The following is a 412,613-nucleotide window of genomic DNA, read 5'->3' as shown; positions in this document are numbered from 1 at the left end:
TCTGGGAGATGGAAGGTCTGGAATGCTTTCTAGTGACAACATGTCAGCCAGTTGCTGCTCCGGCTCATGGCTTCCCACAAACCCCTGTTGTAAATCTATACTGTCTTCCTCTTCCTCCTTCCTGGAAGGGTCAGGATGGGGAGGCGGTCTCCACCACTCCTACTCCTCTGCCCAGCCCCTGATATTCATATAGCCTACCAATGTATTGAAACACATGTTCTATTTTTTTGTAATTAGAGCCCATTTACTTTTACAATTAGTTACTTATTCGATTAAAGCCAATTCAATTGTTTGTATTATTATTATTATTATTATTTTGTTGTTGAAAGTTACTAACACTGCTAGTAGCAATATATCACAGCTCCTATAGCCTACATATAGTATTTAGAATGAGAGTCGTCATAGTGATCTGTAGTTAGAAGTAGAAGTCGGCAAATGTGTCCTCTTTTTTGCTCTTCAGAATATAGCAGCCCTGCCATACTACCTCTTGGCAGCCCCACTTCCAATTCTTTCCTTTGAAGCTGGCTCAACTGCTGTCATGATGATGCCAGGTGTTTGACAGGTGAGGCGCACCATCTGCCTAGCCTGTCATACTGGCTCACAAGGTGTGGGGAAGTTCAGGATCTGTCCCATCAGCAAGATCCTGTTCCCCACCCCTAGAATGGCCTGTTTCTAGAAGAGGCTTATTGGTATGAGAAATGGCCTGACCAATGAATCAGACACAGCATAAACCAATCCTTTGGAGCCCTCGTGACACACAGATTTGCAATTAGTGTTTAAAAAATCAATTTACGTAGTCCTTCCTGAAGGTGTGTTTACATAATATGGCAAACAATGCATCTCCCAAGGAGTTGGTCATTGCTTACTTGTTATGCAAACACCACATCAATAAGGGCTACATTTGGATGCATTCGGGTAAAGAATGAGCCAACTGGCCTGAAAATGAACCAAGAAGTGTCCTCCACTATCTAAACCCCCTGAGCAGAAAGTTTGAAGTTTGATGGGTCTGTTTGAGGAGGCTCAAGCAACCTGATCAACCCCTTCCTGCGCCCTTCTCTCAAGCCCTTCTTCCCCGCCCCTGGTGCAAAGACTTGCCTTGGGGTCCAGTGATGGGTGAGAGCACCAGTAGTGTGGCTGCTCCTTGGATGGAAGAGGCACATCCAGCCGTCCTTCACACTTAGCCTGAAATGAGAAGTAGACACCTCTAGCATCTCAACACTCCCCTCGTTCTTGGTCTCTGGTACTTCCTTTCAGGGACAGGCCTTGCAGTGCAGGCCTCATGACTCTTGCAAGAGATTACCGCCCCCCAATCCCCAGTAGCACAGCTTCTGTTTTCACTTTTGAAAGCAGCATCAGGGGAGGCATCAGCATTGGGGAAGAGAAGGACCGTCTATATGTATATACATCTTTGTCTTCCAGCTGAGAAAGATGCCTCAGAGCTTAGGAAGAAAAACCAGAAGGCTTCCATCACTGCCCTGTGGCATCTGTTGCTGGAGGTGATGGATTCATTTTGCCTAATTTATTTTTTCTATTTTATGCCTGCCGGCTGCACTGGCTTCCAGTCCATTTATAGGCCCTATTTCAAATGCTAAAAGACCACCTACCTGAAAGGCCACCTTCTCCCATATGTACCCACCAGAACATGAAGTTCTTTTCTGAAAGTGCTGCTCTAAGTGGGGCAACCACACAAGTCGTTGCTTCTGCTGGCAGTGACACCCTGGCTGTGGGGCAGCCTTTTCAGGTAGAAGGGCCTGGAAGCATCTCTGTGAAGGTTTTTGATGTCAAGTGAAAAGCTTTCTGTTCACCTAGACATTTTAAATAACTTGTGTAGCTTGGGCATCTCAGTTTTTACTTTTGGGGTTGAGAACGGTTTGGTTTTATTGTAATACTTGTGCTATATATGCTTTCTATGGGGCTTTTTGTACTTGGAGTGTTTTTATATGTACTTATTTTAAGCTGCCCAAGAGACTTTCTGTCATCAGCCAGTGTACAAATGTCATAAATAAATAAAATAACCAAGATGGCCCAACACCTGATATATTTGCAGTAAAGCCGTTAAAATGCGATTTCAGTGGATAGGCAGCAAATCCTGACAGATTTGCGCCACTCATATCACATATGACACCCCTGCAGCTATATTGGAACACACCATTCTTTGTATCATTGCAGCTATGCACATCTATAGGACTGAGTGCTAATCCGATACACTGCATTTTAAAGCATAATACAGTTCATCGACCAGGCTTACTGAACATCTGCTGTGGAGCTGGGAATATATACTGAAAATTCATTTCTTGCAAGGCAGTAGAGTTAAAGCATCATCCATATTTAGGTTTCAGTCATTAGCCTAAGCACCAGCAAGCAGTGTGGTGTCTTGCTAGGCATGTAAAAAATAGTTCAAACAGAATACAGAAATGTTCTCTTAAAATCCAAAGACAGGACACAATCCTGCCAAGGTTTGTTAATGCACTTCTATATTCGGTGGATGTCAGTGGGAGGCATTTAACCGCATGTTTACAGTCCCCGTTTAAGTCAGTGTCCTGGTTCACATGTCACACTTAGGGTCATAGATCACAGAACAGAACTGTAGAGTTGGAAGGGGCACCAAGGCTCATTTAGTCCAACCCCTGTGTAGGAATGATCACTGGGTTGTGGAGCACACTCCTGCCCGGGGGCAGCCTTAGCTGTCTGCACACATGACCTTGGGGTGTGGAGCACACTCCCCCTCACAGATAAAGCCACAGCTGTCTGAACATCTTCCCCTCTGTCTAACCTCTTGCGGTCTTAGTAGTCTGCCATGCTCTGTCTGTGACCTTTGTCTCCTTTGTCATACATTGTGCAAGGGGAAAATGACGTGGTGAAAACAGGTGCCAAAATAACTTTGTACCACCCCACGATCTTGGGAATGGAAGTTGTGTAAAGATCACAGCCCAAAATGTATCTGCCTGGATTTGTATATTGTGGCAATAAAAGGAGCCTCTACAGAGCTAGCTGGCAGCTTGCTTGTGCCCAGCTCACCCACATTACCAACTCCTGCCTCATGTCCTTCACTTCACCCCTGCAATGCAGAAATCTCAGCTAAGCATCTATGAAAGATGGTCACCCAACCTCTGCTTGAAAACCTCCCAGGATGGAGAGCCCACAACGTCCTGAAGAAAACAGTTCCAATGCTGAACTGCTCTTACTGTCAGAAAGTTCTTCTTGATGTTTAGTCAGAATCTCCTTTCTTGTAACTTGAAGCCATGGGTTTGAGTCCTACCCTCCAGAGCAGGAGAAAACAAGCTTGCTCCATCTCCAAAGGATGTCACATAGAGGAGGGAGAAAGGTTGTTTTCTGCTGCTCCAGAGAAGCGGACACGGAGCAATGGATCCAAACTACAAGAAAGAAGATTCCACCTAAACATTAGGAAGAACTTCCTGACAGTAAGATCTGTTTGACAGTGGAATTTGCTGCCAAGGAGTGTGGTGGAGTCTCCTTCTTTGGAGGTCTTTAAGCAGAGGCTTAACAACCATATGTCAGGAGTGCTCTGATGGTGTTTCCTGCTTGGCAGGGGGTTGGACTCGATGGCCCTTGTGGTCTCTTCCAACTCTATGATTCTATGATTCTATAACATTGTGCTTCAAGTAGCTTTTTAGGTACGTTGGCTACAGTTTGGTTTGGGTGTTAAGTTGTTTGGGTTTGGGGTTTTTAAAAAAATAATATGTGTTCACAATCTCATTTTTTATTTAATTTAGCCTCTTTTATGCCAGAAAAAACACGTTTTCTTAAACTGCGAACCCCCTGGAGACAGTTTTATTAACATTTAGAAAAACAGCTTGTAAGCCTCTCTTGAGCCTATGGGATGGAGTGGGATATAATCACATTAATTCCCAGGTATTCCTGTAGATTTATGTTACTGTAATAGAAATGTAAAAGTAAGCATGCAGTAACAGAAACAAGCTTTTTAACATGCCTGCTTCCCACTCACATAAATAGCCCATGAAATGGTCAAAACTGCTCAGAGTGCAGATGGGCTAAATAATTTATCGTGTACAATAACTCCTTGCTTATATACAAGACTAGGATGTCAGTGTGCATTCGGGTGGCTTAATATTTTGACTATGTTTTCAGGCCTTGAGAAAATAATGTGAATGATTCTTATTCCTTTGGTATGGTCCCCTAAATGGGTAATTCACCTACAGTGGTGGAGCCTCTGACCATTGAGGGTCTGAAGAATCGCAGCTCAGCGGGGTCTTGCCTCTAGGGTACATGGTCTGTAGAGGAATCTGTGAACCATCCACAAGGTGGTACATGAATGCCAGAAATAAAATAGAAAAACCAAGATAGTGGTTTGATTTGCCTAATAAGCAACCATGGGGCAAAACCAGTCAAGGATTTGGCCTCATTTTGTTCTTCTGGCTGTTCTTCTGGCACACACAGCCTTATAGCTTTTTTGCTTCCTGCCCTTCTTCATCCACAGCTGTGCAGGTGCTGAAGAAATCTATCAGAGGCTCCTACACCCAGGCTGAGGCTGTTGCTTGTTTTGCTTTCTCAATCATGAACTGTATCATCACCAGCTTCACATCCTGAAAACTGAAAAACAAGCTATTTTAATCTTTGTGGATGCGGAAAAGGCCTTCGATAATATATCATGGAACTTTATGTTAAAAAACCTAGAGTATATGGAAGTGGGTAAGGAATTTTATAATGGGATAAAGGCAATATATACAGAACAGAAAGCGAAGCTAATAGTAAACAACTATACCACAGAAGATATTAAAATAACCAAAGGTACAAGGCAAGGATGCCCACTGTCGCCAATATTATCCTTTATGGTGCTGGAAGTTTTGCTAAAATCAGTAAGAAAAAATGAAGATATAAAAGGGGTGTCCATAGGGGAAAATGAATACAAAGTTAAAGCATTCACGGATGACTTGGTATTGACAGTAGAAGAACCAGTGGAAAGTATTTAAAGAATCTTAGAATAGAACAATTTGGTCGAGTTGCAGGATTTTATCTCAACAAAAAAAAGACAAAAATCATGGCTAAAAACATGAATCAAGAACTAATTGAGGAAATACAACAAAGGACAGAGATAGAAGTGGTGAACAAAGTGAAGTATTTAGGAATATGGTTAACCCCCCAAGAACATTGATTTGTTTCAAAACAATTACTTACCTATGTGGAATCAGATAAAAAGGGATTTGGAGGTGTGGGGAAGACTGAAATTGTCCTTTTGGGGGAGAATATCCACGATAAAAATGAGTGTGCTACCAAAGATGTTATTCCTTTTCCAATCATTGCCGATAATTAAGGGGGCATCAATTTTTAAAGAATGGCAAAAAATAATTTCAAGATATATCTGGCAGGGTAAGAAGCCAAGGATTCAGTTTAAGTTATTAACAGATGCAAAAGAGAGAGGTGGCTTTGCCCTGCCAGATTTGAAATTACCGTATTTTTTGCACCATAACACTCACTTTTTTCCTCCTAGAAAGTAAGGGGAAATGTCTGTGCGTGTTATGGAGGAAATGCCTACGGGTGGCATGCCTACGGATTTCCCTCCTCTAAAAACTACGTGCGTGTTATGGTCGGGTCCGTGTTATAGAGCGAAAAATACGGTATATTATGAAGCATCATGCCTCTGTTGGAGAGCTGTTAGATTTAGAAGGATTTGACAACAGATTTGGTTGGCATGCTTACCTATGGTATGAGAAGAAGAAAAATCACAAAGGTTTTGAAAACCACATCTTCTGAAGATCACTGATAGAGGTGTGGGAGAGGTATAAAAACTTGTTGGAACCTAGACTCCCCCATTGGATTTCACCATTAGAAGTGATGAGTGTGAAAAAAAAGTAACATGAGGGGGAGGTGGATAACATATGGAGAATTGGTAACAAGAGAGGGGGGGAAATGGAAAATGAAAACTTATGAAGAGGTGAAAGAATTTGTTTACGACTGGTTACACTACTTTCAGATTAATGAAATGTTTAAAAAAGATTGTAAAATGTGTGGGTATGAAGGTAAAGAATCAAAATTCCAAGTGGAGGTATTGAATAATGAATATAAAAACCTGTCTAAAATGTATAAAGTGTTGCTGGAGTGGCATACAAAAGATGAAGAGGTAAAAGTAGTAATGATACACTGGGCAAGAGACTTTGGTTACAATATACAGTATGATGATTGGATGAAATTATGGAATGAAAGGCTAAAATTTACGGCATGTACTGCGTTGAAAGAAAATGTAATGAAAATGTTTTACAGATGGTATATAACGCCAGTTAAACTGGCCAAAATGTACAAAACATGCAATAAGTGTTGGAAATGTAAGGAAAAAGAAGGCACTTTCTATCATATGTGGTGGGAGTGTAAAAAGGTGAAAGACTTCTGGGAAATGATATACAATGAATTGAAAAAGATGTTGAAATATACGTTCATTAAAAAACCAGAAGCCTTTCTATTAGGAATGGTAGGAAACGAAATCAATAAGAGAGACTGTAAACTGTTTCAATATGCAGTGACTGCCGCCAAGGATACTTCTGGCCCAAAGATGGAAACAGGAAGAAATTCCAACAGTGGAAGAATGGAGAAGGAAATTGACCGAATACAGTGGTGCCCCGCAAGACGAATGCCTCGCAATACAAAAAACTCGCTAGACGAAAGGTTTTTCCGTTCACGATTTGCCTCGCAAGACGAATTTCCCCTATGGGCTTGCTTCGCAAGACAAAAACGTCTCGCGACTTTTTTTCTTTGACTAAAAACAAAGACATGTTTTGTTTATAAAGTTAATTTATTTTCCCTTAAATTTTTGAACTGCTCTTTATAGTATGTGTGACTTTAAAGAGCAGTTAATAAACTGTTGTTGTACCAAATTTGGCTTTGTTTGGACTTTTTTTGACCATAGGAACGCATTAATTGATTTTCAATGCATTCCTATGGGATTTCGTGCTTCGCAAGACGAAAAATTCGCTAGACGACAAAAATTGCGGAACGAATTAATTTCGTCTTGCGGGGCACCACTGTATGCAGAATTGGACAAATTGACTGGAAAGATTCGATACCAGAAAGACCAAAGGTTTATTGAGGAATGGGGAAAATTTACAGAATATCTGAAAAATATATGTGATGCACAGACAACGCTTGTTGGTTTTGAAGAGACTCTGTGAAATAGTAAGAAATACTGCAAAAAAGAGAGTAAGAGGAAAAGGAGTGGGGAAAGGCAATATCATGTTTAGAAATGCGTTAATAAATAGAAATTTCTCGAAAGATTGACAGAGAAACTGAGGGAAGTCAAAAATTGAAGCATGAGTGTAAAATAATTTGTTAGCTGTATAAAACTTGTTTGGAAAATGAATAAAAATTATTTAAAAAAGAAAAGTTCTTCATCCATTATTGAGGATTTTTTTCCAGTTCTTGGCTCTTGCTGTTGCTGTAAGCCTCCTGGACAGGCAAAACATATTCCTTCTCTGCTACTGTAGGTTTTTTAAAAGGATGCTGGAAATGGTAGCTCTGTGAGGCGGAAGCTGCAGTTTCCAGGATTCTTTAGGGGAAGTCATCCGCTTTAAATGCACATGGATGATGCTTTGAATGTATCCAGTGGATCTATCTGCCTTTCTGAATTGTTTATTTTTAGAGCAGGGCACCAAAACCTACACAGCCTGATCTGCTTTGGGTTGCCACCCAACTCTGCAGATAATGGGCCTTTTCTGCAACGGCTCCCCGTTTGTGGAATGCACTCTCCAGGGAGGTTCAGCTTGCACAGTTTATGCACGTTCCTCTTTAACCAGGCCTTTGGCTGGTTGACATTCAGTGCCCTTTTAATATGTGCTGGGGGGGAATATCAGGTCATTATTGTTTTTATTATGTATTTTGTGCTTGTATATTGTGATTTTATGTTATAACTACCCTGAGACCTGTGGCTGTAGGACACCATACAAATAAATACAATACAAAACTCTGTTCTACTAAAGTCAAACACTCTTTCATCAAAGGAAATGGCAACATACTACCTCATATCTGCTCTTCTTTGTAAGAAATCAGAGCAAGATTAGGCAGGTATACAATTACTGTTGCCCTTCTCTCAGTCATAAAGGCCACTGAGCTTTGGAACTAGGACATCTTGAGAAGACCCTTTCCCTGTAAGAGTCTGCCTGCCTATTAATAACTCCGACAGAAGCGCTCTTGTGTGTCCCAGCAACCCCTGAATCACAACGGAGGAGAAGGCCTTTCCAATAGCTGTGTCCAGTTGAATGGCCTTGTAAAGACCTTCCTCGGTTGGGAGCTGGGCTGTATGGATCCCAACTACATTCTGCTTGGAGCACTCAGAGGTCTTCTAATGTTGGATGCAGCTATTTTTCTACTTTTAAGTTTTTTGGGGGGTGCCTTTTGATGACTGCTTTAACATCTGCAACTTTTTAATTCTTACAGGTTTTCTTTTTTGTTCTTATTTGATTGTTTTACTTGATTCTTGTCAGCTGCCTTGAAATCATTTCAAAGTAAAGCGGGGTGAAAATGGTTTTTTGTTAATCAATATATCACTATTAAAAGATTTACAAAAAGCAGAGAAAAAGCTGCAGTTTGGGGAATTAAGACTCTGGCTCCTGTGTTGCATGGTGCCAACCGTGACAATGGCTCAGGACCGCAATACCTCAAGGGCTGCCTCTCCCCATATGCACCAGCCCCACCCTGTGGTGGTCAGCGGAGGCCCTTCTGGGTGTGCCTGGAGGGTGGCCACATGAGAATGGGCCTTTTCTGTGGTGGCTCCCTGCTGGTGGAATGCTCTCCCCAGGGAGACTCACTTGCTGCCTTCACTATATATCTTTAGGGTTGCCATACGTCCAGTTTTTCCTGGACATGTCCTCTTTTTTAAAGGTCAAAATCAGTGCTTTTTCTGGGGGGGGCGCAGGGGTACACATACCCCTAAACATTTTGTGAATCTAGGTTTGGCCTCATTGAGGGGCAGTATTTCAATACCAGTAGAGAAATGTGAGGACCCCTAAACATTTTAAAGGAAAAAAGCACTGGGCAAAATGTCTATCCAGGTGGATTTTAAAAATTTCGCAACATGTCCGGGGTTTTGTGCTCCTCTCCTTCGTGCTCCTGCCTTCCCCGGAAGGCCAGCTCCGGCACCGCGGGCTCCTTCTGCAGCCCTTCCCGCAGCGAGCCCCACGCCGGGCAGGAGGGCCGGGGCCGGATCGCGGAGGCGGCGGCGCGCCGGGAAGCTCATCCCGCGCCAGCGGAGAAGCCCGAGCACGACCTGCCGGTCCCGGGGGGCCACGGCGCCCAGGCCGGCAGTGGGTCATGCCCGCACGCCCAGGCTGCGGCGCCCCTTCGCCCACCACCTCCCCGAGGCGAGGCCGGGAAGAAGGGGCCTGCGGGGCGGGGTCTCCCTTGCTGCCCCCTCGCCAGGCGGCTGGAAGAGGGAGACGCCTTTGGAAAAGTCTGTCTGGGGCTTTTGGCGAGCGGGGTGTATTGGATCCGAATAATCAGAGATCTAAGCCTATTTTCCACCCCCTCTTGCCCAGCTCCTTCCTTCTTCCCCGCCTTGGTTCGGTGGGACAGCGGGGCCTTCAGAGACCTGTCCTGTCTCTCTCTCGGGCAGCCTCTTTTTTTGCTCTTCCGATTATGGCCCAGCAAAACCATCCCTCTCGAGCCAGGCCTTGGGGCCTGAATTCTCTTTGGCCTTCAGAAGGGGGTGGGATGTTTTTCATGCATTTCTCTCCTGGCCACTCTGCTCCCCCCCCCCCTTGGTTTTAAAGTACTGTATCTATGTGGGGTTTTGCTTGGTTGGTTGGAAGTCACTTTGGGGTGCCTTGGGGCAGATAAAGTGACTAACATTTTTAAAAAATATAACGAAGAATGATCCTTCTAACCTAGATAGGGCTACGTTTCAGAGTGCTCTGAAGAGCAGTTCCCCTGTTGCGTAGCCCAGCCATAAGTGGCTCACCTGCTCAGAAAGCGGCATGCAAAGCCGCCCTTTCAGCCTTGCTCCTTGATGATGGGGTGGATAAACCGAATGCATTGCAGCAAGGCAATTGTCTTTATTATTTGCACGTTGATAAAGCCGAGAGAAGCTGGGCTTTGCCATTCTCAGCTGTGCTGCCACCTGAGTGTTGCCCGGCCTGTGTGGCCTCCTGAGACTTCCCATCTGCTATGTAGGCAGCTTCCCTGGTAACCGGGCTCCAGCTGCCTCCCTGAAATTGACTGAGATTTGAAATGGCTCCGCTGGGGGCAACTTGCTAGAACTTAGAAAATAAGCCTCTTTTTAGAAAGCAGAGCGTCTAGCTTCTGTAGTTGTATAAATGGGCTCAAAAACTGACACATTTTCTAAAAGGGCTTGTGGCTCATACATTTTCTCCAAGAGGACAAATAGCGAGTCCAGGAGATGATTCAACCTTTCCATGGCCCTGATCCAAATTACCCCACCCCCACAGCCGCTTTTAGAAGAAACTTGCTCCATGCCCTATTAAACAACCCAACAGTAAAATCAGCAGCAACTACACCCCTGATAACTTTCGAAAACCTCCTCCCAACAACAAAGGGAAACAGTAAAGGGACGGTATCCGCAATATACAAAATACTACTCCAAAATCCCACAAACCCCCTAGACGCAATCAAAAAACAATGGGAGAAAGACATAGGCTATGAGATTAACCCCACTCAATGGACCAGAATGTGGTCTAAACCCCCCTTTAAATCCATATCAACGAAAAGAAAAGAACTCACACTGAAACTCACCTACAGGTGGTACCTAACACCAAGGAAACTAGCGCTAATACACCCAGAAACCTCACCAAAATGCTGGAGAGGGTGCACCTCCACAGGCACATACCTCCACATGTGGTGGGAGTGTCCCAAAAGCCAACTATTCTGGACAACAGCCATACAAGAAATATGTAAAATAGCCAAGCAAGTAATAGACATCACCCCAGAATTGGCCCTACTAAACATGACAACAATGCCCATTTACACCACAAAGAACTCATAACCCACCTACTTTCAGCAGCCAGAAACACCATAGCCAGACACTGGAGAGACCTGTCAGGAGTAAGCATGGACCAATGGTACCAAATAGTATGAGAAACAGCCCTACTAGAAAAATTAACCAATAAACTGAAACTGACATGGGGACAAACAGAAAAAGATGCTCCCCTTTATCACGTACACAGCCCAACAAGACAATGACAATAATCCACCAACAGCATACAAATCAATATGGCTAACCTGATCCAAAACAGCCACCCACCTCACTCACACACAAAAACAAAGATCACCACAGCCAACCACGAACAAACAACCACACCCTAGGCCAACCCCAACCTCTCTCACCACCAAAGGAACACAAGTGAACAACACAAGCAACGCTGACACCAAACCCCACATACATTAAGCATAATAGAAACATCGCCACCTGACCCCACCCCCACCCATCTTCCCCCCCTCCACCCCTTTTTTTCTCCCCCTAATGTCTCAACAAATGAAATGTATTTGTGAAAATGTTACATGGAAAAAGTATGAGAGACATTACACATACTTCTGTAAAACAAGAAAATCTTTAACAAAACAAACAAAACCTGCATCAGAAAAATAGAAACTTGCTCCATGTACCATGTTGTTTGGCCCATATACTCTTGTTGTCACTTGTTCTCACCCATTTAGTACCAGTGTGAACATAAAAGTTGGCTGTTCTTCCCAAGCTGCATCTGCCCTGAGGATGTCTTGAGCATATACCTTCCTTCAATATTATTATTGCATGAGATCTGCTGGATCTGACCCATCCCAGCATGCACAATGCAGGCGTCCCATAGAGACGAGGATACATTGTATGAAAATCCAGAAAGGGGGAGAGGGAAGGTGTTATGTACTGAGTTGACTAGGATTCAGAATGCAGCAGTCTGATTGGTCCTAGAACAATGCAGCAGTATGATTGGTCTGCAGGAGCCACCCAATCCAGCTCCAGATGGAAGTGAATCCACAATCTGATTGGCCTACAGGAGAATTCCGTAATTAGCCAATCACGTGCAGCCCATTGTGTAAATAATGTATATAAAGCAGATACTGTGAGGGGGCTTTCATTCATTCCTCCTCACCACTATGAGCTGAATAAAGAGCATGAAATCACTTTGCGACTCTGAGTATATTTCAGAAGTCAAGGGGGATTTTACATTTATTTATTTTTAAATTCTGTTTGTATATTGTAAAATTGAAAATGCAAAAATAATTTCTTTAAAGAAGACTGATCCTCGTATGCACACTGCCTGGTTCTGCTTACAAAGCAAGTCTTTGTTATACAGAGAGCAGGCAGGTCCATAGAGATAGGAAAAAGTAAAGAGTGGTACTTGCACACACTCTTAAGATTCTGTTTGCAAAAACCCAGACATTTGGGAGGTTTTTTAAAAACAATTCCACCCGGATAGTGATTTCGCCCTTGGAATCCCGGACATGTCTGGGGAAAACTGGACAGATGGTAACCCTAATAGAGGTACAGATAAGGTCGGTTTATATTAGAATTCACATAGATGAAATTTGTCAAGCATCCTTTCCCCTCCATCCCCAGCTCTGCATTAGTGTTCTCATGGATACCTAGTTGCCCTGTAACACTAAGTTGTACCTTTAGAGTGCTCTATATGTTCATTAATCCTTACTTCCTGCTTTCAGCATCATGCACTACAATTTTATGTTAATTTCAGCATGCAGTCCACTTTGCCATTCCATTCTGCCATTCCATTCTTTCCCCATCTCCATTAGTCAATGAAAATGTTAGTGTGAAAGTGCCTTGTGCCTAAAAATCCCACACTAAAAAGACACAAATTCCCCACCAGGTGATGTACCCGGCTTGTTCTGTTCTAAAATGTTAGCCTATTCCAAATGCCCCACATTTAGATCATTAGATGCAAAAGTTCCACATCCAAACTTCAACATGAACAATAAAACTGAAGTTGTACTCTTGTACCAGTTATAAAAAGCCAAAATCATCACCTATCAGCTGCCTGGGAGAGAAGGAAATATGGTGGGCCTCATTCTGCTTCTTTTCCCATCAGAAACCCTGTTTGGAAACCCCAATTTCTTCTTCTCCTGGGTGAGTTTGCAGAGTACGTACCTAGCCTCTGAGTGCTCTTTCTATGCTGCACCAGTTTTCTCCTCTGGAAAAGGAAGAACAAGTGGTTCCTTGGTTTACAAGGAAAGCTTTGAAAACAAGCAATTAAATCCACAATCCGTTACTGTTTCCTACACTACTTTGATAAAGAAAGGTGTTGTACAGCTCCAGTTTCATTACCAAATTTTTAACATATTTTGAGTCAATGGGAATTGGGATGGAAAACGTTTTTAAACGTTACTAATGCCCTTCTTTTTTACATTTTGGATTAACAGAAGCTCTGTGCACTTTTTTCATTACTCAATCTCATTTCCTGCGAGATCTGACTGACATATTACAGCAGGATTTAAACATAATCCACAGACAAAGCTCTTTGTCTTTACTGACACAAGAATGTATTTAGGAAACAATTCAGCAAGAATATAACTCCCATGAATTCAGCACAGTTTCTTAAGGTCAAGATTAAGCTTTCAACAATAATGGCACAGGTAGTAAGGAATTCTTTACCATGAGCTGTAGTGTTAGAAAACATATTAGATTTCTCTAATGCTTTGGGACCTATGTAAAATTATAACTGTGATAGAAACAATGAAATTTTGTGCTCCTGCAGCAGCCTCATTGAAATCAAGGTGTCACTGGCAGCTGAGGTTCAGGGCAAGTTCCAGAACTAGTGGGAGAGTGGACTCCTCTATCTGATGGCAGATGGCAGTAGAAGCAGCAGCAGCAGTAACACAGTCTATGCTAGATGGTTGTGAGCCACCCACACTCAAAATTACCCACAATGCCCATGACAGAGCATCACTCTAGTGCACTGGCATTGTGGGTAATTAGAATTGTTTAGTTGTTGAGTTGTGTCTGACTCTTCGTGACCCCGTGGACCAGAGCACGCCAGGCACTCCTGTCTTCCACTGCCTCCCGCAGCTTGGTGAAACTTGCTAGTGCACTGGCATTCTGGGTAATTATAATAGTGGGCCGCTATTTGATCCGGATGTCTAGCACAAAGATCCCAAGAAGAGCAGCAGTGACACGTCCACTTTTCTCCCTGGCAGCTGCCCAGAGATGCCAGGTTCTGATGCTGACTCTGCTTTCTGTGCCATATCAGGGTCTGCTGGCACAGAGTGATGTCTTCACTGGTATCTCCCCATCTGATGCTATTTCTGATTCTCTGTTCACTCTACTAGAAGCAAAATGGCACCAAGGCAAGATGAGGTTGTGCATGCAACAAAGGACTAAAGTGTCACTTTTTAGTTTTTACCCTTGTAACTTTCACAGCAGCTTGACACAGGTGGAGCTCTTACTATCACTTATGCAGGTGGAATTATTATTGTCACACTCCCCGCTCCATCTCTGAGTCCCAGGCAAACCGAACCCATGGGCAGTGGAGACTTTGGTGTTTTGTGATATATGGTTTATTTACACATACAGTGGTACCTCGGGTTACAGACGCTTCAGGTTACAGACTCCGCTAACCCAGAAATAGTACCTCGGGTTAAGAACTTTGCTTCAGGATGAGAATACAAATTGTACAGTGGCGGCGCGGCGGCAGCGGGAGGCCCCATTAGCTAAAGTGGTGCTTCAGGTTAAGAACAGTTTCAGGTTAAGAACGGAACTCCAGAACGAATTAAGTTCTTAATCCGAGGTACTACTGTACAGGGGCATCTTGCCCATAGAGGCAAGTGGCACAGGGCACCAGGGTGCCATTCTGGAGGGCGCCATGGAAGAGGCAGAGGCTGGGCATGGTACCTCCCGGCATCAGCTCACCGCCCTCACCCACCACGCTGAAGCAGCGTCGTGCCCGGAGCCTCCGCCTCTTCCCTGCTGGAGGAGCTGCCCTCTAGCCGCTGCCCGCCTCCTTCAGCCCCACAAAGCTGCCGGCAGCGCTGTAAAAAGGAAATGGGGGGTCCCCCGCCAGAGGGATCTTTGCATCACAGCACTGGATATACTTAGGACGGCCCTGCCACTGTATATGCATCCTAAACCTCCGCTGCCTTGTGGCTACACACATTCATAAGAAAAGCTAAACAAGTAAACCCTAAGGAGAAGTCTATACCTGCTGCCTTGTGGGACATCTTTGGGAGAAGAAAAGGCTCAGGAGTAAAGTGACACAAATCTGGAGAGGCGTCGTTAAGACGGCTGGGTAGCATCCAGCAACTCCTCCAGCCCAGCCGGTGCCAAATGTATTGCTCTGTTTCCCTTTGGACCACATCAGCAAGGCCAAGAGGGGGTCTTGTGGTTTGGGCAGCCCAGGCTTGTACCCTGGGGAGGTCAATTCAGTGCTGCTAACACAGCATAAACAACGAAGGAGAAAGTAGTTTCAGTACAACCTGAGCCTAAGATGGAGGAGCTCACAGCCTTAAGACCACAAAAGGTCTCACTTTTTCCATAGTCCCAGCCTTGGATTCTAGCAGGTAATCAAGCAAATCTCTCAGCTTCTGCCTGCTGCCAGCCCAGCTCTCACACAACAGCCCTAGCTTTTGTCTTCGAACTGCCAGCCAGGTGAGGGGCAAAGGCCTCTGGCACAGAGCCATTCTCTGACAAAGAAACTGGCCTGACTAGTTCAACAATGGAATCCTCCGTTGGATTTCAACCCTTGCTGGATCCAGGACCCTGGAAGTAAAAGGGACTCCGGTATCATGCCAGCTAACACTCCCTCACCCCACTCACAACATGGTTATCTCTTGGAGAATGTTCCCCTGGTAAAATTTTTGTGTGCCATTCACCAGGGCAGAGAAATAGACCCAGTGAAGAGGTGGCAACCCTGAACACTTTCCAAACAGGTTATTCCCTGGAAAGGGCCATTGCTAAGTGGAAGAGCATCGGATTTACACACAGATGGTCCCGGGTTCAATCCCCAATGCATCTCCAGGTCAGACTGGGGATTTCCCTGCCTGAAACCCTGCCAGTCAGTGGGGACAATGCTGAGCTAGATGGTGCAAGGGTCGAGCCCCAGTATAAGGAAGCTTACTATGTTCCCTCCATCTCACTTCCCTCCACAGGAAATTAGATGCTGGGTGGGGAAATTTCCACTACTACTACTGCTGCTGCTGCTTCTGCTAATTTTATTCAGGTCTTACTCCTGTAACTCTAAGATCAGCCTGACTTGCAAAAATTAGCAGCATAGCGATGTGGTGAAAAAGAGAATCCTCAGCCAATTTTCTGATTGTTATTAAAGGCAAAGGAGCAGGTCCAGCAGAAAAGACGACAACCCCACCAATTCTTTTGCAGATCAGGATTTGCTGGTCTTTCATCTATTTCTCTGTGCCACCACCTCCCAGTACGGTAATTGCTGCTGCTCAGCTTCTTCACATGCATCAGACTGAACCACAGCTTTTCTCTTTTCTCCATATCAGCTTGCTCAGGCTATAATAAGGCAGTCTGAGGCTGGGACCTTCCCTCTTATGAGACATGGTCTCTGTTGAGACAAAACCTAGTTTCACAGCAGTGGATTTCTTCAGCTGCTGTGCAGTATTGTATGCTTGCATTCAGTAAGATGTCTGGTGTCACTCTAGGTTTCCCCCAGTGCCATCCCCATTCTAGCCTCTTCCTTTCCATTAACAGTTGGGTACTTCTTCTTTTCCTGATGCAGTAGCTTCTTGTTCCCATAGTTGCATTTACAGTGGTACCTCAGTTTGAGAACAGTCCAGTTTAAGAACAATTCAGTTTACAAACTCCACAAAACCGGAAATAGTGTCCTGGTTTGAGAAATTTACCTCAGTCTAAGAACGGAATCCAAATGGTGGAAGGGCACCAACAGTGGGAGGCTTCGTTAGGGAAAGTGCACCTTGGTTTAAGAACGGTTTTGGTTTAAGAACGGACCTTTGAAACGGATTAAGTTCGTAACCCGAGGTTCCACTGTACTGCTATTTTCTCCACATCCATCTCTCAGCAGAAAGAGCCATTCCCTGACTGCAGTTATGCTTGTAGGTGGCTACTGCAGAATGGAAGGTAATGAGATGAACAATGAATTTGGGGTAATGAGAAGGTAATGAGATGAACAATGAATTCTGTTTAAAAGTTAATGCTCACAACAAAATCATGAGGGCCTAAATAATAAATCCAAAGCAAGCCTTATACATCTCCCTTATTTGAGAAATGGCTGCTTAGCTTTAGCTTTTGTTTACAGGCCTTAACTATAGGAAGGTCATTTTCAGCCACTGTATCTAAGAAACACTAGGCTGAAAGCCAAGGTCATCTTGTTACTGTACTAGTTATTTAAACACAAAAGGATTAAATTACACAAGAAATGTCTAGCACCCAATGTTTCTTGTTTGCCTGACAGCATATGCCTGTGGACATGCCGTAAGGTCGCCAGGTTCAGTCAACGTTTACAAAATGGGTAGCCAGCACAGTGCACTCCAAATATTCTTGAAGTACAACCCCACAATCCCTGACCATTGGCTAAACTGGCTGAGGCTGATGGGAGCTTGGAGTCCAACTCTTGGCAGCCACTGCCCCCAAATAATGCTCTCAAGGTGATCACAGCCCCATGTACATATTGTGCTCCCGGCTTGATTCTGAGATGAATGAGAAAGAAATCCAGAGTGGAAAGGAAGCTGACACTCTTCCATTTAGAAAACTCTTAAGTACTTGTGCAAGACCAGGAGACCTCAGGACTTACTCTCTCTCCTGCTTGTGGAACCTTTCTTCAGAGTTTCTTCCTGTCATCCTGTTTGTACTGGACCTCTTGCTCATTTTTTGTTTGTTTTTGCTCCTTTTAACAAATTGCTTCTGACTGGCATACTCTTTTGGATTTGACCCCTGGACAGCCCTGGCATCTTCCTTAGTCTTGACCATATGATTGCATCCAAACCAGTCTCATATAGATTCAGACCACGAGTCCCCTGAGCCCAACTCCAGTTCTGCACCTTGCCAAAAATTCTTTAGCGGCCTTAAAGGAAGAGGCTTCCAACTAGAGTTTGAAGCTGGGCCCTTAGCCTACACTCAGCCACTGGGCATTGCTCTTCATCAGTTGCATCATGGAGAGCAGTGTCAAGAGAGCTGGACAACTACCCAATGAGGGCAGGCTGCAGCATTTGCGGATTTTGGGTTAGGAAAAAATGTGATAAAGAGATAACATGATAGAAGTTTATGAGATGATGCAAGGCATGGAGACAGTGGACAGAGACAAGTTTTTCTCCCTCTGTCACAACACTAGAACTTGTGGATACTCAATGAAGCTGAATGTTGGAAGATTCAGGATTAATAAAAGAAAGCACTTCATCACGCAGCACATAGTTTAAATTATGGCCTTCGCTCTCACAGGAGGCAGTGATGGCCACCAGCTGGAATGGCAGCGTGGTTGGAATGTTGGACTAAGATCTGGGAGACCAAGGTTCAAATCCTCACTTGGTCCTGACTCTGGGCCAGTCACTGCCTCTCAGCCTAAACTACCTCACACGGTTGTTGTGGCGATTGCGTTGTTACAGGAATTTATGTAAAGGTGTGTGGGGGGGTAGCCCCTCCAGCAGAAATCATACACACACACCCCGACTACCAAACTCAACACAATCACTCCTGCAAATGTCCCCACAAAACACTTCATCACAGTTTTTTCCTATCTCTATTCAAAGGGCCTCTGATGCACATTACCACCTGCAACAGTTCACTGATATGTACAGTGGTGCCACAGGTTAAATACTTAATTGGTTCCGGAAGTCCGTTCTTAACCTGAAGCGTTCTGAACCTGAAGCGCACTTTCCCATTGAAAGTAATGGAAAAGTGGATTGATCCGTTCCAGATGAGAAACACCCCCTAAAACAGCAATTTAACATGAATTTTACTGTCTAACGAGACCATTGATCCATACAATGAAGGCAATAATCAATGTACTGTACAATAAAATAAATAAGACAGTATTGTAGATGAAAAAAATAACTTTACTTTTTTTCTTAGATGTACTGATGATTGGGGGGGGGCTTTTATCCATTTCTGCAGTCACACAGTCAACCAATAGCTGAACCCCAAACCCCACACTACCCCCAAAACAATGGCAGAAGGCAGAGTCCCCCAGAAGTCCCCCAAACGAAGGAGCAAAGCAGAGACAAAGGCACAGGGCAGACTCACATAAACAAATCCCCAAATCCCTCGCAGAATCCCAAAATTTTACACTCTCCCCCTCCCACAGGTTAGGTGGGCTTACCTGGCTAGGTGCCCCCCATCTTGCTACGGCGGGGGGTGGGGCAAGGGCTGGTTAAGGGCTTTTCAGTCCAGGCTCACCTTTGTTTTCTTAACAGCTTCACTGCTCTTGGTCTTCGTTAGGGAAGTGTTCCTTACCTAACTTTGGGGCTGGGGTGCGACCTGCTGGGCATCCTGCGGATGTCGGGGCCTGGCTCCAGGCAGTGGCGAAGGTCTCGGACCGGAGGCCGATCACGGAGCCTCCATAAGCCCCTTGGGTGTCCAGGCTTGGCCCCAGGCAGCGGAGAGGCCTCCGAGAGCTCGGACAACTTACTTCCAGGTTAAAATCATTCATCACCCAAAAAAAGTAACTTGAAGCGTTTGTAACCCGAGGTACCACTGTACTGGCTCACTGGGAAAGCTTTAGAAAGTCATATAAAATCGCTCCAGTATGGATTTCCACCAACTTTGTTCTGTTCAGGAAAGGAATGGCTACGAAGGGGGGAGTCTGGGATGTGGGAAGCCATAATCCATGAAACCTGGGATCACGTACACAGCAGCCTCCTGCACAAGAGATAATCACTGGCATCCTGGCAGATGGGTGCCAGACAGGCAGTCATCCCATGGACAATGGCAAACCATCCAGGAATGGATTGGGTCCTCAGTCAGGACAAAGGGGCGTGATTACCTGACTGGGAAAACCAGGGAAATGTAAATATTCCTGTTGTATCACTTGATGGGTGTGGGCTGGTGGGCAAGGGAGGTTGGGGGGAAACCTGACAAACTGGTTTCTACCAGAAAACTCCTCCCTGTTTGTGACATATGTATGATGCTTCACCTGAGGTGTTCATGGGAAAAAGGGAAAGCTTATAAAAGAGGGAGCCGCCCTTTGTGCTGGGCTTCTTCCTGCTTCTCCCATGCGATGGGTGGAAGTTCTGTTGCAACCGTCTTTTGAATAAAGATCAGGCCTACTGGCTGCTGCTTTGCTCCTATTTTCTTGACTGGTGTCTTTGTTTGGCAATCCAAGGGAGCCCAGGAACTTTCATTTTACAGCACAGATGAGGAAGAGGAGAACTTTGAGTTCCTTAGAGAAAAAGGTGGGATATAAATGTAATAAAATAAATAAACAAACTTAGATGGATTTGAAAGAGGATTAGACAGATTCATGAAGGACAAGGCTATCAATGGCTACTAGCCATGTTAGCTATATTCTTCCTCTGTGATCAGAGGCATATTCTGAATACCAGTTGCTAGAAACCACAGAAGGGGAGCGTGTTCTTCTGCTCATGCGCCACTTGCTGGTTTCCCACAGGCAACTGGTTGGCCACTATAAGAATATTATGCCAGGCTGGATGAGCCATTGACCTGACACATCAGGCCCTTCTTCTGTTCTGCAACTATAACACTTTATTTTATTTTTTAATAAATTTTATTTTTCCGTTTTCAGTTTAATAATAATCACATGTAGATCAGTACACACTCAATTTGACTTCCCCCCTTCTCTTCTGTAGTTTCGTATAAGATCATTTCCAAAACGGCATCTCTTTACATTTTACACCTTTTACTTAGTTACTCTCTAGTTTACTTTTAAATCAACCTTTTAACTGCTTGTTTTTAGATTAATCCTGCTAATGTGTTTAGTTGTTTGCAATAGTTTTTAAGACAGTCCACAATTTCCCCCCATTCTTTGTTACAAGTTATTTCTTCTTGATTCCTTATTCTTCCCATTAATTTTGCCATTTCTGCAGAGTCCATTCACTTTATCTGCCGTTCTTCCTTGGCTGGGAGTTGGACAGTTCCTTCTCTGCACAAAAGCATTCTGGACTTTAGACAGAAAGCAGCAGGAAGCCTGAAAGCTTTATCCTAAACATGCTAGTTTTCTGTGTGGACAGGAGGTTTGTTAAACAGCAGAGAATTTAAACATGGTGCCTTTGCCTTATCTGCAATGCAGAAGTGGTAAGGTAAAGGTAAAGGGGTAAAGGGACCCCTGACCATTAGGTCCAGTCGTGGCCGACTCTGGGGTTGCGGCACTCATCTCGCTTTATTGGCCGAGGGAGCCAGTGTACAGCTTCCAGGTCATGTGGCCAGCAGGACTAAGCTGCTTCTGGCGAACCAGAGCAGCGCACGGAAACGCCGTTTACCTTCCCGCCAGAGTGGTACCTATTTATCTACTTGCACTTTGATGTGCTTTCAAATTGCTATGTTGGCAGCAGCAGGGACTGAGCAATAGGAGCTCACCCCGTCACAGGGATTTGAACCGCCGACCTTCTGATCGGCAAGTCCTAGACTCTGTGGTTTAACCCACAGTGCCACCCGCATTCCTCCAGAAGTGGTAGAGTTCAATAAAAAGTACACTTTGTGAATTGGCTATTAATGTAGGTTAGTCCTTCTCCCCTTGGAAGAACCCTAGTCCTTCAAGCTGTGCATTTTTTGGCGACGCAGGGATACGCGTACCCCTAAACATTTTGTGAATCTAGCAGGAGAAGAAACTAAAAAAATTAATTTTTTTAGTTTCTTCTCTATCACAGTGAATCGTTAGTTCCGTTGCTACCCGTGATGGCAGCCTCATTTCTTGTCACGGTGTTTCCTGAGTCTCAGACGGAAACGAGGGTTTAATGTGTGAAGCAGTGTGGAATGTGGATGTGTGGTGTTTTACTGATGAAGGTTTGGCCTTATTGAGGGACAGTATTTCAATATGGGTAATGCATGTTCTTTGTACTTTTGTCCATTTACTGTATTTATTTTTCTCGATTTGAACTATAAAATGGTGATTTTCTTGAGTCAAGAAAATCACCATTTTTTAAAGGAAAAAAAGCACTGCCTTCAAGTAAACACTGTACCTGCTAGATTGGTAAAGAAAAGGTGTTTTATATGCATTGTATATGCATTATAACACTGTGGCACCAGAAGGCGCTGTGGAGTTCCGTTTTTGCCAACTTGATTTCTCATGCAAAGTTTACAACGCTTGTTTGATGTGTCTGGATCCAGCCACTGTTTCCAGCCTGGGACCTGAGAAACCTTTGGTTTGTCTGAGCATAATTTTAAATCCAGCTCTGAGCATAATTTTAAATGATTCGTTTACAACATTCAAATCCCAGATGCCCAGTCCCTCAGACGGAGATTTCTTATGAATTCTAATCTGACCGAACTCACTGGATAGGAAATAAATGGCAAGAGTGAGGCAGCAGCACATCCAAACACAGGGTAATTTATCTTATCCTTAGCATAATCCTGCAAGCATATGCTGCCTTTCCTTGTCAGTCGGCTGTGGCTCAATATGTAAGGATGCACTTAAATATGGATGATGTTCAGAATCCAGGGGTTTTGGTGTGTTCAGATGTGGCTGGTCCTTAATTAAGCAGCAGAAGGTACATTATCCTGGTGTTTTAATCAGCTTGGCATCTCTCAGCTTTATCTGCCACAAAAAAGTCTCTATGGCAACCAGAGCATTAGCTAACTCTTGACACAGACTGGTGTCTTAGCTGACATGGGATTTGGGGGGTCGGGGTCGCAGTGGATGCCTCTGGACTTCCACCAGCGATTCACTTATTGAACATAATGTAGGACAAGTCTAAGCATGTTTACTCAGAAGCTAGTCCCACTGACCTCTCTTGGAAATGTAGCAGGATGACAGCCTTAAATGATCAGATTAGGGATGAGCCAAATTACCCAATAAAAGGAACGCGGGTGGCGCCTGTGGGTAAAACCTCAGTGCCTAGGACTTGCCAATCGCATGGTCGGCGGTTCGAATCCCCGCGGCGGGGTGAGCTCCCGTCTTTCGGTCCCAGCTCCTGCCCACCTAGCAGTTTGAAAGCACCCTTAAGTGCAAGTAGATAAATAGGTACCGCTTTATAGCGGGAAGGTAAAAGGCGTTTCCGTGTGCTGCGCTGGTGCCGGCTCACCAGAGCAGCTTCATCACGCTGGCCACGTGACCCAGAAATGTCTCTTAAGTGAGATGGGTGCACAACCCTAGAGTCGGACACGACTGGCCCGTACGGGCAGGGGTACCTTTACCTTTACCTTAAATTACCCAATTAATCTTTCAGGGCAAAAGGGAGGCTTTTAAAAGTGCAAAATGCTCCTTGGAAACTTAGTGTTTCCCATGTCTGCTCCAGCCCTAGTGTTCCATCACTCATGGCTCCTATTCTGGGCCTATCCTATATTTTGCCTTGTTGTGTGATCCTAATCAGTATAACGACATGATGTTGTGTCATTACGGTACATCAGACTGGCTACAAGTTGCCTAAACAAGTAGTGTATTCCAACACACCAGTACAATGTAACCCCACCACAACTACAACCCTCCAAGCGTAAGTTGGATAGAGTGTGTGTATGTATTTAATTTGCTCTAAGTTAGAAAGCTCTAATGAGATTTGGTGGTGGGACTTAGAGACTCAGTTGTGGCTGCACATACATGCATGCAGTTGGGGTTAAAACAAGAAGGAATTTTAGGATGCAGTTGCTTTTCTCACCTTGTGTCAGGATGCTCTCAGCGGCTCCTGGCTGGTTGCCCAGGAAATTATAAAGACAAGGAAAAGTTTCTTACAGTCCTTTTTCATTTCAATCTTTGCACAGAGAGGCTATAGAACCCAGCCTCTTGGATAGTGGCCTTGTCCCGAGTGACTCTCCACCCCCGTCTCTCCCACTTCCTCATTCATCATTCTCATCATCTCCTCTACGGGTGCTGCTATGTGCCCTCTGTCTTTGAGCTCTTTGCTCTCCTACTTTCAAGGCTCTCCGGGTTCTGGGAGATGGAGGGTCTGGAATGCTTTCTAATGACAACGCGTCAGCTGGGTGTTGCTCTGGCTCTCCCATGATTTCCCAACTTTCCCCCACATCTGCCTCTGAGCTACGACCTCCCTCAAACCCCTGCTATAAATCTATACTGTCTTCCTCTTCCTTCACCCTGGAAGGGTCAGGGTGGGGAGGCGGTCTCCACCACTCCTCCTCTGCCCAGACCCTGACAACTTGGTATGACAAGCTTCATCTGTCATAAACTGATGCTGCTGCTGGATACAAAGAGTAATCAATATGATGTGAAATATTTGGAAGGATAGATGTGTGCTTGTTGCAAACACATATGTTGAATGCAGATGGAGGCGCACAACATGAACATTCCAACAGACAAACAAATTCCACTAACTGTGTCTTCGGGGGAAAAGGTAGGGATGAGTGCCTATAGATGTGGGGTGCAGGCTTTCCCACCCAACCTCTCCTTCCTGCCCAGCCTCGCCTTCTTCCCACTCAACACCTTGCCCCCTGAAGCAGCACCCCACAGGATCAGAACCTCCATGCAACAGCTGGTCAGCCGAGGATTCAGTCCTGGGGAGTGCTGGGCAATGCTCTGCGGTGAAGGCATCTGGTTTTTGAATGTATATTGCCTTGGTCATAAAGGTAATTTCTAGCTGTCATGGTCATTGCTATGTGGTCACAGCTAGTAATTATTGCCTCATCTGAGATGTGCATTGTGTGAAGCAGTCTCAAAACACTTGTGCTTTCAGTACTTGAAGTTTGTGTTAGCAGGGCAGGCTAGTTTGGGATCTATGCACACTGGCCTAACTGGTTTGGAGTCTGGACTGTCTACATGGTGAGTTGGGGCTAGGCTTGGGACAGAGCTGGGAATGTTGAGATGCATACAGCTTAGAAGAGAAGCTGAAGTGTATCTCCTGTATGCTACGAGAGCCGCAGGGAAACTGGAGTTTGGAACTCAAGGTGAAAAGGAGTTGAGAAAATAAATAGTCCACATATGCTGCTGATGACGAGGGTTCAGGAATTGGGTTGCTCTGCTAGGGCTTTGGAAGGCTAGCCCTTCTAATCTCACCCTATATTTAGAACAAAATTATCCCGTGATTATAATAGATGAGGCCCGGCTTCTCTTGTGTTCTTCAGAGACACATTTCTTAATTAGATGAAAAATGAGTCTGCAAAGTAATTTGCTGACTGACTGAACTCAGGTTTTTTGCCTTAGGATGCAATCAGTATTTGCACCATGAGTTTAGGACTGAACTGAGCTTGCTGCCTGAAGCAAAGTCCAAATCCGTTGTCCTGCCTGCCCACTCCACCCCTGCCCACAGCCAACTGTGTAGCACATAATGCTGCGCACAAAGAGTCCATACGGCCCAAATGTCCCATTTTTACTTAGACATCTCAAATTTAAATAAGTCACCCAAGCTTCTGATTACCGTATTTTTTGCTCTATAAGACTCACTTTTTCCCTCCTAAAAAGTAAGGGGAAATGTGTGTGTGTCTTATGGAGCGAATGCAGGCTGAGCAGCTATCCCAGAAGCCAGAACAGCAAGAGGGATTTCTGCTTTCACTGCGCAGCGATCCCTCTTGCTGTTCTGGCTTCTGAGATTCAGAATATTTTTTTCCTTGTTTTCCTCCTCCAAAAACTAGGTGCGTCTTGTGGTCTGGTGCGTCTTATAGAGCGAAAAATACGGTATATCCTGGGACATGTGGCCTTCCTCTCTTGGGCAGCCACCACACAGAAGTGTGACTTTCCCCTCTTCTCAGTGTCTTAATAACTTAGGAGGGAAAGAAGGTGGCTGCAGTGGCTGTTGGGAGAAGCAGAAAAAGACAGGTGTGATGGGCTGGCAGTGGAGCAACGGTGGCCAAGTGAGGAAGCAAGGAGGCCTGCCTGTGTGGAGCCAGCTGAGGGAGGAAGCCAAGAAGGGCTGGTTGCGTCAGGCTGGCCAAGGAGGAGGAGCTGGCAGAGGGAGAGTAAGATAGGGGGAGGCAGGGGGATATGGGAGGCATGTTGGTGGGGTGTGTGTCCAAAATTGGGATTATAATGAGTTGGAGGGTATGAGAGACCAATTCCTGCCTGGCCCCCATCATCCCTGTCCTTCACACTGAGCCTAATGGCCCATGGGTAAGATACAACTCCTAATAAGAGGCTATAAAGAGGTCACTTATTCCCAACTTAGTTAGCACAAGAACCAGTTTTATCACCTGCCTTTCTCTTCGTTTAGACCAAGATGCAGAGGTGAGAGGTGCAAAGCTCTCAAACATGGGGTTTAAATGTGCAGCAGGTACATTTTCCAAGTCACACTTATTTCAATTCTCACCACTTGTCATTATGAAGTCTAGCTTGTTAATGGCATTGCACTGTGGTTGGGTGATTGATCAGAAGGATGAGGGAAGTTTTTGCCCCCACTCTCCAACAGCCCCCCCCCCAAGGAAGACCCTGCACTTTCCAGCTCTCAAGGGTGAGAAACTCTCAGAGTTTCCACAAAAAAGAAGTGGAGAGGATTACTTCACAGACAATTTCTTTGGTCGTCTCACTTGGTCACAATGAATGGTCATGGGTCTTAGTTACATCTCATTTGGATTACTGTAGCGTGCTCGGTGGGTGACTGTTTAGAAACTCTGACCGTCTCAAAGGGCTGCAGCCAGAATGTTGACCAAGGCTGGTTAAAGGGAGCAGACAACTCCCTTGCTAGAACTGCCCCACTTGCTACTGGTCTGTTTCTGGGCACAATTCAAAGTGCCGGTCCTATACAGCTTAGGTCCAAGCTATCTGAAAAGCCACATTCCCTCATACAAACCTGCCCAGGTTATGAGATCTTCTGGCGAGACCCTTCTCTCAGTCCTGCCATCCTCACAGGCATGAACGGTGGGGACGTGGGAGAGGGCCTTCTGGGTGGCTGTCTCCAGACTCTGGCACTCCGTGGAGAAGTTAGACGGCCTCCTTCCTTGTCCTTCTGCCAGCAGATGAATACTTTCTTTTTCCAACAGCCTTTTGGGAACGACTGCTTTTAATGAAAGGATTGGTTCTGTGCAGTTTTACTGTAATTGGTTTTAATAGAGTATATATAATCATTAATATATATGTATGTTTAATTGTTTTTAATTATTGTTTTTTCTACGTTTTTAACAGTTTTTGTTTTTAAGGTGCCTTGAGTCCTGTCAGCACAAATGGTGGGGTTTAAAGAAATATATAATAACAACAGCAACAACAATAATAATAATCAGAGTGGAAGGGGAAGGGACCTTTCTGACTCCTGGAGCTGCTCTGCGGAGCAAAATGAAAGCTGTGTCCCCAACAAAGGAAAATCTTAACTCTAGTCAGTTTAGTACCCTACACATTCTGATTTATAACTTTCGTTCCAAGGTGGCTAAATACTTGCTTCCCTTTTAAGTATGCTCCAACTCTTTGGCCCCGTGAGTCATGGGCCCTGATGCAGCTGCTCCAGTTGCACCCTGGGTAATCTTAGCCTTGGTTAAAAACACACCACAAAATAGAATAGTGTGCTACATCCAGATTGCCAAAATAGCATTGTGGTGAAGGTGGGACTCGAGCAGAAATTTGATTCCCTTTGTTTTTGACAGCAAACCTACCGAATCTGCACTTTCCAAGATAATGTGCAAACCAAAAAAACTGCCATCCTTTCAAGTTTGCATTTCTCTTATTTTTGCGTTGTGGTTCTCTAACCAAGCAACACTTACACAAATATTGGAAGACTGTATAAAAATTAATATATTGATGAAAATAACATGAAAAAAATACAAAAATGTGTTTATTCAGAGAAATTTTCACTAAAATGCTGATGAATTTTCACGAGTTTTCTTTAATGCAAATTACTGCAGAAATGTGTAGAACTGAATTTAAAATTTGAAAAATGATTAACTGAGGCAGATGAAATGCAAAGATCTGTCTATCCCTTGTATGGGTTTCAACAGCTGCAGTTTCCCAGTATTCTAGAGTATCAGGGAATATGGGCACATGTTAAACCAAAAGTGCAATGTTAATTTAGTTTTATATAAAGAAACTGTTCCCCCCCCACACACATTTTTTTTGTTTTGGTATGTGGGCACACCTTATTTGTTGATGAGGGAACCTGTTGTAAGGCTTTAACACAAAATATGTAACAAACTAGTTTTAAACAGCACCCATCTCTCCCCCCCCCCACTTTCTAATCAGGCAAGTGAGAGCATCATTTGGTCTCCTATCAAGCCAAGAGAGGAAATGTATACTCCTGTCATTCAGAGGCTATTGAATTCCAAATCATGTTTTAACTCCTGGTTTATGAGGCTGAGTCAGGCTTTAGGAAGCAAAGAAATCACGCAGTGTTATTTGTATTGTTAATAAAGCCTGAAATTAATTCCTTTATTCAAAGAACAACACACACTGCTTTCTGCTCTAGAGAGATTTCTTTTGTAAGAATGGAAGCGTTTAAAATAGCAACTCTTTCCATTCTGCATTTATTACAGCAGTCACATTTATCAAAAATCTGATAAGGTTTTAAACATAGCTCTTAATTGTCATGGATCTTTAATTAAACCTCTTTTACTTTGCTCTGATCCTGGTCCCTTTTAAAAACATGAGGATTTGGGAAACACATTGTGAAACAAATATTATGGGTTGGATCCAGAGAAAGGCAGTCACACGTGGGTCCCATTCATTTTCACTTTTCACATTTCTTTCACTGCAATCTAATTGAGATTGAGTCTGGGTCTAAGCCTCTACGTATCTTCAAGAGGGTCACAAGCCTCACGCTTGGCACCAGCAGTTGGCATCACTGGGCGCATGTTGGGGGCCATGTAAGACTTTGGATAACAGAGGGCAAAGCCCTTGGTTATTTGGGATTTCCACTCTTCCTCACTATCCGTCACTTTCCTTTTGAGTGGCAGCGGCTATAACCACACATACACCCAGAGGTGGAGCAATGTGGGGGTGGTGTGCCCTGTATGTCATCCCTGAGGGGGGTGACAAATTCCCATCCAGGTCCGACCGCGGCTGCACTGGATCGCACCCCCCAGCCTGGCCTCTGCACCGCATCACGCCTGGGTCGGGAGTTGCAGGGGGCAGCGCGCTGTTACCCCATGCTCCTGGCTGGAGGAGGCAGGCAGGGGAGAGGACAGGAAGGAGGCAGGTGAGCAAACAACGGAGGAGGATGGTAATGGACGCCGGGCACCCCGTCCTGTCCCTATGGGTGCTGTGCACCCTGCCTTGTCCTTCCCTATGGGCGGTTCACCCTGCCCCTGGGCGTACCACCCCAGGTGCCCGAGAGGCTTCCTCCGCCACTGCATATGGTGGAGGCTTCTGTTTCTTCTTGCTTCCCTTCACCCTTACCAGGGCGGAGGTGAAGCTTGTAGGGTCTCAGCCTCATATAATGTTAGCATATTTGAATCTATTTAGTCCAGGGGTTGGCAAACTTACCGAACAATGGGCCAGTCAATGCTCTGTCCGTCGGAGGATGGGCTGGAGAGTGTGCGCATGTGCGCTCTTCCGGGTCAGAGGAGCGGCTGTGCACGTGTGCACACACTATTTCCAGCGCTCCTCCGACTCAGATGTGCACTGGAAATAGCGTGTGCGCATGCGCACAGGCGCTTCTCCATTCTGCATGCATGTATACACACTATTTTCGGTGCACGTCCAGGTTGGAGGAGTGCCCGTGTGCACAGGCATCATCAACCTGGAAGTCAGTCCCTGCACTGCACCACGCTGCACCGCACCAGTAAGAGCGGAGGGCGGGGGGGCGGCAGGGGTCACCATGGGCCAGATAGACGAGCCAAAGACAAAGGAGATGGTGTTGGACTTTCGGAGGAAGAGAGGAGAACTAGCCCCGCTGTACATCGGGGAGGGCTGTGTGGAGAGAGAGTCTCTTCCTTTTAATTCCTAGGAGTTTATCTCAGTGAACACCTTACTTGGAAAATCAATACAACCCAGGTGGTTAAGAAAGCCCAGCAGAGACTTCATCTCCTCAGAGTATTGCGAAAGAACGATGTCAATCAACATTTGATAATCTCCTTCTACCGACTTCCGGGTCAGCGCCATCGGTGAATGGCAGAGTTCCTCCGATTGGAGGAACGGGCTCCGTAGAAACTGGGTCTTCCCACCGCGGCGAAGGTGGGGACCCGCTAGAAATCACAGGCGGAGGAAGCCTGTGAACGTGGGGTTCGGCAGGGCACCAGGAGCGCGCCCCCTACGCACCGGGAACCCCATTTTGGGGCTCCGGAGCGAAGTGGGGTGAGTGGCGCGGTGCTGCGAACTGATTGCTATTTTTACGGAGTGAAGCTGCACAGCCATTGCTGGAGAGCGCTGACTTTTTCCTGTGGACAATTGGATTCAAAACAAGTACCCGTGAGTAGAAACAGAAAATTGGATCAAGAAAGATCTTAATTTGGCCCTGAAGCGGGAAGGTTCAAAACAGGAAGTCCGCCTTCCGCTTTCTGTATATAGACTAAAGCAAAAACTTTGTAAGCTAAAGCCTGGAAAGCCGTTAAAAAAGTCTAAATTTCCTTCATCTATAATTACTGAAACCCCCTTGGAAGTAGGAGAAAAGGGGGGAGAACTTTGTTTAACCCCTGCAGGAGAGGGAGTGAAGAAGGATAAGTTTCCACCGTCTCTAACCTGGAAACGGGGTGTCAGAGACAGAAATAGTTGGAGAGGTTCATTGACTGTGAATGGAATACTTTGACAGATAGCTAAAGAAGAGAAATAAACTGATTCCAATGTTGCCTTTTGCATTCTAAAGAAACAAAATAACTGAAAAATATCTGAAAAATGAAAGTAATTTTCCTTTGTTGGACTTGCCTTAAAAAAAATGGATACAAATAGAAATTGTCTCCCCTAGAGGGAGCTTGTTAAATTGTTGCTGCAGTTTACTTGAGGACTCAACAGCTGTGAGATTAAGATCGTGGGACCAGTCTTTTCTGACCTTGACTAAAGATGAGCTGGGAGGAAGACTGGGTGCTTGCTTTATGCAAGACAAGTGCCTTGCTGGAACAGATGCATGAGAAGATGGATTTGATGAATGAGAAAATGGACTTGATGATTGTTGTGGTTAACAACTCTGGACAAACAGGGAACATTGATACAGAAACCATTCAGGGACCAACTCATGAACCTCTACAGATTGGGCAAGTGCAGAAAATAATGGAGGAGGATGCGGTTGCACCTCAAATAATACAAATGGAGAAACCCGAGGCCCTACAGGAGCATAAGCCGCTGCCATTGAAGATACAAGTTGGATTGGGCCAGGGGGAGTCTGGAGCTGAGGAGGTTCCTAATTTTGGAGAGACCTTGAAATATGTTTTTTAATACTTTTTGGATTACACTGATGACTGTGGGGAGTGGGACTGTGGGGAATGGATGGGTTTGATGAAGGGAGATGGAGACAATTTTGGGTTGGAACCCCCCAGAGACCTACTCCTCAATGAGAAAGGAAAGAAATTAAGAGAGAGACCAACAAATGACAAGGAAAAGGGCAAGTATAAACAACAAGAAGAAGATCTGCAGAAGGGACATGGAAGAGACTTAAGGGCCTCGGACATAAGACTTCCAGGTTGATGGACTAGATGGAATGGACAGTAAGGACTGACACGACCCGAGACCAGGAAGAAGAGACGTTGGATGAAGATTGGAAGAAAATCTATAAAGAAAATTTTTATTTGGGGAATCAGCCTAAAATAAATGAATATTAGGAAAAATTAGGACTCTAGCAGAAATGATATCAGGAGCTATGTATATTTGAGCATTAAGATTCAAGCTTTAAGGTATTTTAGGGTAAGATAAGGTTAAATAAATCAAGGTAATTTAAATAACAGAATATGGGGAAAGATGGGAAGGATTTGTTGAGTTAACTATTAGGTTAAAATGTTAAGATAAATTATTTAACAAAAATTGAGAAAGATGGAAAGAATTTGCTGAAATAACTAACTAAACTAGAATACAAAAGGGTAGGTGTGAGGAGGTCAATGAAACAAGCAAATGGAAAAGATATGTGATTTGGGATTTGTGGTTTTTTTTCTTTTTTTCTTTTTTTGTTGCATTGCTGTATTGGTTTTTATGTTTTGTGTTTTTTTCTTCTTTATGTATTGTATTGTAGTGTTGTTGTTGTTTTGTTTTTTTCTCTTTTTTCTATTATTCTGAAACTATTAATAAATATTATTATTTTTTTTAAAAGATAATCTCCTTCTACCGGTCCACAATAGAAAGTGTCCTGGAATAGAAAGCGTATCATGGTCTGGTACGCTGGTTTGACATCAACTGATAGAAAGTGCCAACAGAGGGTGGTGAATACAGCACTAGATATTATGGGCTGTCCCGTGAATCCGCTGGATGACATCGTTGAAGAACATTGCCTCAGGAGAGTGAAGAAAATTCTCAGGGATGATTCACACCCTGGCCGGCACTTTCTGGATCTCCTGCCCTCGGGCAAAAGATATAGAAGCACCAACAGGGTAAAGAACAGCTTCTATCCTGGGCTGTTAGGCTGCTGAATGAAAAGATAACAGCAGGGCAACTGACTTTCGGGTTTGGTGGATGTGCGTCAGTAAACGAGGGGAATTAAGACCAAGAGAGCTCAGTGGGGGGTGCTCATGTAATCTCACTGTATACAAGTTGTACAAGTGACAATAAAGTATTTCAATTTCAATAAGCCTTAGGTTGCCGACCCCTGATTTAGTCAATGAAGAGGTTAAAACCATAGAGTAAGCTGTTCTACGCCATTATTCCCCACCTTGTGAGGAAATGGGTCACCAGCTTTTGTTATATATCTCTCTCCATGTGGATTTCAGTACGTAAGGCGGTATGAGCTGGTCTCTCCAGATACATGGCTTTAACTAACCTCTTTTGTTTCAGAACAGAACTGAGTCTGAAACTAGTTTTCCCCCCCTATACCAGTAGTTTAGAAACTTTTACCATTTGTCACTGAGCAACATTTGGACTGCTTGTTCGTTTTTTCTGAATACTGTATGGAAAAGCACATGAATCTGACCTTTTAAGAGTTTTGTAGGTAAACCATATTATGACTTACCAAGCATGTGGTCTATCTCTGTGCTAGGGAAGTGGGATAGTTTGGAAAGAATTTTTAGAAGAGGACATTTGGGGACTCCCTGGAAGGTCACATGTTAAAGGTTTTACAGCCTATATTTCAATACTTTCCTTTGCTGCGTGTTTTGCAACGTTACCAAAGTGTGCTTGGCTCAAACTTGGGGCTTTGCTTCCAGGATTCCAACAGAGCAAACATATGGTGGGAAGAGCACTAATAAGTCCTAGCAAATGCATATTAATGCCAACTTCCAGGGGTGAAACTAGGCTTTATTTCACCCAGGTCAAAGACCCAGTTTGGCACCCCCTCCATGTGCTTTTGCATACATACGCACAAGCCGGGAGCCTCAATGGCGCCCCTCTAGAGGCTTCACCCAGGGAAAAAGTCCAACTACCCCTCCCCCACATAGCTACAGTTCTGCCAACTTCTCTTACATCACAAGAGGCATGCTTCCCTCAGCATCCCTCCTCCACCCTGCACCCCAGAACTCGCTCTCTAAGTTGGTCTTTAACAACTCCCCATTTTTCCTTTTCTTGTCCATGATGTTTCAAGTATCTACGCAATTCAACTTAATTTGCTTTAAGACTTTCATTGTGTGAGCCTTCCTTCTTACTGTGCTTCAAGGCTTCTTGAACCTAGGCTACCATTTCTTAGGGCATCACTACTCTACAACTTTAGACTGGTTTGAGACCAGATTAGTTCCTAGTGTTTACCCCCAAATAAGGTGGCATTGTGGTCTAAACTACTGAGCCTTGAGCTTCCCAATCAAAAGGTTGGCAGTTCGAATCCCCGCGATGGGGTGAGCTCCCGTTGCTCGGTCCCTGCTCCTGCCAACCTAACAGTTCAAAAGCACGTCAAAGTGCAAGTAGATTGATAGGTACCACTCCAGCGGGAAGGTAAACAGTGCTTCTGTGCGCTGCTCTGGTGTCAATGTTCCGTTGCCCCAGAAACAGCTTAGTCATGCTGGCCACGTGACCTGGAAAAACTCTGCGGAGCAGACAAACGCTGGCTCACTCGGCCTGTAAAGCAAGATGAGCACCACAACCCCAGAGTTGTTTGCAACTGGACTTAACTGCCAGTGGTCCCTTTACTTTTACCTACCCCCAAATAAATGTCCAAAGTGTAACTTAGTGAAGGTACTGAGGATTCATTGTCATGGGGGCACAGTTTTTATATTACAAACAAATTTAAAGACTGATATATATTTGTCAACCATGGTTTAACAGGATAAACATGTTTACACCTGTATAAGAGGCATGCTTTCATCATGTCACCCCAAATCAAGTCATGGAAAATATAGATTGTGAAGATATTGAATTTACACTGTTATAGATTTCCAACCCCACCACAGAACTATAGTTTGGTGGCAGAAATGATCAATGATGTAAAGCAGGGCACAAGCTGCAGCTGAGTTAAATTTCAACCACAAACCTTTACAAATGAACGGCTTTCTCCAGGATCTGAAATTTGGTGCTTGTGACCTTTTGCATCATTTCAAATTTACAATGCATTTATCAGTGGGTTGCTTGTGTATTCATGATTCAGTACTGTATTCAGGTTATGTAACCTATTTATATAACATGGTAGGATTTGCTAGGTGAATGGAATTTTAACTGAAGCTGTGGTGTGAATTGAGTATATGTAAGGTACTAAAATTAAATCTAAGATCCCAATTCAGATACTTGCTTGGGCCAATAGGAAAAGATAAAGACAAGAATTTGGCCATGCTTGGAACATGGCATCTCTTTTTTTAAAAACCCCCACACAATAACATCGACAACAAAGGAACACACTCATATAAATCAGGTACATGAACGTGTACAGAAAACTTAGGGAAACTCAGACTCTTAAAAGACTTCTATGATACTGTTTGTTTGTGTGATGCACCTGGATCTATAGACGATGTTCAGGATAAACCAAGACAAGTGAAGCAGAATCACATTTCATAAAATTCACTGAAAAACCAAAGGCCATCTGGGTATGTTTTTTAGAACTCTCCCAAAAGGTCTGTAGAGGGAGAGAACTCCACATTATGAGCACTGCGAGCCCCACCTTTCCACCCTCGCTGCTGGAATCTGGCATACAGACGTCAGCAGGAAAACATTGCAGTCCCTGGCAACGCTATGCTGCTGAACTCAAAGTCAACGGATGACAAAGGGACATCACAAGAAGACTCCATCATGGAAATGGTGGACTAGACAGTTTAAGCAAAACTGATTCTATTAACTTCTATCTAAAAGGAGGCTGTAGGCTTCTCTCCTATTGTAGGTGAGAAATTAGTGTAGTTAGAAAAATAGTACTCACCTATAGCTGCAGTTGAGGTTTGGACATACTATTCTTATTAGGGATATGCTTGGTTAATCAAATTGCAAGTGTTTAACTGACGGCAAAGCTGCCCCTGTTTAATTGGACAGCTCTGCTTTTCAAAACCATCAGTAAAATACAAATGTCCAATTCAGAGTGCCTCTAGACAGTCACTATTTTGCAGGTGTTCATGTGCACACTGTAAATTTAGGTTGTGGAATTTTAAAAAGCTGACTGTTGCCCTACTACAATAAATCTCACTTTAAAAAAGAATCAGTCTTTTTGCAGTTTAAAAGTGATAGGGAAATGCATTGAAAAATAGGTATGAATGAATGAATGATTAATGGGAAGACACAAACACCCCGTAAACAAATTAGGATTGAAGCACAAACTGTTGAAGGTGGCTGCCAAAGGGCCCTACATATAAGATTGTGCTCCATAGTCAGTTTAGAAGTATGCCGTCTTATTTTCTGGTTGCTGTTGTTTGATATTGTTTAGTTTTCTTTGTTGAACAGGGCTGAAGCTAAATCCTAACTTTCAAACAAACAAAAAAGATGCATTGCAGAGCAGGAAACTTATTCAGACATGCTTATACTTAGGTCCTTAGAACAGTGTGTTTTTCTTCCTTGGTGTTGACTTCAATGCTCATGTCTGCCAATCCATACTCCATAAGAACTCCATAAGAACAAAATAATGTTTCTCTCCATGAAATTGAAAGCAAATGTCTATGATGCTTGATTGAAGGTGATAAATGCTGACAATATATGGCGTGCTTAAGTTTGATATTAGAAATTAGTTATTCCCCTAGGTTGGTGGTGGTAGTGGCAATACACTTATACTGCAACTGAAAACGTAAAATGGTTTATTTTATTTTAAATAATGGATTTTTAATTATACCACTGCTACTTAGCGTTTTCAAGCCTCATTTCCCAATGCAGTTGAGAGTGCATTGTGTGATGGATCCCTTTTCATTAGAGATGCTAATTATCAAGTTTCTATGTTGACACTTCTGACATATCGGAGATAAGCACTCAGCATATTTGTTATGCAAGGAGATTTTGTACTATATCTATGCCTCTCATCACCACATGGCAATGGAAGCATTTAATTATGTCTCTGAAACGCAGGGAAAGGGAGGGGGAGAGGATTTGGTCATTGGGGATGTTTCCTGCAGGTTGATGGTAGCAAAAGTATTTCCAAAGTGGACTGCAGGTTGAATATTGGAACCCGAGGTCCTTCTTTGAGGACGGGAAGCCAGCCGTCTTTAACATGACGGGAGCCAGCCGTCACAAATGGTGCGCAGGATAGAAAACACACAGAGACACAGCAGTATTTTCTGGATGGAGGGCAGCTCATTCGAACTTCTCTCCTCTCCGGTATGTTTTATTATCCTTTGTCTCTCAGCCTGCATGGCTGTCTGCCAATGTCTCACGTTACATCTCCCAATCATGGCTTTACAACACCAATACAATATATGGTATTACTGCCCAGAGGGAACACAACTCCATATAAGGTCAATACACTCAATACACTGCAAAGCACGGACATGCCGGTCACCGAGGTCAGCAAGGCACCACGAGGCACTATAAGCCTCTGCCATGGCTTTATGGCTCCCACATGCCCTCTTTCTTTATTTTATTAGTCAGAGTCATATATTTCATTACCAATACGATTATACCGAGCACGATAGGCAACCCTTGTAAGGCCTGAAGCAGGCCGCTGACGGGAGAACCATGCAGTACATACAGAGATTAAAGAAGGAATACATTGTATACAGCAACACAAAATAATGCAAATAACTACTATAAGGATCACTAAAATCAATAAATGTCAAAGCCAACTCCCATCCGGAAGCCATCCGCATGGTAGGCTTCCTTTCTACTTTTTAGCCATGCACTGGTGTCACTCCTATAGCACTGAGATCGGTCACTGTATGTTCCTGTAAGAGATGAAGAGCTATTAAAAGTGAATTTCAATGTATATTGACAGTTTGGATATATGCCCCATGATTCTTTTCCCTGTTCAATTTGAAAACAAATGGGGGCAGGCTCATGGAGGGTCAATTGTACTGGAGGCCAATAAGTTTGGTTAGGAGATATAACATTTGTAAATTGAAAAGATCCATTAACAGGCACACCTTGAAGCATTAAGCCTGAATGACGGGGAAAAGGGGGCATGTGCATACACAACCAAGATTTAGAAGCATGCAATAAACTGGCAAACATAATCATATCTTGTACAAAAATATTATCCCTCCAAATCTTATGATAATTTTCTCCCCTAAAAGTCTTATTCAACAACGCTGTTCTTCTAGTTTGAGAGTGGCTGAACCGTGGATACTGCCAGCCAGAGAAGAATTCTGACAACAGCGGCTTCCAGCTGATAAGGTGAAATATGGTGGTTTCAACTGGACTGGGTCGTCTGCTTCTCTTCCTTGTATAACAGTGCAGTAAAGGATGGCGAGGCAGATGGTGAGGAAGGCACTTCCGCAGTTGAAGGGACTCGCCATGGCCGTACGCATCAAGCTGGAACCCACAAAGGCTTGTCCTCGATGTCCACTGCTGCGTACCCTCGTCCCCACGTGATCAACGGGACAGGTCCATGCCACGCGGGATCAGGCAAGCGTCGGTACACCACCAAGGGGCGGGGGAGTGCCTCCTCCTTCCTAAAATGCAATTCAGCGGGGGTATGGGTCCTATTACGTGGATATAAAAGATGGTTAAGTATAAAAAGAACTTGGTGGACTGCCGAAGGGATATCTGCTGTTGGTATGCTTCGGCTGCCAAGCTGCTTAATCAACAGTGTTTTGAATGTCAGGTGTGCTCTTTCCACTATAGCTTGCCCTGTGGAGTTAAAGGGTATACCATGAGTTAATTTCACATTCCACAACATACAAAATTCCAAAAATGTTTTAGAAATATAGCCATTCTATAATGCAGATAGTCTTCCTCTTGTCCGTCTGAGCATATAAAATTCCTGTTGGCAACAATGGTGTGGCAAACACTGCCAGATGCAGCTCGTGTGCAGAGGCTTCTGTGATCCTGTCCACAAGAGTAGATCGCAGGTGCTGATTAATGGTTTGTAATGCAGTGATCATTGCTGGGGTGACCTGGATTACATCTGCTGGATCCTTGTGTCCCGCGAGCGCCGAAAACAATGGTGATAATGTGCTGGTAGGTAATGCAAGGAAAGAGCGAGCCCAATTCAAATGCCCAAGAAGTTGTTGTAATTGCACAAGCTTCATGCTTGAAGGGATAGTCAATTGGGGAACAATAATGATAACATATCACTTCTGGGTGGCGCATGCGGAAAGGTTTCAATGCTTCACCCACAAAATGTTGACAAAGTGTAGGGGAGTTCCGCATGCCCTGAGGCAGGACAACCCACTGATATCGCTGGGTGGGCTGCGAATTGTTATATACTGGCAATGTAAAAGCAAACCGTTCCCTGTCTGCTGGGGCCAGTGGGATAGAAAAGAAACTTAAAAGTGTCCTGGTTTGCCACACTGGAAACACGTTTTATCGGTGGCTACAGGCTGGTTTTTATTTAGTGCCGCCGCCAGCAGATGAACCTTGTGGGTGGCTGTACCCACAGATTGACAAATGCGAAGCATGGCTGCTGTGTCTGTGGTAGGATTGTGTATTATTGGTCATAATGCACCTTTACAATCCGCATTCGCATTTTCAAAGGCCAATTGTTTGATAATTATTTGTTTGGCTTCAGGATTATCAACCTGGAGACTCACTGCTGTAATCAGCCTGTCCATAAAGGAAGAATATGATTCACATGCCTCTTGCCTGATTGAACCCCATCTAGACTGAATACTGGTGGGTTCTGGAATTTTTCTCATTGCTTCTTTAGCAGCAAGAGCAGTATCCCTCAATAAGATTTGCAGCAGTGTGGCTTGCACTGAAGCCTGAACAAAGGGACCACGCCCCATCATGGCATCTATGGCATCTGCAAGGGTAATGTTAGGGTTATTACCTCTGACCTGTTGTAATAAAGCCGGAGCATAAGCACGGCAGGCGGTTTCCCATTCGTGGGCAAGCAACACGCCCGCTGATGGAGGTAACACCATACGGGCCAGAAGCTTTATGTCATCAGGAACGAAAAGCTGGGCGAATGTGGCCTCCAAAAGCGCCTGTGTATATGGGGCTTGGAGTCCATTGGTCTTTACTGACTGCTGCAACTCTTTCAAGATCTTAAAGTCAAAAGGTTGATGTTGGGCTTGGGTTCAAATACAAGATGGGTGACACCTGGCTTGAGAGCAGTACATGTGAAAAGGATCTAGGAGTCTTGGTTGACCACAAACTTGACATGAGCCAACAGTGTGACGTGGCAGCTAAAAAAGCCAATGCAATTCTGGGCTGCATCAATAGGAGTATAGCATCTAGATCAAGGGAAGTAATAGTGCCACTGTATTCTGCTCTGGTCAGACCTCATCTAGAGTACTGTGTCCAGTTCTGGGCACCACAGTTCAAGAAGGACACTGACAAACTGGAACATGTCCAGAGGAGGGCAACCAAAATGGTCAAAGGCCTGGAAACGATGCCTTATGAGGAACGGCTAAGGGAGCTGGGCATGTTTAGCCTGGAGAAGAGGAGGTTAAGGGGTGATATGATAGCCATGTTCAAATATATAAAAGGATGTCATATAGAGGAGGGAGAAAGGTTGTTTTCTGCTGCTCCAGAGAAGCGGACATGGAGCAATGGATCCAAACTACAAGAAAGAAGATTCCACCTAAACATTAGGAAGAACTTCCTGACAGTAAGAGCTGTTCGACAGTGGAATTTGCTGCCAAGGAGTGTGGTGGAGTCTCCTCCTTTGGAGGTCTTTAAGCAGAGGCTTGACAACCATATGTCAGGAGTGCTCTGATGGTGTTTCCTGCTTGGCAGGGGGTTGGACTCCATGGCCCTTGTGGTCTCTTCCAACTCTATGATTCTATGAACATGAACGCCGATGCTAGGGTGTCCATGAAAATGTGCTCCAATTTTGTCCCAGTGTTTTATTTCCCAAGTTCCATCCTGGGGATACCAGGGACAATGTTCATCGATGGCCAGAATAAGCTGTATCAAATCACCCTCAGGAACTTCCAATTTATTGGAGGAGAGGAGAAATTTTAAGTCTTTTAAAAATTTCTGTTGTGGAATAGACAAAGAGCTGCCCATTTTTCTAAAATCAAGATAAAAGGGATCGACTCACCGGGATCCTAAGATGATTAGCGCTTGTAACCCTTGCCGGGCGTGGGGAGTCGATGATGCCTGTCAGGGGATGATTAGCTGCTTGTGCTTAAAATAGTGCCCCTTCAGAGTTTGTGCGGCCCCACAAACCTCTGTGTGTGACAGAGCTCCTCAGACATGTCTGCTCTAGTCACTAGTAGAGTCTGACAGTGGCTGCCTGCGGAAGCGCTTCCAGCAAAGAAGTTCCTTAACGGAAACGCGTCTCCTGGACTCACGACGTGGCAGCTTCCGGCGAAGTAAGGGTCTCCCTGCAGTTGCTTCTGACACCTCCCCGCTATTTTCGCTGGAAGTGTCTCTCACCCCTTTCTCTCCCCTGCTGTTTCCTGCCTGTGCTGCTGCGTCTCTCTCAGCATTACTGAGATCCTCCTCCAGAGACCCCTCGCTCCCCCTCCTTGTCCCTGCTTTAGCTGCTGACTCTCTCCCAGTCTTTGGGAGCCCTACCACCTCCCTTTCCTCTGATGTCAGTTCCCTGACATCCACCTCCCCTCCAGGGCCCCCTTCTCCCCCGCCCCTACTCTCTCCTCTGGGCGGTGAGGAGCTGAAACCCCGAAAAGAATCCTCTTCATCTTCAGACGTCTCGAACATTTCCCTCCATCGGTCTTCGTTCCGACTCGCTGAATCCTCCTCCACCTCGGAATCAGAGAACCCCTCCAACTCTTCTTCTTCGTCGGTGGTGGCGAAGTATTCCCTCCGGAACCTCGCCACTGGCTGGGGTTTACGAGGGAATCTCTGATGAAAAGCTTCAATCAAAACCTCGTCATCTACATCCTCTGCCCTGACCCAGGTGTTTTCCGACTCCGGCTCCCCTTCCCACATTACCAAATACTCTACTTGCTCTCCCTTCCACCTGGAATCTAGAATCTCCGCTACATGGTAGCTGTGTTCTTTTTCCTCCATAGCTGGTCCCCTATTGACCCTCCCCTCTCTGTCCCCTATATACGGTGACAGCAACGACCTGTGGAACACTGGGTGCAACTTCATGTGGTTCGGTAACCGGAGTCTGAAAGCCACTGGGTTGACCTGTTGCGTGACTTCAAATGGGCCCAGTCTTTTGGGTCTTAACTTCTTACAACCTCCTTTAAATGGTAACCCTTGGGTGGACAGCCACACCTGGTCCCCCACCCTAATGCTTTCCCCTTCCCTTCTGGTTTTGTCTGCCTGCCTCTTATACTCCTCCTTCGCCCTGTTTAAATTAAGTTGGAGCTGGCGATGGATCGCTTCCATTTCTTCAACGAACTGTTCTGCGGCTGGAACGCTCCAGTTCTCCCCTTCCCCCCCTGGGAAGGCTCGGGGATGACACCCGTGATTAGCCAAAAAAGGGCTCATCCCCGTGGACACGTTCTCTGCATTGTTGTAGGCAAATTCTGCCAACGCCAGCTTCTCCACCCAATCATTCTCTCTGTCATTCACATAACACCTCAAATATTGCTGGAGGACACCATTAGCTCTTTCCGCCTGCCCGTTGGTTTCTGGATGACGGGCAGTAGAGAAATTCACCTCTACATGCAATAAGCTCATGAGCTTCCTCCAGAACCTGGAAGTAAATTGTTTCCCTCGGTCAGAAACCACCCTCAAGGGGGCGCCATGCAGCCTAAACACATTTTCCACAAACAATTTAGCGGTTTCTTCCGCTGTGACCGCATGTGAGCAGGCTATAAAGTGGGCCATCTTGGTTAACAGGTCTACCACAACCATGATGGCTGTTTTCCCTTTGGACCTGGGCAGATCAGTCATGAAATCTATTGCCACTGCCTCCCATGGCCTTTCCGGCGTGGGTAGTGGTTCTAATAAACCTGCCGGTGCCCGCCTCTCCCCCTTGGCTCGTTGGCATCGGTCACACCCTCTCACATATTCCCGCACATCTTCCCTGACCTTGGGCCACCAGAATTCCCTGGTAACCAGCCACATGGTTTTGTGTTGCCCAAAATGCCCTGCTGTGGGGCTATCGTGCAGTTGCTTGAGTACCTTTTCCCTCAATTCCCCTTCAGGTATGTATAACGCTCCCTTGTAGTACAACGCCCCATCTCTCTCCTCAAAACCCCCGGGTTTGTCTCCCTCCCTCCTGAGACCCCTGAGTTTGTCCTGGGCGTATTCATCCTGCACCGTTCCCTCTACCAGTTCCCTTTGCCCCACCAATGCCGCCCCACACACCCAGCGGTCCTCGGGAATGACATGGGTCTCTTCGGGTGCACCCTCTCCCTCCAAATATTCAGGTTTGCGTGAGAGAGCGTCCGCCCTAACGTTCTCCGGGCCTGGTACGTAACAAATCTCAAAGTTAAATTTGGAGAACTCCTGGGCCCATCTCAACTGCCGTTGGTTGAGCACTCGCGCAGTTCTCCAATACTCTAGATTCTTATGGTCCGTGCACACTTGCACCTTCTGTTGTGCACCAATTAGCAGGTGCCTCCATCTCCGGAAGGCCTCATGAATCGCAAGAAGTTCCCGGTCGTACACCGTGTAGTTCCTCTCAGATTTGTTCAGCTTTCGCGAAAAGAAGGCACACGGTCGCCACTCTGACCCCTCCTTCCCTGGCTGCAGAAGAAGCACCGCCCCTATGGCTCTGTCAGAAGCGTCTGTTTCGACCCTCAGCTTTTTTTGTAAATCCACATGTAGAAGTTGTTCATCCGAGGCGAAGGCCCTTTTCAGTTCCTCAAACGCTCGCTCCGCCTCCCCCGTCCAAACAAACTTCTTTTTACTGCTGAGACAGTCCGTGATGGGCGCCGTCAGGTGGGCGAAGTTTCGGATGAACTTACGATAAAAGTTTCCAAACCCTAGGAACCTCTGCACATCCTTCTTGGTCTTGGGTGTTTTCCATTCCAGCACCGCTTGAACCTTGCCGGGGTCCATGGCCAACCCCTTGTCTGACAAGCGGTACCCCAGGAATTCCACCTCCTTGGTATGAAACTGACACTTCTCCAGTTTCACCCACAGTCTGTTGGCTTGCAGCCTGCTCAACACTTCTCTGACGTCTCTCACATGTTGCTCCTCATTCTCCGAATACACCAACACGTCATCTAAGAAGGCCACGCAATTCTTGTAGAGCAAAGGCCCCAGTACGTGGTTCATGAAGGCTTGAAAACACGCGGAGCCTGTTTGTAATCCAAAAGGCATAACGAGGTATTCAAATGCCCCCAAAGGGGTGAACATGGTGGTCTTCCATTCATCCCCTTTCCTTATACGTATCAGGTTGTACGCCCCCCTTAGGTCCAGCTTTGTAAAAATCTTTCCTTTTCGCACCCTGGTCAAAATATCATCAATCCTGGGCATAGGAAAAGCCGCCGGCTCTGTCACTGCATTTAGGCGCCGAAAGTCACATACCAGCCTCGGCTTGTCCGTGTTTTTTTAATCCACAAAAAACACTGGGCTACCCCCCGCTGCCTTGGACTCTCTGATGAAGCCTCTCTTCAGGTTCTTGTCAATGAACGCTCGCAACTCCTGCATTTCCCTGTCTGACATGGCATACAACTTGCCTACAGGAAGCTGTGCTCCAGGGAGTAAATTGATCTGGCAATCAAAGGGCCTATGCGGGGGTAGTTGGTCAGCTTCCTTCTCGCTGAACACGTCGCTGAGATCCGCATACTGTGGTGGCACCTTCCCCTTCTCCATTACTTCAGTCCCTGCTAGGGTGGCTTGGGCCCCTGCTGACCCCTTTTCCCCCCTGCAGTGTTCTAAGCAATGTGCTGAACCGAAGGAAACCACTCTTTGATGCCAGCCCACCAGCGGATCATGTAAGGCTAGCCAGCTCATTCCCAAAATAATGGGAGCGCCTCCCAAGGTGGCCACATTAAACGCTATCAGTTCTGTGTGCCTTGCCACCCTCATTATCATTGGGACGGTCTGCAAGCTGACTCCTCCTCCCAACAGTTCCCTGCCATCGATCGTGGTCACCTGCAGGGGGTTGCTTAAAGGGATAGTCTGTATCTGATGTTCAGCTGCAAACTCCTTGCTCATAAAATTGCAGGAGCTGCCTGAGTCCAACAGCGCCTTTATTTTTAGGGGGTGTCCATTTTGCAGCTCTAGCGACACTTCAATCACTAGAGCAGGTCGAGGAGCTTCTGGCACGGGCACTTTCACTGCTCTTTGGCCTGGCTGCAGTGCCCTGACTCTGGCAACCAGGCGTTGGCTTTTACCTGCTCCGTTTCTCCCTGCTCTTCCCCCTCAACTGCTCCCACCATCCCTTGCCATTCCTTCCTCTGGGGGCAGACTCTGGCAAAGTGGCCTGGCTGTTGGCAGAGATAGCATTTCCGGGCTCCCTTTCCCTCCTTCTTCGCCCCCTCACTGGGCTTTGAAACTGCGCGCGCGCGGGCTGTTCCGATTTCCATCGGCTCTGCCGGCGGGAAAGCTGGCTCAGGAATGTCTGGAATGCGTAACTCCTTCCAACGTTCCCCTCTCCCTTCCCGCCTCTCCAAGGCTCTTGCCTCCTGGCGCGCTCCAATGGTCAGCGCAGATTTGGTCAGCTGATCCATAGACACCGCCCTGGGGCTCCTGGCCAGCTCGTCCTTCACAGCTGAAGAAAGACCTTCTTCAAATAGCATCTGAATTGGTGCTGCCGCTAAATCCCACCCCAATCTGTGAATCAGCATGGTAAATTCAGTCCAGTACTCACGGACAGATCTGCTTCCCTGCTTGCAAGCCATTAGCTGTCTGCGCACCACCCCTTCCTCAATATCGCTGGAAAACATGATATCCATTGCACGAAATAATTTCATAGTGTCCTTTAGGATATCGTTGTGCGTTGCCATCAGGGGTCGAACCCAGTCCCGCGCCCCCTTCTCAAGATGCCCAATTACGAAAGCAACTCGCGATTCCTCATCAGGGAACTCATCAAACTGCACATTCAGGGCATATTGCATCTCAGTCCTAAAGGCATGGTAATCCTTGGGGTCCCCCCCAAACTTCTGCACCAATCCTGGTACCTTTCTGGGGAACTGAGTGGTTCTCCCCTTTTTGTCAGCATCCTGAGCCCTTCTCTCCTCGAGCCTCGCCGTCTGCAGCGCAAGTTGGACCTCCAACGCTCGGTATCTTTCTTCCAAGCTTGGACCAGCTCCACCCCCTGCTCCTCCGGCTCCGTCTCCGGCTGGGTCGCTCATGATGCTTTCTCCTGCACAGGCAGCGTACAGAGACTGTCAGACTGCTGTCAGGGGATGATTAGCTGCTTGTGCTTAAAATAGTGCCCCTTCAGAGTTTGTGCGGCTCCACAAACCTCTGTGTGTGACAGAGCTCCTCAGACATGTCTGCTCTAGTCACTAGTAGAGTCTGACAGTGGCTGCCTGCGGAAGCGCTTCCAGCAAAGAAGTTCCTTAACGGAAACGCGTCTCCTGGACTCACGACGTGGCAGCTTCCGGCGAAGTAAGGGTCTCCCTGCAGTTGCTTCTGACACCTCCCCGCTATTTTCGCTGGAAGTGTCTCTCACCCCTTTCTCTCCCCTGCTGTTTCCTGCCTGTGCTGCTGCGTCTCTCTCAGCATTACTGAGATCCTTCTCCAGAGACCCCTCGCTCCCCCTCCTTGTCCCTGCTTTAGCTGCTGACTCTCTCCCAGTCTTTGGGAGCCCTACCACCTCCCTTTCCTCTGATGTCAGTTCCCTGACAATGCCCGTTGCGTGGATCGAAAAGCCTCACACGGTTTCCTTTTAGTCAGCCTCACACGGTTTTCTTTTAGGAAGCCTCACACGGGGCACCAGTTGACGGAAGCCAGCCGTCACAAATGGTGCGCAGCATAGAAAACACACAGAGACACAGCAGTATTTTCTGGATGGAGGGCAGCTCATTCGAACTTCTCTCCTCTCCGGTATATTTTATTATCCTTTGTCTCTCAGCCTGCATGGCTGTCTGCCAAGGTCTCACGTTACATCACCCAATCATGGCTTTACAACACCAATACCATATATGGTATTATTGCCCAGAGGGAACACAACTCCATATAAGGTCAATACACTCAATACGCTGCAAAGCACGGACATGCCGGTCACCGAGGTCAGCAAGGCACCACGAGGCACTATAAGCCTCTGCCATGGCTCCCACAATAACATGTTCCGAAGCACATTTAGCAATAATGTGGGACTCCAGGCATTGAAATTAGTCCTGTCATACTGTTTCAAAAACGTTTAGTTGAACAATCACCCATGCTTTAATCAATTGATGAAAATGAAAAGCTTGAGAAAGATGTCATTTGAGCTACTGAGGGAAGCATACAAACTTATAATTTAAAAACGAATGCTATTGCTCCTTTTAGAAGGAAACTCGGTCAGCAATATTTTCATTCTCTGTTCCCCATGGAATAGGCACACTGGCTCAGAAAGTAAACAAGCGCCCCTCTTACTAGCAGCCCCATCAATTAAAACTTTTCCTTTGTCATCATGATCCCTAAAACTTGAACCCAACACTGCCCAAAGGAAGACCCAGATGAGGAACAGATACAGGTTTCTCCTCTCAGGAGATGCCTTCAGCACCTCCTCCCAGGCTGTAGACCAAAGCAGGGAAGTGGACTGGCTGTGTGAATCAAGCATGACAATCCAGCAATCTTGAGTAAATTTCCACTGATTTCTAATCTGAGTAACCAGCAAACGTCACACTGATCAGGCTGTTGAACCTTTGCTAGAACAAAAGTTGCAATAGTTGTTCCTATCTGTACTCAAATTAGAGACCAAAAGCAGTACTGTATTTTTTGCTATATAAGACTCACTTTTTCCCTCCCAAAAAGTAAGGGGAAATGCGTGTGCGTCTTATGGAGTGAATACAGGCTGCACAGCTATCCCAGAAACCAGAACAGCAAGAGGGATCGCTGTGCAGCGATCCCTCTCGCTGTGCAGCGATCCCTCTCGCTGTTCTGGCTTCTGAGATTCAGAATATTATTTTTTCTTATTTTCCTCCTCCAAAAACTAGGTGCCTCTTATGGTCTGGTGCATCTTATAGAGCGGTACGGTATTTTGATGGTGCTACCTGAAAACCATCAAATTCATTGAAAACTTGTAAGCTACTGTGCTTGAAATATTTCTGTGAAAAAGCTTATCCAATGGGAACACCCATCTTTTATCCTAGGATTCATTAAATGCATGATTTAGGATTTATAAAAGAAAATACTTTTATCCTAGGATAAAGATGGGTATGGGTTAGGGTTATAGGGTTAGTGTTGGAGTTGGTTAGGGATTGGGTTAGGGTGAGGTTTAGGGTTAGGGTTAGAAGTAGGGGTTAATGTTAGGTTTAGGGCTGGGGTTAAGATTAGGTTTACAGTAAATGTTTGGGTTATAGGATTAGGGTTATGGTGATGGTGAGGTTTAGGATTAGGGTAAAGGTTAGGGTTATGTTAGGGTTAGGGCTGGGGTTCAGATTATGTTTAGGTTTAGAGTTGGATTAGGGTTAGGGCTAGTGTTGGAGTTGGGGTTAGGGATGCAGTTAAAGTTAGGGCTAAGGTTGGGGTCAATGTTAGTGTTAGGGCTGGGGTTAAGTTTAGGGTTAGGGTTGGATTAGGGTTATAAGATTAGGGTTTAGGGTTTGGGTTAATGTTAGGGTTAGGGTAAAGGTTAGGGTTAGGGTTAGGATACAGTTAAGGTTAGGGTTAAGGGTTAGGTTAATGTTAGGGTTAGGTTTAGGTTTATGTCAGGGTTAGGGCTGGAGTTAAGATTAGGGTTAGGGCTAGGGTTCCAATAAAGAAGTGCAAACACATGTAATAATAAGTAATACACTGCTGTAATCCAGTTTTCCATAGGTTCACCATAGAGATAAATAGCCAAACGTGTAATGCTGTATGAGCTTTTGCAAATATGTAGAAGGAGGAAGGTTGCTTGCATTCATTCTGACCTGGATCTCACATTAAATACAGGGTCGCTTCTGGTTGATGCCACAGCTCATCTTGGCAAGTTTTTGACGTATAGTTTTCAGTTTGAACAGCCTGAGGACAGAGTATCCTTGGGGATATAAACAAGTGTGCTTGACCCATACTTATACTAGCTGATTGAAGCTGATTTTTAACTTGGCCTTGTAAGTCCTCATAGTTTCTTAGATTGGATTTTCTTTAAATAAAAACTAACAAAAGAACCTGCCATGTGGCTTGCCTGGGTAGAAGAGGTAATTAGTTCCTTGTTGCTGGAAGGTTTAATTCTGTCTGTATTGCAGGTGATTGTGACAAGGTCCCTGTTAAAGAAACCCCCCTTAGATGCTGCCAATTTCACCAATTAGTAAGCAGTTTTAAACATACAAATCTTGGATAAACTATTGCAACATATGGTGACCTTGCAAGTCCACAGTTGTTAGTTGGCTCCCAGTTTATTTCCAGGCTCTATGCAAGTTGCTGGTTCTTCAATTTAAAGCCCTAAATGGATTGGGACCTGTGTATCTAAATAACTGTCTTCTTTCCACAGGCAAAGGATTGGATATTCATTAAAGGTAAAGGATATTCATTAAAGGTAAAGGTAAAGGTAAAGGGACCCCTGACCATTAGGTCAAGTTGTAACCGACTCTGGGGTTGCGACGCTCATCTTGCTTTATTGGCCAAGGGAGCTGGCGTTTGTCCGCAGACAGCTTCTGGGTCATGTGGGTCATAACTAAGCTGCTTCTGGCGAACCAGAGCAGCACACAGAAATGCCGTTTACCTTCCTGCCGGAGCGGTACCTATTTATCTACTTGCACTTTGACGTGCTTTCGAACTGCTAGGTTGGCAGGAGCAGGGACCGAGCAACGGGAGCTCACCCCATTGCAGGGATTCGAACCGCCGACCTTCTGATCGGCAAGTCCTAGGCTCTGTGGTTTAACCAACGCCACCCTTGGGCCTACTCATTAGGAGTGTCCAAATTATGGCATTTGCTGACCTGGGAGATTTGTCTAGCTACCTCTTTGAGCATGCTCAGAGGGCAGATGGTCATTTTGCTCTGGATTCCAATTGTTGTGATTTGCTGTTTAATTTTCATGCTGTTGTCTCTCAATTGCTTTTCAATACGGCTTTACTGCTCTTAGGACCTAATCCAAGTGCAAGACACACAACAGAAATACAGTGGTGCCTCGCAAGACGAAATTAATTCGTTCCGCAAGTTCTTTCTTCTTGCGAGTTTTTCGTCTTGCGAAGCACGGTTTCCCATAGGAATGCATTGAAAATCAATTAATGCGTTCCTAGGGAAACCGCTTGCCAGGCTGGCGGTGCGGAGAAGGGCTTTTCTCCGCACCGCAAGCCTTCAGGACAGGTACGGGAACAGAGGGGAAGGCGCGCAGCGCTTTCCCTCTGTTCCCGGGGCTTGCGTGGGAGGAGGGTTTTTCCTCCCCACCGCCAACATTCAGAACAGCATTCTGAATGTTGGCGGTGGGAAGGAAAACCCTCCTCCCACCCCAAGTCTTCAGGACAGCCATCCGATGCCGGGCTGCGGGAGGAGGCGTTCCCCCCCGGCATTGGAGCTTCGTTCCGATGTCCGTTGGAGGGAGGAGACGTTCCCCCCCCCCGCCGGACATCGGAGCTTCGTTCCGATGTCCGTTGGAGGGAGGAGACGTTTCCCCCCCCCGCCGGACATCGGAGCTTCCTTCCGATGTCCGTTGGAGGGAGGAGACGTTCCCCCCCCCGCCGGACATCGGAGCTTCGTTCCGATGTCCGTTGGAGGGAGGAGACGTTTCCCCCCCCCCGCCGGACATCGGAGCTTCGTTCCGATGTCCGTTGGAGGGAGGAGACGTTCCCCCCCCGCCGGACATCGGAGCTTCGTTCCGATGTCCGGCGGCGGGAGGAGACGTTTTCCCCCCCCCCCGCCGGACATCGGAGCTTCGTTCCGATGTCCGTTGGAGGGAGGAGACGTTCCCCCCCCGCCGGACATCGGAGCTTCGTTCCGATGTCCGGCGGCGGGAGGAGACGTTTCCCCCCCTCCACCGGACATCGGAGCTTCGTTCCGATGTCCGTTGGAGGGAGGAGACGTTTTCCCCCCCGTCGGACATCGGAGCTTCCTTCCGATGTCCGTTGGAGGGAGGAGACGTTCCCCCCCCCGCCGGACATCGGAGCTTCGTTCCGATGTCCGTTGGAGGGAGGAGACGTTCCCCCCCCCGCCGGACATCGGAGCTTCGTTCCGATGTCCGGCGGCGGGAGGAGACGTTCCCCCCCCCGCCGGACATCGGAGCTTCGTTCCGATGTCCCGCGGCGGAAGGAGACGTTCCCCCCCGCCGGACATCGGAGCTTCGTTCCGATGTCCGGCGGCGGGAGGAGGTCCGAGGACAGTGGGGAAGACGCGCTGCGCTTCCCCGCTGTCCCGGAGATTTCCCTATGGGCTTCGTCTTGCGAAGCAAGCCCATAGGGAAATTCGTTTTGCGAAGCGCCTCCAAAACGGAAAACCCTTTCGTCTAGCGGGTTTTCCGTCTTGCGAGGCGTTCGTCTTGCGGGGTACCACTGTATTTTTATGAATGAGCAAGCAGGGGGTTTGCAGCACCCTAAGGTATAATTCGCCAATAAAAAAATGTACCTTGAAAACAAGGAATACTCCAGATGGAGAAGTCAAAGCTTTCTGGCTTCTAGAATATTTGTATGATTTTCTATGCTATTAACTGATCATTCATATTCAATTTGAAATGACCATGTGAGATAATCAGAATGAATTTAAACTTGTTAGTCAACTCATTTTGGGTATGAATCTGCATGTATGATGAAGATGATCACCTCAGAAGCTGAGAACCCAATGAGGGTCACCGTATCACATTCACTGTGAAACCTTTTGATTCCAGACTGAAAAAAGGAGAGAAGAAAAAGAACCTCTTGGGAAAACTACAACAATACATTTGTAATTCAATTCTGGACTGCTACATTTGTAATTAAAGAGAAAAAATAGGTTTTAATATAAACATATACACAATGTTTCTCAAATTTCTAGATGATTTTTCTCATAACCAGCCTTTATATACATAATTTTAGTCCATGATGATATATTCCATATGTTCTTTTAATTTAATTTATACACTTATTGACAAAGACAAATTCTTAAATACCATACAGTGATGGTTTATTCCAATTCTCTCCCTTGAAATGAAACTGAGACCAGTGTACCTTAAAGCAAATTACCAAAATACAACTCATTCATACTTTACATACATTGTGATACATCCAGGTTTTTTCAACATTTCACTCACATTACATAACAAAATTAATTCATATAATACCTTTGTAGAGCAATTGCTGCTCCTAAGCCACTCACGCCATTGCTGATTCTCATGCTGTCATCATACAAATGTTCATATCCACACACAGAAACCTCAAATGCTATATGTGTAATAAATTAATTAAGGCTGCAGCCCTAAACACACTCACTAGGGAGTAAGTGCCTTTGAAGACAGTGGAACTTCTGAGCTAGCATGCACAGGGTTGCATTATAAGCTTCTTACACTTTTCAAGCCATGGCTCTTCTTTGTGGACAAGTCTATAGATTTTTCAGCATTCTAGATAAAAAGATTTTGTTTGTTTGTTTTTTGTAGTATTCTTGCTGCTGCATGGCAGCCTGTTTTTCCTTGTATATCCACACATAGGCCAAATTTCATAGATACTTCAAAATGCAAGCAGAAGTGATCCCGCAACTGAGGAGGGGTACTTATAGATCCATCCACAAGATCTGACCAAGCCATACGATATATGCATCCATGTGTTACTTGAGAGCTGAACACAATGGGATGGCTTAGCAATAGCAATGATGTTGCTAAAGCAATGGAAGACGTGGCCCATGATTAGGGTAGAACAAAGTTTTATCTGATGGACAATGAACTAAGTGTTTTAGCATCTGAACATCTATGCCCTTTACATTTTAGCAGCAACAGTATATTTGTGTCAGCAGTAGATAGTCTTCCAGCACCTGATTAAAATGTTTACACGAACAGTAAAAGATACTTTGCTATCTGTATCTGAAGAACAACAGATTTTGAAACAGAGGAGCAGATCAAACAAACTGAATTTAAAAAGCACCACCCATTTCAGAACAAACATGTAGAAGAAATAACAAGATAAAGAGCAATACAGACACAAGGAGCACATAAAAACAGCCAGTGGAAGACAAATTGTATCCTCTTTCACATACAGTTGCCTCACTGCCTTTTCTGCATAGCACATGATCTCTGCCTGCTTTAAATATGCTTATCAGTGATGCAGATAGATTTACAGAGGTTACAGTGCCATTGCTCCAGCCCTTGGTATTTCATTTCATAAATATGCCTGAGCAAAGTAATATTACCAACGTTAACTGGTATTGGGATGATTCAGTCCAATTTTGTGGGAGTTGTGGAATACTCAACTCTTAGGCGATGAAGGCACTTGGCTCTTCAAATAATTGGGTTGCTTTTCCATTGATATTGCTGGTTGGCCTTTTTCAGTTCACAATGGAGAGCACTGGAATCTTCTAATGAAAAATGTTTTAAGGCAATAAAAGGTGCATACAGCGAGTACATCAAGATTTTCTTTTCTTGTTTTCTGTGTGCGTACATTCCACATCACATGCCTTTACAAACTTACCTGATTCATATGTAGATTACATGGTTCAGTAATTTCCTACAGAATTTTAAAGTGCCATGGTACAAACTTGCTTTCTCTTTCCCAAAGCCTTGGCGAGCTCTGCCATAATCTATCACCACAAACTACTTGGGCTTGACATGTGTCTTTAGAAAGATGAACTCCATTTCTTCACATTTATGCTAACTGGAATCCAGCGGGTGTACTAGTCCTTCTTTATAAACATGAAGAATAGCTTCACAGACAAATTTGTACTGACTCTGCATAACACACACACAATAAAAAAAGGAAAAGGTTAAAAATGACCTAAGTTAGATTTCATTTATATAATATCAGTACAATGGTCAGCTACAATGCCATCATTTTCATACACTGAAGTTAACACCAGCATTGCCTTTAAGACCAAGATGGATAGCATGTGCAGGGGACAGGGAGAGATCAGAATTAGGCTCTTCAGGTGATTTAAATCCATCTCTGAAGAGCTGAGATAGGCAGCAGAGACAGGAAACAGAGATAAACCAGCAGAATAGAGAAGGAGGCACAAGTCAAAATGTGTTTATCTAGGCCAAATGAAATCTATAGTGCACAGGAAACCACTGTTTCAATTCAGGCCTCAGTGAATACAACAGGATTTCTTGAATAGTTCTAATTCATGCTGGAATCTCCCTCTAAAAGTATTTTGTTGAAGCATGGCAACTTTAAAGGTAATTAAGTGTTCTTCAGTAGAGGCAGAATCACTATGTGCAAGGGATGCTTAAGCAATGAAATTCCTGCATCAGCTTGAGGGCAGGACTAGATGACCACTGAGGACCCTTCAAACATTACAATTATATGATTTCAATATATTGAAACTGGGTCAGACACATTGAAAATAGGCTCCTGTACTTTTTACTTACTGATGTTTGCACCATCATAGCACGATGGTCTCGCATCTTTCGTACAATATCCAGTGGATAAACAGGTTGGCTTTTTTCAATTAAGCACAGAGCTGTTTCCATAGCAACCAATACTCCAGTCCGGCCTATTCCAGCACTGCAAGAGGTAAGCAACAAGACTGCATTTTTTTAAAGCAACAACAACCAAAGCATACGTTTTGTCCTGAATTCATATTAAAATTATGGCTTTTTAAAAAATACTGAAAATCTCTTGAAAATATTAGGAATGCTGAATACAACAGAACACTTAAAAATCACTTCAGCAACATGTTCTTTGCAAATTTGTAAGAAAAACATTTCACAGAAAAATGGAGAAAACAAGTAAGTTTTAGTAATCAATGGTTAAATATGTAATTTAATCTAATTTAAGCTAGGAGTTTTGCTCCCCCCTCCCCGAAGTAACAGGACATCACAAAGAAAAATTCAATGGTCATAGCTGCCCTATTGGGAGAGGGGGGCAAAAGGAGTTATCTCCTCACAGTTAAGAGACTGAGAGCAGGCCAGAAGATGATACGCTCCTCCCTTACCCAAGGCAAACTTCCTCCACCCACCATAACAGTGGCTAAAGGATACACTGGCATCAAAATCAATGATAGCTAAAAATAATCAGGTACACTGCTTAACCAGAAATTCCAGCCAGCTTCAAATCCTGGTTTCAAATAATTATAAACAGCAAACTTAGACAACCATGATTAAAATCATATTGGCACATATATTTAAGCATGGTTTAGAAAAGCAAGAATGTGCTCTATGCAACCATAGAAGAGATTGTGCATCTTGCAAATGAGATGTCTATGAGTGCACAATAAGGAATTGTGTGCTGCCACACAGAAGAGCAACCCTGCTGGATCAGAGCAAGGGTCAATACAGTCCAGCATACTGTTTCTCACAGAGGCCCACCAGATACCTCTGAGAAGCCCACACGAGGGACATCAAGGCAACAACGCACTTGGCATTCAGTGGCCTCTGAAACTGGAGGTTCCATAGAACCATGGAGGTGATCGAGTCCAGCCTCCTGCAGTGGAGGATGACAGATGGCAGTCCAACCTCTGCTAAAACACCTCAAAGAGGTGGCAAAGCAAAGGCCACCTCTCAGGCAAGCAGACTGTTCTACTGTTAGATAGCTCTTAGTAAGTTTCTCCTAACATTCAGCCAAAGATGCTTCCCAGCACTTTCCATTCATAGGTTCTAGGCCTGTCTTGTGGAACAGTTTGTGCCATCTTCTGCATAACAACCCCTCAGATATCATGTCCCTCCTCCATCTTCTCTTATCCAGGCTAAACATATCCAGCTCTTTCAACTATTAATTATAGGACTTAGTTTTCAGACTTCTTGCCATCTCCGTCACCTTCCTCCAGACACACTATTGTTTGTTGATGCCCATCTTAAAATGTGGTGCCCCAAATTGGTCACAGTACTCCAGATGTGGTCTAAACAGCACAGAATAGAGTGAACTGTCACTTTTCCTTCTGGGTTGCCACCACTTTTAACTTCATAATATAGCTACATTACTGGTACGTATCTTCTTTGAATTTTTCTACTCTACTCTTAAAGCTAGTTAAGCTAGTGGCCATCACCACATCTTATGGCACAGAATTCTATGAATCAACTAATTGCCAGGTGAAGAAGTACCTCCTTTTGTCTGTCCTGAATATTCTGCCAATCTGTTTCATTGCATGACCCCAAGTTGTAATATGAGAGAGGAATAAATTAATAAGTCTTCGAATGATTACTAGACATGGTGATTACATGGAATCTTCAGGTTTAGAGATAATATGCGATTGAGTGCCAGCTACTGAGTTATGTCTTCATGCCTTGTTTGTGGGCCACCACTAGGAAACAGATGCTGAACTATAAGGACCCTTTATCTGATCCAGTGGGATTCCTATAAGTTCTATTTTTAAAAAAGAAAACAATAACAATAAACCCCACCCCACATAAAATCACGCAACCAAGTTGCATTTACAACCAGTCACATTTAAGCTATGTTTTCTGTCTTTTGGGAAAGTCCACTGAAAGGACTTCAAATACATTTGAGCAGTCCCTAAGCAGCCTGAAGCAGCAAGAGCAGTTTTGATTCAATATCAGCTATAACACATTCAATATTCATAAAGCAGACTCAAGAACTATCACAAACTATTATGCCAAATGGTTATATGCATAATTATTTACTGCACCTGCAGTGAACAAGAACTGGCGCATTTCCCACTCTCTTTGATCTCATGTAGGTCACAAATTCCAAAAAGTCTGTGGAATCGTCAGGGACACCATGATCAGGCCAAGCCACATACTGGAGATGAGTGACTGTGTGTTCTTCTTCTGTCTGAAATAAATTAACATTTTCACTATAAAGGACTACAGACATTACTGTAAAAACAGCCTTAACTGAAAATTATGTAATGGGAAAATATCAAACAAACCATTTGCATTTAGATAGCTCAACAATAAATATTGATTTGTGGTCAAAACCAGTACATCATTTATTTATTTATTAGCTGAATCTCTTTCCCCACCCCCCTATCTCCGGAATGGTATTTTCTGTTGTCTCTCTCAGTAGACCCTGACAATGTACAGTAAACCTACTAGAAATTAGTTACATTCTCATCTGAATGTTTTCTGTACTCCATAGACCAATCAAATATGTGAAACTGTGCTGTAGCTATTTCTCATAAAAGCTCAATTATACATTCAACATAGCAAACTGTTTGTATTTCCATTTTTATGAAGGCAAAATACTGTCACATACAGAGAATCCTAACTCACAGCCACCTGTAACACACGGGGTTCCCTGGGGACTCCCTCTCAAGGCACTTTGTCGCTTTGTGGCTGGGATGCCACCTGGTGGGAAGAAAGCTGCTTCAGCTAAATAACAGCTTAGGTGTTGGAAAGAGCTTGGAGGTCAGCAGTTTGAAGCAGACTGCAGCAGAAGGGAAACATTAAACCCACCTCTCTATGCACCTAACCTCTCTGCAGCCATTTTTAAAAAACAAGTGAGTTCAACACAGTAACACATATAATGTAATCTATAGTTTGGTCCAAAGCGGGTGCTTCCATTTTGCAAAAAACTCTGCCAGCTCTGTCACAGTATACCAGACACAAAATGTAGGCAGGGTCTGTTTAATGAACAAGAGATGCAAAAACAAGCAATCAGCTCCAAACCAAATTTGCCATATACCAGTTATGCTGCCATAGCCAAGTCTGCATGTGGCTATATTTTGCCAAAGTCTGCATGAATACTCAAAGCTCATTAGAAGTCCGTGGCCCTAGCCAAACTGAAACAAACAACAGCTGGATAGGTAAAGCTGCATCAAACAATATGGACAGGGACAAGAAAGGGTCCCAGTGGTTTCCATGCAGCTTCCTATGCTTGGTTCTTCTGCATTTACTGTTCATTCATCATAGGATGCTGTATTTGACGTGTAATAAGAGGAGCCCGGCTGGATCAGGCCAAGAACCCATCTACTCCAACATGCTGTTCTCACAACTGTCATCCACATACAGTATTCCAAATATGGTTGCACCATAGATTTGCATAGTAATATTATTATATTGGCAGTTTTTCGTTATTTTCCAAATTACCCCTAAAACAGAATTGATGTTTTTCACAGCCTCTTCACACTTGGGTCATTTGAGCTATCCACCACAACTGCAAGGCTTCATTCCTTCTCAGTCATCACTAGGATCTGTTTGTGATAGTTGTGAAACTAGGATTTTTGGTCCAATGCTTATCACTTTGCAATTGTTTACATTACACTGCATTACCATTCAGGTGTGTAGGATTCTCTCTCCTCATTCTGTGCAGCAAAATAAGGAATTGAGTGCTGTACCACTGTACTGCACATAGATTTAGTATTCATTTAGCAATCACTTATTCATATAGAAATGGGAGTTCTAAGTTTTGGCATGTACATGCAAACTTGTATATGTATTCTCACGCATGTAAGCATGCACATGCATTGGTGACGAAGAAAGCATCCAAGCTCTATATTGAATCTCATACCACATACAGCTAAGAGCTGTTTGAATGGGCCCTTACTAATGAATAAAGACAAAATAAGTAATAGCACAAGCACTTATACCTGAGTTGCTTCATAATAATAATAATTAAAAAAAACACAACCAGAAGGTTAGCTTTGTAGATACATATTCCAGTAAGGCTGACCAATGGACCAAGCGCAGCAGCATTTAGATCAGACGAAAAGCACAACATGTACATAACCATGTGTGAAGTTTTAATATGTATTTTTTCTTGTAGCAAACTGAAAAAGTAAAAATCACTTACTTCAATATTTGTAATAACCATTTCTCTAAACACGTAAGCAATGGTACAATCTTCAGATCGACACTTGACACGAAAGTTGCCATAATCAAGAACATCTGGAGGATCAGGCCAATAAGGATGACATTTGGTCTAACGCAAAAGAAAAACTCATCCTGTCACATTTATATCTTCTATGGAAACACATCTTAGAGGGTTACTCAAGCAATGCTAATAATCAATATAGAACATACCATGTACTAATTGACATGACAAAAGACCCAGGGGTCCAGGCCAAAGAGTTAGCAGAAGCAATCCCCAAAATGTCTCCAGCCGCCGCCACAGCAGCTGGAGTTAGCTTATGTTCTAGCAGGCCAGAGTATATAAAGCTTTCATCTTTAGCCTTTCAGTTGCTGGAAACAAAATAGCTCCTTGGTTCCTGAACCTTGATATGCTAAAAAATTTCACAAGCCACAACTTATTGTCCACCTGCTAAGTTACACTGAAGAAAAAGGAAAGAGGGCCTAGTTCCAATGTGCCAAGCAGACCACCAAACCACGTCTCAATTCACATACAAACCTCCACCCCCAGGAATGGCTTGATAATCAGGAAAACTGTACCTACCCGCCCTCGTTCTGTAAGGGTTGTTAGCATGATAATCAGTGATAATCTGTGATCCCAAACTGCTTGCCAGAAATGAACACAGGTGTGTGGAAGAGGCCCTTGAGTGGCTATGTATTTGTTCACAATGCCTGCAGGAGGAATTTCCAGCTACGAGAAGAAAGAAAGCTGTAAATAAGGTTGATTCTTACTAGTAAGAATCTGAAGTAATAGCAAAGGCAAGTGGATAATAAATAACAACAACAACTATTAATATTTCTAGTCATCCTCAAATACAACATCAACCCACACGATTAGGTCACTAAATCAAAATTGAACAAGAAATTGTACAAGAAATTGATAATCCTGATAATTTTGATACTTTTAGTTCTGTAGACCCATTGAAATTAATGGACCTAAGTTAGTCCTGTCCATTAATTTTAATAGGTCCACTAGTATGGAAACAACTCGTTGTAATTATTTCAAGACCTATCTGTGTTACTTACTGTCAGGGAACTGACATCAGAGGAAAGGGAGGTGGTAGGGCTCCCAGAGGCTGGGAGGGAGTCAGCAGCGAAAGCAGGGACCAGCAGGGGGAGAGAGTGTACTCTGGAGGAGGATCTCATGAATGCTGAGAGAGACGCAGCAGCCAAGGCAGGAACTAGCAGGGAAGAGGGAGGGGTGAGAGACACGTCCAGTGAGAACAGCGGGGAGGTGTCAGAAGCAACCATAGGGAGACCCATGCTTCGCCGGAAGCTGCCACGTCGTGAGTCCAGGAGACGCGTTTCCGTTAAGGAGCTTCTTTGCTGGAAGCGCTTCCGCAGACAGCCACTGTCAGACTCTACGAGTGACTAGAGCAGACATGTTTGAGGAGCTCTGTCACACACAGAGGTTTGTGGAGCCGCACAAACTCTGAGGGAGCACGATTTTACGCACAAGCAGCTAATCATCCCATCATAGCAGTCTGACAGTCTCTGTACGCTGCCTGTGCAGGAGAAAGCATCATGAGCGACCCAGCCGGAACCGGAGGAGCAGGGGTTGGAGCTGGTCCAAGCTTGGAAGAAAGGTACCGAGCGTTGGAAGTCCAACTTGCGCTGCAGACGGTGAGGCTTGAGGAGAGAAGGGCTCAGGATGCAGACAAGAAGGGGAGAACCACTCAGTTCCCCAGAAAGGTACCAGGATTGGTGCAGAAGTTTGGGGGGGACCCCAAGGATTACCATGCCTTTAGGACAGAGATGCAATATGCCCTTAATGTGCAGTTTGATGAGTTCCCTGATGAGGAATCGCGAGTTGCTTTCGTAATTGGGCATCTTGAGAAGGGGGCGCGGGACTGGGTTCGACCCCTGATGGCAACGCACAATGACATCCTAAAGGACACTATGAAGTTCTTTCGTGCAATGGATATCATGTTTTCCAGCGATATTGAGGAAGGGGTGGTGCGCAGACAGCTAATGGCTTGCAAGCAGGGAAGCCGATCTGTCCGTGAGTACTGGACTGAATTTACCATGCTGGTTCACAGATTGGGGTGGGATTTATCGGCGGCCCCCATTCAGATGCTATTTGAAGAAGGTCTTTCTTCGGCTGTGAAAGACGAACTGTCCCGGAGCCCCAGGGCGGTGTCTATGGATCAGCTGACCAAATCTGCGCTGACCATAGGAGCGCGCCAGGAGGCAAGAGCCTTGGAGAGGCGGGAAGGGAGAGGGGAACGTTGGAAGGAGTTCCGCATTCCAGACATTCCTGAGCCAGCTTTCCCACCGGCAGAGCCGATGGAAACCGGAACAGCGCGCGCAGTTTCAAAGCCCAGTGAGGGGGCTAAGAAGGAGGGAAAGGGCGCCGGGAAATGCTATCTCTGCCAACAGCCAGGCCACTTTGCCAGAGTCTGCCCCCAGAGGAAGGAATGGCAAGGGATGGTGGGAGCTGTTGAGGGAGGAGAGCAGGGAGAAACGGAGCAGGTAAAAGCCAACGCCTGGTTGCCACAGTCGGGGCACTGCAGCCAGGCCAAAGAGCAGTGAAAGTGCCCGTGCCAGAAGCTCCTCAACCTGCTCTAGTGATTGAAGTGTCGCTAGAGCTGCAAAATGGACACCCCCTAAAAATAAAGGCGCTGTTGGACTCAGGCAGCTCCTGCAATTTTATGAGCAAGGAGTTTGCTGCTGAACACCAGATACAGACGATCCCTTTAAGCAACCCCCTGCAGGTGACCACGATCGATGGCAGGGAGCTGTTGGGAGGAGGAGTCAGCTTGCAGACCGTCCCAATGATAATGAGGGTGGCAAGGCACACAGAACTGATAGGGTTTAATGTGGCCACCTTGGGAGGCGCTCCCATTATTTTGGGAATGAGCTGGCTAGCCCTACATGATCCGCTGGTGGGCTGGCATCAAAGAGTGGTTTCCTTCGGTTCAGCACATTGCTTAGAACACTGCAAGGGGGAAAAGGGTTCAGCAGGGGCCCAAGCCACCCTAGCAGGGACTGAAGTAATGGAGAAGGTGAAGGTACCACCACAGTATGCAGATCTCAGCGACGTGTTCAGCGAGAAGGAAGCTGACCAACTACCCCCGCATAGGCCCTTTGATTGCCAGATCAATTTACTCCCTGGAGCACAGCTTCCTGTAGGCAAGTTGTATGCCATGTCAGACAGGGAAATGCAGGAGTTGCGAGAGTTCATTGACAAGAACCTGAAGAGAGGCTTCATCAGAGAGTCCAAAGCAGCGGGGGGTAGCCCAGTGTTTTTTGTGGATAAAAAGCACACGGACAAGCCGAGACTTGTATGTGATTTCAGGCGGTTAAATGCAGTGACAGAACCGGTGGCTTTCCCTATGCCCAGGATTGATGATATTTTGACCAGGGTGCGGAAGGGAAAGATTTTTACAAAGCTGGACCTAAGGGGGGCGTACAACCTAATACGTATAAGGAAAGGGGATGAATGGAAAACCACCATGTTCACCCCTTTGGGGGCATTTGAATATCTCGTGATGCCTTTTGGATTACAAGCAGGCTCCGCGTGCTTTCAATCGTTTATGAACCACGTACTGGGGCCTTTGCTCTACAAGAATTGCGTGGCCTTCCTAGATGATGTGTTGGTGTATTCGGAGAATGAGGAGCAACATGTGAGAGACGTCAGAGAAGTGTTGAGCAGGCTGCAAGCCAACAGGCTGTGGGTGAAACTGGAGAAGTGTCAGTTTCATACCAAGGAGGTGGAATTCCTGGGGTACCGCTTGTCAGACAAGGGATTGGCCATGGATCCCGGCAAGGTTCAAGCAGTGCTGGAATGGAAAACACCCAAAACCAAGAAGGATGTGCAGAGGTTCCTAGGGTTTGGAAACTTTTATCGTAAGTTCATCCGAAACTTCGCCCACCTGACGGCGCCCATTACGGACTGTCTCAGCAGTAAAAAGAAGTTTGTTTGGACGGCGGAGGCGGAGCGAGCGTTTGAGGAACTGAAAAGGGCCTTCGCCTCTGAAGAACAACTTCTGCATGTGGATTTACAAAAAAAGCTGAGGGTCGAAACAGACGCATCTGACAGAGCCATAGGGGCGGTGCTTCTTCTTCTGCAGCCGGGGAAGGAGGAGTCAGAGTGGCGACCGTGTGCATTCTTTTCGCGCAAGCTGAACAAATCCGAGAGGAACTACACGGTGTACGACCGGGAACTTCTTGCTATTCATGAGGCTTTCCGGAGATGGAGGCACCTGCTAATTGGCGCACAACATAAGGTGCAAGTGTGCACGGACCATAAGAATCTAGAGTATTGGAGAACTGCGCGAGTGCTCAACCAACGGCAGTTGAGATGGGCCCAGGAGTTCTCCAAATTTAACTTTGAGATTTGTTACGTGCCAGGCCCAGAGAACGTTAGGGCGGACGCTCTCTCACGCAAACCTGAATATTTGGAGGGGGAGGGAGCACCCGAAGAGACCCATGTCATTCCAGAGGACCGCTGGGTGTGTGGGGCGGCATTGGTGGGGCAAAGGGAACTGGTAGAGGGAACGGTGCATGATGAATACGCCCAGGACAAACTCCGGGGTCTCAGGAGGGAGGGAGACAAACCCGGGGGTTTTGAGGAGAGAAACGGGGCGTTGTACTACAAGGGAGCGTTATATATACCTGAAGGGGAATTGAGGGAAAAGGTACTCAAGCAACTGCACGATAGCCCCACAGCAGGGCATTTTGGGCAACACAAAACCATGTGGCTGGTTACCAGGGAATTCTGGTGGCCCAAGGTCAGGGAAGATGTGCGGGAGTATGTGAGAGGGTGTGACCAATGCCAACGAGCCAAGGGGGAGAGGCGGGCACCGGCAGGTTTATTAGAACCACTACCCACACCTGAAAGACCATGGGAAACAGTGGCAATAGATTTCATGACTGATCTGCCAAGGTCTAGAGGGAAAACAGCCATCATGGTTGTGGTAGACCTGTTAACCAAGATGGCCCACTTTATAGCCTGCTCACATGCGGTCACAGCAGAAGAAACCGCTAAATTGTTTGTAGAAAATGTGTTTAGGTTGCATGGCGCCCCCTTGAGGGTGGTTTCAGACCGAGGGAAACAATTTACTTCCAGGTTCTGGAGGAAGCTCATGAGCTTACTGCATGTAGAGGTTAATTTCTCAACTGCCCGTCATCCAGAAACCAACGGGCAGGCGGAAAGAGCTAATGGTGTCCTCCAGCAATATTTGAGGTGTTATGTGAATGACAGAGAGAATGATTGGGTGGAGAAGCTGGCGTTGGCAGAATTTGCCTACAACAATGCAGAGAACGTGTCCACGGGGATGAGCCCCTTTTTGGCTAATCACGGGTGCCATCCCCGAGCCTTCCCAGGGGGGGAAGGGGAGAACTGGAGCGTTCCAGCTGCAGAACAGTTCTTTGAAGAAATGGAAGCGATCCATCGCCAGCTCCAACTTAACTTAAACAGGGCTAAGGAGGAATATAAGAGGCAGGCAGACAAAAACAGAAGGGAAGGTGAAAGCATTAGGGTGGGGGACCAGGTGTGGCTGTCTACCCAAGGGTTACCATTCAAAGGGGGTTGTAAGAAGTTAAGACCCAAAAGGCTGGGCCCATTTGAAGTCACGCAGCAGGTCAACCCAGTGGCTTTCAGACTCCGGTTACCGAACCACATGAAGCTGCACCCAGTTTTCCACAGGTCGTTGCTGTCACCGTATAAAGGGGACAGAGAAGGGAGGGTCAATAGGGGACCAGCAATGGAGGAAAAGGAACACAGCTACCATGTAGCGGAGATTCTCGATTCCAGGTGGAAGGGAGATCAAGTAGAGTATTTGGTAATGTGGGAAGGGGAGCCGGAGTCAGAAAACACCTGGGTCATGGCAGAGGATGTAGATGACGAGGTTTTAATAGAAACTTTTCATCAGAGATTCCCTCGTAAACCTCAGCCAGTGGCGAGGTTCCGGAGGGAATACTTTGCCACCACCGACGAAGAAGAAGAGTTGGAGGGGTTCTCTGATTCCGAGGAGGAGGAGGATTCAGCGAGCCGGAACGAAGACCGATGGAGGGAAATGTTCGAGACGTCTGAAGATGAAGAGGATTCTTTTCGGGGTTTTATCTCCTCACCGCCCAGAGGAGAGAGTATGGGCGGGGGGGAAGGGGGCCCTGGAGGGGAGGTGGATGTCAGGGAACTGACATCAGAGGAAAGGGAGGTGGTAGGGCTCCCAGAGGCTGGGAGAGAGTCAGCAGCGAAAGCAGGGACCAGCAGGGGGAGAGAGTGTACTCTGGAGGAGGATCTCATGAATGCTGAGAGAGACGCAGCAGCCAAGGCAGGAACTAGCAGGGAAGAGGGAGGGGTGAGAGACACGTCCAGCGAGAACAGCGGGGAGGTGTCAGAAGCAACCATAGGGAGACCCATGCTTCGCCGGAAGCTGCCACGTCGTGAGTCCAGGAGACGCGTTTCCGTTAAGGAGCTTCTTTGCTGGAAGCGCTTCCGCAGACAGCCACTGTCAGACTCTACGAGTGACTAGAGCAGACATGTTTGAGGAGCTCTGTCACACACAGAGGTTTGTGGAGCCGCACAAACTCTGAGGGAGCACGATTTTACGCACAAGCAGCTAATCATCCCATCATACTTACGTTAACATAATTTGCATTTATGTAATCATCATTTCCTTGTAATATTACTCGAGTGATATCATCTAGCAAGAGGGAAAAAAAGTAATTAGGATATATAAATTAGTATCACTTTTCACAGAGATGGGGAATCAATTAGCTGCACAATATGGTCTGCAAACAGAGTATTTTGAAAACTTAAGTAAATGAACTATGACCAAATAGGACACGAAAGAATAAAGTGGTGCCACGCAAGACGAAAAGAATCCGTTCTGTGATTCTCTTCGTCTAGCAGTTTTTTCGTCTTGCGAAGCAAGCCCATTGACGGATTAGCGCTATTAGCGGCTTATCTGCTGATCGGATCAGCTGACAAGCGGCTTAGCGGCTTAGAAAAAGGGGGGAGGGAAAAAAACCAGCAGGAACTCGCAAGACATTGTCGTCTTGCGAAGCAAGCCCATAGGAAATTCGTTTTGCGAAGCACCTCCAAAACGGAAAACTCTTTCGTCTACCGAGTTTTCCGTCTTGCGAGGCATTCGTCTTGCAGGGCACCACTGTAGAATGTGCCAGATTCAAGTGAATCCTGAATCTTGAGCAGAAGTGGTTGCTTCAGAAAGATCTTGGGCTTTCAAACCAAAGTGGGGTCACTCCAAAGGTTCCCAGATAAAAACAGGAATATTTGAAGTGAGAAAACAGTGCAGGCAGTGGGTCTGCCAAAAGCGAAAAATTATCCTCAAGTGAATGCCATATAAGCAAATGTCAAAATGGGGGGGGGGGCTCCTTTTTTTGCTGAGTGTTTTATAGATTCTAATCAGAGGGAATGATTTTATCAGGAATCTCAAATCACAGTGTTCCGAAGCAGTGATGCTAAAGTAATAGATCACCTTCTGCTCTGTTCTGTGCTAGTTCTGCTGCTGCTGCTGCTTACTTGAAACAGTCCTGTCAAGTCAGTTTACACTTCATTTCTGTGACTTTTAGTGCTAACTCAGCAGAGCCAAGTCTGAAGGTGAGTCCCCCACCCCTTCATCTTAACGCCTTAGCTCCTGCATTTAGACTTCTGACAGGTTTCTTAGGAGCACTTCTATGATTTTCACAATGTTCATAACATGGATGGCAACAGAATATGGGAGATTAACTCCACCAAAACTACAAACGTTTGGCAGTGTTCATCCCCTCAAACATACAAATTTCATTCAATTCAGTCAAAAATTTAAAAAACTTATATGCTGTTAAAAATAATAATCAAAGTTTAAAGTGCCCAGCACAACCCCTCCTGAACCTATCCTACTGGAATTTAGCAAAATAAAGGAGGGTCTGCCCGAGGGCCTATTATGCCTCCAAATTCCATCTAATTCTGTCAAAAATGGGGAGAAAGAAGTGAATGGGAAGACATGAAGTTTCGTTCCCCCAAAATTAGGCAGCCTCTAAATTTGTCTGAGCCAAATCAGGTTGTTTTCTGAAGCAATACTACAAAACACAGCACTGTCTAGGGGAGGCTTTCTCAACATCTAGTTCCTAGATGTTGTTGAGACAACCACTCCCTGATCCTTGACTGCTGTCCCTCCTGGCAAATGATGAGAGTTGTAGCCTAACAACATCTGGTCCAGGTCAAAGGGGAACAGGGAGGAAACAACACTTTCCTCCTTTTGAAACCCTTCTGATTTCCACCCCCTGCTGTGCTATATGGTTCTAAAAAGCCCTGGTTCAAGATAGGCTTACCACACAAACATTATTATGGTCCAAAGACCCGCAAAAACAATTTCAAGAGCAATTTCAAAAGCAAAGTACAGCAAACATATGGAAAAGACATTACTAGACAGTCACTGTGTTTTATCCAAGACATGTTGATTTCTAATTCTATCCAAGACATGTTGATTTCTAATTCTAAGTACCTGTGAGAGAAATTTTGCCATGACTAAAATTCCTTATCATCAAAGAGATACTTGAGATAAAAGATATCAGAGTTCCCTGGTAAATTTACCAATAAGGGCTTAATTAATTGGTTCTTGGCTTGCTTATACAGCCCACATATAGTAAGATACGTTTCATGCAACCAACAGCCTGAGAACATAAACAGAGTATTCTGGTAAGTTATAGCGGTTAGCTTAGGACTTCAGATTACTCAAACTACAGTACTCTCTTGTTAAACTTTGAGTGGAGCACAGGAGCAGTTTGAAGCAGATGGGATATGGTCAACAAGCACTCAGGTGACATCAATCTCTCTTTCTCCACATACCTTTAGCACAGATTCAGGGACTATTATGGTACTGTGCATGACCTGATGATTAACTGTTTGCTGGAGCTTTGTAGTGTTATGCACTGTGCCTCAGTGGCTTTCCCTTACTCCTGATTCTCCTGCCTTCCCCTATGCTCTCAAAAAACTCATTGCGTGCAAATGAAAAGAGGCCAACTAAAAGATCAGGCCAACATGCTGCCGGCTGTTCTTTTACGAGCAGAGGGATTGGTCATCCATTTGCACTAGTGGTCTCCTCTTGCACCTTGTTGTTTCTTTGTTGGTAGGGAGTGGTTGGCAGGTGGGGACAATGAATCCTGCTAGGATGCTACTGGGCAGGGCTAGCCTGTCAACTAAATTAATTAAGGGATGGATTGGTCACATGGGTTGTCAAAAGGAGTGGTGGGTCAAAGAGGGATGATTATCTTAGGTGTGCCTATTAGAATACTAGGGGTGGGCTCACCCCTTTCAAGACCAGGTTTGTACTCTGGGTTTGAACCACGGTCCTCTAGCATGCAAGACTTAAGTTGTTTTATGAGACCAGGGTTTCACCTTCAGCCCCTGTGCTCCTAACATTGATTGCTATGAGGGAAAGGCCAATGCCCCACAATATGTCAAGACACCTGTCTGCTGCTGTGGTTGAGCAGTTTGGGAACTGCTCTGTATAGGCTGCAAATTGGTTTGAGTTTTCTAGATGTCCAGAGATCAGTGGGGGTTTCCAGCCTTCTGTCTGGTGGGGCTCAGCCTCCAATTTCTGCTTTCAAATCCCATATCCTATGGGCAACTGGAGGGTACTGGTGTTAGTGTATGCATGTGACTGCTTTTGTTGCAGTTTCTGTATGGTAAAAGGGCATTTCTCTCTGTGAATGGGTCTTGAACCACTGTTCCACGACCCTTGTGTATGCTCTGTGCAAGCTCCCTGTGTAGGGAGATATTTGATCTACTAGTGGAGCTGTCATGGATCTTTAGATATGGCATGAGGTAAGTTCAGGATTAGTTGCCCCATTTATGTACAACAAATGTACTTTTACTTACCCTGAATATGTAGAAATCACCTTATTTCGGGGCAGTCCTGACTCACTTTTAGGCTGATAGGCATGGAATTACTGTTAAATATTACAAGTTAAATATTAAAGGAAATAAAAGGCAAAATATAATTTAATACTCACATGGCAGAACATCTTTGTACCGATTTTTGTCCATGTTTTGAGGTAGCTTTGCACAAGTAATAGCTAATCCTGGCTTTTTTCTATAAAGTTGCTGAAAGAAAATAAAAGCTCTTCACTGAATAATTAAAGAAGGATCAAGTTGAATCTAGGCAGTGCAGGACCTCCATACACACTGCCCAGACTTGCTTGAATTATAACAAATATAAAATAATTCCCCACAAATGAACAACTGGCAGTTCCCAATCCCTGTGGGTGGCAGCTTGACTGGCACTGGAATCTGCGGTGGTCTTGTATTTGCTCCATATCTCTGGCCAGATCACATGACAAGTGAGTTGGGGGCTTATTTTATTTTGAGGCCTTGTTGCAAAGTGCTAACAAGTCAATGACAATGCAGGATTAGGCATTTACAGAAGAGAGTTACAGGGCAGGAAGGCATTCTTAATTCTTGGCTTGCCTATCAAGTCAGAGGAAAGCTGACTAAATACCCCTCAAATTTTGATGCTAGTTCTTAACAGGATTACAGATTAACAAAAATTGTAAGAAGATAAACTTACTGTTTTGACAGCTGCGTGTCATTTAAATACACTGTTAAATAAAATCTAATTAGGGCATTATGATATCAACATTGCACTTCTAAAACTGCCAATTAAAAGACTGCATTTAGGTTTTAATTTTGTGGTGAAACACAAGGGTTGTGTAGGCCTATCCAAGCAGCAATTATTAACAAAACATTACATTTTCCTGCTTTTATATTTTTAGAAACTTGCACTTCAGTATAGTTAAAACATGGTCATTGTGAGAATAGAATGCTGGACTAAGTGGGCCTTTGGCCTGATCCAGCCGGGCTCTTTTATGTTTTTAAAGTCATGACTTACAATGCTGCTTTGGCCAGCACCTGAATGAACCCTTAGCTTCTGGAACACCAAGTGCTCCATTTCTGGGCCAATGCTGTCAACAAGTCAACGATCACAGAGAAGAGAAAGTTAGAAGGAGGAGAGTAGCCAAGGGAATAGTGGCTTTATTTGCATCTGTTTAGGAAGGGACACATTCAAACCAAGGGTCTGACACTGTGATGGTTGCTTACTTCAAACTGAATTAGGACAGTTCCACTTTCCAGTCCTTTCTTTAGTTGCTCCATTGATTCTTCTAAAGTCTCACCATACTCAGAACAGTTGGGAATAATTGTTTCCAGAAAACCAGATCCATCAGCTTCATCTTCCAACTTGTTCTCAACAAATGGTCTAAGAACTAAAAAGACACAGGCAAATCCAGATCTTTAACATTCTTCAAACAGTAATGTCTAGGTATTTTTAAAAAAAAATGTATATGAAAAAGGACAGATTTGTAAAAGCTGCTTTGCTAATTGTTGCTCTTTAACAGTTCCAAAGCAAATATCCTAAGGCAGGTGAATATTAGCAGGGAGGGGAATGCAATTCAATCTCTTTCTGTGTCTCAGCAACTATTTTTTTCTTTGGCAAATTGCCGAAATATTGCTCTCATGAGGGGGAAAATAATTTTAACTCCAGTGGCTTATCTCAAAACCTTGATTTGAAACCATGCTGAGATGAGTTTGCAAAGATTGGGTCTACAGGCAAGGCCAATTTGGATATCACAACAAACCATGATTACAGAAAAATCTTGATATAATGGCATGATGGGGGGTATCTTGGAATCTCAAGTCTCTGGTGCCTGGATCCAGACCAGTAGAGTTCTGAAATTCAAAGATGGAAGGGAGGGATCAAAACACTTCCTTCCCTTCCATGCCAGAAGGAGTGTCAAGCTCAAACTACTAATTGCCCTAGGAGTGGAGAGCTGAAGGGAGGCTATACCCCCCCCCCCAGAAGACCAGCTTTAGTTAACTGTGAGATTCCAATGTTTCAAGTGACTCCTTGTAGAAATTTAAAGAAAGACTCAAAATAAAATAGCTTCTAGCGTACAGACAATAATCCTGATCAGTTATGCTCCAAGCAGCAGGATCCCACCACAATCCCACTCTTCAATAGCAATACATCACATAAATACTTACCTTTCCGCCTGATCAGAAGTACAAGCTCACGTGTATGTGACTCTCTGCTGGCTTTTATAAACATCACTACTTGGTCATGTGTGTGCTCAGATATGTCCCGGCCATTGATTAATACTATCTGATCACCTTCAAGCAATTTTGGAATGCATTTATCAGACTGCCATAAGACAAAAGAAAATGAAGTCACCATTTTCAAACCTTTCAGTCTAAGAAACAAATTGGATATTAACTTCAGTGTGAAGGATTTGACTGAATCTCTATTTAGCAATGCTATTCTTTATCTTGATGAAGTATTATCTGCATTAGGAAACCATGGAAAATTTATTTGTTTAATATATTTGGAAAAATTTTCCATCAGCAATGCCTGACACTATTCAGTTCAGATTGAGAATGATACTGTTCAAATAATCCAGGGGCCCACATCCTGATTTTATGCATTTCTATTGAGCTAATGTCCAAGTTTTCTTCCCACTCTCTTATTCTACTAAAAATGAGCAGCAGCAGCAGTTATAGTCAAAGTAGTAGTAGATTTCTATACTCTGCCTTTTTCCCTGATAGGGACTCAAGGAGGCTTATAGATAAAATACAATACAAAAATGAAGGAAGTTCAAAAGTTTATACTTACAGGGGAACCTGGAATGATTCTGGACACAACTAGAGGTATCTTCTGATCAATGCCCCCCTAAAACATGGTGCCAAAGTATTTTTATTTATTATATTTTTATTTATTATATTTATATCCAGCTACTCCTCTCAGAGCACCCCAGGATGGCAAGCAACAGTGACAAAACAATACAATCTTTAAAACATTTAAAATACATCTGAATAGTTAAAGTATTAATATACTTAGGCTGAAATCCTATGCTCTGGGGAAAACTTCTATTAAACGCAATGGGGTTTTCTATTGATTGGACATGTAATAAGCCGGCATTGTAACTGTGCAATACATGATTTATCTAGAACAGTTTTCAAACTGTGATGGGGCATTCCAGAAGTTTATGTGTCAGATAAGCTTAACTTAAAACAAAGCTTGTCCAATATAGCAATATATTACGATATCTGAAACACAGAACTTTATAGGGTGGGCATGAAGGTCTGGCATGTGGATGGCCAAAGGAGCAGCCATGGAGATCTGCGGGGGGGGGGGGGTTGGAGATGGGGCTTGGGAGAGAAGGAGCAGGCAGTCTTGGATGTTGTGCAGGTGGGTGGTGGAGGAGATGGGGCATACGGAAGAAGCAGCAGGCATTCTTGGATGTTGCATCAGCCTACAGAGAAAGGGAACTCCGCAGCTATCACAAGATGCTGAGATCAAAACTGTTCTGTCTTCAGCTGAGACAAACCACTGTGAAGCAGCCAGAGCAGGGAGAGGGAACACCGCTGTTATCGCAAGGCTGGACACAGTTATTGCAAGGTGCTGGGGCTGAATCTGTTCTGTCCTCAGCTGAGACTTATTGCAAGGTGCCGAGGCTGAAACTGTTCTGCCTTTGGCTGAGACAAACCACGCACAGGGACAGGACTGCTCAAATTGCTCACAATTATACTGCCCTCTGGTGTTTTGAATGATATATTGTCAGGTCACATTTAATGAACCAGTTATCGTGATGCATTGAACGATATAGCGATAAATTGCACATAGCTGTAAGATTTAATCTTTAAAACAGCATTCTGGGTGGGTTGGGGGTTTCAGCATGGTTACCTGTTAAAAACACATAATGAAAATCCTCTAATAGGTTTACTAGAAAATGCTTAGTAATGAACTAGGTCTCATGACCAAATGTTTACATTTGATCTAATTTCTTTACAATCTGTGCAAAGATAGTTTTACTCCAGGAAATTTACTAGAATAACTTGGGCAGATGACAAATGATACGAACATAACATTATTCCAAATCACTGTGTAGGGGCAAATGTACTGTTAAAACAATGCAAAATCTTTGACTAAAAGAGAATCAATATCTTAATCAGGGTCAATAATGACTTACACTCAAAGCAAAACTTGAGGCAAATTTCAGAGTTTCTGTTCTAAACAAAACATGCATAGAATTTTACCCAAAAGGTGAGAATAGCAAGATTTGTCGGGATTTGCTCAACCCCAATATCCACTTGTAATTTGAAGACCCTTGCATTCCCTTTTATATCTAGTGCACAAAGCTTTTTCATAATTAGCATCCACATGACAACACTAATAACTAGCTGAGGGCAATAAAATTTGGTTTATTCAGGGAGAAGATAGGAAGGAAGAACTATCAATACTCCATTAAACCAATCAGTGCTATGACAGCACAGCAGCATAATACTTTATCACATACTAGGGAAAGCATATTTAAAAAGATACAAGCAACATTTCCCAATGGTTCCCCTGCAATGCTCACTCCCAAGTTATATTTAATTATCAATATTGCTTTACTAGTGCCTTTTTACCTTCAGGTTAAATCCAAATTTTCCATCTTCATCTGGCAAAATGCATATCAAAAGCAAGTCTCCATCAATAACTTCATTCTGGAAGACAAGGAAAAGAGGCTTTTTATTTGTGAAACATGTTAAGTACTACCTCAGTTGGATGACTTGGATAATCTTCAATTTACCTATCATGAGAAATTTTTCCAAACTGGGCATCCCCTCCACATAGATTTGTCCATTTCAAAGGAGCTATCTAGCCAAAGGCTAAAACTCTATGATAAGGCTAATTTCGCCCCTCTCTCTTAAAAAAATAATAATCCACAAGCAAACAAGGCAATTGACAAGTCAACACAAATGTACAAACGGAGTATAAATAAAACCATCAGTGTAATGGAACATACAATTCACATCCAGAAACCCTCCAACTTCTCAATACATATTTACAAAATTATTTTTAAAAGCTTAGTGTACAGATACACACCTCTTCTACAAAATGACCAGGATGGGGGACTGGAATTGATGTATGAAATAAATGGCTGCTTCTCAACTGAAAAGGTATCCTGTTCTGTCTCACCTACACTGCTGTTTAAGCTTATCAGGAAGTGCCAGTTTCATCTTGTTTATCATACCTTATCAAAGTAGTACTGATTGGAGTCATCCATTAAAAGTCCTTTTGAAACATTTTCATTTGTTTCTAAAGACTGTTTATCTTTTCCATTCAAAGGATAAGACCCTGAAAAGTTGCCAACTCCATTGAGAGTCTGGGACAAAACATTCTGTGTTGAATTATTTTCCAATATGTTCCTTCATTAAAAAAACAAAACAAGTTAAACATTAGTAGCCAGACCTCACTATTTAGTGTAAGCCAACAATTTTTATGCAAAATGATTTCTTCTTCTGAATATAAGGATGTCTTTTGGCAAGTCAGTTGTGGGATTTTTTTCAGGATTTCAAATTTTTCATTTACTTTAGCTCACTATATTCCAGTCCCACACTTTAAGATACAAGAAGAACATAATAAATATTCACATTTTCACTAGCTATATCAGCTCAAGGCTCAGAAATTTTTTCTGGTGCAGCAAAAATTAATATGTTAATAAAATATTTTATACACACACGTAACACTAAGTCAGACTTAAACTACGGTTTACCAGGGAGCAGCTGAAATTGCACCCACCCCCTCCTGCCTTTCCTGTCTTGGAGGTGTGAGCATCAAACAGCAATAGCAAGCCAAAAATAAACCATGGCTTATTTTGAGAGAAACAAATCAGCAACACTAGTTTATGAATGAATAAGTAATACATGTTATTATGTTTTCTGGGATTTAACTTGATTAGAATATCTTAAAATTTCAGCTACAAGAGGAATTTGTGACACTGTTGGAAAACTCACTTAGGTGATTCCTGTTCTGATGATCTGCGGAAGAAAACACACACAAGCAAAGGATAATTAAACAAAATGTTTTATAACAAAGATTTTAAGCAGTAGAGAAATGGTGTATTCAAAAACTAAGTATCAAAAGCTCATCAGTTTGATTTTATGCAGAAAGCAAAACTTGACAAGACTCTTTCTTCTATGAGACTAAAAATTATTCAGGCATTCACATGCAAATTCAAAACACGTATACAGTGGTACCTCGGGTTAAGTACTTAATTCGTTCTGGAGGTCTGTACTTAACCTGAAACTGTTCTTAACCTGAAGCACCACTTTAGCTAATGGGGCCTCCTGCTGCTGCCGCACCGCTGGAGCACGATTTCTGTTCTTATCCTCAAGCAAAGTTCTTAACCTGAAGCACTATTTCTGGGTTAGCGGAGTCTGTAATCTGAAGCGTATGTAACCCGAGGTACCACTGTAGAACAAACTGCACTGGTACTCTACAAAATCATTTAAGCGACACTCATTTGTCTCTCTAGAGTCACTGTTTCAAAATCTAGGCGAATTACATGTTCCATTTTAAAAATTGTAATTGTTGCAGAAAACATATACAGTACATACTTAAATGAGGGGACGCGGGTGGCGCTGTGGGTAAAAGCCTCAGCGCCTAGGGCTTGCCGATCGAAAGGTCGGCGGTTCGAATCCCCGCGGCGGGGTGCGCTCCCGCTGCTCGGTCCCAGCGCCTGCCAACCTAGCAGTTCGAAAGCACCCCCGGGTGCAAGTAGATAAATAGGTACCGCTTACCAGCGGGAAGGTAAACGGCGTTCCGTGTGCTGCGCTGGCTCGCCAGATGCAGCTTTGTCACGCTGGCCACGTGACCCGGAAGTGTCTCCGGACAGTGCTGGCCCCCGGCCTATAGATGTGAGATGGGCGCACAAACCCCAGAGTCTGTCAAGACTGGCCCGCTCGGGCAGGGGTACCTTTACCTTTACCTTTTTACATACTTAAAAGGATGCAAGGAAAATAACTAATTTATCAAAATTCACTCATACAGTGTTCTTATGCCCTTGAACAAACGAAGAAAATATTCTGTTCACTCACACTGCCATCTGGGTCTATTAGTTTCATGAACCCCAAAGGCTGATTTGGATGTGAACAACAGATAGAAAAAGCAAAATTGGGAATGACATATGCCTTCTGTTTCCCGTGCTTGTTTATATAATAGGGGTATGAACTGGGCCCAAGATTTCCATCATTCCCTGAGTTCCAACCCCAACCACCATTTGATAGGTGTTCCATGCAATATTTGGATCCTATGAATCCTCAAATATCTTTATACAAAAATTTATTTTAAGTATAAGATTTAACTTTCTATGGTACAGATTTTGCATTTTTAAACTAAGAACATGCAGCTTATATGCTGCTTAAGTCATTGAGCATTTCACTGCATGCATAGCATATATGTGAATACAAAAAAGCAAAGAAACCAACAGTACAGTAGGGTGGAACTGCTTTGTGGTGTTTCCGGTGCTATTTAGATGGTAATTTCCAGAGCGTGACGCTTGGGGAGTGCTCTTTGGTCCCATGGAATCTTCAGTGTGTGTTTCCTCAGAGTTCGATTTTAACCCCTGTGCTGTTTAACATCTACAGTGGTACCTCTGGATATGCACACCTGTGGTTGTGTATCCTTCAGGATGCAAACGCGGCAAACCCAGAAGTATTTTTGCAGCGTGCATGTGCAAAAGTGCTCTACTGCACCACGCGTATGCACAGAAGAGGCACCTCCGGTTGTGAATTCCTCAGGATCCGACTGGAGCTCTGGAACGGATCACATGCGCAACCGGAAGTACCACTGTACATGAAATCGCTGAGTGGGGTTATCCGGAGGTTTGGAGTACATTGTCACACTGATGACACATAGCTCTAAGTCTCCTTTACATCTGCAGGTGAGGCAGTGGATGTGCTGGACTTGCTTGGATGAGTAAGGGACTGGATGGGAGCCAACAAACTGTAGCTCCCTCCACGTAAGACTGTTAGTGGATGGTTCCCGAGAGCAGATGAATGGGAGGCTGCTTGCTCTTGAAGGAGCTACACTCCCTCTGAAGGAGCAGGTACTTCTTGGAGCTACTTCTGAATCTTTTGCTGTCTCTTGAGGCTCAGGTGGCCTCAGTGCCTTCCATCAACTTCGGCTGGTGGCCCAGCTGCACCCTTAACTGGACAAGAATAGCCTAACTTCTGTTTATGCTGTGGTATCCTCCAGGTTTGATTACTGCAAAGTGTTACACATAAGGAAGCCAATGGAGATGGTTCAGAAACTTCAGCTGGTGCAGAAATCAGAAACCAGGTTGCTCACTGTGGCAATGTGGTTTGAGAATATTACACCAATTCTGGACTGACTGCACTGATTGCCAATCAGTTTCCATGCCCAATTCAAAGCACTAGGTTTGACCTATAAAGCCTTAAATGGCTCAGGACAACAATATCTCAAGGACCGCCTCTCCCCATATGAATCAACCCAGACCCTGTTATCATCTGAGGCCCTTTCTTTGAGTGTCTCCTCAATGAGATGCCTGGCAACATGAAACCTTTTCTGCGGTGGCTCCACTTGTGGAATGCTCTCTGTAGGGAGGCTTGCCTGGCGTCAATGTTCCCCTTCAACCAGGCCTTCGGCTGATTGACATCCTATCCTTTTAAATGTGTTTGTGAGGATATTGGTTTACTTTGTGCTTGTTCTTGTTTTTTTGTGTATTTTTTTAATCTTTTATTTTTATGCTGTGAACCATCCTGAGTCCTTCAGATGAAGGGCAGTATACAGATTTAATAAATAAAAACAAATGCATTAGTGATGTCTCCAATTAGGAATTTGGTACTTCAGACTAAATACTCAGGGTTATGGTATCAGTCTTCGTTACTAGCATTATTCTTTTCTACTGAAATATTTAATATGAAATATCTTCTTAATTTTGTTGTTTACCAATTATCAGGGCAGAGTAGCACTGAAATCACTGTTTGTAGAGGTTATTTACCTTCTCCATGGGCTGCGACTCTGGGACAACTCTGAATCACTATCCTTGGAAGCTGGGGAAACTTTATAGGTGTAAAACACATCTTCTGTTTCAGTTATATAGGAAATCTCGTTTGCAAGGTTATCTACAGATGAGTGTCGTGGTTTACGAATCTCATGACGTAATCTAGGACTTCGCCTTAAAAGAGGTAGGATTCAGAAGTTAGTTGTGATAGTATCTTTCTTAAACTTTTTAAAAATATGATAAGCTTAATATATTATAACACACACTCAGAGGCTACAATTATTTTATCACTTGTTTAATATTTTTAAATTCAAAGCCCATTTATTCCAAGCAGACATGAGCTATAACATGCAGAACGGACCACAGACAAAACCTATATAGAAGAAATGTGTTTACTCATTAATAAATGCTATTGTGTTCAATGAGGCTTACACTCAGATTAGCATAAACAAAATTGCAATCTAAGCACAATTTTCTACTTTTAAGTAGAAAAACAGAATGTGAAATTCTGTTTAACTTCAAGCAAGTATCACAACTACTTAGGATAGGCTCCTCCTTCTAGAGTCAGGAAGTCAGTCTTTATCGTTTAGAATTGTGGGAGAAAGAACCCTTCCACTACTTCCTCACATATTGACGCTGTTGAATCAAAAGCCATATCCGACAACCAAGCACTGAGTATTGGAAATAATTGCAGTAACATTTTGAAATACACCAGTAGCTATTTTGAATCTTTATTATTCATCTTTAAGAGAGATCTTAATCACATCAAAAATAAATTTTGACATAAATAAAACTTTGCCTTGTGCTCATGTCCCTTCCCATTTTATGGAAGATAAAAAAAGATAATTCTTACCAGTTTGGGGTAACTGGAGGAGACCGAGAAGGCAGACTTTTGGTCTCTAGGTGTTCAGCTGAAAAAGATCTCCTCATAGCTGCATTCCAAATCATACCACCTATTACTTTTTTGCAGTAATGATTGTTAGAAGATCTGAAATAAAACAACATACTTTAGACAAAGTACTTTGTGCATAATAAATCTTTATTTTAGGTGCAGAAAGAGGAGATTCTTGCTGGAAATTCATGTTCTCTAAACTCCCAGAGGACATTTGAATTCTTCAGGAAGCTCTCTGCCCTTAGCTCATTGAGCAGAGCCAATGACTTGTACTGCCTCCTCCACAGAGAAGGATGCCTCTGTCCTCCCAGATCAGACTGGAAAAACAGAAAGATCCCTTCCACTTAAAACTATATCTCTATAAAAAATTAATGAAATCATTAGAAATCAGCACTGCCACAGAAACATCCAGCAGCAGAACTTTGATGATGCTTTGTGGAAGCAAGCAGAGCTGTATTTAACCAAACAATTAAGCAGATTGCCTCTAGCTCAGGGTCGGCAACCTAAAGCCCATGGGCCAGAAGCGGCCCACGGAGGCCGTTTAACCGGCCCACAAGCCGCCCCCGAACCAAGCCGCCTGCTCGACGAGTCCCCATGCACTGCACTAAACTGTCACAGCGTGGTGCAGCAACTCTCTTCCACAGCTCAGAAAATCGCTTCTGCGCATGTCTGCAGATGCCGGAAATCGCGTCTGCACATGTCTGCGGTGCCGGAAATCGCTTCTGTGCAGGTGCGATTTCTGGCACCATGGACATGCGCAGACGCGATTTCCGGTGTTACACTGCGCCGGTCTGGCCCACGGAGAATCTCCGCGGGAGTGATCCGGCCCATGCCTGGTAAGCCTTGCCGATGTCCCAACTGGCCTTTCAAATCCTGATGAAGGACTCAGGAAAATGTACTTTGGTAAGAGGTGCCCTGCAGAAACACCCCTTTAGTTCTTTTGGATATTGACAGACTTTGTACTTTTCCTTCCAGCTTGTTCTCCATGAGCAGCAGCATGCAACATGTCTTGGATAGATTGACTGGAAACAGCCTGGATGTAAAGTAACCTGTCAATGTCTGCCAACTCTCCCTTCAAAAGCTAATCCTCCTCTGTGATCAGACTCCAGAGAAGTTTGTGACCTGGCTTGTGGTAGCTGGGAAACAATATTATTTATACTAAAGAGAATTCTCACCAGCACCAGAACTAGGAATCGCTACTGTATTGGCCAAACTGAGGTTTATAACAAGGAAAACTACCAACTGAGTAAAGAGAGAAAAGAAGAAAACACACTCTGAAGAGCACGCATTAAACAGAAGTTCTTTAGAATGCTGCTGCTGTGGAAGTCAAAAAGTTGCCAGAGAGAAAGTGGGAGCTACACCCCTTTACTGCATGCACTCAGAAGGGGGACAGGCTTCCCTTCAAAATGCTAATCTTTCTGTCAAAAGTTCTGATTGCAGCTCTACAAGAGAACAGAACCTGTAATGTGGAACTGCACAAAGAACATGAAGAATATCAAGTTTCATTAAACTAGTTGTCGGACACATGCCAAATATAGTCCAGGCTAGCCCTTGCTGTGTTCCACACTGGCAGTTATTTTAAAGTTCATTTCTTTGTTTCCTTAGAATTGACCCATTCCTGTTTTAACAGACTCCCCTGGCTTCCCTGTGGGACAATTTCCAGGCTTCTAGTGATGTGCTGGGAAGTCAACCAGAAATTTACAAAATCAGCCTTAAATTATTCACAAAACTGTTTAAGTATTATATATGTAAATGGGTTTCAGAATTATATTCAGAAGTTTTTTGTTTAGGAGCTCATACTCACTTGGTTGGTGTTCTAGAACTCGTGGTCCAATAATGGGAAAGTAACTTCTCATGAGGTAGCATCTTCTTTGCCTGGAAAAATGTGTGAAGCTCCACACAAGATTTCCACAGGTTTTTGCATGCTCGGTAGTTTAGCATATTGAAGGCAACTATGTGTTCCCTGGATTCATTCTGCAACAATAAAATATGTATCAGAATTATTCTAATCAATAATTAGAATATGTATAAAGTATTGCGGTAAGAGGTTACCACAGTAAGAGATTACCACAGGACAGACAACAGAAGTTAGGCTGTCCCTGTCCAGATAGGGGCACAGCTGGGCCACCAGCTGAAGCTGACAGAAGTCACCTGTGCCACTGAGGCCACCTGAGCTTCAGAAATACCCCCAAGCTACATACCTACTCCTTCAAAGGGAGTATACCTCCATCAAGAGCAGACACCCTCCCATCCACTCAGTCTAGAGAAGCAAACACTCTCTTATCTGGACTGAGCTTCAGTTTGCTGGCTCTCATCCCTTGGCCTTGTGAGCTTTCTGGAGCAGCTGGTTAGCCTCTGATGAAGTTACACAAAGTTTGGGCGTTCCTGGGGACTGCTGTCTTACAAGAATTTTATATACAAGGCAAGACCAATTTGTAAGTGTTAACACTGAAACGGAAATATATGATGTATTTTCAGCTTTGACTTAAAGTAGAATTTACAGATGCAAATACAGATGTATGGTTACATGTTCCCAGTGCTTAGCTGTACTGGGTAACAGCTGCTTTCCACATGTACAGACTGTAGTTCCAAATAAGCTGTACTACAAATGTTGCAATTCTACCTTTTGCTGCAAGATGGCCTCATAATACTGTTTGCTTGCAACAGAAAAACAATTCTGCCAACATATATCTGTGGTAACAGTGTCAATATTGTCAGATTTGTACAAGCTTTTGTATATACATATACAAAATGTATATATTTCAATAGGTTCCAAATATTCTCCCAGCTCTCCCCTTCCCCTTTCCATGGATTGCCCTAAGCGCTTTATAATGATTTGAGGTAGAGGGCCAGAAAAATTGGACAGAGGAAAATGGTAGCAAACTCTTCTGAACAATTATAGCTTGGTCTGCCAAAGGAAGTACTGAAATAAAATGAACATGGACAGACTGAATAAAACGGCAGAAATTATAAGTTTATTTTTTTGTAAATAAAGGAAGAGTTATTGAACCCATCAGTCAATGAGACAGCAAACAATGCTTAAGGTTAACATTCTTCACTATGAAGAAATCTGATCAATCTGCCACTTTGTAGGACATGCCATATTGGCTTTAATTTAAAGCTGCTTTTGTAACGCTTTTCTACAAAGCAGAAATCTGCAGCATGATCTCCAGTAGACACCAGACACTTACTTGTAAAAGAAAATATGTATTTGGCTACAAATCTCTAGGGACATCAGCAGAGAATTTGTATGGATCAGATTTAGAAATAAACCACATGAAAACCACATGTTTACTGCTATATTCCACATGCTTTCACTCTAAGGGCTTCTCCAGATATTCTTTTCATTGCACATCCTTAATGATGTGTGCTCCTGATGCTATGGGGGCAGCTATACGTAATTCCACTTTATATAAATATGTGTTGGGGGCAGTGTTTCATACTGCTTCATTTCCAATCAATGCATATCCTGCAACAGCCTGCTGAAATAGCATAACTTTTCATGCCACAAATATATGGGGGAGTGAGGGGTACTGGCCGGCTTTTGTTATGCTATAGGCCCCTATGGCTCTTCAGGACAGCAATACTGCAGTAGCGTTAGGGAAGCATTGGACAACCACCATTAAAGCAGAACAAATCAGCTATCAATGAACTATTATTATGTCAATAACGTTAACACTGTCTGGCCACCAAGCTTAGGGAGTCAGGAAACTTATTTGGCTTAAGTCGGTACAAAAATCAAACCAGAGCCTTCCAACCAAATTCTGCAAGTCCACTCTGCCCTCTAGGCTTCAGGCAATTACACTATACAGAAGCAGTTAACCATGAAGTCCAAAACACTGCAATTAGGGACCCAGGATTTCCAGAAAAGAGCACACCAAATTTAAGTGAGGTATTTTATTTACAGTGCATAAAAATACAAGTCAGAATAAAACAACAAACCTAGCTGATCTAGCCTGCAAGGTACATGGCCCCACACAACAGGAACAAGCAGCACAGTGTGAAGCATAGAATAAAGGAATAACCCAAGAAACTGGCCCAGCAACTGACCCAGAGATTCCCAGCTAATTAGAAGCTCTGATAGCTAGAACCTTGAATTCATGTGTTCCCACAGAGGCACAGTTGCTGTTAATTAAGCAGACCACCATGCTGACTTGATCAAATTAATGATCAGATCTTATTACATCTTTTCTTTGAATGAAAAAACAGGTGCAGGGCACAGGGTAGGAAGAAAATCTCTGATGAAGTATTCCGTCCAAACATCAATCGCCTCTACAGCAATTAGCTTCACATATCATCAATGTATTATGAAATATACACTATAAGAAGGATCTCTGTACACCTTGTTTTCCAATTCATAGGCATGACCTTTAATTCATTGCTTCATCTTGTGGCAAGATTGGAGGTTAATTGTAAAAAAGTCTAGGGGTGGGGTGGCTGGGAGAAACAAACTATACTCACATGTTTCTGTCGCTGCTGGATAAAGAACTTCTTTCGTTTAAACGAAATTTTTATTATGTTCACCCTGAAAAGGAACAAGTTATACTATATCATACTCTAAAAACACAACACAATCAAAACAAACATTGATAGAAAATACAGGTACAATAATGCACATCAGACTCAATGCTTGGATTGTAAATTAAGTTAACTTAGAAGGTTCACATAAGAGAAGTTTCCTTTCTCCCCTTCCCTCTCAAGCCTTTCTGGAGAATCGAGAGGCCCTCCTGAAACATGTGCGATGTTGCTGGGGAAGGGGAAATTACCTCCACCCCAGTCAGCAGCCCCACACCTTGTCACACTATTCAGAAGGGCTCCATTATATCTGAAACAGGAACTAAAATCTAAGTAACTACCGTATTTTTTGCCCTATAGGACGCACTTTTTCCCCTCCAAAGATGAAGGGGAAATGTGTGTGCGTCCTATGGGGCGAATGCAGGCTTTCGCTGAAGCCTGGAGGGCGAGAGGGCTTGCGGAGAGCTGCCTCTATCCCGAAGCCTGGGGCGCGCTGAGCAGTCACACCCCGGGCTTCGGGTAGCTCTGTGCAAGCCATGGGAGGGCTCCCACGTCTTGCAGAGAGCAGCCTGTTCTGGGGGCTGGGGTCGGGGGAAGCTCGGGCTTCCCCTGCCCCAGCCCCGCGCCTTGGGGGGGGGGAATAATTTTTTTCTTTATTCCCCCCCCCAAAAAACTAGGTGTGCCCTATGGGGCGGTGCACCCTATGGGGCGAAAAATACGGTAGCTATAATTAACTAAAACATTCTCATTTCTCAGAAAATCATTATCACTACCATAAGCTTGAAGCAAAATTTGAAATGAAAGGGAGAGGCTACATTCAAAAGTGCTTTCCTGTGCAATCCACTCAACCAATATCCTTACAATTTGTAGGTAAGCAATAAAAATGTTAGTTACTTTCAAATTTTGCATGGAAATAAAATAGAGGTAATTACACACTAAAGGTATTGGGTACAGTCCGCAATTTCACAACACAAACAATTGTTTCTAGGAAACAGGATTGGATCGGATTGCACAATTCCTGACAAGACTCCTACGCTCTGCTCTAACAAGCCTCATCCATCAAAACCAGCTGACAATACTGTCAAGCAAGCTTGGACTACATGCCCATCAAAAGACAGACCTGAGTCTAGGAACAACCATTCTTTGCATTCCTCAATCTAAAAGGTTGCCGTGCACATCCATGGGTTACAGGTGTGGCACATTCCATTATAATGGGCTGTCCACAGAAGTACTAACAAGCTTCCTATTGCAATCAGTATGAATGCCTGAGGAATTTGGTATTTGTGAATTCCAATGCAAACTGACCTGATCTGCACGCTGTAGATGAAATACAGATTAAAACGTAATTATACTTTGGATTTTGCACTTCTCTGAATTTTGTGGCACAGTTTTATTTTGTGATAATAATTTTTTTTAAATCACAGATTAATGGGAAAGAATTGGTTTATGAATGAACACAGAGAAAATTGACATGGAAAATAAACATGATTATGTACCCCACCGGGACGCGGATGGCGCTGTGGTCTAAACCACAGAGGCTAGGGCTTGCTGATCAGAAGGTCGGTGGTTTGATTCCCCATGATGGGGTGAGTTCCCGTTGCTTGGTCCCTGCTTCTGCCAACCTAGCAGTTTGAAAGCATGTCAAAGTGCAAGTAGATAAATAGGTACTATTCCGGCGGGAAGGTAAACAGCGTTTCCATGCACTGCTCTGGTTTGCCAAAAGCAGCTTAGTTATGCTGGCCACATGACCCGGAAGCTGTACGCCAGCTCCCTCGGCCAATAAAGTGAGATGAGTGCCGCAACCCCCGAGTCGTCCGCGATTGGACCTAACGGTCAGGGGTCCCTTTACCCTTTATGTACCCCAGCAATCATGATTTTTTTCTGTTCTTGCAACTGGTAAGGCTTTTTATTTATTTTATTTTATTTCAAAATTAATAATTTCAGTCCAACGTAGGGCCTGTATGTTAGCCCGATTGAATATTTCCCCCTCAACTTTTATCAAGGGCAGATATTTAAACATTTTATTTACAGCTGATTTGATGTTTCGTTTTTTAATGTCCCTTAATCTGGTTTGAATATTGTGATATATATATTGCTCACTTTAATTATACAAGAGTTTCAAGTCAATAACATTAGATCTAACACAGGAACTATTTGCTCCAGAGGTATCAAAGTGGATGTATCTTCTCCAAATTGATTTGGGGTTTTGCAGAACACCTTCAAGTCAGCAATTACTTGGGGTCTGGTTCAGAAATTATCTCCCTGCTGTCAAAATAAATGTATCTGGGGGAAAACGAAAGCAAGCCTTAAGTTCTAACACTGATATTGTTTCTCAGTCACCAAGTTTCAATGTTCAAACAACACTGGATTCCCAGTTCAGTTGGTCACTGCCGTCTGTGGGGACAAGAACGATGGAGAAGCACCTGAGATCAAAAACCCAACTCCTGATTTCTCTCTAGGCATAATAGGGGGAAATATATAACCTGAACAAAAGTATTAAGTAATAATGATATTAAAGAGAATGCCTGAGCATTTGCCGAGCAGCTCAGCTCAGAAACAAACAATAGGAAGGGGCATAGCTCAGTGGTAAACAACAACCTTTGCATGCACAAGATCCTAAACACACAACAGTAGAATATCCAACTAAAAATGATTTCAGATAGTGAGGCTGATAAAGATGTCACAGTAGAAAATAAATGAGACTAGATAGACCAGTGATGTGACTCAGTAAGAAGCAACTTCACATGTAACCATGGCTCAGTTCCACACACCAAGCATTAGAGGGCTGGATTTCTAAATAGACTTCAATCTCAACACCTTCCATCTTCAGTAGTGTTCTTTATGGGTATTATTTAAAAATGAGAGATTTGTTATTTTCATGTTCAGTCTTAAAACTTTATACACCCACCCACACCCCAAGAATCTTACCAAGGATAGAAGCTTGTGCAAATGAGTTTCCTATATACAGCAATACCTCCTGAAGCAATTCCAATCATAAGATCAAGATTATGAAGGTCCTAAAAGTAAGAACCACAGGAAAAACTGGTAAATTAAAGCACTAAGAATCCTATTCTACAAATGGATACATTGAAGTGTGACTCTGAATTTCTCTCTGTGTGATGGGGGATAAAGAACTGGATGTCTTACATAAAAAGGAGCTGACCAATTTCTGTATTTGGGAGAAACAACCCAGACTTGCTTAATTAAAACACACAAATACCAGATATGCCAGAGTTTTTGCATGCCGTTATTACTGTGAGTATGCATTGTAGCTTAGATGTCAGTGGGTGCTGGTTGTGATGCCATTTACTGGAGTTGAAATCCAAAGAAATGGATGACTATGTCTGCATATGGAAGGAAAGTTAAAGTTGGTGTTTCCTCAAACAGGAATCCTTCACCACATAGCAACCCCAAATTTAAAACTGAAAGGACTTTCAAAAACAGTTGGCAATATGGTGAGGACTGGGAGGGTGTGTTTCCCCAGAAACATACATACATACACACACGTCACAAAAATCCTGCTGAGCACCCAATTCCAAGGCAGCCCATACTATGCAAGTAAACATTTCAGTCTAAAACTGTAGCTTAACTGAAGCTTTCTATAGAAGCAACTGGCTTATGCCACCGAGAATGCTTCTTGCAATGTCAATTATAAATAAAAAAGGCAGAATAATATATTAAAATCTCAGCCGAGAATTGGCAATATTGGAAGTTTTTCTCAAATCCATATTTTAACATGGTTAAAAGTAAAGGACAACAAGTCCTGCTTAAGAAACTAAGTTATAAAGGTGTATAAGAAATAGAAGTTTTTTATGCTTAGCTGCTTTAGGTGCAAAAAAGAGTGTTTTCCTCTAACTTAGCTATTTTAATATTAAGGTATGTATGATTTTTTTAAAAAATAAGTTTAAGTACAAGTTGCTCTAAATATAAAAAAGAACTGTAAACATACTCTACCACTGTGTAATTCTACTCCATAGAATTCAAGTGTTCTTGCTATATTAATGTAGCAGGACTCTGCTTCTGACTGACTGAGGCCCCTAGGGGAAAAAACCAATAAGGTATTAAAGGCAATAAAATCCTAATTGGAAAGTAATTTATGTATAACAGAAACTTTAAGTACCATTATGAAAATAAATTCAAGGTACACATTCAAAGAAAAATATGAACTCTTTTTCCACCTTTCAATCATTGGGTAATCTCATGATGGATTCACCTACAGCCATTATGTAGAAATACATCTACAGTTTAAGTTTCTTTTACTGGGGGCAGATCTATGTACCTCCAAAAATCAAAGGATTTGTTTCCCATATAATGAAACTGAGTGTTAGTATTGTCATACAATGAGATGTATTCCTATTTTGAAGCAGAAATAGAGTAGTAAATTAGCAGCCAAAACTTTTAGGAAAACAACAAATTTCCAGAATTTTTGGTACCTATTCTCTCCGGTGTGTAAGTAGAACCAATGTCACTTAATAGTCATCAGTTCACCCAGCACATCTGGGTATCTCATGCATACATCTTTGGGGCTGCCAAATTTCTAAAAAATATAAAAATCCCCACATTTGGAACCATTTTTATTAATGTGTCTTATAGTCCAAGAACTAACATATCTTTGCCAATTACTGGGAGCCCACAGTATGAAGTCTGAATATACAATATGCTGTGAATTAATAATTTGAATCACATTTAAATTCTATACTTCATGCAAATTATCCATTTATGTATATATCACAATACAGTGGTACCTCGGGTTAAGAACTTAATTCGTTCTGGAGGTCTGTTCTTAACCTGAAACTGTTCTTAATCTGAAGCACCACTTTAGCTAATGGGGCCTCCTGCTGCTGCTGCTGCTGCTGCCGCTGCGCTGCGCTGCACAATTTCTGTTCTCATCCTGAAGCAAAGTTCTTAACCCGAGGTAATATTTCTGGGTTAGTGGAGTCTGTAACCTGAAGCGTATGTAACCCAACGTACCACTGTATATATTACTATTTCAGAAAACAATACCTGTGCTGTTCATGCAGCGATTCAACTTTGGTTGTGAAATCTTGATTTTGCTCTGGAATAAAGCAATACTCTGAAAGGTATCCTGGAAGATGGGTGGAACCATTGTAGTCTCCAAGCTGAGCTTTTTTGGGGTAGGTGGGTGTGTGGCGGGATGAGAAATAAAAGAACACACATGATAATTGTTTTCTTAATGCAAATGCAAAGGTGCTTAACAAAATCTTACTCTACACAAATGGCACAATGAATAATGTCACGTAACTCCTACAGAAGTTCCTAATATTGCTCCACTTTCTTCCATTGAGATATGTAAGAAAATACAGATAGGAATAGCATGCCAACGCAATACTTGGTTCAAGATGAATAAGGGTCAGAGACAGGAAGTATACCTAAAATCAAAGGTAATGAACAGTCCAAAATATAAACAAAGAGCAGTGATTTTATGGATTGGCAGACACCCATTTCTAAGTAAGAGTCATAGATTTAACAGTTTAGGCCATCTATTATGTTACCTAGTTTAATAAAATGTTAATTTTCACTATTTCATAAAATCAGCCTTTTCAATGTAAATTTTATATAAAAATGCTTGATACCTTTGATGATAAAGCAGCATACAAATTATGTTAAACTGAATTTAAATTAACTGAATTTAAAAGTTGCATTTAAAATTGAACTCAAAAGAGCCCTATCATTAGGAATTAAAAACCTAGTTCAATCTGCTGCTGGTCCTAGATTTCCACACAATATCCAGTTGTTTATAGTAATCCTCTCTGTCACAGATCTGTAAAGTTACCACCATGAAACGATCAAACCAGTTGAGATCCCACTCATATTTAGGATTGGAGGTTCCTTCTGGCTTTAAAACCAGTAGAGAATTATTCTTCTTTGATTGTCAAATGCAGGAAGTATCATGTTTTAAGACAACTGGAACAAGCAGGGAGAAAATTATGGAGCCAAAACATGTGAAACTGAGAAGAGGACATTCTGTATTCCCCCTGCCCTTTGAAAAAAGAAGGTACAGTAAGCCCACAACATATTTGGGGGTTATGTTCCAGGGATGATGCCTGAAACCATAATCACATACAGTGGTATCTCGGGTTACATACACTTCAGGTTACATACGCTTCAGGTTACAGACTCTGCTAACCCAGAAATAGTGCTTCAAGTTAAGAACTTTGCTTCAGGATGAGAACAGAAATCGGGCGGTGGCGGCAGCAGGAGGCCCCATTAGCTAAAGTGGTACCTCAGGTTAAGAACAGTTTCAGGTTAAGAACGGACTTCCGGAACGAATTAAGTACTTAACCCCGAGGTACCACTGTATTAGTTAAAACACATTCATAAATGAATGTATGTATGTTTCCTGAAAATCAATAAAAATTTAATTTGCCAAAAAAAAACAACACAAAAAAACCACACATTGGCTCCAAAGTCTTTTTTCCTGGACTTAGCTGCCCCCTTTTTAATTTTTTTAAAACTTCTCAAGCGCATAAAGTTGAATACACACACGTTAAATCTGTGTAAGTTGAGGGCTTACTGTACTGTATTTCAAGTGTGGCCTTATATTTAAATATTTAATATTATTTAAATATTTAAATGATAATGGTAATGATAAATGTACTCTTATATTTAAATATTCTCATATGAACTGAACTATGCTCTGAACTGGTTAGTGAACCTTTAGAGGCCTCAACTGGAATCAAACTGGAATAACCTCAGTTGCAACTGAAACTAAACTGAACTATTTTCTGTTTTCCATCCTGTCAGTCATATTCCATCTTTCTGCACTCCCATCTCCACCCTGCAGAAGTTCTTAGAGGCAGCACAACACTGATAGAGGTGGCAACTACTATGATTTGTCAATCCAGACAACACAGAAATTGTCCTGAGCAGCAACTCCAACTGTTCCAAACAACTAAAGGTCCACAACATTATGTGAATAGGCATTCATAACCTCTCTGAAATAGGAACTGTTAACTCTTGATAAAGTCTCTACATAGCTAGCTTTCTGAATCAATGGCAACTACTGTAACTTTAAAAACAGAACCAAGGCTGTACAGTATAAACATTTACTTGGCTAATAATGTTCCTTGTATATGCTGTTAGTGCAGAGACTGCTGAAATTTGATAGCAGGTCAAATGGATCATGCTAACAAGTTTAGACACAACGTTGAATAGTTAAACATTCTTGAATAAAGTTTGCTTAACATTAACACTTTCCAAGCAAGGTAAATGGAAAATCTCCCACATACCATTTTTTAATTTTGGAGTCAACATTGGCACCAGCTGGTTAGCTCAGCTGGTTAGAGTGTGGTGCTGCAACACAAAGGTTGCAGGTTCGATCCCCATATGGGGCAGTTTCATATTCCTGCAATGCAGGGTCCCTTCCAGCCCTACAATTCTATGAATCTTGTGCAGAGGACAGCACTCTAGGTGACCTTAAGAAAAACCACTCTCTCTCTCTCAGCCTCTATGCTAAAACCATCAAACTTTTATTACTGATAAGCAAATTTGAATGACATTGACTATGCAGGTGGTGGGGCCTAATTAAACCCACCAGGCCTCTGAGATGGGACAGACAAGCCTTTTTGGACTAAGCATGCTCACCTTTCCCAATACTGACATTGTATATGACAAAAGTTGCAGGAAAGTGTGCTCCCTATTCTTCCTTCACAGCCCAAAAATTGTGGTGGCGGCATTTTTTTTTTGGATATCTTATTAATAACACTCTGCACAATAAGTGAAGCAAGTGTTAGAAACAATGAACCAAGGAACTTCCTTGGGTGAGCTACAAGGGACCTCATGCAGGCTGTATATTTTATCTATCTTATAGCAAGATGTTGGTGAAGAAATGATACAAGGGAGGTTGCATTGCAAATCAGGCATAACTTTGTTTCCATAATTTTAAAGTTATATTACCAACATATAACCAGAGATGATAGGCACCAGGCATTTCATGAATACAACAGGACCCGAAATCAACTATAGCCCATGTCCATTAAAGTTTCATGATATCTTTCTTCACAAGACACATGTTTAAAATCCTTCAAATGTGTTATATTAAGCTAAATACTGCTCAAAGAGCAGTCTTATGGCACCTCAGAGATGGAAAGAATTATTGTTGTGAAAACTCATGGACCAGAGACCCACTTCATGTGAATGTGAAAATCTAAAAACTGCAAACAATGAACCAAATAGGAATGAAATGTAAGATGTGCAGTTTCTGACAATTCTATGTAAGTTTAAAGATATACAAGATAAGCAGAATGACCATTCACAACAGTAGTAATAGGTGGTAACACAATTTCCCTATTTATGTAGAGGAAACCACTGGATTATATCCAACTACAACTTTGACTTACAGAAAGAAAGCCTATGTCCACAAAACAGGGCACCTGAGTATTACTGATCCCCCACTCCCAGCGCAAATTTCAATATCCTTCAAAAATCTGCTCCTGAGAGTTAAAGGACCCTACAAAGCTGCATGGACATGGCAGAAGGCTGTAGTAGAAGGAAAGACAAAAATTGGGTGTCCCACATTGCATAAACTGATCATTTTCCACTAATGCAAAGCTGCCATCACTGGATGAATCCCACTGTCTTGAATAAATAATTTTAATTTTAATTATTGAAGAACTATAACTTTCAGATCAGCAGTAACATCTCCAAGGAAACTGTATTTTTCCTTCACTCCCCCCTCTTCTTTTTTTGTTAGATATTTTCTCACTATCATTTGTATAAACACAATCTTACTTAGATAGCAGAAACGCTTTACCACCAAAACTGATCTGTTCAGGGAGAACTCCATTCTCAGACAAGCTTTGTAATATTTTCCAAGAATAAGAGCTAAAGATTCCAAAACAGTGATGAGCCTGTTACTCAAGAACAAGTTAGGAAACTAGCATATATATCTGACTGGAGTACAGACCAATAGGGACCAAAGAAATAGTGAAATAGGACCAAATATTTTACTAATATACAGCACAACTTACACTGAACTGCATATGATGCAAGTACCACAACTGAATTAACAGGGCATAACAACCTGAAAGGAAAAATTGAAATATGTTGATAACATTCTGTCTGAACTATAGGTAAATGTCACAGCTCAAACATTATATGCCAATATATTTAGAATGCACTTACACATCCACTAAACATCACAAAATATCTATGGCAATTATTGTAATTTGTTATTAAAACTATGGTTTCTAACTTTAAAACTATTACCCCTTCATCAGATCAAGGTGTTTTCATATACAAAAGCAATTTTATTCATTTTGTTTTTCTCCCATACTTCATTCCTAAAGCACCTTTCAGGCAGCTGAGAGAGACAATACTGTGTGAATGCATCCACAATCTTTACAGCATACCTACCTGGAACACCAGCACGTTGTAGTGACACATTTCACAACAACAACCTTAAAAATAGGTAATTATGTTTCACATTTGTTTTGGAAATCAAGAACAAATTTACACTTCTTAAAAACTGGGTAAAGCTATCCAACATATTGAAAATGAAAATTATGAACAGTCAGATGTACCAGTGAAACAGATCTGCTATTGAGCCTCCTACAATGAGGCTACATTTTAATATTTTAATGTTGTATTTTATTTTTGTTTTTAAGTTGTAATCATTCATCTTGTTTTTATTATTGCTTGTAAGCCGCTCTGAGCCCGGCCTTGGCTGGGGAGGGCGGGGTATAAATAAAAAATTATTATTATTGTTGTTGTTGTTGTTTTACTGTCAACATACTAGAAATATTGAATAAAAGTTAACTTATGTTGTAGCTTCATAGGTCCACAAAAGACAACTCTCCCACACGCTGTGCCTATCACGCAAAGTTATTTTACATGAGTAACAGTGCCCTTTGAAGAATGCTTACTTAGGAGAAAATTTGCAATGGGTTAATGAACTTTATATAGTGCCCCCTTTAGCAACTCAGTTATAAGTCTTGTATTGTGAGGAGAACTTACAGGGTTAAACAGTTCTGTGTGTCGTCCCTACCTACTGAGGTGTGGGCTTATTCACACAGGGGAATGTTTTTTGTTCTTTGTGTGTGAGTTACTTTCCTTTTCCGCTGACAAAAAGGGAGGATGTCTGCTCGATCTCCCCAATGATTTATTTTTGCTATGCTGTACATAAATTACAGCTTCTTTAGATTAGGAAGAAGCTGGCGTGTGGACTGTTACTTATTGCACCTACACAAGGCACACACCGCTGCTGCAAAACTCTGCTTGGAGCCAGGGAGAAGTCCAAAGGCTCAGAGGCACAGGGAAGTGTGCTGGACGCAAATCTAACTCAATATGTATACCTTATGAAACTCAATTCCTACAGAAGCTTAAAGACACTAAATTTTTTGACATTCTTCCTCTTAACACAATGGAGAAGTTTTTTCCCCCCTTTTAACCTGGAGTGTTTCAACAGCTAACCAGTCAAACTACTTTAATAAAGATTTCTTACCTTCCTTCCAAAATGTCAGCCTTCAATTGCAGAAAGAATAAATGTCTAAAAAAACAAATTGAAAATAGTTCTTACATCTGACTAATCAAGCCTCTTGTGAATCTGTGTAATTTAAACATATATTTCCTAATTTACTTTGACACCCTATAAATATAGAGACAATTAAGATGATTATACACATAAATTAGTTCAACATCTGAGCGTGTCCATGAACTGTGACAATGCCTCCTGGTGGCATGGATTGTGGGTGGAAAGATAAGTGTATGCAGATACCTTGCTTTTTGTGTCTAGAATGTAGTCTACAGTACAAAAAACAGGAGTCAAATCTGTTGTTTACCCACTTTTGCCTCTGGCACTTCCCATCCTGGGCATATGGCCCTGGGAAGGTTGCCCATGACGAAATGTGGCCCTGAAACTAAAAAAAAGTTCCCTGGTCTTAAAACACTAAAAATAACTAAGCTTATACTTCACAAATCCACAATTCTGTGTGGATCTATTTACCTCCAACAAATATTAATGCTCCACTAGAGCACATTCTCCTGAAGAGAGGAGTGCCTGGCGTGCTCTGGTCCATGGGGTCACGAAGAGCCGGACATGACTAAACGACTAAACAACAGCAACAAAGAGCACATTCTATCATGCTAGAATGCTCACAATTTATATCCCCTATTGATAATAATAAACAATATATTCTTATACATTTTTGGAGCACTCTGCACTTCATGGTGCCATTGCAGTTAGATGGATACAGTGGTGCCCCGCAAGACGAATGCCTCGCAAGATGGAAAACCCGCTAGACGAAAGGGTTTTCTGTTTTGGAGGTGCTTCGCAAAACGAATTTCCTATGGGCTTGCTTCGCAAGACGAAAATGTCTTGCGAGTTCCTGCGGGGTTTTTTTCCTCCCCCCCCTTTTCCCCAAGCCGCTAAGCCGCTTATCAGCTGATCCTAAGCCGCTTAACAGCTGATCCGCTAAGCCGCTAATCAGCTGATCCGCTAAGCCGCTAATCAGCTGATCCGCTAAACCGCTTATCAGCTGATCCGCTAAGCCCGCTAATAGCGCTAATCCGCTAATGGGCTTGCTTCGCAAGACGAAAAAACCGCAAGACGAAGAGACTCGCGGAACGGATTCTTTTCGTCTTGCGAGGCACCACTGTATTGCTAATGGGGCGTATTATTCCAGCATCCCTTAACTATTTAATCTTACATGTTCTGCTAAAACCATTTTGTGGTTGGAGCGGAAGCAGCATTTTCCTACATTTGTGAGAAGGATGAATTATTACCTAAACTGAAAACCTAACTCCTGCAACATTTAAAACTAAGAAAAGGCATGCTGAATATAAACAGCTCTTATCTAAATTGACACCGGATGACCAATACACACAGCATTTTGCTATTGTCGTATTTATCTACCGGTGCATATTCTGAGGTTCTTTAACAACCAACTTTAAATTTACAATTATATCATACAGGTGTTTATGTGCCAACCATAGATAAAAGACTGTAAACCTGGTGTTTTACTGAAAATACTAGGATATGTGAGATGTCAGCAGTTCTTAAAACATAACCACAGAACTTTTACCTGGTTTGCTCCTGCTGCAGTGTGTTCGGATCAGGTATAAAAAACCTTACTCGAAAATGCAGGCTACAAGGGAAACCGCCTAGAATATTTTACAAAATTAAAATCAGTGTACATGATTTCTTCATCTGTATTTAGATTAATAAAAATATCATATACAATGACATGAAATTACCTTCTAAAACAAACTTAAACAAAAGTCAATACGTCATTTATGTAAAACCTCAGTTCACAGGAACGCTTCAATAAAAATGTTAATGTAATTTGATTTTTAAAACCCCCCGAAGGATTAGCTCCAGATTTAGTCATACTTAAGAGCAGACTCACTGAAATCAATGGGATCTAAGATAGTCATAAGTGCCAATACTCTAACTACACAAATAGTACATTTTCTGGATTAACTCAAATAATTGTTCTTTCTAGAATAGAGTATAAATTGATTTTGAAGCTTAAAGGTCAAGAAATAATAATATGGAATGTAATTAAGTGCAAGATGTAATTACAAAAGAAAATTTGGTATAAAAACGATGAGAATTTAAGTATATTGTATAAGATCATAAAAATAAAACAAAAATTAAGCAGAAGTAATAAATATTTAAAGAACCGGAAAGGGAAGCTGAGGGAAGTCATGGGGAAGTTTTTTATTTTTTGTTTATATGACAAATGTCACATTGTGTTATTTGATTGAATAGTAAATTGTAAAATCCAATTAATTTTATAGCAAGGGCTCTGAGACGTATTTTGTTTTTATTAAATAACCAATAAAACTTATTTTTTTAAAAATATATCAGATGACATTGTAACATAAGAGGGTACAATTTTAACTATTCTCACGAATGTGTGAGTTATTTCAGGCTCAAAGAGATCTTAAATCTGTACAATTATTATTTTTTTGTAAAAAAAATTACTTCAAAATCAATTAATTTTATAACCACAAAAACACGCTCCTTATTTTTAAAACATAACAACTACGTGGTTAGTCCATTCTACAACAAAATTATGATACACCTGTTAGTTGTGGTTTGCACACTATGGCTTATCAAACCTACAGGGAATAAAATGACAAAAATTCACTTTGAATGGTCGGTGACCCTTTTCTGTGGCACTTAATACAATTTTTATAACTTATTTTGAAAGAGACCACATTAGCTTTATTTTGATACAAAAATAAGCCCAATCAGTTGAAAAATAGGCGAAACAGGAGGTTTTTTCTAAACTCACACAGAAATTGCATTAGCCTAAATCGTGGGAAAACTGAAATTTTAAAAAAATTCTGCACCCAATTTTGGACCAACAAATCTAAAAAAATTAATTTGAGGTTATCTCATAAAAATTTTTTGAAGAAAATCTGAGACGAGAGAGCACAATCAAACATTTAAATCAGGTGCTTTGGCATGGAATGACCCATGAGTCAACAGTCTGAAGCAACAACAAAAAAAAGCTGCAGCAACAGAAGTATAGTATCCAGATCAAGGGAACCAATGTTGTTGTCGTTTAGTCGTGTCCGACTCTTCATGACCCCATGGACCAGAGCACGCCAGGCACTCCTGTCTTCCACTGCCTCTCACAGCAATAGTGCCACTCTACTCTGCCTTAGACAGACCACATGTGGTATACAGTTCTGGGCACCACATTTTAAGAATGATATTGACAAGCTGGAGCGTGTGCAAAAGAGGTCAACCAAAATGATCAAGGGTCTGGAGGCCAAGCCTTAAGACAAATGTTTGAGGGAGTTGGGTGTGTTTAGCCTGGAAAAGAGGAGACTGAGAGAAGAAATGATAGTCATCTTCTAATATCTTAAGAGCTGTCACATGGAACAAGCAGGCTTGTTTTCTCCTACTCCAGAAGTTGGGACACAAACCAGTGGATTCATGTTACAAGGAAAGAGATTCTGACTAAACATCAGGAATATCTTTCTGACACTAAGAGCTGTTAGACAGTGGAACGGACTCCCTTGTGAGGTTATGGGACTGCCTTCATTGGAAGTTTATAAGCAAAGGCTGGGTGGCCACCTGTCATGGATGCTTTAGCAGGGGTTGAACTAGGTTGCTTCCAACTCTACAATTCTATATTTCTATTAACACTTTGAATAATGTGTACAGTTCTGGTCACCACACCTCAGCAAGGATAATACAGAACTGAAGTTCAGAAATACTAGACCAGAATTATTATGGGTCTGAAGCAACTACCCTATGGGGGCTTTATTTTAGAGAAAAGGCAAAGTGGGGCATGAATTATGCAGCAAGTGGAAAAAGTGGACAGAGAGAATTTTTTCTTCTTCTCTCATTATACTAGAATCCCGATTCATATGAGATTTTAAAGCATTACCTTTTAGCTGTTTCCGAACAAGTTTACCAGATTCAAGCCATCTCTGCAAATATTTTAAAAAAAACAAAGTTAGGAAGCTTTCTGACTGCATATTTTTTAAAAAATCTTGAATATGAATATGTTTCCTTACTGTTGAATCTGCTGAGTCCTCACAGTGCTGCAAACCAAAATATTCCTTCTCTGTCACACCCAAGTGATTAAAGGCCAAATCCAACAACACCTGACCAGTATCTTGTTTCTGCAGAATAAAAGTAAAAGTATTTAGAAAGCTAATCTTTGCCACACAGAGTGCTTTAAAAATGTAGTTTCACTAACATTTACATATAAAAGTGAAATTACTACTAGGAATAAATGGAAGAACTGCTATCATTATTAAATTGAATGTCAAGCTCTCTTCATAAACAGTTTATAACTCAGCCGCAAGCCAGAGCCTGCCCACTTTCTTACACCACATTAACTAATTCTCAAACAATTTTTTTTTTAACTCTCCAGCAGTGTGCTTATGAACACTCCATTCACAAGATAATATTTTTTGCAGGACTGCCTGTATAGCTGAGCCTTCAAAATCCTGTTACATGAAAGGTTCTGGGCACCTGGGATGCCATATTTACTATGACAAGCTATGTAAATTTCCTTAGGACACCCCTAATTTCATTGGAGAAATCCTTTTAATATCCAGAATTTGAGAACTTCTTAAAACTTTAAAAGATTAATGTAAGCACCATCCACCCTCTCTCCCTTGATGGGTGCCATGTCCTCTCAAGAGTGTTTTCTTGTGTAAATACAGATAATGGGACTCCAATATTGGAGATTCATCAGAATAAAACAACAAGATGTCAGACTTACCGTATGTTTATGTTTGTGGAATAAACAAAACAACTATTTGTAGGCTACAGCTGCCTTCATGAGGTGCAGACTGACAAACTGGGCTTAAATGTGCAGTCTTAAAAATGCCATAATATTCCTCCTAATATTCCATAACATTTCTCCTAAATAACGGGGTTTGGGGGAAGAGGGGAGGTCACAAACCTCTCCAAAGCAGCCTTCCAGTGCCTGATTATGTGAACAAGAAACCTGCATAGAGCTAGACACAGTTCAAAAATGAATATGTACCTGTATTACATATAAACAGAATTGTTTTGGAAAAAAATGCTGTATACAAACACACCTCCTGTAAGCAGACCTATACAATCATTAGTTAGCAACCATCTCCTACATGAATACTATGTCTAAAGAATGTGCTTTTTTAAAAAAATTAAAAATCAACAGGTCAGCATTCAAATAGCCTGAGAGCATATCCAGATATCTTTTTAAATTTTAAGAAGGGAAAGGAAATAATGCTCCAACCAAGTACCAACCAAATATTTTATATCAAAAGAAATAACTTTCCACACTGCTCTGCCTCCGTTTCTGAAGCATTCTGGCGCTCAACAACTCATCTGATGTCCTAACAGTTCCACAGTAAGTGCTATCATGGGTCCCCTTGTGACTCAGGTCCTGTTGCTAAGGATATGCCGCCAACTGCATCAGCACAACAGTACTGGTCCTCCAGCAGGAGTGCACTTGCAAGCACAGTCTTCTCACTTGAGTCAAGTTTCTGTCCCACTCCTCAACAGTTGAGCAGGAAGGGCATGTCAAGTGTTGGGACATCTCAGCTACTGATTTGGCTATTAATTTTAGAGCTCTGCTTATAGACTTAAGAACTTAAGAAGACTCCCTGAGTGAGTGCTTGAGGGCCCTGCTCTTGCCACTTACCATCTGGCTTGGGGCGGGGCCTGGGGCCTCACAAGGACTGTGTGCTGCTTGCGGCCTGCTGCCCAGGAGGACTCCCCTGAGTGAGTGCCTGAGGGCCCTGCTCCTTCCTGCCACTTACCATCTGGCTTGGGGCAGGGCCTGGGGCCTCACAAGGACTGTGTGCTGCTTGCTGCCTGCTGCCCAGGAGGACTCCCTGAGTGAGTGCTTGAGGGCCCTGCTCTTGCCACTTACCATCTGGCTTGGGGCGGGGCCCAGGGCCTCACAAGGACTGTGTGCTGCTTGCTGCCTGCTGCCCAGGAAGACTCCCTGAGTGAGTGCTTGAGGGCCCTGCTCTTGCCACTTACCATCTGGCTTGGGGCGGGGCCTGGGGCCTCACAAGGACTGTGTGCTGCTTGCGGCCTGCTGCCCAGGAGGACTCCCCTGAGTGAGTGCTTGAGGGCCCTGCTCCTTCCTGCCACTTACCACCTGGCCCAGGGCGGGGCCTGACAGGCCTCACTAGGACAGTTGTTACTGCCGGAGAGGCACAGAGTGTTTTTTAATTTTTTTTTATTTTTTTAAATCTGGATTTTTTTGTATGTGGGGGGTGGGGGTGGGATTGATGTTTGGTTGGGCTTGGGGAATTATTATTTTTTATTTTGATGTTTTTGTAATTTTTACTGTTTCTTGTTTGTATTGTTTTATTGCCAGTGAGTCTTGGGGAGGACCGCTCCCCCTGCAAGCCCATTCTCCACCTTGGGCCTGGGGGCGGCCCCCATACTCACCACCGCCACAGCTCTAAGGACACTGCTGCTGTGGCAGCAAATGTTTAAGCGTGTTATATATTTTAAAATGTTTTAAAGGTGTTTTACTTTTTATTTTGTTGTACCACCAGAAACGGTGGTTTTTTATCCATGTATTTTTATTTTGTTTGTTTTATTTTGGGTTGGGGTGGGATGGTTTGTTGAGTGGGGTGGGGATTGGTTTTGTTTCGGTGTATTTTTTGTTTGCTTTTATATTCTGTAAATGGAGGCGAGTATGAGGCTTGGGATTCCTACTGTGAAGGGGCGAGGGAGGTATGGCGGTGGGGGCAGATGGCATAGGCGAAGGGGATCGAGATACGGATATGCTCGTACCCCTTCCAATCTGCGCCCCATCCCGAGAGACGAGGGTAAGGTGAGAAAGGATTACTCACCTCCGTCACTGGTGTTGTGCAATGCCAGGTCTATAGGCAACAAAACCGCCACCCTGCGAGATTTCATCATCTCGCAGGGGGTCGACCTGGCTTGTGTGACGGAGACCTGGGTGCGCGAAGGGGTAACTGTTACCTTACGAGAGATGGCGCCCCCGGGTTTCTCCGTCCTCCACCAGTCACGGACTGTGGGCCGGGGGGGAGGGGTGGCATTATTAATCCGGGAAGATTGTTCTTTCAGGGCTCTACCACCGCCATCGATCCCCGGCATTGAATGTGTTGGCCTAGTGTGGGGCTCCGAGGTGAGCTTGGCTGTCTGGCTGGTGTACCGGCCACCTAGCGCACCAGCAGCCACCCTGTCAGGCCTGCTGGAGGCGGTGGCCGGCTGGGCCTTGGAGTTCCCTAACCTATTGGTACTGGGGGACTTCAACATCCATGCTGATGCCACTCCCTCCTCACAGGCTCTGGACCTGGTGTCTTCCATGGCGACACTAGGGCTCTCCCAGTTTGTTTCGGGCCCCACACATCAAGCAGGCCACACGCTGGATCTGATCTTTGGCGCTGGTATAGATGTGATCATGTTTCCTTCGATGAAGGTGCCATGGTCTGATCACTATGCTATGAAAGCCAGGATTGATGTTCCACCCCCACCCTGCTTAGGTGGTGAGCCGATTTGGGCTCGCCCGCGGAGGCTGATGGACCCTGATAGATTCCGCCAAGCCTTGCAGGACCTTTCTCCCCCTGGCGACTCATTGACTGAGCTTGTTGAGGGCTGGAATACCCAGCTCCTGGCAGCCATCAATGAGATCGCACCTAAGCGCCCTCTGCGACCCCGCAGAAACCGGGCTCCCTGGTTTACTGAGGAGCTCCGGAAAATGAAGCGGGACCTCAGACGGCTAGAGCGAGTATGGCGGGGTGCCCGTGACGGAGCCTCAAGAACATCTTATAGGGTTTTTATGAAAACCTACGAGATGGCAGTGAAGGCCGCTAAGAAGTCCTACTTCTCGGCCTCCATTGCATCCGCTAGCTCTCGCCCGGCACAATTATTTAGTATAATTCGGTCTTTAACGTCCCTCGAAGGACAGCCAAATTTAAATAACAATTCGACACACAGCTGTGAGGCATTTGCGAGCTTTTTTGCGGAGAAGGTCCTGTCGCTCCGCCATGACCTCCCTGCCAATTTGGATACAATAAAGGAACTGGAGGCCCCTCGACTGTCCTCGGGTCCAGTACTGGACCACTTTGACCGGATATCCCCAGCCGATGTGGACAGACTCCTCCGAGCTGGAAAGCCCACCACTTGTCCTCTCGACCCGTGCCCGTCTTGGCTGATCAGAGCATGTCCAGACGAGGTACGGGCCCCCCTGGGGGATATCATCAATTTGTCCCTTGGCACCGGGACATTCCCAGGGGAACTGAAGGAGGCAGTGGTGCGTCCGCTCTTAAAGAAAACATCATTAGATCCCTTAGATCTATCCAATTACCGCCCAGTTTCGAATCTTCCATTCCTGGGTAAGGTGATTGAGAGAGCGGTTGCTGAACAGCTTGGTAGGTTTCTGGATGAAACATCGGCTCTGGATCCATTCCAGTCCGGCTTCCGCGCTGGTCATGGGACCGAGACGGCTCTGGTCGCCCTAACAGATGATCTTCGTAGACAGCTGGATCGAGGCGGGTCGGGGCTGCTGATTCTTCTAGATCTGTCAGCAGCTTTCGACATGGTCGATCATGAACTTCTGGACCACCGCCTCGCCGACGTGGGGATCCAGGGCACAGTCCTTCAATGGCTGCGCTCGTTTCTCTCTGGTCGGGGACAGAGGCTGGCGCTTGGGGGGGAACTGTCATCCCGCCACTCCTTGGTGTGTGGAGTGCCTCAGGGTGCGATTCTCTCCCCGATGCTTTTTAACATCTTTATGCGCCCCCTCGCCCAGCTTGTCCGGAGTTTTGGGCTGGGCTGCCATCAGTATGCTGATGACACCCAACTCTATCTGTTGATGGATGGCCATCCTGACTCGGCCCCAGACACACTGATCAGATGCTTGGAAGCTGTGGCTGGATGGTTACGTGGGAGCCGGTTGAAGTTAAATCCTTCGAAGACAGAGGTCCTCTGGCTGGGACGGGACGATATGGGATTGAGGGGGCAACTCCCATCTCTTGCGGGGGTGCAATTAGTGCCAGCACCGTCCGTCAAGAGTTTGGGTGTAATCTTCGATACCTCCCTCTCTATGGAGGCGCAGATTACAGCTATAACAAAGGCGGCATTTTTTCATCTCCGCCAAGCTAAGCAGTTGGCCCCTTACCTCTCTCGCCCTGACCTAGCCACTGTGATCCATGCGACGGTCACCTCCAGACTGGATTATTGTAACTCGCTCTACGTGGGGCTGCCCTTGAGACTGACCCAGAAACTCCAGCGGGTGCAGAATGCCGCAGCGAGACTCCTTACGGGGTCCTCGCTGCGAGATCACATTCATTCGGTGCTATACCAGCTGCACTGGCTCCCGGTGGAGTACAGGATCAGGTTTAAGGTGCTGGTTTTAACCTTCAAAGCCCTATACGGCCTAGGACCCTCGTATCTACGGGACCGCCTCTCCTGGTATGCCCCACAGAGGAACTTACGGTCCTCAAATAAAAACATCTTGAAGGTCCCAGGCCTCAGAGAGGTTAGGCTGGCCTCAACTAGAGCCAGGGCTTTTTCGGCTGCGGCTCCAACCTGGTGGAACGCTCTGTCACAAGAGACAAGGGCCCTGCAGGACTTGACATCTTTCCGCAGGGCCTGCAAGACAGAGCTGTTCCACCAGGTCTTTGGTTGGGGCACAGCCTGACTCCCTCCTTTGGCAATCCTTACAATACTTTAGTTTATGGTTGCCATCAATTCTGATTTTAATTAATTCTTATGATGTTTTTATAATGTTGCACTATTTTAGTGTTGTTAGCCGCCCTGAGCCCGGCTTCGGCTGGGGAGGGCGGGATATAAATAAAATTTATTATTATTATTATTATTATTACTAATGCTGAGACCATGCACTGACTTTTTGAACAAAGCTTGCCGGTTTCCTTGAGCTGAGAGTCCGAGTTTGGTGACTGAGGCTTGGAGCTACGACAAGCGCTTTAACTATGCATTGACTTCAAAGTGATGGTAAGGGCAGGGTTAACTCCATATCTAAGTACGAAAGCAATACCTGGAAGTTGGGTTTGAGCACCCATCCTTATCAAGGAGTCCGGATAGCTTAGTTGGCTGGGGCGTGGTGCTGATAAAAACCAAGGTTGCAGGTTTGATCCCCATATGGGACAACTGCATTTTCCTGCATCGCAGGGGGCTGGGCTCAGTGATCCTCAGGGTCCCTTCCAACTCTACAATTCTATGATTCTAAGGATATATTGGTTTCACATTCTGAGCTTTCTCTCTGATTAGCATATGAACCAGAAGAGACTTCTAAGGAACAGAATATGCCATGACAGGATGCTGAGCTCCTTACTATCCAACAATTTTCTCAATTTTAAACAAATCTGCACATTGCATTATAAAGTTGTCACTTGGCAGGTATCTTGGTCCACATTCAATACTGAGTGTGTTCAAAGTACTGTCTCAGCAGCAATAACCCCAGAAAAGTACCATAACAGCAGCAATAACCCCAAGATTCTTAGCACATGGAAATATACCGGTAATTGCCCCAATGAATTTCAGACATGATTTGCTTTCAGGCTACATGAGACATGTTAATGAGAACAGAGGCTGGGAAGTGGACCTTCTAATTTTGAGGAAATAACAGGTGGGAAGGGGACCTTCCATGCATCTCAAACAGTTCCTTTCTACAGAAGTGTCCATGGGGAAGAAATATCGGAACTGAACTATCAGACTAGCTGACATGTTGATATTCCTGGCCTACATACCATTTTCCAACCCAATTTTGGCACAAATAAGACAGAAGCTTCATTTCAAGTACCTGTCCAGGTTGTCCAGTATAATGCAATACTCTCAATGGTAAAAGCTATAGACATTGCATGATTCAATCACCAGACATTCCCCAAGAGCCAATTACACATGATGTGCTGAATGCACATAAATAAAAAACTGCAGACATTTGTCGCTGATAAACTGTCAACCTACATGCACCAAAGAAAAAGTTAACAAAATATTTCTTCCATATATGCAGTGGTTAGCATTAAAAAAAATATACCTCAGCTATCTGAACTGATTGTGACCTTTCATCCATAGACGCTGGCAGGTCTATTGAGGTCATTAACCTCTTGAAGCAAGAGATGTGGACTATGCCACTATCACTGTCAACAAGAAGAGAATATTTCACAGCTAAGTTTGAAAGAAACCTGGATTCTAACATGTTCTGTAATGGATGGGATGGCAGTAATTCAGACCATGGGAAACCCAAGGATGTAGTGACCTTTGAAGACTAAGCAGACTTGTTTAAAGTGGGTATCTTGTCCAGTTTCAATGAATGTTGCACCACAACAGATGTTGTATTTGACTCCTTCAAGAAACCATCTATTAAGGATGTTACCATGCCAACATTGGAAAAGGAAGGAGTTTTAGCAGCAGTTTTTCAGAACCAATTTGCTTTTGTGAAGTTGATGTTGTGCAGTGAAGGATCAAATATCTGATATGCAACAGTTTCTCAAGTTTCCAAATTGGACCAGAAACCCCAAAACACAGGGGCCCTATGCTTTACAGATATCACACATTTCAAAATCCCAAGACTTACACTAACTTTGAAGCTTTGCATTGAGCCATCCAAAAAGCGGACACTGCAAATGATCTCAGATCGGGTGCGTTCCTTTGGTAGTTCAGATGCTCGAATGTTATTTATTCTCCCACCTAGTGCTCGTAACCGAGAGTTCATAACTGTTGCTGAACAACCTGCAAAGAAAGATGCCAAAGTACATTTTTACATATAACAGACATATGTTTTTGGTTATATACAAGCTTTCCTTTAAACTGCTTTGAAGTTTTACAGTATATAAATATACAGTATATAAATTCTGTGCATGTAAGTAAGTAAATAAAACTCTTCCTCTAAATTCACCACACATGCCACATCAAGATGTACAATAGTGGGACAATAGTGTTGCAGTTAAAGAAACTCAAAAAGAACGTCATAATATTGTTGGAGTTTCCAAACTGCTTAGGAAAACAAGAATACACACAGTGTAAGATGATTTTTTATGTACAGTGGTACCTCGAGTTAAGAACCTAATTCGTTCTGGAGGTCCGTTCTTAACCTCAAACTGTTCTTAACCTGAGGTACCACTTTAGCTAATGGGGACTCCCGCTGCCGCCGCGCAATTTCTGTTCTCATCCTGATGCAAAGTTCTTAACCCGAGGTACTATTTCTGGGTTAGCAGAGTTTGTAACCTGAAGCATCTGTAACCTGAAGCGTCTGTAACCCAAGGTACCACTGTACTGATTTGATCATTTAGATGGCTATTACATTTTTATAACTTAATTTAAGTTACCAGAATACCATTTTGCTTTTGTAAATTTTTTGTAAAGCATTTGTAAAGTCATGGGGGGGCATTTTCAAAATACAAGAGCCCTTAATAAATACAACAATTATTGTTCACTAACTTAGCACGCTAACAGTCATTATAACTATAGGGACGGTGTTCCCGGGGCCATAGATTTTTTTTTCTTAACAGCAAATAACAATCATCCACTTATAAGTAGAAACAAAAGGGTTCACTTTCGCTGCATGGCCAGGAAAGGAACCAAACATGCTCCTTTCCCACTAACACTCCCCATATGACTAGCCCTTGCAATTCTGACCTGGAAATAATAATATTTTTTCAGATATCAATAGAGAATATTGTAGGTCCTGATCATTTGCAGATGGTGATTTGCATAAAAAGTCAGGTTTATCAACACAACTGAGGTGTATCCTTTTAGATTCTATATTGTCATTAAGCAATGCAAACTTTGTTTGAGGGCTGCCATTTTTCTGAGTGCATTAGAGCCAGCAGAACAACTGCTGATAACACTATGGCTAAGATGGGGACTTGTGTAGTGGAAGACTCTGTAGAGTGGTCCCCTAGCATCATCCAGGTCTCCAGTTGTTGTGAACCATTTCCTCTTCCACTTCACGTGCATGTGGCAGCATTTCACTCCTGTCAAAGTGGAGGGGCTTCCGTTTGGGGTTTCAGCCACTCCATTATATTAGGGGGGGATTTCCCCCCCCCCAGCAGTCAGTTAGCATTCTATACCCAGTGAGAGTACATAGTTCTAACATACCTGGAATTAGGCAAATGTATGTCCATTTCCCCCACCCATTTTTAAAAAAATAAAATAAAAATGGAAGGGAGAGCCCAAAACAGAAAATGGAAAAAAACAGGGTGCATATTCAGAGGGCACAAAATAGGACAAAAACGGGAAATGGGGAGGGAGAACAAATGGAATGGCTGGCAACCTGAACAGAACTGCCACATTTTGCTATAAAGCCATGCTTGTAACCCTTAATCACATTTTTAAATCACATTGCACTTTCATACAATGACTGCCAATTCACTCATTTCCTTAACTGAAGCCTTGAGGAATTCTATTGCTTCCTTGAGAGAGTGTTGTCACTTGAATAGCAAAGCCATAGTATAAATAAATAAAATGATAAGACAGGTTCATATAATAGGACTGCAACATCTCTATTGCCAAGGTGTTTCACCACAGATCAGCTGTTTCAGTGAAAGTTCTTGCCCATGAATAGGGCAAGTAGAAGGCATCCAGCATGAATGGAGCTTGTGTATAACTTCCACTATTTTTCATTAAAGCAATGATGCACCTCAGTACAGTCATTGTTACCTGCAGCTTGCCTAATAGAACAAGAAGATGGTCCAGGTTCCTGCAACACATTTTATGCTGCTTCCCTGAGATGTACAGACTTAACTAAGTATATATATTTTCTCCCAGGCACCACTACAGCCTGATTAATGCTCTCTACCTATAGTTAAACTTTAAACAGTGTTGACCATGCTGTGTTGACTATGCTGTTTATAGTTCATGTGTGAGTGGTGCTTTACACTCTGGTGCAAAGAAGGGCTTTATTTATTCATGAATTATATGCATGCAATGTAGGGATTTTTCAGACTTGCGAAACATTCTCTGCAGTACTATTTTCTTGATTGTCTGTAACTTCTACACTTTCCACAGTTCTTGCAAAAGTCTCTGCAATGAGCCACATCTTAATATTAGCGCCCATTTTAGAAGAGGTAAAGGTAAAGAACCCATGGATGGTTAAGTCCAGTCAAAGGCGACTTCATCTTGCTTCAGGCCAAGGAAGCAGACGTTGGTCCAGAGACAGCTTTCTGGTCATGTGGGCAGCATGACTAAACCGCTTTGGCACAGGGGAACATCATGACAGACACCACAGTGCACAGAAACGCCATTTACTTTCCCACTGCAGTGGTACCTATTTATCAACTTGAACTGGTATGCTTTTGAAATGCTAGGTTGGCAGAAGCTGGGAAAGAGCCACAGGAGCTCACCCTGTCACAGAGATTCGAACTGCCAAACTTCTGATCAGCAAGCCCAAGAGGCTCAGTCATTTAGATCACAGTGCCACCCACGTCTCTTTACGATTTATCTTTACCATTTAAGTACTTTCTGCTTTCAAGGAGATTCTGACTCTTAACAATAGAGCTCCATCTTGGAATTCTGAGTTCTTTAGACTTTGAGATGGCATCTTGCCACATGAAATCTCATATTTATAGCATGGTTTTTGTGCTGATCACACTTCTGCCTGCCTGTCCAAATCATTGTTCCATTACCACCAAATAAAAGGGTTCACAGTACAGAACTTAAAACATGGGGAAGTGAGGGACAGATTGTTTCCTTCTGAACTGTTATCTAAAGAACTGGGAACAAAAATCTGTTATCCCCAATAATATTGTTCTAGTATCTTTAGATAATACTAAAGGAAATAATTTTAAGAACAAATGGAGAAGGAAGAAAAGACATTCAATTCCAAAGTCTTTTGGACACCCCCCTTTCCCCAGAACTAGTTAAAGAGTGTAACTATCAGATTCTACTCCCTTGATTCACGTGTCACAGTAAGGCAAACTATGACTTACCAGGATTGCACAAATGTAAAGGCTCCCAAAGAGGAGAGTGCAGCTGCTGTGTCCCTCCCCAGTCTTTATTCTTGTACTGTACTGTACTAAGGCAAGGTTTGGCTTAGAATGTCAGCCAAAGCTAGGCTTGTGGTTAAAGCTCTCTCCTCAAAGATCACAAGCTGTAGCCAACCTTCATTGCAACCAATTTTGAATCCACTTTCCTCCATAGCCAATTTAAACACTCAAAAGTTCTTAAAGCTGCATTTCTGTCTCTCTCACACCCAATGGAAAGAAACTAAGAAATGCTTTAAATGGGACATTTTGAATCAGTCTTAAGGATCAGCCTATTAAAAGCAGGTGCTAAAGATACATACTACATGAAAAGTTACATTAATAAATCTGTGTCCAAAACCTCATGACCACAACAAATGCCCTACTATTATCCACCAATGAGTTCACTTTGTTGTTACAGGGGCTCCAGGCCAAGCTCACTTATGCACCTCTCTTTACATAGATGGTGGTGGCTTGGATATATAAGCATCCATAGTCAGAAAACTGAACATGATATGCTTAAATGTTCCGTTGTGAATTAATTACCTTATAGAATGTTTTCACTATCATTCATTTTTATTTGCTTCAAAATAAAGTCTATGGGAAGCTTTTAACCTGGACACTAATGGGAATGATTAGAGACAGTCAAAAGCAATAAACTCTCAGTATTTTATTGTTTTCCTTATTGCAATGTGTGTGTGTTTTTACTGGCAACTAAAATATTTACTTCTCCATAATTAATTTTTGCATACTGAAGCGAGTGATTCCTGAAGAATGTGGGCACCGTGCCAAGTTGACAAGCTGTGTAAATTAATCTCACACAATGGCAAGGCACATGGATTATTCCTCGTGGTCCAAGTGTTATGTTTCAAGAGGTAACTCTGCTGCACTGAACACTTAGTAGAACAGCTTGCTCATGGGAGGAGGGGGAAGGGAAGGTAAATTAGGAACAATATAATTTTCTGCACCTTCCATTATAGAGACCAAAACTACCGATACTCATTTTACAGCTACTGAGGTCTTTGCTGAGGTCTGCAGGGATTGCCTTGACCTGAATTATCATCAAGAAGTATCTGGAGGAGAGTCCTTTATTAAGCACTCTGTGTGGTTTGCTCTTGAACAGTTTGAATTCACTTTAGTTTTCTGCAGTATAGTGTCTGCACTGGGCTACTTCTTGGGAGCTTTGCCTCTCATTCTTTCTGAATTGGGGTTGCTGCTATGCTGCAAAGTTGGACATGCAGCAAGAGGATGCAATGACAGCTGGCATTCTGGGGCATATCAGATGTGCATGCACCCTGGTGACTCGACTAGCACTAAGGGCTACTCTAAGGGCCAAATGGAACTGTCCTTTTTCCTGTAACTGGTAGACCATTGGTGAAGGAGCAGCCAGGTTATAATCCAATGGGTGATGTTATTTCGCACTAGGTAAGGGGGAGTTTGAATAGTTGCCTCACCTGACCTGACTGCATGGTCCAGGAGGCAGCAAGAGGCTGGCACTCCCTCCTCAACAGCTCAGTACAAAGTCCAAGGTAGTTTGGGGACTCTCCTTCATCACCCTTTCTGGATTGTGCAACTGATAGTACCATTGTGCTGGATTTGAACACTGGATTTGAGTGAAATTCAGAAATTGCTGAATTCCAAAAAAATAGTGCCTGGTGAATTACCTGAGAAATGAAAAATATCTCTGTGGCACACTTTCTTAGAAATCTCAAGAACGATAGGCCTCAATAAACACAGCACAACACACCATTGCGCACCCGCATGGCCCCACAGTATGCCAACATCTTCATGGCAGATTTAGAACATTTCCTAAACTCCTACCCACTCAAACCTCTCTTGTACCTGTGACACATTGATGATATTTTTATTATCTGGACACATGGTCAACAGACCCTGGACACCTTCCACCAGACATTCAATGACTTTCACCCCACCATCAACCTAACAATGAACCAATCTATGCAAGAAATACATTTTTAGACACTACTATAAAAATACAGGATGGGTGTATAGACCTTATACCGTGAACCAACTGACTGACAAACATATCTACACGCTTCTAGCTACCATCCCAAACATACGAAACAATCCATTGTATATAGCCAGGCCCTACATTACAGCCGCATCTGTTCCAACTCTACAGACAGAGACTCTCACCTAAGAGATCTACAGCAAACCTTTTTAGAACTAAAATATCTGCCTGGTGAAGTTAAACAACAGATCAACAGAGCCAGACTGATACCAAGAGAGAACTTGCTGCAAGACAGACCCAAAAAAGAAAGTAACAGAATACCACTATTAATCACATACAGCTCCCAAGTTAAAACAGTTCAATGCATCATCAGAGATCTACAACCTCTCTTAGACAATGAGAGTTCTGTTTCTCAAGCTCTGAGAGGAAAACCTTCCATTGCTTACAGACAGCCACTCAATCTTAAACAACTCCTCACCCACAATAATACAACAACCAGACTTAACATGGACACTGGTACCAGAGCCTGCAATAAACCCAGATGCCAACTTTGCTGCCACATACACCCGGACAACACCATTACTGGCCCCAACAACATCAAACATACCATCTCAGGACTATTTAACTGCTCATCTTCTATGATTGTGTATGCCATCAAATCCCAACAGTGCCCTTCAGCCCTCTATATTGGACATACAGGCCAAACACCACGCCAAAGGATAAACGGACATAAATCTGATATCAGGAATCACAAGACAGAGAAACCAGTAGGAGAACACTTCAATCTCCCAGGACATTCTATACAAGATTTCAAAGTAGCTGTCTTATTACAGAAGAATTTTAGAAATAGACTGGAAAGAGAAGTTGCTGAATTGCAACTTATTACCAAACTTAAAACCATGGCGAGACCTGGTCTGAATAGAGACATTGGATTCTTATCTCATTATACATGATAAAGCTATTTTTAGCCATCTCACCCCTTGCTTTTTCCTGTAAGACCAACTGCAGTCGTTAACAGTTGTCAACAGGCTTACCACACCTATCAGCCAATCATCCTTTTCCACCACCCTTCTGAGTAATACCCCTCCCCACCCTCTCACTATATATAAGGGTCTGGTGACTTCTGTTTCAGTGTATCTGAAGAAGTGTGCATGCACCCGAAAGCTCATACCAATAACAAACTTAGTTGGACTCTAAGGTGCTGGAAGGATTTTGTTTGTTTGTTTGTTAAGACATTTTCTGATAGCTAACTTCTGGTTTCGAAATGGCAGCCCCAGCAGGTGGTGAATGTTTACATATTTTACAAATAGATACTACAGTCTTCGCTTTTAACTTTCCAGATGAGAAGAAATGAAAAGTTGAGCAAATAGGAACAGATAATTTTGAAGGTATTAACAATACATGATAATTCAATACATGTAATTCTGAAAGTACATATCTGCACAGTGGTACCTCCAGTTACAAACCGTCCTCCTTATGCATGCTTCAGGTAACGAGCTCCACTAACCCAGAAGTAGATGCCCCTAGTTGCAACCATTGCCCCGGGATGTGAGCGGAAGCCGCACACCGGTGGCACAGCGACAGAGAGAGACCCAATAGCGAAAGTGCACATCATGTTAAGAACAGTTTGGGGTTAAGAACAGACCTCCAGAACGAATTAAGTTCATAACCGGAGGTACCACTGTACTCAAAAATAGATAAATAAAAGAATGTGGTACAAAACTTGATTTCAAGTAGTGAACAAAACCTAAATAAAATATTCAGACAATATCATTATGCCAGCAGTGTTAGAATGACTATAGATTCAGTAGCAAGGCAGGCTCTCTTATGAGCAGTTCCATGAGAGGGCTTACCCTTTTGTTAAAAACACTTGTAAACATAGCACTCTGGAACAAGCATTACTTCAACTAGGATATATGAGAATCAAAAAGCTAAGTGGCTAGACCTTCTTCATGCAGGCTGTTATTATCTGCTGTCAAGGTATACACTGGCTTTGATCATCCTAGAGCTGTTTTACGGTTGAACCAGTAATTCACATTTCACTCCTTCAAAATTCAATCCACCCACCCTTGTCTGGTAAACAGAAAGTCAATATAAAAACCACTGCATTCTAATGAACAAAGTGAATTGACTGTGCTTATTTTTAATTATATCATACAAAGGTAAGTTTACCTCAGTCTTGCCAACACACCCACAGAAATTACATGGATGCTATGAGATGGCTCTACCCTTCTTGCCCATTGCATTTCAGTGCTGGGCACTGAGGATGGTGCTTCCTTCCTCTCATGGCCCATTTGGTTACTATTTTGTGCACAGAAGAGGGATGGAGCATCACCTATTGCAACCAGGCAAGTGCTTAAATATGGCGTCTATTTATCTGTTCACTCAAAAACTGCTGATAATGTACACAAGATAATATCACCAAGGCAACCATCTGTAAACAAACACTGAACGTCCATAAAAATGGCAAAAGTAGTTTCTTTCCCAAATAGGTTTTATCTTAAACAATAGCAAACACAGTAAATAAAAAGTTCACTTGTAATATATCAGTGGTTCAGTAACCAAATGGGTTATTACAAGGTGGCTTAAATCAGACTATGACTACCTGGAGTACACCAACACACCATCTAAGATTAGAAGAGAATGATAAAAAAATAACTGTTGCAGCCCTGAAATCCATTTGGATCCAAGGCTGCCTGAGAAACAGATGTTCAGATCTTCAGCAAGAGGCTTTGCTTCATATCCTGCCACCATCAGAAGTGCAACATGAGACAAGGTCTTTGCAGTCGCAGTGCCCAAACCAATGGTGGACAGACTGCAGCCTATGGGCCTAATGTGGCCCACCAGTTCTCCTCATTTGACCTGATCACCAATCTAATCCTTAAATGTATGTGAAAAATATCACAGGAATGGAAGCAAAACATTATAGGAATATATCACCTGCTTACAGCCCCTAGCACCACAGCAGACTTGCCTATGTGTTATACATATACCTCATTATGCCTTTGCGCCATATTCAGTAAATGACACTACCCACAGCTTACATACACCCTTCTTGCCTCTGTCTCTCTCACCTCCTATTTTATTATTCTCTCACCCCACCCATGATCTAAATTTAGACTGTATGGGCACAAACCTGTATTTTTGCTTACATGGGTGTTATGCCCCTAAAGGTATTGTATGAAAATTACAACCTGTAACACCCAGTTTCTAACTTTCTGTCACATATAGGTGTGATCAAACAGAAGCAGAATTCATTGTCAACTGGTGCAATCACCAGGGGCAGATTTAGCACCACTCCAAACAGCTTGTGCCCACACACTTTTTGCATATAAAAGTTAATGCTTATAGAAAATAGAATAAAGGACTGAATTTGGAGACAATGAGTGTTCCAGCCCTCAGTAAAATAAAACCTGGAATGGTTATATGTTCAAACCAAGCACTCAATTGCATGCAGAAGTCTTGTGCTCTGTTGACTTGCTGCACTTTTAAATGTTCAAAAACTTTTTAAAATGATAATGAAGTAAAACATATACACACACCGAACCACAGGCTTGAGGAATATATGAACATCAGGGCTACACTGCAACATTTTGTTATCGGGCTTGTTTATACAAACTCCTCTACAGGAAGAGGCGTGTCATTATTCATGTAGCCTAAACAGCACCACCCTTGCACATGAAGGAGTTATCAGCTACTTTGAAGGAATCCCAAGGTTTACAGAAGTACAGAAAATATTTAAGAAAAAACCCTCAAGAGGCTGAACCCAGGGTGGATAAAAATTAGTGTTTTTTAAAATATATATATATATATGTTTGTTATTTAAATAGGATTTTTTTTAATTGGAATTTTAAAACAAAATGCTTTTGGAGGAAAAACCTTTCTAAAGATAGTTTTCTATTTAAGTTACATTATAGTCCAAAGGCTATTCATCAGGAAATAAGGATTTGTTTTACGTTTTTCATGTGTGCTAAAACTCAAAGTTGTTGTTTTTTTTAAAAGTCTAACCACACCAGTTAACAAACATGGATACATATGCTATAATGTTATTGCTTTAGTTCAATAAATTGTTTAAATTGTTATTAAGGAAATGATTATTTTTCTCCTTCCAATAAAGTACAGCAGAAAAGTTGTCCAAATATAAACAGTTAACTTATTAAACCTCACAATGATTTCATAATGATCTATGTATTTCTAATAGTATTACCAAATCAGTAATTTTTTATATACAGTAACTGTAAAAACTACTCTGAAAATTTATTATTCCAAAAAGGAAACCTCCATCTGGTTGTAAATACATATTAAGATTATACCAGCAAGAATGAGTCTTTCTGTAAAAAAAATGATTTAAATCAAGTCTTACTGACTAGTGATTTAAATCGTGCTTTAAACTGATTTGATTTAAATCAAATCCACCCTGGCTGAACCCCACAAACAGACCAAGAATGGCTATGCCCAGTGGTCATAGATCAGAGGGAGAAAAGCCAGAAGCCAGATAGGAAGGTGAATAGAATGGAGTATCACGGAGAATGACATTTTTAACTAAGTGGAACAGTAAACAGAAGAACTCCACATAGCAACATTCTTTTGCAGGTTCTACTTATTGTTGTTGTAGTCAAATGTACGCTAGTCTAGTCAATACAGCTGTGTCTACACATGTAGCAGAATGAAGTGACTGAATGGATAACACTATCCAGTCTGTAGGGAGCAGGTGGGGCTGTGGTCTAACTCTAAACCACTGAGCGTCTTTGGCTTGCTGATCAGAAGGTCCGCGGTTCCAGGTATGAGCTCTCGTTGTTCTGTCCCAGCTTCTGCCAACCTAGCAGTTCAAAAGCACACCAATGCAAGTAGATAAATAGGTATTGCAGCGGCGAGAATGTAAACAGTGTTTCTGTGTGTTCTGGCTTCCGTCATGGTGTCCTGTTGCACCAGAAGCGATTTAGTCATGACTCAGAAAGCTGTCTGTGGACAAACACCTTCTCCCTTGGCCTGAAGCGAGATGAGCACCACACCCTATAGTTGCCTTTGACTGGACGTAACCGTACATGGAGGGACGCGGGTGGCGCTGTGGGTTAAACCATAGAGCCTAGGACTTGCCGATCAGAAGGTCGGCAGTTTGAATCCCCGTGACGGGGTGAGCTCCCATTGCTCGGTCCCTGCTCCTGCCAACCTAGCAGTTCGAAAGCATGTCAAAGTGCAAGTAGATAAATAGGTACCGCTCCGGCGGGAAGGTGAACGGCATTTCTGTGCGCTGCTCTGGTTCTCCAGAAGCAGCTAAGTCATGCTGGCCACATGATCTGGAAGCTGTACGCCATCTCACTTGGCCAATAAAGCGAGATGAGCGCGGCAACCCCAGAGTCAGTCACGACAGAACCTAATGGTCAGTGGTCCCTTTACCTTTACATGGGTCCTTTACCTTTTTTACCTTACCATCCAGTCTGCAGGGTAAGAGGGGACCGCCCTTACTCAAAATACTCCATAGAAGAAACCTAACCAAACCTAGTGAGTTGGTTGGCCTTGGATCTTTATCCCTGATGTTCTAGGTTTGCTTACTTGTTGTGGTTTTCTAACATGAGATTATTCAAAATGGCTTTCCCCACCTGCAGGATACACCTCAAAACTACTACCAACACAGAGCATGGCAGAGACACAAGCATTCCTCCCCTTCCAAGACTGGGTGAGTCTGCCATTAACTCACTCAGGCAGTACAGTGGTACCTCGGGTTACATACGCTTCAGGTTACAGACTCGCTAACCCAGAAATAGTGCTTCAGGTTAAGAACTTTGCTTCAGGATGAGAACAGAAATCGTGCTCCGGCGGCGCAACAGCAGCAGGAGGCCCCATTAGCTAAAGTGGTGCTTCAGGTTAAGAACAGTTTCAGGTTAAGAATGGACCTCCGGAACGAGTTAAGTACTTAACCCAAGATACCACTGTACTACTGCCAGAGGTCTGAACTGGCAGGTAACTGTTGAGGGTCAGCAACTTAAGGGGTACCCAAGCACAAACCACAAGCAGTGGCCACTGAGGGCACAGTAGCCACCACTACCAACAGAAGAGTTGCTGGGAGTTGTTGTTGTTGCCACCCCACTCCTTCTGTGACGTAATGTGATACCACCTGTGCCGGCAGCAGCACTCCTCACCACCACCACATAAAGGCAGAGGAGTGGTGGTTAGAAGGAGCCCTGCCTGGGTGGCAGGCTGAACTGACGGCTTTTCTGGTGGGTGAGAAGTGGGCTGTGCTCCTTGCAAGTGTCTATTGGTGCTGCTGCTCAGGAGACAAGACTCATAGCCGTTTTCTCTCTCTCCTAGTGCAGCAGGGAGGGTTAGGGCTAGCAGAGAGAGAGCAGACGTAACACCACCATACCATCTTCATCTATTCCAAACCAGGACGAAAGCATATGAATCCCCACACTCCGTAAGACTGCGGGAGTGTGTGTCAAGGGGTGAGTGAATGTTGTGGCCCCCCAAGTCCACTCTTCAAACAGAAATTCACACGCAAGTACCCATTTCCAGGGGGTTTATTTGCCAGTGTGGACTGGAGGACATACAGTTGATAGAATGCAGCAAAGCAGTAGAGTACAGGGTGGGATCCTTCTGTATCAAAATCCAAATACAAATGACCCTCTCTTAGTACCTTCCTACCAAAAAAACCCAAACAGTGTCAGATCAGGAGAACAACAACAACCCTGCTTTATAGTGCTTCACACAAAAGTATGCGGAAACAAGGCCCGGCAGATATGTCAACAAGTGGAGGAACTAAGTCCCTGGTCGGGGAGCAGGGTTATAAATATATTATTGCCTACCCAGATGTTTGGAAAGTTTGTAGATTTAATTCTGTTATGTTTTAAATTATGGAGGTAAGAAAACATTTTAGTGATGATTTTATCATTTTTAAACTGATTAGTGCTTTTTCCCTACAATAAAGAGGTATATTAATTTTATTAATTAATTTAGTTTTAATTTGTTTTAGTCAGTCTGTTCTATAGTGTTTTTAACCTGTGTCTATTAAATCATGGAGATAATGTTTTCTTTAGCGATCCTTGTACAGTCATACCTTGAGTTACAGATGCTTCAGGTTGCGCGTTTTTGGGTTGTGCACTGTGCCAAACCTGGAAGTACCGGAATGGGTTACTTCTGGGTTTTGGCGCTCACGCAGAAGCGCCAAATCACGCTTTGTGCATGCGCAGAAGCTCCAAATTGCAACCTGCGCGTGTGCAGACATGGCGCTGCAGGTTGCGAATGTGCCTCCCGCACGGATGACGTTCACAACCTGAGTGTCCACTGTATTGCTTTATCTTTTAGTTGTGAACTGCTTTGAGGGTGTTGTTTTTTCTACAATCAAGTGGTACATGAATTTCATAAAATAAAACTGTCATTAAAAAATAGCAGCAGCAGCAGCAGCTCCCTTCCAGCCACCTCCACACACACACACACACATCCTGCTTGGACGCAGCAGAGAAGTGGTCAACTGAATCCCTGACAGCGAATAAGACAGAGTACAAATAAGTATGTACTGTAATGTAACAATAATTAATTGCTCTTTAAAAAGGTGCTCTTTTCCAGGCATCTCCCACCCACCCCCACCCCCCCACCCCCACTTAGACAGGTTGGGAGGACATGTGGTCAGGTGGAAATGGCAGTGTATAAATTAATGATATAATAGCCACTACAATAAAATTTAAAAGCAGCTGCTTGGACGTGGTGGGTAAGTGGTCAGGGGGGAAAGGCGGGGAATAGAGAAACGGACATTCCTTTTAAAGAAGCGCTGCTGCCGCCGCCTCCTCCTCCGCTGACATGGCGGGGCGGGGCAGTCCCGGTTCGCGGCCGTCGCTCTCCCGGAGGAGGCGCGAGGAGGGCGGCGGCGGCGGCGTCTCCGCCCCTGAAGGTGGCCCGCGGCGGGGCGGCCCAACAAGGAAGCGACCTTCCCCCGACACGTCCCGCTGGGCTGCCGCCGCCGCCGCCTCTTTCTCTCCCGCTTCTCCTGAGGGAACCTCGCCCCTCACACGCGCGGGGGCCGCGGCTTCTTCCCCTCAGGGCAGCGCTCCCTCACGCCCGCCTTCCCCTCGCGGCGGCGCCTACCTGCCGGCTCCGCCCTCGGCCCCGACCCAACCTTGTCGGCAGGTGCCGCCGCCGCCGCCGGCGGGTGTGGGGGCCTCGCTCCGGCCGCCCGCCCGCCAAGACCAGGAAGCGCTCCTACCTGCCCGAGGAGGCGGAGGAGGCCGCTAGACCGCCCCTCTCCCGGCACCGCCCATCGCCGCCGGGCGCCGGCCCCCGAGCTGAGCCGAGGGAGCTGCGCTTCGTCGGGGAAACCTCCGGAGCTGCTCGGCTCTCATCGGAAGCTCTCGGCTCCTTCCGGGGGCTGAGAGGGCAGCGAGCGACGTCCACGGGCGGAGAGCTGTTTCGCGCCTGCGCAGTGGAGCTGCCGGATTTCCCCCATCCGTCCCCCCCCGCAGGACTAGGCCCCGCCCAGGCCAGCATCCTGCTCTCCCAGGGGCCAACTAGATGCCTGTCAGAAACCTGCAAGCACAACCTGAGCCCGCTCCTCCTCCATGAATTTGTCTAGTCCTCTTTTAAAGGCCTCCATCACTGCCTCCTGCGGGAGGGAGTTCCATAGTTTATTTATGCACTGTGAGAAGCCCTTTTTTAATACAGTGGTACCTCTGGATGCAAACGGGATCCGTTCTGGAGCCCCGTTCGCATCCTGAGCAGAACGCAACCCATGTGTGCGGGTCGCGATTCACCGCTCCTGCGCATGCGCATGCCATCATTTTGAGCACATGCGTGAGCAGCGAAACCCAGAAGTAACCCGTTCCGTTACTTCCAGATCACCACAGGACACAACCTCAAAAGATTTAACCCGAAGCTACTTTAACCCAAGGTATGACTGTAATAATAATAATAAATTTTATTTATACCCCACCCTCCCCAGCCAAGACCAGGCTCAGGGCGGGTAACACCAGATATAATAATAATAATAATAATAATAATAATAATAATAATAATAATAATAATAATAATTTATTATTTATACCCTGCCCATCTGGCTGGGCCTCCCCAGCCACTCTGGGCGGCTTCCATATAAAACAATTGATTAAGATACAACTTAAAAACAAGATTAAAATACAACATTAAAATGCAGCCTCATTTCAATAGAAACTCAAATCAGAATCTTTTGGGGGATGAAAATGTCAAATCTTCACCAAGGCCACCTGTCCAGACTGGTCCTATGTGGGCCAGAAAAAACCAGGGAAGTCCCCAAATAGGAGTTCCATCACAGAAGGAAAAAGGGGGAGGGAATCAAATAATTCCAAGCCAAAGGCCAGACGGAACAACTCCCAAATCTTATCACATTCTCCTTCATCGGATGCCCACGAGGTCTAATGTTATTGAAAGATTATTGAAGGGGGGGGGAACCTATGTCTATCTACTTTCTCCGGGCCATGCATAATTATATAAACTTCAATCATGTTTCCTCTTCCTTGCCTGTTCTCCAAACCAAAAAACCCCCCAAACACTGCAACTTTTTTTCATCAGTGAGTCACTCTATCTCCTTTTCTGAACTTTTCCCAAATATCCTTTTTGAGGTGAGGTAAAGTGTACCTCCATGCATTAACCTAAGCTTTGGAAGCTCCTATAAGGGCATGTGTGGCTTGACATCTGGTTCACTTCTGGCAATTCACCCACCTTCCATGTTACAGTATAACCCCAATCCTAATGCCTGGTTACTCTGAGAGCCAGTGTGGTAGAATGATCAGAGTACTGGATTAGCACCTGGGAGAGTAGGGTTCGAATCCCTGCTCAGCCATGAAGCCTTGGGCCAGTCACAATCTCTCAGCCCCAACCTACTTACCGTAATTAATCATAGAATTGTAGAGTTCGAAGGGACCTTGAGAGTTTTCTAGTCCAGCCCCCTGCAATGCAGGAATCTCAACTGAAGTATCAAGGGCAGGTGGCTATCCAACCTTTGCTTTAAAACCCCCAGTGAAGGAGCGTCCTCCACATTCTGAGGGAGACCGTTCCACTGTCTAATGGCTCTTGCCATCAGAAAGATGTTTAGCCAGTTGTTGGTGGTGTAAAGATAAAAGGGGAGGGGGAACAATTTATACCACCTTGAGCTCTTTGGAGGGAAAAGGTGGAATTAATGTAATAAATAATAAAACTAAAGCCCACTTAGTTCAAAGAAGTTTACTCCATTATGTGGTCATACTACCTAGCCTATGGAATGGGCTCCATCAGGAGGTTGTGGACTCTGCTTCCTTGGAGGTGTTTAAGCAGAGGTGGGTGTCATGGATGCTTTAGCTGAGATTTCTGCATTGCAGGGGGTTGGACTAGATGGCCCTCAAAGTTCCTTCCAACTCTACAGTTCGATGATTCTGTTATTCCAATGCACTATTTGCTCAGGAACAAGCTCCATTGATTATAATAGGGCTTTCTTGAGAAAATAGGAACAGCCCTGCTAGATCAGCCCACAGGCCCTGCTGTCACAGCAGCAGACTAAATGCCTTTGGGAAGACCACAAACAAGACTCGAGTTTACTTATTGGTAAACTAGCATGGGATAAGGCTGTAGATATCACCGAAGGCAACTCAGCTAAAAGTCGGTTGCATCACGGTTGACAGAACAGCTGTCAAGCTTCACGTGGCACAGGAAAGAGAGGTGCCACCTTAGATCAAAAAAAGCTTTAAGTCCTGATATGCCTCATCTAGACAGGCATAACCTGGCCACTACAACCCATGCATTGGCAGCCTTGCAGCTGGACTACTGCGATGTTCTTTCCATGTGGGGCTGCCCCTGGGTCCAGACCCTCCAAGTGTCCCTATTTTCCAGGGACGTCCCTGGTTTAGAGAAGCTGTTCTGGTTTCTGATTTGATCCTGGAACGTTCCACTGTTCCTTAGGATGCCCCTATTTCCACTGGAGAAATGTTGGAGGGTGTGGAGTTATCCGACCCTCCGAGCTGTCTGAAGGCAAACCTGTATAGGGAAGTTTTTTTAATGTTAAATGTTTTACTATGTTTTTATATATGTTGGAAGCCACCCAGAGTTGCTGGGGCGACCCAGTAAGTTGTGTGGAGTATAAATAGTAAAATTATCGTTTCTCCCTATTTTCATCGGAGAAATATTGGAGGATATGTGTGGTGCAGAATGCCAACAGCATGTTAACACCTTTGCTACAATATCTTCACAGGGTTAGATTCAAGGCCCTTGTGTTCATATATAAAGAGCTGAGCAACCTGAGTCCAGACACCTTAGGGATGGCCTGAGCTTTAATCTCTCAGTTTGATCACACTGAGATCACCTACAAGAATATTGCTAGCTGTCCTTCATGTTACAGGCCTGACTGGCTTCCACCAAAAGTCAGACATTTAGTGCTGCCCATGGAACACCCTTCCAACAGAATGTCAGCAAGCACCCTCACTTTTTATTTTCAGGCATCTCTTAAAAGACCCTTTTTATGTACATAGGCACATGTAACTGTTAAAAATGGAGCAGCCACTCATTTCAAGGATCATTTTTTGCTGTTTTTATGGTCTTTTATTTTTTTGTATACAGTGTTGTATGTCACTGGATTATATTGTATGAACTGGCAATATATAAAAATACTTTTATATATGAAGAAGAAGAAGAAGAAGAAGAAGTGTGCAAGGCAACTTCCAAGAGATTAAATCAATGCAAGAAAAATATGCAAAGCAATTAAGAACAACTGAAATCAGTGGAGCAGCATCTAGATTATAAGCAGTATTATGATATTCCATTAAGACCTTGAGCAGCAAAGCAACTTGTACCTAAGGTGTATTAAAAGAAGTGGTTTCCAGGTAAACATGTTTGGGGAGGGTGTTCCAAAGTCAGGGCATGATGACAGAAAAGACTTTTCCCTGGTAGCCACCCAACCAACCTGGGTTACTCAAAGTAAGGCCTCAGCTGACCATCTTAGTACCTTCGGCAGGCTTGTGTGACCTACATAAGGTAATAATGTTTTCCCCTAATATTGTTCAGCTCACAGAACAAAGTCCTCTTGGCTTCTGTATGCCAGACCCTCTACTGCAAAGTACAGTATATGAACGTAGCACACAGGAGATGAAGTGCCTTTGGCAAGTGTTCAAGGGGGGGGAGCAGCACTCAAGCAGCGATATTTTGTGTGAGAAAAGGGATGTTACAAGAATGCTTTTATCTGCAAAATGTTGGAAAGCTATATATGCATGGGGGGAAACAGTGGACCCCACCAGTTGTGCAATCTGTGCACTGCACTCAAAGCAAGCAATTTGTCATGATGCTTTTTAAAAGGGGAAGGGGGGGTGAACAGAGCCATTTTAATTTGAAGGTCACAATTAATGTAAAGAATAAAATCTGTGCTCCGTTCATTTAAGTGGCTCTTCCTGGAATATCCTAGCCTTATGGTGTGTTCTCATTTAGTGTACAGCAGTTATGCCCTAGTGGCATCTCTCTAGTTATAAAATATCTACAGAGGAAGATAAATAAATAATTAGATCAGGAGTCGGGATCAGAAAAGCAGCAACTGAATTAGACTAATTGATTTTCAAATTGACGTGTTTCCAAAATGTGTACCAAGGCACAAGAATGCATTTCTATATTTGAGTCTTAGAATAAGATTTGCCATGTATATTGCTATCCTGTTTCATCTCACGCTGCTAAGATTGATAGGTGCCACAACAGCTTAATGGGTAAAATTAGAAGAGTCTTTTGGAAGCTGCCACACCTTTCTGACCTAGAAGCCCTGCTCCCCAATTTCATATGTGCAAGAACTGCAGGTGGTTATGCAATGGTGCAGGAAAGCTACTTTATGCATGCTCAGACTATTTCCTACCTATCTTGCATTTCAGAAAGCCAATAGTGAATCCTTGGTACAGGAAATGTCCCTGAAGCTGAAGAACGCCAACTGCTGTGAGGAAGCATGGAACAGGACAGCTCTCACACAGAAGGTAACAGGGGAGGAAGGGAGAGTGAGCCTGTGGAACAAGATTCCTCACTATAACCCAGCAGTGGTGATCTTCTAGTTGTTGCCACCATCCTGGACCACTGACCATGTTGGCTGGAGATGATGGGAGTTGGGGTTCAGTTCAAAAATATATGGAGGGTCACAGGTTCTCCACTCCTGCTATAACCAGAGGGCCCTAAACATTTTGAGGCCTGTGGTCCCCTCTTTTCTTCCCAACCCTATACTGCATAGAACACCAATGTCTCACAACAAATGTAACCGAAGAACCTGAAGAAAGAGACAATGCATGTGCTTTTGAAAATGAGGGGAAATTATTTTAAAGAAGAAAAGTCGTGTGTGGCAGCCCCCAGTATTTAAAGAGCCCCCACCCCAATACATCATTAGAAATTAGAACCAGAACATAAACCTATGAAACTAGAAAAGAGCAAAAAATATCAATGTTTGGTCCTGATACTAGGTACTGCACCCTCACTAAAGGAGACTGTATGGATGATTCACTAAATGATTGTAAGGTGACGTGTGTACCTGAGCTTATGGCCTCAAATTCTCTTTATCTTATATGCTGCTTTATTGCACAAATGATGACTAGACTACTGATCCTAAACTGAATAGTTAATTGCCCAACCACCCCCTCCAGAAGCCACTGCTCTCAACTGATTCTCAACTGCCTCGAATTCAAACTCCCTTTCAAATCCTCATCCAATCATCACTCACCACCAGAATTCCACAATCTCTCTTTCCCCCTCCCTCCCTCCTCAACATTCCCATAATAATTCTGATACAAATACCTTAATACAGTGGTACCTCTGGATGCGAACGGGATCCGTTCCAGAGCCCCGTTCGCATCCTGAAGCGAACGCAACCCGTGTCTGTGCGTGCGCGGGTCGCGATTCGCCACTTCTGCACATGCGTGTGATGTCATTTTGAGTGTGTGCGCAAGTGGCGAAACCCGGAAGTAACGAAGTGCCGTGGAGCGCAACCTGAAAACGCTCACCCTGAAGCAACTTCAACCTGAGGTATGACTGTAACCCTATTACATTCAATATTTTATACATTCTGCTCCCTATAACCATACAGTGGTGCCTCGCAAGATGAAAAGAATCCGTTCTGTGATTCTCTTCGTCTAGGGGTTTTTTCGTCTTGCGAAGCAAGCCCATTGACGGATTAGCGGATTAGCGGCTTTTAGCGGCTTATCTGCTGATCGGATCAGCTGATAAACGGCTTAGCGGCTTAGAAAAGGGGGGGCGGAGAAAAAAACCAACAGGAACTCGCAAGACATTGTCGTCTTGCGAAGCAAGCCCATAGGAAATTTGTTTTGCGAAGCACCTCCAAAACGGAAAACTCTTTCGTCTAGCGAGTTTTCCGTCTTGCGAGGCATTCGTCTTGCGGGGCACCACTGTACTGTTAGAAGCACTTGAGCTTCCCATTCTTGGCTCCTAGCAAATGGGGGTGAGCAAACTGCAGGTTCTCCATCCCTTTTCTAAAAACCAGAATTCTTCCCCCAAATGATCCTTGGAATTGAAGTGTTAGGGGATCTGGGGATTGTAGGTCTGTGAGAGGGAAGCCACAATGGCACGAATCATTTTGGGGAAGTCATGTTTTGGAAGGGACCCTGAGGGTCATCTAGTCCAACCCCCTGCAATGAAAGAATCTCAACTAGATGAGTCAGGGCTGATGGGCCTCCAAGCGCTGCTCAAAAGCCTCCAAGGAAGGAGAGTCACTGCTTCAGGCCCTAAGGGCCTCTGGAGCAGGAGAAAACAAGCTTGCTCCATCCTCTATGTGACACGCCTTTGGACTTTAGTTATTGAAAGGGCTGCATGGTGCGGATCTCACATCAGTGTTATGAGAGTGTCAGCAACACATTTCTCTCTCCCCTTTCTCCACACCATGCAGAATTGAAATGGTACCCAGAAGGCTGGAGTTTGGCGTCCAGCCAGGGCTGGCTGTGGGCAGGATCCTTGCATTGCTGGGAGTTTGATTAGATGACCCTTGGGATCCCTTCCATGGTATGATTATATCAAGCAGCTATAGGAACAAAAAGATGCTTCTGAAATATTTGGGAATCATAGAAAGACTCTTCCCCACCAGTGGCTTCCAGCAAGAGCTTGCATCTTCCTTAGGAGATAGGCAGGCCAGAACAAGGGGGAAAGGCTCAGAGTTCAGGTAGGTGGAAATGCCAATTGAGTGCCCTATACTACAGGAATGCTTCCTTCCCGTGCCCCCACCCTCATGCGCCAGACTGGTGCTAGCATGGCTGGGAGCCAGCTGCTCGCTGATTGCTCTGTTTTCTTTGCAAGGAGGGATCCTTTCCCCAGCATATACTTTGTTCTGGCCAAATCCCTGGAGAGACGTGACAACCCTCAGGTACTGGGGCAGAGAAGGGGTCCTTGTGAAACACGTTTGGGGAGTCTGTGGCTTCCAGCAAGTGCTTTTCAGAAGCCAGTAGCGTAGCGTGGGGGGTGCAGGGGGGGCCGGCCGCACCGGGCGCAACATCTGGGGGTTAGGGTTAGGGGGCGCAAATCCACGGGTTAGGGGGCGCAAATTACTTGCCTTGCCCCGGGTGCTGACAACCCACGCTACGCCACTGTCAGAAGCATTGCTCCCTCCAAGAGGAGAGGCTGAGCATCATGGCTAGTTGCCTTTGATAGGCCTCTCCTCCATGCAATTGTTTCGCCCTCTTTGAAAGCCATCCCATCCGAGATGCTCTTGTGGTGCATCTGATTCTCCTGTGCTTCCTTGCTCCTTCAAGGAGATGACTATTGTGAGATCCTTTGGTTAACATCTCTCTGGGCTGGGAAGGATTAAAGAATCAGAGGACTGGTGAGCTTTCCTTGAAGCACAACTGATCAAAGGCAGGCAAATCTGTTAGCATCTTGATAAAGATGCTCAAATGACAAAGGATGCTATTATACCCCGCAAGCCTCAGGAAAAGCTCCCAAGCTGATGGAGAAGAGTGCAGTTAAGTGGTCAGTGGGGCTCCAGGTTGTCATTTCTGGATCCCACCACAGCCCTTCCAAGTTGACAAAGAAATCAATGTCACAACAGTTTTTTCCTCGCACCTCCTCCCCATGATCCCTCGTGGAGCCTTCTCAGACATATGCTGTGTCTGAAACAGCATATCCCACCAAACCAAGTAATCGTGGACCCAGTCAGGAAAGGAGTGTGTGCAGTCATACCAGAAATAAGCACAATAACTAAACAGGTACTAGAAGTCACCCCAGAACTGGCCCTACTGAACACCTTCCAAGATAACAATGCCCACTCACACTAGAAAGAGCTCATAACCCACCGACAGCATACGATTCAATATGGCTAACTTAACCCGACAACCCCCCTCACCCGCGAACAAACAAATCCCACTGCAGCCGGCCAAAGACGATCAACCACACCCTAGGCCACCCCAGCCTCTCTTGCCACCAAGGAAACATAACAAGCGAATAGAAAGAGAACTTCCCCAAGTGACTCTGAAAGAAACTCCCCAAGCATACACTAAATAAAAGAACTTAAGCTTTGCCACCCCAAGCCTTCTCTCCTGTCCTACCCCCACCCCCACGGACACACATGGTATGTCTAAAAGCTGTCATGGACACGGGTTTCCGGTTCCAGTCTGCCCGATGGCGGAGGAGAGAGGCACAGACAGAGAAAAGGGGAGTGGAAGGGGTTAAAGCATTCCCTGGAAACCTCCTGGGGTACAGCAGCTGAATAGGCTGACACCCCCCCCCCTCCTGTCCAGTTCAACACAGGGGCAGAGAGAACCCTCCCAGATCGCCATCGGAAGCAGAGGTTCTCCTAATAATTGGGTTTTAATTGGCATTAAGTGAAGGCGCACGGCTTGTCATTGGAGTAGATGTGAACACTAAAACTCTGGACTGTCCAAATGCATGGAACTGAGGTTTGAAATTGGGAGAAGATTTTATTCTGCGTTGGAGGTGGGTGTAGGAGAGGGAAGCCTTCTGCTATTTTTTTACGAAAGTTCCTACTTTTATGATTTGGCAACCCTCTCCAAACACAAATTTAAATATATACAAGTGAAGGTGGTTTGACGTACTGTGTAACTTTGAGATTTAAAAGAAGATTTAAAGCTGTGTGTGGTTTGAAGGATGTGAAAGGGGGAGCCTTGTTTTGATGGACGTTGCTGGGAAACTTGAGCTTAACCCCCCCCCCCCAAAAAAAAGAAAGAGATTATGGAGGGTGGCTTGGTTGAATCTTAAAGAGAAGGTGGTGCCTGAAATTGTTTTTGAAGAGAAATACCCCTCCCTCCCCCCTCCCTTTCCAGATGGAGGAAAAAGGTGAATCTCTGGAAATTGTTGATTCAGATGACCAGCAGAAAAGAGAGGATTGTTGTTTATCTGGAATTGCCTGAGTATTATGGGATGGAGCTGAGCCCAGGAAGGAGGAGTTAGCCTTGGGATTATAGCTCCACCCTGACCCAGGCCTACAACCCAACCAGAACAGTGAGAGAAGAAGGCAGCCCAAGGACGGGGGGGGGGGGGCACAGGCATATAAGGCCAATTAGATCAACAGCTAGATTTATTAGACGGGACACAAACAGACGGAAAAGAAAAAGAGTTATTGCTCCTCAGTTGAAGTTTTATGTAAGGTTAAATAATAACACAAATAGAAATCGTTAAGAGTGCAGCTGTTGATTAAGTGATTCTTTTGTAAAATAAGAATATGAAATGCAGTAATATTAGAACATAATGGATGCATCAAGAATGGCATATGGGAAACTGCTTGAACAAAACTGAATTAATTTGGAATTAATTGGTATTTTTATAATTGGGTCAAAATTGGAAAATCAGTAAAAATAATTGGTAAAAAATTAAAATAAAAGCTGACATAGACACAAACACCAAATGATCTCCTTGACCCCTGATGCTTGACCCTCTAGGCTTATTAAGCTTGCCAAGGGGTGTGATCCAGGGTTTGGTCAAAGCATCACTGTGTGTCAAGGTGCTCTTGGCTGATTGCCCAGAAAAGCAGAGAGACAGAGAAAACACAGGCTTTTTAGTCCTTTTTACTATTATTCCAGATGCCCAAGGCAAGGCAACCAAGTACTTTTCAGTATCTCCCCCCCCCCCCCGAACTTCCCTATTCATCAGTTTCCTCCCCTCTCCAACAGTTGCTGTTAAGGGCCACCTGCCTTCAAGCCCTCTGCTCTGCTATTCTCCGTAAACACCTGGTTTGGAGGGAGGGAATGGGTTCTGGGAGTCTCTCCAGTGACAGCGTGTCAGTCAGCTGCTGCTCGGGCTCTGCCTGCTCAATGCTACCTGGATCCTCATCTCCCATTATTTCCCCCCCCCTTTTTTTAAAAAAAAATGATATTTATTAAGTTTTCAAAGGAAAAAAGTTACATAAGTAAAAAAATTAGACGAAAAGACAACAATAAAAATAAAAGAAAAAAGGAAATAAAAAGAAAAATACAGAAAAAAGATAAAAAACATTTTAAAAAGAAGAAAAAACACATCAATCTTTCCATATCATATATTCATATCCTTGCTTCCCTGACCTCCTCGCACCTCCCTTTTTTGTATTCCAGTTCAGTTAGTTAATCAGCAGTTTCTTTCCCTCTTTATTTTTATCTTAATCCTTAAACTTAATATAATATAACTTTGAGTTCTCACCTGTTATTAATCCATTTTTCATACACCTTTAAAACATTGCTGCTTAAACCACTTAACTTCATTCTGACATCATTCTAACATTCATTAATTTTGCAATATTTCTGTAAATAGTCTTTAAATTTCTTCCAATCTTCTTCCACCGACTCTTCTCCCTGGTCTCGGATTCTGCCAATCATTTCCGCCAGTTCCATGTAGTCCATCAGCTTCATCTGCCATTCTTCCCTGGTGGGTAGATCTTGCGTCTTCCAATACTTTGCAATAAGTATTCTTGCTGCTGTTGTGGCGTACATAAAGAAAGTTCTGTCCTTCTTTGGCACCATTTGGCCGACTATGCCCAGGAGAAAGGCCTCTGGTTTGTTCAGAAAGGTATATTTAAATACCCTTTTCAGTTCATTATAATGGAGGGGTGAAGGTCAGGATGACCAATGGAGAGCCAGGCTAAGGACCTCTAAAGCCAGGCTAAGAACCTCTGAAGCCATATTATAGAGCCATCTAAAAAGCTAAAAGCACATTTCTCTTTCTCCTGTTTACCACTTTGCCACCTTTTGTAGAGGCAGCTAGCTTGCAAGGATGCGGTTAGGGTAGCTTGCACCTGAGGTTAAGCCATTTCTGAGAAACGACCCCTGACAAACAGGACGTAGCTAACCGCCTAGAGAAACTGTCAAAACCACAGGACGCAGTTCTAGGAAACACCAGCTAGGGGTATTTCCTGGAACTAATAAATAGGTTATAAGCCAGTAGCGCCACCTAGTGGAATAGGCAACTTGGAACCGAAAGGACACACCAATTTATTAATTGGTTGAGCTTTAATGAATATGCATCAATGACCATAGGAAATTGTCAATCATTGGCTAAAGGGATGCCAAGGGGCTGAACTGTGCTTTGCAAAAAGGGTATATGAGTTAGCTACCCCCAAGGAGGGGTGGGCATTCTTCATTTTCCTGAATGCACCCTATTTGCTTTTTGTCTGACAAAAATCCAAATAAAAAAAAAACTTTTTCTTTAAGAAACTTTGCTGCCTGATTTTTACATTCCTGGTCTGTATTTCTGAAGTCCCTTTCAATAAATCATCTCCCAGAAAGCCTTAATCCTTGGGCACGTCCACCAAAGGTGAAAGAATGTACCTTCAGTTTCCTTACATTTCCAACATTTATTATCGGGCAAATGATAGATTTTTGCAAGCTTGACTGGTGTCATGTACCACCTGTATATCATTTTCATAATATTCTCTCTTAAGGCATTACATGCCGTAAACTTCATACCTGTGGTTCACAACTGTTCCCAGTCAGCCATCATTATGTTATGTCCAACATCTTGTGCCCATTTAATCATAGCAGATTTCACCGTTTCATCCTGAGTATTCCATTTCAACAGCAAGTTATACATCTTTGACAAACTCTTAGTTTTGGGTTCTAACAGTTCTGTTTCTAATTTTGATTTTTCCACCTGGAAGCCAATTTTCTTGTCCTCATCTCCCATTATTTCCCAACTTCTTTCCTCTTGTTCTTCCTCTAGGGCAGGCATCCCCAACCTGCGGCCCTCTAGATGTTTTGGCCTACAACTCCCATGATCCCTAGCTAACAGGACGAGTGGTCAGGGATGATGGGAATTGTAGTCCAGAACATCTGGAGGGCCGAAGGTTGGCGATGCCTTCTCTAGGGTGTGCCCTGTGTCAAGCCAGTCCTGTTGATCTATACTATCTGCCCCTTCCTCTTCTCTGGAAGGCTCCAGGGGAGGTGGTCTCTACCACTCCTCTTCATCTGCCCAGTCTCTGACACCGTGGGAGGGAGTGGTCCGAGTTGTCGTGAAAGAAGTGGTGATCCATCCACTCCTAGAAAAGCCCAGCCTGGATCCACTGGTTTATGACAACTGCCACTTGGTTGAAAATACCCTCCTTTTAGGGAAGTTGACCAAGAGGGTTGTGGCAGAACAATTTGAAGGACTCATGGATGACACAGATTATCTTGACCCATTTCAATCTGGGTTCAGGCCTGATTATGGGACTAAATTGGCCTTGGCATCCTCACTCCAATTAATGAGGGGTGCAATTGGGAGGTTTTCCTTTGAGAGCCCTACTGAAATGAAAAGGAGCCATGAAAGAGCGCAAACATATTTCAGATCATAGTTCTGCATTAAAATGTATGACACTGGAATCCAAAAAATACCTGTCTTCAGTGGTTATTTCTACCGAGATTTTGTTTTTGTAATTGTACAGACACGACTGGTTGTCAATAGGTTTCTTTTTGCTATTAATATGCATTGCAAAGCATGTTGCTACAGCTTTTCTGAAATTCAAGGATACAGGATGCTTTCATGAATATTTATGGTCACACTTCTGCTTCCTATGGTATAATTTAAGAGCCCCATTAATGATTCAGTCTAACAATTTCATGAAGAAAGCTGCTTCCCTTCCCATAGAGGTTGAATTAATTGTATTAGATGTGCACAAGAGCATTCCCTGTGGTCACCAGAGTTTTAAGCCTCAGCTTCTGGCTTTTCTTGGCAACATCACATACACAAAATGAGAAAGGTCAGCTGAAATTTCCATCATGACAATATGCTATTCAGCCACTGTTTGCCTAGAAGGGCCATGCCTTTAACCCCACCTCATGGCTGTATGGATCCTTCCAGCTTCCCACTTGTACAGAGCAAAAATCTATAGCAGGGAGCCTCCTGCAGGCTCTCTGTGTGATTTTGACTGAGCATAAATCTGCTGCAAGTTTGCTAAGGAGCACAAGAGTAACACCACCTGACAAAGTGCCATGACCCCACAGAGCCCCAAAGTACAGAACAAGTTACGCAGCTGTACAAAGAGAAGTTAAACAATACATATTCATTAATTAATGCATCTGCTGAAACTAAAACAAAGGCATTGTAAAAGCATTGTGTGCCAGGAGCTAAATCCTGGGAGCATAAATCTGTGCATCCTTCTTGTTGTTGTCTAGTCGTTTAGTCGTGTCCGACTCTTCGTGATCCCCTGGACCAGAGCACGCCAGGCACTCCTGTCTTCCACTGCTTCCCGCAGTTTGGTCAGACTCATGTTGGTAGCTTCGAGAACACTGTCCAACCATCTTGTCCTCTGTCGTCCCCTTCTCCTTGCGCCCTCCATCTTTCCCAGCATCAGGGTCTTTTCCAGGAAGTCTTCTCTTCTCAAGAGGTGGCCAAAGTAATGGAGCCTCTGCTTCACGATCTGTCCTTCCAGTGAGCACTCAGGGCTGGTTTCCTTAAGAATGGATAGGTTTGATCTTCTTGCAGTCCATGGGACTCTCAAGAGTCTCCTCCAGCATCATAATTCAAAAGCATCAATTCTTCGGCGATCAGCCTTCTTTATGGTCCACATACTGCTTAAGCCTGCCTTGTAGAATTTTAAGCATAAAATTGTCCAGAGTGGCAGCAGCAAAGGAGCATCCCTTTGTCTTTCCATAGTCTCTACATGGCCACTGCTGCCAGCCTCCTCCCTTGTGCAGCTGGTAGGGGCTGCTGGAGAGTGGGCGAGGAAGAGAGGCTGCAGCCGCTGGCTCTGAGGGGCTGGCAAAGGACAGGGCTCTGTATCACCTGAGCAATACCAGTAAGTGCTGTCTCCTGATCTTGAAGTAATTGTGGCTTTAAATCCTTGTATATCTAGCTGTATAATGAGAACGTGGCACCAGCTTCGGTATATATATCTAACTTGGCACCAGCCAATGGTCTAGCCAGCTGGCCTGATAAGAAAGGAAGTTGACTGGAAAAGAACAGGGTGGCCAGCAAGGGAACTGTACTTGGCTCAGCCTGAAGGACAGATGACACCATGAACTCTCTCTCAACCTTCCTCTGTGCCAACCACAGAGAAAAAGCCCACACGTGCACCCACTCCCAGACCGCATCAAAGGATGGAATGGAATTATATCATGAGAACACCTGCTGATCTAGGCATTGGCTACAGCCTTAAAAGAGTATAAAATGACTGTGTTTGGTGCGGACCAATGGGATCTCATATTGGAACCATAACAAAGAAGGTGCCAGTACTCTGGACCTTATTAGGAAACCATCTCATAGGATTGCTGGCTTGCCGCTTCAGAGATCCCCAGCAGCAGTGGGATGTGTCAATCCTTATCAGGCAGCTGAGTCAGCCAGCTGTTCATTAGAAGCCGAAGGGGCAAACTACTGAGTTTCGTTCCGCAAATTCTAACTACTTTGCTTATCTTAACAGTTATTCTGCTGATTACATGTTACTTAGTGTTAAGTCTTCACTTATTGTAGGTCTTTGCTTATTGTAGAGCTTTATATTTCATACTAGTGATTAGATCCTATTTTGTAGTATTATTCCAGGGGCGCCGACTTATAAAAAATATTGGGGGGGCCCATACCGGGGTCCTGCTGCTGCTTCGCTCGGGTAGCCAGGAGAACGCAGTTCGAGGTGGCGGTGTTGGGGAGAGACCCTCGCTCAGGGCGACACGAGACTTGGCGGCTGGCGGCCTATCTGGGGGGGTTTTGGAGCGTATTTCGGCGGAGCCGGAGCGATTGGGGAGGAGGGGGCTTGTTGCCGGATTCTTCAGCTGGGCCGGAGATCCGCTGCTGGGGGGTCCCTGGGCCGAGTTGTGAGCCCGGCCTGCTGAAGGGAGATCCAGCCGATTGTGCAACGGGGACGGCCGGGGCTCTCCGGCTAGGGCACGCGGCTGGCTGGCTGGCTGGCTGGCGAGGGAGCAGGTGGGGAGGAGGCGGGGGTCCTCACTCTCTTAGGAAACGCACCCGCGCGCCCGATTGCCATGAAGTCCGAAGGGTGCGTGTGTGGAATTAAAAAGCAAAAACGAGATACGGGCAGGGCAGGCAAAGAGTTTTCCGCAAGAGGATGGAGGGCAGGTTGAAGAGAAAATCACTCAGGATGAGACAGTCAAATCAGCCATGATAAAATGGGCTCAGGATATTGGGTATAACATCATGTTTGAGGACTGGGAAAGGTTATGGACCACCAGAATGAAATTCACGGCATGTAATGCCTTGAAGGAAAATATTATGAAAATGATTTATAGGTGGTACATGACCCCAGTCAAGCTTGCAAAAATATATCACCTGTCTGATAATAAATGTTGGAAATGTAAGGAGGCTGAAGGGACATTCTTTCACCTCCAGTGGACTTGTCCAAAAGTGAAGGCCTTCTGGGAAATGATCTATAATGAGTTAAAAAATGTATTTAAGTATACCTTTCCCAAGAAACCAGAGGCCTTCCTCTTGGGCATTGTTGGCCAGAAAGGGTTAAAGAAGGATAGAACTTTCTTTATGTATGCAACTACAGCAGCAAGAATACTTATCGCAAAATATTGGAAGACACAAGATTTGCCCACACTGGAAGAGTGGCAGACGCAATTGATGGACTACATGGAACTGGCTGAAATGACTGGCAGAATCCGAGATTTGGGAGAAGAAACAACGGAAGAGGACTGGAAAAAAATTAAGGACTATTTACAAAAACAATATAAGTTGTATGAATGTTAAAAATTTACACGATTCGGAAACTATAGCTTCAGCAATTAGATTTGGGAAACAGGAAATTATATTTTAAGTAAGAAAAGGTCAAAATCTAAGGTAATACTATGTTTAATTTAAGATATAAGTAACTGATGAAAAGTATGTTAAATTTAGAGGTATAGTATTTGAAAAGTACAAAATAAGGTACGAAACAAGGTAATAATTTGCTGATATCTTTATTATAAAGAATGCAGGGTAAGGGAGATGCGAGGAAGTCCAGTTAGTTATATAAAAAATGTGTTGAATGGTTGGTTTTCTTTTCTTCTTTTTCTTCTTTTCTTTTTCTTGTTCTTTTACTTTTTTCTTCAGTGTATGTTTCTAACTTTGTATTTGAAAACTTAATAAAATATTTATTAAAAAAGAGAGAGAAAATCCTTTCGCTTTTCTGGGGTGCAGGGAAGTCTCAGAGCCGGAGGTTGGGGAAGGGACCCCCTTTGCTCTGCCCTCTTCTCCCGTCTTAGATTCGCATGGGGGTCCCCGCCCGAGCTTGCGTGGCCACCGGGCCACACAAGGGCCGCGCTCTACGCGGCGCACCTTGCTAGCCGCGCAGCTGTCCTCCGCGGCTGCGGAGCGGCCCTGCGCCGGTGCCCAGCCCCTCTGGGCGCCCGCTGCGCTGCCAATGACAAGTGGGCGACGTCGCCATAGGCATCCTCCGAGTCTTCCAGCCCTTTTTTGGGTTGGAAGCTGTCTCGTTCGCCCTTCTCCTTTCTTCACCCTCCGCGCAATTTTCCTCCCTCGTCTCCCTCCCCATTTCTCTCTCCTTCCTTCCTTCCTTCCTTCCTTCCTGACTGACGGGCTCGGGCTCCGGCTCGGGCTCCGGCTTTGGCTCGGGCTCCGTCTCGGGCTCGGGCAGCCACAGCGTCGGCGGTGTTGGCGATCGGCGGCGCGGGGGGATGGCCCTCCCGGGGGAGCCGGCGCTGCTCAATGGGGTTGCCAAGGAGACAGGCCGGCCGCCCCCCGCCCCCGGCCCGGCGCCCCCCGCCGCGCCGGTGCCCGTTATCGAGCTGGTGCGCGCCGGGCGCCCTATAAAAGCCGCGGACGCGCCAAGCGTCGACAGGCAGAGCCAGCGCGGCGCTCTGCTGGAGGGGCGCCCGAGATTATTGGGGGGGCTCTGCCCCCCCAAATAAAATTTTTGAGGGGGCTCGGGCCCCCTCAAGCCCCATGGAGTCGGCGCCTATGTATTATTCTGCCTTATTGCTAACAATTGTCCATTGATAAACTACTTTCTTCTCCACCTAACAGTCGCCCATCCGCTGGGATCCAAAAGAACCTCTTTCCTGCTCCGTACTCTAACCATTAGACAGGATATCATTGCAGCAGAGCCGCCCTGGGCAGGAAGGAAGGGGGAGCAGGGCAGAGTGGAGTGCAAGGAATATTGACTTTTTTAAAAAAATGCTTTGTGTGTTCATGTCTAATCTAGCCCCTTTCTAAAATTTACTTATTACTTTGTGATTTTATTTCTGTAAATGTACCAAAGGGAGAAAAAGTGATTAAAGAGTTTTCTCAGGAGTGTGGAGGATGTGTGTGTTTGCTGTGTCCCATTGGTGAAGTGGTGATGGCATTCACCCTTCTACTGATAGGAAATGCTTGGGGTGTGTGTCAAAAATGGGGGGGGGGTCAAGGAGGGTCAGTTGGGGAGAGTGAGAAATGTCTCTATTTTCACCTGAGGAATGTTGGAGGGTATGGAAACACGGCACAAAAGGAAGTGTGGGTGATCAAGGTGTCTCCCCTGCCAAGTAAGTAAGGAAAAGAAATACATGACTTTAGAACTTATTTGATACCTACCAAAGGAGTGGAGGGAAGTCCGAGGCTCGGTTGAGCCTAAAATAATTGTATAATACATATATGATTTGTGGAATGGGTATGATATATGTAACTTATATAATCTATACGGAATATGTTTATATGTATGTATAATGAAAAACCAATAAAAATGTATCTGCAAAAAAAAGGAAGTGTGGGTGAGCCCTTGGTTTTGACTAAGCGCACCATTTAAAGAAAAGTGCAAGTGTAGGCCTTATTCCTGGTTGATAATTCACTGTTTAGTTCAATTTAAAGCTACTGTAGTTAAAAGCTACCACAAATTTCAAAACTAGAGTGCACATTCAGGCAGATATTATAGGGAACCAGACCCTTGCTTTCCCAGAGGGCTGCAACTGCCCACATCCGTACCTTAACCCTTCATCTCACTCTCCTCTCTGACAAAATTTACCATTCCCAGGGGACTCAATTTACCTAAATTGCCCTGTAAAATTTCTACTGACTGGAATCTGGTAGATCCCAGCAAGCTGGGTCATATTGAAGCAGGACAAATCTGCTATTCTCACTTGTACCATTAACTACTCGTGAGTAAGGGTACAAAAGTTTATTTACTGCAATAAAGTGTTTCAGCAGAATTGCTCCACAAAGGCTGAACCCCTTCCAAACGCGTTCTTTATAGGTTTCTCACACAAAGCATTACAATTTCCTCCACTCATGTTCACAGAAACCCTTCCGATACCTCATTCAAAGAAGCAAAACAAGCTGTTGCTGGCTGGAGTTCGCTTAGATACATTTCATTTTAGTGTGCCTGCGCTTCTAGCATAAGCAAACTTTCCTACAGATCGGTTGTATCGCTGACATAGCTTTAATTCTGATACAGCCAACATCCACTGTGCCTGCGTGGCCTTTGCACAGACACATTTTGTTGCAGGAGCTATTGAGCTTTGTACTGAGTGCTGTGAACCTGAGTGTATAGCTGCTTGTGTTCTTGCGATAAGAGTTTTAGCTTCTCTCTGCCCCATGAGGGGCGGCTGCTTACAAAGGAAAAGGCACTCTCAGCAGTTTCTTAAAGTGATAGGCTACTATAAGTTCCTTTTTAACAGTCACACTCAGGACCACATTATCATATTTTGGGGGGCCTTGGGGTCCCCCCACAATATCCCATTGAGGTTTTTTAAATAAGCCCCCCCCCCACTGGTAGCAGCTGGGGGAAGCTAGACAAGGAAAATTGAACCAATTTGAAAGAGAAACCACAATGCTATCAAATTCAACATCCGAACCAAGGAAGTTCAACACATTGAACTACAAAAGATAAAGCATCTCCAAAATGTTGAGATTAGTAAAAAGGAAGCTGAAATTTAAAGTAACGAGGGTCAAATTTCTCCAAAGATACAAATAAGAAGCAGCTCACTAGATCTGGAACAGGGTCATAAAGTCCAAGAGGATTCCAGTGTGGTTTAACACGCAGAATTGAGATAGCTCTTAAAGGCAAGAAGACTTCCTTTAGAAAATGGAAGCATTGTCCAAATGAAGAGAATGACAAACTGTGGCAAAAAAAGGAAGCAGACAATAAAGGATGCAAACCCTGCCCCCAATCTATGAGGAGCGTGTGTACTAAAACTTTTATGTGCAACAATAAAAAATAATTTAAAGATATTAGTAGCAGCAGGAGACCATCTTGGGAAGCAGTTGAACCTTAGCATGACAAAACGGTAAAGGGTGTTATGAAGGGTGGAAAAGGGGACTGCAGAGATGCTGTATGAATTCTTAGCCTCTGACTCTATGCCTGAACTTAGTTTCTCAGGAAGAGAGTCTAAAGAACAGAGGCATTTAACAGACCCTCCAAGTGCCCCTATTTTCCAGGGACAGTCCTGGTTTTACAGAAGCCATCCTGGTTTCTGATTTGATTCCAGAATGTCCTGAGAAAAGTTGGAGGGTCTAGAGCTATGTGACCCCCAAGCCAAGGAGAGAAGTGGAGACCTCTGCCCCCTTCCGAGGTTCCCCCCCTTTTTTCTGTCTGTTGTTGTGGCTGGTTGGGAGTGCTATGTAGTTCTCTTTGCCAAGATTTCTAGAGGGTTGGACATGGGTTAGAACTGTTTTTGAAAGTTGGAATCACTTTGTGATATAGAATACTCAATATAATAAGACTATCCCTGTCGAAATACTGGCTTTTTGACCAAAGGTATGGGATTTATATGGCCAGCAATTAATGGGCAATTGGTGCTGTTCTAATATCATACTACAGTAATGCTAGCTAATGATAATTTGAAATGTAGTAAAGCAATGCATTGTGATAAAGGTAAAGGGACCCCTAACCATTAGGTCCAGTCATGACCAACTCTGGGGTTACGGTGCTCATTTCGCTTTATTGGCCAAGGGAGCCGGCGTACAGCTTCCAGGTCATGTGGCCAGCATGACTAAGCTGCTTCTGGCAAACCAGAGCAGCGCACGGAAACGCCATTTACCTTCCCGCCAGAGCGGTACCTATTTATCTACTTGACTTTGACATGCTTTCGAACTGCTAGGTTGGCAGGAGCAGGGACTGAGCAACGGGAGCTCACCCCGTCACAGGGATTTGAACCGCCAACCTTCTGATCGGCAAGTCCTAGGCTCTGTGGTTTAACCCACAGCACCAGCCGCGTCCCTTTTATGCATTATGATAGGGATTCACAAATAAAATGGATAATATTTGGGGGGGTGTCTTCAAAAGCCAGATGAATGTGTTTCCTGGGTCAAATTCAGTTGCCAAAGGGCCATTGCAGATTTAGATTCGTTGTCTGCAGGATTCAGGGTTGCCTACTGACAAGTCATTGCTATTTGTAAAGTCTGAGTAAAAGCCACTACCAGCAGTTCTGTTTCGCCCACAGTACACCGCAGAGCCTGCCTAAGCATTCGCTGTGACCTCAGCTCTCCATTTCACATCTTGCTGTAGTTCAGAACACATAAGGTCTCCATGCCAATCAAGCCACAGAAGGTGCAGAATTGGCATTTATTCCTTTCTCAACTTTCTCTCTCCTAACATGTCCTTCTGGCTCGCACTCTTCATAAAGACTTGAGGAATGAGGTTATCACCCCTCTTTTATTGTCCATTCTGCGTCGCCCAGCCACTGCCACACTGCCCTTTCTCTTGGCAGATCAAGATGAGCAGGAGACAGCAAAGGTTGTAAGGTTTTTAGCTGGGGCAATTAGAATAAGATCCACTATTTGACTATTGATTCAAAACCCTAAAATGTATTTTATATAACTGACTTTTTATTTCTATTCTTTGCATATTGTATTGTAGTTTTATTGCTATAGCTGATGGCTGACGCAAATAAAGATTCATTCTCTCCTTACAGGAAGCTGCCTTGTACAGAGGGACTCCATTGGTCCTTGTAGCTCCGTACTGCCTACTCAGACTGGTAGTGGCTCTCTAGCGTTTCAGGCAGGGGCATAGCTGTCAATGTTTCCCTTTTTTAAGGGAAATTCCCTTATTCCGAATAGGATTCCTCTCAAGAAAAGGGAAAGGTTGACCGCTATGGACAGGGGTCTTCCCAGTCCTGTAAAAACAGGCGGCACAGCTCTGTGTGTAGACTCTGCACTAGGCAGCAAGGCAGTTGAAGAGAAACAGTCACTGCAGAAGTTCAAGCAAGTTATATGCTGCAGCTGCCCCTATTTCCTGGTACCTATCTCTAGTAAATAACTGTCCTTCTTTTTACCTTTGGGTGTGCCTTATTAAAATTTAGCTAACAAAGTTTGCAAGAGTTATCTTCATCGTTCAGCTTCCTGCCTGGGTTCTCTAAAAGATGATTGTGCAAGCATATACATGTCTACTCAGAGCAGAGGTAAGTCCCATTAAGTTCTGTAGATTGCCTCCCATTTAAGTGTGTACGTATAGTGTTGTGGTCGCAGTCTGAATGGCAGCTGAGTGTGTTGTGGCATATAAATGCATGTGTGTGGACTCTTGAAGCAGCATGGCACAGCCTGCCATTTCACACGTTGTGGCTGGTGAAGTATTTGCATACTGTCTATTGTTTACTGCATACTGCATACCTATTGTGTTTTTCTACTACTGTATATCTTTAGCAACAGCTGCCATTGTATTTTGCTTTTAAAACAGTAAATAACAGGCTATTGCAGTATAAATAAATTAAGCATGCAATAGGCAAAGGAGAGCCTTCTGCAACATGTCAATGTGGGAAGAGGGCAGCAACCCTGCGTATAAGTTTACCCCTATTTTCATGGGTCAGATGTGGAGAGTCCTTTGTGCTGCTTTATTTCCCATGTAGTCTAGGGCTCAGTCTGTGATAGCAAATGATAATCATGCTTGCCTTCCTGCTTGCCTTCTCTAACTAGGAAATTGCCCAAAGTCAATTCTGTAGTTAACAATTTGCCAAAATGCCACACCCCCTATTCTGCAAGCACAGGTTTCATTTTCTGCTGGACTCTTTACCAAAGATTTACTTCCTTGCAAACACAGGGCTCTGTAGCTCAGCATGGAAATTGATAAAACCACTCACCAAGGGCCTGACTCGCCAGAGGTTGTATTAGCTGAAAATGCCTCCATTTAAAAGGAAAACACTGCCAACTCCAGTAATCTGTCAAGTCAACAACTTCACAGCTTCAGAAGAGAGGCCTAAATCATCTTAATTGCAGCTATGGCCCATGTATAGATCCAGCATTAACTACCCTCCGCGTCCAATAATCAAGTGTGCCATTTCAGAACTGAGTGTGCATAAAATTTAGCAAGGTGCACTGGTTCACTCTTACAACCCATTCTGTTTAAATTGCAAGAATGTGGTGTATTTGAAGAGCATTTGTTGGGATTCTTTAATACCAAAAGGGCTATAGCAAGCAGGCACCCCGTGCTCTGCCCCCTAAACTAGGGTTCTCACAGTACTCCTGCCAAGGTATCAGAATTCTTTATTAAAATAAATAGAAACCTTCCAAGTAGCGTACTTGGATGGTCAATGAGTTTCAGGTTCCAGCCCCCAAGTCCCTTTAAGGAGTGGGGAAACGTCATTCATGCAATGCCAGCATGAGAAACTCTTTCCCACTTAATTTCCTTAAGAGCTTCCTGTATTTCCCCTTTAAGATGGGCTGGGCCTGCAAAGAACAAGGCTGCTGGGGCCACTGGAGATACAATGCATCATCAGCATTTCATCATTTCCAGTAAGGGTAAAGAGTCTGAAAACATAGCTAGCCAATTTAAGTGCTACCATCAACCATCATATGTTAGGTGCAGAGAAATATTTTCTATTCAACCAGCACTTGATGCCCAGCATCTAGCTGATTCATTTCTAATAGCAAAGTGGCCACATCTACCACGGCTACAAACAGCAAGGAGTGAATCCATTTCTGCCTGCACTGATTTACAAGCCTGACTGAAGCAAGAAAGAGGCATTTCCTTCCCATCAAGTGCCTCTGGGACTCTGGCGATTTGCAACAGACAGTTTTAGGCAGTCGCCTGAGTTCTACAATCCATAGTCTATATAAATGGATTTTATATGCCTGTCTAAAGATCAGCAGTGTTCATACTCCCCACCCCACAGACTGGTTAGACTGGAGCAAAAACATATGTTCCAGTCTAGGTATACAAGTGTGTCAAAAGGAATAGCCACACCACCAGCTTTTCAAGGAATATGTACCCTAACAAATGACAAATGCAGAGGCAGTATTGCTTCTGAGTATCAGTTGCTGGAAACCACAGAAAAGAGTCTGCTCTTGTGCTTTCAGGCTTCCCTTAGAAATCTGGTTGGCTACTGACCCCGAAGGACCAGACAAAACTATTTATGTATGTGACCACAGCTGCGCTTAGCCCAGAAATGGAAAGATGGTACAACTCCGACCAAAGAAGAGTGGCAGACAAAATTGATGAACTATGCCAAAATGGCAAAACTTACAGGAAGAATTACAAACCAGGAAGAGGAGGTCTTTAATAAAGAATGGGGAAAGTTTATAATTTATTTGAAAAGCTATTGTAAACAACTACCGGTACATACATTAGTAGGATTGACAGAAAACTTGGAGTAAAAATTTGAACTATGGATTTATAAAAATAGTTATGATAGAGAGGCCGAGGGGAAAATCATTACATTAAGATCTATGGTGGTGGGGAGGGAAGTCAGAAGGGATTATACGTTTATGTATTTAATTCATTTGTTTATGTAAAATAGAAAATGCAAAAATATATATTTATTTTTAAAAGAAATTGGTTGGCTACTGTGAGAATAGGATGCTGACCTAGATAGCTGGTGTGAAGTTCAACGGTTGGAAGATTGTCTGCTGTGGAGATCTTTGGAGATCTCTCCAAAGTGGCCCATTTCACTTTGAGTAAACACCAGTCCGTCTCCAGTCTAATCAAACCCCACTGCACTTCTATTTATGGGCTTTGGAGAAACCCCCAGAGAAGTAAAGAGCGCTGCACAAGAAAGCAGAGTAAAACCCACTGTTAGAACAACACCACAAATGAATCAGCATCCATTCAGATTAGGAAATCACACCCTTAAGGTACACATGGATCCCTTTTGCAACCTTCCACACCCATTTATAACCACCACCACTCATGTCAGGATATGAAAATTCCTACTGGAACTGTAGATGCCCTTCCCTTCCTTTGTTAGTGAAGCCGTTCCTTGAAAGACCAAGCCTTTAAGAATAACCCCAACTAGATTTGGTTGGGAAGAATCAAAGAGGTTAACTGTGCCTGCATTTCTCCATCACTGCCTTTCTCCTGGATGTTCCTAGGTAATAAACTGCTATGGCTATGATGTCCTAGCCATCACAAATCATAGTGAACAGGCAGCACCCTGTGAGCCCAGTGCACTGGTGCAAAAATTGGTCTCCTGGTTCATAGTAGAGTAGACCCCCTGAAGAAGACTCCCTACCTGTTGTGTATTGAGTCAAATGATTTTATATCTGTATTATTATTGTCTGTATTTGCATTAGGGTAAAGTAACTGCCTTTTGGTTTCAAAGGGTACAGCTACTATTGGTTCATTTAAGCTGCTGTATTTGGATCCTCTGTCTTATTGGTTCCCTCCAAAAGGCAGGACTGTGATTGCCTGATATTGTTCCCTCCAAAATGTATCCTTTCTAGCTAGTTCCCTGTCCTATAAATGTAGCTTTCCCCTCCTCAGTCTTCAGTCTTGTTTGCCTTAATAAAGAAGTGTTATTAGAGAACTGTCTCCAGCATATTATGTCAAGAGAGCTGAAATCACAAACCCCACGTCACAACACTACCTACCCACTTGGAAGAAGTAACATTCACCCTTCACGCTCTAATTCTGTTTCCTTCCTGGCCACTCTAATTCTCCAAGACTTTTGATGTGTTGCCTACAAACAAGATGCTATTTATATTTTCTCACCTTTTCACTAATCTTATATGTCTTCCTATCTTCTAATATGCTCCTATCTCTTTATTAGTCACCCCCTCGCTTCTGCCTTCTCATATCACACCTATCTCCATCTTGCTTGCTCTTCCCCATCTCCTCTCCCCTCTAAAGATATAACCAAATAATAGTTAATTCAATCTGAGTGCTGCCTGCTCTATTTTTGTTTTTAAAAAACACAAAACCCTGCATATACAAGTGCTTTGAACTTTGTCTTGTCTTGTTGCTCATTCCCTTTTCTGGAAATACCAGTTTTGTGCATGCTGACTCTAGTTTAAAAATTCCCTCATGCGTTCCATCAGTGTATGCATGTAATTATAGATATATATATACAAGGCTATATGGTAACAGATGTAAGCAGTAAATAGTAGCCACCAGCCAACATGGCTGTAGTTTAGTCTGTGAAAGTAAAAAGCTATGGTTCAGTTAAAGGCGAAAGATTTATATGATCTGAAGAGAAACCAGAGTTAGATCAAAAAGTAACTGATTGGTTACAATATCATCAACTTAACAAAACTTTAAAAATGGATAAAAGGAATGATTTATGATTTCTCAAATCAAATCTCACAGTTTGAAAGAGACCTACTAGAAAATACCGTTAAAGTATTTCCCCACATGTACAAATTGTTATAAGAATGGGAGAAAGAAGAAGAACAGGTAAAATCTGTGATGATACACTGGGCAAGAGATTTAGGATATAACTTACTATGCAAAGAACTGTGAGAATGCAAAAAAAAAATGTAAATTATTTACTTGCTGCCTCCTCCCAAATGTGGGGTGTGGACCTTATGGGCCTAATTTGGCCCAACCACACACCTGCTTCACATCTGATGTCATATGTGTGAGCTCCCAACTGTTCCTTTGCAAGCGGGACTCCCTGATGCCATCTGCAGAGCTTTTTCCCATTCAGAGACCAAAATGTCACACTTCAAGATATGAATGTGCATTTCATCAAAGTGATATGAATAAATATGAATAAAATGTGTTGCTAATAAAAAGAAGCAATGAAATTATTAGTCTGAAAGAGCCATTTGACTATCTGTGGCTGTAATACAGCACATTGATTTTAAGAATATTTCTCTATAGCAAAAATATTCTACAGTAAAATATGTAGAAAATGTTGCTATCACAACGAAGCTTATGCCCAGTGTTTCTAAATCCTGTCCAGACCCTACAGTATTGAAGGAACAAACCTATGTGTGCCTTGGCTTAATGTTAATTGCAAAATGCATTTAACAGATCGGCAGCCAGAACAGCCCATTGGAGGACTCAACTGGTGGCCTGGCTGAAATTCCAGTTTGCTCTTGGGATGAGCTGGGAGGTTAAAATAATAGCAGGATCCTAACCATGTGTACTCAGAAGGAAGTCCTATTGAATTCAATGGGGCTTACTTCAAGGTAAGTGTGGACTGGATTACAGCCTAAATCATTCTCTGATAGATTGTAGATGGTTGTAGAATTATATCTGATTGCAAGAAGTCTGGGGTCAGATCAAAAGAGGGTTAAGGGACCATCTTAAAAGTCAGGCATGCCAATCAACAGTTGTTGTTAGGAGAATTACAGGTAAGTGAGCCAAAATGGCTAAAAAAAAAAACCCAAACAGCTGGAGACACCTGTGGAAGCATTTTGGTGGAAATGACTCATCTCTCCACCAGCTGGAGGTGGGTGCATATGAGTAAATAACAGAATTGGGGGTTTTTTGGAAGAGGCAGACCAAGAATGAGGGTGAGTGCTGGGTTTGAGACCTGGAAAACAATGTGAAGGCTCTGGCCTGCCTCTCTGATGCAGGACAGTGGATTTGCTCAAGCTGCTTCCCTCTGCCCTTGCTCAACTTGCACATTTGCAAATTTTTAAAAATGTCATTCCATCAGGCTGCAGCCAAAGGAGAGAAAGAAAGTTGGTTCTGCAGAGATACCAGGTGCTTCAGCTCTCTCTCTTCCTCAGCCGCAGTCATTTCATCAGAAGCTCACTTGATGGTCACTCATCTTTTAGGTGCCAGGCTGGTGATGGATCTGGAAACCAAATCCTCTGAGGATTGAAAGAGCTGGGTGTGCTTAGTCTGAAGAGGCAGGTGTGCATTCTTCTTCCAATATCTGACGGGCTGTCAGGATGCAGATAGAACCAACTTGCTCTCTGTTGTTCCAGAGGGCAGGACTTTAACTAGAGGGTGGAAACTTCAAAGAAGCAAAGTCTAGCTAAACATTAGAATAAACCTTCAAAGTTAGCAAATAAATGGTTTGGGGATGTGGTGGGCTCTCTGTTTAAGCAGAAGCTAATTCCACTACAGTGCATGCACTTATTTCTAAATTCCTACAGATGCTGAAAAAACATTTTAAGACCACATGAATGAGAAAACAAGACTTAGCAGCATTGGATCTGACCCAAGTCCACCCAGTCCGGCATTTTGCCCAGGAGTGTGCTGCCATCCCTGTCCCACTCACGTTCCCAGCCCTTTTTGTCTGCTCCTCTGGCATATCTTCACAGCAGGGCTGGCCCACCCTGAGGCAAACTAAGACAGCTGCCTTAGGTGGCAGAATCCTGCAGGGTTGCTGTGCAGCACATGCCCTGCTCCCCCTGCTGCTGCCACTGGAGAAGTGGCGGTGGCTTCCATTGAGATCTCGCAAGAGTGCCATGAGATCTCGCTGGACGCCGCAGCAGCATGACCCCAGTGAGCGAGGCTTTGGTGGGCGGGCGGCGGCACCGTCCTGTTTTACTTCAGGCAGTGAAACAGAATGTTATAAGAATTTTAAGGTCTTATATATATAAAATAGTTGTTCATAGATGTACCAAGCAAACACATACAAATATGTAAACCACGTCTGAAACCCACAGAAAAGTCCTGAAGCCATTTTCTCTCCCAAAATGACCTCAAATATTTCTCTGCAAGGTCGAAGGAAAATAGGAAATCTCCCCATTGTCTCTTTCACAAATTCTGTCTTAAGGGCACATTTAAGATATGAATAGGATCTGAGCCTGTGACCTGTGACCTGGATTCATGAATTGAGTAGTTATCATAACAAGAGTGGCCAGGATGCCCAGGTAATCTAACCAAGTAACCTAGCAGACAGGAGAAAAAACAACTCACTCAGATTTCTGTTGTAGTCCGCCCCTTCTCTGATGTATTAAAGGGGTCGTCTTGGGCTACACCCCTTCTGTGATGTAGGTATGATGTATCTAGGGGGTGGTCTTGGACTCCAGGGCGGGCAATTTAAAATAAGGGCTTGTGCACACGGCTCGGGGTCCCTCCCCCCCTCCTGTGTGGGGGGGAGCACCCTGTTGCAACAGCTTTAATAAAGATCAGGCTTACTAGCTGCTTTGCTTCTCAATATTCTCTGGTTGGTCTCTGTTATTTTGTCCTACCGACAGAGAACCTACAAAAGGACTCTATATGGGCTCTTGGATACCCCATAAGGGAAAAGGAGCAGTTTCTTTCTTATAACAAGAACATGCTTCACAGCCATGAGGGCTCTGCCACCTGAAGGTTCTGCTGGCATGTGAGGGGAATTGCTCTGGCATCTATATCATGCAGGGGCAATAACTCAAGCTCAAGCTCCAGCAGCCTCTAGATCCTAGAGCCCCTCAGCCAGAAGACCTGAAGTATGGGAGTGTGTCCTAATTTTCCCCTAATTGAGATTACTGGGGCTGAAGTTACAGGCTTAATTTTGCAACCTTCACTGCTACAGACAAGCTCAGGGTGATCCATCCTCTGCCTCTCTTGCTCATGGCAATGATTAGCCCACAGAAAGTTGCTTTGCTTTCAATATTAGTGCAGGCAAAGGGATGAGTCACTGCCTAGGAAAGAACAGTACTAGGCGTCACATCATCCTATAAAGCCTCTAGTCCTCCTTATGTGGCTGTAAAAAAGACAGCGAGTCAGGCTTACTAGAAATAGAACCTATTAATATTGGAAGCACATTCATTTCCCCCATAATATTTCTTGCTGGCTTCCTTGTGCTCAAACAAGGCTTCAGAAATGGTCCAGTTAATGGATTTTATCAACTACTAAACATTTAGGCAACAAATGAAAGGATTTCAACGTTGCTTAATCAAAGTGCTACTGCAACCTATATGCAGAATAAGGCAAGCAGTGAAAATGCAATAGACAATATTTAATAAAGGCCTTTTGTTTATGCATAATAGTTCCTGTGCCTCTAGCATCACAGTCAATTTAAAATGACAATAAATAGACCATGCTAAAGTGCCCAAAGGTGGAGCTGTGCATGCTGAGACTGCTTCTGCCCTCAGTGATCCAAATGAGTGACTCACTCCCTCTGAATGCTGCTTACCCAGAGGTGCCAAGATCAATATCTGAAGTGACTGAATATGGCTCTACTGAACTTGGCAGGAGCTGATACACTCCTGTTTTTCCTGCAAACTCCACAAGCACGTAAATGTCATTATCCAAAAATTATCTGTTGCTGGCCTCCAGTCTGATCTTAGTGTCAAGCATTCACCTGCTACAGCGCCTATGGCAGGTGCATGAGTCTTTGTGTTGGTGAAATGCCACACACAGAGAGAAGGGGAGGGAGGGAGGGAACTGGAGACTGCAGGTTTCTGTGCATACTATCACTCTTCCAGAATAATGAGGTTGTGACAGGAAGAATTGAAACAACAAAGTTATTAATGAATTCAAGTCCCAGATATGTGCTTGTGAGCAAGGCAGGGGCTGGGTGGAATATAAGATCTGCACAAGCTGTAACCACAGGCATCCTTGACAAGATTTAGTCTCCTGCATGCTATCTCAAGACATGCTTATCTCCTAAGGAAGGCTGTTGTGCAAACAGTGAGCAGGAGGGAGGTGCAAAAAGGAAGACCAGAAGACCCTGTTTTGCAGCCTTGCTGTTGTGAAGTGGGAAATTCTTTCTCTTGCCATGTGTATAGAAGCAGAAGTGTGTCTCAGCGGTTGGAGCGTATTGCAGTGTTGTAATAAATGTAGACTGCTGTGATGGGACAGTAGACTGTGCCCAAGGTGTGGAGGGGTAGGGAGTCAAGTGCTGTTGCAGAACACACAGAGGTGTATGCGCCAGCCCAGCATCTCTTCTCTTAGCCAGCTGCCCTCAAGTGCCCTGCTCCAGTGACAACATTGGAGGGAGTGGCAGGCTTCTCCCAGGCATCTGGCTGGCCATGAGGAGAACAGGTTGTCAGGCTCGATGGGCTACTGGCCTGATGCAGCAAGCTCTTCTTAGGCACAGCTCTCAGTTCAGTGAGCTTTTGTACATAGAAGGAGAGAGGAGGACACTGTCTTCTTGTTCTTTGCTGCCTCAGGCAGCAAAATGTATTAAACTAGGCTGACTGTACCAGTTCAGGAGGTGGGCTGAGGAATCCATTCCTAACTTCTTCCCCACATTTAGATAAAGCCAAACAAACAAACAACCAACAAAACACTTCCCACTCCTACCTGGAAATAAGAGCAGCTTAGGACAATATGGAGAGGGACGCAGGTGGCGCTGTGGGTAAAACCTCAGTGCCTAGGACTTGCCGATCGTATGGTCGGTGGTTCGAATCCCCGTGGCGGGGTGAGCTCCCGTCTTTCGGTCCCAGCTCCTGCCCACCTAGCAGTTCGAAAGCACCCCTAAGTGCAAGTAGATAAATGGGTACCGCTTTCTAGCGGGAAGGTAATGGCGTTTCTGTGTGCTGCGCTGGTGCTGGCTCGTCAGAGCAGCTTCGTCACGCTGGCCACGTGACCCGGAAGTGTCTCCGGACAGCGCTGGCTCCCGGCCTCTTAAGTGAGATGGGCACACAACCCTAGAGTCGGACACGACTGGCCCGTACGGGCAGGGGTACCTTTACCTTTAGGACAATATGAAGAAACAGGTGGGGATCTTTTTTTCAGCCTAGGACTACGTTCCCTTTTGGGCAACCTTTAGGGCTGGAGCAATGACTATAATTTTTACCTTTATACAACCGGCTGGTCTCTGTGCACACTCACAGTCCTCTCTATCCTCCATCCAGGCAAGCAAAGGAATAAGGACGAGAAATAAGGACACAGAACATCCAGGCAAAAACTGTGGGGATGTGCTGGAGGGCCAGGGAGGTGTGTGGCCTGGGGAGAGTTGAGGGGCCAGGTGTCTGGGCCCCTGGACCTGGCAATTCTCCAGCCTGGCTTAGGGCATCATCTGGTTCAAGTTCAACCCGGTACCTGGTCTGTTGGTTTTCTAGTTGCAGGGAGGTTTTGTTTATGTTTTGTGTTTGAACAGAAGAAACTCACAGCTCACAGTGCAACATGCATATAGACCCAGCCTAACTCTTGGGGAAATGGGTGGTTCTTCAAAGTGCCTTGAGGGCTGGTTCATGCCCATCAAAAGGCCAAAATCTGATATGACCAGAACATTTCCTCCCAGAAGCCTTTTTATAGTTCTCTCATCTGAGGGAAACATTTGATCCCAGTAAAGCTGAACTACAGAAAAATGACTAATCTGGGAAATTTATGTACAGAGGTGAAAGTGGAGCAATGTTTCCCAGGCTCTTTTGACCTTTGTGTTGGTTGAGATTGTCACCTGGAGAGGCTATGTGTGGGTGTGCTCTTCACTGCAAGGTGTGCAAACATGCAATGCTAAGGCACAACTTGCAACCTTGATACACATGTTGTGGTTGTGTAAATACACTAGAAAATTCTGAGAAATTATCTATACATAACCTACATTTCCTAAGAGACCTGAGGCCTTCCTACTAGGGATAATAAGAAATGATTTACCAAAGAAGGCTCTCAACCTATATTTATATGTGACTGCTGCTGCTAGAGTTGTCTATGCAAAAAAATTGAAAGAAAAAGAATAACCTATGAAAGATATCTGGCAGAATAAATTGATAGAATGTACAGAATTAGCATCTATGATCACGAAAATAAGAAATAAAAATGAGACACAGTTTTAAAAAGAGTGGAAGTGCTTGGGAGAATATTTTAGAGGGTATAATATTCTGTCAAATCTCCAGATAATCTCAAATAAGGAAAGACTTGAGACCAAAATGTGTGGAAGATCGGGATATGCAGCTGTTCAGGGTTTGCATAGAATGCCCTGGAGCGGTGGACTGGGAAGTACTTAGGAAATGGATAACTGATGGACAATGTATGATGTATGTACAGCAGTTGTAAAAATGCACAAATAAATAGGTGCAACTTGCTAAGCATTTCAGGAAACGCACCTCTTAAGGCGGGGCAGGGGAACTGTGATCTTCCAGATGTTGTTGGACTCCAGTGCTCACCATCGCTGACCTCTGGCCATGCTGGCTGAGGCTGATTGGAGTTGAACAACATCTGGAGGAGCATAGCTCCATCCCTGCCTTAAGGAGCCTCCACCCTCTGAATTGGTGAGGCATCTGTGCAAGGCTTCATCATGATGACCAGGACTTCAGGTAGCTTAAAAAGAAGAAGTTTGGACAAATTCATGGAGGGCAGAAAAGAACCAGCAGCTCGTAGCCATGAGACCCCTTAGGAGACCTCCGTGTCCAGAGGCAGCAGGTGCTTCTAAACAGCAGCTGCTGGGGACAAGATGGCGCTTGTGAGCACCCGCTGCCTCTGCCTGGCTGCTGTTGGGGACACTTCTCTGCTCTGATCCTGCCAGGCAAACGTCATGCTCAGTGTTTTCAGTCACTGCTGTGTATGCCTGTGATACAACAGCACAGAAGTTCATTTCAGCTCCTATTTCATTTACATGCTAATAATTTTCTGCTTTTATTGTCTCTGTCATTGTCAATGCTGAGTAAAGAAGTGGAACAGAAATTGAAACAAAATGAAAGAATATGGCAGTTTCTACTGCATTAACTGGTATGTTATTTTAAATTCTAGATTATTACACAGCTAAGCATATTTACTGTTCTCATCATATGATCGAAAGTGGAATGTTGCCTCTTCCAGGAATGGGGTTCTCATGCAATCCCACAAGTGGAAGGGCCTTTCCTCTTCTGGGATGAAGAAGAGGCCAGTCAGGGTTTTCTTACACACTTGGGTATGCAATGTGTAGCTGAGCTTTTAAACAAGCCAGCCTTGCTGGCTGTGGCTGATGAGAATTGTATGTGGCCACCGAGACCATATTACACGGTCCTGAAAGACCTACATTGGCTCCCAATACGTTTCCAAGCACAATTCAAAGTGTTGGTGCTGACCTTGAAAGCCCTAAATGTACTGGTGGAGGAAGAGGAGTGCGCAGAGAGTGCACCACCCCTGGCAGTGCAATCCCAGTGGGGTGCCATCGTAGCTGGGGGCCCCCGCACACGCTGGGTGCCACACCCCCACCTGCTCTCCGCTCCCCGGTGCTGGAGAATGAAGCTCCGCCACTGCCTAAATGGCCTTGGCCCAGTATACCTGAAGGAGCATCTCCACCCCCATCGTTCTGACACTGAGATCCAGCACCAAGGGGCTTCTGGCAGTTCCTTCCCTGCGAGAAGTGAGGTTACAGGGAACCAGGCAGAGGGCCTTCTCAGTAGTGGTGCCTGCCCTGTCAAATGCCCTCCCATCAGATGTCAAGGAAATAAACAACTATCTGACTTTTAGAAGGCATCTGAAGGCAACCCTGTTTAGGGAAGCTTTTAGTATTTGATAGATTATTGTATTTTAATATTTTGCTGTAAGCCGCTCAGAGTGGCTGGGGAAATAATAATGTGGGGTAATGATGATGATGATGATGATGATGATGATGTACAAGGAATCTGGAGAGCAGCAGGTTGGGGAAGGGTGCCTTAGACTCATGCGTAAAAAGGCCTCCTATTGATGCTCTCTCTGGAAGCTCAGGGCCAATGCATAGATTGCAAGGTGTTTTAAGTACACATCTTAAAATGTGCCAAAAAGTGTGTTTACAAACATATGTAAAGGACAGATCAAAGAGTTCAGGATGCAGGTCACAATCAAGTATTTAACTTAGCAGAAAGGTAGGCTGTAAATATTTAAAGCATATAATAAAATAACGTGTGGAAAGGTTTTCTGTAACTTCTCTCTCTCTCTCTCTCTCTCTCTCTCACACACACACACACACACACACACACAGTGCTCTGAATCTCAGCTATTACTGAAGAAAGAACCTACTTCTGTAGCAAACAACCTAGTGTATCAAAAGGCACTTCCAAACATCTTTCCCCTCCATTTCAATGTGCCAGAAACTAATTTTCCTCATCTGCCCCTGCTCCAGCAACTGGGTTTTTTTATAACAACTTTTCCCCATGATTCGCATCAGTGCCTTTCACCTTTTCATTTCAAATGCAATAATCCCATTAGATGCCCAGAAGCTTGCCATTAATGCTGACTTCCCGGCTTCCCACTTCCTGGACTTCCCCATCTTCTGAATGAGGCTGTTGCCCTCCTGACTTTTCTAAAGACAACTTACATTTCTCTTGAGTCGAGGCACATTCTAGCCACAGATCTTGTTCCACCATCGTTTCCCCTGCTGCTTCTTCCTGTTCTCCCTTCCAAGACAGTTCTGTACGTGGAAGAACCCAGCGTCTCACAAAGCACGAATCTGCCTTGTCCTAGTTACAATAGCGACAAGTTCATATTGTTTCCGCTCCAAACAAACCTGTAAAACAGGTCTAGGAGCTCCTGCGCAGCTTCATGTGTCAGAAGAGACTTTAATTGATTCATGGCCATGACATCCACCCTTCGCGCAGCCTTGGGAAGACGGGTGCAGATCATGCCTCCCTCAGCATTGGCTTCTTTTAGAGGCTTTCCCTGGTGGGATTTCTGGACCTTTATCAACTTCACCGCAGGCAGAAATGGAGGAGGCAAAGCTTTCCTCACCACAGCAGATCCAGATGTCTATGTGGTGCAATGGTCAGAATCGTGGTTCTCAAACTTTTTTCTCTGGGCCACACTTTTTTTTGGGGGGGGGATTACTTGCACCACACAGAACTTTTTATTGATAACAAATACATTGGAAAACAAAAGGAAAGAACTCCTAGCAGTGCTTGATTTATAACATAACAGAACTACTTTAATATATGATCACAGGACAAACCAGAAAGTATAAAACAATGCAGCTCAGCAACATCAATAAATTCTTCAGTTATTTTGCCCAATTTTTTCTGTTGAGTAGTCAATTCAGCCACTTGGTAAGATATAATCTGCATCTTATCTGAGATTTCTACACATTTTTTGAAATATGATTGTTGGCATTTCCGCTGTACCAAAAGCCTTTTAAAATACTGAACATTCTTGTTTGCCAGATGTCCATGTTTTGACAACAGGTGTCTTTTCATATTGTTTTGGGGCCATATTGGAATTAGAAAGGTTCTCACCGCAGATCAAGCCCATAGGCTGAGGAACATTTTCATTTCCAGTCCATGTGAAACTGAGACTCGTATAGCTATCCACATATAAAAAAACTTTCTCTTTTGGAAGTCTCCTTGGGCCTGCTATTGGTGTTGAATTAAATGAGTCTTCTCCAGCACTCTGAACAGTGATTTTAGATCACAGCTACGATTGTCCTCAATATCCCTTGCTGCCCTAGGTCTCATTTTGAAAATGTATCTATCCATATTCTGCAAATTAAAAAAAAAAAATTGATACTATACTGTACTGCACTAGGTAAAAGTAAAGGACCCCTGGACGGTTAAATCCAGTCAGGCAACTATGAGGTTGTGGCACTCATCTCGCTTCAGCCAAGGAAGCAGGCGTTTGTCCACAGACAGCTTTCTAGATCATGTGGCCAGCAGGATTAAACCACTTCTGTTTCAACGCCACAGCTCACAAAAACACTGTTTCCCTTCCCACCAGAGTGGTACCTATTTATCTACTTGCACTTTTGGGTGTGCTTTCGAATTGCTAGGTTGGCAGGAGCAGGGACTGAGCAACGGGAGCTCACCCCGTCGCGGGGATTCAAACCGCCGACCTTCTGATTGGCAAGCCCAAGGTTCAGTGGTTTAGACCACAGCGCCACCTGCTCCCCTTTTACAATATGATACTACACTGAAATGTTTAATTGTTTCTTTGATTGTCCTTGAATCTTCCTGCCTCACTTGCCATCCTCTCCTGCCCTACGGTGTGGACCACCACCCCCTTTGAGAAACAGTGGGTTGGATGGTAGGGCTAGGAGTGGGCAGAGACAGGCTCAAATCCTCATTCAGTCATGAAGCCCACTCAGGTCTTGGAGCCAGTTAGTCTCTCTCTCTCTCTCTCTCTCTCTCTGTGACGCGGCAGCTAAAAAAGCCAATGCAATTCTGGGCTGCATCAATAGGAGTATAGCATCTAGATCAAGGGAAGTAATAGTGCCACTGTATTCTGCTCTGGTCAGACCACACCTGGAGTACTGTGTCCAGTTCTGGGCACCACAGTTCAAGAAGGACACAGACAAACTGGAACGTGTCCAGAGGAGGGCAACCAAAATGGTCAAAGGCCTGGAAGCGATGCCTTATGAGGAACGGCTAAGGGAGCTGGGCATGTTTAGCCTGGAGAAGAGGAGGTTAAGGGGTGATATGATAGCCATGTTCCAATATATAAAAGGATGTCTCATAGAGGAGGGAGAAAGGTTGTTTTCTGCTGCTCCAGAGAAGCAGACACGGAGCAATGGATCCAAACTACAAGAAAGAAGATTCCACCTAAACATTAGGAAGAACTTCCTGACAGTAAGAGCTGTTTAACAGTGGAATTTGCTGCCAAGGAGTGTGGTGGAGTCTCCTCCTTTGGAGGTCTTTAAGCAGAGGCTTGACAACCATATGTCAGGAGTGCTCTGATGGTGTTTCCTGCTTGGCAGGGGGTTGAACTCGATGGCCCTTGTGGTCTCTTCCAACTCTATGATTCTATGAGTCTACGATTCTCTCTCTCTCTCTCTCTCAGCCTTGTTTACTTCACAGGGATGTTAGGTGAGGAAAAGAGACCCCTGTATGCCACCATGAGTTTCTTGAAATAAGAGTGGTGTAAATAATAGTAACAGCAGTACGGAGAATTGAGGTACGGACTGCAGTGAAGGGGAGTGGCCTTGCGCTGCGCACACTAAGCCTCCCACAAAGCCAAGTCTAGCTTTTCAGCATGCCACCCTGGATGGGTGCACACGTGTGTGCAGAGCATGGCAACAATGGGCTATCAAAATTGCCAGGGTGCTCTTCTCTAGGAAATCTTGAAATTTGGTGCCCACATGGAGTCCAAGGCAGCCATATTACTAGAAGAGTCTAAAAGCAGGACGTCTTTTTATATGCATTTATAGTCTGCTCTTCACCACATAGGCAGGTTACACACAGTTTAAAACAACAAGCAAATCACATAGTGTGTAGCAACACCAAACTATCCATTAAACTGTGTCAAACAGCAGGCAAAACCAACAGGCAACCCTGCGGAGGGAGTGGTGCGCTGGACTCACCTTCCACCCCAAGCCATGTGCAAAAAGGTGTGCCTTGGCTCACCAACAAAATGCGTACAATGGTGGGGGTCAGACATGCCTCAAGGGGAGGGGGCTGTCCCACAGCCTGGCAATTTTGTAGCCTCTCTCCTCAAATGGGGACCCCCAGGTGGTTAAAGCAAGTAAAGAAGAAGGTGTGGTACCTTTGTGTCCCAAGACACCTCAATTCCTGGAAACATCTGAAAAGGGAGGTTCTAAATCTCTCCCTCAAGCCAAGAGACGTGAGGTGTGCCCTTAAATACTTACGGTAAGCCCAGTGCTATTTTTCTAGAAGGCAATGGTACCTGCCTGAGAGGTGCCAGAACTGAGGTCTGGTGAGTTCTGCCTGGAAATAAACCCTGCTTAAGCCACTCCACTTTCAAAATCAGGTGCCCCCACAGCAAATGCAGAAAGGTATTTTTTTCAAGGAACATTTTCCTTCTTAACAAAAATGCCAGTTAAAATCTTTCTCCCAACAGTGTCACTGGGCACCTCAAAGCCACTGTATTTCCCAGGACCTTCTTAAGAGATTTCTAAAGTGAGTAGAGTAGCTTGCCTTGGTTTAAAGTTTAAAAGGGGCACGGGGGGAGGGGGGAGAAAGACACCACCCAGTTACCTCATCAAAGTGTAAGCTTTCCCACCACCCAAAGGTGCTTGCCCAGGCTCAGTGGTGGGTGGTCAGTGGACTAGGGGACTATTCCCTAGAGACTATTCCCCTTAATGTTCTCCTGGTGTCTCCTTCCCAAAGCCCAGGAAGCTTTTGCAAGCCTTAGGGAGGGAGGAGCAATCAGTGGCGTAACTAGCCGCTCAGGTGCCTGGCGAGTGTGTCCTACAGCCGGGGGCGGGGTGGCTATGGGAGAGGCGGAGTGACTCAAGCTTGCAGACCTGAGCAGACTTTCCTCAGCAGTGCAAACTGTGCAACAGAAGAGGCCTGAGGCTGTAGACAGATACTAAACTACGCATTTATTATACATAAATCAAGACAAAGAAAACATGGTATCTCTCCTTGCTGTCTTCTCGGAGAGAGACTGAAAACAAAAGCAATACAGAGCGGAAGTTCTGCTCGTGCCAGCAATCTGTGCTGGAATGTAAACAGACATGTGACATGTAACAATCCCATGTCTGCAGCAAAGGGTGGAATAGAATTCCCAACACCCGCACCCCCCCTTCCTCTGCCAGTGGGTGCCATGCTGGTGCCTCTGACCCTAACTGTTTCCCTTCAGGAAATTTCACTGGACGCCACTGCCATGGCTGCTGCAGGCTCTACACCCTCCTCTTGATCTTTGAGAAGACATTTCTCATCACTCCCACTCCTCTCCACCACTGTAGGGGGCTCAGCTCCTGCTACCACCTAGGAGAGGGAGAGGAGTAGTGACAGTGGAGAAAAAGGAGGTTTTCTAAGGAACTGCCCAGCAGGACTGGTCCAGCAGTGTCGCGTGACCAAACAATGCCTGGGGCTCATGCACGGGGGGGGGAGCACGGAGGGTGAAGGAGTCTGCCATGGCAACCCAGCCCTCACTGCTGACACCACCGGAGCATCCCTGCCAGTGGTGTAGCATGGGTTGTCAGCACCCGGGGCAAGGCAAGTAATTTGCGCCCCCTAATCCGTGGATTTGCGCCCCCTAACCCGTGGATTTGTGCCCCCTAAGCCTAACCCCCAGATGTTGCGGCCGGGCCCCCCTGCACCCCCCACGCTACGCCACTGATCCCTGCCCAGCAGGAGCATGCTGCGCCACCTATGCAGGGGGGAGCCCAGCCAGCCGACGCGGCACTTGAAGGGTGCCAAGCAGCCCACCCTGGGAGATCGTCACAGAGACTGCAAGCAGAATGTGGCATAAGTGGGCCGGAATCCCTGGGTCCTGGTCTGCCTCTTGGATTGCTGGTCTGCTCCAGCCTGTGTCCCCGTGGCTCGCACTTTGGCAGTCCTGTGGCATCGTTATATCTGAGTACTGAGGGGAAACAAGTATAAAAGGAGAATTGCTGGGGCAAGTACTCTGGTGAGAGAACCCTAGCAGAGATTTAAAACCACACAATATGCAGCAAAACATGGAAATATAAGCTGTTCTCTTTATAATATGCCCTTCTACATCCTTCCAAAATTCCCCTGTTCCCTCAGCATAGAAACTTACATGTTTGGTAAGTTAAAAATGGTTTACTTAGAAACTCCCTAAAGGTTGGATTCATGTGTTGCACAGGCAAAAAAAAGTTTAGTTTTGTGCTGAAAGTTCCTAAATTATTGGTATATAGGTAAATAACATACCAAATTATTGGTATATAAGTTGGATCTAGATGTAGACTGAGGGAGAACAAATCTTGATTACTTAGTTCATAGAATCATAGAATCATAGAATCATAGAGTTGGAAGAGACCACAAGGGCCATCGAGTCCAACCCCCTGCCAAGCAGGAAACACCATCAGAGCACTCCTGACATATGGTTGTCAAGCCTCTGCTTAAAGACCTCCAAAGGAGGAGACTCCACCACACTCCTTGGCAGCAAATTCCACTGTTAAACAGCTCTTACTGTCAGGAAGTTCTTCCTAATGTTTAGGTGGAATCTTCTTTCTTGTAGTTTGGATCCATTGCTCCGTGTCCGCTTCTCTGGAGCAGCAGAAAACAACCTTTCTCCCTCCTCTATGAGACATCCTTTTATATATTGGAACATGGCTATCATATCACCCCTTAACCTCCTCTTCTCCAGGCTAAACATGCCCAGCTCCCTTAGCCGTTCCTCATAAGGCATCGTTTCCAAGCCTTTGACCATTTTGGTTGCCCTCTTCTGGACACGTTCCAGTTTGTCAGTGTCCTTCTTGAATTGTGGTGCCCAGAACTGGACACAGTACTCCAGGTGTGGTCTGACCAGAGCAGAATACAGTGGCACTATTACTTCCCTTGATCTAGATGCTATACTCCTATTGATGCAGCCCAGAATTGCATTGGCTTTTTTAGCTGCCGCGTCACACTGTTGGCTCATGTCAAGTTTGTGGTCAACCAAGACTCCTAGATCCTTTTCACATGTACTGCTCTCAAGCCAGGTGTCACCCATCTTGTATTTGTGCCTCTCATTTGTTTTGCCCAAGTGCAATACTTTACATTTCTCCCTGTTAAAATTCATCTTGGTTTTTTTTGCCCAGTTCTCTAATCTGTCAAGGTCGTTTTGAAGTGTGATCCTGTCCTCTGGGGTGTTAGCCACCCCTCCCAGTTTGGTGTCATCTGCAAATTTGATCAGGATGCCCTTGAGTCCATCATCCAAGTCGTTGATAAAGATGTTGAATAAGACCGGGCCCAAGACAGAACCCTGTGGCACCCCACTAGTCACTCTTCTCCAGGATGAAGAGGAACCATTGATGAGCACCCTTTGGGTTCGGTCAGTCAGCCAGTTACAAATCCACTGAGTGGTAGCATAGTCAAGACCGCATTTTACCAGCTTCTTTACAAGAATATCATGGGGCACCTTGTCAAATGCTTTGCTGAAATCAAGGTAGGCTACATCCACTGCGTTCCCTTCATCTACCAGGCTTGTAATTCTGTCAAAAAACGAGATCAGGTTAGTCTGACATGACTTATTTTTCAGAAATCCATGCTGACTATTGGTGATCACAGCATTCCTTTCTAGGTGCTCACAGACTGTTTGCTTAATGATCTGCTCCAGAATCTTCCCTGCTATTGATGTCAGACTGACTGGACGGTAATTATTTGGGTCCTCTCTTTTCCCCTTTTTGAAAATAGGAACAACATTTGCCCTCCTCCAGTCTGCCGGGACTTCGCCTGTTCTCCAGGAATTCTCAAAGATGACTGCCAGTGGTTCTGAGATCACATCTGCCAGTTCTTTTAATACTCTTGGATGCAGTTCATCTGGCCCTGGAGACTTGAATACATCTAATCTAGCCAAATATTCTTGTACTATCTCCTTAGTTATTCTGGGCTGTGTTTCCTTTGCTGAATCATTTGCTTCAAATTCTTCAGGTCGGGCATTGTCTTCTTTATCGGAGAAGACTGAGGCAAAGAAGGCATTGAGGAGTTCAGCCCTTTCTGTGTCCCCTGTTTGCATTTCACCATCTTCTCCTCTGAGTGACCCCACAGTTTCTTTGTTCTTCCTTTTGCTACGAACATACCCATAAAAGCCTTTTTTGTTGCTTTTAACCTCTCTAGCAAGCCTGAGTTCATTCTGTGCTTTAGCTTTTCTGACTTTGTGTCTACACGTGCTGGCTATTTGTTTGAATTCCTCTTTGGTGGTTTCCCCCCTTTTCCATTTTTTGTACACATCCTTTTTTAATCTTAATTCAGTTAAAAGTTCTTTAGATAGCCACCCTGGTTTCTTTAGGCACCTTCCATGTTTTCGTCTCATTGGTATTGCCTGACGTTGTGCTTTTACTATCTCCGTCTTAACAAACTCCCAGCCATCATGAACTCCCTTTCCTTTTAGTATTGCTGTCCATGGGATCTCACCCAGCACTTCCCTAAGTTTTATGAAGTCGGCTTTCTTAAAGTCAAGAAATTGAGTCCTAGTATGCTTGGCTGCTACTGTCCGCTGTATAGTAAACTTCAGAAGAGCATGATCACTCGCGCCTAATGATCCTTCCACATCTACCCCACTAACCAGGTCATCAACATTGGTTAGGACCAGGTCTAAAATGGCTGTTCCTCTTGTTGCTTCTCCCACTTTCTGGACAATGAAGTTGTCTGCAAGGCCAGTGAGGAATCTGTTTGACCTTATGCTCTTGGCTGAGTTTGACGTCCAACAAATATCCGGGTAATTGAAGTCCCCCATTACTACTATCTCCCTTCCTTTTGCATGCTTGGCCATCTGTTCCAGGAAGGCATCATCTATGTCCTCCGTTTGGCTTGGGGATCTATAGTAAACTCCCACAATGAGGTCTCTGTTATTCTTCTCTCCCTTAATTTTGACCCAAATGCTCTCACTTTGGCTTTGAGGTTCTAAATCTTGGATCTCTTCACAGGTATACACACCCCTGACATATAACACCACTCCTCCTCCTTTCTTGTCTGGTCTGTTTCTCTGAAATAGATTGTATCCCTCCATTATTACATTCCAATCGTGGGACTTATCCCACCAGGTTTCAGTGATGCCTATTATGTCATATTTAGTTTGCTGTACCAAGAGCTCAAGCTCATCTTGTTTATTTCCCATGCTTTGCACATTAGTGTACAGACATTGAAGTCCATTAATCATTCCCCCGTGTCTCTTATTTAAGGATTTTTTCCTCCCTCCACTAGGTCCGCGTGCTGTTTGCTCCATTTGGTCTATGACATTTGGATGATCATCTTCATTAATTGATAGACTCCTACCTTCAGGAGCACTGTCTCCCTCCCCCACATTAGTCAGTTTAAAGCCCTCCTGATGAGGTTTCTGAGATTTTTGGCAAAAACATTTCTCCCAACCGTTGTGAGGTGCAGCCCATCACTTGCCAGAAGTCCATCTTCAAGAAACTGCAGTCCGTGATCTAAGAACCCAAACCGTTCCTGTTTACACCATTTGCGAAGCCAGCTGTTCACTTCCACTATTTTCCCCTCTCTCCCTGGGCCACGTCGTTCAACTGGGAGGACAGACGAGATGACAATTTGTGCATTTAGTTGCTTCAATTTCCTGCCGAGAGCCTCGTAGTCTCTTTTGATCTTCTGGAGGCTATTGCTTGCAGTGTCATTGGTTCCCACATGAACCAAGAGGAAGGGGTATTTGTCATTGGGTTTTATGATTCCTTGCAGTCGTTCAGTTACATCTTGGATCTTAGCCCCGGGGAGACAGCACACTTCCCGAGACATCTTGTCAGGCCCACAGATCACTGCTTCTGTCCCCCTCAGTAGGGAATCCCCTATCACCACTACACGCCTCCTCTTGGGTTTGGTCGGGGTTCCTCCGTGAGCTGTCCGTTCCAAGGTCGCCTGCACATTCCCTGAGGACTGACTTTGCTGCTCGTCTTCATATACCTGATCGACTGTAATGAGGGAGAGATCCTCAAATGGAGTTCCTTCCTTCCCTTCATGCATTAAATAGATTTAGGCCTGTTGGTTATATGAGGCTGGCAATCCCTCAGCTTCATGTTAGCAGGAGTGAATTGGCTCCTCCTTTGTCCAGATGTCATGTGCAGCTACACAACTTCACCATGGTGTTGTTTTTGTGACATCTCCACACAGTGGCAGCACACTCGCTCTCCAGGATTCCTCAAAGGTGATAGACCAGAGTCTCCAAGAGAATACTGTCAAGTTACTTCAGTATCCTATGATGCAACTCTTCCGGTCCTGAAATTCTGAATTCCTTTAGTGTAGATAGGGAGTGCCTGACCAACCCCTTATTAATCCTTAAAGACAACCCTGACTCTTCACAACTTAAACTACATATGTGTGGTTGCATACAGTTCCCACTCTGAGAGAGGGTAGAGGCAACATCACAATTCATCATCATCATCATCGTTTTATAATTTATACCCCACCCATCTGGCAGGCTTTGGCGGGAGGCTGCGCAACTCAGAGCAGGCGCAAAGTCCGAGGCTGCATCCAGGGACATCAGGGAAACCTCATAATGGGAAATCATGTTGCCCAAAAAGCGCCGCCTGGTGCCACAATGTTATAACGCATTTAAAAGGCTGCTTTTTTAAAGAAACGAATGTTGCGAGTCCCAGGCCTGCCTGCTTCGTCGACACAAAGGGTTCCCCCTCAGGTCCGCTTGTTCCGCAATTTCTGGTCGCGGGTCCAAGAGGTTCTTTTTATGTTCCCATCGCTTTCCCCCGTGGAAACCCGCCGCTTACCAGGGAATTGAGCCTTGTTCAGATTCAGCGGGAAACAGCGGAGGAGCCCCGAGGGAGAGTCCTCCCGTCTTTCCTGCTCTTAGGAAACCCAACTCCTTTGGGCAGAGGTGGGTGAAGTTGGCATCCTAGTGCCCCCCCCCCCGAGATTTGTTTCGTGGGGATTTTGTCTGAAAATGGCAGGCATGATAAGAGAAGAGCCCCTGACTTGTCAAATTACAAAAGGACTAGGGGGGGCTTTTGTGCTGGGCACCTTTAAAGTGGTCCAACCTCTCCAAAGGGGTGTTTGCTTGCTTGTTTTCCAGCGCCAGATGAGATTACAGTGGTACCTCGGGTTACAGACGCTTCAGGTTACAGACTCCGCTAACCCAGAAATAGTACCTTGGGTTAAGAACTTTGCTTCAAGATAAGAACAGAAATCGTGCTCTGGCGGCGCAGCGGCAGCAGGAGGCCCCTTTGGCTAAAGTGGTACCTCAGGTTAAGAACAATTTCAGGTTAAGGACGGACCTCCGGAACGAATTAAGTTCTTAACCCGAGGTACCACTGTACGTTTCTTTTTGAACACAGAAAGATAGATCAGAAAGAGGAAGTTTGCCATCTAGTGGCAAAATGAGGAAAATTTGTTTTTATTAAAGATTTTCTTGGGTTACAAAGTAAATACATTGTCTCCATTTTCCGATTATAAAGTCCCTTTATAAGCCAAGCAAATACTTAATAAAAATTAATATAAAGTCCTTTATGCAGATAAATTATATTCAGTATCAGACTTTAATGTTTTGTCTTCATTTAACTCTTGGAATAAAAATTCATAATCTAAAAAGAATCAGGATAATATCTTATTAAAACCACACTTATTTTAAAATGAACCAAATTGTCCCTAGGGGTGGAAGTGTCTCTAGGGGTGGACTAAAAAAATGTCCCTAAACCAATCCAAGAATGCGGTGTCAGAAGTCTGCTTCTCTGGCTCAATCTTTGCTTGGAAAAAAATGGAGCATTTTATTTTATTCCAATATATCAATAGTAGCTGGTACCAAAAAATCTCAAAATCAAGAGCTTTACCAGATATATATCTAAATATATATCAGATATACCGGTATATCTACTGTATTGGCCTGAATATAAGCCGCACCCGAATATAAGCTGCAGCTTTAAAAAAAATTGGGGGGGATAAAAAAATTTTAAAATACCCAAATATAAGCCGCACCATTCCTCGCGGCTCCTGGCTGCATACTGGGGGCAGTGGGGGGGGCATGCTGAGTTACCGGCATCCTGTTCCCTTCCTCGCTCTTTCCCTTCCCAGCCTTGGGGCAGAGGACGGGGGACGGTTTGCCCCACGCTCCTGGCTGCATACCGTAAGGTCGGGAATATAAGCCGCATTTTAACTTCTCACAGTCAGAATTTGGGGGGAAAGCGAGGCTTATATTCGGGCCAATATGGTACATCTTTTTTTACTGCAAAAGGACTGTGGGAATTTGTGTACCCCTGGGTCAGATTTTGTTGACCCCCGCCCCACACTTTTGCATTACATTGATTGGGACACAACCACCTTCTCCCTGTTCTCTGTTCTCAAAGCTCTGCAGATTCCTCCCCAGGCAGCGCATCTGACAATTTCATTCAACTTCATATGAGGAAAGCATATAGACCCACTCAGGTTGTGACTGTAATTTTTAATGCTGCATTTCACATTGTTGTAACCTGGAAAGCATCTGGTGAGGTGAATTGTAGAGTTGGGTTTTCTTGTTATTTTATTTCAGCCCAAACTGTGCAGGTGTCAGTGCCCTAGAAGCAATAAGCTGTAGGTCTACTTCTGTGTAAATTTTGCAACAGAAAGTGTATCGCAGTGTATTTTGCCCACAAAGGTCTGGGGGTTGGAGTCAAAACACAAAAAATGAAAACATTTCCTTCACAGAGGATCATATTTAAATATTTCAAAAGGTCAACCCCACACTCTTATCTCTCAGGCCATCCTCTGTGAAATATTTGTCTCTCTCACACCCAAGGCCTCACACCCAACCCAGATCATACCAATAGAAATGGTTGTTTCGTGCTTTGGATCTTTCCAGTGAGAAGCCACTTCTCAGAATATTGTAGGTTCCTGGAGCAGTGATTCTTTAAGCTTCAAATTGGGAAAGAGTTGAGAGAAAAGATGGTACGAGACAGTAGCCTGGCAGAATCACAAAGATTCATGGAAATATCAGAGGAGAGAGTCCAAAGGAGGGCAATATGATGCATCTGGCCAAACCACTAAAGAAAGACTACAGCAGGTCATTTGATAGCCACATTATGATGTCACAGAAGGTGTCTAACCATTAGTACCAAAACAACACAATAATCAGATACTGGTGAGCTTGACATCAATACAGTGGTACCTCGGGTTACATATGCTTCAGGTTACAGACTTCGCTAACCCAGAAATAGGACCTCAGGTTAAGAACTTTGCTTCGGAATGAGAACAGAAATCGTGCTCCAGCAGCGCAGCGACAGCAGGAGGCCCCATTATCTAAAGTGGTGCTTCAGGTTGAGAACAGTTTCAGGTTAAGAACGGACCTCCAGAACGAATTAAGTATTTAACCCGAGGTACCACTGTACCAGGGACACGGGTGGCGCTGTGGGTAAAACCTCAGCGCCTAGGACTTGCCGATCGTCAGGTCGGTGGTTTGAATCCTCGCGGCGGGGTGCGCTCCTGTTGCTCGGTCCCAGCGCTTGCCAACCTAGCAGTTCGAAAGCACCCCCGGGTGCAAGTAGATAAATAGGGACTGCTTACTAGCGGAAAGGTAAACGGCGTTCCGTGTGCTGCGCTGGCTTGCCAGATGCAGCTTGTCACGCTAGCCATGTGACCCGGAAGTGTCTCCGGACAGCGCTGGCCCCCGGCCTCTTAAGAGAGATGGGCGCACAACCCTAGAGTCGGACACAACTGGCCCGTACGGGCAGGGGTACCTTTACCTTTACCTTTTTACCACTGAACCAGGAAAGGCCATAGAACAGATTATTCAATAGCTGGTCTGTGAGCACTTAGAAAAATAAGTCTTGCCCAACAAACCTCATTTCATTTTTTGATGAAGTTACAAGCTTGGTGGATCAGGGGAATGTTGTGGACATAGCGTATACTGATTTCAGTAAGGCTTTTGAGAAAATCTCCCATGATATTCTTGCAAGGAAGCTGGTAAAATGAACAGTTAAGTGGATTTGACCGAACCCAAAGAGTACTCATTCATGGTTCCTTGTCATCTTGGGATGCCACAGGGTTATGTCTTGGGCCCATTGTTGCTCAACATCTTTATAAATGACTTGGGTGAAGGAATTAAGGGGATGCTCATCCAATTTGCAGATGACACCAAACTGGGAGGAGGAGCTAATGCTGCAGAAGACAGAATCAGAATTCAAAAGGACCTTAAAAGATTGGAGAACTGGCACAAGTGAATTTCAATATGGACAAATGTCAGGTTCTGCAATTAGGCAGGAAGAACCAGATGCACAAATATAGGATGGGGGATACTTGGCTTACTAGCAGCACATGTGAAAGGGATCTGGGGGTCTTGGTGGACCACAAGCTTAATATGAGCCAAGTGTGATGCAGCAGCAAAAAATGCTAATGCTAATCTAGGCTGCATCAACAGAAGTATAATGTCCAGATCAAGGAAAGTCATAGTCCCACTCTATTCTGCCTTGGTCAGACCACACCTGGAATACTGTGTCCGATTCTGGGCACAACAATTTAAGAAGGATGTTGAGAAGCTGGAGCGTGTGCAGAGAGCAACCAAAATGATCAAGGGTGTGGAAACCAAGCCTTAGGAGGAGTAATTGTGGGAGCGACTGAGAGGAGATATGATAGCCGTCTTCAAATATCTAAACAGCTGTCACATGGAAGATGGAACATGCTTGTGTTTGTCTGCTCTAGAGGGGAGGACTTAAACCAATGGAACAGATGAAAACCTGTTCCTTGATCTCAGGAACCTTCCTGCAAATATCTCATTTCCTGCCCTCCTGACAACACTTCAGAAAGCAGGAGGGGCCAGTCCTGCAGGGTACTGCTTCATCAGTGTGTTCCCTGTGAGGAAGAGTCCTGTGGCCAGCAAGCCTGCGCCTTTGGCTCCCGAGCTCCTCCTCTGTCCACGCAGCTGCCATGCCAGGTCTGCTTGCCCTCCTGTCTCAGGAACCACCATGCCAAATGGGCAGTGGTATATGCAAAGATGTCCAAATTGGCACAGTCTGGAGCAATTCAGTCCACCTTCTCAATCCAAAACGTCGTCACAGAGGAAAACCAACTGCTTTGTGTTCACAGATTGGGTGACAATATCTCAAAGGCCCCCAATAGAGAACAGACAGACAAACCACTCGGCAAAAAGTGTAAGAGATGTCAGTTTAATTAAATGAGCTCATAGAAAAACAAATTATATATTTTAGCTGAAACAAATATTTTCTAATATTTGAAATTTGGCAAATATTTTCAACCTGCTTTTCAGAAAGATGAATGCAAATTCTAACACAGAATAGTTTGCCCTGAGAGACATTTCCCCTCCAAATTGAGTTCTTTGGATTTGTTTACATTCTCTTGATTCTTTTGGCTGGTATTACAAAAAATAACAGTCCTATTTCATGTCTATTTCATGTCTTCCATAAAATGCTTTCAGATACTAATACATCATATGTCATATCAAATATTATTAAATATTATTAAATATAAAATATTGGAATCAAGTATCCCATGATATCAAATATAGATCTCAAATATCAGACAAATAATTTAGCTTCAAAAATATTTGGATAATATCTGCAAAGCATTTATTGTCAGGATTGATGTACTGCAAAATTATTTTGATTAAGTAGACAGTGCACAAATACAGTTATTCATTTGAATAAAAAGTGTGGCTCAATTTACCACTTGGCATTTTTTCAGCATTCCATCTAGGCTGTAGCTATGTAAATCTCTGCATTCCATTTCACTATTCCATTGGGTCAGATTCTGGGCTGGCCCAAGACATTTTGGCACCTGAGGTGAACCACAAAACAGGATTTCCATCCCCACCAGTGAAGAAGGGCTCAGTGAAGATCTACATCAGAAATCATGGTGTGTGTGTGATCTTGATGCCTGTGGTGGTTGGCTCGCCTTGCCTTGCCAGTGGGCTGGCCCTGGTCAAATGTGCCACTCAAGTGAAGTGTCACAACCAATCTTTATGCACCACAAGGGGAAATCTGGTGCTAGTCCACAAATTGGGTAATGAACTTGCTACACTGCTATGTAGGCTGTATTCCTATGCAAACTAAGCAGGGAGCAAGCCTCACTGAATGTAGTGGAACTAGCAAGCACTGGATTGCAGAGACTGTAGGCTTGGGCTGCAAAGACACAATCTTGTACTGTTTTCTGTTTGTGGTGGTGAAGCCTTGCCATGAGCAAGAAGAGCAAAACAGGCCAGTGTGTGCATGAAGGTGAAGCAAGACAGAGATAGGAAAGAAATGGCACAGGACCAAAGTAGTAACGGCATCAAAAAAGGAGATAAGGTTGGTTTGGAATGATCTATTCTGGATAAACTCATGGCACCTCCTCATAATTAACAGATGCTTTTTAGATGCTCACAAACCAGGCCAATTTCCCCTCCATTCAGGCTTATATTTGGTGCTAAAGGCCAGCTGCTGGGTGAGCGACCAAAGCTGGGGAAAACCAGAAAGTGGGATTACATCAGCCCCAAAGCTTGAAGTTGGAAATAAGAAGAGATTCGGATTATGTTTATTAACTAATTAATTATGAGCTGATTGTATGTAAAATTGAGGATTAAAACTGGCGAAATGCAAGGGATGAGGGATGCTGGGAGATTGGCAGTGTGAGAGGGGGGATGTATATTATATAGTTATACAAAAAAAATTCTAGGGGGTTCCTTTTCACTCTGTTTATTACTGGGGCCAGATGTGAGACAGCGATGTTCAAGGCCGTGTTAGGGAGGACTGTGTGTGTGTTGTCTGGGAAGAAGCAGGACCTCTTTTTCTCAGGAAAGTGCCACTCAAGAGGCATCAGAGGGAAATGTTTCAGAACTGATCAATGACTATTATAGATAGATAAAAGAGGATTTACTCTATTCGACTATTTTGAGGACAGGTTATAACAATGTATAAAAGCCATAGCAGATGATGTGTAGGGAGAAGGGATGAGTGGACTTTGAAAAGATAGTTGTAAAAGTTATTTTACTGGGAGCAGCAAAGAAGGGAGGAAAATAGAGGGGACCTTTGGGGGAGGGTGGGAAATCAGCTTTTAAACTTGTATTAATTTGGTGGCAATTTGTTAAAGATCAATAAAAATAATTTGCAAAGAAGCAGAAGTCTGGATGAGTCCTTTGTTGCAGGTGCTACCTGCATCAGTGGAAGCTCACAGTAGGCACTGCAGCAAGGCAGCAATTTTGCTATCCACGTTAAAGCCTTTGAATCTCCCAAGGTGCTTCACTTCCAGCCAGCTATCTCTGTTTCTTACCTAAAGCACTATTTCTTCTCTCCCCCCCCCCACACACTGCACACACACACACACCATACTTAATTTAAATCAGCTGACTATTTGAGGTTATTAACTATTGATCTAACTTGTGAAGTGGCATTTTGAGGACATTAAATTTCCTAGCCAGCATCACTGCCCTGCAACAAGTCCCTCGTGAACCTGAATGGAAAAAAGAAATCAAATGATATAGAGTTGCAAAAATTGATCCACCTGATTAGCTGTGACATGTCATTTCTGAATGTTTAAAGGTGATTGACCTTCTACTCATAATATTGGAGAAGATCATATTGCTGTTGAGAACACATATGAATAATCTGCAAGGCCGTCCCATGTGCAGGTTTAGCTGAGGAATCCTCCACCTGTTTGCTCTTCAGACGATGCTCAACATGCAATAATCTTCTTTACCGCTGCAAACACTGGCGATCCCACTGACAATGTATCTGGATGGGAGACCTCCATCTCAGGGTGATTCATCAGGTATATTCCAAACTTACTCTGAGGGGGGAAACATTTGTAAGTAAGATCAAATACCCAACAGATGGAACAGTAACAACTGCAATGCCTCTGGATGGTTAAACTAAATTCCTATAAGTATATGGACTGTAAGCAGTGCAATGAACAGAAAGAATGGTCAAGTTATTTAAGATGATGTTCAGAACCATTTCCATTTTTCTTGCTTAAATTCAGCCTTGATTTATGCGAAGGTTCCGAGGAAGCACTGTAGTATTTGCTGTGGAAGTTACCCAGACTTTGGCTCGTTAGCTTGCATCCTACTGTACTGTGGGACGATTTCTGGCCTGTTTTGTTTTTTAGTGGGGTGGCATTTGGCCTTTCCATAGTTATCACTGGGTAAACACTTTTAAGAACCCCCCCCCCCCATGTAGACAGGAAAAGAGGCATGATGCTCTGTTAAAAATTAAGCTTAACGTTTATTATACTTACAGATCTTTCAGGGTTTGACGGGGCAAAAAAAAAAAAAAAGGAAGGCAAATGAAAGCTCGCCTTGCTTTCTGCTTTCTCCCCTTTTTAAAAAACCAAAAAGTTTTGTGGAAGTGGGTGCAAAGCTCCATTGAGCAGCTCATTCACATTTGTATATTCCCACATACGAATCTGCCTGGGTCTTGAGATCTTCAAGGAAGGCCCTCCTCTTGATCCGCCCCCCCCCCCACAGGCACACTTGGTGGGCATGTGGGAGAGGGCCTTCTTGGTGGTGGCTGCACCCAGACAACTTTGGAAGTCTCTCCCTGGAGAAGTTAGACTGGCTCCCTCCTTGTTGTTCTTCCACTGGCAGGTGAAAACCTTCTTCTTCCAAGAGGCTTTTGGGAACTGACCGCTTTTAAGGAAAGGGCTGACGCTGTGCTATTTTTGTTGCAATTGTCTGTATGTTTTTAATAGATCTTCTATCTGTCTGTTTGTCTGTTTCTCTATACACACACACACATATACATACATACATAGTTATTAATTCTATTAATGTTTAATTGTATTTAAATTATTCTTTATTCTCTCTGTTTTCAGCTGTTCTTATTTTAACTGTAAGCCTTCCCTGTAAGGGAAAAGGGCACATTTTTTTTGAAAAAAAGTATTTGTATACTGACTTTTTTGTCTTTAGTGGCAGCCAGAGTCTGAAGAAATTCCTTGTTCCGTTCTCCAGTTTTTTGATCAATGCAGATAACCAGACACCTGTGGCATGGCCCGATAACCTGAAATTTGCCCAGAGAAGATCTTGAAGCCCCCACTTAGCCAGGAATCACAACACACCTGCTTCTAGAGGAGTCAAATGTCAGCAGCAACCATTCTGACCATATCACCAGCACCAAACATTTTTGGCCTGCAAAGCTGAGCAGGGGTGGGGGTGGGGATGTAAACCATGGCAAGTGTTTGCCACACTTATTGGCAGAGTTACTGGTGTTTACTCACCCTTCTGCAAAATCAAGGCTGCGTATGCTCAAGCCCAGGTGTGACATACAGCCCTCCAGGTTTCTCTGCCCAGCCCTGAAGAGTCTCCCAGGCCATGCTCCCGCCACAGCGTGCTTTTGCTTTTGCTTGGCTAGAAGAGTTCTCCAACTGTGATGATGCCGTGTGTGTGTGTGTGAGAGAGAGAGAGAACTCCAGAATGTAGGCGTTTCATAGGAAGCAGGCATTGGGCTTTGCTTCTTCCCTCATTCTTGAAGGTACTGAGATAGCTCAGTCAGCAGAGCCCGAGACTCTTAATCTCTGGGTTGTGGGTTTGAGCCCCACACTGGATAAAAGATTCCTGCATTGCAGGGGGGTGGACTAGATGACCCTTGGGTCCCTTCCAACTCTACAATTTTATTATTCAAATCAGAGACTTAAGAAGCACTGCTACCTTCCCTTGCACTCTGCCATCTTCTGCATAAGAATGTAGCTCTCTACCCAGAAGATGCCACAGTGAAGAGCAGGCACAACAGAGTGGCTCAGCCCTGTCAGAGCAGGGGCCACAACAAGAAACAAATGCTTCCTCTCTGCCTGGGATAAGGGATTCAGAAAAGAACTGGTAGTAACTACTGCTGCTGCCATGCTGGAATCACATGAGCAGGCAGCCCCCTGGAGAATGCTTTCAGCTTCAGCCACCAAATTGAATCTGGGGGGGAACTCTTAACATAAGGACTGCAGACATCAAATAACACAGCCTCCCGCCTTGTTTTTAGTGTGTCTGCAGCACTGAAGTGACCTCCCTGGGGCACAAGCCTGAGCTGCGTGTATGGAGGTCCCGGGTTACCCAGCTGGCAAGACGCTCAGCTTCTCAGCCTCGCTGATGCGGTCCAAAAGAAAGCAGAGAAATACATCTGGCACCAGCGCTGCCCGAGGGAGGCGTACAAAGCACCAACATCTGCCTTACACACTCCACTCTGGATTTGTGTAGGGTTTACCCCTTGGCCTTTTCATCTCCTGAAGATAATCCACAAGGCAGCAGGAAAGATAAAACTCTGATCTTAAACCTCCGCTGCCTTGCGGGATATAGCATTTCCTACAACAGGGGAGGGGAATGTTTATCAGGCTGAGGGCCGCAATGCACAATGGGAAATGTTCCAGGGGATCCACACCATAGTGGGCGGGGCCAGAGCTAAAAGTGGGCAGGACTGGAAGCGTAAGTTGGTGGGGCGATACAATACAGTGGTCAGTGGCGTAGCGTGGGTTGTCCGCACCCGGGGCAAGGCAAGTAATTTGCGCCCCCTAACCCGTGGATTTGCGCCCCCTAACCCATGGATTTGCGCCCCCTAACCCTAACCCCCAGATGTTGCGCCCAGTGCGGCCAGCCCCCCCTGCACCCCCCACGCTACGCCACTGACAGTGGTACCTCGGGTTACAGACGCTTCAGGTTACAGACTCCACTAACCCAGAAATAGTACCTCAGGTTAAGAACTTTGCTTCAGGATGAGAACAGAAATCGTGCTCTGGCGGCGCGGCAGCAGCAGGAGGCCCCATTAGCTAAAGTGGTGCTTCAGGTTAAGAACAGTTTCAGGTTAAGAACAGACCTCTGGAATGAATTCAGTTCTTAACCCGAGGTACCACTGTATGATTTATCCCCACCAGGCCAAACGCCCCCTCCCTAGTTCTCCATCCATCCATCCAAGAAGCAGCCCAGCCCAGCCAGGCAAAACAGGTCCCCCCCCCCCAATCTATTGGGAACGCAAAAGCTCTTGCAAGATATGTTCTTCCAACTGAAAGGGCAGATAAAATGATAAAATGATAATTTAAATAAAAACAAACCAGCATACAGAAGGGAACATTTTCATACTGGTTATACAAGTAATCTAAACATAACAAGAGAATTTTTAATTCAGCTTTCCTTATTCTATTTTATTCACGTTATTATCTAGTATATCAATTAACTAGCTTGCCTTAGTTCTAAAGCTTTGTTCTCTATTATACAGCACAAACTTGTGCCTAAGAACTTAGTTTCAAGTAGAACATCTTTCAAAATGCCTACAACTCTTAATTGAATTAACATTACTCTTTTGAAGGACTGTGGCTTTTGGGGGGAAAGGTTTGGTTTTGTTCTTTTTCTTGTTTTTATAATGTATTTTGTGTTCTCATTTTGTATTTTTATGTTCTGAACCGTCCTGCGATCTTTGAATGAAGGGCATTATACAAATTTAATAAGTAATAATAATAGTATTCCTATTACTAACATAGACAGTGTTTAATTATAACTGCAGTGCCTAGGATCCTCACATACCTATCAATTATACCCACTGGTCTAATTTTTCTCCAGTGAGAAGTTAGGGTTGCCATATTTCAAAAAGTAAAATTCCTGACACCCCCAAAGTTGAGCTTTTGGCGGGAAACGTCCTCCTCCCACACACCCCATAGTGATTTTGGATCTGTTTCCGCTGCTTTTTCCAGCGCATTGCCATACAGCCTGGTTTTCCCTGACATTTTGCCAATTTGGCAAAATTCCCCCCAATGCCATTTTTACCCCCCAAAACCAGGACATGTCAGGAATTTTCTTGACGTCTGGCCAGCCTATGAGAAGTAGTATTTATTTTAGACAAGCAGGCAAGTACATGCTGGGAGCCTCTCGGAACCACCAATAGAGAAGCAGAATCCACTGTGAAGAAGTTCTTCCCAAAGGGGCTTCGGTTGGAAGTGGCTATGAGGGAATAGTTGAGCAGGTGAGGGAAGTTGACAGAGTGAAAGGAAACATTGGCAGACTCAGTAGAAAGAGAACAGGAAGCTAGTAAGTGTGGGGGGGGGAGCCTGAAGCAAACCCAGGGAGTTACTTGAGCAAGCTTCCATCCTTACTTCCTGAGGAGAGTGGGGAGTGGTGCCACAAGTCTCTCAGGCCCAACAACTGTATTCCTCCTTCCACCACAGCATAGCCACAAGGAACACCAGTGTGCAGATCATGGGGCTGGGCTCTTGGTCAGTCTTGTAGGGTTCCAGCCTCATATAATTTTAGCATGTAAATCTAATCAGTGCATGAAGGGGTTAAAATAACAGAATAAACTGTCCTGCCAGGCTGAGCCTATGCCATCATCCTCCACCTTAGCAGCAATAGGTCACCATGCCTTTGCTATACAGTATTTCTCTCTCCATAAGGACTTCAGCATGTAAGGAGGTTTGAGATGGTCATTCCAGCTGGCCACATGACTTTGACCAGCCTCTTCTGTTTCAGATCATTTTTTCAATAGTTTAACTTTTATACCTTTTGTAACTAAGCAACGTCTTGACTGCCCATGTATCTTTTCTGGCTGCTGTGTGCAAAAGCACATGGATCTGACATTTGAAGGGGTTTTTTTTTAAGTAAACTATCTTATGACTCACCCAAATGTGTGGTCTAAGCTGGGGAAGTGGGACAATTTGCAAAGAGCTTTTAAAAGGGGACATTTAAGGGACTCAGTGGAAGAACACTTTTTAAAGGCTTTACACCAGGTTTTCGTTGCTGAATGTTTTGTGATGTTAAATCTCTGCTGGGGTTCTCCTACCAAAGGGTACCTGCCCCAAACTTGGGTCTTGGCTCCCAGGATTCAACAAATCTGACCATAGCGGCTGCCTTCTTGCCCTTGCGTCACAGGGCCAAGCCAGGTCACTTCTGTGGTAGCAGAGAGCCATTGCATACACAAAGTAAGACACTGCTGCTCAGACTATTCTAGCTCAAAGCTGTTTTGTATCCCAAACAGCTGTTCCAGATCCTTGCCTGAATCATTGTCTTGCAAGAAGCCACTGCCTGCTATTTCCCAGCATGCCGTATGACACTAGCAAACAGCTGCAGCCATTTGTACCTTGAAACGCAGGGGACCCACTGCAATCTCCTCCCACAGGTCTTCTTCGAACGGCTCATCTGTACTGACTACAATGTTGGCACGGAAGCGGTGGACGAGTTCCTGAGGGGGAAGTGATTCACCTAGTCTGTTCCACAGAGGCAGAGGGGGAAACAATATGGTCTAATATTAACCCAAATGAGTTCAGTAACACTTGTGCTTTCATGTTTCTCAGTTCAATGAAGACAGATTTCTATTGCATTCAAAAGGCGAAAGCTTTCACATAGCCTTTAATTACTAACATGAACAAAGTTTGAACAAGCGCAATCAGTGACGTAGCTAGGCTTATGATGCCTGGGGCGGTCACTGAGGTTGCCGCCCCTCTCGCTGTTCCTCATCTGGGAGCCCCGCCAGCTTGCCGCAGTCCTCCCCTCCGCTCTGAATTTCCTTTCCTTCTTTCCCCCCCACTTCCCAAGAGGCAAGAAGGAATTCGGTTCCTGTCACCTCAGACTCCACCTCTTCTTTGCTTTTCTTAATGCCTCATCATGTTCTTTGTTTCTCTTGTTTCAACCACAGGCAGAGCTGAAGCACCTATTCCTGCCTGGCAACAGCACCCAAGAATGGTGCAAAGCAGGAGCGAGAAGGGAGAACATAATCTCTCATACCTGCATGCTGCTTCTTTGGACAGCCGTAATACTGCTCAACTCAGTGGGTTTAGGTGGTGTCATAGGCACTGCCCCCCCCCCGGTGCCTGCAACAAGTTCACACGCTGCTGGCGTGTGAAAGCCCAAAGGGGCTCATCCAGTGGCGTAGCGTGGGGGGTGCCAGGGGTGCCGGCCGCACCGGGCGCAACATTTTGGGGGGCGCGTTTGGCCGGCCCTCCTCGAGGAAGCAGGAACCCCACTGTCCTCGGACCTCCTCCGAAGCCTGGCGGTGGGGCGGAGAGACCTTCTCCCCGCGCCAGCCTTCGGATGGCTGTCCTGAAGACTTGTGGTGGGAGCAGTGGCGTAGCGTGGGGGGTGCAGGGGGGCCTGCTGCACCTGGCGCAACATCTGGGGGGGGGAAGAGACTCGAGTGCTAAAATCCACAGGTTAGGGGGCGCAAATTACTTGCCTTGCCCCGGGTGCCGAGAACCCACGCTACGCCACTGGGCTCATCGCAGGCAGGCGCAGCAAAGCCTGGCCCCTCAAGGTTGAGGGGGCAGCTCCATCCCTTCAGCCATAGAGAGTTGGCACCCATGGGTGGTATGGTCAGATGAGGGCTGCCATCTTAAACCTTCCCAAGTCTAGGTAAATGCGTCACAAAATTCCCCATTTTAAAAAATCCCCGAATTGCAGCAACACTGGAGCCCATGAGAAGGGATTGTTCTTTCTGTTCTTCTAAGTCCCACTTGTCCCTTTCAGCCTGAAATAACCAGCTGCACCTATGTAAGAGCTAGAAGTCTTAGTAGACTGCAACATGAGTCAACAATGTGATTCTGTAGCAAAAAAAGCTAATGCATCAATAGAAGTCTAGTCTCTAAATCTAGTACTCCTCTATTCTGCCTTGGCCAGACCACACCTGGAATACTGTGTGGACAATGGACTAGACATTGGACTAGAAAAGCTAGAAAAGATGGTCTGATCCAGCAGATGCTCATCTCACATTCTTATTTTTTTCTTAAGAATAAAAGTTGCCATAATTGTGCATGTACAGTAGTCAGTGTACAAGTGAAACATTAAGCAGGTTGGGCCAGAAGAAGTCTTGCTCATGGAAAGGACAAAAAGAGGCAACACAAGGAAATGTGCCTTTTCAGGTGAGGAAGCACTTACCTTTCCACAACTTTATCTCTCAGCTGCAAAATACTTGTTCTGTTGATCAGGAGGTATTGTGCTTCATTGACTAGAGAGAGTGAGGCCCTTGCAGCAGAGGTCACTCCTGAAATACATTCAGGATAAGGTGATAGTTGTTAGAAATTCTGAGCACAGTGGAAGGAATCCAATCTATATCAAAGGCCTCTTATAGCTAAAACAGACACCGTGAAGATGAGGGGTGAAGGTGCTGTTGCTACTTGCGCAAGTGTTTCATGCAGTGCAATTTTTCTAGAAAAAGAGGTGCTGCAGCTCACCAGAAACTTTTCCCTTGTTCTCTTAGAATGGCAATGGCACCCACCTGAGAGGTGCCAGAACTGGGCTCCCGTGACCGCCAGCTGGAAAAAAAACCCCTGGTTCCATGCATGTCATTTCATGCATCAGCATGTCAGTGAACTGGAAGCCAGGCGAGCACACTGCTTATGCGCTAATGCTGTACATGAATGGGCCAACATGCAAGCTGACTGCCTCTATTTGCATGGCTTGGAGCCAGACTACATGTGACACCCACAAGAACAAACAGCTTAGCTATGTCCCTTGATAATTTTTATGGCTCCCATGCCTATAGGCAGAGAAAGTTGAAGAGGACTGAATTTGCAGTAAATCTCCTATCTCTCCCTTTCTTTCTCTGTCACACACATACACACACACACACACACAGAGAGAGAGGGGGGGGGAGGAGACCACTTTCCTGCTCCCTCAAACTTCTATTGTGAATCAGCTGCTAAACAGAGAAAAGCAAGGATTAAAGGCTCCTCCATCCCCGTGTGTCCCCATCTGATCTCTCCAACTTCCTCTGACAGTAGATGGTGGGAGTTGAAAACTCTTATCAGGCAGAGCCAAAATGGTCTCACATGGTGAGTGGGATGTGTAGTCCCACTCGATTCATACCAGGTAAATATATTAAATCCTTAGAAGTTTCAAGAAGATTCTATCTCTTGAAAGGCATGGAAGCATTGCTTGGGGCAATCACCATGAATGAGCACCACTCCTAATATGATCTATCCCTGCCATCCATCAACCCAAACCCCTCCTTACTCTGCTTGCATCTCCAAATTCATTTGCTTCTCATTACCCATCCAACATCCCATTTACTATTCAACTTATGCACCCTTAACAATCCTGCCCTCCCACTGGCCTGGTCATAACCACTACTTGGTCCATTTGAATTGACTTGGCTCACTTCCATCAGCATGTGACGTCTCATCTGACTCATCACATGTCCCAACTCTAAATCCAGAAACCAAGGGGAAGGTTTCTTGTACCCTGTGTCCGTTATAGCTCAAAAGAGTGCATAGCTCTTTGCTTACGCATTAAGAGAAGAGGGAAAGAGTAATGCAAAGGAGAAGAGCTACTTCTCTCTTGGGCTGCAACGTACAATGAATGTGTTTGGAAAATATTGGTAATAATATTGTTGTTTCCTACTTATTCTTGGAAAGCTTGGAGCACCCTATGTAAGGATCCCAGTAGCCGCCTATCAAAGCATTAACCCAACACAGGCATACGCAGCTTCACCTATGCTGCAGCACATAATAAAGTGACATAATGTTCAAGTCCTTGGTTTTCTCACAGAAATGCACAATATCATGGTACCTTATTTTCAGATATTGTTTTAATTACAATTTTATTTAATAGGATATTCAATACGACTATAGTTTCAGTGATGGTTTGGAGTGCTCACTATATGTTGTTGGATACAAAGGTGTTCCTTTTATTATAAAACCCAGAAGTTTCCCCTGTAAGTTGTGTGGTATTAAAAGTCAGTCCATCGTGTGTTCATTTTGTAATTTCAGTGCATCCCGTATCACTGGGGCAATTTTGATTTTCATCTATGAAAGAGCATATAAGCCATGCTGACACTTCACATTTGCAGCACTGGGATATTCATTTCCTAACAACCATGCAAAATGTATACCTTTTTCATCTTTCTTATTAGCATTTCTTTTGAAGTCTGAACTCTGCCTGATCAGGCGGCACTGCCGGCCAAGAAAGGCAGAAAACCAATCAGCCGCTCGTCCTCCACAATCGTGCGTCTGCACTCTGTAAGGGAAAAGTGGAAGGAAGAATTCAGAGCTCCCTTTCAGATGCAAAACTAATGTCAGGCTGGTAAAGGTAAAGGTAAATGTACCCCTGCCCGAACGGGCCAGTCTTGACAGACTCTGGGGTTTGTGCGCCCATCTCACATCTATTGGCCGGGGGCCAGCGCTGTCCGCAGACACTTCCGGGTCACGTGGCCAGCGTGACAACGCTGCTCTGGTGAGCCAGAGCCGCACACGGAACGCCGTTTACCTTCCCGCTGGTAAGCGGTACCTATTTATCTGCTTGCCCCCGGGGGTGCTTTCGAACTGCTAGGTGGGCAGGCGCTGGGACCGAGCAGCGGGAGCGCACCCCGCCGCGGGGATTCGAACCGCCGACCTTTCGATCGGCAAGCCCTAGGCGCTGAGGCTTTAGCCCACAGCGCCACCCGCGTCCCTGTCAGGCTGGTAGCAATGCATAATTAGATATTTTTAATGCCAGCCACCTACAATCCCGCTGTACCCATTATAACACAGTTTTAGCCAAAAACAGCATTTGGAAGAACTATTTTGTTAATCAAGAATATTATGTACTGTTATTTACATAGCACAACTGTAAACCGTTTTATAGGTTTTCTTGTGTTTCTTCCTATTGTTTCCATTTCAGATGGGTGATTGAGGCTAAATGAAGTCTTGCATTAGCAAGACTTAACATGATGGTGAGGTTTGGGCTCTGACCTCTGGTTCAGGAAACCAAGGTTTATGGAGCTGGGGGCTGGTGCCACAGCATGTGCCCTTCCCTCACTTTCTTGGCAGGGGGTTGGACTCGATGGCCCTTGTGGTCTCTTCCAACTCTATGATTCTATGATTCTATGATTCTTTGCCCCTGTCCCATGCTTGGCTTCTGCATAGAGATCCTGTCTTGCATTAACAAAAAGTTCCAAATTACTTCTCTTCTTTAATATCAGTTCACATTCCAGGATAATAAGTCAGGTTCAGATCACATTGCACACAGGTCCTGCTATCAAAACATTAATTATCAATATATTCAATTATCTGAACATAAAGAATTATGCCCAAACGTGTGGCTGATTCAGATATCCAAAGACCCAGGGTTTTCCCATTTCCTTACTTGTTGTCAGGGACTGGGCAGAGGAGGAATGGTGGAGACCGCCTTCACAGCCTGACCCTTCCAGAGAAGAGGAAGACAGTATAGATTTATATCAGGGGTTTGAGGGAAGTCACAGCTCAGAGACAGATGAAAGGAAAAGTTGGGAAATAAAGGGAGAGGAGGAGGAAGAGGAATAACCAGGGGGGCAACAGAGTCTTTAGAAAGCATTCCAGACCCCGCCCCCCAGAACCTGGCGAGCCTTGAAAGTAGGAGAGCAAAGAGCTCTAAGACAGAGAGCACTTCTCAATACCCATAAAAGCGGACGGTAAGACCATTCCTTGTCTTTGTATGTTCCTGGGCAACCGGCTGTGGGAGTCACTGGCAGCAGCCTGACACTTATTTGTTCTTTGCTGGTTGATGGCAGCCAATTTTGGGCATTTGATGGGGGGGGAGGAAAGAGATTGGACAAATATCATTCATTTTAATTACGCTCCTATTTTTGCAAGTCTTTTCAGTCTATACTCTGTTATAGTTATCTCAGAATAAGTTCAGATTTTTAGATGCAATCCATACTCCTAAATATTTAATTTTCTTTTCCACTTTAATTCCTAAGTCATTTTCCAGTTCTCTCTTTGATGGTTATTTATATTCTGAGTTAGTATTTTCATTTAATCTTTAGTAATATAAAAATTCTGAGTTAGTATTTTCATTTAATCTTTAGTAATATAAAATTGCTGGCCCGAAGTCCATATCATCTAGGATCTTTGTCATAAAAGTCCATGAAACATTGTCCAAGGCCTTTTCCACATCTAGAAACAGAAGTGCTGCTTGCTTCTCTGTCCTTTTTTTTCAGGTATTCAATTATATTCAAAATATTTCTGATGGTATTTTTCAGTTGTCTAGATGGCAAAAACCCGCTTGATCTTCACAGATTACTGTATTCAATTCTGTCATCGTTCTATTTGCCATGATATTTGTAAATAAATTATAATCATTGCTTAATAAAGATATTGGCCCAAAATTCTTTGGGTGTATAGTTCTTTGGTCTTGTTTTGGAATTAATACTATGAATGCATTTTTCCACAAAGGTGGGATTTCTTCCCCTTGAAGAATTTGGTTCATTACCTCCACCAGTGGTTGAGCCACTATTCCTTGGAAGGATTTGTAGTACATTGAGGGTAGGCCATCAGGTCTAGGTAATTTCCCTAACTTAGCTTGTTTTACCACTGTAATAACCTCCAGCAGCGTTATCGGGGTGTTAAGATTTTCAATTTGTTCTTTGGTGAGGTGTGGTATAGTCATGCTGGCCACATGGCCTGGAAAGCTGTCTGTGGACAAATGCCTGAAAGTGGAGATGAGCACCTACACTCCACAGTCAAATTTGACTGGACTTGACCGTCCAGGTGTCCTTTACCTTTACCTGCGAAGGCTAGTTCAGATACAAGGATCTGCCTTTTATTTTCTGCCGTGAAGACAGATGCAAAGATTTACTGAGTTTCTCTCCATACTTATCCTCCTTTAAGCACAACTTTGACTCCCTTGCCATCTAAATATGTTTCAAAGAAGTTTTTCAGAGAAAGAGTGGGATAATAATAATAATAATAATAATAATAATAATAATAATAATACTCCACCCATCCCCGATACAGGGCTGCTTTCATACGCCATCTAAAAGTTGTGTAGTTCTTTATCTCCTTGACATCCGAGAGAGGGTGTTCCACAGGGAGGAACACCTCCCTGGCTTATCTCCAACTACTAACATTTTAAAATAATGTTTCATTTTTTGTCTTTATGGTTTTAGCAGTGATGAGCATTAAACATGACACATAAACATTAAACATGAACAGTTCTAAGGCACTGTTATTTAATGTCACGTCTTTGTCGTACATGTACCCAATCTACGAGTGAATAAATGAAGTCACCAATCACTGCAGCACTTCCAGTTTTGGATGCCTCCTTGATTTCATTCTTCATCTCAAGCTCACCCTAAGCATTTTGGTCAGGGCAACAATAGCACACCCCAAGTACTAAACTACTCTTTTCTCCCAATATTGCCACCCATAACAATTTTGTGCATATGTCTGCCCTTTCTACAATTTTTAGTTTGTTGGACTCTGTATCTTCCTTGATGTACAGAGTGGCATCATTCTTTTCTGTCCTTCCTTAGAATTTGTATCCAAAGATAACCATACTCCTCTGGTTCTCTCCAAAGCCCCACTAAGACTCTTAAACACAAATAATAGTTTAGTGTTGCATCCAAACACAGCTACTGTGCTCATATGGATTAATCACGGCTCCCTTCACCCACGCCCTCTGCCCTGGGAAGAAGGCCATTGGTTTCCAGCAACACAGTGTCCTTTTTGTAGGCAGATCAAGATGAGCAGGAGACAGCAAAGGTTGCAAGATTTTTTACTGGGGCAATCGGAATAAGATCCACTACAGTGGTGCCCCGCAAGACGAATGCCTCGCAAGACGGAAAACTCGCTAGACGAAAGAGTTTTCCGTTTTGGAGGTGCTTCGCAAAACGAATCTCCTATGGGCTTGCTTCGCAAGACGACAATGTCTTGTGAGTTCCTGCTGGGTTTTTTCCTCCCCCCCTTTTTTCTAAGCCGCTAAGCCACTTATCAGCTGATCCGATCAGCAGATAAGCCGCTAAAAGCCGCTAATAGCGCTAATCCGCTAATCCGTCAATGGGCTTGCTTCGCAAGACGAAAAAACCGCTAGACGAAGAGAATCACAGAACGGATTCTTTTCGTCTTGCGAGGCACCACTGTATTTGACTATTGATTCAAAACCCTAAAACATATTTTATATAATTGACTTTTTATTTCTATTCTTTGTACATTGTATTATTCTTTTATTGCTATGGCCAATATTTGCTGATGCAAATAAAGATCCATTCATTCCACCAACACAAGCTCTGTGGGTTCACTCCCCCCCCCTCACCTGTGTGAGCAGACTTTACTCTGGCAGGTCTGAGTCAGACTTTCACTGTCTTCTTCCAAGGACACAGAAATGGGATCCATCGCTACATAAAAAGTTATAGAAAACATTATTCATATCTCCATTTTTATAGCATTGAATAGAATGATCCAAGTCATGGGCTAACGTAAACCAAATGCTTGCCTTGGAAATTCTTCACCTAGAACCTGAGAACGCATTTTGTGGTGGATTGAGGCTGTAAGCATATAGGTGAACCTGTGCAACTAGGAAGTCTAGATCATCTGTTTGAGGCTTATAGGGGACTGATTCTAGCCAGCCCACAATCCTCAATAAGGGAGGAATGGTCTCTGAGTCAGTGGCGTAGCGTGGGTTGTCAGCACCCGGGGCAAGGCAAGTAATTTGCGCCCCCTAACCTGTGGATTTGCGCCCCCTAACCCTAACCCCAGATGTTGCGCCCGGTGCGGCCGGCCCCCCTGCACCCCCCACACTACGCCACTGCTCTGAGTTAACAGCACTGCCCATCTTGGAGATCCCTACATGCATCTATGAACAAGAATGTCTGGACTGAAGCTTCAATGTTTTTAGTGGCAGTTTGAAAGGGTTCTGGGCAGAAGTTGGTTGCAGATAGATTGTTAGCTCCCTGCAAACCACAGTCTGCAAATCAGAAGCCTTGGCAGCAAGTACATTCTGCCACTCTTTCTTTGCTGGAGTTTAGTGTTGCACAAATCCAGTGTTCTGGCTCCTGCGGATGTCAGTACTTGTAAGTTAAGGAAGTTATCTTTATTGAAGCGGAGTAATGGTACGGACTCAGAAGCAAAAAATAAACTGACCCGGACCCCTCATAAGGGAAAGGACAGTCTCAAAAAGGATGCTGTATAGTTGAAAAGAAATTCGTAAAAGGACAAGCAAAATGATCAAGGGGATGAAGCAACTCCTCTATGAAGCCTATGGGACCTTTTATTTTAGAGGAAAGGTAAGTAAAAATTGTGCAGTGTGTAGAAAAGTCCCTCCGCCCTCATAATGCTAAAATCCATGGACGTCCAATGAATGTTGGAAGATTTAGATCAATTTTTTAAGAAAATGCCTTCTTCATGTAGTGCATAGTCCAACTATGGAACTTGCTCCCCCAAGAGGCAGTGATGGCCATATCATCATCATCATCATCATCATCCTTTATCAACATTAGAAACACATCACAAAACATCATCAATTAAAAACAAAATAAAAACATAGTAAAAAGCATACTGGCAGACATTCTAAAAGTTAAATAATCTTCCGGATACATAAATTGTTGAGCTTATGGGGGGGCGGGGGACCTGCAAAGGGGACACATGGTTCTTTGCAACAAAACTGTATCTGCCCCTCTGCCTCCAGCTCCTTCTGTTTGGTCCCTCTGGCTGGTCAAAGGCCTCCCTCCTCCCTGGTGTGGGTTTGAGCTCCTCTAGAGGAACGGACGAGACCCCTGGAGTCAGAAGAGAAGGACCTCTCCTCTTTATCCCTGGATCTACTGCGTCTTCCTTCTCCTCATGGGCCATCTGGGGCTGTCAACCCATCCCAGGTTGGACATACACATTCCTGAGGCCAGCTTCTGTTCTGCAAACTATCATTTGCTACAGGAGCTAGCAGGACATCTGTGCTGGATCAAAATGTTATAGCTTCAATACAGAAATATATTTTTGTGCCTGCAGGTGGCTCCAAATGATCATTAAACAAGGATATAGAAGAGTTTTGTGCAACCTTGATCCCCACAGCACGCTTGCCAATGCACAATTTTAGCTTTTAGTAACTTTATTCCCTCTGTATTTCATACATTGGAATAGGCAGAAATTTACTGCAGCCGTGATAAGATTTCTATGAAAAGAAGTCTTATCCCAGTTATGTCACCTCTAATAAATGAGAATATAGGCTTCTTTTAAGAGGGGGAAAGAGAAGTTCGAAAGGAAGAAAATACAAATACTTGACATTTTAAAATATGTTTTCGAAAAATATTCACTAGGCAAAATGAGAGCACACCAAAACATTTTTGCATGCGCAAGGACATCTTCTCAGCTTAAAAAGAAAGAAAGAAAATTCAACTCTAACTGTCTCAACTGTAATTTTCCCTTCTGTAAAAAATGAACTGAGGGGATGTAGATGCTGAAATGGTTTATGAGATAAGAGAAAAATGTGAATGGTATTGGATGTGGTTAATTGAAAATAATCTTACATGGCAAAACAAATTATTTTACTATCTCGGGGCCACATATCTTAGTACTTCATTAACCCAAAGAGATTTTAGTTTCAAGTGAATAGCAGAGGCATCGTCTCAGAAAATATCAGGATAAAAGCAACAGGGCCATCTCCCAAAATTTTCTCATTCCAATGCTGTGTTTTATATTTTTAAAAAGTAAAGGGAAAGGACCCCTGACAGTTCAGTCGCAGACGACGACTGGAACCGGCATTTGTCCGCAGACAGTTTTCCCGGGTCATGTGGCCAGCATGACTAAGCCGCTTCTGGCGCAACAGAAGACCGAAACCAGAGCAGCGCGCGGAAACGCCATTTACCTTCCTGCCAGAGCGGTACCTATTTATCTACTTGCACTTTTTTGCGTGCTTTCAAACTGCTAGGTTGGCAGGAGATGGGACTGAGCAATGGGAGCTCACCCTGTCGCGGGGATTCAAACCCGTGTCCCTGTTTCCTGCTTGGCAGGGGGTTGGACTCGATGGCCCTTGTGGTCTCTTCCAACTCTATGATTCTATGATTCTATGATTCTACTTAGGTTTTTAATATACACTTTGCCAATACAACTATGTCAGGTGCAGCCTTGCCTTTATGGCACATCCTGCAAACCAATGGGGAAAACCTGAAAGATGCAATGGAGATGGGAGAAAATTGGCTTCCTTTTCTGTGTTACACACGCTGCCACACAGTAGCTTGACTTCAGGTATCTTTTAAACATACTCCAAGTTTTTAAATACCGTAATGTACACACATATGATATGCTATTGAATCTGAAGGTTTTAAGATATTCAGTTCTGAAGAAAGCAGGAAGAAAATTGCTCTGAAGGTCTTTCCTGATGGAGGCTTTATATTGCAAATCGGTCCTTGGCAAAAGATATTTTAAACACTGGATTTTTGATGCGAAAGTAAATCCAAATTGAACAATGTGGCCAATGAACCTGAAGCACAGCATGGGAAACATATGGGGCACAACTAAAGTTAAAGCACTTTAAAGCTTGTTTGATTTCATTTAATACATTTAGGTCTCCCACTGAGATTTAAAATCAACTTGGTTTAAAAGTGTCTCAGTTTTTAGCTGAATTGTTCTCATAGTATTTAATCCATCAATGAAGAGTAATTACTAAAGAAACATTTGTTTGTACAGTTAACACTGATGTATTCCAGTCTCCTTCTGTGCAACTGAGTGATCATAAAAGGCTTCTTTTTATGGCATCAGGATAATAAATGAAACTCAAGGCAGGACTCAAGGTCTCTATGAAGGGCTTGTTGTCCTAAGTTTAACATTTTACTAACCCGGTTCAATGCCTATTTATTTCAGTAACACAATTCATAAAAATAGGAGTATCCTTGACAGGAAACCAAAAGAAGCAATGTTTTGTCCAACAACTAGGAATAAAGCAGGTAAAGGATTTAACATACAGTATTTGGAACCAGTTGCTCAAACAAATGGACATGCTTTATTAATAATGTTGCATGCAGGCCAAGTAAAAATGGAAGATCACCAGGAGAAGGCAAACATAGTTCAGATGTAGATATATAAGACATAAATAATGAGTTTAGAAAAGGAAAAATCCTTTTTTTTGAAAATGAAAAGTATAGGTCTGCTGCTGCAGCTAAGTGAAATATATGTTCAATATATTAAAGGCTTTCCATCCTTTCTGCTACTGTATTTTTACACTCAGGTTTGAAGAACCTGATCAAGCTAACAGGGATGTCACTACTGACTTTTAAACACTGCATTACTAACCTACGATGAAATGGTCAGAACCACAACCCACCTCTCCCACGTTGTAGAAACGTCAAGGTTCTTTGCATACTTGCTGAAAGGCTGTGGAAGAGTGTGCTACAGTAATTAGAGTATTAGATCTGGACCTCTTAAATCTGAGTTCAAATCCTGACTCAGCCATCCAAGGGACCTTGATGGCCACTTGGGTTGCCTTTGACAAGTCACTACCTCAGGAATGTTGCATGAACAAAACATGGCCTCTTAATCTCAGGCTGAGTTACTTGCAGAAAGGGAGGGACAGAAAAATGATGGAAAGGAGTTATTTGATGAGTAATGACAGACAAGCTTCACTTAAATATGACTTGCACATATACAGTGGTACCTCGGGTTACATACTGTCAGGGAACTGACCTCAGAGGGAAAGGAGGTGATAGGGCTCCCAGAGACTGGGAGAGACTCAACAGCCAAAGCAGGGACCAGCAGGGGGAGCGCGGGGTCTCTGGAGGAGGATCTCAGGGATACTGAGAGAGATGCAGCAGCGCAGGCAGGAAGCAGGGGGGAGAAAGGGGTGAGAGACACGTCCAGTGAAAATAGTGGGGAGGTGTCAGAAGCAATTGCAGGGAGACCCATGCTTCGTCGGAAGCTGTCACGTCGTGAGTCCAGGAGACGTGTTTCCGTTAAGGAACTTCTTTGTTGGAGGCGTTTCCGCAAACAGCCACTGTCGGACTCTAACAGTGACTAGAGCAGACATGTCTGAGGAGCTCTGTCACACACAGAGGTTTGTGGGGCCGCACAAACTCTGAAGGGGCACCATTTTAAGCACAAGCAGCTAATCATCCCCTAATAGCAGTCCGACAGTCTCTGTACGCTGCCTGTGCAGGAGAAAGCATCATGAGCGACCCAGCCGGAGCAGGGGGAGGAGCTGATCCAAGCTTGGAAGAAAGATGCCGAGCATTGGAGGTCCAACTGGCGCTGCAGACGGCGAGGCTCGAGGAGAGGAGGGCTCAAGATGCAGACAAGAAGGGGAGAACCACTCAGTTCCCCAGAAAGGTACCAGGATTGGTGCAGAAGTTTGGGGGGGACCCCAAGGATTACCATGCCTTTAGGACTGAAATGCAATATGCCCTGAATGTCCAGTTTGATGAGTTCCCTGATGAGGAATCTCGAGTTGCTTTTGTAATTGGGCATCTTGAGAAGGGCGCGCGAGACTGGGTTCGACCCCTGATGGCAACGCACAACGATATCCTAAAGGACACTATGAAATTTTTTCGTGCAATGGATATCATGTTTTCCAGCGACGTTGAGGAAGGGGCGGTGCGCAGACAGTTAATGGCTTGCAAGCAGGGAAGCAGATCTGTCCGTGAGTACTGGACTGAATTTACCATGCTGATTCACAGATTGGGGTGGGATTTATCGGCAGCACCCATTCAGATGCTATTTGAAGAAGGTCTTTCTTCAGCTGTGAAAGACGAGCTGGCCAGGAGCCCCAGGGCGGTGTCTATGGATCAGCTGACCAAATCTGCGCTGACCATTGGAGCGCGCCAGGAGGCAAGAGCCTTGGAGAGGCGGGAAGGGAGAGGGGAACGTTGGAAGGAGTTACGCATTCCAGACATTCCTGAGCCAGCTTTCCCGCCGGCAGAGCCGATGGAAATCGGAACAGCCCGCGCGCGCGCAGTTTCAAAGCCCAGTGAGGGGGCGAAGAAGGAGGGAAAGGGAGCCCGGAAATGCTATCTCTGCCAACAGCCAGGCCACTTTGCCAGAGTCTGCCCCCAGAGGAAGGAATGGCAAGGGATGGTGGGAACTGTTGAGGGGGAAGAGCAGGGAGAAACGGAGCAGGTAAAAGCCAACGCCTGGTTGCCATCAGGGCACTGCAGCCAGGCCAAAGAGCAGTGAAAGTGCCCCTTCCCCAAGTGCCAGTGCCAGAAGCTCCTCGACCGGCTCTAGTGATTGAAGTGTCGCTAGAGCTGCAAAATGGACACCCCCTAAAAATAAAGGCACTGTTGGACTCAGGCAGCTCCTGCAATTTTATGAGCAAGGAGTTTGCTGCTGAACACCAGATACAGACTATCCCTTTAAGCAACCCCCTGCAGGTGACCACGATCGATGGCAGGGAACTGTTGGGAGGAGGAGTCAGCTTGCAGACCATCCCAATGATAATGAGGGTGGCAAGGCACACAGAACTGATAGCGTTTAATGTGGCCACCTTGGGAGGTGCTCCCATTATTTTGGGAATGAGCTGGCTAGCCCTACATGATCCGCTGGTGGGCTGGCATCAAAGAGTGGTTTCCTTCGGTTCCGCACATTGCTTAGAACACTGCAGGGGGGAAAAGGGGTCAGCAGGGGCCCAAGCCACCCTGGCAGGGACTGAAGTAGTGGAGAAGGGGAAGGTGCCACCACAGTATGCTGATCTCAGCGACGTGTTCAGCGAGAAGGAAGCTGACCAACTACCTCCGCATAGACCCTTTGATTGCCAGATCAATTTACTCCCTGGAGCACAGCTTCCTGTAGGCAAGTTGTATGCCATGTCAGACAGGGAAATGCAGGAGTTGCGAGCGTTCATTGACAAGAACCTGAAGAGGGGCTTCATCAGAGAGTCCAAGGCAGCGGGGGGTAGCCCAGTGTTTTTTGTGGACAAAAAAAACACGGACAAGCCGAGGCTGGTATGTGACTTTCGGGCCCTAAATGCAGTGACAGAGCCGGCGGCTTTTCCTATGCCCAGGATTGATGATATTTTGACCAGGGTGCGGAAGGGAAAGATTTTTACAAAGCTGGACCTAAGGGGGGCGTACAACCTGATACGTATAAGGAAAGGGGATGAATGGAAGACCACCATGTTCACCCCTTTGGGGGCATTTGAATACTTAGTTATGCCTTTTGGATTACAAACAGGCTCCGCGTGTTTTCAAGCTTTCATGAACCACGTACTGGGGCCTTTGCTCTACAAGAATTGCGTGGCCTTCTTAGATGACGTGTTGGTGTATTCGGAGAATGAGGAGCAACATGTGAGAGACGTCAGAGAAGTGTTGAGCAGGCTGCAAGCCAACCGACTGTGGGTGAAACTGGAGAAGTGTCAGTTTCATACCAAGGAGGTGGAATTCCTGGGGTACCGCTTGTCAGACAAAGGGTTGGCCATGGACCCCGGCAAGGTTCAAGCGGTGCTGGAATGGAAAACACCCAAGACCAAGAAGGATGTGCAGAGGTTCCTAGGGTTTGGAAACTTTTATCGTAAGTTCATCCGCAACTTCGCCCACCTGACGGCGCCCATCACGGACTGTCTCAGCAGCAAAAAGAAGTTTGTTTGGACGGGGGAGGCGGAGCGAGCGTTTGAGGAACTGAAAAGGGCCTTCGCCTCTGGCGAACAACTTCTACATGTGGATTTACAAAAAAAGCTGAGGGTCGAAACAGACGCGTCGGACCGAGCCATAGGGGCGGTGCTTCTTCTGCAGCCGGGGAAGGAGGGGTCGGAGTGGCGACCGTGTGCCTTCTTTTCGCGGAAGCTGAACAAGTCTGAGAGGAACTACACGGTGTACGACCGGGAACTTCTTGCAATTTATGAGGCCTTCCGGAGATGGAGGCACCTACTAATTGGTGCACAACAGAAGGTGCAAGTGTGCACGGACCATAAGAATCTAGAGTATTGGAGAACTGCGCGAGTGCTCAACCAACGGCAGTTGAGATGGGCCCAGGAGTTCTCCAAATTTAACTTTGAGATTTGTTACGTACCAGGCCCGGAGAACGTTAGGGCGGACGCTCTCTCACGCAAACCTGAATATTTGGAGGGAGAGGGTGTACCCGAAGAGACCCATGTCATTCCCGAGGACCGCTGGGTGTGTGGGGCGGCATTGGTGGGGCAAAGGGAACTGGTAGAGGGAACGGGGCAGGATGTATACGCCCAGGACAAACTCAGGAGTCTTAGGAGGGAGGGAGACAAACCCGGGGGTTTTGAGGAGAGAAATGGGGCGTTGTACTACAAGGGAGCGTTATACATACCTGAAGGGGAATTGAGGGAAAAGGTACTCAAGCAACTGCACGATAACCCCACAGCAGGGCATTTTGGGCAACACAAAACCATGTGGCTGGTTACCAGGGAATTCTGGTGGCCCAAGGTCAGGGAAGATGTGCGTGAATATGTGAGAGGGTGTGACCGTTGCCAACGAGCCAAGGGGGAGAGGCGGGCACCGGCAGGTTTATTAGAACCACTACCCACGCCGGAAAGACCGTGGGAGGCAGTGGCAATAGATTTTATGACTGATCTGCCCAGGTCCAAAGGGAAAACAGCCATTATGGTGGTGGTAGATCTGTTAACCAAGATGGCACACTTTATAGCCTGCTCACATGCGGTCACAGCAGAAGAAACCGCCAAATTGTTTGTGGAAAATGTGTTTAGGTTGCATGGCGCCCCCTTGAGGGTGGTTTCGGACCGAGGGAAACAATTTACTTCCAGGTTCTGGAGGAAGCTCATGAGCTTACTGCATGTAGAGGTTAATTTCTCTACTGCCCGTCATCCAGAAACCAACGGGCAGGCGGAAAGAGCTAATGGTGTCCTCCAGCAATATTTGAGGTGTTATGTTAATGACAGAGAGAATGATTGGGTGGAGAAGCTGGCGTTGGCAGAATTTGCTTACAACAATGCAGAGAACGTGTCCACGGGAATGAGCCCTTTTTTGGCCAATCACGGGTGTCATCCCCGAGCCTTCCCAGGGGGGGAGGGGGAGAACTGGAGCGTTCCAGCAGCAGAACAGTTCGTTGAAGAAATGGAAGCGATCCATCGCCAACTCCAACTTAATTTAAACCGGGCGAAGGAGGAATATAAGAGGCAGGCAGACAAAACCAGAAGGGAAGGGGAAAGCCTTAGGGTGGGAGACCAGGTGTGGCTGTCCACCCAAGGGTTACCATTTAAAGGAGGTTGTAAGAAGTTAAGACCCAAAAGACTGGGCCCATTTGAAGTCACGCAACAGGTCAACCCAGTGGCTTTCAGACTCCGGTTACCGAACCACATGAAGTTGCACCCAGTGTTCCACAGATCGTTGCTGTCACCGTATATAGGGGACAGAGAGGGGAGGGTCAATAGGGGACCAGCGATGGAGGAAAAAGAACACAGCTACCATGCAGCGGAGATCCTAGATTCCAGGTGGAAAGGAGAGCAAGTAGAGTATTTGGTAATGTGGGAAGGGGAACCGGAGTCGGAAAACACCTGGGTCAGAGCAGAGGATGTAGATGACGAGGTTCTAATTGAAACTTTTCATCAGAGATTCCCTCGAAAACCCCAGCCAGTGGCGAGGTTCCGGAGGGAATACTTCGCCACCACAGACGAAGAAGAGGAGTTGGAGGGGTTCTCTGATTCCGAGGTGGAGGAGGATTCAGCGAGTCGGAACAAAGACCGATGGAGGGAGATGTTCGAGACGTCGGAAGATGAAGAGGATTCGTTTCGGGGTTTCAGCTCCTCACCGCCCAGAGGAGAGGGAGGGGGCGGGGGGGAAGGGGGCCCTGGAGGGGAGGTGGATGTCAGGGAACTGACCTCAGAGGGAAAGGAGGTGATAGGGCTCCCAGAGACTGGGAGAGACTCAACAGCCAAAGCAGGGACCAGCAGGGGGAGCGCGGGGTCTCTGGAGGAGGATCTCAGGGATACTGAGAGAGATGCAGCAGCGCAGGCAGGAAGCAGGGGGGAGAAAGGGGTGAGAGACACGTCCAGTGAAAATAGTGGGGAGGTGTCAGAAGCAATTGCAGGGAGACCCATGCTTCGTCGGAAGCTGTCACGTCGTGAGTCCAGGAGACGTGTTTCCGTTAAGGAACTTCTTTGTTGGAGGCGTTTCCGCAAACAGCCACTGTCGGACTCTAACAGTGACTAGAGCAGACATGTCTGAGGAGCTCTGTCACACACAGAGGTTTGTGGGGCCGCACAAACTCTGAAGGGGCACCATTTTAAGCACAAGCAGCTAATCATCCCCTAATACATACGTTTCAGGTTACAGACGCTTCAGGTTACAGACTCTGCTAACCCAGAAATAGTACCTTGGGTTAAGAACTTTGCTTCAGGATGAGAACAGAAATCATGCTCCAGCGGCAGCAGGAGACCCCATTAGCTAAAGTGGTACCTCAGGTTAAGAACAGTTTCAGGTTAAGAATGGACCTCCGGAACGAATTAAGTTCTTAACCTGAGGTACCACTGTATACCAATTTTCTTTACACTGCACAGCTACAGAGCAACGATAATAAGGCCCAATAAACCTAACTGGGCCCAATGGGAATGGGGTGTACCCTAGAATGTGCCCCAGAATCCTCTGCATTGGCAAACTGACATGTGAGCAAATAGACAAAGTTGCGGGGGGGACGGACCTAGCTGCGGTTGATTAGTTGCATTCATAATTCCTGCCACATGCCTGTTAAGAACATAAGAAGAAGCCTTCTCCATCAACCCCCCCCCACTCTTTCATGTACACACAGTGCCCTCGCTCCTCAGATAATGCAGGTAAATCAGCTGAGTGGGAGAATATCTGATCTGATTATGGGGGGCACATTCCCATCTGCCCAAACCAACACTGGGCCAACTTCTTTCTCTTCTTTTTGTCCCTGTGAAAAAAACAGTTAAGGGGCCAGAAAAAAAATGCTTTGGGTCTTGATCAGACCCCAAAGGTAGAGGATAGCCACCCCTTAACAGTTTGTCCAAGCACGCCAAACAGCTGGAACCATAACATACTTGGTATCTATTATTTGATTTGCAGCACCAGAAATTCTCAGCAAGGCATGTCAGAAACACTAGTAATTTGTGATATTACAAATTGTACTGAAACCATCTTACGATGAGATGATAATGAAGATTTGCCTACCAACCTTCTGCTCTGATGATCATCACATTTTGCTCCAGGTCAATAAAGGGCTGCACAAGGCACAGTCTCGGTTCCTGCTTTTGAGTGATGCAAACGCCATTGTGATTGGCAACCATGAAGCTACGATCGTACAGCAAACCTTTATTTCCGATGGGCCACCGCATCACCTGATGGGAAACAGACCTCTGCTCACTTAGTAAGTATTTAAGCTGCAGATGTGCTGAGCAAAGAAATGGAAAAACTATTCATGACTGAAACTACCTGAGAATCAAATGAGTTAAAAATGGTAGGTATTTACTTCTGGTTTTAAAATAGATACTTTTAATAGTCAATACCTCACTGCAAGAGCTGAAAGGATATGAGAGCATACTGTGTGTCAACAGCAAACAGGATTAATAGACTAAGGTACATCCCAAACTTCTCTGGGTTCAGGGAAGAAGTCCTTCTGAATCATGAATGTCTAGGGGGAATTTGGCTCCAATGTTCTAGAGCAGGCATGTCCAACTTTCAAGAGACTGCGATCTACTCACACTATAAAACCCCCCGGCAGTGATCTACCAAAGTTATTGAGCTTTTTTGGGGAAGCCAAAGTTGTTGAGCTTCGCGATTGACCTGTTGGACACCCCTGTTCTAGAGGATCAGTTTCCCACTGCAACCCCAGCTTTTTTCTGCTGTGCAGGAATTTGGAATGCCACAAATTCCAAAACATATTCTGGGAGAATATTTTTATTTAGAAAGCATTTTTAATAGATTATGTTTTAATATATATGATGTTTTATTGATTTTATAACTGAAATTGATCTGAGTTTATTTCTTACAAAGAAAAGCAATATATAAATTATCAACATAAATAATCAAAGCCATATACAAATTATCAACATAAAAATCCAGTGGCTGAATGCACTTTCTTGTGTTAGGCAGCAGGGCCAAGAGAAGCTGCAGAAAGTCCACTCTACCTGGATGGTTGCCCTTGTTAGGAATAATTAGACTGCGGCTGCCAAACTGGTGACTGGGAGTGACCATTGGGACCATATAACACAGGTCCTGAAAGACCTACATTGGCTCCCAGTACATTTCCAAGCACAATTCAAATTGTTGGCACCGACCTTTAAAGCCTTAAACAGCCTCAGCCTAGTATACCTGCCTGAAGGAGCGTCTCCACCCCCATTGTCCAGCCAGTTCTGAGGGCCTTCTAGCAGTTCCCTCACTGCTAGAAGTGAGGAAACAGGGAACCAGGCAGAGGGCCTTCTCGGTAGTGGCACCTGTCCTGTGGAATGCCCTCCCATCGGACGGCAAACAGATAAACAACTGACTGACATTTCAAAGACATTGGAAGGAAGCCCTGTTCAGGGAAATTTTTAATGGTTGATGTTTCACTGTGTTTTTAATATTTTGTTGGGAACAGCCTCGAGCAACCTAGTCAGAGGGGCGGAATAAATAGATAGATGATAGATAGATAGATAGATAGATAGATAGATAGATAGATAGATGATAGATAGATGATAGATAGATAGATGATAGATAGAAAGAAAAAAATGAGATTTGGCTTTTCAGCCACAATATTGAAAACAGGATTGAAGTACACTATACAAAATTATAAATATTACATAATTTAATGGTATCTGGATAATTGTCACCATGTTATAGAAGTGGGCCCTTCAACAAAATCTTGAAGCACTGAGTGCTTTTGTTCAGGGTTCCAGCGACTCCACTGTCATTCCTGCTGGAGTAGCTGGACCCCTGAACATTGTCGTCCCTGCAGCCAGTCAGCATTCTGTGCCCATTGATCAGGCTATATCCTCAATGGCCACCATGCTGTTTTTCTCTTTTTGTCTTGATTTTTTTGCAGAAGGGAGGTGGACAAACGTGTGCCCAGGCTCAGGTACATTAAAGTCTTTGATTTCTCCACTGACATCTATGGGCAGCATTCGCTTCCATACCTGAGGATATTTTAATACAGCTTTTTTGTGTGAGTGAATGAAGAAGCAACATATCCCAATCTCTCTCCTCCCTCTTGTGATAGCTATGTGCTTCTCCCCCTCCTCTCCCTTTTCCAGACACTCCATTCTGTTCTCCCACCCCCACTCGCCGGTTTCCACCCTCTCAGTCAACACCCTGTTCCAGTGAGTTCAGAACGTATCACTCCTGCTGAATCAGATCAATGGCCCATCTAGTCCAGCGGCCGATGGTCGGCTACCGGTCAAAAGCAAAACCTGAATGCACTCTCTCCACCTGTGATTCACTTATTCAGAGACATTCTCCCTCCAGCAACAGAGGCAGAATACAACCACCATGGCTAGTAGCCACTGAGAGCCTTATCCTCTCCTGAATTTGTCGCTTTTAAAAGCCATCCAAGTTAGTGGCCATCTATTCTTGTGGGAGTGAATCCCACAGTTTAGCTACGCACTGTGAAGAGTTCTTAGGGGGCTGTTTTGGAGGTTCTCTCAGGGTTCCCCCTAAGTTATTCTGACTACCTGCAAACCTCAGGGTTACACTGGATCTGCTGATGCCTCCCTCATGGAGGAGGCGGGCAGTTGGAGTGACATTTTCGCTACATGTCCCCCCTATAGGGAAGGATGACCTCTGTTCACTTTCTGCCTCTGTCCAGGATGCTACTAGGGCACGTGTTCCAGAACAACTACAGTCATACCTTGGGTTACAGACACTTCAGGTTGTGCATTTTCGGGTTGAGCACCGTGCCGAACGCGGAAGTACCAGAACGGATTACTTCCGTGTTTCAGCGCTCGTGCATGTGCAGAAATGCCGAATCACACCATACGTGCGCAGACGCGGCACTGCAGGTTGCAAACATGCCTCCCGCACAGATCACGTTCGCAACCCGAGCGTCCACTTTACTTCCCACAGCTCTAGATAATTGTTAAGTTATGGGTGAACATATCAGATGACACAGTGATTCTTCAAACAGCTCTTGTTTATTCACAGGCCAGAACAGAACTGAGCTGAAGGGTTCAGCCAGCCTGCTTATATAGAGCTCCACTACAATGCAACAGTAACCATTTTATGTAACTATCCAATCACTGAACGTCACTTTCGATCCCTTATTTGCATACGTGGACCTGAACTATCTACAGTATCCCCCTGCTGCCCCAGGCTGAGAACTTCAGTACATAACACTAATGGTTGGCTTTCTGGCCATAGGCTCATACACACTTCTGTTCAGTCTGTGACTTCAGACACAAATCTGGTTATTATTATTTTTTAATTGTCCTGCTGTTTTCCCTGGGAAAACCGGCTGCTTACTGTTGAATTGGAGCAAACGTCAATCACCGGGTTTCCCTGGGGAAAGTGGCAAGACAAAATAAGCTCTTGGACCCATGCCTAGAAGACAGAGATCAAATGGAAGAAATCACAGGACAAAGGGAAGTGTGGATGAACCCTATGTTCTGCTGATATTAGTCAGGCACCACTTTCGGATGCCCACCTTGGTTAATAATAATAATAATAATTTATTATTTATACCCCACCCATCTGGCTGGGTCTCCCCAGCCACTTTGGGTGGCTTTCAACAAAGTATTAAAATACAGTAGTCTGTTAAGCATTAAAAGCTTCCCTAATGGTTACGTCTATTCTTAAAATAGTTTTAGGTGTTTTGTTTTCAGATGTTTGCAACAGTTTTGAAGCAGGTTTTTAAAATTATTGTTACTGTCTTTACAGTGGTACCTCGGTTTACGAACTTAGTCTGTTCTTAAACCAAGGCGTGCTTTCCTTGATAAGGCCTCCTGCCACCGGTGCCCTTCCACCGTTCGGATTCTGTTCTTAGACCGAGGTAACGTTCACAAACTGGGATACTACTTCCAGTTTAGTGGAGTTCGTAAACCAAATAGTTTGTAAACAGGGCTGTTCTTAAACTGAGGTACCACTGTATTTTATTAAAAGTGTTTGCTGCCCTGAACTCTTTTGGGAGGAACAGCAGAATATAAATTCAATAAACAGGAAAACAAATTGGAGTGGGGGAGGGGCAGGAGAGAGACTTGATAGTGGAGCATCTTCTTCCTGGATCTGAAGACAGGCCTAAAAAGCATTCAGTGCTATGTCATATATATTAACTAAAAACAAAACACAAAAACTGCCAGGAAAAGTTCTTGCCTTCCTTCTTTTTAACAGCCACCCCTTTCCCCTGTATGGTATCTGACAAACATACAAGGAGATTGCATTTTCCAGAAAAAATGATGCCAAGCCAATCAAGCAAATTTTAACAAGAAAGATAAAGCTCACCACAGTGGCAGGGTGTTGAAACAGCCTGAGGGAGTTCCATTAGAATATCCTGTTTTATTATTTGGCAACGAGGTAGTGAAAAAGGTGGACTGATTTATTCAGGAAAACGTAAAGAGAACAATATTATAATTCATCTTAGACCTGGGAGCACTTAAAAATTAGAATAAAATCTAGTGCACAGTGATCTCAGTGAGTCTAAAGTATTTATTGCATCTGAGATTAAATACTCTTTTATTTATGTAGTCTTAAGCAAATATGAATAGCCTGAAACCTGCTGTTACGATGAAGTTATTAATGTTTAAAATTTACCTTTTTCATTCTGCAGCATTTTTTACTTTTTTCATTCTGCAGCATTTACAATGCAAAATCCATGCACTTTAAACATTTATAAGTTTGTGTGTGTGTTTTCATGGAATCGTTTTCTCCATTGCTGATGTCCAGTCCCATTGCTACTGTAGTCAAAACAGATTTACCCATGCACAAAAGGGAGGTATGGGGCAGGTACAGGCATGGCTATAGATGAGGAATTTGGAGCTGAAAGGGAGCTGGCACTGAGCCCTGCTGGGGTGGGCTGCACAAGGGGGCTTCCCCACTGGGATTCCCTTCCTCACCATTCTTCCCACCCACCATAGGTCAACTTGACTGGTGTTTGGGACCACCTGCAGTGGCGTAGCGTGGGGGGTGCAGGGGGGGCGGCTGCACCGGGCGCAACCTCTGGGGGTTAGGGGGCGCAAATCCACGGGTTGTTGTTGTTGTTTAGTCGTTTAGTCGTGTCCGACTCTTCGTGACCCCCTGGACCAGAGCACGCCAGGCACTCCTGTCTCCCACTGCCTCCCGCAGTTTGATCAAACTCATGCTAGTAGCTTCAAGAACACCATCCAACCATCTCATTCTCTGTCGTCCCCTTCTCCTTGTACCCTCCATCTTTCCCAACATCAGGGTCTTTTCCAGGGAGTCTTCTCTTCTCATGAGGTGGCCAAAGTATTGGAGCCTCAGCTTCACGATCTGTCCTTCCAGTGAGCGCTCAGGGCTGATTTCCTTCAGAATGGAGAGGTTTGATCTTCTTGCAGTCCATGGGACTCTCAAGAGTCTCCTCCAGCACCATAATTCAAAAGCATCAATTCTTCGGCGATCAGCCTTCTTTATGGTCCAGCTCTCACTTCCATACATCACTACTGGGATCCACGGGTTAGGGGGCGCAAATTACTTGCCTTGCCCTGGGTGCTGACAACCCACGCTACGCCACTGACCACCTGTCAGAGAGTGGGACTCTCTGACAGGCAGAGACGAAACAGATACAGCGGAAGGAGGGAGAGAATTCCTAAGAGAATTCGACCTTTGACACCCCCCCATGTAAGCTTTATTGGAAACACAACTTTTACCACAGCAAATAAAGCTGGCCTTATTGAGTGATTGGTGCTTGTATATTAGATTAACCTGAATAATTCATGCAGATTGCAGAATTCAGCTTCATTTAAAAAGAAAACTTTGCAAATTCTGCCAGAAGAACCAGTACCTGTATGTAAATATGCTTCATTTGCATAACTCTGCCCTCAGCAGTTGCTTTGCTCTGCCAATGGGATTCTGAACTGGAGTTCGAGTCTTCATTTTCCAAGATTGCACCTCTGAATTAAGGGCTGTGCTCATCGCATGCAAAAGTAATGTGCCATTTATACTTGAGAAAAATATGTGACTGCCTTGGTAATGTTTCTTATTATGTTTTGCTTTAAACTCCCAGGCAACTAAAAAACTTATTACTGAAGAGAATATATTTCTAATGCAGGTGAGCTTTCAATGGCTTTGACCTCAATTTTCATGCAGATGCAGGGCTGTGATCCACAGCAGGAAGTTTTCATAAAAGAAGCTATAATAATATTGACATCTATTAAAGCACTGCAAAATACATTGCAAAGGAAAGTCAGATTGTAGGTCAGCGTGTAGACCATCTACCTACTTCATCATGCCTTATTCAAAAAACGGTGGGGGGGGGAGGGAGTGTCACAGGCAAGGTGGTAATGTTATTAACTTTGAAAAAGAAAAGCAATTAAAATCTTCAAAGAGAGAATTTTCAAATAGCACCGCAACACTTAAATGCCGTATTTTTGTTGCAAATGTATTTTTAATGTTAACATTTCTTTGTAATGCAAATCAGCATCCTCTCAATTATAACATGTTAATCAAGTGTTTCCTCAATTGCTGTACGCCCATCACCGCCTGCAGCCCATGTCATGTCAGTGCACACAAGCATGATGTCAGGGGTTCAGGAGCAGAGGCGAGGGCAAGGGAGGAAACAGAGAGCGAGGGGGAGGAGGCAGAAGAAAGGATGAGTGATGACGACGACCCGAGATCTCCGAGTCTTTCCAGTGAATCAGAAGATTCACAAAAAGGAGCACCAGTGGCCAGGGCAAGGGGGGAGACTAGGGGGACACCCCAGGAAGAAAGAGCCAGAGGGGACTCAGAGGGGAGCAGTTGGAGATCGGGACCAACGTCACCGCCAGAGAGTAGGAAAGAGGAAGAGCGCCAGGGAGCAAGCGCTGGCAGCTCGCAACAGGAGGGAGGGCACGAGTCAGGAGTGGCCACACCTTCATCGGGGAGCGAAGTGACGGTTAGACGGAAAGTGGAAGGTTGGGCGCGCGCGCCAAGTTCAAATGCACAGGAAGGTGGCGCAGTAGGCAGCCCGGAAAGGGAGCCAGGTCCTAAAGCCCGGCGCAAGGAGACAGGAGAGTCAGGGGGGTCAGCGTCAGAAGAATCCCGGAAGGAAGAGACCCAGGGGGGCAGAGGGACCCAGAGGAGAACTGTCAGGCGGAAAAGGTGGAGCAGGGCTAGGATATTAAGTTGGTGCGCAAGGGGCGGAGACTCAGACGGAGCTTCACCGATCTAAGCATAAGACGTAGGGTTGCACGCAGCAGCTCGAGAATGGAGACTGTAACTCAATAAAGACTTTTATTTAACGATCGCTGGCTAGCGTGATCCTCTGTGAGCTAGGATCTGGAAGTAACCCTGACAGTAAGCTCCGTCCCTACAAATTGTGGGCATCCACGGCCTCGCGGAGAGGAGGGAAAGCGGGTGCCTACAAGAGAGCTCACGAACGGCAGACAATATGACGGCCGAACAGCAAATAACGGAACTCAGAGAAGCAGTTTCACGACTGAATGCCGAGGCGCTGGCGTCCAGGAAGAGAGAGGAGGACGCAGCTGCCGCCTACAGGGATCTCCAGGTCAGGTTGGACGTGCTTACGAAGCAAGTGCAACAGACACCCAAATCAGAGGGGATTGGGTTGGGGAGACGCACAGGCGGTCTGGTCTCGCACTTCGATGGGAATTTGCAACAGTACCCCAACTTTAGAGCAGACGTAATGTGTGCACTGCAACTACTGCACAAAGACTTTAGAGATGAACAAGAGAAAGTGGGGTTCATCATGTCCCATTTGCATGGAGACGCAAAAGCATGGCTGCGCAATTTGTGGAGAGATAAGGATCCTGCGCTCCAAAATGCGGACGCCTTTATTAAAGCGATGGATGGCTGTTTTTTATCAAGCATTGACGTGGATCTTGCCCGAAAGGAGGTGCATGGACTAAGGCAAGGGAGGGCCAGCGTAAGGCAGTATCATGCCCGCTTTTTCGCCTTGGTCAGTGCCCTGGAATGGGACAGAGATTCGGCTCCTGTCAGAGACCTTTTTTGGGAGGGCTTGCACAACTCGGTTAAAGATGAGATTGCGAGAGGGGAGAGACCCCGGACGACGCAGGAGATCGTTCAGAGGGCGCTGGCGGTGGGGGTGCGGCTGGAAGAACGTCCGTGGAGCAGGGACGAAGGGCACAGCGGGCGCGAACCAGCCAGGGGCTCCTCCTTCCTTCCCAGAGAAGCAGCGCGTGCGCAATCCACGCCTCCAACAGGGGGAGGGGTGGAACCGATGGAGGTTGGGAGTGCAAGGGCTCAGTCAGCAGCCAGAGCCCTAGCACCGGCAGCAGTGAAAGCGAAGCCTCCTAGAGGGAACAGGAAGTGTTATATCTGCGAGGATCCAGGGCATATGGCGAAAGAGTGTCCCCGGAGGCTCCACAAGAACACTGCAGCCTCAGCAATGGTGACTGCAGCAACGCAGCACGGAGAACCACAGCAGGGAAACGACGATGTCTGGCTGGAGGAAGAGGCACTGGGGCCCAGCCAGACGTGTCAGTGAAGCAGTCCCCAGAGATTTTACCGCCCATGGACCCCCTCCCGCCCAAGCCAGTAGTGAGGCTCACCGCATCGCTCCAGCTACCCAATGGAATCACCATGGACGTGCCAATCACCGTCGACTCGGGAAGCAATGCAGACTTCATAGGGCAGGACTTTGTCGACCGGCACGCTATACAGTTGCTGCCTGCCACGCTGCCCCTGCAGGTTGTCACGGTGGATGGCAGGGAGCTGTTAGGGGGGCAAGTGGTGAAGCAGACGCCACCTATGGTGCTGCGGCTTGGAAATCACAGGGAAATCATCAGCTTCAACGTCACTCAACTCTCGGACACGCCTATTGTATTGGGCATGAGTTGGCTGGACAAGCACAGCCCGACGCTGGCTTGGTACCAGAGGCAGCTGACCTTCGGCTCTTCCTTTTGTGCTGAACACTGCATCATGCCCCAACAGGAAGGGGAGCAAGAGGAGTCACAGCTGCTGCTAGGCACGCTGCAAGCGATTCCCCACAAGTACGCAGAATTTTTGGAGGTTTTCTGCGAGAAGGAGGCAGACAAGCTACCCCCCCACAGACCATATGACTGCAAAATTGACCTGCTGCCGGGGGCGGCGCTGCCCAAAGGGAAGCTGTTCATAGATCATAATTTGAAGCGCGGTTTCATCCGAGAGTCCCAGGCAGCGGGGGGCAGTCCTGTATTCTTTGTGAAGAAGCGAGACACGCCCCCAAAAAGACTCGTAGTGGACTACCGCATTTTGAACAGTGTCACCAAGCCATCGGACTTCCCCATGCCCCGAATCGACGACCTCCTCGCAAAAGTACGCAAGGGCAGCGTGTTCACCAAGTTGGACCTGCGAGGGGCGTACAACCTCATTCGCATGCGGGAAGGAGATGAGTGGAAGACAGCCATGTTCACGCCCCTGGGCACCTACGAATATAGAGTTATGCCTTTTGGATTGCAAAATGGCTCCCACGTTTTTCAAGCTTTCATGCATCACGTGTTGGCGGGGCTCCTCTACAAGACGTGCGTCTGTTTCTTGGATGACATCCTGATCTTTTCGGAATCGCAGCAGGAGCATGACAGACACGTCAGGGAAGTGCTGAGCAGGCTCCAGCAACATAGGCTTTACGCCAAGCTGGAGAAGTGCCAATTCGACGTGACGGACGTGGATTTCCTGGGCTACAAGTTGTCTGACAAGGGGCTCGCCATGGACAGCGCCAAGGTTCGAGCGGTGTTGGATTGGAAAAGCCCACGCAACCGGAAGGAGGTCCAACGGTTTGTCGGCTTCGCGAACTTCTATCGCAAGTTCATCAAAGGCTTCGCTATGCAGACAGCGGCCATCACGGACACGCTCAGTTCCAAGAAAAAGAAGTTCATCTGGACAGCGCAGGCGGAGCAGTCCTTTCAGGCACTCAAGCGTCTTTTCGCGTCGGAGGAACAGCTGCTTCATGTCGACCCCAGCAGGCCGATGAGAGTTGAAACAGACGCCTCGGACAGGGCCGTCGGAGCAGTCCTGTTGCAGAAGGACCCGCAGGGGGTTTGGAGGCCCGGAGCGTTTTACTCCAGGAAGCTCAGCAAGTCCGAACAGAACTACACCATCTGGGACAGGGAGTTGCTGGCTATTCATGCAGCGTTCAAAGCATGGAGGCACTTCCTGATTGGAGCCAAGCACACGGTGCAGGTCTGCACGGACCACAAGAATCTGGAGCACTGGCGCACGGCACAGTTCCTGAACCAGAGGCAGATACGTTGGGCTGAGTTCTTTGCGAACTTCGACTTCCGAATAGAGTATGTCCCGGGGGACACCAACATCATGGCGGACGCGCTCTCCCGTAAGCCACAGTATCTGGAGGACGCCACGCCAGCGGCCGCCATGCACATCTTCGCGCCAACAGTGTGGGCGTGCGCTGCGGCGACAGTGGACCTGGAGGCGGTGCGAAGAGCGTTGCAGAATGACTCCTTCGCGCAAGCAAAGATGGCAGAGATGCAAAGGGGCACGGCAGCGACCGACGGGTTCCAGCTGAGAGATGGATTGCTCATCCGCAAAGGGGCCATCTACGTGCCGGGAGACGAACTTCGCGCCAAGGTACTGCATCAGCTGCACGACGCGCCCACTGCCGGGCACTTTGGCAAGGAGAAGACGGTGGAATTAGTCGCCAGGGATTTCTGGTGGCCCGGAATGAGAGGGGAGGTCGCGGACTACGTGGCGAGGTGCGACACCTGCCAGAGGGCCAAACCAGTGCACAGACCGCCGGCCGGACTATTGGAACCGCTGCAAACTCCGGTCGAGCCATGGGAGAGAGTCGCCCTGGACTTCGTCACGGATCTGCCCAGCTCGAGGGGCAAGACGGCCGTGCTGGTGGTGGTGGACTTGTTCTCCAAGATGGCACATTTCATCCCGTGTGCGAAGGTGGCCACGGCGGAACAAACCGCCAAACTGTTCATAGACCACGTGTTCAAGGTTCACGGGCTGCCACGGTCTATTCTGTCCGACCGCGGGCGGCAGTTCATCTCGAATTTCTGGCAGAAGCTGATGGGCTTCCTAAACGTCAAGATCAACCTGGCGTCGGCGAGACACCCGCAGACCAACGGGCAAGCGGAGCGGGTCAATGCCATCATGCAGCAGTACCTGAGATGCTATGCGAATCAACAGCCTGCGACGTGGGTGGATTACCTGCCGCTCGCCGAGTTTGCCTACAACAACACGAAGCACGTGTCCACGGGGGTCACGCCGTTCTTCGCCAACAACGGGAGGCACCCCAGAACCTTCCCGGGACTGGAAAGACAGGTGGAGGGGGAGCCGCAGACAGCAGATGCATTCGCGTCGGAGTTGCAGGAGGTCCACGATCAGCTGCGGCGGCACCTGGAGCTGGCCAAACACGCATACAAGGTGCAGGCAGACAAACACAGAAGGGTTGGCGAAGAGATCCATGTGGGAGACTGGGTCTGGTTAGCAGCCCACGCAGTGCCGGCCAGGTCGTTGGCCAAGAAGAAACTAGGGCATAAGCAACTGGGGCCCTACCAAGTCGAAGAGCAGGTCAACCCGGTGGCCTTCAGGCTGGCGCTTCCGGAGGGTTCCAGAATGCATCCGGTGTTCCACAGATCGGTGCTCACTCCCTACAAGGCACCGCACAGGTTTCAGGAACCCGGAACGGCGCCGAGTCCGCTCCGAGAGGGAACCAGGCAACGGGGAGTGGCACAGGAGGTGCGCCTCAACGAAGTCACGGAGATTTTGGACTCCAGATGGGGGGAAGAGGGGGTAGAATACCTTCTCGCTAAGGAGGGCACCCCGGCCAGTGCCAACAGCTGGGTGCCGGGCTACGCTTTAGATGAACCTCTGCTCAAGGAAGAGTTTCATGCCCTCTTCCCCCATAGGCCAATGCCAGCGGACTTTTTCGACGACTGGCTTTTCACGCCCACGCTTTCAGCCAGCACGTTCCGGGGGTTCGACTCGGATGAGGAACCGACACGAGACGCCCGTTCCCCGGAGGGGTCGCCCTCGGGATCTGCTTCAGAACCCTCGTATTGGTGGGATGATCGACCAGAGGAGCAGTGGCGCAGGAAGTGGCTGGAGGGTCCGGGACGAGCAACGCCTCCAGAAGGAAGCGAGGGAGAGACGGACATGGACGTTTTCGGGGACGACCAGGGTCTCGAGCATGGCGGCACAGAGATGGAAGCAGAGGTGACCATCGTCGACGAGAGCAGGGAGGAAGAACCGGAAGACTTCGGATGGAGGCCCGCCACGGGAAGCGAACTGTACCCGACATTCGTTCCCTTGACACTGCAGCACCCAGTTCCCGCACCTAAAGGAGGGGAGGGGGGAAGAGGGGGCTTCGAGGGGGGGATGGATGTCAGGGGTTCAGGAGCAGAGGCGAGGGCAAGGGAGGAAACAGAGAGCGAGGGGGAGGAGGCAGAAGAAAGGATGAGTGATGACGACGACCCGAGATCTCCGAGTCTTTCCAGTGAATCAGAAGATTCACAAAAAGGAGCACCAGTGGCCAGGGCAAGGGGGGAGACTAGGGGGACACCCCAGGAAGAAAGAGCCAGAGGGGACTCAGAGGGGAGCAGTTGGAGATCGGGACCAACGTCACCGCCAGAGAGTAGGAAAGAGGAAGAGCGCCAGGGAGCAAGCGCTGGCAGCTCGCAACAGGAGGGAGGGCACGAGTCAGGAGTGGCCACACCTTCATCGGGGAGCGAAGTGACGGTTAGACGGAAAGTGGAAGGTTGGGCGCGCGCGCCAAGTTCAAATGCACAGGAAGGTGGCGCAGTAGGCAGCCCGGAAAGGGAGCCAGGTCCTAAAGCCCGGCGCAAGGAGACAGGAGAGTCAGGGGGGTCAGCGTCAGAAGAATCCCGGAAGGAAGAGACCCAGGGGGGCAGAGGGACCCAGAGGAGAACTGTCAGGCGGAAAAGGTGGAGCAGGGCTAGGATATTAAGTTGGTGCGCAAGGGGCGGAGACTCAGACGGAGCTTCACCGATCTAAGCATAAGACGTAGGGTTGCACGCAGCAGCTCGAGAATGGAGACTGTAACTCAATAAAGACTTTTATTTAACGATCGCTGGCTAGCGTGATCCTCTGTGAGCTAGGATCTGGAAGTAACCCTGACACATGCTAATTACTGAATTAATATTTATTGTAAGTTTTAGGATTAAGTTATTCATTTCCATGCACTCTACTAAGCAGTTTTGGGGGATTTTTGTAAAATCACCCAAACTAAAATGTAGTGATGGGTATGTGTTACGTGAAGCCAGTTCAGAGAGGCTGTTCTTGAAATTCCCAACATTAGACCTATTGCCACAGTCAGTGGCCCTGGGGTAACAATGCCTACAGTCCAATCTCTGAACTATTGCTGCTGTTGCTGTTGAATTAGAAGTTGGAGGCAGCTTCAACCAACCCTGGCAAAACCAAGAGCTCTTGACAGCCCTCTTTCAGCCCTGGATGAGTATGCTCACAAAGGAAGGGCTGTTATCTTTGGGATGCAGGGGGGTGGGGGATGGCATTCAGTTTTCAAGGGGATACACTGTCAGCTATGAATGATCCTCCTAGATTGGTCCTCTGCTTGCCTGATTTATTTCTTTGTTTATTATGTACTTTAATCACTTTCTCTCATGCCAAGGCACAAGCAAAAGACTCTTTAAGCCACTCCCTCCAGTATGAACATAAATATAGCCTGTGTTTTCTTTCAGACTTCAATAAAACTGGGAAGATAAGCAGAAAATTGATAATCTCTACTACTATTTACGCAGGGACTGTCAGGAATGAAAGAGATCTTTCTTTGATATCCTGCCATCCGTGACTAGTGCTGTTGATACTGGAGACAAAGGGCCTACTTAACTGACCAACTGCATTGCAAGTAACTCGGTTCTGCCTAACACAATGCTCCCCCCCCTAAAATAAATCCTGCCTACGCCCATGGGGGGGGGGGGTCTTGTGTTTTGACATATTTGGGAGTGAGTCATGGAGCAGAGGCAATGTTGCTAGCTTGTCCAGCCCTGCTCAATTCAAAATATGGACCTGTTCAGCAACTGCTCCACCAGAAACAGTCATCTAGGATGTGGGACTGTTAACACCACTGAACTCCTTGAGTAGACAAGAGCTGTTTCAAGAGAACAGAATATTAGCATAATATTTATTTTGATACTAAGTATTCCATATATTTAAGACAATGAGTAAAAAAAAAGTTTAACTTTAGTTGCTGTGAAGTTGCCTCATGCTCTGAATGCCAGTCAGCAGAATTTGTGACCCACAATTCTATGTGCAGCCTCCAGCTGCACAGTAGTCTGTGAAGTGGTTGACAGCTTCCAAGTTTTTGTAGTTTTATGCAGGCAGCTAGAACTGGAAAATTACTGAGTCCTTCCTCCGCCCAGTTCCACGGCCATTTTTATTGTCCCATTATAGTGCCTTGACTAAAAACACCATTTTTTCCTGACTGTCACTACAAGTATATGCACTGGTTAAATCTGGATACGAGTCTCCAGCCAAAATTCTCATTTGGCGTGGGCAAAGGTGTGGGTCCTGTTGCACATTTCAGCTAACATGGAACCTCCTTTCTCACTGACTACCAGAGCTCTGAGAAGTAAAGCATGCTGTATCAGAAGTACAGCAAACCCTACTTTAAAATTAACCTAAAGCCCACTACCACTTTTGTCAACAAGCCTTGGAGGTTGTCATCCCAAAAGCACCCTATTCTTTTTCAGGTCTTCCATTTCCAGACTTACAACTGCCCTTGCATTGCAGAGTTCTAAGAGTTCTTTACCTCCCTGATTTTGCGTTTGCCCTCCATACGATCCCGATCTTTCTTCCCCCTCCTGCATTTCTGTCTCCCCATTATCAGTCAACCCTCAGTTTCTCCAAATTCCTCCTTCCCATTGTCAAGGTTGGTCAAACAGTTGGTATTCACCTTGCCTGACCTTCTCCACTGTCTCCAACAGGCTTAAGGAAGAAATATTCCAATTCTCTCTCTTTAAATCTCTTGTCCTGATTTCTCTGAGGGTTCTTTCCTCTTTTCCCCTTTTCTCCTCAAAAGTGAAAAGGCCTATTCTAGAGCCAAATTATGCAGCACACAACCCCTCCTTGATGGAGCAAAAAGTGAGTGAAGAGATTGCAGGGGACCCTCTGAGTAGTTACTATAAATGGAGTAGGCAAAAGCATCACAGATGGGACTTCTGCTAGAGTACAGCCACTCTATCCTCAGTGATGCAATTCTCCTACAAAAACACCAATAATAATATAATAATTATTTCCCTATGTGGAAAGACTTTTTCATGTGTACCCCAACCTGACGTTGTACAGGCCAGATGCAGGTTCACTACTTGAGTGAAACATAGGCCTTAGGCGATCACCCTTACCTGCTGTTTACACACTGTTGTAGCAGAACACAAGAGTTTTGGGGATGCATGTGAGGATAAAACTGGTGTCCAATTATTCATGGAAAAGACAGCTTAAGATGAACCGAAGCCTCCCTGGTGATTATACCAACCAATGGAGCAATCCTTTCAGGGACACCAAAATGACCCTTTTCTTCTTTTTATTTCCTGGGCCAGGCCAGAAGAGAGGGATATAGCCAATGCTCATTTAGTTTTACTTCAACTGACCTCTATTCTGATTTTTAAATTTATATATATATATATCTGATCTGAACAGAGAAGGCCAAAAACATTTTGATGCATTAGAAGAAAATCCTAATGATGTGCTTCTTCTGCCCCTTGATGGATGGATATACACATACACTAAATAACCAACAATTTAATACCAGTTAATGGTATTCCTAAAATTGGCACAGGAGGCTCATTGTCTCTGTCTACATGAAGGTGAAGCGGCTCTGGCCCTGGATGCCTTTGTGAGCTAAAAATTGCATGTGTGTATGCACATGCACATGCGCGCACACACATATACATATAAAACATCTATGCAGATCTAGATCTAGATATATACACACCCATCCCAATGTATGCATACGCGCGCGCACACACACACACACACAATATACATATAGATATGGAGATATACATATATATAGAGAGAGAGATAAAACATCAACACGCCTGAAAAAATGTGAATCTTTTAAATATCACTAAAAGCATTTACCTCAAATGCAGCACATGATTTGATTGGGTAGAGATAAATGTTGGTGACAGTGACTGGCCTTCTACCACTTGGCATGTCTTCTGCTGGGTTCCCAAAAACCTCAGTCACGTCTCTTTCTGAATGTCTCTTGGCTGGCTGTAGATTGACCGGCATGTTCACTGAAGTGGAAGAGGTACTAAGTCCAGAGTCCCCAGTGCTCTTGTTTGGAGGCAGCTTATTTGCACTGTTGTTATCACAGGTGTGACCATTCTCCCTGGGAGACGCTACCAGTTCTGAAATAGTCTGTCTTGGAGATGGAATATTAACCATGTTGCAGCCAATGAGTCTGGTGGTTATAATGAACTTTAGAAAGGCTTGTGCATCTTCAAATGTAGACATATAGCCAAATGAGATTCTCACAGACCCAGTGGGACGTCCATCAACCACATCTATGTCATCACCACAGACATGCCCAGCCTAGATGGGGGGGGGGGGAGAGAGAGAGATAGAAGGAATGATAAACATTTTGTATATGCTATCAAAATGTAACGTACTGTATTTTACAGCAATAAGATTTTGTAAAAATGCAGAATGTCCCCCCCTCCCGCAAGGCTTCGTTTTGGAGAGAGAAGTAATCTTGATTTTTATTCCTTGTGCCAAGTTTGGTTATTCACAACCCCAAACCTTTGGAATGACCTTACTTGAGAGACCCACCTTGATCTGCCTTTACTGAGTTTTAGGTTTCTGTAAAATTGAACCCATTCCACCGGGCACTTGGAAAGGTTTACTTTTAAGTATGCTGCTGCAGTTCCCAATTTTAAAAGGAGTATTTATTTTAATTTTAGGATGTTGTTTTTCCCCTTCTTATGCTTTATATGGAGGAACGTGTAGCTACGCTCCAAAGAATTAGAGAGCTGGAGCTCTTCTTGGAAGCAACAGAGCACACCGTCTCCACCAAGGAGGAGACAGGGGACTCCCCTGAGAAGGAGTCTAGTTCACCAACACAGGAGCCAGATATATGGAGAAACGTGACTCAAAGAAGTAGGAGGCCCAGGGTTCACTCTGATTGCTTAGAAATACACAATCGCTTTGAGGTCCTCTCCCCTAGCATGGAAGACGAAGAGCAGACTCCATTTGAGGATCTCTCCCTCATTACAGTCGATCAGGTATATGAAGACGAGCAGCAAAGTCAGTCCTCAGGGAATGTGCAGGCGACCTTGGAACGGACAGCTCACGGAAGAACCCCGACCAAACCCAAGAGGAGGCGTGTAGTGGTGATAGGGGATTCCCTACTGAGGGGGACAGAAGCAGTGATCTGTGGGCCTGACAAGATGTCTCGGGAAGTGTGCTGTCTCCCCGGGGCTAAGATCCAAGATGTAACTGAACGACTGCAAGGAATCATAAAACCCACTGACAAATACCCCTTCCTCTTGGTTCATGTGGGAACCAATGACACTGCAAGCAATAGCCTCCAGAAGATCAAAAGAGACTACGAGGCTCTCGGCAGGAAATTGAAGCAACTAAATGCACAAATTGTCATCTCATCTGTCCTCCCAGTTGAACGACGTGGCCCAGGGAGAGAGGGGAAAATAGTGGAAGTGAACAGCTGGCTTCGCAAATGGTGTAAACAGGAACGGTTTGGATTCTTAGATCACGGACTGCAGTTTCTTGAAGATGGACTTCTGGCAAGTGATGGGCTGCACCTCACAACGGTTGGGAGAAATGTTTTTGCCAAAAATCTCAGAAACCTCATCAGGAGGGCTTTAAACTGACTAATGTGGGGGAGGGAGACAGTGCTCCTGAAGGTAGGAGTCTATCAATTAATGAAGATGATCATCCAAATGTCATAGACCAAATGGAGCAAACAGCACGCGGACCTAGTGGTGGGAGGAAAAAATCCTTAAATAAGAGACACGGGGGAATGATTAATGGACTTCAGTGTCTGTACACTAATGCGCAAAGCATGGGAAATAAACAAGATGAGCTTGAGCTCTTGGTACAGCAAACTAAATATGACATAATAGGCATCACTGAAACCTGGTGGGATAAGTCCCATGATTGGAATGTAATAATGGGGGGATACAATCTATTTCAGAGAAACAGACCAGACAAGAAAGGAGGAGGAGTGGCGTTATATGTCAGGGATGTGTATACCTGTGAAGAGATCCAAGATTTAGATCCTCAAAGCCAAAGTGAGAGCATTTGGGTCAAAATTAAGGGAGAGAAGAATAACAGAGACCTCATTGTGGGAGTTTACTATAGATCCCCAAGCCAAACGGAGGACATAGATGATGCCTTCCTGGAACAGATGGCCAAGCATGCAAAAGGAAGGGAGATAGTAGTAATGGGGGACTTCAATTACCCGGATATGTGTTGGATGTCAAACTCAGCCAAGAGCATAAGGTCAAACAGATTCCTCACTGGCCTTGCAGACAACTTCATTGTCCAGAAAGTGGGAGAAGCAACAAGAGGAACAGCCATTTTAGATCTGGTCCTAACCAATGTTGATGACCTGGTTAGTGGGGTAGAAGTGGAAGGATCATTAGGCGCGAGTGATCATGCTCTTCTGAAGTTTACTATACAGCGGAAAGGAGCAGCCAAGCATACTAGGACTCAATTTCTTGACTTTAAGAAAGCCGACTTCATAAAACTTAGGGAAGTGCTGGGTGAGATCCCATGGACAACAATACTAAAAGGAAAGGGAGTTCATGATGGCTGGGAGTTTGTTAAGAGGGAGATACTAAAAGCACAACGTCAGGCAATACCAATGAGACGGAAACATGGAAGGTGCCTAAAGAAGCCAGGGTGGCTATCTAAAGAACTTTTAACTGAATTAAGATTAAAAAAGGATGTGTACAAAAAATGGAAAAGGGGGGAAACCACCAAAGAGGAATTCAAACAAATAGCCAGCACGTGTAGACACAAAGTCAGAAAAGCTAAAGCACAGAATGAACTCAGGCTTGCTAGAGAGGTTAAAAGCAACAAAAAAGGCTTTTATGGGTATGTTCGTAGCAAAAGGAAGAACAAAGAAACAATGGGGTCACTCAGAGGAGAAGATGGTGAAATGCAAACAGGGGACACAGAAAGGGCTGAACTACTCAATGCCTTCTTTGCCTCAGTCTTCTCCGATAAAGAAAACAATGCCCGACCTGAAGAATTTGGAGCAAATGATTCAGCAAAGGAAACACAGCCCAGAATAACTAAGGAGATAGTACAAGAATATTTGGCTAGTTTAGATGTATTCAAGTCTCCAGGGCCAGATGAACTGCATCCAAGAGTATTAAAAGAACTGGCAGATGTGATCTCAGAACCACTGGCAGTCATCTTTGAGAATTCCTGGAGAACAGGCGAAGTCCCGGCAGACTGGAGGAGGGCAAATGTTGTCCCTATTTTCAAAAAGGGGAAAAGAGAGGACCCAAATAATTACCGCCCAGTCAGTCTGACATCAATAGCAGGGAAGATTCTGGAGCAGATCATTAAGCAAACAGTCTGTGAGCACCTACAAAGGAATGCTGTGATCACCAATAGTCACCATGGATTTCTGAAGAATAAGTCATGTCAGACTAACCTGATCTCGTTTTTTGACAGAATTACAAGCCTGGTAGATGAAGGGAACGCAGTGGATGTAGCCTACCTTGATTTCAGCAAGGCATTTGACAAGGTGCCCCATGATATTCTTGTAAAGAAGCTGGTAAAATGCGGTCTTGACTATGCTACCACTCAGTGGATTTGTAACTGGCTGACTGACCGAACCCAAAGGGTGCTCATCAATGGTTCCTCTTCATCCTGGAGAAGAGTGACTAGTGGGGTGCCACAGGGTTCTGTCTTGGGCCCGGTCTTATTCAACATCTTTATCAACGACTTGGATGATGGACTCAAGGGCATCCTGATCAAATTTGCAGATGACACCAAACTGGGAGGGGTGGCTAACACCCCAGAGGACAGGATCACACTTCAAAACGACCTTGACAGATTAGAGAACTGGGCAAAAATAAACAAGATGAATTTTAACAGGGAGAAATGTAAAGTATTGCACTTGGGCAAAAAAAATGAGAGGCACAAATACAAGATGGGTGACACCTGGCTTGAGAGCAGTACATGTGAAAAGGATCTAGGAGTCTTGGTTGACCACAAACTTGACATGAGCCAACAGTGTGACGCGGCAGCTAAAAAAGCCAATGCAATTCTGGGCTGCATCAATAGGAGTATAGCATCTAGATCAAGGGAAGTAATAGTGCCACTGTATTCTGCTCTGGTCAGACCACACCTGGAGTACTGTGTCCAGTTCTGGGCACCACAATTCAAGAAGGACACTGACAAACTGGAACGTGTCCAGAGGAGGGCAACCAAAATGGTCAAAGGCCTGGAAACGATGCCTTATGAGGAACGGCTAAGGGAGCTGGGCATGTTTAGCTTGGAGAAGAGGAGGTTAAGGGGTGATATGATAGCCATGTTCAAATATATAAAAGGATGTCACATAGAGGAGGGAGAAAGGTTGTTTTCTGCTGCTCCGGAGAAGCGGACACGGAGCAATGGATCCAAACTACAAGAAAGAAGATTCCACCTAAACATTAGGAAGAACTTCCTGACAGTAAGAGCTGTTCGACAGTGGAATTTGCTGCCAAGGAGTGTGGTGGAGTCTCCTACTTTGGAGGTCTTTAAGCAGAGGCTTGACAACCGTATGTCAGGAGTGCTCTGATGGTGTTTCCTGCTTGGCAGGGGGTTGGACTCGATGGCCCTTGTGGTCTCTTCCAACTCTATGATTCTATGATTCTATATATTGCCTTTAGGCACATAGTAAAATATGCATTCTATTTATACATTTTGCAAACAAGTCTCTATCGCTGCTCTCCCTTGGTTTTATAAACATCTGAAACTGCCACATATGAAGTCTGGATTCTGGGTATCATTCTGTGTACTCTGACTGACAGCACATCTCCAAGATTTCCCATTGAAGATACAATGACTGAACATGGGACTTTATTCATGCAAAGCAAAAACACTTTGTGCTTCACCGCTGAGCTCTGGTCCTGTTTTCATTATTCATTCCATTAAAATGCAGCTTTATAGTTACTATGTCTTTTCACTAAGCTAATATGTACAACACGCTAGGGCTGTTTGTTTGCATTTGACAAATAAACTAGGAGAGTAAAATGGCACACATGGCAAAGGACATGCGGCTTTACTAAATTTTGAAGTCCCTTAAAATGGCAGCTGATGTGTGAAGGTTGTCCTTGCTCCACAACAGGATACAGAGGAAAGCCGCCACCCACTCAGCAAGTTAAGGGTGATAAAGGCTTTGATTGCCCTGATAAACACATGAGCTTGCCGTACAAACAGGCTGGGGGAGCCCTGGCTTGTGCATCCTCCCACCTGCAGGACTTCTACCTTCAGCGTGTGGCTGTGTGTGTGGCATCCACCAGTGGCATGTGACAGCCAGAAAGTTAGCCAGGAAGGAAAGTGGCTGAAAAGTGTTCCCCAGCCCTGTTGTACAATTTCATGGCCAGAGGACTTTCAAAAAAGAAAAGTATATGAGAGGAAGAAGGTAGGCTGAGAAGAGATTACACTGAATACTGTAAGGACCCCGAAAAAGGTAAACTACTCTCATATCTCTACGTACAGGTGCTCTGCAACAATCACAATAACCAAAAAGGATTTTTGTTACAGAAATAATTTTTGCAGAATCTTGCCCACAGTTTATTTCGAGAGTGTGATCGGGATTTGCTCTTACGTATTTGAGATCAAACCTCTCCATTCTGAAGGAAATCAGCCCTGAGTGCTCACTGGAAGGACAGATTGTGAAGCTGAGGCTCCAGTACTTTGGCCACCTCATGAGAAGAGAAGACTCCCTGGAAAAGACCCTGATGTTGGGAAAGATGGAGGGCACAAGGAGAAGGGGACGACAGAGGACAAGATGGTGAGACAGTGTTCTCAAAGCTACCAGCATGAGTTTGACCAAACTGCGGGAGGCAGTGGAAGACAGGAGGGCCTGGCGTGCTCTGGTCCAGGGGGTCACAAAGAGGCAGACACGACTAAACGACTCAACAACAACAACAAAATTTGAGATCTAATAATACATCAGAGCAAGTATTGTACCTGTGTCCAGTTTAGTGCTGACTCATAATTCTTTAAAACGGCAACACTGTGCGCACCTCCACTGAAGTGACTGAGGCTCACTTCCAAAAAGGACTGCAATGCACAGAAACTAGCTGATGGAATTTCCTTTTCGTTTGAGAATATTGGACAGTGTTGGAGCCTGTGAAAGACTGAAGACTTCACTTGGGAGCACCTAAATAAAACCATAATGCTGGACTTGGCAGGACTTGCTAGGATACATTGGGAAACGGTAACATTAAATTGCACCCCTAAGTAGCGTAGCTGGTAGCATGAATGGACACATACTGACCTGCAAGTTCTTTTTGATGTCATTATTGCTGATCCCCAAATGCTGCTGACAAGCTCCAGTATTACAGAAACAGCCTGTGCGAATGTGTATGTTGTACAACCCAGCCAACTTGTCTACCTTGTAGGTTCAGCAAAGAAAGAAAGATTCTCAACATAAAGATATCAGTTTGCTATCAATTAAAGCTAATAATTTAGCTGCTTTAGATTTTATGCATGTTCATTCTAATGCAACGTGAGATTCCCCCCCCCCCAATATCACCTTTGCATACTAAAAGAGACTTTTCATTAAAATATACCATGATGTAATCCTCATTTTATAACTTAACAATGTACATATGCCATGGCAGCTACCAGACTGGAATGAAGACACATATTTGTCCCCTGTGCTTTTTTTCTAAAAAAATGTTTAGGGGTACTTTTCCGTACTCATATTGAAATACAGCCACTCAATGAGGCCAGACTTAGATTCACAAAATGTTTAGGGGTATGCGAACCCCTGCGTCCCCCCAGAAAAAAAGCCCTGCTTGTCCCTACATTGCAGTTTCTCTCACAAACTCTTTTTGACTTGATATCTCAGTCTCGATTTCTGATTTGAACCCAGAATACTCCGGTTTTCCTTTTTCCTCCTCTCCATGTCTCAGAGAACAATTAAAAGTGGTTTGTGTGTGTAGGTGCAAAAACAAAGTCCTGTTTATAGTGAAAATAAAATTCCTGCACCAAATGAAGGAAATGGTGAAACTGGCATATAAAGTCCTTCCTATAATTTTGAAGGAAAGGGTCAGTTTAACGCAACACTTCAGCAGCCAGCCATTTTAAAAGAAACATATGGAGTGCTTACTCTTTTATTGTAAATGGAGCCTAATAGGATTTACTCTCAGGTATGTACCTGATCATTCTTATGGTTTCCATTATTATTACCCACTTCCTCCCCTGGCAGGGACTCAAGACAGCTTACAGCTAAAATGTTATTTCACTCCATTTGTCTGTTGAAGGTGCTGTACACAATCTCTTCCCTCACACAGTTTTTCTTTACAACAATCCTGTGAAGTAGGTTAGGCTGAGAGGTTGTAATTGACTTGACCAATGTTGATGTGTATATTGCGTATATGTGTGTGGCAAGAACAAATGCAGGAGAAGCTTCCTAATGTAGAATAGGTAAAGGTAAAGGTACCCCTGCCCGAACGGGCCAGTCTTGACAGACTCTGGGGTTTGCGCGCCCATCTCACATCTATAGGCCGGGGGCCAGCGCTGTCCGCAGACACTTCCGGGTCACGTGGCCAGCGTGACAAAGCTGCATCTGGCGAGCCAGCACAGCACACGGAACGCCGTTTACCTTCCCGCTGGTAAGCGGTACCTATTTATCTACTTGCCCCCGGGGGTGCTTTCGAACTGCTAGGTGGGCAGGCGCTGGGACCGAGCAGCGGGAGCGCACCCCGCCGCGGGGATTCGAACCGCCGACCTTTCGATCGGCAAGCCCTAGGCATTGAGGCTTTAGCCCACAGCGCCACCCGCGTCCCACTGTAGAATAGGATATCCCTAATTTCTTCAGAGAAATGTCGGAGGATATGCTAGTATTTTCAGGTTTTCTAGAATATAAGAGTTGCTAAATGCATCCATTAGTTGTCCTTTGATCATATGTCTGAGCCAAGAGAGCAGTTTTCCACCTAGTTAACTGTCTGCAGGAGACAAATCATTTCAACACCTAGTCGGATTTGATTAAATACACTGCAAATGCACTTTGCCAGGCTGTAATGACAAAACGCCATTCTGATATCAGATCCATTTTAGTAGTGCAGAACAACACAATCCAACCCTTGTGCCTTGGGAACTTGTGCTAAGATACTCGCTGCATAACAGTGAAGATGACACAGGCCAAAGGAATAACTGAACTGGAGGCATCAGCAGAATCTTTTCCCTCATCATCTGGTTTGTATTCTGTTCCCCCAGTCCATCAAGTTCTTCTGCCTGCTTGGAATCTTAACTGCTAAATCAATGGGGGGAAATCAATAGTGAATGATCACCCCCCCCCAAGGTTTAGAGATGGCTGTTGGGAACATGGCCAAAAAAGCCATTAGGCTGGCTATGAATATTATCTTAACTGGACTCATGACATTTAATGTAATGAGCGGGTAGGCTCTTAAAAGTATTAGAATTGCTAATTCATATTCTTTGATCATTGTTGAACAATATATTCTTTATTTTAAAAAATGAGGAGGTTGGCTTTGACTCTTTCCAATATCACTCAAAAGACTCTGGTGACGTACCTCATAAAAAGGACAAAGGGGAAGGTTTTCACCATACTTTTGAAGATAACATGCCAGCCACACTGAACACTGTTCTTGGTAGCCATGTCCAAATTTGTTCAGACAACTTGTCCTCCACTTTGTCAAAATATTCCTTCCCTTGTTTGTTATTTTTAATATAAAACAACATGTGGGAGGTTCAGAAGGAATAAAAGAATTCAGCAAGAGTAGGTATTTTGAGTGAAGGTGGTCAAATGATCACAAAAATGCATTAGAAGATAACAAGAGAATTATTAAAGCATACCTGTGAATAACCAACTATATCTCCATTTTCATCCAATACATTAAAATTAATGATTGGACCCTGGACCTCAGGGCTGCTGAAGTCTGTATCACTGTAAAGATGCACAGCAGGTGCCCCGTTAGGATATGTTAACGTAGAGAGGATTCTATAGGTGTACTGAGCTAAGGCAAATGTATGTTGTTCTATGTTCTTCATTCCACCTGCAGGGAGGAGGGGGAGAGAGGAGAGAAAAATTCAACAACTTCCAGTTTCATTTTGAGCCATTTCTACAGGGACATTAAAAGGATCTCGTAAAATCAAGTCAATTGTAATTATTATTTAATGTAAGTTTTTAAAAGATGTGTTTATTAGGTTTACATAAACAACATAAATATTAAAAAATTAAAAAGATGGTTCAATCCATTTTTGCAGACATCATAGTAAAATAGATTCTTTGAAGGGACATTTTGGAAGTAAGACTCACATATCAATAAGAGAACCTGGCCACACAGAAATACATTTCGTTCCGGGATTTTTCTCATGAAAGCTACAGCAACAGGCACTCACTCTTAGTGTTTCCTGGGCAAATCTAGCAGCTCCAGTGTCATCAGTTGATGACTTCACGTGAGGAGGAGTCATCACAGATCTAACACCTGTGACAGAATTTTCACACCATTTTTCATAACTACAGAAGCAATTATTTTCAGTAGTCAGTTTTATATATTTAGATTCATGTCATGAATTGTGGGAAATAAATAAAATAAAGAGAATATAATAGACAAGGCGTAATTCTTATAAACAACAAACGAAGCATGGAAGTCCTTAACAAAGGGTGGTGAACACAGCACATGACATCATGGGCTGTCCTCGGAGTTTGCAAGATGACATCGCGGGAGACCCCTGCCTCAGGAGAGTGAGGGAAATTCTTAGGGACGACTCACACCCTGTCCAGCACCTCTTTAATCTCCTACAGGTAGGAGATACAGATGTATAGTCAGCCGTACCAACAGGTTAAAGAACAGTTTTTATCCGTGGGCTGTTGGGCTGCTGAATGGAAAAAAATAGTGGTGTAATTGACTTCTGACAAGCACACAGAGCGCAAACAAGACTGAGTGTATGGGGTGTGTGGCTCGTTTAATTTCACTGCACACAGGTGGTGTAGTGACAATAAAGGTTTATTTATTTATTTAATTTATGGTACATCACTCTACTGAAAGTTTTCTGGGACCTAATGTTTTGGTTTTTTTCAAAAAAAACAAACATCTAATTTATTCTTGACATGGGTAAACTAATATTAAAATGGGTCAGATATGCATTGAAATCAGACATCTACTCTAATTAATGGTAGGAACATTTCATTTCCACCCGGTTCTAATTGGGTGTGCAATTCCTTTTTGTTCTCTCTCTCTTTCTCTGCCTCCTCAGCCGAAACGTAATCCTCTCATTCAGGACGGCATGCTTAGACCACATGTGATATGTTTTCAGTATTTATCTTAATGAACAGATGGCTTTTGGAAATTCCCCATCTTATTTTGTTGAATAGCTAATTTCTACTCCTTCTTTCAGCTCAATGATGTTAGCAACTTGTATTTTGAGAGTCAATTGTAAAGAACCTTATATGGAAAAGCCATTACTGGTAGTCCTGGCTCAACTAATAGTATTTACATATAGAATTTGTGGGGGAGATTACACAAAGTGGTAATGGGATCTAGCTGAAGTGAAGCTGATCTACTAGATTTTAGATGTAGTAATCTGATCCAAAAAGACGAGCAAACCAATGGCGAATCAAAGTACCTAGGGGTAATCACATCTCCACCCATTTAACAAAAAGACTGGCAATAGCAGTTCCAGAACCGAAGGAGAAAGAGGGCTTTCAAACCATGGAGCTCAGCAACGTCAAAGATGCACAAAGCAGACATCTTCTTTCAGCATTTATGCTGCTGAAGGAAGTCCACACTCAACGCTTATGCAGCTTTCTATTGGTCACTACTGCATTCTGTTCTCCAAATCAAAAGGAGACTCCATATTCCCTGCACTCTCCCCATGAGTAAAATATAATTCAGTGTTGTAAAATAATTGCTCCCACAACTGTAAAGCCAGAAAGACGCTCTTGAAAGCTGTATGCCAAAAGCAGCTTCATTTTATTCCTGGTTTTTGTCAACATTTCCTGTTTGTATAAAACTGATTTATCATCCCAGGGCATCACAAGAGGAAAACATTTTTCTGTAAATCTGATTTCAAAACATCTTATTTTTTTGTAAATAAGCTTATGTATTGCTTTGAGATGTTTCCCAGGGATTCACAAACAGAATGAAATAAATAGAATATCAGTGACTTTAATTAGGGTTTTTTTTTTGGGGGGGGGGGACCTTGTATCTTCCAGTTACTGTTGATAGCAAAAGCAATGAAAACTTCTAAATCTAACCTTTTTTATAAATGCTTAGTAATGCATATAAAATATCACATAACCAATATTTGCTACTATTCCAAAAACTGTATTATTAATGTATCACTTCTAAAAGATATGAAAAAGTCAGCTCCTTGATGTTTACTCATACACACACATCCTGCACTTACATTTGGTTTAAAACTGCTGAGAACCACATTGTGTCAGTACAGTCACCTGGCAAAAGAACTGATAACCTGAGATTCACAGTAAGATTCCCCTCCTTCAAAATCCAACTTGTTATTCAAAGAGCAGTGCTAGATGAAAAGCAAAAGGTTCAGGATTTAAGCTCAGTTATATTAAGCCTCTTATGCAATTCACTTCAAAGAGTCATTGGGATTTTGGCACAAAATGGTTGATTAGGTCAACTTGAAAAATGAAAGATGCTTTCTAAAAACTCCAAACTACCAATCCTAGCAGTAGAGGTGTGGGAGGATATAAAATTCATTCTTAGAATTTGTGACAGAAAGCAGCCTCACTTCTAGAGTTATCAAAGTAGATTACTTGCTTCAGGCTTCCTTTTACTTTCTCAGGTTTTAAAAAACATTTTTTTGCCAGTTATTTTTATTGATTTTCCAAATTATTACAAATCAAACCAAATTAATACAATTTCCAAAACCAGTTTCCCGCTCTCATTACAGAATATGTCCAAGATATACCCCCACTGCTGCGTCAATTCTCATTTAGTCGCTAGTTGACATCACTTTGCAATTACCATAATATTTTTAACAGCTGCCCCTCTACAACCCTGCATACTGCAAATTCCTCATATAAACCTTGATTCAGGTAGGTAGCCATGTTGGTCTGATGCATTAGAAATATATAAAAAAATAAAAAAAATTGTCCAGTAGCACCTTAGAGACCAACTAAGTTTGTTCTTGGTATAAGCTTTCATGTTTAAGCTTTCATGCACACAAGAACAAACTTAGCTGGTCTCTAAGGTGCTACTGGACTATATATATATATATATATATATATATATATATATATATATATATATGCAGGTTTTGGTGTCTTCGGGTGTCTTCCCGTGTAAGAGTCGGGGTGTCTGTGCGACGTTTCGACGAGGTCTCACTCGTCATCTTCAGGCTGGTGCTTTCGGCTTCTTGTTACTGGAACAGAGCAGAGTCTGGTGTTTGAGTTCCTATAAATACTGTTGAGGGGTGTGGTGTATAGCCTCCAACGTTCTGGGCAGAGAGGAAGTTCCTAGATTAGTGTGCCTTTTCTTCTTTTGTTCCTTAATTACTTGAGGGATATCTTGGGTGAGTTCATGAGTGATATTCTGAATACCACTGGGTGGGTCATTAAGTGTAGATTAGTTGCTAAAGCTTTCGTGTCTTGACCTCTTGAGCTTGTGAAGAGTTTTTCTGAGAAGATGGCTGTGCTGCATTTAGTTGTGCTCTGGCTTGGCTTCGTGTATAGGGGCGAGCTGTGGTTTTGTGCCAAGCCAGAGCACAACTAAATGCAGCACAGCCATCTTCTCAGAAAAACTCTTCACAAGCTCAAGAGGTCAAGACACGAAAGCTTTAGCAAGCTTTCCCCTTTCTTGACGTCCTAATCTACAAAAAACCTGATGGCTCCCTAGGACACACTATCTACCGGAAAAAAACACACACCAACCGCTACTTACATGCACAATCACACCACCACCCTGCACAAATAAACTCCGTAGCCAAGACTCTCATCTCCAGAACCAAACGCCTGGCTGACAAAGACCACTTGACAACTGAGTTACAGAATCTCTCAAATGTGTTAATCGCCAATGGATACCAGAAAAACAGGGTTACGAAGCTAATCCAAAAAGAAACACCCCCCAAAAACCAAGACACAGAAGAAAACAATGGCATGGCCCTCCTTCCTTATATCAAGGGCACTACAGACAAAATTAGCAAAATCCTCCATAAACACAATATCAAAACAGCCTTCTGCACCAACCAAAAAATAGCCAATATCCTCAGAAACCCAAAAGACAAAATCCAGCTGGAAAACCAAGGGGTCTATGAAATACCCTGCAAAGTCTGCCCAGCCACGTACATTGGACAAACAAACAGACGAATAAATGCACGTATCGCAGAACACAAGAATGCCGTCAAAAAAGAAGAAAAAACTTCCTCTCTTTTCCAACACATGAAAGAAACAGGACACGAAATTAATTTTGCAGATTCCAAATTGCTCTTTAACATGGAACATCACCACAAGAGAATAATCATGGAAGCCATCGAGATAGAGAAACACCCTCACAACATGAACAAGCGTGACGACACGTCCCGCCTGCCAGACATCTGGAAATTAGCCCTCCCCACAAAAACCGACACCAGAACCAGAGGCACACAGAACGCCGTCACCAATCAACCACACCAGACCCAAACCCAGACCCTCTCCACAGACATATTACAGACTCCATCCAGTAGCCAAACTATAGTGGCACCTCCGGATGCTGCACCCCCCTGCAATCCCTACACAGATCTGGCTGGCACAAGGCACAAAACCACAGCTCGCCCCTATACACGAAGCCAAGCCAGAGCACAACAAAATGCAGCACAGCCATCTTCTCAGAAAAACTCTTCACAAGCTCAAGAGGTCAAGACACGAAAGCTTTAGCAACTAATCTACACTTAATGACCCACCCAGTGGTATTCAGAATATCACTCATGAAATCACTCAAGATATCCCTCAAGTAATTAAGGAACAAAAGAAGAAAAGGCACACTAATCTAGGAACTTCCTCTCTGCCCAGAACGTTGGAGGCTATACACCACACCCCTCAACAGTATTTATAGGAACTCAAACACCAGATTCTGCTCTGTTCCAGTAACAAGAAGCCGAAAGCACCAGCCTGAAGATGACGAGTGAGACCTCGTCGAAACGTCGCACAGACACCCCGACTCTTACACGGGAAGACACCCGAAGACACCAAAACCTGCATTCCTGTACCCGTGAAAATCTACGAAAGCAAATATATATATATATATATATATATATATATATATATATATATATATTAAACCTTAGTATTTATAATCAATAACAGCATGTGTAGTTTTTTATTAAGTTCTTATTTCCCAATTCCAGTGTTGCATTCCTCTCACTTCGTTGTTAAGATCATAAATCTTTCCCGGGTTGGGTGTTTTGTTGCAGTTTCTGCTTCCTCTGTCATGCTTATATTTCTAAGGTCGCATCCCATCCTGATGATAACACAGTCACACAGAGCAGATTCAAACTGCAGCCTAAACAATTTACAGAGCGAACTTTCCAAACCCATCTCAGCCACAGGATTCCGCCTTGCGATGCCTTCTTTTCCAGTGCAAACACACCCATCGTAACATAAGTCTTTCTTTAATTCAGCCTCTACGTGGCTTACACAACAAGCCCAGCTGTGGGTTATTCTTTACTATGCTCTTTCCCCCACAACATCCCATCAAAAGATGGTAATAAATATCACCTAGTTACTCCTTAGTCAAAGGGGGGCAGATGTAGTTAAACCGTATTAAATTCATTGTAAAGCATAAATCAAAGGTCTGCCTCTCTTCCTTCAAGAAACAAACAACTTCACATGCCTCTTGTCTCTTTATGAAGGACAGGGCAGAAAGAGAAAGCCGTATCCAAAAAGAAAACGAAAACATAAAGCGATCTGCCCTCTCCTTTTCCATTTGTGGCTGTTGAAATGATTTTTCAAAGCATCAAAATACCATTCAAATACCTTCAGAGCACACCAGGTTCCACAGGGCACAGGTGAGGTCTGTTGGACCTCAAATGTTTACCATTCTGAATGGAGCTCTTGCCCCAGAATATGCCTGTGCGCTACTGAATAATGTAGTGTTCCCTGAGCTGTCTTTCAGGGTCATTTGTCCACCATGACTGATCTTCCCATGAGGCAGAGCAGACCACTGACTACAATCAACAGATAGACCTTGTGGCAAAAGTGTGAACTGCATCACTTGAGAATTCAAGAGTTAGGTTTAGGTAGAAAACCTGTGAGCACCTAGAAATAGCTCTCGCACCACTTTCACTGTTCCTGTAGCAGGACACACACACACACACCCGCCTGCTCTTCATTCCATCTGTCATTCTTCTTTAACATTTCTAATCTTTGAAATGAAGATGCTTCTAATACCCTGAAAGAAGCTTTGCATACAAAATGAACTGAACCACTTAAGCTCCTGAGAATTGCTTCCATTTAAAGAAACTACCAATAGCATGAAATAAAATTCCTGCCTTCCTTTTTCACAACTTCAGTATTTATTTCAATGTTGTAAAATAAGCATGTATAGTTTTCCAAGACCGCTGGAACATTTAGCATTTATATGCCCACAACCCCTTACAGTCCAAAGTTGCACATGCAGCCACATGCGTTGATTGCTTTCATATTAATTCACAAGGTTTTTCCAGGCAGCCTCCTCTCTGAAAAATATTTGATATCTATTTGTGTGAGGGAAAGGAACTGCTATACCACCATCATATATTATGCTCCAAAGGAGCACATCCACGGTAGAAACATACTGATTTTATACCAGTTTAGTGAAGTGATTCCCTGCTGGGAAGATCAGGACATGACCTTCACCTGTGTTTCGGAAAGAGTAGCAGCTTTGCTTTTTTATATATAGAATGAAAAGCATTCCTCTATTTTTTTACAGCCTGAAATGTGGTTTGACCCCTAATCTCCATTTCTAGTCAACCGAACGCGATAATGTATTTTATTTATGAATTAATCATTATTTCATCTTCCTACTCTCATGGAAGAGCCAATGCATCACAATAAAAGCAAAAAAATAAAATTAACAATCAACTTGCAACATTAGGCGAATCAGAGGTTTTCCGAAACAACAAGGTCTTCAGTTGCCAGCAAAAATGGAAAGCAAACAAATATCCACCCCCAAGGTGCTTTCTAATATATCCATGCCTCTCCCGTGCTGCAGAAGATCAGAAGACATGCAGAAGGGCTCTGTTGTGGACACACAATTTTAAAATGATCCTTTGGGTATCCTGGTTCTAAGCTATTTGGGGCTTTAGAGGCAACACTAACACTGAACGGAGACTGGAAATGAATTGGTAGGCAGGGAAGATAATACAGAGTAATTCACGGTGTAAGACACTGGCTCGGTTTTTTGGTTTTTTAAAAAGAAATTTAGATGTGAATATCTGCTGATACTTCACTGTATAAATCTTTTAATACATTTAATACATTTGTTGCCCATACTGGTTGCTTTTTGACTTAACATTTTGTCTCCAGTGCAATGTTCCTCCCCGCCCCATGTTTTCTTCAAGCTTAAATAATATTTTCAACTTTTTGCCAGTTTTATTTTAATTGTTCTTCCATTGCAGTCATTTCCTGAAACAGGATTTTATTCCTGCTATTTATCATTCCAGTGTTTGATGTTTGAATCATATAAATACATTTTGCTCAAATGTAGAAAAGAACTTGGCATGAATGGAGAATCCTGCTGGAAAAGCATGTTACTATTTTATTTTATTTCAAAGAAAAAAATCTACCTATTGGGAATAAACTGCTACACTATTTTGACTGTTATTCACATTTTGATAATCACATTACAAACCTCCACTTAGAAATGAAACTGTAATGTGTTCTTTCCTGCTTCCCAGGAGTCCACTTACTTTCCCCTTGCCTGCCTCCCCAAAACAGAATATCATATTTAAACTCTATTTAAAAAAATAGAGTTCTGCTCACTGCTTCTCAGTGCAATATCACTGTTGGAAAGCACATCTGAACTGGAATTAATGTGAGCCCTTAAAATAAAAAATATATCATATTTGTTGGACTAGAATGGCCAAAGATGAATGACAGCACAGCCCTTGATTATCACTCCCGCTTCTTCCCCTGTTTTGTTGAAGACACAAGCTAGATCTACACAGCTATAAAAATCGCTCTGAAAACACTCTGCAAAGAAAGTTGTAAATCTCACAATTGAAAATATCACTGAGTTGTATATTCAGCTCTACAGCGCCATCTGGAGTTACAGTGTTATAACACATTTACAACACTGTCTTCTGACTAATGTAGCTGAGTCCACAGATGGCAATAGATAGGTTTCCATGCAAGGGATATTCCTTGAGGAGTGCAGAACACCTGAAGTGTCAGTGAAAAAGAATGAACTTGCTTGTCTGCATCAGCTGTCACAACCCGGATCTTGAAGAGCAGCCAGCACTCTGACACAGAGGAGGAACCAGCTAGATCTGAACCCAGCCCCAGGTCTTGAGACTGAAGCCCAATGAGACAGCTTCCCCAGAGAGTGGCCCCATTGATGCCAAGGGGCTCTCAAGTTCCCAGGTGCCTAATTGCCAGTGCAGGTCGCACACATGGCAAGAGCTCACACATGGAAAGTGCACGTTCCAGGTAACAGCTGCTTTACTTAAATGCTCCCTCTTGTGAATTCAAATTTTTATTTTTTTATTTATCAAGGTGCTGTGCTCCAACATTACTCAGAGACCTTTTATGTCAATTGTTTTATTCAGTCCTCACCCAGTCTTTTTATCTCATTTATGTACATCCAGTGTTATATATTATCCAAGAGAGAGCTAGAGAGCATGCGCAACATCCAAGTAGCCCCTTGGAGTTCAGTTCAGCCTGTAATTTCAGCTATTTTCTGCAAAGTAGCATTATCATAATCCCTTGAAATTTATGTGCTGAAGAAGAGAGACCTTTGGTCTTTAAACAACACATGCAATGTACAAAATTAAACTTAACTATAATGATTACTGAGGTCTCTTCCAGCCCCCAGCAGGATACAGGATTCATTTTCCTGTCAGTGTGTATCCCGCACCCATTACATATCCCATCAGTTATTTCACATGCAGGTAAGAATAAGCGAACGCTCAACTCTGACACAGGGCAATCCAGGCTGCCTCTATGTGTATGGCTGTTTGTTTGTTTGTTTGTTTTAAAAAATAAGACTGTGAATGAGACTTCAGACTGAAATGGCTGTACAGGTGGTGGCCATTTTAGTCGTGTCCAACTGACATGCCATCACTGATGTGCAGGTCCTTTCGAACCCAGAAGAGGGAAGAACAGGGGCGGAGGCAGGGCCAGGTACAGAACTGTTATTCTGAAAAATAGATTAAAAATTAAAAACTGTTAATCTGAAAATAAAATTTGCTCTAGTTAAGAAGAAGAGATGATGGTATGAAACCTTGACTGCTAATACAAGCAATACTGACTTTTTAAACAAGAGGTTTGAATGCTCATGCGCTCACGTGGCGACAGGCAGACAGGTGGGTCTGTTTCCATTCCAAATCACTTTCAAATACTCTCAATCATAGTTCTGTTTCATCTCACTGTTTGCCTCAAAGTGCATTTGAAAGGTACAATTTTTCTCATTTTATATATATTCTTTCCCTAAAGTATGAATCTTTGAATGTATTTCCCATAAAACATGCATTTTGGTGCACACTTTTTGAACCTAAAGTAATAATAATAATAATAATAATAATAATAATAATAATTATTATTATTATTATTATTATTATTTATTTGTACCCTGGCCAACTGGCTGGGTTTCCCCAGCCACTCTGGGTGGCTTCCAACAAAGATTAAAAATACATTAAATTAATGTGCATTGAAGCGCATCACAAAAGTCATACACATGTGTACTATACTCCAATTGACAGCTGTGTTCTGATCCACATATAAATCCAGGATGAGCAAATTAGGTTGCCTAATTAGGTTGTGGACCAAACAAATTTCTCCTCTACCCGTAATTTCAGTAAATCACACCCTGAGACTCCAGCAAATCCTACTACAATTTAATCTCTTGTCTAATGCTTATGAAGAAAAGGACATATGCCAGCAACAGACAGCTTAGGTAGTTTCCCAATTTAATTTGTGTATTTAATTAATGGGAAGTCTGGCTCCCAAGTAAATTATAACTAAATTTGTCAACTAAACCAAGCATTTTTAGATGCAATTGACTGCATGCCCTTTGGTGTACAGAGCTATGTACATTGATGTGCTATAGAAATAACAACAACAATAATAATATTCACAACTCACACATAAATGTGAACTCCTTGCGGCAGAAAAATACTTTGGGTGTTCAGGTTTAGCTGTTAAGCACATGAAGCTCAGTTGTCCAGTTCCACAGTGTCATCATCGTCATCTTCATCTGAAGAGCTCCAGGTGGTTCAGAAGATAAACAGTACACAGGCTCAGGATCACCAGTCTGCCCACTGGGGCATTTGCTGTGGTCCACAGACATGCAGGGCCCATCAAGGCTGACACTTTGCCTGGCCCCACCCCAGTGGTGCCATCCCTTGGGCCTCCCACCAGCACCACTATTGCAGCTACCCATCTCTTTGGGAGCTGCTCACGCATGAGTGGGCTTGCCAAAGAGTGGTAGCAGTTGTTGCCATGTCCAGGGGCAGCCCATGCATGAGGCAAGGGGACGCCATTTGTCTCTGACAGTGGATCTGACCGCCGTCCCTGCCCCCACCCACTGGGGCTTCACCTCCCCCCTCCCAAAGACAGCACCCTTGCCCTCACCACTGCACCTGCTGTGTCTTTGCCCCCCATGGCAGCAGCACGGGCACAGCTGTAGGTGAGAGTGCAGTTGCGGTGCTGGGTCTGGTGCCGTTGCTGTTATGTACTGAAGTTCTCACCCTGGGCCAGCAGGGGGATACTGTAGATAATTATGCAAATAAGGGATCGAAAGTGACGTTCAGTGATTGGATAGTTTTAGAAAACTGTTACAGTTACATGGTACTGGAGCTCTATATAAGCAGGCTGACTGAACCCTTCAGTTCAGTTCTGTCCTGGCCTGTGAATAAACAAGAGCTGTTTGAAGAATCACTGTGTCGCCTGATATGTTCACCCACAACTTAACAGTTGCCATTGCCAGCACAGATGCAATGGCAGGAGCAGGGATGGGGAGGGAACCTGGATCTGCAGGGCAGCCAGCATCTTGGGGGGTTGGGCATCTTGCCCACAGCAGCAAAACAATCCTGGCAGTGTCCCTACAGGATAAGGCTGCTGGCAACTGCCTACCACCCTCCCCACAGCGCTTGGAGAAAATGGGCTCATCAGATATGAGGGCAGGCAAGCGGCTGCAGGAGTGCTGCTCCTAGGGGAGCAGGTGTTTGGGGTGCTATCAGCACTGTGTGACCCCAGGAACCTCAAAAGCTGGAGCCAGCTTGACAGTGCATGTTCTTGAGTCAACCTATAAAAGAAGCTTTCAGTTCCCAAATCCATTTAGATGTTCTTGCTCTTATTGAATCAAGTAGCAGAGGAATAATTGGATAGTCTTTACTGCATTTTGTTCCCCTTCTCCCTGCACAAGCTGCAGCCCAATTCCCCCTGTGGTATGTATCTTAGAAATCTGCTTCTTCTTCTTTTTAAAAAAGCAAAGAGGTATTTCGGCTTGCAGCAATAAGAGTCAAATGTCAGCCTTGTATGCACAGTAACGGCCACAAAGTACATTCTGTGCTTTTTCAAAAGATCATTTTTCAATCCAAAGATTTTCTCTGGTTATTGATCAACAGAGAACTCTCATAAATCCCACTGGGGCAATACATAAGATGGCTGACATCCAGCAAGCTACAATTATCTATAGACAACATGAAAGAAGCACAGAATGTAGTGTTCCTTCTTCTTGTCTAATTGCTGCAGATGAAGGGGGGAAAGCTAGAATGATAATTTTATGTAAGGGTCAACTGATTTTTTTGGAGACACGTGAGGCATCTTCCCAAGAGTTATGGGTAATATTGACTACATCTAGCCCATCATTACAACCTATCATGTATTGTGAGTGAAATTTAAAAACACAGAGTTTGTTTTAACTGTCTTGTTTTGGGTCCAGGGACATGGGTGCAAAATGTTCTGTCTCACTCTTAGGTGGCACTTCCTGATAAATGGTTTGCATTCAACTCTGGTCACTTGAAATACTGTTTGTGGTGATTTGCACACCTTGAGGGTGGGGGAAGTTAAGTAGCAAGTCCTTGCGTATCTTTACTGATTACTTAGGTTTGATTCCAGGGGGAAACCAGCCTGCTGCATCCGTTGACCAGAGTCAGAAGAGGTGCTTTTCTTCTCCCTGCCAGAAAGAATCCTACTCCAGAGCTTATATCCACTCCTGTTTTCTTTTCTACTATTTCTATTAGATTGAGATCTTCAGGGGGCAAGTGATTTACTATTTTAATTTTCAAACGGTGCTTAGTAAATGTTCACACTTTTACAAATTGTTGTTCTCACAGAAAATTTATTTATATATTTATTTATAACATTTATATCCCACCTTTCCTCCAAGAAGTTCAAGGTGGCAGACATTGTTTTTTCCTCCTCCCCATTTTTATCCTCACAACCACCCTGCGAAGTACCGTAGATTATGCTGAGAGGCAGTGACTGGCCCAAGGTCACTCAGTCATCTTAATGGTTGAGAATGGATTTGAACCCTGGTCTCCCAGGTCTTACATCACTCTGGCTCTTGTAACATTCACAAAATATTGTGAGCTCCATTTAAAGTCAAAATGGCAAAATAAATGGATCCGGGGAGGGCAGGGGAGAGGAGGCAATAATATTCCTTTCAATATTTTGGAAATAAACCTCTGAACTCCCATTGTCTGGTGATTTGTTCTTATATTCCCTTTCAACAACTTTGCAGGTTGAGGTCTGGTGGTTCATTCTGTTATCCTAGTGTTCCCTTTAGGAAATGAAAGATTCCCAGACTGTGTTTCTCAGGCCTGATCAACTTGTCACACACAGCAAAGCTGTTCAAAGTGAACTTTAAATTCACTTCCCAGTTCTGTCCCCAAACCACAACATGACACTGTCCTTTATACCTCTAGTCATTAGGAGAAGTTGTCAAACAGGCTTTATGACATATTTCATGAGTTTGTGGCTGAGTAAAGCAGCTGACTTAACCCCACGGTGACTTCAGAAGGATTTTCTATATCTGATATTTATGATTAGTGCCATTTAATCTGGAGCTGCTGAATAAGTAGCATTTCACAAAATATGCAAACTTTCATTCGCTTTAATATGGTCCTTCTGAAATTATCTTAATGTTTCTGCAGTGAAGAAAGGATTGGATCAAGTCAGCTGAGGAACTGTACGTACTACAAACAAAATAACCCCTGCTAGGATACTACACATATCTTTTTTAAAAAAGTAGTATTTAAATAGGCATCCAAAGGAAAATGAATTTTACCTACATAGCATTGCTGAGCTGCTGTGTTTTAACTTCATGCATCACAATTCTCAGCAGTTACAATTCTTAATCAAACAAACCCCACAGCAGCTGTAAGTACCGTAAATCCATTCATATTTGAGAATGCATTTCATTTGCAAACAGATTGACTATATTGTTGAGATTATAGAGTTCTACAAGTGTTGCAGAATTTGAAGGGAATATATTCTGATCCACTGCAAGGCACAAAGTATATTATTTATTTACCGGATGCCTTCATCTTCCCCAAATGCAACAAAACATGACTCTCCCCTATCAGTCTCTACAGCCACAGCAGGTGCTGTAACTTTCCAACAGTTTGACTTCACCCCCCAAAACAAAAATCACTGTGAAATAGTCTCTCTCAGACCCATTCTCACAAGTCAGCTCAGGAGAATACCATGGTCTACGGCAGTGTGGTCCAATGCATGACCTGAGGGCCTTTTTTGGCAGCCCCCGGAAACATTTGGGCTGCACTTGGGCTGCCTTCCCAAAGCCCACCTCCTTGCTTACACAGCTTTGGGAAGGCAGCACAAAGGTTGGAGGGGGCGTCAAATTTTGTCCTGGCTCCCCCCTCCCTGCCAGACAACAAGGCAGGGGGCGGCCAACAGGTTCTGTACTGAACTACTCTTGTGGCCCACGTGGTTTGGGAGGTTGGACCATCCTGGTCTATGGTATCCAAAGCCACCAACAGGGTTGCACTCCCCAAGTCCTTCTCCCGGTAAAGGTATCCAAGGCCTATTTAGACCCATAGCCATCTTTGTAGGCAAACTCAAATTTGTTAACTAGACATAAATCTTTAAATATGACCTGATCAATATACAAACTCATTCCAGGCTTCTCATAAACTCTGTGCATCATACTGAAAAATCAGTTGCTGAAAGATCTGATTCATTAACACTGTTGTTTAAAATTCAAATGAGATATGTTGTTTTATTTACCCAATTTAAAGAACCAAAATTCATCCATCAGCTAGGTTCAAAACCTTAATTAAATTGCCAAAACTCAACTTTGTTTAGTCATATGTTCATCAATCAAATAAATAAATGGTCAGTGATTACATTTAGTTAATTGAGTCCATTTAGCTTAAGAGCTTCTCGAGCAAAACACAACTCCTTTAAACACTTGATGCCGATAAGACAACTCTGTGCTTTAAATGGTTGTGTGTGCATTTTCATTAAGCAAAAAGCCAAACAATAATTTTAAAAAAGAAAGAAGCTGACGGGGAGCTGTGGTTCCTTAGTCTAAGACCAGGGTCTCCAGCCCTTATCTTTTAATCATTTTTATTGGTTTTTTATTTTATTTTAACAATATCTGTAATCATTACATTACATTCAAATTTCAGTTTCCCCCTTCCCTGCTGACTTCCCTCAACTTCCATCCCTGGTTTATTCCATCTCATATTACATTCTGCTGTTTATATATACTTCTATATTGTCATACTATTAGGCTTCTTGTTTTTAATGAATAAAATTGCAAATGTTTATTTAAATCCTGCCAATGACTCTAATTTTTGTTGTTGGTGTTGTTTCTGCAAATATGATGTAAAAGGTTCCCATTCTTTTTCGAAGTCACTATTGTCTTTTTTAGGCAGTTTATCTGTTAACTTTGCCAACTCTGCATTCATCAGCTTCTCTTGCCATTGTTCCTTTGATGGTATTTCTCCAGTCTTCCAGTTCTGTGCTATCAGAATTCTTGCTGCTGTCGTTGCATACATAAATAATGTCCGTTTTTCTTTCGGCAGTTGCCCATATCTTTACTCTTTATCCTGGGCTGCAAGCACCACCACCCCAAGTCTTTTTTTCCTACTTTTCCCAGGACAAACACAATTCCCTTTGCAGGAGTAGATGAAGACAGGGCTTTCTTATGTTCAGCCACAGATCTCATCCAGTCATTACAGTTCAACAGAATTTGTGGCAGTTACACAATTTAGAGCACAAAAGTTAAAGCACTTTGACTGCCATGCCCATGTATAGCTTAAGTAAAAATATTTTGGCCCACCTTGAGTGGCAGTGTTGCAAAATGGTGGTGATGGCAGGTTCTGGCAAGATCTTCACCGGTGAGAGAGGAAATGGGGCAGGCTAGTTGCCATCTTGGAGGTTTCTGCCACTCAAGGCAGCTGCTTCACCCCACCTCATGGGTGGGTCAGCTCTGTTTTGGCCTCTTGAGAGCAGCAGTACTTCAACAAAATATACTAAATTCTGAAAGAATCTTGTAATAAGATTACTTTAGCTGTTCTGGTTTACCATTTACGATGTGCTCTGAAGTAATGAAAAAGACTGGCATTGTGGTGGAACTTATGATCACCATACCACATATTATGAATACATTTAATACATTCTTCCTGTGCATTATGCAGAACACTGGAGTTTGTTCACAAATCCTAGAGATGAAATTTTGAATAATTACAGTGTAATTCTACACCTGCCTCCTCAAAAGTCCTGTTGAGCTGAATAATGCTTGCTCCCAGATGAATAGCTTAACCCAGCTTAACCTGTTCTATAAGGTGTAATTGTTCATGAGACTGACTATATAGTTCTTCAATAACTTTAACTATCTGACCCTGCAATGTAGTTAGAAAGAATGTTGGGTAGTGCAAGACTACCGTACTTCTAGATAGAAAATAAGGAAGGGGAGCTCTGGATCAATCTGACACACTCTGGACCAATCTGGAGCTGGATGGACGCAATTTGGTCTGAAAACAGCTAATTTGGTTTGGAATTCAAGATTTGTCTGAAGCAGTTGCACAGCGCTAGTAAATATGGATAGGACTGAGCTGCGTATTTCTGCGTTCATGCTCCAAGCTAGAACATCACTCAGCTGGTGGTACTGGGTCTGGTGAAATTTTAATTTTTTTTAGAAGCCTGGGTGATGTGAACACTGCTAAGATTTTTACCATAGCTCATCTAGCTGGTTGTACGATAACTGATTCAACTGTTTCAGGCTTCAAAGTAATTATCTATTTCCCCCGTTAAAGCTTCACAAGGCCTTTGGTCATGGATAACCCGGGTTGTAACTCACGTGTTTTACCTAGAAAACCAACAAACCTTGGTTTTATGGACACAGAACTTAATGCCAGGACAGCAGACTAACCTGTAAGTCTTTCCAAGGCATCGAATCCATGCTTTAGTGCAATAATATCAAGGAAAGAAACAGTCCCATCCTCAAACCTACATGGATTGAAAAAATAAATAAATCACATTTCAGTCAACTTTTGTTGCTTATTCATTTACACACTATAAAAACCAAAAGTTATTTAGCAAAAATTCATAAACCTTAGGAAGATATTGACCTAGCTATAACAATGCAGAGAATGGCTCTTTCTCACAAGAGCTGCAGTGGCACCATTTCAACTGGGGGGGGGGAGAGAGAGAGAGCTTTCTGTAGCGTGCTCTACATGGGGCTGCAAGAGCTGCAGCCAGACTGCTGACTGGGACTGGCTATAGGGAGCAGATGATGACTCCCTTGCTACAATAGATCACTGGATACCTGTCTGTTTCTGGGGAAACCTGAAAGTGTTGGCTATTACTTAGAAAGCCCCACATGGCTTAGGCCCAAGCTATCTGAAAGACCATGTTCCTTCAAATGAACCTACCTGGGTTTTGAGATCTTCAGGGGAGGCCCTTCTCTCAGTCCTGCCACCCTCACAGGGACAAGGGAAAGGGCCTTCTCAGTGGCTGCTCCTAGAATCTGGAACTCTCTCCCAAGAGAAGTCAGACTGGCTCCCTCCTTTTTATCCTTCCGCTGGCAGGTCCTTCTTTGGGGAATTGATTGCTTTTAATAAAAGGGCTGGTGCTATGCTGTTTTATGGGAATTATTTGTCTGTTTTAAAGTTTAAACAGGCTTTATAGTTTTAATTTATAGTTTCATAGTTTTAATTTGATTAATGTTTAGCATTTAGCATCTTAAAAAGTAGAGACATCACCTTGCCAACAAAGGTCCGTATAGTTAAAGCTATGGTTTTCCCAGTAGTGATGTATGGAAGTGAGAGCTGGACCATAAAGAAGGCTGATCGCCGAAGAATTAATGCTTTTGAATTATGGTGCTGGGGGAGACTCTTGAGAGTCCCATGGACTGCAAGAAGATCAAACCTCTCCATTCTGAAGGAAATCAACCCTGAGTGCTCACTGGAAGGACAGATCGTGAAGCTGAGGCTCCAAGACTTTGGCCACCTCATGATAAGACTCCCTGGAAAAGACCCTGATGTTGGGAAAGATGGAGGGCACAAGGAGAAGGGGACGACAGAGGACGAGATGGTTGGATGGTGTTCTTGAAGCTACCAGCATGAGTTTGATCAAACTGCGGGAGGCAGTGGAGGACAGAAGTGCCTGGCGTGCTCTGGTCCATGGGGTCACGAAGAGTCGGACACGACTAAACAACTAAACAACAACAACAAATGTTTAATTGTTTTTAATGATATTTTTCTCTGTTTTTAGCCATTCTTGTTTTTATATGTAAACTGCCTTGAGTCTCGCTCAGGGAAAATATGGGAATATATATATTCAGTATTAAATTACAAGAAAGGGATTTGCTAGACTTTTCAGGTATTTCATGGAGCATATCCAAATATGTATAGCAACCAAACAAGACATCACCATAGCCAAAGTGAATTTGGTAGAACTGCCATTTTTTCTCATCTAATAAATCTTAAATCAGTCTTGACTCTTGACTATGGGAAGGAAATCCAAAGTGGCTCCATGTATCTGCAACCCCAAGATGGGAATTTGACACCATGAGTTCCAGCGTTTCCCAGGCAGGGTTGAAACGTTCAAGCAGCACACACCTGGCTTTCTTGTACTGTACGATTATTCTTCCTCAAGGGACTAACTGATGAATCTCTCCTGTAACACGTCACCCAAGGGAGAGCTCAACCAGGGTACAAATATCCTTTCTCTGTAGGGACTTATTTTGAAATGGTTACCTTAATCCCCCCTGTAGTATTTGAACAAGGTCTTACTGGGACTAAGAAACTGTATTAATTAAAACTCAGATATTTAACATATTAATCTCTCTAGAGAGACCAATCCCAGGTTTAAAGAACCCATAATAAACCTTACTTGCATTGGTTTGAAGGAAGATAATTAGAACAGACTGTCAAAATACTTCAATTAAGTCTCCAACAGTAATTATTGGGCAGACCAATCCCCAAAGTGCTTGACTTAGCATGAGCCCACTAAGAAACAAGATTTGCAGGGCATTTGGGGGGGGGGGAGAGAGAAAATGATCACTGATGCCAGAGAAGCGGGGGGGGGGGTTTCTTGATACAAACTACAAGTTGGTATACATTGCATCAACTTATAATTCAGCACATGCACAAAAAAAACCCTCATTTGCAATTTATCATCTTGCAGTACAGACATCTTACACAAGGGAGAAAACACAAACCTGTGCTCCAAATCTGCTGGCTAGGAGGCTATAGAAAAGTAGTTCAGTCTTACTTACGACTGTGGGTGGTATAATTTGCTCCTCTCCCTCTCTCTCTTTTTAAAAGAAAAGTGAGATGTGTTAGTGTCTGTCTTTTCCAAGTGTGAGACACTGGCAAGTAGTTGCAAAGATGTTAACAGCAAAAGAGACTCGGCTAAATCATGTTTGATGTGTTTTTCATTTGCATGTATTTTGTGGAGACATTTATTTCACCCACCCCACAATACAGGTGACTCCCCACTTACACAGGGGTTATGTTCTGGGCCCTCCCCACATGTTAAATCACACAAAGTGGGGAGCATTCTCTAAACATCCTTTAAACGCCCTCTCTGCCACTCTTACGCCAATCCATACCAAAAATACTGTATCAAAAAATAACCACCACTAGAATTGAAGCTCTGGGGCCAACAGGAAGCTGGAAGATGCGCAGGAAAGAGGCTGCTGCTGCTGTGCTATCCCGCACGCCAGCTGTTAGGCGGGGAGGCTGGAGCAGCCTAAACAACAACAAAAACCAATCCTTTTGGGGTAGACTTGGGGTAGGAAAAATGGAGAGAAGGAGGAGAGTCTCAAACACTGATGGATTGGAGGAGGAAATGAACCAGGCATCTCCAAGGCAGAGAGGGAGAGAGAGAATGTGGGGTACATGGTAATAATGTGCATGGGGGGGGGGAATATGTCATCCCTGCACCAAACAACCCTCAAGGGAATCCTCTGCTGTAAATCTCCACATAGGCTCTAAAAGCACCCCCTCTATCACCCAGGAGATGACACTCTTCTTTGCCAAATCTGAGACCACTTGCCAAAACCAAAGGATTCCCTGATGCTTACATACACAGAACTGCAAATTGCTGGCAGAACTTCAGCCAGAGGAAGCCTAAAAATATGTCCTGTATAACAAGTGTGCAAAGCAGAATTTTATGAAACAATCCTGCTATTTTAAAATTTTATATTCTATTTTAAGTGATATGGGGGGAGGGGAGGCAGGCAGGGGAATAAGAAAAGTAGCACCAAACACTCTAGCAAGAGATAAAAAATGAACTCAGAGGGTCTTTGGATGAGACACAATTATGTCATACCCACACCCTGCTCATGACAGACACCGTTTTCACCTGCTCTGCTGTTATAACTGCCAGAGATGCATTTATGTCCCTCTAGCATTGCACTAATACCTCTTGTGAACCCATTTGCAAGTTTGTATTTCAGCAACACAGAGATTTAACCCTGGGTTGGGGAATTTTAATATCACTTTTCCTTTGGGAGCAGAGTCACCAGAATCCTCCATACTGGGCTAAAAGTAGATTAGCTACCAAGGCTTCAATAAGCCCTGTTCCTTGCTGGAGAATTATATAATATATATATTTTTAATCCTGCCTTTCCACTCAACAGATACACAACATGGCTTACTACCATAAGGTTTATAGTAAGTTCCCTTTGTAACTAACCATATTAAAACCCCATTATTTCTACAATTAACAAAACAAAAGGAAAGCTCCAAGGCAGAAATATTTACTCTCCCAAGGTATGAGCTAGGTTCAGGGGCTTTGTGAAGCAGAGTGTTTAATGCACAAGGTTTCACTGCCACAAAGTACCGGTACTTGCCCTGATTAGATGGCCACCACAGCACTTGAGATGGGAAAGAAAAGAGCAGGGGTCAATCAGAAGATTGCAATGTTGACATATAGCAATAACATACTGAACCTCTGGCCCAGAATCCAAATGTGGCCCTCCAGTCCTCTGCACCTGGCCCCTGGGATTCTTCCCAAGCAATGCCTCTGCCCTGGTCACACCCCTCACTGGCTCAAGACCCTCCCCAAATGCTTTGGCCTTGCTGGAAATGTCATGGAAATGGGACAAGCCCCCTTGTTTCCTTGAATACATGGCACACAGGCAAGAGGTGTGTATGTTGCTCGACTCAATTTTGCCTCTGGCCCTGCCAGGGGCACCGACTTGCCCCCCACGTTGAGGGGGCCCGGTATCACATGTCGTCATATGCATGACCTCATGCGCCCCTCTGTGCGTCCCGCCCCCACCCAGTGCATGAGTGCTCACCTGGTGGTGGCAGTGGGTGGGCTGCACAGCTCTTCACCCCCCACATACCCCGCCCCCCGCACAAGCTCTCACCCGGCAACAGCAGGGCGTGGGGGGTGTGGAGAGCGATCTTCACCCTCCATGCACCCCACATCCGCCTGGCAGCAGCAGGCTACACAAGATAGTGGCCCCCTCCCCACAAATAATGAGGGGGCTGAAGCCCTTTCCACGCCCTGTGGTTGGCGCCACTGGCCCTGCCCAACACTGGCAAGCAGCCTATGAGCCAATGAGCCCTTGGGCTGGAAACGCTTCTCTACCTCAGTAATGAAAAACAGGCACTCCCTCTAATGTGCCCCAGGTCACACAGGGCTTCAAAGGTCAAGATCAGAACCTTAAAGCTAACTTGGAAACAAACTAGCTCTGCTATATGGGATTAAATATTTTATCTCTACTTCTTGCCTGTCCTTTCCTGACTACTTCCAAGGCTGAGCACTGGCAGCTGGATGACACAAAACACACACAGACAATCTTGCATTCAATGCAGTAAAATTTGTAAAGGAAACATTTGAAACTGTTCCAAATATTTTCCTATCTTAACCTCAGCCTGTTAGGATTTTTCAGGTCATGCAGATATATTGCCTTGATTTACCTAAGTTTATGAAAGTATGTTTTCCCCTGTACATATTAATGTTTGCCTTTATAGCTTGCAATTACTAGGCGAAATCCCAGCTGTGATTACATTTCAGTTATAATTAATGACAACTGAGTCAAAGTTATTATGATGCTATTTGTCACACTGCCTGAAATGTAATTTGGAACATAATACTAAGACCCACTTCTGTGTGACAGTTACTCAGCAACTAAGTCTTCTTAAGATGTCCCGCTGAACATCTTGAAAGCTAACTATATGCAGATTATTTCACAGAAAAACAGCTTCAGGCTAAAAACACAGGGAGAAGTTTCCAAAACCCAGTAGAAAGTGCTTGAATCGATGTCATTGTTTAGTGAAATATGATAATTAACTAATTTAGGCATGAAGATAGCAAAAGGATGAAATGGGAAAAAGTTACTAAATTGTTCCAACTAGATGTGAAGGGAGGCAGCACTTTCCAGAGTACAGCAAATTAAAATGAACTTCATTTTCTCCTTCCCTCTTTCCACGTTAACACAGAGTCTGCTTTAGCACGCATGTTTTCCGCTGGGGTAATCCCTGGGAGTGTCTGGTCAAGTTTACTGTCCTGACACTGAATCAAGCTTAAGCATCACTCGGTTACTGAATCCAACTTCTTAACTAGCAATTGAATTTATATTCAACTTCATATATTGAAGTTCATATATTGAACTTCAGCACAGTTCTATGAGGCCATCAATTAGCCTTGGGAGAATTGCGAGGGTTACTCCTCTTATATCGGCTCAAGGGCTGCCCTGAGGGAAGTCGGAAGAAAAAAAGTCTATGCCAGTAAATTCCATCAATCTGCCTGGGAAAATCTGCATTTGTTTGTTTTAGTATATAAAAAATGGGTAGTTTGGCAGAAGATTGTATGTAAATAAATGCATAACATCTTGTGACATTTGTCCATAAAAATACAGTGAACTTTAAGGGCTGAAAGCAACGGTGTGCAGTCCATCAACTAGTGGGACTAGCCTAGCCCCCTTAATGCTCCCAGCTTAATGCTCCCCCTAATGCTGTGTGTGTGTGTGTGTGTGTGTGTGTGTGTGTGTGCATGGGCATAGCCAGGGAAGCAGGAAGCCCCAAAATCAATAAAAATCTATTAAAATACATAGCTGAGGTTCTGCCCCCCCCAACAAAAGGCCTGTCCCCCTAACCAAAATCCTGGTTACGCCCAAGTGTGCATGCGCATCTCTGTGTTTGTCTGTCTCTCTGATTACCTCCGCAAAGGCTGCAAAACTGCATGACCCTGCACAGCAATACACATGCAAGAGCAGGAAGGGGCTTCTTGAAGCAGATCTGCAGCCCCTTCCCCTTCATTTTAAAGGAAGAGCAGTCAGAAAGCCTATGGGGTGGGAGTGGAAGACAAGAACCCTGGAACCTTCATCTCTCACTTCCACCCTCCTCACCTTCAGCCTCCGTGTTTGTGTGTGTCTTTGGAAAGCATGATGTTTTAATAAAACAACCACCTAGCCCAGGGGCAGGAAACCTAAGGCCCCCCGGGGGCTGGATGCGGCCCAATTGCCTTCTCAGTCCAGCCCACAGACGGTCTGGGAATCAGCGTGTTTTTACATGAGTAGAATGTGTGCTTTTATTTAAAATGCACCTCTAGGTTATTTGTGGGGCATAGGAATTTGTTCATTAATTTTTTTCAAAATACAGTCCGGCCCCCCATAAGGTCTGAGGGATACTGCAAAAGTTTGCTGACCCCTGACCTAGCCCCAATCTGCCAGAACCTGAAAGAACAGCAGCAACATTCAACAGCTAACAACACAATCATAGAAAGGGAGATGATGAAGAAAGCAGGGTTGTTTAAAATGCTTTTTTTTAGTGGGAGGGTGGAATCCACCCTTCCACCTGGGGTTGTGTTTTTGAAAAAAGCAAAGCAAAGTCATTTTTCTTTTTCTTTTTGCAAGGTGCTAGGAATGGGCAGACTGACCGGCTGGGGAATGGACTTCCTTGGGAGACGGAAGGTTTTCAGGCATCTGCCAGGGATGCTTGAGTGGAGATTCCTTGGGGTCCTCAACTCTACAACCCTAACTGTTCCCCTATGAAAAATTTCACCGGACGCCACTGGCTGAAAGGGGATTCCAACAACAGCTCTTTCCCCTCTACCTCATAAAGCCAAAGATTTCACATTCTAAGGAGTCACAGGTAATGCAGGACGGCAGCTATATTAGCATCACAAAATACACCTCCAGCCATTTCAATAACACCTTGTATACAAAGTAAAGGAAGCAATATTTTAAGTGGGCAGAGGGAGGGAAAGAAGAATAGTCCAGAAATGTTCTGAGTAGCAATATATTCTTCAAACAGGCTTTTCATACCTACTAGAAGGGGGAAATTGCATCGCTTCAGTTTCCTAATCAAAAATGCCTGTGTTGGAATTAGTCTTGTTCCTGAGAACTCTGCAGCATAATAAAAAAAGTTTCTCCAGTGATTTTTGCCCCAATTTACATTGTAAATGGATTTAAGGCAAGCTGCTAAAGTGATTTATTTTACCAACATATTCTGCTCCACAAAGTCATAATAAGATAAACATATAAACTCTTTCCTTATTACAAGATTTTAGAACACAGCCTTCCTTGTCACTTCTTACCTCCACATCTTTTTTAGAATGTAATTTATTAAATATGCTGTAATAGCTCCCAAATACATTTCAATTCCTGCCATGTGAATGGAGGTCTTAATTCAAAACTATTAAAAACTATCATTTTTTTCCCCCATCTGGGGAAGATTCATTTGAAAAAAGGAGCATAACATACCTCACACCCCATGAATTAAAAAATTTAGTTGCTTTGGGTGAAACATTGCCACTGTTGGTAAGAAAAACAATCCAAATGTTGCCCGGTAAACAATTAATTAATAAACAATGTATCTGCAAATAAAAGTAACAATCCATCACTCTGATTCAGAGTCTCGAAAGTTCTCAAAGGAGGTCTCCGTATCCTCTGCCACATTCATTTCAATGCAGAGAATGGGTGATGGAATGCACACATCCATTCATTTCCTAAGCGTCCTGTATCATTTTGGGGGCCATAATCCACAGTCAAATGTAAATGCTTACATTAGGAAGCATTCCAGGTTAGATTATCCAACAATAAAAAAATTAACATATATTTTAAGAGCTCTTCCAGTTTCCACACATTTATCCAGTAAACACATAGAACCATCCCAGACATAGTCTCAGGTTCTAAACAATGTACCAATTCCTAAACATAGGAGTATACATATTTACAAAAGTGTATATGTGCCAAAGAGGCAAAGTACTGGAGGTTTATGGTGTGGAAACTAGGGTCTACAGCACTCACGTGTCATGAACCATGTCATGAACCAAAGGATCATCACATCCTTGTCTGACATGTAATTTCTTATCTTACACTAAGCATATATTGCACATTCACTCAGAACGTCCTGTGTTACAGCTCTAGGTCACTCTGACACCATCATCTAAAAGCCCTTGCTTGCAACATTCACAGGGGACAATGCCAAGCTGGACTGTTGGGCAAACCGTTCTGGGAGGAAAAAAATATATCTATTAACATTCTCTGCATAATATCTCTAACTGCCACACACTGGTGACAAATGTGGCACAAGTAGCAATGCTGAGAATGCATTAGGTCACATGTGTAAGGCACCAGCATTGTGAGGCAATCTCTCAGTCTACTCCATTTTACTGTCAGAGAGAACAATGTACCATGCTCCGTAGTCATGTGTATTTCAAGAAATTGTGCTCAGGAACTTAATTTCTTCTCTTAAGAACATCACAGTTCTTTAGATAGTTAACAAGGACCACAAATAATCATTCTGTTTGATGGTGTCTTCAGTAATGATTGAATGAAGCCTGATATTTTCCCCAGAAAATGATGGGAAATAAAGTCTGTATGTTAAATTCTCCATGTGTGAGAATAAAATTTGAAAAGGCAAAAAACCGCAGTGCTTACAGGCCCAAAACTCACTGTTCATGGATTCATGGATTCTACAAGTCATTCCTTATTTGTATGCCTATGTGTTTTGCATTTTATGCCCTGGCACCCTATTCAAATGCTATGGCTTTATATGCATGTCTCAAAGAATATGCACATCCGGTGGGTGGGAAGAGTCTGTCTCGCTCTCCCACCAGGAGGGCATTATAAAAAACAATTCCCCTTTTAAGCAGCCTATTTGGCTTAAAGAGGTGTAACCACTATTTCAATAAACACAATGGAGAATTATTCTAACACAGAAGATTCTAAAACCCAAACTAAATATGGAGCGCAGTAACCATGCTCCCTCTTCCTACCCTGCCAGAAATCATAGAATCACAGAATTATAAAATTGGAAGGGACTTTGACAGTCATCTGGTCCAACCCCTGCAACTAAACCATACATGACAGATGACCATTCAATCTCTGCTTAAAAACCTCCAAGGAAAAAGTGTCCACCACTTTCCAAGGGATCCGTTCCACTGTTGAACAGCTCTTCCTGTCAGAAAGCTCTTTCTGATGTTTAGTCGGAATGTCCTTTCTTGTAACTTGAATCCATTGGTACAGGTCCTTCCCTCCACAGCAGGCGAAAACATGGCTCTACCTGCCATGTGACAGCTCTTCAGATACGTTAAGACATTCCTGTTTAGAAGGTTCTTTTTAACAGCTAGAAGGCCTCCCTAGGGAAAGTTTCCAAAGTCAGGGACCCCCAAAAGAAAAGGTCCTGAATCTCATTGTCCCTTTCCATACATTGACCCTTTCCTAAGAGCAGGTAACGAGGTTATATTTTGGATGGGCTTTGGAATTCATAAGCAATCCTGGCTGTAAATTCTGTGCTGCCTTCTGTGTACAAAGAAGTATTGAACTCAATGGAACTGAGCATGAATATCTAAGCCAGGCTTCCTCAACCTCAGCCCTCCAGATGTTTTGAGACTACAATTCCCATCATCCCTGATCACTGGTCCTGCTAGCTAGGGATCATGAGAGTTGTAGGCCAAAAACATCTGGAGGGCCAAGGTTGAGGAAGCCTGATGTAAGCACAGGATTGCAGCTTTTGTCTGAACATCACCAATATTGGTTTTCGTAGTAGAGCAAGGGTTTATAATTAACTAAGATTATCCAGTTGACCTAATTATTCAAACACAGGACTGAGGGGCACACTGACACATCAATATATTGTACAAACAATCAGAAAAAGGTCGTGATGGTACTAAGGGTGGGCGGGAGGCCAGGGAGGGTGGGAGGGAGGGCGGGGTGAACAGTTGGCTGCCCTTTGTACTGAATGCAAAACAGGGAAGCCCCAAATACTGAACTTCACAGAGATCAACAGGAATCATCTTGCGAAGGCAAGCAATACTGCTGTGTCTCTGCAACAACTTTCAAATGCAAAGGCACAGAAGAATTAACAAACTCTAGAGGAGATAGAATGGAAAGAGGTACTTCCAGATCTGTGAGACTCACAGAGGCACATCAGATGCCTCCTCATTTTCAACCAGGGCTTGTCCACACGTCCGTTTGGCCCAGTACTTTCCCCTGGGAAAACCTGCAGTTTAGCACTGAATTGGAACAAATGGCAATCAGGTTTTCCACAGATTGCTGCTTGTTCCGATTTAGTGCTAAAGAGCAGGTTTTCTAAGGGCAAGTGGCCTTGGCAACACCACTTGGACCTGTGCCTAGAAAGCATGGGACAAGCAGAAATAAATTGAATAAATAAGTGGACAAGCCCCTAGTTAATTTATTGCAGCACAAATGCCTGTGACCCAAGCAGGCCTAACATCCTTTCACCTCTTTATTTCTGGATCCCAAAAAACACATTTCTAGATAATTCAAGCTCCCATTTCTGGAGGTAGTTTTATGGCACTTACAACTCTTGCATAGGATGCATACCCATATTTTCATATACTTGTATCAAGCAATGAAAAGCAGATCTGATAAGATGATTGGCACCAAAACATGGTCATTTTGCCTCTGGTTAGGAAGAATAATGCTGCAACAAACTGAGAAGCACATTTACTCTTACTTACCTAAAGAAACAAAATGATCAGCCTCCTAGTCTGATGGCACAGAAAACAACCAGAAATGAACACCTCAATCAATAAGTGTATTTACTTTATATCCTTCCTTTCATCCAAGGAATCCAGAGCAATATTGAAAGACTGCTTATTTTATCCTTACAGTATGAGGTAGGAAGGTTCTACAGAACAGATTATGCAACTGGTAGTATCAGATGTCAGTGCCCCCTCTGACCTTTACGTCTGTAACTATACCATCCACTGCAGTCCAGACAGACCCATCTCCTAAGAAGGCATCAACCACCAAACAGTAGCTGATGCCATCAGACTCCCCTGTACAATATTATGCTAGTATGCTATACACCTGAAATATCACAAGAGCAAAACCTTATTCACTGAAAAAAGCTACTGTGTATATTCCCTGACCTTTTCCTCTTATGGAAAAATGCAGTACCCTTTTAAAAAAAACAATGAGACAAAGAGCTAGCGGTTAGTTGGGTTTAAAGACAGACTTCAGCTTACACAGCTACCTTAATACACTGTTTCCCACAGTTTGGCAAAACCACCTCCCATCTGCCTTCCTAGAACCCTTTTCCAATTATTTGGGGCAGAGGCAGGAGGAAAGTATTTCAGGTGAGAGGGTACTCAGTGAATTTACAGTTTCAAATATTCCAGGAAATGATGTTACGTGATGACACAGCGCTGTTGACAGGGATTGGGGAGGGGTAGAGCCTGTCCCATATTCTGTGACCCCATGCTACCTCCCACTCAAACAAGTGCCACCACTGTCCCTAAAACCTCTGATAATTTGGCCAAGCTAGACTTCAGATCAGCCCTAGTTGAAATTTTGTGACTGTAAGCACATTTATTTAAAGTATGGGAAATTTCAGAATGGCTATCAGAATCCTGCAGCACAATATTTCTAATTGAAGTATTTTTTATTTCTGATTTAAGTTAAGAAGTCTAATACAGACTCATATTATGTAGAAGTGAACCAGATCACTTACTAAAACAGATAATTATCACTGGGAGTGCTCTTTTATATCTCATTAGTTAAATGCAACATCACAGAAGGACCCAGCAAATTAAGAAAACACACTAAAAATGCTTAATAATTTAAGTGCCAGGGGTGGGTGGGGTGGGACCGGAAGCATCTCAAGTGAAACATGATTGATACTGAACATCTTAAAGTGCCTTTTTGCTACTAGTAACTTTGCATAAGCTGGAATTTGGATGTCTAAATGGAACACGTAGTCACACACTTTTGAGATTTAGTTGGTGTGGATTTGGAAGGCTTAATATATTTTTCAGTGCATTTTTAATTCCTTGGCATTTAGTGTGACTCAACATAAACCCCATGTGAAGCTGCACCAGCACTTATTAAAAGTATATTTTCAAAGTAAATTTCAGACAGAACAATCCCCAGCATCAAGACACAGGACCTGTATGGTTCCGTCAGTGCCTCAGGTCTGATGGAACATTATTCCAGAACCTAGGTAACAGGAGTTTTATTAAGGTGTTTTACCTCTCAGCCACTGATTTTTTAGGTAAGTAGAAATCCTCTCCTGCCAGGTAGGCAGCTGCAGTTCCCCCTCCAAAATAGACTTTCCTCAGGCAAGCAGCAGCTCCATTCTTCACCAGCAGTGCGCCTAGACCAGTGGGGAATCCAAACATCTTATAGAATGACAGAGGCACAAAGTCTGCCTGATGAAGGCTTAAGTCTAACGGAGAAGTGCTGACGTAAGATGCTGCATCCAAGAGCACACTCCACTTCCCTTGGACCTCGAGGGGGCGGAGCTGCCCAGATTTTATCTGTTCTATCCATGCAAGAGGATATCTAGTCCCTGAAAAATTGCTCTGAGCAGGATAGCAGAACAAGTGAGGTGTTTTGCAGCTATTCCCTCCAGCCACCAAGTCATCTGTCCCCGACAGTAGATCCTTTGGTTTCACTGGAACTGACAATACATTCATTGCATCAGCGATTGCTCTCATGCCCACCACAGATGTGTGGTTATCAGTGAGGTAGCAAAAGCGGCTGCCAGGATCCTCTGCTGTTTCAGGAACCCAAGGGAAGGCCTCTGCAACAAGTTTGAGTGCCGCTGTACTGCCTGAAGTGAAGATGACTGTGTAGTCTTCTACAGATGTATTGAAGTGCTGCAGTATCCTGAAAAAAGAGAAGGGAAACACAGCGTCATGGAAAATGTCTTTTCCCTCCACTATTTTATACTACTATAATATTTTTCTTGCCTCTTGTGTCCTGGAAACCTTGCTAATTCTGTCCGCTGCACCAAGTAGTGGTTTTTACAAAGTTGCCCAATGGCATCATCATTGCCTGTGGGGAATACATACATTTAATTTCCCCTATCAAATAGAAGGTTGACTTTCAATGCACTGCAAAATCTCTTTGACCTGGGGTGACACTGCTGCAGGAAAGAAAACAGTTCAGCAACCCAAATGGGTAGTTTGATCTAATACAGGAGAAGGTGCCAGAAGACATAGACTAAGACCACATCCCTACATAGCAGTTAAATACAAAGGCATTCTGATCCCAAGTCCACTAGACAAATCTCCAAACTGGATGAGAAAGGGGGGGGGGAGTCTTACAAATGCCAGCATAGGAGTTTGAGGAGACAGGGTAAACTTGTAAAATCTAACACCCTTTGATCAGGAACACAGAGCACTGTCATAAAAACACAAGAAGAATAAAATTGTTTTGTTCCTAAACTATAAATTAAGCATCCAATTTCAAGTTCATATACTGTATTGACAACTGCAATGTTGTCAAGCACCTGCATGCAGAGAACAGAGCATGTTGCTGTGTGAAAGTTACATGGGAAAGAACTTATATGGTATTTCCCAAGCAGATGGGGGGGGGGGCGGAAATGATGCCATCTGCTGTGATAAAGGCCACTTACTGTTTTTGGTGGCGGCAGCAGCTCAGCGTGGCCATGAGCAAGCAAGGGAGAGTCCCCCCAAAAGCTTCCTGTGTGGCTAGCTGGCAACATCATCAGGCTCTATTAAGCATAATTATTTAATGTACATTGGAATAGAAAATAAATATATAATGCCCCCATATTGTACTGGTAAAGCATGACTGGAAATTTCCACTGAAGCTGAAGAAAACCTAACAGGTTAATTATTAAGTAGGGCTGTATCTTTTTGGATCAGGCATAAGGTGTTTAAATCACATGAAAAGGATTTCATGACAGGTCTATGCATATGCTAATCTGTAGGCATCTTGTGTGAGAACTCTTTGTTTTCAAGCTACTGAAGAGAATGGAGATATTAATTCTCTGTCTCCTGTAAACTGCCTCAGGCAAATGGAAGCTGCTTGGATAGAGTCACAGCTTTGATTGTTAGCTCAGGATCAAGATCTTTGTAATCTAAGATATTATGCCTTATGTTTAGACAAGTATAAGAAATTATGTGTCTAACTGAATGTAACTTTTATTGTTTCAAGTTGTTTGGAGTTGTCTGAAATGCCAAAAAAGAAAATTCAAAGCTAGCATAGAAATGAAGGACACGAACTCAGGCTTGCTAGAGAGGTTAAAAGCAACAAAAAAGGCTTTTATGGGTATGTTCGTAGCAAAAGGAAGAACAAGGAAACAGTAGGGTCACTCAGAGGAGAAGATGGTGAAATGCAAACAGGGGACACAGAAAGGGCTGAACTCCTCAATGCCTTCTTTGCCTCAGTCTTCTCCAATAAAGAAAACAATGCCCGACCTGAAGAATTTGGAGCAAATGATTCAGCAAAGGAAACACAGCCCAGAATAACTAAGGAGATAGTACAAGAATACTTGGCTAGTTTAGATGTATTCAAGTCTCCAGGGCCAGATGAACTGCATCCAAGAGTATTAAAAGAACTGGCAGATGTGATCTCAGAACCACTGGCAGTCATCTTTGAGAATTCCTGGAGAACAGGCGAAGTCCCGGCAGACTGGAGGAGGGCAAATGTTGTCCCTATTTTCAAAAAGGGGAAAAGAGAGGACCCAAATAATTACCGCCTAGTCAGTCTGACATCAATACCAGGGAAGATTCTGGAGCAGATCATTAAGCAAACAGTCTGTGAGCACCTAGAAAGGAATGCTGTGATCACCAATAGTCAGCATGGATTTCTGAAAAATAAGTCATGTCAGACTAACCTGATCTCGTTTTTTGACAGAATTACAAGCCTGGTAGATGAAGGGAACGCAGTGGATGTAGCCTACCTTGATTTTAGCAAGGCATTTGACAAGGTGCCCCATGATATTCTTGTAAAGAAGCTGGTAAAATGCGGTCTTGACTATGCTACCACTCAGTGGATTTGTAACTGGCTGACTGACCAAACCCAAAGGGTGCTCATCAATGGTTCCTCTTCATCCTGGAGAAGAGTGACTAGTGGGGTGCCACAGGGTTCTGTCTTGGGCCCGGTCTTATTCAACATCTTTATCAACGACTTGGATGATGGACTCAAGGGCATCCTGATCAAATTTGCAGATGACACCAAACTGGGAGGGGTGGCTAACACCCCAGAGGACAGGATCACACTTCAAAACGACCTTGACAGATTAGAGAACTGGGCCAAAACAAACAAGATGAATTTTAACAGGGAGAAATGTAAAGCATTGCACTTGGGCAAAAAAAAATGAGAGGCACAAATACAAGATGGGTGACACCTGGCTTGAGAGCAGTACATGTGAAAAGGATCTAGGAGTCTTGGTTGACCACAAACTTGACATGAGCCAACAGTGTGACGCGGCAGCTAAAAAAGCCAATGCAATTCTGGGCTGCATCAATAGGAGTATAGCATCTAGATCAAGGGAAGTAATAGTGCCACTGTATTCTGCTCTGGTCAGACCTCACCTGGAGTACTGTGTCCAGTTCTGGGCACCACAATTCAAGAAGGACACTGACAAACTGGAACGTGTCCAGAGGAGGGCAACCAAAATGGTCAAAGGCCTGGAAACGATGCCTTATGAGGAACGGTTAAGGGAGCTGGGCATGTTTAGCCTGGAGAAGAGGAGGTTAAGGGGTGATATGATAGCCATGTTCCAATATATAAAAGGATGTCACATAGAGGAGGGAGAAAGGTTGTTTTCTGCTGCTCCAGAGAAGCGGACACGGAGCAATGGATCCAAACTACAAGAAAGAAGATTCCACCTGAACATTAGGAAGAACTTCCTGACAGTAAGAGCTGTTTGACAGTGGAATTTGCTGCCAAGGAGTGTGGTGGAGTCTCCTACTTTGGAGGTCTTTAAGCAGAGGCTTGACAACCATATGTCAGGAGTGCTCTGATGGTGTTTCCTGCTTGGCAGGGGGTTGGACTCGATGGCCCTTGTGGTCTCTTCCAACTCTATGATTCTATGATTCTATGATTCTACATCACAGCCATCCATCAGGGACGGAGCCAGACTTACGTTTCACTCATCTGGTCACTTCCCTGCCATATAACTTGTATCCCAATATGCACACAACACACACAGAGACCACACTATCAACACTTGCACAATCACAGTGGCACACTCATAGGGCACAGGGCTGGGAAACTGCAAACAAGAGTTCAAGCCTCAGCACACACCTGTTTTTCCTGCTTGGGGGAGGGAAAAGAAAAGCGAGAGAGGGAGCACCTGGGACTCAAACCCAAACAGCACACAGCCCAGAGCAGCTCCCGATCCATCCTGCCACTTACAACTGCAGGGCGGACATTTAACATAAGGTGTGATAAGACCCAAGCACAGGAATTAGACCTAAGCATCAGTTCAACCCTTCCATTTTTGCTTGGATCAAAGATATCTCTGTTACAACATTTCTAGATGGAGGAATCAAGAAATATGGTTAGTTCAGTGGAAGCTTATTTATGCCTCATTCCTCTACAACAGATTAATGGAGCAAATAATGAGAAGGTTTTTGTTCTCATAATTACAATGGGGATTGTTCTGACACGAAGCACATTAGCCACCTGAAAGGATCCTGCTGTGCAAACACTGTGCAGCTTAACCGGCCCAAATCAGAAAATACTCTTCCAGTTTTACACTATCACACTTTGTGGAGATTTAGAAAAGCATTGCCCACATTGGCTTATGTATATGAGGCTTATCCCACATGGAGAGCCAGAAGGGGCAGAGGGAGTTACTCTGCAAAGGGTCCCCTCTGACTGCAGATTCAAAATATCAGTAAGACTCCCTACTGCTGAGGCCATTGCTCAAAACAGAACAGATCCCCTTTCATTTCACGACAACACCCTGTTGATAGTATCATACCTCTTTCATGTGCATCAGTTTATTTAGCTCAGCTGGTCATATGGGCCAGCTGCATATTCCTGCATTGCACTAGAATGACTAGACGATCGTCAGGGTCTCTTCCAGCTCTACAGTTTTATGATTCTAAACTAAGGCATGTGATTCAGAGTGGCAATTGTGTTCTTCAGGTCCTGTCCTGCTTGTTCTGCTGGACTGTATGAGTGGTGAGAGCAATGGAGGTGGGAGTTTGAGGGTACTTTCCAGGCTCCACAAAGAGGCCACAGAGGTCCCAGAATGAGCCAACCTTGGCTGCTGCCAGGCTCTTTCCACCCTCCTATATGAGCATTTTTTTGTGGGGGAGCGACACCAAAAGGAGGAAGGACAGTAAAGGCAGCTCCCACTCACCCCTTTCCACAGACAGATCTGGTTGCAACCCAAATACTTTTTTAAAGCAAACCACAACCAGTTTTCTAATCCAACTGAAGTTGGTTTCAGGGGTGAAAACGCATCAAGTATTTACAGGACTGACAGGAAAAGGATGTGTGAATGTGGCTTCAAAAATTAGCAGTGGAAGCGGACTGGATGGAGAGTAACTGGTGATGTGAACCCGTGCATCCTGCCACTCCATTTCCTTAACGGGCAGAGCCATAGATAGAACAGTCAGGAGGTTGGAGGCTGGCAGTCAGCAGTGTTCCAGCTTACTCTGCAGAAATTCAGACATGCTATTTTTATATTGCAATTATCTCTCTGAAGCCCAAAGAGCTTTGTTTTTACATAGAGCTGTTAATTGTTCTCACTCTTTCTTCTTCTTTTAAATTACTCTAGTTCAGATCAATTCCTTGCAAACCTCGTTTTGATTTATTTAGTACAAAAGCAGTGCTTTATTCTAAGAAAAAAAATGGTGCAGGTACTCACCATTAAGTTGTTACTGTAAGTGCCACACTTTCAACATGGAGGGGGGAGGCACTGGTACTGCATATGCTTGAGTATCCCCAGAAAAAGTACTGTACAAAACTATTTTGCAACCGGGACCTGTACAGTTGCCATTAAACACTCCCCCCCCCATACTGTTTTATTGTACACAAAAAATGATGCATAGATTTGCCTAAACTAAGTCTAAGCTCTGCAGCAGGGGTCAGCCAGCTTTTTCGGCCGTGGGCCGGTCCACCATCCCTCTGACCATGTGGGGGGCCAGACTATATTTTGAAGGGGGAAAATGAACAAATTCCTATGCCCCACCAATAACCCAGAGATGCATTTTAAATAAGAGGACACATTCTACTCATGTATAAACATGCTGATTCCCAGACTGTCCGCAGCCTGGATTGAGAAGGTGATTGGGCCGGATCCGGCCCCCATGGGGGCCTTAGGTTTCCTACCCCTGCTCTGCAGCTTAGAATGGTGCCCCACTGCAGGGTCCGGCAGCCTACGCTATTTCAAGAGGGTTGTTCACCTTGCAGGGACATGAAATTTTGCTCAGAGCTGGGAAAAGTTAATTTGAGGAACTACTCTCAATTTGGGGGGTTTTGTTTTTTTAATTTTTTTATAGTAGAGTTTTATTGCTATGCTTGTATATGTTTGTATGTTTTATTTTTCTTATGTTTTATTTCCATACACTCTTTGGAGAGTTTTGAATATTAAGAAGTTTAGAAATCCTTTTAAATGGAATACAATTTTTCATAAATGAAAATTTATACATCTGGAGAATTTCTTCAACATCCCAAGTTTCCACTCATATCCACTCTGTCTTGGCAGCATGTGCAGCATTGGAGATGAAGGGGCAGTTATGCTTCACTTTTTTCTTCCCACTGAAATTAATCGGAGGGAAGTTTCTTGTGCCAGGTTTGGTAACAGGTTTGCTGCAGTTTACCTGAGTGAAGATGAATTGGGTGGTGGCACGATCAGGGCTGTGATGGCAGAAGGCAGCTCTGCCCCATAATATGGGCCACCACTTTGGCACCAAATGAGTAAGTCCAATAAAACCTTGTCCCTTTGTAGTTCTCCTGATCTCTCATATCAACATGGTAACAACCACCAAAGTATTTAAAGGTATATTCTCCCTCTATTTTTTATTTTATTTTTTTACATTCTTATGTTTTCTGTAAAGCAGCTAGCTTTTTAAAAGGGGGGAGGAGAGCAAACAATATTTGCATTTTAGTACATTAGCAAGCATTATGGAAGTGAGAGCTGGACCATAAAAAAGGCTGATCACCGAAGAATCGATGCTTTTGAATTATGGTGCTGGAGGAGACTCTTGAGAGTTCCATGGACTGGAAGAAGATCAAACCTATCCATTCTGAAGGAAATCAGCCCTGAGTGCTCACTGGAAGGACAGATCCCGAAGCTGAAGCTCCAAGACTTTGGCCACCTCATGAGAAGAGAAGACTCCCTGGAAAAGACCCTGATAGTGGGAAAGATGGAGGGCACAAGGAGAAGGGGACGACAGAGGACGAGATGGTGGGACAGTGTTCTCAAAGCTACCAGCATGAGTTTGACCAAACTGTGGGAGGCAGCGGAAGACAGGAGTGCCTGGCGTGCTCTGGTCCATGGGGTCACAAAGAGTCAGACATGACTAAATGACTAAACAACAACAACAAAGCATTACCTGACTCACTAGAGCACGTTGATTCACAACATCATTCAAAATAGTGGATAACAAAAAACATGAAAATGAATATTTGCTCTAGCACTGATCAGAAATTGCTTCCATTACTGCAGCTACATGTCACACCTTTCTGGCATAGGAGCTTTTTATTATATTTCTATATAAAAGTGTTGTTTTCACTACTGGGCCGGGCAATAGAGTATCACATCAGAAAAAGGCACACAGATAAACAACAGTCTGGCAAGCATGACATGTGCTGGGCAGATTTCCCATCCTTCACTGCTACCAGAGTGTTACACCCAATGGATGTAATTGGGGGGCAGTTAGGCAATAATGACTTCTGCAAAAGGAAAGGGGGAAATGGCATCTGCCAAGCAAGGAACATCATCAGTGGGTATACCCAGCAGTTTCCAGGCATGCAGGTAATCTGCTCACTTTTCCTGGTAAAACATGTCTTGCGGGGGGCCAAGTGTCCATGGAAGTTCATTTATGCAAGATGACAATTCAGAAAGCTCTGCAGTGTAGAATGGTGCCTCATTTCAGGGTCCGGCAGCCTTTCAAGAGGGTTGTTCACCTTGCAGTGACATGAAATTACATTCAGCTCCATGCCCCCATGATTACAGAGCAGTCAGGCATTGCTTTGGTTTGGCAGTGGGGCTGGACAAGCCATATGCTGCCTGGCCCCAGCAGCTGGTAGCAGGGGGATTTGGGCTTTGTGAAGAAATGGGATGATCTTCAAAATACAAGGGCTCTCCTTAAAAGCCCTAAGGGAAACAGCACTCAATCTAGAGAGAGAAAGTCAAAGTTCTGCTGCTGAAGAGCGGCAAAGGACAGCTGTATCCAACTTCCACCAGCCTCTTCCTCACACTCCCTCCCTCTCAGCTTTGGTTGACAAGCATCCAAGTTGGATTCCATCTCAATGCGTTTCATGTGCAACCAGTTTATAAACCTATTTGGTGTTAAGTTAATGAAGTTGTGGCTTTGGTTCACCCCAGACGGCTGTATTGCTCTACACAAAAGGAGAACGTTCAGGACTTCCAAGGAAAGGGAACTTTTTTTAAGTTCGCTTGTTTTAACTTGAATATGCCAGACAGTATTTTGCTGCATCTCTACTAATGGAAACTCTAAAAAAAAAAAATTACACATTTTGCAATATACACAGGATATCCCCGCCACTAAACATGTCCATGTCCTGCTCAAGATAAGCCCAATGAGTGGCCTTAGGAAGCTGTCGGTGGGATGCAATGATGCTGACCTCCCACTGAAATTAAAGGCCTTTCTCCCTTTCTCCTGGGATGCTCCTGACAAAGCACACAGCTGAGAGCCACTCATCAACACTGGGGAACCCAGCTGCAAGCCAGAGCACTGCTTCTTTAAGTACCGGCTTAAAGTGAAAGGGCAGGGCTTGGGCACTCACATTAGGAGTTGCTGGTTGTAATAAGATTAGAACACTATGAAGAACAAGGCGTGGACCAACTTGGCCACATCCACTGGTTAGAGAAAGAGTCCCTCCCTCCCTGCCAAAAAGAACACTTGTCTCCAACTGCCAGTTGCCCCCTGGAAATGCAGAATGGAAGTGAAGTGTGTTGTAGCCACATCCATCAGCCAGAGGACTAAGGACTGCTGAGAGAAAGAGTAAGTGGGGTTTACGGGGTGTGGATGGGTGCATAATTACCTATAGCTTGTAAGCCACATTGAGAAACATTGAGTTGTAAATCTCTAAACAAACAAACAAACCAGAACCTCCCAACACACAGCTCCTTCTCTTAGTTGCTACACTAGCTTTTAGTATGCACCTCACAGATCCACATTCTGTCATTAATGTAGTGAAAGTCCAGATGAGAGAGACTGCATTGTAAACAGCGGTTCAGTCTTATGCTCTGCAGCATCTGATTTGTTTACACAAATATGTTGCATTGAAATATGGGATCAGGGAATTAATTAGGCAAACTACAAGAGATCTCTAAACAAGCACAAGCAATTCAGTCCAGCAAAACTTTGACTCTGGGCTTTTAAACAGATGCACTGAGCACAGTAGAGTGCTCTAGTTTCATTCATCTGAACAGTCTCCAGTTAGTGACCTTTCAAAAGGACAAATCAATACTAAGCAGGTACTGCATCGGATGTTTCTTACTGCGTACTAAAGGTCAAATGAGATTTTCATGTATTTTACCAGTTACAACACTGTTTTGAGACAGACTTTGCTAACATTTCAGAGGAAAACCAGGGAAATTTCAATACAGAAGAGTCATCTCAAAACCAGCAATGACTTCTAGGAAAATAGGGCACCAACGTTAATCAATCTTTTTTGCTACTTAATATGTTTTGGCTCTGCTTCCAAGAATGCTTCCTAAAAAAAGTTCTGCTGAGTTTAGGGAGACTTAACTTTGAAGCAAAAGTATGTGGGAATGGGTAAAAGGGTTGTTCCAGTTGGCAACCAGAGGCAAGTTGGGATGAGAACTTTAAAGTAAAAACAAAAATTGTTTGGAAACGGTGCACTGACAGGAGTCAATGGATCAGCCTATTTCTGTTCCATCCATTTTGCACCTGTCCCATTTTCTACAGGTTTCATTTTTTAACGAAGCCATCCCAAAAAAACAAACCCACGTATGAACTGTATGTATACCCCCCCAAATGCATATTTCATAGACTCATAGAACTGTAGAATTGGAAGGTACCTAAGGGTCATCTAGTCCAATGTGGGGTTGAAACCCACAATCCTGAGATTAAGAGTCTCACCCTCTACCGCCTGAGCTGTTTGTTTGCTTTTCTCTTCATTTCCTTCTAATATATATATATATTTGTACGATTTTATATGGTTTTGAACCAAAACTGCATTGTAAAACTTAGAGAATGTGATTGTTACCTGCTTTCTAATCCATGTACAGGAACTGCAAATTAGGTCACTTTGCTTTAATCTGCAGACCAAGCAAAATTCTCTTCCATTCCTATTTACAGTACATGTCATTTCATGCCCCGTTTGGCCCTCAGTTTATACCAGAAAGGGAGGAGGAGATATAGGTGATCTAAGCAGAGGCTAAAAATCACACACATACATGAAACTGAGCTGTTTAAAATGAACATCATATCCACTCATTTCTATCGTAACAGTGATCCACTTTGGGTAAGCTTAATTTACCACTTTTACAATTTAATATATGTACATGCTGCCCCTCAGCAAAGTTTCCAGGGCAGGTTACAAAAAAAAATTAAAATTAAAATAAAGGTGTGGCCCACACCTGGAATACTGTGTCCAGTTCTGGATGTCACAATTTAAGAAGGATATTGTCAAGCTGGAATATGTGCAAAGGTGGCTGAAAAATGATCAGGGGTCTGGAAACCAAGCCTTATGAGGAACAGTTGAAGGAGCTGGGTATGTTTAGCCTGGAAAAGGGGAGACTGAGAGGAGATATGATGGCCGTCTTCAAATATCTGAAGGGCTGTCTCATGGAACAAGTTTGTTTTCTCCCACTCAGGAGGTTATGACACGAACCAATGGATTCAAGTTACAAGGAAGGAGATTCCAACTAAACATCAGAAAGAACTTTCTGACAGCAAGAGCTGTTAGATAGAGGAATGTACTCCCTCGTGAGGTTGTGGTCTGTACTTAATTGGAGGTTTTTAAGCAGAGATTAGATGGCCATCTGTCATGGATGCTCTAGCTGAGATTAGATGGCCATCTGTCATGGATGCTTTAGCTGAGGGCTGGAATAGATGACCCTTGGGGTATCTTCCAACTCTACAAATCTATGATACTATGAAATACAATAAATTACAACTTCTTAAAATACAGTAATAGACACACACTCACACACACACACACACACACACACACTTAATGATACTTTGAAACTTGGCATTTCTAGCAGTGAGGCAATACAATAAATGGCAACAAGAAGTGGTTATAGTGAAACTAAAGACCCAAGGCAAATGTGAAACATGTACAACATTGGGTTTATAAAATGAAGACCACTCTACCTGTATCGGACATGTTCAATTGTATCACTTGTCAATTTGCTGCTGATATTCTGGCTGTGAGGGTTCCCTAAGATGCAAGAAAGACGTTCATGACTCATAAACAAGACATTTCATCTTTTTGTCAAGCACCACCTTAAAAAACTCCTATAAATGTGATTAAATATAACATTCATTTTATATTTCACTGCTGTGCCTTGAAGCTCTTTACAACAGTTTTCCAAAGCAACTAGTTAACAAGCAAGCAGCTTCCTATAAAGAGATTTAGTGAAAATAATTACAATTCTAAAAGAAGTTTCTTTGCAACTGAAACCCACATCAGTTGAATACATGTGAAGGCCATTACTATAAAGCCACAGTTAGTGGATTATGGCAGTGCACAGAATTGATATCAATCAATCCCATAGATTTTTTGCCAGCTTTGCAAAGGCTACAAAAAATACTCCCCACTTTTGCTGGCAATGAATGGAACCATGCCAAGAGGTCGCAAATTTCAGCCCAGCTTTAAATTCTGGAAACTTTAACAATGCCAAAGAGAGGGAGCAAAGATTTACCCCCCCTGCTTGATTTCTCCTTACCGTAAACATTTTCATTGAGGTCATCAGTGAAGGCTTTTAGTAAACTCTGTGGGAAGAGGGCTGTGCCTGCGTGGTCAAGGTACGTAATTCCTACAATGAAACAGGCAAAAATGCATCACTCACTGAACTACCATGCTATAAAAGCTGGAAATCTGAAAATCAAGGAATTTTCAAAATATATTTTCAGTCAGTGCAGAATAAAATCACTTGAAACAAAGTTTTATTTATTTTTTAAGAAGCTCACTACTCTAGTCATCCAGGCAATACCACTCAGGTAATACCAGGAAGTGTAATGTGAGAGTTGTAATAAAGAGCTGCTTTCTATACCCAGAGGTAGCTTGGGTATTCTTAGGATCCACTCTATTCTCAAGACAGGTCAGAAGATTTCATAATAAAGTTGGCTTCTGCCCAAGCAGCGAAACCCAGAAAAATACTTCCAGGTTTGCCGCTTTCACAACCCGAAGATTATGTATCCAGAGAGGTACGCAACCCGAGGGACCACTGTACAATATGGCTTCCAATATCCATGTCATTGAGCAGCTTTGCTGATTACAGCCAGATTCAACACACCAGCCATTCTCTCAACTGACAAGTCATAGTTATTCCAAAAATATGGAAAACACAAAGACACATAGCTCTAAAACATGGTGTTCTTGTACTCTAAGGCAGTGTTTCCCAACCGGTGTTCCGCGGCACACAAGTGTGCCGTGAGATGTTGCCTGGTGTGCCGCGAGATGTTGCCTGGAGGGAGGCGGGCGAGGGCGTTTGCTTCCCGGAGGACTTGTGGGAAGCCACCCCTTCCCTGGGCGCCGCGCCGCCTCGCGACTCCGGAGTCAGTCCCGAGGGCTCTCGGAGGGACTCGCGAGCGACGGCGCGGCGGCTCCGGGGCACGCTCAGCCGGGCCGCCGCGCGCCCCCGCTGCAGCTGCCCAGCGTGGAGCGCGACGCGGAGCCGGCCGGGCTTGGAGGCGCCCAGGTAGGGCCGAGCCGGGCGGGGGCGGGGAGGTCTCGGTCTGCTGCGGGCGCAGGAGGGCGAGCGGGAGAGGGGGAGCCGTCGGGTCTCCTGGAAGGAAGCGAGGCGGCGGCTGAGGGGGATGCAGCCCCGTCCCCAGCAACAGGCGCTCCTCGAAGTGAGGCCACAAGTCGGGGCTCGGACAGGGCCTGGAAGCAGTGGCTCCGGCTCTTGGGAGCGGAGAAGGGGACTTCGAAAGCGGCCTGGAGGAGAAAAGCCCCGATGCAGCGAGAGCGGGGAGCGTGCTGCCTTGTCCAGGCCTCCTCGCTTTGTGCCGTCCGCTGCCGGGAGCAGGACACGGGGGCTCCTCGTTTGCATGCTTTCCCGGGTGATCGGTTAGGGTTAGGGTCCCTCAGTCCCTCGCTTTGCTGCCTCCTCCCCCCCCCCCACCCCCAAAGCTTGGAGGTTCCCCGGCAAGGGGGAGGGAAAAAAATTGAAAACTTTCACTTTCGTGCGTCCCTCCCGGCGTGACGCTGCGCACTGACGTCACGGGGCTGTAATGGTGGTGTGCCTCGAGATTTTTTTCATCAAACAAGTGTGCCTTTGCCCAAAAAAGGTTGGGAAACACTGCTCTAAGGAAACTAAGACCATGATTTGGGTTCTAAACTATAGATTGGCATTATAACTAAATTCAGCCTGTGTTAAAAGCACTTATTTCCAAAGATTTTGACATGGAGTTCTGCACATACTCAGATAGGGACCTGTCCCAACATCCAAAGCTGCAATGCATTCAATGACGAAAGCAAAACAGCTGGATGCAATGCTGTCATCCACATCACCCCGAGGGCCATGCAAACTACTGATCCTGAACGTAAGAGCAACAGTTGCATGGCACAATGTGGACTTTGACTGGCATGTAGGGTCATCCAGTTCACACCATAGTGATGTGGGAGGAATTTACCCACTTCAGGCTTAATTCAAAGTACAGAGCATTCATCCAGCAGCCTAGAGACCTGTGCTTTTTCTCTATACTGACGTGATTTCTACCACAGTAAATCATAAACTATTAAATTTGTGCTGATAACCAAGATCATGTTTCTGTCTCCTTTTAAACATCAGCTCAGGAATTCAATATATAGTCTAAGAGTCTCCAGTTCCTTGGCCTGAGGACAATAAGATTAACATACCACCACCCCAGGGCTGATATTGTACAAATGTTTAACTCTTCCCATTGCTGTCCCTTCAGTAGTACCAAGAAATTGCTAATGGGTTTTTAAATTTAATATTTAAGTCTACACTACCACCCTATCAAGGACGCGGGAGGCGCTGTGGGTTAAACCACAGAGTCTAGGACTTGCTGATCAGAAGGTCGACAGTTCGAATCCCCGTGATGGGGTGAGCTCTGATTGCTCGGTCCCTGCTCCTGCCAACCTAGCAGTTCGAAAGCACGCCAAAGTGCAAGTAGATAAATAGGTAGCGCTCCAGTGGGAAGTTTCCGTGCACTGTTATGGTTCGCCAGAAGCGGTTTAGTCATGCTGGCCACATGACGCCAGTTCCCTTGGCCAGTAAAGCGAGATGAGCACCGCAACCCCAGAGTCGGCCACGACTGGACCTAATGGTCAGAGGTCCCTTTACCTTTACCACCCTATCTACATATCTGAGTTTGTTTTAGTCATTCGGTTAGCATTCCCAAGCTCTGTGCCAGAAGACAACTGCTGAGCAGGGCTGGGCCATCCACGGGACAGGGTGAGGCAGCTGCCTCGGGTGGCAAAAGACCAATAAGCAGCGCCCCCCAGGGGCATCCCACCGCCAGCAGCAAGATCTCGCCAGAAGCTGCCATTGTTGCTGCCACTTTGTGGGCGCTGCCATGCAACCCAGGTAAAGGACCCTGCGATGGCATGGCAAAACAGGTCGTGATGCCCCTGCTGCTCAGTGTAATATGGGAAATAAATGATTAATGGCTTATGTACTCTCAAGACACCCTCTCAGAAAGGAGACTGCCTGGCCTTGGTGGGCACTTTAGGGCAGAGGAGGCCAGTGTGGCACCGTCAAATATTGTGGACTACAACTCCCATTACCCTTGACCATTTATCTATATCGGCTGGAGCAGATGGGAATTGTGGTGCAAAACATCTGGAGGGGACCGTTGGCTCCCCCCATTTTAGGATCACAGTAGTCACTAATGATGTTATTTATTTCTCAATGCACATGAAGCAGTCAGTAGAGAGATTGGCTGAGAATTCAGTCACTCGCACTGTAAACAGAACCACTTGCTCACAGGAGGCATGCCCAGACAGGTATTCATACAGGAACAAGTGGGGCAGAGGCTGTTCTTACTTTTGCACTTGAAAACATCTAGTTTTAGAGCGTGTAAAAGTGAACCACGCACACCAATTTGATCTGAACATATGTGTAGAAGTTAATTAGCAACACTTAAATTGAAAAGGTGAGTACAACTTGCTTAGATGGAAGTGGTTTGTTTTCGATTCTAACTGCATGTGAAGACTTGCATATTGAAACACAGTTCTGGCAATCTTCCTAAACTATAAAAGCAGGCTTGTTTAGGAAGTAATTTATAATATTTTCTTGCTAAGAAGACATAATAAGGTTTTATTTCAAACAGAAGAGTGTTGTTAACTACTCTGTCACCCAAAATGCCAAAATAAATGTCTCTGCTAGAATAGAATGGAGTCTATGATGACAAAAAAGCATGCTGGAAGTAATTTAGAACACTCAATTTAAGTGGAAGTTGGTTCATACAAGAAATTAAACTGTTCCCAAAGCACAAAAATCTGAGAGAATTTATAGCAACTGCATTCAAAATGTACAGATACACTCATGCTATGTTTGTGATGTTATAACATTTTGCATTTCAACACTCCACTTCACATTATTAGCTACCAATGATGGGGAAGGGGCAACCATTATGATGGTGTAAGGCCTAGGTTTTCATCCAGTGTGCCATAGAACCCTGAGGTGACTTGAATCAGAAAATGGATTGGACTGCCATTTCCCCAAGAGGCTACTCAAAACAAACTGTAACACATTTACTGAAAGATGTAGTAGTCATTAAAATTGTAAATGATAAAAATAAATGAGTAATCAGACACTTTTCTATAACCAAGCAAAGGAGAAAACTAGATGTTGTACAGTAAGTCTACTTTCATGATGTCACTGGTACAATTGCCATAGCCACCGTTAACAATGAGGTCACAGTTGCAGCCATCTTGCTCTAGACGCACACTTTAGAACTCCAATGGGCAGCAGCAATTCCTTGAGGATCAGTGGAAGCAGGTCTCTGCAAACAAGATGCCCTTGCGCCTGCTCCTGTCTCGCTGGCCACCACAGGCCCTTGGTCTGATCCAGAAGGGATTATTACTAGTAGCATTATAGAGATATTTATATCCCTCATTTTTTTCCTGACAGGGACTAAAGGCAGCTTACAGATAAAAACAAGAGTAGCTAAAAACATAGGGAACATAGCTGGAACTTAATAATAATAATAATAATAATAATAATAATAATAATAATAATAATTTATTTATTTATAGCCCACCCATCTGGGTGGGTTTCCCCAGCCACTCTGAGTGGCTCCCAACAGAATTGATGATAATGATAATAATAATGTGATAAACATCAGACATTAAAAGCTTCCCTAAACAGGGCTGCCTGTCCTTGTGATCAGATAGATGTTTATTTCCTTGACATCTGATGGGAGGGCGTTCCACAGGGCGGGCGCCATTGCTGATTCTGGTACCTCTCAGGTGGGCACCATTGCAATTGTAAGAGAACAAGGGAGGTGTTCATAGTGAGTTCTGGCACCTCTTTTTCTAGAAAAATAGCTTCTGTTCTAGCTACAGGCGTGAATAAGTTCTTCACAGTTTCACCTATTTGCATTCTCCTGCTGCAAGCTGCTGGGTCAATGTAGATTCAGCAGCTAATATTGTACTGCATCAACTAATTTATCAAGGGAGTCACTTTACTTGCTGACTCTTGATTAACAAAAGCATAAAAATGTGTTCCATCATATATATTTTAGTCTTCAGGATATCACAAGACTCTTATGTTCAATTCAATCAAACCTCAAAAAATGAAGGCAGGTGGTTTGGGAAGTATGAATGAAACACAAACTTGCACACTCCCTCTTCCCCCAGCCTACTCTTTGCTTCTCCTGCATTTCTGTCCAGAATTAATTACCGGTATACTGAGATGTCCCACTCAGAAAACTATGGCTGGTGATTCAGGGTTTGGAATGGTTTCTGATTCTGGTTTAGAAGGCAAGCATTAGCCATAGGGTGCCATTAACCATAGGGCGCCAACAAGGACATCACAATAAAGGATGGTTATAGGAAATAAAGGGTGAAGCTTTGCAGAAGAGGACAGAGCACTGCAAGTCCACACCTTTGGTTTAGGGCAGCGTTGGCCAACCTGTTGCCCTCCATATCCTGTGTAACATGACTGCTATTAGGCCCAACCAGTATAGCAAGGCTGGCCAGTCCTAAAGATTAGGGGGTGGGGGGCATGAGGTTGGCAAAGGCTAGTTTAGTGCATGTGGGTATCCATATATTGGATCACAACTCCCAACGTCCCAAGAACACGTAAGGACATAAGATGAGCCCTGCTGGATAAGGCCACTCTAGTCCAGGGGTAGGCAACCTAGGGCCCGGGGGCTGGATGCGGCCCAATCGCCTTCTCAATCCGGCCCACGGACGGTCCAGGAATCAGCGTGTTTTTACATGAGTAGAGTGTGTCCTTTTATTTAAAATGCATCTCTGGGTTATTTGTGGGGCACAGTAATGCATTCTTTTTTTCCTTTCAAAATATAGTCCGGCCCACCACATGGTCTGAGGGACAGTGGACCGGCCCACAGCTGAAAAAGGTTGCTGACCCCTGGTCTAGTTAGTCTAACACTCTTCCTACAGTGGCCGACCCACAAGCAGCCCTTGAGAACAACAGCATTCCTTCAACTCCTGCATTTCCAAGCAACTCATATTCAGTAGCATACTGCTTCCAGTACGAACGTTTAGGACCTTTTCATTTAGTGAAAAAGCAAGTAAGGGGAGGGCAACATGAAAGATGTATAAATGTATGCATGGTGTGTAAAAAGCGGATAAAGAAAATGTTTCCTCCTTTTAGGGCCATCCAACAAATCTGAATGTTGGAAGATTCCAGATAAATGAAAGGAAGTACATTCTTCACACAGCACATAGCTAAACTATGGAATATACAACCAAGAGTTAGGGATGGCCACTGACTGGGTGGCTTCAAAAGATTAGACAAATTCATGGAGTATGCGGTGATCAATGGCTATGTGCTACCTTGTTAAATCACCCACAACCATATTTCCTAGACACTCACACCCACAACCACCCGAGGAGTATCCTTGGCACAGGGAAATAATTACTCATCCCCAAGAAATGGGTTCCTTCTAAAAGATGGTCTTGCCTCTTCTTTTACTCATTTGATAAATGCAATTAAGGACATTGCCTAGCCAGAGTGCAAAACACAACAGAATGTCCTCCCTTTAAGGGAGAAGCTTTATGGGTAGATGACACCTTGAGGCATTAAATTTGTTTCTGAGCAGATCTAATAAATTAATGGCATAAAGCAGAGTTCTTACAATTGTAACATGGTGCAGACTTGTCAACTCAGAACATGCCTGAAGCACATCAGCCACATTTTATTTTAATGATAACCCAGCCTTCTTTGAATGATAATGCAGCTCATAAGATTTTATTCCTCAGCTTTAAGGGTGTGGGGAGTCATTATGAAATACTATTGAAACGCCCGCCATTATGAAGGCTGCTCTTGCGCCCAAGTCTTCCTTGCATGCCTCCCATCTGGTTGGCCATTGTGAGAAATAAGTTGCTAGACTTGACAGGGCATTAATTATGATTATGATTATTTTATTTATTAAATTTGTATACTGCCCTATACAGTGGTACCTCGGGTTACAGACGCTTCAGGTTACAGACTCTGCTAACCCAGAAATAGTACCTCGGGTTAAGAACTTTGCTTCAGGATGAGAACAGAAATGGCGCAGAGGCAGCAGTGGGAGGCCCCATTAGCTAAAGTGGTACCTCAGGTTTAGAACAGTTTCAGGTTAAGAACGGACTTACAGAACAAATTAAGTTCTTAACCACTGTACCCACAAGTATAGGCCTAAGTGTTCTTTGTGTGTTCTTAAAGGTGGCTTATATGTGGAGAGTGGTCCTGTATTCTGCAGAAGTTCTAGAGTCAGGTGCACTTTATGCACAGAGATGTAATGCAGACTATGCCTAGTACACAGGTGATTTTCATCCTCCTCATGCACTGCCACTCCAGACTCCTTTGGGAGGTGGCTTGGGAAATAAATAAATGGAATTATTTCCCGAACAAGCATGCATGCTACCTGATCATTATACTCTCTAGGATTTCAAACAGAACCATTCCAAGCCCTCTCAGAAGTCACAGGATGGAATCTGGGATCTTCTCACATGAGCTTCTGAATGCCCATAGCAGGCTATGCCCAATGAGTCAGGGAAGGGGTCTTCGCAGGTAGTTTGATACTACTAGCATAAAAACCCAAAATGAGTATTTATGGAAGCTATTGTTGCATTTATATCCCACTTTCCCCCTCTAAATAATAATAATATAATAATTTATTATTTATACCCCGCCCATCTGTGGGGTGGGTTTGGCTAAGAGACAGCAACTTTGCAAGGTCACCCGGTGAGCTTCCTGGCTGGGATTTCAAATCCTTCACAAAAATGAAGACTAAATGCTGCCGTTATTATGATATATTATGGCTGAAGACTGCAATACCTCAAGGACCGACCCATCTGAGGCCCTTCTTCATGCGCCCGCTCCGTAAGGTCTAGAGGAAAGCAACACAAAAGAGGGCCTTTTCTGTGGTGGCTCCGTTTGTGGAATGCTCTCCCAAGGGAGTCTTGCCTTATGATTTCATTACATATATTTGGCACCAGGTGAAAACATTTTTCTTTTCCCAGGCCGTTGGCTAATGAAACCATCTATGGCCTTTTAAACTTGGTGGGGGGTATTGTTTTATTTGTCATTATGGTATGTATTTTTGTGTTTTTATATTGCAAACTGCCCTGTGATCATCGGATGAAGAGCAGTATAGAAATTTAAGAAACAAATAAAATGTTAATGAGTGCCCATAACAAATGAATATGTTGCTCATCTTTTAACACTGAATTTTGATTTATGCAAAGCATGTGCATCTGAACAGAACATCTATAAAGCTTAAATCACTTCTGACCCCCATTCATCAGAAGTGCAATGCCTGGTCTTGCACTGAATGTAGCACTAGCAGACAAAGATCTGCTGAAGAAAGACCTACAGACTGCTTTGAACTCTTTTTCACGCTTTAAAGTTGACATTGAAGTACAGCAGGACTCTCATCACCTTTAAAAGTTATGTAGGACGCAGAAATTATACAGAGTAAATCTTTTCTAGTATGGAACTGCAGTTATGGAGAAAGCTTCACCTGTTGATATTCTGCCTGGTAGACATTATATTACATGTGTAATACAATATAATAGATTTGCATTATGCAGATTCTGGTTGTTTTTTGCTTAGGAGTGCAGCAGAGGGCCCAATCCATGTGCAACAAACTGGGCTCAGAAAGTCTTGCTGGTGCTCCTGGTTAGAAATAAATACTGATGGGGGGTACTTTATAATATACACTTTAGCATCTGGATTGCTTCTGTAAATGAACATTTTTGTGGGGTGTGGGAAGAGAGATTCTGCCAATTAGAGCTACCACTTAAAAGGTTTTTTAAAATATTGAGTGGTTTATCTATGCATTTAAATAAGCAAACAAACAAACAAACTCAAGTATGAGCTGGCTGTTTTTTCAAAAAGGCTATATAACATGTGAAAACCTGTAAAGGCAATTTTGGTTACAACATTACTAAAACAGTGACCAAAAAGAATCTTTCTAGGGCAGACACCAGACACCACGGAACCACGGACACAAATCTTCCAGTACAAATCTATAAAGGCAGCTTCCACCTCCACTGTTTCTTTACGCTGATTTTGCTTGTGTGCTTTAAACACCACTTTTGCTTAATGCTTAAGAGAGAAAACTCCCCGGCCGCTTGGATATTTGAGAGCAGGACAAATTACTTCCCCGCTGTCGCATCTGCTATGCCCTTGTTGTTGACTCCAAAGTAAGCCTGGGAGTGAGTCGCCCGGGTCTTGTTCCTTAGCTGGATCGCAGCGGGACAAACTTCCCCGGGTCCCCGCGAGGCGCCCCTTCCTCTCCGGCAACTGGGGCGCCCAAAGTACCCGAGGGAAAAGGAGACGGAGCGAAGCAGCACCTGAGCACCCAAGCAGCCCCCGGGGGTCCGGCGCGGAGCGACCAGATTGCAACCCCCCCCCCCCCGCCTGCCAGTCGGGAGCCGGCGGAGAAAGTTGTCCGCCTGCAGCTGCGCCCGGGACAGTCTCCCCGCAACCCTCGACGGAAAGGGCGGCTTGCGGAGAGCGCGGCGCGGCCCGGGGCGCAGCGGGACTCGGCTTACCTGCCAGGCGGGCGAGCTCCCTCCGGCGCAGCCCCTCGGGGCTCTCCCCGCCGTAGCCGTAGGCAGCTCCCCGCGGGAGCCCCCTTTGGAAGGCGCCGAAGGACAGCGCCTCGGCCCAGCGCTCCAGGGCCATGGCGGGCGGGCGCGCCGAGAGAGGCGGCGGGGGGAAGTTCCGCCAACGCCAGACGCGGCCCGGCCCGCCCCGCCCAGGAAGGGCGCTCGGCCCCCGGGGCGGCCCTGGCTCCTCCCGCGCCAGAGACGGGTCCCGGGAGAGCGGGGCGGGGGAAGGGGGACCGAAAACGGGGGGGGCAGCGTGGAACTCGGGAGGAGCTGCAAGTGCATATGGCAGTCCCTCTGAAGTTTCTTTGTTCACGGGTGTGCACTTTAAGGTCAGCTCATTGTGGCTTTTTGAACGCTGCCATCTTTTAAAAAAATAAAACTGTAGTTCTCCATATTTGATTGATTGATTGATTGATTGATTGATTGATTGAATTTATATACCGTCCTATATCCACAGGTGAATTCTGGTGTTGGAGGAGACTCTTGAGATTCCCATGGACTGCAAGAAGATCAAACGTATCCATTCTGAAGGAAATCAGCTCTGAGTGCTCACTGGAAGGACAGATCGTGAAGCTGAGGCTCCAAGACTTTGGCCACCTCATGAGAAGAGAGGACTCCCTGGAAAAGACCCTGATGTTGGGAAAGATGGAGGGCACAAGGAGAAGGGGACGACGGAGGACGAGATGGTGGGACAGTTTTCTGGAAGAGACCAGCATGAGTTTGACCAAACTGCGGGAGGCAGTGAAAGACAGAAGTGCCTGGCGTGCTCTGGTCCAGGGGGTCACGAAGAGTCGGACACGACTAAACGACTAAACAACAACAATATCCACAGGTCTCGGGGCGGTTCACAGAATAAAATATAAAACCACAAAATGCATAAAATAAAAGCAGCTACAACCCAATAACCCCCCCTCCCAAAAAACCCCCACCACATTTTAAAAGGGCATAGGATGTCAATCCAATCAACCAAAGGTCTGGCTAAAAAGGAACATTTTTGCCTGGTGCCTAAAGGTGTATAATGAAGGCGCCAGGCAGACTAATAGTTGTGTCCCAGACGGGTTGGGTGCAGAGGAATGGTGGGAGGGGAACCCCCAAGGGAAGAAGTCTCAGAGCTCCAGGATTGGTGGTGATGATGAGTGATCAGAGAGAGGACTGGGAAGAGGAGGTGTTGGAGGCTGAAGAGGTCACAGGATCCGTCTTAGCACTTGGCTCAGGAGAGTGATCAGCTACACCAGCAAGATCCCTGTAAGAAAGGGCAGTGTGGTAGAGGAATAGAAATCCTACTCTTTTCTGAACCATACCCAGGTTGAAGATTCTTATAATTAACCTTTGGACTGGGAAATGCAGCGCTGGAGGTGCCTAGTGCAGGGACTTCCAGATGAGCAGCACAGCGGGGGTTAAATTCCTGCATTTCCACCTGTGCAACACACCCCAGGCAGCAACTAGACAGGAACAGCTTCTCTCCCGCTCTTTCATCATGCATTGGGGGCGGGGAAGGAGGAAGCCACACCTGTTGAATACTTTCACTCAGCAGTTTAGTTAATATCTCTCTCTCTTTCTCAAACAGATACAGAATATTATGTTAGCTCAACCAACTGTTGCAGGTGTGTGTGGGGGGGTGTTCTCTTGGAGTTTTATTGGTTTATTGAGGTTTCAGTCTTGTCATTTCTGAAGATCTGTGTCCATCTATTATTTTGTGCAGAGACTAATGCAATATACTAAAATCTGTCCCACGCCCACTTTAGAATTTATTTATTAGTTTGGCAGGTGCTGGGTTGAGTTTACCTATCATTGTTAGGCGGAGAAGGGCAGCATGTATTTATACATTACTCTGGGATTCTGCAGCCTGCGCTCACCTAGTGATGTCTTCCTCTGAATTTTAATTGAAAATGTGGAAAGCCAGGGAATGCTAGCTGTCAAGCAACTGAGGCTGGTGCACTTGCTGTTATTTCTTTAAAACAGAAAACTATTCATTTGAAAAGTAATGATGAGCAATTGTCAGGCAGATAGGAGGGGTGGGTGATTTGTTAATATGGCACCCTGTGCAAGGCCAACAATTGGTGCCCCCAAATGGATCTTCTCAATTTTGTGTCCCCTCAGCTTGGTGCCCTGGGGGGGCGGGAACTGCCTGCACTGTCCTAAATCTGGCACCGCAGAATGTGGAAATCCCCTCTGCCTTCCCATTCTTCCAGGAAAGCCCAGCCAATAAAATCTTTGTGTTTTTAGAAAGTGCAGACACCCAGGAAGACTGTAAACACAGACTACTGGCTAAAAGTCTGTATGCTCACAAAATCCCTTGGACATCTCAAGAACAAGATAAGCTCAATAAAGAACACTCACCCCATCTATGAGAAATATATTGACGTTTCCCTTTTGTTTGAATTTCTGAATACAATTCCTTTTCTCACTGATTGATGAAGAATGGTAAAACACACTGTGCTGTAACCCAAGGGAAGGGGGCCTCAAAAGAGGAGCGCTCCATCTCTTCCATGGGCCCATGCAGGACTAAGAGGCTTAGAGAAACAAAGCATTGGTCCGCATTTGGTGTGTTACAAGTATTGCTTTATTTCAGGTATGTTGCTTCCCAGGTCTGTTTCCACCCGTGGCACAGGTTCCTCTCGCCAATAAGGAAGGTCCTTCAGTCGGCCTCCTCTCCCAGGGTGCCTGGCTGTGGTGCTTACGTCCAGGACTCTTATGCCTGCCTGTGGAGAAAAGGGGCTGGGTGAAGCTAGAATTGTTCCTCTCTAGCTCTGCTCAGTGGGGCTTAGGGGGAGGGCCATAAGATGGCCTTTGGCAGGTAATTCACTTAGAGTCCTAGCTGTTTCAGTCTCTCCTGTGCCTCCACCACCTGCAATCTCTCTCCCTGCTCCTCTCCCTCTGGGGCATTTTCTGTCAGTCAGACTTCTCTGCCCTTCATTCTGCCAGAGGCCCTGCAGCCAAGCTCCTCCCCACCCATTTGGCAGATGAATAAGTGTGCCTTGCCCTGCCCTGCCCCTTCCAGCACAGGTGGTGTCTCCAGGCAGTATCCAGTTATGGTCTCCCCAAGAGTCATTGGCTGGTTGGTGCTGGTGGTGTGGACTGGGAGCTACTGGAAGGATAAGGTGCCAGCAAAAGACCAGGAAGTCCCTGGTGGCCCATCACTCCCCAAGAAAATTTTCAGCACATCACTGATAGAGCCTCATTTATCTGTCCTATATGCAGAAGAGCGGGGGACGCGGGTGGCGCTGTGGGCTAAAGCCTCAGCGCCTAGGGCTTGCCGATCGAAAGGTCGGCGGTTCGAATCCCCGCGGCGGGGTGCGCTCCCGCTGCTCGGTCCCAGCGCCTGCCCACCTAGCAGTTCGAAAGCACCCCCGGGGGCAAGTAGATAAATAGGTACCGCTTACCAGCGGGAAGGTAAACGGCACTCCGTGTGCGGCTCTGGCTCGCCAGAGCAGCGTTGTCACGCTGGCCACGTGACCCGGAAGTGTCTGCGGACAGCGCTGGCCCCCGGCCAATAGATGTGAGATGGGCGCACAAACCCCAGAGTCTGTCAAGACTGGCCCATTCGGGCAGGGGTACCTTTACCTTTACCTTTATGCAGAAGAGCATTGCTAACAGACGAGGGCATATGCCATATTTGCAACCAGTGGTTTTTTTCTGGGAGGACGCAGGGCTATGCATACCCCTAAATACTTTGTGAATCTTTATACTTTTGTCCATTTACTGTATTTATTTCTGCCAATTTGAACTATAAAATGGTGATTTCCTTGAGTCAGTTAAAGTTAAAGAAAAAAAGTAAGCGAGTGAGCTCCTGATATTGTTTCTGATGTTATTTGTTCCAGCAACAGTGTTTTCAGAGTAGGAAAGGGGAAGAAGCTGGCATCTGGGTCTGGTTCTTGCGTCCCCCGTGGTCTGATATTGCTGGTGAGGAGCTGAATTCGGTTCGGGGGTTATAGCTCAAAGCAAGTGCAGACTTAGCTGTGTTTTAAGCAGGCAATGTGTACACAGCTCAAGAACCGGTGGCCCCCTTCTGGTAGGAGTGAAAAAGGCAGAAAGGGAGACAGCACACCACTGCAATGTGCTGATGTTTCTTTTTTTAAAAGCAGAAGAATAAAGCAGGCAAATATTTATGGGAAGAAGAAAAAAGCAAGGAGTGAGCAGTTAAGTGTTATGAAGTTTCTCAAGGTAGAAAAGAAAAGTGTGTTGCTCCCTCCAGCTGCATGGCTTTAAACAGCCTCTGTTGTTTCAGACAAGAGCAAATGTTTTCCTATACCAGTAGTTTAGGAGCTTTTACCATTTTGTAACCCAAAAAAGTTTTACACCCTGTGCAGTTTTTTTTTTCTGAGTGCTATACAGAAAAGCACATGAATCTGATCTTGGAAGAGTTTTGTAAGTAAATTCCAGGAATAATCAAGTACGAACTGGGAGTTGATGCCCTTAAGACTGCTGCCCCTATAGCTGCAAAGCAGTGTATTAAAAAATCAAGGGAGTGGGCCTTGAATTGAGGTTATGCCCAAACTATGCAATTCTCACCATTTTATTATTCTGTGATTCTGGTCTTCCAGGTTTTTATTTATTTAAGAGTTAATGCATTGGAGAGGGTATTTACACCTTTGTATTCCACCTTTCAAACACTGGCCATGACATATTTGGATGCAAGATATGCCAGAATACCTGCAAATCATTGTTTGTGTATCTGCAGTGAGGGAGAGGTGGAAAATATTGTAATACTCTGCATTGTTCCTTGTATAATTTTAATAGGGATGGGTTCTCAAAGGAATCCTCTAGAGAATTTACTTTTTGAATAATAGGAAGAAAATCTGTTATTTGTGGGTGGATGGGGATGAATATACTACATATAAGGTTTCTGTATTTGCCTTAGCAGCTCAATGGATTAGACAGAATTTCACTGTACAACATGAGCCCCCGTGTGCCAGGAACAACCTATGCTAGAATGTACTTCAATCCAGGGGAGATGGTTGGCTAGGAATCCAGGAGAGTTGAATCCAGGGAAGATGGTGGGCTAGGAAAGCAATAAAGTTCCCTCCCTGACTAATCTCACCTAATATCCCTGCTGTTTTTGAAGATTTTACTACATTCTGCCGCCTTATTTCCAAACGGTTCCCTATGAAGACTAGAATATTGCTTTTAAAAATATAGGTGTGGGTTTCATCATTGTGCGTTGAAGTTTGCAGGTGCAGGAATAGCTGCATATCTTGGGCACTGTGCCCAATTCAGAGGCAATGAGTTGCACCCAACACTAGGGGGGGGCATCGCCCATGTGTGACATCATGCGTGCCACAACCCCCCACCCTCCAACCCAACCAGGCCAACTTGGCCCACCACCCACCGCCTACCACCCAACATCTTACCTTTCTCTGCTGCTGCTGCCACCACAAAGCTGAGGCTGCCATGGCAAGGCCACCTTCTACCTCTCTGCGAGAATCTTTGGTGCATTCATTTGAGATTTCCAGCACACCTTCCTGAAAGGCGCCCTGGCAATCATCAGAGTGATGCACCAGCGCAGACATTGAGGGGGCTAAAGACCCCTTGGCCCCCCCCCTGGAATTGGTTTGCCTGATCTGCTCCCAGAAGGATCCCTAGCTGGAGTCAAAGCAAGTGCTGTCCTGTGCGTATATCTGGAGGCCTCTCAAGCTAGGAATATGTACCCAAAGAAATATAGAAACAAATATAAACACCATCTCCAACTCCTCAAAAGATTCCATCAACGGTGTCTCCAAAATTTTTTACACATCACTTAGGAAGACAGGTGAACTAATATCAGTGTACTGGAAGAAGCACAGATCACCAGTGTTGAAGCAATTATTCTTCAACATCCACTTCGTTGGACAGGTCATGCTGTGCGGATGCCTGATCATTGTCTTTCAAAGCAACTATGTACTCTAATGTATGTACTCTATTCCAAACTTTAAAATGTTGGTGGTCAACAAAAGAGCTTTAAAGACTCTCTCAAGGCAAATCTCTAAAAATGTAGTATAAACACTGACAATTGGGAAACACTGGCTTGCGAGCGCTCCAGTTGGAGAACAGCCTTGACCAAAGGTGTCATGGGCTTTGAAGACACTCGAACTCAAGACGCAAGGGAGAAATGTGCTAGGAGGAAGAAATACTTGGCAGATCCACACCGTGATCAACTCCCGCCCGAAAGCCAATGTCCCCACTGTGGAAGGACGTGTGGATCCAGAATTGGCCTCCAGAGTCACTTATAGACTCATTGGTAAAACTGTGTTTATGGAAGACAATCTTACTCAGCTATGAGTGATCGCCAAAGAAGAAGATATCTGGAGGCCTCTCAAGCTAGGAATGTGCACCCAAAGAAATTTTATGGGGAAATAAGGTATTTATTTATTTATATTTTTAAAAAAATAATTTTGAATACAGAAACAAATATACCATCAGTTACAGCCCTCCCCCCTGTTCCTCCTGAAACAACCTGAACAATATCCAGTAATAATAAAAGAAAACATTAATTCAGCAATTCAGTAGCTGCCCATTTAAAAAGTGTTGATCCACATGTTCCTATGTGTCTTTGGTGGTTTATACACATTTTCCTTCTTTGCTGCAAATGCAATAAAATTGGGCCCTTTTAATTTATGAAGGTATTTATCAAAATTACCTTTAATACTTTATAATTAGTAGAACTTTAAAACACAGTGGTCATGGGTGCCAACGTGAATAAAATGGGCACCTCAGCCTGCCTTGCATAATCAATTACATGACGCAAGGCACTGATGCCGTTTGAATAGCAGTGTCCATCAACTTGGGGGGGGCAGCCCCCTCAAATCTTTTATGGGGGGGTGAAGACCCCTCAGCCCCTAGGAGTTGGCTCCTATGGCCCAATTATATCATGTAGTAGTTACTGTAAATAGAGTGTATAAAATAATATCAGCCTCACAATTTGATGAATTTAGTTAAGGAGGTTGAGGTGTTGTTGCACACTACTTACCGGTGAGTGTGATGCAAGAGAAGATAAATTATTCTGTGACATATCATGACAACCATCAGACAGAAACAAGATTTGGCCTAATTTATATCATTCTGATGCTTTACTGATAGGGTGAGCAAAAGTGTGATGATAAAAGTCTAATCAAATGCTTAAAGGAAGAACATCCATTTTCCTAATAAGCATTGCTATAAAATATAGAAATAGCGCTTATTTGTTTCAAAGGAAATCAGCTTTAAATGGGCCCTCCTGGAGATGCTGTAAAAGCTATGATATTAAAATGCTAAGGCTTCATTTCTGAGCAAGCTTGCTAGAAAATGGGTCCCACTAGATTTGGCACTTCTGAGTAAATAACTTCAATATCTGGCTGTACGAAAATACTGGCCTGCTTTAGACACTCAATTCCCTGCTTGTTAAACCATCATTTAGCAGCTGGGAACCAGCAACAGGACAACATGATTGCTCCTCCCCGCTCCCTTTGCTGCCTCACTTCCTTGCAGCTTATTTCCTGGTTTAATTAAGCCACAGTTGAGTTGAGCCTTCATGTCCAAACTGAGGAACATTAAAGTGGTTTAATGTCATTTTTCTAACAAGGGGCTTAAACCACAATTTGAAGTTCCTTTAAAATCATGGTTGGCAAACCAGCATTAAACCACCATCTCTCAACTTTACAACACGAGGGAGGTCAAGATAAGGGGTACAATATCACCTCTTGGAGGAAGGGGGGAATAAAATGTAATATACAGTGCATCATTTGGATGATACTGTGTAAACGGTTAGAAGTCTGGAGTACAGAGGTTCCTGCTTCATGTCAGATAACAGTACTAAAACTGCTTTCATAAACTCTGAAAAACATTGAGATCTACATTGAAACCGAGATACAATGCAGACTTTTATATTGAAACTGTTAAGATAGGCATGCACAGTGTTTGGTTTAGGTCTTCACTCTTTAAGTATAGAGGGAGTTAGTTTCATGTTTTTGTAACTCTGTATTTATACTGCTGCAAGTTCCAAACAGAATAAATGAATAACTTTACTAAGAATTTCCATATCAAAGCCTCTAGGGCTCACCATTAAAGGGTATCCAGACATTTTAAAGCCCTGTGTCCTAGTTCACCTGTCAGTGAGGTCAGGTGAGAAAAGACAAGAACGTCATTCCTACTTGCATGATCCAGATGCAAATGTAAACAATAATACAATCTGTTTTGATTTGATTCCCAGAGGTAGAAAGTCTGGTGGAAGGTATCTTCTTTTTCCTATGCAGTATATCTTTCACTTTATAGAGATGGCAGAGCAGATAAATGTGCTCATAACTGGGCCATTCACACACATAATCAGTTATGCTGAAGCAGTAGAATACCTGCTGTAAACGTGGGAGCCTTGCATAACATAGATTGCTCATGACCCAGAGTAAGCAAGCAGGAGCAGCAAATGGGGAGTTTTGCATGGGATTGGTGCGAGAGGCAAGGAGGGGCTTTGGCTTTTAGATTAAAGTAGGGGGGACCTGCTGCAGTTCCCCCCTAGAAGCTACCTCCCCTCCTCTAAAAGGAGCACATGAACTAAGGTTCCACAAAATGAGCTTTGTGGTATCCTAGGTAAAGGTAAAGGGACCCCTGACCAGTAGGTCCAGTCACGGACGTCTCTGGGGTTGTGGTGCTCATCTCGCTTTATTGGCTGAGGGAGTCGGCGTACAGCTTCCGGGTCATGTGGCCAGCAGGACTAAGCTGCTTCTGGCGAACCAGAGCAGCACACGGAAACGCCGTTTACCTTCCTGCCGGAGCGGTACCTATTTATCTACTTGCACATTGTGCTTTTGAACTGCTAGGATGGCAGGAGCAGGGACCAAGAAACGGGAGCTCACCCCATCATGGGGATTTGAACCGCCGACCTTCTGATTGGCAAGCCCTAGGCTCTGTGGTTTAACCCTGCATCCCATTTGTGGTATCTTAGAGAATAACAAATTTATTACAGCATGAGATTTCATGGATTACAAAAATATTTGGATCTCAGCAAAATACAAACAAAACATTTTGCCAACCTTGATTAAAAAAGAAAAAAATATTCTAAGCGTGTTCAATTTCACATTTTAAATTCACTTACTTCATCATTCAATCAATCTTCATTGTGGCCAAAGACCAGACAACAGAAATAACATCAGCAACACATACTACATCAGCACCAAGGGGCCAGATCCTTACTTCCCCACCTCCCGTGGACCAACTTTGACAGGTGGGCAGGACCACTCATCTGTCAGTAGTCTGATAACAATCAGGTGATGACTTCAAAGAGGCATCAAACAGCTGGGTGGGCACTGAAAGGAAGCCCTTTTGCAACAGGCATGATATGAATTCAAACTGTGTCTGCAACTGGACCCGCCCCCCACGGGCAAAGCACTTGTGCAATTCCAGGCACAATCTGAGTCTAAACTGTGCCTGCAATTGAACTGGGCAGCTAATGCTAAAAGGTGCCTTAAACCAAAGGCTGCACTTTACTCAGCCAATTACACTTACCTGTAGAAGTATATGACATTTTAATTATTTAGTTGTGCATTACAACCAAGTCACTAATCCCAATGGCCAAAACAGAGTTCCCATTGATTAATGACTCTGGACTACTTGTTTTCACCTCAGTCAAGTTACCTTTATGCAGCTTCTGTTCCACCCTGCTTGTCAGAAAGTTGACTGATGTTTATCTGTTCAATCTTTAAACAGATGCAGATATTCCATGTCTAAGCTAAATGGTATAAATTGGTGTTTTTACTGCTATCTAAAGGATATTAAAGGGCACTTCAGTTAAAAATTAATTTTAATGTGGGACATAAAGGGATCAAATACTTAAGAGATTACCATTTAAAAAACCCTGAGTAAGGGATCCAGGTTTAATATAGAAATATGGTTTGTACAAAAAAAGGAGGAGCTTTGAGAAGAAAGTGAGAGTCCAAGGCATGCTCTGCTTGAAATCTGCTTGAAATCAAACCTTTATTAGGCATTGTACAAATAAAACCATAAAAGAGAAAATAACATGTAAGTGACTTGAAATATATATAAAAAGGCAGCGGTTGGCTACATACATCTATATATATATACATATAGAGTCAGTGGTTTTCCTTGTTAACCTGCTCCTTGGAGGGCTGCTACCAAAAACTCAGCTACCCCCGCCGTTACCCTTTGGTCAACGTCGGATAGGCAGAATCCCACACATTCACCTTGCTGGGGTTCCAGGCCACCCAAAAGAGGGGACAGCACGCGTTGACGGAGCGTACTGTACAATGGGCAATGAAAGAGAATATGCTCTACAGTGTCCGGGACATTCATAGAACATCTGCAGAGTCTCTTGTTTCTAGGGATGTTTTGATATCTTCCCCAGACAAATGCTGAGGGAAAAACATTTAACCGGGCCAGCATAAAAGCCCTACGTTGGGCTGGGATTATTAATTTAGTGACGTAATTGGCTCTGCTATCTAAGATATTTAAATCATAGAATATGGGGGAGCAAATTTTGTTTACAGCTGCCATAATATTTTGTCTCTCGACATCCTTTAGTCTAGTTAGGATATTATGGAAAATGTATTGCTCATTAGAATTGTACAGGGGCTCCAGCTCGATGCCTAAAGATTCAATCTTTTTTTGAAAGTACTGATACCATCTTGATTTATAGGAGTCTTCGAGCAAATCAGCGAGCAGGCTTGATGGAGAGCAGCGAAAATGGCAGCGTAACCAGTACTTTATTGAGGTGGACCAGGCCCAGTATTCCATTGTGTGTATGCCTATTTCTGCACACATTGTTTCATATTTGATCACAGGCATGCTCTGGTTCATGGGGTCATAGAGTGTCGAACACTACTAAGACGACTAAGCAACAACAACATGATAAAAATAGATGGAGACAGATGGAGCCAGCTGAAACGTATTTCCCAAAAAGGTTAATATTGTTAAGATGAGCACACTAAGCTGCTGTGCATTTTTAGCTCTCTGCTCAAATGAAACTCAAAACATTTCCACCAAGAGGACATTGTCAGTGGTCTCAACTTTTGAGCTCAACACAACTGATGTTCAAAGTAAGTGAAATACGAAATGGAACTATTATGCTAAAAGGTGAACTGTATTGCCAATAAAGACAACATTTATCCAACATTTCTTTATCAAGCTCTTTTTGAAATATGGTGCTCCAGGCAGATTTCTATTCCCCTCTAGACACTAATTGATTTAACTCTGTGAAAGAAAGCAGATTCATTCCCCAAGCTAAGCAGTCATCTTACTCTAATGTCAGTGATGCTATTTATTCCATACAATTATCAAAACTGTGGCATAAACTGTTGTTGTTGTTTAGTCGTTTAGTCGTGTCCGACTCTTCTTGACCCCATGGACTCATGTTTGTAGCTTCGAGAACACTGTCCCACCATCTCGTCCTCTGTCATCCCCTTCTCCTTGTGCCCTCCATCTTTCCCAACATCAGGGTCTTTTCCAGGGAGTCTTCTCTTCTCTTCTCATGAGGTGACCAAAGTATTGGAGCCTCAGCTTCAGGATCTGTCCTTCCAGTGAGCACTCAGGGCTGATTTCCTTCAGAATGGATAGGTTTGATCTTCTTGCAGTCCATGGGACCCCCAAGAGTCTCCTCCAGCACCATAATTCAAAAGCAACAATTCTTCGGCGATCAGCCTTCTTTATGGTCCAGCTCTCACTTCCATACATTACTACTGGGAAAACCATAGCTTTAACTATACGGACCTTTGTTGGCAAGGTGATGTCTCTGCTTTTTAAGATGCTGTCTAGGTTTGCCATCACCTTTCTCCCAAGGAGCAGGCGTATTTTAATTTCATGACTGCTGTCACCATCTGCAGTGATCATGGAGCCCAAGAAAGTAAAATCTCTCACTGCCTCCATTCCTTCCCCTTCTATTTGCCAGGAGGTGATGGGCCCAGTGGCCATGATCTTCGTTTTTTTGATGTTGAGCTTCAGACCATATTTTGCGCTCTCCTCTTTCACCCTCATTAAAAGGTTCTTTAATTCCTCCTCACTTTAAAAGGTTCTTTAATTCCTCCAATTTTGAACCAGTCAGTTGTTCCATATCCAGTTCTAACTGTAGCTTCTTGTCCCACATAGAGATTTCTCAGGAGACAGATGAGGTGATCAGGCACTCCCATTTCTTTAAGAACTTGCCATAGTTTGCTGTGGTCGACACAGTCAAAGGCTTTTGCATAGTCAATGAAGAAGAAGTAGATGTCTTTCTGGAACTCTCTAGCTTTCTCCATAATCCAGCGCATGTTTGCAATTTGGTCCCTGGTTCCTCTACCCCTTCAAAATCCAGCTTGCACTTCTGGGAGTTCTCGGTCCACATACTGCTTAAGCCTGCCTTGGAGAATTTTAAGCATAACCTTGCTAGCGTGTGAAATGAGCGCAGTTGTGTGGTAGTTGGAGCATTCTTTGGCACTGCCCTTCTTTGGGATTGGGATGTAGACTGAACTTCTCCAATCTTCTGGCCACTGCTGAGTTTTCAAAATTTGCTGGCATATTGAGTGTAGCACATTAACAGCATCATCGTTTAAAATTTTAAATAGTTCAGCTGGAATACCATCACTTCCACTGGCCTTGTTATTAGCAGTGCTTTCTAAGGCCCATTTGACTTCACTCTCCAAGATGTCTGGCTCAAGGTCAGCAACCATACTACCTGGGGTGTACGAGACATCCATATCTTTTTGGTATAATTCCTCTGTGTATTCTTACCACCTCTTCTTGATGTCTTCTGCTTCTGTTAGGTCCTTTCCACTTTTGTCTTTTATTATGGTAATCTTTGTACGAAATGTTCCTTTCATATCTCCAATTTTCTTGAACAGATCTCTGGTTTTTCCCATTCTATTGTTTTCCTCTATTTCTTTGCACTGCTCGTTTAAGAAGGCCTTCTTGTCTCTCCTTGCTATTTTTTGGAACTCTGCATTCAATTTCCTGTATCTTTCACTATCTCCCTCGCATTTTGCTTGCCTTCTCTCCCTCGCTATTTGTAAGGCTTCGTTGGACAGCCACTTTGCTTTCTTGCATTTCCTTTTCATTGGGATGGTTTTAGTTGCTGCCTCCTGTATAATGTTACGAGCCTCCATCCATAGTTCTTCAGGCACTCTGTCCACCAAATCTAAAACCTTAAACCTGTTCCTCACTTCCATTGTGTATCCATAAGGGATTTGACTTAGATTGTATCTTACCTGCTCAGTGGTTTTTCCTACTTTCTTCAGTTTAAGCTTGAATTTTGCTATAAGAAGCTGATGATCTGAGCCACAGTCGGCTCCAGGTCTTGTTTCTGCTGACTGTATAGAGCTTCTCCATCTTTGGCTGCAGAGTATATAATCAATCTGATTTCGATGCTGCCCATCTGGTGAGGTCCATGTGTAGAGTCGTCTCTTGTGTTGTTGGAAAAGCGTGTTTGTGATGACCAGCTTGTTCTCTTGGCAGAACTCTATTAGCCTTTGCCCTGCTTCGTTTTGATCTCCAAGGCCAAACTTGCCAGTTGTTCCGTTTATCTCTTGACTCCCTACTTTAGCATTCCAATCCCCTATAATGAGAAGAACATCCTTCTTTGGTGTCATTTCTATAAGGTGTTGTAAGTCTTCATAGAATTGGTCAGTTTCAGTTTCTTCAGCACCAGTGGTTGGTCCATAAACTTGGATTACTGTGATGTTAAAAGGTCTGCCTTGGATTCGTATCAAGATCATTCTATCATTTTTGAGAATTGCATCGCATTACAGCCTTCGCCACTCTTTTGTTGACTATGAGGGCCACTCCATTTCTTTTACGGGATTCTTGCCCACAGTAGTAGATATGATGGATATCCGACCTGAATTTGCCCATTCCCGCCCATTTTAGTTCACTGATGTCCAGGATGTCAATATTTATTCTTGCCATCTCATTTTTGACCACATCCAACTTACCAAGGTTCATGATTCTTACATTCCAGGTTCCTATGCAATATTTTTCTTTACAGCATTGGACTTTCCTTTCGCTTCCAGGCGTATCCGCAACTGAGCGTCCTTTCGGCTTTGGCCCAGCCGCTTCATCAGCTCTGAATCTACTTCTACTTGTCCTCCGCTCTTCCTCAGTAGCATGTTGGACGTCTTCCGACCTGAGGGGCTCATCTTCCAGCGTCATAACTTTTATATGCCTGTTGTCTTTGTCCATGGAGTTTTCTTGGCAGGGATACTGGAGTGGCTTGCCGGTTCCTCCTCCAGGTGGATCACGTTTGGTCAAAACTCTCCACTATGACCTGTCCATCTTGGGTGGCCCTGCATGGCATAGCTCATAGCTTCTCTGAGTTATTCAAGCCCCTTCGCCATGGCAAGGCAGTGATCCATGAAGGGGGTGGCATAGACTATAGGACCGAAAAGCTTTTGTGGCATAGTCTGAAGAGAGCTTGCTCCTGATTTGGGCAACTAATGATATCAGGGACAAGGGGGAATTGGCACCTTGGTCTTTGGGATGTGAAAGACGTCCAGTGCCCTCTAATTAAGCAACAACCTCACTTTCAATCTGTTATAGCTCTCCAGGAGGAACTGAAATTTAATTATGTAAATAAAACCTGGAATTCTCATCCATTTTAGCAATACCAGGCATCTAGAAACTCTTATTGCTGGGCTGCAGTTTAGGAAGGGTTGTGGCACCAATTGCCACCATCCACAGCTCAGACAGCATAGGATTATCCCCAACATCTGTCTCCATCCTGTTGGTTCTACACACTGCTTACTTCTGTAAACAATGTGGATGTTTGTACTAAGCAAACATGTCAAATATACATACATGGGGGGTGTCACAAAGTGATTGTGTGCCCTATACTGATAGTATTGCTGTAATTACAGTGTGCTATAAAAAGTAACTGCAACAAATATTATTAAAAGGAATTGCTTTGGGGCAAACAAACTCTTGAATATAACTGTTATAAGAAAAAACGGCTCCTTTTCCCCTTATGGGGTATCCAAGAGCCCGTACAGAGTCCTTATGTAGGTTCTCTATCAGTAGAAGAAAATAACAGAGGCCAACCAGAGAATATTGAGAAGCAAAGCAGCTAGTAAGCATGATCTTTATTAACTGTTGCAACAGGGACCTCACTCACCACACACAGGAGGAAGGAATCCTGAGCAATGGTGCGCAAGCTCTTATATAGACTTTTGAAATTGCCTCCCCTGTAGCTCAAGACCACCCCCCAAAACATCATACATACAACACAGGAGGACGATCTACAGCAGAAAACCTGTCAGGATACCTGATAAAAGTCTATCATTGCTCAACCTGGGCAGTCTGGCCATTCTTTTGTGAAGGTAAATACTTTAGTTCCTGAATCTCTTACATATACTGATAGTTTGCTCAGCTTAACAGATACTTGCCAGACTGTTTTTGCAAAGGGAGGTGTAAGCTCCTGCACTCCAAAGACAACTGGACAGCTTTTCCCATTTCCTTCCTCCTTGCAGAGAAATATTTGAGGTCAATTTGGGAGAGTCAAAATGGCTTCAGGATTGCTCTCCTGTACTGTTTCAGACACTATACTTGTGAATGTGTGTTTGCCTTGTTCATTTATGAACATTTATTCTATATATATAAGACCTTAGAATTCCTATACCATATCTAAAAGAAGGCTTTTAAGCCTTGCTAATAACCTCCCTCCCCTGGGACACAGGTGACGCTGTGGGTTAAACCACAGAGCCTAGGGCTTGCCGATCAGAAGGTCAGAAGGTTCGAATCCCCGCGACAGGGTGAGAGCCCGTTGCTCGGTCCCTGCTCCTGCCCACCTAGCAGTTCAAAAGCATGTCAAAGTGCAAGTAGATAAATAGGTACCACTCCTATGGGAAGGTAAACGGCATTTCCGTGTGCTGATCTGGTTCGCCAGAAGCAGCTTACTCATGCTGGCCACATGACCCGGAAGCTGTATGCCGGCTCCCTCGGCCAATAAAGCAAGATGAGCACCACAACCCCAGAGTCGGCCACGACTGGACCTAATGGTCAGGCGTTCCTTTACCTTTAAGAACCCCCATCATCTGAAATCTTAAATTGTACCTCTGTAAGATGAAACATAATTAGACTAAGATATTTATGCTGCACAAGCAGCATGACTATCATGGGCAACAGGTTGCCCCAAAACCTGAGGCATACCTGCTGCAGCCAAACAGGCAAGATTTTAGGAGTGATTTCCAGTAAAATCTTAAATGTGTTTATTCCAAAGTACATCTCACTGAATTCAATGGGAGCTGCTCCCAGGTAAGTACACAGAGGTCTGTAGCCTTAATAGTGATTCACTAGAGCCATGCATAGTATATCACAGAGCATCTCATTTGTACTCTAATTATGCTTTGGTTTTATCATCACATTCTTTCTAGGGATTATTGTGTCCCTTGCAGCTGATCCTAATGTTCCCTGACACACAGACTAATGTGTATTTAGTAAACAAAAAATGAAGTGACAGAACCAATTAAAAATCCATCTGTTCAGATGAATAAAGGCTGTGCCAAATTTTTCAGATGAGACTTGGTCAACAACAAAATCACGCCAACGCGGATCTTGGCAAGAGAGCAGACCCTGTCTAGAGTGCCCTATCCTGGGCTTCAATCTGTGAAGTGGCTTTTCAACCTACAGCTTCGATACATGTAGAGCTGTACAACAAAAGAGCATCAAGTTAGCTTTATGGAAATGTGAATGACTTCATTAAATATAATGGGGTTTGTATCCAAGCCACTGTAGACTCATTTGAAAACAATAAACTTGTTAGTTGTGTCTAACTTGCCCATTGATTTCAAAGGGCTTACTCAGAGTATGATTTAGACAGATGCAACCCAATGTTTCTGTTATACAATCCAATCAATTTATTCCATTCTCATGTCTGTAGATAGAACAACCTATAGCGCTAGCTTATTTGATCAATATTCACTAAAATAAAAATTGTACTAGAAGCCACAGCTTTTATTTCAAATCTATATTTCAATCTATATCCCACCCCTCTCTGCCTTGTCTTGGCCATTAGAGTTGCTTGGGTCACAGCAATGTAGGAACAGGAAAAATCACACCTGACCATGAGGATCATTCCACAAGTAAAAATAAAGTACCATCTCAAGGTCGAGCCCTGGCAACTCTATTCTGTCTTGGTTCCCTGGTCCATAACTCTCTGAAGCACCTTTGTTTATTCATTTTCTTTATCCTTGTAGGCAAGTCACAATTTTCTGGACCAGCTGCAGTTTCACACTAAAATTTAAGGGAAGCCTCATGTAGACCACGTCAAACTATTGAGCCTTGAGTTTAGCTAGCTAGGCAAAATTGTGGCAATATCTTTGTTTCATTAAAAAATGTTTCAATTGACTTCTTTAATCAAGCGGAAAAAAGCACTTCTGACCACAGCTACCACTTGGGAATCCAACAGCAGAGCTGTGAAAAGGAGTACAGTCATAGTCACAGTCAAGTCAGTTTATTGTGTTTTAGGAGACAGCCATTATACACATGAAAATGATAACAACAACAACAGATTTACATATCTGCTCCTTATTCTTTAAAGGATAAATCTTTCCCCATATCCTCTTTAAATTTAATAGCAGGGATTTGTAGAGCCCAAGCAAGAAATTTAGATATTCTGAAGGATATATACTTTTCTACACTGGACAGCAAAAAACAAGTCTTTTCTAGGGATGACCTTCCCTTCTGTGATCTTAACAATAGGTAAATATAGTTGTTTCTAAGATCATTATAAAAAGGGGATTCAAGGAGCACATAAGTTGTATCTTCTATGGACACAGAGTTGCAACCACAAACTCTCCGTCTTAGGATTTCCCTTGTGTCGGCCCATCCAACCTGCTAGTGGAAGGAAATTTAATCTTACTGTGTGAAGGCTATCCTCATTTTAACATTTGGACGTCTACCAGATATCTTGGAAGGGATAAATTCAATGGAATAAAGGAAGCTTACAAATTATTGGATTGACAAGTCTCGATTACATCAGCTCGTGACTGCATTTCAACATCCCTAAGCCTTCGAAGATTTAATTCTTTAGCTCTTTTGAAACCTTGCGTCAAAAGAAAACAGACAGAGGATCCCAAACTCATGGCAACCTTCTGCATTTCATGCCTCCATGAGTTTGGGCCCATCTCTTCCAAAATTGTCAGGAGAAAATCTGATACCTGCTTAAAAATAGTTTTCAACCAGAAAAGCAGGGCTAGTCTAAGAGCTTCAGCTTTAATGGACATTACATCCAGTTCTGCACGGAGCAATGATATTTTTGTGGAAATAGGGACTGGCAGCAGTCTGTGCAAAAAATTATTTTGTGTTCTTTCCAGTGAATCTAAATTGGCCATATCCCACAATGGTGCTCCATATGGCAGCTTTGGCAACACCCTGGTCTTAGAGAGTTCTAAAGCAGGCTGCACCAGACTATGAGATTGTAATAGTCCATTTAAGGTTCTACCAGCTTGCAAGGTGCTTCATTGGACCTGTGCAGATCATTTCCCTATCCCCTGAAAGACCACACCAAGGTATCTAAAGGAAAATACTTGTTCCAGTTTATTTCCATCAAGTGACCAGTTGTAAGTTTTCTTGAATTTTCCAAATTCCATAATTTTTGTTTTTTAATAAATGATAAAAATATGTTCATTTTTGCAGTACAAACTAAACTGATTCAGCAGTCTGCACAAACCCAGTTGGGTATAAGAGATCAAGTTTGCATCATCTGCGTGAAGGAGAGTGGAATATTTCTGATTTCCAGTTTTCACTGGAAAGTAGTGCTTTCCAAATCGCTTTTACCAATAGTTCCTTCCAGAACAAGAGCTGTTCTTTTTTCCAACCTTGCAAGTACCGGTATATCCCAGAGTTTAGCTCGGTTCTTTTGCAAGAGTGTGAGGCCTAATTCCTTCCATTGTTCCTCATAATAGACCTTTTCTCTCTCTGGTTAGTCTTCTATAATTCTTGTGCATTTTGTAGAATTCTGAGGGAATTGTGGGAGAATTACTTAAAGCTTTTCTTATCTGTCTTTTTAAAGTCCTGCATTCTTTATCAAACCATACATTGTCCCTTTTAATTTGGTAATTTCCATGAGGGATACCTTTTTAAAGGAAAAATGGCCTGAGATAAGTTATAAGTTGTACATATAGTTCATTTGCTAATTCAATACTGGATACTTGTAGCAGATCGTTTCTTAATTTCAAAAACTCTTCTCATAGAATCATAGAATCATAGAATTGGAAGAGACCACAAGGGCCATCGAGTCCAACCCCCTGCCAAGCAGGAAACACCATCAGAGCACTCCTGACATATGGTTGTCAAGCCTCTGCTTAAAGACCTCCAAAGTAGGAGACTCCACCACACTCCTTGGCAGCAAATTCCACTGTCGAACAGCTCTTACTGTCAGGAAGTTCTTCCTAATGTTTAGGTGGAATCTTCTTTCTTGTAGTTTGGATCCATTGCTCCGTGTCCGCTTCTCTGGAGCAGTAGAAAACAACCTTTCTCCCTCCTCTATGTGACATCCTTTTATATATTTGAACATGGCTATCATATCACCCCTTAACCTCCTCTTCTCCAGGCTAAACATGCCCAGCTCCCTTAGCCGTTCCTCATAAGGCATCGTTTCCAGGCCTTTGACCATTTTGGTTGCCCTCTTCTGGACACGTTCCAGTTTGTCAGTGTCCTTCTTGAATTGTGGTGCCCAGAACTGGACACAGTACTCCAGGTGTGGTCTGACCGGAGCAGAATACAGTGGCACTATTACTTCCCTTGATCTAGATGCTATACTCCTATTGATGCAGCCCAGAATTGCATTGGCTTTTTAAGCTGCCGCGTCACACTGTTGGCTCATGTCAAGTTTGTGGTCAACCAAGACTCCTAGATCCTTTTCACATGTACTGCTCTCAAGCCAGGTGTCACCCATCTTGTATTTGTGCCTCTCATTTTTTTTGCCCAAGTGCAATACTTTACATTTCTCCCTGTTAAAATTCATCTTGTTTGTTTTTGCCCAGTTCTCTAATCTGTCAAGGTCGTTTTGAAGTGTGATCCTGTCCTCTGGGGTGTTAGCCACCCCTCCCAGTTTGGTGTCATCTGCAAATTTGATCAGGATGCCCTTGAGTCCATCATCCAAGTCGTTGATAAAGATGTTGAATAAGACCGGGCCCAAGACAGAACCCTGTGGCACCCCACTAGTCACTCTTCTCCAGGATGAAGAGGAACCATTGATGAGCACCCTTTGGGTTCGGTCAGTCAGCCAGTTACAAATCCACTGAGTGGTAGCATAGTCAAGACCGCATTTTACCAGCTTCTTTACAAGAATATCATGGGGCACCTTGTCAAATGCTTTGCTGAAATCAAGGTAGGCTACATCCACTGCGTTCCCTTCATCTACCAGGCTTGTAATTCTGTCAAAAAACGAGATCAGGTTAGTCTGACATGACTTATTTTTCAGAAATCCAAGCTGACTATTGGTGATCACAGCATTCCTTTCTAGGTGCTCACAGACTGTTTGCTTAATGATCTGCTCCAGAATCTTCCCTGCTATTGATGTCAGACTGACTGGGCGGTAATTATTTGGGTCCTCTCTTTTCCCCTTTTTGAAAATAGGGACAACATTTGCCCTCCTCCAGTCTGCCGGGACTTCGCCTGTTCTCCAGGAATTCTCAAAGATGACTGCCAGTGGTTCTGAGATCACATCTGCCAGTTCTTTTAATACTCTTGGATGCAGTTCATCTGGCCCTGGAGACTTGAATACATCTAATCTAGCCAAATATTCTTGTACTATCTCCTTAGTTATTCTGGGCTGTGTTTCCTTTGCTGAATCATTTGCTTCAAATTCTTCAGGTCGGGCATTGTCTTCTTTATCGGAGAAGACTGAGCCTCTGTTGTAAATCTGTTTACAACAAGGGATTCCATTTAATCCACTTGTTTGAAGTTAGTAGCGCTTGTTCAAAATTTAGATAAGTGTCATCCTTTATGGTAGCACTATTAGACCAATGCAAGGAAAATCTGAGTGGCTGATGATCACTACCAACTATGGAGCCTACTGTGAAGAGAAGAAATGATGATTGAAAGAGATGAGTAATCGTCACATAATGTACTACACTTGTGGCAGAGTTGCTTACATAAGTAAATTCTCCTTCTGAGTTACACGGTTGAGAACCATTAATTAGGGTTTCCACATTTTGAAGAGCAAAAAAGAGGACACATCTGCTGACTTCAACTTTAAACTATGGATCGTTATGACGCTATGCTCAGTGGCAGCACGAACATGTAAGAGACAAATCAGGGAGGTAGCCTCTTATTCTGCTGTAGGCAGCAAAGCAGCAAAGTCTTGTAGCACAAGACATTTATTAAGTCTTGAAGGTACTACAAGATGCCTTGCAGGGAAGAAAGGTAGGAGCACAGGCTGAATTTAAGTACTGTAGGCATGCTGTCTGAATCAATCCCACACCGGCCATTGATGCCCATAATATAACAGTGTTAGGAGTCTGGGAGAGGTTACCCACCACAAAGACTCCCTTTAGAGATTCCACATCCAGGTGTGCTGTTGGGAATTTGGACAGTTCCAGGGCCGGATTTAGGTTTGGTGAGGCCCTAAGCTACTGAAGGTAATGGGGCCCTTTGTCAACAACAAATTGTCACTGTTTTTGTGCTGAATATATGCTATATGGACCTGATAGGTATCTAAAGCCATTTGCACATAACAAAATACGTATTTTATCAAAGTAATTTAGGGAGCAGGCTAGCAGGCAGCAACCATTACTTACATCATAGGAGCCTACAACACAAAACACTGTTGTTGTATGTAGTTTTTATTTTATTTGTTTTTTTATCTTATATTTTGGAAATGTACATCCAGGGGTTTTTTTCCCCTTTAATTTTTTTGGGGGCCCCAAGAGAGTGGGGCCCTAAGCTAGAGCTTGTATAGCTTATACTTAAATCCGGCACTGGACAGTTCCAAAATCTTGCAAGAGGCGGATTCTCTCTCTCTCTCTTTCTCTCTCTCTCTCTCTCTCTCTCTCTCTCTCTCCCTCCCTCTCTCTCTCTCTCTCTCTCTCTCTCCCTCTCTCTCTCTCTCTCTCACACACACAGAGAGAGAGACCCCTAACTTTGCCTTCTTCTCAGCGCCAAGGCTTCCGCACCTTTTCCATCAACCTTGGGTTGGGTTTAGAGGGTAGCCGAGAATCTTAACTTCTCTTCTCAGTCAGCCAACGCCCTGGCTGTCAGTATTGGAGAAGGGGGGGGCAATAAGAAACTGCAAGCCTTCCCCTCTTATTCCCCCTTTGATGTTCCTCACTGCCACAACATCTGCATGCTCCTAAAAACAAAGCAAAAAAAACCCTACTTTGGATGGGAGATGCCTGTGACATTGCAACCTCCAGGAAAACACCACCTCCTTCTCCAGCAGCCTGACCCACCACCTGCACGACTCCATCCCTTGCTGTCCCCTTCAGGAGCCCAGCAGCATTTCTCCATGGTCATATACACCGGCCTCGGGCACCAACAGCACAATGTGTGGTGCAGCAGTTTGGGGCAGTTGCCCAGAGGCTGAGAGGGAGACCCCTTCCCCCAAACCCCCTCCCCCACTCTCCAAAGCCCAGCCATGCCCAGTGCAAGGCAAGAAAGCATGAGGGTGCTTCTCTTCAGGCACAGCAGCCTGGTAATAATAGTAATAATAATAAAAAGGGGACCAGACCAAACAACCCAAGGCAAAATAAAGCAGGTGTCAGGGAACTGACATCAGAGCGAGAGGCGAAGGGGAGGCTCTCCGATGATGCGGAAGAAGGACCCAGCAACAGGGGGAGAAACAGCCCAGTAGAGGGGGAAGCAATTCAGCGCAACACCAGGGATAGAGGGGGGCTGATGGAATCGGAGAGAGGGCTCCAGGATTCTTCACTGGACATCAGTGAGGAGAGCCCAGGTCCTCTGCTGCCCACGCCCTCCCTGCGCAGGAGGCTCCCGCGCAGTGAGAGAAAGCGGAGACTGGGCGTCAAACAACTTTTATGCTGGAAGAGGTTCAAGAAACGCCCACTGACGGATTCTGCCAGCGATTGAGGCAGCCACTATGAGAAGGGGCTGTGCAGTCAGAAAGGTTTAACAAGGCAAATTAGCCTAGAGAGGCACCAGTTTACGCACGAGTAACTCATACCTACTACAGCAGGTTACTGATCAGTTGGGCTGGGGGGGGGCAGTGTCCAATCCATGGCTCCCCGGACTTTGCTGTATCTAAGTAGCCAAAGTGGTGAATAAATAAGCTGTGAGGTCCACAAAGTGCTGAACAAGGCTTGGATGAGAATCCAGCAACAAAAAAGTAGCAGTGATCAAGGTTCTAGCTAACTGAGGTTAGGTCAAACTGTGCATCAAACTCTCAGGGAATATAGGGGCCTTGAGTTCAAGATAAGCCCCCAAATAGCACTAGCCTCCTGAGTGTCCCAAACCCTGCTCCTAGTTCAGAACTTGAAGGTACCCAAAGCCAAGTGTTTGAAAACCAGAATACTCACTTCCGTGTTTCAGTTGTTCAGGAGCCAATTTGTTCGGGAGCCAAGGTGTTCAGCTTCAAAGGTATGACTGTAATTCCACTTTCTGAAGCAGCGAGCTTTTAGGTTATAGCTGAGTAGAGCACAGTTCCTTTCTGAAATCCCCGAATGAGTTTTATGCATTTCCTCAGAACGATACTACTCAACTCATCAGGTCTGCCTAATTTCAAGGCTCCTTGAAAGCGGTAGAATTTGATCTTCACTACAATACCTGCTGAGTCAGCAAGGAACTGTTAGCTGCTTCTTCTGCCTGGATGCCATAGCATTGGAAAACCAAAACTATTTTTGAATAATAAAGAACAGCCTAGATAATTTCACATGCAACAATTCACTGACGTATTTAGTCACTGACATACATTTCTGGTATCGGTAATTAACATGTACTAAATTGTCTCCCAATTAAAAAAATAGTCAGACCAGAAAAGTCATTGTGTACAAGATTTTTATTATTGTTTGGCCTTATTGCACTTTATAAAATGAAGTTAAGAACAGAATCTATAAGTTTACAGGAGACCAATGGGTACACTGAAGGCCTTTTGGGGCTTTCGAAAGGAAAAACCAAACCTCTTTGAACAATAGACTCCCATGGCATACCCTCCTCCAGGTGGTACAATAGATTGGGAGAGAACCGCTGAGCGTGCTTAGTGGTACATGACCCATTCCTTTATAACAGGATTGCAAGGGGCTGTTGTTGGATCAATGCCATTGCTTGAGTAGCCATATTACCTGCAGTTCCTTTGTGCAAATGAGCCTTTGAGTAGATATGTGTGTTGCCTGTTGTACCTTTGAACAGCATTTTTGCATATAGTCAACTTTCAACTGACGTGGGGGTTACATTCCGGGAATAGTGCATAAAGTGAAAATCACGTATAGTCAAAACACACTGGGTGCAATGGCAGGTGTGATTGCCAAAGTCTTTTCCCCTGGACACCCACTCCCCTTTTAATTTTTTTTTAATTGCCAAGAGCATAAAGCAGAATGTGACAAGTTAAATGTCCATAAATTGCAAGTTACCTGCACATCACATTTATTTGAGCATTAAAGGTTTTTTGGTGGGTGGGACATCATCTGCATTCATCAGCAATTGGGAGTCAGGACATTGGGAAACAAGGACACCTCCGCTCAGGTCCCTGGATGATTTCTCCTGGTGGCCTCATGTAGGTCAGCAAAGGGGAATCTGTGGCTTTCCTGTTGTTGTTTGATGGCAGCTCCCATCCACTGACTGTGCTTGTGGGGTTGATGGGAGTGGGAACCCCACAAAGTCTAAATAGATATTAAACAGCACGGGGAACAAGATGACAACCTGTTGAACACCACAGTCTAACTGCCATTGGGCAGAGCACCCCTTTCTGTGGCTGATTATTAAGATAGGAATGGAAGGACTTGGGTACAGTGACTAGTTTACATACTACAAAAGGGTACAATGGTCAATGAAAGCAAAAGCCACTGAAGAGTCCAGGAGAATTAACAGAATTGCACTCACTCTGTGCCCTTTGCTTGCAACCTCAATACTAAATTTTTTCTCTCATCAATTAAAATTATCCTTCCCTGAAAGAACAGTGAAAGATTTAGTTAACGAGGTCTGCCATTAAGCTTACAGTGTGGTGCAGACATGGGTAACATTATGTGTTGACTGTAAAAGCAATATAAATAAGCAATATACCAGATAACATCAAAGCCAGTCTGGTTATGCCCCCAGCATCCAAGGCACCACAGCAGTTTGCATGCTTATTGCTACAGTCTCCTGGAATTATTCCATCAATTTAAATGAAGTTATATGGATAACAAAGAATGCTATACTGCCTTTCATAGCCCTTAATCTTAAAGCTCAAGTTTCAAAGCTTGCTTAAAGGAGAGTTTCATAATATTCTTTCCATGTTATTCCTGTCCTCAGACGCCTCAGGCAAGATAACTTGCGCTAAGGCTCAATTAACCAGCTAAAAACGGCCTGTGTGTGATTCTGCTACCTCTTTTCCTCAGCTCTGTCCTTCCTAGTTCATTATTCTGTGCTACCCATATCACGCAAGCTTAATTTATTAATTAAAATTGTATTTATTAAGATATAAACTGTCCTTCATCAAGAATATATGAGAAATGAACAATAAATATAACTAGAAATGGGCATTAAATAACTGTTGCACAGTGGGATTTGTTGCCTCAGTGCTGTGACTATGCTTGCTCAGGATGTACATCTCTGCACACATCTGAACCTATTTCTGGGGAACAAGCTGCTCATGACCAATGGATGATGGCAGGGTGGAATGGGCAGATGTTATATACCTTAGCGATGGGCAAAGACATCTGCCAACACATCTGAAGAATTTGAAAGCTGTGCTCCACAAAATGCACAAGGCGGGGCTAAAAGTGAGTGGGCAGGTGTCTTTTGCTTTATGCAAGACCAGGTTAAATATTTGGGACATATAATTAGCAAGAGGAAATCAGCCAACAGCAGCAAAAAGCTCAGGTAGTAACAGAGGCACCTACTACTAAAACATAAGAGCTGTGCTCATTTTTAGTGTGCCTACTCCCTACCTAAATGTATGGTTTATTCTGAGTCTTTCTACCATAATGAGACTGCTGAATGAATTACTGTTTTATGGAAAAGCCAACTCTAATATACTGTAACTGGGCCCCTTTAATTGCATGTAGACAAACTAGTGCAAACACCTGCAATTACTCTGTACTCCTGATACAGTATTACCTTACACTGGCTATTTTGAATACAACCACTCAAAAAATAGAGGGATAATTAGTTTGCAAAGGTCTGCTGAAATCTGTTGCTTCTGAAAGACTTGGGTAGAAAACTGCTTGTGATCATGGTGGCAATCATTCTTCAGTATGCACATGCGCTGAGTCATGACTCTCACTGGCCTTGTGTGGCGGGAATAGCTGGGTCACATTTTCACAAGGAAAAGCTATTAAAAAACATTCTCCTATTTTCTGGACAGAAATAAGCTTTCCTTTAATAGAGCGTTTGTGTAGCACACTGTTATTCTTCAACCAATTTCATTACACTGGTGGTTGGAAATAAATGTCACCTTCCATTAATTTCATGGATATTGCATATCCTATAGCATCTCAAAGTTGCTGTCATGGGGCCTTGTTTCCCTTCAGTAATGTTTTGAAATTATCTGATAGCACTTTTAAGAAAAATCTATTTGCCTGTTTGTAAGTAGTGGTATACTTTTTTGCCAGAAGCACAAAGAAAATAAGCCTAAACCCAAAGATGCAATGATCTACACAGCTATCGGTCTATCACATTTCAGACCAGTATAACTATTCATCAAGAATATATATATTCCTGTGGAGAACTATGAATTCCCAGTCATTTTATTGACTGATTTCGAGCAATACACACTCGGCTATCAACTGAATATGTTCCCAAGTACTGCTCAGTCTATAAAAAAATTCCATACGAAGCACCATCTGTTTTGTGTCCAATACAATAGCATTTAAAGGTAAAGGTAAAGGGACCCCTGACCATTAGGTCCAGTCGTGACCGACTCTGGGGTTGCGGCGCTCATCTCGCTTTATTGGCCGTGGGAGCCAGCATACAGCTTCCGGGTCATGTGGCCAGCATGACTAAGCCGCTTCTGGAGAACCAGAGCAGCGCACGGAAATGCCATTTACCTTCCCGCCGGAGCGGTACCTATTTATCTACTTGCACTTTGACGTGCTTTCGAACTGCTAGGTTGGCAGGAGCAGGGACCGAGCAATGGGAGCTCACCCCATCACGGGGATTCGAACCGCCAACCTTCTGATCGGCAAGTCCTAGGCTCTGTGGTTTAACCTACAGCGCCACCCACGTCCCACAATAGCATTACAATTAGCCTTATCTAACCCTTGTTGTTATCCATAATAGAATGGGGATGGGGGGGACTACGGGTTATGTGATCTGAAAACAACTCATACCACACCACCCCAAAACCTTTATATTATTATATTAGAATCATAGAATCATAGAGTTGAAAGAGACCACAAGGGCCATCGAGTCCAACCCCCTGCCAAGCAGGAAACACCATCAGAGCACTCCTGACATATGGTTGTCAAGCCTCTGCTTAAAGACCTCCAAAGTCGGAGACTCCACCACACTCCTTGGCAGCAAATTCCACTGTCGAACAGCTCTTACTGTCAGGAAGTTCTTCCTAATGTTTAGGTGGAATCTTCTTTCTTGTAGTTTGGATCCATTGCTCCGTGTCCGCTTCTCTGGAGCAGCAGAAAACAACCTTTCTCCCTCCTCTATGTGACATCCTTTTATATATTTGAACATGGCTATCATATCACCCCTTAACCTCCTCTTCTCCAGGCTAAACATGCCCAGCTCCCTTAGCCGTTCCTCATAAGGCATCATTTCCAGGCCCTTGACCATTTTGGTTGCCCTCCTCTGGACACGTTCCAGTTTGTCAGTGTCCTTCTTGAACTGTGGTGCCCAGAACTGGACACAGTACTCCAGGTGAGGTCTGACCAGAGTAGAATACAGTGGCACTATTACTTCCCTTGATCTAGATGCTATACTCCTATTGATGCAGCCCAGAATTGCATTGGCTTTTTTAGCTGCCGCGTCACACAGTTGGCTCATGTCAAGTTTGTGGTCAACCAAGACTCCTAGATCCTTTTCACATGTACTGCTCTCAAGCCAGGTGTCACCCATCTTGTATTTGTGCCTCTCATTTGTTTTGCCCAAGTGCAATACTTTACATTTCTCCCTGTTAAAATTCATCTTGTTTGTTTTTGCCCAGTTCTCTAATCTGTCAAGGTCGTTTTGAAGTGTGATCCTGTCCTCTGGGGTGTTAGCCACCCCTCCCAGTTTGGTGTCATCTGCAAATTTGATCAGGATGCCCTTGAGTCCATCATCCAAGTCGTTGATAAAGATGTTGAATAAGACCGGGCCCAAGACGGAACCCTGTGGCACCCCACTAGTCACTCTTCTCCAGGATGAAGAGGAACCATTGATGAGCACCCTTTGGGTTCGGTCAGTCAGCCAGTTACAAATCCACTGAGTGGTAGCATAGTCAAGACCGCATTTTACCAGCTTCTTTACAAGAATATCATGGGGCACCTTGTCAAATGCCTTGCTGAAATCAAGGTAGGCTACATCCACTGCATTCCCTTCATCTACCAGGCTTGTAATTCTGTCAAAAAACGAGATCAGGTTAGTCTGACATGACTTATTTTTCAGAAATCCATGCTGACTATTGGTGATCACAGCATTCCTTTCTAGGTGCTCACAGACTGTTTGCTTAATGATCTGCTCCAGAATCTTCCCTGCTATTGATGTCAGACTGACTGGGCGGTAATTATTTGGGTCCTCTCTTTTCCCCTTTTTGAAAATAGGGACAACATTTGCCCTCCTCCAGTCTTTATTAGTGATGCTGGAAGAAAATAGCAGGTGGGACTACGCTGTACGGTGTCAGAAATTACTAAAACAGGACAAGTACCAAGAGGTGCAGACCAACAATATGTGTAATGAGAAACCTTCAGAGAAACACTGACTAGTTAATATAAATCAAGGTCAGTCACTTGATTTGTTGGTAAGTTCAGAACCGACAAAAGGAAACATAATCTTAAACAGCATACAGTGGTACCTTCGGTTACGAACTTAATTCGTTCCAGAGGTCTGTTCTTAAGTGGAAACCGTTCATAACCCAAGGCGTGTTTTGCTAATGGCGCCTCCCGCTGCTGCTGCGCTGCCGGCGCATGACTTCCACTTGCACCCAGGGGCAAAGTTCACAACCAGGAACATCTACTTGGCGGAGCTCGTAACCCGCAGCGTTCGCAAGGAGGACTTTATTTGCCACGTGATATGTTGATGGCCAACACCTTGCAGAGCTTTTAAACTTAGAATGTACACTTAATAATGGAGCTCACATGGTGACTATTACTTTACAGGAAGAAAACTTCACATTTGACCACCTGTCTCCTTGATTCTTGCCCATCCTGGCTCATAAAAACAAACCAGGAAGGGCTGGGCAATGGGCTCTGTGGGGTGGTGAATGCTTCCCTCTGTGAGGGAGCCTTCCCAGACCCACTGAAAGAGGTGGTTATTAACCCGCTTCTTTAAAAAAAAAAAATAGTCCCAACTGATGTGGCCAATGAGCACCCAGTCTCAAATCTTCCATTCTTGGGCAAGGTGATTGAGCAGGTGGTTGCTGAACAACCCCAGGCACACCTGGAGGATGCAGGCCATTTGGATCCCTTCCAATCGGGATTCAGGCCTCATCATGGGACTGGTTAATGGTCTCTGGCGGGCTAGGGACAAAGGTGTTGTTCTGCTGGACCTAGTTCTGTTGGATCTCTCAGTGGCCTTTGATACCATTGACCATTACATCCTTCTGGACCGTCTAGAGGGGCCGGGGGCACTGTTATACAGTGGTTCTGCTCCTTCCTCCTGGGCCATGTTCAGAAAGTGGTGGTGGGGGATGAGTGTTCAGACCCCTGGGCTCTCACTTGTGGGGTGCCTCAGGGTTCCATCCTCTCCCCCATGCTTTTTAACATCTATATGAAGCCACGGGGAGAGATCACCAGGGGGTTTGGGCTGGGTGTTCATCAGTATGTGGATGATACCCAGCTCTACCCTTTTAAAATCAGAACCAGTGAAGGTCCTGTGTGAGTGTCTAGAGGCGGTTGGAGGATGGGTGGTGGCTAAGAGATTGAGGCTGGATCCTGACAAGACAGAAGTGCTGTTTTGGGGGGACAGGGGGCATGCAGGTATGGTGGGTTCCCTGGTTCTGAATGGGGCAACTGTGCCCCTGAAGGACCAGATGTGCAGGCTAGGAGTCATTTTGGACTCACAGCTGTCCATGGAGGCGCAGGTCAATTCTGTGTCCAGGGTAGCTGTCTACCAGCTCCATCTGGTATGCAGGCTGAGACCCTACCTACCTGCGCACTGTCTCACCAGAGTAGTGCATGCCCTGGTTATCTCCCGCTTCGACTACTGCAATGAGCTCTATGTGGGGCTACCTTTGAAGGTGACCCAGAAACTACAACCAATCCAGAATGCGGCAGCTAGACTGGTGACCAGGAGTGGTTGCCAGAACCATATAACACCGGTTCTGAGAGATCTGCATTGGCTCCCAGTATGTTTCCAAGCACAATTCAAAGTGTTGGTGCTGACCTTTGAAGCCCTAAATGGCCTTGGCCAGGTATACCTGAAGGAACATCTCCAACCCCATCGTTCAGCCCGGACACTGAGGTCCAGTTCCGAGGGCCTTCTGGCAGTTCCCTCACTGCGGGAACCAGGCAGAGGGCCTTCCGGTAGTGGCGCCCACCTTGTGGAACACCCTCCATCAGATATCAAGGAAATAAGCAACTATCTGACTTTTAGAAGACATCTGGAAGCAACCCTGTATCGGGGAATTTTTTATTTCTAATGTTTTACAATTTTTTATGTGTTGTAAGCCACCCAGTGTGGCTGGGGAAGCCCAGGCAGATGAGCGGGGTATAAATAATAAAATTATTATTATTATTCTGAGGTAGTGTATCACTGAATACCAAATGCAGTGTTTGCATTCATGATCTGCAAGGCTGACCCAGGAAACAGTGCTGCCTGGGGCAGACCACAGTGGTAAATGGCACCTTTCCCTTCTTAGGGCCCTCAAATTATTTCAACACCCAAGGCAGAAAATTCCAGAAGTGCTTCTCTTTGGGAGTAAAAATATAACAATTAATTAAATAATTAATGATCTATTGTCCTTTCTTGACATACAAAATCAGCTGCCTGAGGCAGACGCTCACTCTTCCTAATGGCAGGGCCAGTTCCAATGACCTACTTGTAGGCTTCCCAGAAGCATCTAGCTGGCCACCATGAGACACAGAATTCTAGAGATTCTCACTCTGACACAGCAGGGCATTCATTCATTCATTTCACCTGTGTCCCTAGTCTGAAGATGGTATACAGTACATGGGTCTCTTCCTGTCAGGGGTGTAGCATTTGGGTGGGCAAGGGGAGCTGTAGCCATGGGTGTATGATTTTAGGAGACGTGAACCAGGTGCCCCCCCCCCTGGAATCCCTGTCCCACCCTGCCTGCTGCTGTGGGTCGATCCTGAGTAGGGCTGGGCAATACCTGGTTTTCAATGTTGTGATATATTAACAGCTTCCTAAACATTAGGAAGAACTTCCTGACAGTAAGAGCTGTTCAACAGTGGAATTTGCTGCCAAGGAGTGTGGTGGAGTCTCCTTCTTTGGAGGTCTTTAAGCAGAGGCTTGACAACCAGTGTGGTGTAGTGGTTAAGAGCGGTAGTCACGTAATCTGGGAAACCGGGTTCGGGTCTCCGCTCCTCCACATGCAGCTGCTGGGTGACCTTGGGCCAGTCACACTTCTGTGAAGTCTCTCAGCCCCACTCACCTCACAGAGTGTTTGTTGTGGGGGAGGAAGGGAAAGGAGGATGTTAGCCGCTTTGAGACTCCTGAAGGGGAGTGAAAGGCAGGATATCAAATCCAAACTCTTCTTCTTCTTCATATGTCAGGAGTGCTCTGATGGTGTTTCCTGCTTGGCAGGGGGTTGGACTCGATGGCCCTTGTGGTCTCTTCCAACTCAATCACAAGCCACAACACACACCATTTGAATGGCAATACCCATCAACTTGGTGGGGCAGCCCCCTCAAATATTTTATTGGGGGCCCTGAAGGGACCTCAGCCCCTAGGAGTTGGCTCCTATACTCCCAAAGGAGTCCATTCCACTGTCTAAAAGCTCTTACTGTCAGAAGTTTCCTCCTAATGATTAATCTGAATCTCCTTTCTTGTAACTTGAAGCCATTGGTTGGAGTCCTGCCCTCCAGTGTAGGAGAAAACAAGCCTGCTCCATCTTCCACGTGACAGCCCCTTTCTAGACCCTTGATAATTTGGGTTGCCCTCTTCTGCATACATTCTAGCTTGTCAATATCCTTCTTAAATTGTGGTGCCCAGAACTGGATACAGTATTCCAGGTGTGTCTGACCAAGACAGAATAGTACTATTACTTCCCTTGTTCACTAAACTTCTGTTGATGCAGCCTAGAATATCACTAGCTTTTTTGCTGCTGCATCACACTGTTGGCTCATGTTAAGCTTGTGGTCTACTAAGAATTATAGAGCCTTTTCACCTGTACTACTGGCAAGCCAGGTGTCCCCCGTCTTACATTTGTGTAGCTGCCCAGTTCTCCACTCAGTTAAGGTCATCTTGAATCCCGATTCTAACACCACTCCCAGTTGGGTGTCATCTGCAGATTTTATGAGCATTCCCTCAGTTCCTTCATCGTTTTTAAATATGTTGAACACCATCGGGCCCTGTGGCACCCCACTTCTCACATTTTTTTTCAGGTTGAAGAGGAACCTTTAGTGAGCACTCTTTGAGTTTGATCAGTAAACCAGATGCAAATCCACCTAACAGTTCAGCCCACATTTCACCAGCTTCTCCACAAGAATACAATGGGGGACTGTCAAACCCTCATCCAGTGTGGTTCATGGCTGAGCATGGATGGATCTGAACCCTGTGTCGGAATTCAAGCCTATATCAGTTGTAACTGGCAACTCTCCAGGCACCCGGCTTGATTTCCTGTTGACCTCCCTGTCTGCATTCCCCAGCAAGATCCAGGCTAGGTCGCGATAGGCAATTTTTCTCAGCGTGAGAAGAACACCCCCCCTTTCCTGCCCCCCCCCCGCCAGGGGAAAGAGATAGACAGAAACGTATTTACATGCCTTTATTTCTGTCTTTGCAGCATTTAAAAAAACATGACTGCTCTCTTCAAGCTCCAGCAGTCGAGTGACAAACACCTCCTGTACTTCCTGTACAAAAGCAAGAGGAAGAGGAAAAAAATTTGTCACCATTAGAAGCAGAAGGGTTTCAGAAAGAGACAGAGCTAAATGTGGTTAAAAAAGTGAAATACCTAGGGGTTAATTTGTCTGCTAAAAATTTGAATTTATTCAAAGACAATTATGAAAAATGTTGGTCAGAAATTAAAAAGGATCTAGAAACTTGGTCAAGATTGAAACTTTACTTGTTGGGTCGAATTGCAGCTATAAAAATGAATGTATTGCCAAAGATGTTGTTTTTGTTTCAAACCCTACAGATTGTGGACAGAGTGGAATGTTTTGGAAAGTGGCAGAAAGATATCTCTAAGTTTGTCTGGCAGGGCAAAAAGCCCAGAATAAAATTCAAAATTCTAACTGATGCAAAGGAAAGAGGGGGATTTGCCCTGCCGGACTTAAGGTTATATTATGAAGCTGCAGCTTTCTGCTGGATGAAGGACTGGCTACTCCTAGAGAACACTGATGTCCTAGATCTGGAAGGGTTTAATAATGCTTTTGGATAGCATGCATATTTGTGGTACGACAAGGTAAAGGTTCACAAAATGTTCAAAAACCATATTGTCAGAAAAGCAATATTTATTGTCTGGACAAAATATAAAGACTTATTAGAAAACAAGACCCCGAGATGGTTATCACCAATGGAGGCTAAGGCCCGAAAAAGACTTAATATGGAGGCCGGCTGGCCGAAATATTGGGAGATAATAGAAAAAATTGGAGACAATTGGAGGCTGCAGAGCTTAGAAAAACTAAAGAATAAGGTGCGAGATTGGTTACATTACGCTCAAATTCAAGAGGTTTTTAAATTGGATAAAAAAATAGGATTTTAGGTGGAAAAATCGAAACTAGAGACAGAATTGCTTGAACCAAAGACTAAGGTACTTTTGAGAATGTATAACTTGCTGCTTAAATGGAACACTCAGGATGAGACAGTCAAATCAGCCATGATAAAATGGGTATAACATTATGTTTGAGGACTGGGAAAGGTTATGGACCACCGGAATGAAATTCACGGCATGTAATGCCTTGAAGGAAAATATTATGAAAATGATATATAGGTAGTACATGACCCCAGTCAAGCTTGCAAAAATATACCACTTGTCTGATAACAAATGTTGGAAATGTAAGGAGGCTGAAGGGACATTCTTTCACCTCTGGTGGACATGTCCAAGAGTGAAGGCCTTCTGGGAAATGATCTACAATGAGTTAAAAAAAGGTATTTAAATATACCTTTACTAAGAAACCAGAGGCCTTCCTCTTGGGCATTGTTGGCCAAAGGGTGTTAAAGAAGGACCGAACTTTTTTCATGTATGCAACCACAGCAGCAAGAATACTTATCGCAAAATACTGGAAGACACAAGATTTGCCCACGCTGGAAGAGTGGCAGACGCAATTGATGGACTATATGGAACTGGCCGAAATGACTGGCAGAATCCGAGATTTGGGAGAAGAAACAACGGAAGAGGACTGGAAAAAAATTTAAGGACTATTTACAAAAAAAAAATAAGTTGTATGAATGTTAAGAATTTGCACGATTTGGAAACATTAGCTCCAGCAATTAGATTTGGTGGAACAGGAAACTAAGCTATAAGTAAGAAAAGGTCGAAATTTAAAGTAACACTATGTTTAATTTAAGGTATAAGTAATTGATAAAAAGTACTTTAAATCTAGAAATACAACATTGGAAAAGTTTAAAATAAGGTATGAAACAAGGTAATAATTTGCTGATATTTTTATTATAAAGAATGCAGGGTAAGGGAGATGTGAGGAAGTCCAGTTAGTTATATAAAAAATGTTTTGAATGATTGGATTTCTTCTTCTTTTTTTCTTTTTCTTTATTTCTCTTTCATATTTCTTCTTTTCTGTGTATATTCTTAACTTTGTACTTAATAAAATATTTTTTAAAAAAAGCAAGAGGAAGAGCTCATATTACACTCTGAGCTAATTCCGGTGCTTCGCACTGTGAATTGACTGTCCCTCTGTTTCCCACGGAACAGTCCCAACATTCCATCATGTGATGCTCGCAGCTGCATTGCTTCTATATCGTAACACCCTGGTCTCCCAGGTCCCAGCCCAACCCTCAAGCTTAGGTCCCCAGATGTTGTTGGACTACAACTCCCATCATGCCTAGCTAACAGGAGTAGTGGTCAGGGATGACGGGAGTTGTAGTCCAACAACATCTTGGGACCCAAGGTTTTGAAAGGCTGCTCTGACCACTACACCTCTGAACTATAGGTATTTACATCTCTCAGGTGCAACCCATTGCACTCCACACGTTTCCATTAAATACCTGAGTAGCGCTGTTAGTTGTGATGAGGAAGGCAAGTCTTGACAAATGAAAGAAAAGCTTAAGGCTCCCCCCCCCCCGCATCCCCTGACAAATGAAGAACACAAACTGACAGCCAAATGAGAAATCCATTCTAGACTCTCCTCAAAATGGATGAACCTGTCAGTAATCTCCTTGGACAGATAAGAATTACCAATAAGCCTCTACAGAGAGTTTGCTAAAGTTTTTTTTTTTTAAAAAAAAAAAAGCTAATAATAACATAGGGGAAGGACTAATGTCAGGCTGATGCATTTGAAAGTGCTCCAGGAAGTCATTGGTTTCCTACAGCATACAGCAGCAAAATAAGAATGTTTTACATTAATTCTATTTTAAATTGTTATGGTTAAAAACATAAGAAGAGTCTTGCTGGACCGGGCTGAACATAAGTGGCTCAAATGCTTTGGACGGAAGAAAAGCAAGACAAGACTAATCAACAGCAGCACCTGAGGAGCTTCTTTTAAAAAATATACATATACAGTGGTACCTCTGGTTAAGTACTTAATTTGTTCCAGAGGTCTGTTCTTAATCTGAAACTGTTCTTTACCTGAAGCACCACTTTAGCTAATGGGGCCTCTCGCTACTGCCGTGCCAGTGGAGCACGATTTCTGTTCTCATCCTGAAGCAAAGTTCTTAACCCGAGGTACTATTTCTGGGTTAGCGGAGTCTGTAACCTGATATGTATATAACCTGAAGCGTATGTAACCCGAGGTACCACTGTACTTACCCTAGTTTATAGCATTTTCTGAGTTAATAATGATATAACTTAGATTAATGTTATAGTTAACTGTCCAGCATTTTTCAAACTAGTGCTGGGTTTAAGTTTCCATTTATTTGTCCCATTTGCAGGTGGCAAAATGGGGAGTAGGTCCTGGTGATTCACAGGCGGGGGGCAGACTGACAGCCAGCAGCTTTGTGCCCCCCCCCTCATAGAGGGGGCATTATGGTGGCTGTGAGCCCCTGGATGCTGAAAAGAGCACTGTTGCCATTGCTAACACCATTGGCAGCAGGAGCGGGGGGGGAGCAAAGGGGGGGGAGCATTTCCCCCGTTTTCATTCATGAAATCCCACCCCAACTCAGCCAAGAGTTCAGTAATTGAACTCCTAGCCACAGTTTCCGATAGTTTAGTTTACTTTTCTATTCTTTAGAGCCACTTCAGTGTGCTCTTTTTCACTCTCTCTCTTTTATTTTTTTAATTGGGTTTTATAAGCAAGAATAATGTTATAAAAATAAATATACCAAGTTTTCTCATGTCATTTGTATTTCACAAAAAAGTATAATAAGTGTGGAAAAATATCTACAACATATGTTTCATTATTAGTGATCAATGTAAAGATTCTTGGTTGATGAAATGGTTTAAACAATTAAGAAGAAGAAGAAGTGAAGGGGGGAGAGGCGAGTGGCGTGGTTATGAAGAAGAAGAAGAAGAGTTTGGATTTGATATCCCGCTTTATCACTACCCTAAGGAGCCTCAAAGCGGCTAACATTCTCCTTTCCCTTCCTCCCCCACAACAAATACTCTGTGAGGTGAGTGGGGCTGAGAGACTTCACAGAAGTGTGACTGGCCCAAGGTCACCCAGCAGCTGCATGTGGAGGAGCAGAGACGCGAACCTGGTTCCCCAGATTACAAGTCTTATCGCTCTTAACCACTACACCACACTGGCTCTCTGTTATGCTTCTGTTAGTGTGTGAGAAGAGTTGTGTCAACGTTACTTGTATAGGTTCTCTTACTATTCACTCATTGCATTTCCTTGGTGGTGAGAGCTTGGGTGTGGCTTAGGGTGTGGTTGGTTGTCTTTGGTTGGCTGTAGTGAGAGTTGTTTCTGTGTGTGAGTGGGGTGCGAGTGTGTATTTTTGAGTCAGCTTAGCCAGCCACTGTGAGCTCTGCTACCTCAGCCAACACCATAGGGCTTCACTGATGTTCTCATGTCCAGGTAAAGGCTACTGATTGCTGACCAGACTGACCTTTCCAGCATAAATGTGCAAAACGTGCAATGATGGCTTTCACGTTACCTTCAGCACCACAGAAAACAAAAACAAACCCCTGCCTGACAGAAGCATTATTATTTCAGTTCTACTTCTAGTCTGCTGAGGTGCTGGGAGAGCAGAATGCTAAGCCAGATGTGCCTGACCCAGCAGGACTCTTCTTAGGGTCCCCATAAAGCATCACATTTCCAGCGCAATGAACTTCCCCAGTTGCAAGCATTATGCAAACCTTCCTTATTCCCACTTTCCCTGGGAAAACTTGCATTTTACTGCTGAATCAGAGCAAACAGCAGTTGGGTTTTCTGTGGGCTGCCATTTGCTCCAATTCAGTGGTGAAGTGCATGTTTTCTTGGGGGAAATGCAGGAACAAGAAAGAAAAGGAAAGGAAAACTGGTTTGGATATGGAGCTTTAAAGCCTGGACATGTGCCTGAAAAGCAGAGTGCAAAAGGAAGTCTGGATGAGCCCTTAGCGTCCAACAGTCATACAGCTAAAACTCTACAATCTTTGGGGTAAATGTGCCAGCGCCAGAAGGCGAAATATGCAATAGCACCATTCTGGGGGCACTGCAGCCGTGGCGCATCCTCTGCCCCCATTTCCAGGGGTCTTGCCCTGAGTCCCTTGAGTCAGGGAGCCAGCCATAAGTGCCCTGCTGGCAAGGGGGGGGGGGGCTCAGTCCTCGCCACAGCTCTCCCCACTCCGGGGGGGGGGGTGGCAGCTGCATGGGTGGTGGGATTCCTGCCTCATGCTGAAGGCATCTTCCCTTTCCCAGACTTGTTCCACATTCCCTGCTCCCTGAACTGGACAGTTCCCATCTCTTCACTGAGGGATCGCCTTGCCCAGTGAATACTGACTGAATGGCTACACTGAGAGCTGCGACCCTGCGCACCTGGCCGAGGAGATGCCTAGGGCGCCCTTGAGCCCCGCTGGGTTGGGGGCGACTCGGGAGCAGAAGGAAGAGCCAGAGGCCCAGGCGCCCGGGGGTCCTCCTCGCCCTCTCCGCCCCCACAGAGAGGGGGCCCTGGGCCCGCTCCCTCGCCGCCTGAGCCGAGGGCAGGGCTCTGCTGAGGAGCCAATTCCGCCGCGCCGCGCCCAGCAGCGCCAGCGCCGTCGCCGCTGCGCACAGGAGCGCGCCCGCCGAAGCGAGCGCGAGAGCGCGGTCTGAGGCAGCCAGGAGCCAGGAGCCAGGCAGGCGGCGGCAGGGAAACAGGCGCCTTCGCCCCCCGCGCGGGACCCTCCGCCCGGCAGCCGGCCCTCCCTGTCCTTCCCCGAGCGGCGCCAGGAGCGCCACTTCTTCCCCTCTCGGCGGGGCTGGTTCCTCCCTCCGGATTCGCGCCACTCCGAGCTGGCGCTTCGCCGCTTGTTTGGGTTTTGCCTCCTGGCTCCGCCCGCCTCGCGCCTCGTGTCCCGGAGCTGCTCTCCGCGCCCCGTCCGGGGAGACCCTCCTCCCGCCGCAGCCTCTGCCCAAGGTGAGTGGCGCCTCTCCCCCACTTTTCTCCGGGTGGGATCCATGGAAGCCCCGGCGACCCTCGCCTTCTCCCTCGGCTTCCGCGCCCCGACCAGGCAGGGAAGCGCCGCGCATCTCGCCCTCGCTTCCCGCGGCGCCCGGCGCGCCTCTCCCTCGGGGCGCTTCTCCGGGGACTCACTCGGCGCGGGACGCCATCCCGGGCGGGCGAGGGTCGCCGAGGGAGGACCGGAGCAGGATTGGGAGGGAAGCTGTGCCCAGCACGGGAAAGGATCCCCTCCCAGGCTTCTGGAGGATCCCTTTCCTTTTGATCTGACAGGCTCATTAATAGCCAACCCCCCCAAGAACGGGCAATTAAGAAAAGCCACTTCCGTGGCCCCAGGGGCTGTAGCCAAGGGGGGCAGTTCCTCCCAATTATTGAGAAGGAACAATAACTGAAGTTCTGCCCCCCCCCCGCAGCAGAAGCCTCCCCCCACAAAACCCTGCCCCCCCGTAATGTCCTCTTTCAGGGCGGGATTTTGACCCGTTATCTCCGAAGAAAAGCTGAACAACTTTTGGGGCGATCTTCCAAAGAAAGCTCAACAACAACGCCGCCCCCCCCCGCAAATCCCGGCTGCGCCCATGAAAGACCCTTCTATTTAAGGCAATGCAAGGGCTGTTTGGGGGAAGACCCTGCCGCGTCCCGATGGGGCTCCGGGGGGGGGGATGCCGCTTCCGTCATATGCGAGCAGGTTCAGTTCTGTGAATCGCCAAGTTATGTTGTGCTGCTGAAACCTGACAGGGAGTTTGTCAGTGGTGTGATCCCTTCCTCTCAACAGCGTTTTTTGAAAAATGGAGACGGTACTGTTAAATGATTGCCAAAACAGTTGTGTGTTTTTTAACGAGAGAGAGAGATTTCCAGTGATCTCTTATTTGGATTCAGAGATGCAGATCTACTACATGTATTCGAATAAGAAGGTGTAGTGTGGCATTTTACAGCTTGAAACAAAATTTCTTTGTTCACTTAAAGTATGCATGCGTAGTTTCTTCCTCTCCTTCAAGTCACATTAGTGGTGGATGCGCAAGTCAGTAGCTGTGATGCAGGCTGGGACAGACCCAAACAATATAATAGAAAGTATGGGTGAACAAAAGTCTATGCCATCTCACCTGTTGTTTCAAATTTAGGTTAAATAAAAGTTTGGGAGTGTGGTATTGAGTCAGAAAGATGGCAATCCCGACTTACAGGAATTCAGATCAACTGCCTGTTTTATTATCAGTTATCCAATATAACAAGCTATTGGCTCATTTTAGCCTTTGACCAAAAAGAGACCACCAGAAAACCTGGAGACATTCAGAGTCATAGAATAGAATAGAATCATAGAGTTGGAAGAGACCACAAGGGCCATTGAGTCCAACCCCCTGCCAAGCAGGAAACACCATCAGAGCACTCCTGACATATGGTTGTCAAGCCTCTGCTTAAAGACCTCCAAAGCAGGAGACTCCACCACACTCCTTGGCAGCAAATTCCACTGTCGAACAGCTCTTACTGTCAGGAAGTTCTTCCTAATGTTTAGGTGGAATCTTCTTTCTTGTAGTTTGGATACATTGCTCCGTGTCCGCTTCTCTGGAGCAGCAGAAAACAACCTTTCTCCCTCCTCTATGTGACATCCTTTTATATATTTGAACATGGCTATCATATCACCCCTTAACCTCCTCTTCTCCAGGCTAAACATGCCCAGCTCCCTTAGCCGTTCCTGTGTTCACCAGAGACCTGCAACCTAGATTGTAACTAACCAGTGACTATGGGGTGTTGCTGACATTATTATGAAGTTCCTGGCCCGTATAGACAATGCCTCTAGACCAGTGGTTCCCAACTTTTTCTTGGCCATGTCCCACCTAAGCATCTCTAAAATCCTGATGCCCCTCCCCCGTGGCATATAATTCTTATTATTCAAAAAGTGAACTATTCACATGGAGGAAGCCTAAAAGGACATGCACTGTTAATAACTCATTCTTGAATTGCCCCCCCCCATCTAATTCCGCCCCCCCCCCGTGGGAACTACGGCTCTAGGCAGATTTCAAAGACCAACACCTGAATCTTAAATTGTGTAAACACAACCTAAAAAACACTGTGTAAAACCTACTTCTGTGTAGAAGAAAAGTATACAGATTGTGCTCTCCCAACATAACCATCCCATTGCCTGCTACTTGTGCACCTAACAAATAGCTGTTACACTAATTAGCTATTTATTGCAGGAATACAAAAAATGTTCAGCTGTTTAAATGGCATCAAAAATTGAGTGAATGTAAGCATAGTATAGGAGTGCTTTGTCAATTTTAGAAAATTAATATTTCTTATATGTTTAGTATTATGGCCAATTGTGGCTAATCTATTTTGCTTCTCATATGTTATTTGCTTGTACAGAATACACAGTGCATAGTTTGAAGTAGATCAGAAGTTTCTGGCAGATAACTATTTTAACTTATGCATCTCTTCCTACTTACTAACTAGTCTGTAACTAGTATTAAAACATAATGTGACAAGGGAAGGTTTGTTGTTGTTCTTGTTGTTTCTGCCATTTAAAATATCTGAATATCTGAATATGAAAACATTTCACAATGGCACACTAGAATGCAGTTTAATGATTCACGGAATGAAATCACAATGCTTGTGAGGTGGACTCACATCCAACACTACAAAAGGCAAATGTAGGGCAGAATTCAGTCTATTGTGAACATTTTTATCCCACTGATTTCATTGGGAGGTTATTGAAAGATATCCTTAACTTCTCCATAGAGAGGATTACAAACGTTTTCAATTTCAGATGAGTCACACCCTTAATTATCATCTGATAAACTATATGAGCCTTTGTAGTCTAGTTAGTATTACCAAGTATAGTTGGCTCATTTTGAAACAAAAGTCATCCAAGTTGAACTAGAAAACCTGTTGCGTAGCTCTCAGAAGGTGAGACTGGGACCTCGCTGCTTCATCCCATGGGAATCATCACCTTGGCAGTGCCAAAAGATTCACTGCTGTGCAGAAATGCCACCAAAATTCACCAGATTCAGGTCTGGAGATGAGCTTTTGTAGTGCTCATCTCAAATAAAGGAAGGAAGTTCCTAGATTCTTCTCTGATTCTGTTGAAAATCAAAGGTAGAGAAAACTTTATGGTTGACTTCGCCTTTGAAATGCTGTACCCAGCTCAGCTGCTTCTGGGTGGGCAGGTGGGGGAACCTCCCCATAGAACAGAAGAGACCCCTAAAGAAGAGCCCAAATTGATATTACCAACCACCACCACCACAGCTTCTGGAACTCTTTTAGGCTGGTTGTTTAGAAAGTCAACATAAAATGTAAAATATTCAGGGGCATTTTTTAAAAACAGCAACAACAACCCCAAAATAAATTACTATGTAAAATAATTATCAATGAAGTTGATGACACTGAATTTGACCTTGTCCAGGAGATCTTCTCAGCCTAACTTCTGCACTACAGTGCAATGCTTTTCAGGCCCTCCTAGGCAACACAAGAGATTAACATAGAAGGAGAAATACCGTAATAATGAAGGAATCAAGACTAACAGAACAGTTGAAACATGCAGGAAACTTTAAGTTGTCGTCATCGTCATCATCTATTAAATTTATATACCATCCTTCATCTGAAGATCACATACTCAAGGAAATGAGCACTTAGTAGAACAACGATGAACTGTCATTAGAACAGATATCTCCAAAGGGGTTTTAACAGTCTGAAATACAACAGTACTGGGAAGGGCATTTCAACAGAATTATAGTATCTAAGATATTGCTATAGACAATGAATGGAAACAGCAGTATTTCAAAGGACAGAACATGCCCAAAATGGAATGTCAGCAGCTAACATTCCGAGAACAATGAAAGTGTCCTTGCTGGTCTGGTACTGGTTCTGATGCTGAATTACAGCATATTGTAAAATGAATACAATGGTATTGTTCAAATAACTCTAAGGACCAAGTCGTACCTTCAGTGGAATTACAAAGCTATACACTTTTCCCCAATTGGAGAGATGTTTCAGTGGACTGATGGACCTGATGTTTGATAATAAGCACTAATGTGAGTATCCTGGAAAGTTATCTTGGCGGTGTGGTGGACAGTTTACTGGAAACACTGTTTCAGTGCAGAGCAGCGATCAACAGTGATTGGGTTTTTTTAATGTTGCTTTCATGTTCATTATTAGCAAAAGGACTGAAAACAGAACAGAAAGTATCATAATGTTTTAAAGTAAATCTGTGGTGTACCCCATTTGGAATATTATGTGCAGTTCTGGTTACCTGATCCTAAGAAAGATGCTGTAGTGCTGGAAAAGTACAGAAAAGGACAATTACACTGATAAAATGTCTTTTCTTAGCACAAAGATGTGCAGAGCAGTCCGACAGAACAATCTTACACCAGATCCCTAGATGCACTGCAGATATACAGGCACAGCAACTGGCAAAACCTGTTGGGTGATATCTGGTTTTCAGCATTGCCATGTAACACCAGCTAAACATCACATCTGAAATAGGGATGGAGCTATGTAGAGGCATTGGCTGGCTTCACTCTTTTTCCTGCACACACACACACACACACACACACACACACACAGTATATTGCCAGGTCAAAAATTATGAAACCAATATCACAATATGAACTTCAACCTGGTTTTGGATGATATATCGCACAGCCATAGTGCCTGCTCAGCCTTGTGCGAAAGGGGAAAGTTATAAGTACATACATACCACATAATTTCCACCACAGTCCACCAAACATGGAGGTGCTGGCAATGAATACTGTATCATACACAGAAGCAAAGGCAATCAGTGACATCACAATGATCTGGGCATGTCCACAGCACACGCCCCATGCATCACAGCACACCATGGTAACACAATGATGATATAGCAGATGGACTCTTCTTTTAAAGAGATTTGCAACATTTATGACTCTGTATATGTGAGATACTTTAATAGCATCACAGCACACAATGATAACACAGCAACCCCACTTCAGCAGCACAGTGGCTCCAGGGGAATGGGAGCAACTGTGTCATTGTAGAAATAACTATGGTATTGGTTAGAATTATTATTTTCAGTGCCTCTCCAAACATACATGTCAAATTCTACTCATGGCCTCTTTTAAAAAAGAGATTTGCAACATTTATGACTGTATATGTGAGATACTTGAATAGCATTCGTGAGGACCTTAAGTATACAGAAAGACGGTGGGGGATGAATGAGTTAGGCTGCAATTCAATATATACATTTACCTGGGAATGAACCCAACTGAACTCAAGGGGGCTTACTTCTCAATAGATATACCTGTATATAGGATTTCACTGATACAGTTCTGTTAACATTTCACCAGTTTGGGTGTGCACATGAAAATAATAGCTTGAGGACAAAGAAAAGTTGAGAGTGAGAGACCAAAGAACAGGCACACGCCTAGCAGTCCTGGAAGCAGGTGTCATTAGCTGTTCTTAGGGTGATCGCATAGTTTGTCTGCAGGCTGCCCCAGCTCATTTTCACACAATCTGTCACTGAAAATAGTTCAGACCTTTTGCCTCATACTGTGTTTTGATCAGCATCCCAACTTTCTGGTTTCTTTGTGCCAAAGTGAATGCTTCATTAAATTGAAACTAGCCTTCCTCCAAAATTCTTCACTCTGTTAGAACAGTTATCAAGTGATGCTCCACATCTTAGCTCCTTATCTTTTGTCACCTCTCCTCCATTCTTAGCACAATCTTCCCTTAAAATGAGAAACAAGAGGCGGAATTTGCAGACACTCATTCTTTCATTACTGATACCATCAAGACCAGCCCAGCCAGGGCAGCAAATAGTATAGTAATTCATGTATTGCTATATAAATTTACAACTATGGGGCTCTATTTGCATTTTCTTCCTTGTGTACCAGAATGTACTGGACCACCGCTGGACACCATGTTCATTTCTTCTGAGGAAACAAGTTTCTGGTCTTACACACACAGGCTTTGTTATTTCATAGTCTTGCAGAAGGAATTTAGATGGTCTCTGGATATTTCTGCTTTGTATGCAAACAGGTGAAAGTGCTCAGTCAGTCACGAATGCTTTGTGTTGGTTAGAACTAGATTTTAACCCATATGGCATAACTGCCTAAAGTTGTGGGAGAGGCAGTGTTAAATGGAACAGTAAACACAATGTTTATGTTGTTGGGTGAGTGGCTCCAGCCTTCCTTCATTATTATTATTTTTTAAAAAATAGATATAGTTACAAAGTGACAGATGCAAGCACTCTCTTGTTATTAATGAGTTTGCAAAAACTAAATAAGGGCATTAGTGTATAACATCCTAAGTGAAAATAACTGCTGACTCCTGATGTTGAAGCTTTTAAGAGGCTTGCTTTTTAAGACAGCATGTACTTAAGAAATGGGTCATGTGTACAAAGTATAGTTGACTTCTTTCCTTCTTCGTATCCCTTGGAGTCTTTGTAACTTGCTGGACAAAGCTTGGATAAATAAATGTTTAACCCTATTAAACTTGTTAATTAACTTGTCAATTTTGAGTCAGGCTTCCGTATAGCCAATCTCCTGCTTAGTGAGAAACCAGGAAGCCGTTGCAATCTGCAACACGGTTTTTCCTTTTTCCTTCTCCTTTCGCGTCACAAATGGCTTAGTACCAGGCATTAGGGAAGGGGGTAAAGCAGCAAGGAGGGATTATTTTCCTTCTCGGATGCCTATTGTGAAGTGATAGAAAAGACCACAGCCATTCCATCTTCCAGTCTTTTGTACGTGCAAGAGGAGTCAAGGGAGGGACAGGATCTTATTTCACTTCATGCTGGGCTTTTGTAGAAGGCCCTTTGCCTCCGCTGAGTAGAGCCCAAGGGTCAAAATACAGAGGTGGTCAAAAGCATGGAGGCTCCAGGAAGTTTCTCGTTTCAGTAGCTAGCTTTTGCAGAATGCTGCTGGATGCTTGAGATGGGGAGCTTCCTAGAGCTTGATCAGAGAAACTTGGGAGCTGCACAGTCCCTTCCTCCCTCTAGGCTTGGGAGCATCATTGGGCTTGTTCATTGCTGGCAAGGAGCCTCGGAGCAAAGCAAAAAAGCCACTGTCAGTGTTTGTTTGGCTGTATTTGAGCTGAGTTTGGCATTTACTATGTGGACAAAAAAAGATGAAACATGAAGAGTTAATTTAGAACCTTTTTTTTTGGGGGGGGTGGGCCATTCTCAAATTGACCGGAGAGAAATTTACTCAACAGTCTCAAGGTTCCTGTACAGTAGTACCTTGGGTTACAGATGCTTCAGGATACAGACTCCGCTAACCCAGAAATAGTACCTTGGGTTAAGAACTTGGCTTCAGGATGAGAACAGAAATTGCACGGCGGCAGCAGGAGGCCCCAGTAGCTAAAGTGGTACCTCAGGTTAAGAACAGTTTCAGGTTAAGAACGGACCTCCAGAACGGATTAAGTTCTTAACCCGAGGTACCATTGTATAGTGGAATGATGAATGCTAGTTTGTACACCAAAGATGTCTGTATACGAGATGACTTGCCTAGTGAAATAAGTTAACAGCAATTTCAGTGTGTTTTGCACACATTAACAATTTTCTGAAACATTTGTTTAAACAATATGTTTCTTCATTCCTTTCTTCAGTGTAAAGGGTAAACTTGAAATGGGGCCTTGCCGAGGCAAGAGACTGTTCCTTTCTTGTCCTGCTTTGTGGGTGTCCTTCTGAAACATCAAACTTTCATTATATTTAATTATTGATTGGAAGCATTTTTCATGCCAGAGCAGCACTTTACACATAGTGAAATCACTTCTCTGGAGAGAGGAAATGTTTCAAGTGATTCTTGGGTTGATTTCAGTTTTGCAAATTGCTCAGTTCTGCCCCCACCACTTTGTGTACCCAATAAACCTAAAGCACAAAACGATAAGCACAATGATTATGCTACCATGAATCACGTGGGTTCTAATGGCCTCATGCACTGAGCTTTAATTAGTAATATATATAATTTTTTTTTTACAAGAGCAATATTGTGAATGAAATGTAGATGAATGTGACTTTATATCTGAGTTTCCCAGAAGGTTTTAAATGGATTCCTGCTCCTGATGTGTGTCTAAATAATTAATAGAGTCGCTTCAAGGTTTTAGACAAACAAGGCTATTGGTTGCTAGTAAAGAAGAAGAAAAATGCCTTAGAACAGTGTTAAGTGCTCCCCTCTTTTCAAGGAAGTTTGAAGTTTGGGGGCAAGATTGCAGAGTTTTAGTTGCATTGATTGAAGAGAGCACTGGAAACTTACGATGTATTTATAATTTGCTTTATTTACGAATATTCAAACAAAGCATATTACAAGTAAATAAGTACTCCTTCAGCAGACAGTCTTCAATATTTATTTCCAGGGAAAGCCCCTGTACTCATTTCATCTTATTCTACCTAGAAACTCTCAACATTCTCCTCCTCTCTCAAATTCTATCCAAACTTAAACTGATTTTAAAAATTTTATCTACTCCCTAAGACTAGTTGGAGGGCATCATTTTTCCAAACTCTGCTTTGTATTACAACCAATAGCTGGAGGGAGATTTCAGGCTATTAGGGGAACATTTCCTGTTATTATCTCCCACTGGTGAAACATGAACCAGTCAGCAGAGGCGGAGCTAGCTATGCACCTGGGGATGGGTCGAGCATCCCAAGGGGCAGGGCAGTGAGTACGGGGGCAGTGCCACCCATGATGAGAGTCCCATGGGATGGGGCAGTGATGTCACCCCCTCTCAGGGATGATATCTGGGACGAACCGCACCCCCTTCCTCCGCCAGTGCCAGTCAGTCTAAGAAAACAATCCCTCCTAGCACCTGTAACAATGCTTTCAGGGCTGTGATGTTGGAGGGTGGGGAACCCCATGGGAGCTACATGCCAGGGATAGACAGGGCCAGAGACAAATGTGGGTGAATCCGAGGCCACAGTGGGTGGAGTAATGTATGTGAAGCTTTCTTTGGTGCAATAGGCTGATATCCAGTCGTGAAAAAGGTCAGAAGTTTACACAAACATACACACACCTCTCTGTCTTCCACCCTTGCAAGCAAGGGCCCATTCCAGCCAGGCAAAAACCCTTGAGGAGGGTGCAGAGCAGGGCCAGCGAGAGGTGTGGTGTGAGGAGGGGTTATGGCTTAGGGAAAGACCCCAAGGGATAGTCAGAGGGGTCTAGAGGGCTCCCTTTCGCCCCCTGTAGAATATCTTCAGAGGGGAAAGTTACACAGCCTCTTTCTCTTGCCGTTCCTCCTCCCAACCTCTCAAACTGGAAGTCTTCAGCATTACTATTCATAGGTCAGGGGGACCCACCAGAATATTGTTTTATTTATTTGTGCATTGACATATTCAGGATCAGCACTTTCACAGAAGTATATCAAGCTAGTGTCCAATGTATAAGATATAAGAAAATCAGTTTGGTTTTTAAAATAATAATAATAATTAAAAACTTTAATAAATTGTTGCTTTAGACTTTTTGGAGAATTTATTAGTGCAGAATACAGCAACTTGTTTACCAGTTGGAACCAGGGCCATGAAATAAGGTAGATAATGGTTGGAGGCTGCGGCATCCTTCGTTTAGAACTCTTCCTTCTTTTCAGTGCCAAGTGCTGCTTAACTGTCTGGGCCTTTTAGTTAGCTTGTTTCTTGATGGAATCTTATCTGCTTTGTGATCTGTTTTATTCTTTGGTGCAGTATTTATTGTGGATATTATTCTTGCAACCTGCTATATGAGCTTCTGCTGAAGAGCAGCTAATTTAAATAAATAAATGTAAAACCCAGCTTGCGACTTAGAAACCAAGAAGGCAACAAGTGACCACTCCATCCTGTATGTGGAATGCAAGTAGCTTGTTTCATAAATTGTGTGGAGCACTGCACACACTGGAGGGAGGCAAATGGTGTCCCCATCTTCAAAAAGGAGGAAAAATAAGATCCAGGTAACAACCGACCAGTGAGGACCAGGAAAGGTCCTGGAACAGACAATTGAACTCATTTTGTGATTACTAAGACCCAGCATGGGTTTCTTAAGCCAGTAGGGATGTGGGTGGCACTGTGGTCTAAACCACTGAGGCTCTTGGGCTTGCCGATTGTAAGGTTGGCAGTTTGACTCCCTGTGACAGGGTGAGCTCCCGTTGCTCTGTCCCAGCTACGGCCAGCATAGCAGTTCAAAAGCATACCTGTGCAAGTAGACAAATAGGTACTGCTGCAGTGGGAAGGTAAATGGCGTTTCCTTGCATTCTGGCACCTGTCACAGTCTTCTATGTGCCAGAAGCGGTTTAGTCATGCTGGCCACATGACCCAGAAAAGCAGTCTACTGACAAAAGCCAGCTCCCTCGGCCTGAAAGCGGAGATGAACGCCGCAACCCCATAGGCAAATTCGACTGGACTTGAACTATTCAGTGGTCCTTTACCTTTACCTTACTCTTAAGCCAGTGGATTCAAGTTACAAGAAAGGAGATTACAACTAATAATCAAGAAGAACTTTCTGACAGTAAGGGCTGTTTGAGATTGGAATGGACTCCCTTGGCAGGTTGTGGACTCCTGCTTATTAGAGTTTTTAAGCAGAGGTTCGGTGGCCATCTGTCATGGATGCTTTAATCGATATTCCTGCATTGCAGGATATTGGACTGGATGACCTTCAGGTCCCTTCCAACACTACAATCCTATGATTCTATTGGGGATAGTCTAGCAGACTTCTGTGTCTAGTCTCCCATTCTGCTCAGGGTTCCCCATTCCTTTGCATGGTTTTTCTCCAGAGCTAGGAACAGTTTTCTCTGTCTGCAAACTACACAGTCAATTTCTTCCTGATCTGGCAGAATAGTTATGTACTAGCCTAAGACACGACATGGTTGGCAGGCTGAAGAGCTTTATGCCAAATAGTATACTGCTTAGGTCCAAGCTATCTGAAAGACAGCATTCCCTCATATGAACCTGCCTAGGTCTTATAGGGGATCTATAGATCTTATAGGGGAGGCCCTTGCCTCGGTCTAGTCACCTTCACAGGCATGCTTGGTAGCGATGTGGGAAAGGGTTTTCTTGGTGGCTGCTCCCAGACTTTGGAACTTCCTCCATAGATAAGCTGGGGAGGGAGTGTTACTGGGTTGTTGTTTTTATTTTGAGTATGTATTTTCTGGTTTTGTGTGTTGATTTTATTCTGTGACCTCCAGGTATAGGGCGGTATATAACAACAACAACAACAACAACAACAACAACAACAAGTAGTAGTAGTAGTAATAGTAGTAGACTGGCTTGCTCCTTGTCCTTCTGCTGGCAGGTGAAAACCTCCTTATTCTAACTGCTTTTAATGAAACTGACTGCGTTTAATGAAAGGGCTGGTGCCGTGCTGTTTTTAATTGTAATTATCTGTATTTTTAAAATAAATCATATATGTTTTTTAATGATTCCCCCTCCCCCCAATGTTTTAGCTGTTCTTATTTTTACCTGTAAACCACCTTGAGTCCCTTCCAGGGAACAAGGTGGGGTATAATTAAATGTACAACAACAAGAAGGTGTGAGGATAGGTTTTAAAAATAAAATTGGTTGGCTTAGTGAAGCTAATACAAGTGTTTTCAATCCATATCAAGGAATTCCATAGTTCTGATAGAAAAAAAACACTTTTTCACAGAATGCTGAAAACTCATCAGTGTCAAACTTCACAAGTCAAAAGCAGGCTTCCTCAAATTCAGCCCTCCAGATGTCTTTGGCCTACAACTCCCATGATCCCTAGCTAGCAGGACCAGTGGTCAGGGATGATGGGAATTGAGTCTCAAAACATCTGGAGGGCCGAGGTTGAAGAAGCCTGGTCGAAAGGTCTTCTCCAGCATACTTCAACATACTGGATTGTTAAAAATTTGGGCTTTATGGACCCAAACCATCATCTTGAATTGAACTTGGTAGTGAATAGGCAGTTCTTTCAAGAGTGGCATTACATGGTCCCATGTTGCTCTTCTGCACTATTTCCAAACCGTCTTTAAGAGCAGCCAACTTACCACACTCTAACAGTAGACAAGTCCTGTTAGCGTGATTATCATGCAAAACTTGTTGACTGCGTAGAAATAAGAGCAGAATTTCAGACTAGGACATAAACTACAGTAGTATAGTATTTGCCAAACTTTTCAGAGTGGGTATCTACCTTTAACACTAGCCTACATTATGACATCCACTTCTAAACATTTCCTAGATCTAGAACAAGTAAACCTGTTAACAAAGATTGTTGCCGTGTGGAGGGCTGCTGTTCCCTCTTCCAAACCGCCATTGCCGCCTCCTCCTCCATTGTTCCCCATTCTTTTCCAGGACTTGCCTTCCTATCCAGTTTCCCTTTCTTCACTCCTTATTGGGTTGCTCTGTGGGCAATACCGTATTTTTCGCTCTATAAGACGCACCAGACCACAAGATGCACCTAGTTTTTGAAGGAGGAAAACAAGGGGGGGGGGGAATTCTGAATCTCAGAAGCCAGAACAGCAAGAGGGATCGCTGTGCAGTGAAAGCAGCAATCCCTCTTGCTGTTCTGGCTTCTGGGATAGCTGCGCAGCCTGCATTCACTCCATAAGATGCACACACATTCCCCCTTACTTTTTAGGAGGGAAAAAGTGAGTCTTATAGAGCAAAAAATACGGTAATTAGCATCAGCAACAGAAGGAATGGTGTACCTGTCTTTTTCATTTCTTTGCTTTTCTTCTTGTTTCTTTTCCCTTCTACCCCTTTCTTTCTTTTCAAAACTGTAAACTATTGAAAAAAGAAAAAGAAATGTCAGGTGCAATCCATTTTAGATATAGGTGCATCTCAATCCTGGAATCCGACTCAATAGATAGAATGAATTGGTGGAACTTAGGGACAGCTAATTACTGCAGGAAATACCATAGCTATTGAAAAGGCACTGTTGTTTTATTTTAAGACATCAAACAAGGGTTAACTGGCATTTAAATATTTTTGTAGCTGTTGTAAATTGCAGTGCCCTAGCAGCTTCCAAATAACTTGAATGTACTGGCCATTTTCTTATTCCAAAGAGATAGGGGGGAAAGAAAATATTAATACAAGCAGTGTTGTCACCATCTTATTGAATTTGTGGTGTACAGGAAATTACACGGACAGCATCACCGGGAAAGATAAGGACATAATACTCAGAGTTAATGGCACAATATTCTAACTCTCACTGTGTATATATTAGCACCTCTGATTTCACTCAAGTGACTGGCAAAGTATCATAGGTAATTAAAGCAAAATACAAACTGCTTTCATGAGTTGTGAGAGGCGGTTTAATATAGGAGCTTATGGCTTAAATACCTGTCAATAGCAGAATCAAAACTGCTGCAATATATTTCATACAATAATTATACATCAATAGTAATGTATTTACTCAAGTCTAATGTGCCATCGAATCTAATGCACACCTCAATTTTTGGAACCTTGAAACCAAAAAAAAGTATTTGCTGGCAAATGTAAATGTGCCATCAAATCTAATGTGCACCTTAATTTTTGCAACGTAAGTTGGCCAAAAAGGTTAGCATTACATTTGAGTAAATACTGTAATTATGATTATTATTAATGTCATTTATGAATCTCTTCTCATGCAGGATCCTTAAGTGATTTACAGTATAATAAATATATAAATGCTGTGGATATAAAAACAGCTAAAGCTGTTGCATAGATAAATACGTACACATGTGCTATCAAACAGCACTTCAGCATTCGGGGTGTACGGGTGTGGGTTTATTTTCCTGCTACTATTTATAGAATTTATTAGTTTTAATGTTTTTAGCCATGTGTTCCTCAAATTCTGTTTTAGCTTCCCTTACCGTCTGCTTGCAATCTTTCTTTTGCCAATGTTTGAGTTCTTTTTTGTTCTCTTCCTTTGGACAGGACTTGGCAGTTTTTGATGGACGCCTGCTTGCCTCTCGTAGCTTCTTTGACTCCGCTCATTAACCATGCTGGTGTCCTCTTGACCCTCATGGTACCTTTCCTGATCTTCAGTATACACTCCAGCTGAGTATCTAATAATTGTGACTTCACCTTTCAGTGTCATTTTTTCCAGTCTATTGATGGATTTTCTTGGCAATCGACCATTTACATGTATATTTAATTTAATAGCACTATAGCCAATGTTCCCAGCTGGCTCAGCAATACTTATATCTCACACCAGGCCCTGGGCACCTCTCAATATTAAGTCCATGCTTGCAACCCGTCTGGTTGGGTCCAGCACCAGCTGTCTAGGGCAGTCATCTAGGGAATCTAGATTTGCTACTTTGTCATGACTGGAACACATTGGTGGTCAGTTTTAGGGCTGGGCGATATCTGATATATCACGAAAATCATCAGCTAAATATCATGATATCACAGTATATACCTGTGGCAGTGGAGGGCCTTATCAGGCCTCCGCATGGTGGCAGAGGGTACCACCTGTCAGGCTGCTGTCAGCGGCTCCTAGCTGGTTGCTCAGGAAAGTATGAAGACAAGGAAGAGTTTCTTACAGTTCTTTTTTATTTCAATCTTTACAGAGAGAGGCTATAGAACCCAGCCTCTTGGATAGTGGCATTGTCCCAAGTGAAGCTCCACCCCCTTCTCTCCCACTTCTTCATTCGTCATCAGCATCTCCTCTACAGGTGCTGCTACGTGCCCTCTGTCTTTGAGCTCTTTGCTCTCCTACTTTTAAGGCTTGCCCAGTTCCGGGAGATGGAGGGTCTGGAATGCTTTCTAATGACAATGTGTCAGCCAGGTGTTGCTAGGCTCTGCCTGCTCCTCCAACTTTCCCCCTCATCTGTCCTCTGAACTGTGACCTCCCACAAACCACTGTTGTAAATCTATACTGTCTTCCTATTCCTCCTTCCTGGAAGAGTCAGGATGGGGAGGCAGTCTCCACCACTCCTCCTCCTCTGCCCAGTCCCTGACATCACCTTACCTCCCTGCAGTGGCAGAGGATGTGCCATGCTTCACTGCAGCTGCAGAGGGCCTTGCCGCGCCTCCCTGCAGTGGCAGAGGATCCTGCGGTACCGCCCCACAATGACAGCAGCAGAGGGCCTTGCAAAGGGCATGTTCTGTTGTTTCCAGGTGCCCAGAGCCACAGGGGCATTTCCTCTCCTCGTATGGTGTCTTCCTAAAGCGGCTTCCTGGGTGGCTGAAGGGAGGACCTGGCAGTGGGCCAGAGGGAAAGCTCTTCGCTCTTTTGGAATTTCAAGGTTGGCTATATATGGCATCTGGAAGGTGAGGTGCCTTCTGGTTTCACTGATTAAAAATTTCAGGGACCTGGCTAGATCTGCTTGGTGTTCTGTATTTTTACGCACTGTTTGATGGGTTTGGGGGGGCTTGTTCATACCCCATGTCGAGTAGGATCTGTGGGGTGAAGCCTAGAGTTGTCATTACATTTATCACTACACATTTCCATATCATTTGGAAACCATCCTGAAGGGTTAAGGGAGCAAGACCACGCAGGGGGAAGGATAATCTCAGCCAATAATTTAGTGTAGCAAGCCATACTTTGGCCTCGATTCTCACGAATCCGGTTTTGAGATATATGGTAGCATCGGAGATGTGTTTAGGCACTTGTAGGGCTGATCATAAGAATTTACCACCTCTAGTGCTGTGCAATTGACAAGGGGCCTAATAGGGCACCATAAACAAACTGTGCAATGGATTTGGCCTCAAACAGTTTGAGGGCTGCAGGTATATATTGTCCGCCTTTAGTCCTAAGGTACCTGTATAGAATTTATGCTTCTCTGGGCATTCCCTGCAACATAATCCCAGTGGGCTTTTCTGTTTCCCAAGGAACGAAGGGTTATACCCAAATATTTGAAGCAGGTGACCTGATCAATGTTATGACCATCAATGTACAATGAGCAAGGTTTCGGCCTTTTGACCAAGATCATGATTTTGGTTTTCTGATCATTTAGTTCTAGTTTGCAGTCCCTGCAGTACACTGCCAGTGTTTTCACGGCTCTTTTAAGGCCTGTAGGAGTTCTTGAGAGGATTGCTGTGCCATGGGGGACAGGGGTCGAGCAGGTGTGGGGGACTCCCTGGTCCTGAATGGGGTAACTATGCCCCTGAAGTACCAGGTGCTCAGCCTAGAAGTCATTTTGGACTCACAGCTGTCCATGGAGGCGCAGGTCAATTCTGTGTCCAGAGCAGCTGTCTACCAGCTCCATCTGGTATGCTGACTGAGACTATACCTATCTCGCCAGAGTGGCGCATGCTCTGGTTATCTCCCACTTGGACTACTGCAATGTGGGGCCACCTTTGAAGGTGACCTGGAAACTACAACTAATCCAGAATGCGGCAGCCAGACTGGTGACTGGGAGTGGCCACCAAGACCATATTACACTGGTCCTTAAAGACCTACATTGGCTCCCAGTATGTTTCTGAGCACAATTCAAAGTGTTGGGGCTGACCTTTAAAGCCCTAAACGGCCTTGGCCCAGTATAACTGAAGGAGCATCTTCACCCCCATTGTTCAGCCTGGACACTGAGGTCCAGTGCTGAGGGCCTTCTGACGGTTACCTCACTGCAAGAAGTGAGGTTACAGGGAACCAGGCAAAAGGCCTTCTCAGTAGTGGCCCTGTGGAATGCCCTCCCATCAGATTTCAAGGAAATAAACAACTGTCTAACTTTTAGAAGACATCTGAAGGCAGCCCTGTTTAGGGAAGTTTTTAATGTTTGATGTTTTATCATGTTTTTAATTCTCTTTTGGGAGACGCCCAGAGTGGCTGGGGCAACTCAGCCAGATGGGCGGGGTATAAATAATAAAATGATGATGATGATGATGATCATCATCATCATCATCTGCATAAAGCAGCACAGGGATATGCTTTAATGCTCATTTTGGAGGGTGGAAGTTCATATTGTGGAAGGGGGTGCCATATCATTTATATAAAAATAGAATAAAGATGTAAACTGTATTCTCAGTTTACTTTGATTTACGTTTACTCCAGGGTGGCCCAACCTTTCATGCCAAGTGGGCCGTGAGAGTACTTTGACACAGAACCCTCAGGCTGCAAACTGCCTTGTTGCATGGGGGGGAGGGCGGGGAGAGGGGCCAAAATCCCCCCCCCTTTGCATTGCCTCCCCAAAGCCAGCTAAGTGAGTTGCCAAGGATTTAGGCCCTGCCAGACCCCTCACGCCTCCTTCCCAAAGCCCAGCACCTCACTTACCCATCTTGATGGAGGCAGTGTGTGGGCTGGGGGGATGCAAACGTTCCCAAAGGCCGCCAAAAAATACCTCAAGGCCCAAACATTGGACCACTCTGCTTTACCCTTAAAGGTAAAGGTAAAGGGATCCCTGACCGCAGTCGCAGTCGACTGGGGTTGCGGCGCTCATCTCGCTTTACTGGCCGAGGGAGCCGATGTTTGTCCACAGACAGCTTCCGGGTCATGTGGTCAGCATGACTAAGCCGCTTCTGGCGAACCAGAGCAGCGCACGGAAACGCCGTTTGCCTTCCCGCCGGAGCGGTACCTATTTAGCTCTTTGATGTGCTTTCAAACTGCTAGGTTGGCAGGAGCAAGGACCGAGCAATGGGAGCTCACCCTTTCGCAGGGATTTGAACCACCAACCTTCTAATCGGCAAGCCCTAGACTTTGTGGTTTAGACCACAGTGCCACCTCTGCTTTACACTTACATCACATTTAATGGCACACTGACCCAAATGTCAATATATAATAGCATAGCCTGGATGCCATGGGGTTTTGTGACATCTATGAAAGACAATTATTTTATATACTAGGGCTCTGTAGTTTTGAAATTGTTGGACTAAGAAAATAGTTGATTTGTGCTGATTCTGGGGACACACCACTGCTATGCTGGTTTGACATATGTTTGTTGGGGTATCAGGGAAGTACTTTTGGCATATTTATGCCAGCAGCATATTTCAGATTCCATTGCCATAGCAGATCACAGGTTCTCTTAAAGTTGATTGGTAAATAGTACATCTAATTTATCACTTGCTAATGTGAAACAATGTAAGACTTCTCTTTTTGATATTAAATGCAGAATTCTAATTTAAATGAGTGCTGCTGATAGAACTATCATGAACTGAGAAATTTAATTGAAAGCTGAATTTAAAAACACACAACAATGTAACATTAATTGCAGTTTTTGAACTCAGCTTTAAAGTGTTATATATTCATATGGTTTAATTAATTTCTTAATCCAAAACAAACCCATAGAATTAGCTGACATTTCAAAAGTTTATAAATTTACTTTTAAAACACTGGGAGACATTGTATTTTCTGGAAGGGCACTTTGTCTGCACAGATGCCAATGGGTTAGTTATGGTGGTGATGTAGCTTTGCTAGATGCACAGCAATATATAACAAATGATGCCAGTCTCAAGTCTCTTAATGGAAGATTGGCACATTGACTGCAATGGGCACTTTGGCACTATCCAAACATAGAAATTGGACTCTGGTTGACTTCAGAGGGAGAATTAGACTCTAAATGTTTTGAGGCTGAAAGAAAAAGATGTCTCTCACTTTATTCAATTTTCAGTTCGCTTCCCACTTCTATCAATGTCATCAGCATGCTGATATAATTCAATTCCATCTTCCATTAGCCGCTAATGCCACATTAGGCTGGCTAGCTAAATTAGATCCTCCCTAGGTGTTTGCTCTTGGCTCTCATCGTATGTATGGAAGAAGCAACCTGGTCTCCCCACTGGTTTCTCGCATTTGTTCCTAATGTACTCTGCCCACCCTGTCCATTCTTTCCAATCAATTTTATTGGCTACATTAGTGCTTTCCCAGCTTTAATGACTTTGGACTTCAGATATAAAACACTAAAAAAACCAAACTCAACCTAACTAAGAACAGAAGCTCAGAATGGATGAAACTCAAGTAGTACTATGGCCTTATCCAGAATTATAATCTTAAAACAGTTGTTTAGAAGGTTAGATCAGTTCCATCCCGGTACTAAAAATGTGATTCTATAATCGTATATCTGGTTTCACAAACAGTAAAGGTGCTGCTTTCATTGTTGCACTGCTGCTATAATCAGTGGTGCTTTAAAAAAGTTGCACATTGAATAATTTAACTCAATCTTTCTTTGGAATGGAATGGAATTTTTAAAATTCATATTGAGATGAAGCAAGCTGTCATATTGAGATGAAGCAGGCTGGCAACATGGCGAAGGCATGCATGGTGCCCAGTGACTTGTTCCTGCTGGTCCTTGCCTTCCTGAGGTAAAACCATTTCATGCTTTTGGAAAGATGACTGTTGTGACAAAGTAAGACCCTACTGGAGGTTTCGCAAGCAGGGGTGGAGGAAGGGGGGTGCGGTGGGGGCGGGGCTCCCTGGGTGTCTCCACTGAGCGGGGTGAGAAAATGCCAGGCGGCAGTCACCGCGGGGCCTGCAGCGCGCCTGAGCCACGCGTCTCTCCTGGGAGTGACGCGGTGGCTTGGGCACTCGCAGGCTCCGCACTGCTGCATATGGTCCACCCACTGCCTCCCCCTCAGCTGTAGGGTGGCTGAGTGGGAGGAGGCAGGCAGACTCCTCAGAGGTCTCAGAGGCCCTGCGTAGCGTCCTGCCCCGGCTTGCCCCGCCCCTGGGCACAGGGCACGCATGCTGTCCCAGGGGCCCGATCAGCTTGCTCTGCTGCTGCTCTTGAGGCCTCGGACATGACCTCCAAGACCCCACAAGGTGTCGGAAGCAACGTCCGAGGCCTTTCCAGACCTCTGAATACAACTTCCAGTAGGATCCAGAAGTCACGTCGGAGGTTTTGTGAGGATTTGACCTCCAAGACCCCGCAAGGCTTCAGAAAGACTGCCACGCTGCTGCGGTAACATGACATCACAACATCACGTCACAGGTGCCATTGGGCACCCATAACCTGGGGCCCAAGTCAGCGCCTCTGTCCACTGCTGCTTCTCTCCTTTATACTTTCAACTACTGGTTGAAGTCACCAGAAACCAAAAAGTGGCAAGCTGTTCCCAATGGTCCTCCTGCAAAGAACGCAAAGAGAGAATCTTCATCCAGTTTTGATGGCTCCAATGAGGGTGAGAAGCCCCCAGCTAGAAAACAAGTGGCTAAGCTTGCTGCTTTGCCCAAAAATGCCAGTAAAGGCAGCTCCTGACAGTGCAGAGAGTAGCAGTGATGATTCTAGTGACTCTTCTGATTCAGAGCACGAAAAGTAGTCAGCCAAGAAGACAACAGAAAGCTACCCCAAAAACAAAGCCACAGAAGATGCCTAGAAGTTGTAGTTCAGATTGAAGTAGCTCAGAAGATGCAGCTCCAAAGAAGCAGCAACCAAAGCCAGGGGAAGGCAAAAAAGGCAGCAAAACCAGCAAGTTTATGCACCCATGCCATAGAAGGCAAGCCCTACTAGGGAGGGTAATTAATTAGGGCATTTCAGCTAGAGGATTCCAAAGTACCATGTCCATAGAAACTTTTGGTGGATCACATGAGTCAACAGTGTGATGCAGCAGCAAAAAAAGCTAATGCTATTCTAGGCTGCATCAACGGATGTATAGTGTCCAGATAGTAGGGAAGTAATAGTACCATCTATTCTGCCTTGGTCAGACCACACCTGGAATACTGTGTCCAATTCTGGGTTCCACAATTTAAGGATGTTGACAAGCTGGAACATGAACAGAGGAGGGCAACCAAGATGATCAAGGGTCTGGAAACTATGCCTTATGAAGAACAGTTGAAGGAGTTGTGTATGTTTAGCCTGGAAAAGAGAAGAATGTCACATGGAAGAGGGAACAAGCATGTTTTCTTCTGTTCTGGCCTGAACCAATGGCTTCAAGTTACAAGAAAGGCAATTCCGACTAAACATCAGGAAGAACTTTCTGATCGCAAGAGCTGATTGACAGTGGAATAGTCTCCCACGGGAGGTTGTCAGCTCTCTTTCCTTGGAGGTTTTAAAGCAGAGGTTGGATGGCCATCTATCATGGATGCTTTAGCTGAGATCCCTGCATTGCAGTGGGTTAGACTAGATGACCCTTGGGATACTTTCCAAATCTATGATTCTATGATTTATATTCCTGGTTGGTGGCTAGTTCACTCTGAAGAAGGCATTGTGGTTCCCACAATGTGTGTATGAGATGGCAACTGAGATTATATATTTGGTCCTGGGGACTCAGTTGCCAATTCCTTGTTAATCAGCATTTTGTTTGTTGGTTTTAGAGTTCAAAGTACTTATTTCAGGCATGTTAGGACCATTCTTACATTGTGCAGCCTTCGAGGCTTTTAAACTACCTTTGGGACGCAGGTGGCGCTGTGGGTTAAACCACAGAGCCTAGGACTTGTTGATCAGAAGGTCGGCAGTTCGAATCCCCGTGACGGGGTGAGCTCCTGTTGCTCAGTCCCTGCTCCTGCCAAGCAAGGAGTTCGAAAACATGTCAAAGTGCAAGTAGATAAATAGGTACCACTCTGGTGGGAAGGTAAACGGTGTTTCCGTGCGCTGCTCTGGTTCACCAGAAGGGGCTTAGTCATGCTGGCCACATGACCCGGAAGCTGTACGCCGGCTTCCTCGGCCAATAAAGCAAGATGAGTGCCGCAACCCCAGAGTCGGTCATGACTGGACCTAATGGTCAGGGGTCCCTTTACCTTTACCTTTATATCACCTTTGACCCTGTCCCTCCTTCTAGGGATGTTCCATTTCATTTCTTGAACCTCTTCCCTGCCTGTCACTATAAAAAGAGCTTGAATGGGAAGATGTTATTTGTATGTCAAATACAAGGAGGTCACTGAGACCATCACTAGAACAAACTTGCCCTCTTACATATAACAACATTAGTTCCATTTCAGAAGGTTAACAGTGTCACTCTCACACTGCTACACAGTTTTCTTCAAAAACTATCAGTCTTGTGGCACCTTAAAGAGTAACAGATATATTATGGCACAGTGTTTTGTGGACAGATGCACAAAGTGTTATCCCAAGTAAAAAATATATACTGACCACAAGATTTTGCTTGAGTGCTGCTTTGGAAAATAGCTACCTCTTAGGTGTTTTGTAAGGCAGCTCAGGATCCACCCACATCTGCTTTCATGCCCCACTTTCATTATTAAGAAATAAAAAACTGGCTATAACTTTTCCTCCCTTTTGTCAGAAGTGGATGGAATTATTTTATTTATTATTATTATTTGACAGAAGCAGATGACATTTGCAGGTATTATTTTTTCTTTCAGAGGGGATAAAACCTAGCAAGTCAGCTTAAGGGCTTTTGTGTGGGGCACCTTTAAAGTTTGATTTATTTTTAAAGGAAACATCTATTATTATTTTATTTGGGTTCAAAATTAATTGCAGTGAAAGTTGTACAGTATGTTTTCTGAGCGCATGAATCCCGTCAAATTTCAGAACAATTGCTGCAGCAGTTTTCCTGAAAAGGCAGCTTTCACATTTTATTTTATGTTTACCCATCCTAAAACTGTCATTGCCCCTAGTTGTGAACTATTTGTGAACAATTGGTCTGAAACCTGCAGACATGGAAGAGGGGCCCCAGCAAAAGGCCCCAGCCAAATTGCAGAAAATTAGTTCCAAGGGTATTGTGTTAGGCACTCAGTGCTGATTTTGAAGTGATAAAAACTAAAAAGGATTTGTTTTCCAAGTAAAATTATTCTCCCTGACAGAATCTAGACCTGTCAGTCACAAAGGAGGCTTCCCTCCACCTTCTCTCCACTCAGGTGGATGCTGTCTCTTCCTCCATTACTGTACCCTGAAACTATGGGAAGCTTAGAGACATTGCTTCCATTTCAGCGTATGCTTGCTGCAGATAGTGTAGGCAAATGGATTTGTGGTGTGTTCTGGGAGGAACCTGGAAGCATGTGTAGCAATCAGTGTGTTTTCTGTTTAAAGAGGGGCTTATAAGCTTTCACAATAATGTCCAGAAAGTAAAATTCATGTATAGACTGGTTTAGGCTCAGGTTGATGGTGGAGTGGAAGACATTGAAGTTCTGGTAGAACTGTAGTAGGCCTTCCTTCCCATGAGTCCCAATGATGAAGTCATCAATGGTATCTCAAATAGAGGAGAGGTTTTTGGGGAACAGAGCTGAGAACACATTGTTAAGTCAGCCATGAAAATGTTAGCATAAGGCAGGCATAGTCAAACTCAGCCCTCCAGATGTTTTGGGACTACAACTCCCATCATCCCTGACCACTGGGCCTGTTAGCTAGGGATGATGGGAGTTGTAGTCCTAAAACATCTGGAGGGCTGAGTTTGCCTATGCCTGGCATAAGGCAAAAGCATCAAAGGTCATAGTTTTGTAGCCAGGTGCGCAGTAGTTTCATCAACAAACTCTTATGGCTTGCTGTCCATTTATCTGGGGGATGTTGATGTAGATTGTCAAGAGATTGTGCAAAAACTGCGAAGTCAGTGGTATCCTTGGAGTACTTGCGGTATCTGGTCTGAGAAGGAAGTCCATATAACCCAACTCTGATATAGTTGTGAAGCTATGGGTTGCCCAGAGTTACTCAGTTTGTAGGGGTTTTTTTTGAGCAAATAGAAGACGCCCGAGGCTTGTATGTAGTTTTGATCCTGCTCATCTATGGGAAATTCCTTATCAGGTTATGTAGTTCCTCCTGCATTTCCGAGGATAAAAAGGCTGCAAAAAGTGGGTCTGGAGAGTTGCCTCTCATTTTCCTGTTTGAAGTCCACTTTGGTCATAGTGATGACAGCACTTCTTTTGTCATCCTCTTTAATTAGCATTGTTTCTGCATCCTTAGCTTGATATCTCAGTTTATATTGACAATGTATTACATTTTTTATACATAAAGAAAACTAAATGGTGCAAATAATTATTAAGGAAGTCAGCATATAATAAGGGTTTCCAGTGCTGAACTTCTACACTTAGTTCCAGTGTCTTGCTGTGCACTTTTTTGTAGACTTTGTGGGAAGCCATGCTCTTCCCTGAAAAGTAGTTGCCAGAAAGCGCCCCAAAACCCCCAGGAATGCAAAAACAACCAAAAGTCTTGCGGCACCTTAAAGGCAAACACATTTTATTATGGCAGAAACCTTCATATCCTCTTTATTATGGCACAAGACTCCACTTCATCCGATGAATGAACTAGGAAACCAAGTTACTAATGCAGCTGCTTTAGGGCTTCATTAGATCTTATATGGCAGACAAGGATAACAATGCTCTTGCTGTTTATAGAAATTAAAAGCAGCTGCAGGAGACTATGGATTATTAGCGTGCAGGAATGACGAGAAAGAAATAGGATTTTGACTTCTGTCTTTTTCCAGATCAAAATTGCCCCCCTCCCACCTGCCCTTCTGACTGCAGGAGAAAAAACATTCTATCCTACATAAAATAGATGGAGTGGGAGTGGGGTGAACGCAGCAGCAGCAGCACTAAAACCAAAGGAAGGAAGCATCAGCCACCCCTCTCCCTGTTCGTCCGCTCCTGATCACACTCCCTTGCTGCAGCTTGCCATGATAAAATTTTGTCATGAAGTGGTACCTCAGGTTACAGACGCTTCAGGTTATAGACTCTGCTAAGCCAGAAATAGTACCTTGGGTTAAGAACGTTGCTTCAGGATGAGAACAGAAATCGTGCTCCGGCGGCACGGCAGCAGCGGGAGGACCCTTTAGCTAAAGTGGTGCTTCAGCTTAAGAACTGTTTCAGGTTAAGTACGGACCTCCGGAAGGAATTAAGTACTTAACCCGAGGTACCACTGTACTAGTTTGCCATGTGAAATCTAGGTAAAGGTAAAGGTACCCCTGCCCGAACGGGCCAGTCTTGACAGACTCTGGGGTTTGTGCGCCCATCTCACATCTATAGGCCGGTAGTTGGGCCCTAAAACAGATGTAGTAGAAATGCAAGTGAGAATGAACTGCTGGTAATTTTGTGCTTTATTCCTAGAGTGAATCCATTCATTTTACTTTAAAAAGAATAGAAAGCAAAAGTCAGTTTCAGTATTTATCAAGATTCAGGTGTATTTTTTATTATTAAAAAAGCTATATATTGTTTAATAGATTAAAACACAATAATTTGTCCCCTATCATTCATGATGTGGCCTGTCCTTGAGGCTACATTTTTAATGCATTGTACAGGGTGCTGCCCTTGAAGACTGGTCCAGAACATGACTATGGCTTCCTGGCAGGGTACAGAGAAGGAGGATATAATAGTATAGTGTACTGGTTAGGGTGTCCTAGTCTTAGGACCTGGAAAACCAGGGTTCAGATCCCCACTCGGCCAGGAAGTTCATGGGGGTGACTAGCCCATCACCAACTCACAGGGTTGTTGTGAGGATTGTATGCACGGTGTGCTTGACACTGGACTGCACTTTGGAGAGTTCACCACAACATGGTAGCCCTCCTTCTGATATCTTTTTGAGATTTTGGAGGAAGCCTTTTTCCAGGTTTCCCCAACACCTGAGCTGAGGATGGTGGTGACTGGTGAAGAGACAAGATAGGGTGTCCTGACCAAAGGAGAGACAGACTGTCGCGTTAGGCAGTGCAGAAAGGAGCTCTGATTTTTCTAGGTGCTTGCGTACAAATTTATTTTAGTTTTGCACAGTAAAGTCTTAGTTATATCCCGTCTGGATTACTATAACGTGTTCTACATGGGGCTGCCTTTGAAAATCGCCCAGAAGTTCCAACTGGCTCAAAGTGCTGCAGCCAGATTGCTGACCGGGGCTGGTTACAGGGAGCAGATCACTCCCTTGTTACAACAGCTCCACTGGCTATGGGTCTATTTCTGGGCACAATTCAAAGTGCCGGTTAAGACCTATAAGTCCCTCTATGGCTTAGGACCAAGCGATCTAATAGATCATATTCCCTCATATGAACCTGCCCAGGTTCTGAGATCTTCGGGAGAGATCCTTCTCTCAGTCCCACCACCCTCACAGGCCTGTTGGGAGGGCAGGGACATGGGAGAGGGCCTTCTTAGTGGCTGCTTCCAGACAACTTTGGAACTCCCTCCCCAGAGAAGCTAGACTGGCTACTTCCTTGTTGACCTTCCACTGGCAGGTGAAAACTTTCCTGTTCCAATAGGCTTTTGGAAACTGACTGCTTTTAATCAAAGGGATGGTACTGTGCTGTTTTTATTGCAATTATTTGTATGATTTTAATAGATTAGACATAATATAGTTTTTATTCTATTGATAGAATTAATGGAATTAATTCTATTAATTCCATTTTCCCCTCTCCATGTTTTTAGCTGCTCTTATTTTTATCTGTAAGCCTTCTTGAGTTCCTGCAGGGAATAAGGCAGGGTATAAATAAATATAGAAGAAGAAGAAGAAGAAGAAGAAGAAGAAGAAGAAGAAGAAGAAGAAGAAGAAGAAGCAGCAGCAGCAACTGCCCATAGCATACAAAGCCTTGTTGACACTTGCATTTTGCCCTTGTTGTGATCATGCTGGTGAGTTCAGATGAGTCTGCATGTTACAGAGCAGTTCAATAAAGCTTTGAATCTCTAAGGGTAGATAATTATCATATAGGAGGGTTCTGTTTGGCTCCAGAAACTGAGAAGGGTTTGGTGGCTTCTTCCAGTAGACTACTTCTCAGTAATTAAGGCCAATTGAAGAACACGAGTAATCAATTTAGCGTTTAGGAGCCAGATGCTTTTAAGCTCCAATATGAGTTTGAGGTCCAAAACAGAACTTAAGATGGGGGTTGAATAACTAGGCAATTTAAGTTATTCAGGTGTTTCATGTCAAAGCATGGCTGGTACCTACCAACACTCAAGTTTAATCAATGACTAGGCCTGGGCAATGTATCAATACATTACCCAGGATCAGTATGAGGCCGCGATAATCTGGGTGAAGCTGCCATTATGCTTTGGCCCTTATACCACAGAAGGAATGCGTGGGCAGGTGGCTTCTTTAAACTGCTCCGCTGGGGGGGGGGGTTGCCTGTGCCTCAGTGGGGCAGTTTAATGAAGCCCCCACTGCAGCTCACATGAGCTAGAGGCAAGGGGCTTGATCATTAATTTTTTAAAACCAGATACTGACACTGATACAAGGCAAACCTTAGGGCTCATGCATGCTGCTATTGCAGACTTCTGGTGGGGGATATGACCAGAGCCTGTGGTGAGCATGGGAAAAGCCAAGGTGTGTGTGTGGGGGGGACACACGACGACACCCACCTTCTTGCTCTTTCTCTCTGTCAACCCTTTTCTCTCTTCCTCTCCCTCTTTTTCTTTTAAATGTGCATGTCACTTGACTCAAGCTTCAGTAAGTCTGTAAATTTTCTTTTAAATACAAAGCATGTGTGTACACAGACCTGCTTATGAATGCTTCAGCTGTAGGGAAAGATTTATACAAATTAGCATCAGAGTGAATATTGGATACTTCATAAAGTAGACAGTCATTGTTACAGATGAAGTCTCCTTTGGTTGAGATGTTAAAATTTAAAACAGAGAAGTTCAAGCCACAATCCTACATATAGTTACAGGCAGTGCTTTTTTTTTCTTTAAAAAAAATGTTTAGGGGTACTCTCATTTTCCTACTCATATTGAAATACTGCCCCTCAATGAATCCAAACTTAGATTCACAAAATGTTTAGAGGTATGCGTCCCCCCAGAAAAAAGCACTGGTTTCGGGGAAGTATTTCCCCCACAAACTCAAGGACCTTACTTCCGAGTAAATATATTTGGATTGGACTCTAAGGGAGGGAGCGCAGGATGGAAAAAGTCTTACAGTGCAGTCTTAGGCATTTCTACTCAGAAATAAATCTCAATGGGTTCAGTGGGCTTACTCTGCTTAAGTCAGCGGATATTTTAGCCTTTAAAAGGGAGATAGGGAAGAAAGGCAACAGAGAGCACCAGGGAGAGAATTAAACAGTGGCGAGAGGGGGAATTAAAAACTACTGAGGTAAAAAGAGGAAAGGCACATTGGGGAAGCTGGAGAATGAAGCCTTTGGAGATATGCTGGTCTCTTTAGAATCAGAGCATTTTAGAGTTGGAAGGGACCTTGGGGGCATCTAGTCCACCCCCTGATCAGTAGAGCATTTACAGTGCAGGATCTGCAACTGCAGCATCCTTGATTGATGCCCATCCAGCCTCTATTTAAATACCACCCAAGGCAGTTTGTTCCACTGTTGAATCTGCTTCCCCATGATTTTCTAACAGAGAAGAAGTCAACATCAGTGCTTCCCAAACCTTTCTCCCAATGGACCACCTGAAAATTGCTGAGGGTCTTGGCAGTCCACTTAATTATTTTTCTGCCTGTTGTAGCAATTGTAATGCTCTGTGTTAGATGCTGTATGACTTTTAATTGTAACTTTAGAGATAGGCTATTGACCACCAGATTGAAGCTGGTGGACTGTCCTTACACCAGAGTTTGAGAACTGCTGTTCTACATAACAGAACCTCATCCATTCTCCTAGAATTCTCAAAGACTGCAGACAGTGGCTCCTTGACTTGACTCCTCTGAGCCTGGAAACCAAAGTAGCTGCTCCAAAGTAGCTAGGTCTTCTCCAACCATCTCCTTGCCTGTCCTGGGCTGCAGGTTCTTTCTTATATAATTTGTTTTTCTGCTCCTAGGTTGAACACACTTCCCTTTTAAGGAGAATATACCATTGCATATTAAGATCATTTCTTCTGACTTTTTGTTTCATACCTCAGAGTAACAATAGGAATGTTACCCATAGAAGTTGAAGTGTCACTGTGTGTGGTGTTTTTTGTTTTAACCCAAAGGTATTATTTGTGCTCTTGGTATGTGTGCCTAATATATGTATACGAACATTCAGTGTGGAGGATAAGTGGGTTAGCTTGAGAGAGAGTTAGTTGCTCCTGCGGAATATGTCTCCACATCTATTCTGAAACACAGAGGAGGGAGGGAGACTGGAGTGACGTCTCTCTGCACTCCCCAAATGACTCCCCGGTTCTTCGTGGTTCTGAAGAGATTCTTGGCTGAATTCTTTGCTCTCCATTTTCCGCCACTAGAGAGTCGGAACATTGGCTTCCTAATGCACTGCACAGGTTCTTACAAAAGGCTAGTTCTCTTGGGGTTATTGGAATAAAAGAACAGATGGTGCGGCTCCTCTGGAGTTTCCTAATTGTTGAGTTTACTGTTGCACATTAACAGCTAAATGCAGACAGGGACATTAACATAAATACGCCCAGCTCAGGCTTGCAGAAAAGGTGTGTGGAGAATTGTTGTTGTGTTCCCTGAATATCATGTGAAGCAGAGGGGTTTCGGGTTTTGTGGGGGGGGGGGTTTAAGGGCTGGCAGCAATCCAGCATAACTCTAGACAACCCAGGATTGTTCGTTATGTAATGTTAAGGATTTTATAAATCATTACCACTGGAAATATATATCTGCCTTAAACAGAGGAATAGACCACCATGGAATGTTCTTCAGGGCACATGAGGAACTTTTGTTGCTAAATATAGTGCCCCCTTTATGGAGGGGAGGCTCCTACAACCCTGAAATTCCATCTCAAACTTGGGTTGAGGACAGTACTCACTATATATTGTGTTCTTCCTTTTGTTTTATGCTCTCATACCATTTATTTTTATGTGCATATTGGTTGAGGTAAATTAAATTTTTATAAAGACTGCCTCTCATGTCTTTGTTTCTTTTAGTTTTTTGTGCATGTGTGAGTAAATTCTGTCTGAGGGAGAGACAGGTACACTCCCCTTCACAGGAGATCTTATATTGCCTAGTTAGCTGATAAATTTGTACCATCTAATTACTGAGGGGGATAACTGTCTCCTGGGGGGCAGAAACATGAGACACTCAACTCTGCCTCTTGTTTCCATCTTCTAATCCCAGGGACAGGACACTAAGAATTCTGAATCTGTGCCTGGAGGCAGTGCAGGAGCAGATGAGGGTGAACAAACAGAGGTTTAATCCAGACAAAGTGAATGCACAGCAAGTAGAGACTTAGAAAGACACCATGCTCCAGAAAGTGCCTTGCATCTGATCTTAGATAGGGTTGCACTCCCTCCAAGTGTGCACTTCAGGAGTTCTCCAGGATTTGGTGCTAACTGTGGAAGCTCAAGTGGCAGCGGTGGCTGGGAGTACATTTCCGCAGCTTAGGCTGATGTGTCAACTGCAGCCGGCATCAGGAGAGACCAGACTTTGCCTCTGATCCATGTCCCAGGTAAAGGTAAAGGTAAAGGTACCCCTGCCCGTACGGGCCAGTCATGTCCAACTCTGGGGTTGCATGCTCATCTCGCTTAAGAGGCCGGGAGCCAGCGCTGTCCGGAGACACTTCCGGGTCACGTGGCCAGCGTGACGAAGCTGCTCTGGCGAGCCAGCACCAGCGCAGCACACGGAAACGTCGTTTACCTTCCTGCTATAAAGCGGTACCTATTTATCTACTTGCACTTAGGGGTGCTTTCAAACTGCTAGGTGGGCAGAAGCTGGGACTGAAAGACGGGAGCTCACCCCGCCGTGGGCATTCAAACCGCCAACCTTACGATCGGCAAGTCCTAGACACTGAGGTTTTACCCACAGCGCCACTCGCGTCCCTGGTCATCCACCTGGTGTCCCAGGTGGATGACTATAATTCACTAAAGACTGCTGTCTTTAAAGACAATTTGGAAATTATAGATGACTAGCCAAGGGGAGGCAGGTCAGTCAAATAGCTCTGAAAGTTTCCAGATTTAAGCCCTGACATCTCCAGGTAGATCTGGGAGAGACTTCTACATGAAAACCAGAGAGCAACCCAGAGTAAATACTGCAGCAGATGGACCACTGGTATAGGGCAGCTTCCTATAGTCCCGTGAATCATGTTGCACCATCTGTATACCAGCTGCACTGCTTGCTGGTGCATGTCAAAGGTCAATTTAAAGTGCTGCTTCCAACCTTTAAACTTTAAAGACTTAAATGGTTTGTGCCAGAGTTATCTGAAGTACCACTCACACTCATACAAGTGCAGCTTCATCAGTCCACCTCCAAGAGTAATTGGGATGGCAGGTACAAGTGAGAGAAGGTTCCCCATAGAGGCTCCTCTGCTCTGGAACTCGTTACCAGCTCAGTTCTGACAGCCTCGACTTTACTGTCCACTTGCCTTTCTCTAAAAATAGCTGTATTCTGTTATTATATTGTTGTTCCTGATAGTCTCTGGGTATATAGCTATGCACTGGAATTGAGTTTGGGCCGGGATCCGTCTTACTGCTGATTTTGTTAGTGTGAGACAATGTTGGTTGTTAGCATTTAATATTTTATTGCGGAAGCCATTTAGAGGGAGTCTTTACTCTTAAAGGCATCCTATAAATCTTTTAAAATAAAAAAGGATTAGGATCACAGAGAATGGTTTGTTCGTGGTGTTCAATTTCATCGATGGTGCACATCAAGATCTTTTAAATGACCAACTTAAATGCTGCAAAAAATAATGAGGGCAACCATTTTATTACATGGAAAGCGGTTTTCAAGTTCATACACCTACAATCATTTTCCCTTGAGAGAGTTTCCTACTTCAACAATCTGACTTAAAACCCAAAAGGTTTTTTATGTATAGAATTACTGTTATGCAAATCATATTAATTGCAAGTCTTTTGATGTGGTATAATCTCAGGGAGATGATCCTTCCTGTGGAGTGCTTTAAAATGCAAATACAGAGAATCACTATCCATTTTAAGAAGGCCTAGTCGACATATAACACCTAACCAATCTAGGTTTTCTGTTGATGTTTGATCCTTTAATATTGGTTCAAAGTCTTGGTTATTCTCATAAATAATAGTGCAGTATCATTTATCAGAGAGATTCTCAACTAGGTACCTCCTTTCAAACAGAAACTGGGTCAACAAAGCTTATCTCCCACGTAGAATTTCTATTCCATTAGGAGTATAAATGAAACGCAGATAAAGAACTGTATACAGGAGAAACAGGAATGTGAAAGAATGCTGGCTTGTTATATAAATGTAGAAAAAGCATCTTATTTTTCTCCTTTTTGTCAAGCAGCACACCATGGCTTAGCGGCTGGCATATACGACAAGTACATTTTCAAACGGCTCATCAAGAAACATTGTTAGTGACAATGACTTGCTTGAAAAGCTGTTTAGTTGCTCTGACCTTAAGAGATTGCCACCCCAATAGGTCTACTCTGTGCTTATTATCTCAGCTGATGATAATGAAGAACCCCCAGATTCAGGGACAACTATTTTCTGTATGCTGCTTTCAGCTTGCATAATGAGGTTCTGGAAGCAAGGAAGTAATTTATTAAAACAGGGCCATGACATTTGAAAATGTAGAACACACCACTTTTGGAACCACTTACAACTGGTTTTGTGCAAGATTTTTAATTCTTCAGTCATGCTAGGATGGAGGGCATGTGGATCCTATTTTAAAATGCATGCATTGTTGAATAGCTCAACCCGACCAACAGATTCAGTAAATAATCGATGAGAGTCAATCTGGTGTAGTAGACCGAGAGTTGGACTTAAACTAAAGAGACCTGGATTAAAATCTTTACTCAGTCATAAAGCTTACTGGGTGACTTGACCTCTTCACACTTCCTTAGATGATATAATGTAATAATCTTGATGTATGCCAATCTGAAAACCTTGAGAAAAGGTGGGGTCCATGTATAATCAGTTTTTAAATCCGTATGAATTTTCACAATGGTGAAATAACTACTTCCAGTATAGTTTTGATAACAGTGAACTTTAAAGATGTAGTGTTTGTAAAAATAGATGTTGATGATTCAGTGTTGAGAGAGAGAATATTTAACTGGCCAGTTGACAGCTTTCAGTATCATTTAGCAGGAATTTGGATGCAAGTTACTGCTCTGAAGAGATATTTAATAAAAAATTTATACAGCTTGATTGTTAAAAAACCCCTCAAAATGGTTTACAAAAAGAGAAAACAAGAAAACCAAGAAACTTACTTTAAAACACACAAGTTAAAGTACTACAGGAGGTTAAAATACACCTCAACTTTCTAACATCTGACTTGTTTAAACAAGAATGTTTTCAGCAGGTGCTTGCTTGATCTCAAATTCAATATGCAGGGCTTACAGAATGGGTATTATATGGCATCGCTTGAAGCAGTTGAGTGGGCACATGTGGGTAAGGTGATCTTATAGGTAAAGTTGTTAAAGGCTTTATATACTCATAGTAACACCTTGAACTTGGCCTGGCAGCAAATCAGCAACCAGGGCAGATCTCCGAGCATAGGTGTTACATGCGTACAAAAGGGAAGTAACTAATATTTACACAAAACCTTTCTTATAACTGCATGATTTGATTAGCTGTGATATTGGAATCCAAAGAACTGCTCTTTGATCCACCTTGTAAAAGTGATTAGGTTTGGCGGGTCTAACCGTTTCAGTGGTTGTTCCATATCTTTGGAATGCCCTCCCTAATAAATTCATATGGTCTACTCACTAATCGTGGCCTTTTCTTTTTTTAAAATTCCAGCCTTCACTCAGGTGATTTCTAAGACACCCATCACACAACCTCCTCTGCAGCTTAACAAGGAGAAGTAATTCCAGAGGGAATGTCATTTCAGCATCTTATGCAGAAAATATTCCTTGCTCAGTTTTCTTTACGAGATATGGTTGTTCCACATGCAGCAGTGTTTCCCAAACAGAGCATTAGGAAAAGATGGTAGCTGCAGTGTAGATTTCCATGCAATGAAGCTTACAGAAGATGCTAGCTGTTTTTGTAGTGCAAGTGCTGGCTTTATGTTGCACACAAAAGCAAATTTATTTCTAATGGAGAGTCTCCTGGGTCACCCAAGTCCAAGAAAACCATGTTGAACTAAACGTTTTCCCTTATCACTTCTTTATTTAGTACATAGCTGTGGTAACATACTCAGATTAATAGAAATCCTGGGTTGCCATGCCAAGCTGTCTGGGTTGCCATGCCAACTGAAAGGCTGACCTAGGCCTGGCCCACAACTCATTTTTTAAGATGAGCCATATTGTAAAGGGAGTCAGTCAGGGCTGAAAGCTGAAAGCTGTAGCAAGATGGGTGATGCACTGGGTGCAGCTTGGAGTGCTGTGCTTCCCAAACTAGTCAGAAGGCCTACCCATTTCCTCTGTCCTAAGAATGGAGAGCTTAAGAGAACTCAGAGAAGCTTTTATGAAAATAAAACTTACTTAGAAAACAGGTTTTTCTTTGATGTTATAAACCAAGGTGGGAAAGCTTTTTGGCCCCATGGGCCAGATCTTTCTCAGGATTGGCCTTGTGGGCCAAAACGGTCAGGTGAACCATTGTGTCACATGATTGACAGGTGAGTCGTCATGCCTGTCAAAATCCCTAGTGCCGGGTTCCCAAGTTCTTTGGGAACTGCCTCAGAAGGAGGTTTGCTAACCCTACGTGCAGCACTTCCTAACGTTCCAAGCACACAGCTGCCAGAGTGGTTATTTGTCCCCATAGGGATGAGTTGGAGAGAAAAAGGCTCTTTTACAAGGATCACAAAAGAAGTCCCTTGAGCTTCAGGTCTGTAAAATGCATGGGAAACCTGAGCACAGGGCGAGCAAAGCAGTTCTTTTTCACTGGGTAGGGCAGGGGAGGGAAAAGCTGGAAAGAATTGCTGAGGGATTTGAACTGAACTAGTTGGACAAACCAGGGCTGAAACCTAGTCCATTTTTGGACAGAACGAATTTGAGCTGGAACTGGTGAGGTCTGACCAAAGCAGAATAGAATGGTACCATTAGTTCACATGAACCAGACACTCTATTTCTGTTGCTGCAGCAGTGCCCTGTCTTATCTTCCTTATCCACTGTGTCATGCAGTTGACTCATTTTCATCTTGAGGCCTCCTAAAACTCCTAGGCTGTGTTCACATGTAGTGCTGTCAAGTCATGTCACCCACCTTATATTTGTGCATCTGATTTTCCCTACCAACTTTACATTTATCTGTGTTTAAACTCTTTTTTCTCTTAGTTCTGGCCGGGTTCTCTATCCTGGTTCTGGGTTATAAGGTATTAGCTGGCCTGCCCTGTTAGGAGTCTCCTGTGCATTTTATGAGTGCCCCCACTATTTCTTCATTTATAAAGACAATAAACAGCACTGGGCCCAGGCCAGAACCTGTAGCACCCCGCTTGTCACATTTCTTCAGGTTCATAGGGATCTGCTACTGAGCACTCCTGGGCTGTGGTCCATCAACCAGCTACAAATTCACCAACCACCAGCAATATCTAGTTCACTTTTTTCCAGCTTGCCAACAAACATATCATGCGTACTTTGTTGAAATAAAAATATGCCACATCTACATCTCGTTTCTCCTTTTTGGAGATGGGAACAACATCTGCCTTCCTTCAGTCTCAGTGCTCCACCCATTCTCCAATGATTTTTAAAAGTATTGTTACAAAACTCTCTGCAAGTTTCCTAGGGGTTGTAGGCATTCACCCAGGGTCTGTGTTTCTATGGAGAATTGAGACACAGCAGAGACTGTCATAGCTTTAAAAAATATGGTTTATTCATCAATTTACACCTTCAGTCTGCATGAAGGGAGTACAGATAATACAGTATGGTCAGTTCCAGAGGGGCTTGTCCCCTACAGCAGTGCAGCCAGCCTTCAGCCAGCCTTCCCAAGATGGATCCTAGTCTTTTCTCTCTCAATTCTTCTTCCCAGAACACACTGCTAAAAACTCTTTACCTGTCACCTCCCACCCAGTTATCCAGGCAAGCTTTCAAATCCCAGTCTCTGTTCAAGCCATAACTTGGTCCTCCAGATGTTATGGGACTACAATTCCCATCATCCCTGACCACTGGTCCTGTTAGCTAGGGATCATGGGGGTTGTAGGCCAAACGTCTGGTTTGGCTTCCGCTATTGTTTCTGGTGTGCCTGTGCAATCGGGAACCAGTCTGAAACCATGCCTTGGCTTCCGAACTTTTCAGAGGTCCAAGAGACTTCTGGAACGGATTCTGTTCAACTTCTGAGGTTCATCTGTAATGGGACAGGATGTCCCTATTTTCATCAGAGGGATGTTGGAAGGTATGTTTTCTTCTTTGTGTGGTGGTTGCACGTACCTCATCATTGCAATGGAAGCCAAGGGGAAAAGCAGGGAGATAGAGAGATAGATAATGAAAGGTTTGCTGAAATACAGTTTAGCAGGATTCTAAAACAATACAGTAAGGGCATCTACCTAATGTCGATAGGAAGGGATTTTCAAAACATAGGTGCTGCCATGTGAAAATACTGATTTGTCAGAAATGTGAAATGAGCGTCTTATGACATCTTGCATGCCCAATGAGAAATGTTAAAAGTAAACAGATGCAGACAAGCCATTTTGTTTTTCAAACTACGTGGGAGAGGGATTGAACAGAAAGGTGAGAAGCTTCCTTGCAGCCAAGTTGACAAGCCACCGTTTTTCCAAATGCTGATGTAGTGGCTTGCAACCAGTTGTGTCTAGGCCAAGAAGCCAATTTGCAGGGCCAGTCGGAAAAGCTGGTGTTAGTTGTACGTTTGAGGGAGTGGGGTTGGATGTTTGTGATTGCTTGGCTAGGGAGAAACTAGCAGTGAAGCAGAACAGGAGATGGATAACCTTTGAAATCGGTGTCTGGAATTGCAGCATATGGCATATTTAGTGTTTTGGTGTCAGTTAACCTAAATGGCAGGTGGTAAGGGAGACATCAAACTTCTCACTTTAAGTGTTGGGGGGCTCAGGGACCCCATAAAGTGACAAACAGCTACCGTATTTTTCGCTCTATAACACGCAGATTTTTTCTCCTAAAAAGGAAGGGGAAATGTCTGTGCGTGTTATGCAGCGAATGTGTGGTCCCTGGAGCCGAAAAATAAGGCAAAAATCAAACCGTGCTTCAGGGAGAAGGGAGCTCCATGAGACAGGAAGTTGCTGCTTTCCTGCATTCTGCCTCAGGGTCTTACTGCCCGCCCTCTCTGTTTCCTTGCTGTGTTTGCTCAAAGGGAACAAAGAGCAGGGAAAGCCCCTCCCCTCCAGGCAAGTAGAGAGGAAAGCAGAGTGCCGCTCTATCCTGTCCCTGCTCCGGAGGGAACAATGTTTGTGAAGGGAAGAGAGATTACAGGTTCGGCTTAAAATTCTGATTTGACTTCCTGCTTTTTGTTTTTGGAGACACACAGCATTCAAATATGCTTTCTTCCATTTAAAAGGATGAAATCCTTAAACAGTGGCTGGCTTGCGTGGGTGGGTGGGGGGGAACTTTTGCCTTCCTTTCCTCACGTTATAGCCCTCTCCTGCATTCTTAGCCTTCTGTGTTTTTCCTTCCCTCCCCACTTAAAATGTGGTTACAAAGCATGGATCCACATGGATCCTCAGGATCTTTGCATTGGGTCACCCCAAATTCACCATCAGAGCACATAGCATGTCCATGGCTACAGCATGTCCCCCCCAAAAAAAATCACGCACCCACTGTTGCCTGGGGCTGCAATGGTGCAAAAACGTGGTTACAAAGCATGGATCCACAGGGATTCTCAGGATTTTTGCATTGGGTCAGCCAAAATTCACCATCAGAGCACATAGCATGTCCATGGCTACAGCCTGTCCCCCCCAAAAAAAATCACGCACCCACTGTTGCCTGGGGCTGCAATGGTGCAAAAACGTGGTTAAAAAGTATGGGTACACATGGATCCTCAGGAACTTTGCATTGGGTCAGCCAAAATTCACCATCAGAGCACATAGCATGTCCATGGCTACAGCCTGCCCCCCCCCAAAAAAAAATCACGCACCCACTGTTGCCTGGGGCTGCAATGGTGCAAAAACGTGGTTACAAAGCATGGATCCACAGGGATTCTCAGGATTTTTGCATTGGGTCACCCCAAATTCACCATCAGATCACATGTCTGTGGCCACAGCATGAAGCACAAAAATGATACGTCCACTGTTTCATTCAGAATATTTTTTCCCTTGTTTTCCTCCTCTAAAAACGATGTGCGTGTTATGGTCAGGTGCGTGTTATAGAGCGAAAAATACGGTAACTTCTAAGGAAAGCACAGCCTGAAATAACACTTCTGCAGGAAACATACCATGTGAAAAAAGAAGATAGATGGTTAAACAAGGCTGTTTGTTAAGTACTGGACAACATTTCACATCACCAGGGAGTTCAGTGTTAAGAGGTGTAACTGTTCTGTTGTGATGGCCTGGGAATCTGATTCAGAAGCTGAACCTGAGGAGTCGCAGCCTGCACAGGAGACTCCGCCTCCAGGGCCAGCTGAGCCGCAACAGGGGCTTGAATCTGAAGGGCCCTCACCTGTGCCGGATCCTCAGGAGCAGACACCAGATGTATCTCCTCTGGCTCCGGAGGTGATTGAGGACCCATTGCCTGCAGGTGCGCCTCTCCCAGCCCTGTCAGGAGAAGGTGAAGCTGCCCCTGGGTCCAGTAACCCTCCAGCCTCTCCTGAGCTGCAGAGGCTCAGGGCAGAGAGGCGGAGGGAACTAAGTTCTCTCGGGAGGAGTGCTTGCCTTAAGGCCAGGAGAGGCGGGTCACCTGTGGGCCGGGACCGCCCCTGGCCTCAGAGGAGATAAAGGCCAGTCAGCCCAGTCCCAGGTTGTGGGAGCAACGTCGTTGGAAACCTGTGTCTGCTAGCACCCAGACCTGTTTTTCTGGAGTTCCCGACCACGCCCGGCTTCTTGCTTTGGACCCCGCTTCGCCCTTGGTGGACAGTCTCCAGACCCTCGACCCAGGACCGGACTCTGACCATGCCTCTCGGTAACCCCCCCCCCCGGGTCCAGCACATCTGTTTTCACAGACATCCCCCTTTTTAGTGAGAAGGATTGGAGGAGGTTCATTTTTATGAAGTCCGGAAACAAAATGCTCCCTATGTCCTCTGCATATGCCCCAAAGAAATTAATAAAAACGTTTCTTTTTTGAATCATACTTTCAAAGATTTGGAATAATTTAGAGATGGAAAGTTTATAAGAGTGTGATTTTAATTTGGTATAGAATGATGACAAGAGGTGAGTAAACTAAGCAATGTCAAAAGGCATGAGGGTGAACTTTACTCAAGGACCATGGTTTGATAGCTGCGTAGGGTGGATGGGTAGAGAGAGAAAACCTATCCAAATTTCAGCACACCTTAATATATGTTACATAATTGAATTTCCTCTGCTCTCTACTAGTAATGGCTAATAATAATAATAACCACCAGTAACTTTATACAATAAAAGGTCTCAAAGTGAGTTGACAATGTAAAATACAGCACCAGTAAAAGATGAGCACCACTCTAGGAGCAACAGTAATTAACCCAATGCTTGGGTGAAGCAAAAGGCTTTTTAGTCTGGCACCAAAGGCCTAAGAGGGATGGTGCCAGGCATGCTGGTGACTTGTGGAAGTCAGCTGGCAGTTCACCACCTCTCAACCCGTGTGGTGTATGAGCAGAGAATGCAGAGCCCAGCAGAGTCTTCAGAGCTTTCCTGCTCCCAGCAGAACCCTTCTTCCAGAGTCCCCTGTTAAAGGGAAAATCCCTCTCCTGCATAGTTCAGAGTAACAAAGGTGTTTATTGTCTCCAGACACAAGACAAAGTGAAACACTACTATCTAATATACAGTGGCACCTTGGTATAAAAGGTAAAACAGCTTAGTTTATGAACAACTTGGATTAAGAACACTGCAAACCCAGAAGTAGGTGTTTTGGTTTGTGAACTTTGCCTTGGAATAAGAACATGTTTTGCTTCCTGTTGAGTGTGTTCCATTTCTAAATTGAGTCCCTCACTGCTATGGGAAAGTAAGCCTTGGTTTAAGAACATGTATTAAATGTAATAAAACATCATCCCCGCTCCTAAAAGCCACAGATAGTTAAAAGCCAAAGGAGCTACGTTTTTGCCTGGTGCCTAAAGATGTGTAGTGAAGGCACCAGGCAGAGCATTCCACAAATGGGGGAGCCACCACATTCTCATGTTGCTGCCCTCCAGACCTCTTGTGGAGGAGGCAAACCAAGAAGGGCCTCAGATGATGATTGCAGGGTCCAGATAGCAGGTTCCTATGTGGAGATCTTGTCCTTGGCCTGCAAGGTGCCAAACAGGAAAGTTCCACACCACCTGCAAGGACTTTATAGCCTACGCATCCCAGAGCATGTCAATGAAGTCTCTTTGGAAACTTCACCTGTTGCATATAGGGCTATGTGTTAAATTGCCGTACCTTTGAATGCCACACCTATTGAAATAACAGTGTGATAAGTGTTTCAACAAGGCAGTATACCAGTGAACAAAAGGTTGAGACTTGACAGCTTCCCACAGGGTAGCTCTGCTGAACAGATTCTTTACAGATACAGTGGTACCTCGGGTTAAGTGCTTAATTCGTTCCGGAGGTCCGTTCTTAACCTGAAACTGTTCTTAACCTGAAGCACCACTTTAGCTAATGGAGCCTCCCACTGCTGCCGCGCCGCTGGAGCACGATTTCTGTTCTCATCCTGAAGCAAAGTTCTTAACCCGAGGTAGAAGAAGAAGAAGAAGAGTTTGGATTTGATATCCCGCCTTTCACTCCCGTTCAGGAGTCTCAAAGCGGCTGACATTCTCCTTTCCCTTCCTCCCCCACAACAAACACTCTGTGAGGTGAGTGGGGCTGAGAGACTTCAAAGAAGTGTGACTGGCCCAAGGTCACCCAGCAGCTGCATGTGGAGGAGTGGAGACGCGAACCCGGTTCCCCAGATTACGTGACTACTGCTCTTAACCACTACACCACACTGTAATATTACCACAGAGGTAATATTTCTGGTTTAGCGGAGTCTGTAACCTGAAGCGTATGTAACCCGAGGTACCACTGTAGTTTGCAGACTGTCTCTCCTGCTTTGCTTGCTCTCTCCCTACTCCCTCTCTGAGAAATAAGTATAGAAGCCCTCAGCTGCAGCCAATTTTAACCCCTTGCAAGCACACAAACAACTCAGCAGAACTTCCTGCTCTCACCCCCAAAACTCTCAAGAGCCCAGCTAATTATGCAAATCCAGGAGGGACATGCCCCCACGGCTATGCAATCAAAGATCCCTGGGGATGCCTGCAAAGCCCTTCGCTCGGGCCCTCCGCCACTGCAGGGAGGCCCAGCGAGCCCCTCCACCACCATGGATAGGCGCAGTGAGGCCCTCTGCCGCCACGGGGATGTCCAGTGAAGCCCTCCACTTCTGTGGGGAGGCGCAGCACGACCCTCTGCTGCAGCCACGGATATATCTTGAGATATATCAAGATATTGTAATGTTTAGCTGGTGATATTTTAAAACAGATATCGCCCAACCCTAGTTACATACAAAACAAGAATCACAGTTCCAAATGGTGGGCAAATTCCTGTGAAAATGAAACTTACCGGCAAATGGAGTCAGAAACAGAAGTGAGCTGCACATTTTTTCTCCGTCCTTAATTTTACATGGTTTATTTTGTTTTGATATAGAATCAGAGTGTATTTTTGTTTGTTAGAATAAAATAGATATAAAATAGAAATCAAGCGGGAGATTTGCAAATATCATCTGGTATATTCTGAAAGTTCCCTGTGCAGACATCTATCTATACTCCCTCTCTATGAACAGCTGCAGAGCCTAAGAATGGGCAAGCTCCTGTTGGACAATACTGTGTTTTGCCTGTATGTTGAACACAGCTCTATATTTAACTACATGTGGCGGGGGGAGTGAAATATTTAATTTGAATGCTCTTGCAAATGTAATAGTTGGTGCTTTTGTTTGCATTTTGTTATTTCAAGTTCACATTAAACAAATTATCCTTCAGTACAAGTGATAGGCCTAACAAGATATGTGAAAAATAGTGTGACAATTAAAGCTTACAGAGTGTTGGAAATTAAGCTTCTGAATTATTCTGAAATGACACTATTTTTTAAAAAAACACCACAGTATGTTTGTTAAGGCAAGGCCAACATTAACACAAGCAAGTACTTAGAACAGATTTATATACATATAATTAGAAAAAAAAAACCAGCTGCTCAAGTGAAAATAAGATGTTTTGTTTTACATAGCAAATGTTGGGAGACAAAAATGGACTTGTAGCCTCATAGTATTTTGAGGCTTTATTTTGATGGATTTGTATAAGGCTGGATTAGGATGGCCAGTTTATTTTGTAGATAACAGTTCTCTTTTTAAGCGTCTTTTAATCTACCCTTACGTGATCCCCAAAAGCCTGGTATTTCAACACAGCTGTAAAATGGTTGTGTTATGTGGGTGCGTTTTTTAAGGCTCTCTTAAGTTGCTGGTGGCCCAAGCAGACTGGCTGGCTGTGGTTTGGGTGGTGTGGCAGCAGCAGCAGCAGCAGCAGGTGTGCACATTATCGAGGCAAGGTGGAAGGAGGTGAGGGAGCCGGAGAGATGGAGCCGGCAGGTGCCTTTTGGCCCATGTAGACCCAGCTAGGGCCCCGTCTTGTTGGCTTCCATATGTGGAATGGGTGGCAAAGGGGGCGTCTTGTTCTTTACCCCAGGCACCAATATGAGAGAGGACCCAAATAATTACCGCCCAGTCAGTCTGACATCAATAGCAGGGAAGATTCTGGAGCAGATCATTAAGCAAACAGTCTGTGAGCACCTAGAAAGGAATGCTGTGATCACCAATAGTCAGCATGGATTTCTGAAAAATAAGTCATGTCAGACTAACCTGATCTCGTTTTTTGACAGAATTACAAGCCTGGTAGATGAAGGGAACGCAGTGGATGTAGCCTACCTTGATTTCAGCAAAGCATTTGACAAGGTGCCCCATGATATTCTTGTAAAGAAGCTGGTAAAATGCGGTCTTGACTATGCTACCACTCAGTGGATTTGTAACTGGCTGACTGACCGAACCCAAAGGGTGCTCATCAATGGTTCCTCTTCATCCTGGAGAAGAGTGACTAGTGGGGTGCCACAGGGTTCTGTCTTGGGCCCGGTCTTATTCAACATCTTTATCAACGACTTGGATGATGGACTCAAGGGCATCCTGATCAAATTTGCAGATGACACCAAACTGAGAGGGGTGGCTAACACCCCAGAGGACAGGATCACACTTCAAAACGACCTTGACAGATTAGAGAACTGGGCAAAAACAAACAAGATGAATTTTAACAGGGAGAAATGTAAAGTATTGCACTTGGGCAAAAAAAATGAGAGGCACAAATACAAGATGGGTGACACCTGGCTTGAGAGCAGTACATGTGAAAAGGATCTAGGAGTCTTGGTTGACCACAAACTTGACATGAGCCAACAGTGTGACGCGGCAGCTAAAAAAGCCAATGCAATTCTGGGCTGCATCAATAGGAGTATAGCATCTAGATCAAGGGAAGTAATAGTGCCACTGTATTCTGCTCTGGTCAGACCACACCTGGAGTACTGTGTCCAGTTCTGGGCACCACAATTCAAGAAGGACACTGACAAACTGGAACGTGTCCAGAAGAGGGCAACCAAAATGGTCAAAGGCCTGGAAACGATGCCTTATGAGGAACGGCTAAGGGAGCTGGGCATGTTTAGCCTGGAGAAGAGGAGGTTAAGGGGTGATATGATAGCCATGTTCAAATATATAAAAGGATGTCACATAGAGGAGGGAGAAAGGTTGTTTTCTACTGCTCCAGAGAAGCGGACACGGAGCAATGGATCCAAACTACAAGAAAGAAGATTCCACCTAAACATTAGGAAGAACTTCCTGACAGTAAGAGCCGTTCGACAGTGGAATTTGCTGCCAAGGAGTGTGGTGGAGTCTCCTACTTTGGAGGTCTTTAAGCAGAGGCTTGACAACCATATGTCAGGAGTGCTCTGATGGTGTTTCCTGCTTGGCAGGGGGTTGGACTCGATGGCCCTTGTGGTCTCTTCCAACTCTATGATTCTATGATTCATTCCTGAAAAAGCTGCTCTGTTGGAAGATCATAATTTTGTCCAAAGGGACAAAACAGCACTCGAGCCAAGGCCATATTTATCTTTGAAAACACTGGAGAAACATATGGATTAACTTTGCTATATTAACAAACTAGATGCAACTAATGATATTCTAATTCACATCACATTAGTCCAAGTGAAGCAGCTGAAAATACATAAAATCAAAGCTGTTATTCATGCCATTGCAGTACATAAACAGCTAGAATCTGGCATATGGTCACATAACCCTTTGCTCTTGAAGTATTTGTGGATTTCCGCTCTGTTAAATAGTCCTATAATTAGGAGATGGATATGCTTGCATTTTGCAGAAGCATCAGCCTGCGTTTTTGTATTTGCCTCATTTTAAAAAATATTTCCATTGCAGACAGGCAATTAAAATACTTGCTGAAATCTGGAAGCTCATATGTAGGCTCAATAAACAGGAAGGTAGTGAATTTGGTCCTTTTCTCAAAGGAACTGAAACCTATACATGCTTGGGAGTTACCTGGGAGTTGGCTCCCATTGAACTCAACATAAAAAATGTAGGTTACTTACCCTGCTTGCAAGGCAAGTGAAAAGTTTAGCTAATAATTTTGACATTTTGAAACCAAATTGTTACAAATACTATATATTACAGACAATATATTTGTTCATCCTAAAAGTGCCACAAACTATTTTGCTGCAACAGTCTGACCCCAACCTATCCTCTTGAGATAGGTATATTCATTTTTCAATGGTTGTCACTTGGTTTGGCTGTCAGTCTACCACATTCTCAGCAGTCGTTCAGAGTAAGTTGTTTTCAGATATTCCAAAGAAGCATGACCGACTTATACTTCCTCCTCACCCTGCCCCACATTTCTGTTGGATATCCTGGAAGCCAAGACCCAAGTTTGGGGCAAGTACTCTTTGGTGAGAGAACCCCATCAGTGATGTAACATGGCAAACATGCAGCAAAAAGAAAGAAAGGTGGAAATATAGGCTGTAAAACCTTTAAAATATAGTGTTTCCCCTGGATCCCAAAATGTCCCCTTTATTTCAAAGAATCTCACTTCCCTAGCACAAAGATAGACCACACGTTTAGGTAAGTCATAAAATGCTTTAATTTACAAAATTCTTCAAAGGTCAGATTCATGTGTTTCCTCGTACAGCAGTCAGGAAAAAGTTGCACAGGCAGTAAAAATTGCTTGGTTACAAAATGGTAAAAGTTCCTAAACTATTGGTATAAGAAAACTTTTGTTCCTGACTCCATTCTTGTCTGAAACAAAAGAGGATGATTAAAGCCATGTGGCTGTAGGAAACAGCTCAGAGCTCCTCCCACCCTGAATTCACTTGCAGATTGAGAACAACAGAAGACTTAGTTGCCCATTTCCTCCCAAGGTGAGGGAAAGTGACATAGGATAAGCCTGGCAGGACACCTTACTCTTTGGCATTAACCCCTACATGTGTTAATTAGACTCAAGTATTGTGGCTATATGAGGCTGGTTCCCCTGCAATTTCTTGGTCTGCAGGAAAAGAACGCCCTTTTCTTCCAGCTGCCTCAATGAGACCTGGAGGCGTAGACAGAGGACACACTGAAACTCAAGCTCTTTGGTTGCTGCTTCCTTGCAGTGCCTGAAGCAACTCAAATTATTCAGCTTATATTGGGATAGCAATTACCCACCCTGTTCTGTGTTCAAAACCCAGTCTTCCAAAATTAAAACACTAGTAGCATTTACAAGGAATTAGTGGTGTGCTAGTATTGTCCTACAACGAACCAATCAAGGATAGCATGGAGCAAAAAGTGTCCCTTCATATTTTGAATGGCTAAAGCTGTTTTCTGTCTTTGAAAATTTTGTTCATATTTCTTCAACTTCGGGCATTGGTAAATTCAAATGTTTAAATAGTTTGATCTGTTCAGCTGAAGTGGTTCCTAGAGGTTTCTAGAAGTCCAGTGAGAACTGTGTGTAAGTGGTTAGATTTTTCACTTTTGTTGAAATTAATACATTTACTCCACTTTTTGTGTCTTGTTTTATCAGAGAACCTGTAATTATTGATTTAATCATTCTGAATGACAGCAAATTTTCTCAGCAGTGGAATATTAAACACCACCATGAAATTATTAGGGCAGATATTAGGTACCCCTGACCATTAGGTCCAGTCGCAGACGGCTCTGGGGTTGTGGCACTCATCTTACTCTATAGGCCGAGGGAGCCGATGTTTGTCCGCAGACAGCTGCGGTCATGTGGCCAGCATGACTAAGCCGCTTCTGGCAAACCAGAGCAGTGCACAGAAACACCGTTTGCCTTCCTGCCGGAGCGGTACGTATTTATCTACTTGCACATGACATGCTTTCGAACTGCTAGGTTGGCAGGAGCAGGGACCGAACAACGGGAGCTCACCCTGTCGCGGGGATTCGAACCGCCGACCTTCTGATTAGCAAGCCCTAGACTCTGTGGTTTAGACCACAGCGCCACCTGTGTCCCTATTAGGGCAGATACAATATGCCAAATGTGTGACTATGGGGGGACGGGACCTTTACCCACACTGAGTACCTGGTGTTGCTAGTCTCTCATACTGGTTTTAAGTAAAGTGTCCAGAATTAATTGAATGATTGATTGAAAGAGAATACTGGACAGAATATTAGCATGGTCTAATCTAGTAAGAGAATCCATTATTTTATTTGGAGATGGGCTTGATGAAGAACAGCTTTTAAAAAAGAGAACCTGGACTTTCAAAGGACAAAGTACCCTCATTTTGAAACATCATGTCTCCTCCCTATTCCAATGTAAAGACATACTTGATGCAAAATGGGGGGTCCGCCCGCCCCCCATATCTCTCTAAAAACAGGAAGTCAAGAACATGGCTCTGCCTCTGCCTGTAATGTGAGAACTTTGGTTCTAAAACATATTGCTTTCTCAAACAGCTATCATCTGTTCACAGCATGAGGGGGAAAGAAGGATTCACTCAAGTCAGACTGATGTCAGTTCTTTAAAAAGCAGCTAGAGGAATCCCCAACTGTTGTGCATAGCTATTTTGCTATATACACCTTTGTTTCAGAGACACACTGGCAGCTCACAGTTTCCATGAAACACAAAGGTCCTGCTATCCAAATGCTCATTTATGCAGAACTTCACTTATCCAAACATAAAGAATTAGGACTCGGACTTCGCTATACATGCACTGCCTATTCAGATAGCCAGACAGCTGGGCCTGCTTGAAGTACTGCAAACAAATAAGCAGCCTTAAACAATCCTTACTTTTTTGAGCTTTGCTGATCTGTGGCAGCTGTTTTACCAGGAACCACAGTGGATGGGAGGGAGGGAGGGAGAAAGACTGGACAAATAAGAGAACATTTGTCCCTTCTTTAGTTGCAGTTTTTCAGAGGGTTTTCCCATCACTAAGGGGTAAAAATTCTGTGGCCAGGAACACATTAGAAAATTTCTCACAGGAATCCATGAAAACCATTGACTTACTATGCGAATGCCTAACAAAAAAATTGCAGTGAATGCATTGTGTTCGGATAATGGGACCTATATGTATATGCATTTTTGTACACCCTGGTTGAATAACAGCATTGCAAAATTTGAGAAGACGTGAATTTCAAAGGCTAGCTGTGCTTCCATTTGTGTATTGGTTTGAGAAGTGTGAATTAGGTAGTTTCTCATTAAAATGCAAACAGAATGGAATATATCCCCCCATCTCTTCCAGGGACAGTGGTAGTGGGATGCATCCACAGCTAGGGCTGGGTGATATCTGGTTTTCAATATATCACCAGCTAAACATCACAATATATTGATATTGATATAATGATATATATCCGTGGTAGTGGAGGGCCCCACCGTACCTACCCACGGAAGTGGAGGGTTTGCTGGGCATCCCTGTGGTAGAGGAGGCACCGTGCGTATCCACAGCAGCGGAGGGCCACCTGTGAGTCCCCACGGCCGTGGAGGGCCTCACTGCACCTATGCATGGCAATGGAGGGCCTCACTGTGACTACCTATAGTGGCAGAGGAGGGCTTTGTGGGCCTTGCCATGCCTCCCCACAGAGGTGGAGGGCCCCATTGCACCTTTCCACAGTAACGGAGCGTGCGCTGCGCTTCCCTGGGGCAGCAAAAAGCTTTGCCGTACCTTCTGGTGGTGGTGGAGGGCAGTGCTGTTGCCTCCCCATCTTGGTTGAGGGTTTTAAAACGTAAGGAAGTAGTAGATTTAAAAAATATATTAAATAAACTTCCATATAATATATTTAATATATTTTCAACTAATTTAAGAGTAGTTCAAGTGATTTCCTAGTCAAGTTGCATCTGCGTCCCCACTCAGAGGTCTAAGTGGAATCTATGCATGCATAAGCCCCACTGAGTTCAACTAAACTTGCTTCTACTGTCCTGAGAGTAAGCCCAATTGAATTCAGTAGGGCTTGCTTGTGAGTAGACATGCATCTGCTTGCACCGCTTGCCCACAGACACCCTCCCCACAACCATTCTCACACAGTACCCAACCTCCCATTTCAGCAGAAAGCAACCAGTTAAATCTTCTCCCCTCCATTTCTCCTGACACAGAAGCCCCCACCCCATAAACCCATCCCACCAACCTCTCCCTTTTTATCAGAGGGAGGGAGAGCAAGCAAGCAAAGTCTTAGTCTCATATATATATTGGAGAAAAGCTATTTAAGGGAAAAACAAAAACAAATACATTTCCTCCCTTTTTTTCACTGGTGGAGGTGAGAGAAGAAAGAAAGGAGCGCTTTCCACTTCTTTTTTACATTCTTTGCTGCTGGATTTTTGATGGCCTAGCTTGGGGGGGGGGGTTTCCCTCCTGGATTGTTAGCCAGCTCTGCATAATTAGCTGAGCTCTTGAGAGTTTTGCGGGTGAGAGCAGGAAGTTCTGCTGAAAGAGTAGGTTTGTGTGCTTGTGAAGGGTTAAAGTTGGCTGCAGCTGAGGGCTTCTATACTTATTTCTCAGAGAAGGGAGGGACAACAAAGCAGGGAGAGAAGGCGCTAGATCTGAGTGGACAGACCATAGACTGTTCACAAGCCACAACTAGGTTTATTGCTCTGCCTGAAAAGGCTACTTCATGATGGAGACAGGAGTGAACTTATGGTACTGAGTCCTGAGCAGATGGGAAACAGAAACAGAAAAGCACCTCTAAACCTCAGTTCTCTTGTTTATACCTGGAAGCTGGGGCAGCTTTTTAATTATGGTTAACACAAACTATGGTTTTGCCGCAGTGAAATACCTGGTCGCTACTGAAGACTCACCACCTAGATAAGAAACAAAGCCTAGGTATCAGAAATAAAAAAGATTTGATTAAATTGTACGTTGCTGCTCTTAAAAAGACATGCCTATTACAACAAAGTCTATCAGTACCCTTGGAACTTATGGTAGTAATTCAGCTAGTTGGAATAAGGCAATGAGGGAGAGCCTGGAATTGCCTGTGCAAGCTAAACCTGGAAACATAAATCAAGATGTCATCTCTGGTTAAGAGTCCAATTCCTTCTTTATGGAGAAGTGGAGTAAGAAATCCAAGAGGGGGCCTACAGATATCTGGGTCTTAGCAAATTTAACCACCACCCCTTTTGCTAAATAAGTAGAAAAAATGAGACCTATTCTGATCTCCATAGAGACTGAGTAGGAAGTAGATAATGTTTCTGAACACATCTCATGCTGACACAAATAATATTATATCATGATTAGCAGCTTTGAAATTGTGCTGATTAGGGATCAAGTAACTGCTGAGTTTCTCCTCTCCACTCTTCCCCTCCCCACCCTTGTTAATGGAGATCTGCATGAGCATCCCAGCTCACAGGGCTTTAAGAAAATGTAGTCACTTTTTGAAGTATTCCCACACAAAAATGCAGGGTGCTGGTACCACTTTGGAGAGGCATCTTCTAAGTTACTGCCTGCTGTGAATTTTTTGTGGATCTATAAACAGTGGGTTGTTTCCCTTCCAAATTATTATTTGTATTTAATCTCCTGGCATTGGGTTCAATATACTAAAAATTAGACTGCTAAACCAGCTACCATTTCACTGAAAATCCAGGATATCACTCTTTATAAACTTTAGTAGCTTGGTCTTAGAAATGCAAACCCAGGGCACAGTTGCAAAAGAAACTCATATTAAAGCAATAGCTTGGACTTCAAAAAAATATGAGTTCATGAAGGTTAAAATGCCTTTAATTTTCAATGTTTGTGCTATGCTAATTAAACCTTGGCATAAATAGTTAATAGTTTTACTTTCCTAAACCTTTAATTAAATTAGATGCTCTTCAGATTGCCAAGATGAAAGGAACAGTCTGTTATGAACATTAGCTACTCCAGGAGATTTCTACTTATTGAAAGACAAAAAAGGGTAATTTCATCTTGGGCTGTTGCAGCGCTGATGACGAGACCTACATGCCAATAAGGCTGAAAAGACAGTTTTCATAAGATGCACTTTACTAATGAATCCGTAAATCTTTTCAAAGTCTGCCACATCATTAAAAGGAGTGAAATGCAGTATTAACGTTTATGAGCATTTGGTAGGCATGAAAAATGTGTCTCAGAGATAGAGATCACAGCCAATATCACTCAGTCAATTACTACAAGCTTTAAATGAATAACAAATTTAACAGTAAGAGGGGAAACGCCAAAGCTGGAACTTGAACCCACTTAGTGCAGTTACCTCAAGGTTTACATTTGACCATTTTTTAAAAACTGAAAGCACCAAAGTATGTGAAGCATTACCGTAACTTATTAGAGGAGCAATGCAAAACAGAGCAATTGTTGCTATTTACAACCATCTTTTTGTCAGATACTTTAGACTACCATGTTAGATTCATGCTACAGTATATAGTGGACGGGACAGAATTATTGACATGGCTGCTGGATGCTTGCGATGTGTACCACTCTAGTGGCCACATCTTGCACACTGTGCTCCTATTCATGTTCAGAGATACCCAGACAACTCATGTCATGTGTCTTAGGGCCTCTACCATTTTATTTGTGGACTTGAGCCTCTATATCACAACTCCTTCCTACAGGAAAACATGTTGTAGTCTATGACTCCAGAGTAGGGTTTCCCTCATGTTGCCTCCTCCCCTATATTTGAGTACTTCTTACAGTACCTAAGAGCTAAGGAAAGAGCTGCGCTGCAGAGGCTCTCATACTACAAGTGTACCAGAAGAAGACTTTAATTAACAGGGGAGAATTTTGTGTGCATGTAATTGCCGCATGGAGAGGGAGACAGGCAGTAGCTGGGAGGGGAAGGAGAGTACAGTGGGCAGAAGTTCTGTAGCGTTAGAGCAGAGTGTGCTTACTATTAAATGAGGTGTGTGTAACCCTTACTCTTTCAGGTCCTGGGAGCAAGGGGTCATTGCTCTCTGATGACATGATGATACAGTTTTAAAAAGTAGCCTGTCACATATGCCCCATCATTCCATGAAGTTATTAAGGGCATTCTCAACTTACTTATGGCAGTATTTTACTATTGTTGGCTTGCTGGCATCCCAGCCCTCCTGCAAGCAAATGCAATATGAAACTTACCTCTGAGTACTTGAGAAGTGGTGGCTAATTCTTAGAATTAAAGCAAGAGGGTTCCTCCCCACTTCCAATGGAAAGAAATCCAGAGCATTAGAGACATAGATTTAAATGGCAATCCTATTCTCATATGATTGGAGAACTGAACATTGCTAGACAATTATCTGATACGTTCACTAGAGAACAGGGGGAGATGTATAGAATGGCACTGTCAGAGTACAAGTATGCTTGGAAGGAAATCCCATTAAACTCAAGTGAGGTTCACTCTCTAGTAAGTGTACACAGAATTTCAGGGTATTTAATTTTAAGACACTTTACTTTGAATACTGCAAATTGATGATAAAGCTCTATATTTTACTGAACTGATTCATAATATTTCTAATGGGAAAGAAGCTGAGAGACAGGAGGAATATAGTATGGGGGACACCTGAATTGCCAGAAATACATGTGAAAAGGATCTAGGGGGTCTTAGTAGACCACAAGCTTAACATGACCCCACAGTGTGATGTAGCAGCTGTTAAGACAGTCTTAGGCTGCATCAACAGAAGTATAGGTTCCACATCAAGGGAAGTAATAATCTGTCAGACACAACCTGGAGTACTGGATCTAGTTCTGAGCACCAAAGTTTAAGAAGGATGTTGTCAATCTAGAATGCATGCAGAGGAGGGCATCCAAGATAAAGGGTCTGGAAACCAAGCCTTATGGGGAATGGTGGAGGGAGTTGAGTATGTTTAGCCTGGAGAAGAGAAGGCTGAGAGGTGAGACAGTAGCCACCTTCAGATATCAAAAGGGCTGTCACATGGAAGATGGAGCAAGCTTGTTTTCTGCTCCTCCAGAGGGTGGGCCCCAAACCAGTGTATTACAAGAAAGGAGATTCCTACTAAACATTGGGAAGAACTTTCTGAGGGCAAGGTCAGATTGACAGTGACAGAAGGTGGAGAACTCTTCTTCACTGGACACTTTCAAACAGAGGTTAGATAGCCATCTATTAGGAGTTATTAGTTGTTATTCCTGTGTTGCGGGGGTTTGAACTAGATTATCCTTGGTGTCCCAACTCTACAATTATATAATTCTGTGAATACTATTTGCAGGCTTTGGAAGACAGTTTTCATAAATGTGAGTGAGACTATTTTTTAAGAAATTCCACACTCTCACATTCTAACTTAACAGCCAAGGTTCAGGCTGAGATGGCAAGGTCATTAAGACTGCTTGATAATAGGTAGGCTGGATAGAGAAGTGAAAATGACCTACTCAGACAAAAGCAGTTATGGCTCCCTTTCTGTTCATACATACCCCACCCAATGGCAATGGAATTCTTTTGTGCTCTAGACAGAGCAACAAGCAGTTCATTCTAAGAAAGCACATAGAGCACTCAGCCAGTGTAAAAGCAGAAAGCGGTTAGAGTGTATATTCAAGAAAATACATAAAAAAGTATCAATATTATTGCATGAGGACTGAATCAAGATAAATGATTCTTAGCATCTTATATCTACTGATTGGATGTCTATATCATCAAAGACTATTTTGTGAATTATCACACTTGGATAATGTTAATTATCAGTGTTATTTATTTATTTATGCATGCCCTTCATCAAGGATAACAGGGCGGTTTATAATATAAAACACAAAAATACATAACATAGTAACAAAAAAAACAAAAACAATACACACCCTCCAGTTTCAAAGGCCATAAATTGTTTAATCAGCCAAAGAGCTGGAAGAAGAGGAGGTACTAGGTGGTCAATGGCATCTAAAGCTACTGAGAGGTTGAGAAATGACAAGGACACATTTACCCTGTCTCTCCTGACGCTTTCAGTGAAAGTTTCAGGGGGACCTTGGCTCCCATGGCCCCACATAGATGGCGTGCCTGATCGGAGGGGTCAGGGCTTGTCAGGACATCTCTGTGTCTCCCAACATAACTGCTTGCAAGAGAACATGCTGAACAATTGAATAGGATTTCAATTTCTAATGAAACCTATTCTGACGTTGGCATTGCCTGACTACATCTTGCTTTAAGGAGTGAGAATTTGGCTATGCGGTGTTTCGCTAAGCCATGCAGTCTGGATGGAACTTCATTCATGGCTAGACTGAATAAAGTATCAGATGTAAGGAAGAAAACTAGTTAAGCTTGATAAATATTCCAATGAAGATTGAAAACTTTAGCGATTCAGGATTTTAAAACGGATACGTAGGCAGCAAATTCTGTATTACAGACATTGCACAGAGGAAAGCAATTTTTAAAGTGTTGGGTCTGGAAATATTAATAATCCAGATGACATCAGAGGGATGAATCATCTGCGCTGTTGACTGGGGATAAATCCGTTGTCATTAAGTATATTGAGGAGAATTATTTACGGTAATATCTTATATGACGAAAACACTGATTTGAACTTGTGTTACATAACGAAATTTCATTAACTGGATTACAAATTGACTGACAGAACCTACTTCTTCTGTATCAGCATCTCTCAAATTTTCTGCACCCAGGGTTGAAAATTACTTAGGCCATCCATCACAAAATGGCAGTGCAATGGCAGTTGATGGGAGGCGGAATTTACTATAATCAGCTAGCAGCTACTAACTATTTTCTATTGATATGTAATCCCTCTTTGGAAGTTGCTAAAAAAGATTGCCACAGCAATCTCCTTGTGGCAGGGAGTTTAACAGTTCAGATTATGCAGTCAATCAAAGTACAGACATTGGCTCTGGAAGTATTATTACTCATTTCCCCCAATTTTTGCATAATTTGCTATTCCAAAGGCTCTAATTGGAGGCTCTTATTCTGCTTTTACACAAATATACCTGTCAAATTATTTTTACTCATCTCCTGTAATTTCTTCCTTTCCTTCCACTTTTAACCTGTATCTAATCCCCATCCACTGCCACACTCCCAGCTTCTTTAATCCCTCCTCCTTTCCCATTTGCTTCTCCCTCATATAAGAGTCAAGTGAGGAGGTCCTGGGAGGGCTGGGACACTGAGGGTGGGGTGCGAGTATTTATATCTCACCTCTCCCCCTCCCGGTCCTTTTCTGTCCCTCACAGAGCCACACTGTCATGTTTCAACCAACCATCTCTGCCTAGCTCTCATTTTCACTCCACCCAACATGTTATTCATACATACCCACACATAACCTCAGACCCTGCAAGTGTCCCTATTTTCCAGGGACAGTCCTAGATTTATAGAATCCATCCTGATTTCTGATTTGATCCTCAGATGTCCTTTTTTCCTTAGGACACCCCTATTTTCATCAGAGAAATGTTGGGGGGTATGGAGTTATGTGCTCCCCGAGACAAAGAGATATAACCTTTAGAAGACATCTGAAGGCAGTCCTGTATAGGGAAGTTTTTTAAACGTTTATGTTTTTATATATGTAGGAAGCCACCCAGAGTGATGGGCAGGATGATGATGATGATAATGATGATGATGATGATGATGATGATAATAATAATAATAATAATAATTAATAGGACATCCCTATTTTCATTGTATAAATGTTGGAGGGTATGTAACCTTTCAAAACAGGTACAAAATGCCTTGTAAATAAAACCCACAGAACATTTCCCACAACACATGGCACATACTAGATGTTCCCCTCAGCCTAACTGAACAGTTTCCCAGAAGATGTAGTACAAAACCTTTCCCCAAACCACTCCAAGAAAGTCTGTGGGAGAAAAATGCATACCACTTCCCCACTTCCCAAAGACAATCATGCATGTAACTTGTTTTTTAAAAAAACAGTTTCATATCTTTTCTGCCCCACATTCAGTATGGGCTATCCTCAAACTTATTGTTCTTTCACTGCCAAGTTTCAAGTTTCATTGTATCCTTTCCTAACTGTAACCTACTTTCTCCCAATTTCTCATTATAATGACATAGCCTTAAGGTTGGGCCGCAACTGTGGTCCTAAAGTTTTTCTCTGTCCTCTTGTTCCAGCCTCTCCATTCTATTCCCCCTCCCACTCAGGTATCAGTTTCCTCCCTCTTAACATTTAACAGTATCCTCTTTTTTAATTACATTTTTAAATTAAACTTCCAATTTCTACATTTCAAATTAAACAGAAATCCCAACAGAAATACCTCTTGAGTTTTTTTGGGAAAGTTGTTTTAAACATCTGTTTCCTCGCATTGTATATCATTTTCCAATATACTTTAACCTTTTTGCGGGTCCAACATAAGCCTGATTCCACCTTATACATCTTAGTCAATCTACTCGGAGTTAAATACCATGTATGGATCATTTTCATTTAATTCTCTTTCAGTGTGTAGCATGCAGTAAATTTCAGGTCATTCTTCCAAAATTTCTCCCAGAGGTTTAAGTCTATATTATATCCTATATCCATTGCCCAATGGGCAATGAACCAGCTCATCTTTTGTTTCCAATTCCAATAATAGTTTATATATTTTGGGCAATACATTTTTCCTTGTTCATCAATAAATCTTTTTCAAATTGTGAACTTTGGTCCAAAATCCATTTTTCGTATCTAATTTAAAGATATCATGTAGTTGGTGATACTGAAGCCAATCAGTAATTTGGCTCCTTATTTCTTCCAGTGGTTTCAATCTGGGTTTGTTCCCTGAAAAGTCCAACAAATCTCTATAGGTCACCCACTGTCTATCCATGTTTATTCTATTGATTGCAATTGTTTCAATTGGGGACAACCATAGGGGTGTTTTTCTTTCCAGCAAATTTTTATGTTCTCCCAGACTCTCCAAATTTCTCCTGATAAAATGGTTAATAAAACTCGTATATGTTTTAGCTTTCCCATACGAAAGACATGCATGCCTACCAAACTTCATATTGTGGCCTTCCAAATCTAAAATGTGTGCATCCTCCAATACAATACATTGCCTTAGCTAGTACAGACAAGCTGTCTCATAGTACAATTGTAGATCTGGCAGAGCAAAGCCTCCTCTTTCTTTTGTGTCAATCAAAATTTTATGTTTAATCCTTGAGGCAACTTGGTTTTTCAACAATCAGGATCCACTGAAATAAAAACAGCATATTGGGAGCACATTCATTTTGATAGCTGAAATTCTCCTTAGCAGGGAAAGTTTCATTCTTCCTCAAATCTCTAATTCTTTTTTAATCTCTTCCCATCGTTTAATGTAGCTATCTTGAAATAAGATGTCTCACCATCAACCAGATCCCAAGATATTTCACTTTCTTAACTATTTTTAGGTCACCTTTATCGAATAGTTGTCCATGTTTTTCATCAGCATTTTAGTCTTTTCTGTGTTTATTGTAAAGCCCGCCTCCTCTCCAAATCTTTTAATTTATTCCAATCCCTTGGGGACACTCGCTATAGGTTGTTCCAATGTTAATATCACATCATCAGCAAATGCTTTTAATTTATATGATTGATGCCCTACCTCTATACCTTTAATTTCCCTATTCCCCCTTAAATTATGTAACAAAATTTTCATTGTCAAAATAAACAACAGTGGGGGAAAAGGGCAGCCTTGTCTAGTCCCATTACTTATTGGGCATTTGTCCAAGAGATTATTATTTTCAAATATTTGCAGATTGTTCAGTATAGATTGCTTTAATTCCTGCTAGGAAAGCATCACCTAACCTCCATCCTCTCTAGGACCGTAATCATAAATAACCAAGAAATGTTATCAAAGGCTTTCTCAGCATCTAGAAAAATTTAAGAAGCTTGTTTTTCATGTATTTCTTCCAGATATTCTATCAAAATAATTACATTCCTTATTTCAGTTGGCAGCCTGGAAAAAAACCTGCTTGATCTCTGTGAATGCACTCCCTCAAGCTCATTTTAATCTATTAGCTAAAATTGCAACAAATAGTTTATAATTAAATAAAGATAAAGATAAAGGTCTATAGTTCTTAGTCCTCATTAAGTCACAGTCTTGCTTTGGGATCAGGGTGCTAAATTCATTTTTCAACGATTCAGGAACCTTTCCTGTCATCAAGATTCTGTTCATAGTGCCTTTAAGTGGTTCCTAAGTGTCTTTATAAGGGACTTGGGTGGCGCTGTGGGTTAAACCACAGAGCCCAGGACTTGCCAATCAGAAGGTCAGTGGGTTGAATCCCCGCCACGGGATGAGCTCCCGTTGCTCGGTCCCTGCTTCTGCCAACCTAGCAGTTTGAAAGCATGTCAAAGTGCAAGTAGATAAATAGGTACTGCTCTGGCGGGAAGGTAAACGGCGTTTCCGTGCGCTGCTCTGGTTCGCCAGAAGTGGCATAGTCCTGCTGGCCACATGACCCGGAAGCTGTACGCCAGCTCCCTCGGCCAATAAAGCGAGATGAGCGCCGCAACCCCAGAGTCGTCTGCGACTGGACTTAATGGTCAGAGATCCCTTTACCTTAAGTATCTTTATAGAGATTCCATCTGGGCTGGTTTTCATTTGGCTAATCGCCAACTGCAGTTCCAACATTGATATGGGTTCATTTAAGGCCCTCAATTCCTCTTTAGCAACTTTGGGTATATTGCAGTTGTTCAAATAAAGATTCCATTTTCTCAGGATCTTCTCACCTCTATTTAATGTTGTATAAAATTTTACAAAGACCTTTCTTATGTCTTTCAAATTTGTCAAGTGGTTCCCTTCATCAATAACCTTATTTATTATCTTGGCCTTCCTTTCTTTTTTAAGTTGCCAAGTCAACAATTTACCTGGCTTATCTGTGAATTCAAAACTTTTATGTTTCATTAATTTTACTTGATAGAAATCAACAATGAAAATTGGGCTTGGATCATTTTGATTGCTCATAAAGGTAAAGGTAAAGGTACCCCTGCCCGAACGGGCCAGTCTTGACAGACTCTGGGGTTTGTGCGCCCATCTCACATCATAGAATATCTTTATTCCCAGGTTTAATATTTAATTCCTTTTTCTTTAGCAGTTAAGGCCTGCAGAATCTCTTGTTTCTTTTTTTCTCTTATTTTTTTTCTGGTGTGAGCTTCGTTGGATTAAAAAGCCTCTCATTACCGCCTTGCTCGCATCCCATACTGTATTTAAATCCGTTTCTTTACAGTATTATGGTTGAGATCAAAATACTCCTGCAGGGACCGTAGCCCCTTATTTACAATTTCTACATTCTGTAATATTGTGTCGTTTAACAGTATTTTAGGGTGTTGTGTGGGCAGGAGAGGGATTATTCTCTGCAGATTTGTTGTGTGCGATACTCATGTGTATCAGGCTTCACACAGTTTTGGCAAAAAAAGTATGAACACAGGAAACCTCAGATTTATGGTAGTGTATACATGTTGAAGCTTCATAACATAAATAGGTCACAGAAGCACTGCAATTGATACAGAATGTATGGCATCACACACACATATTTGATTTTTTAAATGCGGGGATGCACAGGACAAACTGATTTGCTTGCTTAGAATTCATAGAATTATGGGATTCATTTTAAAGAAATACAATGCATACCCATCTTCCTGAAAAATTTCAGCAGAAGCCTTTTTTCTATCAATGTTTATAGCAAGAAATCAAATTAGCATAACATAGACCATCTGCTTTTCCTTTGCATGCAATCATGTAAGTGGTTTAAGTCAAGACATCTAATTTAATCAGTTGCACTATGTTTCTTTTTAAAAAGCAAACAAACCACTGTGTAAAAAAAATAAGGGCTCAAAATTGTGGCTTTTGTTTTTAAAAACTTTTCAGTATCAGAAAATAACACTTGGCAGTTTGATTAATTGATTTGTTTTTTTGGTGAAAAATTAAAATAAATTGGAAGGTATTTATTGTTTTAAGTTATGGGCATGCACCAAGTGCAAGATTTGGTTCAGGCCCTGATTTGGAGGCTGCCTCCTTTGCCTCTAGTTCAAATCAGAAGCTTATTTTTGGAGAACAGAAGCTCCATTCATGAATAAGGGGAAATTTTAAAAGGCTATAACTCTTCTTTTGGGCAAAATTGGAGGATGTCAGAAGGACAGGTTGGGAGGGGGTCCTGAAAGGATAGGATTTTTAAATGGCATGCACTGGTTAAGAAAATGATTCCCTTTTATCTCTCCTACTGTATTCTGGACAATTTGAAAACCATACGCCATAGAAGTCCCTCAAGGTAGGAAACCTGCTGAAATTCTAGCTAGGTGTCAGAGAGTTTTGCACCTTAAAATTTGACCCGAGGTTAGAAGACTTGCCTCCCTATCACAATTTTTATGAAAACAGCATACATCATAGAGGTACCTCTCCAAAATGGCCTGCGAGATGTCAGAACAATTGGTGCAGTAGTTATGATAAATATGACATGGTATGTGAGTTTTGAGAGATTTGTTTTCTGCTCAGTTGACAATGGGTGTGTTCCCTCCTACATCCCTGCCAAAAGCACCGTAATTGGAAGTAAAAATGGGAGCCTGAAAAAAGTCGTTCTTTGGTTGATAGCAAGAGTTGTCTGTAAGAAAACTGCATCATCTCCTCTCCCTCCCTGCTGTCATTATATGGAGAGCTTTGGGAAATGTCATAATTTGATAAGAGACAGTACAAGTCAGCATTCTCTGGATTCTCTGCAACTTCAAGGTATCTGGAGCTTCCAGATTGGGAATACCTTTAGGATACCCACTTCACCCCCCAGAGAGCCTAAAAAACCTTCAGTCTACCTGATTTGGTTGGAATTCATCCAGGCTAAATGCATAACTGTAATTAAAATAGCTAAGTAGACAGTTTCCTGAACTGATAGGTCTATGGTGCCTATGTACTACAGCTGAGCAAAGGGGATCTAGTGTATTAATGTAAGCATAGCATCCAAACAAAGACATTTTGTTGCCTGAATCTAAATACATACTTATCCAGGTTAAGAAAAGTCTGTTATTCTAAGGGGTTGGTATGCTGTGCATTGCATTTTCCCATTTTATCCTCACAACAACTTGGTGGTTAGACAAAAAGATAACTAGCACAATTTACCAGCTGAGCATTAGAGCTGTGGTCCAGCAGTTCATACACTGCACCACACTGATCCATCTGTCACCAGTGGATATATATTCTGTCGATTTTATTTATTTGTTTACTTCATTTATTAAATTTGTTAGTTGCTTTGTCTTGCCCAGGGTGATCCAAAGCAACTTTCAAACAAGCAAACAAAAAACCACCACATAGATACAGTACGTTAAAACCAAGAAGGAAAATAAATGCATTAAAAGCATCCCATCCACATCTAAAAGGCCACAGATAGTTAAAGGACAAAGACCTGGTTACAGAAGAAAGTTTTTGTGTGGTGCCTAAAGATGTGTAATGAAGGCTCCAGACGAACCTCCCTGGGGAGAGCATTCCACAAAGGGAGCCACCGCAGAAAAGGCCCATTCTTGTGTTGCTACCCTCTGGACCTCTTATGGAGGGTCTCATGAAGAAGGGCCTCAGATCAAATGATGAACACAGATTCCAGGTCTGCTCATAAAGGGAGAGGTAGTTGTTTAGGTATTGAGGTCCTGAGCCGTTTAAGGCTTTATAGGTCAAAATCAGCAATTTGAATTTGGCCTGGAAAGTAATCAGCAGTGAATGCAGTCTGTCCAGGATTTGCATTATATGCTCAAACCATTTTGCCCTGGTGAGCAACCTGGCTGCTGAATTCTTTACAAGCTGACATGTCTAAACTGTCTTCAAAGGCAGCCCCATGTATAACATGTTACAGTGATCTAATCTAGAGGTTACCAGAGCATAGATGACAGGAGTTAGGCTGTCTCTGTCCAAATGGGGTGCTGCTGGGCCACCAGCTGAAGCTGATGGAAGGACTGGCTTTGTGTAGGCCTTATGTGGATGTTGCTCTCTGTTTACCTGTGTGAGAAAGGCTTCATAGCTATAAAACAGGGGTGGCCTGCATGATCTTTTCAAAAAGGATGCTTCAAGTACAACAGGAGGGTACCACTCCAGAGCATGCTCCAGGATATGAAGGCCCCTCCAGTCTTGAGGATGGCTCGTTGAGCTGGCAAGCATGCAAGAGCACAGGCGTGGAGAGGCGAGCTGAAATTTATGTTATTTTTCGAAGTAGCGACTGCTTTGCAAAGCTGTTTCTGGCATTTAATAAATTATTGTTATTACTACTAGACTGAAAGACTTCTATTTGTGAGCTGGAATAAAAAAAGACCATTCTATTTTACACAGCTGTTTGACTGCCTCTTGGGTCATGACTCGTGCTAGCTGCAAAATTATGTCCCTGTGCTGAAATGAGTGCAGAATGAAGAAAGGGCCTAGTCAATGATTAAATGCATAATTACAGGTTTCATATTCAGTCCTGTCACTTCAGTGACTTGCAACCTCTGTTATTTTGTTTAAGTGATATATATTAGTGCTGAACTGTTAAAGCCTATAATCTTACTGTAAGGAAATTGATCACCAGCTTTTGTCTTCAGTCAGAGCTTGTAGGTGTTCCGTGTCAAAACCCAGTAGGTAGAGACCAGAAGGGGGTGACGCAAGTTTCTCGCCTGTCGCCCTCCACCCAACCTGCCCTAGACTTTGCACTTAATCAAAACTGTGCCTTTGCATCTTCTATCACATTGGCCAGGGGCCAATATCACAGCCTCCCGGCCCCATTTTTATTTCAATTTCATTTAATACTTATTACTCACTTTTATTTCCCAAAGCATTTTCTTGAGAGATAATGGACTGCACCTCCAGGGGTAAAGTCATGCCACTGTGTTATCAGCACCAAAGTGACCGCTCCAGGGCGCAGGGTGTGGAGGTTCTGGGCCATCTCAGCCTCACTGATGTGGCCCAAAGGAAAGCAGAGCAATACATTTGGCACCAGCTTGGCCGTGGGAGTTTCTGGAAGAAGGTGTACAAGGTGCAATCCCACCATCTTAGGGGCTCCGCTCTGGATTTGTGTAGGGTTCTACTCCTCAGCCTTTTCTTCTCCTGAAGATAATCCACAAGGCAGGGGAGGTTTAGGATCAGAGTTTTCCTTCTCTTAGGAGGGCTACCTTCTCCGGTTGACAAGCCCCATAGCATCTAATATAGGGTGGGGGGAATCCAATTATAGCATTAGAACAAAATTCATAACCAAAACCACAATAATACAAGCTACTCATCTCAAGGCAACATGAATTAACAAGTCAGTTTACCAAAGAATACAAGAAGATTTTGATGTGTACTAGGTCACCGAGAGAGTGAGAACCACACAGCCTCCCGACCTCCAAATCAGCTTAGAAACTGTACAAGACTAGCTTTCTATGGAAATGCACACTTTCACACTTGAGAGGATCACATTTCACATAGGTACCAGTGAGCGTGTAATGAATGTCACTGCATAAAATTATTAAGATGCATTATTTTTCTTCTGTGTTCAAAAGGATGCAAATAAGTAGTACAAAGCTTGCTGAATAAGTGTAGGCAGGCATGTTGGATACACTTGATTTAAAGCAGTGAAATCAGGCAGCCATCTAAGGAAGGGGAGTCGGGCTTCGGCTGAGGAAAGGAATGGGTTAATTTTGGTTTCTTTCAGTTTTTCCATCTTAAATTCAGCTCTCCACTTTCCTACATCACTTTGTGATTTTTTTATATAAAAAGTCCTCATGAAAATGCACAGGCGTTTTAGTGCTAATTTATCCTGATGTTGCCCAGCTAGTGGGAGCTGATGAAAAACATTGTGTAGAAGGCTTGAATTTTGGGTGCACAGGGTGTTGAAGATTTTTAGCTTGTCTGCTAAAACTGAAGCACATTGGGGCACATGTGTTTTTCTGTCAGCATGATTCAGGGGTGGTTGTTTCATTTTTGAGAAACTGATATTCTGTAAAGAAACAAATATATAAACAGAGTACCAGGGAAGAGCTATAGCTCGATAGCAGAGCATATACATTGTCTGTTGAAGGCCCAAAATTCAATCCATAACATTCTCAGTTAAAGGATTTCAGGTACCATGGCTGCAAGGGACTCTGGAAAGTTACTACTTATGTTGTTGTTGTTACTCATACCCCACTTTTCTCCCTGACAGGGACTCAAGGCAGCTTACAGATAAGAAAAATAATTAAAAAGCAGTTAAGCCAAAATATATTATTGCAAACATGCAGATAATTGCAATAAAAGCAGCAAAGCACCAGCCTTTTCATTAAAAGCAGTCCGTTCCCCAAACCTGTTGGAACAGGAAAGTCTTCGCCTGTCAACGGAAGGACAGAAAGGAGGGAGCCAGTTTAGCTTCTCTAGGGAGAGTTCCAAAGACTGGGAGCAGCCACCACTGAGAAGGCCCTGGTGTGACAGTGGACTAGGTGAACCAACAGTCTGACTCAGCGGGAGGCAACTTCACATGCAAACCGATATTGCAGGAATAGTGCAAGTCTCTAGCATGCTCTCTTATCCAAAGGAAACAGGACGCACGAGGTCTGTGAACAAGATCTCCCACAGGCTCTGAAAGATAAAATCAACTTCCACCGTCTCTGACCACTGGTTCTGCTAGCAAGGGATGATGTGAGTTATAGTCCAACTACATCTGGGGAACCATGGTTGAGAAAGGCTGGTCTACACTGACTGAGAATAGCCCCCCAAGGTTTCAGATATTTTGGAGTCCCAAAATATTGTGCAATAAATATTTAAAGATTGCATTTGGCCTTTTTTGAATGAAGCAGCCCAATTTAATGACCGAATGGGGCTCTTAGGCATTCTGTTCAGGGCTGGCCCACCAATGAGGTAGAGTGAGGTGACCCCCTCAGGCAGCAGGATACACAGGGGCAGCAGATCCTGATGTAGATCTTTACTCCCTTGGCAGGGAGGGAGGGGCACCATATTGTGTTTCACCTCAGGTGCCAAAATGTCTTGGGCCGGCCCTGGTTCTGCTCACCTAAAAAGCAATACATGAGCAGGGGTTAGTCTACTCTGCTCTGCCCCCACCATCACCCTGCATGTGTTGGAGGGCACACTTCTCAGGTAGCGAGAGTCCGGCACTACAGGCAGCCCGACCTAGCATAAGGCACTGAATGCTTCAGACTTCCAAGTTTTTCTAAACTTCCTCCAGACCAGGGGTCGGCAAGGTTTACCTCGCCTGGGCTGGTTCACTCCAGTGGAGATCCCTCTGTGGGCCGGATTGTGTGCACGACCACGATTTCCAGCATCTGCGTCTGCGCAGAAGCAATTTTCTGAGCTGTGGAAGAGAGTTGCTGCACCACGCTGTGACAGTTTAGCGCAGTGCATGGGGACTCGCCGAGCAGGCGGCTTGGTTCGGGCGCGGCTTGTGGGCCGGTTAAACGACCTCCGTGGGCCGCTTGTGGCCCATGGACCTTAGGTTGCCGACCCCTGCTCCAGACTATTAAAACAGACCTGGTGTCACAGGAAACCAACTCTTTGATAGACAGTTTCTTCTAACCTGCTAACGTAAGAGATCTGGAAATTAGAAGTCTCATTGCTTCAGTTAATACTGGAGAAGGGTCCCTTCCTCCAAAATACAGTGTCACAAAATATTAATTTTTCTTAATGAGCCATTTTCACTGGAACTTTCAAAATAGCTTCAATAGTTTCTGGGAAGTTATTCTTTTGTTTCCCACAAAACAGTATCTCTCTCTCTCCCCCCCACCTGCTGTTGTTTATGGCAGAAATCTGTAGAAGTTGAATGTGGCAAGAGCTGCTGATATATATGTGAGTGCATATTCATTAACATAGAAGCTTACTTCAAAGTAGACATGAATAGGAATGCACTGTTAGAAATGGTGGCTACAGAGTAAAATGAAACCTAGTTTGGTCCCTTTGGAGCAAGTCTGAAGGTGATCTGTATGTTGTCTGTTGAAGCTTGATTTTTTTCATTCAGGCTCCACAGAGATGCTGGCATAACAGATGTATTAAATGGGGCTATATATGCAGACAGCAGTAAGATTTCTCCTAGGTTGGGCTATTCTTAAGGGGAGAGTCCACAGTTATTTTACTGTGTAACATGGTACATAGGCTCTGAGTAAAACATTAACAAAGACCCATCCCTTTTTAAAGAGGCCACTTGGAACAGAGTTTTAAAGAAGTGTTTATTGATACATGGCTATGTGGTTAAATCACACACATACCCAGATTTAGGCAAATGTCAGAGAGGTTTTCATCCCCTTCGAATTCACATGTGCCCGCATGACTCCCATGGAATTGTTAACCACTTTGTCCAAGCTCAGTGTCCCAGTATTAAAAATTCCACTTGGCTTTCACCATCCCTCTGCCTGACAGTTAACATTCTTAACAAACCATTACTATAAGCATTAACTATATTAATTTAAAATGGTTAACTGACAGTAATTCAACAATATATACTTAAAGTACCTGTGTCAACTTATTCCTTACAGATTTAGTTTTCTTTTTAACTAAGCAAAAATGGTCTGTCTTTCCACAATTAAGACATTCGTAAGGCGCATCTTGGAACTCCTCTCCCTGCTATATTTTGATGGCAGTATATTTTTTCCTTACATATTCACAGCCTTTCTTCTTTCAACTAGTTGATCCTCTTGATCATTTTCCAGTTCTCTAATTACAAATTGTTAAAGTATGAATGTAGCTCAGTATCCTAAAATAATAGCTCAGTCTCAAAATAATCATAAATAATCAAAAGAGAGAATTAAAATAATCTCATAAATATCCCACAGCATTTAAAGTGCACAGAATAGATTTTTTGGGATCCCTAATCCCTTCAGTTCCTCATCAGACTCGATTGCATACTAATTTCCTGTATAGGGAGCTGGATGGGAAATCAAATCTTTCATCCAGTTGCTTCAATATTAAAGTCCTTAAAATATCAAATGTTATCAGTGTTTATTAAAGCTTCAGCCACTTATCTAATGCTGCTAGAGCTTCCTATTTCTCGAAACATTTAAGTCTTAAAGGAGAAGTCCAAATCTCCATGTTCAAATAATACATCAAAGGCACAATAATCTATACACCTTCAATCCAGTTTCTGACTATATCAAGATATCACAGGCCACTCATAACATAGCCTCTCAATGGCTGAGAAATAGCATCTTTAAAGGTTGCTAGCGGGGTTTTTTGTGGAGAAGTAACTTACCAAGCCCTATGCCCCTTGCAACCTGAGTCTCAGCTGAGGTCTCAGTTGAAGGTGTCTTATGGCTCGGTGCTCCAGGACTCAACAGCACATGGTTTTGTGGCCTTCTTCATCCAAAGTAGCTCTGATTGGGAGTGACCTGAAGGTATCTCACACAAAAAAACCTAAGCCAATCTGGGTCTGGACGTGTGCCATGTCTAACACAGATATTTCCCACTGCAGACATACTGCGTGGAGCTGCCCCTACTCAAATGTAAAGGACCTTGTTGGCTGGGTCTATTCTGGGGGTCCCCTGTGCCAACCAGATACAGTCTGATCACGGGGACATTCTCAATAGTTTTGCAGGCCAGGACTGATAAAAGAAAGTACTACTTCATGCAGGGCGGAGTCCAACTATGGAACTTGCTTCCCCAGGAGACAGTGATGGTCACTCAGAGGCATAGTGGGGGCAGCGTGAGGGGGGCCATTGCCCCGGGGGCGGTTTCTTCCAGGGTCGCATTTTGCTTCTTAGGCCAACTGGGCAGATTGGAAGGATGCCTGCCTGCCCTGCTGCGTCCTCCATGCCCTGCCCCCCAGTGCGCCCTGGCATGGGACAAAGACACACGAGAGCACAAGCAGCAAAGCAGGCGGGGAAGCGCTGGGACTGCACACTCATTTGGGCCTAATCAAGTTATTCAGGCCTAACTGCTAACTGTGGAGTCCCTCTGACGTGTGACTTAGCAGCCATTTTCTCCGTGTGTTCTCTGTAAGATTTCAGTCAGAGTCAGTCTGCCTCAGTGGTGAGCAGAGTCAGTATGGAATCTCAGTCAAACTGTTTGGAACCATGTTGTTTATGAAGAAGTTTATTTTAACTCAGTAAAACTCTTATTCTTTCACTTAAAAACTCTGCATTATTAATTTACGCTGCACGTCCCGCCCAGACGCTGGGAAGCTATGTGCCACCACTGTGGTCACCAGCATGGATAGCTTGAGAAGCGGATTTGACCAGTTCATGGGGGGAGAGGGCTGTCGTGGCTCCTAGCCTTGAAGGCCATGCTCTGCCTCCACAGTTGGAGACAGCCCTGTTTCAAAATGCTGGAAACCACGCGAGGGGAGAGTGCTGCTGCTCTTGGGCTCATGCTCCGCTCCCTGGCTGACCCCTGTGGGAACATGATGCGGGACTAGACGGGCCACTGCAGATCCAGCAGGCTCTCCTGATGTTCTTGTGCACGTTCTCACTGCTTGTGTGTTGTGCTACATTGTGAAAGTCTACATTTGTTCTAAGCGGATAGAATTTGTAAATAGCTGTAGCATGTTGAATTACCAGGTGCTTTTAGCAGCATAGGCTAAAAGACTAAGATACAAAGATACACCCATTTTAGTCTGTCTCAGCACCTCATCTGCAATATAGGAATAATACGGAAATACAAACCTATCTTACAGAGTTGTTGTAAGGATTGCAGTGAAGTAATGAACACGAAGTGCTTTGTATTGAAAGAGCCATTTAAATGATCCTTATTGCCATTGTTACTTGGCTAATTTTATTACCTTTTGCATTCCAGCTATATAAAATCACAGACGCAGTAATATAGATTTGTTGTGTATGTCAAGGAAGCAATATAGCAGAAGTTTAATTGGTTTGATGGTTTTGATCTTCCATCTCCAAATTGACATTTAACTTCTGAAAAGGAAGGAGGAAATGTATTCCCCACATCAATCAGACATAACAGGAGTGCCTTGTTAAAAGGATCATTAGATAATCAATAGCTAGAAAGAAATTACTCAATGCTATGGATGTAATGTCTAGACAAATTGTGCCCTTTGGTTATATGGCAGTGTATTCATAGACTAGCATTAGATTCAGAGCACAGTTGAGGTTTTTGAAGGATCAACACTTTAAAAGGAGAAACTGTAAAATTATGCAGTTGCTACCATTACTGACACATGTTGAATTCAAGTGAGGCTGCTATGTACTGAAGTTCTCACCCTGGGCCAGCAGGGGGATACTGTAGATAGTTATGCAAATGAAGGATCGAAAGTGACGTTCAGTGACTGGATAGTTTTAGAAAGTTGTTACAGTAACGTGGTACTGGAGCTCTATACAAGCAGGCTGAGCCCTTCAGTTCAGTTCTGTCCTGGCCTGTGAATAAACAAGAGCTGTTTGGAGAATCGCTGTGTCGTCTGATATGTTCACCCACAACTTAACAGAGGCCACAAATGGCCCTGAGAGCATCAAGACATGGTGATTCTCTGAGATACTGTATGGTGAACAAACATGGCTGCCACAGCATCACCTCCTAACACTCCAGTGGCATTTGCACCCTCATTTGCAGCCTGCACATCAGCAGGAGAAGCACTTTCTGCCTGTTCCAGGTGCTCCAGCTCTTCCTAGCCATGTTAAAGGGGCAGGGGGGGGGAGAGTTTAATAGCCCTCAGACCATCTCATGGAGGAATTTGGTGAGGTGTGGATTCTAGAGAGGGCAAGGTTAAGTATATTTATTGTGAACCAAAGTGCAAATAAAGCTTGTCAGATGGGAGAGAGACTAGGCTGTGGGCACATTGCAGGCAAGTGTGGAGGCTGGTGAATCCCAAATGAGTTTTAGCTACAGGTGGAGCAGTCATGCTTCACAGCACACTCAAAGCAGATGGGCAAGTGGAACTATGCTTTAGGTTGTTTTGTGCATTTACTCTCAAGTAAATTTGAAGAAACTATGGTTCATTCATGTCTCGCTAAACTCAGGTCATGTTAACTATAAAACATATAAAATGAACAACATCAAAACAAAAAAGTGTAAAGGGAGCTAGTGAATAGTATATTCCATGAATGCATTAATATATGTGTTGTTCTAAATTGTAATGTATTTAATTAAAAAGGTGCAGGTCTGGGCAATGAATGGACAAATAGCTCAGAATGTGGAGCTGTGAGTCAAATAGTATCTTGGAAATGGAGGTTATTCTCCTCCCAGGTACAGACACAACTTGGTTAAAAACAATTTGCCTGAAATAATTGCTGCTAACATCATCATCATCATCATCATCATTTTATTTGTATGCCGCCTTTCCACAGTTAAAAACAATGCTCAAGGTGGCTTACAATATGAAATGATTTACATAGTTACAAACATAACAAAGTAGTCATAAAAATAAGTAAAACACATCAAAAACTACATAAGCAAACTGAACAATTTCCACATAAAAATAAAGATACAAAAAATTAATATCGGTAACAGCAAAAACTCCCGACAAAACTTTCCCCAAAATACCCCACCCTGGGCCAGGTGGAGAGAGGCAGGAACCCAGCAGGTCAGACTAACAGGTACTTGGCTTGCGAGATCACAATTCCAAGCATAACAGCTATAGCTGTGTCTGTGGGGATGGGATCCGAACAGGTACCTGCTGCCATGCTAACGTATAACAATGCAGGTACGTGCTAACCACATTGACTGTGGAGTTGAGACCACCAGTGGTTGTTTGATGGGTTGCATGCATGTCTACTCAGAAATCAGTTTTTGCGTTGGCCTTCTCCCAGGTAAGTGAGAATAGGATTGCAGTCTTAACCTTGAAGTGAGATAGGTACACAGAAGTAGTATCATGGGTGTAGCCAGGATTTTTGTTAGGGGGAGCAGGCCTTTTATGGGGGGGGGGCAGAACCTCAGTTAGCTACATATTTTCTTGATTTTTCTTAATGGGGGAGCAATTGCCCCTCCCTGCCCCCTCTTGGCTACATCCATGACTAGTATATTAAATCTGTATGTGCCAAAAAGCCAGTAAACTTAGAATTGGAACTGTCATTCAAAGAGTGAGACATGTGACTTAGCAGGTGATAGTCAAGTAAGTTTTACTCATAGTAGGCACATTGAAATTAATGGGCACAACTTAGTCAGTTTCATTAATTTCAGTGTATCTACTCTGAGTAAAACTTAGATGATTACTACCCATAATTTTTAACAAATTATGATGATGAGTATTTATATAGCCCTTTATTAAAATCCTGACTACTTCAAACAACTCCTTAAGGTAGGTCAGTATTATTGTCCACATATTGCAGTTGGGGTGATATAGGGGTGAGGTTTACCAACAGTGACTTTCCATTCTGCCAGTCTCAGGTCAATATGTGTCAAACTATCATTTGGATATATAATCTGAAGATTTTGTAGACTAAAACAAGGAAAGGAAAGTAGATACCTGAAAACATGCAGTGTACATGTCAACGTTTCTGAACAAGTGTAGAGAAATAAAAGAAGTTTGTTGCATTGGGAATAAAGAAGGAGACATATGCATGAAAAATTATGGCTGGGAAGTGTGGGAAAAGATCAGAACATTGTGGGGGAATGGCAATTGATTTTGACAGGTATATAAATCTAGGGATGGGGTCTGAGCACTCACAATCAGTGCAAAGGTAGTGAGAGAAAGGACAGCTGTGAATTGAACCAAAGACAAATTTCCCCAGGGAACACTGACTGGATGATAGGCAGCAAACCAAAGTGAAGAAGGGAAAAGTATACCATCAGACAGAATTTATTTTTCATTATTTGTGAATTTTAAAGAGCACCATCCTGTACATACCTATTCAGAAGTATGCCCTTTTGGGTTCAAAGCAACTTGCTCCTATGTAGGTTTTCACCTTTCCTTGAATGCAATTGGACACCATTTTGAATCAAGATGGTGGAATGGACCTTTCAAAACAGAACTGATCTTTTGTTTTCTTAGAATTCCTGAGCAATGTCAGGTATGAGGCTGTTAGTTTTTACACAATAAAAATAACAGAACCACAAAACAGCAAGCAGTGGAATAGACAAAAATTCCAGGGTTAAATTGATTAAAACTAGTATATCCAAAATATCCAACAGAACAAAAACAGGTATATAGCTAGCGCCAAACTGAAAACAAACTTGATGACTACCAGGAGAGCCTCCTAACTTCATATAACATGTGTCCAACACATGTCTTATAAATGACTAATGGTGCTCAAATACAAAGTGAATATATTAAATGCATGTCAGCTACACAATTTTCACTAATGCAGCGGCAGAGTGTGTCTCATTGGCACCTGTGTGTGTGTGAAAGAGAGAGGGGGGCAAGGAGAGGGGCAGAGGACAAACAGTACCCCCTGTGCCTGCCCTGCCCTCTGCGGATCTGGGGGGGGGGGCGGCATGAGAAGAATGCAACAGACACGCACCTCTTGATCCCAGCCTTGCCAGCAAAGGTAAGGTTGGGACTGAAGGGCGCACGACTGCCACATCCCCATGCCACCATCCCCAAGCAGTCTTGGAAGGCTGGGATCTGGGGAACATGGTGCGAGGAGGATGCAACAGCCACACACCCCGCCCCAACCATGTAAGATGCAGTCTAAGGGCTGTTGCATATGCAAGCCTTTAAGTCAAATGTTAAGAAACAATAATAAACAATAGCAAAAAGCTATAGATGCTAGCTGAGCACTGCCGCATGGGTAATATATTTTAAAGTACACAAAAATGTTGTCCTTTTTCACTTGTTTCATGACTTCCTAGCAAGTTACAGTAGATTGCAGTCTTAATGAGGTAAGTCAGGTACAGAAGCCTAGACCAACTCCCAAATTCCGATTTTAAGCACTCATTATAGCTTCTGCTTGACCCAGTGAATTTACCACCAAATGTTAAAACACTGCATCTGTTTCTGAATCAATAGACTGGGGTTTGTTTTTTGGTTAACTTCTAATTCAGGTTCAACTGACTTTCAATAATTATTTGATTCTATTCCAGTTTGAAGGGGAAATGTGGTTGGCTCAGTCTGGTTTTCAATTCATGGCTAGTTTGACATCTTGCTTTAGTTTTTCCTTCTGGTTATACTTGTGGGATGTAAAACTGCAGTCAAGAACAACATTCCTACAGTGGCCATATTAGGGGATGTTTTGTACCACTCAGGCGAAGACTTCCTGTTTCCTCCTGAGCTGGGACAGACTTCCACTCCATGTGACTCAATGAGTGTGGTCTGTTGTACTAGCATGGAGGAGCACACAGCCTCCATGTTCTGATCAGTGTGTCTTCTCCATTTTGTATGTTGCTGTGTGTTTGGAGAAGTGACTGCTTAGTCGCAGTCACTTGGGACTCACTTCTTCATGGAATAGTTCTAGTTGTTATGTTATGCCTTCAGGGATATGTCTGTGAACTCGAATGAATCTGTGAGTAAACTTCTGTACTTTTATATTAACATGAATCAGATTCTTGTGTTTATTCTTTTTTAAGAGGAATCAGAAGGGATTTTACCAGGAAGGAATCTTTAATAGTAAGACTCAGATGATCCAGCAACAAGCTGATCGCTGCGTAATTTAAAAAGGGGGATGTTTGGAACTCTGCTAGAATATGGAACTTGCTAGCGCAAGTTAGGAAGGATATTATTAAATAATATATCCTCTCCTGCCTCCCTAATCATCCCCACAATACTGGGCAGACCAGAGACCCTGGAGAATTTCAGTCCATTAAGAAGTGCTTTTGCACATGTAATTTTGACAGGTTTGGGACATTTCCAATTAGTGTATTCCTTCTGCTGCTACAAAGCAATATCTGGTCCGGATAACTAGTTGGTGAAGTATTGTCTAAAAGTCTAGCTAGTGTTTGATGGCTCTTTTTCTTCTTTCAGCTAAGGCCCATTCCTTCTCTACTACACAGAGCACTGCACCACAACAAACGCTCAGCACGATGCTGGTTCCTAAAGAATGAACTGAAGCAGGATCCTGGACTGGTAAGTTACTGGTTTAATTTGTTGTGATGAATTATTTCTGTAACTGTACTGCAAAACATGGTGGCACTAAGGAGGCAAAGAGGTTTTTTGATCCTTTTATGGGAAACAAAACCCAGCGTTTTACAAAAGCCTGTAGTTTGGAGTGTTAGGGAGCTGAATGTTTTTGAGTGTTGAAAAAGACTTCATTATATATGTCAGTCATTAATGCATATTTATTATTCCTCTCCTCTATCCAGTTAAATAAGTGGATATTTTCTGCTGGATTGGAACTGATCTCTAGGAGCATTGTTCATAAAACATGTACCATGCTATGGGTATGTTTACAGCTAAAACTGGTTCTCCCTTCAGAGATTCCTGGGAATAGGAGGGTCATTTTCGGAAGTGGAGGGGCTAGGGATAGCTAAAAGCCAAATTTAAATCCCCAGTCTTCTGTAGGGGAGGCCCTGAGAGTTAAACAGGTATGTCTAATGAAGGCATTGTAAAGATCTGTAACGAATGTGCCAGGTGAGGCTCCCTGGGGAGAGCATTGCATAAGTGGGGAGCCACTGCAGAAAAGGCCCTGTTCTTGTGTTGCCACCCTCTGGACCTCTCATGGAGGAGGCACACAAGGACTTTAGATGATGCTCTCAGGGTCCTGGTTGGTTCATCCAGGTAGAAGCAGTGAGGCAGTCCTTGAGGTATTGCAGGTCTGAGCCACAGCTGAACTTGGTGAGAAAAACAAGAGTGGATTAAATAAGACTGGAGGGGAAACAGGCAGAGCTGCCCTGAGTGAGTGGCAAAAAGCTTTCCTTTCCTTTTTGGGAAAGAATTGGGGGAATTGTTTTTGAAAGAAGGAGGATTTGTGTTATGGGACAGAAATTTGTGGGGAGCGGGCTCAGAGGGGAAAAGAGAAAAACTTTTTTTGAATACAAGTGGGACAGAGGAATAGGAGTAGGGTTTGCATCAGAGCAGGACAAGATCCCTGATGCAGTGCAGCCAAGGCCCACGTAGTCCAACCTCCTGTTTCAAATGGCTTCCAGCCACATGCCTATGGAAGATGTGCGTGGCGATGTGAAGATTACGACTCTCCTCTTGTCTGTCATTTATTGAACATGGTTTTCATTTACCTATCACAGCTGTCAGAAGGGGCGGAACTGCGACAGAGTAGGGAGGGAGGATCTTTGGGAAGCAGCGTAACAAAGTCTGGGGGAACTTGTAGTGCTGCCACTGCCCCACTTTTGGAGGTATCAGCTGCTGCTGTTTGTCACACACTATGCACAACTCCTTATCCAAGGAGCTCAGAGCAGCAGCTTCTTGTTAGATAGCCCAGTTTGGCCAGAACTGCTTAGTTTCAGCAGCAGCATAGTTTTCCATAGTTGAACCTGAAGGTTATTTTGTAGATAAAATGCTGTGAAAGACAAGCAGTACATTTTTCTTGTAGCTCATTCTAGTAAAAGCTGCAGAAACATTAATCAAAGTGCATGTCTTACCCGGCAATGCTAATGGAATGTAGTAGCCCAGTGTTGAAATACTGAGTGAAATATGAGCAGTTCACAGAAGGCTGTTCTTGAAGGCTGGCTGCTTAATGCATGTGCAGTCCACCTTTTCACCCTCCAGAGCTGTCTCCGCTGCTGCTGCTGCTGCTGCTGCTGCTGCACCCATTCTCTCTCCATCCATTGACTGCCCTGTGCTGCCATCCATCTCGCCTCTGCAGTTTCCATGTGCTGATCTACCCCTTACCTGACACCCACCACAGCCCTTCTTGAGCCCTTCAGTTTAGCTCCCTCCCTCTCTTTCTATCCGCCCAGTGCTGTGAGCTGCCATGCCCTGCTGGATCAGCCCTGTCTAGTCCAGCGCCCTGCTCTCTCAGTGCCTAACCAGATAGGTGCCTGTGAGAAATCTGCATGCAAGATTTGAGCACAAGAGTGCTCTTCCATTGTGTGGGTTCCAGTCAGCACCAACCCTCAAAGGAGAGGTGACTGCCTCAGGCGGCAGGATTCACAGGGACAGCAGATCCTGCCTCCAAGTAATGCATTGCCCACTGCTGCTGCTGCCAGTGGCATAGCGTGGGTTGTCAGCACCCGGGGCAAGGCAAGTAATTCGTGCCCCCTAACCCGTGGATTTGTGCCCCCTAACCCCCAGATGTTGCGCCCGGTGCGGCCGGCCCCCCTGCACCCCCCACGCTACGCCACTGGCTGCTGCTGCTGCCACCAGTGGCGCCAATGACTCCACACTTCTTGGAAGATGGATCTGCCTCCTCCTCAGCAGCCCCCCCCATTTACAGTGACCTCTTGGCAAAAAGGAGGTGCTGCTGGTCTCCCCCACCCTGTTCCTGTTATAGATCTTTATCCCCCCCCCCCGGTTCCTGATGTAGATCTTCACTCCTTCTTTCCTGGCTGGAGGGGGGCATTTTGTGGTTTGCCTCAGGTGCCAAAATGTATTGGGCCAGCCCTGTTTCCAGCAACTGGTTTTCAGGTGTGGTTCCACCAGCATATGAGTTTTCTGCTGGCAAATCCCCTCTCTGCTGGCGTGTGTGTGTGATCCACCTCTCCTAACCCCTCTAGCTGGCAGATTTGGTAGTTTGGATTGCTCTTCAATAAGTTGATTTTTCTTTTCAAAATTGCAATGAATTATGTGTATGTCCAACTTACTTTTTTGCGTTTTGTAGTCATCTTGATATCTTAATACATCCATCAAAGCTGACAAATAATACATCGGACTAGTGTGAAAAAAATTCCTATATTTAAATGTTTTATTAATAATCTTATTACTCTTGGGTAATAGAGTTTAACAGGGTTTTTGTATTCCACTGTATGCGTTGCCAGAAATTTGTGTCAGCTTCTGCCATTTGTCTTCAGCCAGTGCACTGAATGCTTAGTATGACTTTACTAGTCTGCAAAGACAATTTGTAACCTGAAATAAGCAGCCCAGGCATTTGTTCATGTAACAGTTTTGATGAATGCATCCTGTGTTTCTTTAGTAAGGAAAATACAACACCTTATAAAATACTTCTTCTACAAAACTCTGCAGAGTGAGACTGAATGAAACCGAATTACCAAACACATATGTTGTGTCATTTGTGGCCCACCTCCAGAGATGGAGCCTAATGAAAGACAGTGGATTCCTGAACACTCGGAGAGATTTTCCAGAGGATCAGGCAGGTGATCCTGTTGTGACTCTAGTCTCGCTGTGGAATAGCAGGCGGCAAGGACCCTTAGCACCCTTGCCCCGGTCCTGAGTACCCTCTGGTGCTGTGGAGTCTGTTCTGCCTCCTGGTGCTCCAGGGGCAGCAGACAATGGAACAGGCTGAGCAACGGCTGGAACACGAAATGTGTGCTAGAGTGCATAATGATGCTTGCTGTGGGTGTTGCAGGCAGTGGAAGAAAGCCTCCAGGGCATCCTCAGGTGGTCATGCGGCAGAACATATTTTGGGTGGTATAGTTAACACCTGCTACAGTGGAGGGAGCCCTGCAATCCCTCAGAAATCCCCTGTGACCTTTTTTGCCCAAAACCTTTGAGGATAATGTCCCTTGACTTAGCACAGTTTTCACAGCAAACCCAAATGAAGCATCCATGATCATTTTCAGTTGAGGCTGCCTGGTGATGCAGAAGTGTGGCATCACAGCTGTTTTTGTAAATCCAGTTGCTGCAGTGACAGGAGTGGGGGTGAGGGTGCAGGGACTAAGGATGGGACCCAAAGCTGCCATGGACTGGAAGTTCCACAACTCCACCTTCAGATAATGCTCACGCTGGGTTCCAAAGTACACCATTATAGAGAACTTTATGCATATTGCAAATCAATTAGACAGCTGTGTTTTGTTTTTTTAAAAATGCTACTAAAAGGACTGGAGAAGAACAGGAAAGATAAAAAGCATGAAGAACTTCAATAACTTTTCTCTTCCTTAATTGGAATCATGCCAGTTAACAAGGAGTCTTGGTTGACCACAAACTTGACATGAGCCAACAGTGTGACGCGGCAGCTAAAAAAGCCAATGCAATTCTGGGCTGCATCAATAGGAGTATAGCATCTAGATCAAGGGAAGTAATAGTGCCACTGTATTCTGCTCTGGTCAGACCACACCTGGAGTACTGTGTCCAGTTCTGGGCACCACAATTCAAGAAGGACACTGACAAACTGGAACGTGTCCAGAAGAGGGCAACCAAAATGGTCAAAGGCCTGGAAACGATGCCTTATGAGGAACGGCTAAGGGAGCTGGGCATGTTTAGCCTGGAGAAGAGGAGGTTAAGGGGTGATATGATAGCCATGTTCAAATATATAAAAGGATGTCACATAGAGGAGGGAGAAAGGTTGTTTTCTACTGCTCCAGAGAAGCGGACACGGAGCAATGGATCCAAACTACAAGAAAGAAGATTCCACCTAAACATTAGGAAGAACTTCCTGACAGTAAGAGCTGTTCGACAGTGGAATTTGCTGCCAAGGAGTGTGGTGGAGTCTCCTACTTTGGAGGTCTTTAAGCAGAGGCTTGACAACCATATGTCAGGAGTGCTCTGATGGTGTTTCCTGCTTGGCAGGGGGTTGGACTCGATGGCCCTTGTGGTCTCTTCCAACTCTATGATTCTATGATTCTATGATTCTAACATTTAGGTGCAAACAAAGTGAAGCTATTTGTAGTAGGAGTTTAGAGAATGATTCAAAAGAAATTAGTCTGACTTAGAAAAGTTTTTTTTTTAAATTGCTTTTATTGTTACAAGAATAAATAAATGTAATTGTTTCTTAGCAGTATCTACACTGCAAATGTTATAGTGGTTTTATTTATCCATTTAATTATCATGATTTCCCTCCTAGTATTTTGATAAATGCAACTGAAATGAAGGTGCAGATGATGGTGTTAGGGTCCCAAAACCTACCTGCAAAGAATCAAAGTTCCCAGAAGGGGACTGTAAATTTGATATCAGTCAACTACACCACAGTTAAACAATTACCGTTGCAAGCCCAAACATGTTTACTCAGAAGTAAGTCCTATTGAATTCAGTGGCATTTACTTCCAGGTAAATTGGGTTGAGATTGCAGCCTAGGTGTTTCACAAGTTAACTGGGATGACCTTCAATTATTCTCTGTTTAATTTCCCCCATCCCATCATACAAAACAGATGATTGGTCAGGGCTTGGTAATTGTTCATTTTTCTGGTGAATGTGGAATGCCTGCTCCAGGAATGAAGGAACTGGTGAACTCTGTCCTCACTGTGTGTGTAAAGAAATTAAAATTCTCAGATGTGAGGAAATATGCTCTTTGCCACTCAACTTATATACAGTTATTCTTTTAAATATTTCCCACCAAAATACTGTATTTTGTACATATAAATAAAAATGTTTTGATACTGTTTTTCTTCTACGTAATTAATAAAAAACCTTTTTACAAACACTAATACACACAAACACATTATAGTATTAACCAAAATTAAGTATGCAACATATATATATGCCCTTTAGAAAGGAAGGGCAAAACAAATGCCAGTTGTGAATTTCAACTTCTTGTTAATTTTGAGAACCTGTTTGCTTTGTGTAGTTATTAAGAAGTAGTTGGCATCCTTCATCTCCACATGGACAATTGTGGTGCATTGTATTTTCTGAAGAACATGGGTGGGGGGACGTCTTTAAAAAAGTGGCAGACTTTTCTTTTTCCTGACCCTAACAATTAAACATTAGAGCAATATACATTACTTCAGACTTTAAAGGTCACGACTAATTTAAGAAGTCTGAAAGTAATGCTCAGGCACTGTCTAGAGTGGTGTTGCCCTGCTCAGCAGAGGCCAGGGGCATATAGTGTTTCATAATATAAAGCACCTTTTTCTTTTTTGCCATGCATGAGCAGTTGAACTCCACATTGTTTTTCTGCACAGTTGTTGCTGCCATTCAGAGCTGTATCAGGGCAAACATTAAAACAATGCTACTTGATACTAGAACAGTGGCGATGGCAGGGTGTTTATATATATATAGATGTAACATGAATTATAGTTGTTGTTGAAAGCGTTCTGAAGAACAATTGCAGGTGCTAGTTGTCCTTGAACCCAAAATAGCTACTACACAGAGAGCTGGATGCTTGTTTGGTGGTTCAGGGAATATTTTTATAATGACATCTTCAGCTCATGGCAACTGTAAGGTCTTGCTGTATTCATAATACTTCCATCTGCTCACATAATCCTTTGTGCCCATTGAGTGTTCCAACTCTTCCCTTGCTCTGAGTAAAGAAAAGCAGAGTTGCCCACTGATTCACTATTTTACTTTGGCCTTGGGTGCATTTTCCTGCTCTTCCTCTCATCAGCTGCAAGCAACAACATTGGGGCTCTCCTGTCATTAATGCTTGCAGTGGTTGTTCAAACTGAGAGGGGCCATGAGCACTCAAGGACTTTCTGTACTTAGAAGAACCCAAGCTGGATAAGACTGTTAAATTTCGATGTGGGGTATTTCCTCCCAATCCAAGCAATAGCTTCAAAAGTGGGATTCTTCCTGAGGCGAGGAAAGGGCTAAATCCCCCCTTCATATCTGCTGTGATTCTTGCAGTTATAAGCTCACCTCCACACAGAGGCTGTTCTGTTAAGTAAAAACCCCAACACATTAAATGTTTGGTTTGGCTCCTTTGTAAACCAGACCCTTGTTGCAAATCTGTCTGACCTTTGCGGTGAAATTGCTGCTGAAGCTTTTCTGCATCCAACATGGATCTTTAAATTTCAGTTTCACCTAAATATCATGGCTAATTGCCACCAAACATATATTTATCTGTGCTTTAAAAACAACAAACAAACAAACAAACAAACAAACAGCAAAACAACTTACCGATATGGCAGTAAATTCTAAAACGCCAATTATGTGTTATTGACTTCCTTATGTCAGTTCTGAATCTTCTGCCTATCAGTTGTAATTGGTGGCCACCAGTTCCATAGTTCTGAGAGGGGATGAAACATCACTCTTTCTCCATGCAATTTGTCATTTTATAAACATCTTATCCTTCCCCTTCTTTGTTTCCCTTCCCTATATGTATGTGTGCTTTCCTGTCCTCTTGTTCCAGCCACTCTGTTCTTTTCCCCACTCCCCCTCAGTTGTGTCTTAATACTCCATGCCACTGAGCTTTCTATAGTTCTGTTTTGGGGTCCCCTCTCCACCCCCACCCCCGATTGTGTGTGTGTGTGTGTGTGTGTTCCTTAAGTTTACTGCGAGTCTGCTGGTACTTCTCTCTTGTGTGTGGGTGGTATGGTTTAAACTTTGTAAACATTGCTGTGGAAAACCTTAGATCCGTATTAGTATATAGATAAGAAGTTGGTGGGCTGTGAGAAATTGCATGGGAGGGGGACAGGACAAACAGCTGGGGAAATCCCCTCCCTGTTTCAAGTGCAACAGCATGAGATTACTGAGCTCAGGGACTTCCTCCTCATCTAGCCCTCATCTCGCTAGAATAATAGAAATGCTATATATTGTTGACTGCTGAGGTCTGGGAAGTGGATACGGAAATACTGTATTCTTAAGCTTCCTTTCCTAGCAGCTTCCATTATAACAATGATGGAGCAATTCACTAGGTGCGGGGGAGACCACCAGCATGGATGGCCAAAGGAACAGATTTATTCATGGAGGATAACTCTCTCCACAGCTATTAGAAACATGATAGCTAAGTTGCACAAATGCAGTACAGTGGTACCTTGGGTTAAGAACTTAATTTGTTCCAGAGGTCTGTTCTTAACCTGAAACTCTTCTTAACCTGAAGCACCACTTTAGCTAATGGGGCCTCCTCCTGCTGCCGTGCCGCTGGAGCACGATTTCTGTTCTCATCCTGAAGCAAAGTTCTTAACCTGAAGCACTATTTCTGGGTTAGTGGAGTGTGTAACCTGAAGCATATGTAACCCGAGGTACCACTGTATAACTCTCGAGTTCTGGATGCTGATGGCAAACAGTGGAGGACTGTTGTTGCCTTCCTACTCTGCTTGTCAGAGGCACCTGGCTGCCTGAGAATGGAAGCCACGCTGAGCTGGATGGACATTTTGGTCTGATTCCAGCAAGACAGTGTTTCAAGTCCGCTTGGCTGCTCATCTTTGGCACAGCATTGCCCACCCTCAGGGAGCTTGTGAGGCTGCTGCAGCCTCTGGAGGCTTGCTCATAAGCCGCTGTCCATTCAGCACTCTGCCTTTGCCTTCTGAAGAGATTCTGGCTGTATACAGACAATGTGTTTTCAGAAGCCGCATTGTACAGTTGTCATTGCCTACATTACACATGTGGTGTAAGCTTGTGTTTCAAGCTGTAGTGTGATGATACTATTGCAGTGATGTTTGGATAGGTGTCTGTTGGGTAGGTCTCATGAGGAACAGAACGCTCTCCCTGCATATGGGTTTGCATTATTTAATCACATTGAAAGGATGGGTGCATATCTAAGAGAGAGGGCTGGTGGTAATAATAATAATAATAATTTATTATTAATTTTGCCAGCAGGAAGTTTCAATACTCTGCAAATTTGTACTGAAATGAGGCCTCTTTGTTCCTCCTTAAGATTATCATGCAGCCAGTTAAATTCCAGACACATAAAATCATGCTATTTTAGGCCCAATCATAGATCTTAAGATAATTATTTCTTAAACCATTGTCAGGAGTAAGGGAAGCAGAAAAAGGCAGCAATGGTATTTCCCAGGGCAGAGCTGCTTGTTGCTCTGTGTCTGTTTCCCCCTGAGGGTTTTTCTTTTATTACGTGAAGTGAGCTTTCACAAGGATGAGGGGACTGTTTAATTCTTTCTTTCCTAGCAATGTATCTGTTTAAAATAGACCACCCCTGGCTCTCTTTCTCTCCAAGGGTTAGAAGGTATGGGGCCTGTATCTGTTATTTCTCTAGGAGAAAAGTGGCTTGTGGTTTTGAACAGCTAGAAAGGAGAGAAATGAAGGGGTAATAATAATGATAGCTGTTATTGTTATTATTATTAATTTTTTGTATCCAACCTATCAAACTTGGTTGCCCCAGCCCCTCTGGATGGCTTCCAACAGAGTACACAAAAGCAGCAGCAGCAGCAACAACAACAACAACAACAACAGAACATCACAGATTAAAAGTGTCACAGAAGCTTTACCTGATAAAATTAAGCCCCTGAGGGAAAGAATCACTAAACTACATGGAACTTATAGTTCCCCTCTTAACTTATCTCACTTGGATCCCATCCACTCTAGTAATATATATGTCTCATACAGCCCAATAAGTGACGTTTCATGTTGAGCTTCTTTTGAACTTAGCAGTAGATGAAAGTCACTATAGTTGCATGCAAACATTTTTGACGGTCTTTTTGGATGTGGATGTGGAGGCAGGAGGACTACCTGTGATTGCCTTTTGTGGAGTGTTTGAGATCTGGCCCAACACTTTCCTCTCCTCCCTGTCATGGGGAGAACGGAATGACCAAACTGGGAGAACCACACATTCAGATGCCTGCAAAACCTATCCTTTTGGTCATTAACTTCCCTCCCCAAAGTTACAGGATTGGGGAGAGGGTGCGCCAGCTACAGCAGGGGTGAGGAACCTCAGGCCCCGAAGTCCATCACACCCTCTGGGCATCTCTCTCTGGCTCTCAGAACTCTTCACCGCCCATGCCCAGGCCATGCCACTCTCCTTAGGCCACAGAGCCCTCACAACCCTGCTCTACACCTTCCTCTCGTGTTTTTGCCCGGCTGGAGTGTGGTGGAAGATGGAGAGTTGTGTATGTAGAAACCTCTGGCTTTTGCATGGCTGAAACATGCCACACTATACAAGGTGAAAGAGGCATATATTGATCCACCTACTTCTTGCCTCTGTCCCTGCTCACCACCAGCATGCATTTCTCCACCTCTGAGCAAGAAGGTTGCCCCCTGGTCCAAGACATGCTCCCCCCGCAGGGAAGAAGAGGGAGTGATGATCAAATCAGGAACGGGGGGGGGGGTGAAGATCAACCTTATCCAGTGGTTGAACTGGGAATCAAAGACCATTGTGGGTAGGAAAGAGGCCTGCTCCGAATTGCATGAAGTGGCTGCAGAGCCCTGGAGACCCCAGAGGGCAGCCCCCGCCATTTCCTCCCTAGGAGTGGGAGGAGGCCGGCTGCACCTTCTACTCACTGAGAGGCTGCTGTGGAGCTGGCACTGGGAGGAGCTGCTGAGGGGACAGCAGATGTGGCCTCCAAGGAGCGTGCCATAGCCGTTGCTGCCACTACAGCAGCAGCAGTGGGTGGTGCATTCCTTGGGGGCATTGCTTGCTGCTCCTGTGGTTCCTGCCGCACCTTGCCTCATGTATGGGCTGGTCCTGCCAGAGAGGGTTCCCAAGCAGACCTCTTTTCAGGTTCCCTGCTGCATGCACTCAGACGGTTCCTTTTCATAAAGGCAGTGCAGTGGTACCTCGGGTTAAGAACTTAATTCGTTCTGGAGGCTAATGGGGCCTCCTGCCGCCGCCGCCCAATTTCTGCTCTCATCCTGAAGCAAAGTTCTTCACCCGAGGTACTATTTCTGGGTTTGTAACCTGAAACGTCTGTAACTTGAAGTGTCCGTAACCCGAGGTACCACTGGATGTGTTGCTCCTGGCACACTAGTGCCAGTTGAGTAAGCAAAGTTAAAATATTGCTGGCTGTGAATGTGAAATTATTGGTAGCACTAGAGTGGTAAGAATAAGCTAAGACTGTTGGACACCTTATAGTGCAAAATTATATAATTATAAACAATAGACTCCAGCAGTTGAGCTTGACAGCAGGAGACTGTTATTTTGCAATCATATCTTCAAGGCTCATTAGCTGTGGATTTACACACTAAATAAAAGCTTTTTCGGTGGCTAGAATCTGTAGTGGCATTTCATTCAGATATTTATGCAGAGATCCACAACTGTCAAAATCCATATAGCATTGATATGGTGGTTGTAAGGGGGCGTTCAATATGCCCCTGAGAGTGCAATGCAGAACATTTTAGAGTTTAAACAAATCCTATGTCTAACTTTGTATACAGTATGTAAAGGCATGTATAAAATTAGGTGAACCCTATATAAAGCAGGCGGCACAGTTTGAACTATAGGATTGTAGAAAAGAGATTCAAAAGGCATGGAGCTGTTATTTTAGCTTTCTTCTGTAAATGTCATTAAAATGCTTGCCGAATGCAATGTTTCTTTTCCACCCTTGCTCTAGGATTCTTGGTGGTAGAGGTATCAATTCAGAATTTAGCATATACGTGTATCTGATGTTATGCATCATAGCACCACTGTATAAATATAGGTGGATTTTTTGTTGTCCAATGCTAATCAATTTAGTACAAACGCAGGGCTCATCTTATCCCCTTGCACATGTGCACAGTGAGTGGGGGGACATTGCCTTTACTGGAGGGCCTTCTGTCTCACCATTACCTTGGGGGGAGGCCTACCCACCTCTTTCATGCAAGGATCATGGGCCCCAGCAGGCAAGCTATTCGTCCTTGGTAATGCTCTAGTAGGGATCCCCAACTTTTGGGGGCTCATGGGCCACATTTGTAATTTCAAGGAAGTGCCATGGGCTCTGTGAGCTTCTGCTGTTTTTGTACATAATATTGTATGCACATGCATTGTTAGAGTAATTAAGGTGAATGTATAGGTAAGTATATTGGAGGACTTAAGGTAAATGTTAGGTGGGAAGGGTGAGAGAGTTTGGAATATTAGTAGTGAGTGGTGATTGGATGGGAGTCTTCAAAGGTAATCTTAATGATTGAGGTGAGACAGTTTGGAGTCAGTTCAGTTGAGGATGGAGTTGGAGTTTGGGTAGTGGGTGGTAGATGGATGTGAAGCTGGCTTAGTTTATTGGAATAGGATCAGTACTGTAGTAGCCATTGTTGTATATGTCATAAAGTAACAAATGAGATAAAGAAAAACTTAAAACATACACTTATGCGCACCAGGTAATCATAAAACACTTGCTGTGTGATTCCTCTTGGAATCAAGTAACTTACTTGGAAAGAAGTGGACCAAGCTTAGCTAAGTGGAAAGTATCAACCAAGAGGATAATTCGAAAAGACAGACAAAAAGGAGCTAAAGCATGAATAGATCTTTTTAAAGAAATAAAAATAAAATAGATGTAAAAGTTTGATGTGCATAAAATGTTATGTAGAGGTTTGCATTTGCAGAGAACTGTGGCAAGTGCAGAAGGTGCCTGGGCAGCTAAAGCTGCAAAAAGAAGGGCGGAGTCTTTGTTTTAAGGTTAGGGAGCCTGAGTTTCTCACTCTCAGAAGCTGCCATTATATTGAACATGTAGCTTGCTTATCTGAGTATCTGAATCTGTCTCTGGAACCAGAGGGAGAATAGTGTCGATTCAAGGAAAAAATGAATGCCACTTCTGAGCAATCGCAAGCTTCCTGGGTCTCATGTACACGAGACCCTCCTAATGTCCCTATTTTCCAGGGACAGTCCCAGATTTACAGAAGCCGTCCTGATTTCTGATCTGATCCCAGAATGTCCCACTTTTCCTCAGGACGTCCCTATTTTCGTCAGAGAAATGTTGGAGGGAATATACACAGCTGTCCATGCCTGACAAGATGTGGCTGCTTCCAAATGCTTTTCAAAGGCAGCTCCATTTGGCATTGCTGTAGCCAAGCTGTATTGGTTTCATGCATAGATGACAATTGGGTTCCAGACTTCATCATGTACATAGTCATTCAACTTTTAAGAGAAATGCAATGTTGCTTACTTCAATGGAACAGGATATTTTAAATAGGCTTTAAAGGACTAGAAATATCTCTGACAATATATCTCAGGCCAGCAATTTTCAACAATGCTGACTACAGCATTGTGGGGGCTTCAGGAACATCTCCAAGGTCTTGATCAGACAAAACCCTGAAATAAAAAGAACCAGTGAAAGAAAGAAAAAATACAGAAAAAGTTGTGCGGCCTCTAACATATTACAGACAAAACCCTTGTGTACTTGAAATACCCTTATTTTCACACTTACAGTAGGATCATGGCCTGAAGTGGACATAGGCATTCACATGCACGTACACATTTGCATGTTGCCGAAGACTCTTGTATTTAATAGTAAAGGTAAAGGTACCCCTGCCCGTACAGGCCAGTCATCTCACTCTATAGGCCGGGAGCCAGCGCTGTCCGCAGACACTTCCGGGTCACGTGGCCAGCGTGACAAGCTGCATCTGGCGAGCCAGCGCAGCACACGGAAACGCCGTTTACCTTCCCGCTAGTAAGCGGTCCCTATTTATCTACTTGCACCCGGGGGTGCTTTTGAACTGCTAGGTTGGCAGGCGCTGGGACCGAGCAACGGGAGCGCACCCCGCTGTGGGGATTCGAACCACCGACCTTTCAATCAGCAAGTCCTAGGCACTGAGGCTTTTACCCACAGCGCCACCCACGTCCCTTGTATTTAATAGATGCAACTTAAATCCAGTGGCATGGATAGTTTTTGCAGGGGGCAAGCAGAATTGAAGCATATATTATTGAAGCATATTATTAAGAGAACAAAAAACAAACAAACAAAGAATTGGCTTAGCTTCATCAGCTTGGTCTGGTCACATGATTAAAAAGGCAGAGAGTTTTTGTAAAATACTTGTATTTCTATTGTCTACCAGTTCAAAATGAATTGCACCAGTTCCAGTATGTTAGGGCAGAAAATGAGACTGTGCTGGATAGTTCCATCCAGTCAACCCCTCTTGGAATACAATAAGGGGAGGGACAATTCTGGTGGTGTGACTGAATTCCTGGCTGAGCTATCAGAAATTAGTTCCAAATGAAATAGGTAGTCCTCACCCGAGGATACTAACGCTGTTGAATGGGTTCCCACTGATAAGATGAATGGAAGCATTTTTAAAGATGAAATTGGGTATCTGGACAAAGTGGAAGCAACAAGCACAGAGCCTTAAAGGAATTGGGGCTAAAACTGATATCATGGAACATAGCAGGTTGGTGTTCAAAGCAGGATAATAAACAGATGATGAACTTGTTGTTGTTGTTGTTTAGTCGTTGAGTCGTGTCCGACTCTTCGTGACCCCCCTGGACCAGAGCACGCCAGGCACTCCTGTCTTCCACTGCCTCCCGCAGTTATTTTGAGCAATTTGATATTATTCAGCTACAAGAAAAATGGCCCAAAAACTCTATAATGCTTAACGGATACAAATGACAGCCACACCCTTGACAAAAGGCTGTGGGGCCAGTGGGGGTCTGGCATGTTTCATCTCCACAAAGTTGAATGCAACTACAACAGCCATGATTCCATGTAACCCATTTGCAACTGCTGTCTTGGTTGTAGTTTTGAATGTATGTCTATTGCTGATTAACATCTACATACCCCCTTGTCAAAAAGAAATCTGTTGTAAATACTATCTGGACAGACTAGAGAATTATATACTGTAGAATCCCTGGAATCCTTACATACTACTGCAGTGTTTAGCATTGCAGGGGATTTTAACAAACGTATGGGAACCAACAATGTAAATTTGTACACCAATTACAATCAGATTCTGGAACCAGATATTTACTTAGCCAGAGGTACCTCCCATTTGTCCAAAGATCATAAATGTAATTATTTAGGGCTTTGTTTAGCCCAAGTTGTGAGGCAGAGGGACTTGTTAATATTAAATGGTACAATAAAGGGAGATCAGCCTGGGGAATATACCCACTTTACAAAGCATGGAGACAGTGTGATAGATTATATTGCAATCTTGCAATTTGCATATAAGTTTGTCATTGAGTTTGAGTTAAGCAAGGTTGTATCCTAGTTCCCGCACTGTTTAATTTATATATAAATGATATTGTCCAGAGTTCAACACCCCCAGAGTCTCACACCCCTAAATTGGCCACAAAAGCCACCTCTATATTATTATACGCAGATGATGCGGTACTTCTATCTCAAACAAAAGTGGGCCTGAAAAGATTGATGAGGGCATTCTCTCTCTCTTTTTTTTTTTAAATAACTTTTATTTCCAATATTCACTCTTTTAAAATCACAATAGGAAAGAAAAAAAAAAGACATCACAAAATAAGCAGATGTAGACAATAAAATATCAAGACGTAAATACATTTCTCCAAAAGTATTAATTATCATAACATCATTCTGACTTCCCTCCACCACGATTTAAGCTATATCCCATTGATATGCTTCTTGCAGTTCCTTCTTTCTACCTTTATCTTTACTTCGCAGATTCTATAATTCACCTACTGTTATTTTAATATTACCTAAGTTTTTCTCCATGTATGATATAAATTTATTCCAATCATTAATAAAGATTTTATTACTGTGATGCCTGATCTTCTGTGTCATTTTTGCTAGCTCAGAGTACTCAAATAGCTTGTTTTGCCATTCACTAATAGTTGGGATTTTAGATGATTTCCAGTTCTGTGCCAACAGCAGTCTTGCTGCTGTCGTTGCATACTGGAACATGGTTTGATCTTCTTTTCTGATCTCCTCACCGACCATTCCCAGAAGAAATGCTTCTGGTTTTTTAGGAAATGTGTATTTCAGTATCTTTTTCAATTCATCATAGATAGAACCCCAGAACCTCTTCACTTCTTCACATGACCACCACATATGATGGAAGTCGCCCTCTTTTTTTTTACATTTCCAACATCTTTTGTCTCCAGTCTTGTACATTTTTCCAAGCTTAACAGGAGTAATATGCCAACGATACATCATTTTTTCCATATTTTCACGGAGGCTAACGCATGCTGTAAATTTCATGTCCTTAGTCCAAAGTTTCACCCATCTCTCATATTCTAAACTATATCCCAAATCTATGGCCCACTTTATCATGACCTCCTTCACCTCCTCGTCTTTTGTATCCCATTCCAGTAATTGATTGTACATTTTGGATAGAAGCTTACTCTTTCCTTCTAATATTTCCACTTGGAATTTTGATTTTTTCTCATTCATCCCTATTTTTTTGTGTTCATTCCATAGGGCGTTAATTTGGTGAACCTGTAACCACCCTATTGACTTATCTTTTAGTTCTTCAAATGATTTAATTCTCCACCCCTTATCCGATTTGGTCAGGAGATCTTCGTAGGTCCATCTTTGGCTTCTCGTGTTTAAATTTTTAAGGGATGAGATATTAACTGGAGATAGCCACCACGGTATGCCCTTTTCCAACAGTCTTTTAGTTCTATTCCAAACCTCTAACAACGCTCCTCTAACAATATGGTGGGAGAAACCCTTATGCACCCTTTCTTTATCTTGCCATAAATAGGCGTGCCAGCCAAATCTAGCATCAAATCCTTCCAGGTCTAACACATCTAAGTTTTCCAGAACTATCCAGTCCTTAACCCAACATAGGCATGCAGCCTCATAATATAATTGCAGATTTGGGACGGCAAACCCCCCTCTTTCTCTCCTGTCTGTGAGCAGTTTAAACTTAATTCTTGCTCTCTTCCCCTGCCAGATAAACCTGGACAGGGTCCTCTGCCATTCCTTAAACATTGTTGTTCCTCTAATTACTGGAATATTCTGAAATAAAAATAATATTTTTGGAAGGATGTTCATTTTTATGGCTGCCATTTGTCCCTCCCAGGAGAGTGTTAATCTACTCCAGATGTCTAAATCTTTTTTAATCTCACTCCAGGTTTTTTTGTAATTATTTTCCACTAAATTTTGTTCCACTAAATGTTTTTTGTAGTTACCCAAATACCCAAATACTTCACCTTTTTCACTACCTTGAGTCCTGTTTGTTGTTCTAATTGATTTCTTAAGTCTTCCGCCAAGTTCTTAGTCAGTATTTTTGTCTTATTTTTATTTAACTTAAACCCAGATAACTTCCCAAACTCCTCAAGCACTTCCAAGACTTTTTCCACGCTTTTTAATGGCTCTTCTAATGATATCACTAAATCATCGGCGTATGCCTTTAATTTATATTCTTTCACTCCAAGTTTAATTCCTCTTATTTCCGGTGTTTCCCTTATTTTATTTGCAATTATCTCCAGTACCATAATAAACAGGAGGGGGACAGAGGGCACCCCTGTCTTGTACCTTTTGATATCATAAATGAATCTGTTAAGTTATTATTAATAATTAATTTCGCTCTTTGGCTCGAATAAATTGCTTTGATACCCTCCAAGAAGGGCCCCTCTATCCCTACCCTTTCCATACACTTTACAAGGAAACATCAGGATACATTGTCGAAAGCTTTTTCGGCGTCGACGAATACCAGAGCTGCAGGAATTTCATTTTTAAACTCTAAATATTCAATGATGTTTATTATATTTCTTATGTTGTCCTTCAGTTGTCTGCCTGGCAAAAAGCCGGCTTGGTCTTTATGAATTGATTTTGTCAAATATTTTTTCAGTCTTTTTGCCATTATCTCATCAAATATTTTATAATCGTTATTGAGTAGTGATATCGGCCTATAGTTTTTTACGTCAAGTTTATCCGCCTCTGGTTTTGGTATTAGGGTAATATGGGCCTCTCTCCATGAGTCATTGAGTTTGAGTTAAGCAAGGTTGTATCCTAGTTCCCGCACTGTTTAATTTATATATAAATGATATTGTCCAGAGTTCAACACCCCCAGAGTCTCACACCCCTAAATTGGCCACAAAAGCCACCTCTATATTATTATACGCAGATGATGCGGTACTTCTATCTCAAACAAAAGTGGGCCTGAAAAGATTGATGAGGGCATTCTCAAGATACAGTGGTACCTCGGGTTAAGAACTTAATTTTTTTCTGGAGGTCCATTCTTAACCTGAAACCGTCCTTAACCTGATGTACCACTTTATCTAATGGGGCCTCCTGCTGCCACTGCGCCGCCAGAGCACAATTTCTGTTCTCATCCTGAAGCAAAGTTCTTAACCCGAGGTACTACTTCCGGGTTAGCAGAATCTGTAACCTGAAGCGTATGTAACCTGAAGCGTATGTAACCCAAGGTACCACTGCACTGCCAAAGAGAACAGTTGGCTGTGAACTACAAGAAAACTAAAGTCATGGTGTTTTCAAGAAACTATAGGGCCCATGGATGGCATATGGTTAATCAGTTAAAGTGTTTAAATACCTCAGCCTTACTTTTCAGTCAACAGGGTCATGGGGAGCACCAGTGGCGTAGCGTGGGGGGTGCAAGGGGGGCCGGCCGCACCGGGCGCAACATCTGGGAGGGTGCGCTCGCTGCCTCCGGAGTCGCCGAAGAGCCTCGGGCGCAGGCTGTAGCAGAGCCCCATGTCTCGCGGAACCGACGAGCTGTGCGCGCGTCCGGGCTGAAGGCGTCCGGCAGGCAGCGGCTCTCTGCGCTCGCCGCGGAGGACGCACCAGGCAGCCCCTCCTCACAGCCCCGCCTCCGCTGCTGCTGCTGCAGCTGCTGGGCCATGTTGCATTTTCCTCGCCTCTCTGCCCCCCTCCTCCTCCGGGCAAGCGGCGTTCTTTGGGCGGCAGCGCCAGCGGCAACTCGCCTCAGATCGGCAGGTTAGGGGGGGCACAAATTACTTGCCTTGCCCCCGGTTAGGGGGCGCAAATTACTTGCCTTGCCCCGGGTTAGGGGGCGCAAATTACTTGCCTTGTCCCGGGTGCTGACAACTCACGCTACGCCGCTGGGGAGCACATCAGAAATATGCAAAGGAAAAAGCTTCTCAAAGTGCCAAAATTCTGACATGCTTTTTCCATATGAAAGGTGGCAATCACATATCATTAGCACTTGAAGTGTTTAAAGCTAAACCCTTAGCGCAGTTACTTTATGGGCCTGAGCCCATTTGGACAGGCGCTCACCTTGGATCTACAGACGCTATTCAGTCTGAGTTCTTAAGGCAATTTCCCCCCTGTTCCGTCCTGTGTTCCAAATGCTTCATTGTGTGTGGAAGCTAATCTCCCCTCTGTTGAATTACAGATTTGGTGTAGTACATTTAATTATTGGCTTTGGCTAAATTTAAACCCTACCAGTCTACTGGTATGATTATTTTTCACCTAGTCATTAAGAAACATTGACACCCTATTTGCAAAATTTAACAATTCCAAAATACAGACACACTTTCACTTATGCAAGATTAAATACACTGCCTTCAGCTGTACTTGAGGGTTGATTTCAAAAAAATCCGCTGGAAAAATGTCCATGTGAAGATGGCAATATTGAATCATGTGCTTCTAGCTTGCACACTTTATAAAGATTTGAGGAGTGATGTTCTTACTCCTCTGCTACTATCCATATCGGGTCGCTCAACCATTGCTACTGTGTCGTTTCTTCTAGCAGATCAAGATAATCAGGTGACAGGAAAAACTGCAAAATTTTTAGCAGGGTAGTTAGAATAAGATCTATTATTTGATTTTTGATGTAAACCTCCAGATGTCTTTTGCATAGTTAAGTTTTTACCTCTCTTCAGTACATTTTATTTTATTGCTATGGCTAGTGGCTGATTAAAATAAAGATTCTTCTGATTCTGATTCTACCATTCAGTCACAAAGTAGTGCTATCAAATAGCCTAAAAAATGCCAGTCCCTCAAAAATCATTTCATTTGACAGAGCAATTAAAAAAGAGGAAAGTGGAGAATAAGCTGTGATCAAGTCTTACTTGAATATTTTATCAGAACAGCAGAGTGAGATTATTGGTACTCTGCAAACTTTCTACATAAAGGAAATCTTTAAACCACCACCCTGCATTCTTATGTTGTGGCTACTGAAACCAATCATTTAATACCAGTATGAAATAATGCCCAGGGCTGCAACATTTGTCAAATGAATCTTAGCTATGGATCATAGCTACCTGAATCCCTGTTTTATATAGCTGACTCTGAAAAGCATTGCTAAGATCTGTATAATGCACTGGTTTATATGTATGTAGAACTATCTTAGTGGCATTCCAGCTTTTTCTGAACTCAGCAACTAGAGATTTAAGATGCTCAATTTGGTGTCACAATGAATTTTTTCTGCTTGGGATTGAAAAATACTTACAGGAGTGAAAATGGGGCAACATAAGTGTCACTGAGAGTCATTTCCCCCTCCTCTTTTAAGAGCTATGAGGGGCTATCGTCGAAAGCTGTTTCTTTAAAGGATTATATGCAATTCAGGTCAAGCAACACAAAGATATATCTGCAAAGGAGTTGCTGCCACATGTCCCTTTAAGCTTGCTCAAATCCATTGGAGGTTACTAGAGTATCAGTAATGACCATTTAGTGAAGTTTATACAGCCAAGGAGAAATGCAGCTGAAGTGCTGATGCTACAGAAATACAGATGTGAAATTGAATGATACTTGTCACTTAAGGAAAACTTTCTAGGAAGGAGACAGGAGAGAAGGGAAACTCTCTGAAAATGTTTTAGCTTGAGGGTTAGATGTTTCTGCTAATTTTGTGGAATGGTATGATGAGGTACAGGGATGCGGGTGGTGCTGTGGAGGAATGCGGGTGGCGCTGTGGTCTAAACCACAGAGCCTAAGGCTTGCCAATCAGAAGGTCGGCGGTTCGAATCCCCACGACGGGGTGAGCTCCCGTTGCTCAGACCCAGCTCCTGCCAACCTAGCAGTTCGAAAGCATGTCAAGTGCAAGTAGATAAATAGGTACCGCTCTGGCGGGAAGGTAAACGGCGTTTCTGTGCGCTGCCGTGGTTCGCCAGAAGCGGCTTAGTCATGCTGGCCACATGACCCAGAAAAACTGTCTGCGGACAAACATTGGCTCCCTCGGCCTGTAAAGCAAGATGAGCTTTACCCCAGAGTCGTCCACAACTGGACCAAATGGTCAGGGGTCCCTTTACCTATGTTGAGGTACTATTGTGGCTCTTCTACAAAAGGTGATGACTACAGTGTAAGAGTTGGAACCTTTCTCTCTGCTAAAAAAAAATTAAGAGAGAATAGACTCCAAAAACTATGATGTGCTGATGTATCTTCCTTTTCCAAGCAGAAATAATTATGTTTTCTGCCACAATACCATGGTGAATTGCGCTGTGTGAAAATATGGTAAGACAACCCTCTCATGGTTATTAGCAAACCTAACCATTGCTGTTGCAGTACTTCCTAGCACTGACTGGTATTGAAGGAACGCTTTCCAGGCCTTAGAAATAATTGTATTGACCTTTTACAAATGAGTTCCCTGGCAATTGTTTCTAATTGCCCCAGCTTTGAATTTGCAAAAAGGATTTAACTTGCTGGTGACAAGCTTTATTTTCTCCCCTCTCAAACTTAATTAATCAATCCTGTAAATGACTAATTAGACAAGTGCCCCCCTTCCCCTTTTTAAAATTGAGGTATCATTTTCCGCCAAAGCTTTTTTTACCCAGCAGGTTTCTCTACAGCTGTATGAGTGCATGCATGCTTCATAATTATAAAAATTAAGTAATCACCTCATTTGTAAATTAAAATTGAGGCTAAGCAATTGACTCAAAAGTTTTGCTTCATTGCAAAAAGGCCTACTAGTATCCACCCAGCTGTGAGTTTACAGTTCTCATGCTTAAGATTTAATTTAAATTGTGTTGCAAATTGACTTTGCAGAATTTTAGCCTGAAGTAGCCTGTACAGTGCTACCTCGAGTTACAAACGCCTCAGGTTACAAACTCTGCTAACCTGGAAGAGTTACCTCGAGTTGAGAACTTTGCCCCAGGATGAGAACAGAATTCGTGTGTCAATGGTGCAGTGGCAGCAAGAGCCCCATTAGCAAAAGCACGCCTCTAGTTAAGAACAGTTTCAGGTTAAGAACGGACCTCTGGAATGAATTATGTTCGTAACTAGAGGTACCACTGTATCTATTTCTGGAAGACATCATTGTTCACACAAGCTGGTATTTCTTAGTATAGTAATTTATCCTTCTATGGGGTTCAAAAAAGGTATTGTGTACATTTGTGTTTGCTTTCAGGAGCCTTTGACCATATTAGACATTTCTTCTGATCATGTTATTGCCAGTTAAAGGCTGCAACCCAAAACACAGTTACCTGGGACTAAGTCCCATTGATATCAATGAAGCTTGCTTCTGAGTAGAAATAAGACTGTAAGAATAAGAGGTATTCATAGCACATGAGTTGTTTATAGTATTGTGATTGCTATCGATTAAAGAGATGCAACTGGAACTCCAAAGAATTCTTTCCTGGTCACCAGCTTGGCCTGGGTCCTAGGGCATCCTTCTTCCCTCACATACAAGTATACATCCCAGCCACTTTCTGGGAAGGTGTAACATGGCCTCTTGAATCCTCATTCATTCCCCAACAAGAACAGCAACAGAGGGGCATTCAGAACTTTCTCTTTTTCCACCTCAGCTACTCCCTACCATGCAGAAGTCAAGGTGTAGAGAAATGGGAGTGGCAGGCAAGATGCTTAAAGGGGTGTACTTTGGAAAGGCCTCTGCTGCTGTTCATACTGATGTGGATAGAGGATGAAATAATATTTTTATTAAGTTGTGTGTGAGAATGAGCTGATGGGTGAAGCCAATGTTGCTCACTAGTGAACACTTCCTTGGTTCAAAATAGGGCTCCTATTAAAAATTAGTTGCTGTGAGGCAGGCTAAAGTTGTTACTGGCTTTGAAGTGACTGTAATAATATTTGTAGTCTTCCCAATTGACATTTTTAGTGGTATGCAGAGGGTTCTTCCAAATGTCCCAGTGACTTCACAGCCTGTGACCCTTATTAATGAATCTTGGCTCCGTATCCTGAACAGGAAAATTGCTAGATGTGGTTTCTCTAATAATGAGAGAACAGCTGCAATCCCTTCCCCTCTTACTATACTGTGGCTGGAAAGAAAAGCTTTTCCTGCATGTGTTACGTGGGGTGAGAGAGATGAGAGGCAGTGACCTAATGAAGTTAAGAAATTGTGAATGGGAAAATGGCATATATTTGGCATATATATTCTGTGCCAAAATCAATGAATTAAAAATCTAAAATAAAATGTCAGAATGGCCATGTTATGCCAGACTAAGGTCAATCTAGTCCAGCATTCTGCTATAAGTGGTCATCCAGATGTGTCTGGAGGTTCATAAACAGGGCATGACAGTGATGGCCATCCCTTGCTATTTACCCCACATAGTGACATGCTACTTCTGATTATGGAGGTTTCTGTTATTTACAATTGGATTGCAGGAGAAACTCAACTTAGTTCACATTTTAAAGTGAATTTGCGTAATCCATACTCTCCAAAACAACATGCAAACCGAAATACAGCCGTCCTTCAAAATCTGTATGTCTCTGAATTTTGCAGTAAATATTTTGAATAAAAGGACACATTCTGCTCATGTAAAAACACTCTGATTCCCAAACCATCCGCAGGACAGATTTAGAAGGCAATTGGGCCACATCCGGCCCATGGGCCTTAGGTTGCCTACACCTGGCTTATTGCATTAAACCAATGGTCTGTCTCACCCAGTGGTGGGAAACCTCAGGGCCAGGAGCCAAATGCAGCCCTGCAGGCCTCTCTATCTGGCCCTCAGGCCTTTCCCTGCAGTACAGCCCCTGCCCAGCCACACACCCTTCCATCTGGGCCATGTTCAGCACCAGTCCTGCTTTGCATTCTCCTTGAGTGCTTTTGCCTGGCTCAAATGTGTCCTTGGACCCTCATAATGCCTCTTACTTGCCTGGATGGGGGAGGATAGAGAGGGGCGCGTGTGAGTACGTGAGAAACTAGCCTACTGTTCAAAGATAAAATTCACATCCATTGCTACACACAGTATCCATAGCTCAGTTGGTAGAGCATGAGACTCTTAATCTCAGGGTTATGGGTTCAAGCCCCCTGTTGGGTGAAAGATTCCTGCATCGCAGGGGGTGGACTAGATGACCCTTGTGGTTCCTTCCAACTCTATAATTCTCTGGTTCTTTTGCCTTTGCCTGCACCAACCACTGGAATGGCCCCTAGAACGTTGCCCAGAAGAGAATGTGGTCCTTCAGCTGACAAAGGTTCCTCACCCTTGATCGAGCTCAATGTTTTGTTTCTCCCAGCAGCCGCCCAAAGACCCTAGAAGTCCACATGGATATCTGGAATTCAGAGAGGAACTCGTTTTTTGCATGGAGATTCCATTTAGCTGTCATGACTAACTGACCAACATTTCCTGATGTGGACGGTAGAAAACAATAGGACAACAAACTTGCAAAATAGCGGAAAGCACATGCATGTTCAGACCTATATGTAGCAAGGGATGAATGCTTCCATTCCCTCCATCCTGCCTGTGCTGTGAGATCAGGCTGGGCTCTGTCTGCCTCACTGACTTACTCATGAGTAACTTCCACCGCTCACACAATTCAGCCTAGGTCTGTATGAATGAGAATCCCTTGACCTGAGAGGAGGGAATGTTCTTGGGCCTCTCTGCCTGTCCTTCTCATCCAACTGCCACCATAGTGCTCATTCTGGAATCTGATGGAGCCTGAACTGGCACCTTATCCCATGCTTGTGGGTTTCCATGGTGAGGAACCAGAAACATTCTGACCTCAGCAGCATAGGCTTTTGTTTCGTTGGCATTCAAACACAGGCTCCCCAGACTGTTGGTACTCGAAATAACGTGACTCCAAATGGTCTTCAAGTGCCCTCTCACTAAAGACAGAGGAGTGCGGGAGCTTGTTTTGTAGCTGCTGGGATTCACCCAGTCCCTTTAATGATGGGAGGTTAAAAAGGAGTCCACAGAGGCCAGAAAAATGGAGAAGAGGACAGAGGGACAGCACCTTGGGAGGAAACTCTCAGGAGGTACCTACCTGCAAGATAACCATGGTTGATGATGAGGTGAGGCTGTAAAACTTGCTGTATGCAACTGGCTAATGTCAAAGGCTGGGACTATGGCCATTGGTTTGTTTAAGGTCTTCATAGGCCGTGTTTCAGGCAGAACTCACAAAGCAGTTCTTGTAAAGTTAAAGAAAGGGCTGGTGTGATGCTGTTTTCATTGGGATTATCCGTATGTTTATATACATGTATATAGTTTTAATTCTATATTTTAATTGTTTTTTAATTATTTCCCCCTATTTTTAAGTGATTATTGTTTTTATCTGTAAGCCCCCCTGAGTCCCATGGGGCGGGAGTGGGGGGTATAAATATATAATAATTATAAAATAATAATCCCTTCCACTGCCTTGTGTGACATCTTTGGAAGAGGAAAAGTTAAGGAGTAAACCCTACACAAATCTGGAATGGCGCCCCTAAGACAGTGGAATGGCGACTTGTATGCCTCCTTCCAGCAGCTCCTGCAGCCAAGCTGGCGCCAGACGTCTTGCTCAGCTTTCCTTTGGACCACATCAGCCAGGTCGAGAGGGGGAGGGGTCTTGTATTCTGAGCATCCCGGACCTCCATGCCCCAAGGAGGTCACTTTGGTGCTGCTAGCACAGAGGTTTGACTTCACCCTCAAAGGCACCCGCCATTGTCTCTCAAGACAGACAGATGCCAACAATATTAATCACATTCATACGGTTGAATGAATATCTGAACTGGAATTTGAATAGCTGGAGTGAAAGCTGGAGAGATGGCTGCTTAGTTTACAATGCTGCATGCAACAAAATATTAGCAAAAGTGTGAAAATACATTGTTTTGTTTCTTAAGTGTCACTGAGAAGTGTTTACCATCTACCATGTGTGAATGTGAGGTCCTGTTATGGTTTTTATTTATTTGTTTGTTTGTTTCATAAGATTTATACTCAGTTTGGTTGTTAAAAAAATCCCCTCAAAGCGGCTTACAAAAAGACAAAACCATAAAAAGGGGAAAAAACAACAATACACTAAAACAGTGGTTCCCAGTTGGTGGTCTGAGGACCCCAGGGGGTCCACATAATCCACCCAGGAGTTCCATGGCACTGTCATGTTTTTGGGGGGGCATAGGTAAAGGTAAAGGACCCCTGGATGGTTAAGCCCAGTCAAATTTGACTATGGGGTGCGACGCTCATCTCTGCTTTCAGGCCAAGGGAGCCAGCAATTTGTCTGCAGACAGCTTTCCAGGTCATGTGGCCAGCATGATTAAACTGCTTCTGGTGCAATGGAGCACCATGACAAGTGCCAGAGCGCACAGAAACTCTGTTTACCTTCCCACCGCAGCAGTGCCTAATTATCTACTCGCACTGGTATGCTTTCAAACTGCTAGGTTGGCAGGAGTTGAGACAAAGCAATGGGAGCTTCCCTCGTTGTGCAGATTCAAACTGCCAACATTTTAATCAGCAAGCCCAAGAGGCTCAGTGGTTTCGACCACAGCGCCACCCACCTGTGTCCCTTGGGGGGGGGCAGGGCATGCATGCTCTTGCTGAAATTCTTATTTTTTTGCCAAGACCTCAGTACTTAAGTGAGTTGCCACATCCCCAGTTCTGAATCACTTTGCAAGGGCACTGCCATAGGCCACAGTCTGCAGATGCCTGGGACAGATTTTGCTTTGCTTCAAGATCGACTTCCTCCTTGCCCCATATATGCATGTGGAGCTGCGTGACTGCATGGTTTTGAAACGGAGCTTCACTGTGTTACCAGTTGCACCTTGATATTGTGCCTTACTAATGGGGCTTTGCACACAGGCACGGATGAAGATGTCGTTCCCCATCCACTTTGAAAGCCTCTTGTCTCGAGGTACAACAAATTCTCAAAGGAGCATGTCTGATAGTGTCACAAAGAATAGTCTATTTTTAACAATGCCATTGTGGGTGTATGAATTATTTATGCTTATGTCACGCTGTGGCTGGTATTATGTTCTGCTTGCAATGCTGCATAGCATCTTGAATGGTGTCGCTGAGCAGCACACAGAATATTGTAGATCAAGTGATACCTCTTGGTTTTCATGTTTGGAAAACTGATTTCTGCTGATTGGCGTGTGTGGGCTTTTTTGCGGGCAAGGGGGCTACTGTATAAGATGGTCACGAATCATGAATCTAGTCTGGTGTTGAAGTATGGGCTGTTTGGCATCACAAAAGATGAAAAAGATCAGGCTATTCATACTAGCTGAAATTGAGGAAAATTAACCATATTACAATCATTCCCAAATTAGTCATCCTTCCCCTAAGGATGTGTAACACAGTTAAGAGCCTGTGAAATAAACATGAATGGCTTGGTGTGAATCTAACATGATTTTGGTCAGGAGTCCTCGAAGGCCTCCGTCACTGCTCTTTCTTTCCTCTTATGTGGTTGTTCTCCCTCCCATTTCATTTTAGAGCTACTCTTAGCATTGTGTCTGTAATGCAATGCTGTGTAGATGTTCATGTTCCCATTTGCCTTTCAGTTATTTAAGTTGCTCATATTTTCAAGTAGTGGTGCTTCGATGCCTGTTTCTATTGCACAATACTGTTCACTGCTGATTTTTTTAAAAAAAGCAATATCCTATATACTAAACTCGTTATTGAAGTGTGGATTCTTAGGTAGGTAGGCCAAAATCCATCCACAAAACAGGGAGTTATCCATAGATTTGCAAAAATACAATATATACAGGGGGAGAAAACCCCAAATGGCTCAGTGATGACTAACATTGTCCAGTGGGCATGGAATGCTGAGCAGCTATTTGAGGATGGGGGTGGAGGGCATGGCATAGCTGGCAAGGCCAAAGTGTCTTTTGTGGGGGGGGGGGGTTGTTTCTCTCTCGAAAACATGTATTTTTTCATCTGAGTAGTTGGGGGGGAGGACAAGGTTTAGGTTTCATTTAAACAACAAAAACAAACCTATGAAGGAGTCTGTGAATGTGCTTGACCTGAAATGCTGAATATCAGAGAAATCTTCCTGACAGTGCAATTTATTTTCCTGTGCAATTATCTCCCAAGAGATGTGCCCTCCAAAACCCTATTGATTGAGTCATTTAAAACTAAACTGACCAAAATTCTGATAAATGTCCAATAGACAAGACTGTTACATTTTGAGGGGGGGGGCTGAATGGTGTGAGTCTGTAGGTTCTTAATAGTTCTTGACAAAATGACTCCATGAACAATATCCTCTTTAAAATCAGGGCTGCAGTGTGTTTTCTAATCAGTGTGTTTCATTTTCTGTGTTACTTGTGAACGATATGAATCACATCTTTGGGGAGATCTCACCAACCTTCCATCTCTTTCCCTGGGGGACTCCTGTGAAACAGGCTCCCCTCTTACAGGCAGACATGGCAGACGCGAAAGGCTCCTCAGCATTTTCTTGACACAATAATAGTGCATTGATTGCAAATTTATTTTTGCCATTTCTTCTGTGATGCTTCCCCAATGCTACCACATTGTTGCAGTTCAGAGAGGCTATAGCACAACAAGAGTGGGACATTTGTGGGATGAGTTATGGGATTTCAGCAGGAAGTCATGGGATGTACACTGATTAGAAATGAGGCAGTGTGACCACCCCAAAAGTTTCATCGGCACAAATGGTGTTGAAAGCAAGGTCATATATGGCCACCCCAATAGCATTATGAGCACAATCACAATCTATTAATCACCTGATAGCACCATGATGTCAGGTGACTCAACTCCTGATTCTTTCCTTTATTTCTTTGCAACAGGTTTTTTGGGGGGATTTGTTTCAGGTCACATTTCTAGGTGTACTCTATGGAAATCTGCACATTGTGAAACAATAGGAGAACCAAAATACAGCCATCCTTTGAAATTTGCACTTAGTCAAATTTGGCAAACCAACCAGTGTTTCCCAAAATATATTATTGGAAGTATGCATAAAAATGAATAATTGTTTAAAAAAACACCAAAATAAATGCTATTAGAAAAAAATGCTTGCAAAAATGTGTATATTAGTTGAAACAACATACAAAAATGTATTAAGAGAAATTCACACCAAAATGCTGGTGGATTTTTATTTATTTTAATTACACTTGTGGGCTGGAAGTCTCCCACCATTGTTCTAAGTGAGGGGTGAGCAAACGTTTTTGGCAAGGGGCCTGTCCACGGTCCCTCAGACCTTGTGGGGGCCAGACTATATTTTTTTGGGGGAATGAACGATTTCCTATGCCCCACAAATAACCCAGACATGTATTTTAAATAAAAGGACACATTATACTCATGTAAAAACATGCTGATTCCCAGACCGTCCGTGGGCTGGATTTAGAAGGCGAGTGGGCCGGATCTGGCCCCTGAGCCTTAGTTTGCCTACCCATGTTCTAGGTCAGGCATGGCCAAACTTTGCCCTCCCAATGTTTTGGGACTGCAACTCCCATCATCCCAAGCTAACGGGACCCGTGGTCATGGATGATGGGAATTGTAGTCCCAAAACATCGGGAGGGCCAAGTTTGGCCATGCCTGTTCTAGGTGATCAAATGGAGAAGTTTTTAAAAAACCAACATCTTTGTCTTTTAGGCCAAGCTTATGTGACAATGAAATCTACTAAAACAATACATGTAGATAGAAACTTAGCTCTATTTATAGCAAGGCTACATTTGACAGATACTGGCCTGCAGGAAAACACTTTTATTTTCACCCATTTTCAAACATAGCATGTACTTTAAATTCTCTGGATGCCATACTGTTGCCTGGTCCATTCCTCATTCCCAAGGAATGCAGACATTGTCTACCCTCATCTACACTGGTCAGTTAAAACATTAAAAACGAGTTATAAAAATGTGACACCAGAGGGCACTGTAGAGCAGTGATCCGTTGTCAATGCAAAATTGCATTGAGAGCTATCGTACGTTGGTGTTTTTTTGAAAGCGTTTTTACAAATCAGGGCAGCCTAAGTCATGATATGATCTCAGGGAAGTTACAGTCCAGACACCAACCTTTTGCTGCCAGTGAATGGAGACTTGCTTGCAATGGCCATTGTGCTTAATTCTGCTACTGGAGAGTAGGTTCTCTCACCCAAACCTCTCTCTCTCCAACATTTACTACATAGGAAATCTCTGAGAACCCAGTGCTGATGAGAAGTAAGACTCTCTCCAACATCACTAACATAAAGTAAGCACTATAATGTGCTCTTGTGTCTGCTCATAGATGCTATATGTGTCCTCTGCATTCTAATTGTCCTGCCTGTTTCATCATCCTTAATATCTCAGTAAACCAGGAAAGTTGGGCTCTTCAGCACAGGAGAGTGTGTTTGGGGGTGATCCATTGATGGTGCTTTTCATCTCACCATTCCACAGTGAGACCATGGTTTCAAATGAAGCATCAGCAGTGTCAACCGGAAACTCCATGAGAACATTCAGGATTTCTTAGCTTCCAGGGGTGCCTCACCCCTGTTGAGAACAGAAGCAGCCAATCTCCATTGAATTCCTCATCTCAATGGGGCTTGTGCAGGGGAATCTAACAATGGATTGTGTCCTCCCTCCCCGGGATTTTTGAAACTTGAATTTTCAAAAGTTGGCAGGTTTGAACATGAGAATCCCTTCAAATAACTCCCCTCTTCTGGCTTCGTGATATATGCAACATAAAACCAATTCTAAGTAATACATATCAAAATGACACCTTACAGTATTTTTGCACTTAGAGAAAAGGCTCTTGATAGGATGCTTTGCCCCAGCCCCTCTTCCAGCTGCAATGAGTGAGTTTCAGGAATGAATTCCAGTCTTCTGAATTATTCACCAGGCCAGGGATAGGGCACAACCCAGCTATCAAATATACTACAGGTTTTATTTTCAAATATCTCCTCACCCCCAGAACTGACTGCTTATTACAGCGGGGGGGGGGGGGGATAGGAACTTTGGCTTTTAAGGCCATGTTAGGAGTTACTTTTAATTTAGCAGAAAATGATGGTCTTGGAAAATTTTGTTTTCAGACTTTTGGGCACCAAAAGGTATTTCTTTCCCCCACCCCCACAAAAAAAATGTTTCCAGAAACTTATCACTTTCATACCATCATTTGGCTGCTCTTTGCCGCCTAAAGTACAGCTTTGATGCACTTGTTCTACAGTGGTACCTTGGGTTACATGCACTTCAGGTTACATACGCTTCAGGTTACAGAGTCTGCTAACCCAGAAATAGTACCTCGGGTTAAGAACTTTGCTGCAGGATGAGAACAGAAACTGTGCGGTGGCAGCAGAAGGCCCCATTAGCTAAAGTGGTGCTTCAGGTTAAGAACAGTTCCAGGTTAAGAACGGACCTCTGGAACGAATTAAGTTCTTAACCCGAGGTACCACTGTATTTGTTGAAAATATTGTCGTCTTCTTCCTTTTATCATGGTGGTATCCTAGTATCCAGTAGCATGCATATGCAATCAGAGTTTGGAGGCAAACCCAGCCACATGGGCAGGATAGAAATAAATGATGATGATGATGATGATGATGATGATGATGATGATTAGTGCTGAAGCAATATCTGCATTGACCAAGGTGGGTTCCAGCAACTTACCTGACACATGTCTAACAGATGATTTAATGGGGCAGGTGAAACAGGGAAGCTTGTAGGCATGGGTGGCAGCAGGGGGGGCACTTTAAGAGTTGCATATGTTCAGCAATATACGAGGCCCTTGTTTTCCAGGCCCTTCAACATTGTCAGTTTATTTCCAGACAATCCCAGGGCTACCTTCATTACCAAACTCTTAACAAGGATCGGTCACAGCTTGCTGCTATATTCTCACAGACTAGCAGCTAAGGGAGTTGTGACTTGCTTGTATTAACCAGAACGTGTGATATTACCTATAAAGAGCCTGCAGCAGTGTTTTTGTCTGGGTCCTAACATATATTGTACATAGCTTAAATATAATTAAAATGTGTGAAAAGTTTTCATTAAAAACGTAAGTTTACTTAAAAATAGCAAACAATATTTACCTCAGCAGTTCTCACACTTCCCCCCAACCCACGACCGCTGGAAAAGTGGCTGAAGCTCTTGGCAGACTTCCTAATTATTTTTTCTCTCTGTTGCAGCAATTGTAATGCACTGTGCTGGATGCAATATGATTTCTCATTGCATTTTTACAGACATGCCACAGACCACCTGAGTGGACCAACCGTTACTGCTTTCATTCTGAGATTAATTTTTCTTGTTCTGAAATTACACCATGTTCTGCACAGGGGCTTTGTCTTTTCTACTGATTTCCCAGGTAGCTCCTTTAAGAAAAACCTACACATTAATGGTATAGCACTACTCCTACTTTTTGTAAACCTCCTTCTAAATATCTTTTGAAAGCATTAAGTTAGAGTCATCTGGCACATCCGGCAACTTTTCTGTCTTATCAGTGGCCATAGATATATTCTCTATATTGAACTCATTTTCATCTTGTTTTCCCCATCTACAGCGAGGGGGGAAAGTATTTGATCCCCTGCTACAGCACTGTGCCCTGCTATGTGCATGGGTGATGTCAGCGCGCACACGCCAGGGGTGTGTGATGACATAGTGCACACATGCCTCGCAGAGTGCACATGCGGCTGCACTGGACTTTGTGGGAGACTGGCCCCCTCATTTAAAATGTTGTGGGGGGGGGGCATAGCCCCGGGAACTTGGCACCTATGGCCTGGACACTATTTTGGAGGTTTGTTGTCATAGGAATGCCAGAATACTATGCATATACGAATCCTCTAAAGGTTAATTGCATTAAGAGAATGAGTGGCTCAAGGTTACTCTGTGAGTTTCCTGGCTCTGAGGGTTTGAACCTTATAGGTCTCCATAATAGCCCTTGTCCAACCATATAGCTACTCCATTGTGCCAGAGGTGCCAACTTATGAGAGCAATTTTGGAGTAGAGGGAGAACATTGTGCGTGTGACATCAGGGCGTTGGTAGGAGCTGGGGGAGGAGCCAAATGTGCTGGCTGTGCAACTTCAGTGGCTGGTGGATCCTTGTCCACCTCCTCCTGGTACCGCCGCTGGTGGGTGGCTGCTTTGATCCTCCTTCCC

At 44.0% G+C, this 412,613-nt stretch overlaps 3 protein-coding genes and 4 long non-coding RNA genes across 18 annotated transcripts in view; 4 read left to right on the top strand and 3 right to left on the bottom strand.

The window, feature by feature from the left end:
* Window positions 1–5,427: 5,427 nt before the first annotated feature.
* LOC309516435 lies at window positions 5,428–52,488 on the top strand. Its single transcript, XR_014212918.1, has 2 exons — window positions 5,428–5,597; window positions 51,903–52,488. It is a non-coding gene; the product is annotated as an uncharacterized lncRNA (long non-coding RNA).
* Window positions 51,388–152,502, bottom strand: PTPN3 (protein tyrosine phosphatase non-receptor type 3). 8 transcript variants are annotated; one of them, XM_082194760.1, is made up of 27 exons: window positions 152,319–152,502; window positions 104,438–104,586; window positions 96,924–97,031; window positions 96,794–96,836; window positions 94,469–94,547; window positions 92,890–92,934; window positions 91,418–91,470; window positions 87,432–87,552; window positions 86,377–86,464; window positions 85,356–85,444; window positions 82,374–82,437; window positions 79,717–79,886; window positions 77,874–78,008; window positions 77,019–77,194; window positions 74,010–74,037; window positions 73,247–73,421; window positions 72,639–72,716; window positions 70,843–70,899; window positions 70,218–70,374; window positions 69,276–69,439; window positions 68,192–68,282; window positions 64,817–64,878; window positions 58,773–58,919; window positions 58,173–58,301; window positions 56,068–56,213; window positions 53,852–53,987; window positions 51,388–53,215 (listed from the first exon to the last, which is right to left on the bottom strand). In XM_082194760.1, the coding sequence occupies exons 1-27, from the start codon at window positions 152,365–152,367 to the stop codon at window positions 53,138–53,140; spliced, it is 2,817 nt and encodes a 938-aa protein (XP_082050886.1). In that variant the 5' UTR covers window positions 152,368–152,502; the 3' UTR covers window positions 51,388–53,137. The 8 variants fall into 8 exon arrangements, with proteins under 8 accessions (XP_082050886.1, XP_082050885.1, XP_082050884.1 ...); XM_082194759.1 differs by having other exon boundaries at window positions 74,010–74,033; window positions 77,018–77,194; window positions 104,432–104,586; window positions 152,319–152,501; XM_082194758.1 differs by having other exon boundaries at window positions 104,432–104,586; window positions 152,319–152,501.
* On the top strand, window positions 116,043–141,657 carry LOC309516412. The gene is made up of 3 exons (XR_014212892.1): window positions 116,043–116,287; window positions 122,632–122,726; window positions 139,359–141,657. It is a non-coding gene; the product is annotated as an uncharacterized lncRNA (long non-coding RNA).
* Window positions 152,503–166,410: 13,908 nt separating the features above from the next.
* On the bottom strand, window positions 166,411–268,613 carry MOCOS (molybdenum cofactor sulfurase). The gene is made up of 15 exons (XM_082194796.1): window positions 268,433–268,613; window positions 258,957–259,046; window positions 258,382–258,448; window positions 247,106–247,744; window positions 234,575–234,651; window positions 217,887–218,086; window positions 215,341–215,457; window positions 208,956–209,411; window positions 192,970–193,132; window positions 182,195–182,276; window positions 178,038–178,162; window positions 176,084–176,189; window positions 174,294–174,420; window positions 170,142–170,246; window positions 166,411–169,038 (listed from the first exon to the last, which is right to left on the bottom strand). Exons 1-15 carry the CDS (start codon window positions 268,563–268,565, stop codon window positions 168,925–168,927), a joined length of 2,601 nt encoding a protein of 866 aa, XP_082050922.1. The 5' UTR covers window positions 268,566–268,613; the 3' UTR covers window positions 166,411–168,924.
* On the top strand, window positions 199,310–208,489 carry LOC309516439. The gene is made up of 2 exons (XR_014212922.1): window positions 199,310–199,435; window positions 205,965–208,489. It is a non-coding gene; the product is annotated as an uncharacterized lncRNA (long non-coding RNA).
* A 41,473-nt stretch (window positions 268,614–310,086) lies between the features above and the next one.
* Window positions 310,087–313,942, bottom strand: LOC309516376. The gene is made up of 4 exons (XR_014212846.1): window positions 312,216–313,942; window positions 311,769–311,794; window positions 310,914–310,975; window positions 310,087–310,599 (listed from the first exon to the last, which is right to left on the bottom strand). It is a non-coding gene; the product is annotated as an uncharacterized lncRNA (long non-coding RNA).
* A 60,098-nt stretch (window positions 313,943–374,040) lies between these two features.
* The window catches only part of LOC309516258 (poly(rC)-binding protein 3-like), a 185,549-nt gene continuing 146,976 nt past the window's right edge, over window positions 374,041–412,613 (top strand). For 2 of the 5 annotated variants that reach the window (XM_082194993.1, XM_082194989.1), the window contains exons 1-2: window positions 374,041–374,194; window positions 380,013–380,114. The gene's annotated coding sequence lies outside the window, so the exon portion shown is untranslated. Of the gene's footprint in view, window positions 374,195–380,012; window positions 380,115–404,363; window positions 404,643–412,613 lie in introns of those variants that run through there. The other 3 variants (XM_082195004.1, XM_082195000.1, XM_082195002.1) reach the window with 2 other exon arrangements.

This window comes from Podarcis vaucheri (assembly GCF_965113315.1).
Source record: "Podarcis vaucheri genome assembly, chromosome: 13".
NCBI classification, from domain to species: domain Eukaryota; kingdom Metazoa; phylum Chordata; class Lepidosauria; order Squamata; family Lacertidae; genus Podarcis; species Podarcis vaucheri.
This window is presented reverse-complemented; position numbering and strand designations above follow the sequence as displayed.

Coding starts and splice junctions, on each gene's coding strand:
- PTPN3 (XM_082194758.1), bottom strand. CDS start 152,367: ATGGTGGAACAAGATCTGTGGCTAGAATGTGCCTCGACTCAAGAGAAA. Junction 74,038..77,018: donor GAGTCGCAGCCCATGGAGAA/GGTAAATAACCT, acceptor GTGTTTTCTTCC/GCAGATCATCAGAACAGGAA. Junction 64,879..68,191: donor GTACAAAGATGTTCTGCCAT/GTGAGTATTAAA, acceptor CCCTCTTGCTAG/ATGATATCACTCGAGTAATA.
- MOCOS (XM_082194796.1), bottom strand. CDS start 268,565: ATGGCCCTGGAGCGCTGGGCCGAGGCGCTGTCCTTCGGCGCCTTCCAA. Junction 215,458..217,886: donor ATATAGTTGGTTATTCACAG/GTATGCTTTAAT, acceptor TGAACCTACAAG/GTAGACAAGTTGGCTGGGTT. Junction 193,133..208,955: donor AATCATGTGCTGCATTTGAG/GTAAATGCTTTT, acceptor GTTTCCCATCAG/GTGATGCGGTGGCCCATCGG.